This window comes from Hermetia illucens, chromosome 3, assembly GCF_905115235.1.
Source record: "Hermetia illucens chromosome 3, iHerIll2.2.curated.20191125, whole genome shotgun sequence".
Classification (NCBI taxonomy): domain Eukaryota; kingdom Metazoa; phylum Arthropoda; class Insecta; order Diptera; family Stratiomyidae; genus Hermetia; species Hermetia illucens.
The window spans coordinates 172,138,695-172,594,248 of NC_051851.1; the positions used below are offsets into that span (position 1 = coordinate 172,138,695).

The window sequence follows — 455,554 nt, forward strand, 5'->3', positions numbered from 1 at the left end:
CCTAGGCCTTAACTTCATCTTTTTTCCTGTGTTCTTAACAAGGACGAGCACTCTCGTGGGTCCTTTTCCGGCGAAGGACCTTTTCGCCTTGAACGGACTTCTTTTCCATTCTATTATGGTTCATCGTACCGGAAATAATTTCCATTCGAATGGACGGACTTTAGTCGTCCTGGATCAGCATTTCTATAAGTTTAGTGATGCCACTTGCCTTGCATCGGTAAAACCGTGATGTTGAGGCTACTGTAAATATATTTAATACAGAGAGGATGCTGGGGTCTGATAGGAAAACGGACGTTGGAAAAAGATACGACTGATAGTTGAAAAGGATAACGCAGACAGGACTCACTAGACGCAGATGAGGCTCAATTTATGGGACCATTGTGGGATTGCGTTCATATTTCTATCAGCAATGCATGCTTCACGCAGCTTTTTAAATTTTCATTATCCCAGATAAAAGGTCGAGTCCTTTTTCCGTCGACCCTATTCTCCCCAACGCGACTGCATATCCTATTACGTATGTACACATTCAAAGTTATTCTGCTCTGCCGTAATCCTTCAATTCTATTGGAGTCTGAAGAAGCCGCATACGGACCGACCGTACAGTAAACGCCTACGGCGGCAACAAAAAAGGAAGAAAAAATCAATTTCCGTCTTGAAGGGATTTTCTTAAATGTCTGACTGGACTGAGGATTAAGCTGACAAACATTTCTCTATGTTTACAAGAGAATAACTCTAGCCCTTGGGTTCGCCCCCCACCCGGGATCCTTTCATATGTTCGCTCCATCCGTTTGCCATATAAGGATCATGCACTGACGGGGCGGGAATATTTTGACACTGAAAAGGTTTTTATGGTACGGTTGGCGTTGGCGATGTCAATGGGCCCCATCCTGGCAGCCGGCTCCTCGTCAACCAGATTGGACACGGAGGATTTTCAGATACGATAGTGGTTTCAGTGCTTGTTATGAATATATTGCGAGTACACTGAACGAGTGAAGCAATGAATGTGGCAATACCACTGTCGTCAGCATTATGAAATATATTTCTTCTGCCATTGTTGAATGACTGACTGAAGTAGTGACTACAATTCCTCTTGTGTTCCTTTGCTCCTTTTCGTCTTCGCTGGGAATGTCTTTGTAGTTCTTTGTTGGGGGGAGAGCGCTCAGAGAATCTTTTGGTTGAATGGCACAAGGGAACCCTTGTAATTTGTGTAATAGTTGGAAATTGTAAGGGAATTATACTGTTATGGACAAATGTTTTGTAAAAGGAATCGTTTTATGTATGGACTCAAATGTGGAGGATACATAAATAAGGAGGGGATGAAACGAGAAGCGATATGGGATGGGTTGAAATCAAGTTTCTTTGAGGTATTCCTTGAGTTCTGCAAAAATAAATTGAGTTTACTTTAAATAAGACTTAGTGGCGTAGTGAAGGGATAGACTATCGCACATTCAAATGAAGTTGACTAGAATTGCCAAAATGCCTTTCAATTTTCCTTATGAAGTAGGTGAACAGCGCTTGAGAAAGTAAAACCGACCTCTGAAACCAACAGTATAAACTCTAAGGATATACCTGGTTATATGCCAGAGGCATCCCCGAGGATACACAGCCTTTGGTGAGGAAACCGCATTCAAGAAGAAAGGTTCAAAGTGTACCTTGACAGTGACAGATTGGTACACCCAAAGTAGACCTTTATAAAGAAAACTGACCTTATCCTTATTTGTTCGAATCTGGGTCGATATGAAACGCTTTGGTAAAACAGAATGTCTACGAAGAGAAGTCCAATTAAAACAGTTGGCAAGGGTTGCCTATAATGCAACCGACAACGACAGATGAAACGTGGTTAACCAGGAATTTCGTTTCTTGGCTATCTGTCGCTTCCTTCTGGGGTTTTTTACGGTATTACAACTGGGGTAAGTTGTGTTTCGATTTTTAGAAGCTAGCGAGCTTCACTGCTAGTCCACACGCACTTCCCTGCCCGGAAAAGTTCTGTAAGTCAGAACCGTGTTTAGAGGGTATACATATCCAAAAACATCAGGAGGGGGGTTATGCCGTGGCTCGTAGAGATTTACCAAAGCTATATTTCGTTGGGATACATAGAAGCGCGCGTGTGGTTACCATACCGAAAGCAAGCATCGCGCTACGACTCCACGAAGATCTTTCGGACAATCAGCCTGACCTCGTGTTGGAGGCCTTAGAGTGCATTCTTGTCTTTTCCGGTGCAGGGCTTTGGAAACCCAGTACCGGCGGTTTTTGGGTGTGGACATGCGGGGTCCCGGTAGTAGTGGAAAACTTGGCTACTTTGGTATCTAATGCTACAAGAGATCTTAGTGGAGTGGAAATGAGATCTACATCGGATCCTTTTCGAAAAAGCTGAAAACTTTGGAGGTCAGCAGGTGAAGGCAACTTTACTCCTGGGTAGCCGAGATTCGTTGCGGAACTCGCAAAGGAACTTGGAGAGTCCCCGAACCTGTAAAAGGCGATCATGGAAGGCAGCAAAACGCAACATCGTTTGCTTCATTGGGGGAACGCATAAATGAACTCTGTGAGTTCATTAAAGAGAGGCGGAATATCCACCAAAATATCAGGACTCTGATACGAGGTATTAAGTTGTCCTATATTAGGGCGGTGGAGGAGAAAACCGCCCAAGGATCATCTGGCAAAGTCACACAGGAAACGCAGGTGACGCCACCTCAACATAAGATAGGTGAGAACGCAGGCAAACGGAGTAGGGATCGAATAACTGAATCCCTTAATGTCCAACAAGCAGCTAAGAAGAAAAAAGCCTCATCCCCAAAGAAAGCTGCGCCAGCGAAAGCTTCGGGTAGTTCTTTGATTATGAGTCCAACTGTGACAAAAGGGTAACAGCCTACAGCTGGTAAACCCGATGAATGGACAAAGGTGGGCGGCACAAAGAGAAAAAGAAGATTCGTTCGAAAGTAATCATTATTTCCAAGGAGATATGTCCTACATCGATATCTTTCGGAAAGTCAAAGCCGATCCGGAACTGACAGGCCTGGGTAGCAGTGTGACTCGTATCACGCGTACGCAAAAGGGGGATTTGTTGCTGGAACTAAACAAACTTATCGAGAAGATAGTGGATAGCTTTCTCGACCAGGCGGAGAAGGTGCTAGGGGAGCAAGCTGTTGTAAAAGCTCGGAAACAACAAATAGTGATCGAGTGTAAAGACCTAGACGAGGTCACTTCACGAGAGGATATCTGTGCTGTGCTAAGGAAACAATTCAACCTCAGCAATCTAGAAGACAGTGCCATCAAAAGGAAGAAGAAGGCATATGGAGATACGCAGACCGCTATTATTAGCTTGTCGGTGGAACAGGGAAACCAATTACCGCGGACAATGTAAGAATAGGTTGAGTCATATGTTATTGCTCCCAAATATCTCTCAAAAGATGCTTTACATGCCTCGATTTTAGTCAATTTGCAGCAGCATGTACTACCGAGTACGATAGGTCGAGAAGGTACAGGAAGTGTGGAGAAGAGGGCCACCTTATCAAAAACTGCACGGAAGATGTGGTGGCGGCAGGTGCCTGACATATACGAGGGAGCTGAATCGTAAGACTAAATGAGGTTGATACAAATCAACCTCAACCATTGCGAGGTAACTCAAAACTTGCTCTCGTAAAGCATTCGTCATTCGTCAGAGTCAACGGTGTCCATATCTACAGCTGATATATTCCTCCCAGTGCACCATTAGCGCAATATGAGGAGATGCTAGACGACTTAATGTTGGACGCTAGAGACCGCAGCCCCAAAATCATTGGCGGCAATTTCAACACGTGGGCTTTAGACTGAGAAAGTCGAGTGACGAGCAAACGGGGCGCCGAATCTTACTTGAAACCTTAGCGGAGCTAAACATCGTACTCGCCAACGTTGGGTACGTGCCCACCTTCCGAGGTAGAGGACTAGGTTTAATCGTCGACCAAACCTATCTCAGTACCTCATTGGGGAGAGAGATAATCTGACGGGTGAGTGAGCGCTATACCCACAGTGACCATCAGACCATCTGTCTCGATGTCAGGAACGGAGCAGGGACAGTCGAGTGAGCATCAAAAGCGGAAAACCAGGATAGCTGGGTGGTTCATTGGAGCCTTTGAGGAGGTTACGACCGGAAGAGTACGGCGCTAGAAAAAATGGGCCACTTATGTCAACGGGTAATTGAGGCCTGCGACTCTACAATCCTGCGACGCAAGTTCCATGAAAATAGGAAACACACTACTGGTAGAACCAAGAAATCGCGCTGTTGAAAACATCGTGTCTGCGAGCGAGGCGGGTTTGCCAAAGGACTAGACGAATGCCACAACATCAACAGTCGGAGAAAAAATACGGCGATCTTCAAAGTAACCTTAGAAAGGCTGTACGGGAAAGTAAGCGGAATTCCTACAAGCAGTTGTGCCTGGAAACAAATACGAACCCGTGGGGCGCTGCTTATAAGGTTGTCATGAACAAAATTCTTGGACAAAAATCACCCCAAGTGACGCGCCCACGACTCCTGTTCAAAATAATAACAATCCATTTCCCACAAGAAGAAGAAAGCGAACCTCATCCAATGGTTCAACAGGATGTCTTCACAATCCACGGGATGACCGAAGGCGAACTACGGAAGATCTGTGGACGAATTGGAGACAATAAGGTTCCGGGATTGGATGGGATTCCGAACAAAACTCTGAAACCGGCTGCTAAAGTCAGCCCCGCATGGTTCATAAGTACATTTGAATCATGCATGGTTGAAGGAGTGTTTCCTGCTCAGTGGAAGAGGTAGAGGTTGGTTCTGCTACCGAAACCCCAAAAACCACCTGCCGCACCTTCTTCATATCGCCCTATCTGTCTGTTAGGCATTATGGGGAAGATGTTGGACAGGCTGCTTCCGTTCGTCAAGCTAGCAGGTGGCCTATTGGAGCGGTGGTATGGGTTTCATAGAGCGCGGTCCACAGTTGATGCCATTGCAATGGTCGTGAACCTGGCCCGGCAGGCATCGGCCTCTGGTAAGTGCTGCGCGGTGGTAACGCTGGATGTCAGGAATGCCTTTAACTCAACCAACTAGAGTTGGATTAAGGGCACCCCGGCTAAACTGGGTGTCCCCGTCGAGGTCTGCTTCCGAAAAGAGTGTTCCGGTAGTCGGGACGCCGGGACCCCCCATCGGCCTCGCTGATTTGCAAGTACCACCGCAAATTCGTAGCTCAAGCGACTAAATGTACCACCGGATGCCATTTCAATGCAACCGAAAAAACTAGACTCGCTGGGTGCCTCGGCGATTGATAGCCGAAGCGCAATACCACGTCATCTTACAATTTTCGATCCTCCGAGCGGGCGTTGCTTTCTCATTGATACGCGCGAGGTGTCTGTTCTCTCCGTACCCTGTCCAAACACGTTTATACCGCAGAACTTGGGACTGGCATCCGCGAACTCCTCTCCTATCTACACTTACGACTACAGACAGGTGGGCGTGAGCCTCGGACTGCGCCGAACGTTTTCGTGTCGATTTTTTGCCAGACATTACCACCGCCATTTTTGGCGCAGACTTCCTGTGTCACTACGAGCTGTTGGTGGACGTGCAGAACAAAGCCTTGTTAAGTCCCGCAATTTCTTTAAAGTGGAAAAATTTCCACCTGCGCGGACGACACTCTTTCCATAGTTTTCGAGGACGTTGCCGATTATCGCATTTGCACACTCCGCAGAAAATATCGCAACATCACTACTGCAAGTAGTTTCTTCCAGCCGGTTAGCACGATGTGCAGCACCACATCAACACTGCCGGCTCCCCAATCTTCTCAAAGGTGTATCCTCTTTCACCCCAGAATCTTATTGAAGCAAAGAAAGAGTTTGACGATTTCATGAAACAGACCTTCCAATAGCTGTCATCTCCACTTCATTTAATCCCTAAGCCAAATGGCGAATGGAGGCCTTGTGGAGATTACAGGCGCCTGAATGCTGAGACCAACTCCACACATCTATGATTTCACGCATTCACTGAAAAACTGCCGTATTTTCACCACCCTAGATCTGACCAAGGCATATAACCAAAGCCCTATTGCGCCCAAAGACATATCGAAAACAGCTATTCGGATCCTTTTCGGACTCTTTAAGTTCACCTGGATAACATTCAGCTTGAGCGCAGACATTTCAGAGATTCATCCACTCTGTTCTACGAAACTTACACTTCTGTTTAGTCTACATGGATGATGTTTTGGTCGTTTTTTCTTCCGAATCTGAGGATTTGGATCATCTCGGGTGCATTTTCCAACGCCTCTTTGAGGCCGGACTCGTTCTAAACGTTGAAAAATGCAAATCCCTACTGAAATAGGCGAAATTTCTCAGCCACATGTTTACCCTTGACAGAATTCAATCAGACCCAGACAAGGTTGAAGCGACAAAAAACTTTCCCCTGCCAACCACGGTGAAGGATCTGCGAAGGTCCTTGGGCATGTTAAACTTCTATCGTCCTTTCTCGCCCAAATCCGCTCATCACCAAGCTATCCTTAACGCCTACTTGTTTGGGTCTGAAACCAAAGACTCCCGCGAAGTCCCGTAGTTTACTGAGACCGTCCATGGTTTGAAACCGTCAACATCTTGTTGATTCAACACTGCTGGCATTTCCTCAGCCAGATGCACCCCCAGCTGTGTTCGTTGATGCCTCAGACAAAGCGGTAGGCTCCGCTCTTCATAAACGGGTGAATCAAACCCGGCAACCGTCGATTTTCTTTTCGAAATAATACAACCCAGCTCAACGTAACTACAGCGAGTACGATAGTGAGCTAGTCGCCCTTGGGGACTCCGTTTCCCCCTTGAGGACAGGGCGTTGACAAAGATCACGGATCACAAGCACCTTACTTTCGTGCTCAAACAAAAGCCCCACAAAGCGTCTCCTTGCCAATTTCGGCGCCTGAGTTTTATAAGCCAGTTCACTTCTGATATCCACAACACGTGTTTGGACAAGACAATGTTGTTGCAGAAGCTTTGTCTCGAATCTCGGAAGTTACAATTCCCGCCGCAATCAGCTCTCGAGCCTGAAGCCAAACTCCAAATACAAGTTCAAGGAGTTTCCCATCTTCGGCTCAAACTCCTATTTACTCTGCGAGACCTTAGATATGACACCTAGGTCATTCATTCCGGCTGATTTTTGCAGAGAAGTATTCAATGCAATACACGCTCTTGGGCACCCAGGCATCACGACGACAAACCGGTTTGTCACTGGAAAATATTTCTGACCGTCCATGAACAAGGACATAAACTCTTAGGCCAAACAGTGCATCGCGCGCCAGAAGTGCAAAGTCAACAAGGACGCAGGAAAGGAAGTAGGCGTGGTCCCTAGGTCTACCATCCACTCCGACATCATTGGCCCTTTGCAAGACTCGCACGGATACAAGTATTGCCTCACAATCATCGAGAGGTTTACGCAGTGGCCTGAAGCAATACCTCTGACTGACTTTGTGGAACAATCGTGTGCCGAGACCCTTGTGGAGAGTGGATCCCGCGCTTTGATGTAGCAGCCATAATTATCATGGACTTGCTGAGTCTGCTGTTTACTCGGAATTAGGGAAGCTCCTCGGTTTCAAACAGCACAGGATTACTGCATACCATCCACAGTCCTATGGGATGCTGGAATTTTGGCACCGGACGCTAAAGGCGGCCTTAATGGCTAGCAACGATCCTTCGTGGTGGCGGTCCTTACCTTTCATCCTCCTTGACCTTCGAACAGGTGGTCCTTACCTTTCATCCTCCTTGACCTTCGAACAGGCCACCGAGGCGAGTTCTCGCCGACCCTGTGCTGCATATCAGCGCGGGGTTAAGCGACTCCGAGGCGTGGTTTCGAAACTTTACCATCCCAACACACGACAACGAAGGCCGACACCCCCAGGAACCTCGAGACGTGCTCACAGGTCCCCATTCGGGTGGATACTCCAAACGGCACACAATACGCTGAACTTTCCGGGGTTTCATTTGGTATCAAAATCCGAGCGTGTCACGGCCGCAATCACCCCCCCCCCCCCCCAGTAGAGCCTTGAGCCCCTTCTGTACATCGATTCGCTTCCGTGACTCCGCCGTGAACCATATTTTATGACGTAGTCGATGACCTGCGTAGCACCCGAGAAAAGAGCATTTTTAATGGCATTTCAATGCTCATCGATATTCTTAGAAGGGTTACACAGTGTTTCTGCCGTCCCATCAGCAAGATAGCTCTCCCATTGTCGAGCGATAGCTGGATAGTACAAGTGGTCGACGTCGAACTTCGGAAACCGCAGCTCTCCTACCCTGCGAAAAATGCGGACGCAACAAACAATCAATCGTAAACGACCATCAGATGGTAATCCTTTTCGAGGCCGATGTCAGTGCTTCTCTTGTTATGCACATCTAGAAGACATCTACTGCTGATCACAGATTAATCAAATAATCTGACTGCTCGTACGGTGATATTTAGTAGAAAACAAGCTGACCTTGTGGTGAGCTCTATACTCGAACAATGAGACACCAATGACGAGGCAGTGGAAGTTGCGGAAATCCACAAATCTTCCGCCATGAACACTTTGGTCGCCAAGACCCTGCTTTCCCACTATATGCCCGAGTAAGGTTTTGTCAGAGTCTACCTTGGCATTGACACCACCATGGCTTCTCATAAACTGCATGTAATTGTTCGTAGAAAACATCCTTCTCCACTTAATCGATGTCTTCGTTAGTGCATAGCACTGTACATTTGTGATGCTCCTTAATGTGGACCGAAATCTTGCAGTCAGATTCCTTTCAGAAACCGGCTCACAGGTCAAGAGAGTGCACCTTGAGGGAACTGTCAGAAGCAACCCAACACCGGATTCGCACCGGCTACCACTTGGCTTTCCAGACTACAAAGGCGCATTACCATTAGTGTGGAAAAAGGGAGAGAGAAGCGGGCCCTTAGGAGATCCTCGATACCGTTGCCATGGAGCGCAAGGACATTCCAGAAACCAATCATAGTCTATTTTCAATAGACAAAGGTCGTAGCCGTGAGGTCAGTTTCTATGCAACGTATTGTTTCTATCCCTTTTAGGTGCCTTTTACAACCAGCAGGGAAGATTTTGAGTGCATCCTTAAGTCGTAATTCGTAGGGCAAAATCCCAGATTGCAAACTGGGTAGCGGAGGTGCACTTCAGTGTAGCGATGGTTTACCAATCCTGTTTGCTTAATTGGCAGTACCTAGAAGGATAAACATATTGGTCTGATGACGCCTGCAGATTAAAATGGAGGATGGAGGCCCAGGTTTCCACTCAATATCACAGGGCATCGGCATTTATCCATTCCATTCGTCCATTCGTCATTTATTCTGTTTCAAATAAGATTGTTGCGAAAGAAGCTTCTTTCCTTTGAGTTGAACCATATTTTCCGCATAAATCCAAAATTACTCAGTTGGGGAAGCATTTATCTATCTTTATTTGGTAAATAAACGAAAACTTTTGTCGGCATCTTGATACCACTAGCAGAAACTGATAATAAAAGGACCCTTCCAATATCCCATTGACTGGACATGACAAATAAACGGTTGTTGCTTATTTCGTCCTAAACAAACCAAACTGACGCTAATATATCATAATAATTATCATTATCATCTCCCTCGCTAAATAGATTGATGACAAACCTAATATATTTCCATCAAACTAAAGACTCCTCCCGAATCACTTCCCACCCTCAAAGTTTGTTCATCCCTTATCCTTCCCATGCCATTGAGACAAAAAATATCATCACAAATTTACGACCACATAACTTTTATTTCGATAAATTCACCATCTTATAGCAAATTATCCTGGCTTATTACAGGCCACTGTCCGACGACCACTTGGTCCTTTAAGTATCCTTTGAAAAAGCAACCATTAAGAAATCACTGAAGCAAATCAATACGGAAAGTGACAAAGAGGAAATTCGTAGCAAGCAAGCCAGAAAAAAAGGATGTTATCTGCCATCCAGCACATTTATGTCCTGACAACAATCGGAAGAGTTTCAACGAGAGCATCTAGTAACGGACAGTGGCTAGGATGGTCTTAAGTTGCTGACTTGCTTCCAAAGGACGATTTTGATAATGTTAAATAATCATCGGAGAGTATAATCGAAGGAAAATTTATGTTCAGCTTATTGTTGGCGGAAGACATACGAAAGTGGCTAAGGAATGAGTTCCGTCGTTTACATGGGAAGGATCCTTTTGGTGTGAATCTAGTTGGATGTGCCGTTCTTAATATTCGAGGCAGTTCCAAAAGCATTTAAACTCGGTTATGATTTTTCACAAATTAGACAATTTCAGGGTTTAAGGATCGAAAGGATTCTTTTCAACTTCAACTGAATCAAGGACATAAAAAAAACGAAACCTCTTTCTAGAGCCTCGCTTAATACCCCGCAATATTATTAACGTGCGTGAACCCCTTCAACTGGAATAAAATCAACCACTCTCTCTGAATAGAATTTGATAAAGCCTTACGAAGGACTACAGAAGATTTTATCCTGACACTGGCCAAGTTGCACTCTTTTAGTTGGTCCTGGCAGAGATTAATAGTGATTTTACGCTGATATGCATCAAACGAATGCCGAAAAGATATGTAATGTGGAGCACACGCGTCTTGAAAAGGGGGAAAATCCGTCAAGGACAAGGATATTCTGGGGTGAATGACATGGCAATTTTCGTGGTAGAAGAAGCAGAACATAGTTGTTGCCAATAATGATTGCTGACTGGGCGGTTCTTTGTTCGCTTGCTGTGCGATGATTGACAATTTCTATTACAATAGATTCTCATCTGACAACTATTCCAACGTCCTAGGAAGGGCTGACAGGTAAAGTGTATAGATTGAAGTCACTTCAACTTATTCGAGTGGCTGATTCCTTACTAGGAGCTTTGTATATGTCCACGATTCTAAATCTGTTTGTAATTAGGACTTTACAGGGATTCTTCCGTAATGAAAGATGAAAGGCAGAAGAAATCGTTGGCACAAGCCAAAGATCTGGAGGTAAAAATGACAGACGGAAGGCAAGAAAAGTGTCCTATCTATAGCGAGTTAACTCTCGAAGGACGAACTGCAATGAGTATATTGAGGAAGTATTGAACGCAGTCACTTATCTACAGCTTTCTGCACTCGAAAGGATGACAGCACTATAAAATAGGCGACCCCGCTACCCAAAGGAGTAAAGGCGAAAATGACTGACTAGCACATCACAGAGAGGGAGAGAGTAATTTCCTTTGAATCATCAGATTGACCAGGACATCTTTCATAAAAATATTGGACCTTGCAAGCCAGATCCATAGGAATTTGTGACCGAGAGATTCGAACATCATCAAATGATTAACCCGAGTTGGCCAACTATCAGGAAAGAGCTGCGTCGTAACTGCAATCTCGCTGACTATTGAGCGTTCAGGTCTTCAGTTCAGAGAGAGAGAGGGGTAAGAGCTTGACACTTGAATACATGATTTCGCGAGTAGAGTCAAATCTCGCAGATCAGGATAACGCAGTTGACAAACGGACGATCTCGATGGATTGGATACTCGTTGGATGATCACTTTAGGGCTCAGCGTACTCTCACTGAGACATATCCTCTAATTTTTAAGGTTTTGTTGAAAACAGAGGACTCTCATGTGGTGGATCAGAATTCATCCTTCATCCTTCCTTCTCTTTAGACTGACTTTTTCCTGACTGCGCTTCTTGTGGAAGCCTGATATCACCTTTTCGACATCAACAAATACCCCATGATGCTGTCGAGCGTTAAGGTCTCCCCAGTTGTAGCTTCCAATGCAGCATAATGCATTATAAGGCGTGTTCCACGACCTCTGCAATGAACGAACACTTTGGATAATATGGCGAATCTTCAAGCCGAAATCGATGGAGGTGGGCTCAGAAGCTATGTTAGGCCAAAACCTACTTCCCTGTGGGGTCTATCCATTTCCGAATATCTTTGAATTCAGTGGCTTTTTCCTGACTCGTAATACACCTTTCCCGCCGACAATTATCTTTGACGCGGGGTGATAAGGCGACCTCCTAGTCCTAGAGCATCCAATGAAGTTGGCTAGCGACTTGAACAAAGCCAACTCGAGTTGAGTACCTTGATTCGTTTTTATCGTACGAGGCATTCCGTAGCATTCAACCCAGTTGTTGTAGAAGACCTTTTGCCACGGCTTGATCAGCCATTGGAATCCCTTCAGGCCACCTGAAGAACTGGTCGATTACAGTCAAGCAATACCTGAAAGCCTGTGAGACAGTGAAGGCATCTATAATGATGTGTTGAAAATGCTCATCGGATCCCTGAAATGCCTGGGGCGGGTTCGTTTGGTGGCGAGAGATCTCCGAGCGCTGGAGCTGATATACAAGCGCGGGCGCAAATACGGACGTCCCTTTTCATTCCAGTCCACACGAACTACTTTGCGATGGTTTTGTACATGGAACAGCCGTTCAGATGCGCCAGTAGATGGAAGACATCGTGTGTAACGATGCGAGGAAGATGGGGCGAAAACATCCAAGAGACACGTCGCAGGCTATCTCCTTGCCTTAACCGCAGCGTTTGCGTATCACCTTTAGGGACGTGGTGTTGTCACGAAGCAGGTTCTGCAGCTCCGTATCCCGGGATTCCTCATGGGACAGTTCATCTTCGCTGATGAGGGCAGGCATTTCAATGGTTTCAATACGGGAGAATACATCGACTACCTCGTTGCTGGAGCCAGGAATGAAACGAAAGTCCGTTATCAACTGAGATATGAAGCTGAGGTGTCGTTGTTGTCACGGTGAAGCCTTGTCAGATTCAGCAAACGCGTCTGTCAGGGGATTTTGGTCTGTTAACACAAAGAAATCGAAATCCTCTAGACCGGGAGTGGCGGACGCTGCTGTAAATCGCCAAAAGCTCGCGGTCGTACCCGCTATATTTTGCTTCCGGGGCAGAGAGTTTGTTTTGATAAAAACGGGCATTGGTCTAGAAATGCATGAGTAGTACAGCTTCGTCTAAACTGTTTCTGCGGGAAGGCATCCCCGGCTTCAGGCTTCCACATAATGACGGTCTTGTCTCCCTTCTTGGTCCCTGCGCAGTGTCTTTTGAGCGGGGCTTGCAGTTTAGCGGCATTGTAGATGAAACGTTAATGGTCCCGAGCAACCGTCGAAGGTCCCTGATGTTGGCCGGTTTCATGAATTTGCGAATTGCATCTACCCGAGACGTAGGTGGCGAGGAACCTTTTTCGCTAATAATATGCCGAGGTACTCCAGCTTGTTCACACCGAAAACGCATTTGGATTGATGACGATGCCAAACTGCCTGAGACGTTTGAAAATCAGACGCATGTACTCCATGTGCTCTTGCAACTCTGATGCAACTAATATGTCGTCCATATAGCAAGAGCAACATTCCCGTCCTTGCAAGACCTCGTCCACAAAACCTTGAAAGGTTTTGGCGGCATTATGGAGACCGAAGGCCATCACCGTTAACTCAAACAGAACGGTGTAGTGACTGCAGTTTTGGGGACATCGCTTTCGACGACGGGTATGTGATGGAAGGCCTTCAACAAATCGATTTTGTAAATCACACGTTTGCAAGCAAGGTCCATGGTGACATCCTCGCTGTGTCGCTTCAGGTATTTGTCCGGGGCGGCCATAGCGTTGAGGCGGCGGTAATCTCCGCACGGTCGCCAGGAACCGTCTTTTTTTCGCACGAGGTGTAGGGGGTTTGCCCAGGGACTTTTGGAAGGTCGGCAGTAACCTTTGCTTATCAAGAACTGGAACTCCTCTTTCGCATTGACTTTTCAGGATTAAGCCTTCGAGGGCGATCTGATGCCGGTGGGCCAGAGGTCTTGATAGAGTGTCGTGTGCCGTGAGTAGAGGCAGCTGTGTTTAACGTAGGGTTCGTAAGGCCTGGAAAATTCTTCAATAACGCCAAGTACGGGGGTCTCTGCTGGTCGACATGTTAACTGACCTTACCAAATGCGGAAGCGTGTGTGGCAGGTTCCAAGAATTTTATGTCGACGGGTAGTCCAAAATGCTTGAGAAAATCAGCGCCTAGGAGAGGGCCCGATACTTTGGCAATGCAAAACTTCCAACGAAACGGACGCGTGAGGCCTACCGAAAGGGTGAGAATTTCAGCACCATACGTACTGATGGGGATTCCATTGGCTACAAAAACTTGCAGGAGGATGCCTTCTGGGTATTACGTGCGAAGGAGGCTGGAACGACGAAATCATTTGTCCCCGTATCCACTAGAAACTTCAGCCACGACATTGTGTCACAGATCTCTAATCAATTCCTCAAGGAACCACTAGTTGTGTCGATTAGTGGTTCGATGCGTTTTCCGACTGCCACTTCAGAAATGAATACTATCAGTGGCACTGTCTCGCCACAATGCCAAACCATCTGTGAAAATAGCAGACTTGGTTGCTAACCTGGGTGGTGGGGGCGCTTGCCGTGAGGACCGCTCGAAATACAATTTGATGAGCTGCCTGGGCGAGATCGCGCTGATGCGACTTAATTCCAATCGCAGCTTTTCAACTTGCTTCGCCAAGGAGTCGATCTCGAAAACGGGCTGCGAGCCAATGTCCTTCTGAATGCTCGATATGGAATTCGTCATGGAGCCGCTGGTGATGCGATCTCCGGCCATAGCTTTCCAGGTCACCTTGGTAATTAGCGACTACGATGGGGCGGGAGACGCTGTAATCGCAGCGGTTTCACCGGAGACTCTGGCGTGGACCTTTCGACGGTGCATTGCAGGTACCGCAGGAATTTCGACGAGCGCTGATCATTGAGCTTCAGGTCGAAAAGAATTTGGCGCGTCCTGTCGTTTTCGGTAAGGTAAAATACGGTGAGAAGCCTTTCATTAAGCGCGTGGCAGCTATCAGTGTCGGGAACAGCCTCTAAAATGTCCGCCATATGAACTACAATTGATCTGACTCGGCTGCAACTCTTTCGAATCGCGCTACGTCACTTGTGTATTACAAGCGTTTCGAAATTACGCCCCGACGCGTACGGACCACATAAATCATCGTACAGAGAAGGGGGGGAGGGGGCTGAGGCAGGGAAAATATACACACGATATGATAAAGGAGCATACGTTTGGCGGAATGACTCGTATGGTGACAGAATCGTAGGTGAGGAAAAGTTGATTTCAACATAAAGGGGGGGGGGGGGGAGGCTTGACAGCCGTCACAATAAAAGGCAGAGTAACCTTCGAGGAGCTCGGAAGCTAAAATCCTGCCACCCAGCCGAGTTTCACCAATGCATGTGACGTGATGTTGGAATGGTAATGCAAACACTTTAAAATCCGACAGCTTGGTCCTTAGATCCTTTATATATTGATAAAACAGTCTAAAGTTGTCAGAATTATTTAAGTTCGGCGAGGCAGGTCGGGGGCGGAAATTTTGACGAAGCTTAGTCCTTTGATAAGGCTTGCCGAAGACCCCATGTGGCCAAAAGGAAGATTGGAGGATAGCATCGAAGTGGTGAGGATACATAATTTTGAAGAAAGCTGTCACTCGGTCAGGAGAGCAATCCTTCGTCAGCTTTACACATGAGAGAAGTGACAAAGTTGGGTTGGCTTTGCTTCTGATATGGGCCAGAATTTCGTCGGACGTGGTGGAGTACGCTAGCCTCGACACGAACAGTTGATTCAGGGATGGGGCAAGGTTCAATTGGGCGCCGCTCGGGCGACGTAAGATCGGATCGGCCTACGGTTCAGCGGTGGTGGCCGTCGATAATGCACAGGAGGAAGCATTTGCAGCCAATGCTGAGTAAGGAACATGTCCTACGGATGGAAGGCGATTTTTTAGTTGGCTTGTGGATGCCGTCAGGCTGGTACGATCTTTTATAGAGGCATTGAAACAGTGCGTGGCGGATAGAAGTGGAGAATAAGTCGACTGGGGCGACTTGTATGACGCCAGTGTTGTTAGGCGCATTCGCCCGCAGAGTATAGGAGAGCCAGTCAGCGGCGTCTCAGGAGCTGAGGCTACGCTGGTGCTCGATGAAGCAGCAGCGTGAGGGAGCAGAAGTTATGGTGACTTTGGAACTGCATGTTGAATCGACGCGATAAAAGAAACTATTAATCTAGGTGTGTGGAAGGTGAGTATAAGACCACCCTCCGTGACAAACAAAAAGACAATTTAAGGAGTATTCTTATCACCAGCCTTTATTCGTCCAGGTTTATTGGTTTATCTCGACAATAAAGTGATTTCTGGGCCCTAAATCGATGAGTCTTCCAGCGAGTGACCATACATCAGAAAGCTCCGAAATTGATGAACCAGAGTTCACTTCCCAATTTGCATTAATCTTCTGATTATGGTTGACTGGAGGAAGCTAATAGTGATGGAGCCTCCAATAAGCTCCTTCCAATATCACGGTCATCAACCAAAACGAAGATGAAAAACTCTTTTTTACAAATTGGAATCCTTTCTGGTGTGTTTCTCTGGCGCCTTATTGAATCCCATTTGTAACTCTTCTTGCAACTTGATTTTGTTTCCCTCAATTACTCCCAAATAGCGTAGCTCCTCAAGTTCATTCGAAAGGCAATCCATTTAGATACACGAGAAGACAAGATAAAATTTTCACAGACTCATATTCAAATTTGTGTCTCCGTCAATTCACCAACTTTTCTCAGGATGAAAAATAGGAACATTGAAGAAGTGCACTTTGTCTGCACTTTCGAAAAACGTTAGCACTTTTGCCAAGAAAAGGACGAGGAAAAATTTCCTTTTCCTCCATTGATTTCTTGTTTTACTGCTTTCCTATCTGAGAGAACTATTCGAAGGATTCAAACATGGCTTGCAGTTCATATCTCATTGCGGTTTTATTGCCTGTTTTTTTATTTACCTGACCAAGTTGTTCGCCTTTTGAAGCAACCTCTGCTATTCAGTGAATGAACCGTTTGGTCCTCGGCTGAAGTCCAGTCTGAATTGCAAGGATACGTTCCCTTACAACCCTGAACACATTGCATACGAACACATAAATGGACAGACAGATATCCTAGTCAGACTGACTGACTGACTCTCTTTTTTCTGCAAAAGGATTCCCGCCCGCCGGTCTTGCTGTGGTTTGCACGTCCTTTATGCGAAGAATGTATGCATAAGAGAAACTATCCTGGCAACCTTAACCTCGGGCCATGCCAGAGGATAGATAGTTTCAAAAATGCACTTGAGACTAGTCGTCGTAAATCCTTACAATGGCAGAAGGTAGTCGCTACTATTCTGGAAGAAATCCTTGACGGGAGGGAGGGAAGGATACGTGGAAGGGGGGCGGGCAATTTGAAAACCTGGCAACTGACTGATTTGAAAGAAAACGCGCTATTGAACGTAAAAAGGAAGCAGAAATTTTATAAAGAGAACTAGCAAAGATGGGATAAAAAGAGGACAATCGAACGACCGGCAACCTGTCCTTGTGAAATGTTGTGAGAAAAAAAGGAAAATGCAGCTTCAAGGATTTCTGGATTTTCGTGTTCGGATGAATAGCATGCAAGTGTACAATGGGATTGAAGAGATTGTCGAGCTTCAAGATGATTATTTCTAGGAAAAGGAGTTCCGCTTGAGTGGGTGTCCTTAGTGGATTTCACGGAAGGATGAGCTTCTGACTGGGTTTAAGCATGATTCTATCGTGTTGTTTCCGTTATGCTTATTGAGTGGAAAGCTAATCACTATTTGCATTTGTTGTGACAGGACATCGAATCAATGATTGGATATATTAGCATTCACTTTGAAGATCCTTTAAACTGATTCATAGCCTAGGAGTCAGGATAATTTGTTTTTGACTTGTCAGTGGAGGCAAATTAGACATACCTCAATAGATTAGCCTAGAATCCAAGAAGCACGAGATGAAAGTGATTATAATAAAAATTGTGGTTGGTGCGACATTGTCTTATCCTAGATCCTGGATAGGTATTCTCAACCCCCATTAATCTCGTCCTTAATTTAATCAATTGAAAAATAGTTGATCCTTGCCCAAAATATAAGAGCATCCTCACGCCGTTCATAATTTAAATCAACTTAAACGACTTCATTGGATTCTTCCTTAATTCACTTCTTCCTCGCCAACTTCACCCTCGACTTTATCCTTCTTAGGTGTTCCTAGAAATAAAATCACTTCATCCCAGCCTGTCGCCCACTTCAAACAAAAAAGAAACAACTTAAATGAGTTCCACAAACTTCTTTAGTTCTCTCTAAAGAATACTGGGTGGATGGGAGTCAACTACCAAATAGACTTTGTCAACACAGCAAAGAACCAACTCACATTCCTGTCATTCGTCCTTCTTGGCTGAAGTGAACCCTTAAGACGAACACACTTTTATTAGCCGTCGTTGACAACCTATTAGTATTGAAAGTGAGTGGAGGGATGCAATCGGATGGGAGAGGCTGTAGTGAATGGCGCAAGAAGGAAACTCATTTGTGTTGCTTTTCGTGAGGTGATTGAGTGGCCAAAGGATGTTGATGTAGAAGCTAAAGGACTATCACTAGTAAATGATTATTTCTTTGAAATTGGAATTTGCCAAGAAGGCGCCCTTTTCTCGGAAATTCATAAAAGCTACAGGCTAAGGCTATTAGCGCTTATTAGTCAATATATTATTTTCGTGGCCCCTTTGATTCGCAGCTTATAAAGGTTTTGTGTAAAACAAAACCTTATTAAAATCGGTTTACTGTCTGCCTGTCCGTCTGTCTGTCTGTTTTTTTCTGCTGATTGATGGTGGAAAGCTTCAAAAACTACCCGAAGCTCCTGCTACACTATTATGTGGGACTCTTACCCAGTAAAACCACATCCTTTTCCTTCCACTCTCCCCGCGGGATTCCCATTTGGTATTACGACGCGGGACTGAATCAGAATTTATTCTAGGCTCGTGTTAACATCCCTGTTCTCTCGCGTTCATTCTTTCGGCTGACTTCTTCCTGGCTAAGCATCTTACCGATGGCTGCAATCTTCTTTTCGACTTCGGTCCACATCCCCTTTTTTTTGGGAGTCGGGAAGGTGAATGCGTTTACGCACAGAGTGTTAAACTCCCGCAACAGTACAACTCCCTGCCATCAGAGAACTAGCCTGGAACCATTTGAAACATTACTTCGGGCTAGCTCTCCCGCTCTACCGGCTTTGGGAGCCTTCAAGTCAGGGAATTCCTTTCGACATCGCGACAGTAGGGGAGGAAAGGAGTTGTCAGTTCAGGAAACCCCTTACCGTCCGATCCCTCCGCCGGGCGGTTAAATCTTCTTCGCAATAAGAAGAACCCGAACATTCCGATTCCAGCTGCCAGCGCTCTTCAGCATCGCTCTAACAATGTTGTCTCGAGAGAGCTCCCCTGTGTCTACTTAAAGCTGCTAATGAAAGCCCCCACCTCCCGCAATAGAAAAAGGTATGTTCAGCGTCGTCCGCCACTTCATTGCAGAACACACAATCAGGAGATCTCGCCTTCCCAATCCTGTGCAGGTAAGACTGAAAACCCCCATGCCCGCTTAGAAGTTGGGTAAGGAAGTAATCAATCTTAGCATGCGTTCAGTTCAACCAGGGGTCTGAATTATCGATGAGCCGCGCAGTCCATCTGCCCCTTGACTCATTTTGCCAAGAGAGTTACTACTCGGTAAGGTTGCTTTGACGTTCTTCACGCGCAACAAAATCTTTTAAGTTTTCGCCCTTACGGTGGTGGATAATTTTACGCTCCTAGGCAACGGGGATCACTCCCGTGATCACCATCGCGATCGGTTCTGAGATAGTGCAATAAGCGGATGCCAATCGCAAAGCTCCTCGTCTCTGGAGCATCAGCCCATACCACCGGATCATAGAACCGACTGCGTTGCTCCCATAAGGAGACGTTTCCTAGTGGATATAAGGCCCTCAACATTCGCCATTAGCCGACTCAATGCCGAAACTTCAGCTGCAGCCTTGCGTTGATTTGCTCGAAGAAGCTCATCTTCGAGTCGAGCATTAAACCAGAGTATCGATATTGAACGCAGGGTTGGGACTCTCTTGCTGGTAAAGATGACTACTTTGGTTTTTTTCCATCGCAAGGCTGAAACCATGAGCAGTCATCCTCCGCTTACCCGTGGCATCAATACGCCAAGTTTGCTTTGCGCCTAATCAACAGTGCGTTCGGCAACAAGTGTGGCAACGTATCTGCATCACCTACTAAGCGCGACTCTTCCGGTATATTGAGTTTCAGCAGACTATCCTAGGAAGCGTTGCAAAGGTCCAGGTCTAGAATGGATCCCTGTGCCACTCCCGAAGTGCTTTCTATCCTCCCCTGACCCTCTAACGTCTCATAGAGCAGGGAGCGCTCTTTGAGATAGTCAATCAATATTCGTCGCTCTAATGTGCCTAACATTTCCGTCCATCTTACGGAATTGCAGGCGTTTCTGACATCAAGCGTTAGAGGAACACTATCCGTCGAGATCGGCGGTTCGGTTCCTAGCCACGATGAACTGCATCTACGACCTCCATAATAGGATCTACTGTGGATCTCCCTGTTCTGCACCCAAACTGCCTTGGAGATAAGTCCCCGGCAATGCACATCGCTTCAGCATATCTATTATACTCCTGATGAGCTTCTCGAGCACTTTCCCGGCCATGTCAAGCATACACAGCGGTCTCATTTTCCTTTGCGCGAGTCTGGCCACCTTCCAGCGACAAGGAAAAACGCCCCCCTTTAAACAAGCGTTGAACCCCCCAAGCAGGAAGTCTAGCCATTGGCAGTCCACGAATTTGTAAACTTCCGCCGGGAGGCCACCAGAAACTGCCGCGTTCTTGTTGTCCATGGTAAAAACCGCTTGTTCGAGTACTCTCATTATGAAAAGGGAACAATCCTCGACGTTTTCCTCGCTATTGGCACCAACCCGTACAGGATTTCTGGGAAATAATGCCGATACAATGTGGACCATCTGGTCAGTATTTAGTATGAAAGGTTTCCGCAGAGCCCCGATCTTCCATTCACTTCGTTGACCAGGTTCTGCCAGCCGCGAGCTTTGCTTTTATTTATCGCGCTGCGGAGTCTCCTTTCTGCTGATCTACACTGTGCGTTTATGGTGCATGCCTCCTCGTTGGCGTGTAAATGTTATGCCAAACAGCGGAGCTTATGACACTCCCTCCGTAGGTCGGGAATTTCTGCCGTCCACCAGTACATAGAAGACTTGTCGCGGCTGGAACCCGTCCGGGGCTAGAAAGCCTCACACGCCTCCCTCCCCCCCCCCCCCCCCAGCGCCCTCCAGCGCAGCACTGCCTACTCCAAGAGCTTCGACGAACTTAATGATCTTCACCCTCGCGACATTCCGCAGGCAGGAGGAGCGTCGGGTTGGTGCACGTCAATCGATTCGAACCCCATGTATTGCCAAGAAGTCTTCCACCGATGATGCCAAAGATTCCGATACAAAAGTGATGTCAGGGGTGCTTCCTTTACAGCGCTGAAACGTTGTCATGGATCCGGTGTTTAAAACTGCGAGTCCGGTTCTCGCCGTAATTTCCGTTTACTTCTGGTGTCTCCCTGAGCCATGCCCCATTCAAGGGCCCTAACATTAAAATCACCACCTACCAGGATTCACCTCTCCGTGCCCAAAACGGCGTTCTTCAGAACACCAAGCTAGCGCCGAAAGTCCGGCATCGTTTCATTCGACGTCAAGTGAACGCTAGAAAACGTTATCCCTAAACATCGAATCCAGACAAACCCATTCCCTCGGCCTTGGGCAAGAACACGAAGATGGCAGCCATGCCTGATAAGTCGAGATGCCATGAGACCGGGTTCCTGTTTCGGTATTGCTCGCTAATTAGCACTAGATCAGCATTTACCTTCGCAGCGAACTGAGCTAGCAACTGGTGAGCGGTTGCACTCCGGTGCGTGTTAATTTGCATAATGCGGATAATGCCATTCGCATCCTAACCCTTTCCAATTTCGTCCTAAGGATTGGATACCGTCCCGAGCCCGCACTTTATGCGACACTCTCACCAGACGCGCCAAGATCCCTCCAGAGAACTCAGCTTTCGCCTTCATTGTAGGTCTTCGCTTGGTGACCTACTTGGCCGCGTCTCCGGCATACTGTCTTCCTGTCTGGTCTGACGTGCAATCATAGTCCAGACATAGTCCATACTACTGACCGAATTTTGATTTTCCCGCTGCTAAGGAGTTTCCTTGCATATTGCTCGGAGACTTCCACCACACCCAACATGGCTCCACCTGTCACCACTCCTCAGCATCCCCTCGACAATGTTATCTGAAGAGAGATCCTCTGTGTTTAAATAGAGCTGCTGTCGAATCCCATCCCACCTTCCACAAGAAAAAAAAAGTAGTGGGCGTCGTCCTCAACTTCATTGAAAGAAAACACACAATCACACCTCCATGCCCACATAAGAACTTGTCAAGGAAATAGTCAGTCTCACCATGCAGCCCATCTGCCACTATTTTCATTTTGGCAAGAGAGTTCTAGGGTGAGTTGACGTTCTTCACGAGCAACGACCTCCCTTGGATCTTCACTCTTGCGCTTGTATATTGCTCGTCTTGAACGTGCTCTGCTCTGACTGCTCCTCCGTCCACCTAAAGAAGCAACTCATACGACACCTTCCATTTACTGAATAAGCTGACGCTGGACGACCGTACTCCCACCCGGTTGCTTCGATAAATGAAACAGTTGATTGCGAGTAAGGTCGGTTCTGAGTTGTTGAAGTCCCTCTGGTTGCAGCGGCACCCGGAGAGTACCCGCCTGCACCCATCTGCACTCGGGACCGCTGTCCGCTACTGCCGATAAGGAACACAAGGTGTACGCACGCCCCGTGGTCGCGAAAGTTTCTCGAGGCACAACTCAAGAAATCGACGAACTAAAAACGATGGTGACTATACTGACCGCCGCAAACACGAAACTTACACCGGCGGTAGGTACTTTACGTTCGGGAGGTAAATCGCGATCGCAGTCACTGCGGAGGTATGCTTCTCGAAAAGAGCGTTCGGTAGTCGCACGCTGGCACCCTCATTAGCCCCAACGATTTGCTGATACCACCGTAAATACGGCATGTGCCACCGGATGCACGTTGAACACGTTGAGCATTTACAGAGGTAATACCTATCCGCGCATTGATTACCTCTGGACATTCACGCTTTATAGCCTCCTCCACTTCGACCTTTTCTGTGAGGCAAACAGCATCCCAGATTTCCAGAGAGCATATAGGATCTAGCCTAAAAACAAGAGCCTTCTCCCCAATAATCAATTGATAGCTTCGTAGAACATGCTCTCGCAAGTCGTCTTCAGACCCAGTTGTACGAGGGCTCTGCTGCTCCTCATTTTCATTACGGAATACACGTCTGCTCCGTTGTCTTCGGGTTTCATTGTGAAGCGGATTTCATTAAGGACTTTCGCAAATGTCCGGCTTAATAAGCAGAGACAACGTCTTTTCTGCTACTAGCTTTTGGTTTGCAGCCTCCTTGTCTTTGGACACGCGGGTCTCTGGCGGCGTAGTCAGTTGTTTCCCTTCTTCCATCTTCGCTTTCCTTTTTTGGGCCTTGGAAACTACTTTGATAAAGTCTCATGTCACATGTTGTCCTCTTTCCCTTTTTCGCCTGTTCGCTTTGCTGTGGGCTATCTGCGTTTTCTAAGTTTTCTCAGCAGGGAGTACGGCTGTTTCTGCTTTTCAATCGTCTTGCGCTGCTCTCCACATTCGGCTGTGAGACGATCTAATAGTTCCACCAGCCCGTTTTTGACGTCTTTGCTGACGTTGACGACCGCATACGCTTCAACACTGCCGCGCATTCCTTGATGAGCCTTTTCTTCTTCGGCTCTAGCTGGGAGGATCGACTCCACCTGCTCAGGACTAGCAATTGTGGCTGAGTTTTTTTTCTCTGAACCAGGGGACTACAGGATAATGGAGTTGCGTCCCCGTACCATCAGTCGCGCCACTTGGTAAGGCTTCCTCTTTATTTGGGCGGCCCTCGTTAACTCTCGCTGCCGCTTTTGCTGATCGCTACGGTGAACGACGCATTTTTGTGCTGCGTCCAAACGCACTCAGCCCTTCCTCTATTCCTGCTATATCGACGATTTTTTTTGTTGGTTTATTTTATTATTTTATTCTCCATGGAACATTCACCACAGCATCGTGTGCAAGGGGGGTAAAGCTACTACCCCAGTTCCCTGAGGCTTGACCTACTCTGAGCTGATCCCGGAATTCACGGACAAATCAGCGCTCGCTCGGAGCAATGCGGTCTACTAACACCGGTTCAATGCAAACTACCCGACCAGGGTCCCAAAGGGGCTGACTTCTGATGCACGTCACAACTACCACCTTGGCAGAGCTGGGTTGACATCACCTCATCGACCTCCGGTTCCGGGGACTCCCAGTGTGTCCCGACACGTACCGGTCATTCGTGGTTCGCGCCGAGAAGCTTTGTCAAGGCTACTATCTAGGAAACAGGAATACTGCCAGCTAGAAGGTCAGAACTGCTTTTTCGAAAACCTCGGCGATGTCACACCCCGACGACTTCTGAGGGGAGCAAATACCCTATTACATCATTAGGAGTGATTCCAAATGTAGGAAAGTCCAAGTATACAAGTATAGTCACCTGGGCATAACAGGACCTTTCCTGATATTCAGAAGGAAGCCATTCTGCATTGCAATGGTTGATTGCCGACCCAGAAACTGCTGACTGTTGGACCAATGATTTATGAACACTGGATGGAAAGATTCGGCATTCCCAGGCAAGGTAGTCCAGGGACACACTCATCCATTTATCCCTTTAAATTACTTTTTGGACTATACTCGACGACCAACTTTGCATTTGGCAAACCGTCGAGGCTTCCGGGCAAATATGTCGCTAAATCAGAGAAGAAGAGCAAGATCCTTAAAGGATTTCCTTTTGTATTTATTCACCTTTGAATAAATTTTGCAACCCATGAAAGGATTCTAGCAGCAATTCGCCTAGTTAGTGTTTAATGAAGACAATGACTATTGCCGGGGCTAACAAAAGGAAGCTTTTGTAACCCACATACGCCAGAGAAATTCCTGTCATAACTAAGGGCTTGCAGCATCCTTGAATTCGTTTGCGCCAGAAATAAGGCCCATTTTCATTCAATCATCTCCTTATGAATGCCCTTCATACACTACATTCATTCAATCTTAATAGTTCCATTTCCCTTGATAGTTTCCCCTGGTAACCGTATCCTTGCTCCTTTATCGATGCAAAGCATATTTACGAAATGTTAGTCGAGCATCCACAGGTGTCCTTACTAGCGAAAAAACAGCTTTTATTGCCAACCAGCTAACTTTTTATTGATACTCTTGAAACATTCCCGGATCCATCCATTCCTTCTCGTCCTGCCGCCAGCATCTTGTACCATCCTCGAGTCAGATGAAGAAAGACAACGATACGATATGATAACTCTCAGGATACATCATAACTTTTAGTGAGGCTTTTAAAGGTACATCTGAGTGAACATTATGACGTTGAAATGTACACCACTCGGCGAACATCGAGTCTGCGGGGAGATCGGCCGTTCCTTTATTAGATCCAAATATTACAACCGGAGATACTTTATACGGAATATTTATGAAACGTTAGCCTAAGAACCACTCTCCCGGTCCCCTCCGAATTGGGGCCTGCTAGTCCGTATTTCGAAGCTGTAATGGTTCTCAGTGCAGCGCGGGGGTTGTAATACGAGCCCCATCTCCGTCAAGGCTTTATATTGTTCAGCGAACGGAAAACCAGTGATGTAAAAATGATGGGCAATTTTGCGGACAATATCCATAACGACCCATTCAGTGATTAAGATTTAACCTAATGTGATGAAAGTCGTTGGTGTTTTCGGGGTGACGAAGGGGGAATAACGCTGGTAGGGCAGAAGCCTAGAACCAGCATGTCTGGAACTTTAATGATAATTGAGAACATGACGAAATATAGTCTGGAAAATGGGAACGGAACAAAAGAAAATGGGGAGATTGAGTGCGTGCTCTTCATAGATACTTTTCCTAGTAAAAAATTCAGGACATCTTCCAGTCAATATTGAATAATTGAACCCAAATAAAACAACATTTTCCCAACGTCATAGCTCAAAAAATCCCACCAGTTCCAATCCAATACGAAGGAAATCTCCTTGCCCAATATTGCAGAAGATACAATTTTGGAAAATTCATAACATCATTAGGTTTGATTGAAACATATCCTTCCCTACCGAAAATCCATATCGACATGCATATGTGTAATACATCTCCTTTTCGTTTCCGCTTCAATAAATTTTTGAAAATTTCCTTCCCGACTTTTACACACAAAATCGATTTTCAGAACGACCGAAGTCGAGGTGATGGCAAAAAAGAATAAAAGATACTCAAACAGGACTAGGTTTTCCGCCACCGAATCATGATATCGCTCAATTGAATACAGATATAAGCTGGGATGTAGGAAACGAGAAGTGATATAGGTAGCACCTTAGCCTCAAGAACTGTTCACGGGACGATATCCTTCCTTCCTGTCCCGCGGTGCTCCTTTCATCTCCTTGCCGGCAGCTTCCTATGTTTGAATTTCAGATACGAGTAGATGTGGAAGCAACGATAGTCAACGGATCATAGAATTATCATGACGTACATAATATTCTGCATTCGCACCGGTTTGCAGACCCGTCACGCGGAACTAGGTAACTCACTTCTGGAGTATTTAAAGAACAGGAACTAGGATATCGCTGGGAGAATCATTCTCCGTCCAACGTATTACAGGAAAAATGTTAAATATATTCTGGTCGTATCGCACGGGAGCTTGAACAATGGCGAATCGATAGTTGGCATAGTTGGGATGCATGCGGGAAGGATTTAGGAGCGTGCATGGAGAAACGTTGTTCAGGCATGATAACGTAGAATATTCAGTCGTTTCCGGGTAGATACATGTCAGACTGACACCACATCGTTTCATAGATTCATTCCCATTGAAACTGGGAAAGAAGGAAGGGAATCTATGATTAGCTCATTTTCTAGGTAGGAAAGGATATTACTTCTATTGAGGACTGGTTGGGACGGAAAGGACTTCCAATTCATCTATTCAAATATTTTATATTCTTCCATTATATGCATAGAGAAATGGAGATTCCTTATTGAATTTTTACTGCTGTATCCATGCAAAACCAATATTCCCAAGAATTTCACAAATGTTCCTGACAAGTCCGCTTCAGGGAAGACTGGAAAAGAAACGTTTCTTGATAAAGGGGCGCTGCATTTTGATTGACAGCGCCTTCTCACTTCCTTCCAAGCTCTACCTGTTCACTGTGTGACATTTTTCCGCCTTGCTTTTGCTCCAAAGGATCTTTTAAGTCCCTCCATTTTGAGTTACAACACGAATAGTAGATCACATCGTACTTTAGGTTTTAGATGGCTGCATTAGTGAGTCATCCAAACCGTATCAGTACCGACACTTCCTCTAACCGGCTATTGGTTCCAGACTAGTGAACCAGCCTAGCTGTTAGAAGTTTGGCGGTAGGTGGAGGCGGAGGTGTAAAAATCGAATAAGACCACCCCCCGTCTCCCACGCCCCAACCCTGTGATGTTGCCTTTGACCACCAGTGCTTCAGCTCTTTTCTGCCTGCCTTCCTCTTTTTTATTTCAGCCGCTCAGTCTGCACTTTCATCAGCCAGTTCTCCTTCAACCTTAACATCTCCGCAACTAACGCAACTCGCAGACACCTGCTCATCTTTTGGTTCGGATTCCTCCTCCCCATTGCGAATCTTGGGCGGTGAAGAATTAGCATAAGCCTGTGCTTCCAGCGACCCTTCGTGGACGCATCCCATCTGCATTGCCAGAGATCATAGGACTCCGACCCTGCCACATTCTTGCGTTCTGTGATTCGTATCGATGCGTCTTGCATTGCACTTGAAAGTGTGTTGGTTTAACCTCAGTAAGTGCCATGTAAGCATAATCCCATCATGTTCGTTGACCGCCATGACTAGCAACACCGTGCCGATTTATACTGGGTGCAGGCTCAGCATTCTTACCATGAAGTCAAGCCTATATAATACCACTGCCGCAACTAAGTGGGACGTCGCCCGAAAAGGAAGCCCATCTCGCGGCCGAAGTCCGCAACAGAACTTCCTCTGGCAGACATACTTTCAACGTGCTTATACGTGATTCATCCTTTCCAACATTCGATACAAAGCTACTACTTGGATGTCACAATCTCATCTAATAACCTTTTGGACGCAAGCGGTCTCAACCCCTTCACCCAACTTCGACTGATTAAAACTGTTTGCAAAAATGGCACACCCTTCTTGATCGTGTAGACCGTGGCTAGCCGGACTACCTCTAGACGAAGAAGGGTACACTCAACAGTAGCTGAACGGGGACGGTCGAATAGGTGCGATATACAGGAAGACGCGCAACCAGTGCCACTCGCTGACAAGCATAGACTAGTTTCCTGCACTACACCGTCATCTAAAACTCATACAACAGAGGGGACGTCCCAGAGGAGAGTACCAAATATATGAATCTAGCAGCCCTCCTACTAAGATGCAGATGCAAGCTCAAGTATCCCGCAGTTATAACTCCTACTAGGTTGGCTTCGGCAATATGACGACGGTTTTCCGTAGAAATCGCGGCACTAGACAATAACGATGGGCATGCACCCAATACCCCGCTGATCGATCTCAAATCGGCTGTTCCCCTCAACAAGAATATGGAGAGTATGCACGCAAAAAAAACTTTCAGCAACCGAATTAACAATAGTTCAGGATCCATCCTCTGCGGGTAGCTGCGCTCCACATTATCCCACACAGGCTCAATTGTACCTTGCGAATGCTTCCCTACCGATGAAATTGCCCTTCTACAGAGCTAATTCCTGGCAGTCACACTCACTAAGTTTCGACAATATAAATGAACAAATAAAGTCGTCAAATGCGCCTTAGAAATCTACAAAGGTTCCAAGGATGTATTTTTTTGCACAACCGGCAACAAAGTTTTAACATAAAGTAAGGCGTTGTAGGTTTACTTGCCAGTTCCGAAACCAGACTGCATGTCCCACACCAGATGCGATGTTTTTACTCCCACTAGCAAGACCATAGTCCTGTCCAGGCCCTTGCTATGGGTCAAGATAATTGACATGGCCCTGTATGAACGAGAACTACACCTACCCTTTTTGGGCGACTTCAGATCCACAACAACCCTGACAGTTTCCCAGAATGCAGGAAAAATCCCGCCCCTTTCCCGTAAACAACACTCATTATAGACTGGTCACGAAATGGGATCACTCGCCGACTTGGCCGAGACTTGAGCCTCGCCATGTCCTACTCGATCTCGCAACACTTCTTCACAATTCCTACCTCCCGCCTTGCAGTGTAATAGTTACGAAAGACCGAAGACACCGATCTCGGAAACAGTTCATCCAGGAAGGCGTTAATACACTCACGCCATTTCAGCATTAGCTCTCCGTTCACTTTAACGTCAACAATGTCTTGATTTCGTTTTCGTTTGGTAGACCCTTCCCGAAGGGCCTTCGCTATGCATAACGACGAAGTGCCTCCAGTCTTCTTCCTTCGATTGCCTCAACATTTCTTTATAACATGAAACACCTCTGAACTATTGGCGAGCCTAAGTTGGTCAACATCAACATGGGGATCGACAACACTCTTTCTGGAATCTCTCCCTCGGGCGGCGGAATTACCTCCGCTTACAACGAAGAGCCTTCATCGAAGCCCCCCATTCGAAATTGCTTAGCATATCATCAATGACAATGCACATTCATCCATTCAACAGCTTAACATTCTCATCCACTGACAAAAACTCATACTCAAAGAGGGGAGAGCAGCCAACTAACTTGGTCTTCCGAGCAACATATTCCATCCAGTTACAACCACACGTATTCCATTCATCCAATCGGCGTAAGTGGGGGATCAACACACACACACTCACACCTCTCTTAACTAGCAAGACTGTATTAAGAATATGGTAACTGCATCTCAGAATGTCAACTGGATCATGCCCACCACTATCATCAGCCCCCACCACTTCCTAATATGATGTGGTTCTAAAAATACCACTTGCTTACTTCTCTGTGAGTTTTCAAGTCCCTCTGTCCACACCCCACCCCCTGATATTTGAAAGGCAACTTCAAGAAGACCGTGTGTCCACCGACTTCCACAATATTGTTCTTTCTACGGTTCGTTCTTAAGAGCGGTTATATTTTCTCATCCACCAAGATCAGCCCGGCTCTTTCCAGCGGATCTTTACCGATCTCGCTGCCTCCGTGGTGCAGATCTCCGCATCCTTTAGTTGTTTTGCTCTGACAACTGCAGTCAGGCCATAGGCAAAGCCGACAATTGTAGCCTTTTCTGGAAAAGAAAGAACGAAAACCCGACATTCCACCGCAAGAGATCTAGCACCGAGTCACCCTGTCATACCCCCGCTGTTGTGGTGTACTCTTTGGGAATCTTTCCGTCCCGTACCAGAGAATTCTGTTTGATAAGTAACCCTCGACCATATTCACCAAATAACCAGAAAATATGCCAGCCAAGACCCCTTTAAATCCGTTCCATTTGGCTGAGTTGAATGCATGATATACATCCAATGCCAACAAGGCGCTTCTTTTACCAGATTCATTACCACCCACCCACTCTACACACCGTAGAGTGGGCACACCGAAACTCGTACGGGCACTGTAACGAGCCCTTGTTGTAGATGACTCTCTCCATCAACTACCCTATTGTTTTTGGATCTCCAGGTGGCTTATCCTTTGGAAAGGATGACAACCTTCGGACTTATCTCCCTCCAATTTCTCCTCTTTCTAAGAACCACCTTTCTCCAGGCTCCCACATCCTCCATCTGAGATTCATTCCCGTTCTCCAGAATTGTGACTACGTAGGTTTCGCCGGCTGCTTTAGTCGTCCTCCTCACCAGCTTCACTTTTTTAGGAGTTAAGCCCTTTTTTCTCCTCTATACACCATCTTATTGGCAGCATTAGAATGTTCACAACAAAAATAGGAGGATCAAACTATTCGAATCTGTTCCAGCACTGGCTAATTGTGTTTCCAGGTGTGGTTACCACGACATTCGAGCTTCGCTGGCAATGAGGAATCTGGCACCCTGACTTGCTAAGGATCGAGCTTAACAAGGATGCGGTCAGAGCCAGGTTTTGACATCAGGCCACCCACCGTCAAGTCTACTTTGAAGGGTAAAGTAGCAGGAGAAAATCCCGGGACGTCTAGAGAGGTTATGAAAACTGGTAGAGCTTTTAACTGGGTAGTACTCGTTAAAATACGACAAAGAGAAACTTGATGGCCTCGACCATATGAAGTCAATCTGAGGAAGAGGAGGAGTACAATGTGCCTAATAAAATGCCTGAGGTCTAGAAAGCCAGAAAGGAGGTTTGGGTGGCTTACTACAGCAGGATGCGAAAGAGCAGCGAGAACTGAAACACCCGATGAGACACCGGAGCGCCCAAATGAAGTGGAAGCCTTGTAAAGTGATGTGGTTGTTGGTGCGGAGACCGCAACTCCAGCACTCTGCAGTGTCCCAGAAGAAAACTCACCCCCGCTAGATCCGGAAACGAGCCGAGTGGAAACACAGTTAACTCTCCCAACTAGCGGCGAAGAGGAAAAAGCACACCAGGAAACGCACGACAGTTATGAAGCGTTTGCAATCGACGTCTACAGGCAAACAAGGATAGTGACGAAAGGCGAGCGAAAATCAAAAGCTGTCCCACTTCCCGCTAAGAACATTGTAAGTGACAAACGAATCGAGAAACCAGTGCAAAGTGAACTGCTCTGAAGGAGACTTTACCCAAGTAGTATCCAGGGCTCAAAAATGAGGGAAATGAAATGTAAATGGAAAAACACTCTACGCTGTGAGACCCGTCTGAACCGCCAGGACAATGGACGAAGACCGTGGAGCAGAAGCATCTTCCATACAGAAAAGGAAACTTGGCGGGGTCCTCGTTGAATTAGGCTCGAAGGTAACTAGCAAGACTACGTTCTGCAAAGCGGTCAAGGGGCTACTGTTGGAGAGGGCACTCGTTCCTAGCCTAGAGCCTATGTGCTCTCTAGAAACTCGAAGTGGAGGATGCCATAAAGCGTAAATATCCTGAGATAACCAATGCCAGGATAGGTATTACTTCTTCTTCACACAAGGCCGAAAAAAATGGTATTGTCTGGATTCGGTGTTTACAAGTAACTTTTTTAGTCTTTATCTTATGTCAAAAGAGAAGATTCCGGAGTTTCTACCCAGGCTCGATGTTCAGAAGTACGCCGTTATGTGCACGGAGGAGTCAATCCTGATAAGGAGTCATTTGAATGCTGAGACCTCATCCAGATTCCATAGCAAAACGGATACCGAAGTTGGCGGTGAGAACCGACTTCATAGTTAAAAGCTTTAGCGTCGAAATCATTGCTACCGTCGGTGGACTGGTGGCGAGTTCTAGAAGAATTCCGCCAGTACATTGCGTTCGAAGTGGTTGACGCTATCTATCGACATGCGCTTCCCCTGTGCGTGGAACGTCGCAAGGATGAATATCGGGAGATTCGTCGAAGCCATTTGAGCAGGCAGTGGAGGGGAGTGGAGAGGTCTTCGGAGGGTGGTTATCAAAGCACTCTGTGAAGCCTCCATGCCCTAGAAGGAACCCAGCCATGATAAGCCTTCTATGTACTGGTGGATGGCGGAAATTGCCAACCTGCCAAACGAGAGGCAGAGTAAAGACCAACTAAAAGAATACTCTGCGGCACAATAAAAAAAACATAGCTCGTGGCTGACAAAACCTAGTAAAGGAGGTAAATGGAGATCTGTGGGGACTGGGTTATAAACTTGTCATCCGTAAAATCAGGACTATGCGGAAACCGTATTTAGTATCGACCGTATGTCCATTATTCCCCAGCCATCTCGCAGGGGTTAATGGTAACAGCTCGGAAGGCATCGAGGTCTACCCACCCTTCACCATGACAGAGCTCGAAGAGGCAGTTCTCACCATTAAAAATAAGAAGGCAGCAGGAGTTGATGGTATCCCGTCGGATGTAAATGGAGTGATGCTCCGTCAACGCCAGACTTCCTATTCATTTTGCCTTGTTGTTAAAAGGTGGCGAGGCTCGCGTTGATCAGCAAAGGAAAAGGAGATCTGCATAACAAGCGCTGTTTACGCCTGCTGCTCGAAAAACCCATCAAGAATAGACTCGCTGAGCGATCCTTGCTGACTTATCCCTAAGGCGGTTTGGGGTCAGAGTGAGGGAATTCACGGTGTATGCTGTTATGGAGGTTGTGGATGTTTTTCATCAAGTCGAGGCGGACAATTCCACCCTAGGCACATTAGAAAACTCATTCCAAACTATTCCTTGCGTATATTACAGGATTATCTGAAAGCTCCCTGTTCTATGAGATTCAAGAGAGCCGGCGGAGGATGGAGATAATGTCGAAGTAACACAGGGATCCATGCTAGGACCGGACCCCTGGAGCGCTTCCCACGATAGTCTGCTAAGACTCGGTATGCCAGAAGAGTCACACTTGGCTGATTATGGAGACGACATTGCGCTACTTGTTGCCTGACGCCCTGTTGAACAGGCGCAAAGCAAATTTTGCATATCGATGCGACTGGTAAGCGGGTGAATGACTGTCCATGGTTTCAACCTTGCGCTGGAAGAAAAATTGAAGAGAGAAAGAAAATCCCAACCCTGTGCCTTGCGTGACTATATAGTCGAAACCAACTGGTTTGCACCTTAGTTTAATGCTCACCTCGGAGATGAGCTTCTTCGAGCAAATCGAAGCAACAGTGGATAAGGCCACAGCTGGAGTCTAATGGCAAATGTTGCGGGACCTTTATCTACCAGGAGATGTCTTTTTATGGGAACAATACAGCGGAGGTATGAGCTGATGCACTTGGCAAGGAGGTGTATCGCAAGCACGTTGCCCGAGTGCAAAGACGAGAAGCTTTGCGAGTGCTGCTTGCCTATCGCACTATCTCAGAACCAGCTGTTATGGTGATCGCGGGAGTGATTCCCGGTGCTCTCCTTGCTAAGGAAGGCAAAGCCATTTACAGTCGCAAGGACGAAGACATGTAGAACGGCAATGTACACTAACCGAGTGGCAATTCTCTTGGTAAAATAGCCTCTGCGGTTCATCGGCAATTTAGATCTTGGGCTGGAACGAAAGCATGATGAGATTGACTATTTCCCTACCCAATTCCTACGTGAATAAGGAGGATTTCAGCCTTACCTGCCGAAGACTGGGAAGACCCAATCTCCCGATTGTGTCTTCTGTAATGGAGTGATGGGCGGCGCTGGTCACACCATTTTTCTGCTGCTAAGCAGGATGGGTTTCGTCAGCAACCTAATGCAAACTCATGGGAGCTCTCGCCAGGCAACATTGTCAGAGAGATGCTGAGGAGCGCTGACAGATCGGATCTTGTTGCGGATTACTTTCGGGTACTTCTTGTTCCGATGAAGATTGAGCTCGACCGATATAGAGAACAGATGGTGAAGGGGTCCTTAAACTAACAAGTCTCTTCTTCCTCTCGCTCCCGGAAGTGAAAGAAATTCCTTGACTTGAACTCTAACCCGGAAAAGAGGTAGGGTTAACGCGAAATAATGTATCAAACAGTTGCAGGCTAGTTCTCTGATGACTGGGAGATTTTTAGTTGACAAGCATACCTTAAAGGAAAAGGGAAAAATACCGGTAATATGGAAGGAAGAAAGGACCCCTTGTCGATTAATTTATACTTTATATCCACCTTTGTTGTGCGGCTACAACTTAAGAAATAGTTGAAGTTTACAGCTTCCGAAAACAAAGCGACGGAAATAAAAAGGGGCAAAAGTTGGGGCCAAGCTTCACCCTTGATGTCCTTGAAATGATGTATTCATCTGCAAGAACTATCCCTATGCTCTTCAAGGTAAAAGTATTCGAATATGCATGTGGAACTCATGAAAAGGAAACTTTCAGGTACGCACTTCGAGGCGCAAAAGAACCAGACGGCTCTCAAAGGACATAAGGGAAATTAATAGTCCTTTCCACCTCCTCCGCAGATGTAACATATAATTATTCCTTTTCCCTGTCACCAAAGCCGTTCTGCATCATTAAAAAGGCTATAAACTCGTGATTTTTTCTCTCCTCATATCGTATCAACTCCGTATCATTACAAATTCAATCCGTGCGTCAATAAAGCCACATAATGACAGTTGTTGGCCGTCCCAAGCTGTGATGAATGTCGGCGAGACCAACAAGGACAAGGAGAAAGTTGCGTATGATGTCAGCCCACAGAAAATAAATGGCAGCATAAAAACTGCATAAAGTCCAATGATGACCATAAAATTTATTTCCACATTGTGTAAGAAGATCTTTCAAGCTGAGAGATGTGTCCTGCAGGATTCAAGTTAATAAAGGAACGTAAATATGGAAGAATGTGAAAGAAGTAAAGGAAGCAGAAGTGATGATGAAGTCAAAAAGACTCTTTGTGGGAACAAGTGGTTCCTTTCAAGTTTGTGCTTCTTTGAGGGTCGTTGCGAACTTACTATGTCCATCCGGATGGGCTCGATGGGACGCTTAGTGCTAGCTCAACTGTGGCTCAAGGATAACATTCAGAAAGGAGGTAAGTTGGTCTGAAAAACTCATCCAACAATTGCCATTTCCCGTACTCTACCCTGGGATCATTGGTAAACTATGGCTCCGTTTGGTTTAAAGGACCGAAAAGTTTCAGGCCTAATACTATCCTGCGAACCTCCGTTGATGGGAGTATTCATTGTCCTCAGCGTCACCTGAGGTGTACTGTTTATGGTCTCCAATTTCACAGGACATCTAAGATTACCTTCTTCCTTTTTTAATTTGCTAGGACAAATAGAAAACTTACGAGACTCCATTGTCAACATCATGGCCTCCCCTACTTGTCACACAAAACCATATCGAGCAATCCCACATAAGTCCACCTTCGTCCCTTCTAAAGGAAGAACTTTTTTTTTCCTGCAATACTTTTCCCCGTGTACGCAACGAGTTGAAATGACAAGTCCAGACGTCGTTTATCAGAATTTGTTTCGGTTGAAATTGTGGTATGTCCACCACCCCCAACTTGGTGTACTTCGCCGATTACTTACAGTACATTGTGGAGGGCTAGGGGCCGAACTCATGATATAATAGAAAAATACACGTAAATAATATTCTAAAGCCCTTATCTGTCCTGGCATGCGAAAGGAATTACTTCAAATGACAAGATGACTGGGAACAGGATGAAGAATGTCAAAATGATAGTAATAGGATGAGGATGAGATAGGACTGAAGGTGGCTTGTGAAGTGCAGCTGGAAGTAATTTGCTTTTACAACGGCTCAATGGTCAGAGAGTTTTTATGATTGCGTAAATGTCAAGGGATGAAAGGAGGATGATAATCGTTAATCAAGCTGCCGGAGACAGCCTACAACTGCATTGCAGTCCTGCAGTTCGGTATCGGGACCGACTCATATGGAGCGAATATGATTTGCTGAGTTAATTTTTTGAATTCAGTTCCAGCAAATAGTTAACCGTTTAGCCCATGGAATTCTTGTAGGAATTAAGGAAGAGTGCAAAACTCATCTGTTTTCTCTTTTCTCTCTTCTCTCTCTACAGGGTATGTAAGCCCAGCATTTACTTGATGTAAGGAAGTCAGCCTTCATATTTTCGACGCCTAATCCATTTTAAGCCCAAATAAGCCAGGATGCTGCCTATCTAGATTGGCTTCAGGACCACCTTCCTCCAATCATCACCTCTTTCAATTTTAAAATCCGAGCAGTGATACTCTGCCTTCTTCAGTTCCCAACTGGTCTTCTTCTTGCTGTTCTCCCTTCGAATATCCTATTTGGTATCTGAGCGTCATCCACACGCTAAACGTCAAATATTTGACACACTCATGGTTGTATCTTATTCGCCACTGACATTCCTATCGTTTAGCTCCTAATATTCTCTTCAGGACTCTCCTCTCTAAAGAATTGACCAATTTTTCGGAAGTTTGTGTCAAGGTCCATCGCATAGGTTTTATTATCATTTCGACGCTCGGAACTTTGCTTTCTTGTATATGGAGCTGACTTTTAAAAACGCCAGGACCAAATAGAAGGCCTTTTTGAAGTCCACAAATATTTGACAAGCGAGGATTTTGAATTCCCAGTATTTTCCTAGCACTTGTTTGACCGTAAATAGCTGGTTAATTGTCGACCTCCGGAAACCTTCCTGGTATTACTCCATTGTCTTATAGGCGTACAAAGTAGTCAGATTCTTCTGTCAACTTGTCACCTTTTATTTTTCATAAGTCAACTATTCACCTCTGAATGTCAGGTTTTTATTGTCAAGCGCCTCCTAGCAGTCATTATCAAACTGATCATTTGTCCGGTGCCGGGATTCATATTCAACCACTTCTTCCGCTGTTGTTTTGATAACGCGTTTTAGGTCATACCAGTTGTCATCTATGTGATTCTGTGGATAGGATCTAATCGTTCTTCCAGTTTTACCTTCTCCTTTTCCGCTATTGAATCACCTTTTCAGTTTTCCACACTCAAATTTTCGAAGGGAGTTGTTTTTTACTCCGCAGGGTCTCGAAACTCGGCAACTGTCAAAACTTTTCACAATGTAATGGTCAGAGACCTCGATATGATCTCAGGTCGTGGATGCTGAATGATCATATTTTGGTTACCGCTCCGAACCGTCAGCCTAGAGAATCAGGTCAATTGCTTTGAACCCCCCCTCCTCACGAAAGGGTATGTTCATGTAGGATGCACCTCTAGGGATCTGCTGTTGCTGTTTTTCTTCCCCCGATCACGGGTTCCTCTGAAGATAGTACTACATACTTTGCCTTAACCCTTCCTTTACCTGGGGTGAAATAAGCCAATCTCGGTTACTCCACTTACTTTAGGAGAGAAATGAAGCTTCACTCTAGCCTGATCCTTTTTCTTTGAATAACAACATTTTCAGCGGACCCTTCCTGATCGTCATCTCTTGGACTATGTTGAAAAGATTCCAAGCAAGCCCGACTACTAAGTTCCAACATTCGCCTACAAATCTGGAACAGTGGAGGAATATATATTGCGGATCCTCCAGACCTATATCGCGGTTTAAATCATTTGCGGTATTCGTGGTATCGTCCATGCATTGTGGAAAACTCCTTAATGACAGTGACAGGCTTATTGGTCTGCCAAAACTCTTTTAAACGTTGTGATCACTGTCACTATTTGTCTGTGGAGTCCCTCTTTCAAGGCTTTTTGACTGCAAGGCTGCAGGCATTCTATCATATAAACCATATTGTTTACCAAGATGCTAATTGGCATATTCATTACAATGACGAATCTTACTTCATACGAGGCGGCCCCGAAAGTAGAACACCCTCCCAGGACTGCTGTTCTATACCCCACGATCATTATCTCACCAGCTTTGGTCTTATTTCTCTCTAGACACTTCCTTTGCTCAGCGAAATTTTCTTGTAATCATCATCCCATTCTTACTACCCCCGTTTGAGAACCATACTGCAGGCATCGGAAGTGACTAAGAGTGGTCAGACAGGTCTCCTCTGGCTGAATGCCTTCCGAAGTATTCATATCATTACCACTGTTGCTAAGACACCATAGAACACAGACTTTGGGAGAATTGGCCCTTCTCACCGCGTTGTGGACAATGCCCTCTTATAGCAAGGGAAGCGGTACTCGCCTCGGACACCACTTTATCGTGGTAGGGGAGCTTGTAGTAGTTTGCCAGAAAACCAAGGGTGTCCACAACATGAATATGGAAGCTTTGGATTTGAACTCTCTAAAGTAGTCACAGACTTCGAATCCACTCGTGATTATGTGCGATCATGTCCCCCTAAGGGGAAATCTGTGGCAGACATGTTTTCCAATTCAGCGGAAAGCTTGCGTTTAGTGCGTGCAGCGCAGTTAAGCAAAAAGGAAAGTAAGACAATTCCCACCTTGGAAGAAACGTGAAATGCAACTATGGCTGACTCATGCGCGATACTACTGCCTAAATCGACCTGTATGCAGAAGGAGAAAGCTGGGCAGAAGGAAACTTCAGCACTAAGGCGGGAGAGGGGGGCGGGGAATTCAGGCTGAATCCTGCCTGTCAGAATCCTCTTCTTCACCCTTACCAGGATGAGTGCAAGAAAAGAAAACTGATGACGTGGACGCTACTGGTCTTTCGCCGATAAGTGAAAATGGAGCCAAGCGACCCGAACACCATGAAGTTGAAAAGACTCCCAGGCGACGGCAGAGAAAGGCACTGCAGAAGAAGGTGAAGCTTCTTAAGAATGAGGACATAGACTTGGCTGCACCACCAGGTGCGGGATGGGCAAGGAAGTGGAAGCGTTGGGAGGGACAGACTCTTCGATCAGCGGTAATGTGCGCCAGATGCATAAGACCAACAGTTCTATGGTCACAATGCTTTATTGTGCTCCGCACTAGGATCTTTGTTCAAATTTCCTGTGGAGACTAGGACCGGTGTGCCGGGAGATGATCACATCAGCGAGAGAGATCCCAACGAAGCCGGTTCCTCGCATGGGAATACAGGTACGAGCGCGAGGGCAGGAAAAAAAGAGCGTTTGAGCAAACTGGAGCTTCATTTCTGACCTCAGCCGTAAGAGTTTACTCCAAGGATACAAAATATCAGAGGAATAGAGGAACAATTTACCATCTCCGAGAGTGCCTGTAGAAAAAATTACTGGAGCCTGCCAAGAAGCTAATGAAGGCTTTCGCGATGAGCTCCTTCATTTGGAGTGTACTGATGAGGTGGTATTAAAGTAGCTGGAGCAGGTAATTCCAGGTTTGAGTTCCGGCGCAAGGTTCGTTGTGTATACCGAGCTGCGTGCGTAGGATAGGTAGCTATCAGTGGTCACTCGGGGATGCCCAATTAGCGCTATAGTGCGCTGTTTTGGTGCCACAAATTATTAAGGGTATGACTGCTGTTACGAGAGCAAGGAGGCAGGTTGCAGCCGGCTCGGGTCTTCAGAGGCAGTCTGTAGCAAACTCGAAGGAAATTGCAGTCTGAGGTGGTCAAAGAATTGTTTACCCTGCGTGCGTAGCCTGACTCTAGCTAAAGCTGGGCAATCGCATAAGAAGTGCCTGACGGTTTCTCTCTCTTCTCCGCAGCTTCGGGGATTCGAATTGTAGGGTACACCGAGTCCTGCTCATGGCATCCTAAAGGCCACGGGTTTTGTTATAAGCGGGCCAAATCCTCTCTGACTTGGCACAGGTGGTGAGGCTTCGCCATCTAAGGTTCGCGGCTGCTAAGTAGTGCAAGTAGATTCGACCCTTGACAGTCGCCAGTGGGCACAAAGTGTACCCACCGAAGGACTACCAAGAGCAGAGTCCCACCTAGCTAGTGCGTAAGCCCACTCATTTCCCTCTATGTTCATATGGCCGGGAACCCAGAGGAAAGTGACCTTGACCATGCTGCCCAGACTGTTTAGCGTGTTTTTGCACTGCTCTACCAGTCTAGAGGACTCGCCGATCAATACAAGGCCTTAATAGTCGCTTGGCTGTCGGTGAGAATGACTTTGTAACGTTTGGATTTCGAATCATGTCGCAGCCATCGGTAGACGTCCAGTATCGCCAGTAGTTCCGCTGGGAATACACTGATGAAACCTGGGGAACTGAAAAAAAACTCCCGTATTGACTCTACAGACCAGTTTTGATCAGTCGGTGAATTACACTGTGTCATATCCTTACAACAACCCGCCCATGATCCAACCACACCAATTACCACGTGGAGAGCGGTTTCTGCGAATTTGCTTTTGAAGTAGGCGTGCAGGTGCTTAGAGAAAGGCGTTCTCTCGGATGCGCTCAAGGCTCTTCAACACGAAAGACATGAGGCTGGTCATTGGAAAGCCCTCCGTGGACTCATGATCGCGCCTGGATGCTTTCAGTATGAAAACCTCTCGTGCAGTACGTGTGGTACGTATCCTAAAGAGATACATCTCCGGTAAATATCGACAAGTTATGGCCCAACCTTTTCAGCATGATTGGCATTATGACATCTGAGTCCGGAGAAGCTCCAGGGGTTTCTCCAGAAGATTCCGTCTAGGAGCCTCCAGACTTTTTAAGAAAGGAGAGCCTCCTAGGTTCCTTGGACAGAATCTTACTGAGCCTCCGAGATTCGCTGGTGCTTTCAATGCCCTGTCAATAGTCCAACCGGGAGCGCCTCTTGAGAATATTAATGGTCAACTTGTACTTCTTCAGTTTTTGTATAGCTGCGACTATTTATGCTATAGAAGATGTTGAAGATCTCCCTCAGGCTGGGCAGACCTTCATTCCACCATGGTAGGAGTATCTTTCTGTTGAGAATTCATGCTTTAGGTCCTCCTGATCAGCGTCTCTGTGCTGTGGAATAAATGAGAATATTTGCCTTGGAACCGTTTAACAGTTCGGTAGCCTCCGATCCAGGGCTCCTCTGTTAAAGCGGCCTAGATGTCTTCATATAGGCAAGCAGACAAGTAGATTAGCTGAGGCGCACTCTCAGTGCTGCAAATTTATCTGTGCTCTCCCAAGCATGATCTATTTGCGTAGGGATTTCGTCAGTCCCCGTCGGACCATCGATCCTCATCCCCTCCAGCAGCTCATTGGTGGCGTCGATTGAATCCAGGTTGTCGACCGGTTTTGCGGAATGGAACACTTTCATCCTTGCGTTTCTGGCTCCGAACCGCACTTTGCAGTTTTTCTCGGTAAGATCTCGTCGTAAGGGATAACTTTGAGCTTCACACTTTCTCAGTCGTTGCTTACCTTAGCGCCTCATGAGCCGAGAAAGTCCTTGCAGAATTAGTCCCTGCGTGCTATAACGTGGAACCCAGAGACCATATGAGAGGAATCGAAGCAGGAGATGAATCCTGTGTGATCACCTTTGTCATCCAGGAGATGTTGGATGACCATCTCCGACAGCCTAGCCTTAACACGGGTCCACAACTCCGATGCTAATTTGCCGCTAGCTGGATTGCCATTCGGCAGCGTCAGACGTGAGTGACCCTTAGTCAGGTTCGAAATGGGTTTTACGGTTCGTAGCCCGTGGACTGACTGTTCCTGCATTCCTGTTTTGCAGAGGTTGCTTAACATCTGAGCCCTTGCACACTCAACTTCGCTTGTGTTTTTAATTGACCTCGTTTGCATTTGAGAGTATTGGGCCTCGATTTCTGCCCGCCTGTCAGGCACTGTCTGTTATATTCTTCAACAATCGCCTGGTATCTAACAACGTCATTTTCATCCCACTCATCGACAGTATCGGCCCCTTTAATCTTCACAATCTTGCTCAGAATATGTAAGGCTTTCTGAAACTGGGTCTTGAGCGGGGCTCCAGAGGACCTACATTTCTTAGCGGGTTTCCAGTGACCGACATTTTTGTCAGTCCTTGCTTTTGAGGGGGCTCAACATCGACAGTTTCCGGTTAGGAGTACTATGACTGGTACTCGATCCACATAGTTCGACGGCAGTAGATTCCAAGCTGGAAGCTTCTTCTATCGACGCTTTTTTTGCTTTTAATTTGAGTCCATGCTTTGGTCCCTCGATTAGTCCAGGCCAGTACAAGGGTCTTATTTGAAACTGAAGGTGCCCAAAGGTATTCAAAGTTCGCATACTAAAGACCAAGCTCTCGATTAGCCACGCAACCCTCGGAGTAAACTGCTTCATCTTGGCTTGGGGTGCTACCAACACCTTTTCCAGTGCAGGAAGGGCGATTCCCGGGCTGTTGCTTCGGCATATCCCGCCGCCAAGTACACTTACCCCTAATATATGACCAGCAGGTGAGCAGATCCTCGTCAGTTGGAGGAGCCTAAATACACCCTTGGCCCACCGAAATGAAGTCGTGTGAGGAATTGCCGAATTTTGCAACTTTAACCTGAAGCATAATCAGACCAGGCCGTCAAAAATGACAGCGTACTCAGCAAGGATGCACAGGATTTGCTACATTCCCTTGACTTTTCCAGGATTACGTGCCCAATTTACTAAAAACGGTTGAAAAAATGTTTGAAAAAGGATGTTTCTGAAAAAATACATAAACCGCCATCCCTGCCGCAATCGATGTTGATTTAAATAAAAATAGAAAAACGCGACATTCCCGAAATCTAATCCTTAATTAAATAGGATTCCCTCCGAGTGAAAAAAAATCCCTTAAATGCGCCCCGAGGTCATTGTCTTGCCGTAAATTGTCGTTTCCCTTCAAGCCAACGGCAAAAAGCACAATCGTAAGTTGTCCTGTCGCCAAACTCCATTGATCAACGGCCTCGACCGCATCGTGACGCCCGGCCGCCCCCTCACGCACGCACTGAGCTCCGAACTCCGAAATTTCCACCAACTTTTCCACTTGAAGAAGACTTTAACCCTTCAATGCGCCGAAAAGTAAACACGCCCGCCCACCGCCGCCCGGCTCACCTATGACCTGGCTTTCGTTGAACCCGCAGTGAGGGAATGAGCATCGTCGGCGCGCGGAAATTCTCTTAGTTTTCCGGTTCGCGTTGATTTTCCGCGAAACAGGTGAGTCCGCCAGCTTGGACGCAAACCGGTATTCAGCCGACGCACGGTGTTTTCACTCAAACCCGCTGCGCACTGGAACCGGCTACGGGCGAGAATCACTCAGCCGGAGCAGCTGCACTTCCAGTGGGTTCGTGCCGGCACTGAGCCGCCGCACATCTGACGCGAACCTCTCCAGTCGGCGCCACCGCGCTCAGTTACGACCGAGTCGTTCGCCAGTTGAGTTGAGTGGTCGCGAGCGGAGCTCACGTTGTGTGTGGGACAGTTACCGAGGCGTTTGTACAAGTGCCTACTGGGCACCTGGCACCCACTTAGTGCCCAATTTGACTCCTTGTCCTTGTGCGGGAGGGTCCCGTGGCCGCTGCGAGTCCCGTTGCCGAGTGACCGGGCCCGGTGTGACCTCGATCTGACGTTTGGCCGCGGCTCAGTGGTTGCAGCGTTCAACACGCCGCCGGGCGGACGCAGGAATTGAATGAAAACAAAGTTTGGGTCCGATTGCGTGCGGACCTCGCGAGTGCGTGAACACCGGGGCGGAGGGTGCAAGCCGGGGGAGTTGTGTGTGATTTATTGAATTTTCACTGCCGTGCATCCGCTGCAGCGGAGGAGTGTCGTCGAATCAGCTGTTGTGGTCCCGTTAGAGTGCGGGGGTGTCGATGAAGTTGCTGGAGTTTGGGCGCTCGTCGACGCGCGTCTGTCCGGCTCCCGAAGGCTCTGCGGCGCGATGAAACAGGGAAACGTATTTGCGTGGAAAATTTAATTAGTGTCCTTCCGGATTGTGGCGATTGCGAGCTGGTGCGGTGTCCTGCGGAGCGGGAAAGCTGGAGAAGCATCGCGAGTGTGTTGCCAAGTGATCCCTTGCCGAGATCCAAGCGGAAAAGTCGGAACGTGTCAAGGACTCCGAGGTAGAAAGTCCTTTCGCGCGGGGGCAGTGGATTATCGAATCGAAGACGGCAAGGACACTCGAGCGAGCCAGTTGGCAGGTGAAAGTTAGACCCTCGTCGTCAGGACTCAACTCCATCGTTCTATGGGTGAGTAGCAAACAGCAACCCTTCCGCGTCTATTCCAGATTGCTTCCTTCCCGCAGTCATCAGACGCTGGCTGCTCTGCTGGTGTCCAGTTTCCGCCAGACGGTCCACGGCCAGACACCAGACGAATGCGTCCCCGTTTTGGCCAAGTGCCAGAGGTGCAAAACGAACGAGCGTCGTTTTTGCGTAATTCTCGGAGAATTGGCATGAAATGCTCGTCCTGTTCCTGGACGTAGGAGGCGACCCGGGTGCCGGACGCACGCAGGCAGCTGGCAAGGGGAAACGGAGCTGATTTTCGATACGCGCTCATCAATGAAAATTAATGGGGAACGTATGGGAGGGCGACGATGCCATAAATATTGGAAATGAGCTGCCTGAAATGCAATCATTGCGAAGTTTATGGACGCAGGGAGAATTGCGGAAAAAGGAAAGGAAGGACGAGGATGTAGCTCTTTGCATTTCGACGGCGTGAGCTTGTGGATGGACTCGGACTCCGGCATGTGTTTTTGGACCCTTTTTTCAGATGGTCTTCCAGGAATGGTCGAAGCATAATTAATTCGGGTTTAATGAATATTTTAGGGCCAGATCGAGTTACATTTGGTGTAGTTTTGCGTTAGGTGGAATCCTTTTTTTGGAGTGCACCGAAAGTTAGAGGAAGTTGAAGGGGTCGTCATTAGGATTCAGGTCTATCGCCATTAATACTGGCATGAAATGCACAAAAATAACTGCGAAAGTATCCAGAACTGCAAGGACATTCTAAAATTGACTAGGCAAACCGGCCTAGGAGGAGATCAATTGGTAGGAAAGGGCTAGAACTAGGCTAGTATCGTTGAGAACCTTACTGAACTGATAGGCAAACCATGTCGGGTCTACCTCAGGATTTCTCCTTGATTGATGCTGAAACTCGTAGAAGAGGGTATAACCGTTCAAATCCTGTCAAATTCCGAAGATTTCTGGGCGACCGAACCTCTGGTTTGCCAATTGAATTTTTACCTCCTTTGGTGGCAACATTATCCAGGAAAATCGGCGTATCACAGTCGGGACTGTCGGAGAAAAGAGGCCAAAGACGAATCTGGTTTGTTGGGCCATGACAGGACGAAGAAGTTGGGAGAGAAAGATGAATCTTCCATTGTTCTCCTGATCGAGCTCAAGTCCCGCATAAGAAACGCAAAATTGGCTCTGAAGGATCCCCCCAAGGATATGAAAGTGAGAACTTGTCAGGACTAAAGTTGGCTTCTGGCCTAGAAGGTGAGATTTTCTTGAATAAGGTTTAGCCTCTAATGTAAAAATGGAAGACGTTTACTAGAAGGAGTATTTCTTTCAGAAGTATGTAATCCAGGAGTCATGGGTAGGTATCAGTGGCCGCTCCGAGTCCCCAAAGAATGGTTTGCCCAGTGCCCGAAGCCTGGTTCTAGCTGGAGTTCGGCAATTGCAAAGGAAGTTCCTGAGGGTTCCCCCTCTTCTCGGCAGCTTCGGCAATGCGAATTGTAGGAAATGCCGAGCCTGGCGGCATGGGCCCTTATGGACCAGTGCCCCGTGCAGACCGGTCTAGTGATCTGAACCATATCTTTCTTGACTTGGTACAGGTCGTACGTCTTCGCTATCTATGCCCCGCGGTTGCCAAGTAATGCGAGTAGATTACGCCATTGACAGTCGCCAGCGAGACCCCGATTATATCCACTGAAGGACTGCCAAGGGCAGAGCCCTGCCTGGCCAATCCTTTAGCCCGTTCATCTCCCTCTATATTCCTATCATCGGGAACCGAGAGGAGAGTGACCTTCAGCGTGCCGCGCAGACTGTCCAGCGCGTCTTTGCACTGCTCCACCAGCCTGGAGGATGTCGGAAGGCTACTTGTCGGCCGGTTAGAATGGCTATGTTACGCGTGGGGCTCGGATCATGCTCCAGCCATCGACAGACTTTCAGTATCTCCAGTATTTCCCCTTGAGATACACTGCCGAGACGAGAGAGGTGGAAATTTTCAAAAAACACTGGCCTGGACACGCCAGCGTGTGGGATTCTTACCCATTAAAGCTACCCCCGAGTCCCCCCAAGCCCCGTGGAACCACCATATGATATTCCATCACGGGGCGGAGTCAGCTGATTTAGGTTGGTCCCCTTTCGTTTCTGCGCGGCACACGTAATCGCGCTCTTCTAGTCTCTTCTGCCTTTCGCAGTTTACTCTGGATAGATGCAACCATGGAGTTGATCGCATTCCAGTGTTCCCAACATGTTAACATTTTTCGCACCAGATTTTCTGGTACGAGTACCTCTCCTAGAGTCCCTTCTAGATTCTTCCTTTCCTCCACAAGCCTTGGACAGTGAAGGAATACATGCTCTGGGTCCTCTGGGACTCCACTGCAGTTTGGACAATCAGGTGAGGTATCCAGTTTAAATCTGAACAGGTACTGGCGATATCCTTCATGCCCCGTGAGAAACTGAGTAAGATTATAATTAATCTCACCGAGCCCGTCTCTCCAACCACTCTTTGATGGCAGGGATGAGCCTTTGTGTCCACCGATCCTTTCCCGAACGTTCCCAACGCTCTCACCATCTATTTAGAGATCTTTACGGCGCTTGATGATGAGGATCGCTTCCGTTTTTTCTTCCGCAAGTGTTAGACCACAACTCTCTAGCCAACCCTTAACAGCACTGATCGCTTCGCATGAGTATAACACAGCATCTTCGAGGTGCTTTGCAACCACAATCAGGGCTATATCGTTGGCGTGGCCCACCACCGTGGGTTCCTCCGGAAGGGGAAGGTTAAGTACATCGTTGTACATGACGTTCCACAGCAGTAGGCCCAGTACTGAGCCCTGTGGGACACCCGGAGAGACAACGTACTCCTGGGGTCCGTCATCAATGCCATAGCAAGGACTCCGTTCTTGTAAATAGCTGTTGACAATAGCTGCAAGATAAGCGGGAATTTCAGTCTTCGTCAGACATCCCCGTATTAGGTTCCAATTGGCCGAATTGAATGCATTTCTCACATCCAGGGTCACTACCACGCAATATTTGCTAGTACTGACATTTCCCTGTATTGCTTTTCCGGCCAAGCCAGTAACCATTTTGATGGGATCAATGGTTGATCTGGCTTTACGGAGCCCATATTGTCGATCTGAGAGGCCTCCTCGCCTCTCAACAACGGGGAGTAATTTATTATAGATTACCCGCTCTAGCATTTTCCCCACAGTGTTCAAAAGACTGTAGGAGGTTGGCTCACCTGGAAGTTTGCCATCCTTAGGCAGTAGCACTAACTTCTGTCGCTTCCATGACGCTGGAAATATCTCTTTGGACATGCACGCTTCGAACAACTCGTCGAGCGAACATGTCCGATCTAGATTGCACGGACGCGGGAGCTTTGTTATCTTCTATCCTGGCGCAGATCTCCAGCAGGTCGTCACTGGTGACTGGCGATTGGTCAAACCACACCTCTATGAAGGTCTGCTCATCCAGAGTTTTAGCAGATTAACCTGACATCTTTCTCGGTTTCGGGCATAATGGTCTTCTTCCCGCTGACTCCATCCATAGCTCAAAGAAGATTGCCTGGTGATAGCTGTGGGTGTAGTCCTTGTTGACACACCAGGACATACCACGTGCCAGTGCACGGTTGACAAAAGTTAGGTCTACGATTGAGGCAGACCCCCCTTTCTGAAAAGTGCGCCGGTATCAAAATAGATTTTAGGGTCAGATCGAGTTACATTTCGTGTATTTTTATGTAATATGGAAGCCTTTTTTGGAATGCATTGAAATTTAGAGAAGATTTAAAGGATCGTCATTAGGATTCAGGTATAGAAACGTATGCTGGCCTGTCGTGCCATTACAGGATGAAGATGTATGGAAACAGTTCATATTGTCCTCACGATCGAGGTCAAGTATCACCAAAGAAACGCAAAATTCACTCCGAAGGGACTCCGCAAGGATATTGGTTGAGAGCGTGCCAGGTCCTGTAAGGCTGCGTTCTGACCTAGAAGGTGAGATTTTCTTGGAGAAGGTTTATGTCTGTATTCAAATTCGAAAGCACAAAAATGGAAGACGTTTTGCAAAAGAAGTATTTGCTTCATAAATACATTATTCAGGAATCAGTTTGAGTCCTTTTGCGTATTATGAAAGAAATACTTCCTTGCCAAAAAGGAAATGTCTTCCATTTTTCGCGTTTTTGGCTTCTTGGCTAAAAGGCCTCTGCGCATTCCAATAATAAACAAAATTGATTACAGCCTAGTCGTCTCCTGACTGCAGTTATATAGGAGGCCAATAAGATCCAAACTCATCCTTCAACTATCATCTTAGCTGCCATGTACCCTGAAATGAATGAATTTCTAACGCAGATGGAAGAATCGCTTTATTGTTCCATCGTAAGTCATCACCTGAAACATACGGAGATATAATCGAAGTGCAGACTATTATAATTCAGCATTATTGCATCCTTGACTGGCCAACATCCCCTTGTTCATCTAGATTTCAACGTTTGTTATGATCATTGTCGGGAATCTGGAATAAACACTATCACACGAGCATAAAATTATGGCTGTTCCGCACCAAAGTTCTCCTTATGCTGCTATGTGGGAGTAATACATAGAAAGTTAGCAAACACTGTTAATCAAAAGTTCCAGACTTTCATGAACTCATCTGCGTCGTGTCATTATGGTACTCCCGAGTGAGGCAATAAAAAATGAAGAACTTTAGCTGCATCATTTGACCCCCTACATGGACGTCTTGATCAACAAGGCAAAAGTGGTAGTGGGTAGGTCATACATTTGGGACAAGCAACAACTCCTTTGCACTTTATAGCCATTGAGTGGGGCCGTCATAGCAGTAAGTGCAGAACGGTATAAGGACATTGTGAACTTTCCGAAAAATCCTTGGTTCGGTTCCTAGCGATGTAACTGGGAACCGATGCACACTATGCCCCACAAAGAGGATTATGGCAACCTTAACCAGAAAAACACTAAAGAATTCCTAATCGCTGGACAGTTCAATACCTCGGTTCTCAAATGCCCTTCCAATCATTTACTAACCATCATAAGACTCGAAAGGACAACTGATCGTCAGCCTGCTAACCATTGCAACTCCCTGAACCATATCAGAACTGAAGCCCTTAGAGAAGTCTGTGTAGATAACGTGGATTCCCTGCTGAGAACTCTGACATTTTGTCACCAAGGTGAAATCTAGTAGGTTGGAAGCAGTAAGATGAAGTTCTGAGAACCGTGTTGCACGTTAGCTATAATGTGGCTGAAGTGAACGGCGGTCAACTAGTTGAACAAAAAGAAATTAGGAAGACCATTAGGGCGTCAAGGTTGCCAATGGAATACTCAACTAAGGAAGGAATAAGAAGAGGTTTTGCAGAAAATGCGAAGAAGAAGCCGAAGGTGAGTTAAACATCGAGAAGTAATTACAGAAGAAGGATTACAGGGGTTATCTAAGCGAGTCAGCAGAGGAGCCTACAAACTTGACTAACTGGAAGATGGTTGGACGAGGTTGCAGATGTGAGATCAAAAGGGCTTGGCCAGATACTCCTGGGCTTATTTGTCACTGTATTTTCTGAAGCTTGCAGGGCTCAAAAGTAAGTGAACTCAACATGGTTTCTTTGCTGAGAGCTTTTGGTAGAGTTTCTTATGGATTTCAGCGGGGAACTGGAATGGGTTAGAGAGACCTGGGTAGGAAAGGGAATCGGCACAAAACGTGGACTTAACTGGCCTCCTCAAAGCCGCGCGATTTCTATGATATTATTGCGGAAATCAGAGTAGCTTTCAGGGAGCTCAGAATCTGAAACCTTATCATCCAGGCAAGTTTAGATATTGTGCTGGAAAACCAGGGAAATTGAAAGCTTTGATGAAAACCTTCTGAGACTGAAAGGATGGTTGGAATATCAGTGTCAAGGTCATGGGAATACATCGTCTTGAAAGAAACTGTTACCTGGTCGGGATACCATTCTTCGTTAACTTCACACACAAGAGGGGCGGAGATCATGGTCTTGTCCCTGATGTAGTTAAGAATGTACTCGGAAAAGGTAGAGAAAATCAATCTGGATAGGAAAAACTGCTTGGGTGTGGAGGCGGTTTGCAGCTGCAGGAAATTGAAGTAAGTAGAAGAGAAGGCAGTACACCGTGGCAGGGATAGTTTTCAGTGCTGTTTTGGCCATCAAGGGTCGGAAGTTGGAAAAGGAACGCGTTGTTCGGCGCTACTATTGTCGGATGAAAATCGTCTCCCACTAACTTAACTTGAAGGGACCACTAAATTGGCATTAGCGTCTGGAACTGTGTAGAGAAGGCAAGGTCAGAAAATTTGGCGCCGGGGACGACTTAGGTATGGTCCCAATATTGACACCAACTTTCGCCGAGAGGCTAGATAGAGAACGAAGCGAGGACGCCTCAGTGGTCAAAGAAACACTGTAGTCCGATTAGGCAACTGGACCAGTTGTTCTGCGGTAGGGGCTCCCAGTGGCTGTAGAATGGAAAGGACCATATCACCTGCCTAAATCAAGTACAAGGTTTTCACAGTTTTTACCTACCTGCGTGAAGCTAGAACCCTATCGGTACGTGCCATGAGTAGTCGACGAAGGCAACAACTAGCCGAAAGAGAGCAAATTTATATTTGTGATCGTCCATTAAACCAGTGCTGGGGAGGAATTCGAATAGGTGGACCTCGGCGCAAAACCGAGATGTCTGGAGTTCCTTATTAAGACAGGCCTAGACCGGATACCGGTTGTTGCGCCGTTGATGATGATGATGATGGGAAGGAATAAAGACTGCCTTCGATGCGCATAATAAGCGTATAAAACTGTCCAAACCAAACAGACGAATCACACAATGCTTGACCGAATTGCCGCCTCCAATGATCCTTCCTGGCTAGGATCACACGGGGTGTTAAAATGCCAAATGGTGCCAAGCTTCACCAAAACCATCTGGTTCTGTTATGACTGAAAGATTATCAGGTCATGCCTGAGAATATCATCCGCGTTGTATTACCATAGGCCGTGTCATTATTGTAGAATTCGGAACAAAGACTCGACAACCAGTACAGGGAGAGATCCTTTTTTTTTTTGTAGCCATGCATACAAAAATCGCAAAATAAGCTTCCTGCATGGACAGGCGATGATGAAATTTGAGCGCACTGTGAATTGGTCACCACGGAGCCTAAAAGGAGCCTAGTTCTCCTTTGTAAAGCCAACACTGATCGTCCAGGTGACAATGGAAGGAGAGAAAAGAACTCGCCATTGAAGTGCTACCACAGAGTTGCTGGATTTCTTCCGCATCCGCTGCATCTGGCTCTATAGGGAGCACAATGCCAGGCGCCGAAAATTTGCTCGTCAAGTAAATGGTCATGGAAGGATATCTAGCACCGAAAAAGAGCCACGGTTCCCAACAAGCTCTAAAGTTAGCTGAAGTGTTGAATTAGAGAAGTTATGACTTGGTTGTTAGCTTGGTACGTGGGAATGACTTACGGACGGACTTGAGTCTGAGCTTCATTAAGGAGGTACTGTGTGGTGTACCTCTTGAGAGGTAAGAGAATATGATGGAGAAGCTCCGCAACTATGATTTCGCAGCCTCAAAATCCTGGGGATTCTCGACCTATCTCACTTACTACCAATTCGCTAGGAAGGTAATGTTCTGGACTTAAGTTGTTTCTGAGCACGGCATAGAGATCGAACCTTTTCGTGGAAAGAGAATTTTGTAAGCTGGTTGACAGTCGTGAAGCTCAGTCACAGCACTGCGTTGAATGTCAGCTGGGGGGATCGTAACACTGCCCTGAGGAAGTGTAATCCGTGCCACGTTTGCACGTGCCGTAATGAAGGAGATACAAACGTGGACCTCCCGGTACCGACCGGGATTCCTCTGGACATGCTAGATCTGTATGTTTTCATCCAAGATCATGCGCGCTATCTAGCCAATGAAAACAAGAAACTTGGCCACCTCACTCAGCGTTCGTCGCTTGGTCATTGGCGAAGTCTAAGATTTGAACTAGACTTGGAACAGTCGCTCGCCCGAGACCGGATCTAACTACAAACCAAGCACAGAAGTTGCTGGTTTGACGTCTTTTGGACAAGAGATCAGCGACTTAGGAATAGGAAAAAAATATATTTTGGCTAAAATTCGGCATCCGCTCCAGGTTGTTCGTTTTCTCAGTTTTAAGCTACCCGAAAAGATAATGTATATCAAAGGACTTTGGATTATGGGTTAAATCCCTTGAGATTAGTGCTGGAACATAAGGGCAAACCGTCTGCCAGAAGTCGTCCAGGTGTTGGACTTTGGACCGGAATGGGATCTGGACGACGTAGCTGAGTACGGAAATGCGTATCACCGAAGGGAACAATGATGTCTTTCCACTGGGTGGTCAATTTCGGGGAATTCTCCCTGTAATCGGAAGTGTTAGGAGAGGTAAACCAGGCCGAATCCTTCGTGGCTAGTGTGTGCTGTAATGTGTGAAGGGAGCATGGTGTAGAAGTGATCAAAGACAACTTAGCGAAATGGGCTTGTTTGGACAAAGGACACACTATGAGGTTTATTCATGCGTCCTCTTCGAGGTTTTTTGAAGTTGAGGTTGCTGGGACTTGTCAAGAGTGACTGTTGCAGACACCGAAATCATTGTCGGGAGAACCACCGCCTTCAGCTTGTGGGTAATCATAGCCCCTTCAGTCGAAGTTCTTTGCAACTGGAGTCGTTGAGCCAATCGAATGGTGATGAAGTTTACATGAGATCATGGATCGCAAAATAGTCAAGAAAAATGTGCCACGCCAGAACTGTCAAAAGCGTCCTTAACCTTTACCGGAATGTTGCAGTTAAAAATGCTATGTACATCAGCTGCTGGTAGCTATATGAAGAGAGGGGACCTAGTGTAAATCCAAAACCGAGTTCCCGTCTACCACCGCAAAGCCAGAGTATACAAACGCCTTTCCCAGAAGGAATGCCTTCATCTTGCTTCCTTCGGACGATATTGCAGAAATTGCTCCTGAGGCTGACGTTGATGTTCGACTACAATGACTCCTTTCTTAAATGCTTTCGAGATTGCTTCTGCCAGAGTCAACTGCAAATTCACTGATTTCGAAAGTTTAATTCTTTACATTGAGAGTACTGAGGGCGCTTCAATAGAACTTACAGATTGCTTCCAAAATTATCCTGGATTCGGTCAAGGTACTGCTTTAGCGTAAACTTGTATAAATCCTTTCCAACTGCAAAGTGCACTCTGCGTCGAAACTCATGGAATCATTGCACCCAACTCTTCTATCTTAAACCTCTTAACCCTTGCATTTCCTATTCACCTTTCCGACCCCTCTTTCCTTCCTCCATAATTCGATTTCCTACAGCTTAATCGATTCAATGGTTGTGTTCATCCTCAACGTTCGAATATCCGCAGTCCAATGCAATCAATGGGGTTGGACGGTGGCTCGATGCGTTTGTCTATTTGTGTTTCTGTTAGTTGGTCTGTGCCAAAGAAAAACCCCAGCGACTGCACTGCAACATTAACGAACCCAAGCAGACACCAATTACCCATCGCTTGCGCTGCTATTCATTTCCAACCAACATTATATGACAGTTCAATGGCTTTGTCATTAGCCACATGTTTAAATGTTCCGAAGGTTCCAGCTCTCTGGTAGCTGTCTGGTGGTCGCTACTCCAGGAAACATTGCATTTTCCATGGAGCTCGAAAGCTGCAATTGGGCTCAGAATGCACAGTGCATTGTGCGGTGCAATGCGTGCATATTTATTCGGCCTAGAGAAATCGTGGCGAATTGTGATTTTAGGCCGGAATGAAATGTTTCCCCAATGAGATGGTGGATTCTGTTTGTTTGGAATAATTGAGTACGGGGACGCGAGTAATGGATGATTTCAGAGTGTTTCCCTCTTTGGACAAATGGATAGAAGCGGATTGAAAGCAGTTCCCAGAGTTGGTGTGCTTCCGTCTACAGAATTAAGCTTAGTTTTCATTTCTATCCAACTTCTTTGGCGAACGTAGGTTCGTTGTTGGACACGTAAATGCACTAATCCAGAGAAATGATTAATGTTGTCATCAACTTATATTTGTGGCAGCTATTTTACCTGGGAAAGTTTTCCAAGGACTCAGGGATTTCCTGATATCAAATGCAAAACTTAGCTCTAGAAAATTGACTAAATCTTCTATATCAGCTGGTATTCCAGGGGTAAGCGGGTCTCGCTTGTATTATTATTATTATTATTCTGTTAAGGGAAAGTTGCACCGCGTCCTTGAAGAACTATTGTGCCCCTTTTACTGGTTATAGTGCACCTATTGATCATAGTATCTCAAGCAGGCCTGTGACCGTTAGGAACTTTAGTATGTTCCCTACTTCCAGATCTTTCAGCTTTGCATCTGGTATTAAGTGTTCTCCCAGATGCCTCGACCTACTTTGCACAAGTGCTGGACACTGTCCCAGGACGTGTATAGAGGTTTCGTCCTCCTCCTCACAAAACCTGCAGGCAGTGTCCGTAGATATCCCTAGCTTTCCTAGGTAATAGTTCAGCCGACAATGACCAGTGAGAATTCCCACTATGATTCGGAGGTTCTTTTTGGTGAGGTTTAAGCAATACTTTGTGCGCATGGGTTCGTATCCCCCAATAAGCACCCTGGACTGATCCATCCCTGGTAGGCCCGCTCAATATAGTTCCCCCAACCGTTTCTCTTCATTTCTTAGATTCATAGCCATGAAACCGTTTCCGATTCCACAGCAGGGTTCTGGCCCTTGTAAAGGCGTCCCTGCTCCCTTCTTGGCTAGTTCGTCCGCTGCCGCGTTGCCTTCCAATCCAGCATGGCCTGGAACCCAAAGTATCCAGACCTTGTTGGACGAGCCGAGTGTATTCAGTCTCTCAAGGCATTCCCATACCAGTTTAGAGTTCACCTGGTTGGACCTAAGTGCCTTGATCGCTGCTTGGCTATCTGTGAGAATAGCTATGTTCTGCCCCGCTTGTACTATCCTTTGCCTAGTAGTTTCTGCCTGTTATTTTTTTTAATTTCAGGACGGTGCCCACTCCAGCTCGGGGTTTAACACTTATAGCTGCTTGACGATCATCCAAAATCACCCACCTCCAAATCTGTCCTTATCGTCATTTGGGATACCACATGTGGGGAAGAGAAGGCGAGGCACATCCTGCTTGAGATGGAGCGATGGCGTAGGTCAAGCCGCCAGACAGCTTTTAAGGGTATCGAATTGGTGGACCTCGGCGCGAACCCGGAGTGTCTGGAGTTCCTTATTACGACAGGCCTAGATCGGATACCGGTTGTTGCGCCGTTGATGATGATGTGGGTGCGGTATGTTTTGAACTTATTGACCTCCTACTGCTCTCACCCCTGCCCTTAAGACCGCTTCGCTTAAGCATTCTAAACGTTTTCTTTAGATAAGCTTCTCCTAAAATCATAACCAGTTCAGCAGTAAATGTTCAGAATACTCTAGTAAAATAGCGCAGTTAGAACAACTCAGAGAGGAGCTGAGACGGGCGTTTGGTATGAGGACTCACTCCTTTAAAGTCTTGGTTTAGATCTAGCTAAATAATCTATCAATAAACCTCGTCCTGAAAGCAATATTTCGCAGATAGGTTCTTAAGTGACTCAGAGTTTTACCAAATGACTAGCTTAGGACACCAGTGACGTCTGTGCATCTTCTTCTTCGTTTGCTTCTTCAGCTTTGTTTTCTTTGGTAACGAGCTCGATTTGTCTGAATCGTGTCGCCATTTCTTTCGGTTGTAAGCTTGATTTAGATGACGTTGAAAGGGGTTTAGATCTTGAATGTTCAGGCTTATTTTGACAATGACCTCTGGCAAGTGCTCGACGAGGGTTGTGCTGCATTCAGCGCGTTTTTCCGTTCAGCCTATTGCATAATTTGTCACCAGGAAGGATTAAGAAGGATTTTATATAGTGGTGTTATCCCTACTGAGTTCCTTAAGTCAAACTCCTCTTGCAAGTGCAGTAGTGCCTTTTTCCATGTTTGGTAGGTTCCCTAAAAAGTTACTTCGGCATTGGTAATCACTTCCAAATATTCACTGGCTTCAAATAAGGTGAAATGACTTGGTATCAATCGGCTGGGATTCTAAAAGCACTGGTGGTATTGACCATCTATGTCTCCTCATTTGCCATATTGCATTTCAAGCCCGTGGTCCCTCTAAGTTTTCTCATTGTTTCAACCAAAGGCTTCACGTTACTTTTTCATTCCTTTGTGAGTCACCAGTTTGCTACTTTTAAAGAATGTGGAAACTTCGAACAAAGTTTCTGAGAGCTCCGTAATATCTTGAGGAGAAAAGGGCACTTTTCATTTAGATCATTATTCAGTGTTTCTTCTGGAAGTCAGAGGAAATTTTTGTTGAAGACTTCGTTTGGTAGCGCGTCTGTATCTGCCTTGGTCCCGTTTGAATTCATTTCAACATGCTGAAGTGCTAATTAAGCTTGTTAAATTCGGCATCGCTGAGTTGAAGAGGATGTTTCGCAATTCTGTGGGTCGTAAGCTAGGTCCGAGTGGGGTTGAGCGGCGTTTAGAACATTGGTAAGCGTCTATTTCAGTTCTAGTACCAAATTTAACACTTAAAACTTAAGGGGTGAATGCAACAAATTCCGGTATCACCTATATAACATTCGCCTAGGATGTGACAGGCAAATGCGAGTTCGACTGTCAGCAAACTTAGCGAGGACCGGGCTGGACTTTCATAATGATTCACTGGCAATTTTTTTTTTTTGCCGATTTATTTTTCGACATGTTTCGACCTCAGAAATCCTTCTTTTTGCTAATACAAAAGGGATCCATTTGGCCAAACGAATTTGAGTCCCCTGCCTTCCAGCCGTGTAAGTTTTTACTTAGTGATCCCGTTCCGAATGTTCTGTCACATATGAATCATGAAACTAGGATTTGATTTTTTGTTTTACCTTATCGGACTGGATACGGTTTTCGTCCAATGTTAAGACCTTCACAGACACTATCCACATAGCTGCGGTTGTCAAGGTAGTTGAGACATTAGCTTTGTCAACTTAGTTTGGTGACCCTAGTTCGAATCCTGGTCAATTTCGTCAATATTTTTGAGTGTCTGAAAGGGGAAGATAGCGGTTTGGGCCCACGGAGGCCGTGTGTGAGTGCTGGAACTATAGTTTCTCGCTTACAAAAAGCTTCCCCTTTTCGCCGATGCGATTTAGAAATCGTCCTTTATTTCCTAATCCTTCAAAGCGCCTTTCACTTGATAAACTCCCACTTGATACATCCCAGATAGCGGAGTATGCAGATAATACAAGTATCTTGGGCAGGTTAGAAGAGGGTCCTCAATAAATTCTGGTAACACTGGGAGGAGACAGTAAAGAAAGTCGAATTGTAAACACTGATAAGGCTTGAAGCCATGAGGCAAACCAGGAACAAAAAACATTGTTTAGGCAAAACGTCACGCTAAACGATGTAGCCCCCCACAATTGGCATCCTTCACGATGGACATGACGCATCATCAAAAGGCATTGCAAATCCAAAATCTATTGTCGCCTTCCACAAACCCAAGATGCCGGCCGCTCAAGACAATAAATGAAGTAATGTAGGCAGAGATATTTCTTTAAATCGTTGACATGACCCGCTATGACCACGTTCGAAATGACGGTATCCGTGGTCGATATGGCGTCACACAGAGGATACAGGAGGGCCTTTTTCGATGATGTTGATCCGGCGCTGATGAGAATTCGCTAGTTAAGCAGGCCCTAAACATATAAGTTGATCAGAACCGACACAATGACCGGCTGAAATAACGATGGCTTGATGAGATGGTTACTTAAGAATCTGTCAACCCCACCTGCATCAAGAGGACAACCACAAAAAGTGGCGAACCCAACACAGTAAAAAAGGTTATGATCTGATGAGAGTGCAAAGTAAGGCATTTGAACGATGAGTCTTCATTTGAATTTTATTCTCAGTAAGGGACGATAGTTAATGGAGAACCAGATACAGACTGAAAACTGGTTGAGCATAGTAGACATCAATACATCCGATAGCAACGTAAACATCTCGCTTCTCTGGTGCTTCCACCATAAAATAGTTGTCCTAGTTTGGGATTATCAAATTCCACTGAGTTATCAGAATCAATTCATACAGGTGGAATAATGGCTGCAGGTTGCTTAGCGTATTTGCAGTCTGCTGGTAGACCAGCAGGGCTTCGGCAGGAAAGGCTAGGCAAGGTTGGCGTTTTCGGTATGCTAACCTTCATCGTTCGTTTTGATTCGAAAAACCATTCCTTTTTTCACAGTATTTTCTGTCATTGCCTGGTTGCCCTTTTTTTATAGCACATCACATGCCACTAATTCCATGGAGACATGCCAGTGGCTTTTGTTTGGTGCAAATATGAGGATTGGACTGGTCAAACTCCGAGGATGCTAAGGAAGGCTTGAACGCTTGATAGAAGGGGATGAAAGAACTAGTGAAGACTTCTTTGGTAGTCCCAATTCTCCTACATATCGAGAACCGAGATGTCTGGAGTTCCTTTTTAAGGCAGACTTAGACCGGATACCGGTTATTGCGCCGTTGATGATGATGATGAAGACCAAGGTTTTTTGTCTGACTGGTCATCACAATCTTCCTACCTGCATTGACGAGCAGAATATCGAGGGCGTCTATGAATTTGCTAATCTGGGTAGCATTATTTCTGCTGACGATGATATGGAGCATAATGTTACCCGACGCATTGACAACACTCGATCCGCTTTGGCTGCTTTCTGTAAAATCTGAAAATACGGATGCCTCAACACCAGCATTCAATTATATTGTACCGTGCCACTATGCTGTTATATGAGAACCGCAAATGGAAAGTGACCAGCAACGTGTGGGGTTGCCAAATCTCCCATCAGGCGCGTCCCTTCGTGCGGATAAGGGACCGCTCGGTGGATGCGTTATGAGCATGCACATGCACGCATTAGGAGATATGCCAGCATGGGCATGCCTATATGCAGGGCGGGTAGGTGAAGAAGAAAAGCCTCCAAGAAGAAAAAAACCTCCAAGAAGAAAAAAGCCTCCCTGCCAAAAAGCGCCGGCGAAAGTTCCGGGTAGTTCTTCGATTACGGGTCCAACAGTGACAAAATAGGAAAAACCTATAGCTCATAAACCCGAAGAATGTTCAAAGGTGGGCGACAAAAAGCAGCACAAGGAGAATAAGAAGACTCGTCCGGAAGTAATCATTATTTCCAAGAAAGGAGACGTGTCCTACGCTGACATTCTTCGAAAAGTCAAAGCTGATCCGGAACTGACAGAACTGTGGCGTACGCAAAAGGGGGATCTGATGCTGGAACTAACCAAATCTAGCGAAAAATAGTGGATAGCTTCCGCGGGCAGGTGGAGAAGGTGCTAGGTTAGCAAACTGACGTGAAAGCTCGGAAGCAACAAATAGTGATCGATTGCAAAGACCTAGACGAGATCACATCACCAGAGGATATTTGTGCTGGGCTAAGGGAACAATTCAACCTTAGCGACCTAGAAGAAAGTGCCATCAAAAGGATGAAGAAGGCATATGGAGGTACACAGACCGCTATTATTAGCTTGCGGTGAAATCAGGGATTAAACTGACTACCGCGGGCAAGGTAAGAATAGGTTGGGTCATGTGTCGACTTAGGGAGCAAATATCTCTAAAGAGATGCTTCAGATGCCTCGATTTCGGGTACCTTGCAGCAGCATATACTAGCGAGTATGAGAGGTCGATAAGATACAGGAAGTGTGGTGAAGAGGGCCACCTTATCAAAGACTACACTGGAGATCCCCGATGCATGTTGTGCAAAGGGAGAATGGAAATAGATGACCGGCACGTTGCAGGTGGTGGCAGGTGCCCGGCATATCAGGGGAAGCTGGATCATAAGTCAGGCAGCTCAAGACTTGCTCTCGCAAACCATTCAAGAGTCGAATATGGACGTGGCGGTAATATGTGAACCGTACTGAAATTACGATAGTGCTACGTGGGTGAAAGAGTCATCGGGAAACGCGGGCGATATGGGCATGGGGACGGCAAGCCATTCAAGAAACAATGGCATTCCCGGGAGCCGGCTTTGTACAGGCGAAAATCAACGTCGCCCATATCTAGCTGCTATCCTCCTCCTAGTGCAACATTAGCGCAATATGAGGAGATGCTAGACGGCTTGCTATTGAACGCTAGAGACCACAGCCCCAAAATCATTTCCGGCGATTTCAATGCGTGGGCCTTAGACTGGGGAATTCGAGTGACGAGTGAAATTTTGTTGAAACCTTCACGGAGCTAGACATCGTACTCGCCAACGTTGGATGCATGCTCAGGCAGAGGACTAGGCTCAATCGTCGAACTAAGCTACCTCAGTATCTCGTTGATGAGAGGGATGGTCTGGCGGGTGAGTGAGCACTATACACACAGTGACCATCAGGCCATCTTTCTTGACATCAGGAACGGGGGAGGCGACGGTGGAGTAAGCATCAAAAGCGGAAAAACCAGAATAGCTGGATGGTCCACCAGAGCTTTCGAGGAAGAGACATTCCTGGCGGCTTTAGAAGGAAATTACGACCCGAAGGAAACGGCGCTGGAAAAAGTGAGCAAGTTATGTCAACGGATAACTGAGGGAACGAAAAAGCTGATTGACGGTTTCGTCCAGGGCAGAGGCAACTCATCAGACGCTGCCTCACCTCTGCCCTGGGAGCAGCGTGGCCGAAAGTAATGACAAATGGAAATCGCTCCACTTAAATATAATCGCAAACACGTAATGAGTACGTATTATATTCAAGTGAAATCCGTCATAAGTCCAGACCTAAGCCAGGCCGAAGTAAATTTTTGTTGAGGATACTTTAAATCCTGAGTCCGCATCAACTTAGTGACGGACCGGACCACTTGGGAAGCAACTTACTTCCTCTTTTGTAGTACAGGGACTCCTCCTTTTTGAGCTAAACCCAAGTTTTCAAAAAAGAACGAAAGAGCTGACTGACGGTTTCGTCCAGTCCATTCGTCCGATCTCGTTGCTCTCAAGACAGAGGTGAGGCAGGGTCTGATGAGTCGCCTTTCTCCTGGACGAAACCGTCAGTCAGCTTTTTCGTTCTTTTTTGAAAACTTGGGTTTAAATCAAAAAAGAGGAGTCCGTGGACTACAAAAGAGGAAGTAAGTTGCTTCCCAAGTGGTCCGGTCCGTCACTAAGTTGGTGCGGACTCATGATTTCCAGCATCCTCCACAAAAAAAGGATAACTGAGGCCTGCAACTGTACAATTTCGCGACACAAGTTCCATCACAGTAGGAAATCAATCTACCGATGGAACCAAGAAATTGCGCTATTGGGAGCATCGTGTCTGCGACCGTGGAAGGTTTACCAAAGGACCAGAGGGAAGCCAGAACATCAGCAGTCGGAGAAGGAACACCGCGATCTTCAAAGTAGCCTTAAGAAGGCTATACGGGAAAGTAAGAGGAATTGCTACAAGCAGTTGCGCCTTGAAGCAAATACGAACCCGTGGGGCGCTGCTTACAAGGTTGTTATGAACAAGATTCGTCGACAAAAATCACCCCAAGTGACGTGCCCGTGACTCTTGTTTAAAATAATTGTAATCCTTTTCCCACAACAAGAAGAAAGCGGATCTCATCCAATGGTTCAACAGGACGTCTCTACAATCCCCGAGGTGGCCGAAGAGGAACTACGGGAGATCTGTGGCCGTATTGAAGACAATAAGGCTCCGGGATTGGACGGGATTCCGAACAAAGCCCTGAAGTTGGCTGCTACAATCAGGACAACATGGTTCATAAGTACATTTGAATCATGTATGGTTGAAGGAGTGTTTCCCGCTCAGTAGTTTTGCTACCGAAGTCCCAAAAACTACTTGGCGCCCCCTCTTCATATCGCCCTATCTGTCTGTTAGACACTATGCGGCAGATGTTGGAGAGGATGCTATACAACAGGCTGCTTCCGTTCGTCGAGCTAGCGGGTGGTCCATCGTAGCTGCAGTATGGGTTTCGTAGAGCGCGGTCAACGGTTGATGCCATTGCAATGGTCGTGGACCTGGCTCGGGAGGCATCGGCCGCTGGTAAGTACTGCTCGGTGGTAACTCTGGATGTCGGGAATCTCTTTAACTCGGCCAACTGGGGTTGGATTAAGGGCACCCTGGATAAACTGGGTGTCCCTGGTTACTTCGCTCGGATAATCGAGAGTTAGATTTTGGAGAGACTTCTTTGGTACAAGGCGGATGACGGATCGAAGGAATATATCGTGACAGCAGGTGTCTCCCAAGGCTTCATACTGGGGCCCTTGCTGTGGAACATAATGTATGACGGAGTGCTCGGCCTTCGCGTGCCAAGAGAGGCGACTTGGGTTGGTTTTGCAGATGACCTGGCAGTGGTAGTAGTTGCGAAAGACCACCAGGACGTGGAACTGTATGCAAGTGAAACCATTCATGCTATCAAAGCATGGCTCTAAATGATGAAATTGGACCTGGCGGAAGATAAGACGGAGGCAGTCCTTATTACCAATCGCAGAAAAACAACACTGTTAAAATCCGCGTTGGTAATCACGAGGTCGTTTCAAAATCGACCACCTGGGGGTAATGATCGATGCCAAGTTGAGCTTCAACGGGCACCTGAACTATGTTAGAGAAAAGGCAGCAGAGGCTAGTTCATCTCTAGCAAGGATGATGTCAAATATTGGAGGGCCAGAATCTTGTCGCCGGCTACTTACCGCAGGGGTGGTGAATCCATCCTGCTATACGCGGCTCCTGTACGGACGTGAGCACTGGATAACACAGCGAACCAAAGGAGGATAAGTTCGGCATACCGGCCAATCGCGCTGAGAGTGTACAGTGCATATAGGACGGTATCAGGTAAGGCAGTGTGTGTCATCGCTCTCTATGGTTCTTAGTGTTGGCCAACTATAAAAGACAATGAACGATGTCTTGCGGTAATGGAGACGAAGATGCTACGTTGGACTAGTAGCCTGACACATTTTGATCACATCCGAAATGAGAATATTCGCGATCGATATGGGGTTGCACCGATCGTGGAAAAGTTGCGTCTTCGATGGTATGGTCATGTAATTCGTGCTAACGAGAATTCACTTGCCAAGATTGGTCTGAACATCGAAGTCGATGGTAAACAACCAAAAGGCAGGCCTAAACAACGGTGGCCTGATACGCTGGATGAGGATTTAAAAGCCTCGAGATTGCACTCAGATCAGGCATTCGATAGAGCCAAATGGCGAAGCCGATCACGACGGGCCGACCCGCCGCTTTGTAAACGGGAAAAAGTTGAAGAAAAAGAAGAAGTGTGTGTCATTGCGGGAATGCTTCCCTTGGATTTTCTGGCGAATAAGGCACACTGTCTCTACCGGAGAAGGAGGGTGAATCTGGCCGAAGTGACTGCGGGCTTCCTGTAAAGGAGATGGCAGCAACGGTGGGGATACCGGCTTCACCCATACACTGATCCCGTGTACTCAGAGATGGGTCAAGCGCAAGCATGGAGAATTAAATTACCACCTAACGCGTGTCCCTACGAGACACGGTGGATACATGTTACTCGAGGACTCTAAACCTTAGTTAATACCTGGCTCCGTGTCGCCGTGTCATCAGTGTATCTTGGTGCGATACAATCTGCAGAGAAAAGCTGAGTTAGCATATGGGTCTTGTATTGGTAGATGTGTTAAACGCCGGAAGTGACAGTGAATAGGTCCCTTTTCCCAGAACGGTTACCCTAAAAAACATGGCGCAGAAAAGTAGAAAGGAAGTGCAGGATTCTTGGGAAGACCTGAATAACTCATCTCATTCCTTCATTTAACTAATTTAGTTTAGACCAAACTGTAACATCGGTTACGGTTACATAAAATTGCCTCTGACTAGCTCACTTACCATACTAGACGTCATGCATTTCGAGTAGACCCCAAGTAGTCATCTAAAAGCACCAACAAATTCCGCCCATCCTAAGCGAATTCGAATAAATTTACAAAACATATCGTTACACGTCCTTTGTGTATTGTCGAAATCCTTGTTCAGCGCTTAATGAAAATTTACTTCAATCTAATGCTTACTCGCTTGCTTAAATTTTCATCTTAGCAAGCGGATCTACCCAAATTTAATGCATCCTACGAAGTATCCTTGCCTCTATTCCACCCCCAAAACTTGACTACAACAAGGATCCTCTTTCCTATCAACTTATTCAGTGCTGAGTAAAATTACCGGAGTTTCTCCCTTGGTTGCATTTTAAATTAAATTCTCTTCTTTAGACAGATGATGTCGAGTAAAACGGGGGACGAGGCGAAACAGGATCACAAAATCTCTGCAAAAGTGAATTTTCACCCAACTCCAGGGACTTTTATCCTTGCAGTCAATCGAATATCTCACATTTATCCTTCCATTAATTTCGGTGAGGAATGTATCAATTTTCTTTGTATTACTCGTAAAGGGTCCTTGTGACGTTGCATCTCATAGTTGATGAGAAAACCGTGGTAGGAAGGGGAGGGGGAGTAGTTCGGCCCACTTTTTTCCTGAAGTGAAAAATGAATTTTTAACGTAAACACGTCATTCTTAAAAATCTCCTCATTTAGTCCTGTTTTGCTTGTTATCTCCCCATTTCACTCTGCACACTTCAAAAGATTTATGAGAAAAAATGAAAGGACGAAACAATATTCAATTTTCACGTCAAACTTTGAGTTTCCATTAAGCCAATGTACAGCCGGTCATGTCCAGTACAATGAGCTCACATCCACGTGGAAGGCAACGACAAACTTTGAATGAGGTAATCCCAGAAGGACTCTTGATTGAATTATCGATTTGTCAGCGAACACTGCCCAGCTCATGGTGACAATGACTGTACAACAACACCAAAGATAACACGCCAGCAAGGATGGTATCCTCTGGACACGAAGGAACTGAGTTCGATGAATGGCATGGGGCTGAACAGTTGACTGGCTCACGGACTGCATGCCTGGTTTAGTTACCTTTCAGCCGATGACCACCTTCCGTTCCCATAATTAAAACTTGATCCACTGTTTGTCTTTGGCGCCCTGTGCCCTACTTACGAGGAGGGTGAATACCATGTGGATTGACAGAAGGACGAGGCTCAAACAGCTTCTAACAAAATCGAAGAGGAGATGCAATCAAAAATCACATTTGTATGAAGTGGCTGTTGAGAAGGATATTCTCGAATCCTGGAGCCTCTTTTGTTGTGATGCTGAGTGCAATTATCAGAGCACTGAGGAGAGTGTACTACGTGTCGAGAGAAGGGTATTCCATGAAAAGGCTGCCGAAGTAGTGTTCTTACCTTTCAAGCCACTATCATCCGGGGCACTAGTCCCTCGGGACGACCAATGTTCAAGAAGTATCCGTGCCTCGATCGCGGAGCTGACACTAAAATTAGAACATCGATTTCCTTTCAGCGGAGCACTACGTTCCCAATCCAACGGAAAAAGGATGTTATTAGAGTGAAGTGAGGAGATTACCTCGTCGAATGAGAAATTTACAGGAATAAATAGATGCATGAATAATAAGGGAGCGAACTGAGGAGTGAGACTGAACGGCAAGACGTGAATGTGCATCCAAGTGAATCAAGGGAATTGGGTCATTCATTTCATTTTGAATTAAAATTGAATAAAGGCATTAACATAGAAATGGGTCAATTATTTCCATCTTCGTTTAGAACCCATTCATTTTGCTATCTGCAACTCTAGTGTCGCATTGCAGTGAGAGTGTAAAGTGGAAGTAATGGAGCCGAGTGAGGAGGGACGGAATGGTATATCTACTCAGTGTGGACGATTGAATTTAGGAGGTAGTTTAATTTGCAGCCTTTGAGCTTGCGAGAAAGTGGATTAGTTAGTTCATGATGCAGGACGTAATGGTAATGTAAATTTGAACTGATTTCTGATGCTGAGGATTAAGGTCCTTGTGGTAAGCATAGAGAGTAAGATGAGGTGAATATCAGGTGCATCTTTCATATTTGCTTGGGTCTAGATTGGATGCAGGCAAACATTATCTTTGTAGTAATACCAGTAGCAATGGTGTTACACTAGTTGCAATTATTTGCTGACAGTTTAAATTGACCAGTTCATAAGAAGGAAGACTGTTAGGCCAAGGAGGACTATTATACAATCTTTCTTCAGGTTTCTCAGTAGAAATGAAGAAAAATAGAATCGTTCGCCCTGGTCGAACCTGCCTCTGGAAAACGTTCCCCCCGAACCCGGATTCCACCGCCGTGGTCACATATCTATTTTCATTATCTGGTCTTTCAGCAGGACCTCCCTGAACTTATCCGCACCAAATGTTTTCATGGACTAAAACAGTATTTCAGCAATCCTTCTGCAAAGGAGCCCTTTGTATGATGACCCATTTTAGAACTGGAAAGAAATTGCCTGGTGGTCGCTGTAAATGTAGTTTTCACTAACAGACCATCATTCTCTTCATTCTGGCACTATGTCAGAAACGTCAGATTGACAACACAATTTTGGTGTTTGCAAGTGCAATATCTACTTCCGCGAAGGGACAGGGTCTCCGGTTATGAATTCGGTTTCCAAGGACTACTTTTGGAAAACCTGATTTCCACTGACATTGCCATATTGTCAATTGCACAAGGGTCTCCCTGCTGTAACTTCAATATCCTTGCATATCCTGCATATTTCGCAACCACCGGAGTATACCCTCGGCATATGACCAAATTTAAGTAGACGCCTTGACACTACTTGAGTCATATCTACTCATTGAGTTGGTAAATGGTGCAGCCTATTTTGATTTTATCTGGCGTCATAACCTTGTGGGCAATCAATAAACTGGCGGCCACTTCTTGGTGCGTCTCCATACGTCTTCCTGAGTCCCTTAGTTGCCAACTCTTGCAGAGGGGTTTTTTTTGAGGTTTTGCTGTCCTCTTTCGTCTTTACTTTTGCAGTGATCTTTTATCTTTTAATCCTTATTTGAACCTGCTGTCCTAAAACCTTACCTATCTTGTAGACAAAGTTTTCAGTCATATTTCCTGGAGATTTATTCATACACCGTTGCTATAAACCCTCACGTGGTGAATAGGGTGTAACCACACCCACCCACTATCTGTGTTCAGTTCCACAGCTCCCCTCCCTCCTTCCGAGAAGTTTCAGAATTGAATTTCCCGTTTGTGGACATCCTGGTTCCTGGGCAATGTGTCACCTCCCCCGATCTTTCCGAGATATTTCAGCATTAGACCTCCCTTCCTTATTGCACTGGCAGTTTCTTCAAGGTTCACCAATTCGTCCGAGGAGTGTTCGCTTTTTACGGATCGCCTTTTGGATTTTTTTTTTGCTTTCCGGTGGTTGAGGTCTATGTTGCTGCTTCCGTGATTTTAGATGATCTGTTTGGCTTTCTTACTTTCCCTGGAGAGGGTTTTTTTTTCTTTCGGCGTCTTCCACGGACGTGAAAGATTAATTTGTTGTCTTTACTAGTCTTTTCAATTTTGTCGGCGATCGAGTTTTGAGGAATTAAATGAGGTCTCAGGTTTAGGTGCGATCTCCACAACCTGGGCCGACGATTGCCCTGTCTAGAGCGTGAGTTCTCGTCCTTGCAATTGGTATAATGTACTCTTTCTGGTGGCGTTGTCTTCAGTCTGAACTGCATTAGAAGCAACAGTGGCCAAGAAAATCACTTTCCTAGCACACTACTACATATAATTGCATAGGGAGTATCAACCAATATTCCATCAGATATAATAAGGATTCTAGACGAATTTACCTCTGCAGAGGGAATCGCTTTAGATTTACATCTGCAGCTCATAGAGAGAGAGGAGGACTCAGGGGCTAAAATTTGCCTTAAATACTTGTATTCTCCACTTTGATGGCAGCGGCATTATCATTTAGAAAGCCACAAAGGCTTTCCAACTAAGGAAGAAGCCACAAGATAGAATACTCCGGCGTCTCAAAACTAGGAAGTGCGTCTGGTTGGTTTGCGAAAATTATGGATGAGCAAACCTTTATGGCGATGTAGCTACACCAACTTAATGCATCAGGTCCCACTGGCAGTGCTTCCCACATAAGATTACGGAATAGGGAAATGCCTAAGGAGCGACCTGGAAGACAGCAAGCAAAACCCATCAGAAAGAGAAAAACAGACCTACAAGGAAGCCGGTGGAAACCTCAAGCTCAAGGGAGATATGAATATGAATATATGATCCATGAAGCAGAAGACATAAACCAGTGGACAGGTGCCCACAGAGTTGGGATCGGACTACTCAAAGCTCGTCTACAACCACAGGCTATATGTCCTAATCCCCTGCGGAAATTTATCCGGGGGTGATTCAGTCAGGTGGAGAAGGATTCCAGCTGTCTCTAGAGAACTCCGAATGTGTTAACAGTTCCTGTAGTAGGTCTTTTAAGTACACGGTGCGGTCTAGTTTGGATATGACTACTGAGCTGTTCGAAACGTGCTTGCTAGGGGGGATATTCCTACATCATGGAAGTGGAAGAAGCTATTTCTACACACTAAAAGGAAAATACTAAAACGGGTGCTCACAAGTCATTTAAACCGGCAAATTGTAACCTCATATGAAGCACTCCAGGGACAAGTGGTATTCTCAGTTATTTCGACCGAATGGCACTGCTGGCCGTGGCATTTTCTACTTTAAATCTAGCCAAGGCCTACCATCAAATCCTTCTAGCTCCTGAACACATTCCGAAAAGGGCAATATGCATACCTTTCGGATTCCTCGAGCTAACCAGAATGACTTTTGAACTGCGCAAACGTGTCACTCTGTTCTACGAAACCTAAACTTTTGTTTTCTTTGCATGGATGCTGTTTTGGTCGTCTCCATTTCAGAGTCTAAGCCTATGGCACACTTGCATTTTTCAACACCTGCTTGAGGCCAGTCTTGTTCTCAACGTTGAAAAGTACAAATTCCTCCAACCGCAAGTGAGATTTCTCGGCTACAATATAACCCCTGAGTCGGACAAGCTGCAAGCAATCGTGAGCTTGCCGCTTCCCAAAACTGTTAAGGATCTGAAAAAGTTCTTGGACTTGCTAAACTTCTACCGTCGCCCAGGGCTGCCCGTCATCAATCGATCCTTAACCACTGTCTGTCCGGGCCGAAAATCAAAGACACCTGACTGATTGAGTGGTGATCAGCGCCAATCTAGGCATTTGAGTCAACCAAGCAACAGCTGGTGGACCCCACGCCTGTGGCATTTCCTCAACAAGATGCACCCCTAGCCGTTTTCATCCATGCCTCAGACATCGCCATAGGTGCTACTCTTCTCCAAAAGATGAATGAAACCTGGAAGCCGTTGAGCTTTTTCTCGAAACAATTGAACTTCGCTCAAAGGAACTACAATACCTACCATCGTGAATTGATAGCGGTATACCTCGCAATAAAATACTTTCGCTATTCGCTAGTGTCCGGATAGGTCAGTGGTCAGAGCGCAAGGCTGTCGTACGGAAGGTCGCGGTTCAAACCTCACTTATGGCAGTAGGCAGTGATTTGACGTCGGACACCAGTCGACTCAGCTGTGAATGAGTATCTGGCCCTGATCCAATTGGATTGTTGGACCAATGATTATTATTATTTACTAGAAGGCAGGCCGTTCGCAGTGTTCACGGACCACAAGCCTCTTACATTTGCCTTAAAACAGAAACCTCACGAAGCGTCCCCTCATAGGCCAGTTCACCTCCGACATCCAAAACGTGTATGGAAAAGACAACGAATTGGCTGACATTTTGTCACGCATTGACGAAGTCAAGATCCCCACCACAATCGATTTCTCGACAATCGCGGAGGTGCAGAAGAACGACGCAGTTCTTCAAGGCCTGAGAAGTAACTCCTTGTACACTTTCAGGGAGCTTCCCATTTTCGGCTGAGCCTCAACAGAGACCTTAGAAAATGGACCAAGACTTTCCGCAAACGAGTATTTAACGCTGTTCACGATATGTCGCACCCAGGCATCCGGATAACGAAATGGCTACGGGGGGAGGGCAGATAGTGCATATCAGAAATGTAAAAGTTCGAAGCCTGTGAGAAGAGAAGTTGGTGTATTTTCCAGGCCCACCAAGCGCTTCTAAACCGTCCACCTCGACATTATTGGCCCATTGCGAGACTTGCACGGTTTCAGGTATTGCCTCACAATCATCGAGAGGTTCACGCGGTGACCTGAGCCGATTCGCGCCCCCCATCATGTGCCGAGGCCTTCTGTTGACAGTGGATTCCTTGCTTTGGTGTGCCGGCGATCATCACTGACTAGAGAATGCAGTTTGAATCCTCTCATTTCTCGCAGTTAGCAAACTTCTGGGCTTCAAACGCCACCGAACAGCTGCCTACCACCCTCAATCCAACGGGATGCTCGAAAGATGGCATAGAAAGCTAAAGGTCGCTATAATAGCGCAAGACGATTCCTCCTGGACATAAGTCCTGCCTTTAATCCTACTTTGCCTACGGACTGTCAGCCGCGCACTATACTCTCGACGTTGAAGGCGCGCCCAAGGAGGTCTCGATATCTTGCCTGAAATCTTTCTTCGGGGAGACAAATAGTTCCAGGGGGAAGCGCGAGTGGCTTATCCGGTTCAACTTGTCGAACTGAGGGAGTTAAACTTCGAACTTTCGCTGAATGCAATGAAAAGGCAAGTCGCGTTCTATGCAGGAACCATGACGCGTCTGATGAGAACATTGCGCATACTGCGAGCTCGAGGCGGTGTCGAGTTTTCAGAACAGACGCCAAGACACGGTCAATATGATTCTCATCCTACAAATCAATATGCACCGGAGTACAACCGCTCACGAGTTGTTAGCGCAGTTCGATGCGGAGGCCAAAGTGGATTTAATACTGATCATTGAGCAGTACCGGAACAAGGGCCCAGTTTCATGGTACCTTAACATATCGGGTACCGCTGCCATATGGGTTCGGGACGGCACCCTTTTTAGGGTTCTTACACACGGCCGAGAGGGCGGCTTTGTCTGGGTTCGGTATTAAAGGATAACGTTTTTCAGTGTTTATCTTACGCCGAATGAAACGACGCCGGACGGTCATCGCAGACTTGATGCTTTGGAGGACGCTAGGCACAGATGACGGATCCTCGTCGGAGGTGACTTCAATGCCAGGGCACTTGAATGGGGCATGCCTCACACAGAGAGAGGACAGATAGTTCTAAACACCGGATCCACCACAACGATCCGGCTGTGAGGGAAGCAGTCCAGACGTAACCTTCGTGTCGGAGTCATTGGTGTCGCTGGTGGACAGGTGGCGAGTTCTGGAAGGTTTCTCGACAAACGACCATCAATACATTGCCTTTGAAGTGGTCGACGCAAACTCTCGGTTTCCGCAAACCCGGTGCTCTTTCTGTACATGAAGCGTTGCGAAAGTGAACACCGGGAGGTTTGTCGAAACTCTTGGAACAGGTGTGGCCGCACTGGAGGGTATTCCTGGGGGTGGTAGCTCTGCAGTTGACACTGTCGTAAATTCAGTTATGAACCTGACCACGACGGCCTGCGGAGACTCCATGCCCAGGAAGGCATCGAGACGTGGCAAACCTTCTATGTATTCGCGGATGGTGGAAATTATAGAGCTCCGGGAGGAGTGTCACGGGCTCTGCCGCTTAACACAAGGGTTAAACGACCGGGAGCAGGCATGTACCATAATGACGGAGTACAAATCAGCCAAAAGGAGACTTCGCAACGCAATAAACAAGAGCCAAGCTCGTTTCTGGCAGAATCTGGTCGGCAAGGTGAATGGGGAGCCGTGGGGACTCGGCTACAGACTGGTAACCTGAAAAATTGGGGCTCTGCGGAAACCTTGTTCACTTAAAGCCGAGCAGATCAACCGCATTGTATGGGTACTATTCCCGGCGCACCCCGCGGACAGCGCGGAGGACTGTCCACATTTTCTTATGAAAAGCAAGAAGACGCCCGGACCCGATTGTATTCCTACAGAGGTATACAAATTGGTATTCCAACATAGGTCAGACCTACTGCTCGGTGCATTCAACGCTTACCTGAAAGAGGGCACTTTCCCTGCTCGTTGGAAGGTGGCCAGGCTTGCGCTGATCCACAAAGGGAAAGGCGACCCCGAGTTGCGGTCTTCATACCGCCCACTATGTATGCTTGACACTGCTGGAAAAGTGCTCGAAAAGCTCATCAGAAGTAAACTCGCTGAAGCAATACGCGCTGCTGGAGACTATATCCCCACGGCAGTTTGGTTCTAGAGCAGGGAGATCCACCGTGGATGCCGTTCAACGAGCGGAGGCACATAGCCTTCGAACTTATCGAATGGTGCTCCTCGTAACGCTTGACGTCAGGAACGCCCTTAATTCCGTAAGATGGTAAGACATTCTAGGCACACTAGACAATACTTCCACGTGCCGAACTATCTCTTACGGATATTGAAGGACTATCTGAGGAACCGCTCCCTGTTCTATGAAACGCTAGAGGGCCAGAAGAGGATGGAGGTCACGCCGGGGGTAGCGCAGAGATCCATCCTAGGGCCGGACCTCTGGAACGCTAACTATGATAGTCTACTTAGACTCGACATGCTAGAAGAATCGCGCCTGATCAATTATGTAGATGATGTCGCGGCGCTTGTTGCTGGACGCACTGTCGAACAGGCGCAAAGCAGACTCGGCATATTGATGAGGCGGGTAAGCGGATGGATGACTACTCATGGTTTCAACCTTGCACTGGTAAAAACCGAAGTAGTCATCCTAACTAAAAAGAGAATTCCGACTGTGCGCCCTATATTGTTCGGCGAGTCGATAATTGGACAAAACCAACGGTAAAATACTTCGGGCTGACTCTTGACTCAAAGATGAGCTGTTTTGAGCAGATCAAAGCAGCAGCAAACAAGGCTTCAACTAGAGTTTCAGCCATAAGTAGGCTAGTGGCAAATATTGAGGGTCCTACGTCTAGCTGGCGACGTCTCATGATGAGTTCAAGGCAGTTTGTCCTGCTCTATAGCCCAGAAAGTATGGGCTGACCCTCTTGGCAAGGAGGTATATCTTAAGCGTCTCGCGCATGGTCAGATACGGGGAGCTTTGCAGGTAGTGTCTGCGTGCCGCACTGTCTCTGAACCGGCCGTGATGGTGATCGCGGAAGTGATCCTCGTGGCCTTTCTTGCTAAGGATGATCAAGCCATGTACAAGCGGAAAGGAAAAGAGCCAAAGGAGGTGGTTGCCCGTGAAGAACGGTAGTGCACCCTAGACGAGTGCAACTCTCTTGGCAAAATGAAACTAGTGGCAGATGGACTGCGCGACCCATCGGCAACTTTGGTGCGTGGTTGATTCGGAAGCATGGTGAGACTGACTATTTCCTTATCCAGTTCTTAAGTGGGCATGGACGTTTTCAGTCTTACCTGCACAAGATTGGAAAGGCACGATCTCCGGATTGTGTGTTTTGCAATGGAGTTACCGATGACACCCATCACACTTTTTTTTTCTTGTGGAAGGTGGGATGGGATTCGGCAGCAGCTCTAGGTAAACACAGGGGATCTCTCTCCAGACAACATTGTCGAGGAGCGCTGGTAGGTGGTGCAGTGTTGCCCCTTACGTTCGGGTCCTTCTTGTTGCTAAGAAGATAGAGCTCGACAGGTGGAGGATCCAGATGGCAGGGGGTTCCTTGAATTGACAGTTCTCTTCCTCCTCTCTCCTCCCGGTGTTAAAAGGAATTCCCTGATTTGAAGGCACTCTAGGACGGGAGAGTTCCAGGACTAGCCCAAAGTAATGTGACAAACGGTTCCAGGCTAGCTCTCTGCCGATGGGGAGGTGTTTAGTTGGTCGAACACTCTGTGCGTAAATGCATTCACTCTCAAAAAAAGGACATTCCTAGCAGTAGTTTGTAGTTACCAAAGAGCTGGCTAACATGTTATTGTTTTTCTCACTGGAGGTCCTTAGTTTGCGTACTTTTATCAGGTAACTTGGTCTCACGGAAGTGCCCCTTGTTTCCCTTTGGAGGGGGGGGGGAGGTTGTCTTTGTACGAATTTCATTCACAAGACTATTTTTATTGGCCCTACTTCCTGTTTCCAGGACTTTCAGGATATGATCTAAGTGAAAAAATGAAGCAACATATCTTTTGAAGTTGTTGGCGCTGAACACCTTTTCGAATTTTAATGTAGGTAATGATGGTCTAAGAGAAAGTCCTTATTTGGTATCCCTCATTTCGAAGGATTGGAAATTAAAAAGTTTGAATCAAAGAAAAGTTAGGAACAGAATAACATGAGAGAGGGGACAAGTTACTGATGAATACTGGCGTCTGCACTTATGCAATACATTTATTGCAGAGAGGAAGGATCATTAACCCCCAACTTGCTGGTGGTTTACAAAACATTTACAAAGCTTCACTTCAGGAATTTAGTTCTCTCTAACCAAATGCAAACACGGTGTATTCCATACAGGTCTATTCCATTAATTTTCAGTTGCCGACACTCCGCTGTAAAGGGCTTTTGGGGTTACATCGCTCCATGCTAGCTGAATTATTCATTCAATAGTCAGTTAACGTAGCAGCCATTGAGGCTTTGATAGTGCCGTAAAGTGCTCAGCAACACACATAGTAGTTCTGCATTCCAAATAATCTCCCATCAAACGCTCGCAACCCTTCTAATGCAATTTCAGGCATATCCACTTGGAACCTACTGAACAATTCACCATTCGACTCAATTTGAGCGCTTAAAACATCGTCAGCGACAGGAAAGGAATTGAAAATGCTTTCCGTGTTCCCGAGATGGGCATGGGTGGAAGTAATAGAACATTACCATGAGTAGTTCAGCAGACACTGTGACACCGCGACAACTCGCAAACCGGGTCGTAATCATTTCGTTCAGGGTCGAATAAATTGCCACCAGTCGCAATGGGGACGAACATTCATCGGAAATGAATTACGCCGTGCAGTTGATGTGAACAACATGGTGGTATCCCCAGCAGCACTAGTCCCAACAATAACAATGTTGGGAGCATGACTGGCCGCTAGAATTAAAAATAGTAACATGATCACAAGAAGGCCTTTAACGGGTCGTAAGAATGGAAGACGCAGACTCGATTACACAATCGCACGTATAAGAGGACGGGGCCTGAGGCAGTCAGTCGTGGAGAACTGGTTTCAATGCAAAGTCAGCTGAGCAGGCCGGGCGAGTCACAGAACCAGCTTAGCCAGAGACCCTGGACTCAACTGGGCTGGACGCAAATAATACTTGTTGATTCCAAGACCAAGACGTGCCACAAGATCATCCAGCGGAACGTGACGTGCAGTTGAAATGAAAAGCGGATCTTTGATGACTCCAAGCTGGTTAATGTATCAAAAATCTGTAATCGTTTTGGATTTCGTTGGGTTATAACCAGGCGGGGGACGGTCTTTGGGTGGAACATGGATGCAGCCAGGTCACGTGAGTTAGGAAGGGAAAGTGTTTGTTCTGACACCCATGGTTGCTTGCTGAACATGATGCGGATGCTGTCATTATGGAACCCATTTCGCAGGGATTGGGAGGGAGACTCCCTTCTTGTCCAAATTGTCATTGCTTCATTCCGAAATCAAAGGCCTGATCCCAGCCCTTATGACAACACCCGACCCAGACCCTCACGCATCCATTTGAAATCATCAGTCAGTCCCTATCATAGGAATGTGCTGAGCCCAGGTTAAAGGGTCGGGTCGCCTTTGACTGTCACACATGTGACAAAACCTATCTGTGCCCTTTCCTGCTATTCATAGCCCCATCCCCATTTAAAATTCCGTCCACGTGCAAAGTCAAATTGTCCATGTAACTCGGCTCTGTTCAGCGTTAATACAACGCAATTTAATACGGTAATGGACGGACGCCCCAACCACCCAACTATGCAATCAAAATAATTAAATTGTAAGACATCATGTTCTAGTTTTCCTATCAATCCGACTCGATTTGATTTAATTAGACTTTTTGATTGAGATTTTTTCTTTGTGCATCCGAGTTCCCCGGGCTGACTATTGTGTAGTCGAAATGATTACAGATTTTTTTTTTCCATATTCATATCTGGAACTGGAGCCATAGCACATGGGGCTGAGAATCGATAACAAGGTCTCGCAGTGTCTGATAGCAGATGGTGGAAAAAAGCATGGATCTGGGGTAATGGAATCGAATGTGGACGAACGGGTGGCAAAAGGTCCCAGAGTTTCAATTTAATTTATTGTGTACGTAGGCGTTGCGGCAATTTATTTTGAATTTTGAAATTGTTTTTGTTTTCGTCGTTGAAGCGAGTTTTTGAACCGGTTGAGAAAGACATCGAGTTTGGGTAAGGCTAAGGAGACGATAGAGGAGGCGCTTAGAATGCTAAGTGCTGGTGGGTGTCATCAATGAAAAGGTTTCACATTAATCTGACCTCCTTATTATAGCCTGATCCGAATTGAAATTGCGTTATTAACATTGGCCAACGAGTGTTGCATTCATGATTGTTGGATGTTAGGAAATTATTTGTAATGGAGGAAAGTTCGTTTCAGGGTTAAGAACTATCGGACAATCTCAGCTCATAAAATAATAGTTTGTAATGAGAGCAAACTCCTGATAAGTATATTAAAAGGGAGCAGAAAATTGATCATCCAAATCGGCAAGTTATCGCGAAGGACTTGCGTTCTAAAGAAGATGATTTTTGCCAAATAGAAAGATGCACATGTTTCGCAGAAAATGACAGCTATTAAACCTTAAACTGCGTTCGCTATTAAGGGCAACTCGTGCGCAGAGACGACAATATACGCCTACCCTACTATGGTCACACGTCCGCTCCAATCTGCCGCCCCGATGGGAGTTAGAGCGGGCACATGTGGGATTCGTACCTACGCGGGATCACAATTTAGGTATCACTTCGTGGAGTAAGTTTCCCTTAGGCATTCAGGCGTTCCCTCCCTTGATTTTTCCTCCTACTTCTTTCCTACATCAGCTCATTCTGTATTTTTACCACTGCGGAGGGAACCGTAAGCCAATGTCCTCCTTCGACTTCAGCATCTCCGCAACTCTACTTTCCGGCTTCACTTTCCTTTCCAGCGCTTGGTTCAGGATCCATCGCGAACCTTATCAGTATGCTTTGTATCAACCGATGTACCACTGCAAGCAAGACATTTCGGCGAATCATCCAGCCCAAAGGGGTGACCCATTAAACATGTCGGTCCATTGACATTCGGTAACATTCTTGTAAGTATCGTTGTGGCACCAGCTACCTTTTGCCATGAATATTCTAGGGGCTCCCTTAAGCTCAGTTTTTGTGTCTATTATCATCCTCAGTTACTTGATAGCCAGCTTAGAGACGACCAATTTCCACCTTCACGATGCTTTTTCTACAGTTCGTTATTAACGCTATTCCCAGCCAAGTCTTTGTCGCTTTCACCATCTGCGTCGCGTAAACCTCCACATCATCTAGGTCCTTTGCAGCAACCAAAACAGCCAGGTCATCGGTAAACCCTATAATCGTAGCCTCCTCTTGGACGGAAAACACAATCATTCTATTATACATGACATTCCCACAACAAGGACCCAGTATCGATCCCTTTGGTACCCTCGCTGTGACAATGCACTCTCTGAAACCCTCATCTGTCCTGTATCAGAGAGTTCTCTCTGAAAGGTAATTTTAGACCAGATTCGCCAAATATCCAGGAATACCTATGTCAGTCAATGCGCTTTTAATTCGGTCTTATTCGCCGCAAATGAACGCGTTCGTGCCAGAACAGCATAGCGGCGACATGTCTTTTTTGCCAGGCTCGCCATCATGCTTATCGCTTCCACGGCAGAGTGGGTCCGTCGTAACCCCTACTGGCAGCCAATCGGCGTTTTCGATTGTAGGTGGCAGCTCCTTATAGATGACTCTCTCCATCACCTTCCCCATTGTATCTAACACGCAGATCGGGCAATGTGATCTCCAGGTGTTTATTTATACCTGGGATGATCCTTAAGCCGAAGGCTACACTGCAAAACCGCAAGAGGAAAAAAATTAACGATTTAATTTTGACTTTTCATCTTGACCAAAGGATTAGTGGACAGTTCACTCTGCGCCCCATTCTTAGTTTAAGTTCGACACTTCGTTGTCACATCTATGTACACCGCCGTATAACATACCTCAAATAGGGTAAAGAAACAATCAGTCTTTTTAGTCTTAGATCGAGTTACCAAACACGCATATGTAGCCCAGTAGCTGAAGATAGTTCTTCCTGTGGTCAGGATAGTTACCATTCTTAAAAGTTTGTTGAGATCGTCACGGTAATCCATAATTCAAGCGTAGAATCTAAAAGATAAAAAAATAACTTGAAGACACAAGATACAACTTAATCCTTTGCTGTCGATTTTCACATAATCCCTACTACTCGAAAGCTTTTCGTTGGGGTGGAATGAAAAAAATTTTTCGATTACCTAAATGTGCGTTTAAACCTCCAATGCGCAAGTGTCCTTATCGCTCAGTGATATCGTGTGTAGCCAGCGACCGAGAGGCCCGGAGTTCGATTCTCGGAATTTTCTACTTTTCTCGCTTTTTGAAAGCTGGGTTAATTTTGCAAGCGCTCCAAATTCGTTGATTGCGATGGGTACTGTGGTAAATTTTTCACGCTAAATGTCTTGGCATTTCCGCCGCTTTCCTCGAATGTGTCCTACCACTGTAACAGTTGTTGTGGCATTACACTCTCTCGTACGATCCAGCTTTTGCATCAGCACACGGTGACGTTAGCGGCGATCCAGCAAGCTACTGCGGAGATCCAGCAAGCGGTTGGAACGGCTAACTCCAATCTGTAACCAGCGGGTATACCCCAGGGCTTACTTCCCGGCCATTGGATCGTCCCCGCTATGAGCTTTGACTATCATGCCCGCAAAAGTTGCGCAAAATCCGGTTGCTATGCCTTAGTCTCCCCGTACACGTAGCCCGCCTACTCCAACTGCTTCGCACTGTTTTGATGCGGCTCCGATAGCTTCGATATTCCCGGCGAGCTCTCCAGCCTACACTTCGTCCGTCGAACGTGCTTCATGAGGAGATGCTGCTGTTCATCCGCCGATAGGAGTACTTGGCAGCCCTATAGTTCTTACAGTAGCAGCTAATCCATCTTCAGCGCGCTATCCTTCCATCGGATTATCAATGCCTTCTGTCGTAATGCACCAGATATAAGCTCCTTTCATTCCGGGCTCTTCTCCTATGGCGTCGCCCAACCCTTCTTTTGGCCGCAAGGAGCCTTATCAGCGGAATAAATTACGTACAAATTTCCGTATCGCCCGCCTGCCGCCGCCCAGCATAAACGACTTGTCAAGTAGCTGTCGTGTTTCAGTCGTTCTGCCCTGACTTTTCAACATCATCTCATCTGTATCACTGAAACGTGGTTGGATGATAGGATTTTAAGCTTTGAGCTCCTCGAGGGGTTCTCTGTCTTTCCCTGCGACAGAAATCACGTAGTTCAGGTCAGCTGGTAGAGGTGCCTTGATCGCGGTTGAGTCCCCGTACGAGTCGACTTCGTCTTTTCTTCATCTTCTACCCCTTATGATTGTATCACCTTACGTGTTTTCCCTCCCAATGTCGGTCATTTTATTATATGTTGCGTATAATTCCATTGCCTCAGTATGCGAACTCTTGGGCGCGTTCGAGAGAAGAATCCTCCGAAAAAATGTTGGCACCGTACATGAGGATGGACGATTCCGCAGCCTACATAACTACGAAATCTATGAGCGATATCATGACCGCCTGTCTGTGGATAAAATCCGACTAAATAGGTTGCCAGTTTCAGCGTCTTGTTGGAAATTTGATCAATATCGGAGCCTGGGGTATCCCGGTCCCTTTTCATTGCGTCCAGAACTTGGTCTGTGGTTACTGAATTGATGCCTTCGGGGCTGATTAATAGAGACTTTCATATTGTTCACAGACAGGGGCGAGGAAGGGGAATCTGGGTTGGAGGTGACTTCGATGTCAGGGTAATGCCTGACCATCGCGTTTCAAATAGTTGAGGTCTGCATCTGCCCGACGATCTTTTTACGCGGAAAATGTCGCGAAGGTGAACACTGAGGCATTCATCGACGTTCTTGAAACACCCAGAGCCGCGGTAGCTGGCATTATCTTAATTTCGGTTATGAACTTGGTAACGACAGTCGGTGGGCCACTATGCTCCGGGGAGCACCCAGCCGTGGCACGCTTTCTATGTATTGGTAGACACCGGTAAATGCCGACCTATGGAGGGAATGCCATAAGCTCCGCCGTTTGGCGCAACGTTTAAACAACTGGGAGAAGGCACAGGTACAAAGACAGGGCACACATTAGCTAAAAGGAGACTCCGCAGCTTGTTTCTAGTAGGAGCAAGGCACCGAAGTATATGGATCCCCCCGTGGGAAATGGGTAATTGAATTGATCACCCGAAGAATCGAAGCCCTGCGGAAATCCTTTTTACTCCATGGCGAATAGATGGACCAAATTATGTGGAAATTATTCCATACGGACCGCCGCGAACTGGCAGAGACAGTCCTTTGTATGAGACATACAGAGGCGCTAGAACCCAATGGTATCTTAGCAGAAATATAAGGCATTTGATTTTAAAGGAAACGGGATCCATAGGGGATGCCATCATGGAAGTTGAATGATGTACATGGAGGTGGAGCAATACTCGTTGGTGTCTGCGAGTAGCTGTCCTCGTAACGCTTGACGTCAGAAATACCTTCAACTACGTAAGATCGCGGATATGCTAGGTACACTCGAAAGTTAATTCCATGTGCCAGGTTACCTCTTGCCGATATTGAAGGATTACCTGGGGACGCTCCCTGTCTATGAGACGCTGGAGAGCCAGAGGTAGATGAAGATTACGTCGGGAATAGCACAAGGACCTCTGAAATACATCTGACGATAGGCTGCTGAGATTTGACAGGCCAGAACAGCTGCGACCGGTCGATTATGCAGATTGCGACACTTTTTGCTAGACGTACGGTTGAATAGGTCCAAAGCAGAATCGGCATGTTAATGCTTATGGTTTCAACCTTGCGCTGGAAAGAACCGAAGTAATGATTTTGACCGAAAAGGGAATCTCGACCCTGGGTCCCATGTGGATCGACGAGTTGATGATAGAATCAAAATCAACGGTTAAATATATTGGATCAACGCTCGACTTGAAGATGACCTTTGTCGAGCAAATCAAAACGGCAGTGAAATCCATAGGTGAAGTTTCGGCCTTAAGTTGACTAGTGGCACATGCTGAGGTCCCTTCCTCGTTTTCTTATAAGTGTAATTCAGACCGTTTCAGTCTATTCCGCGGAGGTTTGGGCTGATGCCCTTGGCAAGGAGGTGTGTCATAAGCACCTTGCGCAGGTACTGAAACGGGGAACTCTGCTAATAGCCTTTATCAGCAATGATGGTAATCGCGGGAATGATCCCGTTGAACTCGTTGCTAGGAACGCATAACCATACACAAGCGGAAGATTGAAGGGAGGTGGTTGCTCGTGTAGAACGGAAAGCATCCACTGAATGAGTGGAAACTCGCTTTGGAAAACAAGTCAAGAGGCAGATGGACAGCGCGGGCCATCGGCAACTCAGGTACGTGGCAGATTCGAAAGCACGGTAAGATTGATTGCTTCCTTACCTAGATGAAGGTTTCTCATGCTACTTGCACAAGATTGGGAATGCACGACTTTCTGGCTGTATGTACTGCCTAGGGTGGTGGAAACCGATCGCATCTTCTTACGGTTTTGTATAAAACAAAACCTTATTAAATTCGGTTTACTGTCTATCTGTCTGTCCGTCACACGCATTTTTCTTAGAGACCGTAGCAGCGATTGACACCAAATTTGGTGGAAAGGTGGGAACTATGAACGCTCACGCATACAGTGAGTTACACCCTTTTACGTCGAATTTAGGGGGAGGTCCCCATATACGGAAAAGGGAGCTCTAAATTTTTTTTTCACCAAATATATTCATGTGGGATATCAAATGAAAGGTCTCAGTTAGTACTTTCCGAAGCTGGTCTTAGTTTTGACATTTGTAGGAAAGGCGGGGAGTTCGGGGGGTCGAAAGTAATCATCTATTTTACGGGGCCATTCTCAGAAATTACCCAGCCGAAAAATCTGAAAAAAATCAAGAGGCTGCCACTATATGATGCCTAGGCTCCGAAATACCTTCCATATCGATATCCTTTCAAATCAAGTTCGTAATAGTATATTACTATAGTTTTCAGTAATTGGCTGCAGAACTACCCTTAACGCACAATGTAGGCTATAATATAGAGCTTGATCCTACCAAGTTTCGTGGAAATCGCACTATTACTAACAAAGTTATAATAGGTCGAAGTTGTCACTTCTTTGGAAATTCAAGGTTTTGAATGTTGAAAGTGGATATTCTCACATAACACATGCGTATATTACGTGTTACGTACTAATGGGACAAATTCACACTCAAATGCCTTTTTAAAGGAAATACACAAAACCTTTCATACCTGGAGCGTCCAGCTTCCGGTTTTCCGACTTGTTTTCTTGTGGAAGGTGGGTGTGTGATTCGCCAGTAACTTTACGCAGATACAATGGATGGGAGTGGTTCTCTCCGGGCAACATTGTCAGAGAGGTGCTGAGGAGCACTGACAGGCAGAGCCGTTTTGCGTACGTTCGGGTTGAGCTCGACAAGTGGAGGGATCGGAATGCAGGAGATTCTCTCCCCTCCCTTTGGCGAAACGAATTCCTTGACTTGAAGGTCGCCTAAGGCAGGGGAATGTGAGGACTAGTCCGGAGTAATGTGTCAAATGGTTGCATATTAGTGTTCTGATGACGGGGAGAGGTTTAGTGGATTAGAGGAAGGGATGGATAGAGCCAGTATTCTTAGGACCTTCGCGATCGATAAGAGTGCGAAGGCCAAAAGTGAACTTTTATTTACAGATTCCAATTTCTTGATCACTGATCCTCATGCCAATGAATTTCTCGTCGCTTACTTACACAAGAGATCATATCACGTTGTTAAATCTGCAGATATACTTAAGCAAGCGTGGGAGTGCCTTTTCCAGAGAGAGGTTTCAACAAGTTGACATGTTCCTAGATCCGGTGAGATAAAAAAAAATCGTGAGTAATTTACGAAATTTGTTTATCACGTATTGTCAACAGGATCTTTCTGCAGAGGCTTCCGAAAGTATTGTGTCATACCATAGAACCAACTAACTCCTTGTCTAATAGCTTTCATCAATCATTCAACTCCACAGAAGCCTCTTAGAAGTAAGATCAGTTACATGTGACCTCACCATTTTAGGTTTAACTGATCATGCTCAAACCCAAACTTGGTAAGGCGTATCTTAACACAAAGTACCCGCTCTTAAGTGCTTGATTATATATCTACGCATCGTCAAGACATTTGTTCCCACACTTTTTTGTTCTCGAATAACGACCACTTCATTTCTTCGCCCAGAAAGCTCATTAACTTGCACCAAGATGTCCAGAATGAGCAATAATCCGATCCCGGGCCAAGACCTAAGCGCAGTTCCAATCAACAAAAATAAACAGAATAAGTGATGTGATCAGCTTGAATCAGAGAACTCAGAAGATTTCTTTGAACCAGGCAGATGACGCAGGGCCATTTGCCATTGCGGATCAATAAGAAGGCAGATCGGAGAATAGAGATCCATTCAAGGGGCCGAGTCGTTATGGTCAGAAGTCTGTGATCTTTCAATTGAACCCCAACGCTTCGGCCATACTGTAATCCATCACTGCAGCCACGTCCCCATTTAATGGGTTTTCTTTTCTTAAATCCTTCCAGAGAGTTGTCACGATCGCGGGGCATCGTCGAACGTGATCACAAACATCTGGTCTGGTTTCTTCATTGTTTGTTTGTATTCAAAGCCTATTCAGATTTCGCTTTTATTCCAGGCGATATTGTATGACAGAATGTAGGCTCTGGCACACGACATCATATCCATATTTATAATATGTACAATGCGTGCGGAGAAAAGAAAATTGATCCAACAAGATCGCTGATCCAACACAAAACAGTCACAATGTCAACAAACACTTAACGAGAATATCGTCTTTATTTTGGTTTCGCTATAACGTGGAGAGGATCGTATTGAATGAGGTTTTCTAGGCCTTGGTGGAACTAGAAACCGCGGCACGATCAGTGCTAGCCAGTTCGATTGGCTTCAATTGAAAGCTGCGCAATTGAGACTATGTATTTCCAGTGATCTTGCACACTCTGTTTATTTTCTGAGCGTCTGAGCTCCATTATTCATACAGAAATAAGTCACTCGGTGGAATAGGCATGTGAATGGCTCGATCGGGAAGAAAACAACTCCCAAACGATTATGGTGACTGCGATGATGTAACGACAGGGGTTAGGGGTCGACCAATTAAATGCTAACAACATATTCGCAGTTGTCGGCTGTCTTGTTGCTCAGCAAGCTGCCTCTCTGACGGCTGGGTTCAGCCATCACGTTTAATCTGTGGGTGATCTACTTTCTATGGATATTGAATGACTCTCGATCGCCACTAGTTCAAAGCCTCGCCCCTTTTACATCATCGATATCATGTGGTTTTCCAAGATGCTTACACGTCTGCCCTATATACCATCCACCATGCTCGTAAAGTACTTTTAATGATCACGGAATTCAAAGGACCGGTTCTGGCCAAGAAAAGATCCATATGGTCCAGAAGGTACGAAACATGATCTCATAAGATTTTACACTTAAGAAATCTGAGTGCATGAGAACACGTCCAGCCGGTGTACGGGCGATGAGATCGTATCTGATAAAATTTGTGGTGGAGGGCGGCTTCGGTAAGATATTATATCAGAGGCGAGTTCTTTGGGAGATGCATGACAAGCACGAAAAGCAAAACCAAAATAAATAGTCACCCCCATAACGTGCCCATTGTGTGCTTCAAGTGTATCTGAGATACGGAATCTTGTGAGATGGGCCCGAATCGTGACGGCTGGCCATCTAAAACTAGACAATTACAGAACAGCGTGAAGATTTTAAACTGTTTTTATTTTGAGCTCTTTCTAGACCTACTTCTGTATCTTTCTTCTGAAGCGGTTGGATATGGATTTTGACAAAGAAATCTGACTAGCACCGGAGCTGTGCATCAGCCATGGTTCTTGGAATGTTGCAGACCAACCACTTTAAACGCCCAATGTATCTTCAGGTACGAGATCGGATCTTCAAACACTAGCAGAGTCTTAAGCTGATATAATCCAACCTTTTTGACCCTTTCCCTTCCCGATTATCACGCAGTCGACACTATTCTGTCTGCACTTGATAATCTTCCTCACCCAAGCTATATTTCTTGGTCCAACTAGAAAAACCCTTTCGGGACTGACCACAAACATTTTTTTTTCTTGTCAGACAAATTGGAAATTAATAGAGTGGACACGCAACACACGTTATGGTGCCCATTCAGTTTCAGATACATAATTATAAGTCCATTGTGCAGAGGCGTTGTACGATATTCGGATCTTGAGCAACAAATAGATCGAAATAGATACGGAGGCAGCGAACAGAAAAAAAAATTAGGTGAAAGTCATTCTTCCATTAAAATCGAATCAGGTTCGTCGATTTTATGGATGCAGTTTCAAGGCTTATTTCGAATGCAATTGTGAAGGTGGACTGTAATTTGAGACGTTATTTGTGGATTATTTGTATTCAATAAAGTTGTGTTTACACGAAATTTGAACAGTTTGTTTTCGCTGGAATTGGAGAAGTAAGTGGGTTTTGGGAAGAGGTAGATGATTTAGGTTTTCTTTCTAAACATTTGGCAAGGCTGGTCCAGAATGTACAACATCTCAATAGCCCAGTGTTACGCACCAACTGAGAGTGCGATCGTGATGGGTGATTTGAAGCCAAAATTCCCTCTCATAACAGTTTGCTGGGACATCTGATAGGAATACGCAATCTTGGGAACCGTAAGGACAATGGTGAGAAGTTTTACGGAAGGTCAGTTGGGTTTCAACTAACCGGTAACGTACATCTAACCAGGGTGACTACATCGCGACCAGCACTTGAATTGGCAGTTGTTTCCTGGGTGTGTCAAACAAGTGAGGCGCTGACATCGATCTTGAGCGGGATGGTCTCTTGCCTTCGCTTCCATATTGCGCCTGCATCTTTCCACAGGGGTTGGGAGCCTTAACCTCAGAAGCTCCACACGGTCCACTTTCCAGACCCGGCTGTCGAAAATGGGAAAACTACTTTGATGATCGAACGGTGGACATCTTGGATGAGCTTGGATCGTCATCAAAAGTGCTCTTTTCTTTGGTAAAAGTGGGGTTGTAGGGGAGGTCCCGAAAGGGTACCATAACTGAAGGCGGGGGAGCCATTGCTTGGGTAAGGGATAGCAGCTGCCATCAATAATAATGATTTCGGTACCTTATATTGTATCACGAAGGAACTTGCAGGAGGTCGCAAAACCGTTCGATGATCCTCTGAGAGACATTAACAATAGATTCCTCATCCACGATGACAAGCAGCTTAAGAGACACAGATCACGGCACTCAATCATATAATATCCGGGAAAGTTCCATCTCTGGTGAATGAAATGCTTCTCCAAATAGAAGTGAAGTCATTTCGCCCATCTATGCATTAAAGAGAAGCCTGACGGTATCTCTGCGGAACCGTTCCTTTCAACGCCTGCTGTTTCTCAAGAGCTGCTACTTCCACCAATCCATAAATCCCGAAGAGTCTGAGGTTGCTCTCAGAGATTAGCAGACGGAGATGATCGTTAAAATTCCGAAAAAGATCACTCATCTTGAATTCGGCAATTCTTTCCACGATGATTCTTGACAGATTGGCAAAACCCAACTAATACCATCTGGTGGTCCTTTTATAGATTTTGAAGAAGTCTTTAAATATATATATATGTATATTGGTTTCCATTTACCTCTTTGTGGGGTATAGCGCGTCAACCAAACCCACGCGTAATCGTTCACAGCTTCCTTCTCTACTGTTCTACGCCAGCAATGCAATTGTCGCCCCTCCTTGATGTGTGGCCTATTCACTGTCACTCACGCTTTCCGATTACAGTACGTACGAGGTAGGTGTTGACGAAGGCTTGAAGCTTTTTAGTGACAGTGTACGTCACTTTCCATGTGCTACTCCCACATAGCAACACAGAGAGAGCACTAGCACAGAACAGTCTCAACTTGATCTTGATGTTGAGATACCTGCTTTTCCAGATTTTAGACAGGTCAGCGAAAGCGGATCTAGCGCTGTCAATGCATCGGACAACATTCAGTTCGGTGCCTCCGTCGACAGAAACCATGTTTCCTAGATATAAAAATTGATCGATGCCTTCGATAATAATAAATCATCGGTGCAACAATCCATATTGGATCAGGGCCTTGAAGTGTGTTTCAGCACTTCATTCAAGACGCCTTCGATGCTCTGCCCAATAATGCAAACCGGGAGAGTCCGTTGACCTGTCAGACTGAGAATCTTGGTTTTGTTGGTGTTTATCGTCAATCCAACTCTACTCCATGATCCGGTAAGAGAGCAAACAGATATCATCATCGTAGTAGAGGTGTTTGAAGGATTGCAGATTGAACTCCTCCACGTCATCCGGACAAGCAACATGAAGAATGTCACCGGAAACAAGAAGAAATAATATCGGGTGCAAGATGAAATCCTGGTGACCGCCACTTTGGATCTCAAAATCTTCCGAGATTTTACCTCGGTGCAGCACGTGACATTTTGTGCCATCATAATTGCTATTAGTTTCTCCGAAATAGCCCTCTGCGCTCTGTCACTCAAACTTTCTAGTTGCTTTTTGATGTGGTCCAAGATTATTTTAGTAATCAACAGCAGGAAGTATGTAACTACCCGTCTGATTGTCACATTCAAAGCGGATACCCTTCTTTGGAATCTTAACGATCATCCACTCTCTGGGAAAGATTTCGAATTCCCAAGATTTCTGTATGAGCGGTAGTAACGGATCTGCAGTTACTGCAGGTGCAGCGATAAATAACTCCGCTGCGAGATCGTCAAGCCCTGCGGCTTTACTCCGTTTGAACGCATTCATGGTCAAAATGATTTTTTCTCTGCTTTGAGGAACAGTCCGCAGGTTAGGGTGACTAGCCATTTGATCCGCAAGAGGGAGAACTTCACCCAATGTGATAAGGTTAAGAAGAAAGAAGTGTTCTTTCCGCCTCTTCCCGAAATCCTTCTTATCTGCGACATCTTCCATTTCCCTGAACAGCGTAAAAGCAAATTCTCTCTTGTCACGGCGTACACTACGCTGAACTTCTCGAGAGCTCGCTTGATATCGGATTATGAGCGTCAATAGAGCCTTGAACGCCTTCCGTTAATTCATCCACTCTCACGATTCCGCAGTCAGTCAGATCTTATGACGCCCCTTCGGGACGTTGCCGACGATGTGTGCAGCACCCGAGAAAAGAACGGTATATCTGCCACCCGATCAGCAAGATAGCTCTCCCACTGTCGAGCGACAGCTGGGTCATACAGGCGGTCGATGTTTAATTTCGGGGGTCGCACCTCCCCAACTAAATGCAGAAGACAACTCCTAATTCTCGCAAAGTGGTCGATTTGGTTGTTCGTGCTGCGTCGGTCAGTTGGAACTAAACTGCACGAATCTCCCACCATTATCGTGATAGTCGTCACGACCGTGTTGTCAGAGCCCAGATCACCTATCACGATCAAAATGTCACCCTTACGAAACCTCCCCTGAACTGCCTGGAATTGCTCGTAGAAAGCATCCCTTCCCACTATACCGGAAGTCTTTGTTGCTGCATAGCACTGTGAAATTGTGATGTTCCTTAACCTGGACCGGAACCTTATAATCACAAATCTGTCTGACACCGGCTCCCAGGTGAAGAGGGCACGCCTTACGGTAGCCCTTAGAAACAACCCGGCGCCGGATTTGCATCTGCTACCGCTTTGCTTTCCAGAGTACAAAAGCACATTGTCCTAAGTGTAGCAAGAAATGAAGAGTCCTCTCCAGAGACCCACCTCCTTAATCTTCGACCGGATTCAGAACGCCGTCTAATTGCGTGGAGCGGATCATTTTGACCTTTGGGTTCCTGATTCCGTACTTTTCGTGTTTTGAAAACGAGTTTGTTCTTATCTATGGGGATCTTTGGTAACCAGATACGAACAACTGGTCTACTGGAAATGTCGTAAAAAATAACCTTGAGTTTTACGCTCCTAGGCGTCGCTGATTTTAGCGGCGCATGAATCCAGAAAATCCCTGGAAAATTCGTCCTTGCATGCTATCATGTGGAACCACGGACCACCTGGGAACAAATCGCCGTCAAAGTTACTATCCGCCAACGTTACGCGTAAGTGACTTCGGGCCATTTCGTTGAAGGGTTCCACAGTGCATACCTGTTCGGCCGGTTGGTTTTCACTGTTTGCAGGGAACTCTTGCACACACTACTATTTTTCCTTATTGTTCGACCTCATCGGGAGATCGATTGCGCTTGAACTTGATAGGTTTCGCCTTCAGTTAGTTTCCCAGGCGTTTGTTGTGGTATTCATCTACAATCGCCTGGTATTTGGCGAAGTCCTTTTTATCCTGCTCGTGAAGAGTATCCGTCCGCTTATTTGTTGTAATCTTACTCGGAATACGTATGACTTCCTGGCACTGCCTTATAAGCAAGGCTCTTGCGGACCTGCTTTGGGGACTAGAGAGGTCAGTGGTTTCGGGGTAGGGGTATTGTCGATGTTACTCGCTACACCAATGACTGTGGTTTCCAAGCTGGGAATCGCCAATCCATCTGCCATCTCGCTCTCAGAAGTCCCTGTTGTTTTCAGAACAACAGAGCAAAAGCTGGGACCGGCTGCAAGCCAACAGCTCGTCCTCCAACGAGCTGTATAGCAAGCTCCCACTTGGTCACGCAGCTTCCACTTTGGCTTGCGATCTTATTAGAACATTTTCAGCATTAAGTTGATGCGGACTTAGGACCCCATCATTCTCAAAACGAATATTTTCCAGTGCAGGAAGGACGTTTGCCCCTAAAACATGAGCGATCACCGCGATAAGGTCGTGTGAGGACTTGCCGAATTGTGCAACCTTAACCTGAAGCATAAATAGACCACGCCACGTTCGTCAAATCCAATCTTGTCTGGGCTAGCCTTGCTTTCAATCGTACGTAGAGAATTACTTTGACTACTTGCAGGCCGCTAACGCCGCTACTACTTGCGTACACTTAGCGGATTGATACGAACAGCTAAGTAGTCCTACCGCAGTTGAATCAGAATTCACGACATAATATAAAATTATGACGAAACACATTTGCTTCATATGTCTAATCCTTTTGTTTTTTCGGCATTTGGTAGCCTGGATAAACTACATGATCAGGGATTCTTTAGTCTTTTCAAAGTCTTTGAGCTGCATCTGCCTATGGCTGCTGCTTCTTTGAACATAGTTAACCATTCGGTGGATATTTTCTTGCAAAGAGTTCCAATGTGCCCTAGACTTTTGTCCGATGTATACTTTTCTGCAACCTGCGCAGAAAATTTCGCATATCCAGGACTTGGCCATTTGATCCTTGGGCGATCCCAGAAGAGTTTTGTGCTGGCTGTCCCTGCTATTAACAATGGCATCCAAACTATGCTTCCCCAATTCGTTAGACTCCAAAGCTATTCTCCGTCTGGGCTGTTTATACGGCGTCAGCGTGGTGAGCGCTTCCCGTTGAAGCGTCCTTTTTGGTTTACTGATTAAGGAGCTGATGGTCAAGTCGGTGTAACCATTCAGTCTGGCAATATCAAAAATGACTTGACTATTAGAGATTCTACAAAGAAACGCCGAGTTTTGCAATAAAACCAAATCACCGAGGTTTCCAGAAGGCAGGAACTTTTTCCAAGCAAGAAGTTTTTGGTAAATTTCAGTGGTGAACCCGACCGGGTAAGAACGCACGGACTTAAGGAAGGAGGGGGCATAGCCAGGAAGGTGATCTGATAGAATGGTTTAGAAGGTGCTGAGTGCTTGGTCGTATGTTAATGGAGACCCAGTTGATTGTCGCCACGGCTGAATTCAGGCCTTCGAAATTCGCCTTAAGAAAATCAAACTTGCCAGGAGATGTTCTGAGCATCAAACACGAGATCAGTATAATGGGTGTCAGGAGCATCGTGGATTGGGAAATGGATCTGATGGACAAGAGTGCGATTTAGATGATTTCCGGAAAGGTCGAATTGAAGTGCGCTTAGGTGTTCATGAAAGTGAATGAAGGTACTGCGGTTATAACATGAGTACCTGCGGATTGATTTTGAGATCACAATCACAGCCCCGCCATGACTAGCACAGTGCTACTGATTTATACTGAGTGCAGGCTCAGCATCCATACCAGAGTTTGCAAGGCCTATCCAATACCTCTGCCGCAACTAAGGGATACAGCACCCGAGTTGTACCGCGCAACTCCACACTTGAGCTCCAAGGAACTCTGCCCGCGATGTAGGCATAACAACAAGCACCATGAACTCCGACAAGGGGGCCCAACCGCAAATAACCGGACCGAGAGCACAAAAAGATAGTTTTAAAGCAGAAAGGAGATTTAAGGGCTGTCAGGGCGCCTCCCCCGGTTGACTTGCTTCATAGTCTCTTTCACAAAGGACAGGGTATTGAGAAAGTATTGGAATCTAAAATTTTGGTAATGAGGACGAGTTGGTGTTGAGTTCTCCTTTTCTGCTCAAGCCGGCATAGATCAGCATTTAAGGATATCGAGTTGGTGGACCTAGACTGGATACCGGTTGTTGCGCCGTTAATGATAGATGACATTCCGATACTGGAATGCAGTCTTTTGATGTCGAGCGTATTTTCAACTTCAGATGACCTCCAGATATCTCTTCCAATACCTTTCTATCTGGCCGACCGAAACTAACTTCTTTTCCAGTTCTTTTCCAGAGAAGGGGTTTCCAATCGGAGCTCCTGTTAACTGTTTATAATGTTCACCCCTAAAGGTAAAGTAGTTTTCCTTCATACGGATTCTGGCCAACTTCATATGTTGTATTAACTTAGCTCTCCATTGTGGTCCTTCCTGTTGTTGATGTAGCCAATCTTCGATTAGCGTGGTTGCTTCTTTGAGCGGGACACTCGAAAAAGAGCGTTGACGTTAAAGGACACCAAGACTTCGTCTTATTTCTGCGGAATTAATTTCCTTCATCTCTTTCTCTGATTTATTAGTCCTGGGAAGTCCTCTGATTCTAGGAAGTACTGGGCTTGAACCTTCAATCTGCTAGTTCTCAATGTTGGTTGGCATTCCTTTATAAGGTTGTCTGGTGAGACGTAAAGTGATATAGGGTGAGAGCCCTTCCTTTTTTTATCGGTGAGCTTGCTCTATCCAATTAGGGTTTTTAATTTCTCGAATTTTTGAATTGCCAATCGTTCCAAACCAGAGTTCGACCGTCACATCATTTTGCAAGGATTCACTCATTTGGAAAACGTATATGCCTACATGGTTAGAGCTCCACCCATCTGAGCCATGAAAACCGGTAATAGCATGATTCCTGTCCTGCACGCTACTTTCAAAGTAAAAACATAACGCAAGGTGAACACAGCAATTACCCCTTTTCCAGGACATTTCCCCCGGTCTTTCACGTAAAACCTACAAAGGAAAATGCGTTAAATTTGAACTGAGCTTACAAATTTTTAAATATTTAACCAGAAACTCCAGGATAATGGCATTCATATTTACCCTAAATCATCATCATTGTTCCTTGCATTATGCCTTCCCATAAATTGTTTACGGACCCCTTAAAATTCTGCTTTTCAACAAGCATACATAGCGTACCCTTTCTCCATTGTTTGCTGGTGTTCCCACGAAAATCCTGGAGAGATTGGCCAGCAGTCACAACGTGGCATAATACCATGCTATATAGTAAACTACCGTTACGCAGCAAGGCACATAGGACTAATTAGCACCATCATCATTATTGTGAAGCTAAGGCCAGTCTTCTGAGTGGTTTTCAGGAAAAAAAACAGGGTCCCCTTTGTTCTTATGCAGAATCCTCAAAAGTGGCTTCTACCGGCGCTCATTTTATTTTTTCTACATTTTTTCGGTGAATATCCTTGAAGAGCTGCAATACATAATAAACTTGGCTGGAATTGTAGTGATGTTGTGGCGACGCATTCGTGGTGGCACCATCAGGAGCAGGAAGTATGTGGGAATCATTGCGTTGACATCAAAAAAACCTATAAAAGAGGGAGCAGATGTGTTTGGGCATCAATCTCCCTTTGACATGACTCTCAATTTTCGTTGTTTTTTATTTATTCATATTTTCAATGGTGTTAAGGATACTTCACGTTGCTTTTTATATTGTTCTCGCGCGTCCTGCGTGCTGCTGGGTTAGAGCGATCCACCTCTTCACGTTTTATTTCTTTTTTTGAGTTTCGTGCCGAAGAGCGCTTAGGCCAATATCGGCTGCAATGCACGAGAGGGCTACCTCCCCCATCCTTGACGGTATCCTGTCGCCGTCTGAGAGTTCGAGAGCTCTTTAGAATTGAAATTTCCAATTGTTATGCCAGCAAGCGCTAAAAGTCCTGAAAAGGCTACAAGTTGCGAGGAACTGCTATTTCCTCTGCGAGGAATTCTATTCTGATTTTATTCATCCGCTCTTTTGGCTTTGCAGGCGTATTGGTCGTGGGTGGTGTGAATGAGCAGGATCCCAAGTTCCTTCAGTGAAAGGCGTTTTTTTATAGAAAGGAAATCGATTTGCTGCCCATGAACGAACGGGTGGTGGATGCTACCTTCTGTGCAGGACGAACCCTTTCGCCGGGAATAATGGGTGACATAAAATATGAGGCAGGGTTTGAAAAGTGGAACGGGGGCTTTCAAATATTGACGAGAGACACTCACAAATATAGCCTATGTCTGCGAAACTTTACAAATTGCTGAAAAATGCCAGGGAGGCAGGGTTCACGGAGCCTGACCATGACCAATTTTTTTGCCCCGTTTTGAAGCTTCATATTCAGCGTTGACTGCGAACCTTTCCATCTTCAATATTTCATCCCTCTGCATACATACCTAATCAGACAAGGACTATCTCATTTCTATGCCAAAAAATATAAAAATCTCCCTCAAAAGGTCCTTTTTCTTTCCACGACTATGTACCATTTTCCCAGTTCACCGGGACCAGTAACAATAGCCGAAAACAGTCATCCACCGACCTGAATATAAAGAAACAAAAATCAATCTCAACACGCACGCATTCATCCACTCCTGCAAAAAGGAAGGACGAGATCAAGGGAATATCCTGTTAGAATAGAAAATCGGAAAATTCGAATTGTTACCCTCAAAAATCACATCTCAAATCCTAGGCTAACTAGGCGAGTTGAGATTTGAAATGAGCGTGTCCTGGTCGCATACACCGAGTCAATTTCCACGGCAGGGGGTGTGTTTCCCGCTGACTCCTTGACTTTGTCGTGCAGAATGTCGTCGGTATGCTAGCTAGCCTGGACGACACTCGATGTCGTAAAATCCAGAATGAAACTGGGACGTGATTTATGATCGATTCGCAATTTGTTTGGGATCATAATCGTAAACGCGCGGGAAATTTCCCGAGTGTTTTTGACGTTGAATTGGCCACGAAGGATATGCGGAAAATTGTGAGTGGCAAGCGGTAGTGTATCATGCCAAAGGAATATTGTGGATTGAGCGAAAATGACGAAACTGGTTTCCTTTTTTTTTCATCTCCTTATTCACGGTTACGAATCCACTGGCTTCATTCCACGGGGTTCAAAAGGAAGCGACGACACACTCCGCATTCATAGTTCCTTGCACGAGTCCTTCCGCTTTCTACTCCCTATTTCCTCCTCAGTTCGGTGGATTTTGATTTATGATTTCATGATTGTTCCATCCGCGCCCGCGAGAAGTCATTCTTGGTGAAAACATTATGCAAATATTCGCGTATTTTATCCTGATCAGGGAACTAACAACGGGATTGGAAGGATATCATTCGTTTTTCCGTCCTTTTAGTCCGGGGGATGAAAGAAATTCGTTTATGGTCGACTATAAAAATATGTTTATGGAGTAGATTTGCAAAAAAGTATCAGAAATTCAAGCAGATGGGATGGACGGCCATGATTACTGATAAGGAGCTGACTTTATATCTCTTTGTTTTGTGGGTGGACGAGAGGGTTGCAATTTCTCTGAGTGGAGAAGAATGTTTGACGTATTATATTACAATGGATGTGGTAAGATTGAAGTATTCTTCGGGGGGTAGTTTTCCATTATCGATTTTCTGTACATTCGGACTCTTTTTTAGTGGTAATAAAAAATATCCGGAAAGCTCATAAAAATCACAAGGATTCATATTGCAAGAATGTTTCAGATCCTTGGAAAAATTAAGTAAATAGTTTTACTGATTTGACGGTGCGGTGACCGAGTCGGTGAGCGTCAGCGTATCGATTTCATCCCCTGGGTTCAAATTCCTATGGCGTCATGGATGTTTGCGCTTGTCTTTGGGAATTCCTCTGCTAGAGACCCATTACCTTTACATCATTAACTGTCAAGATAGTGAATGTGAAGCTCAGTCTTACATCAAAGAGCCTGTGTGGATGCCTTATGCACCAAAAAGGAGTGAATAGGTGATATTCCCGTATACTGGGTTGACAGGTACACCACTAGCATCTTGCTTACTTTGCTGACAAGACACTGCTTCCACAGGTTCCAAGAGCCTGCGCTTAAAACCACCGCAACTCTACTTCTCACATCCGCACGAAAACACCGTGTAGTACTTCTTCATAGGGAGGGCTCTGTTATGCGCTAACACTTTTAGGTCACGCTGCTGTCAAGCTAGTTTCCGCAGTTCCTTTTGAATCGCGACCATTATCGCGATTCGGAAGTCTAAGTTACAGATGTCGCTCAACCTCCTTTCCTCTTTCACCTCTTCCAGGTGGGAAGCTGACTAAGGATGGCTCTCCTGGCCGAGTGATAGCTTCCTTCAAAGTAACATATCCCCACCAGTTCGTTGCTATCGACCAATCTTCCTTTTGGCCACAGGGGGCTTCATCAAGCCTTATCAGAGGACTAACCTTCGTGAAAATTTCCGGCCCGCCCGCCTGCTTCGCCGAACTTAAATGACTCTGACAATTAGATTGGCAAGACAACTGACGAAGGTGCCCTTATAGCTGTTAAGTCCCCTCTCCGTGCCGAAATCATCTTTTCCTTCCCCTCCTCCACCTACGATTATGTCACCATATGGGTCATTCCGCCAAACGTATGCACTTTTATCATATGGTGTGTATATTTTGCCTGCCTTCTCTGTACGAGGATTTTTTCGACAGATTATCAGAGGTCCTAATCGTTTTGTTTCCCTCACTTAATTTCATCCTCTGTTGCGAATTTAATCTTCCCATGCTCTCCTGGCTCATTACTCCTGGCCTTCCCTCCCTCCCTTATAACTACACCCACCCTTCCCTTCCTCTCATCCCTCTATGTGCCGCCTTCCAGTTAACCTTTCCAGAAACCACTTGAATCGCACTCTTGACCTTGTCCTCTCTAACCTTCCTGTGCGTTGCCGTTCCCAATCCCTTGATGCTCCGTCTTACGTTGACGCCGACGACGCCCATCATCCTCCTGTCTCCTGTCGCTCGCAAGCCTACCAAGTTCAACTTTCTTAGGGCGAACTTCGAAGGTGAGTTGGGTCCCCCTCGTCTCTCTATTTACGTGTGATCAAGCACTCAACACCTTCTATACCATTTCATCTGATCGTCTTCCTTGTTACGTTCCCTCATCTTCTAAGTGCTTACACTCTTATCCCATCTGGTTCACCACTGAAGTTCACAAAAAACTACGTCAAAAACAGACTACGAGGAGTTCCTATCTTCTAGAAACTATGCTGACTTTCTTTTCAAATCTCTACGTTCCTCGATTAAATCCTTAATACGTAAGTCCAGAAATGAATATTTGGCCAGTGTGGAAGACTTACTGAAGTGCGGAAGCCTGAAAATTTTCCGGTCCCACATTCTCAACTCCCGCTGTCCTGCTCAGTTATCCCCTCCGTCCATTACATTCTTTGGCTTCTCAGCTAACTCCCTCCAACTATCTTGTGATTTACTCTGCCGCTACTTTTCCTCAGTCTATGTTCCCCCTCCTTCCTCAGAATCCCTCCCAATAGTGGATGTAGCCTGCCCTCATTCGCCTACCATTCTTCTTCTTACCCCTATCCTTGTCGAGTACCCCTTTGTAAAACTTGATGCCAATGTCGGATCCGGGTACGATGGTCTTCCAAATCTCTCTTTGCTCAAAACTGGTGAGTCCATCTCTCTTCGCCTACCTCTTATTTTCAACAAAAGCCTCAAAGTGAATATTTTCCCGGCTTGTGGAAAGAGGCTCTCATCATCCCCATACACAAAAGTGGCGATCGTACACTTTCCCTCCGCTCCTCCTGTTTCAAAATCCTGGAAAGATATGTCAGCGACTGGTTGTCCACCCACTTTGGCCACCACATAGCCAAAGCTGCGACGATTGGAACAGAGTAGCTTCTAAGCCTCGGTATCACCCAAAATGAGAAAACCCATTCACGCACGAGAGTGTTTGAAAACACGAATAAGTGCTGTACCAATTAGAGATTCGATAATATCCTAGTGTGCATGCACAGATAAACTGGAGAAAGGTATTTCATTGGACGAAAATCTACTGAGATCTACGGAAAAATCATGAGATTATTAGGGCCGAAAGATCAGGAACAAATAAAGAGAGAGACCTGCTGCCCAATGGGTTGAAGAAGCTGATCATCTCAGCTTGGATCTCCTCGGTGCAAAGCGAAGACTAAATCACAAAATAACCCAGGTAAACCTCCACAGTGCGAAAGCATCGCTCGCGATAATTGCAAGGACAATTTCCAAGTATGACATTGGGAAAGTACTGACTTAAAAAACTTAAGTGGTTTAGGGGCACGGAAGACAAATGCGGGTAGGGGACTCCCAGCTTGTGAAAAACAAAAATTTTTCATTGTTTTTAAAACCAAACTAAAATGTCTTTCAGATTTTTTTTATTGAAGATCTGGATGCTATCTAAGTTCCAATAGAAACGAACGAGGCAACTCGCGAGGCAATTGTGGCATCGAGCTACATCCCAGCCCCGGACTCGGTACAATAAGAAAAGCTTCAATATTTGCGGGCGAATCTTCACGCTTAATTTCGCGATCTTTATAGGTTCCTGGGATATCTTTCCCCTCTTGGTCGTCTTCGGTCACACAGGATGGTCTTTTGATCATCGCCAATCACACTCTATGTCATTACAGTAGGTTTTTTCGGTATTGACTCCTCTTCATCTTCACAAGCAGATGTAGGCCACCAGGGCAATCTTCAGAATGCATCAGCGAGGCGGAGAGCTCCCTACATCAAAGAAAGGTAAGCATTCTTTGCATGTGGTACCCCAAATTACTGATACCAAGGCATACCATAAGAATGAACTTCTGTTTTGATAGGGAATGTGAAACACGATGAAGCATCAGGGTAGACTGGGAGATCTAAGAAGTTACCTTCTGTTAAAACCAGCATCTGGGGGGTGCTACTCTTTCAGTGCGATGTCCGTTTTCAACAAAACCTCTCCGAGAGGTAACGTATTAAGTAACCAGGGATAGCCAAAGCACCCTTAATCTAATCCCGGTTAAGCGTATTACTGGCATCCAGTGCCAACCCTGCGCAGCACTTGCCAATGGGGTCGTTTTCTGGGCCAAATCCACGATCATTGCTATGATACCCACCGTAGAACGGGCTGGACGAAACTCATGCTGTCGCTTCAATAGACCACCCCTATCTAGCTCAACGGTAGTGACCTGTGGTATACTATCCTCTTCAAAATCTTTCCGGCAGGGGCCAAAAAAATGTATAGTGATTTGAAGAGGGCATGCCGAGTGAATTTTAGGGTTTCGGTAGGCAAGACTAATTGCGTCCTCTTCCAGTGAATGGGAAACATTACTTCCACCATACTTGATTTTGGCAGCCAATTTTTTAGCCTTGTTCGGCATTCTATCCTATCCCGGAGTCCTCTTATATTGATTATGACCGCGGATATCCAATAATTCCTTCTTCCGAACCCCAGGGGTTCAAAGGACGTCCTGATGATCCATTAGCTCAGGACGGCCCTCCTCCTGCTGCGAAATGAGGAATTGTCATTATTTTCAAAAGAGAAATCGTCAGCACGTCATTTGAGGCAGTTTTTATCGAAATACCTTGTTTGTAAGATGGCCTACAGGTTGATATTAGCTTCATGGCGTAAATGGCGCACTCAGGGTTGCCGTAATTTCAAACAAACATTTTTAAGGTTGTTTCGGATGAATAGGTATGATAATGTCTCCTGACACGCAGACAAGATGATCTCAACGTCGATATTCTCTAGTTCGACCAATAATTCAATTTCCTGCTGTAATCCAAACGCCATCGACGCGTTGTAGGGTCACATGCTTCATTTTCATAGTGATACAGCTGATCCGTATTTTCTATTGTCATTTCCTTCCGGTCATAACTTATTCCTAGAGCCGCCACATCTGCTCCTCAAAAGCCTTGTGGACCCGCCAATCATTGGTGCCTTTTATCCTCCCGCGCGCTAGCGGCTGTCGCTATTCCCATTTGCAATACCGAAAAACATGGCATGGTGATCACTCTCCCACCAGACCGTTCCTGTCACCACCGAAATACTAACGTCGGCGACCGAACCCAGATGAACATGCACCCAACTTTGGCCTGTACGATATCCAGCTTCGCAAGAGTTTCAAGTAGAATTTGGCACTAGGCTTACCCACTTTAAGGTCCACGCGTTGAAACAACATCATTTAAGGACTATCTCTCCTAATGTTCTGCTGTTAGTGCATTGGGAATTGGGTAACAACTGTAGAAAACCGGCTCCGGAGAATACAATTGTCTTCTTCGTCCCCATATTACTGTGCTGTCAGGCATATATATCATCCAAGGACCTCTACCATAATTCATGTATGCTTTTTTTGTTGAGGATGCTAGGGGTTTAACTCAAAAAAAGGAGTCCGTGAACCACAAGAGAGGAAGTTACCTTCTCAAGTGGTAGAGCGATTACCACCTGCCGCTATTTTCGGTCACGCTCTTCTCAGGGCAGAGGTGAGGCAGAGTCTGATGAGTTGCCTTTGTAATGGATGAAACCGTCAGCCAAAATTTTTGATTCTGGTATTGTTTGCACGTCTATATTTCACTCTTAATGGTTTGCGAGAATAGGTCCTGGGCTGCCCCGCTATATTTGACATTGATTTTTATCAACCTCATTTACCTACGCAGTTCAGTTCCCTCTTACATACCGGACTGGCAAGTATGCTGCGACGTCTGGTCGTTTACACTGTTTTTCCCCTTTCACAACATAAATCGTGAGTGTCCAATATCGTTGCTATCGATCGTGTTTCTTGGTGCATACCACTGCAAAGTACCCGAGACGAAGGCATGTGAGGTATCTATTTACTTCTTTAATCTGCATACTATCCAGTCTATTCTTACCCTGCCTGTGGTAATCAATTTAACACCTTCTGCCACTGGCAAATTAATAATAACAATCCATGCACTTCCATATTGCATAGATGTGAAAACTGGCTATCAACCTCTTGCTCGCTTTGTATGCCGCCTGATAGGGCTCAAACTATTACCCAAGACCGTGAATTTCCGAATGGTCCTTACCTCTAGTGATCTCCCAATGTTGAGACTCCTCATAAAAAGATTCGGTGTAAATCTGATTCCGTTGCCCTATTATTTCTTGCAGCACAAGATACATAGTAGCCCACTATTAAGACTTTGTGGTCTTTAGATAATAACGGCAAGGAACCCGGCTTGCTCAGTCCCAAAAATGACCGGTAATATATTTCTGGAGCTCTGCATTGCATTTACCCACCACAGATTTGTTTCCGATGCTACACTGTGGCGAGAACTAGACTAGACTAGAATCAACAACAAGTGGGCTTGGAGAATCTCCACGTCGTGATACTGTCTAATTAACTTTGACCACGAAGCCTCACCAGAGATTATACGGTACCATAAGAACCGAGGTAGCCCTCTGAATTCATTGGTCTCAGAAATATTTCTAGGATATGTGGTTACAGTCCAATTATTAACTGTTGGTCCCCTAGTGGGGGGCGTTATGGCTACATCCAAACGGGCAGAGATCTTCGGGCCTCAAGCATGGAGTTGCGTTTACAACTCGGGTGTAATACTCCTTATTTCGGTAGAGATTTAGGTAGGCCTTGCGTCTAAATTGATTCTATTTTGGCTGAAATGCAGTCCAACAGAAGCTCGAGTGAAGCTGTTCAGTAAATTTGAAATTTACAGAAAATTGTCTAATGTCCTGACAGGCTTATACTCAGTTATAATGAAAAATTCCCTTTCCGTCAAGAATGACTACAATCAATATTTACTAGTTCATTTGAATGACCAATAATTAATGAATGTCTGCTAGAATGCTCTGTCATCTCTGGGCGCATCTCCAACCCAAGATCTTGGGAACTGTTTCAGGATGAATTTAGTTCACTGAGCAGCTTTCGTACCAACCTTGATAATAGGCCAAAGGGTGGTCGACACGGTACCTCCTTGCGGTGTCACCAAGAAAAGTTATTATATTATTCACACAATATTCTGATCAAAACTCTGAGATACAATCCCACCATGAATATATCAACTTCATTGTTTATTCATTATTAAATGTCGTAGTATGCAAACCAGTGCTGATCCTCCATTCCGTGTAACCTTACCCAGACTTACATTGGTAGGAGCAATGGTGCAGCATCTAGCTGAAAAGCTAGTTCTGTAGGTGGTGTCCATACCTTGAGTGGCAGCTATTATAGGTAGAACAGTATATTAAATAGAAAGCTGCCAGATTGAAGGCTTGCCTGTTTTCGGCTGGAGTTCTGCCGCTTCATTCCTTGATCAGTGTACCGTGGTACATGAGCTACGAGATAAAGTCTCCGGAGTTGAAAGCCATATGAAAAGTCAATACAGGATACCATGAGCTGCTGGGTAACCCCACACCTTTCTGCTTAGAGCCTGACTTTGGAGGTTGGCCTTGTGTAGTTGAAGGAGAAGAAGTTTAGCTAGGCTTCGATTCTGGAAGCTACATCCTATCATGGAATGCCACGCGAATACTCTCTTTTTTGTGGGGGTCTCATCTTCAAAGCAGTAACATGACAATTCGGTGGATTGTCATTCTTGATTATTAAGCCACCTGTTGCACGTCAAACCAACACTTTAGACCCTATTCCCGAAGCCTACATCCCATGTGTCAAGGTACACTTGGCAGTTTGAAAGGTGAAACATCAGTCAAAGAGGGAGGGTTTTCATTGGCGATCGCAAAGGTAGGCGACAAGGTAGCACCTAACGAATTGCTGAGGTTGTTGGTTAGAAAAAAGTACCAGTGGAGGTCAGTTGGTGCGACCTTGCTCCAAATGGACAAAAGTGTCAACATTGAAGAAATAAGGTTTGCTTCAACTGTTGAAAGCTACATTTAGCACGTACTAGTCGATGCACTGATCGTTTTGAAAATCCGCTGAAGGTGTCCCCAAAAATGTTGGAAGGACAAACACAGGAAAGAAACCTTATGACATCGGAGTTGTTTACTTCTGTATTTATAACTTTTTCTTTTTAATTCATTGCTAAGGCCACGATAGCCTGAAGGAACTAACAGGTATTTTGAATATGGTCCTAAACGAAAATCAGTTGGAACTGAAGTCCCTTAACGTCACTGTGAATGACTGCGTTCTTTAATCACTTGGCTTTCAATGTTGGGGATTTTCTTATCTAAAGGCAAAACTACGATAAAGTCCGCATTGATAGGACGGCAAAACAAGTCAATAAAGATAAAATTATCGTAAGCTTCTAAGGTAGACTGAATTATTGAAAGTATATTTGCTTTGGATATAAACTAGATAAACCCGAATTTCTCCATAAATATTATCTGGAACCATCATACCATGTTGCGAATTGAAGCTTCTAAGCAAGCCATTCGGCAATCTATCTTTTCACTTTTAAGTTTTGTCACTTTCTTTCTAAGTTGTTTTGATTATTGCCTGCCCAGCCAACAATATAATCGGTAGCATCTCCGGAGATCGCCACCTGATACACTAAACCATGTAAGACTGCTCAATATTGCTTCCTCCAAGAAAGTCTGCAGTCAACCCTGAATATTTTTGACTGTCATCTCATTTAACGCTAGCCCCAATACTATTAGTTACGCCACCATCGCCGGCTCAAATAATTTAATCAAATTAGTGACGAAAGTGTTATTAACTCACCCGAAAATTGTAGTTGTATGGTTGGATGATGACTACTTATTAGTTTTGAGAAAGTATGATATTAAAGGAACGAAAAGCTAATATCATGTGTGGGCATATACACGTTCGTGATGCCTAGGGAAATATTAGTGGGAAAATTATTGGGTTTGCTTGATGAGTTTTTACTGGAATTAAATGAATGAAATGTTTCAGTTCATTTATTTCTGTAAAACAGAATCGGGTGCCAAGGGAAATTGTAATTACTGAAATAGGAATCAAATATCTCCGAATCAATTCCGAAGCAAATTAGAAATCAGTTCAGTTGGCAAAGTAGGACTTTTGTTGCTTCAACAGTCAAAGTCCCAAATTTTTATGCATCCGAGTAATCAATTTATTCCGTAGAAGAGCTTTCCACATTTCCTTGGCCCTGTTAGCAACTTCAACTTTCTTATCCCCACCCCCCGAGTTTTCCGATAAAAAAACCCTAATCCTGATCTCCGTGTCATGACTAACATGCCGGTGAAGATTATTATGTCTATAACTCCAAAGAACCTGAGACCGTCTGACGAGCGGTTGAAGGTTTACCAATGGATTTTCAAACTGAGGCATGGCCTTCCACGCTCCAATGGAAAGAACTTCATCGGTAGCTATCGCCAGGACATTCTATGACCACTGAATAGCAAGATTCGGTGTAGGTCATTGCATCGCAACGGACCAAGAACGTCAATTCGAGTTGAACTTATTCAACAGTCTTCCTCAGTTCCCAGGCATCAACCGTATCCAAACCACGCCCGACCATCCACAGGCCAACGAATGTGTCGAACGCTGGCACCAATCACTCAAAAGCGCTATCATGCCTTAATCCGATGATCCGCAGTGGATTTGACATTTGCGCAGAGTTCTATTAGGCCTTTATTCCACGCCGAGAGAAGATACTCAGCACAGCACCGCCGAACTGGTTTACGGCACTGGCTTGCGGCTTCCAGGTGAATTCTTTTTCCGGTCAACCAATAGTGGGAAAACTAAACACGACTATGAAGAAGATGACATCAGCCAACTTCAACCATCATCAGCCAGGACGGGTCTACCGGCACAAAAATTTCTCCTCCTGTACACACGCCTTTCTACGAGCTGGCGTCAAAAGACCTCTGAAATCATCTTATGACGGACCTTTCAGCGTTCTAAAACGTTCGGAGAAGCACTACACCTTCCAGCTACCCAACCGGGATGCAACAATTTCAATGGGTAGGCTCAAACCAGCGTACTTGCTACAAGACTCCGAAGCACCAAAAACACCACTGCCAGAGCATCCATACCAAGAAAACCAGGAGGGGTTGACGTGTCAAACCGTCGCCGCCTGGTGAAAAAACCTCTCTTCCCTAACGAAGACTGAACCAGATGCCGATTGCTTGCCTCCTCGGAATCAAATGATTCATCTTTAAAAATTTGCAAGGAGTGAAAGAATTGACAAATTGAAGGGTCAGGTTTCTTAGCAACTACTTCAGCCTTGCTACCTAGCATAGTCTTCCCAGCTACCCCAACGTTTCGTCGCACTAAGCACCGGTTATTAACTTATATTTCTGTTACTATTCCTGCTTCCTCCTTCCTAGTTCAACAGCCTTATTGAAAGCGATTTATCTGAGCTGTCCGTTTGCTCTGTGTTTTCAAGATGATGAAGAGCATGGTAAAGCCACGGTTTAAGACCTTAACGCCCGAAAAGAATTTATTTTCACTCATTTCGCCTCCGTAGACACTTTTGAGCTCTCGCATTTCCTCATTCATCCTGGAATATATGATTTCACAGAGTTCTACCTTTCGGCATTGTGTTTGGCTTTCATCATTACTCTAAACCTCGCTAATGTATAGCTTTCGCATTTTCTCTACTCACTTGTCAATCGGTGTTATTTCAGCAAACTTTTTTATCTAATGCTGTCCAAGAGACACTAGCAACCCGAAACCTTTAAGCCTTTATCTTCTGTTTATATACTTCCTCTGTTAGGGCTCTCGCTCATAACCCCGTCTGTGGTCATCCAATTGTGGGTATTATCCGTATTCAGTTCAGCATGTTCTTGAATATCCCGTCAAAGATGTCTTTGTATTAGGCTCTTTCGGGGGTTTCCTTCAACTTTCGAGTGCTAATAACTAGAGCCCATGCCAACTATTAATGAACCTGACAGATATTTCGCACACTTAGACAACGTCTTCAATGTGCTTATCGGCGTAAAGGACCCAATGCAGATACAAATAAGGAGGAAGTTCTAACGTTTCCTACACCAATCTCGCAAATTGTCGCCCCTTGATGTCCTTTAATACAGATTGGGTATTCTTCCTCTGGTTTTCCTTTGAAATGACAATGGCGTGGAATCATGTGACGTTCGCGGTATCATGTGTCGGCGTACCTGAAAAGCCGTGCCACCATCTGTGGAATACTCAGAAAATTCATACATATTGAGTTCCTCAGCGATTTCTTTCAAAGAAATGAGCCTGTTAGGTTTTAGATTACCTCCCCATTATTTCAAGAATCGAGACCACATTAAGAGTTACGCCGTTGATGCTGACCTGTTATCAGATGATGTCTGTTTTTAATTCAATAGTACTTGCTGCAACCAATAGGAACGTATCCAATTTTATAATATCTTGTAACTTCTTACCGCCTTCCACACTCTTCTTTTTCAATGGTGCGACAGCTTCTTCCATTTCACATTGATGAAGCAAGCGTCTCAAATCAGTTCCACTCTCAAAGGCCGGATAACTGACTAGTTAGAGCAAAAGGCTGTCGTACGGAAGGTCGCGATTCAAGACTCACTGATAGCAGTGGTATTTGTATCGTGATTTGACGTCGGGTACGAGTCAGCTGTGGATGATTACCTAAGTCAAATCAGGATAATAATCCCATCATCATCAACGGTGCCACAACCGGTATCCGGTCTAGGGCTGTCTTAATAAGGAACTCCAGGCACCCCGGTTTTCCGCCGACGTCTAGCAATTCGATATCCCTAAAAGCTGTCTGGCGTCCTGACCTACGCCATCGCTCCATCTCAGGTATCGTCTGCAGGACGAGGCTACCATAAATGTTGCCCTTATTGATTTTCCGGACTGAATCATCCTAATCCATACGGATTAAGTGACCTGCCCACCGCAACCTGTTGAGCCGGATTTTGTCCGCAACCAGACGGTCGTGGTATCGCTCATAGATTTAGTCGTAATGTAGGTTACGGAACCATCCATCCTCAGCCTATACCCTTGCCTTAGATCGTTGTTGATGTTGAATGTTCTCGAGAGTGATCCTGCTGCTTTTATCTGGCCTTGCACATTGGCTAGGGTCAGCCTAATCAGTCTTATTAATTTCGTCGGGATACCCGATTCTCTCATGGCCGTGTACAGTTTTACCCTGGCTATGCTGTCATAGGCGGCCTTAGAATCGATGAAAAGATGGTGCAATGGCAAGCAGTATTCTTCCGTTCCATTGTTAGCTTACATTCGAAAATGCTGTCAAAAAGTGTTTGCCGAAACCATGGTCGACTAGTTCACAACTGCGTGCGTTCGTCACATAACACACACACTCCACTCTCCCCTGAAACTAAAGGGGTTTTCAACGAAGAACTAGACGGATGGTTGGGTTAGCGTGGGTGCCGTAAGTCCAAATGGATGCACCGTATGCCACTCTTCCTGGCTGTGTTTTCTTCTGGGAAGGAAGGCTTTACCCGGGACAGGGGCCCCTCTTGATCATGCTTCGGACGTCGATGTTGAAATGGTATAGGACTCTCTCTTGTGTCATCTTAGACCATTATAGCGACTTCCAGGGTCCTGTGTCATCTTACAAACATCCGATTGGAGTGCTGTGGCATTTAAAATTAAAGAGCTTGCCTCACTCATTAACAGAACAAACGACACTTGTCGTGGTCTCTCCAGTTGCCAACCTCGTGCCGTGCTTGCCTTCTTCCAATCCTTCATCTCCATTGCATACTCCCTTGTTTTGACTCATGCACGCAATGGTAGATCCAGGTTTCATCACAGGTTATAATTTGGTTGAAAATACCTCTTTTGATCGCTGGAATCGATTGAAGGGTCATCAGGAAACTGTCAGCCTGCTTTTTTCGATTTTAAAGAGCAAATTTCAAACCAATCTTGCGGAAACTTTGCAATAATACTCTTAAGTTCATTGTCATGATCTGTTATACACTTAAGAAATCTATATTGATTTTCTCAGCGATATCCCTGAAAGTTTCAGATCGCCTCCATGGATCACATTCATATCCGTAGGTAAGAGTCATGACCTTGGTTCTTGATTTTTCACGGCCTTCAATAAATTATTTTAGCCCTGAAAAGAAAATGGTGCTTGAAAACAGTGTAAACAGTCCTTAGTGGGGTATAGAGCATTCACACAGTCAGACTGTGCTTCAATTTCACTATCATCACACTTAACACTGTGTGATAAGCTCACAGCAGCGAGACGAACACAGACACCCATGACGGCTAGGATTCGAACCCAGAGCAGCGACATTTGGGTAGTTTCTGAGAAAGGGCCCGTTGAAGAAATGTCCACTTTCAACAGCCCTCACTCCCCACCTTTACAATAAATGTCAAAATTAGGACCGGCCTCGTAAAGTACTGATCGAGACCTTTCATTTGATACCCCACTTGACTATATTTGGTGAAAAAACAACGTACACCCCCTTTTGCATGTATGGGGACATGGACACCCCCCTTAAATTTAACCTAGAATAATGTGTGTGTGACAGACAGTAAACCGATTTTAATAAGGTTTTGTTTTACACGAGCGATCGAGCGAGGAGATCCGTGATCACATCCTTAGTCCATATCTGTTCTCCTCAGGTTTTTATAAGACCTGGCCTTCGCAATTTCCGCGCTTCCTTTGCACCTCGCCTCATAACACACGTAGTGCGGACATTTTTGATGTACCCTTCGCAGAGCTCGAGATTTACTTCCACTCTCGGATCCCGAGGCTATGCCGGTCGCACAATGCCCTACAGCTTGGGTCTATTGACTCTATTTCCCTCCCTACCTTTAAGCGTAAAATAGGCCATTCACTTGCTCCTCCCTCTGAGGAGACTATGTAATAAGGAATTTATTTTCTGTGTATTGTCCTCATTAAATAAATAAAGAGAGGCCTAAAATCCTCACACTAACTAGAAGAAAGACGCTAATCGGACAACGTGAACCTAAACGATTATAACTTGGAACAACTCGTCAGGTTTGTGTTCTTAGGTAGAACTCTCACAAAGAACAACGACGAAATGAACAGACGATCATCATCAACGGCGCAACAACCGGTATCCGGTCTAGGCCTGCCTTAATAAGGAACACCAGACATCCCGATTTTTGCGCCGAGGTCCACCAATTCGATATCCCCTACGTCATCGCTCCATCTTAGGCAGGGTCTGCCTCGTCTTCTTTTCTACCATAGATACTACCCTTATAGACTTTCCGGGTGGGATCATCCTCATCCATACGGATTAAGTGATCCGCCCACCGTAACCTATTGAGCCGGATTTTATCCACAACCGGACGGTCATGGTATCGCTCATAGATTTCGTCATTGTGTAGGCTACGATATCGTCCATCCTCATGTAGGGGGCCAAAATATTCTCCGGAGGATTCTTCTCTCAAACGCGGCCAAGAGTTCGCAATTCTTCTTGCTAAGAACCCAAGTCTCCGAGGAATACATGAGGACTGGCAAGATCATTGTCTTGTACAGTAAGAGCTTTGACCCTATGTTGAGAAGTTTCGAGCGGAACAGTCTTTGTAAACTGAAATAGGCTCTGTTGGCTGACAACAACCGTGCGCAGATTTCATCATCGTAGCTGTTATCGGTTGTGATTTTCGACCCTAGATAGGAGAAACTGTCAACGGTCTCAAAGTTGTATTCTCCTATCCTTATTCTTCTTCGTGTTTGCACTAGGTTTGATGTTGTTGGTTGATTCGTCTTCAGTGCTGACGTTGTCAGACGATCATGCTTATCGACAATGCATTCTTCCATGCCCTGCCAGTTTGAAAAGAAAAAAAAATTAAAATAAATACTCTAAAACAAAGTTCGCAATATACAAAACTTTGATTCGAGCAGTCCTGTGAGGATAAACGGCGGAAGGCGAATAAGTGAGCGAGGTGTACTTATTATACGGCGAACCCGAAACTGCTACCCATAATAAGATTCAAAATCTCCAGTGAGCAGAAGAAGACAAGAGAAAACGTAAGCGATACATTGCATCACATACACGGCACTAGCACCAGATCTTATGCACGAAATTTATTTTCCCGCGATTACCGTCGGCGGTCGAAGATGTGCAATGATTTTTCTTCACCATAAAATTTCGAAGAATCCACTGAGAGTTGAATTTCCTGTATAAAGTCTTGGGGTCACTGATACATGATCGAATACCTTGCATATATGCGAGTCATTAAAGCCCTCTTGCAGCGCTTATAATTCGACCCTTTTGATTCCATTCAGTTTCACTTAACTCTCTCTCTCTCGCAGATGGAAGCAGTCCTACTACTTTTGGAGGAAACTGCGCACTATTAAATACTCCTCCGTATCAGATAATATCTCTTCTGTTCGCCTGAACTCATCTCGATACTTCAATAGCCACCTACCCTGGGTAATCGAATAGAAAATTCAATTCAAAATCGCGATGGCGTCATTCTCTGTGTACTTTTGCACACACATTACCCGCGAACGCAGGCACCATGTTCAATAAATGTATATTTGAACAATTTCTGTTTACCAACAATTGCACGATAAGAGAGTTCTAGGCTTGGTGGGCTCTGGAGGGTAGAACTATGCATTTGTCTCCGCCATGATTCCATGAACTAGAATTTCGCTAATTAACCCTAAGCTCACGTCGATCCGGATATTGCACTTTGCTGATATCGTCGGTCATCGCTTGGTGAGGTAATCACTTAATGATATTGCAAATTGTTTGCTTTTACGGAATTACTCAGATATCTACATCCACAGTACAGGGGCCGAGTTACGATGTTAAAATTGCGTCTTCGATGCTTCGTTTCATTTCAGTAAATGGCGCTTGGATGAGCGACGACAGTATTTTTAGATTCAATTTAGTACGTTTCGTTTTAATGGAGACGAGCCCCGTCGTTTCTCGGATGATGTCAGATAAGAAATGGCAGAGTTTTAATTAAACAGATTGTTTTTGGGATATTAATAATTATAGCCCCGGAGATGTTGTAAGGGCAAAGTTGAGCCAATGCGGTAGGCAATGGATATTGAGTAAGATTTGAGCCATATGAGTAAGATACAATCAGTGTGGGCTTCCGATTGTTGATTCTCTACTTCATTCTAGCCAGAAGTATCTTTCCTGATCATCAGAACGATTAACTGAATCTGGTTTATTTGAAAAAAGATAAAATGTTTGGATCTAAAAGGGAAAAGGTCTCACTGTGCTTCAGCAAAATTATACGCAAATTATATCAAAATAGGCAGCTTATAGTTGGCCTAATCGTAATTTAATTCTGGAAAATAATACGCAAATTAAAGAAGATATAAAGACGCTCTATGTATCTAGCAAAACTGTCCATCAATTTACCTTTTGAGCAATTTCAATGATTTGCAAGAAAACCGCCAGTTATCAAGTGCATTAGTAGTCACATAACTTGATTTTCTTCAATGGGCATAAAACCATTAATGCCTGACAGTGCGGAATGCGGAGGCAATACCAATGAACTCATCAAAGTTTTAAAAAAGTTGCAATTAAGATTCCTCGGAGATTGAAGTAGTTGGAAAAGAAAGGTGGAAAGCGTCATATTTGGCAATGATAAATTGGCACTTGCTAGAAAAATATTAAAGAATGGCTTTGATTTCAACGAATCAACTTCAACCGATCGACTGAGTTGATACTTAGATGTTTCCAGTTCCTAACTTTCACCTGTCAATGGAACGACGCCAACAAAAGTTGGCTCTCTTATTGCATTGCAAATATTAACTTTAGTATGAAAATGGCTGCTCATGGGAGAGCAAAGGACCGTCCTGAGTTGTCTTTTGTCAACCAAAAGGGCCAGGGTATACCTTACGACTGATAAGGGAGAAACGAGCAGGGTGTCCTCCAAGGTCCGGTTCCTGAAAAAGAGCCGAATGTAGTGCCGAAAGTGGCATGCGGATGTTCTAGTTCCGTACTTTTATCTGTAAGTTGATTTTGAATAAAAGGATCCCTTGAGCTGCAGTGAATGATTTCGTGCTCTTCTGTACAAAATTCGTTGCGTTGTCGCAAAAGATGTTCCTACAGTGTCCTGGTCGTAAAGTAAATATTTTAAGTAGTCCTAAAACATCGCTTTCGACATGAAGCGTCAGAGTACTGGCTTGGACCGCGCATATCGACACCAGTGTTAAATGGTAGCGCAGATTGATCTGTTGGTATCAATAATAATAATAATCGTTGGCGTAACAATCCATATTGGATCAGGGCCTTGAAGTGTATTAGAGCACTTGATTCAAAGGTACACTACAGTACACTATAGGAGGCAATGTGGTCAGCATTGCGCTGGCCCGATATTATTATCCTGATTTGATTCAGGTACTCATTCACAGCTGAGTCGACTGGTATCCGACGTCAAATTCTGATGCAAATCCCACTGCCACAAGTGAGATTCGAACCACGACCTTCCGTACGACAGCCTTGTGCTCTAACCACTCAGCTATCCGGACACTGGTGGTGTCAATAGGTCACCCATAATTTAGCTGAGTAACTTCAGATTAACCCGTGAACTGCTGTTTCAAGTTTGTCACCTACCCTTAAGAGGCCGTGTTCATCAAATGTCAGCATAACATGGCTTAATGAATTTGAAAACATGGAGCTGCTGATGCCTTTTAAGTGTCAGATTTCGTCCTTTAAGTCTTTTCGTTGCTTAGCTCCGACGAAACATTATAATTTGTGGTGGGGGAGAAGCTACAGCTTCTGAACACTCAGGCCGTGTTGGCCCATTGTACTCGCCACTCCATCTAACGGGATATTCCGGATTCGTTAACATATCGTAGGATTTACGTTAGTGGATGTGGTGCTATCCGTCGCAACTGGAGACCCACGTACTCGAGGAGGGCGATCAGACCCGAGTCTGCAAGGAACTCATCTGAAGTGGCTCTGCCACGAAGCCTCACCGGAGGTTATCTGGTACCATGGGAACCGGGATGGCCCTCTGAGAGCGTATGCTCCAGGAGAAATCCTGGAGGATGTACTCTCGGCCCGGTTATTTGCGGTTGGCCCCCTAGTGGGAGTTTCATGGTGGTTGTGGTTATGCCTACATCGCGGGCAGAGCTCCCCGGAGCTCACGCGTGGAGTTGCGTTTTACAACTCGGGCGCCGTACCCCTTAGTTGCGGCAGAGGTGTTAGATAGGCCTCGCATCCACTGGTATGAATGCTGAACCTGCACTCAGTATAAACCAGGACCGCTGTGCTCGCATGGCGGGGCTCTGATTGTAGTCCCAAAATCAATCCGTGTCCGAAGAGGACCGTGGGATTAACCCTTCACGGCAGGTACTCACGTTAAACTCCCCAGGACTTTCGTCGCAACTGGAGAATATCGACACCAAAGATCTGACACCTGATGCGTCCATAGGCGGGACATTCACATAGAAAATGCTCCGTGGATTCCGCTGACTCATTACAGGAGTCACACGTATCATCTTGAATAATTCCTATTCTGAACATATGTCCAGCTAGTGAATTATGGCCTGTCAGAATACCAACAATACTTCTGCTTCGATAGGTTAAACTTTTCGGTACGCATGTTCGGTTCTGGCAGGAAAAGTTTGGTGTGTCGAGCAGCATTTAGGCTCTGCCGCCTGTCATTGTGGGAGGCTTGTTCCCAGTTTTTGAAGACAGACTTAGCCAATGCTACTCCAATTGCTGGTTCCGATCCCGGCATGAGGGAGGTTGACCCCTCTTTCGTTAAAACATCCGAGACTTCATTTCCCTCTACCCCACAGTGACCTGATACCCAGAGTAATTCCACCGTATTGAAACTAGAGATAGAGTTTAAACGGTTTCTGCATTCCTGAACGATTTTCGAGGTGATCAAAGGACTATCACTGCAGATTGCTATACGCCCGCTCGTCAACAGCTCGTCAATCACCCAGTTTGCTGCCCTTAGGTTCGCATAAACTTTGGCTGAAAAACCGTTGCATATTGTCTTAAATGAAAAGCCTCGTTTGTATTCGAAAGGTAAACTCCGGCTTCGAAGCCATGTGTTTTTGAGCCATCGGTGTAGAAGACTTCCGTATATCCCGCCGCTCATTCCTCTAGGACTTCCCAGTTCTCTCTACGCTTCAAGGTAACGTCATATCTTCTACCAAACAGATGTATGGGGTCGCGAGAATCGGAAGGCATTGGAAGAACTGGATTCAGTACTCCCATTAACTCTTCCATTGCTCTGCGCCTCCATATCCGTTGTTTCTCCATAGATTTAATCGAATTAGTCTATGAGCTGCTCTCATTGCAGTGCTTTGAATTGGGGCTGCAAATTGAGTAACGCATTTAGAGCTACTCCGGATTTCGCGTGCAAGGCACTGCTGTTCTTTGCAGTGGGGTTAGTTTACGGTGAAAACCCTTTTGTCTACCTTAATCCACCACACTACGATGAGCGAACATCGGCCAACATATATCCACATTACTATATGAGGTCTGAGTCCACATGTAGAGGCAAAGGTCCGTCTGCACAGTCATAAGCTGTGTGCCATTAGCATAAGCTTGAGCGTGTATTGGCAAATTTTCCAGTTCGCATAGTAGTGAGTCGATCAGCATACTCCACAGAAGTGGCGAAAGCACACTTCCTTGGGGGCAACCTTTTGTTGCCTCTGCCCCTAGATAGCCATCGTCATCCACCTCAGCGCACACCAATCTCTACGTTAGCATAGCATGGACCCCCTTAATCAAAGCACCATCAACACCATGCGCTCAGGCGGCATCATCAAGTTTTTGAAAGGGCACACAGTCAAACGCTCCTCTAATGTCTGCGAACACCTCCATCGCGTACTCACCAGTCAAAGTTGCATCCTCTTTCTTTGTAACCAAAGAATGAAGAGCAGACTCACAGGACTTTCCACGCTGGTAAGCATGTTAGTTTTCATTAAGTGGGTGACCTAAGTTCCACGAATGTGACGCCCCACCAGACCACCAAATCACCAAACCTTCCAGCAAGAATGAAGTCAAGCTGATCTGCCTGAAGTTCTTGGGATTAGAATAGTCATCTTTCCCAGGCTTCGGTATGAAGACTACCTTAATCTTTTGTCAAAAGGAAGACTTGTAGCCCAGAGCAAGACATCCTTCAAGAACATTTCTTATCGGTTGCTCTAAGTGCTCCATACCCTCTTTAAGCATTGCTGGATAGATGCCATCCATGCCAGGTGCTTTGAAATGTTCAAAGGACAGTATGGCAGCTCTCACCTTTTCATAGGTAACAACCGCTTTCGCAATGTTCCAGTTCCCCTTACAACACTTGCGTGTTGAAGGGGTTACAAGAATCGTCAACTCTCTCCCTGCCGCTTCTCTCACTCGTTCTCCCGGGTAGTGTACTTCCAAGAGGGTCTGTACTGATTCCAGTCTGAAGCTCATGAAAGTACCGTCGGGTTTTCTAGGACAACCTGGCCGACTGATCCCTTTTGAGAACTCTGCACAGCCTTCAAGTCTCTCTTTCGCCTTTGAGTTCCTCACAATACGCTCTAAAGAAGCTTCGTTTCGAACACCTAACGAGCCTCTTATATTCACGCTGAGTGAGTTCCTGAAATTTAACCAGTCTTTGTTCTTGTTACTTTTGCAAACATGGTTTAGAAGTCGCCTGGTTGATTTCCTGAGTTTTTGCAGTTCCTGAGTTTTTTCAACCGCTTTGGCCTCGGGAAATAAGACCTGCCTGTTCATAGCACTCTAAAAGTGTGCAACTCAGAGTTTCTAATTCATCTTCCAGTGCCAAAGGAGTCCTTAGTCGCCTAGGGAACTGTACTTTATTGCCAAGAATTTCATTGAACTTTGTCCAATCTGTTTTCCTAGGGTTCCGTCTTTCTACTGCATGTTGTTCGCCCGCAATAATCAGATTGAATTCTAGGTATCGGTGATCTGACAGTGAGACCTCGTCTAGCAACCGCCAGTGTGTAATCACCTCTAATACTTTAGAGGGGCAGATTATTAGGTCAATTACTTCGCTTCTTCTCGGTCCTACGAGCATACGGGCGCACCCTACGTTTCCAGTCATAAGACCAGCTGAAGTGATGAAATCAAATAGCTTCTCTCCTCTTGGCTTTGTCGTGCTGCAGGTTGATTTGACCAATCTTTGTGTTTTTCGACATAAACTTAGTCTTATGGAAAATAGTTTGAAGTGTGTGCCATAGCCCGCGTGTGACGGGGTTTCGCCCACACCGTACCGGCAGAGATTCGATCCCCTCATGTTTGATTTCTCTGAGAAAACGCCACACTTGGAAGTACCGCAGTTCCCATGCCCTCATCCATGAACAATCTCATCTCATCCCGCAGAGCATTCGTCTGTTCATTTAGCACCTTGACTGGTTTGCGGTGTCCGGTTTGCATAGATTCGATCACTCGAACTGGCATCAAGTCAGTTCCGGTCACGTCTCTGGCTTCCCTTTCTTCCGCCTGTTCCTTGGAGGAATTGCCCCTCTGACATTTTGCCATCCTTGGAGGAAACTCCCACAGCAGCAGTCAGAGCAGAGGCTGCAGCTTGTGCATACGTCCCCTTCCTTCTTGCCTTCGTGTCCGTATTCCTATAGAAGGGACCAGCTTGATTGACATCTCTCTCGCTGATTTGATCACCTCCGTCACACCGGTCCTAATCCTAGGTGGACGGTTGGATGTAAGTCCTGGAGCACAATGAAGCGTTAGCCACAACAGATGACAGATCTTACGCTTCTTGCGGGCATTACCGCTGACAGAAGAGTCTGATGCGTCCAGTATGGATCTCATCGAGGTTTCCAGTTTATCCCGAACTTCCGCCGGAGAATTCGCTTCCTGGCGTCCGATTTCTCTAGACATTACCGCACCTAGTGGTACAGCCATTTTCATTTCTGGCTAATTTTCCTCCTTGATTCTAGTTTCGCATGCTGCATTGTTCGTACGTTCTTCTCCCGACGCTGCCCGCCTTAATTCAACTTCGGGTTGGTTTGAAGGAAGTTGGTCCTCATTTAATACAATTCTGCATCGAGAAAAAGCCCACTCCAGACTTTTGGAAGTGTAACAAGCAGACGTGAAGCAGCGTCTGATGTGTTGCCTCTGCTCTGGTACGAAACCGTAGCCATCTTCGTCCCTCTTTTAATTTTTGAACTGTGGGTGTTAAATCCAAAAAGACGAGTCCGTGGACCATAAAGAGTAGTTCGGCTGCCGCAAGTTATAATTGAGCTGGTGCGCGCTCCTCTTCCTGCCTGCACTTTCTTTCGGAAAGGCTTTAGCCAGGCCCTCTCGAATGTAGCTCCAGCATCGAGGCTTAAATATTGTGTGCCTCGCTCGAGGATCTCGAAAGGGCCCTCATTAGGTGGCTGCAGCAGCACCTTCAGCTTTCAGACACAGAAAGGCTATCGGATGAACGTATCGGTGATTGTAAGGTAATATCTGAAGCCGTGCCAGTTTCGCAAAGGACCAACTAAATCAAAATGGTTGGTGTGGAAGCACTTGGTGGACCGAGAGAACATGCTTGCCCCTATCTTGACACATTTTTAAGTCTTACATTTCTGTCATGTAATGCACTATTTGAAGAACGAATTAATGTCCTTGTTCATGGACGGCCAGAAATATTTTGCGATGACTAATCGGTTTATTGTCAGGATGACTGAGTGCGGTATATTGTTCCTTCCTTCAATTCAGCCGGAATATATGGCCTTGGTCCCTGGTCCGAGGTTTCACAATATATACTGGACGTTGAACCGAAGATAGGAAACTCCCTAAATGTATGCTCAGAATTGGTCATGAGCCTTTGAAGATTTCGTCGCCCTTCTGCGCATCCGCGGTTACAAGAAAATCAACGGTGGGGAGGACCTCGACCTCTGCAGCACATGATAAAGCGTTCTTTACAGGCACGTGTTGAGTGTAGAAAGTTAACTGGTTGATAAGGCTCAGGTCCTGAGGTTGGCGACGGGACGGTTTACCGGATTTTTGGTGGGACCCCTTCGGAGTACCGGACGAATTTGCTCTAAGAAAGGTCATACCCTTGGAATCATATTTACTAACTTTAATGCACTAGAAGGAATGAAGAATGAACCAACTGAACAGAACATGTAAAGAAATAGCAAGAATTAAAAGGAGGGGGTTGGGGGTTGCACGATAGAATGTCTTTCCCTATTCTCTATTTCATCAGAAAGAAATTCTGCAAAAGCACTTTTGAATGTCGAAAATGAAGACCATTAAACAGATTTATTCGAACCTGATCTCCTCGCGCTTTCAGAGGAGTTCATTACTGTCGCACAGCCAGTTACCGCTTGAATGTCAGTTTTCAAACCACTTATGTGCTGTAAGTTTAATACATTCGTGAACTCCAAAAAACGAAGAGAATATCATTTTATTTCACTTACACCCATAACCCATTCGCATGACTACGTCAACGAACTCAATGACCCACAATGTCATCAAATTGGTCAACTGTGTCGAGCTCAAATGCACACAAAATGGAAGAAAGCCCCAGTCATCACTCCATTGTTGCGCTCACAACCTTTCCATTTCAAGTGTCGCCTCTTCAACTTCCCAATTCCTCAATCGACTCAATTCTCCCAGAAGTAAAAATTACAGGCGATGCTAAATTACTTGGCCTCATGCCATTTCCATGTACAATGGGCCCCGATAGAAATATCACCTCAGCCCAAGAGGTATTGTTATGGTATGGGCTTTTGTGGGGTAACCTCCGATAGCTTCCGGTATTTAGTGTCACCCTGGAATGATTTGACAAATTTTATAGCCGGTTTCCTACCAGTTTGTGTTCACTTCCATTTCTGTGGATCGACCACGGGGCCAACGCCACTAGGCAGTATTTTTTCTGAAAGAATGGCCGTCACCGATTGATGAGTGATGAGTTCATTATGGGGAGATGACATGGTGTTTTAAGGAAGACCAGAATTCTTTGTATTTACATGTGGCATGTTGATTGATTTTGGAGAACGTTGAAGCATTGCAACGGGTTATACCCGTCAATGGAGAGGAGAAATATTGGACACCATTATGGCTTCTTATGGGGACATAAGAAATTCTGGAATTGGAATGGTTGCCTTCCACTAATTAATTAATGTTTGCCCTAGTTGAGGAACGAGAAACACATGTCCCAAAAATATGAACTATAATTAGGATGTTATTAGAAAATGGGATATCATATGAAAGAATAATAATCACAACACCAAAGCAACTCTCTGCACTGAAGGTTCTATTTTTGGTTATTTCTCTATATTTAGAATAGATGCAAACATCAAATTCAATCATTAAATTGTTGTTATTATGAAGCTAATGCCACTTTATTTTTTTTCTTTGCAGGTAAGCCACCAAATGGTCATCATTATCTCAGTGCTAGAGGTACCTTTCGAAGATTGAAGCTCGATGAATGTTTGCAGTTTTTGTCATGTATAACTTTAATTTCAATGCAAGATTTTTTATCCTCAATTATCACAATGTCGTAGACACTCGTCTAATAAAAACCGCTAGAATTACGCAATCAAGCAAATGCCTCTGAATCCTTAAAGCATATACTGGAGATTCAACTACCAGCGTATTCTGCAAAATTTTATGGCGAAAAAAATCGTTGCACCTTTTTGATCGTCGACGGTAATTGCGGAGAAATCTTCCGCGCATATGGTCCGGTATATGTGATGCAGTGCATTGGTGTGCTGCCGCTTGGTTGGGCGCATGTGGCATTGCACAGCTGTTCATGGCCTGTCACATAGGATGGGGAAATAAACGCCAAAGGAACCATCTAAGTTATACCGACACGCCAATATATTAACCACATGAGTCAAGGGCCTCCAACCATCTCCACCCGAGAAATGTACAATAACTGCCACGTTCAACGGCCTAAGGACCGAAAACGTCAGTCTATGGTCGTGGTTGTCAAAGCTGTCAATGCAGGTTTACAATGGAGCGGCCTGATAACTAGGACTGATCTGTAAAGCATAACGTTTTGGACAAAGTAGCTTATGAATTCTTGGTTGCTCGCAATTATCCAGAAGATTCAAAGTTCACCCAAATAATCTTCGTATTTCAGGTAGTCAAATCAATCCTAAAATGTTGAGTTTCCAGCTGTAGACGACCTAAGATTCGCTGCATTCTTTGCAAACTGAGCACAGAGGTTAGATAGATTTCCTCATTGAGGGACGTTTCTTCAATTTTTCAAAACCTCCAAGTCCTATTTTCAACGACTCTACCGCACAGATCCGACTGAATTGGTTTATTGACATAGACCTATGACTTCACAAAGCCCTAGAAAAAATAATCTAGTCTAGTTGGCCGTAATGGCCTTATTAACAGCACCGGACTTTGACAATGAAGCTGGTAATTTAATTTAATAATCAGTGTCTGAATAATAAACAAAAGGTTTCACTGTACCGCCTAAAGAAAAGAGTCGTGACAGCCTGCCATCATCCATCCGCCGTTTTTGGAAAACCCTGTATTTCAAGCGGTGACAGATTCCCGCCTCTGTGCTTAGGTTGATATAGCAATTCAACTCGTCTGACTTCCGCTGAAGCCAATTGGTAGTGAAGTTTCAGATTAGATCAAAAATATCGTTCGAAAAAATTCCTCATCTTCGGTAATCTAGCTGACTTTGCTGAATTTCCCAATAAAATCAATTATCAAAACGTATCAAAGTTGATATTTTGATTTTGATCATCTTCTGGAATGCGGAGGTTTCAAACTTTTCTAGTAAGGCAACCATAATCCTTACAAGCGCGCATAGTCCCTTCCCGACTCATAGAATTTTTCTAGTATTTGCTGCCCAGTGAGTTGGGGCTTAACATTACACTCAAAGTCCTGCCTGCTTGTCGTAAGAGGCGACTAAAAAGGATAGAAATTTGTAGGTTGCCAACTTTGAAACTTTACTATTGCCGACTAGGATTTTTGGCTATCGAAAACGGACTATGATTGGGGCTGTAGATTCTTAGCCTAAGCGCAGTAAGCGGAGAGTACTCATCTCCCTCTTGTCGCAATCTGTTTTTGTACTATGGAAAGCCGAGTGGTAGGAGACGCAACCCTAACGATTACCGTAAGGGCTGCTCTCTTGACCTGGAATCGGCTTTTGACAGACTTCTGACTGCAAGATTCCGGTCCAGATTAAGGAGCAATTGTGCAGTGCTATGCACCAACGCCAGAAAATATCGATGAGCATTGGGGCACCATATAGAGTGCTCTTTTTTCGGGTGCTGCGCAGGTCGTGACTGACATCTCGCGAGAGTGTCGTAAGATCTGGTTGACTGCAGAATCGTGCAAGCGGATGGAATACCGGAAGGGATTAAAGGTTCTGTTGACCGCTATGAGTGGTGACGAGCGTGACTGTAACATGCGGATACGAAAGGTTCCTCCAAGCAGAAGAAAAATCATTGCGGTCTTAAATGCACCCAAACGGCATAAAATCACTGGGCTTAACGGTCTTCCCGTAGAGTTATTTATTGCTACACCTGTAGGTACTACAAATCTGCCACTTCCAGTCGTACGGAGATCTTGGTAATCCGAGGCTTTTTTTATTACAATTTTCGTGTTCCCTGCCGTTGCAAAGATAATAGCTAAAATAATCCTGGAGCACATCAAAGAACCTCTCGAAAGCTTGATGGACAGAGGGCAACCTTATTTTCGCTCCTGCATTGACCACATCCACACCCTACAAATCATTTCGGAACAGTACGTGGAATTTAGATCTTCGCTTCAGCTACATTTCATAGATTTCGAGAAAGCTTTGAACAGCGTAAATAGGGAGTATACCCAGTGTGCTCTACAGCGGAGAGTCATTCTGAAGAAACTTTTAGTTATTATCAGAACGAGATATAATGGCGCAAAAGGTCACGTACTTCATCGAGGTGAAATCTCGGAGGAATTTAAGATTGAAAGTGAAATCCTATCTGGAGTTTGTGGAGGAGTTCAATGGACAATGACATTTTTTCTCAAACACCTCGAGCACGTTGATGATATCTATTTGCCCTCTCATAGGGTATTGGATTTGAAAAGAGAGGCAAATACAGTTGGACGCAACACCAAGGAAATCAAGGTTCTCGCGTCTAATGGATCATCGCATTTTTCTTATCTGCATTAATGGACGAGTATCGAAGGCATTGATTAATTTGTATATTTAGGAAACGTGGTTTCTGCCGACAGTGGCACCGAACTGAATGTAGATCCGCTTTCACTGCCTTGTCTTAAAACTGGAAATGTCGTTAACACAGTGCCAAAATCAAGTTGAGATTGCTCCCTGGTAGTATTCTTTCTATGTTGCTATATGGAAGTAGCAGGTGAAGAGCGACCCCCATCGTCACTTGAAGGCTCTAAGTCTTCGTCAACATCTGTCTGCATCGTATCATCGGAGTACTCAAGCTTTATATTGTTACAAAAGGACAGGCCTGACACCCGTACGCGATGTGATCGATAGGCGGAAGTGGCAGTGGATAGGTCACACATTAAAGAGTGCGACAATTGCATTGCTGACTACGCCATGTAGTGGGATTTATACTCCCAAAATGGTCGACTTAGCGCAGAACAGTAGAGGAGGAGTGCAGAAATCTCAGAGGGAGCTAAAGGGCATTTCAGGTAACCGCAAATGTTGGCGCCTAGGTGTAGTTGACGCGCTATACTCCACCAGGGGGTAAATGCTATTCATATATATAACTTTAAGTGCCGCTTGGCTTGCTGAAACTCTTCCGTTTGTGCAATCACGGTTCAAAGCGTCTTGATCTTGATCCCTCTTCTCGTTTTCTGGAAATAACTTTTACCTAGTTTCGCCATTTTTTACGTCAACCAGTACATTGCTAGTATGTTACGATTTTTCCAACGCTGTCCCAAACATCTTTGCCTTCAAAATGTTGTAGCGGACCGTTGTTTCCATGTTTCATTCAACTGCCTTAAATTTGCAGCTAGGATCAGTTTGCGGTTGCTGGCTCGCCAAATTGTCGCAGTACAATTTTGGTCTTCAATTAGTAAGCCTTCACTGATTATTATGGCATCTGATTACTTTCCTGGAATCAGACACTCTATTAGGACAACTGCGGCTAACTCTATTTCTTTCCATGTAAGTTTGAAGATCTCACAATTACTCGTTTACGCTCGTAAGCAAGGCACTTGTGGGGCACAAGGACATAGACAGGGAACTTTCGTCTAGCTGATAACCTAGATGCCTCAACCGAGGCATAGGTTAGTTCTGTCTGGTTCGTTGCAGCCGATCACTGGATCAAGTACATCACTAAATCGGTAGAAGTTCTTCGTTGTCGGAAAGAGGCGCATTCTGACTCTGGTCCAACCGATTTTTAGGCTCTCTACCTGAGTTGCATTTGGGGTCTCTTGCTGGCTAGTGCCTGGAAAGGTTGCCCCTACTTTCTGCCAGTTGATGCTATAACTCTTTTGTTTGTTTCTTTTGCGACCTTTAATACGGTTTTTGGCGGTTTCCCTTTCTTAGAGGCCTCTTTTGTTTCTCGCTTTCTTGCAGTAGTGATCTTCGGCCGCGCGACCGGTGTTTTCTCTGCGATTTCCATATTAAGTTTTGTATCATTTACCATTTTTTAGTTCGCATAGTCAGCCGAGTTTCTTCTAGTATCTGGCCAACCCATTGCAATGCGTGGTCGTGTTGTTTGTTCTTGCGGTGGTGTTTGCTCAAACGTTTCCGTCATAAAGAGGAAAGGAAAACTTGAAACAACGCCCGTCCACTAAACACAAAAGTATCTAGTGTTGCTACAATTCGCACCCGCTCTTGGGGGTTTTGCATATTCGATATTATTAATAAAATAAGTCTATGAATAGACCGTCCATTCTCTCCACCTCAATTGACACTTCTACTAGTCAGAACTTAGTCCTAAAATGGTCACAATAGTAAAGTTGCTATTGTTGCTGCAAATTATCACCATTTATCACTCTTTTCTTCCAACTCCAAACTCCTTAAAAGATATTTCAACAACTATGGTCGAATCATTTTGAAAAAACGTCATTGCTAGTTATGTTACTGATGTTAATCCTTATATGGAGTATCCTTTGTCTTTCTAATCCATGTCATAAAGTATCTTCTAAATACTCATGCCATTTTCTTCCTCTTCCATTAGCATATCTCTGCAGAATTCTCCTTTATTTTTACTTTTCTCCAGCTAAATTCCCTTTCTCGCCCTGCTTACTTTATACTAATACCCTTAAAATGGTGGAGTTTATTTCGAACCATATGGACTGTGTGCTTCCCACGAATGGAGCCTGGATATTTTGGTTTTCTAGTATTCATTAAACAAGTTAACATGTCAACAAATTCGTTCAAAAGATCCTCAAATTTCTTCACTAATTTTTTTGACGGATAACCTGTATCCTTTCTGAGTGCCTTCTAAGGTCTCAATTTAACTTTCGAGGATAAACTCTCTTTTGGTAACCATTACTTCTGGTTTTGTCCTACGTCTTCCTTAAACTTTAGCTCGACCTAATTGTCATTAACAATGTCCGAAGTGTCCTTGAATATTGTTCTGAGATTTGGTCCCTCTGCCTCATGGCCAATTGACCTGACCCTTCTTTTTTAAGAACTTTCCTCGTATAGCCTATACGTATTCCACTTTCTTAATCTCTCTTTATCTTATTTTTCTGAATGACATGGAGGTTCCTCTGCTCATTTAATATCATCTGCTGCCTACGTAGACCAATTGTCAAACGGTCAAGGTGAGTAGTTCGACGCTGTGTTTCCCACCATAGGAGCCTGATCCCGTAGCAAATTCCATGCATGTCACAGGTTGACAGTAATGAACCTAATATTTCTTCATATAAGACACTAGCAGTTTGTAACAAACCGGCACGTAGGTTAGGAGCTTCCTCAATCCAAGGCTTCCTAATTCAGAATTTACTTTCCTAAACTACACTGTCAAGGCGGTAAGCTGATCTGCATACATTCATCTGAATGTATTTTGACTCATCATCATCAACGGCGCAACAACCCGTATCCGGTCTAAGCCTGCCTTAATAAGGAACTCCAGACATCCCGGTTTTGCGCCGAGGTCGACCAATTCGATATCCCTAAAAGCTGTCTGGCGTCCTGGCCTACGCCATCGGTCCATCTTAGGCAGGGTCTGCCTCATCTTCTTTTTCTACCATAGATATTGCCCTTATAGACTTTCCGGGTGGGATCATTCTCATCCAAACGGATTAAGTGACCCGCCCACCGTAACCTATTGAGCCGGATTTTATCCACAACCGGACGGTCATGGTATCGCTCATAGATTTCGCCATTGTGTAGGCTACGGAATCGTCCTTCCTCATGTAAGGGGCCAAAAATTCTTCGGAGAATTCTTCTCTCGAACGCGGCCAAGAGAGTACGTCAAATCACGATACAAGTTCTCTGCAACCAGTGAGATTTGAACCGCTTCCGTACGACACCTGTGGGCTCTAACCACTCAGCTATCCGGACAATTTGGTCCCCAAATATTAGACAGTGGATTTTGAAGGGCCAGCGCGTCTTCCGCTGAACACTCACTTTGATAATAACTTTGGATGTGCATAAGGTGTCTTAGTACTTTACTATCACTGACTGAATAGTAAGATTTGTTTTAGGAAATTTAGGGAGTCCTGAGTTCGCCACCCACTTCAGCGCGGAACAGATCAGTTGGGAAGCAATTTAACAAATTGCAAAATTGGGGTCCCGTCCAGGGAATCTTGGGTTCCTGCCCAAAACTGAGGGATCTGTAGTTCACTAACAATTGAAGTAAATTGTTTCCCAATTAAATAATACACTCAGGATTCCTTCAATTTACTTCCAGTTTAGCTCCGACCGACTTAGGCCTAAATTTTGTTGGGCGGTTTTGCTCTGAATATAATTTATACCTATGTCGTGTTTTATATAAGAGCGAAAATACCATCTTGCAGCCACTTCAGTCCCGCTGCTCCGATGATAGAAGTGAGACAGCGTCTGGTGAGTTGCCTCTGCGGTGGACTAAACCGAAGATAACTGAATAATAAACGGACAGATGCCGCCATAGTTTGTTTATCATCAGCCTCTGCACTTGGATCCACATACCAATACGACTTACCTAACTTCCATTGAAACCGATTAGTTTATGATAGCTACCGAAAGACTCGTGTGGACGCTGCGTGTAGTTTAAGATTAGTTCAAATGTAGCGCTGATATCCAGCGGTGATTATGAACCTCACAGGAGTAGTACCATTCGACTTGGTCGATGGTATCTTCAGTTTCAGTTTATTGCTTGATATCTATGAAAGGTTTGCACATGAGTACACAGATCCTCCTATGCAATTCACCTGATCAATGCATCTATTCCGAAAGGAAACTGGTTGATGCATCCCACGTTCAACTTTGCTCCTCGCCGACGACCTTAAGGCACATCTTTTCTGCTTCGGGTCTCTGCTTTGGTTCACTTGTGGGCTCCTCCCGTGTTGGACCGACTGACGAAGTCGCTGTTTGACGGAGCTCGCGCACTCTAGGATAGTCAGCTAGTACTTCTGCTGGCTTGGTCAGGACAACAGCATGCTATCACACACTCATAGCGTGAAAAACTGTTGCCAGCATAGATTGCAGAGATTTCACTGTGCCGCTGTTCGCTGATTGTTTTCGTCAGGAGCTCGCTTTGAGCACGCTAGTTCTCATTTTTCTGTAGAACATCATCATATGATACTTAGCTCACATTTCGTCGAGCTCACTGCCTCCGTAGGCATTTGTTGCTGTTTTTCGAAGTAATTATCATCGGATAGCATGGGTAATTCCAGCCCCACGTCATCCTCGAAAATGTCGTTGATACGCTGAGCATCGTTGGTGCTTTTGCGGTTTTGCGGGGCATAGAGCGACATTTCTCCGTACTCATTGCCTGGAATTACCAAAATATATTTTTAGAAAGTGTTTTGTTAGTTTATGGAAAAAAAAGGAAACTTATGGAAGTTGGGCGGCACGGAGTGCGTTAAAACTTTGTTGACGATTCAGAACGTCCGGCGACAATACAAATCTCTGCTCCTAAAAGCTGGCAGTTGATAGCGTCCATGAGAATTTTCCCTGAGTAGGCAGGGGTGCAGGTTTGGGGCACTCCACTTCCTTTGAGCCGGAAAAAAAGCATCTGCTGTCCACGGTAGCCAGATGCAGAGTGATTGTGGTTGTCTTGTACTAAAAGTAGCACAAGACAAACTTTCCCGATCCTTCTTTTTTAGAAAGTTGTGTTGACTATAAATATTCCCCTTCTTAATCTCCCTTGTATGTGTCAACACCAAATCTCTCATTTCTCTGAATGATGAGGAGATTTGTCTGCTCAAGCAATTTCAACCGCTATGTTCGGGAACCTAATTGTCAAACGATCATTGTTAGAAGATCAATAATGTCGCCATAGGAGCCCGATTGCACGTCTTAGGTTGACTGCACTGGACCTAACATTTCTCCATATTTGACAACTGGTACAATTTACATCCAACTGGCACGTAGGTTAGGAACTTCCTCAGCAAAAACCGTTGGAGTTTTTCCCATTCAAAACTTGCTTTCCTCAACCACATTATTAAGGCACTAAGCTGGTCTGCAGACATTAAGATTTGTACATTTCTACTTTTCACAATCTTTTTGTGAGACTGCAGTTTCATTGTCATCTCATTTGCTGACCAAGCTGTAAGCCTACAACAAGACAATCACAAAGATGACCAAAAACATCCACGACTAACCGGAATTCGGACTCAGGGCAATGAGATCGAAGAGTTGACGCTCACCCAAATTGACCATCGCGCAAGTTTTGTTGGTGGGTAGCCGAACGGATAAAAAAAAATAAAACTCCGCGTTTCACTGAAATAATGTAGTTTCTACTTTATTAACAAAACGTTTTTAATTTTTAAAATACAGATGTCCCGTCGGACATAGTGACGGTCTTAGAGAGTTAATCGGACTACACCTTGCTATGTATAATCAGACGTATTTATTCGTGTAAAGTGCTGATGTTAGCGTCTGCACTTTACACCTGCTTATTTTGCTTACGATTGCATTTCCGGCATGTGCAGTTTTACTTGATCTAAGAGAATTTTGATTTCGTGTGAATTAATGGAACCGGATGTCTGGTTATACATAACTCGCATCATCCAGATCCTAATTAATACTCTCAAATTAGACTAATAGCTCTGGTACTGGTGTGTTATGATGTAACTGCTTAGGTAACTAATCATTATTACGTGAACAACTAGGCAATTTACCTTTCTCGTCAAATCTTAGTTGCAGTTCCAAAAAGTCTACTAATGAGCCTATGACAAGACACGTGCTTCTTATATATAATGCGGGGTATCACAAGAAAAATCTCATAAGACCCAAGAGCGCTGAAAGTATCTCTTTTTGCCAAACTTGTATTCCTCCAAGTTTTAGTTTTATGTCTTTCACCGCCTTCGTAGATATCAAATTCTTAATCACGAAGGATATAAAAGTGACACTAATAAAGCCGAGATGAAAAGATGATTCTGGCTCCCGACGAAGGAGGGTGGACACGCGAAGGGCCCTAATATATTCATTTCATACTAAACTTCCTCCTACAATATGCAAGAGTAATGTAGATAAAACGCTAATCGTCTTGAATCGTTTTAATCACTTAATCTTAATCGCGGCATTAGTCTCGCCATAAATTCTCATCTAAAACCGGCGAGAGAGCACTGAGACGCCAAAGAGGAAACTTCCATTTGCCGGACTGCGATAAACATCAAATCACAACCGCAATTTAATTGCATAATCATTTATTTTGCTTTTCTTCTCTCTTGGAGGAAATCAGCTTAGCGCGATTTTCGCTGTTGTTAATCCAACAATCAATTTTTTTTTGGTCTCCTCCCTACGCGGAGCTGAGTATTAGCCCCAGTGGCATGCATGCCCGAACTCACGATATGATGTATTGTAGGCGCCTTAATCGAGCAATTATGCTTGTCGATGAATGCGCTATAAAAACAGAGACCAACCGAGATTGCGGAACCTTGTGGAGCTTCCAGTTCCTGGGGGAGACCAGGGGGTCGTACAAAAGGAATAGGCAAAGTATGATAGATTCTGCTCAGATCCACGGAGGCATGGGGTGTTCCGCGAAATATACATAGTTCCCACATGTTTGACGAGCAACCCTCCCACATGTGAACAATGGTCCCTGGGAATCGTGGAAGAGGAGCCAATTCCCGGATTGGAGATGACAATCATTTTCCTATTTAGTTGCTGAAGTAATGACCTTTACTGTTCCGTGCTGAACCGCACTGGCGAAAACCAGCTGGCGGTAAGTAATGCAATTGTGGCGTGCGGATAATAAGATGTCGATTCGGACTTTTACTCGAATTCATGGGAAAAAACATGATCAAGTGTTGGATAAGAATTGTTATTACGAGTTTATTGTGTTTGCAGACCAGCCAGCCAGCTCCCTTCTTGGTTGGATGAAAGGTATTGGCTCAATTATATGAAAATGATGTAACTGTTGCTGGAAAGCCGCAGTGAATGGGTAGCCAGCAGATAAGGTTAATTTGATGTGATCAATTGATTACGGAGGAGATTAGTTCCCATATAGGTGTTAGGTATAGTTCAGTTATCAGTGAATGCTTGGTTACCGCGCTCAAACCTGCCAATTACTGAATTCAAACAAATTTGTTTTTTGCTTACAGTAATCATAAAAAACGTACTTTTTGCCCTTTAATTCGTGAGCATGTTGTGATTGGTATACTTCATTAATAGCCAATCATGCAGCGATTTCTACGTAAACTTATTTACTTAATTGACGTCAGAATAGGGACTATGAAGTGAAATTACACCATTAGCTTTTGAATGGTTCCATCTTTCTTCTCTCTTGTGAATTAACCTATGCAAGTGCAGTCTTAGGTATACTGTTTAAAACTGATAACCTCCCTTCGACCTCTGTATTACTTGAAGATACTGAAAAAGTCAAGCAAAAAGTCAAAAATCCTTTTGAACACTTCAATTCCTCTCACGTTTGACAAAATTTCACGTGTCCGATGCAAGGGACTACATTAGAACCTGACATTTAGAAGAAGGATATGAAAAAACTCCAGGGAAGCCAGAGTGCCGTAATCGGAAGGGAAGATGCGTGGCGAATCACATTTTCAATCGGTGTTTCCCTTGCATTGGGTCGTTAGAAGGTAAGGCCTTTGAGTTGCCAGTTTTGTTTGATATCCTCTGACCATATAGATGAAAGATACTCCTAAAGGCCGCGATCTACATTAAGTTCGTCCTGTCAGTCACGCCGGAAGAGCCTGCAATGCTGCCAGTTGAACTCATTGTACCATCCACGGACCGGTAAGCCGCACCATCATTAGTTCAACTCTGGACGTGGAAGCCTTAAGACGACAATTTGAGATATTTTTGTGTGTGAGCCTTTATCAAAGAGGCCTCACCGAATGAGGTAGCGGAGGTTGTAATGCGCATGCTTGCTCCTGCATTTGGAGTTAGAGTTTAGAACCCATTGAATTCTGGGGGTGGCTCTACGGGTGCCCTCCGAGAAAGAGAGGTGGAAGGTTGTTGAGAACCCAAAGTTCTCGGAGCATGGATTGGAGGTGGTTGTGGCTCAAAAGCTTGGGCCTAGAACCATCATCTACAATGTTCACAGCTGTATTAGTGTCGATGAGCTGATGCAGGAGATACATGAACGATTTGCCAAGGAGGTGTTAGTTTACCAATCCGGTCGGACCCTGAAGCGGTAAGTAATGTCGTGCTGGAGGGAGCTGAGCGAGTGTATGTCAAATATTTTAGCTACCGGGCTAGATCGCATGGCATGCTCTCCACGTTCTTCAGGTGCCTGGGTTTTGATCACAGGTCCGCCGACTGCAAAGCGAAAATGATGTGTGTGTTCGTTGCTCGTAGAGTGGCCATATGGCCTCGTTTTCCAGTAACGAGGTGCACTGCAGGAGCTGCGCGTTCCGGGGACTTCCGACCGGGCATATGCTCAGGTCGATGTTGTTCCCGATTTACACCGCAAGGGTAGCTAGAGTCAATGCCTGCCACTGAGCGCCATGTAGTGATGCACGATCTCGGCCAGCACATGCGCGAGCACAACATTAGCATAGCCCTGTTTCAGGAACCCTGAACAGTCAATGATGGTGGCTTGCCTGCAGACATGCGGTTGTTCACTGCTAGAGGGTCGGCCAAGGCGGCCGTCGTCATCAATGATACGCATCTTTGTTGAAAGCCTCATTAACGAGTGGGGTGTATATGTCTCAATCACGGGCCCTTTAGAACGGTGGAGCAGTATATCGCTTACCTGGATGAACACCATTCATCCTGAGCATAGACGGGAATGCGGTCTCCCCTATGTGGCACAGCAAGATTGCCCAAAACACATCTTGCCACCGTGCTATATGTAAGGGAGAGGTATTGTTTGAAGCATTGTTAAAGCATGATTTGTTCTGTTTAACTATCCCACTATCCCCCCCCCCAATTTATACATTTGAGAGCTCCAGGGGCATCAGTGATATTGATATAACATGTGTGAATTTTGCAGCAAAAACGTTTGTCCAGTCATAGAGATTGTTAGATGGATACAATATGAGTGACCACACTCCTATTGCGGTCGTGCTGGTCAATAGGGTTGTGCTTACGAAGCGCGAACGGAGAGTTCGAAAACATGTCACATGGCGGACAAATGCTCTTCGCATTAAGCGGAGGGGCGTCTGCCACCTGAGGAAAAGACTCCAAACGACGCGCCGTCTAAGTGCTGTCAATCATGTTGTTGATGCTGACCAACTTAGGCTCGCCTACAGGGGAGGTGTTTCGTCTTCTAAAGATCTATTGAAGCAGTTTAAATAAGAAGACTGGAGGCGATCCGTCGGTGACGGTAGTGATGATGACCCTTGGGGTAGAGTCTTCCCAATATGTAGAGGGAAACGTAATCACGACATAACTGACAACAAGGTGAACGGTGAAGCGATGGCGTGATGGTGGTTGTGCTTTGCTGAGTGAATTATTTCCGAGATCCGAGTCTTTGGTGTCTCCCGATGATCGTGATGGAGGTGGGGAAGAAATTCCTCCATGGAGGTGTTATGAGATCGGGGAGAGCATGGCGAGGCTACCGGGCCATCCCACCTCATGTCCAATGCCTATTTGAATATTACTTGCGGGAAGGTTATTTCCCTGCATTCTGGAAGGATAAGAGTAATCCTCGGTCGTACAGGGACAAATCTCTTTTTTCTTGGCCCTTGCCAAGATCCTGGGGAGGATTATGTTCCAGTGACTGGAGGTGAAAACATTCCATTCGGTAGCTGACAGATAGTATGACTTTCGTACTGGCAGGTCCACCGACGACAACTCATGTATGTAAAGAATTTTGTTGTTCGTGGTCATAGCAGGTGCGTCCTTGGAATCTTAGTAGATTTCAAAAGCCCATTTTATTATCTAAGTTGGTCGTCCGTGTTGTCGAAACTTTGTGTGGCTGCCTGGAATTAGCTCTGTGGAAGAGCTAGAAAAGCATTGGTCCAAGGTGTCAATGAGTGGGTGTGGGTGAATGTGAAGCACGGCTGCTTACAGGATCTATCGGAGGTCCATATATTGAACCTGGTGATGGATGAACTGAACTGTTGGGTAAGCTCTCTACCTAGCTGGATATGCTACCTGCGCGGATGATCTTCTCATTTGTGTTGAGTGAAATAATGGACTTGAGCTCAGGCAGCGGGGTATTGAGTACATGCGCATCGTTAACGCGTGGTCTCTAAATCGGTGTCGCGGGCTCCACGGATAAAACCATCACGATGATGCTAAAAGGCTGTTTATGTGACCTACCCTTAGTGAAATCGAATGGAGTATATTTGAAATACCGGCTGAAAGTGACATACTTGGGAGTCACAATCGCTGAGCGTATGACATTGGGACCGCACCTGCGTAAGCTCAAGCCACAGTAAACTAAATTGATGTGTGTATCGAGGCGTGTGATGAGGTGTGAATGGGTTCCAAGCCGGAGAGCTGCTAGATCCATATTTGTGGGACTTTTCCTTTGATGTTCTACATACGAGTCCCCTACGTTGTATGACTTTGCGATGACGGCACAAGGCAGGAAACTATTTTACGCTTGTCAGCGATTGGCGTTGTTAGCGTGTCTTCATGCATGTCGTACGGTTTCGACCGACGTCATGCAGATCCTGTTGGGTGTTCCTCCTCCTGATCTGGAGGTAATCAGGATCAGGAGGGGCGTACCTTTGCTGTAAACGGATTTAGTAAGTGTGGATCAGGTGGTTAGATAAGACTGTAACATCTAAATGACAGCCACGTATGAGTACGTGTCTGCCAGAGGAAGTTCCGTCGCGGACTTCGGGCTTGAGATTGGCTTCCTCCTGACAGCATGATTGAGTTTCTATTCTTCCGGAACCTTGCCTCCACTCAGGGTTGTATCCTGTATGGGGCAGATTCAGATGACCGGTTGGATGGCCTGACGGGACTTACAATTTGACCCCTAAGCACACTTTATTTACCTCGCTTCGGTTCCGCGAGGAGTAGGTACGATTGGACTGGGTGCATCAGTTAAAAATTTCGTTTAGATTAGATTAGATCCATCCGAAGATTTTAACAAGGAGCTTGGCTTCAAATGCCATTTGGTTAGACCATATCCTAACGAAAGAAAGAATACAGCGGTTCCCACACCGTGGATTAGCATCAGGTATACCAAAACAAATTCTCCACTTTCCAACAAACAGGATTCATATGTTTTTAGCTTCACACTCGACTCATCTCGCATCGTTTAACTTGGCTATTGTCATGTCCCTGAACAACAAAGACGCGGCAGGCCCTTCGAATCCTCAAGTGACCGCCCTCGCTGTGCGCGTCCCCCCCCTTTTTGGCAGAGGAACCCAGAGCTGTGGTTCATTCATCTGGAGCCGCAATTCTAGATGTCTGGAGGCGCAGCGAACGAGACCAAATTGAACCACGCCATTGTAGGCCTGGATGAGGAAACCATCCTCCTCGTGGCAGATATTGTCGAAACGGCCTCATACAATGTACTAATCACGGAGCTAATTAAGCGCCTGTCGGTAAGTGAGTCAGCTAAACTGGACCATTTGCTGGCAGATTTGACGTTGGGCAATCGAACTCCCAGCCAATAGCTTCGCGAAATGAGGCAATTGAGTGGGAGCAAGATCGATGACGACTTGCTGAAGTTGCTCTGGCTGCGACGACTTCCAGAGAGCACCCAGATGGTCCTCGCGTGCGTCTCCGGTTCTTTGGAGGCGCTAGCCGCTGCGGCTGATAAGGTGCATGAGATACACGCATGTCCCACGATAGCGGCCGTTCAGTAGCCTTCAGAAGAAATAGGCAAGCTGGCCGCTCTTGTGACCAGCATGACGGAAATCAGAGCGACGCTGGACGCTCAGTGTTCGGGCAGCAGGTCGCAAGCTCGCTCACGGTCTTCCGCGCGAAAAGGGCGATCGAGTAGCAGGTCGTCAGAACAACCTACGGACCCAAGCATTTGTTGATAGCATCGTAGATTCGGCGAACAAGCTACCAGATGTACACTCCCATGTAAATTCGCGCCTACCACCAAAAACTAGGTCCCCGGGAGGTTCGCGCGACGACCACTCAGAACGCAGTGCCATGTCGTCTAACAATTCATGACCCTCTCAGCAGGCGCAATTATCTTGTTGATACTGCGGCGGAGATTTTGGTTCTTCCCGTACTCTGGCACCACCGGCTATTCCCTCAGCCTTTAAGACTTGCGGCGGCAAATTCCTCGCGCATTAACACCTACGGAAGCTTGCATAGGACGTTCCCGTGGTGGACTTGCAGAACAGGTCCCTTATAGACTCCACAACCAACCTTAATTCGTCGGGCCGAATCTCAGCTCTTCCTAAAAATGCAGCCAGATTACTACCAAATGTAGTCTCTCTAAACCAGTGAAGCACAATGTGCAGCACCACATTAACACTACTGGTTCCCCTATCTTCTCGAAGGTGTGTCCCCTACCACCCCAGAAGCTGGCTATTCCACGGAAAGAGTTCGAACAACTTATGCAACACGGTATCTGCAGACCTTCGGACAGCTGTTGGTTTTCCCCACTCCATACGGTCCCTAAGCCAAACGGCGAATGGCGCCCCTATGGTGACTAGAGAAGGCTAAACGCGCAAACTGTTCCAGACCGATATTCTATTCCGCTCATCCATAACTTTCCGCATCATCTCTCAAACTGCCCCATCTTTTCGACCTTAGATTTAACCAAGGCGTATCACCAATCCCTGTAGCTCCAGAAGACATTCCAAAGACGGCAATATGCACAGGACTCTTCGAGGTCACGCGGATGACTTTCGGGTTGTGCAATCCGGCGCAAACCTTTCAAAGGTTCATTCACTCGATTCTACGAAACCTCGACTTCTGTTAAGTGTATTTGGATGATGTTTTGGTCGCTTCTTCCCCAGAGTCTGAGCATTTAGCACATCTCGAGTGCATTTGTCAACGTCTCCTTGAGGCCGGTTTAGTCTTAAACGTTGATAAATGCAAGTTTCTCCAGACACAGGTAAGATTCCTCGGTCACTTCATTTCCCCTGACGGAATACAGCCCGACCCAGGAAAGGTACAAGCGATCTCAACCTTCCGGCGTCCGAAAAATGTGATGGAGTTGCGGAGGTTCTTGGACATGCTAAGCTTCTATCGTCGTTTGCTGCCTAAGGCCGTCCAACACCAGCCCGTGTTGAACGCGTACTTGTCTGGCCCTAAAACAAACGACACACGAGAGATTGTGTGGTCTAAAGAGACTGTCCACGCGTTTGACAAATCCCGACAACAACTGGCTGATGCTACAGTCTTGGCATTTCCTCGACAAGATGCACCTCTTGCCGTTTTTATTGATGCCTCTGACAGCGTAGTAGGTGCTGCTCTTCACCAAAAGCTGAATCAAGTCTGGCAGTCGTTGAGGTTTTTCTCTAAACAGTTGAACCCCGCTCAACGGAACTACAGCACCTACGATCAAGAACTGCTCGCCGGATACTTAAGCATTAAATACTTCCGCCTCTCCCTAAAAGGCAGGCCGTTCACAATGTTCCCGAACCACAAGCCCCTCACATATCCTTTGAAACAAAAGCCCGACAAAAGGTCCCCTCGTCAGCTTCGACACCTGAGCTTTATAAGCCAGTTCACATCCGACATACAGCATGTGTATGGCAAGGACAACATAGTTGCTGACGCTTTATCACGTACCTCCGAGGTAACCATCCCCGCCTCACTCGACTTCTCGACTAGCGCCAAGGCGCAGGAAGATGACGCACTCCTTCAGAGCCTCAAATCAAACCCCAAATACAAAGTTTCGGGGGCTGCCCATCTTCGCTCGAACCTCTCTCTCTGCTGCGGAAAAGGGACCCCGGCCACCTTTCACAAGGAAGTATTCCACGCAGTTCTCGACTTAGCGCATCCAAGCATCTGGACAACAAATCGGCTAGACACCGAAAAATACTTCTGGCCCTCCATGAATAAGGACGTCAACTCCTGGGCTAAAGAGTGCATCGTGTGCCAGAAGTGTAAGGTCACCAGGCATGTAAAAAAATAAGTGGGCTCATTCCCACATACTACCAAGCGATTCCACACAATACACCTCGACATCGTAGGACTTTTGCGAGACTCGCATGGTTTCAAATATTGCCTCACAATCATCGACAGGTTTACGCGGTGGCCTGAAGCAATATCTCTGAAGGACATTACGGCGCAATCTTGTGCCGCAACTCTCTGTCGAGAGTGGATCCCTCGCTTCAGTGTCCCTGCAGTGATTATCACTGACCAGGGAATGCAATTTGAGTCCACCCTTTTTTTCGGACTTAAGAAAACTCCTGGGACTCAAACGCCAGCATACTACCCGCAATCCAATGTAATGCTAGAGTGTGTTTTGGTTTCAACGCGCGTATCTGCATTGCACAGTTACAGGGACTAGTCGAGCCAGCTAAACTAATATTTTTATCATTTTCGTTTTACATTATTTAAAAAAATTCTCATCCCATCGTAAAAACATTACATTTTTTATCCGTTAAAATTTTTATCGTGCCTTTGCTATCAATGTAACAGCTGGATGCACAGCTCGTACATTTTTTCTGTGACATTCACAGGAAATTTAATTATAATTTGAAAAATTGCAGACCTTAAGGCTTCAATTTAATTTTAGGGACTTTCTTCTGAGTGGTCAGATCAGTTTCCACGATACTTTCAAGTAAATTATCAAAGAAAGTAAAAGTCCCTACATTCATTTGGTTGCACTTTTAATGACACCTACTCGTGCAATTTTCTCATCCACCAAGTACTTCATGTAAACCCATTTTGCGTCCAAAAACAATGACTAGCCAACTTTCATTAAAAACATACTTATCGACGGCGTAATTAATCTTTTGTTTCTCCCGAAAAGTTCAAGTTCGCCTTACTTTCTCCTGAACACTACTCGAAGTCAGTAGGCGACATGACTTTCTTCGTTACTCTTCCAGAGGCAAATACAGAACAATCATAAAGTCATAATCGCTGACCTCCAGGCGAGAGTTCAATTTTCTTACTGCGGTTGCAGTGTTTGCTTTAAGTATCTTCTGGAAGAAGCGAAGATGCTTCTTCCTCGCTTGAGATCAAGATAATTATAATTCAAATGATCATCGATCACTTTGTCCGTGTTTTAAACATTACACTGGAAATTTATAATTAATTTTAATAGACCCCGGCGAGCATTAGGTATCATGACTGCAGCCTAATCCGGACAATGTTTTTTGTAGGATGATTTTCAAAACACAAGAGAACACCACTTTGTCTACTGTCTGACTTGAACAATGGGAAAAGATTTATGATATCTTGTGCAGTTCACTTCCCACCGGGAACATTATGCCAGATACTCCTCAAGATACAATCGATACAAACGCCGTCATTAAAAATGCGCCAGAAACCCACTTCACATACATGGGCTTGAAATGCCAGCAAACATGGTTACCCACAAAGTTCACGTTTTGACTAATTAATGGTAGGCAACCAACATTCATTTCCTTTCCTTTCTTCATCTCTCCCGAAACACAACAATCTCTTGCGGAAATGAAACATTAGAAGACGTGACATCCGTAACAATGAATAGGTCAGATTGGATTGCTTCCATTTGGTCACAAATCCATGCAAATTGCAAGTGATATTGTTGTAAAATCGAAAGGCGAAACGTCTCTTTTGACGGGGTATTCCCGGCGTAAAAGGTGGCGCCTTCATATTGATGAGATGCGAGGTGAACGAATTTAGCAAGAAATGATGCCGTTAGCCAAAAAAGTTATCTAAAAGTTTAAGTATCTTATGTAGGAGAGGCGGTTGTATAATGGAATTGTCAACCCCAGATTGTCCGGATTATTTAAGGACCAAAAACGGTTACATGAGTGAAAAAAAGACCCAGTTCCGAAGTTATGAAATTATGGAAATCATAATTTAGATAATTCCCCATTATTAGTACTTTTATGCATATTTTATCGGAAAGCGAAAACCAGATGGTTCCGTCAACAAACCCGAAAGCCACCTTCTGCATCTATCTTTCCATCCATCCTAACCAATTTATGAAAATCGCATTCATCGTGCTCAATTATAAAGCTTTACACTACATCTATTGCCAATACTTGCCAGCTTCCATTTTTGGCAACCAGATCGGTCCTTAATACGAACAAGACACGGTTGCATCGCCTACACTAAGCCACAACTGGAACAAGATACTTTTGCTAGACCATTAGATAAACACGATACCACAAAGGCAACAGTTAGCGCTCGTATCTTTCCTAAAATTGAGTAAGACCACGCGATCGGCTCAAAGTGCTGAAGTTTACGTTGGCGTGATTTTAGATGCTCTCTTTCTATGGTTGACTCTGAAGATTTCCAAAGATACCTTGGTAACTTTCTTGCGATATAAAGTATAATTTCCATCTAACAATGGAAAAGCTGCAGAAGAGGGCTGACAGTGAAATTCTCAATGAAAGCCCATTTTAGGTGAATGAATTATGAGAAATAATTCTATTATGGGAAGTGAATGAATCAAATGAATAGAGTTCATTTTGGATTGCTTTATCGCTCTGGGTTGAGAGAACATACATAGACCTAATTTTGCCTCCACACAAGATTCGGTTTCGATTAACATGACTTGGTCTTTCTTACTTGGAACGTGGTTTGCGCAATGGTTGGATTTCTGGCCTTTATCGCAACATTCTAAATTACTGAGCTCGGCAATCATTGTAGCTGAGAACTTTAGCTCATGTGGCTAGATAAAGGTATTCAGGTAAATTTTGCGATCATGGATGTGGTTAGTGGTTAGATTGGGCAGCAAAACAGTCTAATGCGCAGTAGGTCAAGAAGTTTTGAAGTGAATTGTTAGTAACAGTTCTCCATTGGCTTTTGGTGTAGAAAGGTGACCTTAGTGGTACCCAGGCAACGTTTAATCTGCAAATGTCTATCACCATATCGTTCCCTCCCTCTTGCAATGACACAATAAGAAAGACGTTTTCAACTACTGCTTTTTTCGACCAAGACCATTGGACCAGCTTCTTAGTTTTAAAGTGGCGTCTGGTGAGTAGCCTCTGCCTTTTCTTCTTGGGTAGGCTAGTGTTGGAGTCCCGATTCGGTACATTGTCGGACTACCAACTAAACACCTCCCCTGGAACCGTTTGGAAATTCCTTTCACCAACGGGAGGAGAGAGGAGGAAGGGAACTCAGAAGGGAACTGTCAGTTCAAGGAACCCCCTCTCATCGGGCACCTCCACCGGTCGAACTCTATCTTCTTAACAACGAGAAGGATCCGAAGGTAATGGGCAACACGGCTCGATCTGTCATCACTCCTCAGCATCTCTTCGACAATGGCGTCTGGAGAGAGATAAATAGAGCTGCTGACGAACCCCATCTCACCTTCCACAAGAAAAAAAATGTGATGACCTTCGTCCACAACTCCTTTGCAAAACACACAATCCGGAGATCGCGCCTTTCCAATCTTGTGCAGGTAAGACTGAAAACCTCCATGTCCACTTAAAAATTGAGTGAGGAAATAGTCAGCCTCACCATGCTTCCGATTCAGTCACGCACCTAAGTTGTCTGGCTCTAGTTTCATTTTGCCAAGAGAGCTGCCACTCGTCTAAAGTGCGTTGCGTTGACGTTCTTCACGAGCAACAACCTCCCTTAGCTCATCTTCCTTCCGCTTGTATATGGCTTGACGCTTCTTAGCAAGAAGGGTAACAGAGATCACTCCCGCGATCATCATTACGCCCGGTTCAGAGAGAGTACGGTACATAGACGCCACCCGCGAAGCTCCCAGTTACTGTACCTCCTTGCTAAGAGTGACAGCCCATACCTCCGCGTCGTAGAGCAGGCCAGACTGCGTTGAATTCACCTGGAGACGTCGCCTGCTAGACATTGGATCCCCAATGTTTGCCATTAGCCTACTTAACTCCAAAACTACAGCTGCAGCCTTGTTCGCTACTGTTTTGATTTGCTCAAAAAAGTTCATCTTTGAGTCAAGAGTCAGCCCGATTATCGACTCGCCGAACGATGTGGGATGTAGGGTCCGAATTCTCTTTTTAGTCAGGATGACTACTTCGATTTTTTGCAGTGCATGGTTGAAACCATGAGTAGTCATCCATTCGCTTACCCGTCGCATCAATATGCCGATTCTGGTTTGCGCCTGTTCAACGGTGCATCCAGCAACAAGCGCCGCAACATTATCTGCATAGCCGACCAGACGCGATTCTCATATCATCATATCGAGTTTAAGTAGACTATCATAGGTAGCGTTTCAGAAGGCCGGCCCTAGGATGGATCCCTGTGCGACCTCCGACGTGACCTCCACCCTCCTCTGACCCTCTAGTGTTTCATAGAGCGGAGAGAGGTTCCTCAGATAATTCTTCAATATTCGTAAGAGATATGAAGATGGCAACGCGGCCTCGGGGCTTTTCCCTTTGTGGATCAGCGCAAGCCTCGCCACCTTCCAACGAGCAGGGAAAGTGCCCTCTTTCAGGCAGGCGTTGAATGCGCCGAGCTGTAAGTCTAGCCAGTGTTGGAATACCAGTTTGTACACCTCTGCTGGAATACCGTCGGGTCCTGACGCCTTCTTGCTTTTCATAAAGAGGATTGCCTGTTCCAATTCTTTTATAGAAAAAGTGGGCAGTCCTCTGCGCTCTCCACACCAATGTCATGATCCCATATGGGATGCGCAGGGAATAGTGCCCTTACAATGCGTCCATCTGCTCGGCCTTACGTAAACAGGGTTTGCCCAGAGTCCCGATCTTTCAGGTTACCAGTTTGTAACCGAGCCTCCACGGGCCTCATTCACCTCGTCGGCCAGATCCTGCCAGCAGCGAGCTTTATTGCGCTGCGGGGTCTCTTTTTGGCTGATTTGTATTCCGTCACTATGGTACATGCCTCCTCCCGATCGCTTATACGTTGTGTTAAGCGGCCAAGCCTGTGACACTCCTGGAGCTCTGCGATTTCCACTGTCCACCAATACATAGAAAGTTTGCCACGTCTAGATGCCCTCCTGGGCATGGAAGCTCCGCAGACCGTCGTTATGAGGTTCGTAACTGAATTTACGACAGTGTCGGCTGCAGCGCTACCGTCCCCCAGAGTACCATCATAGCGCGGGCCCCACCTGTTCCAAGAAATTCGACAAACCTCCCGATGTTCACTTTCGCGACGTTCCGTGGACAGGAAGAACGCCGTGGTGATGTACACCGGGAGTTTGTGTCCACCATTTCAAAGACAATGTATTGATGGTCCCATGCCGAGAAGTCTCCTAGAACTCGGCATCCGTCCGCCAGCGACACCAGTGATTCCGACGCGAAGGTTACGTCAGGAATGCTTCCTTCGCTACACAGGGGCCAGAACATTGGGGTGGATCCGATGTTTGGAACCACAAGTCCTGTTTTCGCCGCGGGCGAGTAACCTTTGCCCTTGAATAAACCAATCGTCCCTATTTTTGAAAAATTGAGTGTTTTACTCAAAAGAGACAGTTATTGTCCAGTTAGACCGATCTATCATCCAGTCAATGTGGACTCAGAACTTTCAGCCCTGAACTAGACGATTTTCGTTTTGAATATGATTCACACTAACCCCGAACAACAACTGGGAATTATTTTTTGTCATTCTGCTATTACATATGAAATTAAGCGACTTTTGATGCATACTCTCTGCCCAAGAGGAACCTTTAACACTTTCACTTTATTGTCGGGAGTGAAAAGTACTTTTTACAAACCGTTTTCGAAATTTAACTTAACAACAGGACAAATTTGACGGACCAACTCGCAAATGTCCCATGACTGCTTTTCAATAAACAGCGACAGATTTTTATGCAAATGTCGTGGACGACGTCCGCACTCGCCGGCGGTCGGAGCAAGAAGGAGAATAAGTACTACGAACCCGCCTCGTGCCAGATGTGGTGACGGCAGTTCAGTCCGCCGGCAAAGCAGTCGGTGGTTCTTGCCTCCGATGTACCGCCACATCACACCACCTCCAGCTGACACTCGCGGGTTCTCGATTCGGCGAAGACCTTCAGCCTCGACAAGAAGCCCCTTTTTGGCCCACCCCGAACGTCGAACTTGAAGGAGTACTCCTATCGCTCCAGAACTTTAAAGGGTCTCGCATATGGTGGTTGTAGCGGTCTGCGAGGAGCATCCACCGTAATGAAGATCTGCGAGCATGTCCCGAAGCCCCTGGGAGCATCGACCTCCGGCGTCGTATGTCGGCCGCAATTTCGAAGCCGCGTCCCTGAGCAGATGCAGCATGTTGGAGTCGCTTAATCTTACTCTGATATCCAGCGCAGGGTCGGCGGGGAATCGCAGATTCTCCTCATACACCATCTCCGTAGAGCTGACCGTGAACACCTCTCGCTGGACTGTGCGAAGTCCGAGGAGGACGAAAGACAAGGACTGCGGCGATGACTAAGCGATTCATCGTCCTGATGCCTGGATGAGCAAAATCGTGTATTGCTTTAAATACTTCCCTGCGAAAATCGGCCGGAATGAGTTTGAGCCGAAAATACGAAACTCCTTGAATTTGTATTTGGAGTTTGCCTTCAGAGTCTGAAGTTCTGCGTCGTCCTTTTGTGCCTCGGCGAATGCCGTATAATTGAGCGCACGACGACGACGGCGACTGTGACCTCCAAGATTCGAGACAAAGCATCTGCCACAACATTGTCTTTTCCAGATATGTGTTGGATATCAGAAGTAAACTGGCTGATATAACTCAGGTGCGAAGTTGGCGAGGTGACGCTTTGTCGGACTTTTGTCTAAGCGCGAAAGTAAGGCGCTTGTGGTCGATGAACACGGTGAACGGCCTGCGCTCAAGAGAGAAACGGAAGTATTCTATGGCAAAGTACGCGACGAGTATTTCACACACGTAGGTGCTGTCGTTGCTTTGAGATTTGATTCACGAGCTGATGAAGAGCGGTGCCTACCGCTGTATCTGAGGCATCGACGAACTCGGTTAGGGGTACATCTGGCTGAGAAAATACCATCAGTGTTTCATCTACAAGCTGTTGTTTGACCGACTCAAACTCATGGGCGGCCTCAGCAGACCAAGCAACCTCGAGGGAGTTTTTAGTTTTGGGCCGAGACAAGTATGCATTCAGGATCCCTTGGTGATGAGCGGCCAAAAATTCCTTTTTCGTAAGACAAAGTGGATGAGCCTCTACAAGGTCTGCGCAGCGTTGCACAAGCCGAAACTTATCCTAGTGAACTGTAAGAGTCCGAAAAGTGTGCAAATAGCCGTTTTCGGAATGTCTTCGGGGGCGATAGGCATTTGGTGATACGTCTGGGCTAAATTCAAGGTCGTAAAAACAACGCAATTCGTAAGATGAGTGGAGTGGGATATCGGTCTGGAACTGAGAATTTAGGCGTCTATAATTTCCACATGGCCGCCATTCTCCATTTGGCGTACGAACCAAATGAAGTGGAGAAGAACAATAACTACTGGATGATCTGTCGATACCTTGTTTCATCAAGTCTTCAAACTCAAGTGATTAAGCTTTGCTTCCTCACTCACTGAAAGGCACCGAATCAGCTGCTCCTTCAAGCGGACGTAGAAGCACTCCTCCAGCACGTTCGTGACGAGTCCAATAGACCCCTCGTCGAGACCGAGGCTGAACCGGATGGCGTCTGCCATGACGCCCGCCAGCCCAAATTGCACCTCCAGTTGGTGGGACCACGCAGTCAGATTGCGTCGCCGCCTTGCAATAAATACAGTCGGGCGACGGTGATTTCCTGATTTTGGGCAGATAAATACCATCATCAATGTCCCCCGAGCGACTGATTTAGGTAATAGTCTACGTCACTGTGCTTGGATTACGGCCGCACGTCTTTGATGAGATACGCGGTTCATTTATCCCTCGATTTTGTATCACAAGATTGCTGTCATGTACGGAGATTACGAGCTTTTGCTTCACAACTTCCTAATTTCCGCCTTTTCTGATGTATATAAACTCCGTTCAGCATCATGTAGAACGGTCGGAATAGCTCCTACTATCATCAGCGGCACGATAGGTGGACAACTCGCAGAGCCTCTCGTTTTTGTGCTGTCGCTAGGCGCTTGCGGTACTTCTCCTTGCTGATGTAGTCAGCCCATATTTCTGAGCGACAAAGAAGGACGGACTGAATTGCACTCTTCAGCACGCTTCGCCCACGGAATAAGGGACCCCCCACATTGATCATCAATCGGCAAACCGCAAACAACCTTCTCTGCGTTGTTGCGAATCTGCTCATAGAAGCATATCTTCGTGTCTATCATGATGCCGAGGGGTTTTATCGTCGGCTTCAACAAGACCATGTTTTCACCTACCTTAGTACATGAACCGATTAGGCTCAATTCGTTTTTATTTCTTCGACTTTATTTACTTTTGAACGTTACACTTCTCTATTCCTCACGATCAACTCTCGTATCTACCTCCCAATGCGCCGGCGGTCTACTCGAGAGTTTCTGGTCATCTTGACATCTCTAGCTTCGATCTCCTGTCAGGCCGTCAGCTGTTTCCACGGCCATTCAATGCGGTGGCTGAGGCGAATCCATGGTGACGTTCAAGTTCGCGCCTCCGATGGGCCGCCACATCACCCCGCCCCCAGCTGAAACCACGCGCGTTCAGCGAAGCAAACCATCCGCGCGATCCCGCCAATGGGGGTCATCAGGTGAATCTGACGCTTCGCGGGCGTTTCTTCGAAGGGCCGCCGGCTCGTCGAAAACCTTCAGCCTCGAGAAGGACATCCACTTGGGCACGCTTCGAAGGTCGAGCTTGAACGAGTGCTCGCCTCGTTCCAGGACTCTAAAGGAGCCCTTGTGCGGTGGTGGCAGCGGCCTCCAAGGAGTGTCCACTCGAATGAGGACCTGTGAACGCCTCTCGAGATCCCTGCTTCCCGTTGCCGCGTATCGGAAACGTGGTGTCGGTCGCAGCATCGAAACCACGTCCCTGAGCAGACGCTGCATTCCAGAGTCGCCTAACCCTGCCCTGCTGTCCACCACACGCTTCTTTTAACTGGTTGTTCGTGGACGGCCAGAAGTATTTATCAGTGACTAACAGATCCGTCGTCAATCGCGTGAAATACTTCGCGATTCGTCGTTGCGGACACTTTGGCAACGACGTTGTCTTTTGAAGACACGTGTCAAATATCGGAAATAAACTGGCTGATGAAGCTCAGCTGCCGAAGTTAGCGAAGTCAGGCTTTTGTTTAGCGGAAAAGTAAGGGGCTTGTGATCCGTGAACACAGTGAGCAGCTTGCCCTCAAGGGAGAAACCGAAGCATTCAATAAAGAGGTTCGTGGCGAGTAGCTGACGATCGTAAGTACGTAGTTACGTTGAGCTGGGTTGAGTTGGTTTTAAAAGAATCTCAACGGCTGCCAAGTTTGGTTCTCCCGTTGGTGCAGGAGGAACAAGAAGTTAACACGACAAATTCGATGAACCAGTTCGCAAAATGTTATATGACTGCTTTTGAATAACGATTGACAAATTTTTGTGGAAATGTCGTGGACAACGTCCGCACTCGCCACGACGTTTGGAAAAAGAAAAAAAAGGTAGTTCTACGCGCTGGCCTCGTACCAGGCCGCCAGTTATATCGGTAGTAGTTCAGTGCGTTGACGTAAGCGTTCTCACCGCCGGCAATGCAGTTGGTGGTTCTTGCCTCCGATGTCCCGCCACACATAAATCGGATAGACACTGCACTAAAATCATACGAAAGGGAGTGCCGTGACAAGAGACCTATGGTACCGCCCCCGGAAAATGATGTAAATCTAACGCACAGTGTTCTGGATGCTCTGCAGGAGATTTCTCAGCAACGGATTAACACCGACGACGTGGACTGCAATGACAGCATAAAGAAGTATTGCAATGAATCCGTCGAGGATTTACGCCACCGCCTGCATCTGCTTCTTCACAAAATTAACTCAACTTTGCAGCAGGTGTCCGTCATCACTAAACGACAGTGTGAAATTGCCACTTGTCTTGAATCGAAGCCCAGCTCACCCGCAAGCCCTGGAGAGAAGCAACCCTGCATTAAAAACAATGACATCTCCAGTTCTCGAAGTTCAGGTATGTTGATAAACACTCCAAAAGGAAAGATGCAGGATATTCAAGGTTGTCCACCAATTGGATGTGGTTCACCTTCGGTTGGCAATCTTGCTCCGCCACGGGCTAAATAGCACTGCAAGGATCAAAACAAGAAGGAAGAGGGAGTGCTACGCGTCGGTCTCCTGCCAAGCCGTCAGGTGCCATCAATCTTCTTCTTTTGTTTGTTACGACAAAAATAAATCTGGAAACCAGGCTTGCCAAGAGATTACCATGACCGTATGATTGGTCGTCTTTCTACGCGTCAATGGCATCATTCCACGTTCAAATAAATGGGGGTAAATTAAGGATGGCTTCCAGTTCCGCGGTCGGCGTGGTACTCATCGCACTAGTAATATTTAGCCAATCGAGCCTTTGAATCTGCGTCAGCACCTTCCTACTGTTAGAAAAGTTGAGTTTCAGCCGCTAGGTGCGTACATCAAAATGGACTTTATTATGAATCCGTTATTGTGAAGGTCCTCAAGTTTTCCTAAAGAAGAGGAGCAATCTGCTGGATTTCTGATATTGCTCCTGGTTATGATTCTTCCATGTTAGTTTAGAGTCGAGATTTACTCCTAAATACTTGACTAATTGCACAAACTGAATTTTCATCCCTGATAGGGTGAATAGCGCTTAGCTACCCTACCTAACGTTTCTGGTGAACGCCATTAGTTCATCCAGTCTTTTTAGCGTTTACCCTGAGTCCTGAGTGATTATCTGCACATTTGCATTCAAACGTGTCTGCAAATTGGCCGATAATTATTATAGCTAGGTCGCCCTCGATTGCTTGCGCTAGGACCTTCATCGCCTTCAGGAACCACAGTAAGATGTCCATTACCAATAGCCATAGCAAAGGAGCGAGAGCTCTGCTCTGTGGACAGGGATGGGACAAAAATAATACTACCGTATTGTCGTCTTTGTCCAACTCCATATGTTCCTTCAAGTATTGTCTCTCCCTGAAACGCCACCATGTCATATTAGGTTATAGCTTATAAAGTCCTGCTACTTTGATACAAGGAGGGAGCCCTTGATAAGGATCGTGGTACTAGAGGTATACGGAAACATTGTCATTCACAGAAATATCGGAGGGTTGTTTTCGTCGATAAAGATTTTTGGTAAGTAGAGGTGACCAACTGCTTTCCTGTAAGTCAGAACTAGATCAAGGACTAGATTTTAATATCCTCAAAGGACACCTAGTTTAGTATTAGCTGGCGAATTTTCAGGAGAACTGTCAACCCAATTCAGCTACGAAAAAACATTCTGAGCAATTTGACTACGACAACATTTCAGGCTTCCACTGCTAGTTTGTTCTCGATTTTATTCCAATCTATTGCCGCATTTATTGTAGAAACCTCAGCTTATCCTGAAGGGCTTGCCAGTGCGAACTATTTGACAGTTCTTCCTACGAAAAATTCAAGCAACTCGTTCATGATAAACGACCTCCTTAGCGACTCCAGAGTAATTTTAAACCTTGAACTTTTACTTCCGTCATTAATGTACGCGAGGCGCTTCCTTGATTAAGCAATCCAAATTTATGAATGGCCTTCAAAGTTAATTGAATCCTCCCCTAATTTTCCAAGGGTAAATTGAGAAGTAGAAACACTCTTCGTCTTCCCAGTAAGTATTTCATTAATTAATTGATTGCTACCCATTTCATGCAATTAATATAGCAATTCTCGGACAAGAGATCTTAAAAAAATCTCGCCTGGTCACACGCCAATAAACAAGCAATTAATTACAAAATTTCCAGGACGAAGGTTTTGCAAGCTTTATCCTCATTAAATCTCGTTCAGGGGGTGGAAGTCCACTCTTGAAAATAACCCCAACAACATGATCCTTGGTGTTATAACCGCGCACTTTGAACAAGCCATGAAGCTTCCAAATCTCTGATTCCATCCAATTATCGCAAAACAAATTTGCAACCCTCCCAAGCAAACCACCCCCTCCGCCAGTTGTGTGCAATTCAAACGCTTCAAATGCTTTCCCAAATGCTTCATTCACTTCTGATTGAAATATCGATAACATATGCACCCCATTCTGTGTGTGTTGTTTTCGTTTTGTCATTAGGCCGTGATTTAGCTTTTCAGGCGGTTGGAGGACCCCTCGGCTTCGTCTCGACAGATTTCATTGCCAGGTTCTGCATAATCCCCTAATGGCTTTCTAACACTTTGCGATTATCCTCTGGCATCGCTGCATAAACAGTTTACTTAATCCGCGTTCGCGTCAGCTATTGGTAACTCGACTGTGTGGCGGAGGGTGTTGTGATCCTTTGGCTTCGGAATGGGGAGGAGGGGGGGGGCTGTCAGGAGCAATGGGGCGGAAGAGAATGGAAAAGCGAGGCACCTGCAATTTTACGTTTTGCGCTCTGCAGTGTTTGAGAGGCGGCGGCGTAAAATTATGCACCGTCTAATAATGGATCTGAGGGCCTTTGCAGGAAGCAACTGAAAGACCGTAATGTCTAGTGCGGAATGAAAGGTAAGGCAGGCAACAAAGCGGATTTGAAACGTCGCGATTCGAACGGTAAATATAAAGAAGGATCGGGAGGGAACCTCTTCCTAATTGCAATTCACGCTCAGTGGAATGTTTGTGGAAATTTCGCTTGTGCACAATTATCGCGGGATGTGTTCTCGTCTCCACTGTGCCATCCTCAGCGAGACAGGTGTCTTACTTGAAGACGACAACAGGAAAGGAGCCACGAAGAACAGAGAATGAAGTTGATAATGATGACACCCCGTCTTAGCTGAGGGATTCAGAAAGTAATAATGGAGAAAACACCTCCTTTGCGAAAAGGACAAAGTGTGGGTACAGATAATTTTCATTCAAACACTTCTTCTCTCTTTGACTTGCCTTCTTCCTCGGGCCGCCTACCTTCCCGCCGGATGTCTGCCTGTCTATTCTGAAGCTTGTCGTTTGGCGAGCTCAGGTTAAGAAGTATTCATTAATCTTTTTCATCTAGGATGGTGCGATGCGATGCTGACGTTAAGACAACAACAATGAATTCCAAAACGGACGGAATGGATTCTAGATGAAAAGCGTTCGCTCCCTTCCGAACTTTTTTTTGCCTCTCTTTTTCGATCCTTTGTCTCGGCAGAATATCTGTTGTACTGAGAACTTGTCTAGGATGATAATATCTAACCCCCCAACATTGTCTTATTGTTTAGTACTTCGTGCAAGGTAGCGGGGAGTCCTTTGTCAGCGGGATGATGGAAAATAAACAAAATTTATTTTCAGAGGGAGGAAAATATTGCAATGAACACGGAGAGCGGGGAGAGAAAAATGAGAACGTGATAGGGAACTTTTTTTTCGGTACCTAACATGGGCACGTACGAATATCTGCTAACTGTTGCAACGATGCTTATATTTCCTTCCCTTGAATGTATCGCTTTCTTCCTCCGTCATCACATTCGGGGGGGTAGCAAAAAATACGGAATTTATTGAAAGGATGTAAAAAACAGCATCGCGTTCCGCACTCGTGAAGCTCGAATATTCAGTCTTCCCCCGTTTAGTTAGTCACCCCCCCCCCCATACTTTCGAAGGGTTGAATTACTGTTTGCGATATTGCTGATACCCAACGGCTGTTCCGTTGTGTTGGCAACACAATTTTCCCTTCGTCTCGATTTCAACCCTCTGCCGCGAAACACGTTGAGCTCTTCAAGTGTTACTGGCGGAAGCCAGCGGAAACGAACAGTGGCGCGCTCATTCATTTTGTGCTTGAATCGAACGCTGGAGGGGGGTTGAAAATCATAAAAATAGAAATATGCCAATATAAAAAAATGTGATAATGCCAGCATCACGGTTTATGGCGTAAAAATTACGACAGCTGTCGCTCCATCAATCGTTATTTTTGTCTCTGCTTGTTGTGTGTGGATTTAATATAGAAACTTGTCAGGAGATGTATCCTTATATGTTTGATGGACTGAATTGTGTATTGTGTTATAAAATTAGCACATAAACTTGGATTGGATGCGAAGGGTGGGGGTCGTTCTGGACTAAGTAAAACAATACAAAGTTAGAATGGTGTCTTTCTGCTTGGTATCGATTTCGATTGAGTTTAATTTAATATGAAGTCACTCTGACATTTCCTGGTGAGATGAGCAAGGTTAGTTTAAAGAAGTCAACATTAAGGCACTTTCCTTTCTCTATTTGTTGGATCCTTCCAATACTGGGAGAACTAGAGTGCAGTGCTTAGTCTCTTACCTTTCCATAACTTGGGTTACGTGAAGAGCGGTGTCGAATCCTGAATGCTAATGTCTAATTCCCATCGTTAGATCAGACTCTTTAGCTCTTGTGGACGTGTATCATATCCTAGATTCAAGAGCAGTACTCTATCTCTCTTTACTGCGCAAGAGCCCCATTAATTTGGCCCTCTCGTGCTTATCCCTAGTTTTCACCGATCCTACTTCACCGTTCGAATCTTTTTGCCAACATGTAAAGGTCTACCAATGGTACTCCATATTACCACCGTTTCCTTAAAACTAATAATACTGTGCTGTTTAGTAAAATTGACAGTCCCCTCAAATTTTGTGACCAATCAGTTCGGTAATGTTGCTTTCCTACATCAAAACCCGATCACGAAAGTTTTTAGACCAGATACGTACTCGATCGCGGCGGTTTGCAACGGGCACTACCCAATAGAGGACCATGTCGCCAGACTCATCATGGAGACCCTTCGTGATTGCGCAATAATATAAAGTCAGTTGAAAATTTAATATACGTACCTCACGCCGCGAGTGCAGAACTCATCCTTACTCGAGGGACACTTGGCCACAATGTGTAAAGGACGCGGAACCAGCTTACACTATCGCCGCCCATGGAGTGGACAATTCCAACATCACCACGCAACTCCTGCATTCGGCTGACAAGACCGTTACGGCCGAAGAAATGATTAACGATGACTGCCCTCCCATAATCATCGACGACGACCAGCGCCTCCCTCCTGGGGACCACCCTGACGCTCGGAACGTTAGAGCAAATTCCTCTGTCAAATACATCCAAGGATTCCAATACGAATTCAAACTTCCTTTAGGTAAGTCTGTCTTCAAGCAAAAACAAATGGATTCGGACATCTCAGACACCGCGGCCCCAGCGAACAAAAACCGCTTCCATCTTCTGTATGACAACGGGCATCGCCCCGAAACGACGCACGCACGTTCCGGACCTCGAAATTTGCCGACACGGCCAAGCCACCGTCAGTTAAAGATAAGAATAAAATTAACTTTCTCCCTCCCATTTTTCCGTATGGCTTCACTGCCAAGGCACTGGGCCTTATTATCAAGAACATTGACAAAAATGCCAAATTTGCAATTACCAACCTACCGGCCGACAGACTAAAAAGTCCGGCTAATTTTCCCCAATACCCATAAGAAACTACTCCACCTAATCAAGATCACTAAACTGGAAAGTCATTTCTTCACGCTGAAGCAGGAGAGGAAGCCAACCCTCATCCTCAGAGGAATTTCCCCTCACGAATTCACTTCCGAAGACGTGGCTTCGAAAAATTAAGGAGTTAACGCAGGGTACGCTTATCCGCGTATTTAGGTTTTCCACCCCGTGGTTACGACCAATTACACCAACGTGAGCCTCTTCCGTGTGACCGTCAACTCTGAGGCAGATGCCAATATAGTCACTAAACAAAATATCCTACTTCATCAGCGGATTAGCTTGGAGAAACCCAGAAAAGAGGACATTATCCAATGTTTCAACTGCCAACAATTTGGCCACGTTTCCTCAAACTGCGGATGTGACCTCAGATGCGCGGACCCACACGCCTCTGGGGCCTGCCCCGTTCGAATGCGCAAGAAAACGCCGATAAGGAGTCGGCGGCCCTCTTCAAAAATCTAAATTCTAAAACTGGGCCACCCAGCTAACTTCTCCAAATGTCCCCGTAGGCTGGAATCAATCCAACGCAAAAAGAGAGCTAAAAGCATCCCGCACTCCCGATCTACTCCGTTCTTTGCCAACCTTGACAGATCCTCCTCTGTTCGTGTCTCTCAGCCTAACCCTCTAACTTATGCCAACTAGATCGCCCCTCCCTGACTGACCCCGTCTTTCGCCGCAGTGGCCAGGGGTCGAGTAAGACCTGAAATCCTTAGCTCTTTATCGCCCCCACATTCTACCATTCCCAGGGGCTTCTTCATGGAAGCCAGGCCCCTATTCAATATAACATTCTCCTCTCTGTGGAGCACAAACTCTGCCTTCTTACCACAGCATTTACCGTCTCCCACCTGAAGACAAACCCGATGCGTGCTTACAAATCCTCTTCAAATTGATAGACAATCTAAGTAAAGGTGCTCACACTCAACACTAATGCACTCATTTCTAACGACAAACGTTTCGCTTTCCACAAGATCCTCAAGGATTCCGATCCTAACCTCGCTCTCCTAAACAAACCTAGACTGGGAGAAGCCGCGAACGTGAAACTATATATTCCCGGTTACATTACTTTCCGCAATGACGCGGGCAGAGGCACAACCATCCTAGTCAAAGCGGAACTTAAGGCAAATAGCATCCCATCAGCTGCAATCGCATCTAACTGCCTGTTAGCAGTAGTCAGACTTCCTGTTAGGGATGGAGGCGTCCTCCGGGTCTTGATCGGTTCTCTCTACTTTCCGGGCGGCACACTCTGGGAAATCGCGGCCAGTTTTGATGCCTCCATCCTCCCACGTACCTTGGGGGACTCAGTTAACAACGAAAACGACAAAGTGCTCTTCGATTGGTTTCACTCAGGCCCATTCCTTAGCGCGGACATCATTAAGCCTGGGGTGCCATCTTTCCCTTGTGGGCCTTCTTTTCTAGATGGCTTTATAATCTCGTCCAATCTCTCAGCATGTGTCACTAGCTGCTCCTCTTTGCCAGCCCACTCCCACCATCATGCCCTCTGCCTCTCTCTGCATCTACAACAAATTCTCCCTTTACTCCACCATCCGCATAAATGCAGATCCTTCAATCTGACAAACTGGGACGATTTCCAACGCGACTTATCCAATGCACTGGGTCCTCCCCCGGACAAATTGCGCATCCACTCTAATGTTGAAGTAGATACATACATCTGGAAAGTCAACTCTGCCTTCGAAACTACAATTGACAATGTGAAAGAACCTGATTACTACAAATACGAGTGCCTTTCCTCCTAAACCCTCCTCTTAGTCCGCGATAGAAACAGACTACTGCAGCGCAGCAAACAATTATTTCACCAGTTAGGAACAGATTCAACGCTGACTACCGTCTCCTCGCAGAGATCATCAAAGACCTGTCCAGCAAAATCCGTGAAGCTATTTGGCCCGAACTGAATCTTGCAAGAAACTCCTCTAATCCCTCCAACCTGGCCCACAAGTTTTCTCAAGAACTAATCGCTGGAAGAAAAAAAAATCTTCTCCTCACGTCATTTACTACCCGATAAAAGTAATCAAGTCAAAATCCCTTGATACAGTCCGAATGGGACCGTTCGCCTCCTTCTTTACCTCCGTAGAAGAAGTCGAATTTGCAATCATCCGGTCCAACAATAAAAAATCTTCCGGCCCTAACGGCGTCTTTAACTTTGTCCTACAGAAGTGTGCGCCTTCAGCCACTTATTCAGAGCCAAATAGCGAACGGCCCCATCTGGAACTCGGTGGTCACCACCACTGTCAACGATAAAAGGTTGAGCTTGGAAGAGTCTTACCTCTGCCCCTTTTCCCCAGCTGCCCGGCTGATACAGTCAGAATATGCCCATTCGTCTCCTTCTTTATCTCCTTAGAGGAAATCGAACTTGCAATCATCCGGTCCAACAATAAAAAATCTTCGAACCTCAACGGCATTTCTGAATTTGTCCTGCGGAAGTGGGCGCCTACCATCAGTGAACGTCTCGCTATGTTCTTCAACAATTGCCTATACAACAGATACTTCCCGGTATCATGGAAATTAGCCCTCCTTATACCTATCCCTAAGAAAGGGGGCTCGAGCGATCTCAAAGATTTGAGGCCTCTCTCTCTTCAAACGTATCCTACTAAGTCACCTCAATAGACACTACTCCCCTTTCATTCAGCTTAATCAATTCGACTTCGAATACCTCAGATCTACCGAGCAGGCAATTCTGTATCTGCAAGACCATATCCTCAATCACCTGGAAAATAGGCATTGCACCGTGCCCTGCGCCTTAGATCTTGAAAAGGCATTTGATTCTGTTTTGCTGTTGCTGGCTTGCTCTACAAACCAATTCAGACCAATTGCCCTCTCCCCTTATAGACTTCGCTCGATCGACTTCCCGGTAAACTCAGAAGCCCCTCAGGGATCTATTCTAGGTCCCAAGCCTCTCCTCCACGCCAAAATCAACTCAGGTAGCCCCTCACCCCCCTTTTTCTCCTAACGGCAATGGTCCTCCTGCATCCGGAGGGATTCTCTTCGCTGATGACACCATCCTATATATGAGCGGATCCAGGCCCTCACTCTCTTTCTCTCAATCTCCTAACCAATAGGGCCATCGCGTATCTCTTTCGGTGGAACCTAGCCGTTAATTCCCTTAAACCTGAGGCTATTTGCTTCATAAACCCCAGCGGGAAGTGCCAATAGAACGCCATTATGCATTATGTTCCATAGCAGAGAGTCCAGAACAGGCCCCTGTGGAACTCCTGCCGTTATATTACATGTCTTCGTCCCTTCATCCGTAAGTAATTTCCGCTCTCCGAAGCAGTCGAAAATTATACTTAATATATGTATATTTTGACGTTTGTGCCGTGATGAGCGCTTCCATGATACGGTTCCATCTGGCAGAATTGAATGCGTTTTAGATATCAGGAGTTACCAGTTCGCAATATTTTCGTTCGTCAAAGACTTTCCGGGCTAGTTCAAAAACCAGTTTGGTAGCATCAACCGCTGACCGAGCCCTATTAAAGCCAGACTGATTATATGATAAATAACCGTTACTGTCAATTATTTGATATTGCCGGTTATATATTATCTACTTCAGAACCTTGGTTAGTGTAGTCAAAATACAGATAGGTCTGTAGGATATTGGTTCACCTATCGTCCTACTTGGCTCCAGGATCAATACAAGGTTTTGTAATCTCCACTCCTCGGGGAAAGATTGTTCTTTTAGATAGTCTGTGTATTCTTGGTGCGATTCTCATTATCAGTTTCAGCGCCTTGTTGGGGATACGATCAATAACGGGGGCTGGGCTCGTTTTACTGCGTCCTGAACTTCCTCTGCGGTTACTGGAGGGACATCTTCCGCAGATAGTGAGATCGTCAGAAATGTCCGGATGTTGGGGGAACAGTGTCGAAACGATCTTCTGCAACAATTTATGACACATAATAGGAGACCTTTTACTACAGACATAACCGACCTGTACGTACCTCCTCAAGGGTCAGAATCGTCGCTTGAAGCAATAATTTTTACTCTTCGTGATGGCCCATTGCAACTTTCTACGCTCGTTTTTATACCCGAGGTACTGTTGCCTTCGGACCTTCAAGCATTCCGTCCGGCATTTCGCTATTTCAGCGTTTCACTGTCTGTCGATTGACACCAAATTTGGTGAACGGTTGAGAACTGTGAACTGTGTGTGCATACAGTGAGTTACAGCATTCAACGTCGAACTTAAGGGGGTCTCCATATATGCCCCCAAAGATAGTCATGTGGGGTATCAAATGAAAGGTCTGGATTAGTACTTTCCGAAGCTGATATTAGTTTTCATATTTGTTGAAAAAGCGGTAAAGTGCGAGGGTTCGGAAGTCATCATTTCTTTCACATACTCATTCCCAGAAACTACCCAACCAAAATTTGAAAAAAAAATCAGGAGGCTGCCACTATATGGTGCCTAGGCTCCTAAATGCCCTCTATACCGATATCTGTTCAAATAAAGTTAATAATAGTATATTTCTGTATTTTTTGGCAATCACGAAATTGCAGCAATAATAGACCATCCTACCAAGTTTGGTGGAAATCACACCATTATTAGCAAAGCTATAATAGGTCGAAATGGTCGCTTCTGTACAATTTCAAGGCTTTGAATGTCAATATCACTCGAAAGTGGATGTTCTCACATAATCTGCATATATTACGTGCTAGGTACTAATGGGACAAATGTCCACTCAAACGTTTCTATAAAAGAAATACACAAAACCTTTCATACCTGAAGCGCCTAGCTTACGGAAGGTCAATTAACTTGCCACATTGTAGCGGGTCAGCGGTCAGGGAAACTTGAATGAGTCGAGACGTTTTAACATTCATTTTGGGACTTATTTTCCCATCGGTAGTGATTGAGGGTTGACAAATGAAATTTTGCTGTTTGACAACAGAAACATGAATTACTTTATCCCTGTCTATCCACAAGTCCCATGTAGGTCCATTCCAAACATGCATTCGCTTTCGGTGTTATCTTACCAAACACATCCTTGACATTAAGTCACTTCTGCCTGTTCTCCGAACTATTCCGTCGCCTGTTGAAAGGAAAAATGGATAACACCAGAGACTTTACTTAAAAGATCCACCTTTAAAGTAGCTTCAAGTAGGTGCATCCCATCTCATCCTCCTCAAGATCATTTTGCTTCACCAAGTTTTCCTCGCCACACTCAAAATTTCATTACATCAGCGCTAAAGTGCCAATATAAATCCACCGCAAAAGGTATCATAATCCACATAAATTTTCCATTCCCGTCTCTACATTGAACAGTTAAGCTCCTTCTCCTTAGGTTTTCAACTAAGCTGTCATATTCTATAAATCCTTCCAGGGGGAAGACAATTGGGTAAACTACGAAACTTATAGTTCATCTGGTGGTGGAGCGCGGTCTCACATAGGAACAAAATCGATACGAGAAGCATCAAGTCGGGAGCTGGATCCGATTAGAGGCTTTTCATTTGTACAGATAGACACACCGCACTCCCTATGTACAGCTCCGAAGCCTACGTGAATTAGAGGCACTCCGTAAGCTTATAACCTACAGGGACTGCATGGGGTTGATGTGAATCGTAAACATTGCTTTTCGAGACACCCAAGGATTTATGCCTGTAAATCGATTTGTGAAAGTTGAGAATTTTCCGAGGAGATGGAGATGGATGTGATTGATAGATATTGGGTTAGACGGGAGAGAGATAGTTGGAAAAGTTACTCAGTGAGTTTGGAAATTCTCTGGAAGATTGAATTTTCGCAGACGGAATGATGTTTGCAGGATGCACTTTGGATGCCAGTTGGGAGACGGCAGAACTGTAAAATGGTTTTGACAATTTCGAACCACATTCTTATTTCCGGAAAGTATCTGCTTGGTTTGGTCTTTTTTTATAGGTTTTGTGTAAAACAAAACCTTGTTAGATTCGAGTCAATATCTGTCTGTCTTTTTTTTTGGCTGGGGGAAGTCCATCATGGATACACATCTGGAATCTAGGACACGCATGCCGGACTAAAACCTCCCATATTTTCTCCACACTCTCCCCGTGGGACCACCGTTGCGGTATTGCTTCCCGGGGCTGTTCACTCTAAATGAGCTGCTACCGCTTTCATCATCATCATCAACGGCGCAACAACTGGTATCCGGTCTAGGCCTGCCTTAATAAGGAACTCCAGACATCCCGATTTTGCGCCAAGGTCTACCAATTCGATATCGCTAAAAGCTGTCTGGCGTCCTGTCCTACGCCATCGCTCCATCTTAGACAGGGTCTGCCTCGTTTTCTTTTTCTACCTTCTACCTTCTATGTCTACGTGGTACCTCTGTTGCTTTTAACTGCTGGAGGATCCATTTCCCCATTGCAACTACCGCATCCGAAGCTGTGTTTGATTGCAGTGTCTACCTTATCAGATTTTCCACCGTTAAACAGGTGTTTAGCTCTGTCGCAAGCTTTCTCCTTGAGCTTTTAAATCTTTGACAGGCGAAGAAAACGTATTCTGCATTTTCGGCTGCACCTTCACCCGTAGGACAATCGGGCGATTCATCCAGACCGAACCTATAGAGGTAATTCCTGTATCCACCGTGTCCGGTTAAGAACTGGGTCAGATCGTAACTTGTCTCACCGCAGTTTCGCATAGATAAGTCTGTGTGTCCACCGACCATTCTCCGGCTGGTCCCATGCTGTTTGCCATGCAGCCAATGACCCCATACGCTCACTTTGATGGCTTAGGCTTGCTTCCTGATTTTGGTACAGACAACTTGCCTCGTCGGTTAGAATGTTTACCGGGATCATCCCCGTAATCACGCATGCCGCCTCATAAGATGTTGTTCGGTAAGCGTAACATATTCGGAGAGCGCTTAATCAACGCCCACATTGGTGCCGCGTATAAATGTACAGAGCTGACCACTCGCGATAAGAGTAATCGTCGACTGTGCTTCGGGACGCCTATATTTGGAAGCATCCTTGCCAGTGTTTAGCTGATAGTCGCCGCTTTTTGCCCAGTAAGCTTTAAGTGGGGTTTAAAGCTCAGCTTGGTTGTCGAATATTAATCTCAGGTATTTCAGCAATGGCTGAGAGCTAACAATACGCGCCCCAGTTTTCTGTTTCCGCCGCTTTGTAAAGAGCATCAGCTGCGTCCTGTGTTCGGCAAGCTCCAGCCCGTAGTCTTTAAGCCAAGACTTCATCGTTCTTGAAGTCAAGAGTCACCAGTGCCCAGTATTTTCCTTCGTCGTAGGCTTTGCTGGCTAGTTCAAAAGCAAGTTTGGTAGCATCAACCGCTAACCGAGCCTTCCGGAGGCCAAACTGCCAAACCGCCACTATAAATCAATGGATATAGTCGCTCGATAACCTTGCCTATTGTGTTCAGAAGACAGATAGGTCTATAGGATGTTGGTTCACCTATCGGCTTACCTCTCTTCGGGATCAATACAAGTCTCCCTTCTTTTAAGCAGTCTGTAAATATCCATGCAAACATGCTTGGTGCCATTCTCATTGCCAATTTCAGCGCCTTGTTGAGGATTGCATCCATGCCGGGGCTGCGGCATCCCAGATCCTTTTCACTGTGTCCAAGACTTCGTCTGTGGTTACTGGAGGTATGTCTTCGGCGCTTATTGGTATCATTGCGAAGATTGTTTCTGGGTGCTGAGGGAACAATGTCGAAACTATCTCCTACAATAATCTAGGGCACATAATAACAGGGGACCTTTTGCCTTTTATTGCTGACATAACGGATTTGTACGCTCCTCCCCATGGATCTTAGTCTGCCTCATCACAGAGTCACTTGAAACAATAATTTTTCCTTTTCGTGATGGCCCACTGCAACTTTGTTCGTGCCTGTTTATATTTGAGGTACCGTTGTCCATACTCTGGCATGTTTCTTCGGCGTTGACTCCGCCTTCTTGGCTTCAAGCATTCCGTACGGCACTTCGTTGTTCAGCATTTCACCAATAGTTAGGGTTACGCTTCCGAGAGTGTGCACGTCTTGGCATGGAAGCGACATATGCTCGGTATACCTGTTGGGACAGCTGCGATGCTTTTTCTATGGCCGTTCCAGTAAACTCGGTGTTCCACTGCAATACCTCGACAAATGTATCCTCGTCAAGTGCTCTTGATGACCAATCTGTTTCTGGTTTCTTCAGGGGAGGGTTTCTTGTTCTGGGTCCTTTTTCAATTGTAATATATATCGCCTGGTGGTCGCTGTGCGTGTATTCTTCGCTAACATGCCAGTGTAGATGCTTGACCAGCGAATCGCTTACAAAAGTAAGATCTACCACGGAACCTAGCTCCCCACGCCTAAAGGTGTTTCCGCTTCCGATGTTAGTCAGGGTGACGTTTAGGCAGGCGAAAACCTCGAGTAGGATTCTTCCTCTTTCATTCGTTTTCTGGCTTCCCCACTCCATTGCCCAAGCGTTGAGGTCGCCAGCAATAATTTTGACGTCTCTTGCCAGTCTGTCTAGCATGTTACAGTATTGTCATACTTGGGGCCTAACAGCTGTATATGTCGAGGTCATCGATCTTAACCCTTACAAAATCGTGTTCAGGGTGCTTCATTGCTTTCTGTAAGGCTCGACTGCCGCAAGCCCACATCGCAGCCTTTCCACCTGTGTCTGTTTTCCAGACGCCGTGACGGAGGCTTTTGTATTGCTTGTAGACAATAGCCACATCGATTTCCTCTTCATACACTTTCTGTGCTTGCAGGTCCTATGCGGCTTGGCGGTGATTTAGATTCAGCTGGGTGACTCTAATTTACGTAGGGTACTTGAAGCTATCCTGTAGGCGGGACACCTGGTGCTACCCGTTATGTGGTTACAATCGCGATTTTTGGTTTCTCTGCATAGAAGGCAATGAGGGTTTTTACTGCAGTCCTTCGCCAAATGATTTTCCTCTCCACATTTTCGACACAATTTAGATCTATCAATGGTGCTAGGGCAATCCTTCGCCATATGTCCGAATCCCAGGCATTGCGGATTTTACCCGCAGACAATGCTTTTGTAGCTGAGGTCATAGACATAGTTAGGGTCGCTGTCTGCGTTCCACCGTATGCTCACCTTAGGCTCTTGATGTCCGTTTCCTGCACATCCTCCAGTTTCAGTTGGTGTTTGAGCGCTGCACAAACTTCCTCCTTGGTAGTGACCTCGTCAAGATCTTTACATTCTATCGTTACCATTGGCCGACTTACGCGGACGGTCACTTGCTCGCCGAGTGAAGCCTCTGTATTCCTTTGTAGGTCAGCGCGATCCTTCTTTTCCTTCGATAGTTCGAACAGAAATCCTTCTTTTTGTGTTCGCCTAATTCGTGTTTCATTGTCGCTAAACTCCTTCAACGTAGAATCAGCCTTAACTCTTCGCGAAACATCAACATAGGAAATACCCTTTTTGCCGGTATTACCAGCGCTTCTTGACGGTATCGTTTCGTAATAATTTTTCCTGCTTCAGCCCGCTCCTTCCTTGATTTAACCAAAGTCCAACTTGGGCTCAGGTCCTTTTGGCTGTTGGCTCCTTTTACTTCAGCATTGTCTGATATTACCTGCGCTTCTTGACGGTTTCGTTTTGTAATAATTTTTCTTGCTTCATCCCGCTCCTTCCTTGATTTAACCAAAGTCCAACTTGGCCGCCGATCCCTTTAGCTGTTGGCTCCTTTTACTCCAGCATTGTCCGAAATTTTGGCGGGGGATCCTTCCTTTTTTTGTGTACCTGTTGGTGTATGGTTGAATCGTGAACGGGTTCCCTGACACGCTTTTGTGTTTCGTGTTTTGATTGTGAAAGAATCTTTCGAAGCCGGATTTCAGCCAGATCTTTTCTGTGGAGCAACGTCGATGGGGACGTTTGTGTTGCTCTATTTGCCGTCGTCACCTTTGGCAGTGTAAGGCAACCGTTGCCAATTTCCTCACAGGCTTTGTTATAAGAAGTCCGTATGACCCGCATCTGGTTTTTAATGGCATGGTGTACATTGTTCCTTGGACTGACATATTCCATCAGCTCTATGATTGGTAAACCCAGCCTGGTGAACTCATCCATTTTGGTTGGATGTTACCTCATCCTTACGTTGGATATAGATCTCATGTTTTTGGGAACGAACCGCGAAATTCTCTCCAATTGAGATTATAACTTGGTTACGAAAGCCGTCAATTTTCCCCACCCTGGATTTTTTCAAACATGAGATCCCTTTCTGGGTCCTCCAGATTTTGCTGGCATTTCCGGCTAGGTCTTTTAGGTCGGGGTCAGTTTTCTTCTTCTGTATCTCCGCATATGTGGGGGGGTCGCCTGTGACACTGTTGGGGCTGGGATGTCCGGCTTTTCCTTAGGCTTTCTTACTTCTTCCTGGGATCTATTGTAAAGCACCCTGATGGCTCTCACCATGTTCTTTATGGGTTGGTGCACGTTGTGCTTGTCCTTGATGAATTCGGACAGTTCAACTATTTTAGTCCCAAACTGCATAAAAGGTAGTTCTTCTGGGTCAGGGCTCTGTTCTCGATGAGTCTTGGCCAGATTTCTCCTTTTATTGACTCCTTCGCCTTTTTCAATTGCTGAGCTTCCATGAGCTTTCTCTTTTGCCGGCTTTGGTATTGGAGGAGATCGTAAAATTGATGAGCTTCTCCTGAATTCGTTGGGTGTCGTAATCGCCTTTTTTGGTCAGCTATTTCCTTTTAGCCCATCTTTTTTTTCCTTTGCAATTCTTGGCAGAGTTATGCTTCGTTTGAACACCTCCTTCCCCAAATCTAAAACACTTGTAGTATTAGATGCAACAGTGGCCAAGTTGTCTACCACCGAGGCACTGAGGTCGAGGGATATCGACGGCCGGGAGCCCGCTTCCCCACTCCCAAAAGCCACCGGTACTGGGGTTCTGAGCCACTGCACCGTAACTTTACTCCTTCTGAATTCGTCCATGTTGGTTTCCTTTTCTGGGTGTCCTTCCCATAGCCATTTTGATCCACGCATCAGAGATGAGCAAACGCTAGCCTATGCACAGTCAGAAAAGGAAAGTTCATGAACACATATTTACACATCAATAGGTATACCCCAATCCGCCGGCTGGGGTCGCGCCTGATGGGATATCTGGTCACTCCTCACAGGTCTGTCTGTGTGTCTGTCCGTCAGACGCATTTTTCTCGGAGATTGTAGCAGCGATTGACACCAAATTTGGTGGAAAGATGGGAACTGCTCATACAGTGAATTACATCCTTTTATGTCGAACTTAGGGGGGGGGGGGGGCTCCCCATACATGCAAAAGGGGGTGTGAATTTTTTTTCACCCAGATATAGTCATGTGTGGTATCAAATGAAAGGTCTCAGTTGGTACTTGCCGAAGCTGGTCTTAGTTTTGACATTTGTTGGAAAGGCGAGGAGTGCGAGGGTTGAAAGTGGCCATTTATTTAATGGGGCCATTCTCAGACACTGGCCAGCCACCCCTACCATTAGGCTAAAAACACGCACAGTCCTAATTCTCCCGACAACTCTGTACCATCTTATATCTCCCTCGAATAGCTTACATTATTCTATCACTAGTATGGATATTGCTGCCCTCAGAGTACACGTTTCGCCTAATTGTTCGCGGAACAACAGATTGTACTTTTCGAAAAGCAATACTTTCCACCATTTCCATTGAGTGAAAGGAATACTTTCTCCTCAGAATTGACTGCAACAACTGTAATTTACATAAAATTACAAACATTAAAACATTAAAGGCACCCCTTATCCTCTACAGATATCTTGTTTACAATTTCCTCTTTCAATTTTTATTGATGTCCCTCGTTCTACATTTATCCTATTTCGTTTTTCGTCTCTTTATTATTTCACTCATTACTCTCCCGACAAAAACGTGAAAACATCTTGAGAAAATATTCAAATTTAGATCGGTTCGTGTAGCTTCTACCTTTTTTTACAAGCACTACACCTGTTTCGTATCTTTTCTTGGCAATTTTATATCTTCAATAATTTCAATAAGGAAATGCAGGAGTTGCGGTGGAAAGGGGGATGGAAGTTAAATTAAGGATGTCATAGGAGGGTGGATGAAGGGACGGTGGGTAGATTTGATGAAAATGGGGGAGGTATCGTTTAATTTTTATTTGTTCTCCCTTCTTAGTTCTTTTTTTCCAAGAATTTCAATTAAGATATACACGTGAAATATTCTCTCGTAGTTCCTTTTGATTTTTGAAATATGATTTCAAAAGGAATTTAGAGCACAGCTTCCTTTTGGTATGCAACCTTATTTCTGGGAAGTCAGTATTATCTTTAAATATTAAATTCATTACTTGATTCATTCATTTGGCTTTATCAAGATTTCAACGTAATGACATAGTCCTTGTGGTGACCTAAATTAAGGCATATCCTTCTTTCCTTCATTTCATTTTCAAGGAGACTCTGCTTCATTTTCACTATCTTCACATTAAATTCTGAGAATTAAGACCCAAAAGATAAGAGATTGGGAAGATGTCCTATGCTCCACAAAGATTTAAACAGGAGAAATGAAGTCCTTCCTACGAAACTCTAAAATTATCCCATTTCTCAGAGACTGGGCTCATTCTTACTGATAAAACTGTAGATTAGTTTTGAAAGGATCTAATAATTAAAAGGACTTTCGACTTATTTATAGAAATAGAACAAGTGAAAGGATTTACTAGATCGTCCAAGAACATACTAGCCCTAAGGTACTTCGTCCGACCCTTGCTCTGCAGGACTAGTGTACCACATGGGGAAAACAGAAAACCAATCTAAGTGCGAGGCGATCCATGTTATCTAACCCCAAGAAGAAGCCACTAATATCTCGCATCCCAAATGCTTAGGGTTGGGCCTAAGTATATCTTTTGGGCAAAACCATACCCTAAGTAAGACACATCTATCCGAATGAAACCTCAAATTAACCTCACTGATTCGCTGAAATACCTCCATCAACGTACCCAAGACATGGTTCAGCAGGACTAAAAAATTTTCAGGGACAGTTTCACAATAAAAAAATATTCTCTTATTTTGTGAGCACTGGTACAGAAGGAAAACGCAGTTTTACCCAGGTCTCCCTAATCGATAAAAACCTAGAGATACCTCTACCTCAAATCAAGGGCTGGAAAATATCTAGGATTTCCAAGTTTATCCAAAATATTATCAATCCGGGGTAATGGGTGCAACGTCAATATAAATTTGGACCTAGGTAGCCAAAATTAAAACATAGTCAAAAAATTCTTTCCTCACCTCTCAGCTGTTCCTTCGGTACCAGAACGAACGAGAAGTTGTACGACCTATAACTCAGGTCCATTATGTCATCGTCCAAAGTTTATTTTTCTGGAGCCCCATCGCAATTAAGGTATTGAAAAAGTTTTTACCCTAGTGAATGGCAGCTTATCACCAGGGATCAAAATATATCATTATACTCCTGGCTTAATTGAGTAATGCTATTTTTCTTCCACGTTAAGGGTATCCGATGGCTCTGTCTCTGGTGTTAATTATATAAAAATACGCAATTCTACGACCCTTTACTCCATTGGAATCAACCTAATGTCTTTTTGATTTCCCTCGTATGGTATTTTACTAGCATCCAAGTTCTGAAAGCTTGAACGTGGAATGTGCGCGCGCTTCTCCATAATGGTATCGAGGGTCCTCAGAATACTCGTGTTCTCCAACTCGACCGAGAATTCCAGCAGTACCAGCCGGACACTCTGGGCCTAAGCTTAGTAAAATGGTGGCACTCTGGACTATTCCCCTATCTTCCTTGCGGCAATGTGCCTTTGTTCTCTGGAAGGCGGAGTAATATCCGACGCGAATACGGCGGCAGGTTGTTCCTAGTTTTTGACAATACTCTGACTGCAGTCAAAATTAAGGATCATCCCAATTGTACATTACTACGCACCAAAGGAGACTTCTGATATAGTGGAGGAGAATGCTTTCTATGAGCAATTACATGTGGTTTAGGGGAGACTTCTTAATGACACTTAGATAACGATTGGTAACTTGAATGCCAAGGTGGGTTTTGACAACACTTTGCTTGGTCATCTGATGAGGAAGCACAGTTTCAGCAACCGCAACGATAATTGTGAGAGGTTTGTGGATTTTTGCAACTTTCACCGGCTTGTTATTGATGGTTCATTGTTCGAGCACAGAAATTGCCATAAGGTCAGTTGGGTTTCAACTGACCGATAGCGCAAGAGCAACCAGATTGAACACTTTGCGATCAGCAGTAGATTTGGGAGTTGCCTCTGGGATGTGCACAACACGAACTCCGATACCGTGCAAATTCCCGGGAAGATCAGCATAGTGTGCGATGTGACAAAGGGAAATTTGTTATTGCGCTGGTCAAGGAAGTCACGACCAACCCAATAACAAATCCTCCTCCTCATCCGCAATGACAAGCAGCTAAAGTAGTGGAAGGAACACTTCATTGCAGTTCTCAATCGTATAACATCCGGCGTAGTTGCGAATCTTGTAGATGAAATGACTAGTATGGTAATAAATTTATCAAATATGATTTCTTTGAAAGACTTTTCTTTCGAATCATTTTCAATCTGACAATTACACTTTTGTAAACTCTAACCTCAGTACCCGGCGAAACATTAACCCAATGATAGCTCTTGCTTAATCGTCCACATTAAGGGTAAAGTTTCTCATTCTCAAAACAGAAGTTCTCTTCCGCCTGGTTTACGCATACCCTGACTACTGGCTCCTCCTCCTGCTACAATACAACTTTTGAATCGTGAAGTTTCCCGCTCAAAGGTACCTTAGCACTCTTAATTTCAATTGAATTTTATATTCTGTCCAATCAGTCGATTGTTAGTGGCCGGAAGGGTTCGTAAAACCGCCCGAAAAAAACCCTAGTTTTCTCTATAAATTGCTGTGAGGGTCAATTTCATCATCTTAGCAAACCGGCGACAAGTAAGTCACCTCTTTGCACAGGAAATAACGCTTACCTGGCTGCAGTTGCAAATTAGCCTCACGGAATCACTGAAATATCTCCCTTAAGCGTGACGGTTCAGTTCATTTTGGGTTGAGTTTCGGTCGCTGCCAACAAATTCGGCTCCAATTCGGTGTCTATTCAGCACCTAGTTGAAACGAGTAGTTTTTATCAGGTTCTAGAACGGTGCGAATTCGTGGGCAGGAATTTTGTTCCCTACAATGAAGGCTTTCAAACATGCACGGTTCAATTTCAGTTTTGATCTCACAGTATGTGGATTTTGATGATGAGCTATTAAGTGTGGGGGAACGGGGTTTATTTGGGTGAAATGAGCTGTTTGTTGAATATGAATCATTCTGTTCGGGTTTTTCTAGGTTGCGACCGAAATCAAACTGAACCGATTGGAACCGTATATGTGTGAAACGAACCTCACTCAGCTCAGTTATTTCATCCTCCAAAAGTTTATTAAATTGCCGTCCGCATTTATCCCGATGAGCCTGCGGTATCCGAATATGCAATTTATTTGCGAATACCCTAAGGCAAAGGGTATCATATCCCTTGGGGATACAAATATAATATTATAGTCTGTGGTATGGCAAATGCTAAAATTCTGTTCTAAACTGATCAGTTCAACAGAAAACCAATTGGAAGTTTCACTACTGCAATACTTAGAAACACGCTCATCATCATTTCCTGACGAAAGCAAACTCGGGATCCTAAAACGACTTGGTCAACTCAAAAATTCTTTCCTCCCTAGAACCTGATTTTATGTTTTTTCTGATTCCTCGAATAGGGTTTTCACGATTCCCAAAACGAGACAACCCTTTGAGGCTTTGTTTTCTCTTCCACAATATTTCTGTCACTGTTCCAAACTATTCAGCAACCGCTCCTGCATTCCGATCATGAAGTCCTTCTAAACCCAAATAAAAGTTATTGTTTAGGGATCGCAGGATCACACGTCTACATTCACTTGATATCGTACCGGACAAATTGGAAATCAATTGCCCCTGCTTTTCTTGATCCATGGATCCCTCCTTTTGCGCTGAAATCCAAAGTATTTAAAAAAGGCGAAGGCGATTAACTTCCTCAATAACCCTCTCTCTCATCTGAGAATAGTTGCGGTTCTCCAAAAGGAAGGGTATCAACCACTTCCATGAGTTTCGTTCAAATCAAAACTCAATTTGGGCGTGGTTCTGCAGGAAATTTCTGTTCAATAATCCATCATACAAAAAGGACCCTTCTATTTCTATAACATGCAAGTCTGCCACTGTCAGCCTAATTTTAATTAATTTTAATGCCCAGAATTTTCTTATCTTCCCCAAATAACCCACTGCACCGAGCTCGTTCTGTAATATCCAAAACTACATCCGTTCTGAATGCAGAACTCTTCACAACAGTACAGGTCGTCACTGTGTATACAAGAAGCGACAGTTCCTTTTAACATCTATAAATCCATCATGCTCCCTTCAAACTTCCGTAAATTCTCCTTCCTCTCCTCTCCTTCCCGCTTCATCTCATAATACCCAACAGCAGACTCTATTCATTTTTGAGTCGACCCTGCTTTGTCAAATACTTGGCATAAACAATTTGAAGGGTCGCAGTCCTACGTGCCGCAAAATTCACAATACAGTGCCGACTTCTGTAAGTTAACGTATGACGCACCTCTATCTTTCCGTAAATCAGCAAAATTACACTACATCTAAGCTGTTGGGACGATCGATCCGAGCGTATTGTCCCGAGGTATATTCATACTTTTGGCAACGAACACTTTCTCCTGCCTAACTTGAAATAGTCAATATCTCTCCCCTTTATGTTAGGGGGCGGGCCAGAGCTAATCGCAGAAAATTGACGCAGACCATATCCATTAGTATTCAAGGAAGATATTGCGCTGAGAGTGCTAGAAATTTCCGCGGTCAAATCAAAGGAAGTGAAGGATTGGCTGTACTGTAAACACTATTGGCAGCTGAAAGGTATTATTCATGCTCAAAAGGTGACTGGTAGTTTACCCCGGCTGTATATGAGACATTCTCAAAAGGACTTCTTCTCCGAATTTCAAAACTTCTCAAGTGGAATCTCGCTGCGTGTATCCTTCCGGTTCCCCGCCAGAACGCTGATTTAACACTCTCAGTTCATCTCGAAGGTTATCCAAGGGTCTCTATGGAACGTAACTCAGGATCAATTCGATATCCTAGATCGTTTTAAAGTTTAAAGTGTTTACCAAATAATAGCCATCCTCTACAAACCTGTTAGTAACATATAATAAAGGTAGTGTTTCTTGCTCTTCCAGCAATTGATCGTAAGGTTCCGCCTTTAGCGTTTCGAATTTCCACACTGCAAAAATAACCTTTACAATAAGGGGACTTCTCGAGGAAAACCAGCGCTTCACCGTTGATGGAATTGATTCCTTCGATCAGGCTATGTTAAGAGAGAGCACATACGACAATCTTAATTTCTCAAAGATCAGAGTAATGGCCATTTAGAGATAGCCAAAATATTTCGACGAAGGATAAGGGAAGTAGTATAACCATCTAATGATCGATCGAATCGATTTGCAAATGAAACATTGCGAACGAAATAGGCACAGTTAATGCCGACTGTCTCTGTATTCCGTCAAAGTTTCCAAAATGTCCAAAACTCCTCAAATTAATTGAACAAAGAGATTGTCACTTAGCACACAGCTTTACTTACAGAAGCTCGGACGTCAATTCCTTTCAGCAGCAACTAAGGCCTGGAAATTCAGGCACTTCTGGTTGTCAATCACCTACAATACTATAAGGCTCAAAACCTGAACAAAATCAGCCAGCTCTTGAGGTATATTAGCGAAGAAATGAGGGAAAAATTTAACTATACAAGGTTGAGTATGAACAAGGCTTAGGAACGCTTGCCGACGTGAAGAAGCGTGTAGCCTAAAGTTCAGAAGATGAAGTCGAATTGCAGTTAGAGGCCGGGATAGAGTATCTTCCACAGGTTCACTGCCTAGAAAACTAACGAATGTTGGGCTGTGAAGCTAACAATCACTGGGTCCAAGTTTGATGCTACTCTATAATAGACTTAGAGGTTGAAGTGACCAGAATGGCCATCCGATTGACTAAGGTCAACCACGTGTGGCTGAAGTGTAAAAAAAACGACCCTCCCCTCCATATTACCGAATTTGTTTAGCATGAAGGCATGTAAACCTTGTTGATGAGACACTTCAGTTGAACGGAACTTTGGAGCACCAAGTTGAATTTAGGTTTTTGGGATAACATGGCCCTTGGGGTTGGTCTTAATCAACCCGCACAGGCATCCTTGCCACCCCAACATCAACATCCATTGCACCTTCTGCAGTACTGTTTGAAAATCTCCTCAGATAACATATCCCATCAAAAAGAAGAAAACCAATTGTCATCATTTGAAGGAATCCAATCTTTGATCTTTCCGATTATATCTACTTTATTCACGGTTCTAAGGCTCAACTTTATCAGAATCCACTAGCAAAAAAGGAATTTCTTGGAGACATAGCTTAGTGAGGTTACAATCAAAGGGTAGAACTTTAAGGAAACACCATTTTATGTATTGCTACTGTTTTCTTAAATTCATTGTGGCCCTATAATTATCCATCCATGTCTTTAACAGGGGGGATGCAAATGCATCATAGTTATCCTCCAGAACTTATGATCCCATTCCAACACATCTAATTAAGGAAGGTGAACCAATCATTGCCAATCTGCTTGGTGAAAAGCGTTCATAGATTGCAGATCTAAACTTACCTTACTGCGGGGAACTTCAGATGACAAAACTTAGAGAAATGTGTGGTTGTCTGCCACAATTCCTTCTAATCGCCACTTGGAACAAACACTGACGATTTCTCAACCTTTTACCAGCTTATCGTGGGAGTCGAATTTCTTTGTTCCAAGATGACAATACCAAATAGGGTTAACAACACGTCACAACCCCATAGCGGAAAATAATCCGCCCTAGACTCCAAAACTGGCACAGGTCTCAAGTGACACAAAAACCACTAGGGTAAGTGCAGGAAGTACGTCTATATCGGCAATGAACTCATCGGGGCAACCAGACTGCATAAGTCACTGAAACCTGACTCTTCCGCACTCGTACACATATCGACAACACGTCAAAAAATATTTAATACTCTCTGGATTACGAAGCGCTTCCTTATAATCAGGATTACGAGGCATTAACCGGTGGTCCTAACGAACGCTACAGACACGGTTACCCCTCCGCCTCCTCAATAGCATGAAAATTACATCCGAACTCATCTGTGCAAATGCAATACCCCCAAGAATAGGGAAACATGAGTTGCACCGATCGCCTGCCGCTACGACCCACCCTTCTGCCACTGTCATTACATGTGGGAGGGCAAATGAAATTGACGTAGTAGCAAAGCTGGCAAACAATAACCGCAATGATGCAGAAATAAGTGCACTCGAAATAAGTCAAGTGTAAATTTCAGCCATTTGATATTGCACCGTAGACTCACAGGTCGGCCTGTAAACCGTGTGCAGAACTCGGAGCTAAATCCGAAGCCAAACATTGCAAAACACTACCGAGTCCCGATAAATAGTATTTGTATATGTGCACTTCACTCCACGCTAGTTTCCCGCGCCTCCCTGCTTGCGCGATACTAGTTTTCCAACCGCCAGGAAAAACTACCATAAAAATTATGCGAGCGTTGCAAAATGAAAGGAGACGTCTCGTCGTCCTTTGCAGATTTCTTCCATGTTTAAACTTCTCGTTGGTGTATTTGCACATTTCATTCTCATTTGCGAATTACCGGGGAAAATCGTTGAATGTTCACATCAATGGCGGGGACATGGACGTGTGTGATGTGCAGATACTGCAGGGAAATTAGGAATTAGTTGGAAATAAGAAGGACTGCTGAAGGAATTTAAATTGACGAGGCTTAGCTTTACCGTAGATTGACATGCGTCGTCCTTTGTCACTTTTTCATGAGAACGCTGGGGTCCTGGACCGAATGTATTGAGTAAATTACAAATTTGCTATTCTCTTTGCTGAACCAATGAATGGGTGATGTAAACAGTGTGTAAGGATAATTAACAAGGACATGTGACACCAACCAGAAGAACTCACCTTTAATGCGTGGATAATGCGTGCCTTACTTGCGAAACCTAGCTATGTTTTTAATGATCTTTTTATTTCAGTTCGATGGTGGTTGTGATTTTGCGCCATCCTCTCGGTCCACATGTCCTGGGTTCGAATCCTGGTTGCGTCATAACTCATTGTGCTTGTCCCGCTGATGTAAGCTTTTTACTTGCGAAGAAGTAGAATTCAAGAGTGAAAGCAGTTCCAAAACTTTCGTTTAAGAAGTCCTACTATTATATATTGGCAGGATCCGAAAGTTAGGCTATGATTAGACTTATGCAGAGTAGGGTGTTGCAATCTAAGAAAGAGCTTGAAGTCTAGAGTGTTGTTTTTGACATTGTTTGCCGATATCGCCCAGTTTGGGTTCGGCTGGGAAGTATCTTTTGAACTGGATACTTTGGAAGAAATCATTTGGACAAGAAATAGGGTTATGTGGTGGCTACTGGCTCATCGCAGCCTGGTTAAATTTTTTCAGTATATTGACCTCAAGCTTCGTTTTTGACCATGGAGCAGTATTCCTATTCATCTCTAAGGATAAGCGAAGAACTCATAACGCAAATTTTGAACTTCGTTCAAATTGCTTAAGGTGCTTCCACAAAGGAAGGTCGCTACGAGGTGAAATAGGCGGTAGCTGAATGGTGGAACATCCAGTCTATACACTCAGCTTAGAAAAAGTTCAAATGCATTACGATTTTTAACCATTTTCTTGGTTTATCTGGCTGTATTTGCAACCCCAAATTGTCTTGCTGCAAAATCAACCGCTTCCGATGGATCAAAACAGATATTTTTCGACACAATTGAATGAATAAAGCGATTGTCACGTGGATTGCCCAGCAGGACATTGGCAGCATGATTGTCCCTTTGTTTTTGTGGAAGGTCTTGAAGTTAATCCAGAAATTGATATTTGAGGGGTAATGAGTTCAGCCGGTAGTATAAGACCACTGGTCGATGAGCTGGCCTCCGGAATTAAACATAGAACTTTGATAAATGGTCAACCAATTATTTTTGAATTTTCGGTAGCAACATTGCAATAAAGAACTAGAGTCTATATTCTTTCTCGCCTTCCGCGTCACAGAGGTATTGTTTGCTCATTCTCTTCTTTTCTATGCAGACATTGTGCCTCCTGTACCAAAGTTCCATCCAGACCAGTCCGTCTAAAATCAATCTACAGTGACAGATAGCGATACGTTATAAGACAAAAAGGGATTAAGGTGAATTCCTAAAAAAAGCGTAACTTTACCGATCCTGAAATATCCGAGCAATATCAGCCCTTCCATTTTGTGGTGCAAATACCAATTTGACATTCAAACCAGGCACGTGCCTGTCAAACAAATCTGCTGTTTTTGGGTGCCTGCACCCGGCTGGAAGGAACGCAACTTTACGCCGAGCCAAGGTACTAATCACTCAACAATCAACATGAAGCTTCTGTATTAGGACTAGACCAGGCTCCTTGTCAGGTAACAATTAAGTCCTAGGCAACTCGACACTGGCAACCACCTATCGAGTGCGTCATGTAGATATTCCCCAAAGGTTTTACTGGAGCAACAAGTTATGTTCATTTTTCTCGGACTGGTTTTGCATTCTCGGTCAATGGCACATATAAAAGGGTGGAGCGGACCCCTCTAACTACAACTGAGCAGCATCGAAATCTGAAGTATCCAGTGGTCGACGTCATTCGCACTAGCCTTCTCGCCGCCGCGATCAGGCGGTATGATGATGGGTGTCATGTTTACTTACTGAATTTCGGCAGTAAAACTTGTCTCTTCCGCGAAGGAGTTTTTGCCTTCAATTTCGTCATAACAATCCACTGCCCTATTTCATGGGATTTGACACCTACCTCTGCGTACATTTTTTTTAAAGCATTCCCGCTTGCTGGTGCGTGTGGGGTGTTTAGTCCAACTTCAAAGTTCGTTCATACTTCTAACTTTTCCATACATCTGGTCATCTTGAAGCCCACCAGGCGAGCCTGCTTGCCCAAAATCGGACAGCCTGCAACTCCTTTATCCATTGTTTGACCAATAGGTTACCAGCACTGCATGACTCCTTTATGCGTTTCGTTATATGACCCTATTTCACGGCCTGATACAATTTGGAACAAATAACTTCGTGTATCCATAATCGTGTTAATAAGAAGGCGAAAGTGGCAGTGAATAGGTCGCAGATTAAGGAAAGACAAAAGCTCCATTGTTGTCTACTCCATGCAATGGAACGCATGTCATAAAATAATAGAGGAGCTGTGCGGACGCCTCGGGAAATCAGAGCGGACCTGATATGCATTTCAGTAGACTGTTGGCGGTCGCGTTAGGATGTGCTTAAGGAGTAAATGGGAATCAAATACTCCTCGGCCCCAGCGTTTAAGTCCTCGTAAATTATTTCATGGTTTTGATTCCTCGCATCCGATATCACAACATCCACCATCCTCGCACAAAGACCTGATGGTTTCCTTTGGGTGGCTTAATTTCTAGGGCCACACTTATGCAGTCTTGTCAGTTACTCTTTTAGGCGAGGTTTGCATATTTGGACCACTGCGATGTCCCTATTACAGATGGCTTTCAAGACTAGGTCTTGCGTTAACTCGCAATGGTTGACGTTAACAAGGCATCAACCTCATTTCTTCATTCGGCATAAGGTGATCCTGAATTTTGGGCATTTGACGCCACCTGAAACATGCCGACTATAACTCCCCCCTTTAACTTGTAAAGCTGATGTTGATGATCAATTTTAATTTCTTTGAATGTTTTGTTGTTGCAGTCAATGTGACTGTCAATGAGTCGACAAAATTTTCGTCTTACCTGCTATCAGCTTTGGCCCCCATATGCCGTCCTAAGTTCCTTAATTATCAAATCCGTTCCCACTTTTTTTTCTAGGATCTGAAAAATATCCTTTGCATTGTATAGTGCCCTCTCGGTTTTAATCGCCGGTTTTTCCAAGCGATCAGAACTGTTTTTTTAGGATCTCAGGGGATCCTCCTCCGTCAATATTTATGCATTATACGGTAATTTCTTGACTTTTGCACTTTATTCGAGCTTCTTTGAAGAGAGCTTCTTCGCCTTGCAAATAAAGTTTCCTGCCATCTTGCCTGGAAACTGCTTCAACGCCATCTTCAAATCTCCCTTTTTGGAACCATTTATATTAGCCCCGTTTCTCCTAATTCTATGCGATCTAGATCGGATTTAAATTTTGACGAAATGTCAACGTACATTCGTCGTTTCCACTTCATAAGCCGCCTTCTTCTCTGCCTCAACTTTTGTCCACGATCCCACAGACCCTTTTTTGGTCTTTGATTTCGTCTGCAGCCATTCCGGCCGGCATCCGTGCTTCGTCGGCTTCCAATACACTTTTTGGTTTTCCTGTTTACTCTAGTAAGAGATCTTTAAGCCCCTTGACCTTTCATCGCCTTTGTCTTCGGGAGAGTGCGCAGATTTTTCGTAAATGCAAAATTTGTGCTCAAATACCTCGACTACGCTGATGACATCTGCTTGTTCTCTCACTTCGTCATGGACCAACAAAACCACCCTTCTGCGTTCTTCTAATCCGTGTGACATTGTCTCCTAAGCCGCTTAGCGTCGGGTCTCTCTTGACCTTCCGCAGAATCTCAGCGTAAGAGAGGTCCCCTAAGCTTCCGATTACAATTGCATCCAGACGGGGCTTCCTTCTTCTTACCTGCTTCCTTGGTTTCACATTGTCCAAACACTTGCTCTCATTTTCTGGGATTTTATTTATCGAGTCGTTTCGAGGCCCAAAACTTGCACTCCCTCCGTTACTGGTTCTTTGGACCCTCGGCTTTTTTTGGTGTTTTACATCAGTATCCCCAATTCTTTATCCGTTCTTTTTGACGTCCTCTACAACTTTCCACTTTGGACTTGTTTGAGTGGTTTGTTCCGTCCTTTTGGTAGCAATAGATACCTGCCGCAATGGGGTCAACGTAGGAATTTATAACTGTCCTGTACTGGCTATGCGTTGATTTTTCAAATCTAGCTCACTCATGGCCTTTTCGCAAGTGTCTTTGACGTTTCGAACAACCACCTTAATATAGCGGTGAGCATTATGCATTCGCCCGACGAATTCGTAAAGCGTGTTCAGGGTACTACCCGTCTCTTTCAGGGAATTTCCCACTTGCAAATACTGCATCAATTCGCTCGTCGTTGCACCGCTTCTTCCCTGTTGAGCCCGATACAGCCTTTGTCTCTATCAATACCTAGTCGTCCATCCGTTTTTACGGACCTGGATGGAGAGTATAGCATTTTACTATTTCGCTTAAAGAGATCCAGGTTCGTTACCTCCTCCTTATCATTTGTTACAGTATCTACTTCGATGGTCCCATAATCAGCATATTTTCCTTGCCCTCCTTGCCGTTATCCCTGTGCTCCATAGGAGCCCCCATTCATCCAGTCGTCCTTTTCCCTTTTTAGACTGCCCACCTACTGAACAGTAAACAGCCGCCGAAAGTTCCGTAGGCTTTCAGTAATAGTTCCCCCTGCACCTCTCCTGAGTTAGCTGGACTAACCCGGGTGTCAGTTAGTCCAGCTAACTCAGGTGTTTCCCCTAGTTTAGCTCCTGCTACCTCCACTAAACCGCCTCAGGGTTAGGACAAATTGGCGTGTTGGATTACGAAACCCACAGGAAACGTGTACCTCATCCGACCAGTCATAACCTTACCCGGGTCACTGTATCGGTCATGCGACACATGCGGCTGGAAAGTCAGATTGCAAGGCGATATAGTAACCATCTACTATACCAGCTTCCGTCAGTAATTGACGGACGCAGTTACTGTCAACCAGTCTCCACATACCAACCACTTTTGGTTTTCTGTTCTGGGTAAATTCTCATCGCCATTTTTGTCCACGGGTGGGAGTTTTTCCCCCACCTACCTGACTTGCGCATAAACATGCACACCTCCAAATCCGTACAAGTGCATGTTTGGACACCTTCGGGAATTGTCTTATTCGAACAAAGGGACGCGCCTGATGAAAGTTTTGGCAACTCCCCACTGTCAGATACGTCCGTCTGTCTGTCACACGCATTTTTTTCAGAAGCGGTTATACCGATTAACACCAAATTTACTGAGAAGGTGGGAACTGTGAAGGCATGCGCATTCAGTGAGAGTTATGTCAATTCTACGTTGAATTCAAGGGGGGGGGTTATCCCAGACAAAAGGAGTGTCAAATTTTTTTTCACCAAATATAGCCATGTGGGGTATCAAACGAAAGGCTTCGATTAGTACTTTTCAAAACTGGTCTCAATTTTGACATTTAATTCCCAAGAAGTTAGGGAGGGAGCGGAAAATGGTCACTTCTTTAAAGGAACCATTCTCAGAACCTACCCAACCCAAAAATCCGAAAAAATCAGGGACCAGCATTATATGGTGCCTAGACTGTGGTTTCCCGATTTGTTTGTTCTTCCATCAAGTTGAGAGAAGTCAAATTCTAAGAGGATTTTTCTGAAAAACGTGGAAATTTTGAATCTGAAAATGTCACCGGTGTATGACTAATATTAAGCCCGTAACTCCTGGATTAAAAGGAAACTAGCTTGTTCACTCCTGTTAAAACTTCTACTTTACTTGCCTATCCGACCGTCTTTTAAATAACTTAAATCAAAATTCGAAGCAGAAAATGTTTAATAAAAAAATGTCCTTTTCTTGCAGACTCCATTGACAACACGATTGACTCGTTTGTGTAGAAATGGCGCGTGCTGGATGTAGGCCGAATGGATTGCAAAAATTAGAGTAAGTATCGTATATCCTTTCATGCTAATCATCAAGTCAGAAACGTGTGCATTCAAATGAATCCAAAGTGTATTTTGATGGAAATGGAAGAACAGGTTTTAATGAAACTTTTACACATGTATTCGTGACTAATAACTACCGACCAAAGTCTCGGCTCAAATATATTATGCATGTATCACTCAGATGCCATAGGTGGAAGAATTGAAAAAAATTAAATATTTAACAAGTTCAAGGGACCCCCGAAGAGCAATAACCGCTCAAACAGCATATGCAAACATGACGACAGGCAAACACACTTCAAACGAAGTCTCATTTATGCAGAGGCAGAAAAAATTCTGTTTAAATACCATTCACTTGACACATGCCTACACTCGGAAGTTCAAAATAAAATCCCCAGTTCCCAGATGTACGTTATCACCTGGAACTAACCTGCACTAATTGCCAGTATCCACCCCTGTAACATGTCGGCCTACTGCATTGAAATTATTTAAAAACCCAACAAGCCCCGGTCGAAAACTCAGACAGACATTTCGATCAAACAATTTTCCAACAATTTTCTTCCAAATCAACTAACCATGCCGTGCTTGCTGCCAGGCAGGCATCAGTCCGAGGATACCAGACTATTCGTCAACTTCAATTACGTCCCGAGTACACACACAGTGCCCCAGCTGAGTCCCATCCGCATAGTGAGCCCGATGAGAATAGAACCCAACCGGGACCGGCGAGCTCTGAGAAGGATGCATCCTGCCGACCAACGTAGAGATACGGCATACCATTGGCCATAGAAAAAATTGAATTTTCATTAAAAATTTACAGAGAGGAAAAGCCTATTTGGAAAATGTTAATTGACTTTCCCCTCGAACTTGGGAGTTTGATATGCCAAATGAAAAGTTGAATGAATGGCGGCGCTCTTGGGTGGCTTTAATGCTGATGGCGTCGTGGTCGTCATAAGTTTTTCCTTTTGACAGGATTTTCGCGTATTGTGAGGTTCATGGTAAATGAATTTACTAGAGCACGTGGTTATTGTGTAGGTTGAATCAGTCTCATGCGTGGGAAATGAGCTTATTCAGGGAAAAGGTTGCCATTCAAAGGACTCGGCTTGGTGTAGGGGTGGGTGGGATTGTATACGTGGAGTCGCTTATCGAATGTCAAAGGTACAAAATTCTATACTCGTGGAGCATGGACATTGTTAGTTATATGTCAAAGTGACAGGAAATTAAGGATATGTTGGAAGTTCAAACCCAATTTTCAAGAAACTCTTTTTCATGGTCTTTCTGAGAAGCCACATGTGCAAGCAACCCTGCATTCATCCTCCTGCAACAAAACATGGAAAAAGGATTCTAAGTAGAAGACGACATTCCAGAAACCTTTCATCAACTCATCATTCGCAGTGTAACGTCCCAGATTTCAAAGAAAAGACCTTAAAGAACCGACACTAGAAAACGTGAAAAAGGACTGCAAATAAACTCCCGGCAACCTCTAATGCGAAAAAAGAACCTCCAACATTACTCATTCAATTCTGCCCCAATACTCATAGCAGCCGCGCGTTGATACCAAAACATTCATCCTGCGGAGACAGAAAAGACCTGGCTACCGTACACATCCCCCATTCTATTCTCGCCACGCGGTCTCTCGTTAGTCCTTACAAATAACTAGACACTCACTCCGGCATACCCGAGCAAGTGGCAAAGAGAATAATAACTCAGATCCTTGAGAGGAATTTCCGTAAAACGCTAAAGACGGGATGGATCTTGCGCAGTTATTAGCGACGTCGGATAGTAAGGAAGTCGCATAAAAACCATTCTCTCAATTGGATTTCTTGTCTAGCTATTATGGCCTCGCACATAGTAACGCAAGCCCCCAAAAATTGCTCAAATTCCAATACAATTCTCATATGCAACGCAAGGGAGACGCGCACAAAATAAGGGTGGCGAATCTAAGAGAGTGGAAATCTCAAGGATGAGACGAAAGGAACGAAGAAGTCACAGGCAACGAGCCTATACCTCCCTTTCGACCTTCTGAGCGATTTTGGGTGCATAAGAAAGAGGAACTGGGAGAAGGATGCTGAAGTGAATTTGTTGGAGGTGCTACTGGATCCCGACTCCACTTTCAACAGAACCGAAAGGATGGGAATCTGTGGGTAATGCTCGTAAAGAGCGACCAGTGGTTGGGTTATTGTATTGTATATGGAATGGAAGCGGGTAATTTGGTATCGATTTTACGGTCGGCAAAGTATTTCGGAGCGAGACACATGACGTTGGCAAACTCACCAGCAAGGCTACACCTCTGACTACGTTCATATTTTCCGGACGGCAGAGTAATAGTAGCCCTCACTGCAACGACCAACTATGTACTTCACTGAACTTCTGTTCTTCCATCCCCACTCGGATTCTGGACAAAAGTTCTGCTCCCTGTGATGCATTTCGGGGTTGAAAACTGACTGTTTTTGTTATGCCATGCTAATGAAAGTGAAACTGACTGCTCCATGTCTGCGAGTACCCGACGAAAGGATTACGAGTAGTAATCTCCATTTTGAAAACTACAGACGCTTCCAGTCTGAATAGTTAAATAGCGGGGGCCGCCGCAACCCTCATTGATTTTGCGGTGCGCTTCGGTCATTGACTATTATATGGTCTACTCGCCGCTTTTCAGATCATTCTGGGAAGGTCGCATTTTTTTTTTTTCGTCCTTTTTATGATGCCAAGCTCGTACCAAAAAGAATTCTCAAGTTCCTTTATGTCAGCTCTTTTCAGAATGAGGAGACCTTTGTTCTTTTTCTTTTAAGATTGTTGTCCTCCTGTTCGTCTCCCAGTACTCCTCTCCCGCACTCGGCCCTTCTGCTGTCCTGCTGCTGTCAGGGCTTTTTATAATGAGTTCAAAGATCAAAAACGGTAGACACATAACGACTACAAGCAGAATATTAATTTCTATACTTTCGAATTGCAATGGTATTCGAAACAGGAACTGAATAGTAGGAAGAAACTACTATCCCCCCCCCACCCGCCCCCCCCCCCACAGCTTTTGTCCTTGAACAGAAACCCATCCAACATAGAACAGTAGCGAACAGACAAAAGTGAAAGTCTTGAAAGGTTTTTAAATCATCAGTGGCAAGGGGATGGGAGGATGTAGTGAGGATATCAAAACGTAGGCAGAATACAACGGTGATATGTAATGTGAGAATAAAATGCTTAGAGATTTTCGAAATTGAACTGTGATTTAAGGAAAAATAGAGAATGATGAAATTGGGGGAGAGTTACGGCTGCCTGGAGAGAAATGAAGAAATTCATTTAGGAAAGTGGCTTAAGTGAAATGGCAGTTATACAAGGAACAGGAGGGTGGAAGTTTAAGGTACGAATACTGTTCGTTGCGGCACGTGGGGGAGTTTTCAGATAAATGAGTCTATTTCATTTGATATGAAAATGAAAGCATAACGAATTGAGGTCAAATTTCCTTATGGATGAATACCGGCATGTAGGACTACCAGGTTATTATCACTTCCTAAAATTTCTTAAATTCTTAAATAGGTACAGAATAACGCTACCTTGTAGTTTGCGTTATCTGAGATGGCGTCGTAAATGGATACCATTATCATTAGATGTTGACTATCACGAGGACCTTCCTGAATATAATGACTGATGGCTTGGAAAAGGGAAGGAACTCTAGGAGGACCTAATTCCTCTTCTCCAGACTCCATTAACACCTTTCCATTTCCAAAGTCTGCCCAGTGCACAATTGTCATTCATTGAGATCTACCTGATACCCCTGTAGTCTTGACATGATTGGTAATCAGTTGGAAGAACTAGACGCCGAGTTTAAGAGTTCCTTCTGATTTAAGATGTCAACCATAGTCACGGAAAACTTATGTCCTGGGACCAACTACAAACAACTGTGTCGAATAGGGATTTTCAAAAAGTCTATCCCAAAAAGGCTACCTTAGTCCCCGTGGTGCTAGCTCATACTTTTGATCGGGTGTGATTCCAGTTCAGAGCGATGCCGGTGACTCTTAGGTACTTGACGACTATGACTGCTTTGAATCTTTATTACAGCGCTGAATTGCTTTAATTTGCACCCATCAAGGTTGTCAGCGAATCCTACTAATGTTGGCCCTTTGGTATTTTTTCTGAAAACTTATGCTGCCTACATGTCACAATTGGCGTTATGTTTCCTTTTCGGTGTTCAATGCTACCGAAGTACACTATTAGCTAGAAGCTACCACATCACTAGCGACATCTGGGCCTATAATGATCGCAAAAATCACCATCACCTTCTACTGGTCTTCCTCAGGGAGGAATCCTTCGACAGGCATCCTGGATTACAGGTTTGATTAAACAAGGCACCCAGAACAAACAACAAAACAAAATTCATCTGTGTACTGCAGGAGCAACATGCCAACTGTCTGCTTTAAAAGCTTGTGAAAATCCAATGGGTGGGGGAGGCCTTTGCTGTCACATGAATGATGTGAGCGCAGAGAACTGGTGAGTCTCCGATCAGGGATCCTTCTCAGACTACGAACTAAAAACTTCCCTCTCATCAGAGAGCTAGCCTGAAATTACATTATTCCGGACTAACCTTCTCTCTCTCCTCCCTGGCGAGGAATTCGTTTCACCAACGGGAGGGGAACACCCTGCCATCCGGTACCTCGGTCGGTCACATTTTTCCGACCCGGGTATCGTGGAAGTTTTCAATTTTTCTCGCTTTCAACCAAAATCTTCCGCGGCTGATGTCATAGCCTGGAAATTCTTGGATTTCCCGATCTTGTATCGTGGAAATTCTTGGATTTCCTAAATCTGGGACGCCTCCCGGTTCGAAAGAGGTATTTTCCGTGCAAATCCGACGATTTTGCATTTTTGGCCATTTTTCCGACTCGGGTATTAAGAAATTTTCAATTTTCCTCGATTTCGGCCAGGCCCTGCAGCGGCCAATTTTCACCAATATCTTACGTTCCCGATATCGTAGCGTGAAAATTCTTGCATTACCTGAATCTGGGGCGCCTCCCCGTTCGAAAGAGGTATCTCGGGTTGCAGATGTCGTAGCGTGAAAATTCTTGGATTTCCTGAATCTGGGGCGCCTTCCCGTTCAAAAAAGGTATCTTGCGTAAAAGTCCGACGAACGATTTTGAATTTTTGCCCATTTTCCCAACCCGGGTATCGTGGAAATTTTCACTTTTCCTCGGTTTCGGCCAGGACCTGCAGGGGCCGATTTTCGCCAATATCTCGCGTTCCCGATGTCGTAGCATGGAAATTCTTGGATTTCCTGAATCTGGGGCGCTAGCCCGTTCGAAAGGATTCCGACGATTTGGCATTTTTGGCCATTTTTCCGATCCGGGTATCGTGGAAATTTTCAATTTTCCTCGATTTTGGCCAGGCCATCCAGCGGCCAACTTTCTTCAATGTCTCGCGTTCGCGATGTCGTAGCGTGGAAATTCTTGCATTTCCTGAATGTGGGGCGCCTCCCCGTTCGAAAGAGGTATCTTGCGCAAGAATCCGACGATTTTGCATTTTTGACCATTTTTTCGACCCGGGTATCGTGGAAATTTTCAATTTTTCGCGATTTCGGCCAAGCCCTCCAGCGGCCGATTTTGTCCAATATCTTGCTATGTGGCAGCATGGAACAGTTGGTTAGATAAAGTCTACATGATGATTCGAGGAGATTTAAAGGTTGAGACTTTAGAAAGGGCAATGGTAGTCGCTTTCAGAGTATGATCCCCCCCCCATCACCCTTTGCTGTTCCACTTCTAGTAGGTTCGCTCAGTAAGGCCGTTCCTCTTCTTCTTTCAGTATCGTAAACATGAACCTATTTCCAACCGGATACAATGGCTCTGGGCCGTATGGCTGCGTAGCTACTCCTTTCCCAGGCAGCTCGCCCGCTGCTTCATTGCCTTCTAACCCAATGTAGCCTAGAACTCAGAGTATCCAGCCCTTATTGAACGAGTCGGGCGTGTTCAATTTTTGAGGGATTTCAATTGCAGTTTGGAAGTCACCTGGTTGAACCTAAATGTTTTAATAGCCGCTTCGTCATGGGTTAGGATAACAATGTCCTGCCCGCTATTGTTCCTTTCAAGTTTGAAGAAGACGCATCTGTCTATGGCGTATATTTCCGCCTAAAATATGCTGGTGTGCTTACCCATTGGTTCAAAGTGCGTTTTCTGGGGGACAATGACCCCGACGCCTGCTTCCACTTCCGTAAGAGATCCGTCAGTGTACCAAGTAATCAGTTGTTGGTCTAAGCCGTATGGTGACGCTCTCCCAGTTTGCTCTATTGCCCTTACCACTCTTATTAGAGATTCTAGGATGCTTTCTAGACCTTTCTGGAATAGTACTGGGAAAATGCCATCTACTTCGGGTGATTTTAATGGTTTAAAGGTGCTCACATTGTCCATCTTTTTTTTTTTTTTTTTTGAGGAGGTGGAAATCTTCACTGGCCTAGACACGCCAGCGTGTGGGATTCTTACCCACTAAAACCACCCCCGACTCCCTCCAAGCCCCGTGGAACCACCGTACGGTATTACATCACGGGCGGGGTCAGCTCATTTTAGCTTGGTCGCCTTTCGTCTCTACGCGGCGTTCGTAACCGCGCTTTTCTGATCTCCTCTGCCTTTCGCAGTTTGCTCTGTATAGATACGACCATGGAGTTGATCGCATCCAAGTCCTCCTGACATGTTAGCATTCTTCGCACCAGATTCTCTGGTACAAGTACCTCTCCTAGAGTCTCCTATAGGTTCCTCCTTTCTTCCACAAACCTTGGACAGTGGAAGAATACATGCCCTAGGTCCTCTGGGACTCCATCGCAGTTTGGACAGTCGGATGAGGTATCCAGTTTAAACCTGAACAGGTACTGGCGATATCCTCCATGCCCCGTGAGAAACTGAGTAAGATTATAATTAATCTCACCGTGCCGTCTCTCCAACCACTCCTTGATGGTAGGGATGAGCCCGTGTGTCCAACGACCCTTTCCCGAGCATTCCCAACGCTCTTGCCATCTATTTAGCGATCTCTCCCTTTCGGGGTTCTTCGTCTGCGATAAAGGAGAGATAGACTTCGTATTATGTATATTCGTCGTCTCATCTGTCAAGATGTCAATGGACATCATTCCAGAAATGACGAATGCTGCATCATCTGAGACAGTCTTGAATGCCGAGCACACTCTTAGGTCTGTTCTTCTGTAGACTGAACTCAGTTTGTTACCGTTAAATTAATCTGCAATGCCTTTCCCCAAACTAGAACTGCGTAGAGCAGGATCGACCTCACTGCCCTAGCTATAAGCAACCTGGAAGCATGCCGTGGCCTTCCCACTTTCGCCATGATGCTTACCAGGGCCACACTCGCAGTGGATGCTTTGTCATACACATACTGCACGTGTGCCTTATAGCTAAGCTTCCCATCTATCATCATCTGTGGGACACCCGGGGAGACAACGTACTCTTGGGGTCTGTCATCGGTGTCATACCAAAGCCTCCGTTCTTGTAAATAGCTGTTGACAATAGCTGCAAGATAAGCGGGAACACCAATCTTCGCCAGAGATTCCCGTATTAGGTTCCAATTGGCCGAATTGAATGCATTTCTCACATCTAGGTGCACCACTATGCAATATTTGCTAGTACTGCCCCTTCCGTGGATTGCATCTTCGGCCAAGCCAGTAACCATTTTGATGGCATCAATGGTTGATCTGGCTTTACGGAACCCATACTGCCGATCTGAGAGACCTTGCTGGCTCTCAACAACCGGGAGTAATCTATTATAGATTACTCACTCTAGCATTTTGCCCACAGTGTCCAAAAGACAAATAGGTCTGTAGGAGGTTGGCTCACCTGGAGGTTTGCCAGCCTTAGGCAGTAGCACCAACTTCTGTCGTTTCCATGATGCAGGAAATATCTCCTCGGACATGCACGCTTCGAACAACTCAGCGAACATGTCCGGTCTGGATTTCACCGCAAGCTTAAGGGCCTTATTCGGCACGCCGTCCAGACCCGGAGCTTTATTATCTCCTATCCTAGTGCAGATCTCCAGCAGCTCGTCACTGGTGACTGGCGGCATTGCCGTGTCGTTCAGAGGTCGCTGGAAGCTGTTTATGCCCTCCTCTTGCTGAGGGAATAACCCCTGGATAATTTTTAACAAGAGTGAAAGGCACGCGATCTGCAGAGATGATCGGCCTCTGAATCGCCCCATCACGATTCTATAGGCGCTACCCCATGTGTTTACGTCCGCTTCTAAACAGAGCTCCTTAAAGCATTCCCTCTTGCTCCGTTGGATGGCGAGCTTAAGGGTTTTGTGGGCTTCATTATAGGCGCGCTCTTTTTACCCTTGGTCGATTCTGCCTACCGCTATTTGAGCCGCTCTTCTGGCTCGGTGACAGGCTGATCGAAGGCTGGCCAGTTCAGCATTCCACCAGTAGTTTGGTCTTCTATTGGGGAATGAGCACCTACTGGGCATGGACGCGTCACACGCTTCGGCGATGCATTGGACCACATGGGCAGCTCTTTCCGTGGAGGCGCCTGCTTTATTAGGTTGGTATAACCACACCTCCATGAAGATCTGCTCATCCAGAGCTTTAGCGGACCAGCTTGACATCTTTCTCGTTTTCGGGCATGATAGCTCTTTGCCCTGTGACTCGACACATGTCTCAAAGAAGATTGCCCGATGATCGCTGTGAGTGTAGTGGTTGCTGACGCACCAAGACATACTACGTGCCAGTGCAGGGCTGACAAAAGTTAGGAATACGATTGAGGTAGACCCCCCTTTCTGAAAGGTGTTTACATATCCTTCGTTGGCCAGAACGACATCCAACTGTGCCAAAGCGTCTAATTGACTGCGGTTCCTTGCATTTGTCTCTCTGCTATCCCACTCACGGGCCCAAGCATTGAAGTCACCAGCAATCACCCTTGGACTACGACCCCTTGCGTCGAGAACAAGACTGTCAAGCATTTCCTCGAATTCGGGCAGTGTCAGGCTTGGCGGGGCGTAACAGCTGTACACATATACCCCGTTTATTTTCGCCCACACAAAGCCGCTGTATGCCTGATTCCCAGTACATTGTATGGCTTGCCGACCGCATGCCCATATCGCCGCTCCACCAAACGAATCTATAACCCACACGCCACCATGACGGTTTCTATAGGGTTCGCTAATGATGGCAATTTGCACCTCGGATTCGTAGATGGTCTGCTCGAGTCCATCTTACTCTAGGTTTCGAGCATATCTCTTTCGCTAGTCTCCAATCCTCCCTTTTTCCCCGTCTGTTCGCTGTTGTGTTGTCACATGCTGCTATTGCCTCCCGCCGTGGAATAAGATCCCGCGAAATGAGTTCTGAAAAGCAGATGCATCATGTCCTCCTCATTCTCGATAAATGTCTTCCTTCTTCAGACAGACAGAAGATGTTACCTTGTCTTTCATTATTGCTTTATATAGCTTGGATGCGCCTCTCGTTTGTTTGCTATTCCTTCACAGAATTCCCTGAAGCTCTTTCGTCTTGGTTGTCTGTACGTGTTGCTATACACCGTCATTGTCCTTTTGTGCCTCTACCAGTCCCCGGTTTGTTTGGGCCGGTTGAAGAGCTTTTGTATCTCCTGTTTCTTCTGACTAGGTTCCTGTTCCGACAGGGTACGTCCCTTGATGACTTGACTGTCTTAGTCGGACAGCTGACCTCATGCATATGTGTCAATGTCGATTCTGTTCAGGTCGTCCATCACTGTTTCTAGTTCTATTTCGCTCCTGATGTCACCGCTCACCTAAAGATGAGCCATATTGTCCCTCAGGTGTCTTGTATAGGAGTCCCAGTCTTTTTTCCTGGAATTTCATATTATTATATTTACTTCCGTGTTGCCCTCAATGTCGATTTTTTTTATTCTATGATCTGACGTAGAAGGTCCATGCGATACCCTCCATTTCTTTGCAAAGCTGCTCATCATAGTGTTCCCTAGACTTATGCCTAGTGCCTCTTGTCTGATGCTGGTGTGTTCCCCACATTATGTCTTTCTGGCTTATTACTGAGGATGAATTCCAGACCCCATGGTGCGTGTTACCTAATTCATCTGCTCCCAAAAAGAGAGAGACAGAAGGAAAAGATAGAAGAGAGAAAAATCCGCTCTTGACACAATTCTTACGTTTCTTCTTTTTTTTTACCTTCGAAACCACCTTGTGAAGTAAGGATTCAGGCCTTACTCTCTCGTAAGCCATCTTTTATCTGAGGCAAGGTTTTTTCTTCTGGACCATCCCTTCAGCCAACACCAACTGCGATCCTTATAACTAAACCTTTCGATTTTCTTTCTCCAGTTTTCATTCCCAGCAATGCTAAGAGTTGTACGGTAGAATTCAGCCGTCACGGAGATAAGGACCGTCGGAAAATTTTTCTTATTTTCAGTCATCTATAAATACTCTTGCGTCCATGTCAAGGAAGGAAGGATCTCGAGCGTTTTATAACAGTCCCAACTCACTTTGTCCACTTAAAATAAGTCGGAGGCGATGAAAACGTCAAGGACCATACCTATGAACACAAAAGGACCGAACAACGAAGACCATATCTAAGGGCTCAAAAGGACCATTTCTTCTGAAGTGCCATAAAAGTTCGGCATTCAATATTTCACAAGGGAACAAAATGAATGTTTTCTTTTCATATAAAAATCACATTTACATAATTGACAAAGTTTCTGTGCTGTCTGATTTCGACAACACACTGGAATTATCATAAATTGATAATAAAATTACTTGCGTATGTGTCGCCATATTTCTCATTTTTACTTCGATATAGCACGCACAGAATTGCGGTCGTCCGGTCCTGAAAGGAGCGAGCATACTGTCATGTTTAGAGCATATTTTCAAGTGACAGGGGAATAAAAGTAAGGGTTCACTCCACTAAATTTCTTCGACGGAAGGCTCTGTTGCTTCATGGCCTCGACATGATGTCTTTCATGGGGTCCTTGCGGAGCACTTTAAATATTTGCATAGCGCCATTACATCTATGACGTGCACGCACCAAAAATGAATCTTGTCGCCTAGTTATGGCTGAAATATTGATCGTTTAGGCTTTCTGAAATGGTGTTTGAAGCTGGGGGACAGCCGAGGGCGGGTCGGTATTAACCCTGTGCGGGAAGAATGAAGGACACCAGGTCAACAACTATTTCTTTCTAATTTCCGATGGGAATCTGCAATGCGGTTCAGTTCAAGTGATGATATGCTGGCAGAGCGCATTTTTATAGAAGTTCCTACAGAAATTCGTTGGCATCTGAACGTTACTGAAGCTTGTGAATTGAAAAATGTGATGCAGTGACACTTGACACGGATGTCCTGGCTGGGGCCAGAAAAGACAGGATCTCAGGATCTAGTCCTCTCTTTATTATCTCAGAAAAGGACCTGCAGGACAAATATCTATGATTCATAAGTCACAAAACTAGTCCATGCTGCTCTCAAAACCTAGAGCACATGTGGATGTATGTCCTTCGACATGCTTCCACACACTCATCGGGTTAACTCCTTCAAGAATATTTTATGTAATCCCAAAATGCACTAAAAGTGTCCCTCGTGCAATTTCCCCGAGAACGTTATGAAGTGAGAGTGAAAGGTGGCTCCGAGACTATTTATTCCAAGTAGGCAAAGACCATAAATGTCTAATGAGTTGTTGAAACTACTCAGAAGGTGGTTTCATCGGTGTCACGCAATAGTCATTGTTTCTCCCTCAGGAGACAACCGAATTAAAAGAATATTTATCCGAGGGTATTCGAATGTTACCCAGAAAATTACCCCGAAAATTGGAAAAACACGAATAGCTCGACTTGAAATTATGGGAATATAACAAGTTGTTGAAATATTGTTCATAGACGTCATTTATTAAGTTTTTATGTTAGTGCCGAAAGTCACGCTTCAGTTGTTGATGAGACAAGTTCAGTGGGGCGGCATGAAAGATAGGAAAACTTCTGGACGGAATAGTCGTCATGAAATGTACAACTGAAATTACCCATTGGCCATAAAAGAACTCTTGAAAAAAGAAGATATGACTCTTCCGAAAATAGTATTATCTAAGACTTGAGGAGATGGGCCCATATTCGAGAGAAGTTTCGTCGAATTATCTACGAGTTTTCACTTTTAGATGGCTTGAATCTTATGGACGAAAAGAAAAGTTTTGAGTTCATTCAGCATATTCAGATTCAAGATTTATCGCTTAAGGCGTCAAATGCCAGAATGGTAATGGTCCTATTGCTTTTATTGCTTTGCTTCATTTCTGAGGGCATCGTCAATGCTGTTCTCAGATGTGCGGATCTACAGATAGCACTCCTCTCTTAATTCACTTTTCATGATTTTTGTAATGACCCTAAAGGAAATAGGATTATCAAACGACCATCCTGAGTTGCCGAAGACGACCAAGAGGGAAGAACTATCCCAGAAATCTAAAAAGTTGGCAAAATTGACCGCGAAGGTCCGCCCGCAAGTATTGAAGCTCCATCAAAGTGCTCGGTTGACACGTTCTTGCACGCCTCTGTGCTAGCCAGGCTCGGGAATGTGTCGGGGTTCTTTGAAAGAAAGAGGTAGGCACATAGCCCAAAGCAAGACTTGCTAGAAAAAATATTTGTTAGCAATCGTTCTAAGTGTTCCATAACCTCCTTTAGCAATGCTGGATAGATGCCATCCATGCAGGTGCTTTGAAATATCCAAAGGATAGTATGCCAGCTCCCACTTTTTCACGAAGAACAACCGCTCTCGCAGTGTTCAAGTTCACCTTGCAGCAAGAACCGTCAAATCTCCCCTTACCACTTCTCTCACCCGTTCTCGCGGGTGGTATACCTCCAGGAGGATCTGTACCGATTCAAGTCTGAAGCTCGTGAAAGAACCATCGCTTTTTCTAAGAGAGTCCAACTTGGCCGACTCATCCCATCAGCTCCATTGTGGGAGAGCGCACCGAAGATGCTGCTCTATATTGTGTGAATCGAAGACCATCATTTTTCTTCGTTCTCAAAATTGTGAAGATGCTCTACAGATTTCTGATTGATTTCAATATATCTAGGAAAAAGTGGAGCACCATATAGTGACTTCCCCTGAGCACAACCAGACTCTTTTGGGCAAGTGCGAATTCCAAGCTGAATCCCTCCACGTTTGTAGAATTGTCCTTCCTGGGATTCATGAATTTTACCCTCCAGTGTATGAAGTCCATGCCCGGGTTCTGTTCATCCAATATGACATTTGGATGTAAGCCTTGGTGTGGGGCACAACAAAGCGTTGGCAACCAGAGATGTGTTGGTTTAATCCCCGCGGAACACGTGGATGTAAGCCCTGGTGTGGAGCACAATAAAGCGTTGGAAACCACATATGTGTTGCTCTTAGGCTTCTTGCGCGCATTACCTCCGAAAGAAGAGTCTGGTGCATCCAGTGTCGATCTCACCGGGGTTACCAGTTTATCCCCGCCTTCTGCCGAAGATTGCGCTTCCTTGCGTCCGATTTCTTTGGACATTACCGCATCTAGTGGTACAGCCATGTTCATGTCTTCATTTTCAAAGTATTTCATCTTCCCTCGCAGTGCCTTCTTCTGCCGGCGGCTTGGGGCCTTTCCAGGTTCACGGTGTCCAGGCCGGTTGGATCCATTTACCATACCGGCATTAAACCAGTAGCGTTCACGTCACCAATCCCCCTTTCTTCGTCTCCCTCCGGTAAGGGTAAAGGAGAAGGTTCTGACAGGCAGGATACAGACTGTAGTCCCCTCCCCTTAGTGGCCGAAGTTCCCTTCTGCCGAGCCCTCCTCTTCCATTTGCAGGTAGATTTGGGCTGTAGTAGCATGGACGGGCCGGCCGTAGTCGGATTTCCAGTTTCTCCCAAGCTGAGAGTTTCCTTACTTTCCTTTCTGGCTAGCTTCGTCGTAAGCGCTAAATGCAAGCTTTCCACTGAGTCGGAAGGCATGCCTTCTACAGATTTATCCATAGGAGGCATGAGTGTGGTGTGGCCACCAAAATTCGCACCTCGGCCGCGATATGATTGCTCATGGTCGCGGGTGAATTCGATGTCTGTGATTTATTACCATTTGGAAAGTTTTAATCCTTTGCTTCCGTGTTCATGTTTTGGACACTCTTAGTGCCCTGGTAGACTACTACGGGCTCACCCACCACGACAAGGAGACGTCTGAGAGGAGAGTCGGTAGGTAGCACAAAAAAAAGGAAGAAATCTATTCTAGAGCGGGAGGTTCTTCCAGGCGACCAAGTTTTCTTTAATGTGTCAACTTGCAGAAGAGCGTAGCGTTAATTCCATGCAAGTCATCCCAGTGTTCTTTTGCGTCGTACGAGACCACCGTAGAGTATTACCTCACCGGAAGGCTTGAATTTGCGTCACCATTTCTACGCTTGCCAATTGCTCCCCTTTCCGGCGACACTTTAGTTTTTGGAGCTTTTTTTATTTTGCCTGCAGTTCTCCTTTGATCGCATTCTCAGAATTGCGTGGTAGTATCTCAACATTCATAAAATATCTGAACCGTATCCTCTCTTCCTTCAATCTGGCAAAATGAGAAACGATGTGTGCCGAGTACTTCGCATAGAGGGGACATTCAGGAGACTCATCGGTCTTATCGGAAGCATGGGTAACATTCTCTATGATCACTACAACGGATTGACTCTCTTCGTGCTCTTTCTCGACCAATTTCCCAATAAATAGAACTAGTCTACGGGTCCTTGTGGCGCTTCCCAAAGTCGGCCTCCCGCTGCTCCCATCCCCTGTAGAATTTCTTTCTAGTGACTGTTCAGAATTCCGCAGTCACATTAACCAGATTTTTTCTCAACTTTTCGTAAACGTTTCGCCTTAATCCCTGTGAAATTTGCTAGAATCTCTCCCGCAATGGTACAAGCGGCTTCAGTTGATATTGTCCTAAATCCAGTGGAAACCCGCATTGTAATTGGAGAGTATGCCGGACTCATTCAACGCTTGCACACGGTGTTTGTCAATACTACAGCCCTATCCAGTTTTCCCATTCATATCCATTGTTTCCTGGTATAAATGGCTTTATCAGAACCACTTCTACTGCCAGAAGATCGTCAAGAAGTTGTCTTCCGGAATGCTCTTCAACTCTTTTAGTATTTTTTTCTAGTGGTCTGAACTTTGTGAAACTTGAATCTTGGAATTTTTAAATTTTTGGGAACAGAAAGAAGACTGCTGGAGCCGAATCTGGTGAGTAGGGAGGTGTCAGGTTAACTGTCTTCGCATTTTTTCGTGCACCAATGTATCAATCAATCAATCAAGAGCGCAGAATGGTCAGACGATGTCAAGATGCAACATTCGCTCGCTACTTGTCCATATCTGTGTCCTTTGGGAAAACGAATAATCGCCTGACTTCTAGGTCCTTGGTAGACAATGCCCTTCCAGCAAAAGATGCGAGTCTTCCATTGTCACGATTGGACCTTTGTCTCCACGTCTTACCCATATGCTGATGTTTTTTTCTCCAGTAAAAACGATTTCCAAAAAGTTTTCGCAAACCTGAACTCTTCTTTGGTTTTAATCATCGGCGATTAACATGGGGCAAACTTTGCACTTCAGTTTTTTCGTTAGACATTCTTGGCAGGATAGCTGAGTGGTTAGAGCACAAGGCTGTCGTACGGAAGGTCGCGGTTCAAATCTCGCTGGCGACAGTGGGATTTGTAACATGATTTGACGTCGGATACCAGTCGACTCAGCTGTGAATGAGTACCTGAGTCAAATCAGGGTAATAATCTCGGGCGAGCGTAATGCTGACCACATTGCCTCCTACAGTGTTCTGTAGTGTACCGTTACGGTCTTGAATGAAGTGCTCTAACACACTTCAAGGCCCTGATCCAATATGGATTGTTGTGCCAACGATTATTATTATTCTTGGCAGGAACTAAATATGATATTGCATTCTTCTCCCGTTTCTCGAATGGTTAGACCAAAATTTAACCGTACAGAGCCATTACTTGTGGAGCATGACTATCTCCGTTTGGCCTTCTTTGAACCTTTAAAATTATTCGTTATAATTTGGGCGATTCAAACATTCATCCTCAAAAAACTGTTTGCAGCATGTGAACAAACTTTTTCCTAATTGAATATAAACGTATCAAACGCGTTGTCTTTTTTCTGTCCATCACAAATTATAAAACACGAAAAGGTCTGTAGGACCCTCCTTCGTCCCTCCTACTTCTGTTAGGTCAACATCTCCTACAACTTATAGAAAAGTATCCCCTAGGAAATCCTGTCAAATCAACTGGCATTAGCTGACTTGATTCCACAATGCACGCCGTTATCGTTTTCCCTATCTCCAATGAAAAGAACAAGGGTTTGTTGGTCACTGTAAGTGTAGTGTTGACCTAGAGTTAACTATTACTAAAGAGCCTTAGCTACCCTGGTCGGCTCCACGTGTCTCTGCTCTGCAGCATGGCCTCAGTTATGGTGTCCGGGGACCCAAGACACATCGATGTCGACGACGCCCCTAACTTCTGGCTTTTCCTAAGGTATATAAGCCCCCGCTTGGCAGCATGGGGAGCGATCGGAATAACATCAGTCGGAAAATTGCAAATACTTTAGCCGCAGCACTGTTCACGGTGTTGCGAACTTACTCAAAGAAGCTCATTTTCGTGTCTATCATGACGCCGAGGTATTTCACCGCCGGTTTCGATCAGACTATAATTTCACCAACCTGATTAAGGAGGACTGTCGGACCGTCTCCTTGATCAGCACAACGACTTCAGTTTTCTCCAGAGTTAGGGGAAATCCATGCTTAACCATCCATCTGCTCACTCGCTGCATCACCATTCCCAGTGTGTCCTTAGCTTGCTCAACCATGCGTGTGGTTACCACTCACCGACATTGGCGGCGGTATGCCTCAGGAAGTTCTACCGCTTGGATCACCTCCTCAATGGCTCTAAAACCATATTGCGTTGCGTCATTTCAGTCGTGACTTGATAAACCTCTCAAAAAGCTTCCCTGCTCTTTCCAACATACTGAGCAGACGATACACTGACGACGGCTCTGGGTCGCATTTGGCCTTGCTTATCAGCACAAGTCTCGCAACGTTCCAGCGGGATGGAAAAACAACCGCTGTCAAACATGTGTTAAATGCGCCGAGTAGCAAGTCCGGCTTGTATTTACAAACGAGTTTCAACACTCCTGAGGCTTTTTTGTCCTTCTTGGACAGGACCACTCCCTCTAGTTCCTTTTCAGTGAAGAGTGGACAATCCTCAGTACTTACTCTACATTGGGAGGCGTCAGTTGAAAAAGGGGGGGAGGGCCTACACGATTTCTTCCATGTTCGCTGCTTCCTTAGAACACGGTAACCGATGGGCACAGGGTTTTTATGGAAGGCAGTTTATACCCGAGATCCCATGGTTCTCTGTTTACGTCGTTGATTAGTTTCTGCCAGCAACGTGCCTTCTGTCTGTTGGTTTCCTAGAGGAGATCCTTTTTCCTATTCTTATACTCTGCGATTCTAAGGATCACCTTTCCATTCGCATTCTGTATCTCTTCCTTGATGACCTGGCAGCTTCCAGAAGACGACGAAATGAAAAGGAAAATAAGTTAGTAATTGGGCCGGAACAAGACTGGCTCGGAACTTCTAAACTATTCAGCACAGCAAAAACATCTCAGGATGAATGTTTTACCTCAAGGATTACAACTTTCATAACATCCTTGGCCTAGATGACGGGAACTTAAATGGCATAAAGATGCACTTTCAAGGGTGGTTTATGCATTACTAACTTTTCCGCGAGCAGATACTTCTCCAGGCAGTTTTCTCGTTGACGTATTATGAAGGATGGCCCCTCGAAAACTGATTCCTGATCCTTTAACATTACACAAGCCAAAAGGCAAATACTATCTCTTTCGCTATACCAGGAGCTTTGTAGTTTTTCAATGAAAATTCCAATTGGGCTAGTATTCCACTAAAACCATGCTGCCTACATTTGCGTCAATCCTTATGTCAGTGTTATCCTTTAAAACAAAAACCACCCTCAGTCATCCTTAAAGTGTAAATATCTGTTCAAATTTGTGATTAAGTGTATGCACAGGAGCGACCATCCACTTACATGATTGTGGTTTGTTGTCCTATTGCCTTAAACCTTGTTTTCCATCCTTTCCTTCCTGAACCCTATTTTTTGTCAGCAAATTGTCATTAATTATATATTGCGTGCAATAAATCAACATAAAATCCTAGACTGTGACATTGTTGTAAATGAATTAGCAAAACGCTAGATAAAAAGGATCGGCGCGACGTCAACCAATTTAATCATACACACATGGTGGGGGTGCTGTAGTTGCAAAATTAGAAACACGTGCTTATTCAGCACATCCTTAATTCCCTGGCGCTACACCCACCGCCTCCGATACATGCCACAGATACACGCAATTTGATATCCAGCACGCAGTTAACGTTCCTAATTAAATAGTGATTTAATTTCAGAAGATAATGTTGGGCTTTTGTTTGAAAACACTTGAGTTCGCTGGAATATGATAATTTTAATGTTTGTTTTGCATGGAATTTGCAAATTGTCCAGTAAGTGGTTGTCAAGTGAAATGGAGCAATACTAGGACAATTTTTGTGTCATGCTAGTGCCAAATAAATTTTTTTTAACAAGGATTCGTTGGCAGGGGCATTTGGCGAACACTTACTGTTTGACAAGTATCTATTGATTTATGTCATTGTCCTTGTCATTAATTAGGCAGAGGCAACTCACGTGCTCCCAGGGCAGAGGTGAGGCAGCGTCTGTTGAGTTGCCTCTGCCCTGGTACAAAACCGTAGCCGTCTTCATCCCTCTTTTAATTTTTGAATTTTGCGTATTAAACCCGAGGAGTCCATGGATCGTAAAGAGTGGGAGCAAGTTGGTCCGGTCCGACATAAAGTGGATGCCTACTTAAGGCTCCTCAATCCCTAAACAAAAATTGTCTGTCTTTTGTCTTCTCTATGGTGCTGCGGTATGAGCTGATACCCTTGGCAAGGAGGTAAGCGCCTTGCTCAAGTACAGAACAGTCTGCCCATCGCATTGTCACAGAACCAGTGGTGATTGTGGTCGCGGAAGTGATCCCTGTTGTCTCCTTGCTAAGGAGCGTAAAGCTATCTACAGCCACAAGGACGAAGACTCCAGAGTGGTGGTTGTCCGTGAGGAACGTGAGTGGCAAATGAGGAAAGATGCAGATAGATTGCGTGGCTCATCGATAATTTAGATCCGAGGCTGAACAGAACGCATAGTGAGATTGATTACTACCTTGCCCAAAGTGAGCATGGAGGTTTTCAGTTTTATCTGCACGAGATAGGAAAAGCATGATCTCCTGATCATGTGCAGTAGTGAAATACTCGACGACGCAGAACATACCTTTTTCTCTTGTGAAAAATGAGGCACCTTTCGTCAGCAGCTTTATGCAGACACAGGGAACTCTCTTTAGACAACATTGTCAGAAAGATACTGAGTAGTGCCGGAAAATAGAGTTGTGTTCGCCATTACATTTGCGTTTTTCTAGTTGCGAAGAAAATAGAACTCGACTGATGGAGGGACCGGATAGCAAGGGCTTCCCTGAACGAACAACTTCCTTCCTTTGCTCTGCTCCCGTTGGTGAAAGGAATTCCCTGACTTGAAGGCTTCCAAATCTGGGAGCGGCTGGGCTAGCCCAAAGTAATGTATCAAACGATTCCAGGCTAGTTCTCTGATGACAGGGAGGTGTTTAGTTGGTAGTTCGACAGCGTACTGTTACCGGAGTCCAACACTCTGTGGGTAAACGCATTCACCCACCGCACTACCAAAACAAATTGGAATACCAGAAGCTGGGCGCTTCAGGTATAAAGGTTTTGTGTTCATCTTATGCAAGCAGTCCTCTATGAACGTTTTTCCATTCATACATACATACAAGAGTGCAAAATATTCCTTCATATATTGCCAAACAAAATACATATGCATATATCCATACATATAATATTAAAGACAAATATTGTGCATAAAATTGGTCTAATGCATCTTCATGCATGGTGAATGCATTTACGCACAGAGTGTTGAACCCCGGAACGGTACTTTGTCGGACTACCAACTAAACACCTCTCCATTGTCAGAGAGCTAGCCTGGAACCGTTTGTCACATTACTTTGGGCTAGTCCCTGAACTCTCCCGCCTTGCGGAGCCTTCAAATCTGGAAATTCCTTTCACCATCGAGAGGGGAAAGGAGGAAGGGAACTGTCAGTTTAAGGAACCCCCTGCCATCCGGCTCCTCCATCGGTCGAGCCCTATCTTCTTAGCAACAAGAAGGACCCGAAAGTAATGAGCAACACGGCCCCACCTGTCTGCATTTCCTCGGAAATGTTGCCTGGAGTGCCTGTGTATAAATAGACCTGCTGACGGATCCCTCCGCCTTCCACAAGAAAAAAAAGTGTGATGGGCGTCGTCCACAACTCAATTACAAAACACACAATCCGGAGATCGTGCCTTTCCAATCTTGAGTAAGTAAAGCTGAAAACCTCAATGTCCAATTAAGAAGGAGGAAGGAAATAGTCAGCCTGACCAAGCTTCCGATTCAACCGTGGACCAAAGTTGCCCATTAGCCATGCAGTCTATCTGCCTCTACTTTTATTTTGCCAAGAGAGCTGCCACTGGTCTAGAGTGGTTTGGCGTTCTTTACGAGCAACAACCTCTCTTGGCTCATCTCCCTAGCGCTTGTATATCACTTGACGCTCCTTAGCAAGAAGGGCAACAAGCGCCGCGACATCATCTGCATAATCGACCAGGCGCGACTCTTCTGGCATGTCAAGTTTAAGTAGACTATCATAGATAGTGTTTCACAGGCCTGGCCCTAGGATGGATCCTTGTGCTAAGCTCGACGTAACCCTCATCATCTTCTGACCCCCTAGCGTTTTATGAGCACCTAGCGAGTCCTCAGATAGTCGGTCAATATCCGTAAGAGATAGTCCGACACGTCTGCCTAGAATGTCTTTCCATCTTACGGAATTAAAGGCGTTTCTGACGTCAAGCGTCAGACCACCCGTCGAGTTCGGCGAGTATGTGCTACCGCTTGTCGAACGATATCCACGACTGGCATGACAGCATCAACTGTGGATCTCCCTGCTCTAAACCCGAACTGTCGTGGAGATAAATATCCGGCAGCGCGTACCGCTTCAGCGAATCTACTTCTGATGAGATTTTCGAGCAGTTTTCCAGCAATGTCAAGCATACACAGTGGGCGGTATGAAGATCGGGGTCGCCTTTCTCTTGGTTGATCAGCGCAAGTCTTGCCACTTTATAAAGAGCAGGGAAAATACCCTCTTTCAGGCAAGCGTTGAATGCGCCGAGCAAAAGGTCTGGCCGGGGTCGGAATACCAGTTTGTATACCTCTGCTGGAATACCGTCGGGTTCTGGCGCCTTCTTGGTTTTCATAGAGATGACCGCCTGTTCTAACTCTTTTATTGAGAAAAGTGGACAGTTCTCCACGCTCTCCGTACCAACGTCATCATCCCATACAATGCGGTCCATCTACTCGGCCTTAAGTGAACAGGGTTTCCGCAGAGGCCGGATTTTCCAGACTACCAGTTTGTAACCGAGTCCCCAAGGGCCCCCATTCACGACCAGATGCTGCCAGCAGCGAACTTTGCTCTTGTTTATTGCGCTGCAGAGTCTCCCTTTGGCTGATTTGTACTCCGTCATTATTGTCATGCCTCCTCCCGGTTGCTTAGACGTTGTGTTAACCGCCGGAGTCTATGACACTTCTTCCGGAGTTCTGCGATTTCCACCGTCCACCAATACACAGACGGTTTGCGTTTCGATGCCCTCCTGGGAATGGAGCCTCCGCAGCCCGTCGTTATCAGGTTCATAACTGAATTTACGACAATGTTAACTGCAGCGCCACGGCCCCCAGCAGTACCCTCCCGCGCGGCTCCATCTATTCCAAGAGTTTAGACAAAGTTCCCGGTATTCCCTTTCATAACCTTCCCTGTACAAAAAGAGCGCCGGGGTGGCGTACACCGAGAGATTGTGTCCACCACTTCGAAGGCAATGTATTGATGGTCGCTTGCCAAGAAGTCTTCCAGAACTCGCCACCCGTCTACCAGTGACTTCGATACGAAGGTTACGTCCGGAATTCTTTCCTCGCAGCTTGCGGTGGATCCGATGTTTCAAACTGCCAGTCCTCTTCTCTTCGCGATTTCGAGAACTCATTTTGCTCTGGAGTCTATGTGGGGCATGCCCTATTCAAGTGCCCTGGCACTGAAGTCATCCCCAACCAGGATCCGTCCATCTCTGCCTAAGATAGCGTCCTCCAAAACATCAAACCTGAATCGAGAGTCCGGAATTGTCTCATTCGGCATAAGATAGACACTGAAAAAAGTTATCCCTGAGCATCGAATCCAGACAAAAAGTCTTGTCTTCCGTCGACTTAATAAGCAGAGCTGGTGGTCTAGTCCTCCGTCGTCTCCCCACCCTTTCTTTTGGTGCCAATTCCTTTGTGTCCGCCTTCATTTTAAGCAGAGGTTTTTCTGATCACGCGGCGTGTTGTTGTCTCTTGTCCTTCTTCGTCTTCTTCTTTTGAGCCCTGGAGATTACCTGAATGAAATGTCCTTCAGATGTTTCTTCCTCCTCTGGTTTTTTCCCCAGTGCACTCTGCAATGGGTTGTCTGCGATCCGTTTGGTACTCGTAGTGTTCTCATCCGGAGGCGCGGTTGTTTCTGCTTCCCGCGGTTTTTCTCTTAATCTCCATGTCCGCCTATAATATGAAATTCTATCCAAGAACTCCTCCAGTTCCAACAGCCCGTTTTTCACCACTTTGCTGAGGGTTTTCTGGAGGAACGTCGCAGATCGCATGCGCTTCACTACTGCCGCGCATTTTTTAATAGCTTGCGCCAGAGTAGTCGGCAGTGTTCCCGCTCGGCTTACATTCGAAACCATTTGGTTAGTTTCGGCAGTTTCGACTGTACCTCTTTCCGCAACTATAGCACTGCGTGGTACTGTCTGGGTTGCCGTCTCTGTTGCAGGTTCCGGATCACTTTGGGGGTCCTCCTCCATCTGTGCATTTCGAAGTCTCATCGAGTATTTCCGCTCTTGTTGCGTCCTTCATTGGGCGCTGGGGCGAACGGTGCATTTTCGTGCTGCGTATAAACGCAGCCAGCTCACTCTGCATTCCCACTATTTCCTCGTTTGTTTTGTTTTTACCCGCCGTTTAAGGGAGCCCCCCTTTAAAGGGACACACAGAGCCCATGCTCTCACCAAATATTGTGACAATCGGTTTAGCCGTTTCCAAGTAAATCGGCTGTGACAGACAGACCGACGGACAGACAGACATTGAACCGATTTTAATAAGATTTGTTTCACACAAAACTTTAAAAAAGATGCTCGATCTCCGATGTGTATCTCTCTCCTCCCTCTCTCTGTCTCTCTTCCCTCTCCCTTTCTCCTCCCTGTCTCTCGGAGCTCGATACCTGAAAATAGGCTCTAATTCGCTGCTTTAAATTTCATTGTTACATTCAGTATGAGCTGGTACTTCCATTTTAAGGTAAGTAGTGATAGACGTTCCTTTTCCGTCCCTTTCTCGGAGGGTGAGAACAGGGTCCTTACATCAAAATTCTACTAAATTCCGTCATCCTATTGTCATGTCGAATCTCCTTTATCTTTGGTAATCTATTGCTGCAGCTACTCACTCTTTCTGAATTTAAAATTGACCTCGGTTGATGTTCTTATTGAAAAGGCCGTAAAAGTGTTCTCCCGGAGGGATTGGTTTGATGTCATCACTACTCGGTGCCAAGTACTGGGAGTTGGGTCATATGACAAGCGTTCCGGAACGATCAGCATAAACTTCTATCTAACCCTTGGTATTCCCTCGAGTATAGTATCCAGTGTTATTCAATGAAGCTGACAGTTTGGCAAGTATAAAGTCCCATAAGGAATACATTGAAATTTCTTTCCACGAAATATCCTTCCAGGATCTTTGACAAATTTCTTGGAAGCAGATACGATAAATTTTAAGTCTTCCGAAATTTGCATTTATTTTCCCAACACAAATGGAATTCCGCGATAAGTCTATTCCCAAGGAATTGTCTCGTCCTGCCGTCGAAGCACAGAATCCTGATGTATCCATCATAAATCTAAGTCCCCTAGCGCAAAGAAAAACAAATCCCAGTCCAATTCTCATTTAATGATATATTCGCTACCATTGCCAATGACATTGAAACCCATGCAATTCGCTAAAAAAGGCATTCATCCCCATCCTTGCTTGGTCGCTCATAGTCATACAGTCTCCCGCTGACAATTCAATGCAATCCTGACTGAAATTTCCATACATTGCACCGCAATCATTTCACATGTTGTAACAACTTAAAAGGATACAACATGACATTATTCCTATCCAGCCATAGAGCAACTTTCACATATCCTTTTCTGCACAAATACAACATCATATCTCGGGTCGAAGCAACTCCAGACAAAGCGTCTAGACGACCGATGAAAATATCGCATAAAATGAGGGTGTACGTGGTATGAGCGATATATCATGTGGAAAGTAGTTAAGGCGAACGCGGAAGCAACCGGGGGGGAGGGAAGATTACCGTACGTAGTTACCCTTTAAGGAACTTTTCCTATCGTGCAACGCTGTAACGTGCAAACATCCAAATGTTCAAATGTAGCAGGATAATGTTCTGCACTACTCATTGTTTCGGGAAACATTGTTGTATGGGGGGTGTCAGGATAAAGCTACCCTTGCCATGGTTTCACCATGTTACTATGAAGCGCTATGATCCGCTCCCTGGATCCATAAAAAGCTTCGCTCACAAATAAAAGTAAAATGGAACGGATAAACTGGCATCTGATTCCTGAACGTTACAACGAGAACTAACTACTCTTATCCTTGATATCAAGGATAGTAAGCGCTTATGCTTGCACGATGGCAGCTTCAATGGTGGAACAGCAAAGCGTTGAGCATCTGTAACGACAATTTTCAAGGATTCGCTCATCATGTCGCAGTAAAAAGTATTAAACTCGTTGCTGTTCCTTATCCGTGATGTTCTTCGTCTTTATTTCGCTTCCATCAAACTTATTCCGCTGATGTTTTGGACGACACTGGAAAAAAACGGTTTTTAAAAGGAGATCAGCTCGCTCTGATAAGTCCTGTCTGGTTCTTCTGTGTCCTTAGTGTTGAGCGACAAGTTGCTGAAAGGTATTCAAAATTTTAAAAGACGTTTTATTTTGTGGGTTTTGTTTGAAGTGTGGTTTGACAACATCCTGTATTGGCTAGGAATCCTTGGTTGGATTTTCTGAAGGGCTAAAGTTGGACACGCTAGAAATGTCGTTGAGATTTTCCAAAAGGATAAATGTCGAGACACTTTTTTGTTAGGCCAAGATAAGATTCTTGTTAAGTGTCGAAGGATTTCAGCGATTTCTTTGTTGTCTTAAGGATATGTAAGGGTTGTTTTTTCTGTACGGAATGGGGATTTTAAGGGTTTATTTCACCAATAACAGTTAGTCAAGGAAGGGGCTCTTGCGAAACTTCTTGAATTAGACATAATTGTGGTCATTTCAGACAGACAAAGGTATAGCTTGAAGGAATGTTCCAGGATTAGACTTGAAGTGATAGGGTTGACTTGGGATCAGAAAGATTAAGTGGCAATTGCTTCGATTGAATTCTCTCACGAATAGCCTGGGCTCAATTACGATACAATTTCATGGCATGGAGCGATAGTGCTGTGTAAATGAAGCAGGCACCACTCCAGGAGAATGCACTGCACTTCATGGGAGAATGGTTTCCAATCAGCCTTTATGGCTTACAGTCGACTGCATTAAGCAAGTAAGAATGCATGGGATGTTTGCGATGGAGCCCATTGGAATTCGACAGAAATGGAGTTTCTCCCCCTGAGCCAACACTAGTCCAGCCTCACTCTACTTCAAATTCTGCGGTACCTTAGTGCGAAGCTGCAACTAAACTACTGTCCACTCGACCAGATGCCATTACACTCCATCCATATGCCCTTTGTGTCCCGAAAACTATGTCAACATGCTACCATTACACTCCAGCTTGCCTCCCCTTGCAACCACTCGAAATCAGTCTGCATATTCTGGCACTCTCTAGCCTAATCTAGATTGCTGTTTGTCTACTACTTGAAACTAATTTTCCATACAGTGGACAAGATACAAAGTGGAATGAGGAGGCACATACCGCACGCCTGGTTATTTGCACTGGTACCGGTGGCATGCTCTAAGTAGGCGACACAACATGCAATAATGATGATATGGTCAGCGAAGCATGAGAGCTGAGAAAAGGCGGTTCGTGTTGTATTAATTAGCGACGAGGAATATCTATAAAGTTTGCTAAGTTGCAAAGTGGTACAGTGTGACGGTGTTAGATTGAAATTAGCCAGCGAGAAAGATAGAATTGAGAAGAATCCGTGAGGCATGGCTGGAGTGCTGGCAGGCGGACAACCGAAACGGAGAGTCTAAATCAATGGGTGGAAAAATGCGGAGCTTTGTCTGTGGGAAGAAACTGTGTAATATGATGATGTGATGGATAATATTCACTATGAGGGACGTGAAACAATGGACGCATATTTTTGTAATGAATGTCGGTATCCGGACCTTCTTTATGGAGTCTCCAGATCAGAGAAAACGAAAGTAAATTCCAGTAATCTGGCTCCATTTACACGGAAGTAAACCAAAGTGCTGTAGCGTCACAAACTGAAGCAGAACGGATCAATGATAAGGTCCCTATCATCATCATCAACGGCGCAACAACCGGTATCCGGTCTAGGCCTGCCTTAATAAGGAACTCCAGACACCTCGGTTTTGGGCCGAAGTCCACCAATTTCATATCCCTAAATGTTGTCTGGCGTCCTGACCTACGTCGTCGCTCCATCTCAGACAGGACCTGCCTCGTCTCGTTTTCTACCATAGATGTAGACTTATAGACTTTCCGGGCTGGAACATCCTCATCCATACGGATTAAGTGACCCGCCCACCGCAACCTGTTGAGCCGGATTTTTACAGAGCCAGACGGTCATAGATTTCGTCATTGTGTAGACTACGGAATCGTCCATCCTCATGTAGGGGGCCAAAAATTTGCTAAGAACCCAGGTTTCACAGGACTGGTAAGACCATAGTCTTGTACAGTAAGAGCTTTGACCCTATGGTAAAACATTTCCAGCGAAACAGGTTTTGTAAGCTGAAATAGGCTCTGTTGGCTGCCAAAAACCTCATAACTGCTATCGCTTATGATTTTCGACCCCAGATAGGAGAAATTTTCAACGGTCTCAAAGTTGTAGTCTCCCATCTTCATTGTTTTCGATTGACCAGTGCGATTCAATGTTGTTCGTTCTTTTGATTTTGGCGCTCACGTTGCCCCCATGTACTTCGTCTTGCCTTCATTGATGTGCAGCCCAAGATCTCGCGCCGCCTGCTCGATCTGGATAAAGGCAATCTGTACTTCTCGCGTCGTTCTTCCCATGATGTCGATATCGTCAAGGTAGGCCAGTAGTTAGGTGGACTTAAAGAGGAACGTATCCCTTGCATTTACCTCAGCATCACGGATCACTTTCTTCAGGGCCAGGTTAAAGAGGACGCATTATAGGCTATCCCCTTATCGTTGACTGTTGTTGATGTCGAATGGTCCTGAGAGTGATAATGCTGCTTTTATCTGGCCTCGCTCATTAGTCAGGGTCAGCTTAATCAGTCTTATCAATTTCGTTGGGATACCGGATTCTCTCATCACCGTGACAGTACCCTGGCTATGCTATCATAGGCGGCTTTAAAGCCAATGAAAAGATGGTGCAACTGATAGCCATATTCCAACAGTTTTTCCATCCCTTGCTGTGGAGTGAGTCCTTGTGGGTTTTACCTGAGCACCTGTCAGGAAAACTCAATTCCACGGTCTTCTTAAGACACGGATTGATTTTGTGACTACAATCAGAACGCCGCTGTCTATACCAAGTGCATGGCTTAGCATTCATACTGGTGGATGCAAGACCTACCTAATTCTCTACCGAACTAAGGAGTACGGCACCCGTGTTGAAACGCAACACCACGCCGAGGCCCGAAGGTCTCTTCTCGCTTGAGTATAACCACAACCTCTATGAAGCTCCCACTAGGGGGCCAACCGCAAACAACCAAGCTGTCCTCACATACAACAGGAATTTTCCCGAAGTATGTGAGTCCAGCGGCTATCCCGGCTCCCATGGTACCAAGTATACCCCTGGTAAGGTTTCGTGACCAATTGCCACTTCAGATGAGTCCCTGTGCAGACCCGGGTCTGATCGCCCTGATTAGACCTTTGAAGCATTCGCCTACTGCATCACGGCTGGCAAGCCAAAGTGATACAGCGTCTCCCGGTGCCACCACTATGGAGGTTCTCCTCGGCCACTTGGTTTTGGGTCAGCCGACAGGGTTGTCGCCCCGTCTTCCTTCCCACCACCTCTGAGCATCCCCTTACCGTAGAGAGAAAATCTGGTCTGTTGCTGATTTGCCTGGAGTGAAGCCTCTGTGGTATGGGCCAATGATGTTCTGGACGTATGGGGCTATCCGGCCTAGCGAGATAGTGGAGAATATCTTATAGATGGTACTCAGCAACGTGATACCTCTATAATTGCTGCACTGCGTAATATCTCCTTTTTTATGTAAGAAGCACCAAAAAGCATTAATTCTCTGTCCCATACTTTGAGCATCAGTTGATGAACCACTTGGTGTAATTGGTCGCCTCCATATTTAGCCAATTCGGCCGTAATTCCATCGGTTCCTGGCGACTTACGATTTTTCAGCCGATGAATTGCACGGACTGTTTCTCCTATACTTGGTGGTGGCACTATTTGTCCGTCGTCTTCAGTTGGCGGGGCCTCCATTCCCTCCTCCACCCGATATTGTGGTTGTTGAGCAGTTCATCAAAATACTCAACCCATTACTCCAATATGCCCATTCTGTCGGAAATCAGATTTCACATTATTTCAGGTTATTGCGGCATCCATTATAGGGGTCGCGGAAGGCTGCGTTGTGGATGGCTTCAGTATTCATTCTCACTTGATTGTCAGAGGGGATTGTAGGTGGTGTCGTAATTCGAACTCGGAGCTCCATGCCAACGAGATAGTAGTCCCGTCTGAAGGGGCGCACGTATGTTCATGGACCGCTCCGGGCTCCGTCCCTACTTGACTGTTAAAATTCCCCAAGTATGATTTTGATATCATACTTGGGACAGGCTTCAAGGTTCCGCTCAACTGCCTCGTAGAAGGTATTCTCCTCCAACTCTCGTCGGAAGGTTCCTGGACGGAATCTTCTAGCAAAACCTTGGAGCTGCTGGTTCAAACGCAGCCAGCGAAGAGGACTGTAAGTCAAAACCTTGCTTGGAGGGTTTGCGGCCACCCCAGCTGTACTAGACTATCAAATCGGTAATTACCCAGGATAAAATTGACTGGGCTATGCACGGCATCTCCGCATATAAATCTCCAGGCCCAGATGGCATAATGCCAGTCATGCTACAGAAACAGCAGGAAAGGGTTGTGCAGTGTCTCGTTGAGATTTACCGGAGCTGTATCTCTTTCGGATACGTACCACAGTTTTGGAGGCGCTCACAAGTGGTTTTCATACCGAAAGCGGACAGGCGCGGTCATGCGTCCGCGAAGCACTTTCAATCAATCAGCCTGATCTCTTTGGTGGTGAAGACCCTAGAGCGCGTCCTGGACATTCACTTAAGGACGATCATAAAGAGAACGCCTTTCTCTAAGTCCCAACTTGCTTACCTCAAAGGAAAATCTATAGAAACCGCCCTCCACGAGGTAATTGGCACGGTTGAGCGGTCGCTGCAGTACAAGCGGTATACCCTAGCTGCCTTCTTGGATATAGAGGGAGCTTTTAACAACGTTAGTACCAACGCAACCTTGACCGGTAGTGGATTGAAGGGGTATATCACGCATTGGATTATATCCATGTTAAGCACCAGGATAATCCAGTCGGATCTTCGAGGCATTCACTTGACCAGAGCTGTGAACAGAGACACGCCCCAGAGTGGAGCCACCTCACCGGTGCTCTGGTTAATAGTAATGGACGAAATTTTGCGTACATTGGACAGCAGCGGGGTGCAGGCGGCGGCGTATGCCAACGACTTGGTGATATTAGTATCAGGGATGTTTCCGTCCATTATGAGCGACATTACGGAAGGAGCGTTGCAAAAGGTGTGCCTGTGGAACGCAAGATGCGGCCTCAGCATAAACCCAACTGATGCTATTCACCACCAACACAAGGATATCTGAATGAACAAAGATTGGTTCTTTCCTCTAATTTAAAGTATCTGGATGTAATCCTGGATCCAAAACTAATTTGGAGATTGAACATAGAACTGAGGGTTAAGAAGGCCTTTATAGCCTTCTATGCCTGCAAGAGAACCTTTGCATAGAAATGGAGTCTCCAGCCGAGGATGGCTCTCTGGATGTACACCGCTGTAGTGCGTCCGATTCTAATGTACGGCTCTATCGTATGGTGGCAGGCTTTGAGAAAAAAATAGGATGAAGCTTAATAGGATTCAAATAACCGCGTGTGCAGGTGCTACTGAGACTGTGTAGTCCTTCCGGGCAGATGCTCTCAATGTACTCCTGCATCTCCTCCCCCTAGACCCCCACATTAAATACGTTGCAGCGTGCAGTGTCGTCAGAATACGTGAGTCCGGATGCTGGGCAGCGAAGTCGTACGGCCACAGTAACATCCCAGACGAAGTACCTCGGGAAATCTGGGCATCCCCCACGGACTATGCCGCACGCAAGCTGAACTTCACGAAAAACTTTGCTGTGAACTTTCCAACCAGGGCAAAGTGGAAGCATGGCGGCGTGTTGCAAGGTTATGATTCAGTATTTTTTACTGACGGATCAAAGATGGCCTGTAGAGTCGGCGCGGGGGTTTTCTCGAGTAACCACAGTGTATCCAAGTCGTATGGTCTCCCAGGTTCCGCCAGTGTATTGCAGGCGGAAGTACTGGCGATATTGGAAGTCTGCCGATGGCTGGAACGAGATTCGAGCCCCAAGGCCTTGTACTCAGCGACAACATCTTCCAGGCTGGTGGGTCAGTGCAGAGACGCGCTGAACCGTCTGGGCGGCACGCTGAAGGTCACCCTCCTCTGGGTTCTCGGGCATAGGAACATATAGGGGAATGAGCGGGCTGACGTATTGGCCAGGCGAGGCTCTGCTTTTGGCGGCCCTTCGGTGAATACAGTCGGTGTTCCGCTGGTGGCTGTCGGGGACCGAGTCTACTCGGACTACCTAGCAGCCGCGAGCCTAGGAAAATTGGGCCGAGGAGAATTTGGCCTGATTATAACATAGCCCGATCACGGAAACTCCTGTGTCAGACACGTGCAAATGCATACAAGATTACGGCGGTCTGCACCTGTCACTGGCCCATAGGGGACCATGCTGGTAGGCTCGGCATACCCTACAATTCGCATTGCCGAAGCTGCGGAGAATGAAGGGAACCCTCATCCACTTTCTCTGCGATTGCCAAGCTCTAGCTAGAGTCAGGCTACGGACACAGGGTAAATCATTCTTTGAGGACTTCAGCTGCAGGGTGGGAGAGCTGCTTCCCTTCGTGAATGCTACGGGTTGGCTCTAAAGATCCGAGTCGGTTAGACTCTGCCTCCCTGCTCTCATAACAGCAGTCAGGGTCTTAGGAGTTTGTGGCATCAAAACGGCGCACCACAGCGCTTATTAAGCTCCTCGGAGCAGCCGCTGATACTTACCCTATCCTACCCGACTCTGCAGTCTCCTCTGTAGGGTCGTGAACGTTTATGAGGTTTATATTTCTAAACTTGCCTCACAAACGCAGAGTGCATAGCCTTTCGCTTATATTTTCAAAGCCGATAACAGCAGGTTTCATTTTTTGGCTGACTAAGAAACCTACTCCGAGCACATGTTTTACTGGATGGCCGCTATAATATATGGTATATGGCTCTTCTCCAGGAAACCGATCTCTGTCCATCGAATCTCTTGTAACGCTGTTACATCAGCCCTATATTGGGGCAGGGTATCGGCTAGCTGCTCAGCAGCATTCGGTCTGTACAGGGAGCGCACGTTCCATAAAAGAATGCGCAAATCGTTATTCCGTTGTCGTCGCCGGGTTCGTCTTTGTCTTATCCGTCCAGTCCGAGACTCCTGTTATGGCTTCCTAACTTCGGTTTTCCGTGTAGGGTTGTCAGTCCTACCCAACCCCCAACCTGGAGGACCAGTTGGTACATTTTGTCCCGTTTTTAGGCGCCGGAAGGTGGAGACAGGGTTTGGTAGTAGAGCTGTTGGTGTTGGTTCAGCAGGCATTTCCTAGGTTTTATGCTACATCGTGGGTACCAATCCCCGTTTTGGCCTGGAACCTATACTACCCTTTGACTGCCAAGGTCCCTATCAGGGGCTGAAATCCACTCTAAAATCATCTCCCTTCAGGACGACTGTTTGTTTAACTTATTAAACTCTAAAACGCCTTGCTCAGTCCTCCACGTAATCCTACCTAAAATATCATTTTCATTTCCTTTGCGAATTCCCGCGAACCTACCAAGCAGGCACACCATATAAAACCAATTTTCATGAAAGTCTCCATTGCTATTATTCCTCCCTCGTGTTCAATATTAAAGTACTCAAAAACAATCTCCATAAACACTCAGTGCTTGAGACTTGAATTTTATTTTCCGAGATTTTCTTTTTTCCAGCCTCCATCGGAGCGTATCCTTGCTGTATACGCCGTACTCATTGCGTACAAGGATGGTGTTACGCGGCCACTCTTTCCAGTTATCTACTTCTCACCAACTCACCATAGATACCTTTTAAATCCCTTGCTGTATTTCAAAAAGATAAAGTATCCCATTTAAGGGCATCAACAAAGTGCTTCATAAAGGTTTACTCTTAAGCAGAAGTAATTGTCGAGCGGCGAAAGGTACCATGTTAGTGGATGTGGCGGTGATTGAACCTTGCTTTTTTCCTCGTCCTCTCCCCGGTTTTTCAGATTTTTCCGCCGGTCTTTGTTTTCTTTTCGGAGAGTCTTGGTGTAATATAATTTGGACATAATTTAACCAGAACGAATTTATTAAAAATAAGTGGCATAAATCTGATTTTATCCTTGATGGTGGAAATGAATGAATGAAAGGACGAAGATGCTTCGTTGGAAAGAGGCTTTCTTACCAACATAAAGTGAGTTATTACTGGGATTCATCTTGAAAGTGAGTTTTTCGGCGGCTAGATGCTGTGAGGTTATTGAAATATTATTCGAAGCACGGGTCAGGCTATCAACCATCTGTGGATTAGGATAGATGTCCTTTATGAGAAAGTATGAAAGCTGCTTCTTAAATCCCCAACACTGTGAAATGTACTTCCTTCAAGCTGCTTCGCATAGCCTCATTAACCTAAATAAGAGATAAATAAATACGCTTCCTACAAGGAGTAAAAGTGTCATAAATCCAAGCCTTCAATTAAAAGTGGAGGAGATGGTGTGAATGAAGGTACTTTCGACGTGGTAAACCTTGGTCTGTATTATCTAGATTAAATTTCGACAAGTTCTGTCACATATGTTTAGCCCAACAGTCTTATCTCATCATCGATCCCTTCATAGCCATCCTTTTGAAACAGTCCTTGACAAGCAGTAACACTTACATATCATTGGTATCACTGAACAATTTACCAGTCTACCTAAAGGCCCTAAGTTCGGTTCCCAATCCGACAATCGATCCCTAAATTGTTCACGCAAGGCCTGGACGAACTCAATCTAGTCACCTCGTTCCGCCCGTTTGGAGGTCCCCCCACTATCACTTCCCATTGCCCAGACTCACTCATTGTCACCACCTCCAAACATCATGTACAAATTTTCAATTTTGAGTGAAAACCTCCTGGATAATAGAACGAGTTCCTACCCCGCACAAAAATTTATCCACAGAGAGGAAACCATCGGTACGAGTACAGTTCAAACCCTATGAGTTCAGAATTTGAGCCGCACACTTCAAAGGTGTAGGACATCCATGAAACATCTGACTAGGCAGATAAGCTAATATGATCTCCTGCGAAAAGGAGGACGCACCTATGCCTAAAAGCTAATCTCAGCGGCTTCTTAAAAGTGTCAATAAACTTAGCCAGCCTTGCGGTCCTTGTGAGGAGTGACCAGATTTTGCATCAACCACAGGTTGTATACAAGATTGGACATCGAGAGAAAGGAAATCTTTCAATAAAGGGGTTGAGAACCCAAATACAGGCGGCTTAACAAGCAGACGCCAGTGCGATAGATAGAAATATTGGTATCTTATGCTAGAAGTTTAGTTTAGTTTACTGGGGGGTGCCGCGGCTCCGAGCATTTAGGCCATTGTTAGGCCCATTGTACTATTCCCGTAAATGGTCTATTCAATCCCTTCCCGCCTTCGGCGTTCGCAGACTTTATCGAACGGTAGAACATTCTCCAGAGGCAAAGAGTGAAGATAATCTTCCCAAGGTATCTTCGTCTGAGATCTGAGGCTGTTTCCTCCTCCTCCTCACATTGGCTGCACATAGCCCAAACCTCCACTCCAATCTTTTCCATATGGTAGTTTAAGGAGCAGTGTCCGGTAAAAGCCCTACTAGGGTTTTCATGTCCCACTTCACAAAAATGCCACTCTAGTGGCTCTACAAGGATTTTCGCCTGCCGGCAAGAGCCCAAATTTATCCATTCGGCTGCGTGAAGCCTTCCAATTGCACCCTTCAGAGTAGACTTGACAGTAGATGGTCGAATTCCAAAAGCTGGTTCTGGCCCCACCGTTGTGGATCCAGATCCTCGGGGAGCCAGTCTGTCAGCCTCCTCATTACCAACGATGTTAGACTGCCCCGGCACCCACATCAGGAATGTTTCGTTCAGTCGGCCAAGCTTCAGCGGCACCTGATGACAACTCCACACCAACTGGCTTGCTATGTCGTTGCTGTTTAGTGCTGATAATGCCGCCCGACTGTCGGAACAGATTCGAATGGTGCGACCCCTCCATTTTTGTCGCAGACATTCTTCTGCTGCGAATGAAATGGCATATATCTCCGCCTGGAATATGGTCATAATTTTTCCGAGGGGTCGAGCCAGTGCAATAATCGGATTCCCCGAGAACACCCCTGCGCCCGATTCGCCCTCCATGACTGGCCCGTTGGTGAAGATTATTAAGTCTGTAATCTGAAAAGACTCATGGCCATTTGTCGACCAATCTTCTCTTTCTATTACTTGCGCAGGAATGATGCCATGCGGACCTCCAGATTTGTATCTATGGAACGAATTAAATGCCCATTTTACTAGCTTCAGTGATACTAATTTGCATGCCAGATTCTAGCCTCTCGGTTAAGGGCTGTATGCATCTGTTGGCCCCGAGATTAGATTTTGAATGCTGCCTGGGAAGTGCACTTCCAGCAAATAGTTTGCCGTTTCTTCATCGCTTTCTATGTACCTCCCGTTCTATAAACGTAAATAACCCAGTTTCTGGCTATGTTCTTTAACCAGAATCCGCTTTAACTTTGAGGTTGCCTCAAGAGAATTAGTTTCTTCGCAAAAGCGTCTCTATGATGATCGTTTAGTCGATCTTATATTCTTCTTGTAAGCCTCTTTATAGCAATTGCAGCTAGCGTCTGAATCATGCTTCAGGGCGCGATTCAGGAGCCTTCTTGACGTTCTCCTCTGTTTTGCCAAATTCGAGTCCCCCATGGTGTTTTACCCTTCTTTGGTATCTTGAGTGGACACCTTTCTTCGAAAGCTTCTCTCTTGCTAGTTGATCATCTGGGTTGTCTCTCAATTCCAACAATGGATTTGATGTGCTTCCCAGGGATCGTGACTCGAGCGCTCAATTCTATTTTATACGTCACCCAATCTGTCTTCCGCGGATTCCGAAATGGAGTGGGTGGAGGTGGATCAATGTGTCTGTGATCCGAGAGTGTGATATCGTTTGATACTCTCCACTCTCCGAGCAGAGCCGCGATGTCAGGAGATGCCACCGTGATGTCGATGACTTCTCGCTTAAACCGAGTACCAGAAACTTTATATTGCCTGCTTCACACTGTACGACGCACGGCTTTCGATGTTTGATATAGCCTCTCACACCTGATAACCCTAAACACTGTCTCTTCGAAGTTCGTCTGGATCGGTATATGCACGGATCTTAACCGATTGGAATGTTTTTTTGAATGAAGGCGTACTAAATTCCGCTAGCACAACGCCTTCATTCATTCATTCATTTCAGTATCTTATATTAAGGTTTCTTCTGCCTCACCATCTTGGATAGGTTCACCAAATTTCCACAAGGAAATCCTTTACTGGACCAACCAGTAATCAGAGCTCTCACCGATAGATGTATGCTTTTAATCATTCTTGTGGCAGATAAGGGCACCCTAATTAGGTAAATCTCTTGGATGCCCCATACTACGCCATATTATCCGCAGTCAAACGACATTATTAAACCCGCCCATGAAAGGCACAAAGTAAACCTCTCATGTGAGCTGTCAACCAGCCTGTTACCTGCATGGTCTTTGCATCATGTTCAAGGATGGCATTGTGGCATGTGCAGCGGAACTCTAATTTGGCAAAACACTTAGGACGCCTGGTGATTTTTTCTGCACTCAAAAAAGGGTCGCGCAGACGAATACTTGTATTCGAACGGACTCGCTTTCGTGTACCCATGGGATATAGTGTACGTTATTCATTAGCAAGTTTACAGGAATAATTCGTACGATAATATAATATGCTTCACCTGATCGTGATCACTCCCCAGTGCGCCTCACTCTTTAGAAGATCCAAGAGAATCACCATCGCCATAACACACACTGCTTCACCTGATGCTGTCTGACTTTCTGCATCCCCAATATGGAACCTTGAGAAACATGAGCTGTCATAACGTACTCATACGAGGGAAGTCTCTCCGAGGAATAACTCAAAATTAACTGAAACCGGAACAGGAAAAACTAGGAACATCCAGTTTAACCAATGTGCTCTCAATCCAACCTCACTTGCCCGAATTAAAGAGATCACTTATCGACGGACACATCGCTCCTCGCTTAGAGGAGCCCAATTAGTGCTGCCATGCGCTGTTTCGATGCCACAAATTCCTAAGACGATGACTGGTGTGATAAAAGCAAGGGGACAGAGCCCAGTCGACTCATACCATTCATGTATAGTAACTCCCCCACTCTACGCCTAGAGAGACCTCCCTGGGTACGTCAAAAATTGGTTTACCTAGCGTCCATAACCTGGCGCTAACTAGAGCTGGGCAATTGCAAAGGAAGAGCCTGACCGGTTCTCTCTCTTCTCCGCAGCTTCGGCAATGCGAATTGTAGGATGTGTCAAATCTGCTGGTATGGCCCCTATAGACCAGTGCCTCGTGCAGACCACCGTCTGGCACAAGAAACCTCGCCATCGGATTTTGTTATAGGCCGACGAAACGCTTCTATGCCCTCTATGTTCCTATGACGTACCGCCCACAGTGTTCAAAGCGTTTCTTCACTGCCTACCACTGTACAGTGTCTACATCCGAGAAAACTCTCGCATCGACTTCGCAGACCATTTTTAATTCGACAGTGAAAAATACTATGTGATAGCCTTGCAACACCCCTTCGGTTTTCCACTCTGCCCTGGTTGGAAAGTCCACAGCAAAGTTTCTTGCCAAGTTCGGTTTGTGTGTGGCGAAGTCCGTGAGGAGTGCCCAGAGTTCCCTGGGTACTTCGTCTAAAATGTCACTATGACCATAAGGCGTTGCTGCGCACTGTGGAGGTCTAATGAAAGAAGGTGTTTATTTACTCACTTCGGGTCTTGTTGGTGAATAGTGTCAATACCGTTTTGGTTGGTTTCATGTCGAGTCCACTTCTTGCGGCCGACAGGCACATCTTTTCCAACGCACCTTCCATGATGATGATTCATAATGGACTCCCCGAAACCAATATCACCAAGTCGTCGTCATTGATTACCATCTTCATTCCGCTGTTATCCAATATATGTGAAATATCCTCCATCATTATCAACCAGAGCATCAGAGAGATGGTCCCACTCTGGGACGTGGCTCTGTTCATAGCTCTGGTTACGTGGCTACTTCCCAGCTCCGACTGGTTTATCCTAGCTGTTAGCATGCATATTATTCAATGCGTAAGATACCCCTTGAATCCAATACTGTTCAAGGCTTCCTTAATGGCGTTGGTATCAAAGTTGTCGGATGATCCCTCTATATTCAGGAAGGCAGATTAAGTACACTTTTTGTACAGTAGTGACTGCTCAATCATGCCAATTACCTTGTGGAGAACGGTTTCTGTGGATTTACTTTTGAGGCCTATCTGCTGGAACTTACCAAGAAAATTTCCACAAGCCATAGCAACCCTTTCTTGTTGCCTCTTTACTATGAGTTGCATTATGCAATCTGGGCCTGGAGTTTATACGCAGGGAATTTGTTTATAGGTCAGCTGATTTTATTTTCGGTAAACCCCAATATGATAGTCTGACATGACTGGGACTGCATACCCTCCAGTACGGCTCTGATTCGCAGTTCTCCTCGCTGGCGGGGAAGTGTGTCCGAACCAGAAGATTCTGTCCAGGAGCCCTCTGACTTTTCAAGAAAAGATCGAATCTTGATGATCGATTTGTACTTCTTCAGGCAGTCCTTGTGAGGCTGACAATATTTTTGCCTGTAGCGGATGTTAAAGATCCCCCTGGTCAGCTTCCTGAGGTTGGACAGATCTTCATTACACTACAGTGGAAATGTTTTCTTGCTGTATTTAGCAGGGCACATGATTCTAAAAGCCGTTTCGAATATCTTTTTCCAGTGTCCCGATCTTTGACTCGTCTGTCTGTCTGTTCGTCTGTCGTGCCAATTTTACCAATTTACGCACCGAAGAGTTTCTTTTTGACAACTTGACCAAATTTCCTCCAGTCTATCCTCCTTTGGTCTCCGGTTGCAGACCTCTGCGTCGAGATCTAAACTAAATGGTATCCAACTGAGAAGGACCTCTGATCAGACATTCCAGTTCTCCACCTTAAGAATACCATTGTCAATTCATCATCACCATCAACGGCGCAACAACCGGTATTCGGTCTAGGCCTGCCTTAATAAGGAAGCGGCCAAGAGTCCGCGGTTCTTTTTGCTAAGAACCCAAGTTTCCGAGGGATAGGGAAGACTATTGTCTTATACAGTAAGAATTTTGACCCTATGGTGAGACGTTTCGAGTGAAACAGTTTTGTAAGCTGAAATAGGTTCTGTTGGCTGCCAACAACTGTGCCCGGACTTCATCGTCATAGCTGTTATCGGTTATGATCTTCGAGCCTAGATAAGAGAAATTTTCAACAGTGTCAAAGTTGTAGTCTCCTATCTCCATTGTTTTGGTTTGACCAGTGCGATTCAATGTTGCTCGTTCTTTAGTTTTTGGCGCTGACCACCATGTACTTCGTTGTGCCTTCATTAACGTGCAGCCCGCAATTTCGCGCCGCCTACTCGATCTGGATGAAGGTAGACTGTACATCTCGGATTGTTCTTCCTATAATGTCAATATCGTCAGCATAGGCCAGTAGTTGGGCCGACTTGCAGTGGATGGTGCCTCTTGCATTGACATCTGCATCCCGAATCACTTTCTCTAAGGCATCCCCTTGTCGTAGATCGTAGATGTTGATGTTGAATGGTCTCGAGAGTGATGGTGCAACTGATATCCATATTCCAACAATTTTTCCATCGCTTGTCGCAGAGAGAAAATCTGATCTGTTGCTAATTTGCCTGGAGAGAAGTCTCTTTGATATGGGCCAATTATGTTCTAGGCGTGTGGGGCTATCCAACCTGGCAAGATAGCGGACAATATCTTACAGATGGAACCCAGCATTGCCACTCGTCATGCAGTGATTTGGCATCCCATACCTTGAGTATAAGTTGATGAACCGCTTGGTGTGGTTGGTCGCCTCCATATCTGTCCAACGCTTCTCCTCCAATGCGTGGCTTCATAACGTCGGTTTTCCGTGTAGGATTGTCAGCTTGACCCAACCCCCAACCTAGAAGACCAGTTGGCATAATTTGTCCCGTTTTTAGACGCGGGAGGCTCGCCTTCATTCTCCATCTGCAGTTTGCGTTATGAAAGAGCTCCCAGCGGTCACCACGTGGAGGTTGAGATAGGGTTTGCTAGTAGAGCTGTTGGTGTTGGTACAGCAGGCGTTTCCCAGGTTTTATGCTCTATCGTGGGTACCAATCCACGTTTCGCTCTAGGACCTATACTACCTTTTGACCATAATATGTTTAATGCCACCTTATTGACAAGATACTTTGTTAAATAAGACTGGAAGAAGGCACAGGCCACTGGAGCTAGAGGGGAAAGTTTAAGATTAGATAGTATCTTCACAATCTGGTTCAGAATCGTCATTCAATCCGAACTTCTTCAACCCCTGGCACCATTTTTCAGCTGCTAATTTCCATAAAAGCATGATGGAATCACAAGTCATCCATCAGATGTATGTTTCAGATTCCATGCGAAACTCCTAGATTCCATTAAATAATTAAAAATCTAAACCATATAAAATATCTGAAATATCTCCGACAACTTAATGACCATATATTCTAGTTGAATCTTGGGTTTATTCACCATAAAACTAACAACACATACGTCCACATGTAACAATGACCTAAAACAACTTCTCATGCCCCCGGGGCTGGATCATCAATCCATCTATTCCCATAGATGTGCATCTGAATGGAAATAGCTTGAAATCACAATGACATTCATTAGGTTCAAGTATTGATCTTAGTTGCGAATCAGCCTTGCAATTTCACCCCCTGCCAGCTAGCGTTGTTAATATTTCGCTGGAGTTTCCATAGTTGTCGACAATTAGAACAATTCAGTGCACAACATCTATATCCGGTCGCATTGTTCAGATACTTGTAGCGCTAATAAGTTCAGCAAGCTCCAGAACGTCTTATTGGATTTCACGTTCAACTGAATGGCGATATGAAGAGGAGAAGGATAATCTTCGAATGAGAAACAATTAAAGAGAAAAATATAAATAAAACGTTTTTCCAGTTGTCTGACTGCGAGTATAAATCTATGGAGAGGCCATTGCCTTTGGGCCATTTGGGCTTGGGCTTTGGAGTGAAAACCATAAGTCACGGTGCTATAAAATCGATGTTAATTGTTTATTTGAGCAACATGTGATCGTGAAAGTTCTTGATAGTCTCGAGTGTGTAGTTCCTTGAGCCAGGCTGGTGGGGAAGGGGTTCACACGAGGTAACATCTTAGCCTCAATCTGGTTTTTCCAAAGGCTCCACTATTCCGCAGCTAATTCAGTAAGAACTCATATGAAATGAATTGGAAACTTATGGTTAGATTAAAGATACTTCACATGTGCTTCAATTATTGGTTATTTTAGCAAATCGAACAACCTTTCAGATAGAAATGACTGGAGCAATCCATTAGACGAGTGGCCAGATGGTCGCCTTGCAAATTTTCCCTTGGTGAACTCGAATTTCGACACCGTTGCCAAGATTATCTTCCGCGTCAATGGAAACCATCTCTAAAACAAGTCGGGAAACCGGAAGTTCGGTGCTTCAGGTATAAAAGGTTTTATTTGCTCCTTCTTTGAGTATGTTTGAGTGCAGAACTATCCCCCCCCCCCCCCCCCCCCCCCCCCCCCCAATTACTATTATAATTTATTTTGAGCAGATATCGATATGGAGAGCATTTTGAGGCCTGGCCACCATGTAGAGGCAGGTTCATGATTTTTTTCAGATGTTTTGGTTGGTTAATTTCTGAGAATGGGTCGGTTAAAGAAATCATCAATTTCTACCCCTCCCACTCCCCGCCTTTCTAACAAATGTCAAAACTAAGACCGGCTTCGAAAAGAACTAATCAAGACTTTTCATTTGATACCAAAAATGACTATATTCGACTAAAAAAATGTTACACCCCCCTTTTGCATATATGGAGATCCCCCTTAATCTCAACGTAGAAGGATATCACTCACTGTATGTCTGGGCGTTCACAGTTCTCACCTTCTCACTAAATTTCGTGTCAATTGGTATAGCCGTTTCTGAAAAAAGTGCGTGTGACAGACAGACAGACAGTCCTCTGAGAAGTGGGCAGATCTCTCATCAGGCGCGACTCCAGCTGGCGGATTGGGGCATACCTATTGATGTATAAATATGTGTTCATGAGCTTTTCTTTTTTGACAGTCCATGGGCTAGTGTTTGCTCATCTCTGGTCCGTGGACCAAAATGGCTATGGGAAGGATACCCAGAACATAAAACCACCATGGAAGACGAGAGAAGGAGGAAACTTACGGTGCATGGGGCTCGGAACCCCAATACCGGCGGCTTTTGGAAGTGAGGCTCCCGGTCGTCGATATCCCTCGACCGCAGTGCCTCGGTGATGGACAATTTGGCCACTATGGCATATAATGTTACAAGTGATTTGGATCTGGAGAAGGATGTGTTCAAGCGAAGTACGCCCTTAACGAAAACACCAGTGACAAGACCAAACAAAGATGAATTGAAGGCAGATCGTTGGACGACAAAAACCGTGATAATACCCACCGCATATGTTTAAGATGCGCGACAGCAGGAGGTGCTCCAGGAACAAAGAAGGGATCCATTCAAAAGAAGCTCGTCAACTTTGAGATCTCCACCATTGCCAAAGACGATGAAGGATAAGGTACAAGCAAGGTCAATAAACGCCAAAAGTGAAAGAGCGTATAAAAGGAGTAACCCTGCCGGGGCTTATAGGGAGCAGGGTCCCGATCAGGAGGTATTACCCATCACCGAGCTTGGGGCAAAAATAGTTGAGCTGTCCGAGTTTATCAAGGGCAGGCACAACGTGAAGGAGCAATTCAAGTTGAAAGAACTTACCGAGGAGTCTATTGTGGGCTTATGAAACCCTGTGGTGGTACTCAAACGGCCACAATACGAGTTCCAGCGGAGGCAGGGCAGATGTTGTCGTTTGCCGGAAAAGATCTGATTGGATGGGTTGTCTGCCGTTTAAGAGAACAAACTTCATTAAAGAGGTGTTTTAAATTGCCTCATGTTTGGGCACTTCGCGAAGGCATGCACCAGCAGCATTGATCGATCCGATCGATGCAGAAGGGGTGGGGAGAAAGATCATATTATCAGAGAGTGCAATAAGGACGCCAAATGCTCATTGTGCGAAGTAAAAGAGGGACAGGATAACTGGCATATTGTCCGGAATTTAGGAAGGCGCTCACTGCAATGAGAAAATGAGGTTTATTCAAATAAACCTGAATCATTGCAGGGTCGCTCAGGAGTTACTTGAGCAGATCACGTTCGAATCTGAGATGGAAATTGCCATCATAAGTGAACCGTATAGACACCGTCACGATGGGTCACAGATTCGACTGATCGAGCGGCGATAAGGACTTGAGGTTGACAGGCCATACAAGTCAGGCAGCCAGTGGCTTTGTGTGGGCGAAAATAAATGGTGTATATGTATACAGCTGCTACGCCCCACCAAGGTTGACACTATCTGAATTCGAGCAAATGCTTGATAATCTTGTTCTCGATGCGAGGGTACGAAGTCCAAAGGTGACTGCTGGTGATTTCAATACTTAGGCCCTAGAGTGGGGTCGTAGAAAATCAAATGCTAGAGGGCGCAGCTTATTAGAAGCTTTTGCGCAGATGGGAATAGTTTTGGCTAACGAAGTGCTGTAAACACCTTTCAGAAAAGGGGGTCAAACTCGGTTGTATACCTGACTTTTGTCAGCCCTGCACTGGCACGTGGTATGTCCTGGTGCGTCAGCGAACGCTACACCCACAGCGATCACCGGGCAATCTTCTTTGAGACATGTGTCGAGCTACAGGGCAAAGTGCTATCATGCCCGAAACCGAAAAAGATTTCAGGCGGGTCTGCAAAATCTTTGGAGGAGCTGACCTTCGCAGAGGTGTGGTTGGATCAACCTGATAAAGCAGACTCCTCTACGGAAAGAGCCCTCCATCTGATCCTATGCATCGCCAAAGCATGTGATGCGTCCTTGCTTAGGAAGTTCTCATTCCGCAATAGAAGATCACACTACTGGTGGAATGATGAACTGACCGGCCTTCGATCAACCTGCCACCGAGCCAGAAGAGCGGCTCAGAGGGCGGAAGGTAGAGTCGATCAGGGGCAGAAAGAGTGGGCCTATAAGGCAGCCCGCAAAACTCTCAAGCCCGCCATCCAGCGGAGCAAGAGGAGATGCTTTAAGGAGCTCAGACGCTCAGAAGCGGACGTAAACCCGTAGGGGAGTGCTAATAGAGTTGTGATGGGACGATTCAGAGGCCATTCATCTCCGCAGATCACATGCCGAACCCTCTTGCTGAAAATCATCCAGGGCTTATTCCTCCAGCAACAGGAGGGCTCCGACACATTCCAACCACCCCTGAATGTGACGGCAATTGCGTCAGTCACCAGAGACGAGCTGCTGGAAATCTGCTGTAGATTAGGAGACAATAAAGCGCCGGGCCTGGACGGAGTACCGAATAACGCCCTTAAGTTTGCCGTGAGATCTAGACCGGACATGTTTGCTGAGTTATTCGAAGCGTACATGTCGGAGGGAATATTTCCAGTGGTATGGAAGCGGCAGAAGTTGGTACTTCTGCCTAAGCCTGGTAAACCTTCAAGTGAACTATCCTCACATAGACCCATATGTCTTTTGGATACTGTGGGGAAAATGTTAGAGCGGCTAATCTATAATATATTACTCCCGGTTGTTTAGAGCCAAGGCGGCCTTTCAGATGAGCAGTATGGGTTCCGTAAAGCCAAATCAACCATTGTTACCAGCAAATATTGCGTGGTAGTAACCCTGGACGTGAAAAATTCATTCAATTCGGCCAATTGGAATCTAATACGGAAATCCCTAGCGAAGGCTGGTATTCCCGCCTATCTCGCTGCTATCGTCGATAGTTATTTAACTGAAAGGAGGCACTGGTGTGGCACCGATGGCGGACCCCACGAGTATGTTATTTCCGCGGGTGTCCCGCAGGGCTCCGTATTGGGTCCGCTACTGTAGAACATCATGTACAACGATGTACTTAATCTTCCCCTTCCGGAGGAAGCCACAGGGTGGGTGGATTACGCTGACGCCATAGCACTGGTTGTTGTCGCAAAGCATCTCCACGATACTGAGTTATACTCAAGCGAGGCAATCAGTGCTATTAAAAGTTGGCTAGAGAGCTCTGGTCTGACACTTGCAGGGGAAAAACCAAAGCGGTCCTCATCACTAAGCGCCGGAAGGGAAATGACACTTGCATTAGAATCGGGATTCTTATCATCACTTCCAAGTCGGCCATCAAATACTTGCTCAGCTGTAAACAACACGTACACTATGTTCGGCGATAAATCATCCACTGCAAGTATGGCCCTGGCGAGGATGGAGTCGAACGTGGGAAGGCCACGACATACCTCTAGGTTGCTTATAGCCAGGGTGATGACCTCAATCATGCTTTATGCGACCCCAGTTTGGAGGAGGCGTTAGACTAACAAACTGAGTGCAGTCTACCGGAGAACAGCCCTGAGGGTATGCTCTGCCTTCAGAAATGTCTCAGATGATGCAGCATTCGTCATCTCTGCAATGATGCCGATGAACATCTTGGCAGATGAAATGGCGGATATATACATTACTCCCTTATCGCAGGCGAAAAACGCTGAGAGGGAGAGATCCATAAATAGATGGCGAGAGCGGTGGGAACGCTGGGGAAAGGCTCGGTGGACTCACAGGCTCATTGTTGCCATGAAGGAGTGGTTGGAGAGACGACACGGTGAGATTAATTATAATCTCACCCAGTTTCTGACGGGGCATGGAGGATATCGCCAATACCTGCACAGGTTTACATTGGACAATTCACCCAACTGTCCAAATTGCGATGGAGTCCCAGAGGACCCAGAGCATGTATTCTTCCACTGTCCGAGATTTGTGGAAGAAAGGAGGAACCTAGAGGAGACCCTAGAAGAGGTGCTGGAACCAGAAAATCTTGTGCCGAAAATAGTAGCACATCAAGAAAATTGGGATGCGGTCAACTTCATGATTGCAAACAAAACCTTAAAAAAGTTCTCTCCTTATACATTAAGGTGGAAACGGCAGATACACATTTAACATGGCCAGACAATGGTCTGCCTTAAATAATGTCATGGAATCTAACTCGGATGTTGACCATTTCCTCGACACCACCTTCAGATAAAACAATCTCAAGTGCTCAATTCTAGGTAGACTAATGCACTACCTCACATCTTTTGCATTCTATCTCCGTACAGAAATCTATGCCTGTTCCGCACTGATTGAGGTCACACAAAAACCATCACGAATCTCTGACAAACACAATACGGGAAGGCCAAGTAGGTCCCTGCATGTGGTCACCCGGTCTGCATTCGTTCGTGACTAGCTATCCAGGGCAGTGAGCCTGTGGCCTACCTCTCCTACATGCAGATGCTTTGTATCTTTTTATTCGTGTCATTGTTCATTTTCCGGACATCATTGTTTTCATTTTTCGAATAGAATAAAAAACCATTTCACACACAACGCCTTCGATATTTATTCCACAACGCGAACTTGATAGAAAATTATCTTTGGAATATACTGAAAACTGCACCCCGACCCGCAGGTCTATTGTTTGGTCTCCGCTCCTTCATACTACGACCATTAAGCTCTGCCAGCTACGATTTTTCTTATTTTCCGGCCAATTGAACTTGTGCTTGAGTGAATGAAGGAAGAAAACATAGAACTGCGAACAAATGATTTTTCCAGAGTTGTTTTTTCGCCGCCCCGTCTATTTTCCTCATTTTCATCAGCAACGGTTGGAATGCTCCCTGATCGGCCACAATTCGATTTTCGTCTATTCTCCAAATGGTGCCGGCATCCGTACCGTAGCAATTGCGTATCCAACATTTAGATTGGTTTCGTGTCGATGGGGCACGGAACTGGCTACATCTTTTAAGTAGTCATACTTTAATTTCATCGTTTTCCACTTGGAAGTTCGCTCTGGGCTAGGGAAGGTTGCCTGGTCGTGCCAAGGACTATGTTCTTCTTCTTGGAGAGTAAACATATCAGAATGAGTGGTTTGAATGTTCAGATACGATCTTTCAAGTTTGATTTTCTTGTGGTGGATTTTTCTCTGTTTCTAAATGAGTTCGTGACCATTTCCATGAAATGGGAAACGGAAGAGATTATTAGTGGATGTGGAGGAGAAATAAATTGGATTGAGATGAACATTTCTTTTCAGACAGTTTAATCTATAAATTGTTTGCTCGAGATTTGATTGAATGGATTTACTTTCTCTCATTGTTTGGTCAAGTGATTGAGTGGCTCTACAATTGTCAAATCAAATTTATTTCCATTCAAAATTGGAAACCACGTCAGGGCTATATATACAGATAAGATAATAGGGACCTTCGTTAAAAGTATTGGATGGTTTGTCTCTTACTGGTAAAACTTTCTTCCTTAAAAGTCAATAGTTGGAACCTTGGCTACCGTGGTACATTTTGTTACAAGCGCACGGGAGGGACTAGAACTGGCTTCACCAACAGACCCCTTCAGAAACAGCTCAATTCTTCGCAGATCTCCATCGATATACGAGTAGAATTTGTAGCCGTAGAACACGCAAAGGGAGAAAGTTTGATGCATCAGCCGAGCGATGTGAGACGAAGCGTCCAATAAGAAGCTTCCTATATCGCACTGAGAAATAAGGATAAGAGACATTAGGTTGGCGTACGCTAAGGCTCAGGACAAAAGAGGAATGAAGGCATCAGGTAAAGTTCACTAGCCGACATAAGTGAGGCCCATTTAAAATACGAGAGAGGTGAAACCGGGGAAGAGGTCATGCTTACGATTAAACAATTCAACAGGCTAGCAAACCCCGAAGAGAAATAAAAACTCAACTTCAAAAAAGCAGATGATGGTGACCTGAAAGTGCCGGCGATCCTCATGTGGTCGCAACTCCGGGAGAAGGTTGCCCCAATAAATTATAAATCACAGATTTACTATTTCATTAATTGGATAATTCATCCAAAAGTTATGGCCATTGCATGCATCAGGTTTGCTTGAACGAGTGCTCGTCTCGTTCCAGCACTCTAAAGGGGCCCTTGTATGGTGGTTGCAGTGGCCTCCGCAGAGCCGAAGACCCTTATGAGGACTTGCGTAGACGTCTCAAGGTCCCTGGAGGTGTTGACGTCCTCTGTCGTGTATCGGGCTGGTGGAGTTCTTCGCATCTTCGAAACTGCGTCCCTGAGCAGATGCAGCATCCTAATTTGTTTATCCCTGCTCAGATGCCCAGGACAGGGTCGGCAGGAAGGCCGTGAACTCCTCTCGGTGGGCTGTGCCGAGGAGGAAAAGCAAGGACCGTGACTTCGACGGATCGTCGTCAACCAACATTCCAGCATACCATTGGACTATAGATGATATGCAGTAGTCATATGTCGTTTCAAGCCAAAGGGCGTATCCAACTCCGTGAAAAGAGTAGACTTGAATTGCATTCCCTGGTTGGCGATGATTACGGCTGAAACACCAAACCGGGGAATCCACACTCAACAGCGTCGGCAAATGATTGTCCCCTCTGACAAGACAGAGGTATAGCTTCAAGCCACCACCGGGGACTAACCGATTGGTCGTCCTGATGCCTGGGTGCGCAAGATCATCTATTGCATGATATATTTCTCTGTGAAATTCGGCCGGAATGAATAGCCTGGGTCCCTTATCTCAGGTCTCGCAGAATAAAAATGAGCTTCAACCAGCGTTGTCTTAGTGTGCTGCAGCGATTGTCGTATAATTGACCGCATCCCCACAACTGTGACCTCCGAGATTCGAGACAAAGCGTCTCCAACAACATTATCTTTTCCAGACGCATGTTGGATATCAGAACTATACTGGCTGATATAACTCAAGTGTCGAAGTTGGCGAGGGGATGCTTTGTCGGGATTTTGTCTTGCGGTCCATGAAAACGGTGAACGACGTGTCCTCCGGGGAGAACCGGAAATATTTTATAACGAGTTACGCAGCCAGTAGCTCACGATCATAGGTGCCATAGTTTTGTTGAGCTAGAATAACCTGTTTTGAAAAGAAACTCAACAGTTGCCAGATTGATTCAGCCGTGGGTGAAGAGCAACGCCTACCGCTGTATCTGAGGCATCGACGAACAGAGCTAGAGGTGCATCTAATTCGGAAATACCAGCAATCAATCAACAAGCTGTTGTTTGATCGCCTCAAACCGCTTCAGCAGACAACGCAACCTCGCGGGAGTCCTTACTTTTGGGCCCAGACAAGTAGGCGTTCATGATCGCTTGGTAATGAGTAGACTTGGGCAATAAATGACGATAAAAGTTTACCATGCCCAAAAAGCTTCGCAAACACTTTACTGTGGTTGATAGGGGAAAACTCTTTATCGCCTCAACCTTGTCTGGGTTAGGTTGGATACCGTCAGGGAGGAATCTGCATTTTTCAACGTTTAGGACAAGTCCGGTCTCAAGGAGACTTGGAAAAAAAAATCGAGATGTTCCAAGTGTTCAGATTCTGAAGAGGAAGCGACTAAAACATCATCCATGTAGACAAACCAAAAGTTCAAGTTTCGTAAGACCTTGGAAAGTTTTTAACTGTCTGAGTATTCAAACAGCCTATAATCTCCACATGCGGTGGTCAGCAACGTCCTCGAAAATTATCGAAAGATTGTCATTTTGGCAGATAGAAATTTTCCCTGACGTCTGTAATGTGGTTATGGGGTCTATTAAAGTCTTGTTCTAGAAGCCCACCAGCAGCCCATAGTGACACAGAAAGTTTGCCCCTAATATGGGCATGCTAATATCCGCCAGAACGAAACGCCACGAAAACGTTCGGCGCAGTCGAGACTCACGTCCACCTGGAGAAGAGTTCGCGGCCGCCAGTCGTAGATTTTGCGGATTAGGGTGTTCGGACGGAGTACAGAGAGAACCAACGCCCGTGTCGACCAGGAAGCAACCTCTGCTTAGGGGATCGAACATTGTAAGGCGACATGGTACTGCGCTCCGGGTAGCCGTCGCCGAGGCCCCCAACGGACCTAGTTTTTTGTTGCGCTAAACGTGCATCCGGTGGTATATTTGGTCGCAGAAGTTCCGTATTTACGAGCAAATCGTTGAGGCCGATGAGAGTACCGGCGACTATCCGAACGCCCATTTCGGGAAGCAGACCTCAACGTGATTGCGATCGAGATCTTTCTTCCGAACGCAAAGCACCAACCGTCACTGCGAGCTTTGTAACCGAGTCGGTTAGTGTCGTCACCATGGACTTAAGCTCCTCCACTTCCCGAGAGCGCTCAAACTCTTAACAGCAGGGAGAGTAAGAATAGACTGGACTATGTGTCGGCTCAGGGAGCCGGTGGTGCTTTAGCTGTCTTGGCTTCGGTCACATTGCGAAAGCGTGCACCAATTCGAATGTTAGGTCAACCACTACCTACTCTGGCAAACCAACCACGAGAAGCACATCAATGTGGTCATAATTAGTCAATCATGGTGAAACACCAAAAAGAACAAGCCGGGCTTGGGAACAACAAGCCTTCTAGGAAATAATGGACTTTTCCTAAATCCCATAAGCCACACAGAGATTCTGCACAATATCGGCCGTTCTACCAATTGAATACAATGGAGAAAGTGATAAGGAGGGTCATTTACCGTAGACTGCTACCCATCGCCGAAAGCAGCAATGTTTTCTCGAGTGCCAGTATGAATTGCGACGTACCCACTCTACGGTGGATGCAATCAACATCGCTGTAAATCTGGCAAAAGACACCACCCCTTTGAATGTGAGTCATCTTGTTGCTCAGGTGCATTGCATAGGAATCACATTCCGTTCTCCTGACATTCTCCAATTTGCGGCCAGCCCGTTCATCAATGTATTTCCTAGAGTTAGTACTGGACACGAATGTTGGAGTGCTCCTTATGTTATATATTTTTAATTTATTGCTAAAAACAAATACAAGTAGGTACTCACCTCTTCGATCGGTGTCGCTGCTTTCCCAGACTTCATTATGGGCGTTGACATCGCACTCGAAGAGAAGGTAACCCCCTCCTCTTACAGTACTTCACCAGTGTAGCGACTGGCTCCAGTGGGGCCTGGATGTCGTCTCCTAGGAAGTAACCCGATGTCAGAACTGCCTCTCGAGTGCCGAGCTTCCAGTGAAACTTGGATCGGCACAAGGTCGCCGGACAGGAACCCCGAAAGACATATATATTTTAAATTCCGTTTAAGAATGATGCAAACTCTTGCTTTTTCGCAAGGGGAGCCCCAACTTACCTGTATGCTTCCTCCTTGCAGACCGCAAATCTGCTCCCGGTACACCCCTGGGCTCTGAGCCAATGTTCTCCTTGAAACTTGCGTTTGCAATTCCCGCAAATGCAGCTTTCGCTTGGTGAAGGTTTATTTGGGCTATCTTAGTACTGGCCATTGGCTCCGTTATTGTTTGGAGCTCTTCTCCACTGTCGGAGTGTCGCGCTCCTCCTCCAACATGGCGTTTTCCTGCGCGTCGCTGGCCACCCTGAAGCATAGAAGTCCTAGGTCTAGGTCGTCCTGCTTCTGCTCTTCATTGGGCAGCAGGTCTACTTCCCTGGTTGGTCCAGTCCTTTACGCCTTTATGGCCTCCGAGATTCGTTCGGGGCCCTCGGTAAGTTTTCCACTCGATGTCCGCTCCTAAGTGTCCTTCCTCGATTTTTCCCTGTGCACGTGCACGGGTATGTTGCCAAATCTATAGTTGATATGGCTACTCCGACATTTGATTGCCTCCAGAGATTAGTCATCCACCTCGACCGTGAGGCGCCTCCACCTTGCTAGTGAAGAATCTTCATAATCGCGTATGGATATCCTTATTCTGAGCGATTAGGAGGTCCATGAGATCTTCCGTCCTTATTGTTGCGGCTTCTCGAAGAAACTGTCACTATGTGTGCTCCTGGTATATATAGCATATGTTGACAATTCTGCTCCTTCCCAGCCGAACAATGCTCCTAAGCCACTCTGCAGTGTCCTGCGTCGCGCAGTCCATCAGTATGTGACCTGGTCGAAAGCGTATTCCGGTGAAAACAATCTTTGCAGTCCATATCTTGCACATCTGCTTGACGACAAGGCCTTCGATTGTTTCCTGCTCCTAACGAGTGAGTATTTTTTTGGGTCGAATGCCCTTGACTGCACTAGCATACGAGCATACGAGGCGGACCAAAAAAAAAACGGGAATTTCGTCTTAATTTCTTTATTTCTCAATATTTTTACACCAAATTTTGATCACCTTCAAAGTATTCGCCTCTGACTACAAAGTACTTCTCCAAACGATTCTTCCATTGTTCAAAACATTTTTTAAATTCACTCATCGGGATGTCCTTTAAGGCTTCCAGCGGTTTTTGTTTCACCTCCTCCACAGTGGCAAAACGCTTTCCTTTCATATTCCTTTTGAGTCTGGGGAACAAAAAGAAGTCACAGGAGGCTAGATCCGGTGAATATGGCGGGTGGACAAGCGGTTGTCATGATGGGAGAACCAGTCGCCTGTGCGCCAAAAATCTGCCCTTTTCTTCCGGATACTCTCCCAATCAATCTTTTCAAAACCTCCAAGTAGAACTTCTAGTTGACCGTTTGATCCGGGGGAACGAACTCCGCTTGCATAATACCTCTGCATTCGAAGAAAGAAATGAACATTGTCTTGATGTTTGACTTCACCTGGCGGGTTTTCTGATTTTTGCCTTCACCCCTCACCTACCCGGGGTTTCTCCTCTCTTGGGTTCAGGTTTGGGTTTTTCGGGAGCACTTCTCTGATGCGGTCTAATCTTAGCTCTTCCCCGTTTTCTTGGCTCCGATAAAGATGGCTTAGGTATGTCCTAAGCCTTCTTTTCTTTTCAAGCCTTCCCTCAGATAACTTTTAGTGTCATTGAGCATCTGTGCCACTGAGATCTGTCTCCTTGTTAGCAAGGAGATCTGTGATATTGTTCTCAGAGGTGCTTTTTCTTATCCCTGCTTTTTGAGCAGTGGTCTTTGTTGGTTGTTGTCCTCGCAGTATACCATGACCTTGGACTTACTGCTTGATGTCCCAACTTCTCCTTACGTGGGGGTAATCACCTGGTTCTCATTATTTTGGTTCGCCTGATTGACCAGTTTCTGTGCGGTACGGGGTTCTGCTTGTTTTGTTGTAATTTTCTTAATTTTTCTAATATTACTCATTTGATTATTACGAGTATGGAGGTTAGGAGGTCTACCGTGCTACGCTAAGGTCAAACTTACTCATTGAGGCGACCAGGTATCAGTGAGACTCCATTCGAATAGGGTCAGTTACCTCTCATTGCAGAATATTCAGTGCCCACCATTCGCATGACACCCTGGAATAGAGGAGGTGTTTTTTCGACTCTCCAGTCTAGTTCCGTAGCGTTTTGTTGTAGGGTCACCTTGTACAAGGTGTGGCTATCACTACTCACTAATGGTCTTGGTAGACGAGAGGCTTGGCCCTTGGAAAGCCACACATCACTCTAGAGGAGAGGTAGCAACTCTAGCTATGCCAATATAACAACTTTCCTTCCGCATTTGAGTGGATTTCCTCCTTCCCTCGAATGTTAATCAAATTTAGTCTACTTGCTTCCTGGATTTTCAACTAAACCATGATCTATGCCGCATATCTAGATGTGTCTGTCATGTCTTGATGTGCACAAAAGATACTTGTTAAAAGCTGGTTACTTAACGTGGTAAGAATAGTATCGCATAGGAAGTGATGCCTTACACTATCTAAAACAATCTTAATCCCTACGATAAGACTGTGCTCCATGTCTCCCTGGGTACAGTCATATGACGAACAATCTAGGGAATGGTTTACACTGAAAAGCTGCGGCGGTGCTACGATTGTTAGATTAATTAGATAGTCCCCGTAATAATGATTACTTCATTTCTACTACAGAAAACCTTTGTTTAGAATAAAAATGCTGGAGATGAGTCGATGCTAACTTGGCGATGGCTCTCTTCTCATACAATCTTGAAACAACAGCATACATCTGTGGACACGACCTGTAGATACTTTTCATAATCCGATTTGCAAATTGAATGATCATGACCTGCACAGAAACAATACCGCAATAACCTAATTATCACGAACAATTTCATTTAATTAGCCATGAATAAGATACGGCTCGGCAGTGCGCCACAATCGTTTTCACAACTTCTTTTTTCTCACCTTTCAGACATTCCATGCCCAAGATCTCAGCCACTAACCGAAACTTTCCTTCAGTTCCAGTACCACAATGCATGATACAGTTCCATTTTTGCCACCATTGCAAAAATCTTACATCACCATCTTTTGCGGTTTTCAAATTTCCTGTGGAAACTCACCAGCCCCTGAAATTCTCCGACTTCTAGCCTGGTTGGCATTGCAATCCATGACAAGCATAACTTCTGAAAGTGCTGAGTCTGGGCAAGATTATCTCATCCACAATAACTAAGTCATTTGTAAATATCTGAAAGATGCGAGTATAGAAGCGGCTTTCATGGCGTTTCACTTGCCGGCAGCCGCTTCGAGCAATTGAAAAAGTAATTATCTGTGAATATATCGTTTTGCATATAATCTAAAATGCAAAGATACCCTCGCGCCACACCGGAACAATTGCAAATATTTAAATTTCAAATAGATTTTTTGAACGTGTGTGGGTTAGTTACGTACGTCAGCCGACCTTGTTACGACCCCAATTATTTACATTTCCAGCTGCTTTGTTGGCGGCTAGAAGCCACTGTCTGAGAATAGGCTCGATAAATGCCGTTAACTCGTGGAATTTATAAAAGATATTAGCATCTTCTGACGATATAGATTGATTCTGGGCTAAGCTGACGGAGGAGGACGCACAAAATTGTTGTTTACATCAATTTATCTTTTGGCATCAATAGATTTCCATTGGAACCTGTTTCACATATCCACGTTGATGGAACCTCAATCCACTTTCCGTCAATCTACGTCTATTTGTTATGCAAAGCTCTGGGTGATCCTTATCAACAATCAAATTAATGAGATGGAATTGTATTGTTACATTTTTCAACGAAAATTCGCGCTACTCAGATACAAATTGTATTTCGGCATGCAACCGGCAAACTGGCAAGAAGTTTGCTGGCTGGTACCCAACCGTCAAAATTGCACGGCTATCAACTTGGTGGCAAAAAGATAGATTGAATAGATAAAATAATTTCTTCATTTTGCACAGTAGCGGTGCCGGGGACATACCGGTTTCGTTTATGGAAATCTTGCAATTTAGTGATGAAACTTCGTCGTAGCTTTTTTTTTTGCATTCATCTATTTCGCAGTTCCTTATGGTGTTATGCAATATCCTTTCATTTTCATTGAAAAAATGATGTATTTACGATAGGTGATGTTAGAAAGGTGAATATATGATGTATCTTGAGGTGACGACTAATTAGATATGCCAAGTCTTAGTTAATAAAAGTTACTTTTTAAATGTGATAATGATCGGATTCAAAAATTTACACAAAAGCGTGTATTATTTCGCAATCCAAAAATTTCAGTATCCGCAAGCTTCCCAGCTTTATTGAAATCGTAGTAAAACAATTCTCAAAAGAGACTAGCCATGTTTGGGAAGAAAGAACACGGGGGTTGAATGCAGATAACACTAACACAGATGTAAACTTTAAGCATTTTAACTCATCCAATATGGTCCACCCTCCTCTTTTTCACCAGAGTACTCTAGTATTCAGATGAAAAACAAGAAACGGCCCTTCGGCAAAATGATTGCGTTCCCAACAACCTAGCCTGGAACCGTTTGTCATATTACTTCAGGCTAGCTCTCAAACTCTTCCGAGGTCCGACCCTAGGATGAACGTGACTTCCATTTTCCTCTCTTCCTCTAGTGTATCATAGAGCAAGGACCGGTTCATCAGATAGTCTCTCAATATCCGTAAGGCATAGTTCGGCATATGGAAAGTATTGTCTAGTGTGCCTAGAATGTCTTTCCATCTTACGGAATTAAAGGCGTTACTGACTTCAAGCGTTACGAGGAGGACCACCCGTTGAGCTGGGCGTCTATGTGTCTCCGCTCCACGAACGGCATCCACGCATCAGCTGTGGATCTCCCTGCTCTAACACCGAACTGCCGCAGGGATAAATCACCGGCAGCGCGTATCGCTTCAGCCACTTCTTACTTCTAATGAGCGTTTCGAGCACATACAGAGTTGTTGATATGAAGACGGTAACTCAGAGTCATCTTTCCCTTTGCTGATCAGCGCTGAGTCTTGCCACCTTCCAAAGAGAAGGGAAAATGTTCTCATTCAGGTAAACGTTAAATGCACCGAGCAGTAGGTCTGGTCGATGTTGGAAGACCAGTTTGTAATCTCTTCTGGGATACCATCGGGTGCTGGCGCCTTCTTGTTTTTCATAGTTAGGACTGCCTGTTCCCACTCAATTATAGAGAAAACGGGGCAGTCGTCGCCGCTCTCTGCACTACCCCCACCATCCCGTACGTGATGCGCAGGGAAAAGTACCCGTACAATGCGGTCCATCTCTTCGACCCTAAGTGAACAGGGTTTCCACAGAGCCCCGATTTTTCGGTTTATCAGTTTGTAACCAAGTCGCCACGGGTCTCTATTCACCTCGACCAATTCCCGCTAACAGCGAGCTTTACTCCTGTTTATTGCACTGCGGAGTCTCCTTTTAGCTAATCTGTACTCTGTCGTTGGGATACATGCCTCCTCCCGGTCGTTTAAACGTTATGTTAAGCGGCGAGGTCTGTAATACTGCCTCTGGAGCTCTGTAATTTCTGCCTTCCACTAATAAATAGAAGGTTTGCCACGTCCCGATGCCGTCCTGAGTATGAAATTCCACAAGCCGTCGTTATCAGGTCCACAACTGAATTTACGACAGTGTCAGCTGCAGCACCACCACCGCCAAGAGTATCCTCCAGCACAGCCCCACCTGTTCCAAGAGTTTCGACAAACATCACAGTATTTACTTTCGCGACGTTCCATGCAAAGAAAGAGCAGCAGAGTGGCGCACACCGAGTATTTCTTTCAACCACTTTGGAGGCAACGTATTGATGGTCGCTTGTCGAGAAGTCTTCCAGAACTCGCCACCCCTCTACCAGTGACTCCGATGCGAAGATTACGTCTTCGAAGCCTGGGTGCCGGAACGTTGGGGTCGATCCTATGTTTAAAACTATAAGTCCTATTCTCGCCGCCATTTCGAGAATGTGGGGTATGCCCCATTCATGGTCCCTGGCATTGAAGTCACTCCCGACCCGGATCCGCATATCTGTGCCCAAGATAGCATCCTCCAGAGCATCAAGTCTGCGCCGAAAATCCGACATCGTCTTATTCGATGCTAGATATACACTAAAAAATGTTAGCCCTAAATACCGAATCCGAAGCCGTCTTCTCGGCCTTGAACAAGAACCCTAACGTGGGTGCCATTCGAAACCCAGATGGCAGCGATACCTGGTATATCAGAAAGCAAAGAAATTGGGTCTTTTTTGGTACTTCTCACTGATGAGCACTAAATCAGCTTTGGTCTCCGCAGCGAACTGCGCTAGCAACTCGCGAGTAGTTGCATTTCGGTGCGTCTTTCCTCAATCCATGCTAGAAATTGACAGAAAAACGTTTCCAAAAGTTCGTTGGTGGATGTGAGTTCCATTTGCTAATCCTGGTTCCTTCAAGTGACCCTGTCGTGGTACTCTTTGTCCATGTGATGATACTCTTTTTGTTTACTTGGTGGAAATTCTATAGAAGCTGCTGCCTCTGGACTTTTCGAGAAGCAAAATTCCTCCTCAACTGCTTTCCTGTTCCCGTTTCCTGAGTTCCTGGGGTTTCATCATCGGTAAGATATCTGTACAACCATCCCTGTTTCTTTTGGCTGACATGAGCACCCCCATTTTAGGCGTCACTACGAGCTCTCAGTAGACCTGTAGAATAAATTATAGACCCTGTAACCTATTCAAAGTCGTCAGGAAAAATTTCCACCTGCGTAAACCATACAAAGGTAGTTGCTCCCAGTCGATTAAGCACGATATGCAGCACCAGATCAACACTACAGGCGCCCCGATCTTCTCAAAGGTGCCCCCCTATCACCCCGAAAGCTAGCTGTTCAAAGAAAGAGTTCGATAATCTCACGAATCAGGGTATTTGTAGACCATCCAATAGCCGTTGGTCATCTCCACTCCCTGGTCCCTAAGCGAAACCGCAAATGGAGGCTTTTCGGAGATTACAGGCTGCTCTGACAATACCCGGCCGATATCCTAGTCCACTCATCCATTATTTTGCGCATTCATTAACAAACTGTTGTGTTCTCACGACCTTGGATCTGCCTAAGGCGTATCGTCAAATCCCTGGACCTCCCGAAGAGATACCGGAAACGGCTATTTGCACACTTGTTGAACTCTTCGAGCTAAGGAGGATGAATTTTAGTTTGTGCAATGCAGCGCATACATTCCAGATATTCATCCACTCCCTCCTACGGAACTTAAACTTCTGTTTTATGTACATGGATGATGTTCTGGTCGCGTCCACTTCCGATTCTAAGCCCTTGGACATCTCGAAAGGAAATTTTTCAACGTCTTGTTGACGCCGAGCTCGTTCTAAATGTTGAAAAATGCAAATTCCTACAAAAGCGGGGAAAATTTGTCGGCCATATGATCACCCCTGACTGAATTCAACCAGACCCTGACAAGGTAAAAGCGATAAAAAACTTTGCCCTACCAGCCACGGTGAAGGTTCTGCGAAGTTTCTTGGGCATGTTAAACTTCTATGGTCGTTTCCTGATCAAAGCCGCTCATCACCAAGCGATCCTCAACACTTAATTGTCTGGGCCCAAAACTAAAGACTCCCACGAAGTTGCGTGGTCTACTGAGGCCGTCAAGGTGTTTGAAACTGTCAAATAACAGCTTGTTCATGCTACACTTCTGGCATTTCCTCAGCCAGATATACTCCTAGAAGTGTTCGACGATGGGTCAGATACAGCGGTAGGCGCTGCTCTTCACCAATGGATGAATCAAACCTAGCAGCCGTTGAGGCTCTTTTCGAAACAACTCTACCCAGCTCAACGTAACTTCAGCGCTTACGATAGTGAGCTAATCGCCGCGTACCTCTCATTTGTCCCTTGAGAGCAGGCCGTTCACTGTGTTCACGTACCACAAGCCCCTTACGTTCGCGCTTAAACAAAAGTCCGATAAAGCGTCTCCTCGCCAACTTCTTCAACTAAGCTTCATCAGCCAGTTTACTTACGACATTCGACATGTGTCTGGAAAGGGCAACGTTGTTGCAGACGCTTTGTCACGAATTTCGGAGGTCACAGTCCCCGCCGCGGTCTATTATAAGGCAATCGCCGAGGCGCAGAAAGGCGACGCAGAGCTGTGGAACCTGAGGACAAACTCCAAATAAAAATTTAAGAAGTTTGCTATCTTCGGCTCAAACTCCCTAATTATTCTGCGAGGCCTTAGACAAGGGACCTAGGTTATTTATTCCGGCCGATTTTTGCAGGGAAGTATTCAATGCAGTACGCGATCTTGCACATCAGGACAACGAACCGGCTAGTCTGGCCGTTCATGAACAAGGACGTAAACTCTTGGGCCAGACATTGCATCGCGTGCCAGAAGTGTAAGATCAACGAGTACGTGAAAAAAGGAAGTAGTAGTATTCTCTCGGTCGACCAAGCGCTTCCACACCATCCACCCCGACATAACTGGCCCCTTGCAGGACTCGCACGGATACAAGTGTTGCCTCAGAATCATCGACTGGTTTACGCGGTGGCCTAAAGCAATACCTTTGACTGATATTACTTCACAATCATGTGCCGAGGCGCTTTGTCGAGGATGGATCCCGCGCTTTGGTGAACCAACTTTCATCGTCACGGAGCAGAGAATGCAGTTTGTGCCTACTCTTTTCTCGGAGTTAGGCAAGTTCCTGGGTTTCGAACACCACAGGACCACTGCATACCATCCGCAGTCCAATGGAATGTTGAAACGTTGGCACCGGACGCTGAAGGCCGACTTAATGGCTCGCGACGATCGATCGAGGTCACAGTCCCTGCCTTTCATCCTCCTCGGCCTTCACACAGCCCATTGAGAGGAATTCATGGCCAGCCCCGCGATGATGGTGTACGGGGAGAATCTGCGGCTCCCCGCCGACGCTGTGCTGGATATCAGAGCAGTGTTAAGTGATTCTTGTGTCCTGCGTGCGCTCAGGGATGCGGTTTCGAAACTGCGTCTAACTCAACCTTTTCAACATGCGACGCCGAAGATCCACAAGGACCTAGAGACATGGTCGCAGGTACTCATTTGGAAGCCGCTGCACCCACCATGTGAGAGCTCCTTTAAAGTCCTGGAACGCTGGGAGAACTTCTTTAAGCTCGATTTTTGGGTCGGATTCAAATGGGCCTCCTTGTCGAGACTGAAAGCTCTCTCTGAACCGAAGGACGCTCCAAAAAAAATTATCTAAACTAACTGAAGGATTCACAAAATGGAGCCTAAATTATGACTGTTACTGGTACTTCTCTTTAGGATTCATCACAAAGTATTCGCGGAGAGCTATAAATTGTGAAGAGTCATAACTCTTCGGCAAGCTTCCACATATGGTTGCCATGAATCCCTACGTATGGCACGTGGTAAATTTACTGATAAAATCTCTCAAACCCTTGCGTCTCACAATAAGTGTAAGCTCAAATCATAAAAGAAAGTACCCAATCTCTCTAAAACACAACGTGACCTAATATAAACCACCTAACTCGATTTAAATCTTCCAACCACCGTAAACATCTTAATTAAGTCTTTAATATGACGGTCAATTTTAAAAATTGAATAAAACTCTCCACAGGCACATATAAGTTTACGACTGAATGCGACGTTAAAGGAACGTCGTCCCCACGTGTCTTCATATCTTGGAGGAAATGTAGAACGCAGCCAATGAATCCACTTCAGAAGAAATTTCACTGCACAATCCTTTCTCCGTTTAGCTCGAAATAAGGCCTCTGAAGTGGTCGATGTGTAAGGAAACTTTATCCTTGCCTCTTCATTCTTTGTAATCAACTACTTTTCCCTCAAAATGTTCTAATTTAATTAAAGTTAAACGAAAACTTTTCCTCCCTCACGTGCCTTTAATAAAGGCTGTCCCTGCATCCTGTTGTGTGGGAGTACAGAACTCTTTACGTAGTGAGATACACATAATGGGATTTAGTCCTGATAAAGGACACCAATGCGGGGCCGAGGGAGAGTTTCCTCAGGAGATTAGTGCGAACCCGGCATCGGAGTCGAGATTACTTTATGAATGAACTGGAAAATCTGTACGTGCGGGGCACAGGAGTTGACACCCCCGATTGAAACATCCGCAGGAAGCCAGCCGGCCGTCAAGCGGGGATGGTTACGTGAGAATATGCCTCAACCCAAATGGAAAGTATCCTAATGAGCGCCGTTGCATATTTTAAAGTGCTTAACGATACAAAAGCGAATCCTGAACACATACAGTATCATTTTCACCACATTTTTCCTGGCAAGTGGAATTCTTCAAGGGTTTTGCGGCGTGCACGTCCTTGAGTAAATGATGAGCCACTCGAGTGGAGGTCTTGCAAAAACCAGGGCTTAAAATCATCGCCCTCGCCTGCTTATCATCATCAGCCGCCATCGTTGTCGTCATCTACTCCACAAACATTAAATACGATATCCTTAGACATTTTCTTTGTGTGCGTACTCATAAAATATTCATCAAATAAAATGAAAGGAAGGGGTGTGTAACGATAAGTATGTTTTCCGACCATGAGTGGTGGATACAGAGCTTGAAGGCATCCTTGAGAATTTCAACTCCAAACTGATATCCGTGGATAATTTGAAGTGAAGCTGGATGACGGAGTAAATGAAGATGGCTCAGAACGGAAAAGATATAGCCAAGCAGGAGGACAGGATCAACCTTTTTACTTTTACAGAACACTTGAACCACATTGAGTACTAGACTAGCAGCTGGGTCTGTTTATTCTGCAAGGATATGTGTATGGGGCCCGTACTTTAGCCGTTAGACTTGAAAGAAATTTGTATTTTCCACCTCGAGTAATTTACTTGGCGTCGTGATGGCACAGGAAACTGAGTGACGTCTCTTAATCTCCATTCAGATGGTATCCTTTGTTTTTGAATTTCCTCTCGCTAAGTGATACGACAACGACAGGATATCTTGCGTAGTGCTATTAGCAACAGCTGAGTTGATTTAAAATTTTGTGTTTTCTTGTAGTTGGCAGCGTATCCTTCATAGGCACAATCACTTAAATTCGGGCTGAGGGTCTTGTTAGCTCATTAGTTTTGCTTGGTACGAGTGCTGTGATGAGGTAGGCTATGTCGTATAACTACTAAGAGTTCGGTCGTTATGTTGGGGTAAACAAGGTCCTCTGGGAAGAAATTTAAGCAGCGCGTGGAGGAGCTTTGTTAGGTGGTCTGAAAGGCTCAATGATATTTCAAAAAACTCTCCACTATACTGTAGGGGTGATCTCGTTAACCCTGCTCTGGTTGAGTGTCTTAGACTTTTGAGATTAGCAAAACCTGGAGCCTTTCTCAGGAAGAAATGCAAGCAATATTCCGGATGGTCTTTTGATATTTATTTCCTCTGCCTTCTCTATGTTCGCGCTGATTTTGATGTTATTCATCATCATCATCAACGGCGCAACAACCGGTATCCGGTCTAGGCCTGCCTTAATAAGGAACTCCAGGCATCCCGGTTTTGCGCCGAGGTCCACCAATTTGATATCCCTAAAAGCTGTCTGGCGTCCTAACCTACGCCATCGCTCCATCTTAGGCAGGGTCTGCCTCGTCTTCTTTTTCTATCATAGATATTGCCCTTATAGACTTTCTGAGCAGGATCAACCTCATCCATAAGGATTAAGTGACCCGCCCACCGTAACCTATTGAGCCGGATTTTATCCACAACCGGCCGGTCAAGGTATCGCTCATAGATTTCGTCGTTATGCAGGCTACGGAATCGTCCATCCTCATGTAGAGGGCCAAAAATTCTTCAGAGGATTCTTCTCTCGAATGCAGCCAAGAGTTCGCGATTCTTCTTGCTAAGAACCCAAGTCTCCGAGGAATACATGAAGACTGGCAAGATCATTGTCTTGTACAGTAAGAGCTTTGACCCTATGGTGAGACGTTTCGAGCGGAATAGTTTTTGCAAATTGAGGGAGCATCAGGCTTCAGTAATGATCTCCGAATTTCAGTGAAGTTGGCCAAGAGAACAGAGCTATTTTCCAAACCTAAAAATGACAAAGTTGATCGTTCGCCCACAAATACTGAATCTCCACTGAAATGCCCTACTGACACGCGCCATACCCGGCAATATGAGAGGCGAGTGGGTTCTTTTGGACACTTCGCGTCCTAGTTGCGAGGCTAAGAAGAAATTCCACTAGAACATCTGATCCAATCATTCTTCAAGATTGTGTATTTCGCAGGCGGGGTAGCCCACAAGGATGTGAGAGACTACTGGGTTTTCTTCATTGCGAAGTCTGCATATTGGGCTCTATTGAAGGTTGCCACCGCAAGAAAGTGCCACAGTTCCAGTATGGAAAAAGACAGGTAGTCAAGCAGCATGTTCAAATTACCTTCCGATCTGGTTACTTTTCCATACCTCGAAGATTTCTGAACGCATTCTTGACAACCTTATTCGCGAAATCATTGAAACAGCCGTGAATGAGGCCGGATTTGTCAAGAACTGCGGCACTACTGACACAATACACGCTGCGCGGTTACTCATGGAGAAACACCGTGAAAAGCATCGCCCTCTTTACAAGGCATTTCTGTACCTAGAGAAAGCGTTTGACCGTGTGCTACACGAACTAATTTGGTATGCTTTACGACAACACTTAGTGCCAGAAGAACTCGCATGCTGGGTTCAACTGGTCTACCACGATCCGAAAAGTAAAGTTCAAAGTATGGCGGGTGTAACAAAACCGTTTCGTGTCTCTGTTAGCGTTCATCAAGAAAGCGCCCTCTCACCACTCCTCTCAAAACGCAGGCCTAAACAACGGTGGCTTGATACGCTGGATGGGGAGAGCCTCGAGATTGCACCCAGATCAGGCATTCGATAAAGCAAAATGGCGAAACCGATCGCGACGAGCCGACCCCGCTTGTGAACGGGACAAAAGCTGAAGAAAAACAAGAATAGACTCTCCCTGACGACAAGTTTATTGCATAGAAAAGAGTGATCTATTGGGTTAGGAGTTGTCTAACTGAAGCTGCGTCTCCAGAGCTGGATGTGCTCCTCATGGCACCCGTAATGCATAGGCAGACGAGTCTTTGGAACATAAATAGTTTCACTGAATGGACTGGTGCATCGGTAAGCCGCCAAACTACGACTAAACACTTCCCTGTCATCAGCGAACTTACGTGAAATCGGTTAGCTTCTCCGTTCTCTGGGAAAAACACGGTAATGGGGACCATCATAACAATGGCGAGAAGTTTCTGACCTTATGCGCTCCGTTATTGGCGGCACATTGTTCGAGCGCAGAGCCTGCAATGAAGTCAGTTGACTGTATACTGACTGGCAATATACATCTAATCAGACCCACCGCATCAGGGTCAGCAGTGGATTTAGAAGTTTTCTTCTGGATCTTCGCAACAGAAGAGACAGTGTCACCAGTCTCGAGCTAGATAATCACTTGCTTGTCGCTTGCGTATTGTGTCTACTATTAAAGCCAAATAGCTTCGATCCTCAACCTCAAATCGCTCTGTTTTTGTGATCCGGCTGTTATTCGGGAGGGCGAAATCTAACTTACTAACCAGGCGTGTCTTCATGAGTATCATGAACAGCTCACCGGAAAGTATAGATGGGCATTGGGCCGCCATAAAAGTGATCTTTTCTCTGATGCAAACCAAGTTATAAGCCATACCCAAAAAGGACGCCAGATGATCTGGTTGGTTGCGGAAACATAGACGCGGATCAGTGAAGTGTGATCTCTTGTGAATAACTCGGGTGCCGTACCCCTTAGTTTCCGCAGAAGTGCTAGATAGGTCTCGCTTTCACTGGTATGAGCCTGCGCTCAACGTAAACCTGTACCGCGGTGCTAATCACGGAGGGTCTTTGAATTTGGTCTCCAGATCAATTCGTGTTCAAAAACGACCATGAAATTATACTTACCCGGTGGGTACTTAGTACTCAAATTCCCAGAACCCCGGCAATACAACATGCTTCTGAGTAAACTCATCTCAATATTTTCAATATTTTCGGCAGCGTAAGCACGGAGTATACCTGGCATGGTCAAGTAGAATCCGTACCACGCCAATATTGTCTTTGTGTTTCTATATGGGAGTAGTGCATAGAAAGCGATTACTAAGCTTTCATCAATTCATATCTGCGTCCTCTCATCGGGCTTCTCTGGACTGAGTGAATAACAGATGAACAACTTGACCGGCGAACGAACCAAACACCTGTAGACATGTAAATTATAAGTCGAAAGTGGCCCTTTATGTACTCACACCAGATCATCCAAGCCTGAATTCAGATGCCCGGGAACATTAGGGCTCTCTTGCAGAGAAACGATTCCGAAGGCAATAGAACTCCCAGATTGTGCAGAAATTGAATGTGCTGCCAATGTGTGTTTTGCTCAATGATGTATGCGGTGCGAAGTCTGTAAGGGTTTTGTACCCTTTTGAGCTGTGCAGTCCGCCGAAGTCTTTCATAAAGGTAGTCCTATCTTTCATAAAAGTAGTCCTCTCGATAAGGTCTAGAAATTCCTCCACTTCCGCTATGCCATTTTTAATGTGCATTCAGATATTCCACTGGACGAGGGTATCAGCCTTTATTTTCTCTAAAATGGCTCCGTACTTGTTGGGTAATGTCTTTCCCTATGTCCTTGTCTTCCGGAAGGAGCCTATCTTTTCCAACGGGACATAGTGCACAGCCAATTAACTAGTGGACGGGTTCATCAATGGTGTATCATTCGGCTTAGACCTCGTGATATTTTTCGCGGCCCTTTTTCCGAGCTCGGGCTTGATAGTGTCCCTCCTTTGTGGCTGTCGAGACATTACCACCTTTCCTTCAGCGGTAGCCTCGCTATCTTTTCAAAAGGATCCATTTTATCTCTGCACCGATGAACTAATCCTAATAAGGTCTGACAAATCTCACCCCTCTGCACCAAACACATTAACTAAAATTTGACAGTCTCTGCTGGTGCGAGCTTTCTTGAAAAGAAAGCGAATGGCCGCCAGCTATAGTTGATCAGTTGTTGGAGGACTACTTCAATTAGATGCCCCCCAGATTTTCGATGTACAAGCAGCGCTGTCTGTTGCATTTTAGAAGCTTCAAAAACTGCGGTAGATTTGCTGGTCCAGTTGATTGGTGAATTTCCTTTCACTGGCTGGTTGCGAGTATAACTGGATCGCTTTCATTTTGATTGGCAAAGGAAGTTTACCTTCATTTAAGATGAGGTATCCTAAGAAGCTGACTTCGTAGGCCAAATGTCATAAACGGAAACTCGTTGAGACCACACAGTATTGTGACGGCAGTCTTTGGTATATATTCTTCAGCTACCGTAATATGGTAAAATGATTTTATAGGTCCATTGTTGAGAAGACAGTTTTGCTTGGTAAAATTCTTGGATAGGCTGAACTGAGTAGTTGTCAACACAAGTCTGGCTTTTGAGTGCACCATAATCTCCGCAGTCTCCTTTTTAGACACCAAATGCCGCAATGCTCAACTTATCCAGAGCTAATCATCTGGGTTTTAAAGCAACTGGGGGGGTTGGCGTTATGATGCTAACCCGCTATTTTTCCTCCCGGGCGAGTTATTTCCGGAAATTCCCACAGGACATCATGACAACCCTCCAGTAATTGTTCTGATGGTCGAAATTACACATTCTGTCATCTCTCCTTGATAAGTAACAAGCTAAAGAGCTGATGACAGGCGGCCCAACAATAGACTTCGCATCAGCGGTTCTGGAACCGCGATTCTGCCAAGCTAGTGTAGGCGACAGAGAAACTAAGAGGGTTTCTCGTTACCCACGGAAGTGCCTCGTTTTCTCCTTCTGGCTTTCACACAACCGCTTTGTTAATTGCTCGCATAAGCGGTTGTATGAGCTGTCTGTCAACGAATCTGCGAATCGGTGACATACCGCGGCGACATCACTGTTACACTTAGTAAATATGGCTGGTGCTATATTTCACAAAGCTTGCCTTCTTAATTTTGAACCAAATTTCAGGGTGCTGGGGTTTGAAGTTCGGAGTTCTTGGTACGCGGTTTACCGTGGTCACAGTCGTACTCGTGTTTGCAGCCGTGTTACTTGTTCGCGGCATTCTCGTTGTCCGTACCTTTATACTTACCTTTGATCCAGGCAGTTCCTGGCTGTCCTTCTCTAGATAAGTGCTGAAGGTGGCTAGCACTGCTGCACTTGTCTCATTCAGTAAAAAGGTCGGCCCATCTCAATCGTTTGCGCCATTTTTGTCATATGTCTGATCTGGACGGAGGCCCTTAAATCAAAATCCATCGCCTTATTTTCAGGGTTTCACTGTTTTCAAAAGCTACGGAAGGTCCCATCGCCGTTCCTTATTGCTTAACAGGAAACAGTTTAAAGAGTGTTTCGGTAGCATATATCCTGAAAATGATAGTCCTTGAAACGCAATTGTCAAATTGACGGTTTAGTTTCAGCCCGTCTTTCGCTATGCTTAGGAACTCATATGAACGCCATTTTCCAAAACAACCTGCACAGGACATAACCTCAGGAAAATCCCGGTTATTCACTCCAGATAATCATGAAATCATATTGACCGAGAAATGGTGTCACTTCAAAAAGGATAATTCCACAATACAAATAAGGATCCTTCCATTCTTCACGTAACATTCTGCATACATAATACAGACTCTTTGACGGAAAGCGTAACAACAATCACAAGGGATGAAGCTACCGTTAATGGTACCCATGATTACAGCCATAACACATTCCTTACTCCCAGGCAGCGTGATATTCATCGTAGTTCCCAGCGATTTAATGAGGCTCAAACAAATAAATTTACAGACAAGCTCCACGCAAAAGGAAAAATTTTCCAAGGCAAATAGGATGTCGCGTCCTTATTAGGAGCAGAGAGTGCGAATAAAAGCACGTCTCCCATTGAACGATTCCTTCAACGACCTGCTCCTTTTCACTGTTGGGGCGCAGGTTAATTAGACTGTCGATGTCGTCTTTTGTTTAATCATTATCCCCGTAATAATGAGAGCAACTGAAATAAACCCAGTTGTCACCTTCCTTAGCACATCATTGAAATTTGTTGGAGATGAACTGGGTTCCAGGACGAGCCAGCATCGTTTTTCCATTTGTTCTCGCTCCTGGTTTTCACGCAGCTTCGGGAACTTTAACCGAGAATTATTCAAATTTTGCGGTGGAATACTATATGTGCCTCCTCCCAACTAATGTGGATTCAAGTGAAACTTGGCGGGAATCACCGACGGAGTCCTGGCATCGACTCAAAGCCGATTATATTTCTAATTGAATAATTTATATTCCGTGAATAAGTCAGAACATGCTAATTGGAAATAATTAAGTTACACAGCATTAAATTTTGAAAATCTTGCATGAAATCATGTTGAGTCTTACCAGGACTTTGCTAATTGTGAGCATATGTGTATCCATTATGAATGTCGGCAGACACCAGCCTGGTATAGCCAGGTATTATGCTCAAAGGTTAATTATGTTTCTGCGAAGTCATTCACGTTTTAGTTGAGAGAAAGGAGACTAAGTAGAGGCACGTGTTTGGATGATGCTACCCTAATTTGCCAGAGACGGTAAAAGGAGCATGTCACTCAGCAGCCTGAGGAAAGGGGAGGCGGACGTTCAGAAAATCGACTCCTAGCGGCTCAGCAACAAGGCATTCCAGTGCACCGGAAATGTATAATAAATTTCCCCTGACCCACTGCACTAATCTACTCGAAGTCCTTCCAGCCCCCTTCTGCCGATTCCTCCATACTAGCAAACACAACTTAGAAAACTTCCGCTTTCACACTGAATAGGCCATAAATCAACGTTCCTGGGGCTCTCTTTTCCTCATATCACGGCCACAACATACACCAGGAAGAATTCCTATGAACCATAAATTTAATCATGGTTTCCTTTCCTGCCTTCTCCTTCAGTTTGTGGGTCTTCTGTGCAGGATTTTTATTTACTTTAAACGTAAACATGAACAACAACATCCAAGGAGTAACTCCAGCAGAATAAGTTTTTTCCATGCCGAAGTATAACCTGATCAGACAGTGCCTTCCGGTTAAAAACAACTTATTCATTTTGCATTTTACACCCCCTGTTTAATCCAGCTCTTATTCGGTATATGCATGTGTTTCTGCCCTTTTTCTGTCCTTTTTTTGCTGAGTTTACCTTGGGCTTCACCAGTCGGAAGAACCCTTGTATGTATATTCAACATGAGCGTCCAACTTGCAGAACAGCCCTTGGAGTGTTTAGGGCAGCGGCTCCCAAAAGAGAATGTCTGTAATCTGTCCTAGATGATTGTGTACTTTTATTCTGTTTTCTTTTTTAACGACTTTCTTTTGTTTTTTGATATTCTTTCAGGGGTGACGATGTTGAAAAATCCCTAGAGCTTCTGGACAAAGTTCTATCGGAATTCGAAGATCCTGATTCGTTGCCGCACATTGAACCGGAGAGCCCGTCCCAGGGTAATCAGTCTGAGGACGATGGTTACATGAGCATGAATGGAAGGAGGTAAGTGGATGAAAAGGATGCGAAAGGATATGCATGATTTATTATACTCGGAAATGGATCACAATGAAGGGATTGTTTGGAAATGGTAGGAAGGAGTCTTTCATCAACCTTAAAGCCTGTTCCGAGTGCAGTGTATACGTTGATACACTGGTGCCTGACTTAAAAATCCCATTTAACTCCCTCTTCCCCTTTCCAGGCATAACTTACTTCTAATAAAGTCCTCTCCTTCCATTAATTTCCCAACGACACCACAAAGCTACCATAGAAACTTAGCAAGGACCACATTATATTTACCAAGCCTTTGCTCCATCACTTCCAATAAAACAGGATATTTGTTCACCTTCAATATTTTCCACCTCAGGGCCAAAATTCCTCCGGACTTCCATCAGCAGCAGCAACAGCACCAGCAGCAGGAAGACCATAAAATACCCCACGAACAGGCATCTGATGAGTCCTCTGTATCGCCACCGGCAATGGCAGAACCTCCAGCACATCCTATTCCAACGGAAGAGACAAAATCAGAAGAGCCACCTCCACCAGAAGTTGCCGAGGCCATTATTTCGAATTTATTACCAAGGTATGAACGTATAGTTTATATCCTTTTTATTTATTTCATTTGATTTCATTTCGTTTTGCCGAGTGTCGTTTTTTTTCCCCTGTTTCCCGATGTCGCAAGGACGATTCTTTTGAAGTATAGAACTGTTCCTTTTTATGGATATTGAGCAATAAGTTTCAATGGGAGATATTGCATGTCATCTGATAAAAGGGTCGCAGGATATAGTTCAAAGATAAAGTGCGTTTTGAATTAGATAAAGAATGGAACTGAATGAATGGAAGGTACGAATGGAAATTGTAGATTTTATACCTTTTCCTGGAGCAACACAAATGGCATCATCCATTGCGAAAATTATTCAACTTTTCTCCTGGATTATCTGAAAGCAGCCTGAGGAAAGGAGAAGCGCAGTCCTGATGATTTTCCGTTGACTTTGTGCGTAATCTAAAGGCAAATATGAATAAAAATTTAGATTGAATTGCTTGCAAACATGGAAGAAAAAGGACAAAGTGTTGAATAAATTGCAAAAAAAAAAGAATTACAAGGACGACCGTAGGATTCAGTCAGCGCCTAGAATAATGCCTCATCAAATATAGTGCACTACTTTGTTCCGTGCGCCGGTTTAGATTTTTGGAACAAAAACCTTTTTATTAAAATGTATGCCTTCCCTCCCTCGCTAATAACTCCACCCACCCTTGCCTTATCCACTTTTATGTACACCTATGCCGCCCTCCAATTTAACCTTAACCACTTAGATCGCACCCTTGACTTTGTCGTCTCTAACCTTTTTATGCGTTGTCTTTCCCAAACCTTTCATGCTCCGTCTTACGTTGCTCCTGACTCCCATCATCCTGCTCTCGAGTTCGATGTTCAGATATCCCGACTCCTCTCTCTGGTCGCTCGCAAGCCTACCAAGTTCAACTTTCGTAAGACGAACTTCGAAGGTCTGAACTCAGCCCTGGCGTCAATCAACTCAACACTTTCTACACCATTTTATCTGATGTTCTTCCTTATTTCGTCTCCTCCTCTCCTAAGTGCTTACGCTTTTACCCTATCTGGTTCACTACTGAAGCCCACAAAAAACTACGTCAAAAACACACTGCGAGGAAGAGTTCCTGTCTTGCTGACTTAGTTTTTTTCAAATCTCTGCGTTTCTCGGTCAAATCCTTAATACGCAAGTCCAGAAACGAATATTTGACCAGTGTTGAAGACTCACTAAAGCACGGAAACCTCAAACTTTTCTGGTCCCACATTCGCAACTCGCGCTGTCCTGCCCAGCTATCCCCTCCGTCCATTAAATTCTCTGGCTCCTCAGCTAACTCCCCCCAACTAGCTTGTGATTTATTCTGCCGCTACTTTTCCTCAGTCTATGTTCTCGCTCCTTCCTCCGAATCCCTTCCGATAGTGGATGCAGCCTACCCCTCATCGCCTACCATTTTCCTTCCTTCTCCTCTTTTCTCCCTGTCGAGTACCTCATTGGCAAACTTGATGTTCAACCTAGCTACGATGGTCTTCCAAACCTCTTTTTGCTCAAAACTGGTAAGTCCATCTCCCTTCCCCTATCTCTTATTTTCAACAAAAGCCTCGAAGAGAATCATTTTCCCAGCTTGTAGAAAGAGGCTCTCATTATCACCATTCACAAAAGTGGCGAACGTTCACTTGCCGAGAATTACCGTCCCATTTCCCTCCTGTCCTCCTGTTCCAAAATCCTGCAAAGATATGTCAGCGACTGGTTGTCCGCCCACTTTGGCCAACACATAGTGAAAGAGCAACACGGCTTCGTTAAACGTAGGTCCACTGCCTCCAACCTGCTTGACTTTACCAGCTTTGTCGCCAAATATCTAAACTCACGGCAAGAAGTGCATACCATTTACACTGACTTCGCGAAAGCCTTCGACACTGTAAATCATAAGATACTTCTCGTCCCTCGTCCCTAAACGTTCCCAAACCACTTGTTTTATGGCTTACCTCTTACCTTTCCAACCGATCCTGCCGCGTCTCTTTTGACGGCTGTACCCCCCGCTCCTTCTCCCCCTCTTCTGGCGTCCCACAGGGGTCTATTCTGGGTCCTTTGCTATTTTTATTTTTTATTAATGACCTTCCTCCCCTCCTTACTTGTCCCTGTTTGCTCTATGCAGCCGACCTGAAGCTGTTTTCCGCTATATCGTCGCCTATGGACTGTGTTTCCCTTCAGAATAACCTGGACACTCTGGTTCGCTGGTGCTCGACTAATGGTTTAGCGCTAAACGTCAGAAAGTGTCACTCTATGTGCTACTCCCTAAAATCCTCACCCACTTCTTTCTCCTACTCGCTTGACGGACATTCCTTATCCTGCTTAAATTCCACTCAAGACCTCGGAGTCACTTTCGACAATAAGCTCCGCTTTGACACCCATTGCCTCGATGTCATCAATCGAGCAGCAAAATTGTCAGGCTTTATTCTTGGCTCCTCCTCTGATTTTGACTCCATCCAACCCTCCTTAGCTCTCTTCAATTCCCTCGTAAGGAATACCTTCGAGTATTGCTCCGTGATCTGGGCACCCTCCCGTAACTGTGATTGTCTTGCCCTTGAAAATGTGCAACGTAAATTCACCCGTTCCCTCTTCTTTAAGAAAAGCTTCCCTCGTGTGGATTACCCCTCCCGTCTCCGCTTTCTAAACCTTCCCTTCCTACAACAGCGTAGATCCTATCTGGATTTATGCACATTCTTTAAACTTTCCTCGGGTCTGATGGACTGCTCCGCCGCTGACGAGATCACCTGCCGTCCTGCGTCTTATAACACACGTAACGCAGATATTTTCAACGTGCCCTTCGCGGAGCTCGAAGTCTATTTTCATTCCCCGATTCCCAGGTTTTGCCGAAATTATAATGCAAATCAGCTTGGTCCTTTTAACTTCCCTACTTTAAGTAGTTTTAAACGTAGGATAAGTTTTTTGCTTTCTCCTCCTCCTCCTGAGGACAATAATTAATTGGAACTCTCTCTCTGTTTGTTGTCCGTTAATTAAATAAATAAATTGCTACACTCGAGAGGTTCCTGAAAATGAAATAGGTTGATTTGGAGACATTCATATACCCCACTTTATTGCCAAGGATTTCATGGAACTTTAGCCAATCCATTTGTTAGATCAATGACTCCACTTCTTCTTGGTCCCACGAGCGTAGGAGCGCACCTGTGCCATCACCACTATCATTGTTATTCACTCTCCAAATAATAACGTTGCATGAAGTACCATCTGGCGACCGTCCCTGAGCACCTTCAAACTTTTTTTCTCCAGTTCGACCACCACGCTGAAGCCATCCACATTTGTGGATTTGTACTTCCTGGCGTTTGTGAACTTTCCTCTCGCAGGTGTCAGAAATCAATGCCCAGGGTCTGTTCATCTGACATACGAGTGATGCCCCCTGCCTTCCTTCAACGGCCGGATAACCAACATTCGAGATGTGAACTTGGTTCAATCCCAAGAACTCAAAACTGGAATTACTTGCTGGAGCCACTTTAAGGCAGCTTCTTCAGTGCAGTCTAAATGGAAGAGCCCATCGTGGAAACCCTGCCTATTAAACCTTAGTTCCAGGCTCCAAAATTTGTCTCTACAGGCATTCCGGATGGTAAATTGTCCTTTTTGACAGTTTGTCATCCTAGGAAGAAATACTCATAGCAACTGCCATGAATGAGGCTACAGTTTGCGCATACGCCCTCTTCCTAGGCGTCTTCATGTTTACATTTCTATACAAAGGACCAATTTTGTTGAGATCTTTTTTACTGATTTGATCACCTCACGGCATACTGTCCCATTTGCCTCCTCTCCTGTTTCAAAATCTTCGAAAGATATGTCAGCGATTGGTTCTCCGCCCAATTTGGCCACCACATAGTGAAAGAACAGCACGGTTTTGTTAAGCCTCCAACCTGCTTGACTTTACCAATTTTGTCGCCAAACATATAAATTCACGGCAAGAAGTACATATACCTTTGACACAAGATGGTTCTATCCAAACTCTCGTCTTTAAGCGTTCCCAGGCCACTTATTTTATGGTATTCTCTTACTTTTCCAACCGATCCTGCCGCGTTTCTTTTGACGGCTGTACTTCCCGCTCATTCTTCCCCTCCTCTGGCGTCCCACAGGAATCTATTCTGGGCCCTTTGTTATTTTTATTTTTTATCAACGAACAATCATCTACTCTGCTCCGGGCGTGGAACACCAGCTCAAACCCTCCCTGAATTTAACTCCATCGTCATGAGCGTCACGCTGTTCAGGCAATAGGAATAGGAAGAATGAAGGTCCTGCAAATTTAAACCCAAAACCTTCATAAAACTTGATAAGGTCATTATACATGGTGCCCATTCATTTAATGCTATATTTCGTAACCTAAACACGAGAAAAGCCTCAACAAACCCCACATCAGTAGCAAGATGCAGTAGGCGAGCTGAAGCGCGAAATGGCCGCTCTTGTGACCAGCATGGCAGAAATGAGGGCGACGCTGGACGCTTAGCGATCGGGCAGCAGGTCGCGAAGTCGCTCGGGGTCTACTGCTCGAGAAGGGCGATTGGGTAGCAGGTCGTCAGGGCAACCTACGGACCGAAGCATTTGTTGGTACCATCGTAGATTCGGCGAAAAAGCTACCAGATTTGCGCTCCCGAGTAAATTCGCGCCTGCCACAAAAACCTAGGTCAGCAGGGGGTCCTAGCGACGGCCACCCAGAACGCAGCGCCACGTCGCCTAACAATTGTTGATCCTCCCAGCAGACGTAGTTATCTGGTTGATACTGGTGCGGAGGTTTCAGTTCTTCCCGTACCCCTGCAGGATCGGTTATTCCCGCAACCCTTAAAACTCGCGGCAGCAAATTCCTCGCATATTAACACCTACGGGTACAGGCAAGTGAACGTGAGTCTGGGCTTGCGTAGGACGTTCCCGTGGCGATACATCTCGCCAGATGTCAGCTTCCTCATTTTAGGCGTAGGCTTCTTGTGTCACTATGGGTTGCTGGTGGACTTGCAGAACAGCTCCCTTATAAGCCCCACGACTAGTCTTAATTCGTCAGGCCGAATCTCATCTCACCCCAACAGCAATCTTTCCTTACTTTTGGAGGACCTTACTGACTCTCGTGTTCGGGCACTCCTCCAAAAATTCAGCCAGATTACTACCGAATGTAGTCTCTCTAAACCAGTGAAGCACAATGTGCAGCACCACATTAAGACTATTGGTTCCCCTATCTTCTCAAAGGTGCGTCCCCTACCACCTCAGAAGATGGCTATTGCACGGAAAGAGTTCGAACAACTTATGCAACAGGGTATCTGCAGTCCTTCAAAGAGCTGTTGGTCTTCCCCACTCCATATGGTTCCTAAGCCAAATGTCAAATGGCGCCCCTGTGGGGTTTATAGAAGGCTAAACGCACAGACTGTTCCTGACCGATATCCCATTCCACTCATCCACGACTTTGCGCATCATCTCGCAAACTGCCGCATCTTTTCAACCTTGGATTTATCACCAAATGACAGATGACGTCACCGGCGCTCTCCACTCAGTTCAGACCTACTGCAAGGGTGAAGAGCAGAGTAGGTGACGGGAAAAAAAATGTCAGATGTCACAGTAAAAAAATGGAGTTTAATAAAAAAAAGAACGGGCGACAGTTGTGGTAGAAATAGTGAAAGGTTTCTGTATAAAGTTTTTGAAGTTGTCAGTTCCATTGTTTTAAGGAAATAAAAAGGAAGTGTTGCAAAAGTAAACATCGTTGTTCTTTTAACTTCAAAAACATTTCCAGGTCATTCCGAGAATTTTACACGTAGACTCATCGAACTGATGAATTTGACGGTGAGGTTCTGATGAATTTGACGGTGAGGTTCGGGAGCAGGTGTGCCTTGAACTCTGCCTGTTGAGTTGAAAATCTTGATATCAATGTAAAGGTGACAGCTCCCTCTGTTTCTCCAGATGAGACACTGCCTACTCTAACAATTGGAATGTAGACACTCAAGACAGCGAGGTTGAGAGTGCGAAAAAGTTCCTGAGAGATGAGGGTGATCTCCGATCCTGGATCAATGAAAAGTTTTACTGGGTGAGAATTCCGTGACGATGTTAAAATGAGAGCTTGAGCAGTTTCCAGCAAAACCATTGGTCGAGATATGATATCTGATTTGAGGTGTTGATGAGACTTTCGCACATAGTGGAAAGATGCTGAGATGCGAGATGATGATGATCCTGGAGATACGAGCTGTCAGTTTGAACTGATTGATGAGAACTACGCCAAGGTCAATTTCGTGTTGCCTTTCCCTGGCTGCTAGACGGTGTTGGATTAGCTAAGTCCGGTTGAATGTTCTGATAAGACGGCTTTCTGAAAAAACGAGAGTCGTGCAGCATTGAATGGGCGGCGACGCTCTGCTCTTGGCAACCCTTCGGTGAATACAGTCGGTGTATCGCTGGCGGCTGTCAAGGGCCGAGTCTACTCGCACTACCTAGCAGCCGCGGGCCTTAGATGGCGCAGGCTTACCAGATGTGCCAAGTCAAGGAGGATTTGGCCCGCTTATAACATAGCCCGATCACGGGACCTCATGTGCCAGACGCATGCAAATGCATTCAAGATTACAGCGGTCTGCATTGGACACTGGCCCTTAGGAGACCATGCCACCAGGCTCGGCATACCCTATAATTCGCATTGCGGAAGCTGCGGAGAAGGAAGGGAAACCCTCATGCATTTTCTCTGCGATTGCCCAGCTCTAGCTGGAGTCAGGCTACGGACACTGGGTAAACCATTCTTTGGTGATCTCAGAGAAATTCCTGCTGCAGGTTGGGAGAACTGCTTTCCTTCGTGAATGCGACGGGCTAGCTCTGAAGGTCCGAGCCAGCTAGACTTTGCCTCTCTGCTCTTATAACAGCAGTCACGGTCTTAGGAGTTTGTGGCATCAAAACGGCGCACCACAGCGTCAATTGGGCTCCCCCGAGCGGCCACTTATATCTACCTACCTACTTACCCTTCGAAAGCTATTTTAATAGGAGAAAGAGGGCAACCATCTCCGATTGATCCTTACTAATGTCTTACTGTGAAGTCGCTGGGAGAAAGTGTTTCCTGGCTTCACTCTTTCTCTCGAAGTCACGGTAACGTAAATAGATATCCCAGTTTAGATTCCTTTCCATAATACAGAAATAGACTTCAAAACGAACTTCAAACTTCTTAAAGGACGACTTCCTGTGATGGTATTACAATTTAGAGGTCGAAACAACAGTCCTTTCACCACGACCGGACTATTGTCCACAATATCAATCGAATATTTCATCATTAATTTTAATGACCATCCTAGCTTCACCAAGAATTATTGAAGTCTTCAACCTTCATCTGTTGAACATGCGGAAGCAAAACGGATAATAGCCAAACATTCCTTCTTGCCAAGCATCGTCCAAAAGAAACCGAAAGAGAATAGGATATGATGCATCCTTGTCCACATCTCCCACCAAAGTCCGCATAAAGTATTTCCTCAGTAAAAAATCATTTCTCGGAGTAATTTGAGATGCAAGATAAAATTCCTTGAGAGTATACTGTCTCTGGCAAACAGGACCAACTCCTGCAATGTATGGCTGTAATGAGGAAGGAAGTTGGGACCAAGTGAAATAAGAACGGAACAAACCCAAGCGAGCAAAAATAGAGGACATGTTTACGTAACGAATTCTTAGTGAAATTTGTCCTACCTTCTGTCCTCCTTTATTTTCAGCACACAAAGCTGTCTCCTTGGTGTCCTGGCTTGCATATGTTTGTAGTTATACCATATCGTTACCGGCGGATCATTTTTTAGGTCATGCTTGATTGCTTCTGGATAGAATTGCGCGACGAAATAAGAGAGAAAATTCTTCTGTGAGGAGAGAAAAAGGACACAAACTTACACTCGAAAAGAATGAAAAGGTCCTTTCGTCCTTCTCTCGAGGACCAACTGTGCATACATGAGTTTTATTTTTCGGGACTTCTTCCTGGTTCATCCAGGTTGAGATCTCTTTTTATCTCTCCCTCTCTTTTCACAAGCTTTTTTCTTGAGACATTTAAAAAGAAATCAGGACTCCCTTCGTCCTTGTGCCCGCGGCCTTTCATGTAACAGAATATATCCAAAGCGGGCATAAAGTCTAACGAAAATAAACGTTTATTACTGTGCTGAGCAAGGCAACAGCTTAGCTAAGCTAGAAAATTTCCTTGCTATGTGTCTCCTTTTTAAGGCAAGGACAACAAAATATCAAATATGTGTGTACACAGAGATTTCCAGCTGAGCTGGGATGAGATTTTGGAATTTAAAATTCCAAGATGTTTTCTTTTTGCTGCTTTTTTTTTTTAATAAAAAAAGGGAACATTATTTGAAGGAAGTGGTGATGGGGACAGGACGAATCCAAGCCGGGTAACTGAGTGCGGTGAAATGAATTGTATTGTACGTGGGCTTTGTATAATTTGGTGGAAAATTTGAAATTTTTCAAGGTAGATTAGGGATGGAAGATTGTTATCAACCCGAAATGACAATTAGATTTTTTGATAACAATTTCTAATTTGTTGAACGTCGAGGTTCGCTTGAATCCTGAGCGGGTTGGAAGATCCTAATTGATATTCCGAATGGGATGAGATAGCGAAGAAAGGGAGCAAGGCTTGTTCTGCTTGTGAGGCAAATGTTACTAATCGGATCACGTTTTTATTTCAAACGGAACCAGTTGTCGTTTGCACAATTTTGATTAAATCTTCTCAGCCACATTGAAAAAGCGGATTGTGATGAAACCATTTGTCAGAGTGGGTTTACCGTCAGCACAGCTTGAAATCGTATTTCGGTTCAGATAACACAGAGGCTTTTCATCGGTTGAAATAATATTTCGAAATTCCAACCTCGCTCTGCGTCCTGTTACACAATCTACTTTTACAATCTGCCACAAAACAGGACCAAAAGTACGGACTCCATAAATATACTTCCCAAACTATGCATACATATCCCATGAATGCTTTAAATTTATGCTTCATCTGAATCATATTATCTCAGGTTTTTTTTTGGTAGTTCGTCTAGCACGTTCCGCATAACTTTTCAGGATTTTCATTCAAAACACAAAGTGTTTGCTCCTCTTCGCTCGCATCCCCCAGAAAAGGGCTCACTATAAACACATATAGAATCCTTTACCGCGCTATTGTGTTTAAAGTGGGAACCACAAAAGGACCGAGAATATAACGAGGGCCGGGAATATATTCTACTGTTCTGAATCCAACTAATAATGAACATACTTGTAGGGATTGAAAGGAATAAGGACAAACACCAAAAACTCTCCGTTTTGTATTGTTGGTTACGGTAGACGAGATGGATATAGGAGAAAGTGTCAAAGTGAAAGCTTCTGTTTAGGAAACTATAGAAAGTGGTTCCTCAATTATTCATGGAATAACTGGTGCATGTAGAATACACAATAAATTCCTTTGTATTTTCTCTGTCGGTTTCAAATTACATGCCAAAATTAACTTTCACAATGTGAAGCGGTTTATTCCATTTTTTTGTTCAAGGATTGACGGTTTTCGTCCTGAATATAATTCAAACCCATGTCGAGTTTGTAACCATACCAAACTCTGGTGGATAAAATCTGCCAACTATTTGTAGTCACGTCGCTCCCAGGGCGAAGAGAGGGTACCGTGTCATGAGTTGCCTTCACCCTGGAAGAAACCGTCAGTCGTCCTCCTCCTATTCACTCTATATCAGCGTTAGTTGTCCAAGGAGCTTCAATACAAATCATACAAGTGAAAACTAGCTTCAAGGAAGCTAGGTTCTGCCGTGGCAGCAATTCAAATTCCAGCTGTGAGAACCAATGATAAGACTAACCTCATTATTAGCAACTGGTCAGTCGCTGCTGGCAAAACTAAAGCCACTCTGAAAGCGATGAGAAAACAGAACCTTCTAGTGAAGGGACACTTCCAAGGCAGCATACACCAGGGGAGTCTAATTTTAGAAATGCGTCTCATCCGGGTGTAAGAATCTTGCCGTTGCAAAAATGGGTAGGTAATCTGGGCCTGAATATAATAAATTCATATGGTGCTTGTCCAGTTTATGTCTATTTCAATAAGGAGGAAGCCAGAACGGGATATTTATCAAAAAAGCCTGAAAAATCCCTTTAGTGTCACAAAAGATTTCGTAGGTTACCAAACCCAATTCGTTGAAGGATATCTACCAGAAAAGCGAAGGAAGGACGTCACACTACGAGCTTATTATTAAAGTAGACAAAATAACACCGGAGCCTTGAAACCGCTCATTCCGCGCTTCATCCCGTTCGAAACCATCTGTAAAATGCCAAAATAGTGTTAAATCGATCCGCTTTAGACCAGATGGACCCTTCTCATACCAGATTGGAAGAAAATCAGTATTTTTTGTCGGAAAGAACTCGAAAGAATCTTCTGGAGATCCAGGGTGCCACATGAATCAGCTAAAAGTAGAGCCGAGTTCAGAGATATTTTTGGAAAAACATCTCGGAAAAACAGAGAAGACATTTCAGGAGAGGATGTATGCTATTCTATTGGCAGCAGCTGCGAGTCAGCAGGACCCAAATTATCATCGGAGCTGACTAGAACCTATCATGAGAGCCTATTATCCCGAGCCTGATGATCACCGGGCCCCAGGAGCGCTTATCATCGGCATATTTCAGTGAAGCTACATTTCGTTACGAGTGGACCCGCAAGGACCCTTCAGGACGTCGTGTTTGGATTTAGTCAGGCCGTTTGATCCATCTCATTCCAGCCACATCGGTTGGTTCAGGCAGAATATAGCTAATCCCGTTCATTCAACAATACACTTTGATTTATCCACATAATTGGATGGCTACATGCATTTTCCCTTCAGAGCGCGTGTTCCTGTACCTCGTTCCTATCCCACCTGGAACGTAGTGTTTGCCTTCCTTTCCTATGATAAAAAACCTGAGAGAACTTGGGATTCTATATTTCGTAGGTGATTGTCTTCCCAGAAGCTTCTGGATTTACTTGCCTTTTCGACTATGCATCCAAAGGTTATAACTTCGAGGCATCTCAGGTGTACCTTTTCCTAACTATCAGTTGGATAGCGGCGTTTGACGTGGAAAAGCTTAACAATTATTAATTTCTTTTTCTCTTCAGCGTAATGAAGGAAGAATTCAGTTTGGGTTGCTGATGAAAATGAAGGCAGTCAGTTTAGGCTGTGACTTTCCGTTCGCATTAGTTGATACTCACGAAAAAGATTTTTACTTTGTTTTCACCTTCTATTTCACAACAGTTCATCTCCATAAAAATTCTAGACTTTGTGATGCCGAGCAAGGACGGACAACCCACAGTCCACGCCTTATCATATAACCTGAAGCAGGCTAAAGCATCGGAAGTGGTTTATGTGGCTTGCCCCGATATACAGGAATATCAGATCTATTTTACTGCCGGCCCAATGTATCAAGATATTCAAAAACGTAAAAGAATTGATCATGAAAAAATGGGGTCCGAAGAATTTAAGGACCGCGAGCCAGTATCCTCAGCATGACAAACTTAGATTCACCAAAGGCCAAACCTTCATTGTCATTTTGCATTTTCTGTGCGTTCGTCACTCAATTTAGTCGATCCACCAGAGCACTCTACCGCCAACTAAAACCAAAAAGGTTTCAGCGGGGGACCAGACTCCCAACCAGGCTCCCTCAGCTCGGCTGCCGCAAGTCAAAGTGTGTCGCGTGCCCCTCTTCTCGGTTGCGATTTCTACCCGGAAGAAAGGCTTTATTCGGACCAGAGAGACTCTCTTGATCTCGAAGAGTAAGGTGCGTAAAGTTCCTGGAGCAGCCTCCTGTTGAGACCCGATCTAATGTTTTGCACAGAGTCCCTGCGGATTCCCGGATTTGTCTTGTACACAAGATCCGCGGGGTTTGCCGCAATTTCTTCGCGATTGATTCTTCGGAGGCCAACTAAAACAATTGTCAGGGCTTGTGGCCGTCTTCTGAAATGTCTTTTAGCGGTATCACCTCAGGTCCCTGCGTGAACTTATCGATGATTGTAGGGCAATATCTGAAACCGCATGAGCCTAGCAACGGGCCAATGAAGTCCAGATGGATTGTGTGGACGCGTTGATGAATGCAGTGCTACCCCATATAGGGGGCTTTTCTAACAACGGTACGGTGAAACTAACTACCATCTGACATAATTTCTGTAAAGGCGTGGGAGGAAACATCTACTCCTTTAGACTGGATAGTTCTTGCCTTGTGCTGGAAGTGGCTGCAGCTCCCGAGCCCCAGAGCATGCCATATTCTACTACTCGTGATTTTTCTCAAACAGAAATGGCCCCTCTGGAAGTCCTCAAAAAATTATCAGAGAAACGCTGAAATCCGAGGAAACCTAGTGAGCAATGAACATAGTAATAAGGGGGATTTAGGGAAGGTCAGCAGGGCGGAGGGCGTGAAGCAGAGGATATGGTCGATTAAAACACAGTCTTTGCCGCAAAACAATGTGTTTGTGGAGGGTGTGTATCCCATGCATTTCTGCAACAAGGTACAGCTGCACGTTCACCTATAAAAAAAAATGAACAGAAGAAATCTAGGCGGACACAGTAAACCGATTTTAATTAGGTCTTGCTTTTAGTTTCTCGATGTCAGATACTATGCTTGCTTGAACTAAGCTCACTCTTGCTGCCTTTTCCTTGCATAATCCAGATTCTTGCAGGGCGATCTCGTGGACATGTACCCACATTTGCATAAAATTCTACAATTGCATTCTGCGCCAGTTTCACGGTCACTGTTTACCAATATACCAGAAGATCTAAACACGTTCGAATTTCCCTAGAAAGTCATCATGCTCATAGCCTCACTTTAGCTCCTGAAAATCCGGCCCCTATTTTACCTCTTGCCTCATCCCACGGAGGTATATCGACCTCAGCATCTCAATGCGTTAGTTACCTCGTGGGTCATCAGCATCACTTTCTCCATTGACGCACCTTTCAGCCCATGACTTTCTGTTAGACCTATTAAGAACGAGTTCTTCTCTCGCAGCTCTCGGGTTATCAGAGAACGCCTTGGTCACTAATGGCAATTTCCGGGCTCAATAACCGATTTGACGTATGTGTATACCACTTTAGTGAGCCCCCTTCATTAGTGTACACTACTCGACCGACAATCAGCCAGTTTTACTCAAAATTCCTGAGAATGGGGAACTGGAAATTAGGGTTAATCCAGGATAGCTTTTGAAGAGGATACAGAGATGCTATTGGAGGACAACAATCTCATTGCTGTAAATGGAGTTAAATGTCTAGAACGAGCGCCACTAGTTACTTAATTAAGTCAATCGAAAATTACCTCTCCGAAAGCAAACGTTAGTAGGATGCGTATGACGGGTCTAGGTAATATACTATCACGGTCGAGTACCACAAGGACCATTTCTTAGTTGGAACATGATATATAATGAGGTTCTCGTTCCTTCCTTTCCGAAAGGAAGCTACGATCATCAGTTTCGCGAAGCATTTGGTTATGGTTGCCAATGAGAAAGTGGCAAGAACGGTGGGTTGATTCGCTAAGCATTCATTGGACCCTCATAATGTTACCCCCTATTGAGGGCTTTATTAAGCAACGGTACGGGGAAACTAACTACCACCTGAAATAATTTCTGGAAAGGCGTGTTGGTTACAGAAAACAACTTTACTCCCTTAGATAGGATAGTTCTCTCCTTTGCCTTGGAAGTGACTGCAGCTCTTGAGCCCTAGAGCATGTCATATCCTACTGCCCACAATTTTTCTCAGAGAGTAGTGGCCCAAAAGGTTCTTTAGAAGTCAGCATAAGTCCTCAAAAATTCAGAAAAACGCTTTGTAGAGGGAATCCCACGCAGTCACAGTAAAGCGATTTTATTTAGCTCTAGCTTTTGGTTTCCCGATGTCAGACACTATGCTCATTTGAACTGCTGATAATCCGTCCTCTCTTTTACCCGTTGTCCCACGCAGGTATATCGACAGCATCTCAATATACCAACGTCGCATGCCTGAATTACCTCTTCAGTTACCGGAGTCACTTTCTCCATTCCCGTACCCTTCAGCCCATGATTTTCTGTTAGAGCTACTAGGAACGGGCTCTCTTCTGAAGTACCAGTGGATCAGTCAAATGGTCCAGCTGTGAGCTGGTTGCGACAATGATTGAGCGACAATGACCTGCCAGCTGCTGGTCGTCTATCTCAGTTCGACTGCAATCACTACTTCCATTAACAAGCTGACGATAAGATCTATCTGGGGCATATGCGGTCCCCATGCGCTTTGTGGTGAATTACATTTAATCGCTAAAATTCAACTGAGTCTGAGTCCTTGCATTCGATGGTTACCTTCTGATTTTGGGTCTGATGATCGTGGGGGAGGGGGAGGGCTGGAGGAAGTATCCTCGAGCCTTTTGAAAGTATCTTGGACGGTGCACGGGGCGAGCTAGTTAAACATCAGCGTTGTGGGTTAGGGTCAAAGCTCTTACTGTACAAGACAATGATTTTGCCAGTCTTCATGTATTCCTCGGAGACTTGGGTTCTTAGCAAGAAGAATCGCGAACTCTTGGCTGCGTTCGAGGAAAGAATCCTCTGAAGAATTTTTGGCGCTCTACATGAGGATGGACCATTCCGTAGCCTGCATAACGACGAAATCTATGAGCGATACCATGACCGTCCGGTTGTGGATAAAATTCCTCTCAATAGGTTACGGTGGGCGGGTCACTTAATTCGTATGGATGAGGATGATCCTGCCCGGAAAGTCTATAAGGGCAATATCTATGGTAGAAAAAGAAGACGAGGCACACCCTGCCTAAGATGGAGCGATGGCGTAGGTCAGGACGCCAGACAGCTTTTAGGGATATCGAATTGGTGGACCTCGGCGCAAACCCGGGATTTCTGGAGTTTCTTATTAAGGCAGGCCTAGACCGGATACCGGTTGTTGCGCCGTTGATGTTGATGATGGTGTGGGTTAGATACACCGGGTTCAAATCCTTGTTGCGTTAGATTGTGTTTTTCTATGCTATAGGCTTATCACCTGCTTAATATAGTGTTTTCTGATAATACTTTTGAAGTATCATTGCAAATGAGATAGGGGAAAAATAACTCCCGAAAGGAGGGACTGTGTGGATTCCACTTAGAAAACTCTCCCCATCATTACACCAATTCACAACAAGTCTCTGTCTGCTAACCTTCAATATAACTCTCCTGAACAAAAGCTCAACTCAATTTGCTAAAATGTTTCTTCCTTCCATTATTCACTCTCGTCCTGTACGGAACATTTGCCAGACATTCACTTATAATTACAGCAATCATAGTTGTGATGCTATAAAGGACGAAATTCCAACAATAGTTCGGCAAGCCACCAACATTTATAATATTTCCCTGTACGATCCTGTGTTTTTTTCGTCGCGGTTCAAACAATCCTTTTTCGCAGCGTCTTGTCTTTTTACCTATTGTCTTTGTTCCTGACTAGATGGTACACACTCGTCTACATATAGTTGATGGTTTCGGTCATGCATTATCTGGTAGGAAGTAGAAAATGTTCAAGACCGCATTCTTTGTATTCTCCACAGGATTCTGTGTTTTAGGATTTGTCTTTGTTTTCTGCGTGGTCTCAAAGACAATGCGTTTGAAATAAATGCATCGTGTCTCGTTAGGGAAGGAAAGGATGATATTAATGGAGACACGTTTGCCTTTGAATGTAGGGACTGTAAAAGAAAATGACTGGGAAGAGGTGGGCGAGATTGGGGAAGGGTATATTTACCTGAAGTGCTCGCAGTAGCTATCAATAAAATGATGTGCCAATGGATATTCTTTTCCACTTTTAGTCTAACATCCTTAAAATCTTTCTGTTGTAGGCTACAACCTGTATTTTGGTAACACATGCCATATTTCAAGAATCTTCCTACAGTACAGGATCTTCTAGTCGGAAAATAATGCTAGCTTCTGCCGGTGACAGTCAACCATTATAGCTGGTTTATACAGAGACCGCTCTGGGGACCTTAGACGCGACCTCCAAATTCAACTTAAATTTCCTACACAGTTACAAGTCAGTAATGAAGACAAAACAAAGGATGCATTTAACACCATTTCAGGAGAAGGTGGTGTACATATTGCTTGTTTTATCGAGATCAAATCAAGAAAAACCTCTAGTGTCAGCAGAGGTTGCGTGATATATCATTATGAACTTCCGTGGACTTCGCAGATATGCATCCATTCAAATATTGAAAGTCCTGTCAAAGATTCTGAACGGTGTCATTGAGTATCAGCGGTAGATTCTAAATGAGATCGGAAGATACACTAATCTGTCAGTCAAATCTTGTTTAAAACTGCCTACCTCTGCTGATGTGCCCAAAGCCGCAGGATAACATAGAAATACATGTCATACTCATTCTCAGATGACCTTCATAGTGATCCAGCCCAAAGTTTCTTCAGTAAACATACGCGCTATAGCCAACTTTGACAATAGCTTTGTTCATAATAGTGGGATTACCACCAAACTTTCCAATATTTCACTATACATTGTGGTCTATATTAACGCATCCTTTTAGGATGTAGTTTAGGGAAGTTTAGAACATCCCCACAAAATAAAGGGGAGAGGGTAGAAGATATTTGGAGATATCATATCATCATAAAATTTTTTTGCAGACTTCGTGGATTGGTAGTTCCCGAGAATGGACACTTAATTCGTGTCCTTTATACCGAAGATGAGGTGGTCATGATTTCGTAAGGAATTTCACTCCAATCGGTCTTACGTCCTTTGTGTTGAAAGCTTTTAAGCGCGTCCTAAACATCGCTTACCTTAAAAGCTTCCTCCAAAAAAGGTTCTATAAATGTAAATAGTTTTAATTCGTCTGATCCTCACCTATAATTCTGGTAATGTGCCCTTAGACAAGAATAATAGGACCAAGCTTAATATGATCCATAGAACTACATGCTCGGTATAGAGCAATGACTCCTTAATGTAATCTTCCGCCTCTTTCCACTCGACTTCCATATCAGATACTTTGTGCCGAGATTTTACGACCATAGCAACATGTTAAACCTGGAGTTTGAGCCACATATTTGAATCAAGTAACCTTCCAGGATATATCAGCGATCTCCAGACAGAGTTGCCGGCGGTGTGTTGGAATCCGACTCCTTAATGCAATAGTTGCCATCTGAGTTTTGCATTGACCGGAGATAGTCTGGAAGCTCGTGGGGTAGTGCGAAGGTGAACTGATGCTGTTGAGCTCTCGTGTTGGGTTTCCTGAGCACAGGAATGTACAGCAGCAGCAGATCGACGAACTTGCCAGACGGGACTTTGCTGTTAACTACCCAGAAAGAAGATCGTAATCTACAAGTGACAATTGACAGTGAGATGTTTCACGCTCACTATACTGTTAAATTGAGGAAAATTTAGCTTGATTTCGACAAAATCTGGACCTGGGAGCTTTTAACTCAGACACGTGCCAGGATCACAACGACCTACACGGGGTGCTAATCAACAGGGGACCATGCTGCCAGACATAGCATTGCCTACAGATTGCACACCCAAAACTGTGGTGAAAAAGGTGAGACCCTCATGCTTCTTTGCGACTATCTGACTCTAGCTAGAACCAAGCAACGGATGTGTTTATGAAATCGGGGAGAGGCAGGGCCTTTGAAGACTCAGACAATGAATACTATGTAAACTGTCCTTCAGTGACCACAAACCAATCGCTTCGTGAACTCAAAGATTGACTCTAGGATTCAAATCAGCCGGATCCTGCAGACGATTCCGTTTTTCGCAGCCATGGTCTTGTAAGTTGTGACAGCAAAACGGTGCACCACAGCGCTAATTGTACCCCCTTCACTGAGCAACAAATTTGGCCTTCCTACCCACGAAGTAAAAAATGTAAATACCTCCAGAAAAATCAAGGCATCACTTGGGGAGCAAGCTACCGTTCACACAAGCCGAATCCAAGAGCCTAGACGAAATCATCATAGACTCTTAAAAATGGGAGGGACCAAAATGTACGCACAAGTGGGACGTGAAGAGTTTTTGGGAGATCTCTGTCTGTAGCATCGGCAAGGAAGACATTCTTAGCGAGTAAAGTTCGCATCGGGTGAATAGGGTGCAGGCTACGCGAATAAATATCAATGAAAAGGACGAAGGACCAATTCTCCTGACGGATGTGGAGAAGGAAATAATCAGGCGATACACATGACAATTGGCGAGCGACAGTTAGTGATAAACCGAACCAACCGACCATCCTGAGTCGCCAGATACGACCAAAGGGGAGAGTTATCCCAAAACCTAGAAAAAGTTGGAATTTAGAGTGAAGGGCCGCCCGCAAATACTGAAGCTTCACCGAAGTTTTTGGCTAGTTAGGCTCCGTAATATTAGGGGTTCTTTGAATACTTCAGTCCTTCGCATATCACTTTACAAAAACTTCACGTATCCTTAGCTGATTCATGGGTTCGCATCGATGACACGTTTAACTTTGGAAAAGATAAAAGAAAATAACTGGGGAAAGCAGGACCCGATGAATAATGAGTATATTTGGCTCAAGTGTTCATAGTAGAACCTTCCTTTTATTGACAAATTTTGGGGAATGAAAGAACACGTACTTCAGGTCTTCCAGGACGTCACGAAAACTGGTACGACTCTAATAACTCTCCTGTTTGAATGTATGAAGGCATATGTGGCCTATGGTATATGCCGTGAGAAAATGGGCAAAATTATGGTTAATTTTTTTGTCCGCTCTGTGCGTCCACACCTAGATATTAGGAATCAGTCTGGGGGTCGGACAACCCTTTTCCTATTGTCATTTCTGTCACCTGTTCAGTACTTCTTCTCTCCCCGTTTTTGAATTTTGAATTGAATCTACCAGAAATTCGCGCCATCTAAATCGTCAGAATATCCATTGACATCATTCGAGCAATAGCGTAGATTGCGTTGTGAGGAGAAGGTTCTGAAGGTGCAACCAACTCTTAGCGGGATCCTTCTATAAACCGTATCCATCTTTTGGACATCGTTGCAACATATACTGTAGCTGCTGTCCGTATTGTGTCAGAGCCTTTCTCGTAGATAGCTGTTGATGAGTGCGGCCATTTAGCTGGTTGCACCGGTTTTCGCCAAGGACCTCCATATTAGGATCCAATTGGCCGAATCGAATGCATTTCGCACGTCCAACGTAATTCCTACGCACTATTTGCTGGCAATGCTTATTTTGCGCTTTGAATTCTAGCCAAGCCAGACCAATTTGATAATGTCAGTGATGGCCGAACCCAACTTGTTGATCTGATAAGCCTATCAAATATGTGAGTCTGTACCGCGGTGATTAACCGAGAAGCTTATAAGTTTTAGGTGGACAGCACTAACTTCTTCATCCTATTTTCTCCCCATCAAGTTTACAACTTTGCAAGCATGTCCAACATCTACTTAGTAGATATCTTAGGGTTTTATCATATTTGGTATACCTTGGGGGCCCGGTGCCTCATTGACTCCGATCCTGGTACAAGTCCTTAAGAATTCTTGCCTTGTCAATACAGGTGCAACAACTACGTCTCAGGGTGTCAAAAAGCAGAGTTCGCGCAGGTACGCTCTTATCTCCTGGTCATTTTGACCTACTGCTCGCTAAACCACCAGTCTAGCTCGCTAACGTTCTTCCGAAAGCCAAGCGGTTCATTGTCCCAATGAGAGCTGAGTCGTTACTGGAGAATATGTGTTATTCGGCACTAATTAGCCGTGTTATATGAGGAGCTCTCTTATATGGTGTGTCTGCCATAGATCCCAGGTCCTGCCAAACGACCATGAATGTGTGTTCGCGATGCGCTATTCTCTCTAAGTGAAAGTTTTACGAGGCTACGGATGGCTCGAGTCCCGCTTTCATTTGCTCTTTTAAGTTTTAATGAGATCTGCTTTTTGAAATCCTTATGACATTCCTTCCACGGCACGAATAGCTAATGAGCAGCTTGATATATCTGCATAAGGCATACTACTTGCACTTGAGATGACGATTGAATCAGGGAGAGTTCTCATCTCCTCCAGTCTTTACCTTTTTGGGTTCAACCTTGATCAAACCTTCATGGTCTTTCCGTTTGAATATCGGCTCACTTGATGACACTTGTTCTTTTGAGATTAGTTTCGCCACGGTGCTACTCCGATATCTCAGGGATTTAAGCACCTCTTGGTAATTTGAACAATCCTGTCCGCAGATCGCTAAGTGTGTGGCTGGCGGGATAACATTAGGGAAGTACTTTTTAGGCGATCCTTCGATTCTTTCTTTTGCTCCAGTGATCTAATGTACAATATTGTGATAGTTCTCATATGCTTAAAGTTTCCTCATCTATTCTTGGATATACCTGGCTTTCCCAGGTGATAGTTTAGCCTGCAATGACCAGTGAGAATTCCTACTATAATCCAGAAGTTCTTCTTAACGACATTTAATCAATTTCTGGGGTGCTTGGATTCGTATTCCGCCATTCCTATTAAGTTCGCCCAATGCAGCCGTGTTGTCCTCAACCGTTTCTCCTCGTTTGTTAGTATTGAGCCATGAACCCATTTCCGACTCCGCAGAAATGGTTCTGACTGATGTCACTTCACTCCTGGTAAAAACTGGCTTTCACAGACAAGAAGATTACATACAAGAGGAGCAAATCCAGTTTCTAAGCGGCACAGAATGTCATTGTACATACGCATGGTAAAAGCGAGGTAGCTAACTGACACCTGGCGCTTGTGGTTCATGTATTAGTGTGTCAGGGCTGGCAACCACGTCGTCCCGCACCAGAACATCGTACATACGACACTAGTGCCAAAATAAAAACACGCAAAATTCTTCACGCGGAAGTTATTAAAGAACATGGAACATGCGCAATGCTTTTCTTCTACCATATAAATTCAAGCGGGTATACTTTGGACCAATAACTGTTGTCCACGTTGGCAAATTAATTATCTTCAACTTTCGCTCTAAAAATGAATATTGCAATTACAAACAAATTGGTTTAAAGTCCTTTTAAAAAAGTCATTCTCTTTTTGATCATAGACTGCAACCAAAACAGGCACCGACCACCACTTATCACTCTCTAATTTGTATCATTCCAGATCCGGGTCAATAAATGCAACCGAACTAAATCATTTACACAAAATCAACAGTCCAAGACACCATCATTTAGTTCGTCAACAATCACAGGATCTTTGTGAGCACAATAACTTAACGCTAGTGCCTCCCAACTATATAAATGGCGACGATAAAGGCGGAGGAAGGATAGACATAGACGGCGCCAGAAGTGGTCCTACAATCAGTGGCGACACAGGTAGCGACGTCGGAAACTATGATGATGGCGAGCATACCACTGGTGCGATTATGCCGCAGCAACAACAGCACAACGATAAAAGCAACATCAACATCCCGGAAACACAGATTCCTTCACAAGCAACACTGGTAAGTGCTTCTTAGGTTTCTTTGTTTTTGCATTTTATTCCTTGCACTTGTTTACGGTTTGTGTAGTCCTTGTTCCTGGGCCATACATACATATGTGTCTAGTGCCTTCTTTTCTCTGAAGAGTATTTTACCCACTTTCATCCTTCCTCTTAGCTGGTTGTCGGTGCAATCCGAATTTCATGAAAAGGACTCTATAGTCAGCGAAAGTTGCGTGGAGTACAGCTCCATTCACTTCAACAATCGACACTGCGTTTGAAGGGATTTTTTTTCAGAAAGCCTGCGTTATCTAGTGACGATTCTCCCTTGGAAGTATTTCGTTGAAATTACTGAACTGTTGAGCTACTGCGAACAAAGATCATAATTAAACGACGTTGAGTGGTATCCCATCAGAGTTTTCCCATCAAAAAGGATAAATGTCCTTTATAGAGACTCATATAATAGGAAGGGTTTCCTCAGACTGCAGCTCTTTCCCAAGACAATGCTGTCAGATATTTGAAATATTTTCGAAAATTTAACACCCTCATCTCTGCCCTCCAAGGATCTTGAAATGCCTTCAATTTTTAATTTTAGTCCTCCACAAGGACATCTTAAAATTTGTCCGAAATACCAATACCAGCAGCCCCAGTTACATCGCCGAAAAAAAATGTCAAGCTGTCATGCATCCTTTAACTTCCCTGCAATGGGTTCCAGGCATGTGTTGTTTGACGAAAAAAGGAGAGCTCTTACCTGTGCTGAATGGAAATAATTATACATCATATTTAAGCTGAAGTGAAGCATAGTTTGGAAAGACGACTATTTCGAGAAGACGGTGCAGCTGGTGATGCTGCACGTTGCACGTCAAGGGTAAAACAATCATCATGAAGCACGTAAAGTTTTTGAGATGTGACTTTTATGGTGATTAGACTCATTGTTTTGACTCTTTCGTCCTGCTTTGTAGAGCCTTTGTTGGGCCTTTTTCTATTTACGAAGTTCCATATATGTTAAGTCTGGCGGGTTCCCTTTGCAACGTGAGATGATGAACCATTCATAGTTTGAGTTTGAAATGTCAAATAATGGAAAGTAGGGAGGGGGAGTTCATTGTACTGTGTTTCCAAATTCACCTTAGTCCTGGCTTTTGCAAACCTACTTAGACAAACATCATATTCAGAAATAGTCGGTGCCCCAACTTTGGTTTCGCCAAGTGCAATTCGAAAATGTTAATAGATGACATGTCCACAGAGTTCGTAATTCTGTTCAATCCTTTTAGTATCCAGATCTCCCGTAGTTCCTTCGTGGTAGCCGCGGGTATCAGGAAAACCTACAATTGGGCGGCCGCTCAGTTCTTCATTCAACTTGATGCTGGGATAGAATTGTTGTGGTTAAGACTGAGGTGGTTTTGAATGTACCTTGTTAACGACGACCTTATAAACGGCACACACTCGGCCTCAAGATACAGCTTCCTTTCGAACTCCTCCTTACCTCTTCTATATAATCTGCGTGAGGCCACTTCTCAGAACCCGTACTCCAAGAGTAATGAAATACCTAGGCCTGGCCCATGCCTTCATTAGAAAGGAGTTTAAACTATAGACGAGTTTCAGCAGCACTTGACCTTTCCCATTAATGTCTAGTTCCTCGGATTCGCTACTGGAACTGGCCGTTGAAATTGTCAACCAAATATGTGGAAGCCAAGTAGAGGTTTTCTGAATCAGTCTCTATTTGGTTGCAATGAATCCTGATTACTGTAATTTTTTTCCGACCATTTTTTAGAGATCACCGAGACCCTCGACTAAAGGATAAGAAAGGTGGTGGTCTGGGAGGATCACCTCAAGTTTTCCTCATGAAAGTCCAATGATTTATTAAACTCATTTTCGAGAGCTATTTCTGCTTCAATTTCTGCATTTCTGTTTCTGTGAACATTATGTGATCCCCAGTAGATAGATGGATTCCTAGTGTGACCAGCAACTTGAACTTGGTATCGATTCAGCAGAATTGACCTCACTTTCCGCTAGTGTCCTTTTCTTTTGTGACTCTTCGAGGTGACCAAGGCGAATCATTATTGCCTATCGTTGCTGATTTTCATAAGGTAGCCAAGGAGTCTTTGTAGCTGATGACAAGTTCATAGGTTTAACCTCTCATCGACCTACTGCTACTTAAGGCGTATTGTCGATCGGACGAATCCATTTGTCGAACTTACGAGGGGTGATGTGCTATGACCGTACCACTGAAGTCGAAAATGGATAGAGATAGTCTTGCAAAAATGCTATGTGGGCGTGAATTGTATTACGCCCGGGTTCGTTTAATGAAGAAGGGATGTTATCTAGCGCATTATGTAGCACAGCAACTTCCACCACAATGGAATTTTTCTTCCCCGAATTATGAAGGTTTCTCTTTATAACAATCCTTAGTTGCCCATCTTGGGAGTTGCCCACCAAAATCCAGAGACAAAACTGAGAACACCCTTGTCTCTTGCTCCTTTTTGTAAACCATAAAAGAAGAATCCACAATTGATCATGTTTATTATGCATCGATAGTGGACCATATTTTAGGAAAGAGTCCGATCATTTTCCTTTGATGTGGATGAGTTTATCTGAGTCAGGAGAGGTAAATTTCTCAAGGAATCATCCGGTGGTCAGTTCAAGACCTTCAACAGACATTTGAAATCTACTCAGAAGCTTATTTTTTTAAGCTTCGGCTTTGAACTGACCAGAGAATCTCGATGATGAATGAAGAGGCTAACCTGGTGAGGAGTACTGGCAGCAGGTCCCCAAAAAGGTATTGACAACCAGACTATATAGACTATAGACACTACTTCAATATATTTCCTTAGGTTTTTAAGGCAGAGCTAAGAACACTTAGTTGATGAGGATACGCATCGAGAAACTTCCCTTCGGAGTTGTCAAGTTTCATACCCCACGTGGTAGTGTACGGTACAAATCACCTAACTTTACAGTTACTATAGGAACAGTTCCTTCAAATCCAAAGGTTCTGCCGCTATTCTCTCTGAGGTCATCAATTTAGTTGGGATTTTATTCGTTTACATAAATGGAAGGCCTGCATAGACCCCTCTGATTTTTATGAATATTTCTATTTACGATGTTCCCGCCTATCTCGCCACCAAGAAATAGTCCTCTGCTGTTGCTTTCACCAGCTTGTTGATCAAAGTGGAGTTTTTCTTTGCCTTTCAATTTCTCCTGAATCATTTCGCTATTAAATCACCAGCGAAAAGGAATCAACTACTAACTGGAAACGTATTCGGAACAACAACACTTTGGAAGCTCCCAGATTTCCCGTTCACTGGAAAGCACATAAGTTGACTTCACTACCCCCGGCCCGGGGTACCCTATTCATACCATCTTATCTGTCTTTTAGACATCAAAGAAAAAATATTAGAGGGAGTGGTAATAGACTGGTACCATTCAGTAAGAAAGCCGGCAGTTTTTTAGAGCAGAAATATGAGTTTGGGCGTGCTAGTTTTGGGGCCGGTGTAATAGCAGGGGTTGTAGATTCGGCTCAAAATACTATGACTTTTGGCCAGGCTTGCACTGTTGTGAAAATTAAAAAGGAGATGAAGGCGGCTTACGGTTTCGTACTAGGGCAGAGGCAACTCATCAGACGCTGCCTTACTTCTGCCCTAGTAGCCCCTTCTTTTTATAATTCGTAAAAGACAACGTGGGTGCCGAAACCTATTGAACGTAAATCCGTCCGCACTTCAGAGCAAAGCTTAGCCGGAGCTAGGAAATGTTTGTTTAGGGATTGAGGAGTTCTAAGCCCGCAACCATTTGATGTCATAAAGGACCAAGTGGAGAACAACTTGCTTCCACTATTTTTGACCCATGGACTCCTCTTTTTTGGGCCACCCAAGGTTCAAAAATTAAAAGAGCAAGGAGGAGGGTATAGCACCTGCGAACTGCTTCAGCCACGCAGCTCACAGGACAGAGGTGAGGCAGCATCTAACGAGTTGCCTTTGCCCTGATTTGAAACCGTTAGAAGTCTTCGTCCTCTTTAAATTTTTGAACATTGGGTGGTAAGTCCAGGAATAAGTTGCTCTCTATTTGGTCCGATCCGACTTAAAGTGGATGCGGACTTAGGACTCCTCAATCCCTCAACAAAAAATCAAACATGTTGTTATTTTGGTTAATTTGTCTACAGTTCCTCAAGATTCCGTGTTAACACCTCTGTTGTGGGACGTGACGTGGATAGTTAGGTACCCTAAAAGTGCTGATATATTCTAAGTAGCAAAGATTAGCTTATCTTTGGCAAAGATTATCTCTAAAACTGGGTGATCGCGAAGGAGCAGATTGTTTATTGCCTAAGTAATGTGGTCTGCCCTGCTATATGCGCATTGACGAGCACCGTAGACCAGAGAAAAGTGTACTTGGCATACCGTCCAATTGCTTGGAAAGTATAAACTGCTTTTAGAGTAATGTTGAATGAGACAAAATGTGCACAAATCACGACTATGCACGAGGACCCGGAGCTTGTTTTGTGTTATTGTCGGAGGTTGATTGAGATGAACAGGACATAATAATTTACCATGTATCATAGGCCCCATGTTGGAGTCACGAAGAGAACCCCACAAAAGTAACCATTCAAGTATTATTGAACTCCATTTAAATATGGAGATAGAAGTTTTTCGAACTTTCAAACATGATCATTAACCTTTTTGTTGTTGTTTTCTCCGTACGTGCATAGCTCGGCCACGTACATGTCATGTTGGGTATTAGCGAATGCGCTTTTAGTGTTTGCCTCCTGCTAATGCGAAACGTTCCGTGTGTATATCGACCGCTATGTAGCAATGTATGTTTGTATACCTGTTGCTGCGAAAGCCGCTGATGTTGCGGGGATTTTTATTGTGGCTTTGTAAAATCCGGTTCGCACAAGCAACCACTGAAGACGTTTGCTTGGTGCTTTGTTCGGGTGAGTTTTAGTAGTTACTTGGTCTTGCTCAGGGGTGCAGGATTAATTAGAATGCGGAGTCAGCATTTGGTTTTTTTTTCCTGTTGTTATGATTTTTGGTCCTTTAAATAAGTAGAATGGTGAATTTATTCGAATCTCTTTACCTGAATTAGAATTTTCGATAATCATGTTAATTCCAACCACTCTCTCCTACTTCTCCTTGTGTAACCAAATCTATAGATACCTTAAAAAGTGCCCGCCCTACATACCCGAAGCCAAGTCCCACCCGACTCAATATGCAACAAAACTGGGATAACTATCAGCGTAGAGCTACGCCTTTTCTCTCTCCTACCTGCTTTTCGACAGGATAAACTTTCCAGTGTGTTTGTTTGGTTCTGACAGGAAAAGTTTGTATGTCTGGCAGCAGTTAGGCTCTGCCATCTATCATTATGAGAAGCTTGTTCTTAGTTTTTGGAAGCACCCTTGACCAATGCTACTGATACTCTAATTACTGATTTAAGTCCGGACACACAGTTCTTCGCAGCGAGGCTAGTTTTCACTGGAAACTCTTTTGTTTTACCTTAATCCCCATTACTACCTCAGGCCTAATTCCTCATGTCGAGGCAAAGATCTGCCTTCGCAGCCCATAAACTCTAAGAGCTCGTTTTATTTTTATCTCTATATGTTTGTTCAAAAGAAGCTTGTCTCCTCAACTCTGGGATGCAAATTTTATTCGAATTTACTGAATGTTCCTGCCTTAGGTACCAATTTACTCAATGTTCCTGCCTGAGGTACCAACTGTCAATCAACGGCACGTTGTATATTTCTACACACCATTCCGAGATCCGGGCCAACAGCCAGGTCATATGCATAAGCTTGGGCGTGTTGGCAGATTTTGCAGTTGAGATATCAGCCAATCGATAGCACCATAGTTAACCTTCTTGGTAACAGCCTTTTGTTATTTTGGTTGTTACACTCACTTCAGCACACAGCAATATCTCTCTTAACATAGCATAGATCCCCTCAATTAAAGCTTCATCGACACCTTGCACTCTGGCAGCATCATAAGGCTTTTGGAAAAGCGCACAGTCAAAGGCCCTTCCAGTATTTAGGAACACCCCATCGCATACTCGCCGTTCAAAATTGTTTGTTTTATCTTTGGGACCAATTAAAAGCAGACTTCCAGGATTTTCCACGCTAGTAATCATGCTGATTCATTTAGTGGATGCGATCTTAGTGCCTTCCCACGAATGTGCCGCTCAACCAGTTTTACCAAACTTTTTAGCAAGAGTGATGTTAAGTTAATCTGTCTAAAGTTCTTTGGGTTCGAAAGGTGGTCTTTCCCAGGCTTTAGTACGAAAACTACCTTAAACTTCTGTCAAGAAATAGGCACGTAGACCAGAGCAAGACATATTAGAAAAATATTTCTTAGAAGTCGTTTTAAGTGCTCTATACCCTCCTTTAGCACCGCTGGATGGATGCTATCCATGTTAGGTCCTTTGAAGTGTTCAACGGGCACTATGACAGCGTTCACACCTTCATTGGTAATGACCGCTCTCGCAGTGTTCCAATTCCCTTTGTACAGACTCACCGCTGGAGTGTTCCATCCGACTTTCCAACAGACTCTAACTTGGCCGACCCTTTTAAGGACTCTACGTAGTCTTGAAGTCTGTCTTTCGCCTTGCAGTTCCTCACAGTATGATCTAAAGTAGTTTCACTTCGAACGGTTTACGAACCTCTTATATTCGCGCTGTCAGTTCTGCAAGTTTAACCAGTCTTCTTCTTATTGATTTTACAAGCACGATTCAGAAGTCGTCTGGTCGATTGTAGTTTTTGTAGTTCGCTGTTCCACTACGGAAAATTTATAGGACAAGACACTTCAAAATGCTCTAGTCTTTAGTTGCTTTCTGAGCTGAACTTTGTTATGAGGAAGTCCATTGAACTTTATTCCGTCCGTTTTCCTGGGTTCCGTTTTTGTACTAAACAGTTCGCCAACGACAGTCAGACTAAATTCTAAGTAACAGTGATCTGCGAGTGAGACTGCATCTAGCACTCGCCACTCTCTAATCAACTCTAACATCATCGAAATGCAGATTGTAAGGTCAGTTACTTGACTTCCTCTGGCTCCCACAAATCTAGGGCACACCCCAGAGTGTTACACAGGTCCGTTCCGATATACTTGTATCAGACCAGTTGCAGTCACATCACTGTTTGCCTTTCTTCCGCTTTTCTTGGTGGTTCTTCTGCTTTTTCTGGGAGATTTTGACAATGGGTTATGGGAGCCGCTGTACTCTGCTTCCGGTTGAAAACGTCGTAGGCACTGAGGTTAGACTTTCCACTGATGTAAACAGCGTGTCATCCACAGATTTGTTCATGAGGGAACGTGAATTTGGTGGGGCCCCCAAAAACCGTGCCTCGGCCACGACTTGATTGCTTAAAGCCGCGGTTGGATTCGAAGTCTATGATTCCTTATCACTTGGAGAGTTAAAATCCTTCGCTTCCATCATCTTATGTTCATGTCCCAGATCTAATATTTTGTAGAATTTTGCTTCACTACTCAGATATGCAATCCTCCTTAGTTTTTCCAAGTTCCAACGAATGGTTTCAACCGGGCCAGAAGCAATTCGAGAACGGGTGGTGTTTACGCATATTTGAATTTGAACCAGACTCGCGCTTCCTTGTGGCGCGATGATCGCCGGAAGGCGCTCGCTGCGCCGTGAGTTTACCTAACGCTATGCCAGCTCTCCGAAGCAAAAAGTCACTTCTTCTTATTTTTTGTTTTTTTTTTCTCTCTCCGCCATACCACCGGCTTAAAGCATTTTTTCGTAGCTGTTAATTTTATTTTAATAAACTAAGTTTATATCGGTATTTTCCTTGCCTCCAAGCCAACCTATATACAGTCCACTATTCCTACCTAACAGGGGGTATCTGTGAATGACACACAGGTGTTGACTGTTCACTTTACTGTTCCAAAAAAAAGGACAAAACCGCTAAGTCTAAGGAAGCTAGTCTAAACACAGACATTTTTCATTGTTGATTGGGGTAGTCCTGACTCCGCACTGGACCGGAAGTTTACTCGAATTGTCTCCTTTACTTCCGGAAATTCGACTCATTGGTGAAATATTGATATTACCAAGGTCATGATGTCACCATGTCTAGTCCCCAAAAACCGAATGTCCCGAGTTGTCTTTCATAAACCATTAAATGCACTTAAATCCGGAAGCAGTACAGTACGCCTGGGGACCAAGATAGATTCCGTATCTATTATATATTTCCATTCCTCCACTGAAATATGCACTGTCGCAACTCATTCCACTCATGTAATCCCCATTCTTTTACGATATTTGTAGACATCTGAACTTCACCTCAACTTCTCACCAGTCTTCCGTGAATGCGTCCATAATGCATATATCTTGCGCATCCACGATGCATATGTGTACGTATCTAGGATGAAATATCTAAACCGCCGTTCTAACGGCGCCATTGCACTGCATCCATGACCAAGAGTTTTTTCAGATTTCATTTAAAATTTACATGAGTTTCCGCATACAAATCATCACTCCCTTAGTCGGCAATAATCATGGTATTCTTTTCATATGTGATATGCATATGTGTACCGTGTGTCTACGCTCGTATTCTGCTTTAAACAAAAAAAAAAAATTTGCATTTATTTTATGAGTGGAATCTCATTGCAAAATGTCACAACTGGGGGAATTAAGATTGACACAGAAACATGCAGCTGTGTGGAAGACGTTCTTTTCCTGTACCTATTTGGCTCGATTTGAAAGACATTTGTTCGCTTCTTTATGTATGGTAAGACAGACTGACTGACGGCCACGGAGCATACGTGGTACGTTTATTTGAATTTCATACCTGGAAACATCTACGATATTGAGAACGTTCTTTACGTTCTGAAATTTGAGGTAAGGATGACAATGAGTGACATATTTAAGCAATTTGTACTCCTGGAAAACGTTGGTACCTAGCGGAAGAGCGAGTATCTGCAGCATATTATGAGGAAGGGGGGTATCTTTATAGTTGACAGATAAACATTACCTTCAGCCCTGTTTTAAGAAATCTATTTTTTTGGTCTTTCTTTTTGGTCTTACCATTCAACGACCTCAACTCACTATCAATCTCTGGAGTTTAATCCCAAGTGCTTCCTCAGAAAGATGAAACCAATGACGGAGTGCTGTCTAGCCTTGTCTGAGCCGTAACTTTAAGGAATATTTGGTAGGTAATTTGGTTCCCATATGTAAAGGACGATACCTATAGAGAATCTGAGGGAACCTTATCAAAATGTCCTCCTTTTTCGAAGTTTAGTTTAGTTTGGTGAGGGAGCCGCAGCTCCAAGCACTGAGACCTTTGCTAGGCCCATTGTACTAACCCCGGAGATCGCCTAGTCATCGGCCTCCCGCCGACGGCGTTTGCAGGCTTTCGCGCAGACTCTTCGCTGAAGAAAACTTTATCAATTATCTTTGTTTGAGGTCGAAGGAGGCCGGGCAGCTGCATACGAAGTGCAGGGCCATCTCTTCCTCTTCCTCGCATTGGCTGCATCACTACTCCAATTTTTAAGATTGTGTGTCAAACAAAACCTTATTAGAACCGATTCGATGCCTGCTTGTCTTTTTTTTTTTAAAGGAGGTGGACATCTTTATAAGACACTGGTCTGGACACTCCCGCGTGTGGAATTCTTACCCACTAAAACCACCCCCGACTCCCCTCCAAACCACGTGCAACCACCATACGGTATTACATCACGGGGCGGAGTCGGCTCATTTTAGCTTGGTCCCCTTCCGTCTCTACGCGGCGTACGTAATCGCGCCTCCCACACTTCTATATACTTTTAGCAGTTTATCCTGGATCATTGCGCTCATGGAATTGATTGCATTCCAATCATCCTGGCAAGCTACCATTCTCAAACAAAAAAACAACATTTTCCGGTGATACCACTTCACCTAGAGTTTCCTCTAGGTTCCTCCTTTCTTTCACGAACCTAGGACATTGGAAGAATACGTGCATTTGGTCCTCTCGGACCCTGTCGCAGTTTGGACAATCAGGAGAGCTGTCCAGATTACAGATATTGACGATATCCTACAACGCCGGTAAGAAACTGGGTGAAATTATAATTGATCTCCGCATGCTTTCTCTCCAGCCACTCCCCGACGGAAGGGATCAACCTGTCAGTCCAATCACCATTTTCTGACTGGTCCCATCGTGGTTGTCATTTGCTTATAGATCTCCCCCTTTCGGTTTTTTTCACCTGCGATAAAGAAAAGATGGACCTGGTGTTATAAATGTTCATCATCTCGGTTACCAGGATGTCAATCGGCATCATTCCCGAGATGACGAACGCTGCATCATCTGACACGGTCCTGAAGGCGGAACACACCCTTAAGGCTGTTCTTCTGTAGACCGTACTCAGTTTATGTGCATTGCATAAAAGATGCCCCCAAACTGGAACTGCATACAACAAGATAGAACTCATCAACCTGGCTATGAGCAGCCTGCAAGTATGCCGCGGTCCCCCTACGTTCAGCATCATCCTTGCCAGAGCCATACTAGTGGTCGATGCTTTTTCGCATGAGTTCACCCCAAGTATTTGATGACCGGCTTGGAAGTGGTTATACGATTCTCGATTGTAATGCGGGCGTAATTTCTCTTGCGACGCTTAGAGAGTAGAGGGCCGCTTCCGTCTTTTCCTCTGCGAGTGCCAGTCCAGTACTCTTTAACCAAGCCTTAACAACACTGACTGCTTTGCTTGAATACAACTCAGCATCCTCGAGATGCTTTGCGACCACAACCAGTGCTAGATCGTCAGCGTAGCCTACCACCGTGGCTTCCTCCGGAACCGGAAGGTTAAGTACATCATTATACATGATCTTCCACAGTAGTGGGCTCAGTACAGAGCCCTGTGGGCACCCGTGGAGACAATGTACTCGTCGGGTCCATGATCGGTATTATTCCAGAGCGTCCGCTTTTGCAAGTAGCTATCGATAATAGCGGCGAGGTAGGTGGGAACACCAATGGTCGCCAGAGACTTCCGTATAAGGTTCCAATTGACCGAGTTAAATGCATTCCTCACATCCAACACACAATGTTTGCTGGTACATTGGGGTCAAGATTACCAATGAGGAACTCAATCAAGGAAGGCCTAAGCAAAGAAATGGCCAGAGATTCAGAGCAGTCTGCAGTTACAAGAGGCGTAGAGGGTGGAGGGATCGAGGGAGAAAACACTGAAGAGAAGGTCGCTAGATTGTTGCGAAGAGTTGGCAGTGAAGTCAGTAAAACTATGTAATAGAAGAAGGGAAAGATTGTGTGAGATCAAAAGGGTTTTAAGTTACCGGCTTCGACCCTCAATAAGTACCTTTTTTTCGCTTTTTTAACCATTGAATTCACAGTAGAGGGAATAGCCTTAAAGTGAGCAAGGTCGGCATAATTCTTAGAAGCCCGAAACTTCTTCCGCAGTCCATGTTTCAGGCGAATGTTATTAAGAATCTCCGTTGTCAATCAAGTTGGGTACGAACATAGACAAGCAGGGGAAGAAGGGACATAACAGGAAAGGAGGTCGGACAGGATACTGTAAAAGGTAAAAGACAAAGGACTAATAGTTTCGTTGAGGGCAGAAGCAACTCTTCAGACCCTGCCTAACCTCTGCCCTGGGAGCAGGGTGACCGAAAGTATCAAGAGGTGGAAAAAGTTCCTTTATAGGATATGGGGCATGCTGCTTCCAGGGCAAAGGTGAGGCAGTGTCTGAAGAGTTGTCTCTACCCTAGCCGAAACCGTGAGATCTTTTTGTTTTTTGAACGCTTGGGTGCTATGCCTCAAACGAGGGGTCCATGGACCAAAAAAACGTGAGGATAAGTTATTCTCCATTTGGTCCGGTCCAACATCATTTGGACGTGGACTTAGGATCCCCCATATCCTAAACAGTTGTAAAAGGTGTTAAGAGTTTGATCACGCGTTGAATTGCTTAACATATGTACCCAGTTCTTCTTTTTCTTAAGCTTTTGTCCCGTTCACAATCGGGGCCGGCTCATCGTGATCGGGTTCGCCATTTGGCTCTATCGAATGCCTGATCTGGGTGCAAATATATGTACCCAGTTGAAAGACGCTAAAGCTGAGTTTAGGCCGTCAAAGTTGGCTTTGCGGAAGTTAAACTTAGTAGATTTACACTCGGTTTTGGGGTTTGAACGAAGGACCTCCATTTCAAATTCAAGCGCGGGGCGGTGAGCGTCAGTTTTGACATACGGGGATGTGCAAGGAAATAAAGAGAGGTGGCACTCGAGGAGGTTGGAAAGGAAAAGATCGGGAGTGCTGCCCAAGGAGTTTTTGATGGTATTGAAATTCAGGGCAGAGCAAGTGTTCATAAAGGAAGAAAGTAGAAGGAAAGAATGGGGGAGGTCGTTGGAAGGAATTCGAAAGCTAGGATGATTAGGCCAGTGGAGCATGGTGAGGCTAAAATCTCCGGAAAAGAAGAAAGCGAGAGAAGAGAATTCGTCAAAAAGAAAGCCAGAGGAGCAGACGGCGAGTTCGACGAGGAGTGTATCTTTTGTTGCAATTAGGACCCCACCGCCGGTGGACTTACGAGATGTATCCCTGTCTCTGTCACAACGGAAAGTGGAGTACCCTTCGGGGAGCTCGGAGTTTAATATGGCATCATCCAGCCAAGTTTTGGAGATACAAACAGTATGGTGTTGCTGAACCAGTGCAGATAAATTGAAGACCCCCAGCTTGGTTCTTAAACCCCTAACATTCTGATAAAACAGGCGGACAGTAAACATGGATCCAGTTATATTACTCGGCGAGGCAGGCGAGTTGTCCTGAAATTTACCCGCGAATTGAGGCGCTTGTATGACTTGATGAATACACCTTCAGGCGAGAAAGGGGTTGCATGTCCAGGACACGCTCTATCACGTCCTTCTCGGACTCATGACCACGCCTGTCCGCTTTTGGTACGAAAACCAATCGTGCACGTATCCAAGACTCTGGTATGTATCCCAAAGAGATACAGTTCCGACAAATCTCGACAAGCCACGACAAAACCCTTTCTTGCTGTTTCTGTAGCATGATTAGTATTATGCCATCTGAACCCCAAGATTTATATGCCGATCTTATCCTCTGCAATAGCCGATTTGAGAGTCCCGCACAGCTGCATAACCTCCAAGCAAGGCTCTGACTCACAGTCCTCATCACCGGCGCGAAAGTGTGTCTGAGCTAGCAGATCTAAAGTTTGACCAGAAAATTCCATCCAGGAGCCTTCCGACTTTTTAAGAAAGATTGGGCTCCTAAGTTCCTCGGACAGAATCTTACTCAGCCTTGCGGATTCGCTGGTGCTTTCAATGTTCTAGGGAATGACTCCAAGTTCTGAGGATCCTATCTTTCATAATCTTGACCTTCTTTATCGTTAATCTGGCCATGATCTTACGAAATGTGGTTAGCCCCATTTTCAGGGAATTGCAATCTTTATTTTTGATGACAATGTCAGATACTTGTCATAGAGCATGGAATTCAAAAGTAGCGCTGACCAGTTGGAACAGAGGTTGCAAAAAGCCCCCCGTTCTGTCTTTCCCTATTTTCTCGTGGGAGTAAGGCGGAGTTGTTAAAGGCCTGTACTTTGTAAATCGCATTAAGAGGACATAGAAAAATTATGTATAATTAAGTAAATATTCCTTTGGTAATGAAGCAGGCATGTCAGTTTTCAAAGTTGTTGTGGCATGGTATTGGCTTTTTTTCACATCCGTTCCTTTATGTGCCTTCCAATATATGTTATTATGCTGTAAAAAATTCACTAAGCTGCAACTCAACTGGGATCCTTTCGCCCGATTTTCTTTCACTTAAAAATGCTTCCCTTGCAAAAAGGACTCTCACTCTTCAAAGTGTTACTACATCATCCACTTGAGCTAAAAGCCTCATAAACATAACATATCAAGGAGAAAAATGACATTTCCATGACATTTCCACTTGCAGGATAAAAACGTTTAACATTTGTCTGTATCCTGCCGTTAGCAATTCACCACTGCATCGTAGTTTTGATGCATTGACCCCTTTTTATTTCAACTACAAGTAATAATCCCTGTGCATGTCAACTCAGCATATTACTCCGTGTAAGGGAAGATGCAGGGTTCAGATGCAGCAGTTAAATAAGTTAAGGACATCGTCGTCTCATTATGGTGGTGTTTGTCCCATGAATTGAAGTCAAGTGGGAATTTGTCCTGGTCCTTAGTGACTCTGATGTGCAGCTCAAATTGCGGGAGGGACTTTTTTTAAAGACCCAAAGTGTCATCCATTAAAGCTGGTGAGCTAGAATGGAAAAGCGAAGTGTCTTCCAAAATTATTAATCGGTTTTTTGAAAAACCAATGAGCTATGGAACGGTTGCACTAAGACCTAAATTTAGGTCTATTGCCTAATTCATAACTCACTTTATTATGGAATTTAGTCCTGTTGGAAAGACCAGCGAAACCAGCAGTAAAAACATACAATAAACTCTCACCATCTATTTCTGACTGCAGCATGCAATGATTGCTAGGATCAAATTTCCCATTCTCTCATCCGTTTACCGCACTTAGGTACCATTGTATCTATGGAAAAGCTAGTTACATTCGCTTATGGTCGAAACAAGGACCGGCTCCGGTCAAAAAGCCATAACAAATCCCACTATGACACAGAATAGTGCTCTCCTATTTCAAGCATGGCTGAGAGCGGTTAAATGCTTGTTAGGACCGCAACGACTCGTCCCTAATAAATTCGGAATGGCCATGCAGTGCAGTGAAAATAACTGAAAGGGAAAGTTTACGTAATATAATAACAAAAGTCGAGAGGATGAAAGTAAACACCCGGCAAATGGTATACGTAGGATACTACTCGGTTGAACAGTATCTGCAGTAGCGAAAGTGCTGTCCTACGTTCGAATGTGCATCCTGTGCAGAGAGGATGCAACGTAAATTAATATTAACATATAACTGCCACGCATTACTGCACTCCCTTAATGGCTATAAGGTGTGCGAAGGGTCTGCTCATGAATACTTTAAGTATCCTAATTTAGTTGGACTGCAGTTTGGATAGTGGTGGCGGAAACTACCTTTTTGGAGATTGCAGCAAGGTTGGAATGGGAGGTTTCTTCTGGGAGATAGGGCTACAGACAGGTGTTCCCTTTGCCAGACTTTTAGGGGCTTGGCAAGGTTAGGTGGTAACCGTCATAGCCAAGAGCTTATTTGTAAAATCGATTGCATACCAATTGGATTAGCATAAAATGTAATTAGGACCACAAATATCGTGCAAATTAGACTCACGATAATGAAGGATGGATGTCTGTATGAATTTGTGTTCAACTTTGCACCTCTGAGGCATATCAGAGCACAGATAATACATGGTGACTTAAGGCAATACTTCTATGCTCACTGTGATTTAGGGACTCCTTTTTTCGCTCACTTCGTTTTCCGCATTTCCTCTTTTTCTTCAACTTCCTTCCAGAAGCCCAAATTGGTTTACATGGTTAGTGAATCCTTCCGCATATACCTTCTTCTTCTTTGTTTCACAAAACCTTCTCCCACGCTCCGATTGATCCTCTCATGGAATCACAGTGTTGGTCTTATGTATCCTCAGAAATCGACGGTCATCGATCACCCCTTTCTTGAATTCGATGCCCAAAATGATCGTTCTTCTTTTCACGTCCTTTAGAAGTCCAAGAAGTCCAATTTCAAAAGTTACAATTCCGAATTCTTGACTAATTCAACGTGTGACAAACCTTTCAGCACTTTTTACAACATCGAATCTTTGGAAAGGCTTAAAAACGGAGAAAATCCTAGTAGGATTTCTAACGAGGCACATTTTATCACTTGAGTCAAATAAGAGTGATTGCTCTGAGCCAATGTATTGAAAGACGAGTAGGAAAAGAGAAAATGCTATTGCTGTCGTTAGGATCAGTTGGAGTGGCAGCACGTTCAAGAATCTTCATATGCAAACTTCAGTCTTGAAGTAAATTTAAACCTTTAAAAGTGGAATATCGTTTTAATAATCTTTATACGTTTGGCAGCAGTATTGACAAGACGCTGGAACCGCCAAATATTTTATCATAGTTTTTTTTTTTTTGTCATAGAGAGAAATGGGGGCAATGACAATTATCGTTAGCCCTTTGAGTGAGAGTGAAAGGTGTCTTGTAGGTCAGTACTCATTACAGATTAGGTTATCCTGGAAATCGTGTCAGTGACATCCTTCTTTCGTTGGTAGAAAAGAAGTAATTCGAAATTTGAAATGTACGAGTATATGCAAGCTATGTTACGGTGCGATTGACCGCTATGAAAACACACCACAACAGTATTGCTGCCGGGAAGACGTTTGCCTGTGTGGAGTTGCCAAATCTCCCATCAGGCCCGTCCCTTCGTGTAGATAAGGGAACGCTCGCTGGATGCGTTATGGGAATGCACATGCATGCATCAGGAGATGTGCGTGCATGGGTATGCTTATGTGCAGGCCGGGTAGGTGGGAAGTAAACGCCCACCCGTGGATAAAAATTGACTATGGGAAGGACACCCAGAAATCAAACCAAATATGGAGGACGAGAAGAAAAAACCCAGTACCAGCGGTTTTTAGGAGTGGGCAAGCAGGTTCCCGGCCGTCGATACCCAGGGAAACTTGAGAGAGATCTTAGTGGAGTGAAAATTAAATCTACACCGGATCCTTTTTGAAAAAGCCCAAAACTTGGGAGGTCATCACAGAACTAGCAGCTTTACCTTTTGGCAGTCGGGATTCGTCGAGGGACTCGGAAAGGAACTTGGAGAGTCCCCAAACTGACATAACTATGGATGCTGTAAAAAGCGATCGTGAAAGGCAAGAAACTGCAACAGCGTTTGTTTCATTGGGGGAATGCATAAATGAACACTACGAGTTCATTAAAGAGAGGCGGAATATCCACCAAAATATCAGGGCTCTGATACGAGGTATTAAGTTGTCTTATATTAGGGCGGTGGAGGAGAAAAACGCCCAAGCGTCATGTGGCAAAGTGACACGGGAGACGCAGGTGAAGCCACCTCAAGCGTGAGAATGCGGGCAAAGAGAATAGGGATGAAATAAGTGAATCCCTGGGTGTCCAAAAAGGGGCTAAGGAGAAAAAAGTTTCATCGCCAAAGAAAGCTGCGTCGACGAAAGTTCCGGGTAGTTCTTCGATTACGCGTCCAACTGTGACAAAAGAATGGGCAAAGGTGGGCGGCAAAAAACGGTATAAGGAGAAAAAGAAGACTCGTCCGGAAAAAATCATTATTTCCAAGAAAGGAGATATGTCCTAGCCGACATCCTTCGGAAAGTCAAAACGGATCCGGAATTGACAAACCTAGGTGTCAGTGGAGCCATATGGGGCTTACGTGAATGAGGTATCTGATCCTGGAACTAAACAAATCTAGCGCTTCCGCGGCCAGGTGGAGAAGGTGCTAGGTGAGGGACCTGACATGAAAGCTCGGAAGCAACAAATTGTGATCGAGTGCGAAGACCTAAACAAGGTCACATCACCAGAGGATATCTGTGCTGCGCTAAGGGAACAATTCAACCTTAGCAAAATGGAAGAAAGTGCCATCAAAAGGATGAAGGAGGCATATAGAGGTACACAGACCGCTATTCTTAGCTTGCCGGTGGAATCAGGGATTAAACTGATTACCGCGGGCAAGGTAAGTATAGGTTGAGTCATGTGTCGACTTGGGGAGCAAATATCTCTGAAGAGATGTTTCAGATGCCTCGATTTCGGTCACTTTAAAGCAGCATGAATTAGCGAGTACGATACATACGGTCTACATTCCGCGGCAAGCTTGAGGGCCTCATTTGGCATACAATCAGCTTTGCTGCCTTCTATTCGAGCCTAGATCTTCAGCAGCTCGTCTCTGGTGATTACCCTAATCGGCGTCGCTGGAAGGTATCATTATCTACCTCCTATTGGGTAAATAACCTTGGGATGATTTTCAACAAGAGAGTAAGGCGTGATCCGAGAAGATGAACGACACCTGAATTGTCCCGTCACAATTTTATAGGCTAAGTGCCTATAAAATTGTGTCCGCCTCCGAATGGAGCTCATTAAAGCATTTCCTCTTGTTCCGCTGGATAGCGAGCTTGAGGTTCCTTTCAGGCATGGTGGTTTTCCTACTTATTGCCTTCTGACCCATTCATCTGGCTGGGTGGCAAATCTATCGAAAGCTGGCCAATTCACTATTCGACTATTAATTGGGACTTTTAGTAAGAAATCAGGCATCGATGCGTCACATGCTTTAGCTCTACTCTCCTTGTTGGACTAGTCTACCTCCTCCACCTCCATGAATGTTTGTTCGTCCATTGCTTTTGAAGACTATCCTGGTGTTCTTTTGGATCTTGGCTTCCGACTTGCGAGTTTCCTGCTCCGTAGCTCCGTCGCTAGTTCCTCCTAATTAACTTGCCAGGACATATGACATGCCAGTGCAGGACTGACAAACAAATCTACAATTGAATCGGACCTCCCTTTCCTGTAGGTGCTTGCATCCTCTAGAAGTATACCTAACTGGACGAATGCTTTTAAAAAGCAACGCTCCTTTCGCTAGTTTCTTTGCTGCCCCACTCGATAGCTCACGCATTAACGCTACCGGCTATCACCTTCGTACTTCGTCATCTTGCGTCTAGAACAAGATCGTCTAACAGGTCTTCAAATTTAGACAGTATGAGACTCGTTGTGGTTGTGGCAGCATATACGAATATCCCGCTGATTTTTGTCCGCACAAAGTCACTAGTCGCCTGACGCATGGTATATTATGTGTATATTATCGCAGTTCCACCAATCTGAGACCGGAACACCACCGTCAAGGTTTCTGTACGGTCCACTTATTATGGTCTGCGCAAGCAAATCCTGTGCGACCCTGCAATGGTTGAGGTTTATTTGTATTAACCTCATTTTTTCCATCGGCCCATCCTAAATTCCGGACATTCAACACTTTCGGCAATATGCCAGGTAACCCGTTGTTTCTTGTTCTTCTTTTTATTTATGGCCTTATGGTTTGGACCGTTTTATTTTCCTTAGGTTTTGCTTCGTTAACCGACGTTCCCACTTTAGATACATGTTTCCCCCTTCTGAACTTTTAGTTCCGTTTGTTGTTCTGGTCAACACGTCTTTTATTGGCGCCTGTTGATCCCTAAAGCTTCCCCCTCTTTTTCTGGTCATCTTTTATTTGGCCAGAGGTAAATGACTTTCCGCTTTGATGTCACTTGGGTTGCCTGTGACATCGTTGGGACGCTAGTTTTCTGTGTTTCCTTAGGTCTTCTTTCTTCTGCCTCTGACCTGTTATAAAGCACCTTAATGGCTCTCACTATGTTTTTAATGGTTTGGTTTACATTGTGATTCTCCTTGATGAATTCGAACAGCTCAACTATCTGAGCTCCAAGCTGCTTGAAAGACAGTTCTTCTGGGTCAGGGCACTGTTCTCGGTGAGTCTTGACTGGATTACTCCTTTTACAGACTCCTTCACCTTTTTCATTTGCTGAGCTTCCTTGAGTTTTTTTTTTGTGTGTGGGCTTAATCCCACGGTCTTTTTAAGGCACGGATTGATTTTGTGACCACAATCAGAGCTCCGCTGAGACAATCACAATGGTACCAGTCTGTACTGATTGCGCGGCTTGTTTTCTTCACACTGGTGGATGCAAGACCTACTTAAATCTGTACCAAATGAATACTATACCAGCTTTTGGAGTACACGACGCGTTTTGAACCACAACACCATGTTTGAGGTATGAAGGTCTTTTGTTCGCTTGAACGTAACCACAGCCCCCATGAAATTGATGAGCTGAATTCAAATACTCCAGGAATTCTCCTGAAAAATGAGAATTCGGGGACTACCGCGGCTCCCATGGTACCAGTATATCCAAGGTAAGGTTTCATGACCGAAGCTGCTTCAGATGAGCCCCCGTACTCGCTCGGAACTGCGTCGCGGTCAGCAAACCAAAGTGAGTACAGCGTTTCCCGGTTCCACCACAAGGAGGTTCCCCACAGCCACTTAGTTTTGGTTTGGCCGAAAACGTCTTCCACCCCATCTCCTTGAGCACTCCTTTGGTAATGGAGTCGTCTTGAACAGATGCATTGGGTTTAGTAATCGCCATTTTTGGCCAGCAATCTCCTTTCGGCGCATCTTTCTTTGCCTTTTCAATTGGTATTCTTGGTAGGGTTTTGCTTCGTCTGAACACTTCCTTCTCCAAATCTAAAGCGTTTGTAGCATTATATGCCACAGTGGCCAAGTCGTCCAACATCGAGGCACTACGGTCGATGGATATCGATGGCCGAGACCCCGCTTGCTCACTCTCAAAAGCCACCGGTACTACAGTTCCGAGCTCCTGCCCCGTAAGTTTACTCCTCCTCACTTCTTCTATTTTGTTTTATTTTCCGGGTATCCTTTGCATCGCTATTTTGGTCCACCAGGAATGAGCAAACACGTGCTCATGCACAGTCAAAAAAGAAGACTGCATGAACACATTATTTACACATCAAGCCTAGTGGGAGATCTGTCAGCTTCTCACAGGCCTGTCCGCCCGTCTGTCACAACCCATTTTTTTTCAGAAACAATTGTACCGATTGAAACCCAATTTGGTGGGAAGGTAGGAACTGTGAACGCCCACGCATGCAGTGGGTTACATCGTTCTATGTGGAACTTAAGGGGGGGGGCACCAAATATAGTCATGTGGGGTATCATATGGAAGGTCTCGATTAGTACTGGAACGTGGTCATTTCTCTCACGGCTCCATTCCCAGAACCTACCTAACCCAAAAATTCGTAAATCGTAAATTCCAAAACACACACATTTGAATATTCGAGTTCGCGGTAGACCGCAGTTTCAAAAACCTTCTCTACAGTCGAGGGAATGCTCCATTTTTAAGGCTTGAAGATGTGAAGGAATAAAGGGAACCCCAAAGGCCGTGCCTCATGAATATCTGAGGTAGGAAAGGTATTGATTTATGATGTGATTTGGCGTAGATCTTCCATCTTGACCGCGACATTCGGGTTTCGAGTTTTACGGCTCCAGGTGGTCAAGCCTATATTTTTTTCAGTTTTAGCTTTGCTAGAGTTTTCTGCTAGGTTCACGCTACATCCTTTTTTTTGTATTTTAGGTTCCGGTGCGATCCTAGGCACAGATTTAATCTGACATGACATTTTGTGGAATGAACATTTCAGTGAAGCTTCACTGTCAATTTCGCTTGCTTTTTAGGTTTTTGGGATAGCTCTACTCGCTAGGTCGACTTCGGCCTATTACGGCTTCCATAGATTTCCCCTATGACCAGCAAAAATCCTAGTTATTCATTGTCCAAGGATCTCAGCCCAAACATGTGTTAGGAACATATTAAAGCAATCATTTATCTCTCCCGGAAAACAACACGAGGGTGATGTCTTTCATAGGTCGGACCTTGCTAAATTGCTAAGGGTTGGCGTAATTTATGTATATCGATTGCAATCAGTTCTTTGTGAATTTTTTCATATACAAGGATTTCCGAAATAAGTCGCCAGGTACTCAGATTAATGGTCCATTAATGAAGTGTTTTTTATATCTTGTCATGTTTTCCGGCCCTGGATCTTCGAATTATATCTTTTTCCGAACTTAAATATTTTCCAGATTTTCGGTTCTATTATAAGCCTTCATGGTTTCTACAAGAAAATCCTTAGAAAATCGGAACAAAGCAAAAATGTTTGCCTCTATCTGAATATTCTTATGCAAATCCTTCATGTTCTGCTTTATTCCTTGATAACTTCCATCGGCTTTGAATCCATTGAAGTTACTTTAACTAAACTAAAGATAATCATGCTCAACATAAAACCAGAAAAGCCACCTACCATCCCCTTTGAATCCAGGCAATTTTGCATGAAATGGCCTCAATGCAAGCTATTGATCAATCAATAACCCAACTCCTGTAAGCTCCAAAGCAAGTCCCAACCCTCTATCCAACTTCCGCCTGCTACCCCATTGGCACTCATTAAGTCAGGAATTGCCATGCGGTTCCCATCATGTCCTCCCAATCCACTTCACCTTGTTCTATTCAGAAATTTGAATATGACCACAAAAGTCTATTGTCCTGCACAGTTGGACGAGCCACAGTTTCTAGGCCACCAAACTATCGACGGCTTAAAGTCACAATCTGGAATGTTGTTGCTTACAGGAAAGCTACCACTAGGTTATGCGGTAAGGCCGGCCTATCGATTTTCTCAGTTCCGCCTGCCCCGGATCCTTCCACTGGTGGACCTTGATAGCATTTTAATGGAAACTTCATGTCAGAATTCTGAAAATTGAGTACGAGAAAAGAGAGAGTGCATAGGGAAAAAAGTGAATGGGAAAAAATCGGGAAAAGCGTATCAGGAGCATTTTTCCATTTAAATTAAATTGAGTGCACACAGAGGGAAAAGTTTGTGAGTTTCGGGGAAAAGTTGATATTGCCTGTCACCGAAGGGAAAGGGACTGTCACTGACAGCGATGTGTGCAGCGATTGTAGCACATCCTTTGGAGGATCCCTGACACAGATACTCTCACTTTAGACTTCAATGAAACGGATATGTTGACTTCGCTACCATCGGAAAGTTTTCCTTTGTTTAAAGGAGGTGGGCATGAAGTAAGACAAACTTTGACTGAAATAAATCAATTTTTAGGTGGATTTAAATTTCAATCACCGCAAAGAGGATGCACGAAAAGGAATCACATATGAGAAGAATCTCTGGGCTCTTCTCATTATCCTGTCTAGACGCGATCTTGTTCTACCCGAAGATTATCAGTCTGCGTCCCAAATTTATTGATGTCTCGAAGACATAACTCAAATTCCTGTTAAAAACTTTTCCTTCTCGCCTCATATCCTGTCTGGAACAGATCCTAAAGCGTCGTTCTTTTATGAAATTGGCTACATGTTTTAGTAGTCCTGTATCTCTCGTCCCACCTCAGATCAGATTGTGCCGTCATTTTTCCAGATGCTAGGTACATAGAATCCTAGTTTGAATACCGTTCATTTTTGGCTCACGTACCAACGTCTACACGTACACATCCATTTGCCGAAGAAAATATAATTTGTTAGTTTCCAGGGAATGAAAAGGGGTCATAAGGATCTTTCAAGAGTGAAAGATTTATTGTTTGGAAGCGACAAAGAAAGACGATGTGAGGTGAGAATGAGGGCAAAGGACATGTTCATGCCGGAGCATGTATGCATTCAGTTCAACACGAGCGGAAACTTTTCCATTAAATCGAAAAAGTTTTTTGTTACTGAAATTTGATAATTTTCCTTTTATTTTGCTGAGACGCTTTGTCTAAATTTGAATTAGAGGACGTAGTTTTGTTGGAAGAAAAGGACAAGTTACTGAGGTTGGTCGTCCAAACTTCTTTATGCGGTTCGAATCCAGGCAGTGTATTCTTGGTTGAATTAAGAACTAGGGTAGCCCAGGCTGTCTTTTGCATATGAGCGAGGCTTTCTTCGAAGTGTTATTAAGGAGTAAACGATTGGGTACTAGCTAAGATTATCGTATGTAATGTCAGCACTGACGCAGTTCTCTAAAGGTCCAGCAACCAGCCTTATATTAAGGCAAGCAAGTTCCTTAGAAGTCGAAAATTGTGAAGGTTTTGATGATGATAACGTTCACTGATGAAACCCAAATCAACTGGTGGTCGGTTGCTGTAAAGTGTCTTTGTTAGACTATTGATACCATCATCAATGGCGCAACTGCCGGTATCCGGTCTAAGTCTGCCTTAGTAAACAACTCCAGGCATTCCGGTCTTGTGCTGCGGTCCTTTAGTTCGAAATCCCCAAAAAATGATTTGCCATCCTGGCCTATGCCGTCGGTCCATTTCTGGCAGGGTTTGCTACACCTTTTATAGGGCTGGATCATCCCCATCCATATGGATTATTAACCTATTGAGCCGGACCAAGATCATTGTCACGTACCTATCTCCAAAGCTCTTAAGGACCTTTAACGAATTACCGCCCTGTCGCCCTCATTAATGTGCTTGCCAAACTATTAAATTCGATGATCAAGGTTCGTATCAATAATTACATTTAAACCTCCTTCCACCAGGGCTAAGGAGCCGCCGCTCCGTTTCAGAAGGTCCTATTGATGGTTCGAAACCCGTATGGTAACAATGGTCTGTCCTCGACCTATAGGTCGTTTCTGGGCCTGTTTGACACTGTAGTTCCAAATAAAGTTCCCGTGATTTTAAATGAGATTTAGGTCATCTTGTCTTTGATTTGTGATGAACCTGTGGCAGGGCCCACGTGGTGGCTGCTTGTGGTAGATTGGCCGATGGCCCTAAATCTAAAGGTTTTTTGGTCGTGGCATCGGATGCTGCCTTCAGGTGTGATAATTCGGGCTGGGTCGTGGTTAATCTCGACGGAAACCAGGTATCACACTTTTCCTTGAATGTTAGTTTGGTTTTCGCGGCTGAACTTTTTACTCTCCTTCAGGTCATCAAGGTAGTTTTCAGAATGAGTGAGGAGAAAGCTGCCATCTTTACAGACTCTCTCCAGACTTGTCAATTACACAAACAGACTTCGTGATCACACTAACTTGTGGACAAAATGCATGCCCTGGCTTCTAACCCCTGTTTTAAATTACTGAAAATTCTCCGGTGCCGGGTCATGTGGGGAACCCATTAAATGAATTTGCCCGGAAGTCTCTGCGTTCGCATCTCACGAGATTGGTCGAGCCCTCTCCTGTTGATGTTCTGAACGCCGTTCAGGAGCACTAATACAAGGAGTGGGAAGAGGACTTTTTGGAAGTGTATCCGCTTCGTCTATCTTTCTGTTTCTTCAGGTAACAACTTTCATCTTTCTTCTGGATCTATTCCTTTTCTTAGACATTACGACTGTATGCATCCTATTCGAGGTCCCCGAGGTGCCCAGTAGTGTGAAGTTATCTCCCAATACAATGTAGGACTCCAGGAACTGAGTGTTGAAGAGCAACTTATCCTTCCTCCTCATTTTCGATGAACCTTTCATCTCCTGTCTGCAGCCAGGCATAAGATATTTTTCTGTACTTAATCAGGAATTTGCACATGTTAAATGCTTCTATGATTTGCTTAGTGCCAGCAGTTCCTGAAATTAACTTGCTTTCCTTGCCTAGTTTGGACATGTCAATATATTGTTATGTCGTGACCAACTTCCAGTTTGTTTTGCCCGGATGAAGAGGCTGCCAACATAGTGTAAAAGCTTTGGTGGCCTAGAAACCATGTGTTCTCTAGAAATCTGTGATCTTCACTGCCTCACAAAACAGAACGAAGTGAAAGAGTCCGTTAAGTTCCGATGTCCGCAGTTTACAAAAGCACGTTTACGAACTCCCGAGGCCAAAAACTAGCTGTGGTGGAAGTTTCAAAGCAATACAGTGAACAGTTTCGAAGCAAGGACCCATCTCCATGCCATCCCGACAAATCAGGTACCGCTGCCATCTGCTTTCGTGACTGCACCACGGGGTTCTTAGCCAATGCGAAAGTGGACAGCTTTGTCTGAATTCGGTGTTTAGGAGAACGTGGCGATGCGGGTCTTTCGACGAAGGGTTGATACTCTGGAGGAGGCACTTGAATGGGCCTCACTCCGACTCCAGATTGAAAGGAATTCTCGAAATGGTGGCGAGAACAGGACTCATAGTCTTAAACACCGGATCTACTTTAACGTTCCGTCGCCCAGGCTGCGAAGGATGCATTCCCGACGTAACTTTGCCATTGCTGGTGGACAGGTGGAAAGTTCTTGAAGACTTCTCGGCAAGCGACTATTCATTCATTGCCTTCGAGGGGAGTGAAGAAACCTTTGGGTATGCGCGGCCACCGCGACTCTTTCTGTACATGGAAAGTCGCAAAGGTAAAAAAACCGAGGGATTTGCCAAAGTTCTTGGAGCAGGTGGGATTCCGCTGGAGGGCAGTCCTGAGGGTGGTAGCGTCGCAGCTGACACTGTCGAAAATGCGGTTATGAGGCTGGTAAGACAGTCTGCGGAACTGCCAAACCTAAGAGAACATTGAGATTCGGCAAGCCTTCTATGTATTGGTGGACGACGGAAATTACAAAGCTCCAAAAGGAGTACCGAAAACTCCGCCGCTTGACACAAAGTTTAAACGATCAGAAGAAGTCATGTACCACAATGACAGAGTACAGATCAGTCAAAAAGAGATTCAGCAGGGCAATAAACAGAAGTAAAGCTCGCTGCTAGCAGGACCTGGTCGACGAAGTGGGGACTCGGAAACAAACTGGTAACCAGAAAAATCAGGGCCCTGTGGAAACCTTGTTTACTTAAAGCCGAATAAATGGACTCCAGTGTACGGACACTTTTCCCTGCGCACCTCATACGGGTTGATGACAACAGAGAGGCCAAGGAGATCTACAGTAGATGCTGTCCTGCAATTCGTGGATGCCGGTTATCAAGCGGAGGCACACAACCCCCAAATTCGATGAGTGGTCTTCCTCTTAATACTTGATGGCAAAAATGTCTTTAATTCCGTAAGATGGAAAGATGTTCTAGGCACATTAGACAATACCCCATGCGCCGAGGGTTATCCGAGAAACCGCTCTATGAGTCGCTAGGAAGTCAGAGGTGATTGGAGGTCATCTATCCTCTGCTAAGACTCGAAATGCCGGAAGAGTCGCATCTGGTCGGCTATGCAGATGATGGTGCTTGTTTCCGGACCCAATGTTGAACAGACGTAAAGTAGACTTGGCATATTGATACGCCGGTAAATGGATGGATGATCGCTCATGGTTTCAACCTTGTACTAGAAAAAACCGAAGACCTGCGAGCCAAGACCAACAGATAACTACCTTGGACTGACGCTTGACTCAAAGATGAGCTTTTTCGAGCAAATCAAAGTAGTAGTGGACAAGGCTGCAGCTGGAGTTTCGGCTTGACTAGCAGGCGGCGTTTTCTGATGAGCACAACGCAATCGTTCTGCTCTATGACGCATAGGTATGGGTTGATGCTCTTGGCATGCAAATCGTAAACGCCTTCCGTAAGTGCAGAGACGAAGAGCTCTGCGGGTGTCGTCTGCGTACCGCAGTTCCTCTGAACCGACCGTGATCGTGATCACAGGAATGATTCCCGTTGTCCTTTTTGCTAAGAAGCGTAAAGGCATATACAAGGACAAGAGAGGTGGTTGCTCGTGAAGAACGGCAACATATACTAAACAAGTGGCAACTCTCTTGGCAAAATGGAAAAAGAAGTAGATGGGCTGCGCAGCTCAGTGGCAAGTTAGGTGCTCGACTGAATCGGAAGCACGGTGCGACTGACTATTTCCTTACCTAGCTCCTGTTTTCAGTCTTGCTTACAGAAGATTGGGAAGGCACGACCTCCCGATCCGGAGTTGTGGGCGATGCCTACTCTAACTTTTTTTCTTGTGAAAGGAGGAATGGGGGTTGTCAACAACTTTATTTAAACTCAAGGGGTCGCTCTCCGGACAATATTTTTTGGGGAGATGCTGAGGAGAGCTGGCAGGTGGAACCATATTGCGTATTACGTTCGGGTTCTTGTCGTTGCAAAGAAAATAGTGCTCGACCGGTGGAGAGGCTGGATGGCAGAGGGTTCCTTGAACTAAAAGTTCTTTTCTTAGTCTCTCCTCCCTTTGATGTAAGGAATTCTCTGATTTGGAAGCGCAAGAGAGGTGCCTAGTTGGTAGTGCGACGACGGAAGTCCGACACTCTGAGCGTAGAAGCCCCAAAGACGAACGTCTACATTAAGATCGTCCTTCTCCTCAGTGGGCAGCAGGTCTGGCTCCTAACTGCCGTCTACTCTTTCTCTTCTGAGATCTCGTGTGAATTTTTGCCTCCAAGAGCTTCATTCTTTGTTTACTCCATTTGCATGTAAGCTGGGATACAATCAAATCGTTATCTGACAATACAGTCCAGGACGGAACACAACCTCAATCATTGCTTCCTCTGCCTCAGATTTTCAACACTGTTAATGGCCGTTTTTTTTTTTTGGTTGTGATTCAAATTTTCCACTCGACAAAGACAAAAATTTTGTTTTTTTTTTTGTCATGACGCTCAGTTGCTAACTTTAAAAATTTTCAGGCTATAAATTCCACTGGAAATCTGAGAACACTGCACTAAACTGGAAATCTGAGAACACTGCACTAAACACTTAACTATGGAAATTCCCCCGAGCTACGATCTCTTTAAATAAAATTCCCTTGATTGGAAAAGGAAAATCGCGGAAAACCAAAAGCAATCCTCCCGTTCATGTGGATCCGTTGCGAAAAACTCCCGTTCTGCGCTCTATTATGACACCCCTAGAAATCCGAGAGGCTTAACTTCACACAGGATTATGATTTAACTGCTCCTTAGCGATCTGTAATAAGATCTGCTTTTACATCAGTTTAGCGGGTTCGATCTTTCCGGACAATGTTCAACGAATTCCTGTACCTTCTTCACCTCTTCGTGAAGTTATCTCACAATAAAATCTCGTGATTTCAATCCATCGTGGTCGAAAATCCTTCTCCTAAGTTTGTTGCACAAAAAACAGAGCTATGACTTACTTCCAACACGACCGAAATCTTAATCAAAAATGATCTCCTCCGCCCATCAGCTGTCTCTCGATCAGCCGGTCCCCCTATGCCCCCTATGTTGCGAACAGTAACGTTGGCGGATGCGGCAGATCATTATATATGGTTAAAAGCTACACTTAACCAAAGGCCCTAATTTGGACAGTATCTCCCAATTATTACATAGAATTTCAAGGAATCTCCAGACAGAGACTCCTGTTGGGGCGTCGGTCTTCCTCTTATTTTTATAGGACTTAAAATAAAATTAATTCTCAATTCTCTAAAGTAATGTAAAACATTTTCAGCTCAAATAAAAATCATGGAAAATTCGAAGGAGAATAGTAATAGGAACACAAGTCAAATAAAAAAATACAACTTGCAGACATCCCCTACACTCCAGCGCTAAGTCCCTGATCCTCAAGAATTTTTAACCGTTCTTCTTAATTTCATTCATATCCTCATAACATTTAAATATTTAATAACACAACATTCCGTTTCTTCTCTTCCAGCCAAAGACACGTCCGTCTACAGTCATTCCCTCCAGATATTCAAGTCTTCCGTGTTCTGGACCAGCTCGTTCGTTTGACGGCAGTCCGAATGGCATGGGTCCGGGGGGAATGCGAGCCGCAATGGGCAGTGGCAGCTTCGATGGCGGCGGTGGTAGAAATATCCTTGGAATTGGTATCAGCGCCGTACACGATGCTGTTCTACGTGGAGGAGTTGCCAAACTGTTACCAGGTAAGTCATGCATGGATTCAGTAACTTGGGAGGCCACGCTTTAATATTTCACAACCGATTAAGAAAAAGGACAAGGACGAATATCCTCATGTGTTGTTGTTAAATGGTATCCAATGCATAGAATGATCCTTGCTTTAAGGATGGTCATACAAAAAAGCAACCCAACCCATATTGAATGCAAGACTATTCCCAAGGAGCCTTGAACAAACAAGGGCCTGTAATGTTGTATCGGATTGGGAAATTTATGGCCATTCGAATGGGCAAGGGTTGGGCGGTCGATGGCGGCTAATTGAATTCCAACTCTCATCTCGAAAGTTTTTAGAAATTATCTGAGGAGAAAGTTAGTAGTCTAATTAATTATTCGAGACAAAACTCCCGACTTTGTCAATTACTATCCACAACGCTCCACCTTGCTGGTCCGCTGGTAGCACTTTTTCTGTCCCGGCCCTTGTTCAACCCTCGACCAACATGGCGAGTGCCACTGATGTCTGTAAAACATTTAATTTTGTTTGAGGGTTTCACTTAATGGATTTTTAATGGAAGTGAGGAGAATTTACTGTGCGAAAAATAAGAAATGAAATATTGTTGGTGTATTTGTATCTTTGTTGATGATGTTGTCGTTGTTGCACGGAAAAGTCTGATGCAGGCGCTGCTTCCATTCCTGCTTCACGTCTGTTGATACAGCTACTAATACCTAGTACTTTGTAACGAGAGCTGGGAAGGACGACAGCTTTCATCGGTCCCACCAATGCTATGAAAGGCATCCAGATGTATCGCTTAACCGTTGAAAATATTAAAGGACGAAACTGGAATGAATTTCTATGGCCCTGGCATGGAACCATAACTGCCGGCGTAGATGAAGGAATGCATTTCAGGAAAATTAAAGCCAAGCAATGCAGATGGAGTAGACATAAATGCAATGCAGGAGGGTAGTTTTTGCACAAACTACGTTGTATGCATTTTATTTCGACGTTTAAGGCATTTAAAAATCTCCGGGAAGAGCTTTGCATTGCTCTTCTACTTGTGTTCGCGTTTTACTTCTCAAATTGCCGTTGTGCGATACAAATGCAAAAGTGGCCGTTTTTTTTGGGAAGGGTGGTTTCTTCTTGATTCTGTTTCGCATTTGCATTCATTCAATTTTCCGGGAGATTTATGAAAATCTCTTTAATTAGCTGTAATAACACTTGAGCGTCTTCGAGCTTGTCCGGATTGTACTGATTATGCAAGCTTCAGGCTCCAAAACAAGGAACAGGATAACTTGCATTAATTGGAAAGATACCCTTCAGGCAAAGTAAATACAAGGAAATAGCATTCCTCGTTAAAAGCTTCAAAGGCACCTAGGAAGAAGAAGAAGAAAAATATGGTAGAACCGATGACCCGTTGAACGGAGAACTTTGGATTTGTTAGTGTTTACCTTTAATCCTTGCCTCATTTTCCACCTTCTTTGTACCTAGATGGGGAGCCATTTGAAGAAGGTCGATGACCTGAAGTAGGAACCAACAGATATCCTCTGCATGATCAATATTTTTGGGGTATAGATATGGTTTATTAAGCTGAAAAATGGTCACTGGTTGTTTTGAGAGAATAGGACCAATAAAAAAACCTTGATGGACTCCAGCGTAGTCCTCGAATTGCTACCCTGTCATGACAGCCTGTGGGTATTTTCCATGTTCTTGCCTAGCTTCCCTTGTCAAAGAGTTTGTCGGTACACTACCAGATGTTCTGTTGCTCCTTTTGTCCTTTTCATTCCCTGCAGAGACTTCAATTTTACATTGAATGGCTTAGTTTTCTTGGACTCTCAGTTCACCCAAGCTATGTTACCACTTCAACTTAGCTCTCTTAACATTTGTTAACCTCTGCTTCGCTTCCCAATTCAATGTCTGTTGCAGTCAGAATAATCACATCCTTCGCCTGGTTTTTACCAATATCCTTCGGTTTATCCTGAAATCGATGCCACCATCCGCCTCTTGAAGTTGTACGTATTGCAGTATGATCGCGTCACAATGCACCCAAATGCAATATTCACGCCGCAGATTCGTAACCTTGAATATCTTTCTTTCAACAATGGACTGGAGAGGTCTTCACGTTTCATGATGTTCTTGAAAACCGTCTTCCTTCTTTTGTTCCCCTCTCTTGTTCCTCTGTTTAGTTTTCCTCTGATACTGAAGAATCCCAGTGTGCGAAGCACCTGTTTCGGTTGTGATTCCTTAATTCAGATAATACCAAGGATCAGGCCAACTTTGAAGTCTTAAGGTCGTCCACTAGAACTTTTATAAAGAAAGCGCACTCACAGCATTTAGTGAAGATTGAAGACTTTCTTCAGCTTCAAAAATTCAGGCCTTCTCCTCTAGTCTCGTTGCTACTACAAATCTCGCCAATTTTACTGCGTATTCTCTTGAATCCGTAGCCTAAATAACGACGAAATCTATGAGCGATACTATAACTGTCTGATTGTGGAGAAAATCCGGCTCAATAGGTTGCAGTGGGAGGGTCATTTAACTCCGTATGGATGAGGGTGATCTAGCCCGAATAGTCTATAAGAGTAATAACAATAGTAGAAAAAGAAGATAAGACAGGCACTGCCGGAGATGGAGCTATGGCCAGGACGCCAGACAGCTTTTAGGGATTTCAACTTGGTGGATCTCAGCGCAAAACCGAGATGTCTGGACTTCCTTATTAAGACATGCCTAGACCGGATATCGATTGTTGTGTCGTTGAATTCTCTTCTTTTGAGGGAATAGTACCAAAACAAAAATCTTAAAGAACTCCAGCGTAGTCCTTGAATTCCACTTTAATCTTCTGAGACCATGTTGTCAGTTAAACATCATGTGACAGTTCTGCTACGAATTTAAACCTTCCAAAATTACGTTTTTCGATGAAACTTTCGAAATAATTCTAATGTTCATTTCGATAAAATCTTTGTATCTAAAAGTGACGCCATCCCTCAAAAGAGGAGTGTAACTGTTACAGCCACGATTACTAAGACTGATACAGCATATTTCTGTCGGTCATGTTGACTCCTTTTGTGCCCCTCCCTATGCCGCCTTATTGGTCATATTACTCCTCCGAATTTCTTCCCTGCTATGACAGCCTGTGCGTACCTTCCATGTTTCTGGACCATGAAAAGGCGTCCCTGGTTCCTTATTGGCCAGTTCGTAAGCTGTCTCATTGCCTTCCAACCCAACATCGCCTGGAACCCAGAGTATCCAGACCTTATTGTGCGAGCTGAGTTATTCAGTCTCTCTAGGCACATGTATGTGCAGATGAAGGCGGGTTAATCTCAGAAGGATCTCCAGAGATGCCATTGGTCATGTCCTCATTACCCCAAGTCAATCTTTGGAATTTGTGCAATTCCCTAGCTTATGTGCTGAGTTCAGTTCCTTCTGTCCTTACTATTGTATGTAGTATCTTCCTGCTATGGGCCTGTAACACACGTGTGTTTCCGACATGGATTTTCCAGAGTAATTTTTGGTCTAGCATAATTCCCAAATATTTGACTTCTGTTTCTCGTTTCACCTCCATGCCATGTAACCTTATGGCTCTCAGGTGATCAAGCTTACGTTTCCTAGTGAATGATGCTATAGTAGTTTTGGCGGGTTGATACGTAGTCCTGCCTTCCTGCACCAGGCACTAGTAACCCTTACTCTAGTTTGGATTCTATCACATAGGATATCCTCATATTTGCCCCTACAGATAAAAACAATATTGTCAGCGTAACCCTGGACCTGTATTCCAGTATTTGTTAGCACATCCAGGAGTTCGTCCGCTACCATATTCCGCATAAGAGGGGATAGTACCCCGCCCTGCGGACAACCTTGGATAGTATTCATTACAATAGAATTTGTAACCGTCGGTACTTCCATTTGCCTACTCTCTAACATTTTAGCCATCCAGAAAGCCAGGATGTTTCCCACTCCCTTGCCGATCAGGACATCTTGAATCTCTGTGTGCGATGTGTTATCGAATGCTCCTTCGATATTAAAAAATGCAAACATTGTTACTTCTTGTGTATCTATGGCATTCCGTAATACATTCGTCAGCTGATACAGATCAGTTTCGGTTGGCCATCATGTCCGATAAGCGAGTTGACACTGACGTAAGGTATTACGCATTAGAACGTTACTTCTAATGTAGTTTTCTATGACCTTCTCGACCGTTTTGAGTACGAACGATGTTAGGCAAATTGGTCTGAAAGGTGAAAGGATTCTTTTTACCCGCTTTCAGAATGAAGACCACTTTTGCCCGCCCCCATGCCCTTAGTATATATTTCATCTCAAGGATATGCTGTCCCTTATCACCCTTAGAAGAGGTTCTAAAATGATTTCTAGGCCTCTCTGTATTAGTGCTGTGAAGATGCCATCTACTCCGGGTAGTTTACAAGTTCCCACTCTCCATATTACATTATCTTTTAAGCATACCTCTTTCCTCCTCATTCTCGGCAAATATCCTTTCCGCAGACAGACAGAAGATATTGCTCCGTCTTTGCCTATAGCTTTGTATAGCCTGGTTGCTTCTATAGTTTGTTCGATCTTTTCCTAAAATTCCCTGAAGCTGTTCCGCTTTGCTTCCTTGATCGCGTTGCTACACTCAGTAAGTACATTTTTGTACTTCGGCCAGTTTCCGGTTTGTTTTGCCCGGTTGAAGAGTTTTCATACCTCTATTCTCGTTGTGGCTCCTATTCCATCAGAGTACTTCCTTGCTGACTTAACTGTCTTAGCCGGACAGCTGGCCTCATATGCGTCAATGACAACTTTGTTAACGTTTTCCACCACTGTTTCTAGATCCAGTTCGCTCCTGATGTCACCGTTGCTTTGAAGGTGATCCATGTTCTTGCTCAGGTAAGTTGCATAGGAATCTCAGTCCGTTCTCCAGGAATTCCTCATTATTCCTTTCATTTTCATTTGCCCACGATTTCGAATTTGATTATTCAGTGATCAAACATAGAGCACTCATTCAACTCCCTCCAATTCCCAACCAGCCCGCTCATCAGAGTATTCCATAGAGTTATGTCTAGTACTGGTCACTTATGTTGGAGTTTTATTGCTAAGAATAAATTCAAGAAAGTTGTCACCTGTTCGGTTGGTGTCGCTGCTTCCCCAGACTTCGCGATAGGTATTGGCATCGCAGAAAAAGTGCTAACGCCCTCCTCTCACAATAGTTTAGCAGTTTAGCGACTAGCTCCGCTGGGGGCCGGGATGTCGTTTCCTTGGAAGTAGCCTGATGCCGCGGCTGCCTCTCGAGTGCTCCCCCTGGCTTTAAGTAAGCCAAGAAACCACAAGGTCTCCGGTCAAGAACTCCGGAAGGCATATATTTTAAATTACGTTTAAGAATGATGTAAACCCTTGGTTTTTCGCAAGAGGCCTTGGAAGATCTAGGTCGGGGTCGTCCAGCTTCTTTCCTTCACTGAGGTCTACTTCCCTGATTGATCCGATCCTTTCCGCTGCTACGGCCTTCGAGATTCTTTCGGGGACCTCGATAAGTTCTTCATCTGATGGCTACTCGCAAATGTCTCTTCTCTGCTTTTTCCTGGGCATATGCACAGGTAACATATGTATGAGATAAGCAAGAAGGGTGTCTTCGATGGCATGGTCGTATAATTGGCGCTGATAAGAGCTCACTAGCTATGATTGGTGTGAGCATCGAAGTCGATGGCAGACGATTTTAATGACTTATATGATTTGCTAGATGATTCAAAAACCATCCTGAATAGTCGAAGTCGACTAAGAGTGGAAAGCTATTCTAAAAAGTTAAAAATTTGCGAAATTCACCGTGAAGGTCCGCCACCAACTACTGAAATTCCACTGAAGTGCTCCCCGTTTGCTTGCTTTTTTGCTAGCCAAGCCCGGGAATGTGGGGGGAGGGCCTTTGAATATTTCAGCCCCTTACGTGGAATTTAACAAAATTTGAGGTGTTCTTAAACAGGGGCGTCTGTGTCGGAATCTGGAAACATAACAAAACATGGGACATCACGTCTGTCTTTGGGAAGTAAACTCGCTAACCAAAGCTGGAAATAGAATAAGCATAAAAAACTAATGGCTTGACCGCGAATGTTAGAATTCCATGTAAAATTTCAGACCCGAGTGCCGCAATCGGAAGGGAAGATTTATGACAGAGCACTTTCTCAAACAAAGCTTCTCCTGTCTCATGAGCCGTATTTGTCAAGAACTGCGGAACTACTAACGCAATACACGCTGCCCGATTACTCATGGAGGAACACTGTGAGATGAATCGCCCTCTTTACATTGCATTTTTGGATCTGGAGAAAACGTTTGACCGTATGCCACATGAATTCATCTGGTATGCTCTACGACAACACTTAGTGCCAGAAGAACTCGTGCGCTGGATCCAATTACTCTATCATGATCCGAAAAGCAACTTGCCCAAAAATGGGAAACTGAGTTTCTGACGACTGATCCCCATGAAACAAGCACAATCACTGTCAATGGCAGTGACCTGCCCAGAACTGGGGTCAATGCGATCTGCCAATGGGCAACTACGTTACGAGATTGCTTCACGCATTAACGCAACCTAAATGAAGTATCAACGAACGCCTCAAATCGAAAATTTACCACAAAGTAGTTCGTTCTGTCGCTCTCTATGGTTCTGAGTGTTAGCCGACTATAAAAAACAATGAACGGCGTCTTGCGGTAATGATGACTAGTGGCGTGACACGTTTGGATTACATCCGAAATGAGAATATCCACGATCGATATGGGGTTGCACCGATCGTGAAGAAAACTGCGAGACAGGCGTCTTCGATGGTATCTTCACGTAATTTGCGCTGACGGGCATTAACTCACCAAGATTGGTCTGAACATCGAAGTCGTTGTTAAGCGACCAAAAGGCGTTGAGTTTGTTCATTTATATGAATCTTGTATTTGCTGGGCTTTACACACTTTTAGAAATTAGTTAACATTTACAGTGATTGATTCGTCTTCATAAGAAAATTCCAGATGAAAACTTTGTGCATTTAACGAAAAACTTAAAAATCTATAACCCACGCGCATTTTTCACAACAATTCCACTGCGCTGAGAACCCTCTGACAAATGTCGACGTTTGAACGATTTTAGGATTACTTAACACGAATCAATTTTCCTCCAAAGCAGCAATCAATCCATCGAGAACCTCTTCTACATTGCTTGCCCAAAATACATATTGAATACCTAGAACAGCCAGAAACTATCGCTGTTACCTGAATACCGTCCCCCCCCCCTTAAGGAAAATCCAATAGGGATCGGATGTTCTGATTTCTCATTGAATTTTTCAGAAGATTACCGATGGAATCAATGCCTACCTTGACCGCGCCGACACCACTAAAATTTCGAGGATTATCGGATTGCCATGTCATTTTTGTTATTTAAAAAGCAGCTGACTCTCGGTTCACTTTCCTGTCCTGTACAAAATTTCGCCTTAGCCAGAAGCAAGCATTTGTAGTGCATTTCGTAATATGTAACATGATTAAATCTATATGACAGCAACAACAAAAATGTTAATGATCATTTTCGAAATGTTCTATATTAACTCTTAAAATATTGAGAGTATAAATTAATTTTAAGGATTTTTTTCGTAAAATTGTATGTATTGTGAAATAATGGTTGCAATGCGATAACCCAGAATATTGTAGCATACGAATTCCACTTGAAAGGGGCTCCTAATTTAGTAATCGAAAAGCAAATAATCTGAGTAACCAATGTTTGGGCTGTATAGCGGGTTGGGTAGCAGATGCCAGTTTAACGCTTGTGAGCATAATAACATTGTCATGTCTTTTTGAATATTCTGGTCATTTTATCCTCAACGCTTGACTTAAATTCATCCATTGTTGTTGGTAAAACTCCTCGCGATGGTTTCGTTCGGATGGGGCAACTTTTGATCCCACTGAATTCAGAGCATGAGCTCCAATCTGTGACTATTTGGCTTCGCCGTTGATGTTCATGCTTGTCAGGGATAACTATATGCTTTTTTTCGCTTGGGGTTGTCGTAGCGTTTCCACCATTCATTGCCAGCGACAATGTTATCCAGAAAGCCCTTTCTTTTTTACCGTCGAAGCAGCTATTCACATGTCTCTCGGGTCCAGTTCGTATGGTACCAAATGTCCTTCCGTCTGGATCCTTCTCAATACTGGTTGCTAGTGATTCCACAAGCTCTTTTTGGGTTTGGCATGAATCTTCATCCAACAGTCCGCACTTTCGGATGTCCAGGACGTTCCTTGTCTACCAGGCTTGTTACAACGGAGCATATTCCCTAGCAGCAAGCGATTGTAAAATTATCATTAAATTTTATTGGTTTCAACTGGGATATATCAAGCTGAATTATCAATCTTTCCATCCATTTCTGCTCAACTTTCACCCTAGGGTCTCATAATTCCTTAAACCCTCCCAAATAGAGACTGAGAATTTTAAATAGTTTCAGTTAGAAAGCATTCCAGAACTTTCCATCATTTCTCTAAAAATTACCTCAACCAACAATCTCTCCTCAATCCAATTATTTCAGCAAACAAAAAATAATCTTCTGATAAACCCCGACATAAAAGCAAACAAACAAACCCACTCGGCGTGATCAGCTTTCCAATAAGTTTCTCTGAATCAAAACTAACCATCATAAAGTTTTAGTTTTATAATAAAACTACTTATCCTCCGCCCCCTAATGCCTTTGTCTGTGCTTCCTCGTACTTTTTCTCGACCTCTGCTCCCACTCGCCCATTTTATCTTCCACTGGTCGCAACTATCATCTAAAATACTATTATAGAAAGTTTTAACCCAAAAGGATAAGTTATAGATAATCCAACTTTAACTTTGGCTTCTGATTGATTACGCTCCGAGGCATTATGATAATCTCTCTGGGGGTAGCGAGAGGATGCAGTCGAGTCGTTAGTATGTGCGGATGGAAGAATGCATCATGGTCCTATGGATTTTTATGTGAGAGTGTTTCTATCGTTCTCCTATTCGCTGATTTTATTCAAGAATACTTCATTTAGCTGAGTCCTTCGAGTGTAGTCCAATAGTTGTCTTCTTCGTCTTTGAGGTTTTCAAGTTTTTGCTGGAAAATGGTTTATTGTTCTTCAGTTAAAAGTTTAGAAGAAAAGATAGAAATAATCCTGAGTTTGTTACTCGACGCCTGCAACAAAAGTAAAATCCCAGCCCTAACTAGAATAAGAAGAGAATAAAGGGAGAAATCGAAGGATTAATAGATCTGAAAGTTTAGGGCATGTTTAACTCTTGGCCAAGGATAACATTTTTTTCCTTAAGGGAATTCAAATTTGAACCAGAAATCGTGGAAAATGTTCGGTATATTTTGGCTGATCCTCTCTGCCTGTTCACCTATCTTCGTGAAAATTTCCGGCCCGCCCGCCTGCCTCGCCGAACTTGAATGATTCCAATAACTATACGCTATTTTATCAAAATGTGAGGGGTCTAAGGACCAAGCTGTCGGATTTCAAACTGTCTGCCTTAGCATTCCAACATCATGTCATCTGCATTTCTGAAACCTGGCTGGATGACAGGATTTTAGATTCTGAGCTCCTCGAAGGTTACTCTGTCTTTCGTTGTGACAGAGACTGCGTTGCGCTTGGCAAGACAACTGGCGGAGGTGCCCTAATAGCTGTTAAGTCCCCTCTCCGTGCCGAAATCATCTTTTCCTCCTCCTCCTCCTACTACGATTCTGTTACCATACGTGTCCTTCCGCCAAACGTATGTCCCTTTATCATATCGTGCGTATATTTTCTATGCCTAAGCCCGCCTTCTCTGTACGAGGATTTCTTCGACAGATTATCAAAGGCTCTTACCGTTTTGTTTCGCTCACTTCCTTTCATCCTCTGTGGTGACTTTAATCTTCCTATGCTCTCCTGGCCCATTACTCCTGGCCTTCCCTCCCTCCCTAATAACTCGACCCACCCTTCCCTTCCTCTATCCACTTTCATGTACACCTGTGGCGCCCTCCAATTTAACTTTTCTCGAAACCACTTAAATCGCACTCTTGACCTTGTCCTCTCTAACCTTGCTGTACGTTATCTTTCCCAATCCCTTCATGCTCCGTCTTACGTTGCCCCTGACGCCCATCATACTGCTCTCGAGTTCGATGTTCAGGTATTCCGACTCCACTCTCCTGTCGCTCGGAAGCCTACCAAGTTCAAGTTTCGTAAGGCGAACTTCGAAGGTCTGAACTCAGCCCTGGCGTCAATCAACTGGGTCCCCTTGCTCTCTCCATTTACATGTGACCAAGCACACTTTCTATACCATTTTATCTGATCTTCTTCCTTGTTACGTTCCCTCCTCTCCTAAGTGCTTATGCTCTTACTGAAAGAACAACACGGCTTCGTTAAACGTAGGTCCACTGCCTCCAACCTGCTTGACTTTACCAACTTTGTCGCCAAATGTCTAAATTCACGGCAAGAAGTGCATACCCTTTACACTGACTTCGCGAAAGCCTTCGACACTGTAAATCACAAGACACTTCTATCCAAACTCTCGTCCCTAAACGTTCCCATACCACTTGTTTTATGGATTGCCTCCTACCTTTCCAACCGATCCTGCCACGTCTCTTTTGACGGCTGTACTTCCCGCTCCTTCTCCCCCTCTTCGGGCGTCCCACTGGGGTCTATTCTAGGTCCTTTGCTATTTTTATTTTTTATTAACAACCTCCTCTCCTCCTTACTTGTCCCTGTTTGCTCTATGCAGACGACCTTAAGCTGTTTTCCGCTATATCATCGCCTATGGACTGTGTTTCCCTTCAGAATAACCTGGACACTCTGGTTCGTTGGTGCTCGACTAATGGTTTAGCGCTAAACGTCAGAAAGTGTCACTCTATGTGCTACTCCCTAAAATCCTCACCCACTTCTTTCTCCTACTCGCTTGACAGGCATTCCTTATCCTGCTTAAATTCCACTCAAGACCTCGGAGTCACTTTCGACAATAAGCTCCGCTTTGATACCCATTGCCTCGATGTCATCAATCGAGCAGCAAAATTGTCAGGCTTTATTCTTCGCTCCGCCTCTGATTTTGACTCCATCCAACCCTCCTTAGCTCTCTTCAATTCCCTCGTGAGGAATACCCTCGAATATTGCTCCGTGATCTGGTCACCCTCCCGTAACTGTGATTGTGTTGCCCTTGAAAATGTGCAACGTAAATTCACCCCCCAGTTTAAGAAAAGCTTCCCTCGTGTGGATTACTCCTCCCGCCTCCGCTTTCTAAACCTTCCCTTCCTACAACAACGTAGATCCTATCTGGATCTATGCACATTCTTTAAACTTTCCTCGGGTCTGATGGCCTGGTCCGCCGGTGACGAGATCACCTTTTTTTTTTTTTGTGCGTACACGGAGGTAGAAAATCTTAGAAAGACACGTCCGCCGCCCGAACGGCGGAACTACAGCGGGCGCGTGTGGGATTCACACCCACTAAAAACCACCCCCGGTCTCTCCAGCCACAGCCCCGCGGGACCACCATTGAGATATTACTTCGCGGGGTAGGTTTGCTCTTAGGCACTCATCCTTCTCCTATTTGCAGTTTTCCTCCTTCTTTGTTCCTTCAGCAACTCCTCCTGCATTTGGATGATTGCGGAGCCAACCGTAAGCCACTTCTCCTCGAACTCCAGCATCTCAGTAACCAAGCTCTCCGGGGTCCCGCTCCTGCCCAGCACCTGGTTTAAGCTCCTTCTCTCCATGGCAAATCGTGGGCAGTGAAACATCACATGCTCTGGATCCTCCGGTATGCCGTCGCATCTGGGACAGTTCGAAAAATCATCCAACCCAAAGCGGTGCAGATACTGCCTGTAGCAACCACCGTGTCCCATGGGGAACTGGGTAATGTGGTAGTTGGTCTCCCCATGTTTTCGCTCAAGCCACACCCTAATGTTGGGAATGAGCCTGTGCGTCCACCGACCTTTCGCAAACTCGTCCCATCTGCATTGCCAGAGATCAAACGACTCTGACCTTGCCGCACTTCTACGCTGTGCATGCCCCTCCATATGTCTTGCATTGTACAGGACACTCATTTCTTTGGCCAGAATGTCAACCGGGTTCATGCCTGCCACCACCAATACTGCCTCATCTGATGTGGTTCTAAAAGCACTGCAAACCCTCAAAGCCATCCGCCGGTAAACCGAGTTCACCTGCTTCCGTCTCTGAGAGTTTGCAAGCGCCTCTGCCCACACAGGCGACGAGTGGAGCAGGATGGAGCGCACCACTCCGGCTAGCACCAACCTGCGGCAATGTTTCGGCCCACCAATATTTGGCAACATTTTTGCAAGTGCCGTGGTGGCACTGGCTGCCTTTTGGCATGCATACTCTAGGTGTTCCCTAAAACTCAATTTGGTGTCAATTATTACCCCCAGGTATTTGATAGCCGGCTTTGATACGACCGTATGTCCACCGACCTCCACTTTTACAGTGTTATTTTTCCTGCGTTTCGTTATTAAGACCGCTTCCGTTTTCGCGTCCGCCAAGGTCAGCCCGGCCTTTTCTAGCCAGGACTTTACCGCTCTCACTGTTTCTGTTGCGTAAACCTCCACATCTTCTGGGTCTTCTGCAACAACCACAGCTAGGTCATCAGCAAAGCCGGCAATCGTAGTCCCCTCTGGGACGGGAAGAGCAAGCACCCCATTATACATGATATTCCACAACAGGGGACCAATTACCGATCCCTGTGGTACCCCGGCTGTGATAATGTACTCTTTGGGGCCCTCATCCGTCCCGTACCAGAGAGTCCTCTCTGAGAGGTAGTTTTCCACCAAATTCGCTAAGTATCCGGGGACACCTATGTCAGCCAACGCCTGTTTAATTCTATTCCAGTTGGCCGAGTTGAATGCGTTTTTCACATCCAACGCCACCACGGCACAGCAGCCGCCAGAAATCAGTGCACCTTTTGCCAGGTTTACCACCATGCCAATTGCGTCCACCGTAGAGTGGGCGCGTCGGAAACCAAACTGGCGTTCCGACAAACCATTGCTGGCTTCGACGATGGGCAGGAGTCTGTTGTAGATGACTCTCTCCATAATCTTTCCCATTGTATCCAACAGGCAGATAGGACGGTACGACGCTGGGTTTCCAGGTGGCTTGCCAGGCTTCGGAAGCAACACCAACTGTTGCTTTTTCCACTGGGCAGGGAATATTCCTTCTTTTAGGCACGCTTCGAAGGTGTTGGCGAAAAGGTCGGGCCTAGTCTTCACTGCCAGTTTCAAAGCTCGGTTGGGGATGCCATCCAACCCTGGGGCCTTGTTGTCACCGAACCTACCACATATTTCCCGCAGCTCCTCCACAGTTACAGGCGGTATTATGCCGTCATTTAGCTGGACAAACATTTGTCTTCCCCTATTTTCGTGCGGACAGGTCACCTGGGGTGATTTCCGCAGCCTTTTCATCACCACTTTGTAAGCCTCGCCCCAAGGGTTTATGTCGGCATGGTCGCACAGCTGTTTGAAGCAGTTCTTTTTGCTCCCCCGAATGGCTTCCTTTAGGCGGCCACGCACGACGAGATCACCTGCCGTCCTGCGTCTTATAACACACGTAACGCAGACATTTTCAACGTGCCCTTCGCGGAGCTTGAAGTCTATTTTCATTCCCCGATTCCCAGGCTTTGCCGAAATTATAATGCAAAACAGCTTGGTCCTTTTAATTTCCCGACTTTAAGTAGTTTTAAACGTAGGATAAGTTTTTTGCTTTCTTCTCCTCCTGAGGACATTAAATAATTGGAATTTTCTCTGTTTGTTGACCGTTAATTAAATAAATAAATAAATAAACATTGGTAAAGTAGGTGAAACTCAGACTGGTGGCCCAGTAGCACCAGGAATTCGTTGGTTCTACTCTTCCGTATTTTACGAAAGATTTTTATCTATTCAACTGAAACCACTGTTTTCGGTTGCAGGTTTTCTGTTCCTATTCTTCTTCTTATCCCTGATATTGCTTAAAATTGGTTTCTCCAAAAACTAACTCTTCATACGGGAAAGGAAAAGCCTCCCATTCACTGGAAAACGTTACCTTGGATTTAGCAACCGAGTTCCAAGTTTGAACATCTTTTCCAAATCTGAATGAAATTTGTCAGAGCAAACGTCATATTTTTGGATACACTGTTATAATTGAAGGATTTCTCCATAGGAGTTTCTTGTGTTGTTGAGAAAACTACATACTTGCAGATGTTGTCTTCTGAATTTCTGGAAATCGAGATAGTTGCACTACATAATATACTCCCTGTGCAAGCTAGTTTACTCCTTCTTGGTATACCCCCCGAACAACTTATAGTTGGTCAGCAAACAATATGATAACTTCTCTCCACTTCATTGTCTACCAAAAAACCTACATCCTCTTACCCAGAAAATGGCAAACCTAAGAGAAGAAGAAGAAACGTGCCCATCATAACAAAAGTGCATTGTTGCCTAGCGGCTAGCAACTAAGCAATTCACCCTATTCTGCCACCCCTGGGACCATCTCCAGATCAAGCCCATTCATTCAAATAGTTTGCAATCTAAGAACTTGTTTCGTACCAAACTTTGTTAGCTCCTGGCTAACATCTTACACCAGCAGACAATGTTCCTTAGTATCTTATTCTCCCAATTTATTCGGTCCGAACATTCTTATCCAGCAAGTTCCAATATATGGAACAGGAGACGGAGGAGAGAGTCCTTTTTTTTGCAGAAGAATCTTCAGCATCCATTTGCAGGCCATTTAGAAGACGAACTACCAGAATTTGTGTTCATTCATCTAACGGATGTGTCCTGGAGCAATGTACAATTTCTATTTTGCTTTAATTTGGAAGCTCAGCATGTTATCAAAGGAATAAGGAATATAATCTTTAGTGGAGGTCGCCGGTAGGGAGAGTGATTTGTTATTTTTAGATTTTCAAATGATGGCATTTGAGATTTGCATTTGTCGTGAATCTTTTTGAATAATTGGGAAAGCAATTTGGTATGCGGGGATGATTACATGATAAGGTAATGGAGCTAATATTTCGGAGCTATTGATTATGTCAAAAAATGATGAATACCAGCTTAAATAAGGGGCGTACTGTCGGGTGGCTGTGGATTTAATGTCGGTGCTTTATAAGGAGACCAAGGAAAGCCAGCAGAATTCCTATTGCTTGCGTATCAAATATAATTGAAGCTCGTCCTTCGACATATATAATTATAAGTATTTAGCCAAAAGGATCAATTGAGAGGCTTTTGAAATACTTACAACGCAAAATGCTCTACAGATAATTAGCTCCCCATTTCCTATTGGACTATTTTTATTAAAGATAAATTTAGCAATATTAGAAATTACTTGCCTGCCCCTCCTTTCTTGCTTCCTTAATTATTTTACTGAACAATTTGAATCGAATGTAATCTTATCGATATGTTTCTTAATGCAGCGTAGTTCTAGCGTTCGTAATTTGCTGCATGATACGTCGGGGCTCTACAACCCATTTCGAGCCTTGGTCTTCAGGATGTCCTTCCTCTTCCCTTCTCGATCCATTGATCGCGTCCGCCAATTTTGAAATCTGAATAGTGGTACACTGTCAACAGAATCTGCCCAGCGCTTTCAGGATTTGCCCGTCGGTCTCGGTCCTTCTGATCTCCTTTAATACCTTTTTAGGTGTTGACTACTGCAGCTTTCGAAGTCTGATTATTTTGGAGACTTCGCGCTCGTCGGATATTTGATAGAACTCATGGTTGTATCTGATCCGCCACCGGTCGTTTACTCATTTACCTTCTATTATTCTCCTTAGGACCCTTCTCTCGAACATAGCCCAGATCTTATTACCTTTTGTATACTCGGAGCATTGCTGGAGATGGAGAGAACCAACGGGGATGTCATGTATGCCCAGCGCTTGTTCATTTTTAAGGTTTTGTTTGCAAAACAATATGATTAAAGAAAGCCATCTTGTTCCATCGATCGCATCCTTCAATTTCGAATCCCGAGCAGTGATGCTCTATCTTTTCCCATTGGCCTCGGTCTTTTTGCTCTCCTTTTAGAAACCGTTTTAGGCACCCGACTGCCCTCCATACGTTGAGCGTGGCTAGCTCATTGCAAAGGTTGATTATTTCGGAGACTTTAGGATCGTCAAATATTTAGTTGAATTCACGGCTGCATCTGACTGGCTGTTGGTCGCCCTCTCGTTTAGCTCTCCTCAGGATCCTCTTCTCGAAAATATTGATTAATTTTTCAGAAGGTTGAATTAAGGTCGATGTTTCATATTCATAGCGAGAGAGATTTGCTTTCCTGTGTATGCAGCTGGCTTTTAAAATTGGTGGAACCGAGTACGAGTTGGATTCAGCGTTTTAGTTTGTCAACTTCTTCTTTCGTCAGTTATCACCTTGCTGCTCAGCTGTCAATTGTCGTTCCTCGATTCCAAAAATCTCCTTGCTATTCACCAATAGTCTTAACGGCGTATATTCTAGCGTATTTCGGTTTCACCTTCGTCACTGACACTGATGCCTTTGCTGTTAATTAAGTAGGTGAAAACTTGTTCCAAAGTTGTGCTTTAAAGAGTCCCACATAAGTAGTTCTAGCGGTTTCTTGACTCGATTTACTTTGATGGACATAAGTCTTACAACCCGATTCAGCTGCCGAAACCCCTAGGACTATTACGTGAACCAAGGAAGCACGTCTATATCTTTGCCCAACGACGATCTGATGATTTTTTTTGGTTTTGCCTATGATTGACGCTCCTACTAGGATGTGACAGTCAGTTTGCCGTATCGAAACTGGGGCATTGGTATGTGAGATCGGCTCCCGGGGTACATCCTCTGTCAGTACATCCATCCAATCTCTGTTTCCTCAGGAAGAATCTACCCTCAGGATTTCAGGAAGTTCACCATTCTCGCCTCATGAGCTGCAGCAGTGTTCTTGGTTTTGATCGAGGCTTACATGCTCCAGAGAAATTGTCAGCTGCAATGTTCTGTCCTACGCAGTGAACAATGAGAAATTGGCCGATGCAAACCAACTCCCTAATTTTTTGTGTTGAAACCTTTTCCAATTTGGCTTGAAAGCATAAATGTTTTGAAAACGAGCTTCGAGTCCTCGGTCGGCTTCCGAAAGAATTGTGTACCGTAGTGAATAATCCGCAGTTCTCTCTCAGATGTTCTATATCCAGTCTATGTCTCGTTGGACTTTTTTATGGAGATCTCGAGTGGGTTCTCAATATTCAATTCAATTTTCTCAATGCTTGAAATCACATCCATTCTCCGTTCCCCTATCGCCAACGGATTCCCTCCAACATCATGAGCCTGATTTAGCCTGCACTTTTCCCTGCATCTCTGAAATAAGCTTGGGATTCTTCAGCATGGATTGTCTATTGACAAATCTAGAGTAGTACCGAAAACTAGTCTCCGAGACTGATTGTCCTATCTCTTTAACTATCAAATTCAAAAATCGAGTTCAACGCCTTTCTCCGTGTTTTGCTCCGGAAAGTGGACACTTGGTGAGTATTTAGAATTCTTTGGCCTTTTCCCGAGGAAGTACAAAGACGTTGTTATCGAGGAGCATTTCCTCTTTCTCGCCATTCACAATCGCCGCAAGTTACGATGGCGAGGTTATTTTTCCGCCAGCTCCTTGACAATGCAGTTGCATGGAGCTTCGCACTTGGTGGCGTTTGCTGGAAACACAAAGCTAGACTCGAACAATTCAGTCCAAGTCCTAAGACTACTTGTCAGAATGCACTAACTTCAAAGGTTGCTCCACAAATAGCGTCTTAAGAATCGTGGTGCTAACACTAGTGCCCAGGCAGCTGAAAGGTTCTTGCGGGTAATGAAGAGCCTTTTACCTTTGAAAAAGGTTCCTAAGTCTAATTGCCCTCATTTCCTGGGAATCCTTAAACGCTTCAGCTGTGAGCTTTTCAGCCTGTAATGAAAATTATTAGAGGCAGTAGAGCGCTTCTCCGCACTTTGGATGAAGTTAAACTTGATTTAATCTCGTGTGATTCCATCAATATTGAATGCTTCCTCATCTTAAATATATGGTTACCATAGTATCCTATATGGGGCACCTACTGGCCGTCGCTGTTGGATCCCAGCAATCCAGGGATTGATGCAGTACTTTGTATTAAACCTGATTCGCCTGGTTTAATACTTTCGTAGGTGTATCCTATCCGTTCCTTGAGGGCTCGGAGTTCAAACTCAAACTCTCGTCGATTTGGTATTTCATTACCTTCAGACGGAAATTGTCCACGGATGGGAAAGAAGGCTCTTACCCTTACCGGGAAGAGCGGAAGGTTCTAACAGGCAGGATTCAGCCTGTAGTTCCGCCTCCTTAGTGGCCGAAGTTCCCCTCTGCCGAGCCTTCCTCTTCCGTTTGCGGGTAGATTTGGGCTGTAGTATCGCGAACGGGTCGGCCATAGTCGGATTCCCAGTCTCTCCCAAGTTGAAAGTTACCGTACTTTCCTTTCTGGCTAAGTTCGCCGTAGGCACTAAATGCAAGCTTTCCATTGAGTCGGAAAGCATGCCTTCTACGGATTTATCTATACCCAGGTATGAATGTGGTAAGGCCTCCAAAATCCACTCTTCGGCCGCGACATGATTGCTCACGGTCGCGGGTGGATTGGAAGTGTGTGACTTCTCACCCCTTGGAGTATTCAAATCCTTCATTTCCATATTCATGTTTTGGACACCCTTCGTGTAGTAGTAAACTATTGCAGGCTCCCCCACCACGACAAGGTGGGGTCCGATAACTGCGCTGAGGGCGTCGTTTAACGTCCCTTTTTCATTCGCGAATCTCGGACAATGGAATATAACATGCTCCGTGTCCTCGGGTGTAGCGGCGCATTGGAGACAGTCTGGGGACTCATCCAATACGAAGCGATGCAAGTACCTCCCATATCCACCGTTTACCGCCGCGTATAGCAGGATGCATTTCATCACCCCTGCGATAAGCAGCCGGCGATTAGATTTTGGACCTCCAATATTAGGCATCATCCTGACTAGAGATGAGCTATGCTTTGCTCCCTTTTCACGCGCATAGCCCAGGTACCCCTCGAACCTCAACTTGGCATCGATCTTATGATTGATTTTGAAACGACCTCGTGATTACCAACCCGAATTTTGACATTGTGGTTTTTCCTGCGATTGGTAATAAGGACCGTCTGCGTCTTCTCTTCTGCCAGGTTCACTTTGCTTGATGGTGTGTTGTGGTGTGGTGTGTTGATGGTTTCGCTTGCATACAGCTCCACGTCCTGGTGTGTTTAACAACTACTGTCAGGTCATCTGCAAAAACATCTGAGTGTAATTATGTGGTGTTTCCAGCGATTAATTATGTTATTTATTATTTATTTTTGCAAATACCGATATTTCGGGAACCACTTGTTCTCTTCATCAATGCTAGCAAGGACGGTATTTGCAAAAATCAATATATCAGACCCAGCAAAAAAGAAAAAACAAGCTTTTTTATTATTTCAAACAATGTTGTCCCTTTTCGCACGCGACCACTCTGTTGTACATTATGTTCACAGCAAGGGCCCCAGTACAGAACCTTGGGGAACACCCGCTGTCACAATATATTCCTTCGGCCCGTAGTCCGTTTCGTATCAAAGAAGTCTCTCCGAAAGTTAACTCTCGATTATTCGAGCTAAATAACCAGGGAAACCCAGTTTAGCCAGGGTGCCCTTAATTCAACCCCAGTTGGCTGTTGGCATCGACTGTGGACCGCGCTCTGCGAAACCCGTACTGCAGCTCCGATAGGCCACCCGCTAGCTCGACGACGTATATCAGCCTCTCCAACATCTTCCCCATAGTGTCTAAATGACAGATAGGGCGATATGAAGATGGTGAGCCAGGTGGATTTCGGGGCTTCGGTACTAGAACCAACTTCTGCCTTAACCACTGCGCGGAAAATACTCCTTCCACCATGCACAATTCAAACGTACTTATGAACCATGTCTGCCTAATTTTAGCTGCCAATTTCAGGGCTTTGTTCGGAATCCCATTCAATCTGGGAGCCTTATTATCCCCAATTCGTCCAGAGATCTCCCGTAGTTCCTTCATTTTATCCCCTGGGATTGTGAAGACGTCCTGTGTCACCGTTGGTTTCTTCCTGTTGTGGGAAAAGTATTCCAATTATTTTTAACAAGAATCGTATTTGCCTCAAGGCACAACTGTTTGTAGCAATTCCGCTTACCTTCCCGTAGCACCTGGTGGCCTGGTGGTCACTGTGGGTGTAGTGTTCACTCACCCGTCAGACCATCCCTCTCGCCAACATGGTACTAAGGTAGGTAAGATCTACGATTAAGCCGAGCCCTCTGCCTCGGAAGGTGGCCACGTATCCCACGTTGGTTAGTGCGATGTCCAACTCCGCGAATGTTTCAAGCAGGATTTGGCCCCTGTTGTTTATTACCGGACTTCCCCAGTCTAAGTGCCGGTCGTCCACTCCCTTTTTCCCTAAAATTCCCCATGCATCTCCCGTGCAGTCTTTGATAATGTGGCCCTTTTCTCCACACTTCCTGCACTTTCTCGACCTCTCGTATATATCTGATTCACATCCTTCATTGCAAAAGCTCACCAACTTTAGCGATGAGTCACAAGAAAAAGGGAATCCTTGACCTTCGGGTATCCAACGTCAAATCGATGTCCCGAGCACGTTCCTTTGATTCTTAACTAAAGCTGGAGCAATGGAATCTAACAGAAGCTGAGTCAGGAGTCATCTGGTTGATTTCCTGAGATTTTGCAGCAGTTGAACGAATGTTTTCATGGCATTTTGTTATAGCGGATCTCAGCAGTCCCATATTAGGCGCATACTTTCTAGGACATTATGGATTGCTACTGGATCTGCAGAATAGGTCTCTTATAGACCCCCCAGTTGAATATGATGTACAGCACCACATTCGCACTACTGGCTCCTATATCTTCTCGAAGGTGCGTCCATTACCACCCCAGAAGCTTGCAGACCATCAAATAGCTGCTGGTCTTCTCCACTACACATGGTCCCAAAGTCAATGGCAAATGGGGACCATGTGGCTATTATAGACGTCTGAATGCTCAGACCATTCCAGATCGCTACCCAATACCACTCATCCTCGACTTTCCGCACAATTTCCCTAACTGCCGAGTTTTCACGACCTTAGACTTAGCCAAGACGTACCATCAGATCGCAGTAGCTCCAGAAGACATTCCGAAAACGGCAGTATGCAGACCCTTCGGACTTTTTGAGTTCACACGGATGCTTTTGGATCTATGCAATGGGGCGCCAATTTTTCAGAGGTGTATCCACTCTGTCCTGCAAAACCTTAACTTTTGTTTCGTGTATTTGGATGATGTTTTGGTTGCTTCTTCCTCTGAGTCTGAGCATCTGGAACATCTCGAATGCATTTTTCAATGTCTCCTTGAGGCCGGTCTTTTACTTAACGTTGAAAAATGCAAATTCCTTCAACAGCAGGTGAAGTTTTTAGGCCACAAGAGCTAGCCAAACAAGAGCTGGCGGCCGCTACACTCCTGGCATTCCCTCAACCAGATACATCCTTAGCCTTATTCGTCGATGCCTCAGATATTGCCGTAGATTCTGTTTGGGTTGGACGGGGAAACATGAAGGACAACAGAGTCATAAGGAGAGCCACAGGAGGAGACGACGAGTTCGGCGCGGAGTGTATGTTTTGTTGCAATTAGGACTCCATTGCCAGTGGATTTAGGACACGTATCCCTGTGCCTGTTGCAGCGGAAAATGGAGTACTCTTCGGGGAGCTCGGAGCTTAATATGAGATCGTCCCCCTGGTCTGGATGGTATTTCATCATCTTCGGGTATAAATTGTCCACGGGTGGGAACAGACCATGGAGTCTGTTGTTTTGTGGACTCCTACATTATCTGATTCCTTAATAGATATATGAGACCATTATAACTGTTACATCCTTCATTGCAAAAGCTCGTCAACTTTAGCGTCACTGCATCATAAGAAAAAGGAAATCCTTGACCTTCGGGTGTCCAATGTCAAATTAATGTTCCGATTAAGAAACTGGAGCACGTTCCTTTCATTCTTAACTAAAGCTGGAGCGATGGAATCTAACAGAAGCTGATTAGCTTTTAATCAAAACTTGCGTGATACGACCTCCATTAACAGAGCCATGCATTGAATGGGGGCAGCGCTATCTTCCCAACAAAAACGAAGTTCATTCACAACAAGAAATTCCATTTCCATGTAAATTCCTCACCATATAATTCATTAGAGCCGACTGGCCTAAAATCATTCTTTCCCACGAACAGTGACTTATGTGGATCCTTTTTTTTCCTTCATCTGAATATTCCGGAAAGTGAAATATACACTCAGCTCCAGCACAGCATCCATAAAAAAAAGCCCGTGAAGTCTGAGAACTTTCACGAGGACATAGCTCAAAGGCTTTCTGGATTATATTATTGCTGGATCTTGGTGCAATTACTCCGCTGACTACAGGACTCCGTGTGCTGTGTACATGTAATTAGAATTTGCTAAACGAACCGGAAAAGCCTTTCTGGTTTTTATTTTGTCTTTTCTCTCCTTTCACGACTACCAACGAAGTAGTAACTAGTGGTGCGCTCATGTTCAGGCTGTGGTATTACTTGCAGAAATGATGTTGTTGCCAGCGAATAGGTTTCCTGCAGGATGCTGTTCGCGTAGAATATAATTTTTCATGCTCGCTTTTCCCCGTGAAAGTTGGCGATATTTTCACTATTTTGGGTTCTCTGGTTTCACTCGTTAAGTCACGTTTGACGTTGAAGATACAGTTGCTTTCTTGGGGCTGGAAATCAGGAAGGGGGCTATGTGTGGGTTGCTTCCGCTCCATTCTAAGTGAGTGGAAGAATGTGTTCAGACTCGGTTTGCAAAAATGGGACCAAGAGAAGAGAGGGTGCGCCAGGTACCTAGACCTGGAATTGCATTACCCAGAAGTAGTAATCGTCGCTAACACTTCACAAAGTCCCTGCAGCCTTGCGGATTTTTCCAACTCCAAAGATACGAACGTTGGATTTGCTCAGCTCCCTCTACACACTCCCAAATCGCCACCTACATCTGTTCCTAACATGTCACCCTGATGGTTTGGACAGTCATGAATTTTTCACAACAGCAATTCTCTCCTCATTTTCAAGTTTTTCGGCATCTGAGCATCGATAAAAGTCCACTTGTATCTTTTAGTACAATTTTTCTATTACCACCCAAGAGAGGATTCTCTTGTTTCGTATATTTCCAACGCATCATGTTCTGATCCTGAAACAATCTTTCGCTACTTCGTAAAATTACGTCGAAAGATAAGACCACTAACGAAATGGCAAAAACAGGAAAGTTTTTCGAAGGACACGAGGGCGGAGCTGTTACTAAGGGACGACGACTCACTTCTCTTATCAGGCCCAAGTGAGAAGGAGTCGAGACTCCCTGCCGCGATGATACTTTCATTATTGCTGTTGTTTCAGATACTTTTTCTTTTTGTAATTTTCTGCCGCCTGTTCTCTCCCTCATTTAACATTGTTTTATCTGTTTCAAACGTCGTTTCTTGCAAAATATTAAAAAATACTCGCAAAAATACCAGCACAGGAACGACAGCCGGACAAGAGACAAACGTGGCGAAACTTACATTTCAGGAACAAAAAACAGTTTTCCCTGTCGCCCGGTTCCATAAAAAAAGCACAAAAAAGTGGTAAATCATAGAGAAAATCGCAATCCTAGACAGTAATTAATTTCCAAGGGGGAAATTATAAGAGCTTTCCATTTATAAATAGTTTAATTTGTTGTAATAGTCTTCGTCCTCGGTCTTTGGCCCTTAGTTTGGTCGGCCCTTGTCTCGCTCCCAGAATCGTTTGGTTTATGGAGCCAAAAATCTGAAAGGACTAACCGTCGATGGTGAATGTTTTTGTTTTGGATTTATAGCGCTAGCGGGCAAAGCTTTGCAGGACATAGTCTTGGTGATTGTAGTGGCGACCACAGTGGGTTGACACCAGGATTGGAAGAGGTATGGAGGTAGCTCCTGGATGTAAAGGCTTGAGTCAAGTAATAAAATATGCAAATTATGGGCTGAAGTTGTGTGTTGTAATGTGGAAAAGTTTTAAGGAGGTTAGCCAACTCGATGGAACTTTTTTTTTTGAGGAAAGGATTTAAATGTGACCATGAGGTTTTCATTAATTGGGGAAGGAGGAAAACTTTTGTTGTTTGTTGTTTCTCTTTTAGATATGTGCGGATGGTCTTAGTTGACAGCTTTTTTTCTAGAAACTCAGTTTTTGTGGCCTTACTTCTAGTCCTAGTCCTTTACATTTTAAGGATTGAAGATTGTGGATTTGAAACTCTGAAAATCCTTTTTTCTCTATGTACGGTTTACTGTCTGTCTGTCTCCTTTTTTCGGAGGTTGAAATCTTCCAAAGACACTGGTACACATGTCCCAGCGTGTGGGATTTTTACCCACTAAAACCACCCCCTAACTGCTGTCCTCTTCCCCGCGGAACCACCGCAAAGTATTTCGTCGCGGGGTGGACAGGGCTCTTGCCTCTCCCTTCGCCCATCGATTGCATTCACAACTGCGCTCTTTCTCGCCTCCTCTGCCTCTCTTAATCTGCACTGAATCCGCCCTACCATTTCGTTCACTGCATTCCAGCTCTCCTGGCATGCAAGTATTTTTCCAATTATATTTTGCGGTGCTAGGGTTCCTCCCAATGTCTCCTCTAGACTCTGCCTTTCCTCAGCGAATCCAGGACAATGATCCGCCGAAATACTATCGCAGCTGGAACAGTTGGGTGAGCTGTCCAGTTTAAACCCATAGAGCCATATCGCGTAAGAAACTGCGTGAGATTATAGCTTATCTCACCTTGCGTTCTCTTCGTCCACATCTTGATGCTGGGAATCAATCTGGGGGTTCGTCAACCCATTTTTGCTTGTTCCCGCCGTTGATACCACCTGCTTAAGGATTCCTCCCTTTCGTTGTTTTTCATTACGTGTCATCTTATCGACCAAAATGTCGATGGGCATCATTCCGGCTACTGCATAGGCCGCTTCGTCCGAGATGGTTCTATAATCACAGCCCACTCTTAGGGCGGTATTTCTACACACCGCGCTCATTTTTTGAGCATTGCATGCGGTATGCAATGCGGTTGACCAAATTGACGCTACGTAAAGCAGTATAGAACTCACCACTCTAGCTATAAGCAGTGTACGAATACATCGCGGACCTCCAACATTTGGCGTCATCCTAGCCAGGGTCATGCTCACATTGGAAGCGCACATTTTGTAAGCGCTGCTTGAAATTCAGCATCGCATCTATCATTACCCCAAGGTATTTAGTTGCTGGCTTTGAAGTGATGATATGCTATTCTGATACTTGCACTGGTTTTCTTACGCCGCTTCGTGATAGGTACCACCTCTGCTTTGTCCTCCGCAAGTGCCAGGCTTGCATCTTTCGGCCACTTCTTTATAGCAGTGATTACTTCGAATGATAACAATTCCACATTCGCTAGATCTTTTGCACCAACAATCACCGCTATGTCATCGGCGTAACCCACCATTGTTACCTCGCTAGCAACTGGGACTGTGGACTGAGGACATCATTATGCATGATGTTCCACAATAGCGGTCCCAGCACAGAGCCCTGTGGAACACTCACGGAGACAATATATTCTTTGGTTCCATTGTCTGTGTCGTACCAGAGCCTTCTGTCTGTTAAGTAACTGCCGATTAGTGCATTTAAGTAACTTGGTACACCAATCGCCGCCAATGACCTTATAGGGTTCCAACTAGTCGAACGCATTTCACACGTCAAGGGTAATCACAGCACAGTACTTGTTGGTGCTACCCGTTACGTGCATTGCATTTTCAGCTAACCTAGCGACCAGTTTGATGGCGTCGACCGTTGATCTGGCCGATTTGTCGGCCTGATAAACCTCCGAGGCTTTCTACAGCTGGGAGCTATCCGTTGTAGATTATTCTCTACAGCATTTCCCCCATAGTGTCCAATAGACATATAGGTCTGTTGGAAGATGGTTCACCAGAGCTTACCAGGTTTAGGCAAAAACACCGACCTTTGTTTTTTCCATGTCTCAAGAAAAATCCCATCCGCCAAGCATGCTTCAAACAACTCTACGAAAATGTCTGGCCTCGACTTGGCAGCCAGCTTAAGGGCTTTGTTTGGTAAGCCGTCGAGGCTGAGCGCTTTGTTGTCTCCCAGCTTCGTTACTGGCGGTATTAGAGCCACATCTCAAGATGTATATAGACTGTAACCCCTTGTGTTCCCTTGAGGGAACAAACCCTGAACGATTTTCAGTAGGAGATCGGGACATGTAATTTGTGGAGTTGCCTGACCTCTAAATCTCACCACCACAATCCTGTACAGCCCCGCTTCTCCATGGGTCTATATCCGCCTCTGCGCAGAGTATCTTGAGGGAGTCCCCCTTGCTTCGCTGTTTCAGGTTTCTTCAGGCTTCCTTGTTAGCTCGCTGTTTCACATCCTGGTCAATCTTACCCATTGCTCTCTGAGCCGCACGTCTGGTCCGATGGCACATCGACTAAAGATCTGACAATTCACTATTCCACCAGCAGTAGTTGGGTCTTCTACTGGGAAAAGTATAATGTCTCGGCATCGATGAGTCACATCCTTTACAATACACTTCGTGATATGGAAGGCTCTTTCCGATGGTGGACCTTATATAGTGTCATGTCCAACCGCACATCTATGAAAATTTCCTCGTCAATTGCTTTCGCAGACCAACCTGACGTTCTCCTCATTTTTGGACGAGCAGATTTCCAGCCGCTTGACTTGCTCTTTAGGTCTGTTCACTGATGTTCCAGGCCATATCGCGAGCTAGTGAAGGATTAACAAAAGTCAGATCCGCAACCAAACCGGAACCCCCTTTCCGGTAAGTATTAACCTGACCATCGTTAGCCAATATGATATCTAACTGCGCGAAAGCCTCCAAGAAATAACGCCCTCTTCCATTCGTCAGTGGACTTCCCCATTCTGTGGACATCATGCATTGAAATCACCGGTGATGATTTTTGGTGTCCGTCCTTTTACATCCAGAACTAATCTGTCGAGCATGTCCTCGAATTTCGCCAACGTCAGACTTGAAGGAGCATAGCAGGTGTAGACGTATATGCCATCTATTTTTGCCCCCTCTGATTCATTGGTGGTCTGAGAGCAGAGCAGATCTTGCGCGACCCTGCAGTGATTAAGGTTGATTTAGACCAAGCTCGTTTTCTCGCTGTATTTAGCGCCTTTTTGATAGATACTTGCCGCTTCCGGCAAAAAAAAAACCGCTGAGAAGGAAGATGAAGCACTTTGGGAATGAGGACATGGACGTGGCTGCATCACTAGGCCACTAATTTCCAAAGAAATCGGACGCAAGGAAGCGAAATCTTCGGCGGAAGGTGGTTAAGTTAAGCCCTTGAGTGTTTAACGTAGGTATCTGTTGTGGAGACTTAATCCTACGGTCCTCTTCAGACACGGATTGATTTTGTGACCACAATCAGAGCCCCGCTGAGACAAACAACAATGGTACCAGTCTATACCAAGTGCATGGCTTAGCATTCATACTGGTGGATGCAAGATTTACCTAAATCTCTACCGATCTAAGGAATACAGCACCCGTGTTGAAACGCAACACTACGCCGAGGCCCGAAGGTCTCTTCTCGCTTGAGCACGACCACAACCACCATGAAACTCCCACTTGGAGATTCAACCGCAAACAACCGAGCTGTACTCACATACAACGGGAGTTCACCCAAAGTATGAGAGTCCAGGAGCTATCCCGGTTCCCATGGTAACAGTATACCCCTGGTAAGGTTTCGTGACCAATCTGCCACTTCAGATGAGTCCCCGTGCAGACTCGTGTCTGGCCGTCGTGATTAGGTCTTTGGAGCATTCGCCTACTGCATCACGGCCGGCAAACCAAAGTGAGTACAGCGTCTCCCAGTGCCACCACTATAGAGGTTCTTCTCGGCCACTTGGTTTTGGTTTGGCCGACAGGGTTGCCGCCCCGTCTTCCTCACTGCCACCTCTGAGCACCCGGCGGAAGGTGGTGATAAACTGAAGCGTAAGACCGACACATCTGTGGTTGTCAACGCTTTATTGTGGTGCGCACCAGGGCTTACATTCACGGGTCCCGTGAGGATTAGGACCAGTGTGCCGGGAGGTGATCAAATCAGCCAGAGAGATCTTAATGAAGCTAGTTTCTCCCATAGGAGTACAGCCATGAAGGCGGGAAGGAAGAGGGCGTATGCGCAAGCAGCAGCCTCAGTTCTGACCGCTGCCGTGGGAGCTTCCTCCAAGAATGACAAAACCTCAGAGGGACAGTTTACCATCCTCCGGGAATGCCTAGAATGAAGCCAAGATTTAACAATCAACGTTTTCGTGATGGGCTTTTCCAGTTGGAGTGCACTGATGGGACTGCCTTAAAGTGAGTCCAGCAGGTAATCCCGGCTTTGAGTTCTGGCGGTCGACCCAAGTTCACTATTATGAACACTGGAGAGATGTCATCACATGATGCTCCACTTTTTCCTAGAGAGATTGAAATTCAATCATATCAGGAAACTGTAGGACATCATCTCCATTTTGAGAGCGAAGAACAATGATGGTTTTGGATTCATACAATATAGAGCATATTGCAGCATCTTCGGTGCGCTCTTCCACAATGAAGCTGTGCCCTGAGGATAGTGTATACGTTGGCTGAACCCTCGTATGGGGGTTCGCACTGGTGCAGGGACTACAGAGTGCCTACCTTCTAGTAACTTCACTTACTCCTTTTAGGGAACAGGCGGAAAAGAGAGAAGCCAAAGACCCTATGAGAGAATCTATGCAAACCAGACACCGCAAACCAGTCAAGGTGCTAAGTGGGAAACAGTCGAGTGCTCTGTGGGATGAGATAAAACTTTTCATGGATGAGGACATGGGAACTGCTGTACCTCCAAGTGCGGCTTTTCTCAAAGAAATCAAGCACGAAGGGATTGAGTCTCTAGCGGTACGGTGTGCGGGGATCTCCGTCACATGCGGACCGCGGCATATGATTCTAACAGTTTTCCATTACACATTAGGCTAAGTGTATATCGAAGAACATAAAGATTGACCAGATTAGCCTGCAGCATGCCAAAGCCTCCTCCTATCTGCTGGCAGCGGAGCTGATAAAGCTACAGGACTCCTCCGACATTTGGGTTCAATTTAATAGAATCGGTCACATTGGATCAGTAAAGGGGACAACGATCTTCTACGATGAAATATTCATACGGCCAAGAGCTTTCGTCCTGATGTCAAGACGGTTAGAGGCAACCATGCAGAGACAGCTATTCCCAGGACTTAGTTACGGTCATCATATAGTATCAGATTAATGGCGAGAGGAAAACATCATAATTGCTCCCGCTTATTTCCCTATCATTCTTTGTATCCTCCACCGACGCAAGAACTAAGGAATCTGGTACCATCTGTAGAATCAAGTGGTCTCGAATTCTTAATAGGTTGCGATGCGAACGCTCAACATATTTGTTGGGCATTAGAAAATACAACCCAAGAGGAGAGAAGCTATTCATCACTTCAGCTGGTCTTATGACTGCAAACGTAGGGTGCGTCCCCTACGTTCGTGGGACCGAGAAGAACCGAAGTAATTGACCTAATAATCTGTACTTCAAAAGTGTTAAAGTTGATTATACACTGGCGGGTGTTAGACGAGGTCTCAGTGGCAGATCACCGATACCTAGAATCTAGTCTGACTATTGCGTCTGAACAGTCTGCAGTACATAGACGGAATCCTAGAAAAACGGATTGAACAAAGTTCAAGGAACTTCTTGGCAATAAAGTACAGCCCCCTAGGCGACTGAGGACTCCTTTGGCGCTGGAGGATGAATTGGAAAAAACTCAGGAAATCAACCAGGAGATTTCTGAACGGTGCTTGCAAAAGTAATAAGAACGAAGAGTGGTTAAATTTCAGGAAGTCACGAGTGTCAATATAGTGTTAGGTGTTCGAAACGAAACACTTTTAGAGCGTGCTGTGAGGAAGCGGAAGGCGAAAGAGGGACTTTAAGGCTGTGTAGAGTCCTTAAAAAGGATGAGTCTGCCAAGTTGGACTCCACAGCTCCACACTGGAATCAGTGCAGACCCTCCTGGAAGTGCACCATCCGGTGGATGGTATCTATCCAGCAATGCTAAAGGAGGGTAGATCGATTGCTAAGAAATATTTTTCTAGCAAGTCTTGCTTTGAGCTATGTGCCTACCTTGGCTGGTTGAGCGTCATATTCGTGGGAGCGCGCTTAGGTCGCACCCACTTAACCCAGAGTCTGAAGTGGGTTTCGATCGCTACCTAATCGCAGAAGCATCGAATCTAGTCAATACTATGCGAACTGAAAATTTCCCAACGCACGCTCAAGCTTATGCTGGTGACGTGCCTGTGCTTGCTATTGGTCGGAATCTCGGAACGGTGGGTAGAAATATACAACATGCCGCTGATTTGATCTGACAGTGGGTGCCTCAGGTATGGACTTTCAGTTCATCCAAATAAAACCACAAAAACATAAAAAGGAGGAAACTGGATGGACTGTGCTCCCAGAGAGGAGGGCACAACCCTGCAAATCTCCGAAGAAGTTAAATATCTGAGAGTCAGTCTAGATAAATAGCTTCTTTGGAACAAATATTCAGAGGTAAAAATGAAAAGGGCTCTTACAGCTCTTATACTCTAGTATTGGATCAGCCGCCAGGTGGAAGATGATCTCGTCGTATGACACGTTTATCTGAACTCTTAGAGGGATTGATGAAAGCTTTTCTAATAAGGATCGTCCAAGCATTTCCAGTTATAAAATGTCCTACTCTGCCAAACAAGAAAGTATCAAAAAAATGTTGTGACGGGTTGGTTTCAATCGCAAGGTAGAAGGGACCTTGTCAGACCCCAGGCAGCGCGACTGAAAGCGGCTACAGATGACCTTTTGCCCTTTTTGTTTAATTCAAAACCCAATAAGGACATGAATTTTTCGAACCCACCAGGATTGACTAGTTCCATTTAATACGACTAATTTTTATTTAGGAATGAATGGTCCTTAGCCTGCTATCTACTCAATGATGGGCTCAAAACCACACATTCCTAAACAAAAATTAGAATAGTTTCTTTCTAGAAAAAAAATTGCACACTTTCCAACCTCAGAAACGAAGTAAGGTTCTTTGCAATTTTACAAAGATTGCATAGGACTTCACAGATATCGTCGTACATTAAGTGCAAAAGTGGGTGTTTTTCTTCAAATTTAGCCTTTGTCCCGTTAAGAAGCGAGGTCGACTGGCCTTAATTTGTTGCACCATTTTTCTCGGTCAGGTGTCTGACTTGGATAAAGTGAAGAAAATTTCGATGATGACCATCTAATGTGTCAAGCCAACGATATTTCGGTCGGTCGTTTTGTCGTTTCCCATCGACTTCGATCCTCACACTAAGGTTAGAAAGTGAGCTCTCATCAGCGGGAGTTATATGAGCATACCATCGAAGCTGGTGTTTGCAACTCCAAATCGTTCGTTGATATCCTCATTTCAGATGGAGTAAGGCGGGTTTTATAAGTAACGAGCCAAACCAATAACTTTCTTTTCATTGCCGCGGGGCGTCGTTCAGTATCCAGAAGAGTCGGCTACCACTCGGTTTGAAACAGTAGACCGCATAATGCTAGAGTGATAGAGAGGAAATCCGTGCCTGGGGGAAAATCCCATTTCGCCCCTTCCTCGTCAGATCTGACCATACATTTTTGTAACCTGAAAATTCGTCCCACAGTGCTATCTGTAAGAGTCTCAGCGAAGTGATTGAAGGTTAGAGTAGACCTTTTATCATAATCGAAAATGGTTAAATAGCAAACGATACTACTCGAAATCTATCTGCAACCCTTAGTGTAAGGTTTGTTAAAGCTCCGTCGTTTCCTAATCAAAATCCTATTATTAACTTGACTTCGGAGTCATGAATTTCAATGCATCACAATAGTCAGATTCTTTAACGCACAAAAACACTGAAATCAAACATTTTACAATCGCAAGGAACATAAAATCTTTATCTGTTATTTTTTGTCTTTAATTTATAGTCCTGACAAAAAAAACCAACCCTTTTACATAGCTCCCATAAAACCAGAATAAAACATCCGAAAAAGGCAACAGTTTGTCTCTCCCCAAATAACATAAATTACCATTTCCAACAGCATTTATCTAAATTACACTGATATAAACGCAAACGGAGAAAAAAAAAACTTGAAAAGTATTTTAAACTCTGCCAGGGAGCAAATTGTCATCAAATCACTCTCCTACAACTCCGTCAAAATGGCGAACCCAACCTATCCCGCCGCCACCCCGTTTTGGTGTGTATTTAATCAATTGTCAGTGTGGTCGGTTTGAGACTTAACCTTAGCCGTTGACCCTTAGATAGAAACAAAATGTCAGCCAACAATAGTCACTGAAAGACTCGTATTTTTATCGTCCATAAATAATTTGAATGAATGAATGGTTTTTACCCGTCATGTTTATGAGAATGTGGGCAATGGGGGTGGGTCGGATAAATGCTGAAGGGGAAAATGAATGGAAATAATGGGTTAGAATGGCGGAAGCGACCGCAAACAGGAACGATAGATGTTGTACAGTAAAAGCTGCAAGCATTCAGAAAAATTAGACCCCTTCGTTTCGGCCGAGATTTACAACCCCAATTGCATTTTGAAGGGGTGGAGATAATGTCGTGCTTTTGCGGAAGTGTTCATTTTATGCATTTTTCATGGCAACCTAGTCCTTTTCCTGGATATGATTTTGTGCTTTATTAGGGGGGAATTTTGACCTGTGCTGAATAGGGGTGGAGAAGGGCTGCATATAAAGGTCTTCCGGTAATTTTATACTGGAATTTTGGCCAAATGGCTCTAAACTTTGTGTGCAGTAAAGCCAACGCTAAATGTCTTTTATTTCTGCTCCTTTCAGAACCAATTGTCAATGAACATCCTGTTACAATCTACCCGGGCAGGGCGTCACCCCCGCGTGGTCGGGTGCCCCCAAGGACTCTGCCCGGATCCGTAGAGCGCCACCGAGAAGTGTGTCGCAATTTGAACGCATTGGACCAACACGACGGGAACATGATCGATCCGTGCACCAACAAAATCTTCTCGCCCTCACACCAGCAATTCGTCATCAGCAAATCACCCTCATCCCCCGTGATGATAGTGCAAAAACCCAAGGCCGGCCTATTGTGTCACAGCAACAGCAGCAGCAGCACGACGAACAGTAGTTTTAGCAATAACCAAACCAATCACATGATTATCGACAATAAAATGCTATTTGGAAATCTTCAGATTCCACCCCGAAAACGTACCAATGAATTGAATGGGACTGATAGCGTTAGTAAGCGAGGCGATGGTAGAGGCCCGAAAGATACAGGAGCGAGCAGTGAAAGCACCGATGAAGAATTCTCGGATGATTCCTTGGAAGGTCAATCTTTGCCACCACCACCGCCTCCACCAATAGTGCCTCCGCCGCCATCCCTATCGGCGCCAGTTACGCCTAGCAAACGTGGCAGTATAGCATGGGAAATCAATTTGGACGACCATTTGCCACCACCGCCACCTGCACATTTACATCAACAATTGAATCATGTCTCGGCATCAGGATCGTCATCAGCCCCAACCAAGTCTAAGAAGAAAATGATGTCTAATAAGGAGAAGGCAGCAAGTCTGAAATTGGATACATCGTCGTCGTCCTCAGCCAAGGTTTGTACTGTTTTGTAGATTTAGATAATAGATTGGATTACGTAGGCTCCGGGGTTGATATTGATTTAGTATGACCGAATTATCTATTTTTAGGGAATTTTCAAATGCTTGGTTGTCCTTGTTTTCGCATTAAGTTTATTTTAGAGGAGATTCACATGAATTGTTATTTATCCGCTATTATTCGGTTAAGCAATATTTTAGCCCTATCATACCCTTTATGGAGGGTGATTTTATTTAAAGAGACATCCAAAGAATGGGGGAGAAGCTTGTGCTTCCCCGTACCCCAGTGGTGTCAATTAACTAAAAGGAGATTCATTTAAGGGATAGGGGGTTCCGTTGCTTGCTCGGTTACCTGAAGGTATTGCACAGCATTAATTACCCTTATGCGGAATTGTATCTTATTGCATTTACCTTCTGATGTCCTTCTCGGACGAGGTATTCGTTTTTTGGATATTTTTCGGAAATTCTTCACCTTGTATGCCTTCAAAAATCTCAGTTATCTGGCTGCTTACGTAGTTCTACTTAAAATATTGGAAGTCTTACAAGATTATCTAAACTTCTAAATCCGCCTTATATGGAATCATTACTCAATTAAATCCCTTCGAAGCAATTAAAATGTTTTTTTGCGGTATTAACATTGACATGCTACGTAGCTTCCCATGCTAACGTGCAATCGCATGTATTTTTTTCCTAAGCATTTATCTTTAAGCAATGAAGATGCTTTTATGTAAGGAATGCTGCGATGTCGTGAGTATACTCTGCATTGGCCAATACATAAGCGCCAGGGGGGATTGTTCTGCAGCGAGCAAGTCAATTGGTATTGCGAGTGCGACACATGGTAATCATGCGATGACGGTCGCAGTACTGATTGGACTAGAGTCAAATGGAGAGCAACTTGGGGATTTGGCAATTTGGAAATTGAGATTTCTGTCAGTTCAGATCGATTTGGAAATTTGCATGGAAAAAGAGAAAGTCTACTAGGAAGTGGAACAAATCCGGAAATTAAAACCGTTAGCGAGCGAGGAAAAAAGGAAATAGATGCATATAGTGGTGGGAATCGTCTGAAATGGTGTCCTTGGTAAGCAGTTTAAGAATTCTTCGATTCACGAGTACTTTTAATTCACATCCACGTGTCTGGAACTGACGCTGAGCCCAGCTATCGTTAAGACTTGCATATATAATGGCCCCATGAAAGGGGTAATCGCATGCATCACTGGAATTCGGGAAAAGGAAAAAGAAGGCTGTTGGAAGCGCCTTCCTGAATTAAATAGGGGATTCTTTGGTGAGAGTAAAGAGCGCAAGATGAATCCAAGATTTTGATGATTGATTGATGTTCATGGGGCAAGATACTTTGCGGCATTTATGGTGTAAAAAGAGGCATAGTCCCCCATTGGTCATTGGAAACTCTAGAAGCATCTATAGGGTGTAGGTCCTAACTAGCACCTGATGAGAAGTTCAGGATTTTACAGGGCTCCTTACTTTAGTCATGATTTGGTCTACGTGATCTCTGATCTGGGCGAGACCGTGCTGGCCTTACGCTGAAAGGTAATTGTTTTTCTTGTACTCCAAACATGTTGCGTTTATAGCTGGGCTGGAAAAGTCTGCCTTACTGTCTGATCAGCTTGTTTCACCGTGTTTTCGGTTGCATGAAAACTATCTGCATATTGACAAATTTGTGCCTTTCATAAGATCCTAGAATGCCAAGCCTTCCAGCGGCCATTGCCATTTTTCCGACCCGGTTATCTTGCAAATTTTCAATTTTCGTCGACTTAGGCTAGGTCTTCCAGCGGCCGATTCTCTCCAATATCTCGGGTTCCAGATGGCGTAGCGTAAAAATTCTTGGATTTCCTGAATCTGGGGCGCCTTCCCGTTCAAAAGAGATATCTTGTGTACGAATCCGACGATTTTTAATTTTTGGCCAATTTTCTGACCTAGGTATCGTGGAAATTTTCAATTTTCCTCGACTTCTGCTAGGCCCTCCAGCGGCCGATTTTCCCCAGTATCTCACATCGGATGTTTCCGTCATTCATTTGGTGATTTGGGGGACTTCTCGTCTGGCCATACCATCCAAGAATATATCGGGTTTGAGCGTGTGGAAAACGTGTCCCCTCAAAAGCCTTCGCCGACTAGTCGGGCAAACCACCCGGCATCTATTTTTTGAGCTCGATCCATCCCTAATTTCCATACAGATTGCCTGGTGGCCACTGTGAGTATAGTCCCCACCGACTTGCTAAGCGACTCTACTGGCGAAAGCGGCACTCACGTATCACATGTTATGTCTACTATAGATTTCTCCTGGAAATATGTGAAGCTCCAAAATTCGCAAGTAGCACGTCTAGCTCCGCGAATGAGCGGAGCAGGACATGGTCTATCATATTCGTTTCTAGAGCCCATGCATAACAAGCACCTGCTATAATGGTCGGCCAACGTCCTGTTACCTCCAAAACTAGAGCGCTCAGCATCTATTAATACTTCGCAAATATAGTGCTGGGTGGAGTGTATACAGCTGTAGATGTGAACTCCTTTCACTTTCGCTCTGATGAAGCCTTCTTGCGGGTGCTCCATTCTTTCCTAGAATGATTTTTCTCCGCAGGCCCATAGCCCTGCTTGGCTTGTTTGGTTTATGATCCAAATGCTACCACTGTGGTTTCGAGACGCGGATGGTTTGCAAGAGTAGTTCCTCCGCCGCATGATACTGGTTGAGGTTGATTTTTATCATCATCATTCGTGATTTGTGTTGAGGACTCTTCTGCATTTCGGGTGCCTGCTTCTGTCTACAATGTGCCGATGTTCCACACCCTCCCTCCGTTTGCAGAATAAGCAGTTTGGGTCAGCTACCTAGTCTTTACTGATATGGCCTTGCGCTCCGCATCTCTTCTATTGCTTTGACCTACCATTTGAACTGATGCTTACCTTCGCAATGTGACCGAAGCCAAGGCATATAAAGCATTGCTTTAGTAGTACCTGCTCCCTAAGCCGACAAATAACCCAGCCCTGTAGCTACCAGTTTGAGTGCTGCCTCCACTGGTAGACTGATGATGGCGGTTTGTGTTCCTCCGTTTGCGTTTTCACCGCTGACTCTTGTAATCTGATAAGATCGAAACAAGACCTTACGAATCTCCTCCTTCGTAGTGATCTCATCTATATCTTTCCATATCATAGTGATCTCTGGCCTACTAGCCCTGATGTTGGCTGCCTCGCCAACGACTTTCTAATTTGGATCATGAACTTGTCCACGATTGCATCCTTGGATTTCTTGACCTTCAACATAAAGTTTGTTTTGGTTGATAATATCTCCCAATTTATTGTATTTGGGTCTGCATTCACACTCCAGCGTATGACCCTTCACCTCGTTTAGAGATGATGATAACCTCCAGAATTATTTTCCTGCGTTCTTTTCTTTTCGAGGTGCCGCCTTTCTCCTAGCTTCCACATCGGCGTTGAGAGATGCACTCCCTTTTCCCGGAAATTCGGCTTTGTGAGTTTGTCCTGCAACTTCAGTTGTCCTCTTCACGTGCTTCATTTTTTTTCGGCAGCCTCTTCCTCGGTTTCTCATTTTCATGTTTTGAACTGGCGTTACTTATGTCCTCTGGCTTAATTTTTTCCTCAACGTTTTCGCCCCTCTTTTATTTTGGATTTAGCCGTACGCATATCGAATGCCTCTTATCATGGCCCTTATATTCTGGTGAATATTGCGGCGCTCTTTGATGAATCCACAAAGTTCCATGATCTTTTTATCCAGTGCGATAAGGGCAGCTCCCGGTCATGACATTCTTCATTACTCGGATTGTTTATCGTCAAGGTTTCTTCCTGTTGGTGTATTCCCGCTACGCTTTTTCCATTGAAGGTAGCGCTTTCGATCGCAGGGGCTTGTGCCCGTAAGAGCGTGTTCGATGGAGTTTGGACCCCGTCGATGGAGTTTGGTCTAGACTGTCCCGCGCGCTAATGTTACATTAGATACCACAGCATTCAAGGCTCCTACAACTGAGGAACTGCATTCATTGGATATCGAAGGTCGGGTGCCTGCTTGCACACTCCCAAAAACCACCGGTACTGGGGTTCCAAAGCCGTGCTCCTCTAGCTTTGGTTTTATTTCTGGATGTCTGTTCCGTAGTCAATTTTTATCCTCTAGCGGGCGTTTTGTTCCCACCTACCCGGCCTGCGCATAACCATGCCCATAAACGCACACTTCCGAATGAGTGCTTTTGACTGCTCTAAACACTCTCCCCCTCCCGCACGTATAAATGCACCTGATGGGAGATTTGGCAACCCTATACAGGTACATTCAGCCTACTCTCATTGGAATCGTCTATGCATATTTTTGCGATGTTCCACGGTTCTCCGCATGTCATCGAGAGCGAGCTTATTTAGCTCGGTGCGAGGGTCTAATTTTTTTCAACCGGGTTCTGACTTTGCTTTCCCTGGTTATTTGGTGTACAGCGGTATTCCAACGATGGTGAAACATTGATGAAGCTAGCGAACGTCTCTATTTTCTCGTTGTCAACTCTTTCAGGGGCATTAGAGTCAGGTCCCTTTTGTACAAATTCCATCTAGATCTGAAGGTTCACAGAATGGGGCTTGAAAAAGATGAACCAAATATCCTTGAAGGGATGATCAGATTTTGTTACTTCACTGTGGACGGCCTGTTATCAATTTATGTAGGACTTACATATATGGCTGAATCTACTGCTGGAATCGGAGCCTGCAGTAATTTGTTGGCATTGCTCAACACGGTAGTTCTACCAGTGAATATATAGGCAACGTGATATCCCCAAACCACCCTAATTTCACTCACAAATATGTAGACCCTGCGGGCCTGGTAAAATTAAGGGTGATTCCACTTGCGGTTTCTATATTTTTGGCCCTCATTGCAGAGGTGATGGTCTTGTTACTGCTGAAGTTCAGTTCGCCTAAACACTATAATATGGTTCAACGAAGTTTCTAGTACGAGGCCCATTAATTAAAGGATTTTTTTCCTAGAATCGTGCACGAAATGGTCCTCAGGGAGGAGGAAGGTAAATGCTCTGTTGGCCATGCGCTTAGACTATTGGTCAGAAAGCTGCCGAATAAAGATCCTGAATCTTTAAATATTGCTTGAAGTCCCAGAAGTGCCTCCAATGGGGAAATCGGCTGGGGAAGAAGGATAGTCATCTCCAATCCTAGATATCCAGTCTACTATCTGAAAGCGAAATTTTCTCTCTATCATATACCTTGAGAAAATAGAACCCACCATTCCGCACACACCCCATATGACATCTTATTATCCCTGCTTCAACTACTTCATCCAACCGTTAAGTCTCAGCTAAAATTTGATGCTCCCATTTACCAAAATCCCTACCATTTCATTCCAATTCCCAATAAACGCCGTGGATCCCCATCAAATTTTCCAAACAGCTCCTATTTACCCCAAAAAGGACAAAAGAAAACACCACAACCTAACATGCAATTATTGGGTAATTTTAGCAGAAAGTGGCTTTCGCAACTTTCCCCAAATTTGTCGCTTTCACCTTTTTGTTTACTCTCTGGCATTTTTATCCTTTCCACTTCTGATAGTCCTGAAAATATCTGGTGACGGTGCTGCGACACAACTTTTTTGTCGCTAACTTGTTGTTTGATAGGCACAGGCAGGTCCTGTTTTTTTCTCTGCAATTTCATGGCTAGGAAAAAAGTTTTTCGTTCACCTTTCTTTCACCGACAACTCCCATTAGGGATGGTCATGTTATCGTAGGGGTGGAATTTTGTAATTTTTGTGTAAATTTTGTTTAAAATATTTTTCTGAACGAGAGAAAGGAAAACACAACAGTGGCCAGGTGGATTATCAGATGAAAAAGTGAAAGTATTTTAAGATATGAATTTTTTAAGGATATTCAAGCTTCCAGCAGGCTCTGGAGAAATGTACTTTTAACTAGTTGGTGGGGAGCGTGGGCGATCGAGAAGAATATGGAGTTGTAATGGGTATAGTCTAGTTGGGAAATTCACTTTCAAAGTATGGAATTTTTTATAAGCTCCATATCAAGTATGCATGAATATGCTAACCTCCAACGTTTTCAGAAAAAAATACGATGATGAGGGGAATATAGGCATCTATTTAATCTCAGTGGCTTCAAAATGAAAGAAAAAAAGTTGCGAATTATTTTGTTGCCAAAAGATATAGTGAAATCCCTCGTATTATACATTGGCCTATCACTGAATTGCCCGTTTTTATCTTAGCAACCTTCACTTTGAATTCGCTCATTTGAATTTCAGCTCCACACTCGGTATCATTAATAATGGTTTAAAGCATGATATCATCCAAACATCCGAATAAAAAACGTCCGATAGCCCCCCATGATTAATAACACAAAATGTGTTTTATGATATATAGTGCGGCCCTCAAACGCTGTGATAACATCACAACTGGAAAAGAGGAAGGAAATTTTCAGCCCCATCTTATTTTTCGTTTTTAATTTATGAACAATTTCCATCTCCCTGCATCAGTCCTCATTAGATAGGCTACCCTCGACTCTAAACTGGCTACAAACTAGACAAATTGTTCATCTTCCGATTTGTTTTTAATTAAACAATTCCAAGCGTAGAGATGAATTCCTACCGGCAAACATCCTTATAGTCTGTCCTGATACAATTCAAATTTATATGGCTTTGTTTTATCAGTCGTAAAATAAGACCGTAAAACCCCCACCAAAAGAGGAAGTTGAATAAATTCCTCACAGCGATGTTCGTCAGGGCACTTTCCTTCCAATAAAACAAGTGATTTTTAGATGAAAAATGTTGTCAGGACTCCCAGAAAAAAGTGCCTTTTCCACCTAATTTTCCGCAGCTTATGATTGTTTCCTAGAATGGATTTGTTTCCAGAAGATATCCTCGATCACTTTTCTATTAAAAATTGAAATCATGATTTTTTTCCAAAAAAGTAGTTTACGGTCCAGCTATCTATGTCATCTAAATCTTACCCCTGTTAATTCTTTTGTTCCTTTTTTCTCATATTTAGTTTTCTGTAAGCCTGTGATTCAACCTCTGTGTTATGAGCGATAACTGTATAGGAGAGGGTCAGGAAAGGGAGAACCCAAACATCCATGACATAACCGAGATTTAAACCCGAGACGACGAGGTTCCAGGACTACTGCCTCACCAATTTAGAACTGGTGCCATTCCTTGCGTTGAATGCGCTCTATCTATACCTTTCCCCTAATTGGATTAGTCTGGTACTACTGTCCTACACAATGTTTGCGCTTGACCCTTTCATTGTTTTCTCAAACCGAAATAATAAAACAAACGAGGTCATCCAGGTCATCGTTGCAAAAGTTAGTTGAACTGTTTCGATTCACCCTATTTCGGTATCTGTGGTTTCCTCTATGCTCCGTAAGAAATCGGGCTAGGTTAAAGTTAGTCTCTTCACACCTTCCGAACCAGTTTGTGTATCCTGCGGTCCTTTTCCAACCATTCTCTTTATTGTTGCTGTCCACCTAGCACTTCTTTGGGAATTCTTCGCGTCCCATTCATAGGAATTAGTCTCCCCATCAAAGATGCGCATCATCTTGTCGGCCAGAATATCAATCAGCATCATTCCGGCAGTGACATGTTTCGCATCGTCTGGGAATACACCCTCAGGGAGGTCCTTATGTAAATGAGTGCCATCTGCACATTACAGTTTTCCAAATAGAAGTTTTCCGCTGTGTTGAATGGTATAGAGCTCGTCGCTGTGGCTATGAGCATCCTATGAGGGTACCACACTTGTCAGCATCCTTACCAGGACCATGTTGGCTCTTCATGGCTTAGTGTAAGTGACTTCTTTCCGTACCCTAAAGTACTTGATAGCTAGTTTTGAAATGAAGGAACAAGTCCTTACTCTGATGCTAACAGATGTCTTCTGACAATGCTTCGTAATGACAAGTCTTATAATTTATCCTAAGTGAGTGTCAGTCCAGTATTCTCTAACCACTCCTTTATGGTAGTGATTGCTTCACAGGTAAGTAAGTCTCAAAATTCGTTAAATGCTTTACAACCGCAATCACTGCTAAGTCCACTATCCACTGTAGTCACTATCAGGAACTGGAACGTTTGGGATATCATTTTAATGATATTCCACAACAGTGGGATCGATATCAAATCTTTTTGCGAGGCTCTATCGCACACTCTGGGTCCACTCTCCATCTGTCAGACAACTAACGATAAGAACGCCAATCCTTCAGGAACATCTTTATTCGGCTTCAATTGACTGAATGCATTTGGCACATCTGGCGCGATAGCCACACAATGGTTTCACCAGGCCAGTAGGAACATTAGTTAATTTAGCGCTTTGGAAGCTCAATCGTTAGTCGGATAAGTCTCCGAAACTATCAGGGAGAAATATGTCAAAGGTTACTCATTCAACTATTTTTCCCAGAGAGTCGAAAAATCAAATCAGTTCGATGGTGTTTCAACAGGGCGTTCAGTAGTATTGAGGGAGGCGCCTTTAACGACTGATGAGCCAAGCGAATCCTACAGACTTGAGTTTTAATGCTTGTACCTGATTTTATTTCTTGGATATCAATGCCCTAATCCTGCGGGAATAACCCTAGGATAATCATTTGAAGGAGGTCGAAGATGCGTTGCTCCTGAACCTCATATAAGCCCTACGAGCTTATATCCAAGGTTTTCCCCAAATTTGCAAAGAAGCATCTATAAATATATACGTCCTGCATAGAGTTGCCTACAGGGGTTTGCTTTGCTTTGCTGTATACATATCTTCAGATTTCTGAAAGTTTGCTTGTAAGTATGCTCCTTTAGTTCCTGGTTAATTATCTCTGTTGTTTTCTCATTATCTGACAAGGTGGCATGCTGCTTAGATAAGTGTGTACTTCACTAAAAATTAAGCTAATGCACCACCTTGGCATTAATGAATCAGATATGTTCGTGATGAGCTATGTCATGTAAAAGACAGACAGGGATCTCTTAGTCGGACCAAACCTTCCATAAATGGTTACTCGTCCATTAATTCTACAGATCGACCTCACATTTTTCTCATTTTTGCATGCACAGTGGCAATGACTTTTGATTTCCGACCCTTCGAACTTGGCGAATGTCAGCCCCGAAGAGGCTTTGCAACGATATGCATATTGCCTCCTATTTTGCCGATGGGACGCCACTTGTGGGTCGCCTCAATGGTCGTCCACACTGTCCCGATACAAGCAGGCAGTAGGTCTTTTTCCCTCTATATCTCTCTCTGTCTACCTTTCTCTCTCTGTCCCCTTTATCTCGACCTCTAATCACTTCTCTGTCTCTCTCTATCTGTTACTCCTTTCTCTGCCTCCCTACCTCTTTCTCTCTCTTTCTACCTCCCTATCTCTTTCTCTCCCTCTGCCTCCCTATCTCTTTCTCTTCTTGTGCCTCCCTATCTCTTTCTTTCTATCTCTCTCTCCGCCTCCCTCTCTCTTTCGCTGCCTCCCTCTGTCTTTCTCTTTCTCTCTGCCTCTCTCTTTCTTTGCCTTCCTCTCTGTTTACCTCCCTCTCTCCTTACCTCGATATCTCTCACTGGCTGCCGTCTCTCTTTGCTTCCCTTTATTCTCCCTTTCTTTATCTCTCTTTGCTTTCCCTTCTTTCTGCCTCCCTCTCTGCCTCCCTTCCTCTTTCTATCTGCCTCTCTCGCTCTCTCTGTCTGCCTCTCTCTTTTTCTCTCTGTCTTCCTTACTCCCTCCCTATGCCTCTCTTTCTCTATCTCTCTCTGTCTTCCTTACTTCCTCTCTCTCTCTCCCTTTCTCTCTCTCTCAGCCTTCCTTTCTCGCTTTCTCTGTCTCTTTATCTCTCCCTCTCTGCCTTCCTTTCTCTCTCTCTCTGCCTTTGTTTCTCTTGCCCTCCTCTCTCTCTGTCACGTTTTCTCTCTCTCTCTGCCTTCTTTTCTTCCTCTGCCTCCCTTTCTCTCTCTCTCTCTCTCTCTGCCTCCTTTTCTATCTCTCCTTCCCTCTGCCTGCTTTTCCCCCTCTTTGCCCCATTTCTCTCTGCTTCTCTCTCTGCTTCTCTCTCTGCCTCTCTCGTTCTTTGCTTCACTCTCTCCCTATTTCTGCTTACCTCTCTCCGTTTCCGCTTTCTCTCTTTGTTTTTGGTAAGGAAGTGGAAGTCTTCAAAAGACTCTGGCCTGGACACGCCAGAATGTGTGATTTTTACCCATTAAAACCACCGCCGCCTTCCTCACCTCCTCCGTTTTTCGCAGTTTACTCTGGATTGATGCGATCATTGAGTGGATTGCATCCCAATCCTCTTGCGATGTTAGCATTGTATTCACCACATTTTCCTGTATCAATGCTTCACCCAAAGTTTTCTGTAGCTTTCTCCTCATCGCCCCTGAATCTCGGACAGAGAAAGAATATGTGCTCTGGGTCCTCGGAGACTCCGTCACAACTTTGACAATTAGGCCAATTGTCCAATTTGAATCTGTAGAGGTACTGGCGATATCCCCCATGATCTTCAAAAACTGGGTGAGATTATCATTAATATCCTCATGTTGCCTTGCCAACCAGTCCTTGATGGTAAATGGATCAGCCTGTGTATCCCCCGGACGTTTCCCGAATGATCCCAACGCTCCTGCCATCTATTTCCAGATCTCTCCCTTTCGGCATTCTTCGTCTGCGACAAAGCAGAGCCTGAGTTCAGATGGTATATCCTCGTCATCTCATCCGCCAAGATGTCAATTGGCATCATTGCAGGGCTTACGAGTGCAGCCTCATCTGAAACAGTCCTGAAGGGAGAACACACCCTTAGGGCTGTCTTCCTATGGACCGCACTCATTTTATGAGCATTACATGATATGCGAAATGCCTTTCCCCAAATAAGGGTGGCATAAAGCAAGATCGATCTCACCATCCTTGCAATAAGTAACCTACAACTATATCGTGACCCTCCCACGCTTAGCTTCGTGTCTATCATCACTCCCAAGTATTTCATGTTCGGCTTGGAAGTGATGATGTGATTGCCCACTCTAATGCGGACGTAACCAGTAACCATTTTAATGCCATCAATGGTTAATCTGGCCTTGCGAAACATAAACTACCAATCTGGAAGGCTTCCTTGGCTTTCGGGGATCGGGAGTAATCTGTTGTAAATTACTCGATCCAACATTTTCCCCATAGTGTCTGAAAGACATATGGGTTCACCTGGAAGTCAGGGATCAGAGATCTGTGAAATGTATCAGTGCCCGTTTCTTGCTACGGGCAGAACCCCTGGATGATTTTCAACAAGAGAGTGGGGCACGTGATCTGTGGGGATCACCCTCCTCTCAACCGCTGGATTACAATTCTATAAGCGCTCCCCCACGGATTTTCATCCGCTTACGAACGGATCTCCTTAAAACATTTCCTCTTGTTCCGCTGAATGGCAAGCTTGAGGTTATTGCGGGCTACCTTGTAAACATGCTCCTTTTGTCCTTCAACACTCCCACCTACTGCCCTCTGAGTTGTTCGTCTGACTCGGTGGCAGGTTGTTCGAAGGCTGACCAATTTAATATTCCATCAGTAGTTGGGTCTTCTATTGGAGAATGAACACCTCCTAGACATGGAGGCATCACATGCCCTGGCGATGCATTGTGTGACATGGAGAGCTCTGTTCGTGGGACCGTCTGCCTTAGTATATCCACACTTCCTATAAAGTTCCCTCATCCAATACTTCTGCAAACTATCCTGATCCTTTTCGTGGCTTTAGGTATCCTGTTTCCCTGGTCTATGGCTCCCTCCTCAGCTCAATAATGATTGCCCCGTGATCGCACTTTCTCCCTCTGTTTCTCACTGCCTTTTCCCCTCTCCTTGTTTCTTTTCTCTCTCTGTTCCTTTTTTCCCTTTCTATGTCATTTCTCTCTCTTTCTATCTCCTTTCCCGCTCACTATCTCTCGCTGCTTCCCGCGTTCTCTCTGCCCCCTTATTCTCTCTTTATTTCTCTCTCTCTTTGCCTCCATCTCTTTGCCTCCCTATCTCTCTTCTTCCCTTCCTCCCTCTCTCTTTGCTTTCTTTTCTCTCCTTTTCTGCTACCCTCTCTCTCCCTTTTTTGTCACCCTCTCCCTCACTCTGCCTCCCTCTTTTTCTGCTTCCCTCTCTCCCTGCTTCCCTGCCTCTCTTTGCTTCCTTCTCTTTCTCTGCCCCTTCCGTTTCCCCATGGAACTTCTACGAAGTATTACTTCGTGAGGAGAACTGCGCTTTTAGCTACTAAGCCACTCACTTTTTACGCTCTGCTTTCGCAAGTTCCACCGGAATTGCTTTAATTACGAACTTTATCGCACACCAGTTTGCCTCCGATTGCAGGTTTCTCCGATGATGTTTTCAGGCTTTTCCTCTTCGTGGATCCAGCGACCTCTGGGTGATCATCCCACTGACACCCTTCATGCCACTTTCGGTTTTTCGGGTAGATTCAGACGGCAAGTCTCAGTCACGCAATAGCATACGCTGAACTTATCCTGAAGGCGCCTCACTCTCCTCCGATACCGACACACTGGTTTTTGCCGCTTTCTCACAGGTGTAGTCCAGATGTCCGTTGAAATTGATCTTCGCATTAATTATCATCATTTGATAACCTGGTTTGAAATGATGGGGTGGCCTCCAACACGAAAACTAATCAGATTCCTTTTCCTACTGTTGGTAATTAAGACCACTTCTGTCTTTTGTTCCGCGAAGTCAAGCTGAACCATCGCCTGCTACCCTTTTATGACGTGGATGGTTTCATTAGCGCACACTTCAATGTATTCAGGGTGCGACAGCGGTCAAACCAATTATTGTGTCCTTAATCTTTTCCAAGAGGAACTTGGAACTTTGTCAAGTAACTAATTTTTATTTGATGAACTTTCTAGTCATTCTCCAACCGACTGAGCTGCGTTCAGCAGCTTTCAACGTTATCACGGCATCGCCTTCATTGGAGAATACCATGTTTCGAGCCAGCTATAGCTATAGCGTCGATCATTGAATAAGCCTATCGAAAACCAAACTCTCGCCCCGATAGGTCACCCGTGTATTCCCTGTGACCATTGTCCTTTTTGGCCTATACTTGGGCCTTTTACCTTGAAGACAACCAAGAGACTTCTTCAGTTCCAACATTGAAACATCTGGTTCCACAGAAATTGTTTACCTTCCTTTTGGAGGTGATGACCAATTCCTTTCTCTCCTTTCGAGTTTATCGCCCTTTGGGTTTTAAGGGGGCTTCACTTGTGCTGCCTGAGTGACGTGTGCATCCTTTGTGGCATTTTTTTCTTTGACGTTGGTTCCATTCGCTGGCATTCCGCACTCCACTTCTCAGAAAAATATTGTAATAGGGATTCCCGAGGATAACTAGTGATTTCAATAGACCCCACAAGGCATGCTTTAATCAAATTTCTGATAAAATCCAATATGCATAAAGTACAACATTCTCAACTCTTCCATGCAATGCATTTAAGTCGTCTACTTAAGCCAATGATCAATCTCCAGCGCGTTTCTACAATCTGTTCTCATACATTTATCGGCACATATTGTACTCCCAATCTCTAGGCTACTCTGGGGAGAAAACGAGAAGAAAATCCGCTTTTAATAAAGTTGTCATATCTCTGCAGAATGTGTTAACCATCACACAAAAGGATAATAAAACGGAAAGTACCTAGTGTTGGCGAAACGTGCACATGTGCATGTAAGTCCTGCCGTGAATTATGTTCGAAACATATCAAGAAATTTATGTTGACTACATGATGAGATACGTGAGATACTCCTGAAAAGATGTTAGGATGTGGCTTCTGTCGGTGGTGATGATGTGAAAACTTTACAATGGATAAATTTGTGCCGAGTGAAAGGAGTTTTCTCGCTGATGATTTGTAGTTAATCAAGTTCAGGTGTTCGTGATTCTCCAGCGATCTATCCTACTTAAGGGATATTGGTTGTGGGGTGTAATTGAATGGTAGATACTCAGAGTTAACCCTGTAGATTGAGATAATTTGAGCCCAGTGATTGCTGTTATGTAGGAGGAATGCAAGGAAAATGAGCACTGCTATTGTTCAGAGGTTCAGGGTTGCTACCAGCTCATATCTATGAGACATCTTCAAGCAGTTCTGGGTCGAATAATTCTACATGGCGAGGTAGATTCCTGTCGAGCCCAGATCTCTTCGGCCGGATTAGTAACAAGACAAAAATCGCGCTCCCATTATTCGCCATACTACATATCCTGCGAAGGTCACTTTGCAACTAGGACTACATGTAGGTGGCCTGAAAAGAATCTGGCACGCAACTGATGAATGTAAACTTGGGTCTTCGTAGTGAGAGGAAGGGTAGGTAATTATAAACTGTAGGTAAAAATGCGTAGATGCGGTTGACGTTCTATTTTACATCTAGAAAAGTTCTCATACAGCGTATGAATCCTAAATTGAATTGTCCCTCTTTTCATAAAATACGCCACCCCTTGACATTCATTGCTTTGATGCAGTTGCACAGGTGAAAAGGTTTCACAATCCTTCTCGGGGTTAGTTTTCCTCTACTCTCTCTTCCCTAGTTCCCATTATCTCGAAGCTAACTTCGCCCTATTGAAATCAAAACCGGTATCATAGCAAGGACCCGTTGAATCAGTGACCCCGAATTTAGAACGCTAGTCTTAATTATGCAATAGCGCCGCCGAGAAGAAAAGGATCCAAATTTACAAGTCTGCTGTAATAGAGGAGGCGGAGAATCATTCATTCAAAAGGCACTCTCTCTCTCGTCGTATGCATTTCAAGTAGAATATACCGCGGATGAGTGAATCCTTTGTGGCATTAGAATTGGTGTATTTTCAGCGCTAAAATGGAACACGCCAAAACTAAGGATTAACTGTGGCAACAAGTGAATGAAGTTCTCAGGATTAAGCAATCATTTTAAGCTGAAAAGATGGTACCGTCTGTGGTAGAGCTCTCCGTTGCTCCTAGTACCCGTTTTCCTTCTGGATAATCAACTGCAGTTTTAATTAAGTAAGGGATTGTGAAATGGTAGTGGGTGCAGTAGACACAAATGAATATTATCACTATCGTTGTCAGTTTTGTGAAGCAACTGCCTTTGTCAAGGATAATACGCTTAATTTACTTCGGGGATATATTTTGGTATTAACTTAAAGTTGTTCAGTTGCAATAAAAAAGGACGACTGACTTGGATGTGAATTGCAATCAGTGCGAAAACCGCCTTGTTCAGGCCTAGACCAGGAGCTGACAGAATCCTGATTCTGGATTCATTTGATAGACCGGGACTTGATTGACGTTGTCAAATATACATATATAAGGAAACGATCAATATCTGTCGCTGCTTTCGGTCACCCTAATTTAAGAACGAATGGGTTGCCTCTGCCCTCGACGAAACTGTCAGTTGCCCTCCTACTTAAAAAAAATAAAATTGAATGCTTGGCCCAAAAACAAGCGTACGTGAACCAAAAAAGTGGGAGAGTGTTCCTCTCTTTCGGTACCGTCTATCATCAAATGAATGCGAATTTAGGACTCTCGTTCACAAATCTCCAACAGGTGGACTGAGCTCTGAGCCCGCTGGGACTCTACCACAATTTAGACAGTCAGGTGAAGTGTCCATTTTAAACCGTAGAGGTACCTAATACATCGTGAAAACTAGTGGAAATTATAAATGACCTCCCCATGCTATCTTTCGGACTATTTCTAGGGATCAGTCTGTGTGTCCACCGACCTTTTTCTGAGCATTCCCACCTGATGGGTGATCTTTACCATCTCATTAGCCAAGTTAATCGGCCGCATTCCCAAGAAGGCAGAGAGCTGCATCCTTTAGGATGTTTGAAGTCAGAATACACGTACCACCTCTGTTCTTTCTGAGGATAGTGAGTAATGCATATTCACCGTAGATATATAAGTAGCCTACAAGCATACAGCGGCTCTCCTATTTTCGGTATCGTCCTTTGGCCGAACCGTACTAGCCCTGGCTTCTTTGTCGCACGTATGCTGCATGAGAGGTTTGTTCTTAACAGCATTGATCGCTCGCTTAAGTTAGGCACAGTACGTACATCAGTGTCATAATAAGACTCTCGTGCTTATAGGTAGCTATTGACAATTGCAGCCAAATAGCTGAGAATACCAATCGTCGTCAAAGACTTCCGTATTAGGCTCCAATTAGCCGAAGTGAAAGCATTTCTGCTGACAAAGGACGCCACCCCGCGATATTTTCTTGTTTCCGTGGCTATGTTGCCTAGCCGTCATTGCTGAAGCACGCGCGCTTGCATAGGCAATACGCTGTGTCCATGGTCTCACGAGACTCGTTGACGTAGTTCGAGTAGATCGTCCCGAGGTAGAGTAAGGTGGACACTCGAGGACTGCTGGGGAGACATTCTCGGATGACGGTTGCAGGTCGGCTTCCGCTTCCGTGAACTCTGGGTTGAATCTCTCGGTAGACATGTTATCTTGGCGTCCGTTCACGTCGAGTTCGGAAAGGATATCTGACAGACGCTGTCGCCACACTAGACGTGAGTGGATGTGCTAAGCCTTTTATTCACGAAGGTTCTCTGTCGATTTCGGTGGGTTGTCGGTACCTGGCGGATTTCATGCATAACGTTGCGCCAATTGGTAAAGAACTCGTGGGGGTCGTTGATTCATTGCTGGGAACGAGAGATGGTAGTTCCGTAGAGCATCTTCGCGTACGAAGCGTCCAGGCCCTCCTTGCTGCTAATAAGAAGTCCCAATAAGACGGTGGGCAGTATGTCTGGCCAAGGAAGACTTTGCCCGTGGCACACAACTGCGGCCTTAAGTGTGCGATGCGACGTCCTGGTCCTAGAGCAGGCGATGAAGTTGACTGGCGAAGGGGCGCAAATACCCAAAAGACATATCGCAGACGATCTCCTTGCCTGAATTGCAACGTTTGCGCATCAGCTTCAAGGATGTAGTTTTGTCACGAAGCAGGTTCCGTATCTCCGTGTCCAGGGATTGCTCATGGAATAGCTCATCTTCGCTGATAAAGGCAAGCATTTCGCTGATTTCGATACGGGAAAGTACATCTGCTACTTCACTACTTCATTACGAAAGTCCGTTGTAAATTGAGATGTGTAGCTGAGGTGTCGCTGTTGTCGCGGCGAAGCTTTGTCAGCTGACTGCGCAGACGCGTATGTCAGCGGCTTTTGTTCTGTTAACACAAAGAAATCGAACCCCTCTAGACAGTGACGGGAGTGGCGAACGCTGCTGTAAATCGCCAACAGCTCGCGGTCGTATGTGCTGTATTTCGCGTCGTTCTTTTGAAAAAAAGCTAAGCGGCTTTATTTAAGCCAAAAGGAATTTAACAAATTTAGCGAATTGTTGGTTAGGTGTTAACCGGGTGGCTGCTTCAGTTCCACTCGTAACTATATGCGACGCTGCCAAACATCTAGCGCCCCTGGCGGTGAACGCGGCAACCTCCGGTCAGCACAGTATCAATGGATGATCTCGCATTAAGAAGCTTATCTTGCCGATCAGAAAGTTGTCCTAGGCCCTCAACAACTGAAAACAACTCATTGGAGATCATCCACTCCCTCATTTTCCTTATAGTTGCCAAAAGACAAATCGGTTTAGAAGAGAATGACTCATCTGGAAGTTTACCAGCATTAGGCGACAGCACCAACTTCACCTTCCATCATGTAAAAAGTGCCTACTGAACCTTCAGTATGCTGCCTAGACTTGAAGATTTGCTGTCTCTTATTCTACTACAGATTTCTACATTTCATCTCTGATGAGGGGTTTCCAAAAATCCTGAGTACACCTCTCTTAAGGGGGAAATAAACCCTGTGGTAGAGCATCTGATCTGCGCAGTCGGTCTGCCCGACCCACTTTGCTTAGAAATATTAACATGGATCGGCACGAATTTCGGTCCAAATGGTCAAACTCTAAACTATATTATTCTACATGGAGTTTTAAGTCCCTCTGTAAGCAAAAACACGATGCCAAATTTTTGCCCCCAAATATGCTCATGTGGGGTATCAAATAAATGGCCTGGATTGGTACTTTACAATGCGGGCCTAAGTTTTAGATTTCGTTGTAAAGGAAGGGGAGTTAGGGATAAGAAAATACAGTTATGATCACAATTTCATTCTAAGAATTTATCCAAGCCAGACAGATGCTGGACATAGCAAAACCAAAATAACAACCCTTGAGGTAAGGAGCCAGAGCTTTGCCTTGGGTCACCTACATTTGGCAATATTCTCGCAAGCCATGAAATTATTTCATATGCTTTCATCGTTAAAGTCTCAATTTATGACTTGAAGTCTACTTTCTGATCAATTGTGACTCCTAGATATTAGATATATCCTGTTGCTCGTCCAGGTTCTTGGTAATATGAGGTGCGTGAGACAAACAGGGGTTGATGATCACCCCGAATTTGGTGTCTTCTTTAAGGATTGGTTTAAGGAGGTCGGCTGAGAACAAGGAGAAGAGGGTAGCAGAAAGAACTGATCCTTGTGGGATGCTAGCAAAACATGATTAGCGTATCGAGAAGTCTGATTTTGTATGGACTTTGGATTTCCTCCCATCTAGAAAGTTCAATTTAACTTGCAGAGGTGCGGATGGAAATTTAAGATCCCGGAAAGCTTAAAGGCGAGTCTTTTCTGCCATCTGGGGTCAAAAGCCTTCCTTAGATCGAGGAGACAGGAAAGTTGGTTTTCTACCTACCTCAGGAAGAAGTCAGCTTCGTGTAACAAGTCAGTGATTACGGGTTGCCTTTCCTGTAACGAAGACCTAAATCGAGCGCTCAGTTTATGTACCACAGTCCCTCGTTCAAGCTCTTCCATATCGTTTTGGTTTATTTATTTTGACTTCTGAGGAAAAAGTAGTCTCTGAAACAACTTACTATTTATCAATAAGGTCTCTTCTGGCTACATGGGTCCTCTTTCTTTCAAAAAGTTTCTCCAGGCCAGGTGATCGCCCCAGATCCTTAATTTGATTTCATCAGCTTCCCTATTTTGCTTTCAAGGAATGATGATGTCGTCACAATGTAGTAGTAAAAATATAGTTTCTTGCCCAGTCTTCGCTGCATACAAACATTTACCCGCCTCTGATCTTTTGAAGCCTTCTTAGAGTCATTTTTCGTTCGCAGGTGTTTGAGGTCTTGGTTCCAGCAGGTGCAGGCGTAATGTCTTACGAAAAATCGACGACCCAAACGTACCAGCCTTCTATGTTGTGTTTTTGTCAATTTCAGCGCTATTCCTTGAACTCGTCTTTGAAGTTGTGCCCTTTAAGTGTCCCAGCCGCTTGTTCCTGAGGCCAATATGTTTTGTAACGAAGCCTCATCCAGATGCCTCCAAACACGCGGAGAATATAGTTTTGAGTCGGTTCGAAGTACCAAGGCCACAGTTTGGCTATATTTTCAGTAATTTTAAACTCTTTCATTCAGTCTTGTTTCTCACAGAATATAAGGAGAAAATGGAGATTTCTTTCAAGGCGAGAATAGAGAATAGAGCATCACGCCGCGTTTTGCCGCCTAATTTTATCCCGAACTCAATATTTTTCTCTATGACTCTGTTTCAACTTTATGTAAATATATTTGACAATATCATCTGGACACGACATAGCGCATCCACCACACGTATGCATTATTGCTGCCATTTCTTCGAAATATGCTTCAACTCTCCCCAAGTCTTCTCGAGAAACTTACACCCCCGTCCCACCTTTCTGCGCCATGTGTTTCTAAAATGAGACAACCTTTGGTCATTCTAGGATAATGGATGCCATCGCATGGCGTAGTTAGCATTAGAGTTGTCAGTCTTTCTAAAAGTGTGACCTAATCACTGCTACTTCCGCCTTCTTATTAAGTCATATTCTGGCACCTGATTCGCAGTTCTTCGTCCAAGATTGTGTCACGCCTGAGTATACCAATAACGCGATGAAAACAGGTTATAGTGGCGGCCACTTTCCATGTGTTGTTCCCATTCAATAGCACAGTGAGACCAGGGGCGGAGAACAATCTCAACATGTGATGCGTTTGATGAGTTGCCTCTGTCTGGATGAAACCTTAAGTTGTTGGCGGATTCAGCACTCAACCTTGAGTAAAATTGTTGGTATTGTTGGTGGAGATCATTCCAACTCTGTTTACTTACTATCTGTCAATGACTCGGTGAAAGAGCGTCTGTTTGATGTCATCAGCGTAGTCAAAGCCGGACAAAGCAGCAGAAAGAACGTCGTCGATAACAAAAAGAAATAATACCGGTGATCCTGGTGGACTCTGCTTTAGACCTCAAATTCCTCATCATGCATCATGTCGCCCGTCTTGCGTAGAGCACGCTTGGTATACTCCCTATTGAGGCCCCGTTAGCCTTCGCGAAATCGATGAAGAGCAAGTGAAGCGAAGCTCTAAACTGCTAAATGCAGGTCGATCCAGAGCGGAAATCAGCTTGGTCTCTGCCGACCAAAATTTCGAGATCTTCCTTGATACGTTCCAGGATTATTTTAGTTATTATCTCTGTAATGGCAGGAAGGACCCAGATATCTCTACAATTGGTGCACTCAAGGCCAGTGCCCTACTTAATGCTCTTATAACGATTAACCCTTTTTTCCACTTATTGGGTAAGGTCTCAGATTCCAAAAATTTACAAATAAGGGGAAAGTAGAAATTTTCAAAGACTGTAAGTAGGCGCTGCAAAAAATGTTCCGCTTTACCCCGTTGATGGGAAAGATAATTTCGCCACTGTTTGGAGGAGACGTCCACATTCGTATGCCAGATCATCCGTAAGAGGTGGAATTTCACCGAATATTATACGTTTCAGAATCGTGATGACGTGCTTCTTCTATCTCTTCAGCGGCTCATGGTCATGGGTGAGAAGTCTACCGATAATGTTATTCCCATAACCATCGAGAGGCTTACCACTTGCAAGTTCTTTCCTGGTGGGGTATATGGTAGACAAATCGCTGCTATTGGCGGTAGCTTCTGCTTCTCTCATCAACATGATGGTGGAATTCCTTTGGTCGCTACTCAGCTCGGCCTTTTTTCGGTAACAGGGCTCCAGCACGTCGCGCTCACTTTCGCTCTGAGCCATTAATAAAGCTTTCAACTTTATACTTTCATCGATCCGCCTCCAAGTTTCCGCAATCAGCTAGGTTCTTTAACGTCCTTTTAGGCCGTGACGGACGGCTTCATCCACACCTTAGATAGAGACACTTGTGTTGGTGGCCTAGTGTTCGTGCTCATTTTTGTCAGCAAGAAAGTTTTGCCACTGCTCAATGCTAACTGGATCACGGGTCATATTGAATTTGGGGGCGGACACTATGTGCCCCTGCAAATTGTGGGTAATAGTGATACACAAACGAAAGTAAGTGATCACCGAGGCCGATGTCAACATCTGTTTTGTACCGTACATTCAAAAGGCAGCAATAGGATTTCGAATCCGATCAGCCATTTGGGGCAGGCCTTGTGCTTGAGCAAAGTGCCGCCGAAGACGAGGCGGCAAAAGTTGCAAAAGTCTACAAACCTTTGACCGTTGTTGCAAGGGTCATCAAGACTATGTTTCTTCATCATATGCCCAAGCAAGTTGTTGTCAGAGCCTATCTGACATTTAGGTTACCCCTTATCGGTCAAAATATCACCTTTAGCACGCCTTGCAGTAGTCGACAGCAATGGTCCAACATCGGATTCGTGTCTACTACCACATGACTTTCCAGAGTACAAAAACGCAGTGTCAGCAGAGGAGTACTCTCTAAAGATGGTGGAGTTCTCTCTCACTTCCCTTAGGCCCAGGATTTTCAATATGGGGACTCTCTAGCCGAATACTGTTCCCATGAGTTTCCAAAATCGTTCGTTCTAATATTTGGACGGATATCAAAAATGCATGTAAACATCTTGAAATTCCACGTTCAAATTTATTATGACATTATTTCCGGCTCCAATCCAACCACAGACTCCTACAACTTGGTGTCTTCCGCTTCCTATTTCATGCAACATCATCCGATGCAATTGGCAGAAATATTCCTGCTTTGCATTCCATTTATGTGCAAAGCAGTTTGAGTAAATTTTTTGCCAACATTAAGCTGTTTCGGGAGATATTACTTCTCACATTCTATTCTTCCCATCTACCTGTACCCCATAACTTTCCTCACTCCCACAAGCTGCTTTATTCCCGCAAGATTGTATACAACATTCAAATAAACCAATTCCCTTGCAGGCATTAGAAATTCCATTATCGTTGAACCAGATAAATGCACACACATTGCTCGCTCCGAAATGTTTTTAAAAAAAAGGGACAAGTATGACGCCAAGAAGCCGAACTAGAGGAATATGAAAACCTCAGCATCATCCCTGTCGGTTGGCGCCTTAGTGGCATCGTTGCGATGTTCCATCTAAGCGATTGCTGGAAGTCATGGTGTTTGGTACTTCGGTTGCAACGCTCCTACGGGGGTTCGGCTTCTCTTTCACATTTCCAATTTGGCTGTCATACATGCCTTTCGTTTGCATAATATGACATGGTGGCATTCACCCTGGCTCTCGATATATAATCATCATCACACCTGAGCTTAAAGAAGCCCCAAATAGTGATAAATGGTGTTTTATGGTTAACCCTAGAGTATCGATATGGCGATTAATGTACTTGGGATGTGGGTCCACTTTTTGAAACAGTGAACATGTTGGCTATGTGCAGTAAGCATTAAAGCCCCTTGCTGCATGCCCCATCCTGAATGAGTGGGTGGAATTTGCAGCCATTTCAGTGAAGGGAAAAATCCTAGGCTTAAAACATACTCAATGATGTGCATACTTATGTTTACATGTCTTCTAACTCTTCTTCCAGGTGATTCCACGACGTCGTGGTCGCAGTGTTTCCGGCGGTTCCCAGTCCAGTCTTGCATCAACACCCAGTGGTGGCGGGGGCGGTGGTAGTTTATCGAATAATCACTCGCCGAGACATCATAATTTGCGACATAGATCCGGTTCGGTAGAGTGGCCTGAGCCACCAGATCCACCAGTTTGTAGTACAGAGGACGAGGCTGCATCTTTGTATTCAGATTCTGACGATGTGATACCAACATATCCCGCAAATATGACCGGCCAAGGAACATACGTTATACGTAAAGGACGACGGGAACGTAATCGTTTACCAGAACTGAATGCATCAATGTCGTCTTCGATTAATTCACGATTGAGCAATGAAGCCATTTCGCCAGCTGTTTCGCAATTGAATAGTCTTTTTGTACCAAATTCCCGGCATAGTATCGATTTAGGTGCTTCATCCCAAATGCCTCCGCCTATATCTCATCACAATTCTCTACTTTCACCAAGGTAAGTTCATTTCTAGTCCCGCAATTCTTTCCAGTATAATAACTGCCATCATCTGGATATCTTTTTAGATCGCGGCTTTCACTAGACTTAAGTTCACCAAACTCTACCTCAGAGCTTCCACAACAATCTGTAATACACGCATCGTCCTCTGGTAACATGATGCTAGGACAACAGCGCTATAACGATTATAAGGCATTTAACAATAGCACAGCAGCGCATTATCAACAGCAGCAGAAGCATCACCAGCAGCACGATGATGCTCAATGTGGCATCGGTAGCAGCAATCACATTGAATCTAATGGCAATGGAGTTGCACAAATGGCAACAACACATCACAGCGGCAGCAGTAGCAGTTTAAATAACAATAATAATAGCAACAGTGCAAACAATGGCTCTAATAGTAGTTTAAACGGTCCTCCACAGCGTGTCCCGTCACTTTCAGGAATGGCGGTCACGTCCCAGCAACAGCAACATCAACAATCTACGCAAAGTAGTTGGCAAATTTTTTATATTTATCTTACTGACATGAATAGTGATGCGAACAGGATTATTGTCGTACATAAAGGGCTCATAATTTCCTAGAGTTGTGTCGATGTTAACCTGGTGGTAACAGAGAGTTTTCATGTGGATCTATATTTGCAGCCCCTTTTGCATCACTATTCATTCCTTTTCCAATTTGATCCCAAATTAAATTCCCTTGTAACCCCTTCTCATAACTCTCTTTCAGATGACGTTATCACAACGACACCACGACGTGAATTAGCCCCGCCTATCGAAGAGGATGAGGAACAGGATAGCGAATCACAACGTGGTGCACCACTACGAGAAATTGAAAATAATATTAGTGCATTGTTACGTGGCGATATATCAGTGGCAAGAGTTGGTGATATATCACATCATCGACGACCATTAGCTTTTCGACCTGGTGTTCATAAGTCCGAAAGTGCCAAAGAAATGTTATTATCGCAAGCGGCGGTATTTGGTCCGTTACCACCATCTCCGCCATCATCTAGTCCTGAGGTGGTAAGTTAAAATTCCTTGAATTGTTTGCGCAGAATGGTTTCGTGAAACACAGATCAACGGCTTCAAATCTCCTGGTCTTTATCAACTTTGTTGCTAAATGCTTGAATTCACGACGGGAGGTACATGCTATTTATACCGATTTCTGCAAAGCCTTTGATACCATTGACCATAACATTCTCCTCTCTAAACTTTCATTACTAGACTTCCCTCCCTCATTCATCTCCTGGCTTTCCTCCTATCTCTCATACCGTTCCTGCAAAGTTTCTTTACATGGTTACTCATCTGTTTCCTTATCTCCTTCCTCTTGTGTTCCCCAACGCTCTATACTTGGCCCCCTACTCTTCCTGTTTTTTATCAATGACCTCGCCGCCATTCTCATCTGTCCGTATTTGCTTTACGCAGACGACCTTAAATTGTTTGCCTCTGGTTCGTCTCCGTTGGACTCTGCTCTCTTACAGTCCAACCTTGATAATTTAGTCCATTGGTGTTCGGTCAACAAGCTAACACTGAATGTCAATAAATGCTACTGGATGCGCTATTCCCTTCAACCCTCCCCAACATCCTTTTCCTATTCTCTCAGTGGACAATCCATTTCACTACTGACATCCTTCAAAGGCCTGGGTGTAAAATTCGACGACAAATTTCGTTTCAATTCCGACTTCGTTGACATCATCAATAGAGCTTCCAAAATGTTTGGTTTTATCATACGTTCCTCCTCCGACTTTACCTCAATCCAGCCCTCCTTAACACTCTTCAATTCCCTTGTAAGAAACATCCTTGAATATTGCTGTGTAGTCTGGCCCCTTCCGCATCCGTGGCTGCCGCGTTCTTGAAGCTGTACAACGCAAATTCACCCGGACACTGTTTTACAACCTTCCACGGGTTGATTATCCGTCATGACCCCGCACCCTCAATCTCATTTTTGATATACCCTTCGCGGAGCTCGAGATTTACTTCCACTCTCCGATCCCGAGGCTTTGCCAGTCCTACAATGCGCTACAGCTTGGGTCCTTTGACTCTATTTCCCTCCCTAGCTTTAAGGGTAAAGTAAGCAATTCACTTGCTCCTCCCTCTGAGGATAGTATGTAATAAGGAATTTGCTCTCAACCGAAATCAAACCAAAATCTAAACTTCAACTCTCACTTTTAGGAAATCGACGGTTTCCCACCACTTCCACCATCACCACTAGAAAATGCCGCCGACGATGAAGGTGATGCCGACGATGATATTGTACGCGGTTTGCACGGAATACGAATCTCATCTCGTACTCGATTGCATTTTTCACGTGATCGCGACAGTTTTGAACATCCACCGGCCGTGCCACCGCATCGTAGTCAACCCTCAGTGAATACACTGAAAACACGTTCAATGGATGCTGGGTATACGAAAAAATACTCATCATCATCGTCATCACATTCAGGCGGTCCAGGAACTCTACCGGGTGATATGCCACCTACATCGAGTTCAAGACGACGACTTATGTCTGGAGCGTATCCAAAACGATCGGCACAAAGTCCAAGGGAAGAGAGACGTCTCCAGACTTCCTGTAGTTTACCAGAGACGCCTATTTTTGCGAGAGGGTACGCCTATTTTCGTGTTAATTTTTAAATTGTGTTGCTAATTTTGGTACTTTTTAGATGTGATATTCCCCGAACTCCTCATCGTCGTGCACCTGATCTTCCTACGAGCGGTTCGAGGACAGCTCCTCGTACGAATACTGCGACTGCTCCTACTCTGAATTCGTCTATTGTTGGAATTGGTATGTATAGTTTGGATGCACATTTTTTTGGAGTTTTTTGTCATACGCTTGATTGCTGTTCATATAAGCTTAAGGTCGAAGGTCACTAACAAAGCACAATGGTTACAAAATCGAGGTATCACCGAAAGTATTTGCTTGTTTTCATCGATAGAGTTTCAGGCAAAATTTGAAAAACAAAATAATTCATTAACATGCTAAGCGCCGGGTTGGAATACTGTATACCAAGATCCGGTTCGTTTTGGTTGTATACTCTTAAGACGAGTAGCTCCTTGATGGCGGTATCGAAGGTCCGCAAATTGCTCGACATCTCCTACTTCAGCAATAATTCTATCGATATCGGCTGGACACCTTAGATCTCAGCGAAGTAAGATTTTGGATGATCTAATGATCTGAACACTAAGGATCTAGAGCGGTTACCCTCCCCGGTAATATCGTTCCAGCGTCAATGGTGGCATCATGCAACTGAGACTTTTTGTTCCGGCGAGTTCGGCGGCCAAACGTTCTTGCTCGAAAGCCTTGAAAACACCTCTTCGCAGGCGGCGATTTTAGAGTGGACCGAATCGGCTGCCTAGACTCGTTAAAACCTAATTTCTTCGGTGCACGTCCTGTAAAAGCCATTGCTAATAGCTGGAGGCATTGATCTTCATGTTTCTTTCGATGAAGACTAGCGTCGTATTCCCAGTGAGGCAGATCCCGGCCCTACCATTCCTTTACCCAGGACTCACTCCAGCCGAAGGTTTCCGCATTCGAAGTTTTCTAGTGGCCTTTTTTGAGCGATTGGTGGCGATTTTGGCGATTATCTAGCGGCTCAACAGTGAAATTTCCGTTAATGAAAAGCACATTGGACAAGTAAGCACCAGCAACCAGACGAACCATTTGTTTCGTTCAGAAAGTGATCACAGGTCATCTTGTAACTGGGCATCTTCAGCTTCTTTTTAACGCTGATATGTAGCTACTTTGCCATTTTATGCATCTAACGCTCCAAATTTCTCCCAATTCGTCAACGGATTTTCTATGTGTTTTCCGGAGTAGTAGAGATGGTTGGATGACCGCTACAAGGGCAGCCTGAGGTCCTCTAGTCTCTGCCAAATGTTTGACTGCTCTGTACATGTTCGTCGGCAAAGGTATCCCTGCAAACCTCTTATTTTGCATAATCAATGTCTTCAAATCAAGAAACTCAAAAATGAGTAGCCTTTTTGAATTAAATTCATTAGCCTTGCTCGATACCTCTCTTCTACCATGTCTCGCAGGTTACCCAACCGGTTCTGGTATTATCAAGCAAGAAAACCGCTTAGCTTTCTACCAGCATCTTTACTTCTGTTACTAGATAATGATTTAGAACTCCTCAACTCCATCCAAACCAAGTCTATAACCGAAAAATGTGACGACTCCAATCTAGAATGACCGAGAAATGTGGCAAATACGATCTAGACGGGCCAAACCGCTACCGAACAGAGCAGCGACTAAAGAGGAAGAAAAGGAACCGAGAAAGCGAATATGAGCTACTAGCTTCTAACTATAGCTTCGCAGAAGTGTCCTTCAGCGCGTGCTTATTATTACTAAGTTTGCAAGGTCGGATTGGTAACCGGGTTTCTTGACACCTTTATTCCTCTACGTCCTTTTGACAAAAATTCGGTTATATAAATCCGTTACCTTTAAGAATCAGAGAAACGTAGCTAAAGACCCGATGGTGTTTATGCATTCAAGTCCTCAGTATGAGAAATGCCCAGATTTTCACCGTCCATGTTGTCCAGATGTGTGTAGGGGTCAAATCTGTGTCTGCTAAAGTTATATTCGAAAAGTCAAAATGGCTCAGTAGCCGCACTGAAATGTTTAAGATAGTGGTTAAGGAGGAAATTCCGAAGTAATAATATGATTTTCACCTCTCGCCTGAGGACTTCCGAGGCGTAAGGATTTTTGGCTCGGAGCATCGACGGCGCTGTGGTTTAAGAGTACCCTAATTCTCCGGACCCTTAAACATTCCTTATCATCATTTCCGACTTATCGACAATCCCATTATTTGAAGCTATCGAAGGCTCCCAGGACTTGGAAGTGTCTCGGTCGTTCACTCTCGATAACGTCCTGCCCTGCGAGCTTAGGAGCAAGTAAGCGGTCTTGTTGGTTCCGAAATTTGTTGAACCAAACGGTTAGCTCTCTTACGATGGGGATGTGAGCGAGAAATAGAACTCGTCGAACGGTTCGCGCTTTTGCTGTGTCCCACGTCGGATCCGCTCCCAGAGGTTAGTGTTCGATAGCCGATCTTGAAACCAATTCCAGAGGACATTCTGTGGACTCAGACAAATAACTTTCGTGCAAGACTGCCGATCCTCCCAGTACCAGCCAGCGATATCCCTCGTGAAAATCATGTACGTTTGCTTAATCAGGGGACTAGGTTCCCTTGCATAGTTGACTGAGTCAGGGTTTCGACCCTGAAAAGTAACTGATCGACGGACAGCGAGCCATTCGATCCATTATATTTTAACCGGCATGGATTTAGGACACGTTGACGACAATGCAACAGCGGATTTCAGCCACACTCAACAAAAACTTGGGGCATATAAAAACCTGCCGATCAGGTGGAACTCTGCAGCTAATTGGGAAACAATTAAATACTACCTTGATCAAAAAGTTCCCGGAATGATCGCCGTGTGGCGCTCTTATCACTCGGCTGTCCTTCTTTTGGTGTGCGTGTGTTCCTTAACTGTTAACAGTTGTGAAACTTACGTCGAGTTGAGTACATGTGTCTCTGAGCGTGTTCACGATTTTCGAGAATTTCATGCAAAAGAAGGACCGTGTGCACATCGCCGAAAACGGGATTTTAATGGCTGATTCTGACTCAACATTCATCAAACGCATCATTACTGGAGACGAAACCTGGGTTTATGAGTACAAGACGCAGTCCAAACTTCAGGCGTGAGATGGGGCGCATCGGGTGAGTCAAGACCGAAGAAACCGCGTCGTTTCCAGTCAAAGAAGAATCGATTACCACGGGTGGTGCATAGTGAATTCTTGCCACAAGGTCAGACTGTCTAGAAGGAATACTATTTGGGTGTTTTGAGACGTTTGCGTGAATCAGTCGGTCAAAAACGCAAGCATTTGTGGGCGAACAACTTGTGGATCTTGCACCACGACAATGCAACGTCGCACAATGCCATAATTATCCGCGAGTTTTTCGCTTAAAACAACACGAATACCATCCACAACAACCGCCGAATTCACCTCATTTTGCCGCTTGCGATTTTTTCCTCTTCAATCGAATCAAAAACCCACTGAGAGGAACGCATTTTAGTAGCCGAAAGGGAAGAATGGAAAAATCGAAGATGGCCCTAATGGAGATACCTAATATGGAATTTTAAAAATGTTTCGAGGACTGGATCAAACGTTGGCATAAGTGTGTTGCAGTCAATAGGAGCTACTTTGAAGGGGACAATATCGATTTTCAACAATAAGCAGGTATTGTTAATTTTTTTAATGATCTCCGGGAACTTTCTGATCAAGGTAGTATACACAAAGCAAAGGACAATGTTATGGGACCCAAAAGCATTGGAATTGATGAATTGCACACAGTAAGCATCTCAAAGCGTAGAAACTATGTTATAAGTAGAGAAAATAAACAACCTGCGAAATACTAAAAAGAATCCCTCCCTTGAAGTGAACTGAACAAAAGTAATGAGAACAGAGACGAAAACGAGCGAACTTCGAAGACTCCTTTCCCACACTTTTCAACATAATAACCGTAAACCGGTAAAATTCACAGATAGCAGAATCAGCAGAATGCATCCTCTTTCCTAAATTTATGTGCACAAGAAAATTCCTTGAACACAGCGCGAGAAACATCTGAAGAGTTTCTTCCCGCAATAGAGTATATCAGAATCAAAAAAAGAAATGCAAAAATTCAGTCTTCTTCGTATGAAATCAGAGAATGGAGCGCAGATGAAATATTAAGAACCTATTGTAATAGGCACAGAATGAGCCGATTGCCTCTGCATCTCATCAAAGTTTCATCTCATCAAAGTTTCATCTCATTAGTCCCGTCATCCCGACATAGAAGAAAAAAATATCAGTTTTCAAGTTAACGAACGAACAAATTATTGTTTCACATAAAGGGAGAGGAAGACACTCCCCAGAAGCTCACATAGTTTATAGTCGCAAGAACCCGTGGAGGTTTCTGGAGAGCAATTACCTAGTACACTATAAATGTCAAGACGAACACAGGAATCGACAAGCTCTTGGAGGATGGAGAACTCTCCTCTACAAGGTGGAAAGGAAATGTGGCTTATGAACACTTGCAATAAGCGGTGCGAACTCAAGTGCACTTACTTCCTCCTCTCTTGTAGTCCACGGAGTCATTTTGTTCCAAAGTTTTCCAAAAAAGTTGGCCGACGGTTTCGTCCAGGGCAGAGGTGGTTAACTCAAAAAAGAGGTTTCCGTGGATCACAAGAGAGAAAATAAGTTGCTTCCCAAATGGTCCGGTCCATTATCATTCATCGTTAGTGGGTGCGAATGCATCCCTTAGCATAACATTATGCTTCCAAAAATATTTGCTAGAATCGAACTTAGGAAAACCCATGCCATAGAACAGAGCTTCTTCCTTCTTTCTCCCGTCTTCATCGACTGCGGTTGTGATCTGCAAATGGGCTATCTGAGAGAGTATTTATTCATTATGTTTAGTGAAGGCATGAAGGAAGACGGCCGATCTTTTCCTTGGGTTCTTTCTAGTTATAATCCCTAAAGATTCTTCCCACCACACGAATCCTTCTCAATTCACAGTTGACCATGACTCATTTGAATTCAAAAGCCCTGCGTTTGTATTCTGTAGATAAAAAAGGAGAAAATTCCATGAGCAGATGCCGAACATTCACTAATTTATACCCATATACGGAAATATCGTTCCGAATATGCAGTACATCAGTCATCTCAATCATCCAGAACTAGCATCGTCATCAACGGCGCAACAATCGCTAACCAGTCCAGGCCTGCCTGAGTAAGGAATCCCAGGCACACCAGTTTTATGCCGAGATCCATCAATTCGATATCCCTAAAAGTTGTCTGTCGTCCTGGCCTACGCCGTCGCTCCATCGAAGGAAAGGTCTGCCACGTCTTCTTTTTCTGCCATAGATATCACCCTTATAGACCTTCTGGATAAGATCATCCTCACCCATACGGATTAGGTAACCCGCATCCCAAGCTGATGAACCGGATTTTATCCATAACTAGGCGGTCATGGTATCGCTCATAAATTTCATCATAATAGAGGCTACGGAATCCTCCATCCTCACACCAAAAATTCTCTTGAATCCGGAATAAAAATTTCAATAAAAAAGGTGTTAACATGGGAGTTGAACCATCGATCACATGCAAGTTTTTTCGTGATCCAGTCTACGGTCCTGAAATTATTATTTGTGGGAGCTTCTGATTCCCTGACCAACGCAATAGTAAAATCTCTATTTGTCAAGGCACACAATACGTTGAATTTCTCGCGATTCTTCGCGGTATCGGAGTTCAAACCCATCACGTTCGCTATCATTCGGGCTAATCATTCAACAAGGTCTTGCAACGCCGTCCAGGACGTACCCGATGCCGATCGATATTGAATTTGAGTGCCGAGGGTCTTCAACCCTGAAAAAAGCAGCGGGTCTAACACCCGAACGTAAGCTAGCAATCCTTTATGAAGCTGATGTCCACTCCCCTTAAATCTACTACTGATCGCAGTTTTACCAATATCATTATTCGTAAACTGCCAGTGGAAACCCAATTGACCTTATTACAAGACAGGAATCGAATAATGTTGAGGATCCATAGAAATTCCATTTTTTCATGTTATGTATATTAAAGATAATCATATCTCCAAAATTAAATCAGAGGAGTATGATTTAGTGCCAATTTTATTATCTAAATTATAACAATCTCAGTTAACATCTAATGTAAATATAGTAACCATCCGAATTGTTGTGAAAGTATCCGATTTCATGCCTAATTACTGTACAAAACCAATAGCCAACAATATTATGGGAGCTATCACCACCTTTTCGAAGCGACAAGTTTTCTTTGATTTCCAGTGCTCACAATCCGCCTTCTTCTCCATAGATTTCCGTTCAATGCTACTATTTTAATGATTGTCAACGACCGTAATATTCACAGAGCAATTCATCTTATCAACTCCGCCTTGTTATGGTGAAAATGCAAGTAAATTAAAAGTTACAAGTCCCAATATACGAATATGCTGCTTTGAGACCTAAATTAAGACGGACATGCTTCCGTGACCAATGGACTCTGGTGATTTACCTCAAATACAGCACTATGCCTGTCCGTATATTGCATTGACGCCATCATATATGGTCGTTTCCAATCTAGTATCTCCGAATCAATTTTATACAAACGCGTATCCTCATGGGATACCCTAATAACACGTACAATATTTCATTTCGACTTGTTGTTTGTCAGGTCTAGTACAAATCTTTATATCGTTTGAATATAGCAAATATACTGGCTTACGTTAGTTGGTTTGTGCGGCCACGCTTTCTAGCATCATTCAGTAACCATGTAAGGTAGATCAGTTATGAGTTGAGGTTCTAAAATATTGCTGACCGCTAGTTAACGTCTATTTTGTTATTATCTCCAAAGGACGCTGTTATTCTGTCTGAATTGTCATTTAGTCAAGAACCTTCAATACGAAAGCTCTGACATCTAACGTCAGTAGTTGTAACTAGGCTTAATCGAAAGCTTTTCCGTTGTAACAAACAGGGTGATATGATGCTTATGCATGGCTGTTGATATGTACTAGTCCCCTAGTTATGTATCGTTTTATATAATTTCAACGGCCTCCCTGGGGCAGTAAAATTGAATATTTACTAAATATATAAGTCTGCAACAGATAAAATATGTAAAACAAGCAAATACTTTCACATGATACCATAAACCATCCTCATTACCATCCATTCTATCCATAAACATTGTATATCTTTCCCGCTGATACATACTATCCCCATTTTCAACAGGAAATACATTGGGTGGTGGTGGTGGAGGCCGACAGCACACCATTAATCAGGCATTGGCCAGCGGAGAGATGCTTCGTTTGGCCGGCGGCCCAGCACGTGGCTGGTATCCAAAGCAAAGGAATCAACAACGACCGGTCTCAACGGAACATCTGGATCGTTTGCATCGATCGCAGGGTTCAATGCGAGCCTGGGATGCAAGTGGAATGACCGGGACCGGTGGAAACCGTAAGCCGCTCACTCTACCGCCAAATCTAACACCGAAATTTTTCAACAAATCACCGCGTGAGGCGCTTAGACGAGTCACTAGTTTACTAATACGAAAAGGTACGCGAGTGTTTTTCCTTTTTTTTGTTTTGTTTAGGTTTTGTTTTCAATTCGACAATTTTCTCTCTCTTTGTCTTTTTGGCATTTTTGTTTTGCATATTATTTTGCTACGAAATAATTTGTTTTCTTCTCTTTTTCAATATTCTTTGTAATACTTTTTACTCGCCTTTTTCTTCCCGTTCTAATCAACGGCAATTTTTGAATTCAAATTTCTCAACGTTTTTGAAAATGAAAAAGAAAAAAAATCGAAGCGTTCTTGGGCTGTAAGCTCCCGAATGCTTCCCTCCAAACAGGCGAAAGCTCCCCCACTATTCGGCCCAACTGGATTCGTGTATTGGCTAAGAGTTGGTTTGCGTTTATAGAACGAACAAGTTATGTTGCTTCCCAATTGCGTTTCTGACTACACTCTGGCTAGCAAACGCACGTACACTCGTTTTGTTACGAAATTCGAACGTTATTTTATAGAAGTTACAGACCAAATTCAAATTGGATCACGGTTTAGAGTAACTGGACGTATTTGTTGAAAGATTGTGATTTTGGAAAATTTCGGAATGGTATTAGTAAAATATACACTGTAGCAATCCACACCCTCATTTCGTTCATGTAGTGCACGACCCCCCACGCCCCCACGCCCAGCATCTTTATCAAATCAAAGCATAACAAGGAATTTTATCTATTTCTCCATCTTTTTTCCAGCAACAGCACATTTTCAATATAGATACGAATTCACTCTTTTGTACATAGAATATCTCTAAACATTTTCTAGTTTCTTCCCACTAAAAATCGCAGAAGGGACGTTTGAATGCTTACCTGGTGGAAAAAAGGACTCAAATGCACTTCATTCACATTCACTTGAAAATTAGAAACATCCTTTTTTCCAAATTTACTTCAGATTCTTCCAGAGTTTAATGCAAGGATGATGACCTCCGTCTTCAAGTAGTAAGCATTCAAACTATGAACTCTATCAATCTATAACCCTTTTTCGGAACCACGTCCTTTTCATCTCCTCATCTTGAATCCATTGTGTATCTACGACTACTTTATGTTCAAAATTCAAATAAGATATAATATTTTCTAGGTATGTGGGTGGTTTTATGAGAACAAGGTTTGTAAATATGTAGATTGACTAGATTTTGAATTTTCTCTGGTAACAGGGAGTAAGTGGACTTGTTGTGCATATTATGTTAATAATTTTCACATGTTTAATAGTTTGAAGGAGTTTTCATGATTTCCTACACAAATACTAACTTCCTCATTGTACAAAAAGGTAAATTTTGTATCTCTGATTGGTCTAACTAGTTCCCTCTTCGTTGAGCACATTTCAGATAAAAGTAATTCGAAAATATGAAAAATTTATTTATCGTGTCCAATTTAGAGTAGAGAATCAAATGCAAGTAAAACATAAATTTGGCCTGTCCTCGAATGGCTCCATTCAATATTATTCAGAAGTTGAAATTTAGTCGATGCTAGTCTTCTATTTAGAACAAATAAGCCCATGACAATAACGCCGACATAGTCCTTCAAGTATCTGACAAAAACGCCGACTTAGTCCTTCAAGTATCTGACAAAAACGCCGACATAGTCCTTCATTTAAAATCGCATTGAATCAAAGTACTGAGTCATAGACAAAATTGACGTAAGCTTAGAGTGACAGCTAGAGGCATGGGCACGGCAGAGTGTGGGACTTTTACCCACTAAAACCACCTGCGATTTCCGCGCTACCCCGTGGAACCACTTTTAGGTATTACAATGCGGGGCGGAGTTAGCTCACTTTAGCTTGGTCTCCTTCTCATCCTCACTTCTTCTGCTTTTCATGGATCACGGAATTGATCGCATCCCAATCCTCCTGGCAAGCTACCACTCCCCGCGCAAAATTTTCTAGTGATCGCACTTCACCTAGAGTTTCGTCCTCCTTTCTTCCGCGAACCAAGGACATTGGAAAAATACATGCGCTGGGTCCTCTGGGACCCCGCCCCAGTTTGGATAATTAGATGAGATGTCCAATTTAAGCCTGTACAAGTATTGATGGTATCCTCCATGGCCGGTGAGAAACTGGATGAGATTATAATTGACCTCCCCATGCTTTCTCGGTTGATCTCTCCCAGATGGTAGAGATCAACCTGGAGGTCCAACGACCCTTTTCTGACTGGTCCCATTGCTGTTACCATCTGCTTATCATCTGCTTATTCATCATCTCAGTTGTTAGGATGTCAATCGTCATCATTCCCGAGATCGCGTAATTTGTCTTGTGGCGCTTAGTGATGGGAACTGATTGCTTCGCTTGAGTACAACTCAGCATCTTCGAGATGCTTTGCGACCAGGACCAGTGCTATGTCGTCGACGTTATTCACCACCGTGGCCTCCTTCGGAACCAGAAGGTTAAGTACATCATTATATATGATGTTTCACAGTAGTGAACCCAGTACAGAGCTCTGTGGGACATCCGCGGAGACAATGTATCATCAGTATTTGCACGCTATAGCGTCGACTTTTGCAAGTAGCTACCGACAATAGCGGTGAGTTAGGTGTGAACACCAATCGTCGCCAGGGACTTTCGTATAAGGTTCCAATTGATCGAGTTGAATTCATTCCTCACATCCAGGGTCACCACCACGCAATATTTGCTGGTACAACTTCTTCCGTGAATTGGATAGTATATAGAAGATATATGAGTCTACAGGAGGATGATTCCCCTGGAAGTTTGCCAGCCTTAGGCAGCAGCACCAGCTTCTGACGCTTCCATGGTGCAGGAAAAACACCCTCCGACATGCATGCTTCGAACAGCTCCGCGAAAATATCTGGTCTACATTTGATGGCAAATTTGAGGGCCTTATTCGGTATGCCATCTAGACTCGGGGCTTCGACTTCGGATCTCCAACAGCTCGCCCCTGGTGACTGGTGGAATCGGCGTCACATTCAGGGAGCGCTGAAAGGTGTCTGTATCGTACTCTTGCTGGGAAAATAACCCCTGGATTATTTTCAACAATTGGGCACGTGATCTGTGGAGATAGACGACCTGTAGGTGCTACCCCACTGATTAATGTCTCCTTCGGAGCAGAGCCCGTTAAAACATTCGCTGGAAGGTGAGCTTGAGGTTCTTGTGGGTTATAGACATGCTCCTTTTGCCCTTGATCGATCCTACTTATTGCCCTCTGAGCCGTTCGTCTGGCTCTGTGGCGAATCGATCGAAGGCTGCAAGTTCACTGTTCCACCAATAATTGCGTCTTCTAATTGGGAATGAGCATCTCCTAGGCATCGATGTGTCATCATCTAAATAGAAGAAAGAACGGACACTTCCTAGTTCAGACAAAAAATGCTTTCATAGTGGGCTCGCAGGGTCCCGCATTTTCAAAGAATCCTGTCTTGTATCCTTGATGGGTTGTCAGCTTGCACATATATTTGCTGGTATTGGCTGCAATCTCACAGAAGACTGTGGGTATCTGGAGATCTCTGTGAAGCTGGATGTTTTTCAGAAACTGAGAGCCCGTGTATTTGTACGCAAAGTTGTGGATTGCACCCATTGTAATAGCTCTATATTAGATATTCTGCAGAACCCCATAACTGGTCCAGATGGGGTCTACGATTGCCTTGTACAAAAGGACTTTGTACTCCAGTTTAAACATAGAGCGCTTGTTTAAAAGTCATTTGTAGACTACTTGCTTTAAGGGTCATCTCTTGCTTGCTTCAATATGCCTTTTCCTCGTAAACCGCCGGTTCCCAGGTATTTGGTGCCACTTGTTCCCTTCATCAGTGCTAACAAGTCTGCCAAGTCTGCCTAGGGCTTGGTAGCACTGATGAAGGGAACAAGTGGTTTCCGAAATATCAGTATTTGCCAGATTAATAAACATTACTAGCGAATACAGATCGTGTAGGGTAGGTAATAAAAGGCAACAGGGAGAACGATGTCATGGTGTTCGTTGGTGCATCGATCGTGGTTAGTAATTTTGTGGTGGAGTTCGTCTTTGACTGAGAGCATCGACTCGAGGTACTTAATCGCTGAATCCTGAGTAGATACCTGTCACTGACAAGGATTATACCGCCCTTATTAGGGCCGCGATTCGATCATCTACGCTTAGGCAAGTTGCGCCCGTTGCTATTATACGCTAATAAAGTATCATCTGTCCATGATAGACATGGCAAGAAGGTAGTCGTGGTGGCGGTGTCATCACTGAATTATATATCATCACTACTCTACGATGTTAGACAATTAAGTAATGAGACTGATTCCATAAAAATGGTATATTTAAAAATTATTCTACAACTCTGCCATCTCCTTCAAAGTAGTCCCCTTGGGCAGCTATACAGCGATTCCAACGCGTTTTCCACTTTTGGTAACGTTTCTGGGTTCGCCTCCACTGGGATGCCCGCGAGTCACGGCCGCTTGGATGTCCGCAATTGACTCAAAATGGGTTCCTTTGACCACCGATTTTGTTCTAGGGAACAAAAAAGTCACAGGGTGACATATCGGGTGTATAAGACGGTTGTTGCAACATGGCGATCCCTTTAGAGGCTAAATACTGGGACACGCGAGGGCGTTGTGGCACGGCGGATTGTCGTGCTGAAGGATACAGTTACGAGCAATCTCTGGGTGCACCCTGTTGACTCGTTTTCGCAAGCTTTCGAGTACTTGGCGATAGTAGACTTGATTTACGGTTTGCCCCGGTGGAACAAATTCTTTGTGGACGATTCCATGGCTATCAATAAAGGTAATAATCATCGTTTTCACCTTAGACTTGCTCATGCGAGCTTTTTTCGGGCGGGGAGCGCGCGGAGACAACCATTCTGAGCTTCGGTGTTTGGTTTCCGGGTAGTATTGGAAAAACCAGCTCTCATGGCCTGTAATAACTCGATCAAGCAACGTGGGATCGTTTTCCACTTGTTCGAAACAGTCTTCTGCCACGGCCATGCTGCTTTTGCTCCTCAGAAAGGTTCTTTGGAACCATCTTCACGCGCAACTTTTTCATCCCAAAATCGCCTGTTTAAATTTGTCTGACTTTTTCACGGTTCATACCTAGTTCCGAGACCAGCATTCGAATTGCTAAACGCCGATCTTCATGGATTAGGGTGCGCATTCGCTTCAGTCCGCACCTCGACTGGTCTTCCACTCCACGCCTCGTCTTCCACGCTTTCACGCCCCTCCTTAAACCCGTTATGCCATCGAAACACCTAGACACGACTAAGAGCACTATCACCATGCACTAGCGTACGTTTCCGAAGCTATTTCGCCCAATCCGGCGCAAAATTTTGTCGCGATGCGTTGCTCTACATTTCGTTTCTCTATTTTCGTGACGAGCACCACCAAGACACGTCTACTCAACACGACACAGCAGGCAAACTAAACAAGCTGGAGCGATGGTGAATATATCAATGGAGAGGGGAAGGATGCCGGAGAAGGGGAAGAGAATTTGAAGGTTGCAGGTTTACCACAAGCGCGGCAATAAAATCAGTCTCATTACTTAATTGTGGAACTTTCATCGTAGAAGCTCCTAGCCCCCTTTACTGATCCAATGCCACAGGCTCTGTTAAATCGAACCCAAAGCTCTTGCACCAGGAAAATGTCAGAGAAGTCCTGCATCTTTGTCAGCGTCGCTGCCAACAGATGGGAGGAGACTTTGGCATGGTGCAGGTTGATTTCACCAATCTGTAGCGCGGCAGGATTCGCGACATTCGAAATTTATTTCGAATGTTGCGAATACCAGCGGACAGATGACGTCACCGGCGCTCTCCACTCAGTTTAGACCTCGCTACAGGAGTGAAGAACAGAGTGCCATGTAGGGGACGGAAAATGTCAAATTTAAAAAAAGGGAAGACTGACAAAATGTCTAGCTACGACTGCGAATCCTAATTAATTAAAAAGCTGTATTCGTAGGAGTTCGTTTAAGGCAAATTAAATATGTTCAAATAATTTGTTAGTAGATTTAAATATTGTAATTTATAAAACAAAATAATTTTAATTACCATTTAATTTAAATAACAAAAGAAAAGTGTTCTTAATAACACGCCAATCTTTATATTTTTCGACATAAACTTAGTCTAATGTGTTATGGAAAATAGTTAGAAACGTATGCCGCGGTCCGCGTGTGACGGGGTTTCCCCCACATCGTACCACCAGAGACTCGCTCTCCTTGTGTGTGATTTCGCTAAGAAAAGCCGCACTTGGAGTTGCCGCAGTTCCCATCCATGAAAAGTCTCATCTCATCCTGCAGACCATTAGTCTAGGAAAAACTAGAGGGCCATATAGTGACTTCCCCTGAGCACATTCAGACTCTTTTCATCCAGTTCGAATACGAAGTAGAAATCCCCCACCTTTGTAGATTTGTCCTTCCTGGCTTTCATAAACTTTACCCTTCAGTGTCCAAAGTCCATGCCCGGGTTCTATTCACCCAGCATGCGAATGATGTCCTCTGCCTTCCTTGGATAGTGTGAGCCGATAGTGAGCCGGCCGGCAGAACTCAAAGCCGAGATTGCCTGCTGGAAGCACTTGAAGGCCACCTCATCAGTGCACTCCAAATGGTTCCATCGGCCATCGCGAAACCTTGATTGTTTAATCGTGGCTTGATTCCAGGCTCCAGCATTTTGTTCTACAGGTATTCCCGGGGGATGGTAAATTCTCCCTCTGACATTTTTCCATTATTAGAAAAAACTCCCACGGCAGCAGTCAGAACAGAGGCGGCAGCTTGCGCATGCGTCCTCTTCTTTCCCGCCTTCGTGTCCGTATTCCTATGGCAGGGACCAGCTTCATTGAGATCTATCTCGTTGATTTGATCACCTCCCGGCACATCGGTCCTAATCCCCGCGGGAGACGTGGATGTAAGTCCCAGTGCGGACCACAATAAAGCGTTGGCCACAACAGATATGTTGGCCTTACGCTTCTTGCGCGCATTACCACTGACAGAAGAGTCTGGTGCGTCCAGTGTAGATCTCGCCGGGGTATCCAGTTTATCCCCACCTTCCGCCGGAGATTCTGCTTTCTTGCGTCCAATTTCTCTGGATGTTATCGCACCTACTGGTACACCTGCGTCCATGTCCTCATTCCAAAGGTGCTTCATCTTCCTTCGTAGTGCCCTCTTCTGCCGCCGACTTGGGGCCTTTCCAGGTTGACTATGTCCGTGCCGCTTGGATCCATTTCCGCATATCGGCGTTAAACCAGTAGCGTCCAAGTCACAAGCTTCCCTTTCTCCTGCTCTTCCCGGTAAGGGTAAAGAAGAAGGTTCTGACAGGCAAGATTCACCCTGTAGTCCCCCCTCCTCCTGGTCTTTAGTCGAGGCATGGGCGTTCTTTTACTATATATACTAGCTCTGTAGCGAATCGCATAAACTTTGTTCATTTATGGTAAAGGGTCCTGATGCCTTGTCACTTTCGGAAATTATATAAACCGATAGTCAATTATAATAATTTCATTTTTTGGACTGCATTACAGTAGTAGGCATTTGCAGATTTTGTATCTTTTTAAAGTACTTTTCGTGGAGTATCTACTGATGACGGGTTGTAAGTTAACTTGAAGGAGCAGTTCGATTTTTGTTCCCATATCGAGGCTCGGAGGACTGGTCTTTTTCCCTTCTAAATTAATAGACCATCTAACAATGTAGATCTTCCTTTTTAAGTAATTGCTAGAAAGTTACAATAGTTCTTCTATAATACCCCCAGTTCCCTGCTTTAATGCTAAGATCTTTGAAAATATGAGTACTAGTTTATCAATTATTTTTCGGTCTAAAAACTAATTTTCTTAGTTTTTCTCCTTACCAACATGGATTCAGCTGTCCATGCACCAAATCTGCAATACACCCTGATATCTTACAAAAGCTGAAAATTAATTAAATAGCGCTAAACCATAATCAAGATATAAATTTCTTCGCCATCATCAATTTTTTCGCCATTTCGACTTCTTCAGCTCCTCAACACAAGCAAAATCTGAGACCATGGTACACCTTCACAGCCAATTGACCGCTATTATCTTTGAATCCCCTAATTAGTTTACTTGTGTAAAATATAAAACCATTTATGCACATACCTACATACTCACCAGATACAAGATACAAGACTGGTAAAACAACTCGAATTTCTTGGCCAATCCACCAGATACCAGTCGATGGAAAAAAGATCGTTTAAAAGTATTTTTCGGTAGTGGAGTCACTCGAACTGGGGGACTGGGGACTACTACCTTCTGCATAGTTCTGAACCCGAAATCTCAATGGAGCGTTGAACCATCAAATCTTGCTGAGCAGTCAATAGCACTTTAAGATGCTTCCAACAGGCAACCGCATCCATTTTGCCGGTGCGTTCATGGATTCACTACTCTATTGTCGTACACACGTGGATTAACCATGGTCTAACATGAGGTAATAGTTTATGGTTTGCTGCCGGAAAACATGTAGCTTTTATGTGGTGAAAATTTGCTAAATTAAGTCATGGAAACAAAAAAAAACCTGTATTTATAGATGGGTGCGTAGTGATCCACCTGAGAAATGGGAGCTGCTTTTGGTGCAAGGTCTTTTGGAGAAGCTTCAGTTTTTTGGCCATTGGGAGAGCTAGAGGCGTTGGTTTGATTGTAAGTTCAGCAAATTCCACAGATAACGAGCCTTAAAAGTCGTTCACATTTGTTGCTCTTAATATGTTACTATCAAAATCAGCAAGCATTTATCTGTTATTAAAGAAATCAGTCATTGCCGACTCTGTCAGTCAAAACAAATTCGACCAAAAACAAATTGTTATTATTCAAAAAACATCACAACGAGAACATACCATTCATTGTTGCCATTGTCTTAAGCTTCCGAGGTCTTACGCTGATAAGCCGTTCTCATTACAAAAGCCACGGGGCTGATAAAGCGCCAAGGTCAGTTCTGATGGCTTGTTCCAACCGCAACTGGGTCCATTCCCCACAGCTTACAGCGAACGGTCGAAGCGTGATTTATATCATTGGCACGATCAACGCCTGAACGAAACCTTAACTCCCCAAGCGAATGCACTCAATTGCATATCAAGGGCACACTCAGTATTGCTGAAAGCATCTTGAGTCTCCCCAAATAGCTTAATTCAATCCAAGTCGCTATCATGGCACTATCAATTCTGTGCTCCCTTGCTTGGCCTGGTATACACAGATTGTGCGAGGCGAGTGCATTTCAAGTTCATGCTCATGGTCAGCCGATGCTTCTTGAATATTGATTCAATGATAAATTCAAGACAAAGCCAAGAAAATGGGCAAAGCTGGACACGATGAACTTGGCGAATGGCTTGGAAGCTAGTGGGCGCCAAAATGTCTCATTGACGTTCAATGCTTCTTCCTGTCCTATCGGACGTTATCTCTTTGGTATTCCAAATAAGGTGAACTGTTGGCAATTTAAAGATTGTAATTTTTTTTATAGATTTCCGCTTCGGGAGTTTGTTGAACTCTCACTTTTTGAATTATCGTACTTGAAGTAGTTGATGATATACTAGCCAGACGTGAGCAGAGGAAAAAGGTTCCTCTGAAGTCGTATAACATATACGGGGCGATAGGGAAAATACTGAATAAGCTCCTACGAAATATGTAGGGTAGGCAGGTATCAGTGGCCGCTACGCGGAGCCCAATTAGCGCTGTGTGCGCCATTTTGATACCCCAAACTCCTAAGACCGTGACTGCTGTTATGAGAGCAGGGAAGCGTAGTCAAACCGGCTCGGATCTTCAGACCCAGCACGTAGCATTCACGAAGAAAAGCAGCTCTCCCAATGTCTGTAGCCTGACTCTAGCTAGAGCTGGACAATTGCATGAGGTGCATGAGGGCTTCTCCCCATTCTCCGCAGCTTCGCCAATACGAATTATAGGGTATGTCAAGCCTGGCGCCATGGTCCCATATGGGCCAGTGCCCCGTGCAGACCGCCGTAATCATGAATGCATTTGCACGCGTCTTGCACAGGACCTCTCGTGATCGGGCTATGTTATAAGCGGGCCAAATCCTCCTTAGCCTGGCACAGCTGGTAAGCATTCGCCATCCAAAGCCTACGACTGCTAAGTAGTACGAGTAAACCCCGCTCTTGACAGCTGTCAGCAAGACATTGACTGTACCTTGAGCGTGTCGCCCAGACTGTGCAGCGCGTCTTTTCGATGAGGTTCCTGTTGTATTCATTTTTGTTGGCAGTTTCCAGAATGTAATTCATTTCTTTATTTCTTCTCTCCTCGTTGAGCGGCGTTGTGACCATCCTGTGGATCATAAAGTTGTATGCCGCCAGATTATGGTGGAAATCATGGTTTGAGGTGTATGTGATGGTTCGTTGTCTGGGTCGGTTTCCTGTAGATGTCGAATCCAAAATCCCCTTTTTCCCGGATTATTTTTAAGTCTAGAAACGGGATCTCCCCTTCCTTTTCGATCTCCATTTTGAAATCGATGTTCCTGTGTCCCAGGTTGAATTTGACGAGGATTGTTCCTGCTTCTTCCTTTTTGATAATTGCTAATACCCCATCCACGTATCTGCTCCAGAATCTCAGGAGGGCTCGAGTTCATCCGCCAGGTTCTCCATAAATACCTTGCATAGCAGCGGTGATAAGGGTTGCCCATTGTTGCCCCGGAGGTTGTTTTATAAAATTTATTCCTGAGTGTGAAATACACTCACGCACGTGAAGGCCAATTTCTTATACAGTTTAGCCTTCTTCCTCCATTCGGATGTATTTTCGTGTCCTGGGAGCAGCGCGTCGAAGGATACTAATATTTCATCACTTTGTATCCCCCCGGCCTCATTGAGTCTGGCAATGACTTCTCAGCTGTTTGCCACTGCTCGTTTTCCTATTTTTAAGTCTAACCTTTTAACTTCTTCCAAGAGCCACTTCGCAATATTTTGGATCAGTGAATTCGTTGCTACGATTATCTGTCCAACCTCATTGCCTTCTTTATGTGTTGAGGTATTTGATTCTGAGCAAAGATGGGTTAGGCATTCTCAATTTCGCTGCTTTCTCCTTTTAACGGAGTCTGGCAGAGGGTCCTTCTTGATGACGTGAAAGTTACCTTCTTCTATTTTCTGGAGTACTAAGTCGTCGTATACTCCTTTTTCCATGATGACCACTGCGTTTCCTTTGTCTACTGGTAAGTAGAAAACGGGTTTCTCTTTTAATTCTTTAATGGTTTTGTGATGGTTGGACGATGCTCTTTCCCTTGTGGCCATTCGCTTGGTGGGGGTGAGTAGTCGCCCAATTTCTTTCTGGGTGTCGGCTTTTTCTTCTTATGATACATATTTGATTCCTGCCTCGATGGCAATTACGATTTCTCTTATGGTGAAGTTCAAGGCTGTATTGAGAAGTGAAAGCTGTTCCTGGGTAAAATGTTCATTGAATCTGTTGATAACATAGTTGAGTATGAATTGTTCCCTCGGTTTCTCTATTGTACCCTGGCCCGCTTATGTTGTGATGTACACCCTATTGATTTTCTCCAATATGTCGGTCATGTCGCCCTTTTTTGTTAGCCAAAGATTTAATATCTGCCCCACCAGCCTGGAGGATGTCGCACCTGAGTACAAGGCCTTAATGGCCGCTTGACTGTCGGTCAGAATGGCTATGTTGAGCTTGGGGCTCGGGTCCACCCATCGATAGACTTCCAGCATCACCAGTACTTCCACTTGGAATTCACTGGCAAAACCTGGGAGACCATACGGCTCGGATACACTGTGTGTATTCGAGAAAACCCCCGCACCCATTCCACAGACCATCGGTAAAGAATACTGTGTCATAACCTTGCAACACGCCGCCAATCTTCCACTTTGCCCTGGTTGGAAAGTCCACAGCAAAGTTTCTCGCGAATTCCAACTTGCGTGTGGCATAATCCGTGGGGAATGTCCAGATTTCCCGAGGTACCTCGTCTATAATGTTCCTGTGGCCGTAGGACTTCGCTGACCAGCATCCGGACTCACGTAGTCTGAGGGCACTGCACGCTACAGAGCCCCAGCGGTTCTTTAAATCCTATTAAGGTTCGTTCTATTGTATTTTTTGTTCAAAGCCTGCCACCATACAATAGAGCCGTATGTTAAAATTGGACACACCACAGCGTTGTACATCCGGAGAACCATCCTCCAAGCAATGCTATAACTCACAGTTCTCCTCGCTGGCGGAAAAGTGTGTCTGAACCAGCAGCTCCAAAGTTTCACCAGAAGATTTCATCCAGGAGCCTTCTGACTTTTTAAGAAAGGATGGGCTCCTATGTTTCTTGGACAGAATCTTGCTCAGTCTCGTGGATTCCCTGGTGCTTTCGATGTTCTGACAATAGTCCAACCAAGACCGCCTTTTTCGGGTTTCGGTTGGACATGATGGCTGACTTATACTTCTTCAGGCAGCCCTTGTATGGCTGCCAATGTTTATGCCTGTAGTAGACTTTGCAGATTTCCCTGATCAGCTTCCTGAGGCTGGAGAGATCATCATTCCGGTGGGAGTGTTTTTTGCTGGAGTTAGTAGGGTACGGGACTTTAAAGGCAGTGTCGAATGCCTTTTCAAGAGCCCCGACATTTGACTCCAGTTCGTCTATCGTGCTTATCTTGCTAATTTGTGCATTGGAGGGTGTTTCTTGATTACTAGCCAAACTATCTCCAGTTAATCCTCCAGGGTTTCCTGAAGGGTTTGGAGGCTTCTGCGGCGAAATCTAGAGTAAAAAACATCCAACTGTGATTTGAGAAGGATCCCTGATCAGACACTCTCCAGTTCTCCAGCCTAAAAATGCCATTGTCGGTTATTATTCTAATATCAAGGACCTCCTCCCAATCGTCACAGTTCTCCGAGCTGGGGAAATGGAAGGTTGGTGTCCTGCCACTGTCGTCAGTCCCCGTCGGACCGTCGATACTCACCTCTTTCGACAGCTCTTCGACGACATCGGTTGGATCTAGGTCGTCGTTCGGTTTTGCAGAGCTACCTTTGCGTTCCAGACTACGAACCACACTTTATAGTCGACCTTTTCCAGTGCCTCCAGGCACTCTCCGTTTATACGGAGTAGAAAAGTTTGGCGGTTTGTCTAGGATTGCTTCTCCTTGATAACAACCCACTCATCCATGAGAATCCTGGGGTTTTGAAGGCGCAGAGATTGGACGAGCTGGTCCTTATCCATGCGGATCTCCGGCAACCATATACAAGCGACCGGTCTCCTGGGAATCTCGTCGTACCACCTGAGAGGAATCAAAGCATGAAATGGATCCCGTGTGTTTGCCTTCGGCGCCCAGGAAATTCTCAACGACCATCCCCAATAGCTTGGCCTCAACACTGGTCCACAACTCCGGCGCTAGCTTGCCGCTAGCGGAATTACCCATCCGCCACCACCACATGTAAGTGGCTGCTGACCAAGTCGCTGAAGGGATTCGCAGTTCATGACTCGTCGGCTCTGTTCCGCTTGTTATTTCGTTGGAGAATGTTGCTTTCAGACATTTTGGTAAACTCTTCCCTGACATAATCCACCATCATATAAGCCAACTCCTTAGTCGGAATACATGCAGGACATCCCAGAAATACCTAGTTTTTACGGTCGCCGTATGTAGTATTGTGCAATTTTCGGAACCCTTCCGTTCCCTCTTTGTACAAACGTCAATTGTAAGTAACCCACCAATCAGAAATATCAATGCTTACGCTGTGCATTTTAGAATTCAGTTCGAACTACATAACTAAGTCAATGCTTCATTTAAGGGGCTGAGTTAACATCGCAAAAAAGTGTTCCTTCAAAAAACCAGCCAATATTTGGCAGTAGTTTATTGTCGACTGTGAAGAAAAGGCCACGCTGCCAATTTTTAGTAAAGAGAAATTTGCAGGAGTTTACCAATACTCCAAGACCTCATTAGCAAACACAGCAATGACATACGGTCTGACGTTCAAATTACAGTTTGCGAATTCTGCTTTGTCTACGAGCGTTATTCCAAAAATAAGGTTCCCAACGCCAGGACATCCACGACGAACAACGGAGTGGGAGGCCGTCGATTTTCGACGATGTTGTGGTGAAAATTGAGCGAATCATGCTCCAAGATCTGCGATTCACGATTCGGCAATTGGCTGCTGAAATTCCCGAGACTTCTGAAGCTTCGATTGGTAGAATTTTGAAAGAAAAGTTAGGTTACCAAGGCAAGGTTTATCCGTGCTGGTTGCTGCACATGCCTTCAAAAATCCGGAAACAACAGCACGTCGACTGTGCTCGGGAGTCCTACATCTGTATCGCATTGATCCGAAACTAATAAAGCATTTGGCGACAGTCATGGAAGGGTGGCATACCACCTCATCAGTGCATACATCTGAGGGTCCTAATACCTCACAGCCCATCCGTATACGGAAGAGCATCTTCCAGGGGGATTCGTTGAGTCCCCTTTGGTTTTGCATGGCACTGAACCCCCTTTCAAGGGTACTGAATGCTGCTCGAGGGTATGGTTTTGCAAACTGACGCACTTGATGTACTTAGATGACATCAAGCTGTATGCTGGTACTGACGACCATCTTAGAAGTCTGTCGTGAATAATAGACTTGTTCAGTCGTAATATTCGGATGGAGTTTGGATTAGACAAGTGTCGAATCCAAGCCATGCGCAAAGGCCATTACGAGCCGCACCCCGGACATAGCATTGGTGACCTCCACATCGAACCTATGACTGAGACAGACTTCTACAAGTACCTAGGAATTCTGCAAGGAACCCATGCTCGAGTTGGTGATCTGAAGGATGGTCTGCTGTCCGAATTCCTGGTACTGAAATCGCTTCTCTCGGGGAAGAATAAAATAAGCGCGTTGAATGTATTCGCTATCCCTTCACTGGCTTATGCATTCGCAATATTGCCGTGGACGAAGACCGATCTGGAAAACGTCCAGCGGCGGATACGGACAACTATGTCCAAATTCCGAATGCATCATCCAAAGTCTGCCGTGGAACGGATGAACCTACCTCGTGACATCGGAGGTAGGGGCGTGGTTGACGTGGCGGCACAAAATCATCGCCAAGTCAACTCGCTGCGCACTTATTTTTACAGCAAAGAGCAGGTGATTCCCTTGCATGCGGCTGTCTGTAAGGCAGACTGTGGACTGACACCACTTAACTTGAAGGATCGATCTTTCAATCCTCTGACTGTGGTGAAGTCGCACTAAGAGCGAATCGATGAATGGAAGTCGAAGGCAATGCACGGTAAACACGTGAATTGTCTTTGGTAGCCCTTTGTTGATTTGCATTTGTCGGACAGATGGCTGTGTGCTGGGGATTTCTTTGCCGAGGCGGAGGGGTTCATGTGTGCCATTCAGGACGGCGTGGTCGCCACGCGAGCTTATAAAAAGCTCATCATGAAAGAACGGGTGGAGAACAACCAGTGCAGAGTGTGTTGTTCGGCGTTAGAGACGTTGGACCATCTCATTTCTGGCTGTACTGTTATGGCACCGGTTCAATACATCACTAGGCATAATGCTGTATGTAGGGTTATCCATCAAAACCTTGCATACAAGCACGGGCTGATCACGGGAACATGTCCGGTTTACCGATATTAGTCGCAAGCAGTACTTGATAGTTCTCCTTCCAGCATGTATTGGAACCGGTAAGTTCTGACTGATCGCTATACTCTACGTAACAAGCCTGACGTACTGTTAGTTGGCAAGACGGGTCGCTCCGCGTATATAATTAATGTTGCAACATCGAACGGAAATACGTGGAGAAGAAGGTGAACTATGAGCCACTGGAATTTGGCATCTCGAGCGGGTGGTTGTAGTTTCCATAATATTGTCAGCTACAGGTATTGTACCTAAAGCCCTCACGGCTTCCCTTGATGTCCTGGGACTTTGGCACAGTCTGGTTCAAACCATGCAGAAGTACACCATTCTGAATACGTGCTCAATGTTGCAGGGAGTTCTCGATGGATTCTCTCATTGACCTACCACCGGCCACAGCCACCAGCGCCCCTTTAGTTTTTTAGTAAGTAGGATCGTCCAAGGTAAAATCTTGCATCTGTCAAAATGGTGACAACTCGGAAATAATTTTTTTTTTGGTTTGGTTTGAAAGCTCTATGTTTCCCCTCTTCTAATGGTGTACTTTTCGGTTTATTACCTCGTGAGAAATAAAGATTTGTTTGACTGACAGAACTTATTTCTATAGATGCCAAATGATGATCCCACTTTTTTTTCCAAATCTCTACAACTTTTCCTGGTCTGCCGATATCTCCAACTGTGAAACTGTGGAAATTTCTAGCATAGCCCAAAATATGCTGCATCATTAGCAAGAATTGGCTATGAATCTTTCATTCTTCACTCATTCCGTGTCTTCAAATTAGATCATCCATCTAAAATTTTTCAACCTATTGGGGACTTACATAATTCAAAACTTATTTTATTTTCGTTTTATTACTCAATTCTCTATCTCCGACTATATTGGCTCATTTTATTCTACCATTTACACAAATAAATGACCCGTATAAGTGGACATGTTTTAATCGACGTTACCAAGTGCGGTATGTTTTTCTTTCTTAATTAACAGAACGCCATGACCAGCTCCAAGAAGACATTGTCCAACCTTCTATAAATAAATCATTACCAAACTTTTTTTCTGCCTAAACCGATCGAAAAGAATATCAATAAAAAACAACGACAAGAAAGCGAAAAGCTCGATCATGTCCAAGAAAGACGTCTTAACAATTACTCCAGAAAAAGAATCTTAGATACTATGTTGGTATGACGTATTGGCTCCCGGGCGATTATTTCAAATTTAGGAGACATAAAAAAACCCACAATACTAAATCATGAAACATACAGACAAGCGTTTAACAGGCTGAAGTGTTTCTCATTAAGGACCGCCGATAAAAACGAGGGTGTTCCATTATAATCCAGCAATTAGGATTTCAAACGTTCTGACACATGGAAAACCTAAGGGAAAAAACCATGCGAGTCTAAGATCATCTCCCCCATGATGCGGCCAAGTTTTATAGCCTGACTGGTTCCAGTTTCGGGGATTATCTAAAAATAATTTTCATATCCATTTGTGACAAATTTCATTTGTGTTTTTTTCCCAAAATGCATGTTATGGGAGTTTTCGGTAGCTCAACCCGTCGGGGATGTTTTATGTTGACACATTTGTTTGTTGATTTTATCGGAATTTTTCAACATAGGCTGTTGTGTCAGATATCGTTGAATTTGATAAATTTTTTAATGTTGTGTTTTACTTCCTCATTCAATGCTAAATATTTCGAGATATGCTGGCTTTATTACAATCCAGCTTAGCAACAAAGTCAGGGGGAAGAATATTCAAAACAACACTTTTTTTGGGGAAGGGTAGGTGAATGCATTTACACACACAGTGTTGGACTCCCCGTTCGGTACGTCGTCGGACTACCAACTAAACACCTCCCCGTCGTCAGAGAGCTAGCCTGGAACCGTTTGTCACATTACTTCGGGCTAGTCTCCGAACTCTCCCGCCTTGCGGAGCCTTCAAATCAGAGAACTGTCAGTTCAAAAACCCCCTGCCATCCGGTTCCTCCACCTGTCGAGCTCTATCTTCTTAGCAACGGGAAGGACCCGAACGTAATGGGCAACACGACTCCACCTGTCAGCAATCCTCAGCATCTCTTCGACAATGTTGTCTGGAGAGAGATCCCCTGTGTTTAAGTAGAGCTGCTGACGAACCCCATCCCACCTTCCACAAGACAAAAAAGTGTGATGAACCAATCCAATCTTGTGCAGGTAAGACAGAAAACCTCCATGCCCACTTGAAAATTAGGTAAGGAAATAGTCAGTCTCATCATGCTTCCGATTCAACCACGCACCGATGAGTCGTGCAGTCCACCTGCCTCTAATTTCATTTTGCCTAGATTGCGTAGTCGTTCTTCACGAGCAACAACCTCCCTTGGCTCATCTCCCTTGCGCTTGTATATGGCTTGACGCTCCTTAGCAAGAAAGGCAAATGGGATCACTCCCGCGATCACCATCACGGCCGGTTCAGAGGCAGTACGGTAGGCAGACGCCACCCGCAAAGCTCCCCGTCTATGTACTTGCGCGAGACGTTTACGATATACCTCCTTGCCAAGAGCGTCAGCCCATATCTCTGCGCCGTAAAGCAGGACGGACTGCGTTGAACTCATCAGGAGACGTCCCCTGCTAGACGTAGAACCCCAAATGTTTGCCGTTAGCCTACTTAATGCCGAAACTCCTCCTGTAGCCTTGTTCGCTACAGGAGGAGGTACTTTACCGCTGGTTTTGACTCGATTATGGACTCGCCGAACGATAAGGAACGCAGGGTCAGAACTCTCTTTTTAGTCAAGATGACTACTTCGGTTTTTTTTCCAGTACAAGGTTGAAACCATGAGTAGTCATCCATCCGCTTACCCGTCACACCAATATGATGAGTCTGTTTTGCGCCTGTTCGACAGTGCGTCCAGCAAGAAGCGCCGCGACATCATCTGCATAACCGACCAGTCGCGACTCTTCTGACATGTCGAGTTTAAGTAGACTATCATAGGTAGCGTTTCAGAGGTCCGGCCCTAGGATGGATTCCTGTGCTACCCCCGACGTAGCCTCCATCCTACTCTGACCCTCTAGTGTTTCATAGAGCAGGGTGCGGTTCCTCAAATAGTCCCTCAGCATCGGTAAGATCGGTAAGATAGTTCGCCACGCGGGCTACCCTTAGCATTGGTGCAAACTTTCAAACGTGTTTTATGTACGCTTTTAAGTGGCAGACGGTCCTATTTCGACTGTTTCAGCAATTCTTGCATTTTTTAGCATAGGCACTGAACCTCGAAAATTGACCATAATTTGTTCACTATAAGTTTGAAATCCAATAAACGCAAAAATCTTATGGAACTACCCTGAAAATCTGGACAATTGAGAGGGAGATAGTAAACCTGTACTGCGTGTTTGTTGTGGACCAGGGCGAAATTATGTTAGGTTAGTCAATGCCGAGGTGAGACTGATTCCATGGAGGTCTTCTATGATTTCGGCTTCAATTCCTCAATCGACAAAAACATCATAAACCACTAAGGCTCCTTATAGGTAAGAATTTTCATTATAGGGCTAATACAATGGTTCTACGTAAACCATTCCTCAGCCGTAGAGAAAATACCCTTCCATTCTTGCCTGCGATAAGTGAAACGCCACCCTCTATCAGGGTCATATTAGGTTATCATTTTATGCAATTCGTGGTTATTTATCTCAGTCTTCTTTGATCTTAGTAGGACCCCTGCCTCCAGGAGAGGCTCATCAGTGAGGCATACTCTCCTCAACAAGACCTATTTCACGCTTTGGAATGCCTCCTGCAATGCTTCAGACTCAGCAATAGACGAGGTCATACTATCTTACATGGCGTACCGCTCTTTGTTTGTGCTTCACTCTAAGTCTCTCCTATCTATGTTCTGCGGAGCATCCTCCACACCATTTGGATGGTTGTATCCTGTCACCGATATTATTTCTTCTTGTTATCGGTGACGTTCTACCTGCTGCCCTGTCCAGTGGACGTGGAGGAATTCAATGGACGATGACCTCTTTCTATAAACAACCCGGCTACGCTGATGATATCTGTTTGTTCTCTCACTGGGCCATGAACCTTGGCCAAATGACTGTGGGTTTAGAAAGAGAGGACTGGACTGGACTGGACTGAACTCACTGTGATCGGAAGATAGAAGTGGCAGTGGATAGCACATTAAAGAGGGGCGAAATCCATTCCTCTAAGGTGACCGACGAATGGGTCGCCCCAAGGACACTTGGCCCAGAATAGTAGAAGGAGGGAAGTCGTGGGGAGTGCTGAAGGGCATTTCAGGTAACCGTGAACGGTACCGCATAGATATGGTTGACGCGCTATACCTAACCAAGGGATGAAGAGCAACCAAGTGTATATATACACACCCATTTGTAGGTTGTACTCGTCAATTGTTATATTTTGTCTGTCGATGTATTTTTTTTTTTTGCGACTTCGCGTCCTGTTTTCATTAATTCGTAGATCAACTTCGTTTGCTCTTTTGTCAAGGTTTAGACAAATCTCCTTCCCGGCGAACCTCCTCAATTTTTATTTCCCGCGGAACATTCCAAAAGTGACTTTCGTCATAGTATTTTACCATTTTTTGAAAATAAATGAAGAACCCCCTTGTCCACTTAAGCTTATTTGGAGAATGCATTTTTTGATCTGCAGAGAGCATAATATGGACAATGAAAGTGGCAGATTTGGTGGAAATTTTACCATTACTAACAAAATGGCGGGAGATCAAAAGCATTTGTTTGGTGAAAGCGGAAGACACACTGGACACTGGAAGGCTGTCAGAATTGTTGTGGTCTTAAAGTCACTGAATTAGGATATAGTAGTAGTCAATGAGCGCGTACGGTGAATGTCGAACCCGGCTGTCTGTAGGCATCGAGGATACCAACCGTGGGACAACCTCGTAAGTACTTTTACTTGCATCTGATGAGGCCCAGGATGCGTTTAATTAAACTCTTGCTAACGTTGCGGAGCAGGAATCTGCTTTATACGTGACAATGGTTTCTACGGACTCCATGGAGGTACTGTTGGGTGTTCTTCCTCTTTCTCTTGATCTAAAGACTGTTGGTATATCAACGCCAACAGGATTAGGAGGGGCGTAACTTTGTTGAAAAATGGCATTGTTAATAGTAAGCAGGTGTAGGGATTAGGGCCGCTTACGGTCAAAAAGTTGTTGGAGGAGAGTGTTATATTTAAATGTCACATTGTATAAAATAAAAGTAGTAACGGTCGGATCACAAATGAGTACGTAAAATATGTTTCTTCTAAACGGATCTCTATTTTGGTCTTTGCTCTTGAGACGGGCTTGCTCCTGATGGGTGCGTGGTAGCTTGGGAACACTTTGAAGGAAAAAAACGCGATTTTTTGTGAACAAATCGAATAATTTGTTATTATAAAATGAAAAATATTAAGAAATTTGAAAAAAAAAGTCTTCAGCGTTACCTCGTAAATTATGTACAGAAATAGTGTTCAAAATTTCAAAACGATCGATACAGTTGTTTTGAAGTTATGAGGGGCACCGGCTTTGAAATTGGGATTAAACGTTCACAAGCGGGTTTTATCGGCTTACCTCACACTGAATCAACGATGCCAGGTCCATAAAAGATGTTGCAATCATCCATGGTGTCTAAAGCATCTTCTTGCTTCCGTCTACGATGAATCCTGCCTTCTTTTGTTTGTTTTGGAGCACCTCCTCTGCTCGGCCTATACGTATGGAGTCAGCTCATTAGGGTTTGGTCCACTACTGATTCCCACGTCTTGCATGAAGGTTAGATAAGCAAAAGCACCTTCATTGAAGACAGAGGTTCCACCCAAGTGTTTTGGTGAGATTTTCCCAAATAAGTTGGTTCAAATTCTCATTGTTGTTCTGGGAAAAGCCTCCGACACATCGCTCAAGGAGGGCATCTTTGGTTAGATCTTTAACATTCTTGAGATATTATGCATTCATTTGAGACAAAAAACAAGAATTCGAGAAAAAAAATTGAAAACCCTACTCCCCCTTAAGGAGATGCAGTCGCAATCCGATATTCTAGCACCTATTTCGTGTCAATATGACTAAAATTTGTCCTTGGTGCGGTCCTTCTCCCGTTTACTAGATTGGTCTAAATACTGAGAACCACCCCCTTCCCCCCTTTATTCAGCATTTTTGCTGGAAGGCCATTTCATTCATTGAACCTGATGGCAGGTAGGTTACACCCTCGATGTACTCCTGTGTATTACTTACTTTTAAAAGTAACGGGCGACGGAATTCCCATTCATTCTTTTATCCTAAAACCTTTCAGTTATACTGAATCTGGAGATTGGTTTGATCTTAGGTTAGAATTCTGATGAGACAGAGTTGCGTTTCTTAACACCAAAAAGTTCGCATTGACGTCTGCTCTTAGCTATTTAAATGGCGGTTCTTATGGGACAACTCTCCGAATGGTATCGATTAATTGCCTTAAAAACTGCATGAATATTTGTTCAATCGTTAAAGGGGTCCAACAAATTATTTTCAAACCTTCTTGTCAACATAAATAGATTGTCCAAAGGTGTCAAATAACGCGCTATTCAAAGTATATATTAAACAAGCTCTAATCCCAATTTAGTCACGATTCTTGAAGATCTAGTTTTTGAGCAACAGGAAATGTTATAGAACATATTCTGTTCTGGCACTGCAGTCCACACACAACACCATGATACTATGGCTACTATCGAAAGGAATATGAGCACCGTCTTTTCTCTACAAGGCCTAAATATGCTCCAACATCTTTATCATTGAGTCCGCACATGGAGCATATAAAATAGATCGACCATCTTCTCTACGTACTTTCCCAAATTCAATAAATTTTAATTGAAACGACATAAATTCTAACGAAATTCTATGGCTTCATTCCTCGGGTACATGAGTCACATATAAAGTATTATCGGATGTCGCATAATCTATGGCCACATTCCTTGTCAACTGGGGGCTTTTTTTCTACGATAAAAAAGAACCCGGTCTTTGTATAATCATACACGCTTATAAATATGATAAAGACCAAATAACTCTGTCCAGTTTTTTCATTCATAACTTCATGTCCATGACGTGATGATATATAAACCTGAATATATGGAGCTATTTGATAGTATGGACGGTTTGGAACGAAAAAAAAAGTGCTCCACAGCGTTAAGCTAAAAAAAAGATACTTCGAGTTATAGATACTATTGGGAGTTACGCTTGACTAATCAAATTAATTTAAATACAAATGAAATTCTATAGTAAAATGGAAAAAAGTAAACCTGCCTTACCAGCATTTTTTTTTGTCAGGTAACGCAAAGCATGCCATATTTAAGATCATGCTGGAGGTAAATTCCCAGCTATAGCACTCCTTGTTTTGCTCAATATCCCACTCAAATCAAAGATAATTTCTGTCTACTAAGATTAATAATTAAATTCGATTGTCGAATGAAATTAAAGGAAGAACGATCAGATTATGCTTTACTTCCCTATTTCAATATGTAATCAATGGGATCCGATAATCATTTTACGCCGCTACATTGTAAAAAGGACTATCAATCAATTCGGTTGCAACTCCATGTTTCCAGGATAGGCTTCTTGGCATTTTTTCCTACGAAAATGGAGGAAGAATTAACACAGGTATCAATAAAAGAGTCAAACCTTCTGATAAGTTACCCTGTTATAAACTTGTAGTGAAGCAGAATGGGCCACAGCTATAGGTGGGACTAATACGACATCTACTTGTCATTCTGCCGGGGTCATCGCAATCCCAATCAATAGACCAATGCTTTCCAGCTACCCTCGATACACTGATCTGTCATCCATATGTCCGCAAAGGAATCCAGCCTCTCCAAAAGAGGACAGTACATGCCATATCTTTGGGCTTGTCACCTTGGGTATGGTCAGGGTTTGAATGGGGACTTCTTACTGGTCTAGTTCCATTTTGGAGACAAGATTCTAATCTCTCAAAAACCAGAAATTCGTCGATGTCTTCACTCTGCCACTAGATAGAATATCAATATTCGATGGATTCCCACGACTTCCAACTTATGTGACCCACCGAAATCCACTGAGTACCAACTGTCACAAGGGCGTGGCTGAGAAATTTTGATCTGTGTGGCCCTCCTTTAGGTACCCTTATAGCAAAATGCCCAAGCGAGCCGGTACTACCTTTGTTAATGGAGGCTACGGAAACTCGAAAATATTGTTCAATTCTGTTTTGTTTGAAGTCAGTAAACTAAACCATTGGTAATAGCTTGGTATGCTCCATGGAGCCATGAAACTTCTGGAGATTTCTGACGATTGGCACGGAATTTTAATCGGCTGTTCCATCGAATCGTTTGAAGGGTCGTCATTTTCTGCAACTAAGAAGAGCGACTCTAAGCATCGAGTTGTTGGGGTAGTTATCCATTAAGGATATAAGTAAAACTAATTTGTCTATAATTTTGTAAAAGGGGTGGTTAAGGCCCGCGGAACTAAGCGACCACGAGTTCAGTGTGATGGGGTCTTGAAAATGTTCGGTCATACCAACTTGCAACGTCAACATTGTGCTTGAAGGAGCAGATTATTGATGTATGTATGCTCTTAATTTCAAAGAAATCAAAAAGTAAACAAAGTATTCTGAAAAATCGTAGCGACAGTTATATCTGCCCTCAAATACCAAACACAAACACACAGTGTCTTGGAGGTCATCACTGTCACTACTAACTTCGATAAACAAAGCAATACTACTTAACTTGCTGAAGTACCCAGTAGTTATGTGGTTGCCTATATAATCTAGATGGGGCATAACGCACCTACCACGCCAATTCTCCGAAATGTGCTTCTGCTCTTTTCAGGTTTTCCAAATCGTGACCTATCCACTGCCACTTTCGCTTGCTGTGCCACACAGTTACCGACACAACACTTCGTTGGAGATTGTATCGTGTCAAAGTACACGGACGAGATGGCTGAAACAGATGGCAATGGGAGCGACAACATGACCGTCTGGTCGTGGACAAAATCCGGCGCACTAGATTGCGATGGAGGGGAGGAGGGGGGATGCGGATGATCCATCCCAAAGTCTATAAGGGCAATATCTATGGTAGAAAAAAAGATAAGGCAGACCCCGCCTCAGATGAAACAATGGATCCCAGACAGCTTTTAAGGTTATCGAATTGGTTTATCTCGGTGAATATATCTGGAATTCCTTATTAAGGCAGGCCTAGCTTGGATACCAGTTGTTGCGTCGTTGATGATGATGAAAGATAGATAAATGTACCGGCAGTAGAAAAATATCTACAGCATGACTGGCGAGGGGATACCATGCCAATCAGTTCCGAAAATCAGGCAGTGTTAAACTCGGTAACAGTACATGTACATTCTACTTATAAAGACACTGGTGAAATCTCATTATGTACCCTGGAACAATATCTGACACTCGTGCATTCCGGGAAATATACTTGGGGAAAAGCTAAAGGAACTGATCAATATAATATAGTTTCGGAAGACGCATCAAAAGGATGCAAAACTTCTGCCGTTGATTGTTAATATTATTAAATTCAGTCGACTGAAAAAAAGGTCCAAATACACCAGGGCCCTCAACCATCTGTGCTAACCAGAAACTATCAGATCAGCTCACCGGGTTCTGACACCAGTGGTGCCGGATCCGACCTTCTGTGAAGCTATCCATTGTTTAGTTTGTTGCCAAGTATTAAGACGCAAGAATTTAAGCGGTGGCGGACGAAAATGTTTGGGAACGCCCTTCCTCCCAGTGGTGTTAGTCGGGAGCTATTTTGATTGCCCAACAATGCGGGAAACTTGAGAAACTTAGTAAGGTTTCTAACAAGGCACTGCTGCTTGTGATGTGGTCGACTATCCAGTTCATACGCAGTTGTTTGGCTTTCTTTCGAATACTGGGTATGATCCTATGGCGATACCACTTTTCTGATGTATTCCAATTTTGTTGGATTCTTAATTTGGTTTGTAGAAGGAATATTGTAACACAAACACCGGCTTCCTTCGTCACCCATGAAGCAGCGAAATACACTATCTGTAGCTATTCAGTATTCGAAGACTACCAGGATAGTCTCTGCTTAGCGTTTGCCAATCACAGTCAAGAAAAACAGTTTCCTTCGTATAGTGCCAAGATCATAAAGGTGATGAATAATGTCAAACCTTAAGTTATCCTTTCAGGCTCACAAAGTTCATGTCATCTGCATCGAAGCTCCCTCTCTAACTATTGGAGAGCGAAGGTTTAGGTTGATTAACTTTTAGTAGTTTCTGGGATCACTGTGCAGTAGTATAGAATGCCAAAAATTCTCTGCCCTCACCTCATGGCATTAGCAGATTTACAGAAGAATCTACCACATCTCCCGAAGAAAGGGATGATACCGGAAATATTTGAAACGCGAGAACAGTCCTGAATTGCTTAGTCCTTGCTAGAAAGTACCAAAATGTCAAGCTACTTGGTGGATAGCAACGAAATTGAAATGGTTTAGCTAGACACTCGTAGTTATTGAGGACACCACGTGGCGAAGCCCTTTTTATCTAGCGCGAAATACTCCCAATCTTCCAGTAGTTGGTGGACTCATTTTTTTAGGTATTAGTTGATAACGCTCCCCAGATAACTAATCCCTATTTAATTACTTTTCACAGTCACTGTAAACGTTCTGAATACTAAACTATTCTCACTGATAAGACACATTTTCAGCAAAACTCACAACTAAAATAATATTTATTTACTCATTTCCACTGGTTAGTGACCGTATTTCCAACATTTTTTTTCCTTCAGTTCTTATCACCTTTCAGTTAAAAGTATGATATCACTCGGTTTTCCTATCTGTAGATATTTTAGCTCTTAGATAACATCCGACGTTGGTTTTTTTTCGTATTTATTTTATCCTAGGACGTAAGATACCCATTGTAAAATATATGTACAAGTATTGATCTATCTGTTCTTACATCACTTTCTTCATTCAATGAGCATACTTTTAAGAGATGAAGAAAAGATACTTATCGATTTCATTAATTTGCATGTTTCGTGCATTGTTTTCTTCTTATTTCTATTTTTCGGTGCACATTCAACAGGAAATGGAAAGGAAAAAGATCCGAAACGTGATAAGGAGGCATATGCGACGTCTGCAATACATAGATCACCTGGATCGGCCGGTAAGTCCTTCTGTTTTATCTTTTATGAAAATATTTATGTATCTCTAAGTGCGAAGCGATTTGACTGCATTCAATGACTCAATGATGAATTGGTTTCATGAATAAATTGTATGCGTTCTATGCAAAGCCCCAGTCGACAAGAAGATGGTCGTGGCGCCTACGAAATTGCATAGAGAAGAAAAGAAAATTAATTTACTAAAGAAAAGTTGGTAACATTCGCAATCTAAGACAAGATAAGACAGTCATTGCGGTAGACAAATTACGTTAGATCTCTTTGGTTTTTGGGTAAGAAGTATTAACCAAAATATTCTTCCAAGAGAATGAACGTCTTAGCGCTTGACCTAACATTAAAGCCCAGTTGCAACCGTGTTCTGTTGTGCATAAGGACTTACCTGAAGGGTTTGCATCCGGACATCCCCAGATGAGTACCATTTAAAACAACATTCACTCTCGTAGTTCTAAGCTGAAATAGTCCTCCCTGCATTGAGGAAGCAGCTTATTAAAAATATAGGCCGACACCCTTCGTACTCTTCACCTTGATAAAACAGAGAAGGGAGAATATCTACTTAAGAAGCCAATACCACCGCTCATGAAAGGGCCAGAAATTGGGAGAGGCCAGACTTTCGTCAACACCCTTGAACCTCAAAGTTGAATTGCCCTGGGGATACGAGGATTCCTTGACACCTCCCTCTGTCACTTTTGGAAACCAGCACCCGTCCAAACTCAAAGAGCTCTCCCCGGCGATTCGGGGTATCAGTCACAGCCAGCATGGGACTCCCACAAGGAGATCAGCAGCAAATAACCGGGCCCCAAAAAAAACTTTCATAAAAGTCCGGTTCTAGAGGACTAACTCTATTTCCGTCCTATTAGATCAATCTTCCGCTTGGGTACCAAATAATTTCGAGCAATCCGGCATCGGTAATCACGTATTTGCTATGACAGATCAGCTCACCTTCGAACTCAAGTCCTCTGACTCGCCGATCCCATTACCAGGATGGGCAGCATTTAGGTTCTGCCACTTATCCTTATGGGCAGCCTGTTAATAGTTTTTGACAGCAGCATTAGTCAATACTTCTGACGCTCCAAGTACTGGTCCCAGTCTCGACAAGAGGGAAATTGCATATGCAAAGCATTACAGGAACTGGATTCAGTTCTCCCAATGTTTTTTCCCTTACCACTTACGTCCGTTGTTTCCCCATAGATATAAATAGTCTACCTTTTGCGTTAATTGCAGTACTCTGAATATATGTGTACATCTAAGGATACAAATTAAATAGTGTATGTTGCGCTAAGATTTTGTGCCTATATGGTTGCCATTTACCCCTTTGTGGGGTATAGCGCGTCAACCACACCTACGCAATATCGTTTGCAGTTTCCTGAAACTTCAGTTCCTCCGAAACTTCCCGAGACATCTGCACTCCTCTACTTTTCTGCGCCAAATGGCCTTGGGACGACGCACTGGTGGATCATCTCGGGCGAGAGGATTCCACTACGTGGTCATATCCACTGTCTGTTCTGTCTTCCGATAATATTGCGAACGGGTGTCAAACCTGTGCACCGACCGAGTTCTTCGTTTGCAATAGTTTCATACCAGCATACTCCGATGATACAAGGCAAGGAGCCTTTGATTGACAGTAGGGCCAGTTTCCGTGTGCAACTCCCATATAGCAACACAGAGGGACAGAACAGTCTCACTTTGATCTTGGCGTCGCGATAATTGTGACTTCCAAATTTTAGCTCCGCTATTGAAAGCGGATCTAGCACTGTCAATGTATCGGCAACATCCATTTCCGTGTCACCGTCGGCAGAAACCACGCTTCTTAGATTTATATATATTAATCAATGCTTGCGATGGTCTGCCCACTAATGTAGATAGGGAGAGTACGATGACCCGTCAAACTGAGAATCCTGGTTTTATTGGTGTTTGTCTTCAGTCCAACTCTACTTGCCTCTCTTTCCAAATTCATAGTTGGTTTGCCAAGGTCCATAATCCGGTGACAGACCAAACAGACGTCATCAACGCAGTCGCGGTGTTTGAGGAAAGATGTCATAGTCTATTGAACTCCTCCACTTTCTCCAAACCAAGGATACATGGAGATCGTCACCAACATAATATATCAGTGACAAGATACAACTCCGGCGGACTCCGCTTTAGAACTCAAAATCCTCTGAAATTTTTACCTCGATGCAACATGTGACATTTTGCGCCATGATATGTCGCTCTGATAACAGCTATTAATTCCTCCAGAATGTCCCTCCTGCGTAAACCACGCCAGATGTACTCCCTGTTCTCACTATCAGGTGCAGCAGAAATGTGAAGCAGAAATCTAAACCCCACCTGTGGTCAATGCGGAAGGATCTGGTGCGCAAACCAGCCTCTTCTCTGCCCACCAAGCTTTGCAGATGTTCTTTGATGCATTCCAGGATTGCTTTCGTTATTATCTTTGTGACTATAGGAAACATGCAAATATTCCTCCTATAATTACATTCAAAAAGGATGCCCCAATCAGAAGTCTGTGAGAAATCGATTCCCAAGACAAGAGAACGCGCCTTGTGTTGGCCATTAGAAACAACCTGATCCCGTTTTCGCGTCTGATACCTTTCGCCTTTCCAAAGTACAAAACCACATTATACTCTCCAGAGTCCCACCATCTTACTTGGCTTAGTCCCAGAGTATCCAGCATACATCACTGGAATCCCAGCTTAAGTTGGAGAAAGCGGGCATTGTGAGGACTTCGCTACCGTTGTCGAAGAGCGTGCGAACATTCCAGGAACCCATCAAAGTCCGTTTCCGACAGTTAAAGGTCGTAGCCATGAAGTTAGTGAGACGTCGTTGGCGTTTCAATGCCAGTGAATTTTCAAATTTTGCAGGTTGCTAGCCCGTAAATTTCCATCCCCTTGCATCTTGCGATAACCACAGAAGACGTTGAGTGTTGTTAAGCCCCAGCTCACAGGACGGTAATACTTGGACATGCATTTCTTTGCAACAGCTACAGTAAAGACTTTTTTGCCTAACTTGACCCACCACACTACAGATGCATGGGCGATCATCAGCCTTATGGTAGTGTCATATGTCGAAACAAAGGTCCATCTGCATGATTCATAGGCTGTCAGATCCGATTTCATCACGTTTGGTCCAAAGGAGTTTTTTATCAGGAATAACTCCGAATTATTTCAGTTTTTCATATAATTGAAGGGCTAATTTCCTCATCTTTAGAAGGCAAAGACCGTTTACTGTTCATAATAATAATAATAATACTTTCTTTTAAATAATATAATTGGCGCCATTTCTGAGATACCAACTGTCAATCAAATCAACGGCATGTACAAACGCGTCATCCGCATATGTTTGACCAAGTATTGACAGCTCTTTCAGTTCGCACAGCAGTGAGTCCATCAACATACCCCTTCTCCTTGAAGGCAGCCTTCCGTTTCTTCTGTTGTTTAGTGGCTATCGACACCAATTTCAACGCACAACAATTTCTGTATTAGGATAGGGTAAACCCTCTGACAGCTTCACAGAGTCCTTGAAAGTCAAAATCCACTTCCATTTCCACAGACCTACCCATTGTGTAGTCCTCTATCTTGGAAATCAAGGAATGGTTTGTAGATTCACATGGTTTTCCACACTGGTACGCATGATAATTTTCATTGAACACAGACGCTTAGGTTGAGCCTTCCTACAAATGTGAGCCTCTGCAGGGATTTCGGCGAGAATAATCTTAAGCTTATTTGGTTGAAGTTTTTTGGATTTGATTAGTCATCCCAGTTTCTGATGTGACGACCACTCTAACTTTTCTGCCAAGAGGTGGGTACGTAGCCCAGAGCAAGACATACCAGAAAAATATTTCCTAGAAGTCGTTCTAGGTGCTCTACACTCTCCTCTAATCTCCTAGATAGATGCCATTCATGCCAGATGAAGGTTCAAAGAATACTACGTACTATTTTAGTTTCTCCTCCAACATTTTCAACATCTTCGTGTTAAAAGATTTGCGGAAACCACTAATTCTTTCCCTTCCAATTCTGTGATCTGTTCTCCCGGATGGTACACCTGCCAGAGAGCCTGAAGGGGCTCAATTTTGGAATTAATGAAAGTACCATCCAGTTTTCCAAGAGAGTCAAACACTATCCAAATAATCCCTTTTAATGGAAGTAGAAGAGGAGCTTCTAAGGATTCTGCAAGGCCTTAAAGTTCCTGTTTTGTCTTCCTGTTCCTCACAGTATCTTGTTTCGAATTTTACAAATCTTTTTTTTTCACGCTGGTATTTTGCTACGGTTGAGGGGGTAGAGCGCGTCAACCTTTTAATCTCGCTGCTCTGAGTTCGAATCTCAGTGATCATGGGTTTTTGTTCGTCTCGTGTTTGTCTTGTTGCTGTCACTTGCGCAGCGTTAAGTGTGATGACAGTGAAACTGAAGCACAGTCTAACTGTTGATGTCATATACTCCACTAAGGAGTGAACAGGAAACACTAATTTCCCGTGGTTTGACGTATTTCTTTTCTAATTGCCTTCACAAGTTCCACTCAGAAGGCGTCTAGCTAAGTTCCTGAGTATTCGCAATTCTCCATTCTACCAGAGAATTGGTTTACCACATTTACCTCAGGTAATAGGGCAACCACTTCAAAGTGCTCTAAAAATTTGCTCCTACAAAGGTCCACTCTACTCCCAAGAAATTCATTGAACTTTTCCTTGAACTCCGACTTTGTAGACAGTAATTTAAAAGACGGAACTTTGTTGACCATAACAGCCAAAGTGAATTCTAAGAAATGATGGCCTGACAGTGAGACTTCGTCTAGCATCCGCCAGTCTCTCATAAACTCTAATATTTTGGAAGTACAAACTATTAGGTCAACTACTTCACTTCTTCTTGGACCGATGAGGATAGAGCACAGATGCAATGAGACCAACTGAAGTGATGAAACAAACAGCTCCTCTCTTTTAAGATTGTATTTGCTACTAGCCCACCCTACCAGCAAGATATAAGGGCAATTCTGCAACTTTATTAGTTTGGCTGACAACAGAAAAGAGAATCCTACAGGTTGATTTGACCAACCTTTATGTAATGGAAGACAGTTCGAGGCGTATTCCACTCTCACCTTGTGCCGTCCACTTATCAGTGATTTCCCTGAGAATTGCTAGAATTGCCTGCCGGAGATTCAAGGTAGACTCATCCGTGCACCCCAAATTAAGCAGTTCATCAGGAAACCTTAACTGGTAAATCTTGTCTTCGGTTCAGGCTGCATCATTTTTTACCGCAGTCACTCCTAAATCCTTAGCAGAAACTTCTATGACAGTGGTCAGAAACGAGAAGGCTGCTTGCGCATGCGTTCTCTTCTTTCTCACCTTAGTGTTAGTATTCCTACAGGAGGGACCAGTTTCACTAAGCACTCTCTTGTTGATTTTATCACCTGGCGATAAACCAAGAGACTCTGTGGAAGAAGACCCTATTGCGGAGCATAACAAAACGTTGAGAACCGCAAATATCTTATGCTGTGTCCAGTGTCGATTTCACCATAATTACCAGCTTTTCCCCACCTTCTGTCAAATGGTTTACTTCCTTGTATCCAATTCTGCTGAACATTGCCACACTTGGTGATGCAATAACGCCCGTGTCCTCATTTCCAAGAACCTTCGTCTTCTTTCGCATAACCTTCTTCTGCCGTCAACCAGGACCGTTCCCAGGTTCAGGGTGTCCGGTCCGCATAGATCTGTTTCACATATTCGTATTGCATCCATGTCCCCAGCTTCCCTTTCATCTTTTCCGCTTTTTCTGGTAGACGAAGAGAAACAGATTCTGATAGGTTACATTTAGTGTGTACTCCCCCTCTCCCCTTCTTTAATGAGGAAAGTTTGCTTCTACCAAGCCTTTTTCCTCGGCTTTCTGAAGATTTCGGCAAAAGTGACGCAGACAGGCCACGGGTCGAGTTTCCAGAGTCTCTCATCATGGGAGTTGCCGTATTTCCTTTTGTGATTAACTGCGCCGTAGGCACTAAGTGCAGACTTTCCATTGAAGTGAAACGCGGGCTTTCCATCGATTTTTCCGCATTTGGTGGTGCAGCAGTGCCCACGTCCTCATCCAAAAAGGATATTTTCTCTCCTTGCAGAGCATTCTCCTATGTATCCCATTTATTGATTCCTGATTGCTATGCAGTGTTCGGTGAACTCAAATCTGAAACCAGGGACAGGTATCGAGCAGATCACCAGCCTTCTACCGTCTAACAAGCTGGATTCAGCCTGTAGTCCGTTCACCAGGGGGACCTGCATACGCGGGTTCCGCCAATGCATGATCTGTCCTCTGCGCGTAGATCTCCTTATAATATTGGAAATTTCTCTCTTTTGTATAACTCTAAAATCGTAACCATTCGTCACTCTCCAAATAAAAAATGACAGTCTACAATTTTCTGATATGATTGAATTTCAATATTTCCTGGTGACTGTCCCTTGGCACCTTTGGGTTCTCTTGGCCCAATTCGGTATACGAACTGAAACTCTCCTTTCTTTTGTATTTAACTTTCCTCGTATTTTGCACATAATGTCCCCTGTCCCGCTTCGAGAACAGGATATTCTACGTCCGACATGGTCTGCCCTGCGGAGCTTGATGTTCACAAAAGTGAGCTTGGGTCAGCTACTAATAAAAATTTTATGCTGGGACTGCCTGCGGGAGACACTTTACACACTGACTCACCAGTGCACCTCAAATTAAGCAGCTCATCAAGAAAGCCTTAATTAGTAAACCCTGTCTTCAGTCCAGGCTCCAACATTTTTTCCTCAGGCACTCCCACATCCTTATCAAAAACACTCATGGCAGTGGTCAGGAACGAAGATGCCGTTTGCGAATGTGTTCTCTTGTTCCTCGCCTCAGAGTTAGCAGCTTCATCAAGGTCTCTTTCGTTGATTTTATCACCTGCCGATAATCTGTTTAAGAGGCCCTAGTAAGGAGCATAACAACGCATTTGCAACCACAGGTATCTTATGCGTCTTGTGCGCTTTAGCACTGACCGAAGGATCTGCTGCGTCCAGGATGAGTCTCATGTTAATTACCAACTTGTCCCCACTTTCCGCCGGAAGATTCGCTTCGTGGGTCCCATTCCTCTGAACATTGCCACACGTCATGATGCAGCAATACCCATGTCCTCATTTCCAATTAGCTTTACTTTTTTTGAAGAACCTTTCTCTGCCGTTAGCCAGGAGCCTTCCTAGTTTCACGATGTCTGGTCGGCATGGATCTGTTTAGTAGAATTGGTATCAGGCCACTTGCATCCACGTGGTCAGCTTCCTTTCTTTTTCTTCCGGTTTTCCTGTCAGAGGCAGAGGAGCAGGTTGTGACAGACTGTATTTAGCTTGTAGTCCCCCTCCTTTGTGAGTGAAGTTTCTTTCTACGAACCCTTTCTCTTCTGCTTGCTAAAGGATTTAGGCAATAGTGATGTAAACAGACCTCAGGTGTAGTCGGTTTTCCAGAGTCTCTCATCATGAGAGTTGGCATACTTTCGCTTCTGGCTGACTGCGCCGTGGACAGTAAGTATAGGCTTTCAATTAAGGTGAAGGTCATGCCTTCCATAGATTTCTGCGTTAGGGAACATGAATTGAGAGAACACTGAATAAAAGGCTTGTGGAATGCCCCTGTTGGCCTTGAGTATCGGCACCTTGTTAGAAAAAAATGCAATTCCAGGTTGAGTTTAATGTGGTCTCTTTTGCGATTTGAGAGACTAACCACAATCAGCACAAAACTCCTGCAGGGAAACCAACCGGGAATACCTTGGCTCGAAGGAGACTTTCAAAAAGTCGTTTCCAGAGCCCTGACTCCCGAGTTCCTTGCGAGTTGGCATTGGATATTCTTAATTGGGGAAGTTCCCCATTCCTTTACTAAAGGACAATATTCTTTGCAGGGACTCTAAGAAATGTTGGTAGAACATGCGCCGCCTAAGGTCATTCAGCCAAAGAAAAGAGGATCTCCGCAAGCTTATAGGCCTAGCTTAGCCATGGATTTTGTTCTGATGCTTCTTTAACTGACGTAATCTCATCATAAACGAGATAAAGCTAATAAAAAACACAAAATGAGATTACCTAACACTGAACTGGCTTCAATATAGAAACATCCTGAAATTTCTCCCGAAAAAGAACCTTCCAAATCTAGCAAAAACCCAACGCTCGTACCCAAAGCCAATAACACATTATTTCCGCTAAAACATTTTCCATTCTTTGTTTCGCACCATTACATCTGCATACATTAAAACCCCGAAAGGATACCCCGTCCGACAGGCTATAAATTCATCGCTAGTCCCAATACCCGAATCCGGAAGCTACGGTATCTGAGAACCATCACTTCAACATCCTTCATAAATTATAATAAGGAAAATGGTCTTTATTTCCCGAAGATTGCACGTATCCATATAGCGACAAATCTAATAATCTTGAAACGTGGAGGAGCCATTGTGGATAGTGAGGGAGGAATAAAGGAGAATACAAGAAACTTCAGATATATCAAGAATCCGTCGGAAGAAAGAAGGATTACGCTGACGAGTTTCTACTCGTATATCCTTTTCAGTCGAAGTCACTAAAATCTACAGCTGAATTTATATATGTGTATGGGGGTGCATGGGGGTAGTCGCTGTTATCAAATGCTGACAATATTCAGATATGGATCTTTCTGCCCCACTGGCTCTGTACAATCTCCAAATTGTTACGCGTTCTTTTCTTTTCCCTGCAAGAGTGTTGACAGGATATGCTTTTGGGCTTCTTAGCTTGAGGAGAGTTTCGTGTTCGCTCCTATAAAATGTAATGGAAAGTGTGATTTCATGGATGGAAAGGTTAAGTAGCTGCCGGGCATAGGATTGGGTAGTTGTGATTATTAAGTGAGAAACTTTGTAAATGGGGAAGATAGGGACTGTGGAAATCTCTGAGATTGCTGAAAGGTTTAGTTGAATAGCCGCGGTAATATAACGTTAAGGTTCGTCCCTACTTATATCATATATAATATTTACGCGGGGTACGTTGGTCCCAATTAGATATTGAAATTTTCGTCTGAGAAGATACTCTTGTAATTCGAGGGTTGTGTACTATCTAATGGATTTATAGAGAAAGCCCTGTGAGTTGGAGCTAAAGAATACACTCAAAGTTTTCCCTGCTTTTCGTAAGAGGACCTTGACCTCTACCGAAACGTCAACAACGCCTCCGACTGACCTCATCACAATGACCTTGAGCTATCGAAAACGGACTATAATTGGTTTCTGAAATATGCGCACATTCCTCGACAACGGTAGCAAGGGTCCTCAGAATGCTCGCTTTCTGCAACTTGAGCGGGAATTCCAGCGATATTAGCTGAACATTCTGGGTCTAAGCGAAGTAAGATTGTGGAACTCTGTAGAGTACTCCTCTCCCTCTTGCGGCAATGTGGCTTTGTACTCTGGAAAACCAAGTGGTTGCAAACGCGAATCCGGTGTTGGGTTGCTTCTGACTTCCACCGGAAGGCGCGCTCTCTTCACCTGGGAGCCGGTTTCTGAAAGACTTCTAAGTGCAAGATTCCGGTCCAGGCTAAGGAGCATCACAATTTTACAATGCTACGCACTAACGGAGGCTTCCGACATAATTGAAAAGGATGCTTTCTACGAGCAATTAAATACAGTGAATTCCAAGGTGAGATCTGTCAATGCCTTGCTCGGACATGTGGCGGAGAAACACGGTCTTGGCGACCTTAATGATAATATTGAGGGGTTCATGGATTTCTGAAACTTCCACCGCCTCGTCATTGGTGGTATATTGTGCGAGAACAGAGCCTGACGTAAGGTCAGTTGGGTTTCAACTGAATCACGCCGTACGAGCAATCAGATTGTCCCCTTCGCGATTAGCTTTAGATTTAGGAGTTGTCTTCTGGATGTACGTAACAAGAGAGGTGCTGACATCGGCCTCGAAAGGGATCATCATCTGATAGTCGCTTGCATTCGCTTGCGCATTACGTCCGCCACTTCTTGCAGGGTTGGAGAGCTGCGACTCTCTAAGTTCAATATCAACCGCTTGTAATGTCCAGCTGTCGCTCGACAGTGACAGAAATATCTTACTGATCGATCGACAGATGTACTGAGTAACCCGACAGAAAATATCGATAAACACCGGTCTGCATCAAAGCTGTTCTTTTCTCGAGTGCTACACAAGTCGTCGGCCACATTCCGAAGGAGCGTCATGAACGGAAGGGGTTGAAGGCTCTACTGACCGCTGCGTGCTATAGCGGACATGACGCGCTCGAACTCCGATACCGAACGAAATCCCGGGAAGGTCAGCGTAATGTACGCCGTGACAAGAGAGAATTTGCTATTGCGATGGTCAGGGAAGCATCAGGTGCAGCAGATCGCAATAATTTCAGGAATGTATACCGCATCACGAAAGGGCTTGCATGTGGTCGCAAATCTTTCGATGGCTCTGTGAAGGATGTCAACCGTGGACTTATCATCCACGATTATGAACAACTGAAGAGGCGGAAATAACACTTTACCATGGTTCTTAACCGTCTCACATCCAGTGAAGCTCCTCCTCTTGTGGATGAAATGGCTAGTCATCCTAATGTGCGAATACTGACTGCTCCTCCCAGCAGAAGAGAAATCACTGTGGCTGTCATTGCACTCAACCGGAGTAAAGCCGCTGCCGTTGCAAAAATAATAGCTAAAATAATTCTGGAACGCATCAAGGAGCATCTCGAAAGCTTTATCGACAGAGACCAGGCTAGTTTTCTTTCGGGATCTTCCTGCATTGACCACATCAACACCATACGGATCATGCGCGGAGTTTAGATCTTTATTGCACCTGCTCTTCATCAATTTCGAGAAAGTTTTCGATAGCGTGAACAGAGAGTGTATCCGGAGTACTCTACGCGGGAGGGCCACCCCAGAGAAACTAATAGCTATTATCAGAGCAACATATGGCGGCGCAAAATGTCACGTGCTGCACCGAGATAAAAGCTCGGAGGATTGTGAGGTCCAAAGTGGTGTTCGCCAGGGTTGCATCCTGTCACCGATTTTTCTTTCTCTTTGTTATTGGTAACGTTCTTCATGCTACCTTGTCTGGAAGACGTGGAAGAGTTCAATTGACAATGACATCCTTCCTCAAACACCTCAACTACGCTGATGACATCTGCTTACTCTCTCACCGGCTCATGGGTGATAAACTTTAAGGAGGGACGGTAATTGCATTGCGGGTTACGTCATGTAGTGGAATCCACTCTCCCAAGATTGTCGACGGGTAGGTCGCCCCAAAGACACCTGACGCAGGACAGTAGACAGGGGAGCGCGAGCGTCTCGGAAAGTCATGGAGGGAGCAGAAACGCATTTTGGGCAACCGCGAGCGACAGCGCGTAGTTGTGGTTAACGCACTATTCCCCACCGAGGGGTGAATGGCAAACATATATAGACTGTGACCTGATCTTTGTTCTTGTCAAGTAGCAATCAATACAGGTTGATAATCTATTAGCAGACGCTTTTTCGCCTATACCCTGGGGGTAACGTAGCCAAAGTGGTTTTAAATTTGGCGCGAACAATTCTTGGGAGAAATCTGCAAAACCTGATACAATTCTTATTGTTTAATTGGTTAAATTTGTCACCAAATGAGTCACTCTTTAGTCAGTAATACAGCATCGGGTTTAATCAGGTTTAATCATTATCCTCAGTACTGAATCAAGCAAAGAGTTCGACAAACGGAAACAGGTTATTGTATATCACCCTCTCCAACATCTTCCCCATAGTGTCTAAAAGACATATAAGGCGATATGAATAGGGTGCGCCAGCTGGTTTTTGGGGCTTCGGTAGCAGAACCAACCACTCAGCGGGACACACTCTTTCGACTATTCACGATTCTTATGAGCCATGCGGGCTTGATTTAAGCAGCCAACTTCAGGGCTTTGTTCGCAATCCCGTCCAATCCCAGAGCCTTATTGTTTCCCTCGGTCAACCTGGGGTCGAGAAGACGTCCTGTTGAATCACTGGATGAAGTCCACTTTCTTCCTGTTGTGGGAAAACGATTGCGATTATTTTGAACAAGAGTCGCAGACACGTTCACGAATCTTGTTCATCATAACCTTGCAAGTAGCGCCCCACGGGCTCGTAGTTGCCTCAAGACGCAACAGCTTACTTCGAAGATCGCGATATTCCTTCTCCAATTGCCGATGTTCTGGCTTCCCTCTGGTCCTTTGGCAAAGTCTCTTCGCTCGCAGACACGATGCTCTCAACAACGAGATTTCTTTGTTCCACCAGTAGTTTAGTTTGTACGCATACCTCAGTTACCCATTGAAATAACTGACACACTTTTTCCAGCACCGTTTCCTTCGGGTCGTGACCTTGCTCTTCCAGCTGTCCGGGTTTTTCCACTTCTGTTGTTCACCCGTTTGTCGCTTCCTCTTTTCCTGATGTTGAGAAAGATGGCCTGATGATCACTGTGGGTGTAGTATTCACTCCCCCGCCGGACCATCCCTCTAGCCAACTAGGTACTGAGGTAAATCAGATCGAACCTAACCCTCTGCCTCAGAAGGTGGGCACGCATCCCACGTTGGTTAGTACAATGTCCAGCTCTGCAAAGTTGTCTAGCATCTCCTATATTGCGATAATCTTGCACCAGGACGATCGTAACGTTGACTTTTAATAATAATAATCGTGGGCGCAACAATCCAGTTTGATCAGGTCCTTGAAGTGTGTTAGAGCACTTCCATAACGGTACACTGTAAGGAGCAATGTAGTTAGCATTGCGCTCGCCCGAGATTATAACCGTGATTTGACTCACGTATTCATTCACAGCTGAGTGAATTGGTATCCAACATCCACTTACGATACCAAATCCCTCTCCAATCAATGAAATCTGGACCGTGATCTCCCAATATGACAGTCTAGCGCTCTAACCACTTCAACTATCCGGGCATCGTTGCTTTTTGCACGTACAAAGCCGGCTCTAGGGCATGTCATTGTTCCTTAAGTGGCTTGCCGTCTAGGTGCCTATATCGCCGCGTTTCCCGATGAATCTTTCACCCATGTAGCACTAACGTTATTTCAGTAAAGTTTACATGTTACCGGCACGTCTACATTCGACTCTCGGATGATTTGGGACAGCAAGTTGAGGTGCCTCGCAGTGGTTGAGGTTGATTTGTATCAACGTCATTTAACCCTACGATTCAGCTCCCTCCTATAATATATGCCGGGTAGCTGCCACCACCTGCAACGTACCGGTCGTCCACTCTCTTTTTCGGAAATCGGGGCATCTGAAGCATCCCTTAAGAGATACTTGCTTCCTAAGTCGGCAACGACCCAACATATTTTTACCTTGCCTGTGGAAATCAGTTTAATCCCTGATTCAACCGGGAAGCCAATCATAGCGGTCTGTGTACCTCCATACGCCTTCTTCATTCTCTTTATCACGCTTTCTTCTATTCCGCTCAGGTTGAATTGTTCCCTTAGCGCAGCACAGATATTCTCTGGTGATGTAACCTCGTCTAGATCTTTGCACTCTATTATTATCTGTTGCTTTCGTACCTTTACTTCAGCTTGCTCACCTAACACCTTCTCCATCATCAGGTCCCCCTTCTGCGTACGCGTGATACGACTCACATTGCCGTCCAGGTGTGTCAATTCTGGATCGGCTTTGACTTTCCGAAGGATATCGTCGTAAGACATATCTCCTTTCTTGGGTATAATTTTTGGGCGAATTTTCTTTTTTCCTTTTGCCTCTTTGCGCCGCATACGTTATGCGTTGTCAATTATTCAGGTTCACGAACTGTATACTCCCCTTTTGTCAAAGTTTGGGCCGCAGCGAACAGGCCTTTTTATTCTTGGCCGCTTGTTGGGCACCAAAGGGTTCACTCACTCCGTCCTTACTGCTTTTGCCCGCGTTGTCACCTACTTCATGTTGAGGAGACGTCACCTGCGTCTCCCGCGTGACTTTACCACATGAGGCTTCTTCGTTTTTCTCCCCCACCGCCCTAATATAGGACAACCTAATGCCACGTACGTCTGATATTTTGGTGGATATTCCGCCTCTCCTTGATGAACTCGCAGAGCTCATTTATGCATTCTCCCAGTTAAACAAACGCTGGTGCAGTTTACTGCCTTCCACGTTCGTCCTTTACCGCATCGATAATTATGTCAATCCGGGGATTATCCAAGTTCCCTTCCATTCCATTCCTAAGGGAAATGTTGCCCTCAATGGTGACCTCCCAAGTTTTAAGGTTTTGCCAAAAAGAGTCGGTGTGGATCTCATTTCCATTCCGCAAAGACATCTTGTAGCATTGGATGCCAAAGTAGCCAAGTTTCCCACTACTAACGTACTGCGGTTGCTGGGTATCTACGGCCGGGAGCCAGGTTGCCCACTCCCAAAAACCGCCGGTGCTGGGTTTCCGAAGCACTGCACCTTTCTCATCCTCCATATTTGGTTTGATTTCTAGGTGTCCTTCCCATTGCAAATTTTTATCTACGGGTCGGCGTTTGCTTTCCACCTGCCTGCGCATAAGCATGCCAATCTCCTGATGCGTGCATATGTCTGCACATACATCGAGCGTTCCCTTATCCGCATGATGGAACGCGCTTGATGGAAGATTTGGCAACTCCACATAGGCCACCCTACGACCTTGAGTGCAGGACCTCAGAAAATATATTGACGGCGAAATTTGTCAGTGTCATTTCGAAGGACCGAAACATCGGCGCAATATTGATCCCTGATATTCATTTTTTATTGGAGAAAAATAATATTGTGGAGAAACTAGGATGCGACGAGATGTCGGTCCTGAGGTTGTAACCGGCCGATTTGGTACAACAATTTGAAACGACTATAAAGCTTACAAAAATTTATTTAATTAATCAAAATAGGTGCCAGTCGATTCTTCTTCTTCCAACGAGATACAAGAGCATGTATGCCAGTTTCGTAGAAGTCCAATTTTCAGGGGTTGATAAACCGGCAAGGGCAATTTTGATGACCTCTTCATTCCTCAATTCTTATTCCGCCAAAAAATGATCCAAATGCTTAAAAAAGTGGTAGTCGGTTGGCGAAAGGTCCAGTGAATATGGTGGATGAGGCAGAGTCTCATACTGTCATTCGTTTAACTTTTAAACCGTTGTTCTGGATTCATGAGGTCATGCATTGTCGTATCACATCATCTCTGTTGACTAATCTCAGCCGTTGAATACTCAATTTTTTATGCATTTCTTCGAGTTTGGAACAGTATTTCTGTGCATTTATCGTTTCTCCAGGTGCCAAGAAAGAATAGTGGATTACTCTACCTACCACCATTACCACCATGATGGAGGCTCGGTTTCGGCATATGCTTCGGTGGCTCATCAACATCTACGTATTGTGCTGATCGGCGACGATTGTCGTATAATATTATATCATTATCAATCGATGGTCCTGGATGTCCATGTGGCTCACTTTGAAGGTTTATGTCATGTGACCGGAATTTTTGGAACCACCGCCGTGTGATTCGTTCACTTCCCGTATCAGCTCCAAATGCGCTGTTAATGTTCCTGGTCGCCTCCGCTACTTTATGACCGAGTATGAGCTCCTACAGAAAAAGTGTACGTTCTTGGCTCTTTTCTACACGTTTTCCCTTTTTATTCACAACGATGATCAAAACTGAAATAACTACTTGATTAAATGTAGGAGTGTTTATACTTTATAATCCCACACCAACAGCGCCAACTGGTGGTGGTTTGATACAGCAAAATGGCGTTAACGTCACTTGATTGCCAAATCGGCCATTTCATATGCAACAACCTAATATATAATCGTTGAAACGAACATTATTTGAAGAAATATTTTCTAAAATTAAGTCAGAAATGGTTTCACTTTATTTTTGAAAAATCGGTCCTCCATTTTTAGGATAATCAAAACTAGGAAGTTTGGTGCAAATGCTACCTTTGTTAACAAATATAGAATTAGTTGAAAAGGTATTTTCACTAATGTTTGTAAAACGGTGTTTAGTTTTTAACTAGTTTTTATCTAGGCATGATTATTTAACTAGAAATAGTAACAGCGAACCCTGAATCCATAGTCCACCTTCTATGTAACCTGCGTTATCCAAATCGTCCATGCATATCCAAAACCATGTTATAATTTTCATTAATTATAGCAACTAAAGCTAGCGCTAGGTGTGCATCTTATCCAGAATAAACTATGTAAACCTACCCAGTATGGTGTCCTGTTGTAGTCACCCGGATTTCGAGTCAATTTGTCTCCGCTCTTTCCCCTCAACCCTTCAAGAATCTTCCATATACACTTGCTTGTTCCAGTCTTCAAAACTACCCCTAGAGCATATCAACTGCATAGAAAATCGAATGAAATGCTCTCATTGCACAAATCCCAATGTGGTCTCATATAAAATTCAATGTTGCAGGTCAATTTGTTCAATTGTAAACCCAGAATATTTCCCAGATGCAATCTAAAATTTATCTGAAATCTGCCTCTGCACCAACAAATCAAAGTGATGTTCACATCGAGCATATTCAAAAATTCTGCAGTACATCAAAACGTGGATGAATACAAACCGAAAAGGGGGCGAACTACCCTTTTCATTGCCGCATATATGCACATTATTTAATAATGAGTGTCTGCCAAGTCCTACATTCGCAATCTAAGGAGTAATCCATCCACGAAAATTCATGGAGATTACCATTAGGGGTGCATTTAATCTCGATCTGTGCAATCGATGTGCAGCCAGCCTAGCATGAAATATATTGGGGGAAGCGGATTTTCAGTTGGGCCAAGATACAACTAAGTACGAACACATGCACGTTGGGGTATTTAATGGAACAATCCAATATACACCAAACACGTTCTAAGGCACCTTGTCAGCCAGCCCTGAATCGAGCCAAAGGAGCTCGTTCTCTATTTCCACAATTTATCACAATTATTGCCATAAAGGTATTATTAGTCATTAGTCTGCATTTTTTTTCCTTTTTGTCTCTTTAATCACCGATAATAATTTGGCAAGCAATTATTGGGGGGAGGATGGGGCGTGGGGTTCGTAACATATAAGGCTTAGGCTCAGAGCTTATTATTGCCGACATCATTATCTGTCTGTTGACAAAACAATAAAGACACTGATAGTGTGGTGTGAATCGATATTGATCGGTCTCTTCAAAGCCCCAGATAGTTTCGGTTTATAGCTGATAGAATTGGAAGTAGGTGAACCTCGAGAGAGTACCAATCATATACAAGAAAGCCTTTTTAATGACTCTTATCTCCTACTTCTTCCTCCTTTTTCATTCTGAAGAACAACTAAAAGAAATCTGCCAAGAAGCTAACCCTTTCGATGAGCCCCTAAGAAAAAGGGACCTAATTGCTCTGGAAATCCGGTACAAGCAGACAATCTTCCGATCTTAATAGATACTTGGAATTAATGCAGAAACCTTAAAGAATCTCCTCCAATTAAATTCCATTTTAATCAATCATTGATAGAACCTAACGAAGCCGAAAAGAAATCCAACCTAAAATTTCCTCCCAAACAACCTGAGACCTGGAAAATTCTACAGTCAATCCATTATTTTCCTCCAATCTTTGTCCTCCCATAAAAAAAGGAGCACCTAATCGTACCCACTTCGTATTTGTTGTTAACATACTTTCAGATAAAAATCTATTTTCTCTCAATTTTCACATTCATCTGTACAAATCAAATCGAATCCTAGAGTGCGTTCATTCGACCGTAGAGAGTACCACCCTCGGTTATTTACATTAACAGGGCGCTAGGACACAAGTGGAAAATTGGGGGGTGGGGGAAACGAAATGGAAAAGGATAACCCAAGTGCGAGCATAGCGAGGAACATAGAATGAACTTTCCAAGGATCGATAGTATTCGACGTTCAACGCACCCTTCTTGTTGGTTTGGTATTCCGTTTCAGTATCATCCTTTCGTTTCGTCCTGCTTCCGTACCGGCAGCTATATGCCGGTGTGTTGTGCATGTTTTGTGCACGTATTTCTTTGTGAGAAAAATCCAGGATAAAGGGAAGGGTTACCGCAGTGTTCAGTTCAGATAAAATTAGGCGCCGGATTGAAACAATATTGAAAATTCGAAACTATATTAAACAGCTATGTTGACACCCCTTCTTCAACTTCCCTATATTATTTTACAGAAGATGATATTCCATGTAATGGTATCTACTTGGGTACTAGTTTGTCTCTTCCAATTTTCGTCCGAATATCACGGCTAAAGATGTCTACTATTAGCACAAGACTCCTAAGGTGGTCATCAGTGCCAGCTTGATGTCAGCTAAGAACATCAAGTGTGTCAACTCGCATTTAGCACGTAGGTCACATTTTATTGCAAAACTATACCCTCTAACATCATTCGCTAGCCATGAAAGGGGGTTCAGTACCACGCAAAACCAAAGGAGACTCAAAGAATCCCCATGGAAGATGCCCCTCTGTAAGCGGATAGGCTCTGAGGTTTTAGTACCTTCAGAAGAACGCATTGACAAGATGGTATGCCATCCTCTCATGTCTGTCGCCAAAAACTTTATTAACTTCCGATCAATGCGCTATAGACGTAGGACAACGATTAGCCAGGTGTGCGGGACGCTGTCAAAAGCGTAGGCATAATCGATATAGCAACTAAAGAGGTTTCTTAGACCTCTAATTGCTTGTCCTACAACTACCGAGTCGATAATGAGTTGCTCTTTGCAACACCCTGAACCGATTCGGCAGCCCTTCTGCTCCTCAAACAGAATGTTTTTTGGTCTCGAAGTGCGCACCGAACCTTCCACTAATAATGGCCATTATGAATTTATAGAGGCTTGGGAAGCAAGTAATCGATCTTGGCTTTGCGGGGTCCTGCATCGTGTCCTTTTTAGGGATAAAGTAGGTAATCCCCGCAGTGAAGAAGGATGGAAATTCCGCCGGCCGACTCATGACCTCATTTACACTGCGTGCCAACCGACTGTGTACACTGGTCAATTTCCTGTACCAGAAATTCTGCCCTCGATACAGACTAGGGCCCTTCCAGTTCTTCGAACTGTTTCTGGCTCGTTGAACTTCCTCTTCGGTAACATCCGCAAAATTCATGACGTATTGGCATAGCGGGTGTCTTCAGCGTAATCCACTCAGCATGCTTGGCGGGTAACCCCCAAAGTCCACCCCAATATTCTTTCGCTTCCGTCACCGGAAACTGTACTGTCTGGACGCTCTGTTGGGATTCGTTGAGTGACCTGGAAAAACTCCGCTGGTTCCTCGCGTCAGTTGCATTCTAGGCAGGTTTGGAATGACTTTGGCCATACCGTCGTAACCGCCCACATATGACAGAAACTTTCTGCTTTAGTGTGTCCAGAGTTTCAACTACGGGTGTTTTACTGGGGGTGGCATAGTTCCAGTAAATCCTCTGCACTTTATTTGTCACCGGTCTGCGGTCTGAATCACTGCCGACGTTCCAGATGATTTTTCCATGGTGGATCTCTTCGATCATTCAAACCAATAATGCGAAAGCATAGAACCTGTGAATACCTAGGCTATGCCAAGGATCCATTTTCAGAAATTCCAAACATGTCCCCGATCTCATCGAAGACTTCAGCCAAACGGTAAACAAGAGTGCTTCGACGTGTACTAAAACTGTTGCTAACAGTGCGGCGTAATGCTATTGATGCCGCCGCCTTTGCCACCATCGACTCTTGGTCACCAGTTTCTGCGACGACCTTAAGTCGAACGCGCTCCCTGGCGATTGCCGAGATTATGTCCCTGCGAGTAATGAAGTGGTACTGGTCTATAACTCGCTGAACAGTCACGTACGTGCATCGCGGACGAATCTCTGGTGCCACAGGGTGGCGATGACATATTATACCTGCCTCCCCGTCGTTATTTCGCACTAGGAGTAGATGGCAAAGAGGTTCACTTCCTCAGTCCATTTCATCTGCTGCCTAGGTAAACTTGGTGAAGTGGTCGTCGCAGATTGTGGCAAAACAGTTGCAGTAGGCGGAGCCATGTTCTTGCTCATCGTGGAGCCTAGACGTTGAACCACCCACGATTAACAGTTACGACGCCGCGTCGGTTGTCCCCACCGGACTTCAACAACTTCTCAAGCAAGCCTATAACCGTCAGGAACTTTAGTATATTCCCTACTTCCAGATCTTTCAACCTTGCATCTGATATTAAGTGTTCTCCCAAATACCTCGACCTACTTTGAACAAGTGCCGGACACTGTCCCAGAACGTGTATAGAGGTTTCATCATCTTCTTCGCCAAACGTGCAGGCATTTTTCGTAAATATCCCTAGCTTCCCTAGGTGATAGTTTAGCCGACAATGACCAGTGAAAATTTCCACTATGATTCGGAGGTTCTTTTTGGTGAGGTTTAAGCAGTCCTTTGTGCACATGGATTCGTATCCCCCAGTAAGCACCCTGGACTGCTCCATCCGTGGTAGGCCCGCCCAGTATAGTTCCCTCAACCGTTCCTCTTCAATTCTTAGTGTCATAGCCATGAAACCGTTTCCGATTCCACAGAAGGGTTCTGGCCTGCATAAAGGGGTCCCTGCTCCCTTCTTGGCTAGTTCGTCCGCTGCCTCGTTGCCTCCCAACCCAGCGTAGCTTGGAACCCAGAGTATCCAGACCCTGCTGGACGAACCGAGTGTATTCAGTCTCTCAAGGCATTCCCATACCAGTTTAGAGTTCACCGGGGATGTTAGTTCTAATATAGTTGTCTATGGTCTTCGATGTTAGGCAAATTGGTCTGAAAGATTTAGGGTGAAATCCTTTTTACCCGCTTTCGGAATAAGGATCACTTTTGCTCGTCTTCATGGCCTTGGTATGTATCCCAGTCCTATGCTCCCTCTTACCACCCTCAGAGGAGACTCTAAGATAATTCTTAGGCCTCTCTGGATTAGTGCTGGGAAAATGGCATCTACTCTGGGAGATTTCAGTGGTTTAAAAGTTGCCACTACCCACCTTAGCTACGCTTCTGAGCATACCTCTTTTGCCAGTTTCCAGTTGTCCTTTCTTCCCCTTTTTTTCGTTGTTGAGGTGTCAGGCAGAATGTTGTCGCCTGCCACCGTGGGGTAAGAGCCCGGGAAAATTCTGTGAAGCGTGTGTACCCTGTCCTCCTCATTCTCGGTAAATGTCCCATCTTCCTCCTTCAAACAGACAGAAGATATTCCCCCGTCTTTGGCTACAGCATTGTACAGCCTAGTTGCTTCTGTGATCTGTTCGATCCCTTCACAGAATTCCCTGATGCTGTTCCGTTTCGCTTCCCTGATCGCGTTGCTATGCGCAGTCAGTGCATTTTTGTACCTGGGAAGTATCCCGATGCCACGACTGCCTCTCGAGTGCTCCTCCCGGCTTCCAATGAGACTTGGATAACCACAAGGTCCCCGGTTAAGAACTCTGAAAGACATATGTATTTTAAATTACGTTTAAGAATTATGCAAACTCTTGGTTTTTCACAAAAGGAATTACCTGCATGCTCCCTCCTTGCAGACCGCGAATCTGCCCCCAGTACACCCAGGACTCCTGAGCCAGCACTATTCCAATGTTCTCCTTGGAACTTGCCCTTGCAATTGCCGCGGATGCAGCTTTCGCATGGTGGAGGTTTATCTGGGCTATCTTAGTGCTGGCTATTGGCTCCGTTATTGTTTGGAGCTCGTCTCCACTGTCGAAGTATCGCCCTCCTGCTCCGACATGGCGCTTTCCTGCGCATGGCTGTCCACCCTGATCCCTAGGTGTCCTAGGTCTAGCTCGTCCAGTTTCTCCTCTTCCCTGGGCAGCAGGTCTACTTCCCTGGTTGATCCAGTCCTTTCCGCCTCTATGGCTTTCGAGACTTCTTCGGAGACCTCGATATGTTTTCCACCCAGTGTCTCCTCCGAGGTACCTTTCCTTGGCTTTTCCCTGTCCACATGCACGGGTATGTTGCCAAATCGGTAGTTGATATGGCAACTCCGACGTTTGATTGCCTCCAGGAATCCAGGTATCATCTAACCCGATCGTGAGGAATTTACCCATGCCTTCCACCTTGCTTCTGAAGACTCTCCATAGCCGGGTATGGAGATCTTCATTCTGGTCGATTAGGAGGCCCATAAGATCTTCCGTTTCTATTGTCGCGGCTTTTGGCAGCAAAAGTGTCATCCCCAGCACATGTTGACAGTTCCACCCCTTCCCAGCCTGGCAATCTAGGAACTATGGTTCTAATCCATTCTGAAGTGTCCTCCGTCGCGCAGTCCACCAGCATAAGGCCTGGTCGAAAGCGTATCCCGGAGAACACAAGTTTCGAAGTCCATCCCTTGCCTGACGACAAGGCCCTTCTCAACGGTTTCCTGCTTCTCACGAGTGAGTATTTGCTCGGGAAAGATTTTTGGATGTATGGCCAGTCGAATGTCCTTGATCGCACTAGCATAGCTAACGGCGGGCTTCCTGAGTCCTGCCTTCACTCCTGATCTGCTCGGGCTTTCTCTCCCCTCAGGTTCAGGTTTGAATTTTGTGCGAGCTGAGCTGAGGACTGATCTCTGCTGTTCCCCGCTTTCTCGGCTTCGGTAGAGATGGCCTAGGTCTGTTCTGAGCCTTCTTAAGGGCCTCTTCTGGTTTCAGGCCTTCCTTCAGGTAGCGCAGGTACCATTTAACCCCGGCGCCACTGAGATCTGTCTCCTTCCTGACGTCTGTTATATTTATCTCATTTGATGGTCTCTGCTCTTTGAGCAGTGGCGTTCGTTGGTTGCTTGACGTCCCAACTTCTCCCTCCTTGGGTGTAATCACCTGGCTCTCAGTAATTCGAAGATATGCCTCCGCCTGATTAACCAGTTTGTGTGCGGTAAGGGGCCCCGCTTTGTTGGTTTTCGTTTTTTTTTCTTTGTTCTTTGTACTCATTTGATTCCCACGAGTATGGGGGTTAGGATGTCCGCCGTGCTATAGACCCCCGTAGCACGGTAAGGTCTAACTTACTCACTGAGGCGACCAGGTATCAATGAGGCTCCCTTCGAATACAGTTACCCCCGACTGCAAACTATCCAATGGGCACAGTTCGCATAACACCCTGGATTGGGGGAAGTGTTTTTCGACTCCCCAGACTAGATCCGTAGCGTTTTGTTAATAGTAGGGTCACCTTGTACAGGGTGTGGCTATCACAACTCACTAACGGTCTTGGTATACGAGAGGCTTGACCACGGACCGCCCCAGAGGAAAGACAGCTCATCGTCAGAGAGAGATAGGTTAGCCTCAGGGAGCTATGTTCCGCGTCAATCTATTCTGCAGTGCACTGCTTGACCCCGTGGAAAAATTATGAGATGGGGATCTTCGACCGTATGGTCACTAAATTCGCGCTAACGAGAATTCACTTACCAAAATTGGTCTGAACATCGAAGTCAAAGAGAAACAACCAAAAGACCGGCCCAAACAAAGCCTCACGGCTACATCCAGATCAGATCTTTGACCGAGCAAAATAGCGCAACCGAGCCGACTCCTGTTCTAAACAGGACGAAGGCTGAAGAAGAAGTCAGCATGAGAGTCAAAATTAAATGTGTTTCTGTGAGACTTGCATAATCGCGACCATCCAAAGAACGCAGCTTAACTGAAGTATCCCTGGGGCACGCGCTTGCACACTTCCATTCTAGTCAGGCTTAGGAATGTGGGGACCCTTTGGGCAATTTCAAGTCATTATCAAAGTTTTTTCGTGTCTTTAAATTCGATACTTGGAACCACACCGAAACCTTAAATACAAAAGGACTGCGCGCATGAAACTTGGAGGCCGAGTGCTACGAAAGGTAAGATCCACGACGGGACGCATACTTACTTGACGGTTCCTCTGCCTCAGACTTTTGTGAGTCGCGGATTTTCCCCTCGATCGCGGCACTTGGGTATCGAGTTTTCGAGCTCCAATTATGGTACCCGTCATGGTCTAGTGGACTCTTTGCTAGCCAGTCAAAATGGCTCAATTTTCGTGCCTTTCACGTCTCTCATTTAAATAAACCACTCAGCATTAAGTACCTTAGCGCTATTTCCCTGGACCTTAATGCAGTTTCCGACAATTTTTTTGAACGAATGAATCTCATGTCTGAAAAAAAAAGTTTGTCTCCTTCTCAAGCGGGGTAAGCTCGTCATGATCGGTTACGCCATTTTGTCCTATCGAAAGCCCGATCTGGATGCGATCGCGAGACTTTTAAATCCCCATCCAGCGAATCAAGCCACCGTTGTTTCGGCCTGCCTTTTGGTCGCGTACCATGGACTTCGATGTTCAGACCAATCTTGGCAAGTGAATTCTCGTTAGCACGAATTGTGTGACCATACCATCGAAGGCGGCTCTCTCGCAATTTTTCCACTATCGGTGCAACCTCATAACGATCGCGGATATCCTCACTTCGGATGTGATCAAAACGTGTCACGCCACTAGTCCCACGCAACATTTTCGTCTCCATGACCGCAAGACGCGGTTCATTGCCTTTTATAGTTGACCAACACCCAGAACCATAAAGGACGACAGGACGGACTATTTTTAAACAAATCTTAGATATAAACTGAAGAAAAATACCTAAACCACAAGGAAATCTCATACTACTCCAAAATCGACAACACTTGCTCTTGAGGATTTATCCAAACCAAGAGCTGTGAAATCCCTTCCGTGAGTTAAAATTTGCATCATATTGAGTAACCAGGAAATATTAGAAAGCTGCTGCTGCTGTTATATGAAAACGACCAAATTAGCCCACCCTTTTCATGGTATCTCTACCCTCGCCGAGTTGATTGATAGAGAAGAGAATCTCACTTTGTCTAATGAAGGAAACGAGGAAAGTATTTGGGATTTCTGCTTGTAATTAGAAGCTTCTTACTTCCAAGAAGGATCAGACCAGAGTAAATATTATATAAAGGATAAACACACTAATCAATCTTAGAGAGTCCCGAAACCAAAGCCCACCCATCTTTCGTGGTTTATCGATCTTCATAAGGAGCGGTTTTTATCTTTGACTGCTGAGACTGAACTTCAGTCACTTGCAAATATCATGAATTTAATTAAAATCGCTTCTTATTTCCCAAGAAGGCTTCTAAAATGTCCCGACAAAATTCAATAAAATCTAAAATCTCATCAGATATCCTCTCTTTGTTACGTAAAACTGCAATTACTTCCACTTGTTTGCCTTCTCCACAAATTAATTTACAGCTTTAATCTAACTTCCCTTTACTTGCGAAAAATTCGACCCCACAATTATTCCATTGAGAGTGGCTTACAGGATATAGAGAGAATCCCCAGAAAACAGTCTTTCACGCTCCACCACGCATACAAGCGCAATCTATGGAACCCTTCGAGAGGAGGAAGTTACGCGTGAACGCAACATAAACCAAATAAAAAAAGGCAACAGGATACAAACCACGAGGAGTAGGCATTGAGCAAAGTTAGTAGTTAATTGCCAGCTAGAGTGAAAATATTTGCATAGAGTGTATGCCCACAACAAAAGCGTTGATGGCTTCAATTGTGTTTGTTTTCCAACAAACCCACGGGAGATCCACGGGCAAGGACATTGGTGTCGTTGTCCTTGCAGCCTAATAGATAACGCACTCGTGACGTAGTTCTGGCATGATGGTGAAGGGTCATGCGATTGAATGGCTGGCTCACTGGCAAAACATCCTTTCTGAGCTCATTTGCCGCAACAGAAAACCATTGGGCGAAACAGGACATGGAAGCAGAAGAAAACAGGAACTTCAAGGAGGCGGAAGTGAAGGAAAAAAAAAAATAACAAACTGCTAAGCTCTACGAAAAAATAGCGTGTCCCCTGTCCCCTCCCCCTTCGTTCCTCTCTACGCATCTTCGACAGGCGTGTAAGAAGGATTTTGAGATTTTTCTTGCCCATGTTCGCTCGCAGAGGCGGAAGGATAACGAGCTTCCAGCCTTCCACACAGCCAAGAGCATATAAAAACCAACACACAGGTGCTGCCAGAGTCCTATTCACCCATTTCACGGAGAGGAGCAGAGCTTCATCACGTTGTTTGATCTCGGCTATCAGGATTTTCTTGCAATCCATATGAGTAATTAGATTAATTACTGGAATAAAGGACCTTTGAAATCTTTTATGAAATATACTAAGGACATGTATGTTGCCTGTTGCTTTCTGGAGTGCTTATAGTAATCACAAATAAGCTTAATGAAATTATTTGACGTAGAATCTCCAACAGCTTTCACGGAATCAAAGTGCACAACATCTGAGACAGGAAAAGCAGTCATGATCCTCTGGAAAGAGCATCAGTACCCACAGGGCGCATTGTTTGAGATGAACAAGGACGAGGAGTAGAATACAAGCGACGGTAAATTCGAATAAGTATGTCTTCGATACTGGGTGTGTATTTGAACAATCAGATTGTCGTTGTATATGTCGCCATTGTACATATGTAAATACGTTGAGCGTCCTTGTCAGGGGTCGGTGGCATAATATCCTTTTTCAACATTCTGGATATAGAGAACATGGGACATGTGTTGTCTTCCTAATAGAAAACGTGGCTCGAACTTCAAATCAGTTTAACAAAGAACATAAGGATATCGACTGGAGGAGATACAGATTGGGAATTTTTGAATACATCTGAGTAGTTAGGATTGCAAGGGAAGTAACAAAGGATTTACCTTGTGTTGAACAGTTGAAAATACCAGTTCTGAAAACAACATTGGTTTATTCAATGTTCACAGGGAAAAATGGCCTTTTATCGAGTTTTTTTTTCACTGAATCACTGGTTAACATGGATTTTTCCTCTGCCAAGCCCCTTTTTTGAGTTCATTTATTCAAGGGATGAAAATTCAAAAGTATCTAGTTTAATTTAGCTACCATGGATAGTTATTCAAAGCCCTTTAGGTTCGTTCGTCGTTAATCCTTCGTTCATCATAGGTAGTTCACACAATTTCTCCTCTTTTACCATTATTTTCCTCACCTCAGTGTGACTGTATCTGCTTTTATATTATCACTCTAAATGCTTTGCAACCGATAAACCTACAGCCGCATAACAAACACAAAGACTAATACGAACGAGGCAACAAAGTTGAGAGGCTAACATTCAACCAACTCAGCCTTTGCACCGTCTACTTTGAAGTAAGGATCATAAAAATTTTTTTTCAACCGGGCTGTCTTCTATCTCACGAAGTTACCAGCAGTTCGGTCATCTGGTCCCAAAAGTACGTCGAACAAAGAGAAGAGGGAAATATTTGACATAAAATATTCGAGCAAGTTTTTCCTCAACTAACATTTACATAACATTCTTCCTTTAGCATGTTTTCGAGAGCCTAGATAGGGATCATCTTCCTAAGTGATCTCCAGGTAAAACTGGTCCCTCTTCTCCTATCGATACAACTGAGGTCCTTATTTATAATGATTTGTACTCATAAGAGGGTTGTCATTAAAGGTAGACTTCGTCCTATAGTTAAAGATTCGCTAAAACCATTTACCCTTGAACTGTTAAGGCTACCAAATGTGTATTTGTTCTACTGGTTTAACTCTTGGAAAGGATACGTTTCCCTCTTTTTTCTGTCAGGATTTCTTTCATATTCACGAAAAATTCAACCGACCTTGGATCGGTAACAGTATCTAGCTCTTACTATTTACTCCTGTGAGAGTATATATTGGTTTGGGGAAAAAGTAAAGTAAGTTTCCAAGTCTATGAAGGTCCTGGCGGTTTAACGTGAATACCTGCCATGTAGGTATAATCCTTCGGTACTCTTCGAACGTGGATTAATTTTGAGACCACAATCGGAGCCCCGCCATGACTAACATGGCGGTACTGGTTTATATTGAGTGCAGGCTCAGCATTCGTACCAGTGGATGCAAGGCCTATCTAACACCTCTGCCGCAACTAAGGGGAACGACACCAGAGTTGTATAGAGCAACTCCACGCCTGCGCCACAAAGAGCTCCGCCCGCGATGTAGGCATAACCACAACCACCATGAAACATCCACAATGGGGCTAACTGCAAATAAAGGGACCGAGAGCACATCCTCCAGGAATTCTCCTGGAGTATATGCTCTCAGAGGGCCACCCCGGTTCTTATGGTACCAAATTACCTCGTAGCAAGAGCCACTTAAGATGAGTCCCTTGCAAACTCGGGTCTGATCTATATTCTGCCTTTAGGATACGCATTAATTGAGGAATGGCATTAACGATCTCCGTTGACACTTCCACTGTGGATCTCTTCTCTCTAAAACCGAACTGCCTTGAGGATAAGGCGTCGATTAGCTCTGATTTTTCCGGTGATCAATTTTTAACCAAGTTGGCATGGATTCCCCAGGACCTAATCGACTAGCTCCTGCCAGCAACGAGCTTTGTTTTTATTTATTCGCGCTACGGAGTCTCCTTTTGGTGTGTACTTCTTCCCGGCCGTTCGAAAGCTGTGTCAAATGGTAGAGCCTATGAAACTTTTTGCACAGTTCGACAATTTCCATCATCCACCGGTTCAGAGAGGACTTGTCATTGCTTGATGACCTCCAGGTCCATAGCTGAATATACAACAGGGTCAACTCAGCCAATCTAACTAGCTTGATCCTAGAGTTTCGACAGTGTACGTCGGGTCGAAGTGGTCGGTCGCGAATTTAGAGTTTCGACTGTTCCAGAGCTCGCCACTCCTCCATCGAGGAAACCGGTGACTCCAATGCGAAAGTTATATCGGAATTGCTTCTTTCGCACTTTGGTTTTGGATCCTAAGGCGTCTCACTCGATGTTATCTCTCAACATCAAATCCAAATAAAGTCATTCCGTCGACCTTGGACCCAAATCCAAAGTCGGGCGCCATTCCAAACCCACATAACGGCATTACATTATGAGTCGAAAGTCCTTCTTCCGGTACTGTTCGCTGAATAGAACTGGGTTACCAGTAACGAGTTAGCGATTACATTCCGGTGTATGTTAGCTGTTTGCAGCTACGCCCAGTGGCCTATCAACCCATATTAACGGAATATTGTTCTCCTGCCAGTCAGGTTGTAAACGATCACCCATAGTCCAAACAATTATGCGACCTTGTGGAAGGTTTCCACCCTCAAATGTTACATTTTATCTATTTTTGTCCTCGATAAATATTGCGGTATCGATGACCTCTTCCATTTCGGTATTTTTGGTAAAACAGTCGAAATCTTGCATTTTCAAAGAGCACATAAGCCCCAGGCTAGAAACTGAAGTCTCCTCTCCTAGAAACTTTTTAGCCCCATCATAACACGTACTCTGGTCGGTTGTCAACAGACCTTATTCAATGGAAGTTCCACCAGCTTTTGTTTTCCATTTAGAAGACACTTCTACACCACTGTCTTCTGGCTTCATTTGATAGCTGATCCCATCGAAGACTTCTGCGAAGGTCTTGCTCTCCACCGATTTAACGTTCACAGATGGCTGTCTACGCCTCTTTGATTTCTTCACCGACTCTTACGCTGATCCACCGTTTGCATCCACTTTCACTTTAGGCAGGCGGTTTTCTATCGGTGATGCAGAGGTTTCTTCTGGTTTTTCTTCGCCTTCTTTCTTGTTGTTCTGAAAACTGCTGGCAGATGAATTCTCTTACAGTGGAGTCTCCTCTGCTGCTTTCATTTTTTCCCCAGTTCGGTCTACAACGGACTATCTGCTTCGGCTTTTTTGCTGGTGTCCACATTCACCTGTAGACGAAAATGCGAGTATGTAGCTCTTCCGATTCCATCAGCCGGCTGTTCACGACTTTGCTGAAGTTTTTCTAGAGATGAGTTCTAGATCTTACAACTGCCGCGCATTTGTCAAAAAAAACCTTTCATCTTCAGCTATACCAAGAAGAGTCCACTGGACTCCCACTTGGTCTAAGTCTACGTCTCTCCTCTGGGCTTCTTTTTAGAAGGGGACAGTGCAAAGTACTAAGCTTTCTCGCATCGTTTTGTAAGGCTTCCTTCCTGGGTATTGCAACGTGCGACGCTTTTCATCCTAAACCTAAAAACGCAGACACATCTTCGTCGCTTACCATATCCTCAAAATATGTTTTTCTATTCTGCATGAAATTCATTCTAGCGAAGCTACAGGGATTAATATAGCTTCGTTTACGCAACCTCATTAGGGCCAAGTACTCCGGTTATTGAAGCAGTATTAAAGGCCCAATAGTAAAGTATTAAGGACGACTAGGCTAGGCATACATCAGCCAGTTATAACCATTATTCAAGCAGATACCCAATATCAATCAGCTTCTTTCCCCAGAAAACAAAGTAGGTCATGGAACCAACCATTTAAGGCTGTCGGATGCCATTAATAGCAGAGCAGTCCACCTTTAGAGTGCTTATTCTCTAACTATTTTTTTTTTCGGCTCGCCTCTTGGAAAGTTACGCCTACATCTTGATTATTGGTTCTTGTGCGCTGTACTCCTTGAATATCACAGAGGTTGAAGAGGCCTCTCATCCACCGAAATACATAAATGTATACTGATCATTACCACCAGTACCTTGGGATTATACCTACGGGGCAAGGACGTATGTTAATCCAGATTTGACCTGCACTTCTCATCTGCTTCAAAATCATTGCCCGTGCAACCTTTTGCGATCGCACTCGCACACCTCCGGTAATCGCACTTTCTGATATCATCGCAATATGACCAAATGTAAAAAAAAGTCACTTGTATTCAAAATTAAGTGTCTACGAGACATCCCCTCGGGAACTGCTCTGGATTATCAGTTATCGCCTGTATAAAACATGTGAAGCGTTTATGTCCATATTATTCGATTCTGGACATATAATTGGTCCTTGCTTCTAAATACTTCTCTACCTCGACATTTACAATCTTCCCCTTAGCTCAAAATATATTGCTGAAGCTGACCCGTATCCCTTTTCATGTGGGAATAAAAAACCCATAAGGCACAGAAGGATCGTTGAAAGTAGTCATAGTCGCACCAAAACTCGCACGTTTCTCTATTCTGTTCTATACTGTTGTATCACCTGGAGTGATGGTGTCTGTATCATTCAAATCAAGCACGGCATGGATAAGGAAAAGTTTGAAGCCATCTGAAGGACCGCTTCCTCGCTTGAAAACCCAACATTTTCAAGTAGGGTAGTTCGCCCTCATCTTCTATGCTCTCCACAGAATTTTATCCACTTTTGATATTCGCCAATTAACCTTACATCGTCTGGTTCAAGCACAGAGTCAACTACTTCGGGATTTCCATTGCTACAACTTCAATTTCCATCATTCATTCGTAAATTACCTTGAGAAGTTTGAAAAGTAGCAAATGAATTTGGCACACGGCCTTCCTCCTATCCGATGTGACTCCCAAGCGAATTCACTTGAATTGCCAAATAAACAAATAGACATGGCGTCAATGCCACTCTCGTCCGTTCGTTGCTATATTTTCATATTGAATTCGCAAAGTTCATATTCACGCTACATGCACGCTCCATGGTGTGGAGATCGAGATGACGTTAGCACATTTTTCCAAGGCAATGTCCTCACCGCTCATCGTATTTCCCATCATGAATATAAAACACCTTAAAATAAAATAAATTAAAAATTCACTCAGCACAACCGCATAGCGTGTTGTCCACAAGGAGATAGCGAGGAAAGGTGGGAAAGTCGAGGGAAAAGCTGCTCGAGTTTTAGTTGGCTTTTCGCCTGAAAAGTGTTTTGGAGGGGGTGGATTCGAGAGGGGGATGACAAATATTCTTGCATAAATTTCGGGGGAAAATGTTGGCTTTCTTTGTCTCGTCTTGTTGTGAGCTGACTTGCTCGGAAGAAGAATTCGAAGAATTTGCTCATCTTAGGGGTTGAGAGGGTGAAGGGAAATGGAGGGTGTTGAGTTAAAGAAAACATAATTTGTCTTTATTATGTTAACTCTGCATATGAATGGGTGGGAGGGTAGTATCATAATACCCCCAAAAAACGTTCAGAAACAGTATGTATTCTTGTGGCAATACTACAAGTGTATGGTGAAGTTTCAGCTTGACAGGCTTCCGTTTATCCTTTCTCAAGTTAGCTCCAACTTCTTTCGGTTCTACACCCTCTTGAACTGATATGAAGCAGGTACAAACTGGGACTTAATTGAGAGGCCAAACATCTCCTTCACTAAAGGCAGGTAGCATACCTGAAGGTCTTGTAATAAAGTTTTTCATTTTCCGATATTCAAGGGTATAACCATCTACTTAAAGCATAAACTGTACGGATACATCCGTAACTTATATTATTGAAACTTCAGATTCCAAGATACATTGACTATCCGCATATATTCCTGCGCCTGCTCCTAATTAACTCCGCAGCCACTAGTCATAACGACACTTTCGCTGACTCACCTTTTTGGACCAAAATCAAAATCGTCTCCCCTAAAATTTCCAAAAAAAACCCCAGAGAAGTCCTTGGAATTTGCAATAAAAATCAACTGAACCATTTAAATTTGAAATGGATGTTCCCAGCAAATAAATGAGTGGATAAAGGAAATATAAATATTCGCAAGCGTATCTGGGACATACACATATGCCTGCGTCTGCAGTTCATTTGCAAACCATATGTAGTTCATGGAGATATGAAATGTTTGCGGTGAAGATGACCCAAAAAGGAATCGTTTTTTGCGTGCAATAACGCAACTTTGTCAGCATATGTGCTTATGAATGTTCGTCAAACAGCGAACATTGTATCTTTGCATCACATAGTGGATAAGATGAAAAGTTTGAAATAACAGATCAAAGCTATGTATATTTATTTAAAACTGTGTGCTCCTTTTTATACGAGACTGAAATCTTAACCCCATAAACAATATCTTTGAAATTATTTGAAGGAAGACTGATAGTTGGGTGACATCCTAAACCTTCTAGCTACCTCGCCCTTCACCCATTGGTTGCATTCGCAACCATCCCCTTCTCGTGTCTCCTGTCTCCCACAATCTACATTGAATCCACTTCATCTTGTGGTCCATGTCTTTTGTCCTTCCAAATGACTCCTCTAGATTCTTCTTTTTCTCTATGAATGTAGAACAATAGAGACAGTTAGGGGAGCTGTCCCTTCTAAGTCCATACGGCATCCACTATGCACACTGAGATTGTAGCTTATCTCTCTATGCCTTCTTTGCATCCAAACCTTAATACTTAGACCGTCGACGCTTTTTCGACTCCTCGCTTTCGGCATTTTCTACGTGTCAATCAGAAGAAGAACCGGGTCCATCATAGATGCGCATCACCTCATCAGCCATTATGTCGGCCAACATCATTCCAGCTACCGCGTGAGCCGCATCGTCTGAAGAGGCTCTGAATCCTTAGAACTGTAAATCGCTCGCATCTTTTGCGCATTACATGTGGTATGTTGTGGAGTTCCTCAACTTGGAGTTGCGTACGGCAAAAAGTAACTAGCTTCAAACAAGCTACGAGTGCATGGCCGTCCTCCAGCATTTGATATCATTCTTTCCAGGGCCATTATGACATTGGATGCCTTATTGGAAGAATATATCAAATGCTGATTGAAATTCACGCTGACAGTTATCATTGCTCCACTTTTTGACATCGTTCCCGTCGCCAACGCAGCTTCACTTCCCGCTGCTGCCATATATCCTAGCGCTTCATCCACCCACACCAGCGGCCTCGGGCTAAAGGTAGCGTTTCCACCTAAACAGCTCTTTGTCTCCAGACTAGCATTTGCAGCTTCTACGGGCGATGTACTGGACATAAAAAGTAAAGTTAGTTTACTTTCTCCTCTGTCCTGCGTCAAACTGACAAAAGAGAACAACACCGACCGGGTGATTGCGTCTTTCAAGGTGACTTATCCTGACGAATTTGACGTCCTCGGCAATCCTTCTTTCTGGCCTGAAGGTATATGCATCCAACCATACAAGTGCCCCAATTCACGGGTAAATTTCAGGACAACCCGCCTGCCTCGCGGAGCAATATCCATGTCCGTCTGTTTTATACGCGCTGGCTCAGCAATACCATGCTATCTGTATTTCTGAAACCTAGCTGGACGATACCATGTTAAACTCCGAGCTTCCCAAAGGGTGCTCCACTTTCCGTTGTGAAAGGGGCCCGGATGCATCTCGTAAGTCTAACAGCGGTGGGATTCTAGTTGCAATAAAAGATACACTCCCCGCCCAACTCGTGTCCTCCTCCTCTGGTTTTTCTTTTGACTGTGGTGCTCTTCGTGCCTTCCAATCCCTTCCAACAACCACTTCCATTCTTCCCTTCTACTTTATGAACACTTCCTCTGCCCTGAAATTCAACACAACCAAAAATTCCTTGGGCCACACTCTCGATTTCTGCTTTCCCAACCTCCCCGAGCGCCACCTCACTTTATTTCCCCGCACCTCCGATTCTTAGGTGGTTTGCAAGAGAAAGTCTTGAGCGACTCATAAGTTATTTACGTGGACTGGTGTCAATCATGCAGTTAACGAATTTTTAAATTCAGGAGATTTTCCGCTTAAGATCCCTGACACATAGCCTGACAATTTGGCCCTTTTTGCCACACCTTCTGGATCGGTCAAATTGCTCAACAGATATCGTACAGATATCGTCAGATGCACATACACAAATCATTTAAAGTATCTTTACAAAAAGGTTTCCTTACTAAGGTGACAGGTTCTACCAAAAGATTTGCCCACTAGGGTGGCACACCACTAATCCAAAAAGGACCTTTCCAACATGTCTCTCCCGGTAGTTGAATGGTCGCCGTCGGTGAGGCTTGGTGAAGCTGACAAAAGATGCTTGTTGTAAACCTTCCAGCTTAAATTGCTTTGATAAAATAGCGCAAATTTCTGCCTTAAAAGTGACTCCATCTAGATTCTTACACTGGATAGAAATTTCATATTTTTGAGCAAACGTCGCAACACTATTGCCAAATAAATTTTTCACTTCGCTATGGAATCTTTCAGCTTTGCTCCAGCCTTCTGTCTGTATGTCTGTCTAACGAGCACCCCATTCAGGCAAATAAAGATGCGAAAACAAGTCTCAAATTTAACGATTGCCCAGGAAATGAGTGAAGGTTGAAAATGCAAGTTTGAGTTGAGAGAGAACTCATTCAATATTACATTAAAGTGAATTGCCTGACATGTTAAATTCATATAAACTATGACATAATAGCTACGCACAAATGGACTCTCCATGGAAAGGAATGTTTTTGAAAATGAAATACACAAAACCTTTCCTACCTAAAGCGGGGAGCTTCCGGTATCAGACTTGTTTTAGCCATTTTGGTCCAATCCTAGTCCAAATGTCACTTTTTCCTCGGCTCCCTTGCTATCGCTAGCGAGTTGGCCACTGCTCCCCCATCAAGTTTCAGCGTCGTCCGCAAAAAGAGAGACCTTTACTTCTTGGTTGCCTGGGTGTTCCTCCTCCTTTTCTTGGACTCTTGTTTCTCCCCACATCTACGAATGTATGGTTGGGTGTTACTTGTTTTGACTGCGTTACCCTCGAAGGAATAGTTTCAGGGCTTTCCTTTGATTCTTTCTCATCGTCCTGTGACCTACTGTATAGCGCCCTAATTGTTCCTACCATATTCTTGATTCCTTGTGCTCGTTTTTAACAAATTAGAACAGCCTAAAGTTAAAAAATGCGGCCAGCTCAACAACTTTACATTTTATGGCGCTTGTATAGAGGGAGTAACCTTTTTTTGCTTCCCCCTATTTTTACAAGGAACTTCTTTGACCCACGTGTCTTTCCGCTTTCGATCTTGAAGGATACTTCATAATCACAGAGCTTTTCCTGAATGGACCCATTTCTCGAAGCTGAAAAATCTCCTGCACCCCCACCATCGGGAGCATGCTTACCTACTCTCTAAAGTTGCCAACGCTGGGGTTCCGAATCCCTGTTCCTTAAGTTTAGTAATTTTCTTTCTTCTTTTACAGTGGTTCTGGGTGACTTTCCCGCGTCCATTCTTGTTCGCGAGTGAGGGTTTGTCACTCTACACCAAACTATACCATGCTCGCACATCTCCAGATGCGTACATTTATACATTCATATGCAAGATCAACCGAAAAGTTGTTGAAACCACTAATCCAGGCCGATGACAACGTATGCGATGCAGCAACGTCGAGACTAAACTAGAATTCCAAGAGCTCTCTACGTTTAGACAATTAGGCCACGACCAGTAGAAAGCGATGAAAGAGAGTAAAAGTAGAAACTTTAAGCACCTCTGCAAGGACGCTGACGTAAACTCTGAGGCACAGCCTACAGAGTCTTGATGTCTTAAATAAAAGGGAAGCAGACAACACAACGCAATAGTGGAGACACTGTTCCCACTGAAACTAAATCTGGACATCGAAGTAGGCATAAATTACTACTACCTAATGTCGGTGGACCCCGAAACATCAGTAGAGTATCGCTTGATCTTGCTCTGGTATGGACTGCAGTATTAGCGACCAAAGAAATCGGCAAAACCCAATCGTGGTCATATCAGTATGCGTGCGCTAAGGGTAATTAGTGACATTCGAACGTTCTCCGACAACACCGCGTTAGTCATACCCAGTTTGTTGCTAGTATGCTGAAAAGATGTCAGAAATCTATGCCAGAAAAACGTTTAAAAAACAGGCGCTTATCTTCTTAAAAAATCTTATAGCGCCTGTCTTTTTGCCTGTCATACGCACTTTTCTCGAAACGCCACCTTCCAACGTTTAGTATTCGGGAATTAATTGATGCTCGGACGCAGGTTTATTCTGGTTGCACAGGAGGGGCCTAGATTTGGAGTTAGATTTTCCAAAAGTCGCTATTCGGCGAAGTTCTATGCAATTACCTCGCGTGTGGAAGTGTCACACTGGCTGGTTGTGATACCAATCATAAATCGCTGAGGAGATTTAATTTTTAATTAGGCCTCTTGTGAAGTTAACTTATTTTATGCACACAGGTTTTCAACAAGCAACCTCAAAAGGAGACGCTATATGAAAAAATTTTATAGACTTCCAAATGATTTTTAGAGATTACTTTCTTGCGGTCATATAGGAGACTACCCGTTTTGGATACAAGAATTCGTGGAAACCAGTCTGTCATATCTTTGCAAAGTCTGTATTGAATACTTTTTTAATCATAGAAGAGCTTTACTTTGACGGTGTGATCTTTAAGTTGGTTGCCCCCCCCCCCCCCCAAACTTTTGGGAGCCTAAGAACATCTTCCAGAGGGAAAGAATGTGAAAATTCTTGTTTGAATAAAAGCTTACCGAGGTTTCTTCGCCTGAAGTCTGAGGAGGCTGGGCTGCATATAAAGTGGAGGGTCGTCTTCTCTTCCTCACATTGACTGCATATAAGTATAGCCGAGATTAGGCATTATCATTTCCCTTCCACTTTGGTGCTCAGAGGTAGCGGTGAGGGAGACGGGGCGGCAATCCTGTCGGCCTAACCAAAACCTAGTGGCCGAGGAGAACCTCCATAGTGGTGGCACCGGGAGACGCTGTATTCCCTTTGGCTTGCAGGCCGTGATGCAGTAGGCGAGTGCTCCAAAAACCTAATCAGGCCGATCAGTCCCGAGTCTGCACGGGGACTCATCTAAAGTGGCAATTTTGTCACGAAACCTTTATACTGGTACCTTGGGAACCGGGATAGCCTCTGGACTCTCATACTTCGGGTGAACTCCCGTTGTAGGTGAGTACAGCTCGGTTGTTTGCGGATGGCCCCTTAGTGGGAGTTTCATGGGGGTTGTGGTTATGCTCAAGCGAGAAGAGACCTTCGGGCCTCAGCGTGGTGTTGCGTTTCAACACGGGTGCCGTACTCCTTATTTCGGTAGAGATTTAGGTAGGTCTTGCATCCACCAGTATGAATGCTAAGCCATGCACTTGGTATACACTGGTACCGTTGTTGCTTGTCTCAGCGGGGCTTTGATTGTGGTCACAAAATCAATCCGTGCCCTAAGAAGACCGTGGGATTAAGTCTTCCAGACAGGTGCTCGCGTAAAACCCTCAAGGACTTCCCTTCCACTGTAGAGACCCCGGATTCTTTTACAAAAAAATTTCGCTGCCGGTAACAATTCAGAAAGGGTGTTGACAGTTGATAGCGTGAACCCAAATGCTGGCTCTGATCGCACCATTGGCGAGCCTGTCTGTGAACATCATCATTACCAGGGATGTTCGAATAACAGACACCCATATCAGGAATATTTCCTTCATTCTTCCAAGTTTCTTCAGAAATAACTAACTTGGTATGGTGTTGCTATTCAGTGCTGCTTGGTTGCTGGAACAAATTTGAATGGTGCGACCCCTCCATTTTTGTCTTCATTTACTCCGTGAATAAAATGGCATATATCTCCGCCTGGAATATGGTCATTATTTTTGCAATAGGCCGTACCGGGTCCGACCATACGTCGGGCTAGTTCCAAATCGCGATTTCCTGAAATATTCCCAAACCCAGTGGTTACGACATAGTAAGACAAATCATGTGGTCGCGAGCAATAAAAGGCAGCTGACATTCAGCCAATGCTATGAAACCTGGCACGTTCACCAATAACCAATTTTGAATTTTCTTGATCTTGTGGACTGGCGCTGAATCCTGTTGGAAGCACCAATCATTATCTTCGAACAAGCTCATGCTCAACTACGGTCTCTAAAACCTGTTCATACACCGCTGAGTTGGTCTTGACAACAGTTTCACAAAAACGTGTGGCGGACCCCGTGGTAGAGACCCCCCATCACATCATCACTGGGAGGGAGGGTGGTGCCCTCTTCGAACGTGTGGTGCTCGATCCTTAGCCTCATTACATTCTTCTTCAATAGAAAAGAATTTTTCATCCGTACAAAAGGTTTTTGTATTGCTCATTTTTTGCGAAGCGTTTTGCCAGTTTTTTGCATCGTTGAAGACGGATCCCTTTTAATTTAGGCATAAGTAAATGACTTTCAGAGCGTCTGTAAACCCCTAGATGGAGATCGTTGCGTAAAATACGACTCATGGTACGCGTCTGGATTCTGATAAACTCTTGCACGAACAATCTGCACAACATTCGGCTGTCATACAGACCTCTTTCGGCCGAACTTCAATGTCATCTGTTTCTCTGTGTCGTTGTAGCGTTCGGTACAGGAACCATTCACTTATCGATAGCAGTTTAAGCGGTTTATGAATCTCTTTGACCGTCCTTCCACACTCGTATAAGGCAACAAAAGCTACGCGTTTCTCGTACTTGCCGAACCTTATGGTTACGCTGCTCACAATCAACTACCTGTAGCGGTCTGAAACTTCAGTGGGGATCCTATATTAGATATTTACAGTGTTGCCGCTGTTTTTCGTTTCTCATTTCTCTCGATATGACGTTTCGCGATTTAATGACTGAACTTATGGCTGTACTGTGTAATCTGCTTATCTCTCTGTTGAGTTTTTATGGCTTATTTGACCATTGTAGCGTCCCGTCCCATATGTCGTTAGTCAGGATAGCTTGGAGGCCTAGCACTTCCGTTGGCGTACAACAGATTAGCATATCAGATATGAAGGCTTCTGATTTCCTTACCAACAACCCTTGCTTCTTGTATGGGATAGAGAAATTTTTTGCAGCTATTGATCCGATGATTGATGAGGGCAGTGCAAAAATCCAGAGGTATTTCCTTCAAACCTTCCTAATATTTTTCGCATCGTCCTTTCGTCTGTTCTTTACAACTATTACATTTTAGTAATGGCATTATTTGATGAAAAAATGTTAGGCATTTGCAAAAACTGATCTAATGACTATAAATTCCATCAAAATTGTGGGGCTGATTTTATATTCACAATGCAGGACATGCCGGAGTTTATTGTCTCTCAAACGGGGTACGGTCACAAGCAGTCGGTTCTCTAGAATGTCCTTGATATTAATCTTTGTTGGACATCGGTATCCACCCTACTATAATTCTTCAGCCCTTGTATTTACAATAAGAAGACGAGCCTCTGTTCCCTTGTACCAAGGACTATCGAAGAACAAACTCATCTCTTTCTCCACTGGCAAATAGCTCTGTTAGAAATTAATAGTTCTCTACACGACATACGCTTACTTCCATACAAAATATCAATTTAATGTCTCTGTAATTAATTTTCCATTAACACACGTGGAGCCAGAAAACTTAATTTTCCATAAGTAAACAAAGTGGGACCCAATTATGTAAAACAACTACGTGACTCGACTGCAAGTGAAAACTACTGTTCCATTTCATGGTTGCTAAAATCGGCGTTAAATCCAATCTGGCGATTTCTCAAGCAAGTTTGGGAACTCCAAATACTCGTGCGAACATTCACGTTCCAAAGGCATGGCCCCAACATGTGTAAAGTTTCACTGAAGACCCAACTGAACCCATCATACCAACTCCATTGCTTACATGCTAACGACAAAGAAATTATAAAATTTAAGAAGTTCAATGAGCTCTTCGAGGGAGTACCACACATAAAACCTATAAGAATGTCGCTTGATGATGGTGAAATGGGGACCACTTCAGCAGGAAAGTGCAATTACTTGGGCATCTATTCGAAACCTCTTGACCTCATGAATTCCTGAGTTTACTTTTCCAGCAATTAATCAAGAACTTTCTATGAAACCATCGTTTGTCCCGAAAAGAACAGATTCCATCCTAATGAAAGCATAATGAGAAGAAAATGAGGAATTATTATTTAGACCCAACCCCGCATTCACGGAGCAGACCATCAATAAATCCAAATAATTGCTTATATATCCTTCCGGGAAAACTTCCAATAAATACTGAGATATGGGAAGAGATAATGAACGTTTCATTTGCCGCCAGGCTCCTACCTATATAGGGTGGAATTCTTATCCAGGACCTATCTGCCATCGACCACATTTCCCTCCACCTCGCGTTCATTTACAAAAGCCATTTCACTCTTTCCGCATGGCTTGTGGAAGTATTGTCCACGATTCTTCCACAATGCAGGTCGTCGATATTTCCCCCGTGGATGATGTAAAGTGTATGGCTAGAGGCAGAAAAATAATCCTTAGCCACAATGAGATAATAAAATTCCTTTTGTGGAGGGGCCACATGAAACGAGAAATGGTTGCTCTGCCCAGGAATTCCTTGGTGAGTTCAGTATGAGGCAACCGTTTCTAATAGGCGAAAAGTAGGACGTTGTGGTGGCATCACACGGAGAGGAAAGGATAACACTGTGTCGCGGAAATTAACTACTTCGAGTCTAGGTTCAGAAAGTCCTTGGAATTATTTAAATAGTGGTAGAGAGCAAGGCAATAAGTACCCTTAAGGGGGGCAGCTAGGCTTGGGGGGACTAACCTTTTGAATTCAAAATTTCTCACCCCCCTTCTCCCTCTCCTAAGCTTTCTCTTTTGAAGTAGATTTACTAGTACATAGGCCACCATATTCAACTGCAGACCATGCCCAAAATTCCACGCCAAAATGTACATCCCCATTCACAAGTCCTAGCCCCACTGGCAACCTACTTACATTTCTGAGTATAATCAACTTTTTCAGACCCTCCACCGAAGCTAGAACTACTCAACAACAATGCCAAAAGTATGGTAGCAATGATAGCGAATATTATAAGCCGCATTATCCTGTTCAGTGTATCCTACATAAGGACGCTATCATACTTAACAGAGCCAAACACAATATCCACACACATCCACAAACACACAAAGAGAATTATCGTTCTCAGCTCACGAGTCCTTTAGAACTAGGACACTTTCCAAATGACTCGTGGCTGTACTTAATTTAATCGAATTGAAACGGAATTTTGTCACACCTCGTTGGTGATAGCTTGACGGTTGTATTATCATCATTTGCGACGGGAAATTGGAGAGAAAAAAAAAACATTCGTGAGAAAAGCATTTTGCATAGCGGAATAGGGCTGGAAGGGGTGGGAAGTGGAAGCAACAAGGAAATCTTGGTTATGAAATACGAAATGGATGCCAGGACGATTAGTTTTTGCAGCTCAATTGAGTTCTGATGGAGAAGTGGAGAGTTTTTTTGGAGGCACTGACTTGATGAGATTACTTGTTAGCTGGGGCTATCCATTAACACGAATGTCCTTAGACACAGAGAATCCTATTTTACTTATGAAATTGTTGAGGAGTCTGAATCCATAAAGAAAGTACTGACTAATGAGTCAGATTTTACCAATCGGAGAAAGAAGGGAAGGTTTTTAAATTTTGATTTTGGGCCTACATCAAATTTGGAGCAACTAACCTCAGTTCTCCTGCTTAACCTCTAAGTCTCATGTCTGACAATCTTAGACCTGGTTTTGTCACTTCAGCAAAACATAAGCTGCGAGGAAAATGGATAAGACCCAACCCCAACTCAAAACTTGATCTCCCTGGGACGACTCCGCCACATTCACGAGCTGGAAAAACATTCAAAAAACAGGTTACTTCCACTATGATTTGAAAAATCAATAAAGTCCGAAGTTCTGGAGAGAGCTTGGAAGCTGAAATGAAAAATTTGCGAGTATGCCTCAGTAACTCCCCCTCGGACACCACCTTGTCGTGGTGATGGAGCTTGTGGTAGTTTACTACTACACTAAGGTGCCCAAAAACACTTGAAGATGGAAACAAAGGATTCTAACTCTCCAAGTGGTAAGAAGTCACAGACTTCGAATCCACCCGTGACTTTGAGAAATCAAGTCGTGGCCGAGGTACAGATTTTGGAGGTCTCACCTAACTCATGTTCACCCACGAAGAAATCTGTTGAAGTCAGGCTCTCCACTTCAGTGGAAAACCTACACCCGGTGTCTACGGCACAATCAGCCAAAAAGGATAGTACAGCCAATTTCCTTAATGAGAGGAACTGGAAATCTGACTACGGCCGGCCTGTCGGTAACACTGTTACCTAACTTTTCTAAAATATGGGGGAGGACAGCTCGGCAGAAGGAAACTTTAGCCGCGAAGGAGAAGGGATTACAAGCTTGTTTGTCAGAATTTTCTCTTCCACCTTTACCCGGGAAAACGGAAGAAAGGGAAGCTGGTAATGCGGACGCAGCTGGTCTATCTCCGATATGTGAAAACAAATTCATGCACCCCGGACTCCATGAACCTGGGAGGGCTTCTAGCCGACGACAATGGAAGGCACTGCAAAACAAGGCGAAGTTTCTTGGGAATGAGGTCACGGATGTTGCTATACCATCAAGTGTGGCGATATCCAAAGAAATCGGACGCAAGAAAGCGGACCTTTTGGTGGAAGGTAAGGACAAGCTGGTGACCCTGCTGAAATCCACACTGAACGCAGCAGACTTTTCAGTTAGCGGCGGTTTTCATATTAGACTGCACTTATGACTACAAACATAAGAGTTAGTCAAATCAACCCGCACCATGCCAAAGCTTCTTCCTATCTACTGGTGGCCAAGTTACAGGACTGTCCTTATACATTTCTGGTTCAAGATCCATGGGTTCGTTTTAACAGAATCTGTGGTATTGAATCAGTCAAGGGGGCTAGAATCTTCTACGATGAAAGATTTTCGAGACCGAGGGCCTGGGTTCTGATGTCAAAATTATTAGACGCAACCATGCTGAGACAATTCTTTTCCCAGGACCTTGTTGCGGTCAACTTAAAATTCCAGGTTAATGGTAAGGGAAGAAATGTCATAGTTGCTTCTGCTTACTTACACTATGATTCTTTCTGTCCTCCGCCGACGCAAGAACTAAGGGACCTGCTAGTGTATGCAGAATCAAGTGGCCTTGAACTTTTAATCGGTTGTGATGCGAACGCTCAGCATATTTGTTGGGACAGTAGCAAATGCAATCCTAGAAGAGAGAAGTTGTTTGATTTTATCACTTCAGCTGGTCCGATGATCGCGAAGGTAGGATACGCCCCTACGTCTTTGCGGCGAAGAAGAAGTAATTGACTTAACAATCTGCACTTCAACGTTGTTAGCATTGATTAAAAACTGGCGAGTGCTAGATGAAGTCTCACTCGCAGATCACCGTTACTTATAATTTAGACAAACTATTGCCGTCGAACAGCCTTTAATACAAATACAAACAAAACAATGAACTTCTTGGCGACAAACTTGAGCTCCCTAGGCGACTAAGGACTCCTTTGGTGATATAAAATCAATTGAAAACTCTGAATCGCACACTTTTGGAGTCCTTTGAAGAGGGTTGTCCTATTTCCCGAGATCACCGTGGTAAAACAGTTCCATGGCGGAACCGAGAACTGCAGAGACTCAGCAAACCAACCAGAGGACTTCTAAATCGTGCTTGCAAAAGCAATAAAATTGAAGACTGGCTAAACTCCCGGAACTCACAGCGTGAATATAAAATGTTCGAAACGAGACTCTTTTAGAGCATACTGTGTGAAGCTGGAAGGTGAAACGGAGACTTCCAGGCTGTGCAAAGTCCTTGATAAGGATGAGTCGGCGAAGTTAGACTCTCTTAGAAAACCGAATGGTACTTTCACGAACTCCAGAGTTGAATTTATACAGACTCTCTTGGAAGTACACCACCCGGGAGAACAGGTCTCAGAAGTGGGAAGCAGTAAATTGGCAACATGAATTGGCAAAGCACCTGGCATGGATGGCATCTACCCATCGATGCTAAAGGAAGTTATAGAGCACTTAGAGCAACTTCTAAGAAATATTTTTCGAGGATGTCTTGCTCTGGGCTGCGTGCCTTCCTCTTGGCAGAAAGTGAAAGTAGTCTTCATACCGAAGCCTGGGAAAGATGACTATCCAAATCCAAAGAACTTCAGGCAAATCAGCATAACATCATTTTCGCTGAAATGTCTGGAGAGACTGGTTGAGCGTCACTTTCGCGACAAGGTGCTAAGGTCATTCTGGAAAGTGCTAACGATGCAACTCTGAAGGGTGAGTTCGCGATGGGGGTATTCGTGGACATTGAAGGGGTTTTTGAATGTGTGCCTTTCCAAAAGCTCTGGGATGCCGTCAGAGAGCATGGTGTTGACGAAACTCTAATAAAGTGGATCTACGCTATGCTAACGCAGAGATTGTTGTGTGCTGAAGTGGGCGTTGATCTCTACCTAATAACGAAGGCGTTGAAAGGCTGCCCTCAAAGAGGTGTACTATAGGCACTGCTATGATGGGGTACCACTCGCCGAAAGCAGTGAAATATCTGGGAGTTATTCTAGCTTCTTGTCTTCCTTGGAACAAACATGTATAGATAAAGATGAAACGAGTTCTCAAAGTTTATGGACTGTGTAGGCGGACCTTTGCCTCGACATGGGGAGTTAGGCCTCAGGTAGTAATGTGGATATAAGTTGCTATCATTAGGTTGATGTTCGCTTATGCATCCGTAGTGCGGTCGGTTAAGGTAAAACAAAAGATTTTTCCGGATAGCTGAGTGGTTAGAGCGCAAGGCTATCGTACGGAAAGTCGCGGTTCAAATCTCACTGGTGGCAGTGGTATTTGTATCGTGATTTGACGTCGGATACCAGTCGACTCAGCTGTGAATGAGTACCTGAGTCAAATCAGGGTAATAATCTCGGGCGAGCGCAATGCTGACCACATTGCCTCCTAGTGTACCGTTACGGTCTTGAATGAAGTGCTCTAACACACTTCAAGGCCCTGATCCAACATGGATTGTTGCGCCAACGATTATTATTAAAAGATTTTCGCTGTAAACTAGCCACACTTCAAAGAACTATGTATCTGGGTATCACTGGTGCCATGATCACGACATCCGGCGCAGCTCTCAATTTCCAGCCCTTGGATTTGTTTATTCATAACACTGCAATGAGAGCAGCTCATAGATTAATTCGATTAGATCTTTGGGAAAACAATGGACGTGGGAGGCACAGAGCATTGGGAGAACTGAATCTAGTTTTCGCAATGCCTTCCGATTCTCAGATCCCCATACATCTGTTTGGTAGAAGATGTGATGGTATTTTGAAACGGAGAGGAAACTGGGACGAACCAGAAGAATGCGTGTCAGGATATATTGACGTCTTCTACATCGATGACTCAAAATCAGAAAATGGTTCTGGAGCAGAAGGCTATCTCTAGAATAAAAACGACAAGTGGGCTCTTCCTTTGGGACAATATACAACGGTCTTTCAGGCTGAATTGTATGCGATCCTAATGGCGGCAGCCTGGATAATTGACGAGTGGTTGAAGGGCAGGCGCATCACAATCTGTAGCGATAGTCAAACTGCATTGAGGGCGTTGAGTAGTACTTTGATCACTTCAAAAATCGTCCAGGAATATAGGAACCGATTGAATTCTGTTTCTAGATTCAATACGGTGGATTTACTCTGGGGACCTGGTCATTGTGGTGTAGAAGGAAATGAAATCTCGGTTGCCTTAGCAAGAGGCTTCAACTTTTCTCATGCCCGGACCGAAACCAGCAATTGGGGTGTCGGTAGCATTGGCTGATGCTGCTATTAAAAACTAGGAACATGTTTCTCTTCTTTGCCAGTCGTCAGGCATTGATTCGCTGTCCCACACCTTGCGCACAAGTTGATGAAGCACTTGGTGTAATTGGTCGCCTCCATATTCGTCTGGATTTGAGGCAGACCCTGCGGCATTCTCCAATTTCAGAGTACCACCAAAAGTTCGGACCCCACTTCTGAGATGCAAAACACCTTGGCGTGGGAGCGTCACATGCTCATCGTAACTTTTCGCCGATCTGTAAAGCTTTACCATCTGCGTTTTCTTCAAATACTGTATTTTGTTGCAGAACTTCTTTGAAAATCTTCTCGTCAAATTTATTGACTGCGCACCTTTCAGCTGTCGTCCGCGACCACTTCATTCGTGTGTCAAAAATGATGGCCTGGTGGTCACTATCTGTATATTCTTGACTGACGTACCACAAGAAATTCTTAGCGAATATATCACCAACAAATGTGGCATTTATCACCACGAGCCCCATTTGTCTCCCTTTGGAAAGTGTTCACGCATCCAATGTTAGCAACTGCAAGGTTCAGACCAGAGCTTTGAATAATACACGTCCTCTTGCATTTGTTTCTCGGCTGCCCCATTCTTCAGTCCATGCGTTGAAATCACCAACTACTATCTTAGGGTTATGGTCGGAGAGCAGGCCCTGATCCACTTGGCAGTGGTTCAGGTTTACCTATAGGAAACTCATTTGCGCATAGGGTCCATCGCCTTCCTAAAAACCAGACATGTGGTGCTGCCTGTGATGTGGGCGCTGTCAATGTCACTTATTTGCCTGCAAAACAGAGAATTGGGTCTTTCTTTACGCGACTTTCGCAATGTGGCCTTTTTCCCCGCATTTACGGCACAGGTCGGACCTATCGTGTACGCTAGTACATTTTTTCACCACATGCCCAAACTTCAAACACCTGAAGCATCTTTTCTGAGTTATCTGCTCTTGTAGCCGGCAGACAACCCAACCAACCGGACTTTAGTGACACTGACAGCTCTTTTGGCCGCTTCGAGTGTTAGACTTATGGACGCAGCACCCGTGTCGCCATATGCCTTTTTTAGCCATAGAATATCCGGCTCCTGTAGTGGCTGTATTCCTAGCTGCGATCGTGGGGTTTCGCAAATTTCCTCCTTCGTTATAAACTTGTCCAATCCCTTACACTCACGACCCTACGCGATTTTTACTTAGCTTCACTTCTGTTGCCTCACCTGGTGACGACTCGATTTTTTCTGCAGGTCTTGAGGCTTGCTTTCGCCTGGTTTAAACTCCAGCAATAAGTCGCCCTTTTGCGTTTGGCTGACACACCCGATTTATTTAGAAACGGCTAAACCGATTGTCACAAAATTTGGTGAGAAGGTGTGGTCTATGAATCCCTTTACAGAAAGTAAGTGGCACTATTTTGTGTAGAGTTTACAAACACATGTGAGAGGAGCGTGCAAATTTTTTTTCACAGAATATGGCCATGTGGGGTATCAAATGAAAGGACTCAATTAATACTTTTCGAAGCTGGTCCCATATTATATCGGGTGAAATGTAGGAGGGGGGAGGGGTTGCAGGAGCTTCAAAATTTGCGGACAGACTTTCAGTTTTCAGCCAATTTTTTTAGGTTTTTGGGATAGCTTTTCCCTCTAGGTCGTCCCTGTCGTTTGACCATGACAATATCATTTTTTTTTGTCATAACAAGCTGTGCCTTAAAACAGTTTTATTTACCTTTTTCATCCTTCTTTACAGGCGACATACCAATCGGACAAAACGGTACAGCACAAACCAATGGCTCTAATCATCATCACAAAAAGAAAGGATTCTTCAAGAGCTTCTGGAAAAAATCAAAACACTACTCATTGGAGCAGTAAGTTTTCAGTCGCATACATGTATCTGTATTTTTTACGATTGCACTACACAACAACTACTATCACATCCCCTCTACTAAACACTTATTGAAAATGGTACCATCTTTTTACATAAAAATATTTATTGTGCGTGCCCACCTTCCAAAATATTGCAAATGGTGGTCAATTTTGAAGAAAAAAAAAATGAAAATCAACACAATCAATGACTGATTTTTAGTAAAAAAAAAATGAAATTATAAAAATTCGAAAAGATGAAGATAATATTATAATCGACGAATTGAATTATAATTATTGTATTCCAATTTTTGGGAAACAACACTTACGAGTGTATTGAAAATTTTGAAAACAGAAAGAAGAAGAGGCAAACCACGCCTTGTTGAAGCAAAACACTATTTTTGGTTCCAAGTCACAGAAAGGATCTTTGATAAAATTGAATAGATAAGAAAGAAATTAATGAAATTTACTGAAGTCAATACATTTTTCCGAATTGAATTATTACTAAATGGTTGCTTTTTGTATTTTTTGTCCGAGTTGGGAATGATGTCCTTTTTTTGAAGGAGGCATTTGTATAAAACTACATATTCCATCGCAGAACACAAAATGTATAAATAATAGTGAAAACCTAACGCAGTGTTTAGTCCAGACATTTAGAAGTCTTTATGTGTTTCAAAGAAAGCCTAAAACAACTGCAAATGAAAAGCTTGAAACTGCTCGTATAGCGGAAAACAATGTGCATAAAACGAATTTAAAATGTTAGAATCAAGTAGTCACCATGTTTTTTGTTAGAGATGGGCATGAATGGAGTTGCAGAATGGTTTATTATCCTCAACCTAATGTCTTTTGAAGTCATTCAATCTATTCATGGATTCTTCATTCATTTAACCATGACTGGTATGAGCCAAAAATCAAGGATGAGAAATGGAGCGAAGGAACCATTCTCGGAGAGGTAGTACCCATTCTTGGCACTAGTTCAATGGTGGATTCAGTTTGAACCGTATGGATGCAATGTACTAGTTATTATCAATATGAACTTGGAAAATTAGAGTCCTCTTGGGAGATAACTGGAATGATGATGCAGATCCTACCAAAAAAAAGCTGGTCACCTTTTGGGTCCTGCGTCACCCTCGCTTGAGGAATGAACGTCTATGGAAACCTAACTACTAAACATCTCTTTACGGTACGTTTGTCTCCTTAGAAAAAAATTTCAGCTCCCTTCATATCAAAAGAAGGATCATATAATTAGCTTTATTGTGGATGCCTCCGTTTTTTAAAATATCAAAAAAGTCAGAAGTCACATCCGAAATGAAGTACATTGGAGCCTTAGCTGGTCCTATTTGAAATTTCCTCATATACTGCAGCTGCAAAACTCGGATTCCGAAGCATTGCCTGATTGACCGAAAAGACTTAGCTAGGAAGATGAAGCGAGAGGCATTGTATTCATCTATAACGGTGGACAACAGAAATCGTCCTTTCGATAATATGTCAGCCGTCTTTCATCTGAAATTCTTTTAATTCTTCGTGTTGCTTGTCGATTCACAGAACCGATCAACCACTTCTGGCCTTTGCAATCTAAGGGCCACTCCCCAAACGTAGTTTCTGAAGTCTTGTTTAACCGCATCCATTCTTTGACAATATCTTGGTCTCCAAAAAATCAATTACCAATGCTGGCATCTCGGTATCCTTGTGGATCTTCGTTCTTTGACGATAGCTTAAGCTACGGACTTGAAAAGTCACATCTCTTTGAGGACATATTTCATATGTCCTTCGAAACCTTAATATTTGTCGTCACCCACGAATATATTGTATTTATAAAGCTCAAAAGTGATGATTAGTCAACCAACCTTAGCGCTCACTCCTTAGCCCAAGGAGTAAGCTGTCATAGGTGAACAATCTAATAAACAGATCAACTTCAGAGTTCATTTCTGCACTCTTTACTTGGTTTGAGACCTGTCATTTTTTTTCTGCTCATACGGAAGTAAGTCAAGTCCTTATTCTCCAAAAAGTATCACATAACATACTAGTGCCTTGGTCCTCCAAATTTCTGCAGATGATACCAAACGTTTCCTTCCCTTTAGCAACTATTGATATTTCAGGAACAATTTGCTCCTTAGCGCAGTACAGGAAATACTCCCGAGATATCGATATTTACTGAATGAATATCACACTAGGGAAGAAGTCAGGAATACCGGAACATACATTTTGTGATTTCTATTCTTCTTTTTCTTTGACTTTGGTCCTGTTCGGCACGATGATCGGTTTGTCTAAATCTAGGTCGCCACTTTTCTCGTCTCTGAACTTGGTCTGGGTTTACTCGAAAGCCTTTCAAACCGTCAACTGGCGTGTCAAGCTATCGTCTTTTGCCGTTTTGTAATGCCGGATTCCTTTCTCCTTGATCGTTTCCCTTTAATCTCCCAAAGTGTTACAACATACACATCTTACATTTCACCATGCCTTCATCGCGTTAATAGTCTTCAAAAAAAGTTCACAAGTTAGCGTCTGACAATCAGTAGCTCTGAGTTAAATTATCAATCTAAAGGACGTAGCTCGACGCATCTTATATCTAATCCTTGCTTGTTTTCCTGGGCTCCTCATCTTTCCATATAATTCATTCCCTCATCGGGCAGAGGTGAGGCAGCATTTGATGAGTTGCCTGTCCTGGACGAAACCGTCAGTCAAGGTTTTTTCTTTTTGAACTTGAATGTTTAACCCAAAAAGAGGAGTCCGTGGACCACAAGAGAAGAAGTAAGTTGCTTCCCAAGTGATTCGTCCGTCATCAAGTGGATGCGGACTCAGGACTCCCAGCATCCTTAACATCTGCTTCTGGTTCATTCTGGAGGGCAGAACTCAACCGAAATCCTTTACTACCCTTTTCCCTTGTGGAATTTCGCGCAATTACTCTTTTCGGAGAGCAAATTTTCTGAAGATAAGAACCCTCTCAATCGTGGTGCTTCGAGAAGCAGTTGTTTGTTTTCCTATAGCGAGGACAAGTTCCTTGAACCATAGAAATAGCTACTAATTTTCGCAAAATAAGCTCTTTGAAGACCACTTTTTCTCACAGTGAACTCCTTAAAAAACAGAATTTTAGCAGTTATACGATTTTGGAAAGCTAGGAATGAATTCTTCAAAAGCTAGAAACTACAGATGCCCCTTACCCTAGATCCAATTTTACGAACAACAGCAACAGCGGTTCTCTATCTCAGAGCAATTTCTTCGCAAACCAGAGTCAGTTACTTCTTTCTTCAGAGTGAATTTTCATAGACCAGGAACAACCATTTACCCTCAACTAGACCAGAACTTCAGCAGTTGTGGTATTCCGGGAGTCAACTGTTTCCTTCCTCAAAGCATGTCCATAAAACGCTCCAAACTATTGCTTCCCATGCAACATTTCGAACTTTTTCGTTTCAGAAAACAGGCAGGTATGAGAAAGGCGGAGCCAGAACAAACTGGTGGGCACACCTCATTGCTGTTTAACAGAGTAGAAACCCTTAATTAGGTAGTCAGCACCCGTAATACAACCATAGGAAATCTAAATCTGGCTTCATTTCGCCAAGTTCATATAGCGCCCATGGGAAGGCAACCCTTCAAAGGGACGAAAAAAAGCTAAAAAATGAGAATCCAATTCCAATGGACAGTGATACCCTAACCTCTCTCAAAACTAAATCCTCAAGTCAGCCAACTAAATTAGATCTTTTTCTAAGCAAACCCAAGAATCTTATTTCATTTATTTCCATCTTTTAAGCCACGGAGGAAGTGACTTTCAGTGAACGTTCCAGACTGAACAGGTTGACGTCTTCAAAATTTTGACTTTCAGCGAGGGTGGAGCTATATGGCATTTCAAGGCTAAAGGTGAATGTCCACAGTCCAAAGTATGAATTTTGAAGTCCAAAATCAGAAGGCCAATGTCAAAATTTCAAGAGACTTCAGGACCTTCAGTATTCCACCGTACGGTTGTATGGCTTTTATAGAGATCAAGCTACCAAACAGACTGTATACTTCTGAAGAAACAGAATCCAGACTGTACAGAACAAATAGAAATACTTGATTACTTCGAGGAGAATCTCTAATCTGATTTTTACTTCACAGCCATTTGCAAATTTGATGAAGTTTATCATCCTACCATTCCCAAATACGACCTTCAAAATCAAATTTTTCCCTGATCCCTGAAAATCCCTACAATCACCCTGGTCAGCAAATACCGAGGGAAAAGGTCCAAAATTGAGCAGTGGTTATGGGTCTTCATTGTGCATGACTACCTCAGTTCAATTGTGAAATAGGCTCGGCTGGAGTGAGAAAGTGCCGGGCCCGGAGATAAGCTAATTTTATTAAATTTTGTTAAATTTTTCTGCTCCGGTCTCACGGCGGGTATTCACTCCTTTCTTCCTTTTTCACCCATTCCCCTTTTTCTTCCTTTCTCCCATCCCCTCTTTCTTCCTTTCTCCCATCCCCTCTTTCTTTCTTTCTCCCATCCCTTCTTTCTTCCCTTTCTCCCCTCCTATCGAAGGACATGAAAGTACGATTTACTCAACGGGGGAGTTTTTCTACTCCAGTCCCCCGAGAAAACTTCGGGCCCGAAGGAGGTTCGCTCCTTTTTCTCCGTTTGACCTCTTTTCCCTCTTTTTTCTTGCTCTCCCTTTCTCCCCTCCTCTCGACCGAAGATTCACTTAACGAGGGAATTTTTCTACTCCGGTCTTCCAAGAAAACTTCGGAGCTGGCGGGAATTCGCTCTTTTTCACCCTTCCCCTCTTTCTTCCTGTCCTCCCTTTCTCCCCCTCCCTTCTTTCTTCCCTTTCTGCCACTCCTCTAAACAGACTTGGGAGTACGATATACTCAACGAGGGTGCTTTTTAATCCGGACCCTCCAGAAGAAACTTTGGTATGAATCGATTCGCTCCTTTTTTTCCCTTTTCACCCCCCCCCCCCTCTCGCTTCCCCTTTTCACCCCCCTTCCCTCTTTCTTCCGTTTTCCCCTCTCCTCTTTCTTGCATGTCTCCCCCTACTCCCAATTTTTCTACTTCAGACCACTCAGTAGAAAACCGGGCCCGGAGGGACTCGCTCCTTTCTTCCCGTTTCACCTCCTCCACTATTTCTTCCTTCTCTCCTCGACTCACCTGGGAGTACCATTTACTCAGCAAGGGAGATTTCCTACTCCAGAGAAATTCGGACCCGGAGGGGATTCGTTCTTTTCTATCTTTTTCACCTCTGTCCTCTTTTTGCTTCCCTTTTTCCCTTCCCTCTTTCTTCTCTTTGGCCCTCCTTTCTTCTCTTTCTCCTTCTCCTCCCGACCAACGTTGAAGTACGATTTACTCAACGCGGGAGTTTTTGTATTCTGATTCCCGAAAGAACTTAAGAGTCAGGGGGAATTCACTCCTTACTTCCCTTCCACCTGCCCGCGTGGGAATATAATTCCCACAACGAGGGAGTATTCCTCTCCGGTCCCTCGAAAAGAACTTCAGGCCCGGAGGGGATTTGTTCCTTTCATTCCTTTTCGCTCCCTTTCCTCGACGTGGGAGTACGATTTACTCAATAAGAGAGTTTTTCTACTCCAGACCCCCCGGAGAAAATCGGACCCGAAAAAATTTGCTCCTTTTTTCCCTTTTCACTCCCTCCACTCTTTCTTCCCTTGTTTCCCTTCCCCCCACCCTCCTCTCAAGTGACGTGGGAATACAATTTACTCAACGGGGGAATTTTCCTACTCCAGGCCCCCGAGTGAAATTCGGGCCTAGAGGAGATTCGCTCTTTTCCTCCGCCTTTCACCCCCTTCCCTCCTTTTCCCTTCCCCTCTTCCTTCCCTTTTTCCCCTCCAATCTTTCTTCTGTTTCTCCCCTTCCTCAGGACCAACGTTGAAGTTCGATTTACTCTACGAGGGAGTTTTTCTACTCCGGCCTCCCGAAAGAATTTAGGAGTCAGAGAAGATAAGCTTCTTTCTCCCTTTTCACCTCACCCCACCCTCTTTCTTCTTTTTCTCCCCCTCCTCTCGATCGACACGGGAGTACGATTTACTCAACGAGGGAGTATTCTTTCTCCGGTCCTCCGAGAGATCTTCATGCTCGGTGGGGATTCGCTCCTTTCTCCCCTTTTCGCCCCTTCCCTCTTTCTTCCCTTTCTCCAATTCCCTCTTTCTTCTTTTTCTTCCCTTTCTATCGTTCTTCCCTTTCTCCCCTTCCTCTTCTCCCCTTCCCTCTTTCTTCTCCTCTCTTTCTTCCCTTTCTGTCCCCCTCTCGACTATCGTCGAAGTACGATTTACTCACGGAGGGCCACCATTTAAATGATTGAGATGTTGCAACAAGGCGAAGCATATGCTGCGGATGCTGACTTTAGGTGGTTCGTTCGCAGTGAGATTTTTTGAATCGCGCTCATAAAAAAAACGCAAAATTGCTCTTAATAATGTACCCTACCTAGAACGAAACTACTCATATCCCAACTAAGGCGGACATAACTTAGAAGGATGTAGCAAAGAAAGGCAACTTTAGGTCCCTTTCTAAATATGTTTCTATGGACCTGGAGCAGTTCTTAATCCACGATAAAACACCTCAACCATCCCTCTCCCTTTTTTTGGAATGGGGTAGGTGAATGCATTTATGCACAGAATGTTGGACTCCCGCAACAATACGTCGGACTACCAACTAAACACCTTTTCATCGTCAGGGAACTAGCCTGGAACCGTTTGTCACATTACTTCGGGGTAGTCCCCGAACTCCCTTGCCTTGCGGAGGCATCAAATCAGGGAATTGTTTTCACCAACCGGAGAGGAGAGGAGGAAGGGAACTGCCAGTTCATGGAATTCTCTGCTATCCGGCTCCTCCAGCGGTCGAGCTCTATCTTCTTTGCAACGAGAAGGGCCCGAACGTAATGAGCAACACGGCTCCACTTGTCAGCGCTCCTCAACATCGCCTAGACAATGTTGTCTGGAGGAAAATTCCCTTGCCACCCTTAAGCTTCACTCTCATTGGTTGGTTATTTACATGCTACTAGTTTGCGAACCTCTTGATTGAAAGTTTAACTGGGATAGGCTTAATGGCATTGCGAAGGTTTAACTGTCATGACATGCATAACATATTTTTAGTGGAAAATTTCAATTACGTCTATTATTTCTTCTCTTTCAAAAGTATCTAACGTTAAGTCTCCACTCAAAATGTTTATGCATTGACAATGATAATTCTCAACTGAAAGAAACGACCGTATCGACCCACAGACTAGTGCGCAATGTAGTAATGACGGATGATATTCATACAGCACAGCTCCTTTTTTAGACGCTTTCACCATTGGGAGTACCAAGTGTATCGCACCCTCGAGAACTCACTATCGTTGGCCAAGACACTTAACAGCAACCTATTATTTGGTCTAACCGGTTTTAAGGTCACCAGATAGTAGGACCAGTCTGATAATGAAGACACTTTTGACCTAGAATGCACTTAGTACTGAAATCTACAAGACCCGCTTGATCGTAAAACGAAGCTTGCACCAAGACCAGATTGGTAATAAAGAGATCCTTATCCTAAAGGCCTGCCTATTACTGACACGAGCCTGGCACTAAAATCCTGGGCCTGGTATCAAAGCCTGTGGCCAGCTGGGAGTAACGCCAACCCGACACTAAAGTCAGACTTATACCTTAGGCCTGACAAGCTTGGTACCTAATCTGGTAGTAAGGCTAGCTTGGTACGAAGGTCAACCTGGTATTAAGGTACTAATGCTAGCCTGGTGTTGAGAGGAGGCCCGTGTTGTTCCTATTAAGATGAGCCTGATTGGTGTTAAGGCTAACGTGACCTTATAAGTCACTTGGATCTTCGAACTCAGAAACAACCCCCGCAGGTACATTCTTATCCACCCTTTGCTTCAAGTATCCCTTTTTATGGAGCCCAACTACAACTAATGGATAAACCAATCTGATAAATAAGCAACAATCCATCATGCCTGACTCTCTTACAAAATAATCCCAAACACATAAAGCATTTTGCTCATTTATAAAAGTCACCGTGCACAATATTTGCACACGCCTTGGAAAACGTTCTCGCTCAAAAGAAGAAAAAACACTTTTTACACGTTTTAGAAAAATGAAGGAAAACCACTCCATAGTTCGTGCGTAGCGCTAGCTCGTCTGTGTATCTTAGATAGCTATCAAAAGCTAAAACATTGTCGAGTTTTGTAGAACGTATTGAATGTTAAAAAGAAAATCGAAATCTCGCCGCTTTAATTGTTACACTAAACACACTCACACGAAAAGCAGAATATCTAGAGAGGTGTTACCTCGATGCTTTATGGATGTATAGAGGAAAATAAGAACAGATAACTACGAAAGTGACCTAAGGAAACAGAAAAAAAATTAATGAAATATATTAAGAGAACGGAGAACTTATAGTTGGAAAGGTGTTTTGTTAAGTCAGTTCTTCTTTCGTTGGAGTTCCTTTAATTTTGCAATAAAAGATACAATAATTTCCACAGCCCTTGATGTATTTCGCAATTCTAATTCTTCCAATTTATTTAATTTAAATCCTTTTTCAAAATTATTAAATTTATACTAAGAAAAGGAAGCATAATATTGCAGGAACGAAAGTTAACCGAATATATGAAACCTACTTTTATTGGATAAAGATAAAATCACAAAAAAAAATGCAAAAAATAATAGATACCATAAAAGAAAGTGTACATGCATTATTTAATTCAGCCAAAATAAATCTATTCTCAATAACTAAAGCCTACGCTAATATTTCTACTGCATATTATCTCGAAAATAAAAGGAAGAAAGATACTTTGAACTTTATGGAGTACTGCAATTATAAAGAAAGATAAAATTTCATGAGATTACTGGTCAAATTACCAAAGGGCGAAATTAACACTCCCAAAAAAAAGAATCTCCAAGCAACCACTTTAACGTGAATGGAATTAAAATTGAAAATTGATATCTTGAAAGCAATTTTTTAAAAAAAAAATTAAATAAAATAAAAATCATGATCATTGGAAATTCCCAAAAAATTTTATTAAAATTTTATAATAAATCCATCAGTGAATTAAAGGAAGCCCACTTTCTATGATAAATTAAGCAACAACAATGAATTTTACTTCAAACAGAAGAACATAAAATTAAATTGAATAATTAAAAAGTAAAAAAATGAAAATGAATAAAGAAAATGTGTATTTTTATACTTCTCTAATCGCGATGAAATGAAAACCCGGAAAAAAACTTTAAAAAGGTAATAAAAATACGCTAAATTTACAAATCTTTAAAATGAAATACTAGAATTACAATATTTCATAATATTTTTCACTAAACGATCATTGGAAAGGGGACGGTCCCCCATTTTATATGGACCTAATATGAAATTGAAATTATCTCAGAAAATTGAAAATTGAAAACTATTGTGAAATGCAATGAGCTATTTTGAAATTTTCCAGAAAAATGAACCAAACTTTTTTTTGTTACCATAAAATATCTGTAGATTTTCTTTTTGTTGTATATTATTTTTAAAGGTAAAAGAAAATGATGAATTACTATTTCTCCATTTGTTAATAATATATTTTATAATACTTTAAATTAATACTAAGAAATTTTCTATAAATAATTTCCTAATAATTATACCGAACTAAACAACGGATAAACGGACTAATTTACATTTCTCCCCAAAGTCAAAGGTACGAATCAAACCATCAGAAACAGAACACAATTGAACTCTCCAAGTGAATTGAATAATTCTTTTTATTATTTTCCATTCGTATCTTTTTATTTTTGTGAATAATTTCAAGCTTACTCCTCTGAAGTAACAATAAAATTTGAACTACTGCAATCCAATCATTTATATGCCCCTCCTTCTCCCTCCCCCCATTATGATAATGTCCTCCGTGTATATACTTGATGCAAAATGAAATATTATATAAAAGAAACCTACATACGATCATGTATTCTAACTATTATTATGATTATTATATTCTTATAATTATCATTACAATATTTACTAACATTTGAATAGGATCATGTTTGAAATGGATTTATGTAATGGTAATGAAAATGATAGAAATGGATTAGGATGTGGACTGGAAACGCTAAATAGAAGCGATGAAAAAAAATAAAAAAATAATGAAGTTATATTTAACGATGATTATAATATGATGAAAAGTAATATTATAGTAAACATCAATGATGAAAACGAATATTAGGAAATATATTGTTTGTATTAACCCCAATTCATGATTGACTTTTTATTGATATAATATTTACCTTTTATAAGTTAACAATCATCGATGCATCGACCAATATCACTTCTCCGAACAATAGGTAAGTTGTTTAAAATGCGGCTTTTAAAAAGACTTATCGTTGTGGACCATACAAGACTCCAATTTAATTCTCGTGAAAATCATTCCACCAAAGAAAAAAAAATTAAAATTTCCCAAATTGACTAAAATCTCTTATTTAAAGCCGCAAATACTATAATTTGGGGACAGTTGATTCCTGAAATACAGTATCTAAAGGACAAAGCGTACTATAAACGAATGAAGGTAAATATTTCGATATGACACTCCATGCTAAGCTTAGCTGGAAAATATTCTGAGGAAGACCTAAAAATTAAATACCACATGCTGACAGATACACTAGTTGTTAAACAATACTCTTGGTTTGATTTCCAACTCATTCCATTTATATCCATTAAATTTTATTACACAATTTTACAATTACGTTACAATTTTTCTAACCGTCGGGATCGGCGGACGTGACTCGACTTTTTTACTTGTTCCAAAAAACTGACTTCTCTGACATTTCATTCGCCCCAGTCTCATGTCAGACCGTCAGTTGTTCCTGCGGCCATTCAATGCAGCGGTGGAGGCAAATTCATGTTGGGGCCCAGGTTCGCGCCTGCGATGTGCTGCCACACCATCATCAACGGCGCAACAAACGGTATCCGGTCTAGGTCTACTTTAATAAGGAACTCTAGACATTGCGATTTGGCGCGGAAGTCTACCAATTCGGTGTCCTTAAAAGCTACCTCGTCTTGTGTTTCTACTACAGATATTGCCCTTACAGACTTTCCAGGCTGGATCATCCTTATCCATACGAATTAGGTGACCCACCCACCGCAACCTATTGAGCCGGATTTATCTACGTCCAGACGGTCATGGTGGTTCATAGATTTCATCTTTATAGAGGCTACGGAATCGTCAATCCTCATGTAGGGGCCAACAATTCTTCGGAAGCGTCATTTCAGGAACGCGGCCAAGAGTTTGCAGTTTTTTTCTCTAGGACCCCAGCCCTCCGAGAAATACATAAGGACTGGCAAGATCATTGTCTTGTACAGTAAGAGCTTTTATCCTATGGTGAGAGGTTTCGAGTAGGCTGGGTTGACTTGAAGACAGGTTGGGTGGACTTGAAGACAATGGTGCCTCTCGCGTTTACATCAATCCACCCCTAGCTGAAACCACGCAGGTTCAGCGAAGCAAACCGTCCGCGCGATCCCGCCAATGGGGGCTACCGGGCAAATCTGACGCTTCGCGGGCGCTCTTTCGAAGGCTTTCAGCCTCGACAAGGACACCCACTTGAGTCGGCCTCGGACGTTGAGTTTGAACGAATGTTCGCCTCGTTCCAGAACTTTAAAGGGGCCCTCGTATGTTTGATGCAGCGGCTTCCGAAGGGAGTCCACCCTGATGACCTGGTCACACGTCTCATGACCCCTGGGGGTGTTGACCTCCAATGTCGCGTGTCGGGACGGTTGAGTCCGCCGCATCTTTGAAATCGCGTCCCTAAGCAGACGCAGCATTCCCCAGTTGTTTAACCCTGCTCTGACGTCCAGAACAGCATTGGCGGGGAGGCGTAGATTCTCCCAGTAAATCATCTCCGTTTAGCTGGCCACGAACTCCTCTCGCTGGACTGTACGGAGGCCGAGGAGGACGAAAGGCAAAGACCGCGTCTTCAGCGTCCGGTGCCACCATTCCAGCATACCATTGGACTGTAGGTGGTATGCAGTAGTCCTATGCCGTTCAAAGCCAAGGAGCTTCCCCAACTCCGCGAAAAGAGTTCCGCGATGAGTGGTGATGACGGCTGGAACACCAAAGCGCAAAGTCCATTCTCGACAGGGAGCCTTGGCACATGATTGTGCAGTAATGTCAGTCAGAGGTATTGCTTCAGGCCACCGCGTAAACCTGACGATGATTGTGAGGCAATAATTACATCCGTGCAAATCTCGCAAAGGACCGATGATGTCGAGATGAATGGTGTGAAAGCGCTTGGTTGCCCGAGGGAACACACCTACTTCTTTTCGAAGAGCTTGATCTTGCTCTTCTGGCCCGCAATGCACTGTCTGGCCCAAGAATTTACGTCCTTGTTCATAGACGGCTAGAAATATTTTTCTGTGACTAACCGGGTCGTCGTCCTGATACCTAGGTGCGGGAGATCGTGAATCACGTGGAATACTTCCCTGCGAAAATCGGCCGGAATTAATGGCCTGAGTCCCTTATTTAAAGTCTCGCAGAGTAAGCAAGAGTTTGAGCCGAAAATAGGAAACTTATTGAGTTTATATTTGGAATTTACTTTCAGGCTCTGAAGCTGTATCTCGTTTTTTTGTGCCTCGGCGATTGCCGTATAATCGACTGAGGCGGGGACTGTGACCTCCGAAATTCGAGACAAAGCATCTGCAACAACATTGTCTTTACTAGACACATGTTGGATATCAGAAGTAAACTGGCTGATATAACTCAAGTGTCTAAGTTGACGAGGGGACGCTTTGTCGGGCTTTTGTTTAAGCGAGAATGTGGGGGCTTGTGGTCCGTGAACATAGTGAATGGCCTGCCCTCAAGGGAGAAACGGAAGGATCGTAGCTGCTATAGTTGGGTTGGGCTGGGTTGAGCTATTTTGAAAAAAAGCTCAACGGTTGCCAGATCTGATTCACCCATTGGTGTAGAACGGCGCCTACCGCAGTATCTAAGACATCGACGAACACAGCAGTGTTGCCTCAACAAGCTACTGTTTGACTGTTTCAAACGCATGGACGGCCCCAGCAGATCTCGCAACCTCGCAGGAGTTTTTATTTTTAGGCCCAGACAAGTAGGCGTTCAGGATCGCTTGATGATGAGCGGCCCAGGGCAAGAAACGACGATAGAAATTTAGCATGTCCAAGAACCTTCGCAGATCCTTCTCCGTGGCTGGTAATGGGAAACCCTTAATTGCCCCAACCTTATCTGGATCAGGTTGGATACCGTCAGGGGTTACTAAGTGGCCGAGAAATTTCACCTGCTTCTGTAGAAATCTGTATTTTTCAACGTTTAAGACAAGCCCAACCTCAAGGAGACGTTGAAAAATGCACTCGAGATGCTCTAAATGCTCAGATCCGGAAGCGGGAGCGACCAAAACATCATCCATGTATATGAAACAAAAGTTCAAGTTTCGTAAAACTGAGTGGATGAACCTCTGGAAAGTTTGTGCAGCGTTGCAAAACCCGAAAGTTACCCTAGTGAATTCGAAGAGTCCGAAAGGTGTGCAAATAGCCGTCTTCGAAATGTCTTCAGGAGCTACAGGGATTTCGTGGTACGCCTTAGCTAGATCCAAAGTCGTAAAAACACGGCAATTCGTTAGTGAGTGCGCGAAATCATGGATGAGTGGCATGGGACATCGATGAGGAACTATCTGAACTTTCAGACGCCTATAATCTCCGAATGGCCTCCATTCGCCGTTTGGCTTAGGGACCAAATGCAAGTGTTTGATGGTCTGCAGATAGCCTGTTTCATCAAATTTGCAAACTCTCTTTCACAACAGCCAGCTTCTTGGGTGAAAGAGGGTGCAGCTTTGAGAAGATTGGAGAGCCGGTGGTATTGATATGGTGCTGCACATTGTGCTTCACCGGCTTGTAGAAGCTACTTTCCGTAGTGATGTTGCGAAACTTGCGGAAGAGTGCGCGAATGCGATGGTCAGCAACGTCCTTGAAAATTATCGAGAGAGTGTTATCTCGGCAGGTAGAAATCTTCCCTGACGTCTGTAACGAGGTTGCGGGGTCTATCAATGTCATGTTCTGCAAGGCAACCAGCCACCCATAGTGATACACGAAAGTCCTGGGGGGTTTAACGTGAGTACCTGCCGTGAAGGCTTAATCCCACGGTCCTCTTCGGACACGGATTGATTTTGGGACTACAATCAGAGCCCCGCCATGCAAGCACAGCGGTCCTGGTTTATACTGAGTGCAGGCTCAGCATTCATACCAGTGGATGCGAGGCCTATCTAACACCTCTGCCGCAACTAAGGGGTACGGCGCCCGAGTTGTAAAACGCAACTCCACGCGTGAGCTCCGGGGAGCTCTGCCCGCGATGTAGGCATAACCACAACCACCATGAAACTCCCACTAGGGGGCCAACCGCAAATAACCGGGCCGAGAGCACATCCTCCATGAATACTCCTGGAGCATATGCCCTCAGAGGGCCATCCCGGTTCCCATGGTACCAGATAACCTCCGGTGAGGCTTCGTGGCAGAGCCACTTCAGATGAGTTCCTTGCAGACTCGGGTCTGATCGCCCTCCTCGAGTACGTGGGCCCATAGTGATACAGGAAGTCCGCGCCTAATATGGGAATACTGATACCCACTAAAATGAAGCGCCGCGATAACCACAGGTGCTGATGGGAAATGAGTTCGCGGCCACTAGATCTAGCTGCCGAACGCAAAGTACCTACCGTCGCAGCGAGCTTGGTGAACGCGCCGGCCAATGTCGTCACAATCTACTTCAGTTCGTCGATTTCCCGAGTTGTGTCTCTCCTGCTGCTCCTTCAAGCGGACGTACCAGCACTTCTCTAGTCCGTCCGTGACGAGTCTCATGGTCTCCTCGTCGAGACCAATGAGTGCGTGGTTGAATCTTATGACGTCCGCCATAAAGCCCGCCAGTGCGAATTGAACCTCCAACTGTCGAAACCAGGCAGCCGGATCGCGTCGCCAAAAGGAGGCACCCTAACTTGCTTGCGTGTACTTTCTCCTGTGAGAAGCTTGCTTTCCCTAGCGATGTCCTCCGGAATAGAGACTAGTCCCTCGGTAATTACCGTGGCCGTAAGGGTGCCGCCGTTTTGGCGTAGGAACCCGGCAGCATGGTTCTTCCAGCTCGAGGTCCAATTCGCTTTGACCGGCGTCAATGCTCTTCTCTTCAATCACAGGACGAGGAGTTGAGCTTGTCTCTGACATCCTCGAGGTCTGCTGTTATAAGCGACTAAAAAAGCGCAACTCATAAAATGCCTGTGGTAAATGAGACGTCTAAACTTAACCACTAACTGACAGAACTAACACTAGGTGAGCGTGCACTAAGCCAACTGCTATGTGAAATGAACAGTTGGGTGGTGACAATGTCGGCACCGAACTGCTACGGCCTTGGTGGCTGCAGAGGCTCCCGGAGAACACACAGGCCACCCTAGCATGTGCGGATTCGGGGTCTCTGTACATGTTAGCCATCACCGCGGACAAAATTTATTCACGACCCATGGTTGGCAGGGTGTCACGCGAAAACTCAAGCCAAGTGGCTCAGCTGCAGCAGATGGTGGCAACATTAATAGCCACCGTCTCTGAGTTCGCATAGGTCGTGCTTCGCGTTCGGGAAGTAGGACTAGATCAAGGTCTAGATCCACCTCCCGAAACGAGAGATCGGATAGTAAGTCGTCGGGACGTTGCATAAGTCTCGGGGCATACTCATACCATCGCAGGTTCGCCGAAAAAACAACGAAATGTACAAGCCCCTGCAATTTCGCACCAAAAGCCCGACTTGCTGAGAGTGCTGGCGACTGCTACCCGAAATAAAAGACCACGTCGCCTCACAATTTAAGACCTCTTGAGCCCGCGCAACTACCTGGTCCATATAGACGCTGAAGTTTCGGTTCTCCCCATATCCCGATACCATAATTTAATACCGCAATCTTTGAAATTCGCGGCAGCAAACTCTTCATTGATCCGCATGTATGGCTACAGGCAGATAGACTTGAGTTTAGGACTTCGATGAGCGTAATCTTGGCGCGCATGTATTCGCGCACTTCTTCAAAAATACCGCAATATCACTACCGAGTGTGATCTCTCTTAGCCAAGTAAGTGTGATGTTCAGCACCACATCAACACTACTGGCTCCCCCAATTTTCTCCAAGGTTCGTTCATTACCATTGGAGAAGTTTATCGAATTTGGACTCAGTCAGGGTATACTATCAGCTCCCTGTAGCACCCGAAGACATTTCGAAAACAGCACCTTTCGCCCTCTTCGGGTTCACTAGCATGACTTTCGAGCGGTGCGACGCGATGGAAACCTTTCAAAGATACATCCACTCTGTGCTACGAAACCTCAACTTCTGCTTCGTATATTTGGATGATGTTCTAATCGCGCCTTCCTCTGATTCCGAGCATTTTAAAAGCCTCCTTGAGGCCGGTCAAGTACTCAACGTTGAAAAGTGCAAATTTCTACAATGGTAGGTGAGATTCTTCAGCCACCTGAAGGCATTCAACCGGATCCAGTCGAGGTGCAAGTGATTTCGGGCTTCCCGCTTCCAAAAACCGTTAAGAATCTCAGAAGGTTCTTGGGCATATTGAACTTCTATCGTGCCCAAGGCCGCCCATCATCAATCAATCCTTAACGCCTTCTTGTCGGGGCCGAAAATCAAAGACTCCTGTCTGATTCCACGCTTTGGTGTGCCGGCAATTATAATCACCGACCAGGGAATACATTTTGAGCCCTCCCTTTTCTCAGAGTTGGACAAACTTCTCGGCTTTAGACGCCACCGGACAACCGCTTACCACCCGCAGTCCAATGGGATGCTCGAAATGTGGCATAGAACGCTGAAAGCCCAAGACGACCCTTCTTGG

At 44.6% G+C, this 455,554-nt stretch overlaps 1 protein-coding gene across 4 annotated transcripts; it reads left to right on the forward strand.

Annotated features, from left to right (window-relative positions):
- Positions 1-43,531: 43,531 nt before the first annotated feature.
- Positions 43,532-448,940, forward strand: LOC119650644. Of its 4 annotated transcripts, XR_005249347.1 has the most exons (16): positions 43,532-44,346; positions 176,897-176,977; positions 246,306-246,455; positions 246,817-247,032; positions 268,009-268,348; positions 297,211-297,439; positions 330,234-331,015; positions 353,702-354,189; positions 354,258-354,679; positions 354,917-355,212; positions 356,362-356,792; positions 356,850-356,971; positions 363,970-364,194; positions 365,372-365,398; positions 390,748-390,828; positions 438,647-438,681. XR_005249347.1 is itself a non-coding variant. In XM_038053569.1 (15 exons), the coding sequence occupies exons 2-15, from the start codon at positions 176,934-176,936 to the stop codon at positions 438,766-438,768; spliced, it is 4,047 nt and encodes a 1,348-aa protein (XP_037909497.1). In that variant the 5' UTR covers positions 43,532-44,346; positions 176,897-176,933; the 3' UTR covers positions 438,769-448,940. The 4 variants fall into 4 exon arrangements, 3 of the variants coding, with proteins under 3 accessions (XP_037909497.1, XP_037909498.1, XP_037909499.1); XM_038053569.1 differs by lacking the exon at positions 365,372-365,398 and having other exon boundaries at positions 363,970-364,293; positions 438,647-448,940; XM_038053570.1 differs by lacking the exon at positions 365,372-365,398 and having other exon boundaries at positions 438,647-448,940.
- Positions 448,941-455,554: the final 6,614 nt, after the last annotated feature.

Coding starts and splice junctions, on each gene's coding strand:
- LOC119650644 (XM_038053569.1), top strand. CDS start 176,934: ATGGCGCGTGCTGGATGTAGGCCGAATGGATTGCAAAAATTAGA. Junction 246,456..246,816: donor ATGAGCATGAATGGAAGGAG/GTAAGTGGATGA, acceptor TTTCCACCTCAG/GGCCAAAATTCCTCCGGACT. Junction 356,793..356,849: donor ACGCCTATTTTTGCGAGAGG/GTACGCCTATTT, acceptor GGTACTTTTTAG/ATGTGATATTCCCCGAACTC.